The 561,873-nt window shown below is 43.6% G+C and overlaps 27 protein-coding genes, 3 long non-coding RNA genes and 3 pseudogenes across 67 annotated transcripts; 11 read left to right on the plus strand and 22 right to left on the minus strand.

The window, feature by feature from the left end:
- Positions 1 to 13,226: 13,226 nt before the first annotated feature.
- Positions 13,227 to 16,836, minus strand: LOC109872710 (uncharacterized; annotated as a pseudogene).
- A 12,143-nt stretch (positions 16,837 to 28,979) lies between these two features.
- On the minus strand, positions 28,980 to 46,728 carry LOC109872998 (uncharacterized). The gene is made up of 7 exons (XM_020464451.2): positions 46,284 to 46,728; positions 43,573 to 43,884; positions 42,971 to 43,237; positions 31,325 to 31,663; positions 31,063 to 31,194; positions 30,788 to 30,850; positions 28,980 to 29,306 (listed from the first exon to the last, which is right to left on the minus strand). Exons 1-7 carry the CDS (start codon positions 46,360 to 46,362, stop codon positions 29,236 to 29,238), a joined length of 1,263 nt encoding a protein of 420 aa, XP_020320040.1. The 5' UTR covers positions 46,363 to 46,728; the 3' UTR covers positions 28,980 to 29,235.
- Positions 46,729 to 54,920: 8,192 nt separating this feature from the next.
- LOC109873313 (gamma-aminobutyric acid receptor subunit rho-3-like) lies at positions 54,921 to 64,557 on the plus strand. Its single transcript, XM_020464965.2, has 9 exons — positions 54,921 to 55,498; positions 56,537 to 56,649; positions 58,867 to 58,934; positions 59,649 to 59,872; positions 60,125 to 60,207; positions 60,803 to 60,940; positions 61,371 to 61,523; positions 63,790 to 63,983; positions 64,210 to 64,557. The coding sequence occupies exons 1-9, from the start codon at positions 55,356 to 55,358 to the stop codon at positions 64,519 to 64,521; spliced, it is 1,428 nt and encodes a 475-aa protein (XP_020320554.1). The 5' UTR covers positions 54,921 to 55,355; the 3' UTR covers positions 64,522 to 64,557.
- Positions 64,558 to 67,383: 2,826 nt separating this feature from the next.
- On the minus strand, positions 67,384 to 72,668 carry LOC109872709 (adhesion G-protein coupled receptor G2). Its single transcript, XM_031808623.1, has 8 exons — positions 72,492 to 72,668; positions 72,259 to 72,383; positions 71,861 to 72,132; positions 71,633 to 71,735; positions 71,126 to 71,409; positions 70,895 to 70,996; positions 70,653 to 70,808; positions 67,384 to 68,255 (listed from the first exon to the last, which is right to left on the minus strand). Exons 2-8 carry the CDS (start codon positions 72,378 to 72,380, stop codon positions 68,146 to 68,148), a joined length of 1,149 nt encoding a protein of 382 aa, XP_031664483.1. The 5' UTR covers positions 72,381 to 72,383; positions 72,492 to 72,668; the 3' UTR covers positions 67,384 to 68,145.
- A 111-nt stretch (positions 72,669 to 72,779) lies between these two features.
- Positions 72,780 to 79,153, minus strand: LOC116358150 (mucin-2-like). 2 transcript variants are annotated; one of them, XM_031808438.1, is made up of 13 exons: positions 79,034 to 79,153; positions 78,848 to 78,927; positions 78,673 to 78,717; positions 78,496 to 78,563; positions 77,016 to 77,065; positions 76,804 to 76,843; positions 76,619 to 76,653; positions 76,148 to 76,509; positions 75,006 to 75,952; positions 74,679 to 74,904; positions 74,316 to 74,469; positions 73,909 to 74,076; positions 72,780 to 73,775 (listed from the first exon to the last, which is right to left on the minus strand). In XM_031808438.1, exons 9-13 carry the CDS (start codon positions 75,913 to 75,915, stop codon positions 73,620 to 73,622), a joined length of 1,614 nt encoding a protein of 537 aa, XP_031664298.1. In that variant the 5' UTR covers positions 75,916 to 75,952; positions 76,148 to 76,509; positions 76,619 to 76,653; positions 76,804 to 76,843; positions 77,016 to 77,065; positions 78,496 to 78,563; positions 78,673 to 78,717; positions 78,848 to 78,927; positions 79,034 to 79,153; the 3' UTR covers positions 72,780 to 73,619. The 2 variants fall into 2 exon arrangements, with proteins under 2 accessions (XP_031664298.1, XP_031664299.1); XM_031808439.1 differs by lacking the exons at positions 72,780 to 73,775; positions 73,909 to 74,076; positions 74,316 to 74,469; positions 74,679 to 74,904 and having other exon boundaries at positions 75,075 to 75,952.
- A 217-nt stretch (positions 79,154 to 79,370) lies between these two features.
- LOC116358166 (mucin-5AC-like) lies at positions 79,371 to 94,871 on the minus strand. The gene is made up of 9 exons (XM_031808563.1): positions 94,642 to 94,871; positions 86,950 to 87,050; positions 85,089 to 85,688; positions 84,901 to 84,975; positions 81,925 to 81,972; positions 80,419 to 80,492; positions 79,910 to 80,310; positions 79,619 to 79,664; positions 79,371 to 79,379 (listed from the first exon to the last, which is right to left on the minus strand). The coding sequence occupies exons 1-9, from the start codon at positions 94,728 to 94,730 to the stop codon at positions 79,371 to 79,373; spliced, it is 1,443 nt and encodes a 480-aa protein (XP_031664423.1). The 5' UTR covers positions 94,731 to 94,871.
- Positions 94,872 to 106,677: 11,806 nt separating this feature from the next.
- On the minus strand, positions 106,678 to 120,382 carry LOC109872795 (spermine synthase). Its single transcript, XM_020464130.2, has 11 exons — positions 119,916 to 120,382; positions 118,717 to 118,837; positions 112,104 to 112,191; positions 111,783 to 111,847; positions 111,472 to 111,647; positions 109,441 to 109,595; positions 109,174 to 109,263; positions 108,917 to 109,031; positions 108,607 to 108,686; positions 108,102 to 108,217; positions 106,678 to 107,959 (listed from the first exon to the last, which is right to left on the minus strand). Exons 1-11 carry the CDS (start codon positions 119,959 to 119,961, stop codon positions 107,929 to 107,931), a joined length of 1,083 nt encoding a protein of 360 aa, XP_020319719.1. The 5' UTR covers positions 119,962 to 120,382; the 3' UTR covers positions 106,678 to 107,928.
- A 9,036-nt stretch (positions 120,383 to 129,418) lies between these two features.
- On the plus strand, positions 129,419 to 131,585 carry LOC116358113 (uncharacterized). 2 transcript variants are annotated; one of them, XR_004205962.1, is made up of 3 exons: positions 129,419 to 129,956; positions 130,187 to 130,335; positions 130,438 to 131,585. It is a non-coding gene; the product is annotated as an uncharacterized LOC116358113 (long non-coding RNA). The 2 variants fall into 2 exon arrangements; XR_004205963.1 differs by having other exon boundaries at positions 130,286 to 130,335.
- A 264-nt stretch (positions 131,586 to 131,849) lies between these two features.
- LOC109873349 (transforming growth factor beta-1 proprotein-like) lies at positions 131,850 to 141,358 on the minus strand. Its single transcript, XM_020464995.2, has 7 exons — positions 139,677 to 141,358; positions 136,148 to 136,417; positions 135,813 to 135,890; positions 135,553 to 135,700; positions 134,932 to 135,082; positions 134,648 to 134,758; positions 131,850 to 134,506 (listed from the first exon to the last, which is right to left on the minus strand). Exons 1-7 carry the CDS (start codon positions 140,014 to 140,016, stop codon positions 134,459 to 134,461), a joined length of 1,146 nt encoding a protein of 381 aa, XP_020320584.1. The 5' UTR covers positions 140,017 to 141,358; the 3' UTR covers positions 131,850 to 134,458.
- Positions 141,359 to 143,042: 1,684 nt separating this feature from the next.
- Positions 143,043 to 149,264, minus strand: LOC109873463 (B9 domain-containing protein 2). Of its 2 annotated transcripts, XM_020465119.2 has the most exons (5): positions 149,033 to 149,262; positions 146,418 to 147,810; positions 146,032 to 146,145; positions 145,798 to 145,923; positions 143,043 to 145,019 (listed from the first exon to the last, which is right to left on the minus strand). In XM_020465119.2, exons 3-5 carry the CDS (start codon positions 146,117 to 146,119, stop codon positions 144,706 to 144,708), a joined length of 528 nt encoding a protein of 175 aa, XP_020320708.1. In that variant the 5' UTR covers positions 146,120 to 146,145; positions 146,418 to 147,810; positions 149,033 to 149,262; the 3' UTR covers positions 143,043 to 144,705. The 2 variants fall into 2 exon arrangements, with proteins under 2 accessions (XP_020320708.1, XP_020320707.1); XM_020465118.2 differs by having other exon boundaries at positions 146,032 to 147,810; positions 149,033 to 149,264.
- A 1,411-nt stretch (positions 149,265 to 150,675) lies between these two features.
- On the plus strand, positions 150,676 to 159,605 carry LOC109872648 (tyrosine-protein kinase receptor UFO). The gene is made up of 18 exons (XM_020463958.2): positions 150,676 to 151,131; positions 151,486 to 151,693; positions 151,800 to 151,900; positions 151,979 to 152,161; positions 152,303 to 152,383; positions 152,481 to 152,792; positions 154,421 to 154,560; positions 154,678 to 154,822; positions 154,988 to 155,117; positions 155,229 to 155,323; positions 155,958 to 156,053; positions 156,202 to 156,279; positions 156,380 to 156,472; positions 156,608 to 156,729; positions 156,888 to 156,997; positions 157,699 to 157,858; positions 158,009 to 158,145; positions 158,251 to 159,605. The coding sequence occupies exons 1-18, from the start codon at positions 151,053 to 151,055 to the stop codon at positions 158,714 to 158,716; spliced, it is 2,736 nt and encodes a 911-aa protein (XP_020319547.1). The 5' UTR covers positions 150,676 to 151,052; the 3' UTR covers positions 158,717 to 159,605.
- LOC109872649 (ryanodine receptor 1) lies at positions 159,036 to 227,817 on the minus strand. 12 transcript variants are annotated; one of them, XM_031807816.1, is made up of 108 exons: positions 227,619 to 227,817; positions 223,276 to 223,395; positions 223,074 to 223,175; positions 222,091 to 222,111; positions 220,727 to 220,801; positions 219,937 to 220,015; positions 219,741 to 219,853; positions 219,547 to 219,646; positions 219,335 to 219,431; positions 218,903 to 218,977; positions 218,643 to 218,799; positions 218,303 to 218,467; positions 217,972 to 218,093; positions 217,567 to 217,756; positions 217,321 to 217,456; positions 217,092 to 217,187; positions 216,863 to 216,981; positions 216,561 to 216,694; positions 216,221 to 216,462; positions 215,949 to 216,141; positions 215,619 to 215,835; positions 215,440 to 215,544; positions 215,239 to 215,342; positions 215,025 to 215,108; positions 214,638 to 214,797; positions 214,050 to 214,197; positions 213,592 to 213,797; positions 213,321 to 213,495; positions 212,980 to 213,188; positions 212,490 to 212,848; positions 212,031 to 212,157; positions 211,696 to 211,856; positions 211,435 to 211,597; positions 211,220 to 211,306; positions 210,798 to 211,024; positions 204,386 to 204,830; positions 203,730 to 204,296; positions 203,417 to 203,617; positions 203,225 to 203,336; positions 202,951 to 203,094; positions 200,229 to 200,502; positions 200,013 to 200,127; positions 199,764 to 199,896; positions 199,418 to 199,512; positions 199,178 to 199,313; positions 198,883 to 199,072; positions 198,644 to 198,758; positions 198,409 to 198,529; positions 197,998 to 198,167; positions 197,599 to 197,819; positions 197,237 to 197,327; positions 196,938 to 197,078; positions 196,645 to 196,808; positions 196,095 to 196,173; positions 195,914 to 196,003; positions 195,649 to 195,792; positions 195,460 to 195,537; positions 195,285 to 195,360; positions 195,065 to 195,188; positions 194,871 to 194,986; positions 194,677 to 194,744; positions 194,428 to 194,549; positions 194,171 to 194,220; positions 194,019 to 194,079; positions 193,786 to 193,912; positions 193,570 to 193,681; positions 193,366 to 193,447; positions 193,138 to 193,268; positions 192,685 to 193,005; positions 192,356 to 192,596; positions 191,695 to 191,782; positions 190,962 to 191,054; positions 190,241 to 190,255; positions 187,516 to 187,686; positions 187,317 to 187,376; positions 187,077 to 187,211; positions 186,602 to 186,714; positions 182,319 to 182,415; positions 182,112 to 182,218; positions 181,947 to 181,998; positions 181,747 to 181,821; positions 178,265 to 178,364; positions 178,042 to 178,121; positions 177,885 to 177,961; positions 177,675 to 177,748; positions 177,116 to 177,133; positions 174,065 to 174,145; positions 173,852 to 173,940; positions 173,551 to 173,679; positions 173,343 to 173,447; positions 171,422 to 171,439; positions 168,350 to 168,431; positions 166,937 to 168,246; positions 166,727 to 166,827; positions 166,399 to 166,564; positions 166,180 to 166,266; positions 164,432 to 164,719; positions 162,071 to 162,201; positions 161,914 to 161,956; positions 161,684 to 161,817; positions 161,465 to 161,525; positions 161,187 to 161,333; positions 160,965 to 161,099; positions 160,682 to 160,838; positions 160,481 to 160,545; positions 160,245 to 160,345; positions 160,105 to 160,156; positions 159,036 to 159,983 (listed from the first exon to the last, which is right to left on the minus strand). In XM_031807816.1, the coding sequence occupies exons 1-108, from the start codon at positions 227,664 to 227,666 to the stop codon at positions 159,888 to 159,890; spliced, it is 15,306 nt and encodes a 5,101-aa protein (XP_031663676.1). In that variant the 5' UTR covers positions 227,667 to 227,817; the 3' UTR covers positions 159,036 to 159,887. The 12 variants fall into 12 exon arrangements, with proteins under 12 accessions (XP_031663676.1, XP_031663671.1, XP_031663672.1 ...); XM_031807811.1 differs by having other exon boundaries at positions 181,729 to 181,821; XM_031807812.1 differs by lacking the exon at positions 171,422 to 171,439 and adding an exon at positions 172,491 to 172,496 and having other exon boundaries at positions 181,729 to 181,821.
- A 381-nt stretch (positions 227,818 to 228,198) lies between these two features.
- On the minus strand, positions 228,199 to 234,858 carry LOC109872479 (uncharacterized). Of its 2 annotated transcripts, XM_020463729.2 has the most exons (13): positions 234,499 to 234,858; positions 234,156 to 234,244; positions 233,895 to 233,991; positions 233,517 to 233,800; positions 233,237 to 233,400; positions 233,004 to 233,144; positions 232,807 to 232,878; positions 232,539 to 232,650; positions 231,294 to 231,352; positions 231,050 to 231,200; positions 230,872 to 230,947; positions 230,410 to 230,752; positions 228,201 to 230,318 (listed from the first exon to the last, which is right to left on the minus strand). In XM_020463729.2, exons 1-13 carry the CDS (start codon positions 234,625 to 234,627, stop codon positions 228,787 to 228,789), a joined length of 3,249 nt encoding a protein of 1,082 aa, XP_020319318.1. In that variant the 5' UTR covers positions 234,628 to 234,858; the 3' UTR covers positions 228,201 to 228,786. The 2 variants fall into 2 exon arrangements, with proteins under 2 accessions (XP_020319319.1, XP_020319318.1); XM_020463730.2 differs by lacking the exon at positions 234,156 to 234,244 and having other exon boundaries at positions 228,199 to 230,318.
- A 3,017-nt stretch (positions 234,859 to 237,875) lies between these two features.
- On the minus strand, positions 237,876 to 241,200 carry LOC116358114 (uncharacterized). Its single transcript, XR_004205964.1, has 2 exons — positions 238,327 to 241,200; positions 237,876 to 238,189 (listed from the first exon to the last, which is right to left on the minus strand). It is a non-coding gene; the product is annotated as an uncharacterized LOC116358114 (long non-coding RNA).
- An 831-nt stretch (positions 241,201 to 242,031) lies between these two features.
- LOC109872439 (heterogeneous nuclear ribonucleoprotein U-like protein 1) lies at positions 242,032 to 250,698 on the minus strand. 6 transcript variants are annotated; one of them, XM_020463649.2, is made up of 16 exons: positions 250,572 to 250,698; positions 249,755 to 250,017; positions 249,209 to 249,598; positions 248,899 to 249,115; positions 247,907 to 247,980; positions 247,678 to 247,817; positions 247,443 to 247,542; positions 247,203 to 247,315; positions 246,833 to 247,099; positions 246,589 to 246,711; positions 246,364 to 246,492; positions 244,793 to 244,961; positions 243,637 to 243,894; positions 243,370 to 243,536; positions 243,081 to 243,254; positions 242,032 to 242,986 (listed from the first exon to the last, which is right to left on the minus strand). In XM_020463649.2, the coding sequence occupies exons 2-16, from the start codon at positions 249,978 to 249,980 to the stop codon at positions 242,885 to 242,887; spliced, it is 2,649 nt and encodes an 882-aa protein (XP_020319238.1). In that variant the 5' UTR covers positions 249,981 to 250,017; positions 250,572 to 250,698; the 3' UTR covers positions 242,032 to 242,884. The 6 variants fall into 6 exon arrangements, with proteins under 6 accessions (XP_020319238.1, XP_020319236.1, XP_020319239.1 ...); XM_020463647.2 differs by having other exon boundaries at positions 249,731 to 250,017; XM_020463650.2 differs by having other exon boundaries at positions 249,845 to 250,017; positions 250,572 to 250,697.
- A 2,343-nt stretch (positions 250,699 to 253,041) lies between these two features.
- On the plus strand, positions 253,042 to 256,807 carry LOC109872480 (radial spoke head protein 6 homolog A-like). The gene is made up of 7 exons (XM_020463731.2): positions 253,042 to 253,369; positions 253,455 to 253,683; positions 253,804 to 254,106; positions 254,200 to 254,649; positions 254,746 to 254,890; positions 256,023 to 256,140; positions 256,269 to 256,807. Exons 1-7 carry the CDS (start codon positions 253,275 to 253,277, stop codon positions 256,507 to 256,509), a joined length of 1,581 nt encoding a protein of 526 aa, XP_020319320.1. The 5' UTR covers positions 253,042 to 253,274; the 3' UTR covers positions 256,510 to 256,807.
- A 3,594-nt stretch (positions 256,808 to 260,401) lies between these two features.
- On the minus strand, positions 260,402 to 264,995 carry LOC109873128 (alpha-soluble NSF attachment protein-like). Its single transcript, XM_020464677.2, has 11 exons — positions 264,759 to 264,995; positions 264,337 to 264,419; positions 264,126 to 264,242; positions 262,763 to 262,809; positions 262,565 to 262,642; positions 262,381 to 262,436; positions 262,170 to 262,254; positions 261,965 to 262,069; positions 261,806 to 261,874; positions 261,582 to 261,632; positions 260,402 to 261,494 (listed from the first exon to the last, which is right to left on the minus strand). Exons 1-11 carry the CDS (start codon positions 264,851 to 264,853, stop codon positions 261,393 to 261,395), a joined length of 888 nt encoding a protein of 295 aa, XP_020320266.1. The 5' UTR covers positions 264,854 to 264,995; the 3' UTR covers positions 260,402 to 261,392.
- Positions 264,996 to 265,042: 47 nt separating this feature from the next.
- LOC109872864 (zinc finger BED domain-containing protein 4) lies at positions 265,043 to 269,537 on the plus strand. 2 transcript variants are annotated; one of them, XM_020464251.2, is made up of 2 exons: positions 265,043 to 265,601; positions 266,340 to 269,537. In XM_020464251.2, exon 2 carries the CDS (start codon positions 266,360 to 266,362, stop codon positions 269,033 to 269,035), a length of 2,676 nt encoding a protein of 891 aa, XP_020319840.1. In that variant the 5' UTR covers positions 265,043 to 265,601; positions 266,340 to 266,359; the 3' UTR covers positions 269,036 to 269,537. The 2 variants fall into 2 exon arrangements, with proteins under 2 accessions (XP_020319840.1, XP_020319841.1); XM_020464252.2 differs by having other exon boundaries at positions 265,069 to 265,342.
- Positions 267,524 to 280,013, minus strand: LOC109872863 (zinc finger protein 541). 5 transcript variants are annotated; one of them, XM_031808115.1, is made up of 16 exons: positions 279,733 to 280,013; positions 278,699 to 278,925; positions 278,323 to 278,536; positions 276,579 to 277,728; positions 276,439 to 276,485; positions 275,565 to 275,664; positions 275,262 to 275,393; positions 274,817 to 275,069; positions 274,667 to 274,721; positions 272,836 to 272,978; positions 272,221 to 272,324; positions 272,047 to 272,122; positions 271,776 to 271,864; positions 270,993 to 271,109; positions 270,698 to 270,849; positions 267,524 to 270,505 (listed from the first exon to the last, which is right to left on the minus strand). In XM_031808115.1, the coding sequence occupies exons 2-16, from the start codon at positions 278,871 to 278,873 to the stop codon at positions 270,316 to 270,318; spliced, it is 2,997 nt and encodes a 998-aa protein (XP_031663975.1). In that variant the 5' UTR covers positions 278,874 to 278,925; positions 279,733 to 280,013; the 3' UTR covers positions 267,524 to 270,315. The 5 variants fall into 5 exon arrangements, with proteins under 5 accessions (XP_031663975.1, XP_020319834.1, XP_020319836.1 ...); XM_020464245.2 differs by having other exon boundaries at positions 274,817 to 275,165; XM_020464247.2 differs by having other exon boundaries at positions 270,698 to 270,852; positions 279,733 to 280,012.
- A 9,151-nt stretch (positions 280,014 to 289,164) lies between these two features.
- LOC109872448 (guanine nucleotide-binding protein G(I)/G(S)/G(O) subunit gamma-8-like) lies at positions 289,165 to 292,130 on the plus strand. 2 transcript variants are annotated; one of them, XM_031808661.1, is made up of 3 exons: positions 289,165 to 289,242; positions 291,632 to 291,779; positions 291,965 to 292,130. In XM_031808661.1, exons 2-3 carry the CDS (start codon positions 291,696 to 291,698, stop codon positions 292,091 to 292,093), a joined length of 213 nt encoding a protein of 70 aa, XP_031664521.1. In that variant the 5' UTR covers positions 289,165 to 289,242; positions 291,632 to 291,695; the 3' UTR covers positions 292,094 to 292,130. The 2 variants fall into 2 exon arrangements, with proteins under 2 accessions (XP_031664521.1, XP_020319252.1); XM_020463663.2 differs by lacking the exon at positions 289,165 to 289,242 and having other exon boundaries at positions 291,389 to 291,779.
- A 712-nt stretch (positions 292,131 to 292,842) lies between these two features.
- Positions 292,843 to 296,736, plus strand: LOC109872454 (transmembrane protein 45B-like). Its single transcript, XM_020463671.2, has 6 exons — positions 292,843 to 292,974; positions 294,610 to 294,812; positions 294,945 to 295,157; positions 295,344 to 295,528; positions 295,630 to 295,772; positions 295,937 to 296,736. Exons 2-6 carry the CDS (start codon positions 294,623 to 294,625, stop codon positions 296,037 to 296,039), a joined length of 834 nt encoding a protein of 277 aa, XP_020319260.1. The 5' UTR covers positions 292,843 to 292,974; positions 294,610 to 294,622; the 3' UTR covers positions 296,040 to 296,736.
- A 2,211-nt stretch (positions 296,737 to 298,947) lies between these two features.
- On the minus strand, positions 298,948 to 305,291 carry LOC109872708 (nuclear factor related to kappa-B-binding protein-like). Its single transcript, XM_031808564.1, is given in 21 exon segments — positions 298,948 to 299,122; positions 299,234 to 299,340; positions 299,566 to 299,863; positions 299,973 to 300,233; positions 300,350 to 300,522; positions 301,280 to 301,359; positions 301,645 to 301,768; positions 301,893 to 301,999; positions 302,092 to 302,266; positions 302,390 to 302,409; positions 302,412 to 302,443; positions 302,565 to 302,611; positions 302,714 to 302,796; positions 302,837 to 302,926; positions 303,034 to 303,160; positions 303,875 to 303,986; positions 304,234 to 304,414; positions 304,541 to 304,594; positions 304,630 to 304,743; positions 304,882 to 305,053; positions 305,139 to 305,291. Coding segments are annotated over 21 exon segments (2,685 nt in total).
- Positions 305,292 to 308,956: 3,665 nt separating this feature from the next.
- On the minus strand, positions 308,957 to 310,249 carry LOC109872707 (suppressor of tumorigenicity 14 protein-like; annotated as a pseudogene).
- Positions 310,250 to 316,277: 6,028 nt separating this feature from the next.
- wdr73 (WD repeat domain 73) lies at positions 316,278 to 319,090 on the plus strand. Of its 2 annotated transcripts, XM_020464493.2 has the most exons (8): positions 316,278 to 316,402; positions 316,652 to 316,719; positions 316,830 to 316,915; positions 317,013 to 317,101; positions 317,183 to 317,250; positions 317,442 to 317,606; positions 317,734 to 318,102; positions 318,250 to 319,090. In XM_020464493.2, exons 1-8 carry the CDS (start codon positions 316,341 to 316,343, stop codon positions 318,486 to 318,488), a joined length of 1,146 nt encoding a protein of 381 aa, XP_020320082.1. In that variant the 5' UTR covers positions 316,278 to 316,340; the 3' UTR covers positions 318,489 to 319,090. The 2 variants fall into 2 exon arrangements, with proteins under 2 accessions (XP_020320082.1, XP_031664171.1); XM_031808311.1 differs by having other exon boundaries at positions 317,013 to 317,250.
- On the minus strand, positions 318,863 to 324,427 carry LOC109873013 (sialidase-3-like). 3 transcript variants are annotated; one of them, XM_020464489.2, is made up of 4 exons: positions 324,326 to 324,427; positions 324,125 to 324,225; positions 320,874 to 321,122; positions 318,863 to 320,732 (listed from the first exon to the last, which is right to left on the minus strand). In XM_020464489.2, the coding sequence occupies exons 3-4, from the start codon at positions 321,102 to 321,104 to the stop codon at positions 319,737 to 319,739; spliced, it is 1,227 nt and encodes a 408-aa protein (XP_020320078.1). In that variant the 5' UTR covers positions 321,105 to 321,122; positions 324,125 to 324,225; positions 324,326 to 324,427; the 3' UTR covers positions 318,863 to 319,736. The 3 variants fall into 3 exon arrangements, with proteins under 3 accessions (XP_020320078.1, XP_020320077.1, XP_020320079.1); XM_020464488.1 differs by lacking the exon at positions 324,125 to 324,225 and having other exon boundaries at positions 324,326 to 324,412; XM_020464490.2 differs by lacking the exons at positions 324,125 to 324,225; positions 324,326 to 324,427 and adding an exon at positions 321,337 to 321,531.
- Positions 324,428 to 324,730: 303 nt separating this feature from the next.
- LOC109872524 (uncharacterized) lies at positions 324,731 to 326,494 on the plus strand. 4 transcript variants are annotated; one of them, XR_002252474.2, is made up of 5 exons: positions 324,731 to 325,062; positions 325,186 to 325,319; positions 325,403 to 325,483; positions 325,575 to 325,617; positions 325,980 to 326,494. It is a non-coding gene; the product is annotated as an uncharacterized LOC109872524 (long non-coding RNA). The 4 variants fall into 4 exon arrangements; XR_002252473.2 differs by having other exon boundaries at positions 324,738 to 325,062; positions 325,575 to 325,631; XR_004206008.1 differs by lacking the exon at positions 325,403 to 325,483 and having other exon boundaries at positions 325,575 to 325,631.
- A 2,046-nt stretch (positions 326,495 to 328,540) lies between these two features.
- pold3 (polymerase (DNA-directed), delta 3, accessory subunit) lies at positions 328,541 to 341,149 on the plus strand. Of its 2 annotated transcripts, none has more exons than XM_020464737.2 (12): positions 328,541 to 329,131; positions 329,626 to 329,681; positions 329,794 to 329,893; positions 330,083 to 330,122; positions 337,838 to 337,970; positions 338,082 to 338,328; positions 338,424 to 338,496; positions 338,824 to 338,971; positions 339,196 to 339,305; positions 339,423 to 339,523; positions 339,652 to 339,730; positions 340,413 to 341,149. In XM_020464737.2, the coding sequence occupies exons 1-12, from the start codon at positions 329,075 to 329,077 to the stop codon at positions 340,613 to 340,615; spliced, it is 1,347 nt and encodes a 448-aa protein (XP_020320326.1). In that variant the 5' UTR covers positions 328,541 to 329,074; the 3' UTR covers positions 340,616 to 341,149. The 2 variants fall into 2 exon arrangements, with proteins under 2 accessions (XP_020320326.1, XP_020320327.1); XM_020464738.2 differs by having other exon boundaries at positions 339,432 to 339,523.
- Positions 341,150 to 350,265: 9,116 nt separating this feature from the next.
- On the minus strand, positions 350,266 to 359,037 carry LOC109872470 (chordin-like protein 2). Of its 3 annotated transcripts, none has more exons than XM_020463706.2 (11): positions 358,842 to 359,037; positions 358,308 to 358,420; positions 357,951 to 358,044; positions 357,713 to 357,858; positions 357,355 to 357,448; positions 357,188 to 357,249; positions 356,699 to 356,867; positions 352,550 to 352,738; positions 352,285 to 352,473; positions 352,066 to 352,158; positions 350,266 to 351,753 (listed from the first exon to the last, which is right to left on the minus strand). In XM_020463706.2, exons 1-11 carry the CDS (start codon positions 358,987 to 358,989, stop codon positions 351,629 to 351,631), a joined length of 1,422 nt encoding a protein of 473 aa, XP_020319295.1. In that variant the 5' UTR covers positions 358,990 to 359,037; the 3' UTR covers positions 350,266 to 351,628. The 3 variants fall into 3 exon arrangements, with proteins under 3 accessions (XP_020319295.1, XP_020319294.1, XP_020319296.1); XM_020463705.2 differs by having other exon boundaries at positions 352,547 to 352,738; positions 358,842 to 359,021; XM_020463707.2 differs by lacking the exon at positions 358,842 to 359,037 and adding an exon at positions 358,601 to 358,803 and having other exon boundaries at positions 352,547 to 352,738.
- Positions 359,038 to 362,308: 3,271 nt separating this feature from the next.
- LOC109872706 (sperm-associated antigen 7 homolog) lies at positions 362,309 to 370,752 on the minus strand (annotated as a pseudogene).
- A 107-nt stretch (positions 370,753 to 370,859) lies between these two features.
- LOC109873146 (voltage-gated potassium channel subunit beta-3-like) lies at positions 370,860 to 403,074 on the minus strand. Of its 2 annotated transcripts, none has more exons than XM_031808158.1 (14): positions 402,686 to 403,074; positions 380,668 to 380,711; positions 380,513 to 380,550; positions 377,112 to 377,191; positions 376,894 to 376,938; positions 376,551 to 376,595; positions 376,389 to 376,432; positions 376,197 to 376,283; positions 375,921 to 376,006; positions 375,691 to 375,811; positions 375,296 to 375,390; positions 375,008 to 375,128; positions 374,705 to 374,793; positions 370,860 to 374,450 (listed from the first exon to the last, which is right to left on the minus strand). In XM_031808158.1, the coding sequence occupies exons 1-14, from the start codon at positions 402,964 to 402,966 to the stop codon at positions 374,361 to 374,363; spliced, it is 1,266 nt and encodes a 421-aa protein (XP_031664018.1). In that variant the 5' UTR covers positions 402,967 to 403,074; the 3' UTR covers positions 370,860 to 374,360. The 2 variants fall into 2 exon arrangements, with proteins under 2 accessions (XP_031664018.1, XP_020320299.1); XM_020464710.2 differs by lacking the exon at positions 402,686 to 403,074 and adding an exon at positions 396,612 to 398,109.
- A 4,973-nt stretch (positions 403,075 to 408,047) lies between these two features.
- LOC109873227 (proteasome subunit beta type-6) lies at positions 408,048 to 411,975 on the plus strand. Its single transcript, XM_020464843.2, has 6 exons — positions 408,048 to 408,171; positions 408,668 to 408,735; positions 408,918 to 409,049; positions 409,270 to 409,399; positions 409,494 to 409,638; positions 411,735 to 411,975. The coding sequence occupies exons 1-6, from the start codon at positions 408,079 to 408,081 to the stop codon at positions 411,860 to 411,862; spliced, it is 696 nt and encodes a 231-aa protein (XP_020320432.1). The 5' UTR covers positions 408,048 to 408,078; the 3' UTR covers positions 411,863 to 411,975.
- Positions 411,976 to 435,883: 23,908 nt separating this feature from the next.
- On the minus strand, positions 435,884 to 470,388 carry LOC109872767 (ephrin type-B receptor 4a). 2 transcript variants are annotated; one of them, XM_020464087.2, is made up of 16 exons: positions 469,384 to 470,388; positions 454,677 to 454,747; positions 454,238 to 454,519; positions 452,565 to 452,955; positions 446,317 to 446,469; positions 444,070 to 444,405; positions 443,819 to 443,943; positions 443,320 to 443,494; positions 441,601 to 441,700; positions 440,220 to 440,284; positions 439,868 to 439,981; positions 439,504 to 439,751; positions 438,829 to 439,044; positions 438,393 to 438,736; positions 437,745 to 437,903; positions 435,884 to 437,545 (listed from the first exon to the last, which is right to left on the minus strand). In XM_020464087.2, exons 1-16 carry the CDS (start codon positions 469,460 to 469,462, stop codon positions 437,440 to 437,442), a joined length of 2,964 nt encoding a protein of 987 aa, XP_020319676.1. In that variant the 5' UTR covers positions 469,463 to 470,388; the 3' UTR covers positions 435,884 to 437,439. The 2 variants fall into 2 exon arrangements, with proteins under 2 accessions (XP_020319676.1, XP_020319677.1); XM_020464088.2 differs by having other exon boundaries at positions 440,220 to 440,281; positions 469,384 to 470,363.
- Positions 470,389 to 474,625: 4,237 nt separating this feature from the next.
- Positions 474,626 to 537,491, minus strand: LOC109872705 (disks large homolog 4-like). The gene is given in 23 exon segments (XM_031808620.1): positions 474,626 to 477,954; positions 477,957 to 477,983; positions 479,143 to 479,234; positions 479,362 to 479,474; positions 481,021 to 481,193; positions 481,310 to 481,411; positions 481,542 to 481,589; positions 481,744 to 481,774; positions 481,888 to 481,930; positions 482,214 to 482,390; positions 482,699 to 482,813; positions 482,915 to 483,017; positions 483,326 to 483,482; positions 483,839 to 483,977; positions 484,165 to 484,306; positions 484,841 to 484,977; positions 485,215 to 485,384; positions 491,173 to 491,297; positions 491,845 to 491,895; positions 492,059 to 492,112; positions 517,032 to 517,088; positions 527,942 to 528,103; positions 537,036 to 537,491. Coding segments are annotated over 23 exon segments (2,412 nt in total). The 5' UTR covers positions 537,153 to 537,491; the 3' UTR covers positions 474,626 to 477,877.
- Positions 537,492 to 561,873: the final 24,382 nt, after the last annotated feature.

Consider the following 561,873-nt stretch of genomic DNA (forward strand, 5'->3'; position numbering starts at 1 on the left):
CACTCTGTTAAAAACCCACCTAAGCAGAAACAGATTGTGTGTTCACTCAGCTTTGTTATCGCAGGTCGAAACACCCATACTGTGTTTAGGCTCCGGGAATGGACCAGAGTCTTTCTAGTTGGCTAAATGTCTGTTAGTTCATCATGAGCTCAGGAAGGGACCGACAGAACAGTCACTATATCACTATATTTAGCATAATGTCCATTGTTCAAGAGTGAGCTCCTGATCTATAGATTGAGGCAATTGGTAAAGCATTGCACCCTCCACATACGGTATATTAGAAGTTATTTCAGCGCTTACAACAATGAATTTGTCGCTGCAAACTTCCCACAAGTTTGTGTCAAATTAGCTGCAAACTTAATAGTGTGCTACAAAATGTTTCCAGAAGTTTTCAAATGTTTGCCACGAGCGGTGAATTTGCGACAAACCTTTGGTAACAAGAATATTTATTGCCGCTCGTGGCAAACAGTTCACCAGAGTTTTATCTTCTGGCAAACAAGTCTCTCGACATTCTATTGTAATCTGCGGCAAACCTGTGGCAACAATATCTATTTCCACTAGTGGCAAACAGTTTACAAGAACTTGTTTCTGGTGAACACGGTCCCATGACTAGTAACCATTGAGGACCTCTTCAATTGATGTTTTCATAAGAACCAGAAGCCAGGTGAAACAAAAAGGCTGTTAGAGTGTCCAGATGCATCACTGGAACAAAATCACTTAGCCAGCTGCTACCTAGCCAAGCCAAAAAAGAGTTGACCTGAAAGTCTATCTGCAAATCTGTGGGTCAAAACAACCAGAAATATGCCCATTTTAACGTCAATGTTATAAAAAAACTACCGATTTTTTTTAAAAGCACCATAAAGAAACAGAAACAAAAGTATAAATGCAACATGTAAAGTGTTGGTCCCATGTTTCATGTGGTAAAATAAAAAAATTGCAGAAAAAAAGCTTATTTCTCTCTAATTTTGTGCACAAATTTGTTTACATCCCTGACAGGTGTGGCATCTCAAAAGGCTGATTAAACAGCATTGCCGAGGAGTATTTTTTTGTATGTAATAATGCCCTTTTGTGGGAAAAAACTCCCAAGTGGGCGTGCTTGGCTGCCATGTGAGTGGGCCTATGCCCTCCCAGGCCCACCCATGGCTGCCCCCCTGCCCTGTCATGTGAAATCCATAGATTAGGGCCTAAGTAATTTATTTCAATTGACTGATTTAGTTATCTGAACTGTAACTCAGTAAACTCTTAGAAATTGTTGAACGCTGAGTGGATATTTTTGTTCAGTATATTTACAGGAGCTCTCTGTTTAGGCAACTATCAGTTCATAAACTGAAACTTTGCTATATCAGTTTCAACCTTTCAGTGCCACCGACTAGCTAGCAGGTGCTTAACTAGCTACATAGCTAACGTTAGCTATCATGTTTAATGTGATTTAATGTGATAGCTGTCACACTCTGATCTGTTTCACCTGTCCAAGTGCTCATCTCCACCCCCCTCCAGGTGTCGCCTATCTTCTCCCAGTGTATTTATACCTGTGTTCTCTGTTGGTCTGTTGCCAGTTAGTTTTGTTCATCAAGCCTGCCAGCGGTTTCCCCCCTTGCTCCTGTCTTTTTCTAGTTTCTGTTTTTCACCATTCTGCCAGCCCTGACCCTGCCTGACGTTCTGTACCTTGTCACACCATCCTTGATTATTGACCTCTGCCTACCCTGACCCCGAGACTGCCTGCCGTTCTGTACCTTTTGGACTCTGATCTGGATTACTGACCTCTGCCTGTCTGTTGTTTTGCCTCTGTTCTAGTAATAAACTTTTGCTACGTCGACACTGTCTGCATCTGGGTCTTCTCCTGAAACGTGATAATAGCTAATGATTTACTGGATATTTTAATCACATAATTTTGAATGATGATATTGCTGTCTTTTAATTCCATGCATGTCAATATGCTAGCGTCACTGAGTTGCATGTGTAAGTTAGTACGCACAATAGCTAAGGTAGCAACAATATGATTTGATTTGATTTGACATCAAAGCAAAACATCCCTTTTGCAGATGAATACAATTTCCTTACCCGTGGTGTTGGAAGAGGCTTCATTGGCAAGAGGATGCAGCAACATCCTGGAAAGATGTTTGTGGTGCACTCACTCATAACACTTTTTTTCAGTGATACATGAGTGTATCGTCTTTGTTTTCCCCTCTCATCAATCTACACACACTACCCCATAATGACAAAGAAAAAAACGTTTTTTAGAAGTTTTTAAGTATTCAGACCCTTTACTCAGTACTTTCTTGAAGCACCCTTGGCATCAATTACAGCCTTGAGTCTTCTTTGGATATGATGCTACAAGCTTGGCACACCTGTATTTGGGGAGTTTCTCCCATGCTTCTCTGCAGATCCTCTCAAGCTTTGTCAGGTTGGATGGGGAGCGTCGCTGCACAGCTATTGTCAGGTCTCTCCATAGATGTTATATCGGGTTCAAGTCCGGGCCCTGACTGGGCCACTCAAGGACATGCAGAGACTTGTCGCAAAGACAGTCCTGCGTTGTCTTGAATGTGTGCTTAGGGTCGTTGTCCTGTTGGAAGGTGAACCTTCGCCTCAGTCTGAGGTCCTGAGCTCTCTGGAGCAGGTTTTCATCAAGGATCTCTCTATACTTTGCTCCATTCATCTTCCCCTCAAACCTGACTAGTCTCTCAGTCCCTGCCACTGAAAAACATACCCTAAGCATGATGCTGCCACCACCATGCTTCACTGTAGGGATGGTGCCTGGTTTCCTCCAGATGTGACACTTGGCATTTAGGCCAAAGTGTTCAATCTTGGTTTCATCAGACCAGATAATCTTGTTTCTCATGGTCTGAGAGTCCTTTAGGTGCCTTTTGGCAAACTCCAAGCGGGCTGTCATGCGAGTTTTACTGAGGAGTTATTTTTTTTTAATACATTTGCTAAATGTCTAAATGTCTGTTTTCACTTTGTCATTATAAGGTATTGTGTGTAGATTGATGAGGACAAATGTTATTTAATAAATTTTAGAATAAGGCTGTAATGTAACAAAATGTGGAAAAAGGGAAGGGGTCTGAATACTTTCCGAATACACTGTATATGTCATGGGATGTATAGACAAATGAACAGTATATGGATAGAATATGTAGTATGTCTGAAGAATAGTGTATGTACAGCAATAGTTAAATAGGATAGGCCTTAACTATAATACAGTATATACATATGAAGTGGGTAAAACAGTATTTAAACATTATTAAAGTGACCAGTGTTCCATGACTATGTACATATGGCAGCAGCTTCTAAGGTGCATGATAGAGTAACCGGGTGGTAGCCGGCTAGTGACAGTGACTAAAGTTCAAGGCAGGGTACTGGGATGAGGCTGGGTGGTGACTATTTAACAGTCCGATGGCCTTGAGATAGAAGCTGTTTTTCAGTGTCTTGGTCCCAGCTTTGATGCACCTGTACTGACCTCGCCTTCTGGATGATAGTGGAGTGAACAGGCCGTGGCTCGGGTGGCTGAGGTTGTTGATGATCATTTTGGCCATCCTGTGAAACTAGATGCTGTAGGTATTGTCGTGTCTTTGGCTATGCTGGATTAAGTGATATGACATGCTATTCAATGAAATCCTTTCTCTGTAATTAATATTACCTGATTGAGCTAATCATGTAAATGTAATTAACTAGAAATTCGTGGCACCACGAAAGAGTGTTTAAAGAGCTGTTATCTTCCGAATAAACTCTTAAAGACCTAGTCATATTTTACATCAATAGCAGTCAATATTAATCGTCACCTTATTTCAGTCTCATCTGAAAGTTGTAAATTCTTGGTTATCTTCACGAACCCCGGATAGAAGTTGAATCAGCAATACAAAATTTGGGTTTAATTATTTATTTACAAAATACCTAACTAATCACACAGAATTACATATACACAGAATGCAAATTGGGTCATACAGAAAACGTCTCTGGTGGACGGAGCCGACATGACTGCTGGTTACACAAAGGAAAGGGGGTTGGGTTTGAGTGAAAGAGCGGGAAGACTGAGGAACAAAGGGAGAAGCCATGCTATCATAAATACAGTATCTTATGCATTCTAAATTACCGCCCATTTGGAAAAGGAAAATGCAATACATATTTACTCTGAGCTGCGCTTCGGTAGGTTCGTCGTAGATGCTGGCCGTGTTAGCCAACAGAGATCTTCCTGGCCTCGGAAGAATGTCTCTGATGGTAAATTGGATACGTTGTAGTATCGTCTTTGTATGTTAGACTGGATATGTCATCCGTCCTTTCCTAGCCCACGTTTACAAAGGGCCGCTGCTAACTCAACGGCTAGGAGGTATCACTTCTGTAGTGAATAAGAGTTCAAAGTTCATACCATTCGCAACCAAAGCTCACACTGAGGTTGGCTTCGTTCTGTAGTTATTATCTGAATCCTTCTGACATTGGACCTTAACCTGAACAGGAGGTTACATTTCTGTCAAGGGCTTATATAGTGGAGGGAGAGAATGGTGTGTTTCATAGTTTATAACCCATGTCTCTTCACAGGGGCGGGCCACATTTGGAAGCTAAAATTACATTTCATCTTTTCACAAAGAGTTTCATATTTAAACATTTAAATTGCACAACAATTCCATGTGAATGTGTAGACTTTCCCAGATACAGTTTATGTCGTCCTGTCATCAGTCATAATGTCTCAGATGACAACCGAACTGACATCATATTAAGTACCAACGCATATTTTCCACTGGTTGGATTACCGAAATATGGTTCCTTTCCCCCCACCATTTGATGTTCCCAGACTCTCTATGTTTAACAAAGGCTATTCAAGAGTCCTTCAGTAGAGTCAAGAGAGAGAGGGGAGAAAGGTATTGATGGGGGGGGGGTCATAAACCTTACCCACAGGCCAACGTCATGACAGTATCCTGGAGGGCAGGCAGTGTGGCCCTGGTAATGCATTGGGCAGACCGTGCTCTCAATGGTGCATCTATAAAAGTTTGTGATGGTCTTAGGGGTCAAGACAATTTTCTTCAGCCTCCTGAGGTTTAAGAGGCGATGTTGTACCTTCTTCACCACGCTGTCTGTGTGGGTGGATCATTTCAGATGGTCAGCTATGTGTACGCAGAGGAACTTAAAGCTTTTTACCTTCTCCACTGTGGCTTTGTCAATGTGGATGGGGGCATGCTCCCTCTGCTGTCTCCTGAAGTCCATGATCAGCTCCTTCATTTAGTTGACGTTGATAGACAGGTCATTTTCCTGGCACCACTCCACCAGGGCCCTCACCTCCTCCCTGTAGGCTGTCTCGTCATTGTTGGTAATCAGGCCTACCACTGTTGTGTCGTCTGCAAACTTGATGATTGAGTTGAAGACATGCGTGGCCACGCAGTCATGGGTGAGTAGAGGAAGGAGCTGAGCACGCATGTGTGGCCCATGTGTTGAGGATCAGCGTAGTGGAGGTGTTGTTGCCTAACTTCCCCACCTGGGGGGTCAATCCATCAGGAAGTCCAGGACCCAGTTGCACAGGGCGGGGTTCAGACCCAGGGCCCCAAGATTAATGATGAGCTTGGAGGGTACTATGGAGTTGAAGGCTGAGCTGTAGTCAATGAACAGCATTCTTACATAGGTATTCCTCTTGTCCAGATGGGTTAGGGCAGTGTACAGTGCGATGGCAATCGCATCATCCGTGGATCTATTGGGGCAGTATGCAAATTGCAGTCGGTCTAGGGTGTCGGGTAAGGTGAAGGTGCTATGATATTTAACTAGCCTCTTGAAGCACTTCATGGTGAAAGAAGGGCAATAGTCATTTAGCTCAGTTACCTTCACTTTCTTGGGTACAGGAACAATGGTGAACATCGTGAAGCAAGTGGGGACAATAGACTGGGATAGGGAGAGATTGAATATGTCCGTAAACACTCCAGCCAGCTAGTCTGTGCATGCTCTGAGGGGGCGGCAGGTAGCCTAGTGGTTAGAGCGTTGGGCCAGTAACCGAAAGTTTGCTGGATTGAATCCCTGAGCTGAGAAGCTAAAAATCTGTCATTCTGCACCTGAGAAAGGCAGTTAACAAACCAGTCACCATGGATGTCGATTAGGGCAACCCCTCGCACTTCTCTGATTCAGTGGGCTGATTTCAGTTGAATGCATTCAGTCATAAAACTGACTAGGTATCTTTCCCCCCTTAATACACTTAAATGTCTCCTGTAGAACAAGAGCTCATAGTCCACGGGAGCGGTGATGGCCTACATCAGCGGCACTGTGTGTTTTCCTCGAAGCGGGCAAAGAAGCTGTTTAGCTTATACGGGGAGCAAGATGTCGGGTTCTGTCTCGGGAGGAAATGCGGTCTGCATTTGATTGTGATGGTCGGGTGAACAAAAGGATTTGAGTTCCTGTACGTTAATCACGAAAACTTACACCTCTGCATTTCTTATTCTCGGAGAGTACTTTATTCCTATCTGCGCAACGTACTGAGAACCCAGCTGAGAGAGCCATGATGTCCGACACAGTTTTTGTGTAATTCTATGATTTCATGTCTGTTTAATGATGAGCCAAACTGGAAATTTCGTCTCTGCAACGTTTTCAAGTCAGGTTCCTTTCCAAATAGCCTATATTTTTGTATTGCATTACTTGTTATCTTCATACATTTTATTAGTTATAATATACCTCCAGTGTTGTTGAATGGTTGCTTGGACAGTTGCTGAGGCAGTTTTTTTTTGTCTGTTATCGTTGAAAACACTTAGTGGTTAGAGCGTTGGACTAGTAACCGGAAGGTTGCATGTTCAAATCCCCGAGCTGACAAGGTACAAATCTGTCGTTCTGCCCCTGAACAGGCAGTTAACCCACTGTTCCTAGGCCGTCAGTGAAAATAAGAATCCTTAACTGACTTGCCTATTTAAATAAAGGTCAAATAAAATGTCAGATGCAGCAGTCTTAGCTACTTAGCCAGCTAGCATTGCTAGTGTTAGCACCAATGATACAGGCAGAGAGACAGAGGATTCTGTAAAGATTTGCCTGTACATTTCATAATAAATATTTTGCTCTTCTAACAGGCCTACATATTGTTTGGACTGTTGTTTAAGATGATAACATGAAACTTGGCTATTATTGTTGCAAGCACTATTATTTCTGATGTAGCAATCAGGCTAGCTAGCATGCTAACTAGATACAGTAACTCTGTGTTATAGCATTTCTAGTTAGCGTCTAATTATTTGTTTGTGTACTGCAGTTGATTGGTGACAAACATATATGAACATATATTCAGCATGACACTCTTGCAAGCATTATAATATATTTACAACCCAAAATGAATGTGAAATGGATTTATAACTTACGACACAAGCAATATATTTAGGCTAAGATTAATCTGGGCTTGATAGCCAGCTAGCTAAACTAACTGAGAAATGCACCCTGGAAATTGTAATATGCTGTAGACGAGGGCAATACAGAAGCTTTCAAATGACAAAAACGAGGAATCGTGCAGTATGATTAACAAAAACAATAAAACATCAAAATGTTACACTTACAGCAGTGCATATACTCAGCATAATAACTGGTTATGAAGTGGCGGATGTGTTCTTTCATTTAAGAGTGCTCCCTGTGGAACTGTCTGAAGCTGTGCAGTACAGAGGAGAAGCTAGATAATCCCGACAAGGAGTTCTGCAGTCACTGCAAAGCTCGCAGAGACGCCATGAGGAAATTGGAGATCTGAAAAATTCCAACCATAGAGGTGTACTTAATAGAATGATCCTACATTGGCGGACAAGGGTAGAAGCTCCAGACTAATGTTGACTTTCCTCAGGAGAACTCGAACCTGACCCAGTATGTCATTGGCCCAAAACAGAGGCTCAAGATGTACAACCTCTAATCACAATGAGGGTCTGGATGGTGGTCACGACATAGCCTTCTGTAAGAACGCCATCAAACAGGGCTGGTACAAATTTGGCAAAAAGGAGGTGTCAGACATCTCCACCTCCTCAGTCCTCTGCCGCCTGCATCTTATTCTACTCCTCTCTGTGAGGAGTGGCAGGACTCAAGAGGAAATGTGTGTGTGAGCTTCCCAAAAATATATTTGTCTACAGATTTGTATTTTAGATTTGTTTGAAATGTCTACAGCCTATAAATTATCCACGAGGTGCAAGCTCTTATTTAACATACTTTCCCTTTTGTAATTCTGTTTCATTAAGTCAGATATAAATTAAGCTAGTATAAAGAACATGATTTAACCACTTAAATTTGTTGCCATCCTTGATTGTATTAGTGTTACCCTATAAACAGTGACCTCAACTGTTTCCATGTACAGTACCAGTCAACATTTTGGACACATTTACTCATTTCAAGGCTTTTTCTTTATTTTTACTATTTTCTACTTTGTAGAATAATAGTAAAGACATCAAAACTATGAAATAACATGTATGGAATCATGTAAAAAACAAAAAAGTGCAAAAAAATATCAAAATATATCTTATATTTGAGATTCTTCAAAGTAGCCACCCTTTTCCTTGATGACAACTTTGCACACTCTTGGCATTCTCTCAACCAACTTCATGAGGTAGTCACCTGGAATAAATTTCAATTAACAGGTGTGCCTTGTTAAAAGTGAATTTGTGGAATTTCTTTCCTTCTTAATGCGTTTGAGCCAATCATTTGTGTTGTGACAATGTAGGGGTGGTGAACAGAAGATAGACCCAGTCCATATTATGGCAAGAACAGCTCAAATAAGCAAAGAGAAACAATAGTCCATCATTAAATCAAATCAAATCTAATTCTATTTGTAACATGCTCCAAATATAACAGGTTAAATGCTTACTTACAAGCCAACAATGCAGTTTTAAGAAAAATACAAATAAATAAATAAAAGAGCAGCAGTAAAATAACAATAGCGAGGCTATATACAGGGGGTAACGGTACAGAGTCAATGTGCGGGGGGTAATTAGTCAGCGAGTCTTATGGCTTGAGGGTAGAAGCTGTTTAGAAGCCTCTTGGACCTAGACTTGTCGCTCCTGTACTGCTTACCGTGCAGAAGCAGAGAGAACAGTCTATGACTAGGGTGGCTGGAGTCTTTGACAATTTTTAGGGCCTCCCTCTGACACCGCCTGGTATAGAGGTCCTGGATGGCAGGATGCTTGGCCCCAATGATGTACTGGGCTGTACACACTGTCCTTTGTAGGGCGTTGCAGTCAGAGGCCGAGCAGTTGCCGTACCAGGCAGTGATGCAATGATTAAGGATGCTCTCGATGGTGCAGCTGAACCTTTTGAGGATCTGAGGACCCATGACAAATATTTTCAGTCTCCTGAGGGGAAATAGGTTTTGTCGTGCCCTCTTCACGACTGTCTTGGTGTGCTTGGACCTTGTTAGCTTGTTGATGATGTGGACACCAAGGAACTTGAAGCTCTCAACCCCTTCAATGAGAATGGCCCCTTCAATGAGAATGGGGGCCGTGCCTGGTCCTCTTTTTCCTGTAGTCCACAATCATCTCATTTGTCTTGACCACGTTGAGGGAGAGGTTGTTGTCGAGGTTGTTGACGTGTTTAAAGATGTTACTCACATCGGCAAGCATAGAAGTAATTTAGCTCATCTAGTAGGCTTGTGTCACTGAGCAGCTCACGGCTGTGCTTCCCTTTGCAGTCTGTAATAGTTTGCAAGCCCTACCACATCCAACGAGCATTGGAGCCGATGTAGTGCAATTCAATTGTAGTCCTGTATTGACGCTTTGCCTGTTTGATGGCTCGTCGGAGGTCATAGCGGGATTTACTACAAGCTTCCGGGTTAGAGTCCCTCTTCTTGAATACGGCAACTCTACTCATTTCCTGATTTAGTTTTTGCGTGTAAGCAGGAATCAGGAGAATAGAATTATGGTCAGATTTGCTAAATGGAGGACAAGGCAGAGCTTTGTACGTATCTCCGTGTGTGGAGTGAAGGGGGTCTATAGTTTTTTCCCCTCTGGATGAGCATTTCTCTCTTTGCTTATGGCCGTATACAGCTCATTCATTGAGTGCGGTCTTAGTGCCAGCATTGGTTTGTGATGGTAAATAGACAGCTATGAAGAATATAGATGAAAACTCTCTAGGTAGATAGAGTGGTCTACAGCTTATCATGAGATACTCTACCTCAGGCGAGACTTCCTTAGATATCGTGCACCAGCTGTTGTTTACCAATATACATAGACCGCCACCCCTTGTCTTACCAGAGGCTGCTGTTCTATCTTACTGATACAGTGTATAACAGCTGTATGTTATTCATGTCGTCGTTCAGGCACTTCTCGGTGAAACATAAGATATTACAGTTTTTAATGTCCCGTTGGTAGAATATACGTGCTTGTAGTTCAAACACTTTATTATCCAGTGATTGTACGTTGGCCAATAGTACCGATGACAAAGGCAGATTAGCCACTCGTGGCCATATCCTTACAAGGCACACCGATCTCCTTCCATGATACCTCCGTCTCTTTCTCCTGCAAATGGCGGGGATGAGGGCCTAGTCGGGTGTCTGGAGTAAATCCCTCTCGTCCGACTCATAAAAAAAAAAGATTCATCCAGTTCGAGGTGAGTAATCGCTGTTCTGATGTCCAGAAGCTCTTTTTGGTCATAAGAGATGGTAGCAGCAACATTATGTACAAAATAAGTTACAAACAATGCGAAAAAACAAACAAAATGGTGTTATTAATTAAAAACCCATACAATGGCAGGCATCCACTCCGGCACCATCTTCATTACTTTAATTAAGACATGAAGGTCAGTCAATACGGAAAATTTAAAGAAGCCATCAAGCGCTATGATGAAACTGGTGCTAGTGAGGACCGCCACAGGAAAGGAAGACCCAGAGTTACCTCTGCTGCAGAGGATATGGTCATTAGTTACCAGCTTCAGAAATTGCAGCCCAAATAAATGTTTCACAGAGTTCAAGTAACAGACACATCTCAACATCAACTGTTCAGAGGAGACTACGTGAATCACAACTTCATGTGCAAATTGCTGCAAAGAAACCACTATACCAAAGGACACATATTAATAAGAAGAGACTTGCTTGGGCCAAGAAACACAAGCAATGGACATTAGACCGGTAGAAATCTGTCCTTTAGTCTGATGATTCCAAATTTGAGATTTTTGGTTCCAACCTCTGTGTCTTTGTGAGGCAAAGAGTAGGTGAACGGATTAATACAAACTTTGAGAAATAACAACCACAATGTGTTTTGTGCGGGGAAGTACTTAGTAATGAGCCTCTCAAAATGGAACAAATTAAAATGACATGTCCTGACCAAACATCCACAGTATGGTGGTAAACCAAGAGAGTTCTTTCAGAACAGGGCAGAATGCTTCAGGAAACAGTGCTTCGACAGTGGAAGAGTAAGTCAGCTAGCAAGGCATTGTTGTCATTTTATAACATAAGCAGAAATAAGGGAGTACTATTCAATTCAAGGGGATTTATTGGCATGGGAAACATATGTTTACATTGCCAAAACAAGTGAAATAGATAATAAACATAAGTGAAATAAACAAAAAATGAACAGTTAACATTACACACAAAAGTTCCAAAAGAATAAAGACATTTCAAATGTCATGTTATGTCTATATACAGTGTTGTAACGATGTGCAAATAGTAAAACTACAAAAGGAAAAATAAATAAACATAAATATGGGTTGTATTTACAATTGTTTGTTCTTCACTGGTTGCCCTTTTCTTGTGGCAACAGGTCACAAATATTGCTGCTGTGATTGCACAATGTGGTATTTCACCCAAATGATATGGGAGTTGATAAAAAATTCGATTTTTTTTTCAAATTCTTTGTGGATCTGTGTAATCTGAGGGAAATATGTGTCTCTAATATGGTCATACATTTGGCAGGAGGTTAGGAAGTGCAGCTCAGTTTCCACCTCATTTTGTGGGCAGTGTGCACATAGCCTGTCCTCTCTTGAGAGCCAGGTCTGCCTTCGGCGGCCTTTCTCAACAGCAAGGCTATGCTCACTGAGTCTGTACATAGTCGAGGCTTTCCTTATTTTTTTGTCAGTCATAGTGGTCAGGTATTTTGCCACTGTGAACTCTCTGCTTAAGGCCAAATACCATTCTAGTTTGCTCTGTTTAGTGTTAATTCTTACTATCTCTTGTAGTAGTCGATGTGAGTTTCTCTTTCAAACAATCCCCTTGTACACAGCTAATAGCCAGCTAGCTAACGTTAGCCAAAGCAAGCTAGCTAGCTACTGACAGTGCAACCCTAGTAACAATACAGATGAAGATGAAACATGATCAGGTCTACTGTGCATCTTGCTGTAGAAATTATTGTTGAACTGTTGCTGTTAAAATACAAGTAATATGTTTTATTCTGAACTGGAATAAACTGATTGAAGCGAGATGCTTTTTGAGGCAAACACTCACACAGTTCTGGGTTGCTCATCTACAGCAGGAAGCTGTCTCCTGCCTGTCTGAGAAAGCAGTAGATGTTCTGATCCAGTTTGGCACCACATACCTATGTGAGTCAGGGTTCTCAACTCTGGCATACTTTTAAAAAACAATTACAGCCACAAACTCAATGCTGAGCATGACTTCAGGGTTGCACTGTCAAAAACTGAGCCCAGAATAGACCTGCTTGTTGAAAACCTCAACCGGTCACACACCTTTCATTAGGACTGTGTGCATGTGTATGTTTTCTGGTCTACATCTGTGTTAGATGATCAATTTATTCCAGTTCAGAAGGAAAATTGTTTATTGTATTTTAACAGCAACAGTTCCAACCTAGACAGATATGTGTTTTTAATGGGGAAAAATAAATATGAATAGCTATTTATATGGGTATTTCATTTAATTGTTATATGTCTATATTGCATTTGTTTGAGGTATAAGGGCAATGAAATGTACCCAGGAAAACACAGAATTTCTCATTCGGGTCCCAGGATGAAAAGGTTTAAAAACCCCTGGACTATAATATAAAATATATTTGTTTAACACATTTTTGGTTACTACATGATTTCATATGTGTTATTTCATAGTTTTGATGTCTTCACTATTATTCTACAATGTAGAAAATAGTAAAAATGTCACACCCTGACCTTAGAGCCTTTTAATGTCTCTATTTGGTTTGGTCAGGGTATGATTTGGGGTGGGCGTTCTGTTTTGTTTTTCTATGATTTTGTATTTCTATGTTTTGGCCGGGTATGGTTCTCAATCAGGGACAGCTGTCTATCGTTGTCTCTGATTGGGAACCATACTTAGGTAGCCCTTTTCCCTCCTTTTTGTGTGGGAGGTTGTCTTTGTTTGTAGCCCCTTAAGCGTCATGGTCGTTTTGTATGGTTTATTGTTGGTGTCATCCGAAATAGGAATATGTATGCTCGCTGCGCTTTGGTCCTCCTCATTCAACGGCTGTGACAAAAAAATAAAGAAAAACCCTTGAATGAGTAGGTGTGTCGTCACTTTTGACTGGTTCTGTACATTAATCCTAATTCCTGTGTATACACAGGGATAACCCACTGGGCACAGATGCCATTTCGATGTCTAGTTTTAATTTACATTTGGTTTAGTTGTCAACTAACGTGAATTCAATGTGAAATCAACAAAAAATTGCACCATGTTATTAGATTTAGGTCCAAAGTTGGGTGAAAAAAAGACAAATCCCCTCTGTTGATGTTTTGCAAATCCAATCAGTTTTCCACGTTGATTCAACATCATCACATTGAAAAAAAAATAATGACTTGCAAACAACTTTGATTCAACCCCTTTTTCCCCAGTGGGAAGGGTTGTCCTGGCACAATTTAGCCTGACCATCCTTTTGGAATCATGGCCACATTGTCCAGAAAGCCCAGTTTACTCACTTTAATTGCAGAAGTCTTTCTGTGAAAACCCAGTAGGGTCAAAAGGACAACAGAGTCACTTGATTTGAAGCAAAAAAAGTCACAGCTGCATTCAAAACCCCCACAAAGGATCAATTGGGCTGTGCTCTGTTGGAGAGCACATAACTACGTAGTGTTGCAAGGATGAGTTTGTGTCTGTTTTGCTTGAGGGTGCATGTGATTAGGTGCCTTTAAGGAAAAATGGATGTGGCTGTGTGTGTTGTGAAGATATAAGTGAGAAGTGAAACTGATAATTCAACTCATGTGATTTCGATCACAATTTCCTGTATCTTCTGTGCGCTAATGTCCTGATGCTTTCAAGCAATTCTCTCCGACTACTTCATGTGTTGTTTCTGTTCATGTGATGGTCACAGAGTACATGTGATCACTATACCCCTGAGCCACACACACAGTGCTTATTCCTTACTGCCCAGTGCAGTTAGAACAAATGCAGGAGATTGTGTGTTCTGTAGGGAGATCAAATGTCCCCTTTCTGCTGACCCAAGGGTCACACACGCATCTTTCATTAGTTCTTCCTCCAGACGGCTTGTCATCTCCTTACTTTGGGGTTTCAGTTATCAATAGATATGACAGGGTCAATGCAAGATACGTGTTTTGTGGGACAAGTTGCAACCAATGGGATGTGTTACCTCCACAGTGTGAGGCCAGGATAAACATGCACACGTTGACCTCATTTAACACAGGGCAGCCTGCAGTCTCATTTCCTGTGACTCTGCCCAAGCAATGAACAAGGAGTCTGGAAAATACACAACTTGACCCAGATATCTTTAATAAATGTATTAAAATGTTAGTCAGAATATGTCTGTAGGTTACCGTAACTCAAGGCAAATATCAAACGGGGCAAGGAATTTGTGCTACTTTCCAACATTATTCCAACCCATCCAAAAACTTTTCTCAGGCAACTATAGTAGCTTTGTTCATGGGTCTGGACACATTGGTCTGCATTAGACATGGACTCTGTGAGGATATTGATGTAGCCATGTATCCATCAGCTGTGACCACTGTGAGAAGTACGGTATCTCCTCAATCGCTATTCCAATATGATATGCTGTCTAGTTCTGGTAGACCACCCCATGTTATGTAAGGTCCTGGTGCATCACTTCCCACTAAGTCCTGGACATGTGCACCTCTTTCTGAGTCATCTGGTCCAGAGGAATCGACTCCTCTGGTGTTTGGTCGGACGGGACCTCCTTATGTGTGTGGATGATGAAGTCCTACTTCTTCATCCTCTCCTGATGTACATGGTCCCGATATATCCCCTTCTTGGGCGTATGATATTGTTGCATCTGTTTCATCCAGAGCTGCTCCATTTTGTAGGTGTATGTGGTCTATGTTCAGCGGATCCTGTTTCATCCAGACCTGCTCCATTTTGTTGGTGTATGTGGTCTATGTTCAGCGGACCCTGTTTCATCCAGACCTGCTCCATTTTGTTGGTGTTTGTGGTCTATGTTCAGTGGATCCTGTTTCATCCAGATCTGCTCCATTTTGTTAGTGTATGTGGTCTATGTTCAGCAGATCCTGTTTCATCCAGACCTGCTCCATTTTGTTGGTGTAAAGTTGATCCAATCATGATTATTGCTGTATCTACACCACAACAATACAGCGTTTTAGAACAGCAAGTCATCCTCCTCAAGAACGGTTTAAAACGTGTTACTGTTCTGACCCTCTAGTCTTCGGTTACCTGCATGTGAGGGTCTTTATTAAGCAACGGTCGCCCGTCTTTACGATTGTCCATCGTTTGCTATCCTACTGGAAAGATAGCTGAAAGTACAATCAGGTGTCACATTACTTTTAGAGGTCTGTAGTCGCTTACCTCTGTGTCTTAAACTGTGAAGCCAAAAGAAGGCTACAAAGGCTGCTGTTCCCCACAATGACCTCTCACTGTTGTGCTCATCCTCCACTGTGAAACAGATTGTGTTTCTTCATTAACTATCTGCTTGTCTTTGTTTGTTTGTAGCGATGTATATGAATAGTGTAGAAAACCTACACAAAATCTGCTCTGAAAGCCTGAGAATATACAGTTATAGGTTCCTGATTCTCTGGGTTGCGAAAAAGGAGGGATCCGTTGCCCATCAGAACCTGGTCCTGCTCCAGTCTAGCCCGGTCCTCCCAGAGGTTGGAAGTCCATCTGGTTCTGCTGTCGTAGTTTAGGATGACTGTGGGCTCATTAGTCCTGGTGAAGGTCCATGTGAGGGAGAAATTCTGGAGGTTCTGTGGAGCCATGCAAGGAATGGACAGCTCTTGACTGTCCAATCAATTTCTCTGCAAGTTTAAACATCACAAATCCTGTGTCAATGATACCTCTCTCCTTTGTCAACAACCTTCATGACCCCTAAAAAGCACAATATTTAACCATAAGTATCACACTATTATGAGGCACATATTTAAAGTACCTTTAAATGTCACTATATCTCTGGACAGGTTGAAGGTTTTCTCTAAAGACACTAAATAGACTGACCAATAATTCCTAGTTCCTGTTCCAAGGAGCATATCAAATACAAGCTTAGTCAGTTCTTGGTAAAAATGCCTTTTCAGGCTAAATCTAGGAGAGAACAACTTGCTCACTGTGAATTTTCGTGAGACTTGGTTTTATAAACATAACACTGCATTCCAAGGATGTTGATCCATACCTTGCTGCCTCATAGAGAATGTCCACACCTGGGCCTTGTCTGTAGAGATGACAGAGCAGAAGTAGGTGTGGTCAGAGACATGACCCACGATCCTTACTGTGCTCTCCACTGTGTACAGACCTTTTGGAGTCTGGGGTTTTGCTGGTGGAGTTCTGTGTTTCTGGGGCAGACACTGGGTCTGTTGTCCATGCCACCTGAGGGACAGGATAGACGTTCTGAGATGAACAGGAGACGACCTCCCAAGTCATCTCTATTCTCACTGACTGGATGAGAGCTGCAAAATAGAAATAAAGTGTTATTGATAGTGTTAAATAAAGTATGAACCATGAGTGTTTTTTTATTTTTTTACATTGATAACATTAGTTCACTAGCCCTCTAGAGTTTCCATGGCCAATCATGGCATGTTATTGTAAATCAGTAATGTTTTTTGTTTTATCGAGTGGATGCTTGCATTGTTAGTCTGACAACTTCGGCTTTCATGGAAATATGACCATGGTCCCTATGGAAACATTGTGTGCCCTGTAAACTACTGCCAGCAGGGCCCAGTTAAGTGTTACAGTGGAAAAAGAGTGTTTTATTCCACTCTGCAGTCACGACCATGAGGGTAGACTAATTAATTATGGAACACTAACAAACACTGTCCCAATTTTCAATACTAGGCTCAAGCTTTTATTAGACTCTATAGATCATCACACTCCGCTTGGCTCTCCTAAAGAGGTTTGAAGAACAAATATTACAAAACAAATAAACAGACAAATTTAACATAGGTATATTGGAACAGATGTAGACATGGCTTACAAAGCCTGCCCACTGTGAAATAACAGGTTGAATCAACGTTGTTTCCACGTCATTTCAACCCCAAAATTGTCATGTGATATTGAAAAAAAGTAATCAACTTTGAACCTAAATCCAATGACAAGGTGATATTTTTAGTTGATTTCACGTTGAAATTGTGTTAGTTGTCAACTCAACCAAATGTAAATCAAAACGGTGCCCAGTGGGTGCCAGCTTTTCAATGTTTTACACGTCTGGAGAGAATTTGGAATGTGGAATCATACCGAAGGCAGAAAGGTGGTGAACTGTCTATTGAGAAATACTGCATGAAAGAGGAATAAACTAGAAGTAGTTATGGACAGGGATCTGCTGTTTGTACCAGTGGATGACTACAGCACCGGTGGGTTTAAACAGGGCAGCATGCAGTCCTCATGGAATAGACAGGTCACAAAGGCCTCTGAAAAGCAATGTTTGAAAATTCGAGCTCAGGAGACAGGATTGTGTCGGGGCACAGAACTGGTAAAGGGTAACAAAAAATGTCTGTAGCTTTGAAGGTCCCCAAGAACACAGTGGCCTCCAACATTCTTAAATGGAAGAAGTTTGGAACCACCAAGACTCTTCCTAGAGCTGGCCGCCTAACCAAACTCAGCAATCGGGGGAGAAGGGCCTTGGTCAGGGAGGTGACCAAGAACCCGATGGTCACTCTGACAGAGCTCCAGAATTCATCTGTGGAGATTGGAGATCCTTCGAGAAGGACAACCATCTCTGCAGCACTCCACCAATCAGGCCTTTATGGTAGAGTGGCCAGGCGGAAACAACTTCTCAGTAAAAGGCACATGACAGCCTGCTTGGAGTTTGCCAAAAGTCAAGTCTCTGAATGTCATTGAGTGGCCCAGCCAGAACCCAGACTTGAACACAGTCAAAATCTCTGGAGAGACCTGTAAATAGCTGTGCAGTGACGCTCCTAAGCCAACCTGACAGAGCCTGAGAGGATCTGCAGAGAAAATGGAAGAAACTCCCCAAATACAAGTGTGCCAAGCTTGTAGCATCATATCCAAAAAGACTCAAGGCTGTAATCGCTGCCAAAGGTGCTTCAACCAAGTACTGAGTAAAGGGTCTCAATACTTACAGCACCAGTCAAAAGTTCGGACACACCTTCTCATTCAAGGGGTTTTCTTTATTATTTCTACATTGTAGAATAATAGTGAAGACATCAAAACTATGAAATAACACATATGGAATAATGTAGTAGCCGAAAAAGTGTTATACAAATCCAAATATATTTTAGATTTGAGATTCTTCAATGTTGCCACCCTTTGCCTTGATGACAGCTTTGCATACTCTTGGCATTCTTTCAACCAGCTTCATGAGGAATGCTCTTCCAACAGTCTTGAAGGAGTTCCCACATATGCTGAGCAGTTGTTGGCTGCTTTTCCTTCACTCTGCAGTCCAACTCATCCCAAACCATCACAATTGGGTTGAGGTTGGGTGATTGTGGAGGCCAGGTCATCTGATGTAGCACTCCATCACTCTCCTTCTTGGTCAAATAGCCCTTACACAGCCTGGAGGTGTGTTGGGTCATTGTCCTGTTGAAAAACAGGACAATTATAGATGGTCCCACTAAGCACAAACCAGATGGGATGGCGTATCACTGCAGAGTGTGCCTTGATTCTAAATAAATCACCGACAGGGTCACCAGCAAAGCACCCCCACACCATCACACCTCCTCCTCCATGCTTTATGGTGGAAACCATACATGCAGAGATCATCCGTTCACCTACTCTGCGTCTCACAAAGACATGGCGGTTGGAACCAAAAATGTCCCATTTGGACTCATCAGACCAAAAGTCAGATTTCCACCGGTAAGTCTCTTCTTCTTATTGGTGTCCTTTGGTAGTTGTTTATTTTCAGCAATTCCACCATGAAGGCCTAATTCACACAGTCTCCTCTGAGCAGTTGATGTTGAGATGTGTCTGTTACTTTAAATCTGTGAAGCATTTATTTGGGTTGCAATCTGGGGTTAACTCGATTGAAGTTATCCTTTGCAGCAGCAGGTGTAACTCTGGGTCTTCCTTTCCTGTGGCGGTCCTCAATGAGAGCCAGTTTCATCATAGCGCATTGCGACTGCAAAGATCTTGAATTTTCCATATTGACTTATCTTCATGTCTTAAAGTAATGATGGACTGTTGTTTTTCTTTGCTTATGTGAGCTGTTCTTGCCATAGCCTAATTTGGTAAAAGACCAAGTCCAGACTATCTTCTGTATACCAGCCCTACCATGTCACAACACAACTGATTGGCTCAAACGCATTGAGGAACGAAATTCCACAAATTAACTTTTAACAAGGCACACCTATTCATTGGATTGCATTCCAGGTGACTACCTCATGAAGCTGGTTGAGAGAATGTCAAGAGTGTGCTAAGCTGTCAAGGCAAATGGTGGCTGCATTGAAGAATTTCAAATATAAAATATATTTTGATTTATTCACCACTTCTTTGGTTACTACATGATTACACGTGTTATTTCATAGTTGTGATGTCTTCAATATTATTCTACAATGTAGAAAGTAGTAAAAATAAAGAAAAACCCTTATATGAGTAGATGTGTCCAAACTTTTGACTGGTACTGTATGTAAATCTAATATTTGAGTTTTTTATTTGTAATGCATTTGCAAAAAAATGTCTAAAAACATTTTCGGTAGAAGTCGTGACACCTACTTATTTTATTGTATTTAACCTTTATTTAACTAGGTAACTCATTTAAGAACAAATTCTTATTTACAATGACGGCCTACCAAAAGGCAAGGGACAGCTTAGCAATGGCTCTTCCCTGAAATATATCCATAGAGTTTGTTCCGCTTACAAACAGAGAGATAGAGAGAGAGGAGCGGTTTAGTCATACTGTACCTTTTAGAGTCAGTCATAGACAATATCCTCAGAAAGATCAGGAACACAGTGGCAGGTCCATGTGTCAGTGCCATCTTAGAGAGTCTGTTTCCAGATTTTGAATCCATGTCTCATTGGCTCTTGCTTTGATAAAACAAGGTCTTATTAACCAAGCGAGTAAAACTTTAACCCGCCTACCCATGAATGGACATGATGTGTACACCACAGTGGTTGCACACATAATTACATAAAATAAAACTGGTTTTCAAGAGAGATAGCAGAACATGTAACCTCAAATTGTGTAAAATATAAAGGACAATGTGCCTTTGAGAGTGTGTTTGCATGTGTGCGCGCGTGCTTGTGTGTGTGTTATGTTTGAGAGTGCTTCTGAGTATGCACTTTGTGCAACCATTCAAGCTGTTGTTCCATTAACCTGTGCACACTGTAAAAAGTGGGACTGCACTGTTGTTAATCTCAAGTGCTTTTAATGATTGGAATGACCAAAAATGACATTTTGGTTCATCCAGCCTATTCTATTCCATTTGTCTGAAATCAAATAACAAAAAATCGTCATACAGTATCAATGTAATTTTTTCCGTTGAATGAAAGCTTCTCAATTTCTTTCAGCACCTCATGCGCATGCGCATTGTATAGTGGTGAGGACAATGTAGCAGAGGCAGCTTATCAGAAGAGTTGGAGGCGTGGCTTATTGGGGGAGTGGCTTTTTGCCCAGCAGTGAGTGTAAATGTCATTCCAGTTATTGTGGTCTACTCTATTTATTAGCAAAACATAAGCACTGCCAGCAGCGGTAATGACAAGTGGTGAACTGTCATTCAGGGCAGCTGTTATGAGCTCACCTGTTTAGCAAAAAATAGAGTTGTTGTTTCCTGTTTAGCATGTTATTTTGGCATTAATACGTGTCACAAATCAGTTTTCTAACAATGTAAAACAAATAATTGAGTTAATAAAGCCACATACAAACATGGTCTCTGCTTTGCTTTCTTGAGTAAGTCAACTCCAAAATGCAGGTGTTTCAGCCTAGCTCAGTGCTTTCTGTGGTGATGGGGCAGCCATCAGAAAAAACAGAGCGTAGGGGTTGGTAATGTTCTCTTGATGTGCCGTGATTGGCTCAGTGTTCTGTCACTCATGGGGACACTAAAGTCGCCTCAAAATCTACAGGGAGAGCCAGAAAGTTCAAGCCCCTTTGGTGCTGCCATATATTTATATTGGAAATGCCCTTCCAAGAAGGCTCAAGGTCATTGGCCACATGTAAAATGACGTAAAATCACATTATATCACGAAACTTTGATTGGACTGTTCATGTCAACATCATACTTTCAAAATCTTAGTTATGAATAGATTTTTTATTCAATTTTTTATTTAACCTTTATTTAACTAGGCAGGTCAGTTAAGAACAAATCCTTATTTAATCAAGTCAACAATCTATTGGCAAATTATTTTCAAACCTTGTCATATGAAGAGAAATTATAGATAAAATGTATCGGTGCTCATCGGCCTTTGGACATAAACATTACACAACAAGTTGGAAATCACAAATTCAACAACGAGTGGTTTGGAAGGAATCAGTGGCTAACTGCAAGCATTGCAAAGCAATCACTAGCCTGCTACAGTTTTTGTTGGAGAGGGTGTGTGGTCCAAGTCTGGGTTTAAGAGTCTTTTTTACAAGCTTAAAGGATAAACATTCGCATGTAAACACCATGGGCCAGAAAATGTTGAATACATTGGCCATGCTGTCAATCCAGCATGACTTCTGCTAAGTTCCAAAACAACTGGAAACTCCAAACTGGGAAATCTCAGACTTCAGTAAAGTCAAGACAACTGGTCATCTGTCGAGCCTCTTTCTAGAGCTCCGACCTGAAGATCACTGACGTCATGATTCAACTTTGTTTTTTTTTCCGAGTTCCCAGTTGTCTTGAAAGCACCATAAATCCAGAGAATGACAAACTTTGATGACAAAGTTTGATGACAAAATTTGCCCGCAAGAAGGACTGCTGTGCCATCTTCCTGTTCAAGTGAGCACAAAATGTGTTATTGCATGCTGCTGCATAAATGATGTAATATGCCAGGGAGATATGCATACTGTAGCTAAGAAAGTATTACTAAGTGTGTGTTGTGTAGTAAGCTGTTAGTAGCCCATTTGCCTCACTCTAATAATTTGGTCCCTTTCTCCCTCATAACTTAGCCTACTGTTCTGTCTTAGTGGTGCACATGTAGTCTATTCTGTTCTGCACCTGTTCTAGAGAAATGTCATCATTGAATATTGTAAGAGCTTTCAATTTCTGCTTATATTGTCCACTTTATTTATTCTACGGTTCTGACTTGGTGTACAGGGAGAATACTATAAGAACGGCTCATGTTCTGAATTTTGTCACTGTACATTTCAAAAGAGCTGAACAAATAGTTATATTGACTACGTCCATCTTAGCTCGCTGTTTAATGTCTTAATCGAAATTACGGATTGCCTCTTATCCACTCATCTTTCCCTTATGCCATAGTTTGTACATCTCAATTATCAGTAGAAACCACATTTGTTTATGCAAATCAGTCATATCAGCTATGTTTTTAAAAAAGGCAGTAAATGAGGCTGAATTAACTGTTTCACTGCCAGACAAGGCTCTGCTGATAGCCAGGTGTAGAGGTGGTAAGGATTCACTCCATTGTGCTGGAAAGAAAGCTCTGCTGTTGGGACAGTTTATTTAGCGCTAACAGTTTGTGGGCACCGTTTGTGACCGTTATAGTGTAATTCATGTTTTGTATAGGGTTGCTTTATGTTGTGGCTTTGCTGGCATACAAAAAATAAATAAATAATGCATTTGCCCCACCAAGATTTACATGCTAATATCACCACTGGTAACGCATGTGACATGAGAGAGTCAGATAAGGTTTCTGTATTAAGGCAGCAATGCTTAGTTATTATGTTGTGATTACTACATTTGAAAGTCTTCTTTAAAGAATATGTTTGAAAACATTATTTTAAGATATTGAACAAAATGTTATTTCTTAATTTACAAGGAATTGATTCAATTGCTTGTAACCCAGTTGAAGAAATCTGTATCGGTAATTCCTAAGTAAAAAGTGACTTGGAACAAGATTAAAGAACGAGTTGTATTTACATGAAATATTTGTTTGTATTTGTTATTTATTAATGAAATAGGTTACAACTTGAAATATATGTTTATTAATAATCAAATATAACAGTTGACATTGAATCATATATTTGTTTTCAACAAATGTCGTTTTTGTTTTATAGAGAAAACCTAACTCATTTACTTGTAACCAGTTTAAAAAAAAATTTTAGGTTGGCCTAAGGTGTCCTTTTTTACAGTGCACCTCCCAAACCACTGTCTGCTTCGGTACACATTACACACTACTCCATTAAACCAGGCTACAGTAATTGAGTTCACAGACCAATCAACCATGCAGCGTGTGCCATAAAAACTGCCTGAGAGTAAGTGTGTGTCTGGCCTTTGTTTACCTTTTAAAAAAGGTTGCTGGCATTTAACCTCTTTCCCAAATTGTGAATTCCTCCATGTGAAATCACACCACATAAGGAAAAGTACAAAAATATATATTTTATTTACATTAATATATATGGTACCATAAGCACTGCCACAGAAGTGCTGACACTGCAGGAATCATTCACAGTATGTTACACCAGTAATTGGAAATATCATGGTAATTTTACTTTTAATATCCATCCTATAGTAAATCAAATCAAATCAAATCAAATTTATTTGTCACATACACATGGTTAGCAGATGTTAATGCGAGTGTAGCGAAATGCTTGTGCTTCTAGTTCCGACAATGCAGTAATAACGAACAAGTGATCTAACTAACAATTCCAAAAAAAACTACTGTCTTATACACAGTGTAAGGGGATAAAGAATATGTACATAAGGATATATGAATGAGTGATGGTACAGAGCAGCATAGGCAAGATGCGGTAGATGATATCGAGTACAGTATATACATATGAGATGAGTATGTAAACCAAGTGGCATAGTTAAAGTGGCTAGTGATACATGTATTACATAAGGATGCAGTCGATGATATAGAGTACAGTATCTACGTATGCATATGAGATGAATAATGTAGGGTAAGTAACATTATATAAGGTAGCATTGTTTAAAGTGGCTAGTGATATATTTACATCATTTCCCATCAATTCCCATGATTAAAGTGGCTGGAGTAGAGTCAGTGGCATTGACAGTGTGTTGGCAGTAGCCACTCAATGTTAGTGGTGGCTGTTTAACAGTCTGATGGCCTTGAGATAGAAGCTGTTTTTCAGTCTCTCGGTCCCAGCTTTGATGCACCTGTACTGACCTCGCCTTCTGGATGACAGCGGGGTGAACAGGCAGTGGCTCGGGTGGTTGATGTCCTTGATGATCTTTATGGCCTTCCTGTAGCATCGGGTGGTGTAGGTGTCCTGGAGGGCAGGTAGTTTGCCCCCGGTGATGCGTTGTGCAGACCTCACTACCCTCTGGAGAGCCTTACGGTTGAGGGCGGTGCAGTTGCCATACCAGGCGGTGATACAGCCCGCCAGGATGCTCTCGATTGTGCATCTGTAGAAGTTTGTGAGTGCTTTTGGTGACAAGCCGAATTTCTTCAGCCTCCTGAGGTTGAAGAGGCGCTGCTGCGCCTTCCTCACGATGCTGTCTGTGTGAGTGGACCAATTCAGTTTGTCTGTGATGTGTATGCCGAGGAACTTAAAACTTGCTACCCTCTCCACTACTGTTCCATCGATGTGGATGGGGGGGTGTTCCCTCTGCTGTTTCCTGAAGTCCACAATCATCTCCTTAGTTTTGTTGACGTTGAGTGTGAGGTTATTTTCCTGACACCACACTCCGAGGGCCCTCACCTCCTACCTGCAGTGGCTCATCTGGCTGTGATGGTGACCTGGGTTTGAACCATGTGTCTGTTCTGGAAGCCTGAGGATGTACAGGTGTAGGTTCCTGTGTGTTCCTGACTCTCTGGGTTGTTAAGAAGTAGGGCTCCATTTCACATCAGAACCTGGTCCTGCTCCAGTCCAGCCCTCCCAGAAGTTAGAGGTCAGTCTGGTTCTGCTGTGGTAGGTTCATTGGTTCTGGTGAAGGTCCACGTGAGGGAGAAGTTCTGGAGGTTATGTGGAGTAATGCAGGGGATGGACAGCACTTAGCCTACCACTCCAATACATTCCTCTGAAAAAGAGACACATTCACCCAAAGTGTCACAGGCTGGTTTTGTCCAACTTTTGGGGCCTTAATATAGTTATGGTGGAAAAATGGGTGAACCTGTCCAGTGTCTGTTTTCTTTTGCCCATCTTAATCTTTTTCTTTTTATTGGCCAGTCTGAGATATCGTTTTTTCTTTGCAACTCTGCCTAGAAGGCCAGCATCCCGGAGTCGCCTCTTCACTGTTGACGTTGAGACTGGTGTTTTGCGGGTACTACACTCAGCCAAAAAAAGAAATGTCCCTTTTTCAAAGATAATTCTTTAAAAAAAAAATAATAGAAAGATGCCCAGTGTCCCTGCTCATCTGCGTGAACGTGCCTTAGGCATTCTGCAAGGAGGCATGAGGACTGCAAATGTGGCCAGATTACAAATTACAATGCCCGTACTGTGAGACGCCGAAGACAGGGAGACAGGACGGACAGCTTATCGTCCTCGCAGTGGCAGACCACGTGTAACACCTGCACAGGATAGGTACATCCGAACATCACACCTGCAGGACAGGTACAGGATGGCAACAACAACTGCCCGAGTTACACCAGGAATGCACAATCCCTCCATCAGTGCTCAGACTGTCCGTAATAGGCTGAGAGAGGCTGGACTGAGGGCTTGTAGGCCTGTTAGGCAGATCCTCACCAGACATCACCGGCAACAACGTCGCCTATGGGCACAAACCCACCATCGCTGGACCAGACAGGACTGGCATAAAGTGCTCTTCACTGACGAGTCACGGTTTTGTCTCACCAGGGGTGATGGTCAGATTCGCGTTTATCGTCAAAGGAATGAGTGTTCCACCGAGGCCTGTATGTACTCTGGAGCGGGATCGATTTGGAGGTGGAGGGTCCATCATGGCCTGGGGCGGTGTGTCACAGCATCATCAGACTGAGCTTGTTGTCATTGCAGGCAATCTCAACGCTGTGCATTACAAGGAAGACATCCTCCTCCCTCATGCGGTACCCTTCCTGCAAGCTCATCCTGACATGACCCTCCAGCATGACAATGCCACCAGCTATACTGCTCGTTCTGTGCGTGATTTCCTGCAAGACAGGAATGTCAGTGTTCTGCCATGGCCAGCGAAGAGCCCGGACCTCAATCCCATTGAGCACATCTGGGACCTGTTGGATCAGAGGATGAAGGCTAGAGCCATTCCCCCCAGAAACTTGCAGGTGCCATGGTGGAAGAGTGTGGTAACATCTCACAGCAAGAACTGGCAAATCTGGTGCAGTCCATGAGGAGGAGATGCACTGCAGTAATTAATGCAGCTGGTGGCCACACCAGATACTGACTGATACTTTTGATTTTGACATCCCCCTTTGTTCAGGGACACATTATTCCATTTCTGTTAGTCACATGTCTGTGGAACTTGTTCAGTTTAAGATGAAAAGAAACGCAGTTGACAGTGAGAGAACATTTCTTTTTTTGTTTATTTAATGAAGCTGCCAGTTGAGGACTTGTGAGGTGTCTGTTTCTCAAACTAGACACTCTAATGTACTTGTCCTCTTGCTCAGTTGTGCACCGGGGCCTCCCACCCCTCTTTCTATTCTGGTTAGAGCTAGTTTGAGCTGTTCTGTGAAGGTAGTAGTACACAGCTGTCACGCCTTGGTCTTAGTATTTTGTGTTTTCTTTAATTATTTGGTCAGGCCAGGGTGTGACATGGGTTATTGTGGTGTGTTTTTGTCTTAGGGGTTTTGTGGGGTGTCTACGTAGTCTATGGCTGCCTGAGGCGGTTCTCAATCAGAGTCAGGTGATTATCGTTGTCTCTGATTGGGAACCATATTTAGGCAGCCATATTCTGTGAGTGTTTTCGTGGGTGATTGTTCCTGTCTTTGTGTTTGCACCAGATAGGGCTGTTTCGGTTTTCATTATTTCATTTCGTTAGTTTTGTAGTTTCTGTATGTATAGGTTTTCCTTCATTAAAATATATCATGAATCATCATCACGCTGCATTTTGGTCCGATCCTTGTTCTACCTCTTCGTCAGAGGAGGAGATAGAAGAGAGCCATTACAACAGCGTTGTACGAGATCTTCAGTTTCTTGGCAATTTCTCGCATGGAATAGCCTTCATTTCTCAGAACAAGAATAGACTGATGAGCTTCAGAAGAGTTCTTTGTTGTTGGCCATTTTGAGCCTGTAATCGAACCCACAAATGCTGATGCTCCAGATACTCAACTAGTCTAAAGAATGACAGATTTATTGCTTCTTTAATCAGCACAACAGTTTTCAGCTGTGCTAACATAATTGCAAAAGGGTTTTCTAATGATCAATTAGCCTTTTAAAATTATAAACTTGGATTAGCTAACACAACTTTCCATTGGAACACAGGAGTGATGGTTGCTGATAATGGGCCTATGTAGATATTCCATTTAAAAAATCTGCCGTTTCCAGCTACATTAGTCAGTTATAACATTAACCATGTCTACACTGCATTTCTGATCAATTTTATGATATTTTAATGAACAAAAAATGTGCTTTTCTTTCAAAAACAAGGGAATTTCTAAGTGACCCCAAACTTTGGAACAGTAGTGTTAGATATTCCATTAAATATCTGCCGTTTCCAACTACAATAGTCATTTACCACTTTAACAATGTCTACACTGCATTTCTGATCAATTTTATGTTTTTTTAATGGGCAAAATAATTGGCTTTTCTTTCAAAAACAAGGACATTTCTAAGTGACCCCAAACTTTTGAACGGTAGTGTATATACCCTATACCATCTGAAACATCTACACTCCTGAGTAGGACTGATTTATTTACATGAAAAGGCTGGTCTTTAAACAAAGATGTATTTCCACTGAAATGTTCCGTCTGAAATTGTAACTAGTCAATGTCATCGTAGTAGCTATGGACGGGTGTTTGCTGTCTGTACCAAAGAATCACCTTGTCTTCATTTAGTTTGAAGCTACATGGCAGCACACAGTCCTCAGAGTAGAGACAGGTCACCAGAGAGACAAGACATGGCCTTTTTAAAAATAATGGCTACATATTCTTTAATAGAAGTTTAGATTCCAGAGGATAATGTTATATAATTGCAATCAAACATTTCTGATAATCAAAATTTGTAGTATTCTTACCTAGTATACTTCTACTCACACTTCTACTCACACATCTAGGTGTACACTCTTAGGAAAAAAAAGGTGCTATCTAGAACCTAAAGGGGTTCTTCGGCTGTTCCCATAGAATAACCCTTTGAATAACTATGTTTGCTTCCAGGTAGAACCCTTTAGGGTTCCAGGTTAGAACCCTTTTGGTTCCATGTAGAACCCTTTCCACAGAGGGTTCTACATGGAACCCAAAAATAGGGTTCTACCAGGAACCAAAAAGTGTTCTCCTATGGGGACAGCTGAAGAACCCTTTTGGAACCGTTTTTTCTAAGAGGGAATAACTGTACAACATTTTCACAATCTTAAATATCAAAATATGCCTGCAACACGCATTTTGTCCTATATAGAATTCCAAAGTTGTGTGGTCATGTTGTTAAAACGAAAGCTCAAATTCAGGACGAAAATGTTACGCTCCATTACGAACAGCATGGCAATGTCTATTTCTGTCTCGGTAGCCTGCTGTAGCTAGCTAGATACCTTAGAAGGGTAAGGTGTCTCAGAGTTGACAACTGTTCAGACACTCACAGATGACTGCTACAATGAATACTTAATTCAAAACTTTAATGTAAATTATGAAGACGGTACAGTTATTCAATTGTTTAGAACACAGATGTGCTCCACTGTAGAACAGTACTCTCCAATGATATAATTTCCCCCCATGAGAAAAACATGTGGGTTGTTGTCCATGGGCACATTTTCTAACTATCAGTCAAGCTACAAATGCATGGTTGATTGATGATGTCAGGTCTGTGATTAGGAACAGTATGACTGTCATCTAGTACGTCTTGTCAGTCAGAACTATGTATGGCCGTTGTTTTGTCCTGCTGTCAGCTGGCATTTATCCATTGGCAAATCATCAGATGTTTTAACTGTGAGGGAGAAATGGAAAGGCCAATTAGTAAGGCAGGGCAATAGGTATTAGCCAATGAAAAAATAACTAAAGCCAGCAGTATTTCCTTTCAGTGTACTTCAACCAAACATGAATGAATAAGAACTTTAGTATAACAGATAAATTCATTCAAATGATAGAAAAGTTCAAGTTTTATGAATGTTGTTAAGGCTAAAGGTATCTGGGCTGAAGGCTACACAAGTCACTTTTGTTTTGGCCTTGCAGAATGAGATAAAATCAGATACACTACATGGCCATAAGTATGTGGACACCAGCTCTTCGAACATCTCATTCCAAAATTATGGGCATTAATATGGAGCTGGTCGCCCATTTGCTGCCACTGTTCTGGGAAGGCTGTTCTGTTCTGGGAAGGCTCCACTGTTCTGGGAAGGATGTTAGATGTTGGAACATTGCTCCGGGGACTTGCTTCCATTCAGCCACAAGAGCATTAGTGAGGTCAGGCGATTAGGCCTGACTCGGAGTCGGCTTTACAATTCATCCCAAATGTGTTCGATGGAGTTGAAGTCAGTGCTCTGTGCAGGCCAGTCAAGTTCTTCCACATCGATCTCGACAAACAATTTCTGTATGGACCTCGCTTAGTGCACGGGGGCATTGTCATTGGGAAACAGGAAAGGGCCTTCTCCAAACTATTGCCACAAAGTTGGAAACACAAAATTGTCTACCATGTCATTATATGCTGTAGCATTAATATTTCCCTTCACTGGAACTAAGGCCCGAACCATGAAAACAGCCACTGCCCATTATTCCTCCTCCAACAAACTTTACAGTTGCCACTATGCATTGGGGCAGGTAGCATTCTCCTGGCATCTGCCAAACCAGGTTTTGTCCGTCGGACTGCCAGATGGTGAAGCGTGATTAATAACTCCAGAGAACACATTTCCACTGCTCCAGAGTCCAATGGCGGCAAGCTGTACACCACTCCTGACGAACAGTTATTTCCAGAGGCAGTTTGGAACTCCGTAGTGAATGTTGCAACCGAGGAGTGTGCACTACACACTTCCGCACTTGGCGGTCCCGTTCTGTGAGCATGTGTGGCCTACCAATTCGCGGCTGAACCATTGTTGCACCTAGGTGTTTCCACTTCACAATAACAGCACTTACAGTTGACTGGGGCAGATCTAGCAGGGCAGAAATTTGACAAACTGACTTGTTGGAAATGTGGCATCCTATTTAGGTGCCACGTTGAAAGTCACTGAGCTCTTCAGTACGGGCCATTCCACTGCCAATATTTGTCTATGGAGATTGCATGGATTTGTGCTTGATTTTATAAACACCTGTCAGCAACGGTTGTGGCTGAAATAGCCGAATCCACTCATTTGAAGGGGTGTCCACATACTTTTGTATATATAGTGTAAGACTTCTGGATTGGATTATAATAGGACAAAGGCCATACTGTATAATGATGAGTCCTGACAACTACTAAAATAGACCTACACTTACTAGTTTTCATTGGCTGCATCTCTGTGTCCTCCAGAGTGGTCCTATCAGCCTTCCCTTGGTTGGCTAGGGAGTTCATAAATCATATGAGTCATTACTTCCTTCATTGCCATGCGAGTATGAGTACAGAATGCATGGTGTTCAGAAGTGATTAATTTACTCTCAGGTATTCCATCACATTAGTTATAGTAGATTGAACAGTAGGATAGCAGACATCTCTTTGATACGCTGATATACTCCCACTGCAGGCCCGGGTCAAGACCTGTCTTTATACTTACCTCTTTGTTTTCTATACAGTAGTATAGCTGTTGTTACTAGTGCAACCACTGCAACTATTACAGCAATAACCCACATCTTGGAGTGACTTTCCCCTGTACGCCCAACCTGGTCTTCAGCATTTGGCATATTGTCTAGACGTTTGGACAATGTAAATGTGTTAAACATTCAGCATTATGGAAAGATGTGAACACTTAGCATCAATAACCTTGCATGCATAATAAGCACATAGGGTGTAAATCATTTAAAGGTATAATTGTGTACCTGTCAACGATCGCCGTGATGTTGACCTGATGGCGACCTGGGTTTGAACCATGTGTCTGCTCTGGAAGCCTGAGAATGTACAGGTGTAGGTTCCTGTGTGTTCCTGACTCTCTGGGTTGTGAAGAAGGAGGGATCCATCTCCCATCAAAACTCGGTCCTGCTCCAGTTCAACCCGGCCCTCCCAAAGGTTGGAGGTCCGTCTGGTTTGGCTGACATAGCTGAGGATGACCTTGGAGTTATCATTGGTTCTAGTGAAGGTCCAGGTGAGGAAAAAGTTCTGGAAGTTCTGTGGAGCCATGCAAGGGATGGACAGCTCTCGCCCTGCCTCTCCAATCAACTCTGTTGATGAAATAAGTTTATGAATTGTGAGCCAGGGAAAGCATGTTATTTGTGGCTCAGTTGGTAGAGCATGGCACTTTCAACGCCAGGTTTGTGGCTTTCGATTGGGGGACCAGTACAAAAAAATACAAAAATGAATGCACTGACTTATGTAAGCTGCTCTCGATAAGAGTGTCTGCTAAATGTAAAAGTTATATATCACTGTCCCTTAGCAGACTTCCCACTTGTAGTCACTCTCTTAAACACTAGAGGGCGTTGTTACCATAGAGATCCTATTAAATTACTTGAGGGGTTTCATAAACCCTCAAAGTTCCAGAATGGTGGGAAAATGGCAGCCATATTGGTCAGGGCGAAATGCAAACCACTCTAATTGGAACGAATGGCAATAGATGCATATAATCCAGATTTGACTCAAAACACACCTGCAGGAAAATTAAAGTAAGATATATCAGAAATGGTGTAATAGAATTATTGTCAACATAAAATATTGTCAAATAATTGTAAATACAGTTTATACAGGTTTTACACCAATTGTCTGTATAAATAGCCTCTAAAATATACAGTACCAGTCAAAAGTTTGGACACACCTACTCATTCAAGGGTTTTTCTTTATTTTTTAAACTATTTTCTACATACATTGTAGGTCATCAAAACTATTAAACAAATCAAAATATATTTTAGACTCTTCAAAGTAGCCACCCTTTGGCCTCCCGGGTGGCGCAGTGGTCTAAGGCACTGCATTGCAGTGCTAGCTGTGCCACCAGAGATTCTGGGTTTGAGCCCAGGCTCTGTCGCAGTCGGCTGTGACCGTGAGTTCCATGGGGCGATGTACAATTGGCCTAGTGTCGTCCGGGTTTGGGTAGGGATATCATGTCTCATCATGCACTAGCGACTCCTGTGCCGGGCGCAGTGCATGCTAACCAGGTCGCCAGGTGCACGGTGTTTCCTCCGACACATTGGTGCGGCTGGCTTCCGGGTTGGATGTGTGCTGTGTTAAGAAGCAGTGCGGCTTGGTTGGGTTGTGTTTCAGAGGATGCATGGCTTTCGACCTTTGTCTCTCCTGAGCCCGTATGGGAGTTGTAGTGATGAGACAAGATAGTAACTACTAAAACAATTGGATATGAAAAGGGGGAAAAAATTAAATGACAAAATGACTTGTTGACAGCTTTGCACACTCTTGGCATTCTCTCAAACAGCTTCATGAGGAATGCTTTTCCAACAGTCTTGAAAGAGTTCCCACATATGCTGATCACTTTGTTGCCTGCTTTTCCTACACTCTGCGGTCCAACTCATCCCAAACCATCTCAATTGGGTTGAGGTCTGGTGATTGTGGAGGCCAGGTCATCTGATGCAGCCCTTCATCACTCTCCTTGGTCAAATAGCCCTTACACAGCCTGGAGGTGTGTTTTGGGTCATTGTCCTGTTGAAAAACAAATTATAGTCTTATTTAGCGCAAACCAAATGGGATGGCATATCGCTGCAGAATGCTGTGGTAGCCATGCTGGTTAAATAAATCACAGACAGTGTCACCAGCAAAGCAACCCACACCATCACACCTCCTCCTCCATGCTTCACGGTGGGAACCACAAATGCGGAAATCATCCGTTCACCTACTCTGCATCTCACAAAGACACGGCAGTTGGAATTAAAAGGCTCAAATTTGGACTCATCATACCAAAGGAAAATTTCCATCGGTCTAATGTCCACTGCTCGTGTTTCTTGGCCCAAGCAAGTCTCTTCTTATTTTTGGTATCCTTTAGTAGTGGTTTCTTTGCAGGATTTCGACCACGAAGGCCTGATTCACACAGTCTCTTCTGAACAATTGAAGTTGAGATGTTGAGATATTTGAACTCTGTAAAGCTAATGCTGTGGGTTGCAATCTGAGGTGCAGTTAAATCGAATAAATGTATCCTCTGCAACAGCGGTAACTCTGGGTCTTCCTTTCCTGTGGCGGTCCTCATGAGAGCCAGTTTCATCATAGTGCTTGATGGTTTTTGCGACTGCAAGTGGAAGAAACTTTCAAAGTTATTGACATTTTCCGGATTGACTGACCGGATTGACTGACTGATCATTTCCCTTTGCTTATGACTATCTCTTTGCTTATGGCTATCTTCTGTATACCACCCCTACCTTGTCACAACACAACTGATTGGCTCAAAAGCATTAAGAAGGAAATAAATTCCACAAATGAACTTTTAACAAGGCACACCTGTTAATTGAAATGCATTCCAGGTGACTACATCATGAAGCTGGTTGAGAGAATGCCAAGAGTGTGCAAAGCTGTCATTGTCACACCCTGATCTGTTTCACCTGTCTTGTGCTTGCCTCCACCCCCTCCAGGTGTCACCCATTTCCCCCATTATCCCCTGTGCACTTATACCTGTGTTTTCTGTTTGTCTGTTGCTAGTTCGTCTTGTCTCGTCAAGCCTACTGGCATTTTTCCTGTACTCCTGTTTTTCTCTCTTGTCCTTGTTTTCTAGCTTTCCCAGTTTTAACCATTCTGCCTGCCCCGACCCTGAGCCTGCCTGCTATTCCGTACCCTGTGACACTGCCCTGGATTACTGACCTCTGCCTGCTCTGACCCTGAGCCTGCTGTTCTGTACCTTCAGACTCTGCTCTGGATTACTGACCTCTGCCTGCCCTTGACCTGTCGTTTGCCTGCCACCTGTTTTTGTAATAAACTTTGTTGCTTTGAACTGTCTGCATCTGGGTCTTCTCCTGAGGTCCGATTGTACGACCTGGCCATGACTGACGCAGTAGACTTGGACCAACTCCGCAACACCATCTCCCCCCAAGGAGCCACCATTGGGAGACACGAGGAGTTACTCCCAGGTCTTATGGACGGATTCCAGACCTTGGCAGAACGCCATGACTGTGCCTTGAATACATTGCTGGAACAATTCCGCGGATTATCTGTGAGTCCACCGGCCACGACAGTAGCCTCCCAGCCCCCCAGTAACACCGCTGTCAGCAGTGCGTCTCTCCAGGCCTTCCTGGCTTCCCAATAACCCTGCTTACCTCCCCCAGAACACTTCGCTGGACGGTCAGGAACCTGTCTGGTGTTTCTCTCCCAGTGTTCCCTCATCTTTGAGCTGCTGCCCTCGTCCTTCCCCCGCTAATGTCCGGGAGGGCTCTTGCCTGGGCTACTGCGGTGTGGGAGCAACAATCTACCGAGTGTTTCAGCCTGAAGGAGTTCGTGGATGAGGTGACAAAGGTTTCAATTCTCCCTTTTCTGGGAGAGAGGCTGCCCAGAAGTTACTCCAGCTTCGCCAAGATTTCCGCATTGTGGTGGACTATGCGGTTGATTTCTGCACATTGGCTGCTGAGAGTGCCTGGAACTCAGAATCCCCGTTCTACACATTCCTTCATGGATTATCGGAGGACGTTAAGGATGAGCTTGCAGCCCAGGAACTGCCTACGGATCTCGATTCTCTCTTTGCCTTGACCATCCGGATCGATGGGCGGCTACGGGAACATAGGAGGGAGAGGAGATCTGATTCCGGTCCCAATCTCTTGCCCTAAGGAATACAACTTGCCTCCCAGGAACCCAAGATTTCCGCATTGTGGTGGACTATGCGGTTGATTTCTGCACATTGGCTGCTGAGAGTGCCTGGAACTCAGAATCCCCGTTCGACACATTCCTTCATGGATTATCGGAGGACGTTAAGGATGAGCTTGCAGCCCAGGAACTGCCTACGGATCTCGATTCTCTCTTTGCCTTGACCATCCGGATCGATGGGCGGCTACGGGAACATAGGAGGGAGAGGAGATCTGATTCCGGTCCCAATCTCTTGCCCTAAGGAATACAACTTGCCTCCGAGGAACTCCAGAAGATTCCGGCGTCCACGTCCCCGAGAGAATCCGAGCTTACGAGAGTTCCCCCGAAAGTCTCTGAGGTCTGCCGACTCCCCTTTTTTGTAGCCAATGCAACTTGGCAGAGCTAGGCTGAACACTTACGCAGACTTAACACCCAGAGTTGTCTGTATTGCGGAACTGCCGGTCATTATGTGTCAACCTGTCTTTTAAGAAGACCAGGCTCATCAGTAGGTACGAGTACTCTGGTGGGCCATACGGAGAGTTTTTCTTCTCCCCTTACTCACACCCCTCTCCATGCCATCCTGCTGTGGGGTGACCAATCTAAATCTCCCTGGGTTCTCATTGACCCTGGGGCCGATGAGAGTTTCATGGACGCCACCCTGGTGTCTGAGCCGGGCATCCCCACTCAGCCCCTCTCTAGTCACGTGGATGTTAGAGCACTGGATGGCCACTCTATAGGCAGGGTTACCCACAATACTACTCCTATCCACTTGTGTGTGTCCGGGAACCACAGTGATCTATACAGTTTATGCTCAGGTTCCCGTGGTATTGGGGTTTTCTTGGCTCCAGCGCCACAATCCCCTTATCAACTGGACTGCTGGTACTATCATGGGCTGGAGCCCGTTCTGCCACGCCCATTGCCTGAAGTCAGCGCAGCCTGCCCCGGGACGTCTTCCTTTGGGCTCGGAAGAAGCCTCGGACCTCTTTGCCATTCCCGTGGAGTACCAGGATCTATGGGAGGTTTTCAGCATGGCCCGGGCCACTTCGCTTCCTCTGCATTGACCCTATGACTGCGGGAATGACATTCTCTCGGGCACTACCACCCCGGGGATGGCTGTATTCACTGTCGGGTCCCTGGCTGCAGGGGGTATGCGTCCTTCTGACTCCCCCGCCGGCGCAGGGTTCTTCTATGTGGAGAAGAAGGACGAAACTTTGCGCCCGTAAATCGACTACCGGGGCCTCAATGACATCACAGTTAAGAACCGCTACCCACTACCACTCATCGCCTTGGTTTTGGCGCCGCTCCAAGGGGCTACTATGTTCTCTAAGTTAGGGGAACGTTTACCACCTGGTACGGATATGGGAAGGTGACGAGTGGAAGACAGCCTTCAACACTGCTAGTGGACACTATAAATACCTGGTGATGCCATTCGGTTTGACCAATGCTCTTGCTGTGTTCCAGGCCCTGGTTAATGACGTTCTCCGGGATATGTTGAACCAGTTCACTTTCGTCTACCTCGATGACATCTTCGTCTTTTCCCGCTTAGCTCAAGAACACATTCTCCACATCCAAAAAGTCCTCCAGCATCTCCTGGAGAACCAGCTGTTTGTCAAATGCGAGTTCCATCGCTCCATCATCTCCTTCCTTGGATACATCACTTCTGGGAATGTGCAGATGGATCTGGGTAAGGTGAGAGCGGTAGTAGATTGCAACGTTTCTTAGGATTCGCCAATTACTATCACGGTTTAATCCACCCTGGCCTCTCCCTTGTCAGCACTCACATCTCCGAAGGTCCCGTTCATGTGGTCCCCAGCTGTTGACCGGGCATTCCTGGACCTTAAGCACAGCTTCACCACAGCTCCCATATTGATCCATCCGGACCCGTCCCGTCAGTTCATGGTGGAGGTAGACGCTTCGGATGTCAGAGTGGGGGCTGTCCTGTCCCAGCGTTCTGCCCTGGAACTTAAGCTGCATCCCTGCGCCTTCTTCTCCTATCGCCTTAACGCCACAGAGAGGAATTATGATGTGGGGAATCGAGAACTACTCAGGGTGAAGATGGCCTTGGAGGAGTGGAGACAATGGTTAGATGGCGGCGGAACTTCTATTCATAGTGTGGACGGATCACAAGAACCTGGAATATCTCCGCACCGCCAAGTATCTCAACTCCAGGCAAGCTCGATGGGCACTGTTATTCACCCGGTTCAACTTCACCATCTCCTACCACCCGGGGTCTAAGAATGTTAAGCCAGACGCGCTTTCACGCCGTTATTGCCCCCATTGCAGCCAGGGTGGCAGGTGGCCCACCATAGTTCCGGACATCTCCGCGTTCGTCGCCGCCTGCACTGTCTGTGCTCAGAACAAGACTCCTCGGTAAGCTCTGGCTGGCCTCCTTCAACCTCTTCCTGTCCTTCACCGTCCCTGGTCACATATTTCCCTGGACTTCGTCACTGGTCCCACTCCGTCTGATGGCAATACCACTATCCTCAAAGTGGTGGGCAGGTTTTCCAAAGCTGCCCATTTCATTACCCTCCCCAAGCTACCTCGGCCAAGGAGCCGGCCCAGCTCATGGTGCAGCACTTCTTCCGGATCCATGGACTTCCAGTGGACATGGTTTCCGACGGTGGTCCTCAATTCTCGTCCCGGTTCTGGAAGGCGTTCCGCACACTCATTGGGTCGTCGGCCAACCTGTCCTCCGGTTTTCATCCCCAATCCAAAGGGCAGTCGGAGCGTGCCAATCAGGGCCTGGATACAACTTTTCGGTGCCTCGTCTCGGGCAACCCCACCACCTGAGGCCAGAAACTTGGCTGGAGTACGCCCGGAAAACCCTTCCCTGCTCGGCCACTGGGCTCTCGCCCTTCGAATGCTCCATGGGTTATCAGCCCAAGCTCTTCCCTGAGCAAGAGGAAGAGGTCATCATACCCTCTGCCCAGATGTTCGTCTGCACCTGGAAGAGAGCTCGGTCTGCTCTTCTCACGACTACCTCCAGGTACCATCGACAGGCCGACTGCCACCGGACCCTGGTTCCCCGCTATCTTCTTGGGCAGAGGGTATGGCTGTCTACTCGGAATCTGCCCCTCCGGGTAGAGTCCCGCAAACCTCCCCCCCGTTTTATCGGCCCTTTTTCCAAGATCCTTAGCCCCTCTGCTGTTCATGTTCTGTTGCCCCACACTCTCCGTACACATCCCACGTTTCATGTATCAAGGATTAATCCTCTGTCTTACAGCCCTCTGTCTCCTTTTTCCGGTTTTGACCATTCTGCCTGCCCTTTCCCTGAGCCTGTCTGCGGTTCTGTATCCTGAGGTCTGATAGTCAACAGGGCAAAGGGTGGCTACTTTGAAGAATCTAAAATAAAAAATTAATGTATTTATTTGCTTAACACTTTTTTGCTTACTACATGATTCCATATGTGTTATTTCATAGTTTTGATGACTTCTCTATTATTCTACAATGTAGAAAATAGGAAAAATAAGGAAAAACCCTTGAATGAGTAGGTGTGTCCAAACTTTGGACTGGTACTGTATGTAAACAGATCAGAAATGTCTCAAATGTTTTTCTTGGAAAGCTGTGAATACTATTATGATCAATTTACAACTTGTCTAAGTCCGTTTGCCATGTTTCTGTCGATATTATGGAGCTAATTTGGAATATTTTTTGGCGTTTTCGTGACTGCAATTTCCCGGGCGATTTCTCAGCCAAATGTGAAGAACAAACCGGAGCTATTTCGCCTACAAAAATTATATTTTTGGAAAAAATTAACATTGGCTATCTAACTGGGAGTCTCGTGAGTGAAAACATCCGAAGCTCATCAAAGGTAAACAATTTAATTTGATTGCTTTTCTGATTTCCGTGACCAAGTTACCTGCTGCTAGCTGGACAAAATGCTATGCTAGGCTATCGATAAACTTACACAAATGCTTGTCTAGCTTTGGCTGTAAAGCATATTTTGAAAATCTGAGATGACAGGGTGATTAACAAAAGGCTAAGCTGTGTCTCAATACATTTCACTTGTGATTTTCATGAATAGGAATATTTTCTAGGAATATTTATGTCCGTTGCGTTATGCTAATTAGTGTCAGTCGATGTTTACGCTCCCGGACCCGGAATGGGGAGTTACTGTTAACTACCTCTCTCAAAGAGTGCGGTGTATAAAGTCAGAACATCTGCTGTCTTAGCCATTTCCTGTCACCAAGGATGTACCCCAGGGCTTAATCCTAGGCCTCACGCTCTTCTCAATTTACATCAACAACATAGCTCAGGCAGTAGGAAGCTCTCGCATCCATTTATATGCAGATGATACAATCTTATACTCAGCTAGCCCCTCCCCAGATTTTCTGTTAAACGCTCGACAACAAAGTTTTCTTAGTGTCCAACAAGCTTTCTCTACCCTTAACCTTGTTCTGAACACCTCCAAAACAAAGGACATTGTGGTTTGGTAAGAAGAATGTCCCTCTCCCCACTGGTGTGATTACTCCCTCTGAGGGTTTAGAGCTTAAGGTAGTCACCTCATACAAGTACTTGAGAGTATGGCTAGACGGTGCACTGTCCTTCTCTCAGCACATATCAAAGCTACAGGCTAAAGTTAAATGTAGACTTGGTTTCCTCTATCGTAATCGCTCCTCTTTCACCCCAGCTGCCAAACTAACCCTGATTCAAATGACTAGATGTTAGATGTTCTTACCATTCGGCTAGATGTTCTTTACCATTCGGCCATCAGATTTGCCACCAATGCCCTTATAGGACACATCACCTCACTCTATACTCCTCTGTAAACTGGTCATCTCTGTATACCCGTCGCTAGACCCACTGGTTGATGCTTATTTATAAAACCCTCTTAGGCCTCACTCCCCCATTTGAGATATCTACTGCAGCCATCATCCTTCACATAAAACACCCGTTCTGCCAGTCACATTCTGTTAAAGGTCCCCAAAGCACAAACATCCTTGGGTCGCTCGTCTTTTCAGTTCACAGCAGCTCTTAATTCAAAGACTCAATCAGACTCAATCATGGACACTCACACTGACAAATCAAATCAAATTTTATTTGTCACATACACATGGCTAGAAGACGTTAATTCGAGTGTAGCGAAATGCTTGTGCTTCTGGTTCTGACAGTGCAAGTGACTAGTGATCTATTTGTTAAAGAGGCCAGTGTTTGGGTCTCCATGTTGGCAGCAGCCTTTCTGAGTTTGTGATTGCTGTTTACCAGTCTGATGGCCTTGAAATAGAGACTGAAGAACAGCTTCTCAGTCCCCGCTTTGATGCACCTGTACTGACCTCGCCTTCTGGATGGTAGTGGTGTGAACAGGTAGTGGTTGTTGTCTTTGATGATCTTCTTTTGCCTTCCTGTGACACCGGGTGCTATAGGTAATTTCCCCAGGGATACATTGTGCAGACCGCAGCACCCTCTGGAGAGCCTTGCGGTTGAGGGCAGAGCAGTTGCCATACCAGGCTGTGATACAGCCCGACATGATGCTCTCGATTGTGGATCTGTAAAAGTTAGTCAGGGTTTTGGGTGACAAGACAGATTTCTTCAGCCTCCTGAGGTTGTAGAGATGCTGTTGCACCTTCTTCACCACACTGTCTGTGTTGGTGGACTATTTCAGTTTGTCGTTGATGTGTACACCGAGGAACTTACAACTTTCCACTTTCTTCACTGCTGTCCCTTCGAAGTGGATAGGGGGGCTCCCTCTGCTCTTTCCTGAAGTCCACGATCATCTTTGTTTTGTTGACGTTTAGTGAGAGGTTGTTTTCCTGACACCACACTCCGAGTGCCCTCACCTCCTCCCTGTAGGCTGTCTCGTTGTTGTTGGTAATTAAGCCCACTACTGTTGTGTCGTCTGCAAACTTGATGATTGAGTTGGAGGCGTGTATGGCCACACAGTCATGGGTGAACAGGGAGTACAGGAGGGGGCTGAGCACGCACCCTGAGCACGCACCCTCCACCTCGCTGTTGAGGGCCAGCGAGGTGGAGATGTTGTTTCCTACCTTCACTTCCTGGGGGCGGTCCATCAGAAAGTCCAGGACCCAATTGCACAGGGTGGGGTTGAGGCCCAGGGCCTCCAGCTTGATGATGAGCTTGGAGTGTACTATGGTGTTGAATGCTGAGCTGAAGTCAATGAATGGCATTCTTACATAGGTATTCCTCTTCTCCAGATGGGATAGGGCAGTGTGCAGTATGATGGCGATTGCATCGTCTGTGGACCTGTTAGGGCGGTATGCAAACTGAAGAGGGTCCTAGGGTGGCCGGTGTCGTGTCTTTACTATCATTAAATGTGATATCTGCTGGAGAGAGTCAACAGAAAAGTCTCTGGTTGTGTTTCCCGGAAGATCAAAGTCGTAGGTGGTTGTAGGTGGTTAGAATGGAAACTTCATAGTACCATTCAGAAATCTTCTCATAGAATAGATGCTTCAGCAGTTCTCTTTATTCACGTTCAAAGTTTACGTCATTTCTAGCTGCAGACTAGTAATTGGTGTCGTCTAGAATTTGCTTCTTCTGTAGTGAATCGATAGTCCCAGAGTGGAACCATTTTCAGAGTTTAATCATTTCCAGCCGTGTAGCCAATGCTCCACGTTGGTATAGTCTTGTCCTTTGATAGAGTTGTAGTTTAAACCACTTCCAGCGTCACCTGGCATGTTATGATCATGTGTGAATTTCTTCAGGAGCAGGTTTAATCCTTTGTCGATGCCTAATGTGATGTCTGGGCTCACGGGGGTGTGGCCAATGACTAGTTAATCTTCATATGAAAATCCAAACTCTCATTTAGAATGTTCATATCACATTACATCTTTTCACAAATAGGTTAATGTTTAATCACATACCTTTCACAATATTTAGATGTAAACCTGACAGCTGGGAAATGTACACTTTAAGAGATACCGTTTTGTGTGTTTCCTGTCCTTCGTGAGATCACCAAATGAAACACACTTGTCATAACTGGCCCTTAAGTGTCCACGGACCATTTACACATTCTCAAAAGTAGAAATATTGTTTAATTCTCCCATTTTGGGGATTTAGGAGTTTTGCCAAGTGAAGTCCTTTGTTCTCTCCCTATGCTCTCTCCCTCTCTTTCGGCATGACCAGGGGGAGAGAGTCTCTGCCAGGAATTTATGACCTGAGATAACAAAACCTGGGTTTAGGAGAGAGAGGGAGAGCGAGGGGGGGAGCCACGATCTACACCCAGAAAGGGCCACGTCATGACACTGGTAAGGTGGAGGTGATATAATCCTTGACTAGTCTCTCAAAGCGCTTCATGATGACAGAAGTGAGTCATTTAGTTCAGTTATCTTTACCTTCTTGGTTATAGGAACAATGGTGGCCATCTTGACAGGTGTGGCTGCTTTGCAGGATGTATTGTTGTCCCTACTTTCTTACCCTTTGTGCTGTTGTCTGTGCCCAATAATGTTTGTACCCTGTTTTGTGAGGCTACCATGTTTTGCTGCTGCCATGTTGTGTTGCTACCATGTTGTTGTCATGTTGTGTTGCTTCCATGCTGTGTTGTTGTCTTAGGTCTCTCTTTATGTAGTGTTTCATTTTAATCCCAGCCCCCGTCCCCACAGGAGGCCTGTAGCCTTTTGGGAGACCGTCATTGTAAATAAGAATTTGTTCTTAACTGACTTGCCTAGTTAAATAAAGGTTAAATAATCGTTTTATTTTTGTAATAACAGTCACTCCCAGCAGTGTATTACTGTTTAAATGATCATTTATCAACCATAAACTATGCATCTGCAAAATGAGAGAGAAAGAGAAAGACAATGCTGATTATGCCGTACCTCGTTTTTGTAGTGAGCTCTTCCATGACTGTGATCCATATGTGGAATTAACGGTGCAGACGTAAGTGGGGGTATTTCCAAACATTCTCAGTTTGCTCTGAACAGAGTAGAGGCCCTCAGTGTTGGGTGCCATATGTGTGGTGGATCTCAGGTTGGCTTTAGGTGGCAGAGTGGACCATTGCACACGGGGAGCAGGGAAGATATCCTTAGACAGGCACTGAATCTCTGTGTTCTTACTTATCTCCATAGTAACCATCTTGATGGGAGCTAGAATAACAGTGACAGAGAGCCAAGGTTAGAGAGTAATAGCCTTGAGTTGTTTCACTACAAACAGCGAATTTGAGAGCAAAAACCATTCAAAAGGTTTTTGTACAGCAAAGTTACAAAACCAATAACAAAAGCAAATACTCGACTCTTGGCTTGGCATCAGTTTAGCAATTTGGCTCTAGCTCCAATAAAGCGGTAGCTGGTCGACAAACAATGATTCATGTCTCTTAACAGAGGGTATTTTACCACAACCTATGCTGAAAGAATTTGATATGTGAAGTGGATACTCAGCAGCATACTCTAGCCTCGATACTAGCGCCAGCGGTACAACTAACCCTCCACTTTCATGATGATAAAGGACTCCTGTTGTCCCAGAGTGCTGTTGACCAGACACCTGTAGCGACCTCGGTCCTTGATGCCACACTGGCTGAGGTGGAGCGAGGCGTTGCCCCGGGAGAGCTGGTCCTGAAGCAGGTACATCCTGGTACGGTGGCCCTTGGGAGGCTGGTCCGACTGGTCTCCACCCTGATGGGAGTGGCTGAGGAGGAGTAACTCCTGGCGGTACCAGCTGATGATCTCATTTCCACTGGGTTTGAAGCTGCAGGGTAGCACACAGTCTTCTGAGAACAGGCATGTCAAATGGGCATCTAAGGGAGAAGTAGAGAGAGAACAGTTTGGGAAAATGTGACCTTCATTTAATAATTAGTTAACATTCTTTTTTTTTAAACGCAAAAAATCCAGTGTTGCTATGTCAAACGGTTTTGTTATATTTTTTTATTTCAGTCTTCTGTGACGTATATAAAGTGCATTATTTCGATGCAAACACAAAATGTAATACATTTCAACTCCATATCTGATACGGTACAGGTGTATTATTTTTTAAAGCCCATAACTATGTGTTTAAGGTATATAATTTTGTTTCAAAGTAGATTTAAGACCACCAAGAAACACTGTGTGTGACCCCCTATTTAGCCTACTGCAGTAGAAGGCGGAATGAACAAAATGTTCTCTCCATTCCTATCTTTTTCTTTCAGCCCACAACACCTACTCACAGTGTGTCCTTTCCATACCGGTATATCACGTATGACGTGTACTGAATCCTCATGGTAATGAGTGAACTTTTCTCCCCCTCTTACCATCTTGCTATAGGTTGTGTTACTCTCACGGTTCTGAAACATTCTCTATGTTTCGTCTTACCCAACTGTAACATGCAGTCCCAGCATTTTAACCACTACACAACTCACAGTGAGCACCGGCACCTATGGTTATGGTGGCACTTCTAAAGCCAAACATTACATACATACATTACAATGTTTGAGTTAAATGCAGAGTTTGACACTGGATAAGTATTAGATAATACCCTTGAAACTGGTAATCACACAGCCTATTCTCAACATCCGTTCTTTTCAGTCATTTGTTTTGCACTAAATGTGGTTGCGACAAGACATTGCACTGTGAATGAGTAAATGTAAGGGCTTTTTACTGCCAAAATAACAGTGGTAACACCAGTGAAGTCCTTCACAGACAGAGCACCCACTCAGAGTCAAATAGAGTGCATGACTATATAGAATTAGCATGTGTGCAAATGTGTGGAGAGTCAAGGGCGTCCCTGTGAGACTGTGAGCTTCTCCTCAGAGTAGACGTCTTTCATCTCCTCAGCAACATTCCAAACCTAAGAGACAGCTGACCTGGGTCCCAGCATGGTCTGGCCAGTCTAAATACTGAACAGGGCAGTGGGGCCCGGCCTCCCTAGTCTCCCAACCAGAACAAACAGAGGCATGCCGAGGGCCAGAGGGCCAGCTATCCCAGACGCCATGGGCAACTGGATTCCTCAGAGAGAACACATCTCGACTCCTGCCCACTGACTGACCACCTCTCAAGGATTTACAGGGATGTGGACCATGTATTTCCACATGCTCAGCAATAGAGGCTCAGCATTGCCTTGAAGGATGTTTTTACTTCATACATTCTCAGATTTGCTGAGGATGGATAGAGACTTCATCGACAAGTTACATGAACAGTGCAGTGACAACATGTCATTTCTGTTGTATAGAAATGGTTGTTTGTATTCAGAAAACTCCTGGTCAAAACATCATCTTTAAACTAATTCTTTTACACTGGATTTGTCTTATGGAAAATCCCTCTCCTTTTAGGACCACATGTTAAAGTAGTTCTTGTTCTTTTTTTCAGCTGTCTGTCTCGTTTTAGTTTTGCCCAGAAGAACTGTGATTTCTTGTGCAGTGAAAGGGACACAATGCAAAAAGCATCTGTTCCATGAACAAGAGATGTAGAGAGAAAAAAGTGTACCAAAACACTCTTCAGCCCCGCTTGAACAAAAAGGGAAACATTCCTTACCCCAGGACACTTCAAACTGGTGACTATCATTCCTTACCCCAGGACACTTCAAACTGGTGACTATGATTCCTTACCCCAGGACACTTCAAACTGGTGACTATGATTCCTTACCCCAGGACACTTCAAACTGGTGACTATGATTCCTTACCCCAGGAAACTTCAAACTGGTGACCATCATTCCTTACCCCAGGACACTTCAAACTGGTGACCATCATTCCTTACCCCAGGAAACTTCAAACTGGTGACTATCATTCCTTACCCCAGGACACTTCAAACTGGTGACTATCATTCCTTACCCCAGGGCACTTCAAACTGGTGACTATCGAGGAAAATAAAGAAAAAGGAGTACATTGTTTCTGCATAGATCTGATTATTTATTGACTGGACACATCATGCAAGCAGGTTTACATTTTGGCGTAATCACCTCTATCAGAAGCAGGTAAGTAAGTTTGCTTGTCTTTATTTTCCTGGACACTCACCCATTGAAGTGTCCTGGGGTAAGAAATGTTTTTAGATATAGATGTATCTTAAAAGATTAGATCAAATGTTAGTGTTTAAAGGCATACAGCAGTCAGATTATTTGTTTCCTTACACTAAAGACATCCCGTGCCTTAAACCTTGGCCCATGAGCCTATCCTGACAATTCTTGCACTACTACCTTTAAAAGAGGATAGAGAGGTCTTATCCTTACCTGGGATCTTACACTTTGCCAAGGTGAGAATCCACAGCAACCTCAAAAAAGCTTGAGCAAGTGCCTTTACCATTTTCATTCATTCACAAAGTCACAAGTATGGTTGCTGTTGACTCCCGTCCTGATTCCAATCAGTAGCAATCTTAAAGCAATTAGGAGCCCTGAATCACAATTAGTGTCTTGGTCTCTCTTAGATCTCACATTTCAGCCTCTTGGATGGTGTAGATCAAAAGCACTTGCTGTCACTTTAAAGGTTAAAGGATCCAGATGGAAAATATCCTTGTAAACACAAATGAGAGCCAATGAGTCTGAAACTCACTGCCACAGACATGCGAAAGGGCCCACCTGGAACCACTTGTGTCAGAGAAGAAAAGCAGTTTCCCTGTCAGAGAAACTAGCTCCTCTCACAGTGAGAAGAGAGGGACTGTAAGAGGAAGGGAGAGCGAGAAGGAGGGAGCGGCAGGGGACAGGCTGGTTTGAAATACACCCCCTTCTACAGAGGCAGAGGCACGGTGGAATCATTGGTTACAATGTGTTACTTGGAAACGCCTCTTTGCTTCTTACCTGCCTGTCACTTTGCTTTGCTGTCACTTTAAAGGATCCAGATGGAAAATATCCTTGTAAACACAAATGAGAGCCAATGAGTCTGAAACCCACTGCCGCAGACATACGAAAGGGCCCACCTGGAACCACTTGTGTCAGAGCAGAAAAGCAGTTTCCCTGTCAGAGAAACTAGCTCCTCTCACAGTGAGAAAAGAGGGTGTGTAACAGGAAGAGAGAGCGAGAAGGAGGGAGCGGCAGGGCAGACAGGCTTTACTGAAATACAAACCCATCTACAGAGACATCGAGGCACAGTGGAATCAATGGTTACACTGTGTTACTTGGAAATTTCTCTTTCCCTCTTATCTCCCTGTCAAACCTCCCCACCCCTTCCCCACCCCTCACACTCAGTGCCTCATAGAACCTCTTGTCATCTGATTGATTTCTTTCCATGTCACTCTGTATGTCACCATTTTACATCTCACACCTTCTCTGAGTAATAAATGTGCACACAGTAGACTAGGTATACTGTTCTTTTCATATTGTAGTTTCCACTGAAACAGTATATTTTCTTGTATCTTCTAGTTCCATGAAAGGCATGTTCTTTATCTCTCAAGCCTTCAATACCTTCATTAATCATGGAGAACTGGTTTGGACAAGAAAAGTGGGATGTCAAAGTGCCCTGCCACTAGCAGGCAGGCATGAGGTTAACCACAAGGCCAATTATAGTTCAATGTGGAACGTATTCAGTCATTGTTTCTGTCTGCCTCCCACTGGACACTACTGCCACTGTGTTATACACACACGATCACAGACCACACTAAACCTGAATCCTAATCTATTTATTGCTGTGGCTGAAGGCACCTAACGTTCAGGAACCTTTCAGGAAGTTTGCCCTCACGTTGGATGACGCAACGTGTTTTCTCACGTTAGTTCCTTGTGTTCCGTGTCATTGGCCTCCAAGGGGTGAAATAAAACCATAACAATTCCACATTATGATGAGTCACTAATGATAAGTGTCCTATTTATCCCATAGTAGCTGATAAACAGAGATGAGCACAGAAAAAAACCCACAATCCTTTCAAAGCAGAATTGTGTGTCAATAATGAGTGGTTGGGGTTTTAATGCCGCCAGAGTATCTGTCTATCATAGCAAACATGTTTTAGTGTGGAGGCCTCACTCTGTTGCCATGATTAACCAACAGCGAGTGATTGAGAGATGATCATGTATTTACTCCATGATGTGTAGCTACACCTCTCCTTTGCGGTCCTTAGGAGGCGCGTGTGAGGGGAAACCCCAGCTCCACGACAATGCCTCTTAAAGATGGCGGCACTCATCTCTGCCCTCAATCAACGCTAATCCCAGATTAAAGGAGCATGCCACTGGACTGGGATTATGCTGTGGGCGCTTTCATTTGATCATTGATTCTCTACCAGTCTCTTCCTGACTCAATGTTATACTTCCTCTGGTGTATTCTTTTTTAAATGTTCTAATAATGTGTGTTTAGTCATCACTGTAATGTATTTTCTTTTCTCTGTGTAATGTGGTTTAATTCTGGTTATATTCCAGTGACTAAACCTTGTTTCCATCCATTCCCAGGCAATTATACCTATGCATATTACCAGCAGTAATCCAAAACCCCTTGTGGTGACATTAGTAGACTCTCTGGTTGATAAGAGCCAACATTTAACTGGCCTGACATTCATGACTGGCCTACATTAGTCAGTAAAGGAAATCATTGTTGTAAATAACTGGAAAATATGCACTGATAGCCTTGAACTATAGACTTTGCATAGCCAATATCTAATCATATAAAAGCAGCTATGAGACCACTATTTTAGTTCAACTTTATAATCCACACAACCGTAACAGAAACATGGAGAGTACATGCACATTTCTGTTCCCTTCGTGGATATATTCACGGGTGTATTCTATGAATGATCATGATCATGGAAGAGTACTATTACTATACTATTCAGTGGCATGGGCAGAAATCCATTGATGGCAGGGCCAGCAGGGCCATCATTTAATTAGGCTACCCTATACCACAAGCCCCCGTCTGGAAGTTGGAGAATTGTGCATTTTTCAAAAGCCAAGCTTTCCTCTGCAATTTAGTGCCATTATCATTATGCTTAATTAAAAATAAATTAATAATATATACTACCTTTCAAAAGTTTGGGGTTCACTTAGAAATGTCCTTGTAAGGCCTCCCGGGTGGCGCAGTGGTTAAGGGCGCTGCAGTACAGCGCCCAGGCTCTGTCGTAACCGGCTGCGACCGGGAGGTCCGTGGGGCGACGCACAATTGGCCTAGCGTCGTCCAGGTTAGGGAGGGTTTGGCCGGTAGGGAAATCCTTGTCTCATCGCGCACCAGCGACTCCTGTGGCAGGCCGGGCACAGTGCGCACTAACCAAGGTTGCCAGGTGCACGGTGTTTCCTCTGACACATTGGTGCGGCTGGCTTCCGGGTTGGATGGCGTTGTGATAAGAAGCAGTGCGGCTTGGTTGGGTTCTGTATCGGAGGACTCATGACTTTCAACCTTCGTATCTCCCGAGCCCGTATGGGAGTTGTAGCTACTAAATGATAACTTGGATACCACGAAATTGGGGAGAAAAATGGGTCCATTAAAATAACATCAAATTGATCAGAAGTATAGTGTCGACATTGTTAATGTTGTAAATGACTATTGTAGCTAGACTCATCTGAGTCTGATCTTGGGTTCCCCTGTGTCACTTCGCCTAACATGACTTTTTCAAAAATTTCTTACATTACAGCCGTATTATTAACTCAGGTGCATCCTGTTTCCATTAGTCATCCTTGAGATGTTTCTACAACTTGATTGGAGTCCACATGTGGTAAATTCAATTGATTGGACATGACTTGGAAAGCCACACACCTATCTATATAAGGTCCCACAGAGCTCCAGAGTTCCTCTGTGGAGATGGGAGAACCTTCCAGAAGGACAACCATCACTGCAGCACTCCACCAATCAGGCCTTTATGGTAGAGTGGCCAGGCGGAAGCCACTCCACAGTAAATGCACATGACAGCCTGCTGGAGTTTGCCAAAAGGCACCTAAAGGACTCTCAGACCATGAGCAACAAGATTCTCTGGTCTGATAAAACCAATATTGAACTCTTTGACCTAAATGCAAAGCGTCATATCTGGAGGAAACCTGGCACCATCCCTACGGTAAAGCATGGTGGTGGCAGCATCAAACCAAAAAAAGATCTAATCGCATTGTATTTGTCAAATGCGCCGAATATAACAGGTGTAGTAGATCTTACAGTGAAATGCTTACATACAAGCCCTTAACCAACAATGCTTTAAGTTTTAAGTAAAAAATAGATAAGTAAAAAATTGAAAATAAAATTAACAAATAATTAAACAGCAGCAGTAAAATAACAATAACGAGGCTACAGGGGGTACCGGTTTGTCGAGGTAATTGAGGTAATATGTACATGTAGGTAGAGTTAAAGTGACTATGCATAGATAGTGAACAGAGAGTAACAGCAGCGTAAAAGAGGGGTCAGGGTAACCCTATGATTAGCTGTTCAGGAGTCTTATGGCTTGAGGTAGAATCTGTTAAGAAGCCTTTTGGACCAAGACTTGGCGCGCTGGTAGCGCTTGCCGTAAAGTAGTAGAGAGAACAGTCCATGGACTAGGGTGGCTGGAGTCTTTGACAATTTCTAGGGCCTTTCTCTGACACTGCCTGGTATATTTACTTACCTTTATTTATTTAGGCAAGTCAGTTAAGAACAAATTTTTATTTTCAATGATGGCCTAGTAACAGTGGGTTAACTGCCTGTTCAGGGGCAGAACGACAGATTTGTACCTTGTCAGCTCGGGGGTTCGAACTTGCAACCTTCCGGTGACTAGTCCAACACTAGGCTACCCTGCCGCCCCATAAAAGGTCCTGGTTGGCAGGAAGCTGGGCCCCAGTGATGTACTTGGCCGTACACACTACCCTCTGTAGTGACTTGTGGTCAGCGGCCGAGCAGTCAGGATGCTCTCGATGGTGCAGCTGTAAAAACTGAGGACCTATGCCAAATCGTTTCAGTCTCCTGGGGGGGAATTGGCTTTGTCGTGCCCTCTTCATGACTGTCTTAGTTTGCGTCACGAACATCGTCTTGAAAATGACCGGACCAAGGTGCAGCGTTGTGAAGGTACATTTTTCTTTATTTTTAAATGTCTCTAACAAAACAATAAACAACAAAAATGAACGTGAAGCTCCGTAAGGCTATACATGCATTAAATGAAGACAACAACCCACAAATGAGAAAAGGAAAAAGGCTGCCTAAGTATGATTCCCAATCAGAGACAACGATAGACAGCTGTCCCTGATTGAGAATCATACCCGGCCAAAAACAAAGAACCAGAAAGCATAGACTTCCCACCCGAGTCACACCCTGACCAAACAAACATAGAGAATAAAAGGATCTCTACAGTTAGGGCGTGACAGTACCCCCCCCCCCCCCCCCCCCCCCCCGGACCTGACACTATAGGGGAGGTTCCGGGTGGGTATCTATCTTGGTGGCGCCTCTGGTGCGGGGACCCTCGTCGCCGACCCCGGACTGGGGACCCTCTCCGCAGGCCCCAGACTGGGGACCCTCGCCACAGGCCCCGGACTGGGGACCCTCGCCGCAGGCTCCAGACTGGGGACCCTCTCCGCAGGCCCCGGACTGGGGACCCTCGTTGCAGGCCCCGTACTGGGGACCGTCGCTAGAGGCTCCGGACCACGCATCAATGCTGGAGACTCCGTGCCATGGATCCTCACTGCAGGCTCCGTGCCATGGATCATCACCGGAGGCTTCGTGCCATGGATCATCACTAGAGGCTTCATGCCATGGATCATCACTGGAGGTTTCGTGCCATGGATCATCACTGGAGGCTTCGTGCCATGGATCATCACTGGAGGCTTCGAACGTGGAGCTGGAACAGGGCTCACTGGACTGAGGAGACGTCTTGGAAGCCTGGTCTGTGGAGCTGCCACAGGGCTTACCAGGCTGGGGAGACATACTGGAGGCCTGGTACGTGGAACATGAACAGGTCTCACCGGACTGGGGAGATGCACTGGAAGCCTGGTGCGTGGAGCAGGCACCGGATACACTGGGCCGTAGAGACACACTGGAGGTCTCAAGCGTAGAGCTGGCACAACCCGTCCTGGCTGGATGGTAAAAAATTTTGGAGTGGCCTCCCGGTCTTCCTTGCCAGCCGTGACCCTGTGTAACGCTGGGCCCCTTTACTAGCTGCCTCCGCCTTCCTCGCTGCTTCCACCTGCTTCCACGGCAGGCGATCCTTTCCAGCCAGGATCTCCTCCCACGTACAGGATCCCTTTCCTTCCAGAATGTCTTCCCATGTCCACTCTGTCTGCTCCTCCCGACCACGCCGCTTGGTCCGTTTGTGATGTGTTGTTCTGTCACGAATATCGTCTTGAAAATGACCGGACCAAGGTGCAGCGTGGTGATCGTACATTTTTCTTTATTTTTTAAATGTCGCCAACAAAACAATAAACAAGAAAAACGAACGTGAAGCTCCGTATGGCTATACATGCATTAAATGAAGACAACAACCAACAAATGAAAAAAGGGGGAAAAAGGCTGCCTAAGTATGATTCAAAATCAGAGACAACGATAGACAGTTGTCAGTGTGTTTGGACCATGCTAGTTTGTTTGTGATGTGCACACCAAGGAACTTGAAACTCTCAACCTGCTCCATTGCAGCCCCATCGATGAGAATGGGGGCGTGCTCCTTTTCCTGTAGTCCACAATCATCTCCTTTTTCTTGATCACGTTAAGGCAGATGTTTTTGTCCTGGCACCACACGGCCAGGTATCTGACCTCCTCCCTATATAGGCTGTCTCATCGTTGTTGATGATCAGGCCTACCACTGTTGTTTCATCGGCAAACTTGATGATGGTGTTGGAGTCGTGCCTGGCCATGCAATCATGAGTGAACAGGGAGTACAGGAGGGGACTGAGCACTCACCCCTCAGGGGTGAGGGGCCCCCGTGTTGAAGATCAGCGTGGCAGATGTGTTGTTACCTACCCTTATCACCTGGGGGGTGGCCGGTCAGGAAGTCCATGATCCAGTTGCAGAGGGAGGTGTTTAGCCCCAGGGTCCTTAGCTTAGTGATGAGCTTTGAGGGCACTATGGTGTTGAACGCTGAGCTGTAGTCAATGAACAGCATTCTCACGTAGGTGTTCCTTTTGTCCAGGTTTGGAAAGGGCCGTGTGGAGTGAGTTTGACATTGTGTCATCTGTGGATCTGTTTGGGCAGTTTGTGAATTTTAGTCTGTCTAGGGTTTCCAGAATGATGGTGTTGATTTTAGCCATGACCAGCCTTTCAAAGCACTTCATGGCTACAGACGTGAGTGCTCCGGGCGGTAGTCATTTAGGCAGGTTACCTTGGCGTTCTAGGGCACAGGGACTCCTCAATACCTTTGAGCTAGTATTCTATAGGAGGTGCAGGAACTCAAGCAGAAGATGCTTGTAATTTAGGTGCTGGTAATCAGCTCCAGTAAGCTCCTGCCCAAGTAAAGTACTGTGTTTAAGTAAAAATACTAATTATGTCCCATTTGGAACACTGTCAAGTAGAGAGAAAAAAATCTGATTGGGTGGGTCTGGCACCCCAGTGGGCCCAGGCCCACCCGTGCCTATGCCCCTGTAAACACTATTACTTATTACTATTAATATCCCTGTAATAATCCACCAATTTAGAGATCTCTGTTCCTCTTTCATTATCCGTGCTCATTATCTCAAAAATAGCTCCTCTATCTCTCCCTCACCTCACTTTGGCTCACAGATGCTCAACATTCGATGGTTGGCATTTGGCAATCTATCCCCATTCTTCCAGATTAGCTGGATGTTGATGCTTTGCAGATCTAGGAGGATGAAGTGATATGATGTAAATATTTGGAGTTAGCAGATTGCATGACAGTGAGGTTAAAACCACTGGCGTTTGGGAGACACTGGAAAATAGGATAGGTTTCCAGGAGTACAATAAATTGTTTTGTTGTGCAGACAGGAAAGCAACTGAAAATATTGGCATATTTTAACCTCTTTTATGATCAATGGTTTAAATAAATCCATAGAAGCTATCCAAAAAAGCATAGCAGCTTCTATACAAATCAGTTCAGAATAAGCATGTGGAACAGACATACAGTGAACTCCAAAAGTATTGGGACAGTGACACATTTTGTGTTGTTTTGTCGCTTTACTCCAGCACTTTGGACTATGGGGTTAAAGAGCAGACTGTGAGTTTTAATTTGAGGGTATTCGTATCCATATCGGGTGAACTGTTTATAAATTACAGCACTTTTTATTCATCGTCCCCCCATTTTTAGGAGCAAAAGTATTGGGACAAATTCACTTCTAGTTGTATTTAAGTAGTCAAAAGTGTAGTATTTGGTCCCATATTCCTAGCACGCAATGATTACATCAAGATTGTGACTCTACACACTTGTTGGATGCATTTGCTGTTTGTTTTGGTTGTTCTACAGATATTTTTCTATTGTGCCCAATAAAAATGTATGGTAAATAATGTATTGTGTCATTTTGGAATCACCTTTATTGTAAATAACAATAGAATATGTTTCTAAACATGGTATGATATTTGTGCATCTGCAACTTTCTCACTCATCATTATTCATAATTACTTCACGACTATCAGTAATCATTGTAGAGTCAACATTTAACGTAGAAGTGTGAGTCACAAGCTTGATGTAATCATTACATGCTAGGAATATGGGACCAAATGCTAAACTTTTGGATAGTTTAATACACCTATAAGTGAATTTGTCCCAATACTTTTGGTATTAGTTCAAATCCAAACTGCTGGAGTACAGAGCCAAAACAACAACACAAATGTGTCGCTGTCCCAATACTTCTGAAGTGTTGAAATCTATTCCTGTTGCCGTCACAATCTCCGTGCAATTCCATGGAAAACCCTTGATGCATACACTGAATGTGGGCTACAAGCTTTTTATTTTTATCTGGGGGGGGAAATCATGTTTAGAAACTGTTGGTTGTATTATCCACACTCCGCCCTCCCCTGGCTCCAGTTTGTAGGTTACTGAAAGATTTCAGCGACCACAGATAAGAAGATTACAGAGGAATTAACGTCATTCCTTTGTCATTATATGAATATATTGATATTTGATTTTAATCAGAGGGAGTGGAGAGAGGAGGGCAGAAACAACAGGATGTGCCCTGAGTAGCATAGAAACACGAGTCAGGGGAACTGGCACTAGGGCACGGGCAGGCGAAAACACAAGCTGGGGGAACAGTTTGTGGCACTGGAGACGATCATTGGATGCTTGGATCAACGTGCAGCATGTAACAGAGGGTTGGATAACACAGATCTTTCAGAGCTCTGCATGTGTTTTTGGTGAGGTGTATATGGTTGCTGCTGGGATATGGATGGGCCGCCGGATGGGGACAGTAGTGGCGTCCCACTGACCTGGAGGATTTCTGTGAGATAGACTCAAGACGCAGTGGGAGCACCTCCTGGTTGCTTCTGCTCTTCCAGCCTCAGACATGAACCTGGTGCTCCTGGCCTTCAGGCTGATGTGCCTGGCCTGGCTGTGGCCTGTCACTCTGCACAACGGCAGCCACCAACCCAACAAGAGGAGGCACAAGGACGTGTACCTTGGGGAGAACAGCAAGAACCAGCACGGAGGGTGAGCCAGAGTTTAGGGGTGCGGTCCCACTGGAGTTGTGTTATGTTCTTGTCAAGGGTTCAGTTTGCTTGTCTGTTCTGTTTGGTTTGAAACCGGATTGTGTTTAGTTCTGGTAGAAAATTACATTTGGTAATATACACACCACAGGATGTTACTGTTCTGTTGATCTGTTTTCTGATTGATATGGTTAAAAGGTTATTTTGGGGAGATGTATTGTTCATCACATAGTACTATTCGTGGTTTGTTGGTATTAATCTAATCTTTATGAATTCAAGAAAAAAATTGAATATTGATGGTGAATTTACCATGGTGGCATGCGCGATCTCCAATGTGTGCTGGGACGGATGACATTACAGCAGTGCATTCTGGATAAAGGGCAGGTGAGGTGACCACAGGGGCTTAGAGGTAATGTCAGGGAAGCTGTGTTTTGGTGGGGGCACCACGTAAGAGAAAAGCAGTAGTTTGTGGGTAATGATAGGGGGGAGTTGTGTTAATAAGGGGTTGGACTGTACGCTTGAGTATCATTTGCAATAATAGGGGAGATGATTGTGTTTGGGTGGTATGGGAATGATTTGTTGGAGCAGATATGTTTATGTATTATGAAAATGAAAGTATCAGTTTACAGAAGTTTATCGTATGATGCTATTTAGAAACTTTGCGAGTGATGAGTGTGTTGTCAACCAAATTGGAGATATTCATTATGTCCTTTGACCCAGACTAACTGTTATATGAGAGCTTTGGGAAGTCTATATAATCTCCCAGGACCAATTATTGTACCGTCATAGCACTGACTCAGTTTGCTGCTAAATCATTAGTGAAGAGCGTCACGTATACTCTTACTTTTGGTTTTAATCAGATGGTTAAAGTGCAGTTAATTATTCTCAACAGCAAAAACCCCAGAGCAGATGTTGCTTCCTTTAGTGTGTGTGTGTGCTTGTGTGTGTGTGTGTGCACGTGCACTTGCCATTTGGTGTGAGTTTGTATTTCTTAGGAAATAAAACATCTGATATGCTGATCTGTGTCCTCTTTGCTCCGCAGACGAATAGACTTTAAGATGAAAAAGTCTGACAGCACCAAGTCCCTGCTAATTAAATCTGAACAGCTGCTCCGTATCGAGGACCATGACTTTGCAATGCGGCCTGGCTTTGGAGGTAAGACCACCCACCCAATATCCTTTGGCCTGATGGGCAATCAATGTATTTTCATGTGGTTGAACTATGATAATGTGCGGTTTGGTTGTGACTGGGTGTGTGTGTGCTTTTTCCCACCAGGTGTTGGGTTGGACTCATTAATTAGGCCTGAATGGAGAAAATCAAGGGTCATTATCAGAGAGAGGGAATAGGAAAGAGAGGGGTGGGGGGGTGGGGGGGGGTAATAGAGCTCTACCTACCGTCATTTGTTACAGATATAAAATGATAGATAGTCCATAACGTGCCACAGAGTTAAGGTTCTGTAATAGGCAGCATTTGACACTAGCTTGTATTCTCTCTCTTGGAACAGAATGTAGGTTATAGTGTCATCTTCGATAACACCCCATCGCCCCCAAAAAGTCACTGACCCAGATTGTCTGCAGAGCCTAGCAGACAATGACAGCCTGCGGCCGAGTACACAGATGTTTTTAGAACTAGAGTAATCTGGATTATAAGCCACTCTTTCTGAAACAATACCAAATGCTGCATCTTATTGGAAAGTCCAGGACAGCAAAGAGTTCCATGCATACAGTACTACAGCAGTGTGTTCATTGGGTGATGATCAGACAATGTTAGATTTAAGCAATAAGGCCCGATTGGGTGTGATATATGGCCAATATAACACGGCTAAGGGCTGTTCTTATGCTCGATGCAACCTGGAGTGCCTGGATTTTGTATTTGTATTTATTAAGGATCCCCATTAGGTGTTGCCAAGGCATCTACTCTTCGTGGGGTCCAGCAACATTAAGGCAGTTATATACAAATCAAAAGATTACGTGACATTTCCATTTCATAACACTTTTCCCAAAAAAACACTTTCACATTAAGTGTGTCCCCTCAGGCCACTACTCTACTGGATATAGCCCTTAGCCGTGGTATTTTGGCAATATACCACATACCCCGAGGTGCCTTATCGCTATTATAAACTGGTTACCAACGTAATTAGAGCAGTAGAAATGAATGTTTCGTCATACCCGTGGTATACAGTCTGACATACCATGGCTTTCAGCCAATCAGCATTCAGGGCTCAAACCACCCAGTTTATAATGAACTATTGATCACGTTTCTGAATGCTTACATGTGTGTCAGTGTGTGGGGTCCCACTGTAAATCAACTGTCATTGAAACAGGTATTTACATAACATCCTATGTCGTAGGCAGTACTAATGACTGTTTAGGTACATATTTGTAAATCTAGTGTGATGACGTGTTATGAATTTCTGTCCATTTGTTTTTCCATTTGGACATTTTCTATTCCGAACTATCCCTGTGCGTTGTCTGTGTTTGTGTCTGTGTGGTCTAAGCGACGTGGGGTAAATTTGTCTGGAATTGAAATTAAGGACAGCCGAAGAACCCTTTTTTAGCCATTTCTGGACTGGTCACATGATCAGGAAAACCTCCTGAACAAGGCTGTGATTATAGATGACTGTGACTTGATTGTAGATTAATGCAACAGGTATTATACGGTTAGGATTTATGAAGGAAAGGAGATAAGGAGAGAAAAGGCATTCATGAGATTGGTGACACGGCGTCTCTTGCGTCCCTGAGTGAGGAGAAGGCTGTGTCTTTCTGGAGGGGAGGCGTGGGACTACTGGTGTGTCTTTGACGTTGTGTGGGACCCCATTAGCCTGCAGCTGTGTTTAGCGTGAAGAGTGATGTCATGACCCTGCATGTACACGGAAATGGACAGGATAATCACAACATAGGGCTTAGCTGATGTAGTCCTTCAACACCACAGCCTCCAGTGTGACCACAGGGTTTCAGGATGTCCTTTGAGGCCCAGCATAGCGCCAAGATCCTCTGTGAAACCATTATTTGGGGTTTTCTCTTACTGACTATCTGTTTGTCTTAACTTTATAGTGTTTGGGTGGATTTACAAATATTTAGGTCTTAAAGAGGATATTTAAATTAAATAAATATAAAAACTGGTGTAAGTAAGACCACATGCAGACAGATGAGATGATATATGGATGATAGGTCTTGGGCTAATCAAAACCAGTGAGACTGGGTCATAAAAGATCGTTCCCGGCTGAGTCAGACATTCTATGGCCTTTCATCATGACTACCATATGACTATGACACGGCCAAAAGCCTAACATTCAATGTGCTTGCCCTGTCAGGGTAGACGTATGAAATCTCAAGCTGTTTACTGATTCGGGCTGTTTATTCACCCCTGTAGGGGCAGCTATTCCTGTGGGCATAGACGTGCAAGTGGAAAGCATTGACAGTATATCTGAAGTCAACATGGTAAGTGTCTATAACCATCGTAAACGATGTGTGTGTGTGTGTGTGTGTGTGTGTGTGTGTGTGTGTGTGTGTGTGTGTGTGTGTGTGTGTGTGTGTGTGTGTGTGTGTGTGTGTGTGTGTGTGTGTGTGTGTGTGTGTGTGACTAACACACTGCCATTTACTCTCTTTCTCGCTCACAGTGAGACAACTTCTCATGCTCTCTCTCATACTGGAACCCCGCTCCACTCTATTGCCCCCAATTTAATGTCAGGGCATAACAGTCAAAACATGTATTGATTTTGAAGCTAGAATACTTGGTTGCTACATATATTTTTTTATACCTGTTAATTCTTGAAGATTATAACTTATAAATGTCTCATAAGCTTAGTCATACTGTCATACACCGTCAGAACCCAGAATAATGCATGGTTTTACTCCAATGTTTGTAAACAATGTACATGTAAACAAACACTACATAGCCTCCAAACTATTTTTAAAACTATTGTTTCCACTATGTTCTACACTCTAACTTTAATGGATCATTGATGTTCTGGTCCCAATTAACACTAGCACTGTAAACACTATTAACCTGCATGATCCTGTCGCTCGTCGCCCTATATACAAAGAATCTGGGTGAACCGTTATTGAGTCTTACTGCCATCATTGCACAATTGCTCACGTTTTGATTATGTGATAGTTTGTCCATTGGACCTGAGCTTTGGTGTGTTTGTGCAGGACTTCACCATGACTCTGTACCTGAGACACTACTGGCAGGACGACCGGCTGGCCTTTCCTTCCAGCAGCAAAAAGAGCCGGACATTTGACGCTCGGCTGGTGAAGAAGATCTGGGTGCCGGACGTGTTCTTTGTCCACTCCAAACGTTCCTTCATCCATGACACGACCATGGAGAACATCATGCTGAGGGTGTACCCTGACGGCAACATTCTCTACAGTGTCAGGTACATGGAGAATGGCCCTCCTTTAACACATAAGGCCTTTAGCGTGTACTATTCTATAGTATTGGTGCTTTTGTACACATAAGAAACATGGGGGGAGTAGACCATCTTGTGTCTTTCAGCCTACAATATCAACAAGAAAAGAGGAAGTGCATCGCCTATCACAGAGAGTTCTGATCTCTCTGCAGACCACGTTATGTTGCCACGGTATGTTTTCTGCAACTGTTGTATCATTAACTAGGCCCTGTGTTTCAGGATCACTGTGACTGCTCTTTGCGCCATGGACTTCAGTAGTTTTCCTTTGGACACACAGAAATGCTCTCTGGAACTGGAGAGCTGTGAGTATAAAACAATAAGGCTATGTGGTTGCCCTGGGTGTAATGCCATGTACGTCCTCACATATACCTAACATATGTCTACGTGCAACACAATAAGCACGTAATATGGTAGCATTGACCCTCCTCTTTTCATATAGGTGAAATAACGTTCAAAAGTCGGGGTCAGGTCAGATTGTGTCTGTAATGCATGTCTTTTTGATGCAGGATTTACCTGTCCTGATTCATCCGTATCAGGAGCAGCAGCTACAGTTGAATTGAAGTCGGTCATTTCTCATCAGAGACATTCTGTCACACTGATGTTGCAATTGTCATGATTGTGTTAAACCCAGCCTCAAGAGGCAGTGCACCTTACCCAGATTAGAACACAGACACACAGACAAACAGACAGACAGACACGCACGGACACACACAAATGATCGGCAAACGCACGCGCACACGCGCAGAAAGCATGGGTCTGGTCTCAGACGAGAGGTGGTAGTAGTGGTAGTAGTGAATCTCAGTGTCTCCTCTCCTCTGAGGGACATAGCCCATGATTCTTCTAAGAGAGGCCACATGAAGGAGTCACCTTCTCCCCCTGTTCTCTCCTCTCTTGAAGATGCGTACAATGAGAACGACCTCATGCTCTACTGGAAGAACGGGAACGATTCATTAAGGACTGATGAGATCGTTCTCTCGCAGTTTTTTATTGAAGAATTCCACCCTTCCTACGGGCTTGCCTTCTACAGCAGCACGGGTATGTGTGCTTGTTTTGTAGCCTGGTGCATTGGGGCCTACGGTGCTGTTTCTCTGTCCTTCTCCGCTGTCCAACTCCTCCTTATTATTATGTAAAACGGCTCTGTAAGATCCTAAGCCAACACCCCAAACCCTCCTGCTTCTGATTCCAATCTGACAGTCTGAGGACAGGGAGAGGTTAGGAGATTTTCCTCCGCAGAGTGTCAGTGTGGAATCCTGCCCAACTCTCAGTAGTTCCAGTGTCCATTACATCATAGCCATGTGAGGTCCCATGTGACTATAATTTTGACTAGATACCCTCCTGTGTCTCATAATGACCTCTGATTACCCAGAAGGATGGTGAGTAAACTGTTCCTCCAAAAATGAGATATCAGAGCCCTTCTCTCTCTCGCTCTTCTCTCTCTCGCTCTCTCTCTCTCTCTCTCTCTCAGGTTGGTATAACAGGCTCTACATAAACTTCATCCTCAGGAGGCACATCTTCTTCTTCATGCTGCAGACCTATTTCCCCACCATGCTGATGGTGATGCTCTCCTGGGTGTCCTTCTGGATTGACAGGAGGGCTGTGCCTGCCAGAGTGTCACTGGGTACAGTACTGATACTCTCACTTGTATGTGGGGTTTCGAGGGGGGATCTCCGTAAAATAATCCAAGCTTAAAGACTGAGCAGAGACGGATCACAAAGCCATCACTTTCTGCACAACATACTTGATTCATCTCCAGAAAGTAAAGTGGGTGGTGGGGGCTTTACCTTCCTCAGCCATGTCACATCTCTGTGATTACTGTAAGGTGAATAGGGGGAGGGTTGTGCAACAATTTCCTGTTGTGTTCCTTTTATGTGGGCGAGTGAATGTGAGCCTGCTGCTTTGAGCCTGCTGCAGAACTGCTCAGAGACTCATTAACCCAGAGAGAGGACAACTGAAACTGAGCACAGTGACAAAGCATTTCAGTTCTGCGCATGACTCAAGGCACCTGCACCAGGCGAGGTCCCTGTGTGTGCATGTGTGCCAGAGCTCGTTTGTGCAATTGTGTCGGAAAGAAAGAGAAAAAGGGGAGGGCGAGGGAAGAGCAAGAGAGAGCGAGATAAAAGGACAGAGTAAATGCTGCACTTAGATTTGTGAATAGATGTTGACTTTGCTAATGCAGCAGGGTGTGTGTGTGTGTGTGAGGGGGGTGGGGGTGGGGGTGGGGGCAGGGGAGTGTGGTGGAATACGGCAGGTTGCTGGAGGATCAGGATGCCGTAACAAAGGCTGGCCTTATTTCACTCTGCAACACTCAATACTACAGTACTTACTGTAGAATGATGTAGTAAACTGTAGTATACTGTAAAATACTAGTAGTATCCTTCGATCATGTTTAGTACTTACTATATAATGTTGTAGTGGAATACTATTGTAAATACTACAGTATTATCCCCCTAAAAACACTGTACTAAATACTACGGTAATGTCCTCAAAAACACTACACTTCTTTAACTAAAGTAAATACCACAATATTGAATTTGCATATACCCTGCCTATTCCCCTCCGCCATATCACAATTTGTGGCACCCATAAGTACATGCCAAGTATAGACCATAGATTGTGTTCCATACACGTTATAGAAAAGAGCAGAGGCACTGAACTATTCGTTCAGACTCCAATCCTACCTACAGGTTATGGAAAATGTGCTCTTTCACTATTTCTCCAGTAGGTTTCCTCAAGGAGAAAGTCCACACTTCTATGGCAAAGATAATAACACAGAAACATTACAGTTAATACTACAGTATACGACAGTCCACAAAAACATATTTTAAGGTTGAATGTCACATGAGTTTTGTTCTTAATTGACTTGCCTGGTTAAATAAAGGTTAAATAAATAAAAGTAATTGCTTGTAAGATAGCCTTAACTTTAGGATAGTTTTTATTTATTAGAAAAGTAATATTGAATTGTCTTTGGTTGACACCACAACCAAATATCAACATTTAAATGTGTCTACTACTTGGATAGTTCCATCTGAGCCAGCCGTGACCAGGAGACCCATGATTGGCCCTGCGTCGTCTGGGTTAGGGGAGGGTTTGGCCAGCCGGGATGTCCTTGTCCCATTAAGCTCTAGCGACTCCTTGTGGTGGGCCAGCAAGCTGACTTCGGTCGCCAGTTGCACGGTGTTTCCTCCAACACTTTGGTGCGCCTGGCGTCCAGGTTAAGCGAGCAGTGTCAAGAAACAGTGCAGCTTGGCAGGGTCGTGTTTCGGAGGACGCATGGTTCTCGACCTTCGACCTCTCCCAAGTCCGTACGGGAGTTGCCGCGATGGACCAAGACGTTAACTACCAATTGGATATCACAAAATTACGGAGAAAAAGTTTGCTGTAGATATAGATCAATTCTCCCAGTTTATGTTTTTTTTTATAGTGGATTTAACGTTAAAGGTCTGACGTTGTTTCAAAGATACAAATTCAACCTATTTTATACAAGGTTTGTCTATGTTGACATAATCCTGTATTTTTAAATATCAGCCTCAAAACAAAAGTTGATGCCTTTTTTTCCAATCCAATGTATATTTAACGTAGATTCCAAGTCACGATACATTTACAAATGACGTTGGAACAGCGTTTATTCAACCAGTTTGTGCCCAGTGGGATGTAGCTGCTACACGGTTTTCTCTAGCCCTTGTTTGACGTTCCATCCATCTATGCTAAACCCCCACACAGCTAATTATTTTCCATGCATTTGCCCCACCCTCTTTTCATCATCAAAGGCCGAAAGGTTGTGGTGGTAAAATAAGGCTTTAAAAAAAAAGAAACAGATTGATCAAGATGTATACCTTATCAACATAATAATCAACTAATCTCCCTTTTTTTCTCTCCCCCTCCAGGTATCACAACAGTTCTGACCATGTCCACCATCATCACAGGCGTGTCAGCCTCCATGCCTCAGGTGTCTTATGTAAAAGCTGTGGACATCTACCTGTGGGCCAGCTTTCTGTTCGTCTTCCTGTCCGTCATTGAGTACGCCGCTGTCAACTACTTCACCACTGTGGAGGAGATGAAGAAGCTCAAGGGGGGAAAGGTCACTGGAACTTATAGAGTGTGGGGTCAAATAAGTCACAGTTGGGTTCTTGTAAATTGGTGTATTATAAAACATGGAATATACCCATGCTACCACAATGTCAGAGCCACGATAATGGCACCAAATTAGGCTGTGACACTAACTATGTCTGTATCTCCCCCTACTGGTCTTAATGTGTTCCACTGTCAGAAAATCATATACCGTAAACTCCCTCCTCTCTCCACAGATCCCTGCAGATTTCAATGCCACTCAAACTATGGCTTTTGACGGATGTTACCATGACAATGATATTGACCTGACACCCTTCCCAGAGCTCCCCAGCACCCCCAACACAGAGCGGAGTCGGACGGCCACGTCGAGGAACTCTGCTGCAGAGCCCCCTCCCACAGAGGGCACCAGGCTACGACGCAAAAAATCCATCAAACACAACCTCAGCTTCATCATGAGTAACAGCTACATGATTGACTCCTACTCCAGAGTCGTCTTCCCCATGACCTACCTGATGTTCAACATCATCTACTGGAGCTTGTACTCATGAGTGTGTACTCTACTAATAAATATTGATAGAACTACACTGCAGAACTATACTACAGAACTACACTGCATAACTATACTAGAAAACTATACTACATAACTATACTACAGAACTACACTGCATAACTGCACTACATAGCTATACTACAGAACTGTATTGCAGAATTATACTACCATACATGATCTAATAGGTTATTCACACTGACAACAGCATCATCATCAAGCCGTTGTATTCTGCCACCCATTGGATTATGATCTTAACCATTGGTGTCTACCAGAGTGCATTGTGGGAGTTTTGGACTGTCAAGCCGAACTGAAGAAAAGAGACTATTGAGTAAACCTGCTTTTTATTAGAAATCTGCATTCAGATGGGAAGTTGGTGGTAGTGTTCATGGGAGTGTTTCTATTGTAATTAGGGTTGCATACTGGTAATTCACCAAAAATGCCAGATTCATTGACAGGTAATCTATGGCAATGGTAACTTTGGTTATTTATACTTGAATAACTTTTGAAACAATGTATCCATATGTAGTAATCATTTTTTATATATGTGTCCATATTGTCCATGAATTTCCAGTGGATAGACTATGGTTCAAGAGAAAATCGCCCAATTTAATTTTTAAAAACATCTAATCGACCAATGACATTAATTTCAATTAACTCTGAAACTCTGCAACTCTTCCAACTATTGACTTTTTTCATAACTGCAACCAGTTTGGTGCCAAAAAATCTACAAATACATATTGAAATAGTAAAATAAATAAAAGTGTGTAAAGAAAATATAATGGATATTTGATGCTGAAACTCTCATATTAAACACCAATGGTATTCATTAAATTGCTGGTTTATATTTAGGATAATGTTTTACAGATTTGTATAATTTTAGAATCATCTTATTTGAGTATTTTAAATGTTTTACATGTGATAAGGCCACACAGATGGCCAGAGATAATGACAGACACCTGTGGTAATCTGAAATACCCAAAAAGGGCCACTAGATGTCTTGTGATAAAATCCTTTAAAAAGTTACCAAAAAAATGGTGGTAGTTTACTGGTCAACTTTGAAAGTTTCCAGTAATATACTCTCCGTTTGCAACCCAAACTGTAATGGACAGTTGTTTTTTGTTCACTGGTTTATACATTTAGTTAATGTGAGTAGTATGAATTTAAATGTGCATGAAAATGAATGAATACATGCATGTGTCTGTCAAATCAGTGAATATAAGTAAAAATACTATGTCATATTAGCTTAAAATAAAACATATATTTTAATTTATACATTTGTTATTGGTGAAATGACATTTAATTATACATTCATTATTGTGATGACTCTTAAAAAAATGAACATACAGTACCAGTCAAAGGTTTTAGAACACCTACTCATTCAAGGGTTTTTCTTTATTTTTACTATTTTCTACATTGTAGAATAATCTTGAAGACATCAAAACTATGAAATAACACATATGGAATCATGTAGTAACCAAAAAAGTGTTAAACAAATCAAAAAACATTTCACATTTTAGATTCTTCAAAGTTGCCACCCTTTGCCTTGATGACAGATTTGCACACTCTTGGCATTCTCTCAACCAGCTTCACCTGGAATGCTTTCCCAACAGTCTTGAAGGAGTTCCCACATATGCTGAGCAGTTGTTGGCTGCTTTTCCTTCAATCTAAGGTTCAACTCATCCCAAACCATCTCAATTGGGTTGAGGTCGGGTGATTGTGGAGGTCAGGTCATCTGATGCAGCACTCCATCACTCACCTTCTTGGTCAAATAGCCCTTACACAGCCTGGAGGTGTTTTCCTGTTGAAAACAAATGATTGTCCCACTAAGCGCAAGCCAGATGGGATGGAGCATTGCTGCAGAATGATGTGGTAGCCATGCTGGTTAAGTGTGCCTTTAATTGTAAATAAATCACGACACCAGCAAAGCACCCCCACACCATCACACCTCCTCCTCCATGCTTCATGGTGGGAACTACACATGCAGAGCTCATCCGTTCACCTACTCTGTGTCTCACAAGGACACGGCAGTTGGAACCAAAAATCTCAAATTTGGACTCATCAGACCGAAGGACAAATTTCCACCGGTCTAATGCCCATTGCTCATGTTTCTTGGCCCAAGCAAGTCTCTTCTTCATATTGGTGTCCTTTAGTAGTGGTTTCTTTGCATCAATTTGCCCATGAAGGCCTGATTCATGCAGTCTCCTCAAAACAGTTGATGTTGAGACGTGTCAGTTACTTGAACTCTTTGAAGCATTTATTTTTGGCTGCAATTTTTGAGGTGCAGTTAACTCTAATGAACTTATCCTCTGCAGCAGAGGTAACTCTGGGTCTTCCTTTCCTGTGGCGATCCTCATGAGAGCAGGTTTCATCATAGCGCTTGATGGTTTTTGCGACTGCACTTGAAGGAACATTACATTTTACTGACCTGACCATTGACTGACCTTCATGTCTTAAAGTAAGGATGGACTGTCGTTTCTCTTTGCTTCTTTGACTTGTTCTTGCCATAATATGGACTTGGTCTTTTACCAAATAGGGCTATCTTCTGTATACACCCCTACCTTGTCACAACAAAACTGATTGGTTCAAACAAATTAAGAAGGAAAGAAATTCCACAAATTAGCTTTTAACAAGGCACACCTGTTCATTGAAAATCATTCCAGGTGACTACCATATGAAAGCTGGTTGAGAGAATGCCAAGAGTGTGCAAAGCTGTCATCAAGGCAAAGGGTGGCTACTTTGAAGAATCTGAAATATAAAATATATTTTGATTTGTTTAACACTTTTTTGGTTATTACATGATTCCATATGTGTTATTTGATAGTTTTGATGTCTTCACTATTATTCTACAGTGTAGAAAGTAGTAAAAATAAAGAAAAACCCTGGAATGAGTAGGTGTGTCCAAACTTTGACTGGTACTGTACATCTCATGAAAATATCTTGATTCTGAATAGAGTATAAAAGAGCTACATCTTAAAGATGAAAACAGATAGTGACACAGTGTTGGTATTAACTTATTTTTGTAAATTTTTTAAATTTAACCTTCATTTAACCTTCATTTATCTGAAGAATGCAGAGCAAAAAATTAAGTATGTAGAATGCGGTCAAAGGATGCACCTCATGAGGATCTATGAGTGGGGTTTTTCTCTGTGCTAGATACCCTTTCAGTACATGCATTATTCACAATCATAGGTGCCAGCCCAGGCGAGTTCATGATAGTATTGCCAGGTCAACCAGATGGAATCCATGAGCATGCAAGTTCTTTGGTGATGTCCCATCTCTTCAGGGTGATCTGTCACACCTTTCCGTTAAACTACAAAATGTAACACTAACATGCAACTATTTCATATATTCTTCAAAACTATTATGAAACACACCGTGTCACACCGTGTCCCTTCCCCACCAGCCTACCCGGAGGCCTCTATTCAATCCGTATCGCAGAAGTTTAGCGTTACAGCGTGATTGAAATTTAAAGGCAACGTTCCCGCGTTAACCAAGACGGCATTCACGGTAAACGCTGCATATGTCGGCGCAATCGGAAATTACCTTGATATTTCTATTGCGCAATCTGTAAAGTGATCTTCAGTGATACAGATTGAATAGAGCCCCTAGTTTTTCACAGGTGTCAGGGTGCTCTCGAACTCGGACTCCTAAACTGGCTGTTTATCTCGTTGAGGACCACGTCTGAGTTGGGCTCTTCCAGGGCAGTGATGGATCTGTCATTAAATGGACTACCTGCAATAGGACACATCAGAGTTACAGCTTATCCTGCACACAAGTTACTGTATCAAAATCATTAGAGAGGGACACTATGTATATATACAAAAGTATGTAGACACCCCTTCAAATTCATGGAGTCGGCTATTTCAGCCGCACCTCTGTTGCTGACAGGTATATAAAATTGAGCACACAGCCATGCAATCTCCATAGACAAACATTGGCAGTAGAATGAAAGTCACTGAGCTCTTCAGTAAGGCCAATGTGGCACCGTCAAAGGATGCCACCATTACAACAAGTCAGTTCGTAAGAGTTATGCCCTGCTAGAGCTGCCCCGGTCAACTGTAAGTGCTGTTACTGTGAAGCGTAAATGTCTACAAGCAACAACGGTTCGGCCGCAAAGTGGTTCTTGTGCACACACAAGCTCATAGAACGGACCGCCGTGTGCTGAAGCGCATAAAAAGGGTCTGTCCTCGGTTACAACACTCACTATCGAGTTCCAAACTGCCTCTGGAAGCAATGTCAGCACAGTAACTGTTAGTCGGGAGCTTCATGAAATGGGTTTCCATGGCCAAGCACCCGCACACAAGCCTAAGCTCACCATGTGCAATGCCAAGCGTTGATTGGAGTGGTGTAAAGGTCGCCACCATTGGACTTTGGAGCAGTGGAAACGCATTCTCTGGAGTGTTAAATCACGCTTCACCATCTGGCAGTCCGACGGACGAATATGGGTTTGGCGGATGCCAGGGGAACGCTACCTGCCCGAATTCATAGTGCCAACTGTAAAGTTTGGTGGAGGAGGAATAATGGTCTGGGGCTGTTTTTTTATGGTTTGGGCTAGGCCCCCTAGTTCCAATGAAGGGAAATATTAACACTACAGCATACAATGACATTCCAGACAATTCTGTGCTTCCAACTTTTTAGCAATAGTTTAGGGAGGGCCCTTTCCTGTTTCAGCATGACAAAGCGAGGTCCATACAGAAATGGTTTGTCGAGATCGGTGTGGAAGAACTTGACTGGCCTGCACAGAGCCCTGACCTCAACCCCATCAAACACCTTTGGGATGAATTGGAATACCGACTGGGAGCCAGGCCTAATCGCCCAACATCAGTGCCCGACCTAATGCTCTTGTGGCTGAATGGTGGCAAGTCCCCGCAGCAATGTTCGAGCAGAATGCCTTCCCAGAAGAGTGGAGGCTGTTATAGCAGCAAAGGGGGGACCAACTCCATATTAATGCCCATGATTTTGGAATGAGATTTTGACGAGCAGGTGTCCACATAGGTCATGTAGTGTATTTCTGAGATGAACTCCTCTGCGTTGAAGGACCATATATAAAGTCAGCTGGTTATGGTGATTAGACTTCCAGTGTCCTATATTCAAGGGCCAAATTATTCTGGTGATTCACTGTTTATAACTAAATGTATGACATTCTTTCCAATGTCTGGCAGCAGAACCGATGAAAGGCCTGTTTCATGAAGAAAAGAAAACAAGCAACAAGGGAGCAGTGTCACTTATGACTGATGGAATCAGGGAAGCAGCAACTAAACCAGAGGTATTGGTGGGGGTGCAGTTAGATGCAGTAACCATTTGATTGGCTTGGCTAAACTGACTAAATCCTACTGTAGAGCAGAGGTGGGAAAGTACTCAATTGTCATAATTGAGTAAAAGTAAAGATACCTCAAGTAAAATGAAAGTCACCCAGTAAAATACTACATGAGCAAAAGTCTAAAAGTATCTGGTTTTAAACATACTTAAGTACAGTGCTAGAAAAAGTAGTCAATTGTCATAAGTACATTCCTTATATTAAGCAAATGAGACGGCGCTATTTCCTTATACAGCCAGAGCCACACTCCAACACTCAGATATAATTTACAAACTAAGTATTTGTGTTTAGTGAATGTGCCAGATCAGAAGCAATAGGGATGACCATGGACGCTCTCTTGACAAGTGTGTGAATTGGACCATTTTCCTGTACTCCTAAGTATTCAAATTGTAACGAGTACTTTTGGGTGTTAAGGAAAATGTATGGAGTAAAAAGTACATTATTTTCATAGGATTGTAGTGAATTAAAAGTAAAACTTGTCAAAATATAAATAGTAAAGTAAAGTACAAATACTCAAAAAACTACTTAAGTAGTACTTTAAAGTATTTTTACCTAGGTACTTTACACCACTGCTGTAGAGTAAAGGTCATCTCAGAGCCCGTCACAGAGTTCAGAGGTTACATAGGTAATTAGTGAGATGGAGATGAAGGCTTGCTAAGCCATCCCCAGCTCTGCATACAATGGTTTTAATACGATGACATGACACAAGAGTAGACCAGCATGTAAAAAATATATATATTTCTTTACTGTTTTCTGACTCATACTGGTTGTTAACAAACCCTGATTCCCCCTCCCTGGTTCCCAATGCCTACCTATTCCTCCACTGGGTCGCTCTGAGGAGTCATTGGACAAGAAGGAGAAGATGGAGGAATTGTTGAACTGGGAGGAGTTGTCGGAGTGGAGGGACGTGGCTCTGGTCACTGGCAATGACTTCTTCCCTGTCTTCTGTGTTGCGGTGCGGCTCCACTCTGTGATGAGAAAAGAAGAATGAGATGAAACGTTAACCATGTGTAGGTCACTGTTTCATTGCAAGGTGTAGGTCAACAGGTCTTACCTGAGTTCTCCGCCAATCTCAGTCTACCACAGCAGAGATAAGTCCTCCACTGCCTCCTCACGTTCTCCTTCACTGCGCAGTGGAACACAAAGATGAAGAACCCTGCAAAAGAACACAAGCTCCAGATTAAGTACCAACTGGTTACACACTTCCCCGTGAAACCCCACACGCCGTCTGTCCTCTCTGAGAATACAGCATTTAGTGCAGATCTGAAGAAGCTCGAAATCTCACCTTGAAAGGAGTTGAAGATGCAAAAGAGGTACATGAAGGGCAGGTTGACGGGCCCCCAGGCGAAGAAGGCAAAGCCCCAGGTGAGACCCAGGAGTACTGTGACTCCAACCACACTGCGCAGGTCCTGCAGCCCGTTACGGTGCCTCTTGTTGTCGGGGTTCTGCCTCTTTATCCGACACAGCTGAACCATCACTACCGCAAACATGACGAGATTCATCAGGAAGATGACACAGAAATAAGCCACAACGGTTACGTAGAAGGCAATGTCGTTCTTCAGCCAGCAGCTGTGGGAGAAGAACGGAGAGAAGATATATGGCTTACAATACAGTATAACATATATATAACATACATAAATAATATATTTATGGATAATAAGGTGTAGACCTATCAGCTGTCCTATTACGCAAATGTGAGTATGCATTTCATGATGCACATACAGGCGCTTCATACAAAGACTCCAACTGTAAAGTGGCATGTTGAATAGTGAACAAAATGCAAGGGACTCACAAGTCATCTGTGCCGGAGCCATCTACGTACTTCCCGTAGCCAACTAGTCCGTAGTTGTCCACGTCAACAGCAATGACGACAATGACCACAAGGAGTGGAGTTCCTAGGTTGAGAGACAACAGACTGCATTGAAACCGTAAGAAACGGTCACGTTTACTTGCACACGGTGGCTGTTCTTCACTATAATGAGAAGAAGAAGAAAACAGACAGAATCCTTTCTTCACCTACCCCAGCCAAGGAGCGAGAACTTGAGCATGTAACGTGGTATGTATGTGTTGAAGACCTTGACGAGGGCCAGGTACATGTGGACGGCCTCCAGGCCCATCCAGGTGAAAGAAGCCAGCAGGAAGTAGTGCAGGAACCAGGCGGTGGAGATGCAGAGGCCCACAGCGTCAGGGTAGAGGGCCAGCCAACCATCCACCAGGAACACCAGGTTCAAAAACAACAGAGCCACACACAGCTGGATCAGGATCTTAGATGGGATGTCCTTACGCAGTTTCCTACAGGAACACATTGAAACGCATTAAGATTGATATTACATTGATTCGAGCTTGTTTATATGTCTTTGTATTTAGAGCAGCCCTCCAGGTGGGATGTCATCATGGATATCCTGCACTCAGACTCACCCAAATGCCAGGTAGGTGAGCAGAGTGATGGAGAGGAAGATGGCGGAGATACCACAGCCAATGTAGGTGATGTAGGTGAGGATTGTGGCCTGGAGACAACTGGTTATGCCCGTTCTGGACATGTCCTGTGAGAAGAAACACCAAAAACATGTAATACACATTAAATCATTCTGTTGACAAAGACTGAATGGGAGAGATCCCATTTACAACCCTCTATCTCAGAATGGACTCACCAGTAGAACACCAAAGCAGGTGAGATGGTTGCAGACACAGACAGTCTCATTATCTGTGCTGTTCCTGACAGAGCAGCCTTCTCGGTTCCAGCCTCCTGAGCCATCTATCAGATTTTTAAAAAACAATTATATTCATTTTAAGAGGTAGCCTTCGTTTCATGCATCACTGGGATCGAGCTCCCTGCCATCCAGGACCTCTATACCAGGCGGTGTTTGAGGAAGGCCAAACCTTTTTTTCAAAGACTCCAGTCACCCAAGTCATACTGTTCTCTCTGCTACCGCAAGACAAGCGGTACTAGTGCACCGAGTTTGGAACCAACAGGACCCTGAACAGCTTCTACCCCCAAGCCATAAGACTGCTAAACAAGGCCGCTAAATAGCTAATCAAATGGCAACCAGAACAACCTGCATTGACCCTTTTTTTAACTAACTCTTTTGATCTGACCCTATGCACCAACACTGGCCTCTACCCACACGCTCACACATACTTACACTAACATCCCAACACACACATACACACACCAACACACACATACATCCGCACATCCATAACATGCGCGCACATGCATACTGATGCCACACACACACACACACTCACACACATAGACTTTCACACTCATGACATATGCGGCTGCTACAGCTCAGTCTATTATCTAATCCTATTGCCCAGTCACTTTACCCCTACCTATATGTACATAGCTACCTCAATCACCTTGTACCCCTGCACATTGACTTGGTACCAACTGGTACTCCCTGTACATAGCCGTGTCATTTGAAATCTTTATTGTGATTCGTTATTCACTGTGTATTTGTTTCACGTCTCACTATTTCTATTTTCTATTTTGTACCTTTAACTCTGCGTTGGTGGAAAAGGACCCGCAAGTTAGCGTTTCACTGTTAGTCTCCAGCTGCAGTTCACCACAACAGCTGATGTTGATTTGACACAAGCGGAAGGCTTACCATTCATGCCAAAGTCCCAGAAAACACATGCCACCACGAAATGTGCCTGTGTGGACAAATGATCAATAGACGACAGTGTGTCAAGGATTCATTAGGATGACAAGGTGACAGACATGAAATGCTTTCTCAAAGATGTCACATCCAGGATGCAGGGCATGCGGTTTTGACTCAAATGTACAGTGTGGTGTTTGCTTGACTCACTAAGACAGGTTCAGTGTTTCTCAGGGTGATGACCACGTCCTCCTGCAGAGACTTGATTGACAGGTTGGCCACACTGGCCCCCAGGATTCCACTATTCAGCTTGCTGTCTCCCAGGGCTCGGTCCTGAGAAACAGCATGGAAAGAATCTGACAATTACTACACTAGTCCACTAGGGTGTAGGGGTTTTTCAACTCTGTCATGCTTCAATTCTACTCTAGCAGATCGTACAGTGGAATAGGGTACAGTTTTGGGGTACCTGGAACGCAGTGCTCTTCTGGTAGAAGTTGAACTGGAGTCTGGAGGCCTGTAGCTGCTGCTCAGGGGAGAGGTTCGCTGTGAGGGAAGAGGGGAACGTGACGGACCCCTGAGGGAGGGAGGAAGCCTCTGCTCTCACACTCCTCCTGGCTCTGTTGTCTCCACGGATCTACAAGGGGACACATTTCTCTATGGTTAAAACATAGCAATAAACAGGGGTTATGAGTTGACATACCAGCAGGGCCTCACACTGTACAGGGAGTACCATACCAGATCACACTGTGCTGTGCAAAGATAATACATGCAGAGTGAAGGATGCCTTACATTAGATTTGCATGCATTTTGAGGGCAACCAAGGTTACAGTATTTCCTATTCAGTGTTTCCTTACTAGAAGGTTTAGGTCATACCTGCACACTGTTGGGGTCTCGGATGGAGAAAGATGTTCGCTGGAAATCAGTGCCGTCCACCGTTTTGACGGCGAGAGCGACCGAGTCGGTTAAAATCGTAGCCTCTTCCTGAACAATCAGCTTCATGCCCACAGTATCAATAATCCCAATGATCCTGGTAGAAAAATGAACTGTTACTGACGTGCAGCCTAGCAAAGCTTTTCTTTCAGTTTCAAGAAAATGTAGCCACAGTCTCTTTACAGGCTTTGTATAAGTAATCATTTCAGGTACACCTCAACAGGCAGCACAACAGGCAGCTCAACAGGCAGCACAACAGTCAGAACAACTGAACAACTGTACATTGTTTAGCTCCAGTCAGCTCACTTGGTGGAGGAGGAGGCCAGGGTGTCAGAGGAGACACCCAGCAGGTTGCTAACGATCGTGACAGAGGTTTTCCCCAGAGCCAGGCTGACATTGGGCCCAGCAAGCAGGGCCTCTAGCTGGGATACCAGCTGGTCCACCTGTGAGGAGTTGAGCTTGGACACGTCGCTTGTCAGATCCAGCAACTGGTTGGCCTGCTCTTCATTACTGGCTTCTGTGGTGTTTTGTGCTGTGGGAAAAAGGATCCATAAAAAAACAAGTATGTTCAATGGAAATGAATGTAACAGCAGCAGCTATGACAAGTATAGATCAAAGGTCAGAGTGGGTTACCTGAGTGGTTACCTGCGGTGGTTGTTATCACGGCTGTTGTGGTGGTCTTTGGGGAGGCTGTTGCGGTGTTTACTGGTGGAAGGACGGGTGTTGATGAGTTTGCAGTGGTATTACCCAGGGGGGTTGTCGCAATGGTCCTGGTTGTGGAGGTGTTTAGCGATGGATGAATGGGGTGGATGGTTGTCATTGTGTTGGTTTGTGTTGTGACAATGGTGCTAGGAGCTGATGTTGTAGTATTTGGAGCTGATGTTGTAGTATTTGGAGCTGACGTTGTAGTATTTGGAGCTGACGTTGTTGTACTAGGAGCTGATGTTGTTGTATTTGGAGCTGATGTTGTTGTATTAGGAGCTGATGTTGTTGTATTAGGAGCTGATGTTGTATTAGGAGCTGATGTTGTAGTATTTGGAGCTGATGTTGTTGTATTAGGAGCAAATGTTGTTGTATTAGGAGCTGATGTTATTGTATTAGGAGTTGATGTTGTAGTGTTTGGAGCTGCTGATGTAGTATTTGGAGCTGATGTTGTAGTATTTGGAGCTGCTGATGTAGTATTTGCAGCTGATGTTGTAGTATTAGGAGCTGCTGTTGTAGTATTTGGAGCTGATGTTGTAGTATTTGGAGCTGCTGATGTAGTATTTGGAGCTGATGTTGTAGTATTTGGAGCGGAGGTTGTAGTATTTGGCGCTGTAGAGGTGCTGTTGGGTGGAGGTAATGTTGTGTTCAATGGGAGGGAGGTGGTGTTTTGTTGTAGAGTGGTGTTGGGTGGAGGTAATGTTGTGTTCAATGGGAGGGAGGTGGTGTTTTGTTGTAGAGTGGTGTTGGGTGGAGGAGACCGTGTTGTTGTTGCAGGCAAAGTAGTGCTGGCTATTGGGCTGGGTGAAGTGAGAGGAGGTGTGGGGTATCTGTCACACATTTCATTCGGGAGCACGCACACAACTTCTCCTTGTTTGCTAAAAAGAGAAAAGAACCGATAAATGTACATCTTTAGTCCATATCCAGTAATTGATGAAGTGTTACAACTGAAATGTACATATAACAATGTGCAACGTGCTTACTCTCCGTCATTTACAGTGTTTAACATGATTACAAAATGTGTAACAAGGGTTTTGCCGTCTTTGAAGCACACAACGCCAGATTGGACTGACCAGACAAATTTGCCATGGCTCTCCTCTACAGTCGTCCAGAACTCCGAGTGGTTGAGGCAGCTCTCCGCCGAGCTGAAGGTCGAATTCAATAGATCTCCACTGGATCCTGTCCAGCTACAAATTCCTGTGTGAGATATATGGACACAAACAAGCAGCCAGACACATATTGTATAACGTACATGAACAACTACACAGATGCTCTCTGCCTCCACTTTCCATGGTGGGGCTACTCACCTGCTCGTGTCACCTTTCCGTCATAGTCAATACCATGCTCATCACTGATCACAGTCATCAATGCAGTGCTGACTGCACATATAGGCACTGAATGTCCAAGGCCCACGATAACCCTGCAGCTTTGGAGACTGGTAAGGAAACAGTAACCGTATAGTTATTAATACGTATTAAGACCACCATCACTGCACATCGAGGGCAGCTGTCTTGAATGTACTGTAAAGGTTTATGGGAACTCACTTTGTCTCCGTGCTAAAGCATTTCACGTAAGCACACTGTGTGAAAAGAACACAGAACAGGTCTTAACACACGACGTCACACCAGGAGTGTGTGACAATAAGTTAGCATATGGTTTATTTACAGAGCAACATAACACAATGAGAGTTCATTGTGGTGTTGGGTTATTATCCCCAATGCAAATTTACCTGAAAGATAGTCGATATGATGAGCAGAGGACTAGGGGGACTGTAACAGAGAATTATGTCAGGAAAATATCGAACGTGGTGTGGGAGGTATGGTGCTATAGGTACTGTTGGGGTTCATTAAGGCTGTGATGATCGAATTAGAAAGTGTGAGAATATTTGACGTTAAGCAGAGAGAAAACTGTATTAAAACTAATGAAGAAATTAGGACATACCCTGTCGCTGAGGTGTTGTGACAGGGTGGTGGATGTCTTAGCTGTTTAACCTGGGGAAGGTATGAATGAAGAAGTAATTAATACAGGCTGGTAGGTTTTAAACACACACATATACACGGAGTGGACAAAACATTAGGGACAGCTGCTCTTTCCATGACTGACCAGGTGAATCCAGGTTAAAGCTATGAGCCCTTATCGATGTCACTTGTTAAATCCACTATGAACATTTGAACATCTTGGCCATGTTCTGTTATAATCTCCACCCGGCACAGCCAGAAGAGGACTGGCCACCCCTCATAGATTGGTTCCTCTCTAGGTTTCTTCCTAGGTTCTGGCCTTTCTAGGGAGTTTTTCCTAACCACCGTGCTTCTACACCTGCATTGCTTGCTGTTTGGGGTTTTAGGTTGGGTTTCTGTACAGCACTTTGATATTTCAGCTGATGTAGGGCTATATAAACAGATGTGATTTGGCTTGATTTGTAGGTGTGCCATTCAGAGGGTAAATGGATAAGACAAAAGATTTAAGGGCCGTTGAAGGGGGTATGGTAGCAGGTGCCAGGCGCATCAGTTTGAGTGTGGCAAGAACTGCAACGCTGCTGGGTTTTTCACTCAAAAATAGTTTCCCGTGTGTGTTTCGTAAGAATGGTCCACAACCTAAAGAATATCCAGCCAACTTGACACAACTGTGGGAAGCGTTGGAGTCAACATGAGTCAGCTTCCCTCTGGAACGCTTTCAACATCTTGTAGAATCCATGCCCCAACAAATTGAGGCTGTTCTTGAGGGCAAAATCAGGTGCAACTCAATATTAGGAAAGTGTTCCTAATGTTTTGTACACTCAGTGTATATGCATGCACACAGACAGTGCGCAAGCATGCACACACATACACACACACACACATATATATATATATATATATATACATACAGGTAACTGCTAAAATAAAGGAAATAGCATCATAGTGTCTTGATAGGGCGTTGGGCCACCACGAGCCAGCACAGCTTCAATGTACCTTGGTATAGATTCCACAAGTGTCTGGAACTATGTTGGATGGATGTGACCCCATTCTTCCAACAAGAAATTCTATAATTTGGTGTTTTGTTGATGGTGGTGGAAAACACTATCTCAGGCACCGCTCCAGAATCTCCCATGAGTGTTCAATTGGGTTGAGATCTGGTGACAGATGGCTATGGCATATGGTTTACATCGTTTTCATGCTCGACAAAGATTCAGTGACCACTCGTGCCCTGTGAATGGTGACAACGTCATCCTATGGGGGCATAGCCATGGTAGCCAAAATAATGGCCTGCCCAGCATTTTTATACATGACCCTAAGCATGATGGGTTGTTGATTCCTTAATTAACTCAGGAACCACACCTGTGTGGCAGCACCCACTTTCAATATACTTTGTATCCCTCATTTACTCAAGCGTTTCCATTATTTTGGCAGTTACCTGTATATGCATATCTGCACTAGCTCACCAGAGAGAAGATGTTTGAAATGTGCAGTGCAGAATCTGTGATCTGTACGTCCAAGGTGTAGCGTGCAGCTAAAAAGAGAGGGAGGGAGAGAGAGTTATCACATGGTGGGTGATGAAAACGTGGGTCCATCGCAGTAGCAGCGAACTCATCAGTTGATTTTTTAAATATTTCACTTACCTGTACCATCGCAATAAGCGAAGCAGTTGCAAAAAATCTTCGTCTCTGAAAAGCAGGAATACGGTGCTTGTCAAGATACAGACACGTGTGTGTTTTAAAAACCCACTGAAGCTGGAAACGGCAAGGGAATGTGGATAATGAGTATTATCACATGGGTAAATAAAACTGTTTATACCGATGGGGGGTTTAGGGGGCTTGCAGTCATCCATTTGGGTTTGAGTCCCAAGAGGAACATAAACAGTCCCGCAATGTCCACTGTAAGATAAAAACATGTTCGTATGAGTAGATGGATACCCTATTTATTCTATAGAAATTCTGCAAACACAGAAACAACAGCATTGTATGTACTTGTCCAGCTTACCATGAGATATTAACAGGCCCTGGAAATTGACAAGTGTTTGGGAGAGGGAGGGTCCCATTGAGGGAGTCATTGCACTTCACAGAACCGACTGGAGGCAGTTGGCCTGCGCAATGAGACAGACCCTTACCTACAATCAACAAGCAACAGACGAGAGGCTCTGATAAGCACATTTACATTTCTGTGAGAGATTTCAGATTTACATTCAGGTCAATGTCACTCACCCACTCTGTTTCCCACAATATCGGCTCGTATGGGGCTGTTCTCCGCAGCCAACCAAATGGCCCGCTGAACACAGCAGGGAAATGTGGGCTTCCTCAGCTTCAGCAGCACAGTACAGTTAGTCCTCCTGGAGGAATAGGGGGACAGTATTAAGACGTGGAGCGAGACAGAGGATGCTGACCCAAGGTATTGAAATGAGTATTTCAACTAACCTGATCCTCGTTTTATTGACGCACGTCACTTCAATGTCCTGTAAAGATACGAGTTTTGATTCAACTCACATGCTTTCACAGAAAAAGTCAAAGTACCCCCTTAGGTTCACATGCACATTAAGGCAGGTTGGTCTGGCGAGAGATGGAGTCTTACTTGAAACAGGCTGGCGGCAGTCATATTTCCACCTTCGTGCTCTTTACTGCAGAACAGACAATTAATGAACAGAGTTAGCTTAGAACAGAGATGTTAGTTCATATTCTGCACATCTACTGTATATATGTATATATATATATATATCTACTGTATATATCTACTGTGTATATATCTACTGTATATATATATACTTTATATATCTACTGTGTGTATATATATATATATATATATATATATACTACTTTATGTTGATATTAATGAACAATAATGACATGTGACTGAGTACTTCACCTAGTGGTGGCAGACATGGTACAGCTGGGAGAATGAGTTGTGCTGTAGTTGTGTGATGGTGTAGTCAGGTTATGGTTGTAGAGTGTGGTAGTCATGCCATGGTTGTGTGAAGGAGTAGTAATACTGTGATTGTAAAGCATGGTTGTCATGTTTGTTGTCAAGGCCGTCATGCTGAAGTCGTGCGAGGGGGTCGAGCTGTAGTTCAGCGTTTGTGCTGTCGTGAAGTTCTGGGATGGTGTTGCTGCGGTGAAGTTGTATGACCGTGTGGTCATGTTGTAGGGGGTGGGATATGCTGGACTGACTGAGGTGGTTCGCAGTGTGTCTGTCGAGTTTGTGCCATTTGATTGTTCAGGTTTGTAGGGCTCGCAGGTGTCCAAGTGAGTATGAAATAGATCCCACAACTGAAAAAGGAAAACAGTGCTGTCACTTTTGATGTATTACTAAGCAAATGTACAGTTTCAACACAATTCATCACACATCAGTCAGTCAAGAATCATTCACAAGCCTACCCAGTCACTGATGTCCGTTTCACTCTTCAGGTCTCCAGTCACATCCACAGCAAGGACCATCCAGTAGTAAACAGCTGTAAGACATACACATTAAATTAGATTATAGCACATGTCAAATTCATATTATACACTGAATATCAATGCAACATGCAACAATTTCAAAGATTTTGGTGAGTAACAGTTCATATAAGGAAATCAGTCAATTGAAAATAATGAATTAGGCCCTAATCTATGGATTTACAGATATGCATCTGTTAGTCACAAATACCTTAAAAAAGTAGGGGTGAGGATCAGAAAATCAGTATCTGGTGTGACCACCATTTGTCTCATGCAGTGTGACACATCTCCTTCGCATAGAGTTGATCAGGCTGTTGAATGTGGCCTGTGGAATGTTGTCCCACTCCTCTTCAATGGCTGTACGAACTTTCTGGAACTGGAACACGCTGTCGTACACGTTGATCCAGAGCATCCCAAACATGCTCAATGGGTGACATGTCTGGTGAGTATGCAGGCCATGGAAGAACTGGGACATTTTCAGCTTCCAGGAACTGTGTACAGATCCTTGCGACATGGGGCCGTGCATTATCATGCTGAAACATGAGGTGATGGTGGTGGATGAATGGCACGACAATGGGCCTCACGATATTGTCACGGTATCTCTGTGAGTTCAAATTGCCATCGATAAAATGTAATTGTGTTCGTTGTCTGTAGCTTATGCCTGCCCATACCATAACCCCACCACCACCATAGGACATTCTGTTCACAACGTTGACATCAGCAAACCGCTCACCCACACGTCTGCCATCTACCCGGTACAGTTGAAACCTGAAGAGCACATTTCTCCAGCACAAGGTGCACCTGTGTAACGATCATGCTGTTTAATCAGCTTCTTGATATGCCACACCTGTCAGGTGGATGGATTATGTTGGCAAAGGAGAAATGTTCACTAATTGGGATGTAAACAAATTTGTGCAAACAATTGTAGAGAAATAAGCTTTTTGTACGTATGTAACATTTTCGGGATCTTTTATTACAGCTCATGAAATATGGGACCAACACTTTACATGTTGTGTTTATGTCATGTCTCTGTTCCCCGCTGCTGCATTGATTGTTTTTGTCTGTGTTTCTCGTTTGCTGACGCTGTTCCTGTCTCGTTCCATGTCCATTCCTTATGAAATGTTTGACTCCCCGTACCTGCTTTGTTCTTCCAGCGTCATCGTATGTGACAGTTTATATTTTTGTTCAGTGTATAATCAATCAATCAATCAATCAATCAATCAATCAATCAATCAATCAATCAATCAATCTTTATTTATATAGCACATTTCTTACAAAACAAATGCAAAGAATAAAACTCTTTTCTAGACAAATAAAACATTTAGATAGACAATAATAAAATTAAGAGATAAATTAAAACATTTAAAAAGAGTAAAATAACAGTGGACATGAGAGACTATTGCAGCAATATCATATATTCATATTATAAGCATGATTCATTGAACTTACACTGATTGGCACAGAGCTGTGAGAAGTTGCAATGCACCTTTGTTGGCTCTGAAATCGAGGTGGGAGAGGAGATAGGTGAGGATCAGTGCATAACCATGATGCAACATTTACAGTGCCTTCAGAAAGCATTCACAGCCATTGACTTTTTCCCCCAAAAAATTGTTACGGCCTGAATTTTAAATGGATTAAATTGACATTTTTGTCACTGGCCTACACACAATACCCCATAATGTCAAAGTGAAATTATGTTTTTAAATTTTTTTTACAACTTAATTAAAAATGTAAAGCTGAAATGTCTTGAGTCAATAAGTATTCAACCCCTTTGTTATGGCAAGACCAAATAAGTTCAGTAGTAAAAATGTGCTTAACCAGTCACATAATAAGTTGCATGGACTCTCTCTGTGTGTAATAATAGTGTTAACAATAATTTTTTTATGAATACCTTATCTCTGTACCCTACACATACAATTATATGTAAGGTCCCTCAGTGAATTTCAAACACAAATTCAACCACAAAGACCAGGGAGGTTTTCCAATGCAAGTAGCCTACAATCTATGGTGGTGAAACGGACAGCACTCTCCAAGGTGCTGATTCATTCAAAGCAGTATGCCCACATACTTCAGTATATTGCTCCCAGACAGACTAAACAACTTCTTTGCTCACTTTGAGGACAATACAGTGCCACTGACACGGCCTGCTACCAAAACCTGCGGACCTGAGTAAAACATTTAAACGTGTTAACCCTCGCAAGGCTGCACGCCCAGATGGCATCCCCAGCTGTTTTCTCAGAGCATGCGCAGACCAGCTGGCTGACGTGTTTACGGACATATTCAATCAAGCCTTATCCCAGTCTGCTGTTCCCACATTCTTCAAGAGGGCCACCATTGTTCCTGTTCCCAAGAAAGCTAAGGTAACTGAGCAAAACGACTGCCGCCCTGTAGCACTCACTTCCGTCATCATGAAGTGCGTTGAGAGACTAGTCAAGGATCATATCACCTCCACCCTACCTGACACTCTAGACCCACTCCAATTTGCTTACCGCCCCAATAGGTCCACAGACGACGCAATCGTAATCACACTGCACCCTGCCCTAACCCATCTGAACAAGAGGAATACCTATGTGAGAATGCTGTTCATTGACTACAGCTCAGCATTTAACACCATAGTACCCTCCATACTCGTCATTAAGCGTAAGACCCTGGGTCTCGACCCTTCCCTGTGCAACTGGGTACTGGACTTCCTGACGGGCCGCCCCCAGGTGGTGAGGGTAGGTAACAACATCTCCACCCCGCTGATCCTCAACACTGGGGCCCCACAAGGGTGCGTTCTGAGCCCTCTCCTGTACTCCCTGTTCACCAACGACTGCGTGGCCATGCACGCCTCCAACTGTATCATCAAGTTTGCAGACAACACTAGAGTGGTAGGCTTGATTACCAACAACAACGAGATGGCCTACAGGGAGGAGGTGAGGGCCCTTGGAGTGTGGTGTCAGGAAAATAACCTCACACTCAACAAAACAACGGAGATGATCGTGGAGTTCAGGAAACAGCAGAGGGAGCTCCCCCCTATCCACATCAACGGGACAGTAGTGGAGAGGGTAGTAAGTTTTAAGTTCCTCGGCGTACACATCACGGACAAACTGAATTGGTCCACCCACACAGACAGCGTGGTGATGTGTATGTGACAAATAACATTTGATTTGATTTGATTTGATTTGATTTGATAGCTTTGGGGCTTACACAAGTTCGAATTTATTATAGCCTAGTTTTCTAGACAACAACGTGGCAGTAGAACACATATCACAATATCAGAACACGATTCACAATCATTCTCTGGACTTTTAAACTTAAAAAATGTAATCAAACTCAATTGTTTTTTCTTATACATTTTTTATTTGGCTTTCCCCCTTTTCAAATTCAGTAGGGAGAGGACTAAACTAGGCTACATGGCATGATTACGTAGGGACCTCTTCACTCGCTGTCCACCACTAGCAAGACCTGTGTCAAGATCTTACCTCCCCATAACCTATATGTACAAATAAGAGAGCAGGTCTGGAATTGTGGCAGGATAGGATGATTACGCAGAAGGATCGCCACGCTTTTACGTGATGGTCTTTTTGGGGATCAGGAGAAAAAACGAGGAGTCTACTTCATTTAACACTGATCGCTTTTATTAGAATAAACAGCGAAACAATGAATAAATCAAAATAAAGGGCGATAGTTTTTATTTAACTAGGTAAGCCAGTTAAGAACAGATTCTTATTTATAATGACAGCCTACCAGGGAACAGTAGGTTACCTGCCTTGTTCGGGGGGAGAACAGATTTTCACCTTGTTAGCTCAGGTATTCGAGCCAGCAACCTTTCGGTTACTGGCCCAACGCTCTAACCACTAGGCTACCTGCCGCTCCAAGAGGTACTGGGTCCGGGAAAATAGGTGCCCGGAACAAACAAAAGTCAAATCTGAGAGGTGCCGGATTATGTTATGGCAGGATCCGGCTCAAATTAAGCACAGTCAACAACCAATTTGACAGAGCTTGAATAATTCTGAAAAGAATAATGGGCAAGTGTTGCGCAATCCAGGTGTCTAAAGCTCTTATAGACTTACGCAGAAAGGCTCACAGCTGTAATCACTGCCAAAGGTAGTATTGACTCAGGGATTTGAATATTTATGTAAATGTAATATTTATGTATTTCATTTTGAATATATTTTCAAATATGTCTAAAAACATGTTTTCACTGTCATTACAGGTATTGTGTGTAGATATGGGTTAGAAAACCCCCCAAATTTAATCCATTTTGAATTCAGGCTGTAACACAACAACATGTGGAAGAATTCAAAAGGTGTGAATACTTTCTGAAAGCACTGTATAGCTCCACACAAACACCTCTGTTATACTAAGACATCATCTGACATAAATCATATGATTACTCATTGTGATTACACCCCTCCACCATTACTCAGGCTGTTGACTTACCTGTTGTGACGTTAGAGGTGACTGTTGTTGGTAAAGGCGTGGAGTGTCCCGGAAATGTGTCATTTTTCGAGGTCACTGAAATGGAGACCCAGGAGCCGATTAGCTTGCCGAGTCTGTACAATACAACGCGTGGAGCTGAAAGATCCGATTTTAACATAGGCTACTGTAGTAAGAATGATCTAACTTACTGTTAGCGGTGGACAACATGATGGGTGAGGTTGAGTGCAGCGTAGAGGTAGTGGATGGAGATGGCACAGTGGATGCCATTGGTCCACTAGTCATGTTGGATGAGGCAGTGTGCAGTGGTGATGGGTGAGGGGTTGTATGTGATGTGGGGGGTGGGGTGGTGGATGCATTTGGTGCTGCTGCATTCGACATGGGCACCACGACTGTTGATGTGTTTAGAGTGTTAGATGAAGGAATGTAAGTGGTGGTTAATGTAGCTGTGGATGGTATGGTTGATGGAGCTGCAGGTGTCGTGGTTGTAGCTGATGTGGTTGGATAGGGTGCAGTTGCTGTGTTAGTATGTGACATGGTTGATGCTACAGTACTTTGGGTGGTAGATGTTGTAGTAGATGTGGTTGTTGTAGCTGACACGGTTGTGGTTGGTGTGGATGTAGTTGGTGTAGTTGTTGTGGTTGAAGTAATTGTTGTGGTTGTATTTGGTGTAGAAAGTGCGGTAGTTTTAGTTGATATGGTAGTATTTGGTGTAGGTGGTGTGGTTGTTGTTTTAAGCTGTGCATTTGATGGCGGTGAGGACAAAGATGGCGGGGCAGATAGGGAAGAGGCTGCAGAGAGTGAAGGATGTGTTAATGATGGTGGAGAGTGGTGAAGATGGAAAACTTTGTGCAAACGAATGTCCTGATAACAGAAACAGATCATTCAACATCTCTCAGCATGAAACCTAATGACAACATAAGAAAATACGCCGCTAGGAGAGGGACTTCTTGGACCTGGATGCCAAATCATTCAGGAGATAAAGGTGCTGAAAGTTGACCCATTTTGTATACCCCACCATACCATAAGACATCCTTGTCTTCATCACTGGAAAAGATAAACGGTTGAGATTGATACAATTTAAAAACTAACAAACAGGGTTTGTCAAACGATTTTACAATTTCTGAAGAAAAAAAAAGTTTTTTAAATGTATTTTTTTAAAACCTTTAACATAAATTACCTAAAAACTTAAAAAATGGCATAGGTTGTAGCTTAGACCGAACTTGACATGATCTGAGGTTTTTGTGTTGTGCCAACCATCAGTTGAGCCACAGCATGTTCTTGAATACAGGGTGGGTGTCATGTTTTGGCTGATAAATGTACTAAAATGGGAATACAATTGAAATGTAAACTTACAAATGGTACCACAATGATGGTTGGAGGTCCACACATCAGAGAATGTTGACTTGAATGTGAATATCTGTTGTTTTAAATTATACTGTCAATCCTCCATAGGCAACCTATTGAAATCATATAAATATAGATAATAGAATAGACATGACCCTTGAAGTTCAAATTCGACAGTGGGTGGACCGGCGGTCATCTTGGTGTTCGTAATTAGAAGTTAAAATGTCAATTAAATTAAAATGTCAATGGTGTACGAGCTAAATTGCAGTGGTCTGAAGGGATATGAATTCTATTTTTGATTTTTGAAATGACACCCCCGTATTCAAGAGCATATTGTGGCTCAACCAATGGCGGGCACAACGGAAAAACCTCAGATTATGTGAAATAGGGTTTAAGCTACAACATAAGCAAATCTTTTTTTAAATCGGAGTTTGCGTAGTTTTTGATCAAGTAAATTATAAAATAGTTTAACACTGTTTGTAAGCTTTGAAATTATATCAAACTTAACCGTTTATCTTTTCCAGTGATGAATGTCTCATGGTATGATGTGGTATGCAAAATGGGGCAACTTCAGGTCCAAAAAGTCACTTTCTGTCCACTTTTTCAATGGGCAGAGATATATTTGGAAACTTTTGTTTAAATCAAAAGGGATGCTGTCAAAAAGTGATTGAATTCTAACGGATTTACCCTATAATAAGACCTCACCTATGGCTGCATGAAGAAGAAGGACTAGGAAGGATACCCGGAGGAGCCTTGGATGTGTCCTAGTTCCCATGTGCAGGAGATCTGTGGATCTGGTCATCTTTCTGTAAAACGACAGATCACCGGATCAATGTTAACGACTCATAAATCAAGCGTGTAGTACAGAGGCTTCATTGTTAAAGAAACTCTGTGTTGAACTCTGATGAGATGATCCTTTACCACATATGAAAGAAAATACATTGAATTTGATCACACTACTTTGACTGCACTACTGAGGTAGTGGTGGTGTGGTGAAACCAAATTGATTGATATGATGTGCTGACAACGAACTGGGGCTGTGGAGCTGAGTGGTGATCTGAGAGCCGAAGACCGAGAGAGGCATTGCACCTTTGTGCCTTTCACCATATTGCTTGCAGTGCCTTCCCAACCTCTTAAGGATCTGCCCTTTTGTTCAATTTTTGCCTAAAATTACATACCCAAATCTAACTGCCTGTAGCTCAGGACCTGAAGCAAGGATATGCATATTCTTGATACCATTTGAAAGGAAACACTTTGACGTTTGTGAAAATGTTAAATTATTGTAGGAGAATATAACACATTAGATCTGGTAAAAGATAATACAAAGAAAAAAAACTATTTTTTGTACCATCTTTGAAATGCAAGAGAAAGGCCAAACTGTATTATTCCAGCCCAGGCGCAATTTAGATTTTGGCCACTAGATGGCAGCAGTGTATGTGCAAAGTTTTAGACTGATCCAATGAACCATTGCATTTCTGTTCAAAATTGTGTTGACTGCCCAAATGTGCCTAATTTGTTTATTAATACATGTTCAAGTTCATAACTATGCACTCTCCTCAAACAATAGCAATGGTATTCTTTCACTGTAATAGCTACTGTAAATTGGACAGTGCAGGTAGATTGACAAGAATTTAAGCTTTCTGACAATATTAGATATGTCTATGTCCTGGGAAATGTTTTTGTTACTCACCTCATGCTAATCAAATTAGCCTACTTTAGCTCAACCATCCCATGGGGGACCCACCAATCCTATCTTGTTGCAGTGTCGTAGAATAATTCTGTGTGCAGTGGGGTGAGATTTGTAGTGCCTTTTACCATATTGTTGCAGTGCAATATCAGAATATTTCAGTGTGCAGTGTGTTGCAGTGTAACTTCTGCATGACCGCTTATTCAACTGAGGGAGGGTAACCTACCTGAGGGGAGGCTATTGTGTCGACACAGTCTGGGGAAATCGTACAGTCTGCTGTGGGAGGTCAGAAAATGCGATCCAATCCATGTTTAACCCATGAATTTAAAATAAAACTTACCTTGAGCATACTTACTATCTGTCCTGGTCTTCTGTGTTGGGGTTTTGTGTTGGAGAACATTAAATATTGTGTTGGAGTAAAAAGGGGTTCACACTAAACTGTGACACCTCTTTAAGTGCTGTTGTCATCAGAATTTCTCCAAGCGCACTTCTCTTGCACAGGGGGCTATGGATCAGCTAGGAGATGGAGCACAGGGGGCAGAAGGCTCTAGTCCTTCAGGGGCAGGCCCACTACCTCAGTTTTCTCCTGTAGCAATGCCTTGGTTCATGTGTTCACCCTGGGTTCCCAAAAGTTCTAATTGAGTTATATTTTGGAAGTGGGAGGCACAAATCTAAGCCATATTGAGTTCGCAAGGACTGGCAGGATAGCAGCATGTTGATTTCATCATGGGGGCTCTAGATGGCAGTGCAAAGACAAACCATGTTTCGTCAAGCCCAGAGGATCTCACCTTCTTCGTGGGCTGTATTATAGGACCGGTTTGGCAGCCTCACCCCTACAATCACTCTCATGTGCCGCTTCTTTGACTGTAACCAGAGGGGAGATGAGCCTATGGGAGACTACCTCCTGCACACACGGGAGCTGTTTAGCCGATGGCTCCAATCAGAACCGGACGGCTCTGCCAAGGATGAAACAACGCTTCGGAACCAATTCGTTAAAGGTCTAACGGAGGGCCCTCTGAAACAGGAGCTCCAAAGGTATGCGCGGCAACAGTAAGGGATGGCATTCACTCAGGTTAGTCAGGAGTCTGAGTCGCTGGTCAGAGAGATGGCGGAAAAGGACTGCCAGGATTGCCGTAGTGTTCCCCCTACAGGTGGCGCCCCAGCTGCTGTGACCAATGCAGACTAGGAGCAATGGAAGGAGAACATGCGTGCTGACCTACTGCAGAAGATGAAGGAGCAGCTGAGCACCCTGTCAGAGACCCTAGTGAGAGAAATCAGACATCAGAAGACTAATTCAGCTGCACCGCCACGGCCGAGGTAGGAGCCAAGGGGGCATGTACAGACGGGCAACATGTTCCTTTCTCTAATGGTAGGAGAGCCCCATTCCAGTGAGACCGGCAGGGCAGACCCATCTGTTTGGGGTGTGGACAGCCTGGCCACATCCAATGCTTCTGCTCCACCCAGAGAGATGAACAGGTCCTTTAAAACAGGAATCCCCCGTCCGCTGTAAGGCGAGCGGTCAGTGCTGCAGACACCAGGCAAGAGGATAGCCCTGCGAGGTCTGTTGGGAAATAAGTCTGCTGGGAAATAAGTCTGCTGGGAAAGAAGTCTGCTGGGAAACTGCCCTCATGTGGAAGTGGAGGTAAGCAGAATAAAAATACCATATATGTTGGATACAGGGTCCCAAGTAACAATGTTCAGTCTCAGTTTTTTTCAGAAGTGGCTTGGCCATCTCTCCATGCAGGATTTGTCAGACCTCCGCTGGCTCATGTTGAAGGCAGTCAATGGCCTACACATCCCTTATGTCAGCTATGCGGTCAATTATTTTGTTGTGGGAAGAGTGCAAGTTCCAGCCAAGGGGGTTATGATTGTCAAGGATGACTGTCTTGGGGGTAGACTAAGGGATCCTTGGGATGAATGTTATAGCCCAATACTGGAAGGAGTTGTTCCAAGGAGTCTCCCAGGGCGTCACTGGGTTCAACACCACCTTAGGGGCAGTTGCCAGGAAAGAGTGTCAGAATGCTTTTGCTGTCTGCAGATGAGTCATGCATACGAGTCATGCAGACCGTTGAGCCTGAGGGTGGACCATTTACTGAACGCCTGTCCAATGGGGACCCCAATGGGATTCCAGCTATCAGTGAGAAGTTGCTGTGGGCCAGACTTGTTGGAGGGAGTTCCTCCAAAGACTGTCATGCCTTGGTGGAGGAACCTGGTGATGGAGTTGAGAATTGCTCGCACAGTATTGAGTGCAAGGAGGAAGGCTACCCTTGCGACTGCTGAACTTAAAACCTTACCCCCTTGAGATACCAAGGTGACACCCACTGGCCACAGTGACCCTCTTGGAGCCTTCTCAGATCTGTGGAGAGCGAGACCTGGTGCTACACACCCAAACACCAGGTAATATTGAGGTGGATGTGCAGACAGTCCAGCTACAGCCTGATGGCCAACCCCTTGTAAACATTCCACTGGTAGAGGGACTGGAGCCAACACTGCAACAAATGCTCAATGCACTCCTACGCCATTGGTCAAGTGTGTTCTCTGCCCATGAGGAAGATTTCGGTAAGTCTGATTCGGTCCTACATCACATTCCCACAGGTACTGCCATCCATAGCCGAGTGTGACACCGACCAATTCCACCAAGCCTGTACGCGGAGACCCCTAATGGCAAGGATGCTATTCTGGAGTAATCACATAAAGCTCAAGTCTCTGGGCTGCACCAGTGGTACTGGTGAAGAAAAAGGATGGGACCTGAAGGTTCTGTATAGACTACCACCGACTCAACGCCCTGACCCACAAGGATGCATATCCTCGCCCCTGCATCAAGGAGATATGAACCATTATGTACCACCCTCAGGGCACTGGGGCATGTGATGGGTTTAATCAAACATTGTTATCTCTCCTTGGGTCCCTGGGGCAAGATGAGCAGATGCATTGGCCAGAGTAGTTACCCATGCTTCTGCAGGCATACAACAACACTGAACATAGCAGCACCGGACTTACCCATTCTTTATAATGTATAGCAGGCATGCCCATCTTCCTGTTGAGTTGATTTCAGTGGTGGAGGCCCCAATGCTGTGGATTGACCTAGATGGATGGGTGAGGCACCATCATGACCAGCTATGACGGGCCTACAGTCAGGTCGATGCAAGGACCCGCAGGGGCAAGACAAATACTGGTATAACAAGCGGGTGAAGGACCTTCCATTGATGGCTAGTGAACGGGTGTTACTGGGGATCTTCCGACAACGTGATCAGGGTTGCCACCTGATAGCTAGCCACCCGATAGCAACCACAGCCTTTTGTCATTCTAGGACATCTTTGGCCTGGACTGCCTGCCAGTCATTCGTATCCGACCAGAGGAAGGGAGACCAATGCGGACAATTTATCAGAACCATGTGCGGCCTTGCCCCTACCTGATCTTCAGACCGCGCCCAGATGCAACTCCACAGACCTGTGGTGGGGCTGGGGGGATGAGACTCACCTCCTGCAAGTTGGCTAATCAGACAGGTAGCTGGAGATTGGTTGTAATTTCCTTTAAAGCCCTGTGTTTTGTGGCATTTGGGGCTGGGAGTTGAGCAGAGAATTTCTCTCTGTGGGGATCGGTCTCCTACGCAAGTTTCCATGTCTTGTCTGTTTGGTTGTTTGCTGTGATCGCACTGGACCAGTGTCTATGGAACGAAAAGTCTTATTTGCACATTTGAGTGAGGAAGAGGGCAGCTGCGCTGACAATGAACTGGGGCTGTGGAGCTGAGTGGTAATCCAAGAGCAGAGGACCGAGAGAGGCATTGGTACAATGCACATCAAGGAGCTTTAGCTCCGCCAAGTAAGGGACATGATTCTTCCTGTTCCCCTTACACCACTCTTTCTTATTCTGGGCCCTTTTGCCACGCCACTGAAAGCCACTATTGTTGGCAGGTTTCCCTGCCGTCTGTCTTCCCCTCATTTTGCAGTGGAGTCGTTGAAGTCACCAAGCAGTCTCAGACGGGGTGAATTCCAGGACAGGGAGCTGTGCGGATCTGGATAACGCCATACAGAGACGTTTCTTTTATTTTGAGGGGATATGGTTCTCGTCGGGCCCTAGAAATCGAGAACCTATCCCCACCCTTTCTACTGGATATGTTGTTCTGTCTGTCTTTCCCCCTCCCTATTTTGTCCCATGGCAGTAGAATCCATTAGAGGGGTTGGCAGAGTAGAGTAGAGTAGAGCCGGGCCAAGGGTGGGTCTCATGTTGTGTGCAGCACCAGAGCGAGATTGTAGTGCCTTTAACCATATTGTTTGCAGTGCCTTCTCTTAGAATAACTATCTTGTTGCAGTGCCTTCCCTTAGAATAACTACCTTGTTGCAGTGCCTTCCCTTAGAATAACTACCTTGTTGCAGTGCCTTCCCTTAGAATAACTATCTTGTTGCAGTGCCATATCCGAATAATACAGTGCCACTTTTGCCCGCTATTTACCTGAGGTAGTCAGGGAGGGTAACCTACCTGAGGGGAGGTTACTTGAGTATACTTACCTGTCCTGGTCTTCTGTGTTGTGTGCTGGAGAACATTAAACCCTGTGTTGGGTGGAGGTGAAAGGGGTTCACACTAAACTGTGACGTGATCTCTCAGCATGAAACAAATGTTGTTTTTAATACCTGTGATATCTTTGTAGCCATTTCCGTGTCAGTTACAAATGAATATTTAACACAATAGGGGAAGCCTTCATCTGATGTGTTACGCAACACAAGTAAGTCGTAAATAATTCTAAAGCAAACGCATTACTGTATGCCTGTTCTGACACACCTGAATTTACACTATCAAAAGTGTCCCGAAACATTAATATAAATTAATCTGATCACACAATCTCTCACATGCATGCAAGCACACACACACACACACACACACACACATTAAAATCTACAATGCCACAAGCTGTTATTTGTACGATTAGATTAGTTCCTGGTAATTGTCGTTCTCTTTCCCTGGCATTGTATATTTTCGGAAATGTTGTTTCGTCACCTATAGGCGTGTTGACTGACAACGTTACAAATGATGCGTTGGTTATGATTCTGAATGGTCAGATGACTAGCAACAATCTGCCTTGTGGGTAATTGTAGGTGACTTGTTTCAGATAATTGTATCTTGTTATTGATACCATTTCCTGTTGTTAAGTGTTTTGACTGATGTCATGTCTATGCTAAAATGGCAAAACACTAGCTAGCTAACCAACAACTGTAACTATGTGTTTGAGAGACACGTGCTCATTGTGCAAATGTATTTATGTTTTCAATAAACATTAGGAGACTAACAACATTTTACATGTCAAGTCTAAGCCAACTCAGTCTGTATTGCCCCATAGTTGTGCACGCGTCGGTTTTGTTGCTAAATAATAAGCTCACCATTTAGTCATTTTAACTACCATTTAATGCAATAGCATAAAAATACAAGATACACATTTCAACACGGTTCTTTTTGAAGTGCTGAACATCATCTTCCATAAAGTATTTGACTATAACTTGACATGCAACATTTATTTTATTTGAGAAATATGTCAGTCTTACAGTTTCATTATCTTTATACAGTACAGTTTCAAATCAAATCAAATGTATTGATATAGCCCTTCTCACATCAGCTGATGTCACAAAGTGCTGTACAGAAACCCAGCCTAAAACACCTAAAAAAGCAAGCAATGCAGGTGTAGAAGCACAGTGGCAAGGAAAAAACTCCTAGCCTTTCATTATCTTTAATACAGTACATAAGACAAATAATCAGAAATATGGGTATTTTAAAGCAGATGGCTACTGTAAAAGGATCGCACGATGTTGTATGCCCTTTCTGCCCCATGAAACATTGTACAAGGTCACCTTTTCTACGTGACTTGTCAACTGATACAGTATCGCCTGTGTCTGTGCTTGAAATTCTTCAGTTTACAGTGTATCAATGAAATACAAATAATGAGGGGAATATGTTTTTAAATACAACCCAGGTATTTCAGCAGTGCATTGTAGACTATACTATAATTCCAAATGGTGGCATATAGAGTGAATTTTACCACATTCTCACTGGCTGAAGGAGAATGATGTAGTATTTACAGCCACATCCATACATGATTTGGTTTAACCTTCCAACCAATTTGTCAAAAAGATACATTTATGAGGTATAAATATAGAAATGTACATTTTTGAGCAGTTAACTAGGCACTACATCATTTTGGTTCAGTAGTTATCAGTTTTGAGCAGTTTGAATAAGTGATATTTAAAGGAAATCATATCAAAAGTAAAGTGAATATTGCATTTTGAAAAGCATATTGAATATGTATCCAAATTGAAAGAGTGATTTAGTGCAGTAAACAAGTTACTTAGTGATTTGGTTTGTTGCACTCAGTCAATTGAAAATGTGCTTCGAGTTTTTAAACCATTTTGATGATCTGTTTTGATTGTTGTGCTTACAGTTGTGAAAATGTACCATATAGTTGTGGAAATTGCACCAAAGTGATAGAAAAAACGAACAACACTGTAGTCTCATCCTGGCTACCTCAACCTAATATATTTTTGATATCCACGTATAATTATCCTTGTAAAAAAAACTGCCATAAAGGACAACAAGAAATGCTATTCATCCTCAGTGCTAATTGAACAGTCAATATCAAGTCAATGACCCCTGGACTTATAGGTAGCCTACTGTAGATCTATGTTCTGTACAGAGAGAAAGATTCTGTGAGGAATAGATTTTACCTGGTAAAGCACCGCATACGGACACAGCGTACTCCACCACACCGCATAGCTGGAACCTTGTCGGGATTGTCCTCATCTCCATAAAACATTTGTTTCTCATCGGCAATTCAACAATCCAGATTTAAGCTACTTTCAGCACTGACCCCCCCTGAGAGAATAATTCAATAAAGCAAGTTTATGATTGTCCTTCCCCTTTACAGACCAATAGAATATCAACAATGGTCCTTAAATAAGCATATACAGCACAAATGAAATCACAAATGGTTTCCCAACTGTTATTGAGAAAAAATGTACAGGCTGTTGAGCCAACGTGAAGTTTCTGTGACTTTCTCAGCATCATTAGGTGGCAGGTGGGACACGCCCCTAAAACGCCAAAGCCTGTTCTGAAATATGTGCCTGGCTAAGACACAAACAAAACTTTTAAGAAAGAAAAGTTAGCCTACATATTGTCAATCTGCTTACTTTTTCCCAACTTTTTATGATAGTGTTTTAACTTATATGTATAATTCTTTCTGGAATATAACAGGTGTTAAAGTTTGCAGGATGTAACTGCTTAGTGAATCTGTCCCTTAACGTCTCTTCAGTTCTCATATTACTAACTAGCCTGTTAAACTTTAATATTATATGGTATTCAATTTTATTTCTATATTAATGGAGTAGAAAGTAAGTACAGGATCTAAGTAATGTAGAGTTAGAGCCAACTCACTGGGCACACTATGTCATTTCAGCATGGATAATTGGGTAATATTTGGTTGAGACATTGATCAATGAGATTATGACCTATAATCGCCCACTCAAAAAGGCAGCCAAAAGTTTGTTGAATTTTCAACCATTTAAAAGCACAGTAAAGTTCAAAAAGGAATACAAGGTTGGCTGTTTTGTTTGATGTATACAACCGATTAATGACGTGTTATCACTGTGCTTCATCTAATAGCAGAATCAAATGACCTGGATTGTAGTGGAGATTACATTAAAAAGTGCATTGTGCAAGTGATCAATGCCGTTTGAGATTCTGTACAGATTACTACAGCAATTGCGAAAATCTCCACAGACCTGCGACAACCTAGGCATGTCATCATAAACATGCATTCTTTATGTGATTAAATAATAATGATTATATAGTGAGAGTAAAATCAAAATGTGTTCATGGATCTGGTACTCGTTTTAAAGTTTAACGTTATATACATTTGTAAGATAGACTTAACTTTAGGCAATTTACTGTATTTTACAAAAGGAATATTGAATTGTGTTTGGTTGACAACACAACCAAATATCAACATTTAAAAGACGCATCTACTGCTTGGATAGTTCCGTCTGTGCCATTGACTTAGTCTGGCTTTGATTCCAGTTTGTCTACAAATTAATCATTGATATGTTGGATTCACGTCTCCATCTCAACCACAAATATAATTTTAAGAATAGGACTAAATCAAATCAAACTTGAAATGCACTTTAAATAAAGTTGAGGATGATGTTGAACATATGTGTGTCAGAGGAGGCTGGTAGGGGGAGCTATAGGAGGACAGGTTCATTGCAATGGAATGGAAAAATGGACCGGAGTCAAACGTGATTTCCATATGTTTGCATTTTATTTTATTTCACCTTTATTTAACCAGGTAGGCTAGTTGAGAACACCTTTATTTAACCAGGTAGGCTAGTTGAGAACACCTTTATTTAACCAGGTAGGCTAGTTGAGAACAAGTTCTCATTTGCAACTGCGACCTGGCCAAGATAAAGTGTAGCAATTCGACACATACAACAACACAGAGTTACACATGGAATAAACAAAACATACAGTCAATAATACAGTAGAACAAAATAAAACAAAAAGTCTATAGTATTATATGTTTGATATCGTTCCATTTATTCCAGTCATTACACTGAGCCCGTCCCCCTATAGCTCCTCCCACCAGCCTCCTCTGACGTGTGAGCTGTTGCTACGTCAGAGGGGGATACGTTCAGAGTTGGACATGCATCATTCCTGTCACACTATGCATCTGCTTGACAGTGTATTGAGAGGGAACCCACCTCTGACTCACCTAGAGTCTTTCTCTGCTCACATACCACACCTGTGTTCCCTGTCCTGACTTTTGTCTTGTTGTTCTCTGACATAGTCTACCACCTGTTGGTAAACATCTACCCACCTGTTCTCAGCTCACATGTCTTTATTTTCATACCTCAACTGCAGCACCTTTGTCTGGTCACCATTTGCCTGGTTGTATTTTTTTAATTCATTGGCACAATTTTCTGATATTACAGTAATGTGCTTATTATTCTACTGTATACATAATGTTTTAGAGCTGTCCAAAATATGATCCATCTAATACTCAGGTCAACAAAGCTGTAAGTAATAACCCAATGAGGGCCGACCTGGGGCCGACCCCAAGTGGTGAAGGTAGGCAACAACACCTCCTCTACGCTGATCGACACGAGTGCCACACAGGGTTGCGCGCTCAGCACTCTCCTGTACTCCCTGTTCACCCATGACTGCATGGCCATGCACGTCTCACACTCAATCATCGAGTTTCCAACGACAGCTTACAGGGAGGAGGTGAGGGCCCTGGCAGAGTGGTGCCGGGAAAAGAACCTCTCCCTCAATGTCAACAAAACAAAGGAGCTGATCGTGGACCTCAGGAGACAGCAGATAGAACACGCCCCCATCCACATCGACGGTCCTCATTGGCTGTGATAAAGTTTCCAGTGTCCATTGCACAACGTTTACTCACCTGTGAGGTAGGGAGAGGCTGCACTGCTTTCACCTCAATCAAGGGCTCAGCCAGCATGAGAGATTACAGTACTTATGACATGTTAAGAACTTCAGAGCCACAGCTGTGAAAGAAGCAGCAGCATGCAGGGAATAGCATTCTGACATTAATTGTTGGTTTTCCTGAAAATCCTCGAAATTTCCCCCGCTTGTGAATAGCAGGGATACTTCACAACTTGGTCGTTCCATATGAATTCAATCACTTTCTGACTACACCCCTTTACAAATGAACGAAGCCTCCCAAACATGTTTGCTCTTGGCAGAAGTGGTCAGAAAGGGACTTTTTGGACCGGAATGCCAAAACATTCAGGTGATAAGGAGTGCTGAAAGTTGACCTACTTTGCATACCCCACCCTACCATGAGACATCCATGTCATTGAAACATTTGAATGGTTGAGTTTGATATAATTTGAAAGTTTACAAACAGGGTTTTCAAACTATTTTATAATTTCTTGAAAAAATATTGCTTTTATTAAAAAGCACAAAAAATTACCTTTAACATCAAATATAGATAAAAACGCTTAAACTCTGATTTAACTAATTTTCACATAAAATAACAATAACGAGGCTATATATAGGGGGTACCGGAACGAGTCAATGATTGAGGGTACAGGTTAGACAAGGTAATTGAGGTAATATGTACATGTAGGTAGGGGTAAAGTGACTATGCATAGATAATAAATAGCGTGTTACAGCAGTGTGGGGGTGGGGGGGGTCAATGAAAATGTGATTAATTGTTCAGCAGTCTTATGACTTGGGGGTAGAAGTTGTTAAGGAGCCTTTTGGGCCTTCCTCTGACACCGCCTAGTATAGAGGTCCTGGACGGAAGAAAGCTTGGCTCAAGTGATGTACTGGGCCTTACGCACTGCCCTCTGTAGTGCCTTAACCCGCTCAGCTACAGTCCCATTGTTGTGAATGGGGGTGTGTTTGGCCCTCCTTTTCCTGTAATCCACAAACAGCTTCTTTGTCTTGCTCCTATTGAGGGAGAGGTTTGTGTCCTGGCATCACCATGCCGGGTCAGTGACCTCCTCCCTATAAGCTGTCTCATCGTTGTCAGTGATCAGGCCTACCACTGTTGTGTCGTCAGCAAACTTAATGTTGTTGGAGTCATGCTTGGCCACGCAGTCGTGGGTGAACAGGGAGTACAGGAGAGGACTAAGCATGCACCCCTGAGGGATCCCCATGTTGAGGATCAGCGTGACAGATGTGTTGTTGCCTACCCTTACCATCTGGGTGCGGCCCATCAGGAAGTCCAGAATCCAGTTGCAATTACTACCAGAAAGATGGTCACCAGTCCACTCACCGTCAAATACCAACTTGAATGGGAATGTATATTCTAGTATCTGTATTTCTATGATTTCAATGTTTCCTATGGAAGACTGAAAGTTTAATCTCAAGTCAACATTCTCTGATGTGTGGACCGCCAACCATCTTTGTGGTACCATTTGAAAGTTGACATTTAAATTTTACTGACATTTAAAAAATGTATCAGCCAAAACATGACACCCACCCTGTATTCAAGAGCATGTTGTATCTCAACTGATGGTGTCACAACACAAACACCTCTGATGATGTACAATAGAGTCTAAGCTACAACATATGAAAAGACATAACATGAAAAAATATCAGGGTTTACGCATTTATATAATTGATGTAAAAGGTGTAAAAAAAAAGACAATTTGTATGAACTTTTATTTAAATAAATTATGAAATAGTTTGACAACCCTGTTTGTAAGCTTTCAAATGATATCAAACTCAACCTTTTATTATTATTTTTCTAGTGATGACAGATTTTTTTCTTCTGACCACTTCTACCATGGCCAAACATTTCTGGAAGGTTTCGTTCAAATCAAAAAGGGGTGCAGTCAGAATGATGTTGAAATCATATGGAACTGTTCATCAGCTACTGTAATGTAAAACTCATCAGCAACTGTAATGTGTGTTATTATGTGTGATAAATGGGATACAGACCCAACTCTGAACATATCCTCCTCTGATGTAACAAGAGCCATGTTGCGTGTCCATGTGTGCACTTGAATGCACCTTTATACTTTAACGTTATCACACGTCCTGGAATTCAGACTGGAATTTCGTGCCTCTGAAATAGAGTACAGTCTCCACACCTCTTTATGAAGACCAAACAAAGACCAACCACAGAGGTGCTGAGAAAGACAGGATTTAAAAAGGTCCAGCTCAGTCATCCGATTTCCAAAGTGAAAATCCCTTTGAATGACCAAAACATCACCCACAATATTTTACGCTATTTTACGCTATTTACGCTATTTTACGCGCCCCCGAATTTAAGAAATTGTACCTTTTCTCTCATTTATAACTATCAGGAACCTGAAAGAACAGTTTGAGTGGGCGGGGTGATTATATTCACGAGCTCGCCTTGACGTACAGCTCTTTGAAACGCCCTTGTGGTCGCTGCCAGGTAACAAGGTAAACAATGGGCCACGTGTCATTCTGAGCCTAAATAGTATGCCTCAACCCATTTTCTCTGCAAAATGCTCTCATGGTAAACAGAGATGATTATGGATACCAGACAAACAACAGCAATACACAATTGCATTTCTATTGTTTTGTAACTAATTACAGAACACAGGTCACTGATACACTTCCTCACAAGAATTAGTAGCCAAAGTCACTTTAGAAGCTTAGACATAAGGGAATGTACATAAAAACTGTGTACTCGACAACGTATTGGTGCCTCTGCATTAGCACTATAAATGACAATATGTTCAGAATTGTATGTATTGTTCATTTAATATTTATTTGATCATTTACAATAGGCCAGCATAGACTAAATATCGATCAACATGAACACTCATGAGAAATAAAAGGTAGAATATAATTTGACCCCAAAAAATGATTAAAGCCATGTGCCTAATGATGCAGCAGAGGACAGGTCTGACAGGATGGAAGTCCCAGAGTTCCTCTACAACCTGGATCTAGAGGAAGCACACATAACTTCAAGGGAGCATCTCTGAGCAGCGTCAAAATAAAATATACTCCAAGCACCCTGGAAGGGCCCCTACGTTGTCTCTGCATGCCGTGGCCCTGTGCTGTATGAGATACAAGGAAAACTGCACAGAGGGATAATGCACCACGACCGCCTCAAGCCCTACGATAGTGAGGTTATCCCGGCGTGGGTCAGGCGACAAATGAATCAGGTCCTACAGCAGTGTAGAGTCCACTGAGACACCCACACACCTGGAACCTCAGCAACTACCTTAGCCACCACCAGATGGCAGCGACACAGCTCCAGACTCCTCCAGGAGCCAAGCAGTAAAGAAAAGAAAAGAAGCGGTAACCTGCTGCACTCTGTCGTCGACAGTACAAAACACAAAAAGTGGAAACATCCGACACGGACGAAGACAAAGACCCGACGGAAAACAAGACAGTGAAGACGACACTGCGTGGACAAAAGGTTCACAAACCTGTGAAATACAACAGTAGTTAAGTAAGGAAAAGAAAGAACATGGACTGTGTAGTTTCCAGTCAAGTTATAAGTCAGAGAGACTGTGGACTTTGTTTATTAATTTAAGACTAGAAGCTTCAAAAGAAGGGTGGTGCTTGGAATCATTGTTCTTCCTCTGTCAAACATGGTTACCTGCAAGGAAACACGTGCCGTCATCATTGCTCATCAAGGGCTTCACAGGCAAGGATATTGCTGCCAGTAAGATTGCACCTAAATCAACCATTTATCAGTCCATTAAGAACTTCAAGGAGAGCGGTTCAATTGTTGTGAAGAAGGCTTCAGGGCACCCAAGAAAGGCCAGCAAGCGCCAGGACCGTCTCCTAAAGTTGATTCAGCTGCGGGATCGGGGCACCACCAGTACAGAGCTTGCTCAGGAATGGCAGCAGGCAGGTGTGACTGCATCTGCACGCACAGAGGCGAAGACTTTTGGTGTCAAGAAGAGCAGCAAAGAAGCCACTTCTCTCCAGGAAAAACGTCAGGGACAGACTGATATTCTGCAAAAGATACAGGGATTGGACTGCTGAGAACTGGGGTAAAGTCATTTTCTCTGATGAATCCCCTTTCTTATTGCTTGGGGAATCTGGAAAAGAGCTTATTCGGAGAAGACAAGGTGAGCGCTACCATCAGTCCTGTGTCATGCCAACAGTAAAGCATCCCGAGGGCATTCATGTGTGGGGTTGCTTCTCAGCCAAGGGAGTGGGCTCACTCACAATTGTGCCTAAGAACACAGCCATGAATAAAGAATGGTACCAACACATCCTCCGAGAGCAACTTCTCCCAATCATCCAGGAACAGTTTGGTGCAAACAATGCCTTTTCCAGCATGATGGAGCACCTTGCCATAAGGCATAAGTGATAACTAAGTGGCTCGGGGAACAAAACTTAGATATTTTGGGTCCATGGCCAGGAAACTCCTCAGACCTCAATCCCATTGAGAACTTGTGGTCAATCCTCAAGAGGCGGGTGGACAAACAAAAACCCAGAATGGGCTGCCATCATGTGGCCCAGAAGTTAATTGACAGCATGCCAGGGCGGATTGCAGAGGTCTTGAAAAAGAAGGGTCAACACTGCAAATGTTGACTCTTTGCATCAACTTCATGTAATTGTTAATAAAAGCTTTTGACACTTACGAAAAGCTTGTAATTATACTTCAGTTTTCCATAATAACATCTGACAAAAAATATCTAAAGACACTGAAACAGCAAACCTTGTGAAAATTAATATTTGTGTCATTCTCAAAACCTTTGACCACGACTGCAGTGTTCTATGGTGCACGTTCTGTATGCATGACAGCCGCTCATTGGTTTATGGGCGTGCCATGTTTAAGTTAGCCAGTTGTCTTGTTTTTCCCACAGTAGTTGAAGGTTTGCTAGCATGCTCAACACATGGACGTGGACATCGTTCTGTGCCCGAGCAAGAGCACCTAGACATAGCCTGTGTTATTTCCATTTGTATAATAACATCTACTGAATGCCATTATTGTGAATTCCCATCATCATACCTGTGTTATCTGAGAAGTTATTTCAGTACATTTCCATCAAACTTGACTCATTCTTGTCCTGGCAATTCCTCATCCACGCATCAGTAGCTAGGAAGAGCTATATCCAGTAGCATGACAATATAAACATGTAGGTTACAAAGTGTTGCAACACACTGCAGTACAGCTCTGTCACATTCCTCTCTCATGTTTAGCAGTTGACTGATAGTTTGTTTCATGAAAAGTGATTTATTAATATCATTTTCACCAGCAGGGAGCGCCAAAAGGCTAGCTGTCCTGCTCAGATAGCATATGAACACGTCTATGGCAGAATGTAAAGACACTAATAGCAAGAAATTTGTTTGAAAACGACAACATTTTCTCTCAGACCCATGGCAAAATGCGTGTAACTGCTGAAAATCGCTCCACTACCATGAGAGGGGTCTCCAAAATTTTCTTGATCAGGGATTTTTAAACTGTGCGTACGTACAAAATAGACCCCAAAATGTGCGTGTGCTAGTTTTCATGGAAAATGTGGAATTTATGTGAACTTGACTTGAGAATGTGCTTTCCTCCCCGCAAACTTTAAACAATGCTTACGCACAGTTTCCAGTTTCCAGCATTGTAAGGCAAGCGTATCCTAGTAGCCTTGTGCAAATGGGGAATATATGATGACACTGTTATTCATAAGAAGAAAATAGTTGGCTAAATATAATAAGATGCAATCATTTGCCATTAGTGAAGAGCGAAGATAGCTGTATTTAATCTTTGCATTATTTTTTTAAATAGGCATCCATTTCCTATTATTTAATTTCCAAATAGCCTATAGGCCTACAACAAGTTAGGATAGGCTACCCTTCATCCCATCTCTCATTTTAATTTGACCTAGTTCACAGTAGTAAACAGATCAGCTATTTCAAGTATTTTGCTCTATGCGATTCAACATTTATGCACAGACGGTTCACCTTTTACGTTTGTAGGCTGTCTGAATACTGTCAAATTTCTCTGTCAAATACATTATATATACACAACATGACCAAAATTACATGGAACACCTGCTAGTCAAACATTTCATTCCAAAATCATGGGCATCAATTTTGAGTTGGTCCTCCCTTTGCTGCTATAACAGCCTCCACTTTTCTGGGAAGGCTTTCCACTAGATGGAACATTATTGCAGGGACTTGCTTCCATTCAGCCACTGATGTTGGGCGATTAGGCCTGGCTCGCACTCCGGCGTTCCAATTCATCCCAAAGGTGTTTGACGGAGTTGAGGTCAGGGCTCTGTGCAGGCCAGTCAAGTTCTTCCACACCAACAAACCATTTCTGTATGGAACCTCACTTTGTGCACAGAGGCATTGTCATGTTGAAACAGGAAAAGGGCCTTCCCCAAACTGTTTCCAAAAAGTTGGAAGCACAGAATTGTCTAGAATGTCATTGTATGCTGTAGCGTTAAGATTTCCCTTCACTGGAACTAAGAGGCCTAGCCCAAACCATGAAAAAAAGCTCAAGACCATTATTTATCCTCCACCAAACTTTACAGTTGCCATTGTACATTGGGGCAGGTAGCGTTCTCCTGGCATCTGCCAAACCCAGATTAATCTGTCGGACTGCCAGATGGTGAAGCATGATTCATCACTCCAGAGAATGCATTTCCACTGCTCCAGAGTCCAATGGCTGCGTGCTTTACACCACTCCAGACAACGCTTGGTATTGCGCATGGTGATCATAGGCTTGTGTGCTGCTGCTCAGCCAATGAAACCCATTTCATGAAGCTACCCCAACGAACAGTTATTGTGTTGATGTTGCTTCCAGAGGCAGTTTGGACCTTGTAGTGAGTGCTCCAACGATGTTTACGGGCTACGCGCTTCAGCACAAGGCAGTCCCTACCACATTACAGCTGAGACTTTATTGCTCCTAGCCATTTCCACTTCAAAATAACAGCAGTTACAGTTGACCGGGGCAGGTCTAGCAGGGCAGAAATGTTATGAACTGACATGTTGGAAATATGGCATCCTATGACGGTGCCATGTTGAAAGTTACTGAGCTCTCCAGTAAGGCCATTCTACTGCCAATACTTTCCTCTGGAGATGGCATGACCGTGTGCTCGATTTTATACACCTGTCAGCAACGCGTGTAGCTGAAATAGCCGAATCCACTAACTTGAAGTGATGTCCACATACTTGTGTATCATAACCATTGCAGAATAAATTCCTCACCTTTTCTGGCCATGCTGAGTTCATATTTTCGAAATAGCCATACAACAAATTACAGATGTAGTATCGGTGATATATATCTGTTTATTTTAGTTACTATGCTGTTACTAAGCCGTCATATATTAAAGCAGTGTTATGTTACGACACCTGATTGGAAATGCCCATGTGCACGATTGGGCCCAGCTGTAGAGCACGATAGGTTTTTACTAAATGACACTGAACTGTACTCCCGTTTCCTGCCTGGTTATTTTCTCCACCACACAAATATTACGACAGTTGATATTTTGAATTGAAGTGTGTATGCTACCACTGTAAGTAGGGATATGGAAGTTTTAATTTCCGAGTAGACAATGTTTCATAATTCGCGTACAGTGCAACATTATTTTTAAACGTCGGTTTAGGTCCACAACCATTCAGAAACGTCAGATAGAGGTATTGTCTCTGCAAACGAAAACATTCTGCCAACACCTCCAAAGACATTTGACCGACTTCGCCATTGCTATCTTGGCCTAATTCCAATACTTCTAAAGAATACAGCAAGTAGGAGCGTTATTGTCACCATAAAAGGTGAATGATGGGTTGTCCAGGCAGTTATATTGCTCGTTCACGAGCGCAGTTTTACGACCGGTCTGATTCATAACCACAAAGCGTATTTGGCGGACACCAAGTTTATAAATCGCAATATTGTTGTACATGTGCAATGTTTTAGAAACGGCGCACACAGATATTTAGTGGTAAATGTACGCCACGATTATGAATGAGCCCGCAGGCCCCCCAAATGTAGTTACGCCTCGATCACACAGACAGTACCCTTGCGTTTTGGCATACCAGAAGTACATTACTTTCGAATGGAACGCTACTTTTGCCTTGCAGCATTGCAGAGCTGTGCGTTCTGTGTGGTGCATACGTTTGCTTTATCGAACGTGTGCGTCAAACTGGATAGACGGCTTGGCAGAAATGGTAGCATAAATTGAATGTTTAACTTTAGTTGCACACATATGCCGCGTCACATTTTGTGGGGCACTTTCGGTGTGATCGAGGCACTAGTCAGGTCCTGATTATACCAATCTTCAGTAGTCAATTGGCCACACACTACTACATACTCTTCGGGTTGGGTAGGTTACTTTCTAAATGTAATCAGTCACCTGTCTGAATATGTAACTTTTGCATACCCAAACTCTAAAAATCTGATTACTTTGAGGACTTTCCCCTTAAAAAGCATTAGAAGACAAATGATACATTAAACACATGTCAGTGGTCAGACTCGCTCAGGTGGAATAAACTTGAACATTTTTTTCAATTCTGAATTGAATGTCATTGAGAGAACAGAATGTAAACAAGAAGTAATCAAGTTTTCCCAAAAGTATCTAAATCGGACAATATTTCAGCTGGTAACGTATCAGATTACATGTCATTTACTCCCCGACCCTGCATACTCTGTTCATGAGTTCTATAGCCGATCCATGTATACATGCTGGACTGAGAAAATTCACAGGCAGAGATCACAGAGGGGCTAATGATGGCGAAAGACAATGGCCCTGTATGATTTTCTCACGTTCAGACCTATCCAGTGGCGTCCCTCTTAAAATTGTTACCTGAGAATTGGCCATTCTGGTTCTACGCACAAGCAAGACAATACGCAAACAGTACAATATGCTAAGAACGCCAATACAAATTCAACAAATGTCAAATGCTTCCTTCATAGAACCACAAAAGACTAAGGAAAGCCTGCTCAAGGAAATAAATACTGTATTACTGAGTGTTTACTTGACAATATACGAACTCTACGGCAAAACAAATGGGGCAAATACAGTTGAGACAAAAGGAGTTGTGACAACTCACAAGTAGAAATGTGTGGGTGGATTTTAGAACCACACGGAGTATGCAGCAGCAGGGTATGCGAATTACTGAAAGTCTTATTACAAAAGATACCACCTGTCATAACACAATTAAATACTTGTACACCCCAGTTCTCTTTCTGAAGTTTTGCATTGGTTACTTGATTTTTAGTTGTAAACTGAAATTCAGTCAGATTAGCTAGTAATCCAAGATGTTAAAACTATCCGATACACTATGGAAAATCAAAACATTTCCCTGCAAAAGAAAGAAACCAAATATTTTATTCTCCAACTCGTTTTAATAGCAGGTAGTCACTGCTGAACATACATTTTTTTCCAGTGGGATAAAACAACATTTGGTGAAATAATATCCAATAAATAAATGTAACAAAGCACCACAATAATCATCAAAAGGCATGAATGTGCACTGTGTATATGGTAAGCTACATTCAATAACAACTTCCTTTTCCAGCACATATGCACCAAACAGAATTTTAGACCAATTTAAAACGAAGTATGTAAAAAAAAATCATTACAAGCAAGAAACCGCCACAAAGGAGGACCCTTTTCCCTTTTAAAAACACGTTCGGACACTTCAGCCTCAATGGGCAGGGTCACACTGCCTTTTCAACATCTTGACAAGCACCTGTAATCAAAAATCACACTCACGCCACAGTTACAACAGAAGAGGAAAAACAATCACAAACAGACATTCAGTTGAAACTATGGAGAGCACATATTCTATCACACAATCAGAACCCAAAAGCTATTGTATGTTGGTGCTGCTTTTATAACCCAAATGTGAAAAGTAACCCAGAGGGACAGGTGCATAAAGTGTGTCAATATTTGCCTGGTCCCAGACCTGTCGGATTTAGACTTCTCTGACTATAGCCTGGTCCCAGATCTCTATGAGCTTCAGGCAACTTCTCAGGAGTATTGTTGCCCTTTCAAACATGTATAAGACATGTAACATGTATGGCATGACAAAAATAGTCAGAGAAGTCTATAGCCCAGACAGGTCTGGGACCAGGCTATAGTCAGAGAAGTCTAAAGCCCAGACAGGTCTGGGACCAGGCTATAGTCAGAGAAGTCTAAAGCCCAGACAGGTCTGGGACCAGGCTATAGTCAGAGAAGTCTAAAGCCCAGACAGGTCTGGGACCAGCTATAGAAATGCTGAGTCATCCTCTACAGTAGGTTTCAGTGTATCCAGTGGTAGCAGCCCCACAGCTCTCCCTGGAGCACATATGCAAAAACAGCCCAACTCAAAATATCCAATTAACAGAAATACAATCTCTTGCAAGTTTAGACATAAAATTATAAAACCAACATCTAAAAAGAGTTTGAGAGTTGGACTTAGAAGGATAAAAAAAAAAAAAAAGTGTGAGTAGAGATTTAGTTTTTTTTCAGGGGGGTGGGGGGGGGTCATATCGCCCCTCAGTGCGATAGCGGATCATGGGTGGGGGGACAGTTTTCACATTCCGGCAGGCAGGGCTTGAATGGGAGAGAGGGAGCTCTTTACTTCTTCCAAACGGTGTAGAAAACCCACCTGAGTCAGTCCGTTAAGGAGAATTGCATGCAAAACAACAAGCAACCACACGTCTCTGTATGAATGTTCAACTATGTCTGGCTGTAAATGACAGGAGTGTCTGATAATGACAATATATATATATATTTTTTTAGAAGGATACAGTTCCATATAAGAGGGCACACAAACCACCTCCTTGGAAAAGTCCACAGGACATGAGAGCCTTCCCAGCTGCTCCTCATAGAGAGCCAGTGCCTCAGTCAGATTTGCACAGTTTCCCTGAGGACACACAACTCAGGGTTAAAATATGGACCAGATGTGACAAAATATATGTATCATTAAAAACATCACACTAGGATAAACTTCTCTCATGAAAAACAAAGACTAAAGAGGCTCCTGAGTGGCGCAGCGGTCTACGGCACTGCAATGCTAGAGGCGTCATTACAGACCATGGTTCGATTCAGACCCTGGTTCGATTCCAGGCTGTATCACAACCGGCCGTGATTGGGAGTCCCATAGGGCGGCGCACAATTGGCCCAGTGTCGTCCGGTTTAAGGTTTGGTCGGGGTAGGCAGTCATTGTAAATAAGAATTTGTCCTTAACTGACTTGACTAGTTAGTAGAGTGACTGTGTGAAGCATTCAGCTAATATGAGAAAGGCAGTTTTACCTGTGTGAAGTACTTCCCAGTAGGACGCAGTACTTTGATTGAAAGATCCAAGATAAGCTGTAGGAACTCCCATGTAGAGTCTGAGACAGAGTAAACCATCTGTCAATCAATTATGTGAGTGAGCAATATAAGCCTATTTCCTCCTATCCAAGAAACAGTTTAACATTACACTGTCCACATCCTAAATCAGATCAATACTTTGCGATGAGGTACAATGCAGTTCCTCTTTACATGAGCCATACCGGTTTTCATCAATATACAGTTAGAAATTCATGTCCAAGAGAACAGCACGAGAGCATCTGTCACTCACCCTCCTCTGGCGCTGTGGAGATAGGAACTGCTGTGAGGTCATTGATGACGTAATCAAACGTCTTCCCTTCCTCCACATACTTTTTCAGAACCGGAACACAGTCCTCCACCAACACCTGGAAATACAGTCACGGTAACCCCTTGTAGTAACATAAAAGACCATACAGACCGGTTCAACCCTTTCAAGAGTAGTAGGCAAATGACAAATGTTCCATCTCTACTAAGGAAAAGTGCAATGGACAGCACTGTCATCCTCACCTGGTAACAGTCTCCCTTCAGGTTGTCCAGAACACTTCCACAAGCCTTCCTCATGTGCGTCCTGCACCCATCAATCACCATTTGGTCAATGTAGACACTTTGTCAAGGCATTACAAACCAGACATAGATCACAGACCAGATAGTTCTATCGGGTTATGTCTAAAAAAAAAAAATGCTCAAAGTTTAAATAGTTTTCGGTGCAAATCCCTGAAGCAATATGTTAACTGGGCACCGAGGGAAGTGACAGATGGCGTCCTGAAAGGATATCTCCACCATGGTGATCATCTTTGGCTTGAGTTTGACGGCCTCAGCGAGGATTCCTCCATCACCGCCTCCTAAGATCAGCACCTCCTTTCCTGTATAGTTCTCTTTCCCTCTGCCCATGATGGCCTGGGTGTAGGGCAGGTCACTCTCTGCCAGATCTGCCATATAATTACATTACAATATCATTAGATATGCCATTACTGAAACCCAGTCAAAATGTTAATCTTATTAGATTCAGATTTCAAATCATAAAAAAATTACAATAGTGACCTCAATTACAGTAAATAACAATTCTAAAAGTAAATATAAATTAATGAGATACGTGAGCAGTAAGTGATGGAATAATTCTCTAATTATATCTTAAAAAGGGACAGTTCACACAAATATCACATTAGTTTCCTTACCTTGTATGCAGTCAAGGTAAGACATGTTTTAGATTTCCCTGGCAGTTTTCAAATGCTAATGTTTTAGTATTCGTTGGACAAATCCCATTTAAGTCATGCATTTCTCACATGTCCAATTAATCAGAAAGTATGTCAAATGTATTTTGAAGCTCAACAAAAATCATGTATAGATGATTAAGAACATGATGTGTGGAAAAACACTAATGACTTAAATGGGATGTGCCACAAACGCTAAAACGAGAGCATTTGGAAACAGTGCCCGGGAAATTAAACCAAAGCCTGGATTGGCGTCATACCTCATCCATAGACTGCTTACAGAGTAAGGAAACCAATATGTCATTTTAGTGAACTATCCCGTTAAATCACGGCCCGTAGGAATCAAAGTACAGAGTTGGGTGGTTGGAAATCCCGCTCATCGCTTACGGTGTTTGCGCACCGGAGCTCCACATCCTTTCCAACTGCTCCGCTAAAAACCGCTCCAAACTCAAAATGTTTTTTTTAAAACATCTATTTTTGTGTCTACCTGGACCTATAATATGATTTTGAAGTATTGAAACCAAACTTGATGATTTCAATGAAATCATATGGACAGGGATCCTAATAAGGATTCATATATTATAAGCCTATTATTTCAGGGCTATGGCCTACAAATACATACATTGTGAAGCATTTGCGAGTTCAACACACTAGGCTGGCAGGGACATTATAGGGCTCAGCATTTAAACATTAGTCTATAAATTGCACATATGGGCTGCGACTTACTTAGAATTAAATAAAAATTTAAAGAAAAATGCCTTATTAGGCTCAGTCTACAGTGTCTTTGAATTTTGAAACACGAGTTTGGTCAGAGTCTGTCTTCAGGCTCATACGATGGTGCCTGGAGAGCAGGACAGCAGTGGAGAATATCCTCTCCATACTTGCAGAACCACTGGGGATGCTAAACACCCTTCGAAAACACTCCAGCCAGGCTGGACAGGGATGCAGAGTTATATTTTTATTTAGGTAGGCCTAAAAAGGTTTTTAGGCAAAATAAACAGAAGGCTCCTTGAAAGAGGTAATATGCTAGGCCTATTGGGCAAACATCAATGATAGCCTTATCATACAGATAATAGAACGAAAATTAACAAAACTTAAAGAGATCTGATTTTAAAAGTTTAAAAAATAAAAAAAAATAAAAAAAAAATGTCTTTTACACTTTGCTACAATGACACTTAGCTAGCTACCTACCTCCTTCCTTCCTTCCTCATGTGCACGTAGTAAGTACACCCTCATGCTTTCGGGATATGGCTTTTCAGATTCCACAATGATTCTTTAGTTGTGGACACTACATCACCGCACTCCCTCTCTTGCTCTTGGTCCTCCTCATCTTTGTAAGTCACCTTGATTTTTGCACCTGTGTGTTTAATCTGTTTCTGTATGAAAATATTTAGCAAACTCCATGACAGTAGCTAAAGCAAGGGTCTATAGCAGCACACACGTAGCCTACAAATGCTTGCTGGGCCAGGCATGCCCTCCGCGAAATTGGAACGGGTGAGAAGGCTGACGCTCCAGCCTTTGGGAAACTCGCTCCGTGCTCCAATCATATTGGACACGCTCACATACTCTGGTAGGAATGTTATATTTTACTTACTAACATCCCCATTGAGGATCAGGATATTGCCAAACTGCTGTGAGTGCAAGATCTTTATGTTCTGGTATGCAGAGTCCTCATCGTATACAACCCGATCAATGTCATACTCCACCAGTCTGCCGTCAGCTGTAGGCCAGTATCGATCAACAGCTGCACCTCGTGTCAGAGCTGGGAGCCTGGGGAAGGAGGGGGGAAATAGTCGAAATCATGTTCATGGTGACAGGGTAGTCACGTCACACTACAGCTTGTGTAGCTCTCCAGTCATCACACAACAAGGCCACTAGTCAGATCATCCACCACTCGGGGCTTACCTCTTGACTCCCCTAATGTTTCCATGTAGGAGACTTTTTAGCTTCTTTTCCAGTGCATTCAAAAGCTGAGTGAAAAAAAGAAAAATCGTATTTATTATGTTGCATATCCCAATGTTACATTAGGCAAAATATCCTAAATGTCAAAATAGTCCAAAGGCCTATGGTCAAGTGTTGCTGTAACGAACTCATGGAAGGGTGTCTTACTAAGGGCATTCTGAAGGTCTGTTAAATAGTACATATTTTGTTTTTATATTTCCGTTATTGTGATTGGATATTAGCAGGTCCAGTGCAAAGACAATTGTTTTTCCTCTCGTCACCTACATTATCTACTTGTGCAATGTTATCTCCTTCACAACACTGCAGATCAACGGTAACCAGACCTTGGGAGTGCACACGCAGAATAACCAACCTGAAAAGAGAGACGGAGAGAAAGAAGCGCAGAGTTAAAGTGAGGGGGAGAATAGCATTGATTCTAGGCTATAACTTCACTCACTACTCCTTAAACCTAGAGCTCATGATTAGCAGATATCCTATAGGCTATGGCTGTGGCATGATACAGGTTGTGACCTATTATTGACCTAACCTTTCTGAAAGCACAGTGGAGAGCCAGGGGCAGCTGAAGGTTGAGCATTTTTTATCCAACATGGTGTGTTGTGTTGCTGCGGGCAGCCATATTCATGCAGGCTTAGGCCCACACAATGCCTCACCAGCTGTGTTTACCACTCACCACACAAAACAGGAAGCAGCAAAGCCCTTTGATCCGATACACAAAGCCACTAAAGGGCCATGCGCTCAACTGAACGAAAGCCATTGTTGTACCAATGATACACTTAACTGGCCAATCAATGGTCTTCCTAAAGGATGTCTGACCACTGTAACACACCTGGTGTTTTCATTGGACAGCATGGGTATTGGTAAAAAAGAACTGGGATTTTACAAATTCCTCGCACACATTAAATATTTCTCAATTACAACATTTTTGTGCAGCCTGTATAGCCTTCCCTTTCATCCCGACTAACCGTGACAGATAACTGCTGTTAGAGTATTTGCTGAGGTAATATTACACTGTTGAGCTAACTACATTGTTTGGAATTTCAATTTTGTGATGATCTAAGAGGTTATCTACCAATACAGTTCAGATAAGTCATTTCCATGTAAAAAAGGACCCATGAGCACCAACAAGTGAAGTTTATAAGAGCAGATCACATTTGGTGTCAATTGAAAAGAGTCAATATTTTGGGGAAATGAAGGCATTGATACGTTTTTCAACCATTTTGCATCCTAAAATAAGGAATAATAAGCAAGCAAAGGCTTTGATTTCTGGTCACACAGATGGAAAAAAATGTATTTTCTTTTTAATTACTAGAAAAAGTCCTAAGGTATTAGAAATACATTAAAACACAATCATGTTGAAGTCCCCTGCCAACAAATATCAACATTTATATTTAGTTTTACAGAAATTATATGCTTTCTGTAAAAGCTTATGAAATTGCCATTCCGTTATCAACATCTTTATATTTTCGAATTTCTCTACCTCGTGAGGAAGTTCACAGAAGTTAAAAATAAATAAAGACAGTCGCACTATATATAAACTCCCAGTAATTTATTGGGTAATGAATGCACCAACGTTTCAGCATCACTATGCCTTCTTTAAGGTCTGAAAAAGGCATGATGTGGAAACGTTGGTAGTTAACCAAATAAATGACGTAGTTTAATATATATACACACACACACGAGAGAGAATGTGGAACTATTTTTTTATAGCTTACAGTTTATTCGCTGTTAGCACCCCAATATTTTCTATTGGTGTGCATGCTTTTAATTATAGGTTCACAGAAGTAACAAGTAAAAGTAGACCTACCAATTAGGTAGTGTTTTTACGGCTAACAATTTTGTTTACGAATAAGTGATTGAAATGTGCCACCGTTACTAAATCAGGCACAACACGTAATTTCAATATGGAAATTTGGGTAATATTTGGTTGAGAAATGTATCAATGAGATTTCAACCTTCATTCACCCATTCAAAAAGACAGACAGAAGTTTGTTGAATGCCCAATGTGTTATCACTATGGTTTCAACCATCTAAAAACACAGCAAAATTCAAATGGGATTATTATATATTAAAATGGGAATACAAAATGTCAGTTATTGCAGTCAGAACTTTACATACACTTAGTTTGGAGTCATTAAAACTAATTTTTCAACCACTCCACAAATTTATTGTTGACAAACTATAGTTTTGGCAACTCGGTTAGGACATCTACTTTGTGCATGACAAGTAATTTTTCTAACTATTGTTTACAGACAGATTATTTCACTGTATCACAATTCCAGTGGGTCAGAAGTTTACATACACTAAGTTAACTGTGCCTTTCAACAGCTTGGAAAATTCCAGAAAATGTCATGGCTTTAGAAGCTTCTAATTGGCATCATTTGAGTCAATTGGAGGTTTACCTGTGGATGTATTTCAATGCCTACCTTCAAACTCAATGCCTCTTTGCATGACAACATTGGGAAAATCAAAAGAAATCAGCCAAGACCTAAAAAAAATGTTTTTTTTTTTAAATTGTAGACCTCCACAAGTCTGGTTCATCTTTGGGAGCAATTTCCATACAGCGGAAAATACCACGTTCATCTGTACAAACAATAGTACGTAAGTATAAACACCATGGGACCAGGCAGCCATCATAACGGTCAGGAAGGAGACGCGTTCTGTCTCCTAGAGATGAACGTACTTTGGTGCGAAAAGTGCAAATAAATCCCAGAACAACAGCAAAGGACCTTGTGAAGATGCTGGATGAAACGGGTACATAAGTATCTATAGCCACAGTAAAACGAGTCATATATCAACATAACCTGAATGGCCGCTCAGCAAGGAAGCCACAGCTCCAGAATCGCCATAAAAAAAGCCAGACTACAGTTTGCAACTGCACATGGGCACAAAGATCGTACTTTTTGGAGAAATGTCCTCTGGTCTGATGAAGAAAAAAAATAGAAGTGTTTGGACATAATGACCATCTTTATGTTTGGAGGAAAAAGGGGGAGGCTTGCAAGCCAAAGTACACCATCCCAACCGTGAAGCTCAGGGGTGGCAGCATCATGTTGTGGGGGTTCTTTGCTACAGGAGGGCATGGTGCACTTCACAAAACAGATGGCAGCATGAGGAAGGAAAATTATGTGGATATATTGAAGAAACATCAAGACACCAGTTAGGAAGTTGAAGCTTGGTCGCATACTTCCACAGTTGTGGCAAAATGGCTTAAGGACAACAAAGTCAAGGTATTGGAGTGGCCATCACAAAGCCCTGACCTCAATCCTATAGGACATGAAAAGGCATGTGCGAGCAAGGAGGCCTACAAACCTGACTCGGTTACACCAGCTCTGTCAGGAGGAATGGGAAGCTTGTGGAAGGCTACCTGAAACGTTTGACCCAAGTTCAACAATTTAAAAGGCAATGTTACCAAATACTAATTGAGTGTATGTAAACGCCTGACCCACTGGGAATGTGAAGAATTAAATAAAAGCTGAAATAAATCACTCTACTATTATTCTGACATTTCACATTCGTAAAATAAAGTGGTGATCCTAAATGACCTAAGACAGGGAATTTTTACTAGGATTAAATGTCAGGAATTGTGGAAAAACGGAGTTTAAATGTATTTGGCTAAGGTGTAAACTTCTGAATTCAACTGTATACATCAACTTAATGAGTTATCACTGTGCTTCAGCTAATAGCACAACCAAGATTCCTTGCAGAATATGATTGCATAGGAAGACATGTATAGTTAGCTAACCTCAAAATGTGGCCATGGATGCATTACTCATTTTTAAAGGCTGAATAAATACTGTTACATTCAGGGGTGAAAGTAAATTTCATGTCTTACCGGTATGGGACCAACTATATATAGTCATAGATTTACATAAGGAACACATTCATTTATGGCGTTTGTGTCCGATTGTCAAACAATCACTCCAAAGCCGCTCCTGTTGGCTAGCCATGCACGTTTGTCCACTCACAAAATAATTCCAGCATCTCAAAAGTGCACCCGCAATTTGATGAATGGAAAGAGAATTATGTTACAAAAAAATCTAATAGTGTAATGACATTCGGCGATTGTCATTAGGCTCACTATGCTTGTAGTATAAATTGATGCATCCACTGCTGTAAACCACACATGCACGTCTCAATCTCGGCCACTTATCTCCGCCTTACTGTTTAACAAAAGTATTATTGAATTCTGTTTGGTTGACAAACCAAAAATCAACATTTAAAGCATATGTAATGCTTGGATAGTTTCATCTGAGCTACTGGCTTAATCCTAATCAGTATTAAAGTTAAAGGATAGGACTAAATCAAACTTTATTTAAAGCTTACAATATGTCACTTTTGGGTGGACTCAACCAAATTCACATAGAAATGATAGTTATAGATCTGTCACTCATTGAAAGCAAGCCTAAGAAGCAGCAGATCAATTTCTTCAGTTTTGTACACCAGCTTCAAACAGCTGAAAATACTATATTTTTGGTTATGTAAAATATGTTTCAGAGCAGTTTAGATGGTACAAGTTCCTTCTGCATACACATCACTGACAAACTCAAAGGGCAACACATCACCGGGGGCAAACTCCCTTCCCTCCAGGACACCTACAGCACCCAATGTCTCAGGAAGGCCAAAAAGATCATTAAAGACAACAACCACCCGAGCCACTGCCCGTTCACCCCGCTATCATCCAGAAGGCGAGGTCAGTACAGGTGCATCAGACAGATTCCATCTCAAGGCCATCAGACTTAAATAGCCATGACTAGCACAGAGGCTGGTGCCTATATACATAGACTTGAAATCCCTGGCCACTTTAATAAACGTGTCACCTCACCTCATTATTTTACATATCTTGCATTACTCATCTCATATGTATATACTGTATCTTAGTCTATGCCGCTCTGACATTGCTCATCCATATATTTATATATTCTTAATAACATTCCTTTACTTAGATGTGGGTATTGGGGTATGTTGTGAAATTGTTAGATATTACTGCACTGTCAGAGCTAGAAACACAAGCATTTCGCTACACCCACAATAACACCTGCTAAACACTTGTATGTGACAAATAACATTTTATTTGATTTACAATGATTCCCTACACAATGACTGCTTGTTTTGGCACACAAACTGAAATAAAGTGAACTATTCACATTTTTTAAGCCTTGAGACATGGATTGTGCATGTTTTCCATTCTGAGTGTGAATGGGCAAAACAGAAGTGCATTTGAGTGGGTGTGTTAGCAAGAGCCTGGCGCACAGGTTTGTGTAAAAGAACTGCAACGCTGCTGGGTTTGTCATGCGCAACAGTCTCCCGTGTGTATCAACAATGGTCCACCACCTAAAGGACATCCAGCCAACTTCACACAATTGTGGGAAGCATTGGAGTCAACATGAGCCAGCATCCCTGTGGAACACTTTCAACACCTTGTAGAGTCCATGCCCTGAGAAATTGAGGTTGTTATTAGGGCCCACTCTGGTCTTGGCATGTGTACTCCAGTCAACAGCTCGCAGATACAGTGCGTGTAGGCTACCTACATGAGATTACAAAATTGACAATTGAGCTAAATTTTATTTTGTCACACGGCAGTCAAGCATCGATCATCACGTCACCAGAATAAGACCCTCAATATTTATTGGAAAGGAGCATCAAGCTCATCATCATGCACGTTCACCACCCTGTGGAGTTCATTATAACTTATTATTTCATCTGTAGCCTAATAAACTGCATGCTTTCCCGAGTCGTAGTGGTTGGACCACACAACATATTTTCAGGCACAAAAAGAACCTACCGTGTCTAGCGTATTATGTTTTGTCGACAAATGTCCTGTTTCCATCAGGCCTGTCGTGACATTCTTTGATCCAACATGTACTTTACTTGCACAAAAAAGGTTGGATGGAAATGTGATTATAGAAATAGATTTATATTAGGAAGCAGTGGAAAGCAACATCGTTCTAGTTTGGAACAATCTGTTGACTGCATTTGACCTAACAGAACAGCATGCAAACTTATGGTGAATCTAAGCAGCCGCAAGAGGAGACAGGGGACAGATTTGGTGCGGACTGGACCAACCAAATGTGGCTCATTAGAATAATAGCCAGTGTGTCGAATAATATCCAAACATGCAAAGGAGCATAATAAAATGTTCTACCTTTTTGTAACAATTCATGACATTTATAATTAGGCCTTTTTGTATAGTACAGATCAAGGACTCATGATGTCATTCTGTTGCTGGGTGTTGACCTTCTTCTATTCACTTACTGTAGTTCAATAACCTAAATAGATTTTTTTTAAACTCAAGGTGTCACGTCTTTCTTTCTGCCGACATCTTTGAATCTTAATTTTGAGTAGATATTTAACCAAGTTTTTGAAAAACGTAGTCACAAACTGAGGGAGATTTAACTGTCATCCTGTTACCAAACTTTGCATTTTCACCTCAAGAAAATGTGTTTCAGCAACATTTTCAGTGGCAATTGTTACAAGTAGACTTTTGCATATACATAGGTTTATGGTTTGTTAAACTTTGCAATCAATGTTTTTAATTGGCAAACATTTTAAAGTGAAGAGTCTGTGTCACCTGGACATGTCCATACATGAACTAGTGGCACCCTGCCCTACGGAGTGCCTAAAAAAAAAAAGTAACCATGATCACATAATCTTCAATTCAATAACCCCTGTTGAAGCATAGTATGGTAGCTTGTTATCTATCAATAGTTTGAATACATACCCATTGACTGTCTCATGTGCTTTTTTATGTCTTATTATTATTATTATTATTATTATTATTATTATTATTATTATTATTATTATAGCACTGACTTTTAAAAAATCTACAAAATATATTGATTGTGACATAAATAATGACAGTGTTGATTGAACTGGCGCCTACCTGCCATTCTTGCCAATGAAGGTAGCAAGGTATCCATGTCCCTCAGTGTCATGGACAGTCTCTGTCATTTCCTGCTCTTGAAATATAGAATGCAGCCCACGCACAGTCGAAGGACAGTCAGCTAAACAGAATAGGAGAGGGGTATATATGGTGAGAACACAGTTATGACCACAACAACCCCCTCATGAAATTCCTCCTCCAGACAGAATCACAGATAATGGCCCATTCTCCCAGAGGGCAGTGCCAGACTCATTTCTGTCTAGCCTGATTGATGACTGAACTGGACGGGAGAAGTAGGCTATAGCTCAGACATCTCGGTGTTTCACAGCTCCTAATGTGAGTAGGCCTGCTAGGTAAGGGATTAGCCCTGGGAGCCTCTTCCAACCCCAACTAAACAGAATGTATCAGGTGTCTTCGTGAGTGCCAATGACTGCAGTCCCTGTGCAGGTTTAAGTAGGTGTTATCTTCCTAGGTAAATAAGAATGGGTTTCTTACTGCACACACCGGAACTGTATCTTGTAACAACTACCTATAATAGTTGGCGAAAATTACGAATAATTGAAAGTGCTATGCAGCACAATGCAAAGAAAATGATGTCAGTAGCCTAATTTAACTAGAAAATTGATCGTGCAAGCCTTTTAACAGTGAGTGGCTATGGATATCATACCGATTATTGGCCACTGGGACCTTGTACTTTATTGATGGCTAGCCTCATCAATAAGCATGGTCACCATTGTTTAGCTAGTCGCAGTTTGACTGTCCAGTCACGCAGACAGGCGCAGCAGCAGACACATGGCTTTGCTAATATAGTTAGCTTGCTAGCAACTGCACGAAAGGTCATATTACCCGTTTGCCTGTCAATCTGCTGGCAACCAGTGACTTGGAATTATGCTACCTAGCTAGCTATCAAGATAGCGGATGCCATTTAGCTAGAAATATTCTTACGCAGTTTTAACGAGTTATGTCCTCGGAGAACCCCCCACCCCCACTAATCGTGCATAGCTAGCTAGCTATATTATGCAAGTATATTGGACAGACTGCGCGTATTGTCAACGATTAGCTAGCTAACGTACAGTAAGTAGTTAGCTAGCTAGATGCGTAAAGACAACGGCCCATGTCCTGTAGTGCAACCTGGTCTCAGAGCATATTTCGTGCTGAAACCGTTCGTAGTCTAACGAATGCCCGTGTGTGCAATTTACCTGGCGCTGAGAGGTTGAAGTCGAGGGTGTAATGTCGCAGTGCCATGACTGGGTACAGCCGTCAGCCATGCCTGGAGAAGGCAGCCGGTGTGAAAACGGAGTTTGCCTGTGGAGACTGAAGGAAGGGCCTTGATCGTACTGCCAGTACCGCTGCTGCTGTTTGAGTGAGAGGGTTTTCTACAACGCAGACTGGTGGGCTCGCAGGGGGATGGTCCGATGACTCTGTGGCTAGTCTACCTCGTGCTTTGTTCAGACTGGGTCTACAGTAGGCTTCCTGTGAGTTGGGCAGAGAAAGACGTGCTCCCAAACTAACTTTTTTTTAAAAACTATTTATTGAGATTAAAGGCCCAGTGCAGTCAAAAACGTTTTATATATATATTTTCACACTGAGGTTGGAATAATACTATGAAAATGATGATAATTAAGAACACCTGAAATGTCAGCCTGTTTTAGTGGGATGGAGTTTTGGCCTGCCTGGTGATCAGGCATCAGGCGGTAAACTAGTAAATAGACCAATAAGAAAGAGATCTGCCAATAACAGCTACTTTTATTTTTCCCTTCCCCACTCAGACCACTGCCAGACAGTCCTAGAACCATTTTTGCTTCAGAAATTGCTCTTTGCAAAGAAGCTATTTTTTGTTTATTGGGGAGAATTTGTATGGAAAACAATCACTGTAAGGTACTTAACTGTTACCCAGAAATCATTTGATATTGAGATACAAATGTTTATTCAAAATGTTTATTTAATTTAGTTTAATGAAACTAGAAAATTAGCTGAGTAGTCTAAGCAGTTGATTTCTTATGTATTTCATCTCAGTGCTTGGGAAGTGAACTGTTTTGACTAATCAAAAATGTCCTTTTGATACAAAGATCCTGGTTAAATGGGGGAGATTTTGGAGATTTCAGATAATAATAACAGAAGAGAAAGCTTCCATTCCCGCTGAAAGGTGACTTCAAGCTGTGTGGCTCTTAGACGTAAAAAATGAATACAACAAATCTGCAATTTCAGTGTGTTTGATGAAAACACTTGCAGCCCATATCTTGAAATTAGATTAAGTAATCCAACATGTAATTGGCTATTTTTAAGAATGTAATTGTAATCTGATTAGGGCCACACATTTAAGTAATCTGGGTTGATTAGTTACTTAGTTTTCGTAATCTGATTACATTATAATCCTTGTCACATGTAATCTGTTATAGTGTCGCGTGGACGTCCTTCCAAGTCCTGTCTCGTTCACAATTCAAGTTTGGAAAACTTCAGTATTGGATTTGGCGTTTGAATGGGAGTGCTGGCATTCAGCACTAATAGTGGAGGTCCCTCAATAATCATTCTCACTATAGCACATTGGTAATAGTCAGAGACAAATAAACTGAGTGGACAAAACATTAAGAACACCTTCCTAATATTGAGTTGAATCTTCCGGCGCTCGTTTACAGTGAACACTGAGACTGTACCCTTACAGTTTTAGGCATTAGACTATTGTGGCTATTTGAGCATAATGTAGGCCTACCAACAAAACCAATGGAGCAAATCCCATAACACTTTCACATGGAAATAGCTTTTGATTTCTATGATATAGCCTACAGTAGCCTATATGTGGCCTCCATTGCATGAGACTTTTAAAAACGTTTTTACATTATGAAGGGCTTGACATTAATTATTTTTTTACTTGGTTTGTAACACCATGAGCCAAATAAGTGACTGTAAATTGCAAAGTAATGTGTTGTATGATGCAAGAAACCACTTTACAAAACAAAATGAATTATTATTACCATAGAGAGAATTAGACAATGTAGGCTTCCTCCTTCCGTCTTCAATCATGTCTCAAAATACAACACTGCCCCATTAAGACATAAGCTTTTTACCTGACTGGCTTTTCAAAGACAGCTTGAAATGTAGCCTAAGCCTAAACGATTTGTGCTTTGTAGGAAGCAGTAGTAATTCCCCATTGCTGACCTATACTTATCTATAACTGGGCTAATAACTAGCAAAGAATATCAACAAATTTGCACCAGCACAGCTCTGATCTGAACTGATTTGAAAAACACATTCAACCCTGGGTGATTGAAAGACCACTTGTGGGTTACCCCCACTCCCTTTTGTGCTCTGGCTCTGCCTGTAACATAATCACAGACTCAATCTTGCAAAGTTAGATTTGTTTAGTTTTTTGCATTGAAAAGGGGCTGATATAATGTTGATTCGATCACAGAAAAAAACGTTGATCTATATATATATATATAGTGCAAACTAATGAAGCGAACTCAGTGAAGATCAATCTCTTGCGTCTCTGCGTGGCCTGGCATTTCTTCAGCCCAGCAGTCCTGGACACAACCCCTGACCACAGTCACACAACTACTGACCACAACCAACTAACTACTGATCACACAACTCCTGAACACTAGAGACTATACCTACTGACCATAACTACTGAACACAACCAACCAACAACTGACCACACAACTGCTGACCACAACTACAACTGGGCTCCCGAGTAGCGCAGCAGTCTAAGGCACTGCATCTCAGTGCCTGGTTCGATTCCAGGCTGTATCACAACCGGCCGTGATTGGGAATCCCATAAGGCGGCGCATAATTGGCTCAGTGTCGTTAGGGTTTGGCCGGGGTAGGCCGTCATTGTAAATATGAATTTGTTCTGATTTGCCTATTTAAATGAAGATTAAATACAAATAACTACTGACCACAACACAACTAGGGACCATAACTCCTGACCACAACCACACAACTACTGAACACAACTCCAACACTACTGACCAAGACTAATACACCATAACTACTAACCGCAACACTACTGACAACAACTACTGACAACAATTACTGAACACAGCCACAACCACACAGATACTGACCAAAATAACACAACTACATACAATAACTACTGACCACAATCACACATCTACTCACAACTACTGCACATAACCACACAACTACTGACCACAACTACAGACCATAACTACTGACCACAACTACTGATCACAACCAACCAACTACTGACCACAACTACTGAACACAACAACACAACTAGAGACCATAACTACTGACCATAACTACTGAGCACAACTACTGAACTCAACAAGAAAACTAGAGACCATAACTAATGACTACAACTATTGACCCCAGCTACTGATCACAATACTGAACACAACCTTGACCCCAACCACACAACTACTGACCACAACTACTGAACCATACACTTACTTTTAAAAAACTACGGAGCACTACTGATCAGAACTCCTGGCCACAACCACACAACTACCGAACCACACAACTATTGACCATAACCACTCAACTACTGAACACAATACGACTATAGACCATAACTACTGACCACAACTACTGAACACAACTCCTGTCCACAACTACACGACTACTGACCACATGACTACTGAACCACACAACTAATGACCACAACTACTGACTACAATAACTAACCACAACCACACAACTACTGACCACAACCAACCAACAACTGACCACAACAACACAACTAGGGACCATAACTACTGAACACAACACCTGACCTCAACCACACAACTACTGATCACAACTACTAGCCACAACCACATAACTACTGAACCACACAACTACTGACCACACAACTATTGGCCACAACTACTGATCACAACAACACAACTACAGACCATATCTACTGACCACAACAACACAACTACAGACCACAACTACTGAACACAACCACACATCTACTGACCACAACTACTAAGCATATCCACACAACTACTGACCACAACTTCTGAACCACACACCTACTTACCAAAACTAACCACAATTACTGACCACACAGCTAATGACCAGTCACACAACTACTGACCACAATTACTGACCACAGCTACAGACCACAACCAACTAACTACTGACCTCACAACTACTGACCACAACTCCTGACCATAACCACACAACTACTGACCATAACTACTGAACGCTACTGACCACAACCACACAACTACTGACCACAACTATTGACCACAACTACTGACCACAACCACACAACTGCTGACCACAACTACAGAACTACACACCTACTTACTAAAACTAGGGACCGCCTCTGACCACAACTACCGACCACAACCACTCAACTAATGATCACACAACTACTGACCACAACCACCCAACTACTGACCACTACTGACTAGGGATGGGCATTTGAAATTATTTCACTACTCAAATAACATGTTTAAAGTAAAACTTTTTAAACTTATTCCACTACCACAAAAATGTGTCTCTTAATTATATTCTTGTCTATCTTAATCATATATTTGTAAAGAAAACTGTTTTTCTGTCACATTTTTCATTATTTTATTTGTTAAGCACATTGGCTGTGTTTATTTTTTTGTTTTTACCCCGTATTCGTGTTATCCAATTGGTAGTTGCAGTCTTGTCTCATCGCTGCAATTCCCATACGGACTCGGGAGAGGCGAAGGTCGAGAGCCGTGTGTCCTCCGAAACACAACCCAACCAAGTCAAGCCGCACTGCCTCTTCACACAATGCCCACTTAACCCAGAAGCCAGCCACACCAATGTGTTGGGGGAAACACCGTACACCTGGCAACCGTGTCAATGTGCACTGCGCCCGGCCAGCCACAGGAGTTGCTAGTGCTCAATGGGACAAGGACATCCCTGCCGGCATAACCTTCCCCTAACTCGGACAACCCAAGATGGCGTAGCAGTCGGACGTGTGTTTTGTCTTGTCCCATCCTGTCCCGTGTATATATAATTTTCTTTGTATATATTTAGTATATATTTTAACCTCACTTTCCATCTACGGACTGAATATACTCTCCTGCAACCCGCCTCACCCAATGTGGTACGGATCTGCTATTTTTATACTTTAGAACCGGAACCCCCATCAGAAGCTAGCCAGCTAAATAGCTACTCAACGTTAACTCGGACATCAGCCAGCCTTAGCCAACAAAACCTCTCTCATCATCACTCAATATCTAGGTTTACCTACACTGTACTCACATCCTACCATACCCTTGTCTGTACATTATGCCTTGAATCTATTCTTCCGCGCCCAGAAATGTGCTACTTTTACTCTCTGTTCCAAAGCACTAGATTACCAGTTCTTATAGCCTTTAGCTGTACCCTTATCCTACTCCTCCTCTGTTCCTCTGGTGATGTAGAGATTAACCCAGGCCCTGCAGCCGCCAGCACCGCTCCCATTCCCCAGGCGCTCTCATTTGTTGACTTCTGTAACTGTAAAAGCCCTGGTTTCATGCATGTTAACATTAGAAGCCTCCTCCCTAAGTTTGTTTTATTCACTGCTTTAGCACACTCTGCCAACCCTGATGTCCTAGCCGTGTCTGAACCCTGGCTTAAGAAGGACACCAAAATTCCTGACATTTCCATCCCTAACTATAACATTTTCCAACAAGATAGAACTGCCAAAGGGGGCGGAGTTGCAATCTACTGCAGAGATAGCCTGTAGAGTTCTGTCATACTATCCAGGTCTGTGCCCAAACAATTCAAGCTTCTACTTTAAAAAATCCACCCCCTTCAGCCGCCAGCTGTGACCTGGACTCCATATGTGAATTGATTGCCTCCCATCTTTCTTCAGAATTCGTACTGTTAGGTGACCTAAACTGGGACATGCTTAACACCCCGGCCATCCTACAATCTAAGCTAGATGCTCTCAATCTCACACAAGTTATCAAGGAACCTACCAGGTACAACCCTAAATCCATAACGATGGCCACCCTCTTAGATATCATCCTAACCAACTTGCCCTCTAAATACACCTCTGCTGTCTTCAACCAGGATCTCAGCGATCACTGCCTCATTGCCTGCGTGCGTGATGGATCCGCAGTCAAACGACCACCCCTCATCATTGTTTCTAATCGACCTGGCCCGGGTATCCTATTGACCTCCTCCCGTCAGTAGAGGATGCCTGGTTGCTCTTTAAAAGTGCTTTTCTCATCATCATTAATAAGCTTGCCCCATTCAAAAAATGTAGAGCTAAAAACAGATATAGCCCTTGGATCACCCCAGACTTGACTGCCCTTGACCAGCACAAAAACATCCTGTAGCATTCTGCATTAGCATCGAATAGCCCCCACGATATGCAACTTTTCAGGGAAGTCAGGGACCAATATACTCAGTCAGTTAGTAAAGCTAAGGCGAGCTATTTCAAACAGAAATTTGCATCCTGTAGCACTAATTCCAAAAGGTTTTGGGACACTGTAAAGTCCATGGAGAATAAGAGAACCTCCTCCCAGCTGCCCACTGCACTGAGGCTCGGAAGCACTATCACCACCGATAAATCTACGATAATTTCAATAAGCAAAATCTGGAACCCTACAAATCAGCTGGGCTAGACAATCTGGACCCTCTCTTTTGAAAATGATCCGCCGAAATTGTTGAAACCCCTATTACTAGCCTGTTCAACCTCTCTTTCGTATTCTGAGATCTTCAAAAATTGGAAAGCTGCCATGGTCATCCCCCTATTCAAAGGGGAGACACTCTAGACCCAAACTGTTCTCCCACTTAAAAAAGATGAGAGAGGCCTGTAATTTTCATCATAGGTACACTTCAACTATGACAGACAAAATGAGAAAACAAAATCCAGAAAATCACATTGTATGATTTTTTATTAATTTATATGCAAATTATGGTGGAAAATAAGTATTTGGTCAATAACAAACGTTTATCTCAATACTTTGTTATATACCCTTTGTTGGCAATGACAGAGGTCCAAACGTTTTCTGTAAGTCTTCACAAGGTTTCCACACACTGTTGCTGGTATTTTGGCCCATTCCTCCATGCAGATCTCCTCTAGAGCAGCGATGTTTTGTGGCTGTTGCTGGGCAACATGGACTTTCAACTCCCTCCAAAGATTTTCTATGGGGTTGAGATCTGGAGACTGGCTGGGCCACTCCAGGACCTTGAAATGCTTCTTACGAAGCCACTCCTTCGTTGCCCGGGCGGTATGTTTGGGATCATTGTCATGCTGAAAGACCCAGCCACGTTTCATCTTCAATGCCCTTGCTGATGGTAGGCTTTGTTACTTTGGTCCCAGCTCTCTGCAGGTCATTCACTAGGTCCCGCCGTGTGGTTCTGGGATTTTTGCTCACCGTTCTTGTGATCATTTTGACCCCACCGGGTGAGATCTTGCATGGAGCCCCAGATATTGAGGGAGATTATCAGTGGTCTTGTATGTCTTCCATTTCCTAATAATTGCTCCCACAGTTGATTTCTTCAACCCAAGCTGCTTACCTATTGCAGATTCAGTCTTCCCAGCCTGGTGCAGGTCTACAATTTTATTTCTGGTGTCCTTTGACAGCTCTTTGGTCTTGGCCATAGTGGAGTTTGGAGTGTGACTGTTTGAGGTTGTGGACAGGTGTCTTTTATACTGATAACAAGTTCAAACAGGTGCCATTAATACAGGTAACGAGTGGAGGACAGAGGAGCCTCTTAAAGAAGAAGTTACAGGTCTGTGAGAGCCAGAAATCTTGCTTGTTTGTAGGTGACCAAATACTTATTTTCCACCATAATTTGCAAATTCTTTAAAAATCCTACAATGTGATTTTCTGGATTTTTCCCCCTCATTTTATCTGTCATAGTTGAAGTGTACCTATGATGAAAATTACAGGCCCATTTTTAAGTGGGAGAACTTGCACAATTGGTGGCTGACTAAATACTTTTTTGCCCCACTGTATATCCATCCTGCCCTGCCTTTCTAAAATCTTTGAAAGCCAAGTTAACAAACAGATCACCGACCATTTCGAAACCCACTGTACCTTCTCCACTATGCAATCTGGTTTCCGAGCTGGTCATGGGTGCACCTCAGCCATGCTCAAGGTCCTAAATGATGTCATAACCAGCATCGATAAAAGACAGTACTGTGCAGCCATCTTCAACGACCTGACCAAGGCTTTCGACTCTGTCAATCACCGCATTCTTATCGGCAGACTCAAATGACTGCCTCGCCTGGTTCACCAACTACTCCTCAGATCGAGTTCAGTGTGTCAAATCGGAGGGCCACAGGGTTCAATTCTCTGGCCAACTCTTTTATCTGTATATATCAATATGTATACATGCTGCTGGTGATTCTCTGATCCACCTCTACGCAGACGACACCATTCTGTATACATCTGGCCCTTCTTTGGACACTGTGTTAACAAACCTCCAAACGAGCTTCAATGCCATACAACACTCCTTCCGTGGCCTACAACTGCTTTTAAATGCTAGTAAAACTAAATCCATGCTCTTCAACCGATTATTGCCCGCACCCGCCTGCCCGACTATCATCACTATTCTGGACGGTTCTGACTTAGAATATATTGACAACTACAAATACCTAGGTGTCTGGCTAGACTGTAAACTCTCCTTCTAGACTCACATTAAGCATCTCCAATCCAAAATTAAATCTAGAATCGGCTTCCTATTTTGCAACAAAGCCTCCTTTACTCATGCTGCCAAATATAACCTCGTAAAACTGACTATCCTACCGATCCTTGACTTAGGTAATGTCATTTACAAAATAGCCTCCAACACTCTACTCAGCAAACTGGATGTAGTCCATCACAGTGCCATCCGTTTTGTCACCAAAGCCCAATATACTACCCACCACTGCGACCTGCACGCTCTCGTTGGCTGGCCCTCACTACATATTCGTTGCCAAACCCACTGGCTCCAGGTCATCTAAGTCTTTGCTAGGTAAATCCCCGCCTTATCTCAGCTCACTGGTCACCATAGCAACACCCACCAGTAGCACACGCTCCAGCAGGTATATTTCACTGGTCATCCCCAAAGCCAACACTTCATTTGGCCGCCTTTCCTTCCAGTTCTCTGCTGCCAATGACTGGAACAAATTGCAAAAATCACTGAAGCTGGAGTCTTATATCTCCCTCTCGACCTTTAAGCATCAGCTGTCAAAGCAGATTTCCTGATCACTGTGCCTGTACACAGCCAATCTGTAAATAGCACACCCAACTACCTCATCCCCATATTGTTATTTATCCTCTTGCTCTTTTGCACCCCAGTAACTCTACTTGCACATCATCATCTGCACATCTATCACTCCAGTGTTAATGCTAAATTGTAATTATTTCACCTCCATGGCCTATTTATTGCCTTACCTCCCTACTCTTCTACATTTGCACACACTGTACATAGATTTTTTTATTGTGTTATTGACTGTACGTTGGTTTATGTGTAACTCTGTGTTGTTGTTTTTGTCGCACTGCTTTGCTTTATCTTGACCAGGTCACAGTTGTAAACTTATTCTCAACTGGCCTACTGTCACGTTCTGACCATAGTTCATAGTTTTAGTGTTGGTCAGGACGTGAGCTGGGTGGGCATTCTATGTTGTGTGTCTAGTTTGTCTATTTCTATGTTTGGCCTGATATGGTTCTCAATCAGAGGCAGGTGTTAGTCATTGTCTCTGATTGGGAACCTTATTTAGGTAGCCTGTTTTGTGTTGGGTTTTGTGGGTGGTTGTTTCCTGTCTCTCCTGTGTTCTCTGCACCAGATAGGACTGTTTCGGTTTTGCCACGTTTATTGTGTTCATGTTTAGTTTCGCTGATTAAAGAACATGAACTCTAACCACGCTGCATTTTGGTCTTCTCCTTCGACGGAGGAAAGCCGTTACACCTACCTGGTTAAATAAAGGTGAAATAAAAAATTAAAAAATTACATGCAACACTTTGGGGTGGGCACCCACCTGCCGGAGTCATTGAGAGATGATTTGAAATAGTTTCTCAGTGTGGAAGTACTCCCAGTACTTTTATTTGGTAGAAGGACAAAATGACAAGAATATAACTGTAAAAAGTGTAAACTGTGCCTAGGAGAGAAACACCTTTCCACTGCAAGAAACACAACTTCCAACCTCTTGAAGCACCTGCAAAAGCATCACGCCATGACAAAACTCACAGCGAAAGACCCCCAAGCCTGACCACTGCTGCTGAAGATAACTGTAGACATACCTCCTCCAAACAACCCAGGCTTGATTTGAATCATTCAGGAGGACAGGCTGTAACCCAGGGAGAGCTGAACATGCTTGTAGCTGGGTATGTAGTAGAGGAAATGCTGCTATTATCCAGTGGTTTGCAGGCCTAAGTAACATAACATTGACATTGTTTACATTGAGTGAGAATGCAAAAAGTAATATAAAGAGTGTAACTCAAGTAATATAAATAGTAGTATAACTAATTACCTTTCCCAGGGAGTAATAAGTAAAGTAATGTGTTACTGTTGAAAGAGGAAACGCGTAGTAGGTAATATATTACTTTTTTTTTAGTTATGGCTCCAACACTGGTGAAGGTGATGCTAATTGACATTGAGCCCCTACCTTCCCCCTCTATGCTTGCTGATAGAGGTGTTTGTTGTTGCCTCTCAGCAGGGGGAACCATCAGGCCCAGGCCAAATACAGCCTATGGCACAACAAAGGTAGGCTACTGTCTGTCCACACAACTATCAAGGGGAAAGGGGAAATGGTAGATTTAGCCATTTAGAAATATGTATCATATAGTTTTGTTGACCTCTTTATAGATTGGAGTGACTGTGCTGTCCAGGATTTAGGCTGAGACCTGGGCAGCTGATGGAATGCCCGCTGCCCTGGCTGGGTCTGCACTGACATGGCAGGCCCCTAGTCCACCAAGAGCCCTAAGGAGCTCTTAGGCACTTCTTTCTGAGTGGGCCAAGGAGCCACATGGACAGTTGGTGTGGGAAAAGACCATTCAGGAATGGTAGATGGGAGACAGCAGGAAGTTTACCTTATCTCAGAAACTTGAGGTAAATTGCGGGGCCCCCCACCAAAAAAAATACAATAATAAAAAATATATATTTTTAGAGGAACTCAGTCCGGCTTTAAACTTACTCTTGAATGTTTGAATAGTAGAGTGCACAAGGTTCATTTTCGAAACTGTATCATCAGTTCCTCTTGTCATGTCAGTCATTGCATACCTTAAAGAGCTATTTATAACTTGTCAGAAATGTCCAGATCAAGTTTTCACCAGGTTTTTAGCCCATAGATATTGTTGTAATTTTTTGGTCACTCAAATATTACATGAACACACATTAGACATGGCAAAATGTTATTTTCACCCCATGACAAAATGTGTAGAATTGCAATAAATAAGCTTTAAACTTGCAAACACGTTCTCCACCAACAAGAGGGGTGTGAACAGTGTGTCATGAACAGTGCTTGTGCCCGCAGAAATAGACGAGTCACCCACGGGGGGGGGGGGGGGGTCTTCCCCAATGCTGGGAACCCCTGATCTCCATGAAGGCAGCTGCCACTTCATTAAAGCTAATTAGATGCCATTTACCACAGCACACTGCATTTTTTCCCCACAGGTGACAGTTTTTGCACTCTCTATCAGAAACTAGACTGGCCTTCTTTGACGTCGCATATTTAAAAAAAAAAAAAAAATCATTCTGTTTTGCAAAAACTCCCGCATTACCTATTGCCATTACTAACCTTTAGATGTACGAGATAACATACCAGGTCACAAGGGCTGCCGAACTTTGAAATTCCATCTGTCACTACAGATTTAAGTAAAACAGCTTTTAGTTTCTTCGCATCCCACTTATGTAACAATCTACAGAATACCCTACAGTTGGATGCATTGGTGCCTTTCGTACAGTTCAGAGAGTTGGTAGAGGACGTCTTCGCTGAAGAATGTAGATGCTTTTTTTTATGATTGTGTTTTTCGTATTTCTTTTCGTTGTGTGTTTCATATGCTCCTGTGTAATTGCTTGGTCTTGTCATATCGATCTCAATGGGACTCCCCTGCCTAAATTATTAAAAAGATGTATAAATATATATATATATATTTATATATAAAATGTATTTATATATAAAATGTCAGTGATTTACTGGGAAAACCTTGTTCAACACTGTAACTTTGTTTATTGAGTCAAGCCCCTAGAGGGCACTAAAGACCAGACAGGGGCCGAGAAAGCCTGACATAATATTGTCTCAAAAGGCAGCCTTTAATTTGTACAGCCATGCTTCAAAATACAGTTTACTTGTAGATTAACTTTAGAATAATTGAACATGTCGTGGACACCTGGGTATCTCGTTATTAGCCATGTGTTCACCCCTGAAGATGAGAACCCTTTCATTCAAGCTACTTTATCTTCCTCCCCTTATTCACTTGTATTGTGTTAATCACCTACAGACTGCCTCCCACTGAGGGAGTGGTACTGCATTTCCACCAGATGGAATGCACTGCGGAGAGGGAAACGTGAAAAGTGGGCTGCAGGTGTCTGCAAGCACAAAGACTCTCACATGCACTTAACCTTGAGTGAGAGCCAACCAGCACTATCACGTCGACCTGACATACCATCAGAGAGTGTCAGTCAAGCAACCTGTTAATTTATTTATAGTTAAAGGCACACAGTATCTACAAATTATGTCAACTGTTGGTCAAGTACGCTTAATCATAATTTGTTTATTTTGTATTTTATATTCCATTACCTTCTTGAGACTTGATGAAGGGGTGTGATGAAGATGCATTCCTTTAAAAGATGAACGGCAACTAATAAGTGGGAGTTCATGCTATTGTACATTCAGTATTTTGAGTAACAGACCCAAACTAATCCCGTCTCCTTCCTCTATACTTCCTGAGGAAGTGCCCCAGGGAGCATACAGTGCATTTGGAAAGTATTCAGACCGCTAGACTTTTTCCACATTTGGTTACGTTACAACCTTATTCTAAAATGGATTAAATACATTTTTCCTCATCAATCTACACACAATACCCCATAATGACAAAGCAAAAATACATTTAGATTTTTTTTGGCAGCGATTACAGCCTCAAGCCTTCTTGGGTATGACGCTACAAGCCTGGCACACCTGTATTTGGGGAGTTTCTCCCATTCTCTGCAGATCCTCTCAAGCTCTGTTAGGTTGGATGGGGAGCATCGCTGCACAGCTATTTTCAGGTCTCAAGAGATGTCCGATCTGGTTCATGTCCGGGCTCTGGCTGTGCAACTCGAGGACATTCAGAGACTTGTCCCGAAGTCACTCCTGCATTGTCTTGGCTGTGTGCTTTGGGTCGTTGTCCTGTTGGAAGGTGGAACTTCACCCTAGTCTGAGTTCCTGAGTGCTCTGCAGCAGGTTTTTGTCAAGGATCTCGCTGTACTTTGCTCTGTTCATCTTTCCCTCGATACTGACTAGTCTCCCACTCCCTGCCGCTGACAAACATTCTGGAAGGTTCTCCCATCTCCATAGAGAAACTGGAGCTCTGTCAGAGTCACCATCAGGTTATTGGTCACCTCCCTGACCAAGGCCCTTCTCCCCCAATTACACTGTTTGTCCGGGCGGCCAGCTCTAGGAAGAGTCTTGGTGGTTCCAAACTTCTTCCACTTAAGAATAATGATGGAGGCCACTGTGTTCTTGGGGATCTTCAATGCTGCAGAAATGTTTTGGTACCCTTCCCCAGATATGTGCCTCGACACAATCACAGGTTTTCGCTTTGTCATTGTGGTATTGTAAAAACTAATCTGGACAAATGACGGACCATGTAAAAATACAGTTGGTCACTAAATCCATCTAGAAGGACCACATAAAAACGGTTGGCTGGTATGCCCTCACCCGTCTAAGCGGTCGGCTGTGAATGCCCTCAACCGCTATATACTTAGAACTGATTGGTTTGGTTCTGCCCACTATAGTGCTGTCCGGTTAGAACATGATGTTGAGGCCCATCACTGTACTCTTGATAGTCTCACTCACTCACTCACTCACTCACACACTCACACACACACACACACACACACACACACTATGTTTATATGATTTTGGTAATCCGAATGATTTGGATTCTTATTGTTGTGGTTATTTTCGACGCTCACACACAACAGTCAGACTTTCATGTTACTGTCGACAATAAAAAGTCCTCAGACACATGAGTCTTCTCCATCCAATAAAGGTTAAATAAAAATAAAAATAAATAAAATTCAGACAGCAATAATGCTCTGACTTGAGCGGGTGGGTGCAGTGTCCAGATGCCCCTTTCCAAGCACTCTGTTTGTTTGGGAATGGCAGGGCTATGATGGGTGAGGGATAACTTAGGTAGGCTGAGCAGCCAAACTAACGGGACTTAAGGGAAACTGAAGGGACTGTGAAGGGGAAGTTAGGTAGAGAGGAGAGGAGGGGGACAACCTTTTTTACAGGTGTAGATTGATGAGGATTTGTATTTAATTTAATCCATTTCAGAATAAGGCTGTAACGTAACAACATGTGGAAAAAGAGAAGGGGTCTGAATACTTTGTGAATACACTGTAAATACTGAAACACAATGACAATAAGACAAGTCTATTGACACACCCAGGACATTGGCAAATCTAAATAACTATTAAAAAACTCCATAAACCACTATGTAAATAAAAAATTTAAATAAAAAAACATCCACTAATCATTGAATAGGGAAATCCTCGGCTGGAAAATATGGCAAATAATATTATTAACATTGGGAAATGATGTCTGGACTACATCCAGATTTTCGCTAGGACTCCATGAGTACAAGGAAATAGGATGAATAAGAAAATGGATATATATGTAATTCTAGCTACACTTGCAGGACTTAACAATCATATTGGATAACTGCTCCACCTGTGCAAGAAAAGAAGAAAAAAAGGAAGAGTACCTTCAGTGGATAGACATTGTTCCGAAACATTTTAACCCAGCAGCTTCGTTGACTATCATTTCAATTCAGTGAGGATGTTATGAGTTAACAATACAGTATTCACAGACCTTGTGTTGTCTACCCACATAGTAGAGAATGGGTAGGGGCTCCAAGACCTGTGGAACACAGCAAGGTTGGGCAGAGGCTCCAGGATTGTGGTGCTTATACAGAGCCAGTACCTGTGGTTAAGTAAACAAAAGGTTACCAGATATCTCATGGAACAGTTACAGACCATCTTGTTCTGAATATAGTCTCAATCTCACCCCGTGGCTATATGGTGGCATTACTGTACAGATCCTTTAGAGACAGTAAACAATAGGGAGGCTTACAGGTACATGATTGGTAGCATTACCTGGGAGTACTTGTTCTCTGTGTTCCATATATAGGTGCATGGGCCAATGCAGTAGTTAGCAAAGTAGCCAGTGGGTTCATGGATCCATTTCCAGCCCAGGTCCTTACGGAAGTCAATGTAAAGCTTTCGCACACAGCAACTCTCCGATTTGCTGGGGGTACACACACACACACACCTGTGAGTTATACTCCTCATCTCTTAAAAACAGGGCATTAACAAGGCGTCTATGTAGGCCTACAGTATATCCATCAGCTAAAAGAGATTATAAACTGGGTGGTTCGAGCCCTGAATGCTGATTGGCTGACAGCCGTGGTATGTCAGACCATATACCATGGGTATGACAATACATATATTTTTACTGCTCTAATTACTTTGGTAACCAGTTTATAATAGCAATAAGGCACCACGGGGGTTTGTGGTGCATAGCCAATATACCACGACTAAGGCCTGTATCCAGGCACTCCGCGTTGCGTCGTACATAAGAACAACCCTTAGCCGTGGTATATAGGCCATATACTACACCCCCTTGTGCCTTATTGCTTAATTAACACACATTTAAGAGACATTCATTTGTAGTTATAAAATGTTTTCTTGGGCAGGTGGAATAAAGAATAGTCTCACTCTGAGCAGATCTCTTCAGTAGTGCTTTGTCGTTTCTTCCGAGAGCTAAGCTGGCTGTGGCGTTCCACAGGAAGTGACATCAGTAAAATGTGAGGCTTTGGCATGTTCGTGAAGAGAGTTTCTTTATCTCCCCTTGGCTTGTTCATCCCTAAAACATTGACACATTTGTCAGTAAAGAGATTTACAGTGGAGCTTTGTCAGAAAAAGTGTGGCTTGAGTTGATTTCAATATAGTGAATATAGCTAGTAGACTGCAAATACCTGATATTTCAAAGAGGAATTCTTCCATTGCTTTCCCACATTCACAAGGCAACTTCAATTGGAATCCTTGCTCCTCTCCTGGAAAATGTTGTAAAAATCCAAATATAAATTGTGTATCAACTTTTTTTTTTTTTTTTTAAACCTGAAGGAATAGGTCTGCTGTTTTAGGTGTAAAAGTCTATTGGAAAGTTCTTACACATGCTTTGCCATAGGCCTTCTTTGTAGCGCCACTTAAATCAAACACAGATTTGTAACAGGATATGATTGTCAGTGATTCAACAGACTGTTTGTGTTATGCAATTATGACTACAACCCTAAAGGAAATTGTAACTTACCAGCCCCTTTCAGCCACTCCCTCAGAGTCTGTGTAACATCAAAGGAGACCCAGCGATTGGCCCATTCCTTTGAGACAAAATGGGACTTCATGTAACGTGCCTTATCTCCAGTGCCTCTGTAGAGTTCCAGCCTCTGCTCACTGCTGTCGTGCATGCCACGATTTTTGATGAGGAGACGGAGCTCAGCTTGAGAGAGCAGTCGATCTGTCCCCAATACAGACCGCATCTCAGACATGTTGAAGAGCATTTGGTACTTACTGGTGTTCTCACCTGGGGAAGAAAGAGAGTCCATCCGTGATTGTTAATTATTTATACTACAGGACCAGCCGGTGTAAGAGAGGAGGCCATAGAGAACGCATTTGTACCGGTAATAAAACTATTGTGGATAGATTCTGTTATATAAAAAGACACTCTCAGGGAGAGGCGAAAGCAGTTTCAGGTTTGGCTTTGCCTCAAATACTCTCCGCTGGAGCCAAAATTACCCCTGTGAGTCTGTAACAATAATTACACATTGGAAAGGCCGCTGAGGAAGTGAGCCTGCTCTGGGGGCCAGATCACACCACGCTGTAACCTATTGCTAACTCTAGCATCTATTCACAAAGGTATCTTCTGCCGGGGTGGGGGAGGGGGAACCCCAGCCATATTTCCATGTTACAGCGGTTGCTTACAGAAGACCGACAGAAGACAGAGGCGACCACCTGTGCTAATTAGCAATCTAGAGTGCTTCGAACACCTGCGTGTAACAGAATAAGGAAGCCAAAAAAGTGTTTTAATTTGATTTCACCTTTATTTAATAACCAGATAGGCTAGTTGAGAACAAGTTCTCAATTGAAAAATATTGTTGGCTGCAACTGTGTTAAAACAGTATATAATTGTAAGTGTATCATTTGCATTTGTGAAGTAATTTTTTATGTGATGTAAAAAGAGAGGGCTTTATGTTTCCAAAACCTTATTGCAAGTGAGGATTATTAACGTTTATAAACATTAAAGCAGAGTGTGGGGATTGTAGTTCACATGGTCCCAGCCTCTGGGCGATACTTACGCCTGAGAACTCTGAGCAGAATGCCACCTTGGGTTCTCGAGAGCAAACCATGATGCATCACCACATAGCATTACACTAAACGAAAAAGGGAGCTATTCAGAGGTCACGATCATGAGAGCTTCTAGGGCAAACCTAACCGGCTCAGTGACTGCCTGGACAACAAGTTTACACTGCAGAGATTTATACTGTCTGTAGACAGAAAAGGGGAAGGATCCAGCAAAGGGAAGGAAACATCTGGTAGGGAGAGGTAAAAGGTTGAGGCAGACCGTGGTTTTAAACACAGCAGACAGGGCCATTGCAGTCAGTTCAGTAAACCAATGGAAGAAAACACCCATTTCCAGTCAACAACCTTATCTAAAGGACATAATTATACACATTTACATCCTAAAAATGTTCCACCAACTGCAGTTTCTAAATTTGCTCAGTCAGAAACTACAGCACTATTTCAAATGCATCATATTCACAACATATGACATGGTTGAAATAGCCTTGATTAGCTTAATCGTTTGCATGTCTGCTAACCCTCTCTGCATCATCCTACGTCTCACAATCCAGTGTGGTGAAAAGGTTGACAGATGCTTCATGGTTTACAGGGATAGAAGCCATATTATTGGCGAGGGCACGACTTGAGTCATGTAACAGAATGTATCCTGAAGTGTTCCTTCCTGCCAGCTGTTCAGATAAGCACACAGGAATCAGTCCGAGGAAACCTCCATTGCCCCATCCATCGGTCTCACCCTCCACATTCTAAGTGACAATATGGTCTAACATTACTCTGGTCTAGCTGTATAACATTGAGCCACCTTGCGAGATTGCTGACTCTGTTTGGCTACACTTTTCCCACATCGGAGAGTACATCAGTGGTCGGTTGACGGTTCTGATAAGGAAATCGTTCCTAAGCTTTGCCCAGGAAAAAATTACATAGAATTGTTAAAATGTCCCCACCCCCTCTAAATCAAAACCAAACATGGAATCCATGTTGTGTCTAGCTTAGCAAACACACTGGTGTTTCACATGTTTGTCTAGAATAGATAATCAGACCCGCAATTGGTTAACTTGCTGCCACAGACGGGAAGTAGAACTAAACATGTTTGGTTTTTATTTCGAGGGGGGTGGTAGCATCTGACAATTGGACTTAATTCATTCCTGGGCACTGCACAGCGATGCAAACGACAATTTCCTTATCAGAACCGAACACGGATATACTCTCCGACGTGGGAAAAGGGTTGCCAAATAGGCATAGGTCTGCAAATATCTCACACGCCTCTCCAATGGTATGCCCTAAGACGAAACCTTTAAAATAACTGTACACAACGGCCAGCCTTGATTAAAGATTTATACCTTAAAAATCAAGCTTTGAAGAGCCCCCTACACACATCAAGCATTTAACACGCCTATACCTGACTAAAGTAAGGCTAGGGAAACATCCACTTTAACTTGACAAGCTACTCGCAGGCCTGGGCAATGCCAGTCCTCGGGGGCCTGATTGGTGTCACAGTTTTTGCCCCAGTCCCAGCTAACACACCTGACTCCGATAATCAACTAATCATGATCTTCAGTTTAGAATGCAATTAGTTTAAAATCAGGTGTGTTTGCTAGGGATGGAGAAGAAGTGTAACACCAATGAGGCTCCCCGAGGACTGGAATTACCCAGGCCTTATTATCTGTGTAAGCAGCAGCATGCACAGATATACAGGTAGGTTCAGAATTATTGGCCCCCTTGATAAAGATTAGCAAAAAAATACTACAAGTCACACAAATACCAAGCTACATAACATGCTCAAAACATTTGGAAATGATATTATACTAATACAATTGCACAGAGAAATATATTTTGTTACAAGTACCAAAATATATTTTGTTACTTGCAATGGCATGGTGTTATGGGGCCATTTTGTTTCCACTAGTCCTGGGGCCTTTGTTAAGGTCAACAACATCAGGAACTTTACAAAGTACCAGGACATTTTAGCCAAAACCTGGTTGCCTCTGCCAAGAGGATGACACTTGGCCACAATCGGATCTTCCAGCAAGACAATAACCTAAGCACACATAAAAAAATCCACAAATAAATGGTTAATTGACCACAAAACCAACATTTTTGCAATGGCCATCTCAGTCTCCAGACTTGAACCACATTGAAAACCTGTGGTTTGAATTGAAGAGGGCAGTCCATAAGCGCAGACGAGGGTATCAAGGATCTGGAAAGATTCTGTATGGAGGCATTTTTTATTTCACCTTTATTTAACTAGGCAAATCATATAAAGAACAAATTCTTATTTTCAATGACGGCCTAGGAACAATGGGTTAACTGCCTTGGTAAGGGGCAGAACGACAGATTTTTACCTTGTCAGCTCGAGGATTCGATCTTGCAACCCCTTGGTTGAGATCCCAAGATCCCTTCCAATGTGTCCACTAATCTCATAAAACATTTTAGAAAAAGGCTTGGCGTCGTTATCCTTGCAAAGCTAGTGCACTGAGTGTACTCACTTTGTTTCATGTTGAACTTGTGGACCTCCTTTGCAAAGTATGCCTCCTCTTCTGCATCCCGAGTGGGCGGTATGTACGTCTGCACCTGCTCCTCACTCAGCTCCACTGTGATGTTGTAGATGGACATCAGGGAGGTTGGGACCTCCTCAGAGTCTCCCTCCTGGTCAATCTCTGGCTCCTTGGGCAGCCGCAGCTTGCTCAGTATCTGTCCACGAATGGCCTCAATACGTTTCCTCTTCACCAGCTCCAAGTCCAGTGACTTACAGGTGGACATGGCTTCACTCCGACACACATATTCCAGCGCCAATAAGGCAACCAGCGTCAAACATTCTGCCCTCATGGCCCACTTCAAAAGAGGAACGACGTCTAAAGACAGCAGGCTTTGAGAGATGACTATTATGTGGATTTTACCGTCCTGTTTGAGCTCGTCGAGTCCCGTTGCGGGAGCTTATTTTCAATGCACTACTCCTGCTGCTGTCACAATACTCACTGAAACACAGGAGGCTCTTCAGGATCTCAAGTTGAGCTCCTCTGTGACTGGCGCACGCTGTGGAACCGAGGTCAGACCACGGAGAAGCACCACAAGAGCTCAGCCTAGACTGAGTCACTGTCTCACTGGTACGGTGCCTCGCAAACTCTCAGTGCTCCCTAGAGGCAGTCTCAACTCAAGGAATGAATGAACTACAGCACATCACCACATTACTACCTGTCCCTGGGACCCAAATACACACACGCACGTTAATATAACAAACAAGCTCTGGAAACAGGTGGCCCTGTGTAAACTGTGAGATTTGGAAAGTCATGAACTATAAAAGGGAAATCTCAATGAAAATTGTCAAGTTGTCTCAAATTTCTTCCCCACCCTCTATAAACTTTAAATTTGTTAAAATCCATTCCTAAGCACATTTATTTGCAAATGTGACAGTCTTCTTACAACATTACTGAAGAAATTTTTGTCAATTGACCCAATTCCCTTTCCAAGCAAAAGGGCCATTTCATTAGTGTAGAACAATCACAATATTGAGAAGTGGTCTTTAAGTTATTCATAAACACATGCACACAGCATATTGCATTAAGCATAAGAAATAGCTAGCTTCAATTCAAATTCTCCAAGACTGATGCTGTCACTCACTAGACCAGTAGACGCACTTTCCAATCCCAGCCTTGCCAGAGAACACCACAACAAATGAAAGAGCAGAGACATCCTAACAGCAACAACAAACTCGCCCACACGTAGTTACAGCTCCTTCTCTAGTCTTACTATATTCAGATCCAGTTAGTTAAAACGTTTCAGACTAAAATAAAAACTCTGGACACAATATTTCCTGTTAGACCCTACTGTTCATGCATTCATTGTGCGGTTTCTTTTACTAGTCATCCTCAGCCACGGATATTTTTCTCCAGTTCCTCTCTTGCACAAAAAATGTATGACACTAAGTCCAGGAAGTGAGCAGCATTGTGAAAACTTCTGCCATTTCAAAGCACAGAGCTGCTTGTTCTGTTAGCTTTGCTGGAAGACAACACATGGAAGAACTTAAAATAACTGGTTGATTTGCTAAATTCAATCCACCTGCAAGTGCTAAAAACGTAGCATCATCCATAGTATCATCTAAAAAGACTGGCATGGCAACAATATCTTTATAGTTCATATACAGTTGAAGTCGGAAGTTTACATACACTTAGGTTGGAGTCATTCAAAAAATTGTTTTTCAAACACTCCACAAATTTCTTGTTAACAAACTATAGTTTTGGCAAGTCGGTTAGGACATCTACTGTGTGCATGACACAAAGTAGTAATTTTTCTTATAATTCACTGTATCACAATTCCAGTGGGTCAGAAGTTTACATACACTAAGTTGACATCCTTTAAACAGCTTGGAAAATTCCAGAAAATTATGTCATGGCTTTTGAAGCTTCTGACAGGCTAATTGACATAATTTGAGTCAATTGGAGGTATACCTGTGGATGTATTTCAAGGCCTACCGTCAAACTCCGTGTCTCTTTGCTTGACATCATGAGAAAATCAAAAGGAATCAGCCAAGACCTCAGAAAAAATATTTTAGACCTCCACAAGTCTGGTTCATCCTTGGGAGCAATTTCCAAACGCCTGAAGGTACCGCGTTCATCTGTACAAACAATAGTACGCAAGTATAAACACCATGGGACCATGCAGCCCTCATACTGCTCAGGGAGGAGATGTGTTCTGTCTCCTAGAGATGAACGTACTTTGGTGTGAAAAGTGCAAATCAATCCCAGAACAACAGCAAAGGACCTTGTGAAGATGCTGGAGGAAAAGGGTACAAAAGTATCTATATCCACAGTAAAACGAGTTCTATATCGACATAACCTGAAAGGCCGCTCAGCAAGGAAGAAACCATAAAAAAGCCAGACTACGGTTTGCAACTGCACATGGGGACAAAGAACGTACCTTTTGGAGAAATGTCCTCTGGTCTGATGAAACAAAAATTCGAACTGTTTGGCCATAATGACCACCATTATGTTGGAGGAAAAAGGGGGAGGCTTGCAAGCCGAAGAACACCATCCCAACCGTAAAACACGGGGGTGGCAGCATCATGTTGTGGGGGTTCTTTGCTGCAGGAGGGACTGGTGCACTTCACAAAACAGATGTCATCATGAGGAAGCAAAATGATGTGGATATATTGAAGCAACATCTCAAGACATCAGTCAGGAAGTTGGTTGCAAATGGGTCTTCCAAATGGACAATGACCCCAAGCATACCTCCAAAGTTGTGGCAAAATGGCTTAAGGACAACAAAGTCAAGGTATTGGAGTGGCCATCACAAAGCCCTGACCTCAATCCTATAGAACATTTGTGGGCAGAACTGAAAAAGCCTGTGCGAGCAAGGAGGCCTACAAACCTGACTCAGTCACATCAGCTCTGTCAGGAGGAATGGGCCAAAATTCACCCAACTTATTGTGGGAATCTTGTGGAAGGCTACCCGAAACGTTAGACCCAAGTTTAACCATTTAAAGGCAATGCTACCAAATACTAATTGAGTGTATGTAAACTTCTGACCCACTGGGAATGTGATGAAAGAAATAAAAGCTGAAATGGAGTCAACATGGGCCAGCATCCCTGTGGAACGCTTTCGACACCTTGTAGAGTCCATGCCCCGACGAATTGAGGCTTTTTTTGCAACTCAATATTAGGAAGGTGTTCCTAATGCTTTGTATATTCAGTGTATTTTGTCTCCACCCTGTGTTTACTTCAATCTACTATCAAACTTTAACAACTGCATATTATTACGAAAAATAAAATTATTGATGAGTGAATTAATTGTGTCATTAGATATGAAACTTGCAAACTTTGAGGGAATATTTGTAAAGCAAAATGATGCAGGTTAGGTTATAGATCACAGGCATGCAGGTAATGATTTATTTACATAATTTTACTATATAAAAAAAAAGTTCATAGGAAAATAGAAAACTGAAATTAAGTACAGTATAAAATCTGGTTTGCATTTTTAAATACCTGTTATATAAAATGTTTAAAATAATATCAAAAATGTTAAATCAGGAAGGCAGATTGTGTTGAAAGGCTCACACCCCCCCTTTGTGGAGAAATAGGGGAAAGACACACATTTGCATGTTGGGGTCTTCTCATTATACACATACATGACCAAAATTATGTTGACACCTGCTCGAACATCTCATTCCAAAATCATGGCCATTAATATGGAGTTGGTCCCCCCTTTGCTGCCATATCAGCCTCCACTCTTCTGGGAAGGCTTTCCACTACATGTTGGAACATTGCTGCAGGGACTTGCTTCCATTCAGCCACAAGAGCTTTAGTAAGGTCAGGCATTGAACAAAAGTGTTCAATGGGGCTGAGGTCAGGGCTCTGTGCAGGCCAGTCAAGTTCTTCCACACCGATCTCAGCAAACCATTTCTGTCGGTGCTCCAGTTCATTCCAAAAGTGTTCAATGGGGCTGAGGTCAGGGCTCTGTGCAGGCCAGTCAAGTTCTTCCACACCGATCTCAGCAAACCATTTCTGTATGGACCTTGCTTTGTGCATGGGGCATTGTCATGCTGAAACAGGACATGGCCTACCACAAGTAGATTATGTTGGAAGCACAGAATCATCTAGAATGTCATTGTATGCTGTAGCTTTAAGTTTTCCTTTCACTGGAAAAAAGGGGCCTAGCCCATGAAAAACAGCCCCAGACCATTATTCCTCCTCCACCAAACTTTAGATGCATTAGGGCAGGAAGCATTCTTCTAGCATCCGACAAACCCAGATTTGTTCGTTGGACTGCCAGAATGTGAAGCGTGATCCATCACTCCAGAGAACATGTTTCCACTGCTCCAGAGTCCAACTGCGGCGAGCTTTACACCACTCCAGCCAATGCTTGGCATTGCACATGGTGATCTTAGGCTTGTGTGCGGCTGCTTGGCCATGGAAACCCATTTCATGAAGCTCCTGACAAAGAGTTTTTGGAACTTGGTATTGCGTGTTGCAACCGAGGACAGATGATTTTTACACGGTACACGCTTTAGCACTCGGCGGCCCCGTTCTGTGAGCTTGTGTGCCTACCACTTCACGGCTGAGCATTTATTGCTCCTAGACGTTTCCACTTCACAATAACACCACTTACAGTTGACCGGGTCAGCTCTAGCAGGGCCGAAATTTGATAAACTGACCTGTTGGAAATATGGCATCCTAAGACCGTGGCATGTTGAAAGTGACTGAACTCTTCAGTAAGGCCATTCTACTGCCAATATTTTCCTATGGAGATTGCATAGCAGTGTGCTTGATTTTATACACCTGACAGCAATGGGTGTGGCTGAAATAGCCGAATCCACTCATTTGAATTGGTGTCCACATACTTTTGTATCTATAGTGAATGTATGCAACATCAACACATCTCACAAGGCAAAATATCTAATCTGACCTGCTCAGTCTTATGTACCCTTTGCAGATATGGTCAAAATCCACACCCACTAACAATACAGTGCTCCATTCAGGCCTCTCTCCATTCACCCTTTGCTCTGTCCAATCTCTCAACATTTCAGCTCTCTACACCATATCTGTCAAAGTGTCGCATGATGATGTCTAGCTCCAGCTCTACAGTGCCCATAGCCACTGTGTGCAGCCTATATCTGTCCGCCCCACTGTATATGATGTCTGGGGAGCGCAGCAGGGCACCTCCACCCACAAAGGTTTGAGCTATCTGCTCTTGCCAGGATCCCAGTGGTCTCCAGGTCACACAGCGTACATGGTGGTGCCCTGGGCTGGAGGGCACATGGCAATATCCATACCCATACAGCTGACAGCGCCCAAATGCATCCTGGTGCCAAACCTGCAGGTGAAGCTTGGGCCAGCCTAATGGGGAAGAGAAGTCAAATATAGTAACATTTTATTTGTCACGTGCCAAATACAACAGGTGTAGACGTTACTGTAAAATGCTTACATACGAGCCCAACAATGCAGTTATAAAGTAAGAAAATTTGCGAATAAAAATAGAAAATAGTAACACAATCATAATAAATAACAACAGCGAGGCTACATACAAGTACCAGTTCTGAGTCAATGTGCAGGGGTATGAGGTAGTTGAGGTAATATATACATGTAGGTAGGGGTAAAAGTGACAAGGCAATCAGGATAGAAAATAAACAGAGCAGCAGCGTATGTGGAGTGTGAAAGTGTGTGTGTGAGGCATCTATATGCATGTGTAACATGTGTGTGTGTGTAACATGTGTGTGTGTGCATGTGTTGGGGTGTCAGTGTATGAGTGTGGGTAGAGTCCAGTGAGTGTCCACGCATAGAGTCAGTGTAAAAGAGTCAGTGCAAAAAAAGGTCAATGCAAATAGTCTGGGTAGCCATTTGATCAACTGTTCTGCAGTTTTATGAATTGGGGGTAGAAGCTGTTCAGGTGCCTTTTGGTCCCAGACTTGGCGCTCCGGTACTGCTTGGCGTGCAGGAGCAGAGTGAACAGTCTATTGCTTGGGTGGCTGGAGTCTTTGAAAATGTTCCAGTCTTACCCTGTTATTTTGAACCTGAAAGCTAGGCTTGGTAGATGTAGGTATGTAAGTTATGTAGCTTTTAATTGACGTCTGTGATGAACTGCTACTTATAAATTGTCAGGAAGGTAGCTAACTACCTTGCAGTCCTTTAGTGGTGTAGTGCAGATCAATGGGATGACTCCAGTATGCCATGTCCCCTGTCTGAGTCAAATCCACTTGGGTCTGCCCCTCCTTCAAGCCCGAGAGAAGTCGCCATGCACCCCCTTACATAACGAAATAGACGTGAGGTTGGAAACAGAGAATCCACAATCACAACGGATGAGGTGAAGTAAAAATGCTCAATAAAATTATCTGAATACAACAAAAGACACCTGTATGAATTCCCCACTTGCAGAAGAGACTGCTCTGAGGGAAGCCGCTTGCCCCTACGATCTGACCGACAATGTGCAGCTCTGCCATTGCCGGTATATGTGCAGCTCCTCTGCCTGCAGGTAGAGCACGTAATAACGCTGAATTGAACATCTGTTTACAGTGTCAGCGGCTAGCTGGGATTAGCTAGCTAGTTAGCTATCTGGCTAACGTTAGCTAGCTAGCCTCGTAGTCGTAGGTTCAAATGATACATTTGTCAACATAGCTGGCCTGAAATATGGTTGTTAGTTAGTTAGCAAACTAGAACATTTGATTAACGTTTTAATACATCACTTTATACAAAACATAGTCAGTAAAACAAAAACAATAATGTCAAAAACACAGCTACCGCTTGGATTCAATCAGATGAAAATGCTGAAGCCACCATGATCCTCATTTCCTTGGCAACCAAACAAGAAACTACGGAAGCTGAAGTTGAGAGAAATCGGCAAAAGGTTTTGACCGCTCTGTTCCCTTCCTTCCACAAGGGAATCAAATATTTATGTAAAGAGAGGGAATTTGTCTTTATAAACTTTTTTTTTGGTGTTGGTGTTTACCTAATGCTCTTATGGTTGTACTCCTTGTCTGGATGACCTTGTAGAAAACTAGGGAAATTGTGAACTGCCTTATTGCAATGGAAGACTGTTTTCTATAGACAAAGATGCGCAACAGTATAGCCGGCTGTGTACATTTATTTCAATCAATTGTTTGTGATGATGCATTATTGTGTACTAACTAGGGTACACAAGGCTGCATATTGCTCGCTATGGGGGTAAGAGACAATGAAACACTTTCCCATTGGACCCTGGTATTTAATTAAGCAACATATAATTAAACTAAAAACAAACAGTTGAAAAGAGAAGGTATGCTTACATTACATCATTAAAAACAGTATCAAGAAAGCCATGTTCTATCCACAGCCAGATAATGGCATCAGACAGGTTGAAAACAGACAAGGATAAAAAAAATAAGAAAATATAGCTTCAATGTTTTTTTTTAAATCAGCACATATCACTCACAAATGGGTCAACAATAAGAGACAATTGCCCTTGTATTTTCATAGAGTACCACAGTATGAGTCATAATACCCATAAAACCTAGCGGTCAAACAAGGAAATGGTTCCAATCATTTCTCCCATAGGGGATTTTAGAAGTCACCTTGTCTGAGAGAGATTTACATGGTTGTCAAAACGTCATACCATGGTGAGCCTACACAAAACACAGCCCTTATTTTAAGTGTTTCTAAAATTCCCTATGGGAAAAATGGTGTAAAAGCGATTGGAACCATTTCCCTGTTTGACCTCTATGTTTTATGGGTATTGACACCTCCACTGTGGAGCTCTATTAAGGATGGACAGGAGGATTGAAAGTCTTGGCAGTAGATGTCATCATTTCTCCACTAGAATGAATGTCCCCCACAGTCAAAGACATAAAAGTCAGAGTCAGCCCCCTTTAAAGCCAAAGTTGTGGAAGTGAGGAGAGTCAACAGTTTGGTTGCAGGAGTGGTACACCCCTGCTGAGCCCAGGTCAGAGAAGTCTGTGGTTGGGCGGCAGGTCAGGAGGCCTTGCGTCAGAGTTAGCAGAGAATGCACCCAGGTAAGCCATGGCAGAGGAAGCAGCAGCCCTTCTCATCAGTAAATACACAGCCCTCACTGCCCGGACATCATGGCTGGTGCCAAGGCGCAGACAGTCCACTGGACTATTTGTCCCTTTGTTCCTCTTCATGTGGGGAGATTGCATGCCTGTGGTGGATGGTAGAGAGAACATCTGTCATGCACATCCTTAATTGCAATTTACACCACTACACGTTGCATAAACCTCTACTTTTATCAAAAACATCGGCTTTCAGCACCCAAAGAAAAGCTTGCATTTACACAGGACAAACATAGGTACAAAGAAAGCATTAAATAATGAAAATGTGTACTATCGACAGATAGGGACTCGATGTAGTCGGGGGTGCAGTCCGCCCACACTCGTCACCGCTGAACTCCATCGTATGACGTGGAGTTGAGTTTATGGTCCTTTCAAGACAACTGGGAACTTGTCAGGGATCTTCAGGTCCAGTTCCAGACTTGGAATTCTGAGTTGGATGACCGTTTAAAACGATTTCTCCCAGTCGGAGCTCGTGTTTTTTCGTAGTTCCCATGTTGTGTTGAACGCACCGAAGTCGGAAGTCAGAGATTTCCAAGTTCCCATTTGTTTTTAACGCGGCATTGTAGATCAGTCAGCCAGCAGTCGCCTTCACTGTCGGCTGCATTGTCGAACAATCCCCGTTTCCACATGTTAGAAACAAACTGGCTAGTTATGAGGAGGGAAATTCCACTTGAATTCAATCACTTTTTGACAGCATCCCTTTTGATTTAAACAAAACTTTCCATACATGTTTGCACATGGAATAAGTGGTCAGAAAGTTACGTTTTGTACAGGAATACCAAAACATTTAGGAAATAAAAGGGGCTCAAAGTTGACCCATTTTGCACAGGGTGAATTACGAATAAGTGGGACACTTTGCATTTCCGTCTTCTTTCGACATCTATTTAACATATTAACCCAATACATGATACATTTCTGAAATCAAGATGTTTTCTAATTAAAAAAACAAAAACATTTTGATATCATATTTACAGGAGGCATGTCACACCCATTTGTGTATACTGAGGCAAAACCATATTTTCAATTCGCATGTGGTAGACTGGGACAGCAGGTTAGCTAAACGGGGACACCACTACTTTAGTCCTAATGTACCCCAATGACAATTGACAAAGCGTATTATGCTGTCCCACTTTATCTACTCCATACTTTCGCGAGCTATGGTTGGTGAACAAAGAAAATGACTGAATTACAAAATTTAAACATAATATTGGCAACGTTCTATATATTTTGATGCACCAGTACATAGTATGTACAGTGCGATATTTGGACAGTTTTAGAACATTAACATCAAAAGAGAAAAAAAAGCCTTACCTTGAGCTTCCTGTTTGAAGCTTGCTGTGCCCCCTCTGTGATGTCACACCAATGAAGTGATGGAATTTTGATCATGTGGTTTAGTAACAATAGTTTAGATTTTCTCTTGTCAGACCAAGAAATTAACACGGCAGGATTAAACTGTCCCAGTTTATATGATGTCCCACCATTTCCAAATTCACCCTACCCCAACATACGATAAGACATCCATGCCGTCATCACTGGAAAAGATAAACCGTTGTGTTTGATATTATTTAATTAAAAGCTAGCAAACAGTCTTCTCAAACTATTGTATAATTTCTTTAAAGAAAATGTTTTTGAATGAAAATGTATTTTTTAAACCTTTAACGTAAATGATCTAAGAACGCTTAAACTCATATTGTTTTGTGTTGTGCCTGCCATCGGTTGAGACACATCATGCTCTTGAATACAGTATGGGTTTCATTTTAATCATAGAAATATAATTCATAGAATGGACATATCCCTTCAGACCACTGCAATTTATAGCTGGTACACAATTGACATTTAAATTGAATTGAAATTTTAACTTCTAATTACTGCCACAAAGATGGCCACCGGTCCTCCCACAGTCTAATATATACTTTAATGGTCATGTCTATATTTCTATGATTTCAATAGGCAGGATTGACAGTATAATTTAAAACAAATATTCCCATCCAAGTCAACATTCTCTGATGTGTGAACCTCCAACAACCATCTTTGTGGTGCAATTCGAAAGTTGACATTTAATATCTCCCATTTTAGTAAATTTATCAGCCTAAATATGTATTCGAGAATGTTGTCAACCAATGGCAACACAACACAAAAAACCTCAGATGATGTAAAATAGGGTCTAAGCTACAATATATGTGAAAATGAAAACAATTGGAGTTTACAGGTTTTTAGATAATTGACGTTTAATGTTAAAAATGACCCCCAAAAAATCTACAAATTATTAAATAGTTTGACAACCTTGTTTGTTAGCTTTTAAATTATATCAATATCAACCGTTTATCTTTTCCAGTGATGAAGACATGGATGTCTCATGGTATGGTGGGGTACGCAAAATATTTATTTATTGAATGTTTTGTCATTCAGGTCCAAAAAGTCACTTTCTGAGCACTTCTACAAATGGGCAAAATATGTATAGAAGATTTCGTTCAAATCAAAAGGTGTGCTGTCAAAAGTGATTGAATTTAAATGGATTTACCCAGGAGGGACATTTGCATCTGAAATTATATTTATTTTATTGACATAATGCTTGTTTGCCATTAACAAATCAGCGTTTCTAAAAGACTTCAGACCATTTGAATGCATCCAACTGGTATTTACGACTTCACAACTGGTAAATTCCCACATCCCATTTGGTTACGAACGCAGCATACTTTCAAACATCAGATAAATAGAAAAACTATTTCTTCATAGTATGTAATGTATGCTAGGGGCGGAACAAATTCTCTAAAAGTATGTACTATTCTCAATGTACTATTTCTTCAACGGTTGAGTGTCCATGAAAGTCAGAAATGTGAATGAAGAAGAGGGAGTAATGGAGGGGGAAAATGTCAAGAGCTAGCCCAACCGGCCGCAGGAAGGCGCTATTATTTCGCAATGGAATAATAGCGCCATCTTGCGGCCAGTTGAGCTAGTCAAGAGCTAAAGTTTTCCCTATGAGTAATTCAATCGTGAAGAGACATGCCTAATACTCGCGGACTATTTGCTTATTAAACTAAATTCAGTCTCGGGGATAGGCTACATCATATCCAGCAGTAGTAGGTTATATTGTAAATTCGACTCCTGGAAGAAGAAAAACTTTTCCAATAATTGCTATGACTGGCATAGTCTACTCTCAAGGATAACTTTTTGGAAAGCGTCTGAAACCTTAAGGAAATAGTCTAACGTGGATACTGTGCGAGGAAGAATTTCATTTCTTGCCTGGAAGGATGGAAAGATGTCTGTCTGAGGCATAATTTTAGTCGTAGTAGAGACCAATCTTGTTCTTCAAGAGCAAACCTGAACGAGGATGAAGGGCAGCAGAGGGTGTTTGCCGTTATTTGTTCTTCTGTTGATGGGTATAATAGGTACAGTGGTCCCTGTGCCAGGTGAGTCAGCATTGATGATACCAGAGAGTATGTTGTCATTTTAGCAATATAAACTACCTCTCAGAAATGACCATAAACGTATGTTTTATCATTTGAAAAACATAAATTGTATTATTTGAAAAACGTATGTTCTTTTCTTTCACTGCGGTTTATCTTACTTATGAACATTTTAGGCAGGTATATAGGGTTAGTCTAATATTACAGTTGTTTGACAAGACAATTTTACACTATATTTAATGGTAAACTTAACTCATGCTTCCCCGAGTGAACTTGGTATTCATTAATCTAATTTAGGGACCATATTTACTGAATGTCAGTTTAACATTCAGATTAACGGGTGTCCTTTGAATCAAGTGTTTCAGTTTGTGAAGAGCCCAGCCAATGTAACCTCATCCCTGGGTAAGCCGGTGCAGGTGCTCTGTACTCTCCGGGGAGATGGAGGTGGAGAGGAACCTCCGGATGTGGTGTGGTTTAGGGACGGTCAATCCCTGGATTACGCTGACACCAATCAAGTCCAAGTGCCTGTCACTGAAGGAAGTTGGCTGACCCTCAGTGAACTCAGGTCATTCTCAACTATGACTCTCTCTCTCTCTCTCTGTTTATGTCACACATTCTTGGTCTGACTTATCTTTTTTTTCAGTGACAGTAATATGTCTGTCTGTCATCAGAATTGATCATGTGAAACTGTCAGACATTGGGAGATACCGTTGCATGGCAACAGTGGGGCGGAAGGACTTGATGTCTCAGGAAGGGGTCATTCAGCTAGAAGGTAGAGTTTCTCTCTGTCTCTTCAATAATCAGTCTTTTTATTTTCGACAGTATCTTACTCACAGTTCGTCTTTTCCAGGAATCCCTCATTTCTCAGTGGAGCCTCATGACGTGACAGTAGTGGCTAATGTTAGCCTCAGCCTGCAGTGTATGGCCCATGGGCCTCCAGAACCTGTCAGGATCATCTGGCTGCAGAATGGAGGACCACTCAACACGCTCCAGGACCCTGTATCCCACTCGCCCTCCACTCGCAACATCACAGGTAAAGACATTTCTCTTACTTTTGCATTTTGCTTACAAACAGCACATTATACAGGCTTAAAATTGAAACCTGCATTCTGTAACTGTCTATTTGCTTTTCTGTCCGTCTGACTGACCACCTCCTTGCATCCCTGTTGTTAAGGCCTCAACCATACAAGCAGCTTCTCCTGTGAAGCCCACAACAGTAAAGGTGTGGCTACCTCAGCCTCGGGAACAGTGACAGGTCCGTACCAACAGGGAAGTCATTCAACGTAAACAACTTATGATTATGTTGATTTGTTTGGCCTCATTCATGACTACCTCTCTTGTCTTGGGTGTAGTGGTTCCCTCCCAGGCACATGAAGTCCAAGCTGTAGAGGTTACCATCTCTTCCCTGCTGATCTCCTGGGAGCCTGGCTTTGGAGGGGTGTATCCTGTCTCTGTGTGCTCTATACAGGCAGCTCCGTCTGGTCCTGACCGCACTGCATTGCTTAATCACCTGGTCCACAATCAGAATGTAAATGTACCACCTGCCCGACACCTGATCCCAGACCTGGAGCCCTACTCCTCCTATGACGTGAGGGTGGCTTGCCGTAGCAGTCAAGGTGCTTCCCCCTGGACACCATGGGTAACACTGCGCACATCTGAAGGAGGTAAGCTGTTTGCCACAGTCCTCGACCCGCCACCCCATCAGCGTGTGTTTATAGCAATTCTATTACTGATAATGCATTTTGTTATGTATTCACATCTACAACTCTTAGGTATTCTAGCAGATGATTTCGTCCTGAGTGACTTACAGTACAATGAGTTAATGTTAAAGTGCGATACCTATGTAGCAGAGGTCAGTGACCTACAGGGGGAACAACGAGAGTTGAGTGACGACTGTGAAGCTAGGCTGGTTATGGGTCAAAGATTGTTCTGGAAAGAAGAAAACAAGTTTGGGAATTGGTTAAGGATTCTCAAGAGTTTTTGATCAAACAGACAGAAGAGATACAGGTTTATGGTTTTGAAAAGCAGAGGGGTCTAGCGTTTCATTCTAAATATTCATCTGAAAAGGGCCAGATGGATGGAACCTGACGTTAAATCAAGATTTTCAGTGCTATTCCTCTGAGCTGGCAACAGACAGTCACATTTGCCAGTAAGAACACCCTTCTCTCCATCCTCAGTGTTTTAAAATATAAACTTCTATATTGAGAAAGTTGCTTGAGCGAAGGAGGAGGTACTGAGGGCAGGAGGGAAACAGATTAAGCATTCTCTATTCATGGTTTGGCAGAGGTGGCTCAATCCTGCTGTGTCCATATAATGCCGCAGTGTGTTTGAATTATGGCCGGTGGAGAAGCGGTTTTTCCATGCCAACTCATGCTTTCCGCAGTCTGTAATGTAGACATGTTTGTGTAGAAGGGAAATAGAAAGAGAGACTTTCGGAGAGAAGGGGAAAGGGGGAAACAGCCAATTTCACAGTGGTGTAGTGCACATCAACACACCATCAACTGACCGCTAAAGAATTTTCCATTCTATCAAATCGGTTACCAGATGTCAGGCTTAAAAGAAAACACCCTTCTTGTGCTGGGAGAATGCATGTTTGGATTCGTTTGATTCCATTAGCTAAACGATGCTGACCTTCACTGTCAAATTCATTCATTTCAAACACTTTGTTGTTCTTGCATGCGGTAGATAACTCATGACTCCTAGTGCTTAAGTGTAACCAAACCATTTAGAGTCTTTGCTTTTGTCGGTCCTATTTATCTGAAAATAACATGCGCGCATGACGTGGCACAGACCTGTAAGGTGTGTGTGTGTGTGTGCGAGCGAGCTATATTCCCGACCTCCCCACAAAGTAAAAATATCTTATCCCTCCCATCTACATCTCTCTCCACTGCTCCTGGGTCAGAGGTAGAGGGGAGTGAGAGGGGCGCGGGCTGAGGGAGTGAGCGAGAGAGAGAAAGAGCCGGGTAGATGGAGGGAGAGGGGAAGGTGCTTGTGTTTTTGTTGGCCGGGGTAGAGCCACATATGGAAACGATCAGCAGTGGAACACTCACCGATGACATCACCAGGCAGGGTCCAGTACAGGCCCCAGTACAGGCCCCAGTACAGGCCCCAGTACAGGCCCCAGCCGCAGCCCACGCTAAGACTCACAATGTGACAAAAATGCCTTTATTTACATTGTTCTCGCACGGAACTTTGCACACTGGTTTTTAACAGCATGAGTCTGGTAGTGTGTGTTACAGGTCATTTGATATGTTGTAAACATTATTCTTTTTTTTTGGCATGGATCTGACAGTACCAGAGGCAGCACCAGACAATGTGAGTGGACTGTTTAATGGAACAGAGGTTATTGTCAGCTGGACCAAGCCACCAGGCAGACTGAATGGCCAGATACTAGGGTACAGAGTGGAGTACAGAACCCCTAACAAGTCCAAGGTAACCCATGTTACAGTTGTCAAAGTAAACATATGTTGTAGACTCTCTCTCTCTCTCTCTCTCTCTCTCTCTGAGTGTAATGGGTATCTTTGCTGTTGTTTTGTTTTCCTGCTTCAGGCTGTTATGGAGTCAGTTCAGTCCTCTGAGCTAGCTATCCCGCTCTCCAGCCTCCTGGACAGTGTGTCCCTGAGTGTGAGTGCCTGTACTGTGGCAGGGTGTGGCCCCTGGAGCCCTGTCCAAACCCTCAAACAGAAACAGCCTGGTGAGTCTGGACAGAACCGAGGGAGACAGTAAGTAGGATGGTTGGGATGGGCCAAAGGAGAGGAGAAAACGGCAGCAGATTCCAAATGTTCTAGGTTGATTCATCAGGTAGCATATTCTAGTGTCTGTGTAATAGTTGACATACCTCTCTTTCCTTCCTTTTTAGATCTCTCCCCACATCAGGCATTTTCCTGGCATTGGTGGTATGTGATCATGGGGATTGCTGTCGGTCTGGCCTTGATAGGGTTCATCGTGGTGTATGCAATCATATTGCGTCAAAGAGAGACATGCTTTGGGTATGTACCTCTGGGTCTCCCTGTATCCCCTTTGTTCCATTCTTTTGTTGTCGTCATTTACTGTTCGATGATCAATTAAAAACACCTGTGTGTTTGTGTGTTGTGCGACAGGAAAACATTTGACCCTATGAGAAACGGCGGTGGGGACTTCGTAGTAAGATACAGCGCCCGACGCACCTACAATCACCAGTCGAATGAAGCCACACGTGAGTTGTCATGCCAGTGACGTAAGAGGAACAGTCACCGGTAAACGCCTTGGAACCAAGCGGTGTGTCATGAAGTGTGGGAGTTCAGGAACAGATGTTGAAGCTCAGATTTCATCCGTTTGCTCAATGTTGTTCTGTGCCAGATGTGGTGTGTGTGTGTGTGTGTGTGTGGGGGGGGGGGGGGGGGGGGGGGCAGAGTGGTGTCAGGATCTGGCTGTTAGCAACACAATCCGCTGGAGAACACAAGAGAAATTAGTTTGAGAATGGAGTTCAAATCTTTGCAGAGTCACGCTGCTATTATTCTTAGAGGCCAAAGTCTTCCAAATATTGAATTACATTTATTTCAGGACAAATGGGAAATGTTCTAAATCATAGTTTTGGGATGTGTTTTGTTGCCAGAGCATTTTGTTTCGACACACTTCGTGAAAAGACAAAACAGGAAGAGAAAACATAGACTGTAAGCCTAGAACAGTTTCACAATAATGGACTCATATTCTGCATTGTTCTTCAAAACGGAATCTCTCATTTGTTTAAAGGCAGTGGGAGAGGAATAACGCTCAAGTTATTTTTCCAATACTTCATGCTTTAAGAATCCCTGTTTCTGTGTAAGAGAGAGTATTAACCCTGTCCGCAGTGAACAGCCTGGTGATCAGTGACGAGCTGAAGCACAAGTTGCAGGACGTGATGGTGGACCGACACAAGCTGACCCTGGGCAAGACCCTCGGCGAGGGTGAGCCCCGGCTGAAGCCTTCGTCATACGCTATATGTACTGTCACCTAGTCAGTCATGAACTACTACATCCTAGGGCCTTAAGAGGCTTAGATCCCCAGCTACACCAACCCACCGGACTAACAGCGCGTCCATGTCTTGATCTGCAGGGGAGTTTGGCTCCGTCATGGAAGGGCTTCTGGTGCATGAAGAGACTGTCCTCAAAGTGGCTGTGAAGACCATGAAGAGTGAGTGATCGGACAGTGTCGGATGTCCCCATTGTGCGTCTCCCATGGTGCAGTATGTGTCAGTTTGACCTCAGCCACCCTCTCCTTCTCCCTCTCGTAGTTTCCATCTGCACTCGCACCGAGATGGAGGACTTCCTCAGGGAGGCTGCTTGTATGAAGGAGTTTGACCACCCCAACGTCATGAGACTCCTCGGTGAGAGACTGGGCTGATTTTGTTTTGTCACTTATCGAGCGACTATTAACACGCGGTCGTTTTTGTCTCCCAAGTGTCCGTTACCAAGTAGGCCTGACTAGATTCATTCGGTTGTTTCCCCAATCCTCCCTGTAGGAGTGTGTCTGCAGACGGTAGAGAGGGGAGGCTACCCATCCCCTGTCGTCATCCTGCCTTGTATGAAACACGGGGACCTGCACAGTTTCCTGCTCTACTCTCGACTCGGGGACAGTCCTTTGGTCAGTTCCCTTCCCTCCCACGCAGATGGGACAGGTTTTTTGTTACACAAATAAAAATTATAGAGTTGTGCTCTTTTCTCCTTTCAATGCGTGTTCCATTTGTGCTGCTGTATAGCACCCCCTGTCTGTATCTTATCGTCTCTGTCTCCATTCATCAGTCCCTGCCGTCTCAGATGTTGGTGAAGTTCATGACAGACGTCGCACGGGGAATGGAGTACCTGAGCGACAAGAGGTTCATCCATAGAGACCTGGCAGCGCGAAACTGCATGTGGGGATTCTCGCCTCTCTGTTCTGTCCGTGTCCTCCTGTTTCTCACACATACTCCTCAATGTTTTTCTGTGATGGTCTGAGAGAATGATTGTGACGCAAGTTGAGCATGTTGAGTGATACAAGTAACAGTACTGTTTTACGCTGCTATTACGTTGTCTGTGCTCATCTGCACACACACAGAGTGCACAAAACATTAAGAACACCTTCTTAATATTGAGTTCTACCCACCCTCTTTTGCCCTCAGAACAGCCTAAATTCTTCGGGGCATGGACTCTACAAGGTGTCGAAAGCGTTCCACAGGGATGCTGGCTCATGTTGAGTCTAATACTTCCCACAATTGTGTGAAAATGTCTGGATGTCCTTTGGGTGGTGGACCATTCTTGATACACACGGGAAGCTGTTGAGTGTGAAAAACCCAGCAGCGTTGCAGTTCTTGACACAAGCCGGTGCAACTGGCACCTACTACCATACCCCGTTCAAAGGCACTTCAATCTTTCGTTTTGCCCATTCACCCTGAATGGCACACATACACAATCCATTGTCTCATTTGCCTCAAGGCTTAAATCATCTACACTGATTGAAGTAGATTTAACAAGAATAAGGGATCATCGCTTTCACCTGGATTCACCTGGTCAGTCTTTCACAGAAAGAGCAGGTGTCCTTAATGTTTTGTACACTCAGTATATATCTGTCCTGCAGGCTGAACGAGAATATGACTGTGTGTGTGGCTGATTTTGGCCTATCTAAGAAGATCTATAATGGAGACTACTATAGACAAGGACGCATTTCAAAGATGCCGGTAAAATGGATCGCCATCGAGAGCCTGGCAGACCGAGTGTACACCACCAAGAGTGACGTGGTGAGCTATCCAAACTTTGTCCAGCTACATTATGTGACCCATGACTCCTACTGTATTTGGGTTTTAACATCCTGCAGAAGAATTCATAACAAAGGGTTATGAATACAAGTACATTCTTTTTGTGACAGTGCTTATTTCCCTCTCTCGAAGTGGTCGTTTGGAGTGACTATGTGGGAGATAGCCACTCGGGGACAGACGCCCTATCCTGGAGTGGAAAACAGTGAGATCTACGACTACCTTAGACAGGGCAACCGCCTCAAACAGCCCCCTAGCTGCCTGGACACCATGTGAGTGCCTGTTTCTGTATTTAGTGGTGTATAGTAGAGGCAACTAATGTACCTTTCCTGGAGTATCTGGATTTTGGGTAATTTTGTATGTCCTCTATACTGTAGCTACTCCCTGATGTTCTCCTGCTGGCTACTGAGTCCTAAGGACCGCCCGGGGTTCCCCTCCCTGCGATGTGACCTGGAGAAAGCCCTGGAGGAGATGCCCGAGCAGGAGGAGGCTGATGACCTGCTCTACGTCAACATGGAGGAGCCCTCAGGCTCTCTGTCGGGGGCCGTGGGGGGCTGGGAGCCTTTTGGACTGCCTCACCCGTCCTACCAGAAGAACATGGGCCCTCTGGAAACCGTCCAGGTGCATCATCATCATGCTGATCGCTATGTACTCTGCCCTCAGCGCGAGGCCCAGCCCTATCTCAATGACTCTATTGACAGCCTGAGCTGGATGGCCTCCTCGTCAAGCCCCACCCTGCAGCTCCAGGCCTCCTGCTCCTCCTCCCCCACCTCCTCTCTATTGCTGGACGGGCAGGACAAGAGGGAAGGAGAAGGATGGGACCGGAGGGTCTTCAGGAAGTGAGGTTTAAAAGGCTCACAGAGGGACTTCCAGTAGTTGTGAAGAAATACTGAAGAAAGTAGACAAGTTCACCACAATACAGTGGTCAAATTAACAAGGTCAAAACAAATCAAGAATTGGTTGTGTTACGGACGGTTCAACAGTTGTGTACATACTGTATACACTGTAGTCAATTGTCACTAATGTGGAGCCACCAAATCACATGCTAGATAAATATTTATCTTCCCAATATGAATATTAAGAAACCAAATCAACTAATCCGTTGGCACGGACTGTGTAATAAATTGGTATAACCCTTTACTGAAAGGAAACTACATCAAACTGTAAGTGCATCAAAGCCTTTTATTTAATAAACCAATGAACAAACCCATTAATAAACCAGTATTTTTTTGGTTTTAAGAAAACAAAGTATCGAGTTCCCTCAAACAAAACAATGTACTGGATACAATAATGCATTCATGGCATTCAGACTAGCCAGGCTTAAAATACATTCAATAAATTAAAAACAAATAAATACACAAACCCTAGTTCCTACGTCAACGACACAGTAACCATCATCAGTTCTGTTGAGAGAAATAGTCATAATTCAAACAGATACAAAGAACATTTCAGGGAAAAACCTTGTCAGTTGAAAAGCAGCAGTTGAAGAGCATTTAAAGTCAATACTGTACTGTATGTAGTGGTTATAGAGATTTTCCAGTGGGCTGGTAAAATATTATCTCAGAGACTGTTGTGTAAATAGCTTTGAAGGATAAAGTACCATCAACTATACTCCAGTTGTGTTTACAGTATATCTGGTAGGAGATATCAAAGTACTATACCAAACATGACAGTTTTGGTAAAGTATCAAGATGCTGCTGGAGTGTACGACTAATAAAGTTTGTTCCAATAATTTAGGCACTGAAGTTTTACAAAATTGACATGCATAATGCACTTAATTATTGAGAGTATTTGTGGGTGTTGGCAAATGGGAGTATTTTCCCACATTCACGCGCACAATGACATTTCATGAATTACTGTCACTGAATATTTCAACTTGACATTGCTACAAACACTTCTAAATGCAGTTATTTAGTTTTCATGTGTTTGGGTCCAACTCTCTTCCATACAGTATAGTGCAGCTATTTCAGTATGGTTTACTATGTTATTAAACCTACTAATTGTAGTAGTATGGTTATGCAAGCTGATCCTCATATTGCTTCCTGAAACAGTCCCCAGCAGGGAAGAAGTCCCACGCTCGCTCCTGGTACATCTTCCACACATATGACTCCTGGAACAGAAGAGGAACCAGGACAGAGGGAGAAAAGAAGAGACAGCCAATTGAAATGAATGGCAACATAATGGGAGGCATATTTGGTGCCACGAACACAAAGACTGACTGACAGACTCACCTGGCCAGTGTGCTCCGTCTCATCTTTGTTGATGAGGTACATTAAGAAGAACCTGCAGAGGACAGACAGACCGGCAGATCAGCGTGATGGCAGATGGTCATGGACACACACTGTTGACTGATTACAGGGTGAACACGTACATGTAGTTGGCCAAGTTGTGTTCCTCCAGGGTGTGGGTCTCGAAGCCGTGCGGCGTCGTATCAAAGTAGTCGCTTCCAATTCCACAGATGAAGCACTTGGTCTACAAGGATCAAATAAACAGAAACAGTAGGCAAGATGGTGGTATGTGCCCAACTATGTGACTGACTTAAACTCACCTAAAACTGATGAACGCCAAAGATACAATAACATTTTAAATTTAAAAAAAGATCTGTACCTCCATGTCTTCCTTAACCTGCTCTTGTTGGTCTCGGAGCTCTCCGAAGGCGTCAATGATCAGACCTGTAGGAAACACACAAACTCACATCCCTTACAGTCGAATTACATTATGACTAGATATCCGAGATTGCCATTAGCTTGAGGTACTGTACAGTGGTGGAGTAGTGTTTTGGAATGCATAAGAGGGACGGTGCCTTACCCTGAATGATGGCCAACAGGATGACAATGACAAAGAAGAAGAAGGTGATGTCAAAGACCACCCGGTAGAGCTCGTACACGTCTCCCGCCGGGTCCTCGATCTCGTCCCCTATGCCACCGCCAGCACGCACTCCCACGTACATGTGGAAGAGGTAACACTGACACAAGTGGAGGGAAGAGAGCACATTGAATATAGAGAAGTAGTAAGCAAACTCAAACACACTGTACGACTATAGAGTATATGGTACAGCATAGAGCTGGCAGGAAACAAAGCACCGGCTCACAGTCATCATGTCGTCACATTTCATATCCGGCTCATCCTCATCTTCACTCTTGTTGTAAAACTTGCGGAAGAAGATAAAGGCCACTACAGTGTAGAGATACACCACCACTGCCAACAAGCCCAATGTCATCATGAGCTAGGAGGGAGACAGGGAATGAGTCGTATCAGCAGCACATTCACCGACAAACGGAGGCTGGAAGGGTGTTACTGTTCAGCTCCCTACCTGTTTCCCATTGTGGGTGACAGAGGACAGGATAGTACGCAGATCCTTCACACCGATGGCTATGTCCAGCAAGTGACAGGCATAGAAGAAGTTGTTATAATGTCCAAGCAAGGACATGATCGTGTACCAACACAGATAGAGAAAAGTCTGGGGGGAAGAGATTGAAATAGTCATATAAAGCTTGTCTTCAACCTACAGTATGAAAATGAACAATTGTTATAACCAATACATCTACGGCACAAATATAGAAAATACTATTCATCTTTGATCCCTCTTACCCCGTCTGTGAACACAACTCCACATTTCCAGATCTGGTACTTAAAGTCAATAGATGTACACCTGAAAAGTATACGATTGGATTTCAATGACAAAATGTTCTAGTATTTATGTGGCTGGTAGGGTTAACAATATACCGTCCATTTAAGTGGCTCAAAAACCCCATGAAAAGCTCCCCTATCAAGATTGGAGAGGTGTATAATAACAGCATTGGTTAATACCAGGCCAACGTGGAATTGTCTGGTTCCTCCGGCTTCTTATCGGTTTGTTGACTGACGTCCAGCGAGGCTAGATCCATGCCTAAGAGCTCTGCGATCCTCTCTCTGCCGTAAATGTCTCCATACTTATCCAGGACCTGGCCACACAGACATAAAACATGGGCCATTCCATCCAGAGACCAACTTAACCAACTTCATCCCTTCAGAGCCTCCAAGACCAAAAAGCGTCTTACCTTTCGCTTGACAAACTTGTCCCAGTAGTTGTTTGGGAAAGAACTGTGAATAGAAATGTGGAAAGATGTACATCATTTAAGCTGTAATTCCTCACACTTTCTGAAAGGAGATGATATAATATTATTGGTAGAGGTGGACTTCTAGGAGCATGCTTACGGTGTGTTGAGGACCAGTCTGTCCCATTGGCCTTTGATGTCATCATCCTCAGGCTGCTCTGTGATGTAAAGACCATCAAACTCCAGCTTCCTGGCCAGCTCCTTCTCCCTCTTAAAGATCACCAGAGGGATCTGAGAGGAACGCACATTGTCTGTTGTCATTCAGATGTTTATGTCCTGATACAGATCACTCGTGTTCTTGATGAAAACTGTTATGGGGCAAAGATACACTTGATGTCTGTTGTTATTCTAGTTGTAGTAGTATGTATTAGTAGTAGTAGTAGTATGTCGTAGTTGGTGGTAGTAGTAGTGTGACTCGCGCAATACGGAAGCGGTCAGATGACGGGGATGCTACACTACAGGATTAGAATATGTTCTGTGATTCATCCAATGGCATTGAGGAGTATACCACCTCAGTCACCAGCTTCATCAATAAGTGCATCGATGACGTCGTCCCCACAGTGACCGTACGTACATATCCCAACCAGAAGCCATGGATTACAGGCAACATCCGCACCGAGCTTAAGGCTAGAGCTGCCACTTTCAAGGAGCGGGACACTAATTCAGACGCTTATAAGAATTCCCGCTATGCACTCAGATGGACTATCACACAGGCATAGCGTCAATAAAGGACTAAGATTGAATCCTTCTACACCGTCTCTGACGCTTGTCGGATGTGGCAGAGCTAGCAAACTATTACGGACTACAAAGGGAAACAGCCGCAAGCTACCCAGTGACGCGAGCCTACCAGACGAGCTAAATGCCTTTTATGCTCGTTTCGAGGCAAGCAACACTGAAGCATGCGGGAGAGCACCAGCTGTTCCAGACGAATGTGTGATCACACTTTCCTTTGAACAGGTCAGCATTCACAAGGCCGCGGGGCCAGACGGATTATCAGGGTGTGTACTCAGAGCACTCGCGGACCAACTGGCAAGTGTCTACACTAATATTTTCCCTGACCTCTCCCTGACCAAGTCTGTAATGCCTACATGTTTCAAGCAGACCACCATAGTCCCTGTGCCCAAGAACGCAAAGGTACCTGCCTAAATGACTACCACCCTGTAGCACTCACGTCGATAGCCATGTAGTGCTTTGAAAGGCTGGTCATGGCTCACATCAACACCATCATCCCGGAAACCCTAGATCCACTCCAATTCGCATACCGCCCCAACAGATCCACAGATGACGCATTCTCAATCGCACCCCACACTGCCCTTTCCCACCTGGACAAAAGAGACAGCCAATTGCTGTTCATTGACTACAGCTCAGAGTGCAACACCATAGTGCCCACACAGCTCATCAATAAGCTAAGGACCCTAGGACTAAACACCTCCCTCTGCAACTGGATCCTGGACTTCCTGACAGGCTGCCCCCAGGTGGTAAGGGTAGACAACAACAATCTGCCACGCTAGTCATAGACTGTTCTCTCTGCTACCACACGGCAAGCGGTAACGGAGCGCCACGTCTAGGTCCAAGAGGCTTCTAAACAGCTTCTACCTCCAAACCATAAGACTCCTGAACGTCTAATCAAATGGCTACCCAGACTATTTGCATTGCCCTTCCTCTTTTACACCGCTGCTAGTCTCTTGTTATCATCTATGCAGAGTCACTTTAATAACTTTACCTACATGTACATATTACCTCAACTAACTGGTGCCCCCGCACATTAACTCTGTACCGGTACCCCCCTGTATATAGTCTCGCTATTGTTATTTTACTGCTGCTCTTTAATTACTTGTTACTTATATTTCTTATTTTTACCTGTATTTTTTAAACTGCATTGTTGGTTAGGGGCTCGTAAAGTAAGCATTTCACTGTAAGGTGCTGCAATGTTTTATTTTGTATATGCAATGGCTGCGTTTACACAGGAAGACAAATTCAGATATTTTGTCCAATTATTGGCTAAAGACCAATTAGTGGCAAAAAGATCAGAATTGGGCTGCCCGTGTAAACAAAGCCATAGTAAAACCATGGGATGGCTAATGCAAACTTCCATTCACATGTAACATTCTTGGCCAGCAATGTTGTAAATCTGCTCATATGAAGTGAGTATATGAGAAACGTATAGTGAGTATATGAGAAACTCCTTGTTTCAAAATAGTAACTGCCGTTGTATTCGGAGCATGTGACTAATACAGTTTGATTTGATTAGTATGTAGTAGTAGTAGAAGTAGTAATACAGTAGAGGCTGATGAGGGAAGGATGGCTCATAATAATTGCTGGAATGGAGTGAATGGAATGGTATGTTTGATACTCAGCGGCCTCCACTGTAGTAGTAGTAGTATATGTATGCATGCATGCATGTATGTATGTATGGTAGTAGTAGCAGTAGTTGTAGTATCTACTATTGCATGAACCTTACCTTTAGACAGTTATAGCCGATGATGCAGAGGAAGGCGATGACTGTGTGCAAGGCGGCCAGGAATGTGAGGGTGGGCTGCATGTAGCCAGTGCTCTCCTCCAAGAAGAAGTAGACTGGGCCCTCCTCCTCCTCCTCCTCGTCTCCTCCTTCATCCCCACCAGATCCCTCCATATCTTCTGCTGAGCCTTCAAACAGCCCACTGCCCTCAAACAGCGCCCCCACCCCCGAGCCCTCAAACATGCCAGAGCCCTCCACCTCATCACCTTCTCCAGGGGGGCTGTCCGACACCTGAACAATGGACACAGGCAGAGACACAACACAGATGCATTTGAACATTTAACACTTGACGTGTTATGCAGGGATGAGGTCACTTCCAATTGAAGGCAGTCAATTCTGGAAGTTCTTTGAATTAAAAAATCTAAAACCCTGGTTATCTGTAATGTTTAGGTCAGAACACTATACAACCACATGTCACTTCCCACCTGGAGAGGGTATCAGACATAAAACAAATCAAATGATGGTCAGATACACTACATGACCAAAAGTATGTCGACACCTGCTCGTCAAACATCTCATTCCAAAATCATGGCCATTAATATGGGTTTTTCTCCATTTTACAGCTATAACAGCCTCCACTAGATGTTGGAACATTGCTGCGGCCGGGGACTTGCTTGCATTCAGCAATGAGCCTTAGTGAGGTCAGGCACGGATGTTGGGCGATTAGGCCTGGCTCGCAGTCGGCGTTCCAATTCATCCCAAAGGTGTTCGATGGGGTTGAGGTCAGGCACGGATGTTGGGCGATTAGGCCTGGCTCGCAGTCGGCGTTCCAATTCTTCCCAAAGGTGTTCGATGGGGTTGAGGTCAGGCACTGATGTTGGGCGATTAGGCCTGGCTCACAGTCGGCGCTACAATTCATCCCAAAGGTGTTCGATGGGGTTGAGGTCAGGGTTCTGTGCAGGCCAGTCAAGTTCTTCCACACCAATCTCCACAAACCATTTATGTACGGACCTCGCTTTGTGCACGGGGGCATTGTCATGCTGAAACTGGAAAAGGCCTTCCCCAAACTGCTGCCACAAAGTTGGAAGCACAGAATCGTCTAGACTGTCATTGTATGCTGTAGCGTAAAGATTTCCCTTCACTGGAGCTAAGTGACCTGAACCATGAAAAACAGCCCCAGACCATTATTCCTCCTCCATAAAACTTCACAGTTGACACTATGTATTGAGGCAGGTAGCGTTCTCCTGGCATCCGCCAAACCCTGATTTGTCCGTCGGACTTCCAGATGGTGAAGCGTGATACATCACTCCAGGGAACACTGCTCCAGAGTCCAATGGTGGCCAGCTTTACACCACTCCAGCTTGGCATTGCGCATGGTGATCTTAGGCTTGTGTGCGGCTGCTCGGCCATGGAAAACCATTTCATGAAGCTCCCGATGAACAGTTCTTGTGCTGACGTTGCTTCCAGAGGCAGTTTGGAACTCGATAGTGGGTGTTACGACTGAGGAGGACAGATTTTTACACTCTACGTACTTCAGCACTCGGTGGTCCCGCTGTGAGCTTCAAATCAAATGGTAGGCTTGTGTAGCCTACTGTACCATGTTTCCACTTCACAATAACAGCACTTATAGTTGACCGGGGTAGCTATAGCAGGAATGGACATTTCTCAAGGGGTGTCCACATACCTTTGCATATATTGTGTATTTCAAGTGACAGCTATTTTTGATATATAACCTGGAAGAATTTGTTCACCTTGTAGAAGAGTAGAATGAAGTTTAGAGCAAATGCAATGAACAGTGCCAGAAAACGCAGATTGTAAAAGTTCCGAGAGAGGTAGTTCTGGGAAAGAAAGAGACAAAACGTTGTATTAAACCACAGGTGGTACAGAGGAATTGACAGTATCCAAATTGCCACATCAGCAAGTCACAAAAACTATGAGAGGAAAGCAATTGTTGAATTGCCATGTCTAACCAAGAATTTATTTCTTTGGATGTCCAGCTCAGTCCAGAGTTGGAACCCTTGCTCCCTGTGTTGTTTCTTAGTTTTCTTATCCTTGGCCTTCTTTTCCTTCGGTTCCTCCTGTTTCTCCTCCTCTTTGGTCTCAGCTTCTTTCTCAGCCTTCTCTCCATTTTCAGTGCTGAAAATTAAGTAAATGGGGTGTTTGGTTTATAGCATGTTCCTACAAACACCCAAAGATGAACGCATGTACAGTATTGGTTAATAAAGGGGATGGGAGAGTGTAGGGAGGCAGGACAGGTGTATCTACTGTACATGAAGGAAGATGGCCTGAGGTACTCACTCTGCCTTCTCGGGCTCTGGAGGGGGCTCCTCTATGGCAGGAGCAGGAGCAGGTTCAGCAGCTTGGCCATCAGCAGCTGCAGCAGCACCCTCCTCTGGTTGCTGCAAACCACAAGAAAAGCTCATTAGTATAAGTGAATGTAGACATACTTTACTGGAAAGCTCACAATGCACTTTTTAGTCTCTGCATTAAATAGGAAAGGTGCCTCACCTGTTTCCTCCTGGTCAAAGGAGTACCCTCAGGAGTAGGAGGCTCAACAGTGGCCTCAATTCCCATGTCACCAAGTCCTCCTGGAGCATCAATGCGTGGAGGCCCCCCACCTTCCTTGTCTTGTTTGTCCTCCTCCTCCTCCTCTCCACCGCCTGTGTCCATTTGGTCAGTCACCCCTCCTGCCTCCTGCTCCTCCCCAGTCCTAGGCTCCCCTGGCAGGTCCCCGTGCACCTCGTCCTGGGTGGGGTCGGGCATACTGGCCAAGATCTCTGTCATTGTGATGTTCTTGGCTCCCTCCACCAGGCCTCCTCCAAAGAGAGTTTGCCAAATGAGCAGGAAGAAGCCCTTACATACACTGTAGATGAAGTGCAGGATGCCAATGAGGATAGTCCAGAAGAAGGTGGCCAGACCCACCACTATCTGCTTGATGGTCATCTTCCTCATCCTGCGGTACTGCCTGCGCAGGTTACGGAAGGTGAAGATACTCAGGAAGTTCAATAAGCTGTTGATGAAGTCTGCAAAGGCAGAGCTGGACTCTGGCTCTCCTTCCTCTCCATTGCCCTCTTCATCTCCCCCTCCACCTCCTCCTGCCTCAGCTCCTCCTTCAGCCGGCTCATCATCATCCTCCTCCTCCTTCTCCTCCTCCTGCTCTGAGATCTGGGAGGCGATGTTCATCTCAAAGATGGTGTCCTCGCAGAAGTTGACAAACATCTCCATCTTCTCCGACTCACCCCCCTCATTGACAACATCAAAGATGAACTGTCGTTTAGACTCTCTGACCTGAGGCATCTCCCACTGTGTGCGGTTGACCTCGCTGATCTCAAAGTAAATACGCTCTATCTTCCTGCTGGCACCCATGATCTCTATACGGCCCAGGAAGGGGCGGAAGTAGTTGAGTACACTCTCTGCCTGCTCTAAGAAGTTCTTCAGCCTGAGGTCATGAGGGACATGTTCAGACAGGTTGGTCAGCAACACTGCAATGTTAAATCCAATGTCTTTAGCTGGCTCCTGGAAGCGGTCAGCAAACTCCTCAAAGTTGATCATGTCATTCTCATCGGCCTCTGAGCAGGACAACAGGAATTGGATCTCAGAGGGAGAGTACTGTTTCTGGCTGTCCATTGCCTTCTGAAAGTCCTTCTTAGAGATCAACCCTCGGGGGTCGGTCACGTAATCACGGAAGGCGTCTGACGCCACAATGTCCTTCAGTTTGAGAAACATGTCAAAGAATTTGAGGATCATCTCCACGTTGCTGGACGACTCCACCAGCATGTCCACCATCTGACGGGCAATGGTGCCGTTCACCACATTACCTGAAACATGGCATAAAATGGAGGCAAATGATAAAGAAGGTGAGAGAAATAAAAGAGAAAGGGCAGAAACAGCAGAAAGATTGTCATAAAAATTCATTTTTACCCTCAAGTAGAGAGAGCAGCATAACCACCATGTCCTTCTGGAGGTCCAGTAGCTCCTTCAGCAGGCCAATCTGGCTGGAATCCTATGAGACAGTACAAACACATACAGTGCCTTCAGAAAGTATTCACACCCCTTGACTTTTTTTGTTGCGTTACATAGTGGGATTCAAATTGATTTAATTGTATTTTTTGGTCAACGATCTTCACAAAATACTCTGTAATGTCAAAGTGGAAGGACATTTACTTTAAATTGCAAAAAATATATATATATATATAAAAAGTTTAACACTAATATATCTTGATTAAATAAGTATTCAACCCCAAGTCAATACATGTTGGAATCACCTTTGGCAGCGATTAAAGCTGGGAGTCTTGCTGGGAGCTTTCCACACCTGGATTGTGCAACATTTGGCCATTATTCTTTAAGAAATTATTCAAGCTCTGTCAAATTGGTTGTTGATCATTGCTAGACAATCATTTTCAGGTCTTGCCATAATTATTTAAACAGAATCAAGTCAAACTGTAACTCGGCTACTCAGGAAAATTCACTGTCTTCTTGGTAAGCAACTGCAGTGTAGATTTGGCCTTGTGTTTTGGTTATTGTCCTGCTGAAAGGTGAATTCATTTCCCAGTATCTGGTGGAAAGAAGACTGAACCAAGTTTTCCTCTAGGATTTTGCCTGTGCTTAGCCCCATTCTGTTAATTTTTTATCCTGACAAACTCACCAGTCCTTAACAATTGCAAGCATACCCATAACATGCTGCAGCTACCACTATGCTTGAAAATATGGCGAGTGCACTCATTGCCCCAAACATAACACTTCGTTTTCAGGATGAAAAGTTAATTGCTTTGCCACATTTTTTGCAGAATTACTTTAGTGCCTTGTTGTAAACAGGATTTTGGTATATTTTTGTTCTGTAAAGGCTCACCTTCTTTTCACTCTGTCAATTAGGTTAGTATTGTGGAATAACTACAATGTTTATTCATCCTGTTACCTCCTATCACAGCCATTCAATTCTGTAACTATTTTAAAGTCACCATTGGCCTCATGATGAAATCCCTGAGCAGTTTCCTTCCTCTCGGGCAACTGAGTTTGGAAGGAAGTCTGTATCTTTGTGGTGACTGGGTGTATTACACTATCCAAAGTGTAAATAATAACACCATGCTCAAAAGGATATTTAATGTCTGCTTCTTTGTGGGGCATTGGAAAACCTCCCTGGTCTTTGTGGTTGAATCTGTGTTAGAAATTCACTGGTCGACTGAGCGACCTTATAGATAATTGTATGCGTGGGGTACAGAGATGAGGTAGTCATTAAACAAATAATGTTAAACACTATTATTGCACACAGAGTAAGTCCATGCAACTTATGTGGCTTGTTAAAACCTCTTAAGGATTAGCCCCTTTTTTCAATTTCCATCTAAAATGACATACCCAAATCTGCCTGTAGCTCAGGCCCTGAAGCAAGGATATGTATATTCTTGGTACCATTTGAAAGGAAACACTTTGAAGTTTATGGAAATGTGAAAGGAATGTAGGAGAATATAACACATTAGATCTGGTAAAAGATAACACAATTAAAAAAAACGTTATTTTGTGTTTTCTTTGTACCATCTTTGAAATGGTCTATTTCAGCACTGTATGTGCAAAGATTTAGACTGATCCAGTGAACCAATGCATTTCTGTTCAAAATGTTGTATCAAGTGCCCAAATGTGCCTAATTTGTTTATTAATAACTTTTCATGTTCAAAATGGTTCACTCTCCTCAAACAAAATAGCATGGTATTCTTTCACTGTAATAGCTACTGTAAATTGGACAGCGCAGTTAGATTAACAATAATTTAAGCTTTCTGCCAATATCAGATATGTCTATGTCCTGGGAAATGTTCTTGTTACTTTCAACCTCATGCTAATCGAATTAGCCTACGTTAGCTCAACCGTCCCATGGAAGGGACACCGATCCCGAAGTTAAGCACATTTTTACTCCTCAACTTATTTAGGCTTGCCATAACAAAGGGCTTGAATACTTATTGACTGAAGACATTTCAGCTTTTCATTTTTCATTTGTAAACATAAAAAAATACTTTGACATTGTGGGGCATTGTGTGTAGGCCAGTTACAAAACATCTAAATGTAATCCACTTTAAATGGAGGCTTTAACACAACAAAATGTGGAAAAAGTCAAGGGGTGCGAATACTTCTTCAAGACACTGTACAGAACATTTTAGGCCTGTAGACTTATAATGATAATGAAGATAATTCTTATGCCAATGGAATCTAGAAGTATTCATGCTGTATGACAGTAGTGGGATGGCCTGAACCCATATGGTTTGGATTTCAGGCAAACACCTTTCATTAGGGAGTATTCAATGAGTTCACCAGCACAATGAGTCTCCAAATCTAAAATGTCCTTTCCCACCGACTATGTGCTCAACTACTCCTGAGAGTCATGCTATATCTTCTTTGATAAATTCACCCACAGTGGTTAAATAACTACTCCTCTACGTCATCTGGGGTCTGCGCTGTATATACAGGTAACTGCCAAAATAAAGGAAACACTTGACAAAATGAGGGATACAAAGTATATTGAAAGCAGGTGCATCCACACAGGTGTGGTTCCTGAGTTAAAATAAATAAAACATCCCATCATGCTTAGGGTCCTGTATAAAAATGCCCAGTTGCCCATTAATTTGGCTACCATGGCAGAAGAGATCGCAGTGACTTTGAAAGAGGGGTCTCACAGGAGTATAGGGGGTTTAAATCGTGTGTGTCTCAATCCCCAGATCTGGTGGTAGATTTCTACCACCATCAACACCAAATGGTGGAATTTATCATGGGATGAATGGTGTCACGTCGCTCTGATAGAGTTCCAGAAATGTATGCGAAGGCGCATTGAAGCTGTTCTGGCGGCCAACGCCCTTTAAAAGACACTTAATGTTGGTGTTTCCTTTATTTTTGGCGGTTACCTATATGTACTACAAGAAATACATGATGAACTAGTACGAAACTGCCATTAGAGTAAATGTCTCCATGTTAAGACATAAGGAGCTGAAGGTTAATGGGATATCACCTTACCCTGAAGATGATCCTTTGCTTGCATTTTATTGAGACACACATTTAAAATATTTCACCATAAACAATTAACAAATCAGGAGAAAAATAAGAAAAAAAAGTACCACACACACATCAAGTTACATTTGACATGTACGGAACTTACAATTCAAGAGAACCTGTATGTTCACTTGTTTTTTTTTGGCCAACAACATTAGTTGAAAAACTATTAAAAAGTGAAAAAGAATATTAATTGAACACAGAAAGACTAGAGAGTAGAATGCAACTCCGGGGCAAAGTTAGAATTAGTCAGAAAGCATCAGGTCAGAAGTGAACAGTATACAGCCAAACATCCATTACTGTGTATCGAGGTCATCCAAGTCATAAATGAGGTCACACAGAGGGGCAGATTAAAACAGTGTATGCTCCATCAGGGATTGTTAAAGGGCTGTCTCTTTTCTCAGTTAGCTTTACATTCACCTGCTTTAAAGCCTTTCATGTTACTATGCCTAATGCAGACCGTTAAAGGGGCAATCAGCAGTTGCTACATCCATTTTATTTAAATGAATCATGTAAATGTAAACAAAAACATGGTGAAACCTGTCATTTTGATATAATGTATGGTCAAACCTTGCATCCATAGCTCGGTCTATGAATTTGAGAGTGGTTACATTTCTCCAGCCCCTTCCCTCAGCTTTTTACCCGAAACGGTGCAGGGAAAACGCTTCGTTATTGATTCTACTGCTGATTGCCACTGTAATAAAGAAGTTGAGTAAAGTCTGGAATGAGAATCCAATATACAGCAGGTAGGTTAGTAATGTAATTTTATAAAGCACTTTGCATTAACCAAATAAAGCAATGTGGACCTCTGCCTTTTATTGTCGCAGTAGGTTGTTTTCAGTTGTTTTAATTGTTTTGGATGTTGCATTACAAAAACAATGAGTACTTTTCTAGTTCTTATTCCAGCTTTAAAAAGGCAGGTGAGTATAAAACAAACCGGGGGGAAAAAAAGGAAACTAGGGATGAATCAGGAAAAAAAAAACTGGTAAACACTCAATCACGTCAATGATAGATAAATAAAATGAATACATACTTTACCCTGCATAGACCATGTGAAAGACAGTTTACATAATCATTATCTCATACGATTTTGTAAGCAGAGAAAGAACGCAAAGACAGTGCTACATTTCAAAGTACTTTGGTTTTTCCTGTTAAACTTCTATCAAGGTGTTATGTACTAACATGACATCACTAATATACGTAACGCTAAGTACTTTACCAATCTACTAACTACGATACAAATATGGTGTTCATCTCTTCAATTACCACTGCCATAGTCATAAAGGTGGTATGTCTGCAAGCCAGTGCATTTGTGTGAATGTCAGGTAAAAAGAGAGCATGAGGAGATCTCTGTGAGGAGGGGGGGGAGTAAGAGCGGACACTTTGATGTAGCAGAGGTTTTAGCATCACACTAATATTTAGTTCACCATTCCAGATTCAGTTTCTACAAACTACTTCTACCGTAAATATATATATATATATTTTTTAGAAATGACAGACTCAAACAATGCAACAAAATAATTCAAGTTGTGTACTTGAAGTGTTTGTCAAGTGCAAAGTTGGCAGTCAAGTGTAAGTTCATAACAAATGTTCACCCCTGCAGAGGTAACACAGATCACTTTTGATTGTGAAACCACAATCTTGTAGGTGCATTTGCAAGCTGATCGTGTATGTTGTGCACAGCAAGCAGTGTATACTAGCTACACACAGGTTTGCACGAGAATATATCAGATACATGTGTGTGATATTTCAACTGTGTCATTTCCTCATGCACAACAAGTCAATGTTTGCTTAAGGTAGATCATTTGTGGTTTCTAAATGCTGCTGGCGGTGTTTTGTATGGTGAGAGATGGGTACAGTATGTGTTGAAGTAGGCAGCTTGTACCTGTGCCAGCTTCATCATCATGTGGGCAAAGACGTGGAGGAAGCCCACCACTGCATCCCACAGCCTGCTGTGGGTCAAAGACTGCTGGTTGCCTGTACATGGACCCTGAGGGGGAGGGGGGGGGGGCACCAGGTACAGTCACACACATACCATACCCAGTAACATCCAGTAATCTACATGCTGTACAGATGAATGGGTTTATACTCACCTGGATGTATTCAGTCAGACTGTTAAAGATCTGTTTAGCCACTGTCATGGCCTTGGAGAAGTTCTTCTTGCCTGGCTCATCAATGATATCTTTCCCAGAGTAATACCAGTAGAAATCACTGATTGACTCCTTGAGAGAGTAGAGAAAGAGAAGAGAGAGAAAGAGAAGCGAAGAGCGAGAGGAGAAGCAAAGAGCGAGAGGAGAAGCAGAGAGAGAGAGAGAGTGTGAAAAATGTGCAAGGTGAAAGGGATAACAGGACACCTCTTTAACAGGTATGTGTTAATAGTCAGAGTCCCAGTACCTGCAGTCGGAGGAGGTAATCCACAGTGCAGATGATGATGTTTATAGTGGTGGTGCTGCCTGTCTGTGTCCGCAAGTAGTTCTGGAAATCTGAGACAAAACACACAGTAAGAGTCCACTCAAAGACATTTACAGCGAGTCGTGATTCAAGTCCTGATTCAATGATAAATCTGTCGTTCCTTAACTAGAACACCATTGTCATAATTCCTCTCACCGTTATTGTGACCCTCACAGAGGAGCTGCAACATGCGGAACAGATCACATGTAAACTCATCATCCGCCATGACTTTCTCACCTGGGAGGGGGAGAGACGAAGGGACAGAGCATCAGACTAGTTCTAGGAATACTGGAAGTCTTTAAGGGGGGGGGGGGGGGGGGGTTCAGGCTCTATCTGTATGCGGTGTAGGCTGGAGACTAACTAGACAATTTGCGCCATTCATCGGAGTGTTAGCCTGTGCGCGCCATGGTCAGCAGCACACAAGCTTGCAGCAATAAGATGAGTGTGATGATCATTGCACAGCTCTCCATCACATCTGGGTAATCGCATTAGTAAGAGCTGCAGTGACCTCCTTACAGACCGTCCATCTTCCTGATCCCCTTGGCAACATAGATGAACAACCGTTTTAGTTGGATACCGGGGTTGCTCGCTGTGTGACTACAAAATAGGAAACCTCAAACACTTGCTGGAATCCCGGCCAAGAGGTTGGCGTGTAAAAAGCACATTCACAGCAACAAGCAACGATAAGAACTTCTGCACTTTTATACACATAATCAAACACCATTAGCGTCACATACATAAAACACGTACAGAAACAGTTGTCCATAAACACAGAAAAAACACAGTATACTATACAGTGGGGCAAAAAAGTATTTAGTCAGCCACCAATTGTGCAAGTTCTCCCACTTAAAAAGATGAGAGAGGCCTGTAATTTTCATCATAGGTACACTTCAACTATGACAGACAAAATGAGAAAGAAAATCCAGAAATAAGTATTTTGTCACCTACAAACAAGCAAGATTTCTGGCTCTCACAGACCTGTAACTTCTTCTTTAAGAGGCTCCTCTGTCCTCCACTCGTTACCTGTATTAATGGCACCTGTTTGAACTTATTATCAGTATAAAAGACACCTGTCCACAACCTCAAACAGTCACACTCCAAACTCCACTATGGCCAAGACCAAAGAGCTGTCAAAGGACACCAGAAACAAAATTGTAGACCTGCACCAGGCTGGGAAGACTGAATCTGCAATAGGTAAGCAGCTTGGTTTGAAGAAATCAACTGTGGGAGCAATTATTAGGAAATGGAAGACATACAAGACCACTGATAATCTCCCTCGATCTGGGGCTCCACGCAAGATCTCAACCCGTGGGGTCAAAATGATCACAAGAACGGTGAGAAAAAATCCCAGAACCACACGGGGGGACCTAGTGAATGACCTGCAGAGAGCTGGGACCAAAGTAACAAAGCCTACCATCAGTAACACACTACGCCACCAGGGACTCAATCCAGCAGTGCCAGACGTGTCCCCCTGCTTAAGCCAGTACATGTCCAGGCCCGTCTGAAGTTTGCTAGAGAGCATTTGGATGATCCAGAAGAAGATTGGGAGAATGTCATATGGTCAGATGAGCCAAACCAAAATATAACTTTTTGGTAAAAACTCAACTCGTCGTGTTTGGAGGACAAAGAATGCTGAGTTTCATCCAAAGAACACCATACCTACTGTGAAGCATGGGGATGGAAACATCATGCTTTGGGTCTGTATTTCTGCAAAGGGACCAGGACGACTGATCCGTGTAAAGGAAAGAATGAATGGGGCCATGTATCGGGAGATTTTGAGTGAAAACCTCCTTCCATCAGCAAGGGCAGATGGGCAGTTTCATTGAAGATGAAACGTGGCTGGGTCTTTCAGCATGACAATGATCCCAAACACCCCGCCCGGGCAACGAAGGAGTGGCTTCGTAAGAAGCATTTCAAGGTCCTGGAGTGGCCTAGCCAGTCTCCAGATCTCAACCCCATAGAAAATCTTTGGAGGAAGTTGAAAGTCCGTGTTGCCCAGCAACAGCCCCAAAACATCACTGCTCTAGAGGAGATCGCAGAATGGTGAACTTAACTAAACGACGGAGAGGTTTGACTGTGTGATATTAGATTGCTTCTTGTGTAAATATTTTCTGTGTGGATTTGAATGATTTGTGGAGGAATGGGCCAAAATACCAGCAACAGTGTGTGAAAACCTTGTGAAGACTTACAGAAAACGTTTGACCTCTGTCATTGCCAACAAAGGGTATATAACAAAGTATTGAGATAAACTTTTGTTATTGACCAAATACTTATTTTCCACCATAATTTGCAAATAAATTCATTAAAAATCCTACAATGTGATTTTTTGGAAAGAAAATGCTGTACAATGTGTACCTATGATGAAAATTACAGGCCTCTCATCTTTTTAAGTGGGAGAACTTGCACAATTGGTGGCTGACTAAATACTTTTTTGCCCCACTGTATACACAGTATGCACAGATAAAAGTACATGGTCACATCAACATGGATAGGTACAATGGACACCACAGTATACAGACATACAACGCAATGGAGAAGTTCACTCCGCTCAGTTCCTTAGTCAGTGCATGCAGAAACACAGAGTCATGCAGCACAGACCTGCTATACTCCTCTAACTTCCCTGAGTGTAGGTTAGGGCCAGAGTTTGGTGTTCTGTCCGAGCAAGGTAAATACGAGGGTTGATGCCATTGCGGGGGGGGGGGGGGGGGGGGGGGTTACAGCGTAAGTCATGTAAGCAGACACAAAGGGCTTATCGGGGAATCATGGCCAGGGACCAGGGTTAGCGAGTCAACACTAAGGGTGAATTTGAGAGATCAATGGGTTGAGATATTGCGCTGATTCCGTGCTCAGGAATTCTTATAAGTCGCAATAGTGGCGAGCTTCGGAGTTTCAGTAGATCTGCGGTTAGACACTCAAGGGGAAAGAATGCTTTTCAGTCACTGTCTGTTGCTAGTGCAATGACCTCTTTGAGCGTTTAATAAGTTTGCCATGTATACATAGACATGTATTTACCTGAAGAAAACAACGGCATTGGCATTACTTGACTGAGAAGTTATTTCATAAACCCTTTGAGTGTGAAATTGAATAGGGGTGGGCGCCACAACACGAGATCATTCAAAAGAGCTGAAGGAGATGAAGAGACAGGGAAGGTGACAGGGAGAGAAAGAGAAAAAGGTAGAAAAACAGAGGGACAGAGGTATCATTTACCCCGTTCGGACTTCATGTCTGAGGACCAGCAAAGGATGGAATGGGAGAGAGGGGAGGGAGGGACGCAATGATGGCAAGGTAGGGAAAGAGAGGGGTAGTGAGTTGACAGACAACAGTAGAACACTTAGGAGTTGGGAGGGGAGGTTAACAACAGTCTATTGTCAACAATTCTAATTTAGAATTAGTTTACAAGTACATTAGACTTACAAAATATTCTACAAATAAACATTGAGTGTAAAGAACACAAAATATTAGCAGGTCAAAATACACTACTAGACAGACACTCTGTAAATTCAAATCAACATCTGACAAAATTACAGTTAGATCAAAACATCGAATCATTCAATCATTATTGGACAGCAGAGTTGATGGATGTTACTACTCGTTAACACTCGTAAGATGAGGAATGAAGTGGAGGAACTATCACTCAGTGACCATAGGCCCTGATACTGAACAAGTGTGTGTGATTGCCTGGACAGGACATGGATGCAAAGGTGGTGCAAGGTGAGGCAAAGGTGGGGAACCAGTGTCCTGTACGGTCAGACCTTTAAACACTTACTTGTTCCCTCCTCCGACACCATACCCAGCCCCTCTGCCTTGTTCTGTCTCTCAAAGGCATTCAGGTCCAGGACACTGCCATGAAAAACCAACACTTTTCTAAGCATACATAGTCACCTTTAATCAAACTTCGTAAGCTGTTGACTCCGTTTTCCAGTATGTATATAAGTTCTATTCTATACTTGAGTAATTCAGGGGTGAAGACAAAAACCTGCACGTCTGCATTAGAGCCTGGACACTCAAAAAGAAGCCGACGTCCTTCTTATCCTTCAGGTATTCAAGCATTTTCTGCAAACAGATAGTGAGACCAGTCAATAACGATTATAACCTCAGGTCAGATGGACAGAGCCCACTGGGGTGACACTAACCTGTTGAACCTCAACGTTACCACCGTTTAGGATGGAGATGCCCAGTTTAAGAGTGGAGGACACCATGCAGCCAGTCTCACCTAGATGGAGCAAAAAGTACTCTTTACCATTCTAGATGACGGGTATAAATAGTCTTCACAATGTGTCGACCATGACAGGTATCCTTCAAATACGCTAGCCTGTAGGGAGCGTGCATGATGTACTGTACAGGCCGGGGAAGTACCTTTGCAAGCGCTGATCATCTGCAGCACCATCTCAGCCGCCCCACGGTTGTGGAGACGGGACTGCTGGTATAGGAGCCTCTGCTTCTCCATCTCTTTTTCCTGCGATAAGAGACACAGATGCTGTGACTGTGTCCTGGTGGTCACACATCCCACCCCGCAGTCACTCTGCATTCACACAGCTAGTTCCTAGCTGGCTAGACGTTCTCCCTAACCTCCACGGACTTACAGCCGTAAATGTTTTAATAGTGCAAGCCTATAGTTGTACATGCTACATGTCACAGGCGGCTGGTGGCACCTTCATTGGGGAGGACGGGCTCAACGGAATGGCTGGAATGGAATAAATGGAACGGTATCAAACACATAGTTTCCATGTCATTATTATGAGCCGTCCTCCCCTCACCAGCATCCTGTGCTACATACTGTGTCTGTCTACAGTTGATATGGTTTCTCATTCTCAGTCTCTGTCTCAATTTCTTTGTCATTTTCCTCTCATTGTGTGGAAAAAAACGAATTCAAACCTGCATGCTTGGTGTGCTTTTTGACTCGTTTTTCCACTTCTCATTAGCTTTATATCACTTGTCTGTCTCATTCTCTCTCCCCGGTTAATTAGTCATGGAGTCGTTACACTAGTTTTTCACGTTTGCCGACTTGAGCAAACGTTCGACTACAGCAAACAGCCCCGATGGCCTTGCATAATGCAGTGGTAGCAAATGCAAAGGGACCATACAGGATATATTGAATAACCACAGCTTCTCCCCTGGTGTCTTATATCACATTTTAAACTTCACACAGCCCTCCGTTTCTATTTAAAAAAAACCAAAACATCTCTTTGTCACAGAACCACATTTACTGTAATGCAGTTCAGCATATATAAAAAGGTATAAAAACGAACCAGATGTAATACTGTAACCAACATTTTCTTTAAAACAAGATTGAATTCAAACAAAATACAGACATGTTTTATCAGTATCCCCACCCACAGCCTCCCACCCTCCTAACCCACCCACACCCACCCAAAGCGCCACCCACCGCCCGCGTATGCCTGACCATGGTCTACCCAGTAAGTGTGGTGAAGGTGCACTTGGCATTACTTAGAGGTTTTCCAATCCATGGAAACAATAGTTTTTGGGGGGATAAGCCCTGCCTGAGGTATAGTATACAGTCTGTCTACCAGTGAAAGTGCTGTAACTATGTGTACACATACTGTTACTGTATGTGTCTGCCTATGTGTCTAGGAGAGTAGACTGGCTTTCACTGTAGTCTATTGGTCAATACGCTAAGTAAGTATGGAAAGGAACAACATTGATTAGTAACATTCCGTCAATAGAAATGAACGTGTTATGCCAGAGTAAGTGGGGGAGAGCGGAAAGAGAACATGGAACTGCCACGGACAGAAGTCAGTCAAAGGTTCATTAGTTGGTTACGGTGTGAGAAACAGACAGGGTCAGTTCTGTTAGAGACTCCCATCTGAGAAACAGACAGGATCTTTTCTGTTAGAGATTCCCATCTGAATCTACATGAAAGACCATACAGTACACAAGGGGTATGAGCTGTCAGTGATAGGCTAGACTTGGGGCAATGTGTAGTGGTATACATGTAGCTAACAACATGGCTAATGACCTCCTCCACTCTAAAAGGTAACTATTTACAGAATTCCTATTCATCCAAACATACCACTATATATAAATATTAAAATATACCGATATACACTACCGATATACACAATTTATTAGGTACACCCATCTACTACCAAGTCGGACCCCCCTTTGCCTCCAGAACCACCCGAATTCTTCGGGAATTGACACGTTTCTCAATAGGTATCAAGAGACCTAACGTGCGCCAGGAAAACATTCCCCACACAATTACACCACCAGCCTATACCGCTGACACCAGGCAGGATGGGGCCATATAATATACGATATAAAGGTAATGCCGCATACGCCAAACCCTGACTCTGCTTGGTCCGACGAATCCCAGTTCCTGTTGCGTCATGCCGATGGCAATCTTTTTCCACTCCTCAATTGTCCTGTGTTGGTGATCACGTGCCCACTGGAGCCTCTTCTTCTTGTTTTAAGCTGATAGGACTGGAACCAGGTGTGGTCATCTGTTGCAATAGCCCATCCGTGACAAGGATCGACGAGTTGTGCGTTCCGAGATGCCGTTCTACAAACCACTTGTTGCACTGCGCCTATATTTGCCTGTTTGTGGCCTGCATGTAAGTTTACACAATTCTTGTCATTCTCCTTCGACCTCTCATCAACAAGCCGTTTTCCCCACAGGACTGGCGATGACTGGATGTTTTTTGTTTTTCTTACCATTCTCTGGAAAACTCTAGAAAATGCCGTGCGTGAAAAGCCCAGGAGGCCGGTCGTTTCTGAGATACTGGAACCGGCACGCCTGGCACCGACGATCATACCACGCTCAGTCACTTAGGTCACACGTTTTGCCCCTTCTAACGTTCAATCGAACACTAACTGAATGCCTTGATGCCCGTCTTCCTGCTTTATATAGCAAGCCACGTTACTCACTGTCTGTAGGAGCGAATCATTTTCGTGAAACGGGGTGGTGTACCTAACAAACTGGCCACTGAGTGTATATACAAATTATGGCAAAAAAATGGAGGAGCCATTATATCTTGACAACATTCATTTGACCCATGTAAACACATTCTGCCTGCCAAAATGAAGGAATATACATCAGTGGAACTTTGTGCTTAGCAGGTAGGTCGATGCTTTAGGAGGGTCCACATGATTTTTGGATGGTCTACAGTAGGGTTGCTGAACTGGCGGCCGTAGTTGGCCCGCAGGTGGTTTCTGAGCAAACCTTTTTTTTTATATATATATTTTTTTTGATGGACATAAAATACTGTAAAAACACCAGGAAATCAGCTCCAAGTGATTTTCATTTTGGAAATCTGTTCCCAACTATTCCCACGCATAATAGAGACATGTGATCATATACAAATGTAAGCAAAGTTTGAAATGATTGCTATAGTCCAATATTATATCTGTTGGGGCTTCTTTCAATCAATTTGCAGTCTACAAATTATTTGTAATTATGTTCCAACCCCCCCCCCCCCCCCCCCTCCAACCATCCACTCAATCATTTTTTCCCCTGCGGCAGAATCTAGTTGATGATGCCTGGTCTACAGAATGTGTTTTTTTTCCCGGATCACTTTGTCATGCAACATCTCCAGAATGTTAACCACGATGTTAACCACAATGGCAAGGTACAATCCAGAAACACTTGGGTTGACGCAACACACACATAAGGAGAAAGAGGGACAGAACATTTTTGATGAAGCAACACACATAACAGTAGAAAGAGAGATGAAACAGACAGGAGAGACAGAAGAAAGACATATGCATGGGGGCTGATGTGCAGTGAATGATGTGGTCACTCGATGCGTCGAGAGCTACCGCTCCAGTGTCTCCCCGGTCCCCTGTCCCTGGTCGCCCCATACCAGTTCTGTCTGTCGCACCTCAAAGGACATCTCATCCTCAGCCCCTTCCTCCACCTCCTCTCCCCCTTCGTCCTCCTCACCAATGTGGCAGCTCTACAACACAAAGAAAATGAAAAAAAAAAAAACATGACATACTGTAAACAAAACAACAACACAATAACCATAACACGCTAAAATGTAACCTCCTAAAATGTCATTCAAACAGAAAGATAACTCACCTTTGCCATAATATCAGCGTATGCCATATATAGGTAATCTGTATCAAGTTTACTGTAACAAACAGAAGGACCAGAGGTTTAGGCAACATATCAAAGGTGGAGATGTGTTGAATTCAATCCAAAAGCTGCTCGACTAAAATACTTGAGGGAGAAAAGGAGTCCCACCTCTTTTCTGTGAGAGCAGTACGGCTGAAATGCAAAATGAGCTGGTGAAGGGGGTCTGGCTTGGTCTCCGTCTCTTCCTCCTCCTCTCCTTCCTGCTCCATGGCTTTCTGTGTTAGAGAAAGACATGTGGGAGTAAAACTATAGGAGGAAACTCTCAGATCCTGAAATCCTCAAAAGGTGAGTCAGGCATGCGGCGGCAGAGCTTACAGACAAGTCGTCTATCATTCTGTCCTCAAAGGAGTAGCCCTCAGTATGGATCCAGTTGCGTTTGTACCCTTCCAAGAACATATTGGAAGCTCTATGCCTGTGAGTCAGACAGAAAAAAAATGTTAGTATCTGTATTTTACTTGTGGCTGGGTGTTATTAAATATACAGTGGCACCAAAAGTTTAAAAAGTGTTGATAATGGACAGAATGCGGTCGGGCCATCGCATAATTGGCATATATATTACTCCTACAGAATTTCCACGTGGGCGAGGATGTTGGAAATTTGACCAAAGCCCATTGGATGATAACTTGTTTTTAACTAGGAAAGAAAAATGTATAACCAACTTTTTCCAACATAACATAGGTACAGCAGATCCCCTTATTGTATGGGACACGTTTAACATTTACATTTGGAGGCCATGCAATTCAGTGCCCATCTCTAAAGCAAAAGCAATTTAGGTCGAAAGAGTCCATAGGAAAATGGAAGGACTAACAGTACAGATAAACAGCAATAAAAAAACTGTACCATAGAGGCTCAGAATAAGTTAGAGGAAAAACAAAATGAAATGGAGGAATTTATTCAAGAAAGATCAAGTGAATATACACTACCGTTCAAAAGTTTGGGGTCACTTTTGTCTTTTGTCCATTAAAATAACATCAAATTGATCAGAAATACAGTGTAGACATGGTAAATGACTATTGTAGCTAGAAACATCTCATTTGTAATGGAATATCTACATAAGCGTACAGAGGCCCATTATCAGCAACCATCACTCCTGTGTTCCAATGTCACGTTGTGTTAGCTAATCCAAGTTTATCATTTTAAAAAGGCTAATTGATCATTAGAAAAACCTTTTGCAAATATGTTAGCACAGCTGAAAACTGTTGTGCTAATTAAAGAAGCAATAAAACTGGCTTTCTTCAGACTAGTTGAGGATCTGGAGCATCAGCATTTGTGGGTTCGATTACAGGCTCAAAATGGCCAGAAACAAAATACTTTCTTCTGAAACTCGTCAGTCTATTCTTGTTCTGAGAAATGAAGGCTATTCCATGTGAGAAATTACCAAGAAACTGAAGATTTTGTACAATGCTGTGTACTACTCCCTTCACAGAGCAAACTGGATCTAACCAGAATAGAAAGAGGAATGGGAGGCCCCGGTGCACAACTGATCAAGAAGAAATGTACATTTGAGTGTCTAGTTTGAGAAACAGACGCCTCACAAGTCCCCAATTGGCAGCTTCATTAAATAGTATCCACAAAACACTAGTCTCAACGTCAACAGTCAAGAGGCGACTCCAGGATGCTGGCCTTCTAGGCAGAGGTATACCAAACCTTTTTTGATATACTCAGAGGACCGTTAAAGTATCGGACGGTCTGCTTTCATTATTACTGAAACAGGATCCAAGTGGTACATATAAAGATATAGTCCATAAAAAAATTGGAGGCCTCTTACACTACAGTGTTGTGATGCAAAAATGATAGTAAAATGCTTAGCGCATAGAATTAAAAAGGTATTGTTGGATATTATTAATCCAAATCAGACAGGTTTTTTACATGGACGATACATTGGAGATAATATAAGACAAGCACTGGAAACAATAGAACACTATGAAACATCTGGGAAACAAGGCCTGGTATTCATAGCTGACTTTGAAAAGGCTTTTGATAAATGCCTGGAATATTTTCAATTTTGGAGAATCTCTTATAAAATGGGTTAAAGTTATGTATAGTAACCCAGGTGTAAAATAGTAAAATAATGTCTACTTCTCAGAAAGTTTTAAACTGTCAAGAGGAGTAAAACAAGGTTGTCCAGTCCACTAATCGCCATATCTATTTATTATTGCCATTGAAATTTTAGCTGTTAAAATCAGATCCAACAATAATATTAAGGGGTTAGAAATCCAGGGCTTAAAAACAAAAGGTGTTATTGTAAGCTGATGATTCATGTTCTTTTTAAATCCACAATTTGGATACCTCCACAGCCTCATAGAGGATCTAGGTACTTTTTCTAACCTCTCTGGATTAAAACCAAATTATGATAAATATTACGTATTGGATCACTATAAAATACAACTTTTACATTACCGTGTAGTTTACCAATAAAATGGTCTGATGGGGATGTGGACATTCTCGGTATACATATCCCGAAAGAAAGAAATGATCTTACGCCAATAAATGTTAATCAAAAGTTAGCAAAATTAGATAAGATCTTGCTACCATGGAAAGGAAAATACCTGTCTATTTGTAGGGGGAAAAAATCTCCCTAACTCCTTAGTCATATCACAGTTCACCCATTTGCTTATGGTCTTGCCTACACCTAGCGACCTGTTTTTGTACTTACACGAGCAAAAAAATATCAAATTTGATTTGGAATGGCAAGCAAGACAAAATTAAAAGGGCCTATTTTATATAATGAATATGAATTTGGAGGGCAGAAATGATTAAATATTAAAGCATTAAAGGCATCAATCATACAAAAGTTATAATTCAATCCAAACGGGTTCTCTAGCAAATTAGTAAGAACGTCTCCCCCATGTTCAAGAATGGCCTTTTTCCCTTTATTCAGATTACAACCTCTCACTTTCGTTTATTTGAAAACGATAAACAAATATTGCTATTTTTAAAACAGGCCATAGAAAGTTGGTTGCAATTTCAGTTTAATCAACCAGAAAAGACAGAACAAATAATACAACAAATATTGTGGTTACTCAAATATAACAGAACCTTTCTCTAGGAGACAGAATGCGTCTTCTTCCTGAGCGGTATGGCGGCTGCGTGGTCCCATGGTCTTTATACTTGCGTACTATTGTTTGTACAGATGAAGGAGGTACCTTCAGGAGTTTGGAAATTGCTCGCAAGGATGAAACAGACTTTTTTTCTAAGGTTTTGGCTGATTTCTTTTGATTTTCCAATTATGTCTAGCAAAGAGGCACTGAGTTTGAAGATAGGTCTTGAAATACATCCACAGGTACACCTCCAATTGACTCAAATTATGTCAATTTGCCTATCAGAAGCTTCTAAAGCCATGTCATAATTTTCTGGAATTTTCCAAGCTGTTTAAAGGCACAGTCAACTTAGTGGACTTGAAATTGTGATACAGTGAATTCTAAGTGAAATAATCTGTCTGTAAACAATTGTTGGAAAAATGACTTGTGTCATGCACAAAGTAGATGTCCTAACCGACCTGCCAAAAATATAGTTTGTTAACAAGAAATTTGCGGAGTGGTTGAAAAACAAGTTTTAATGACTCCAACCTAAGTGTATGTAAACTTCCGACTTCAACTGTGTATAACGTTTACATACATATAGGTTGGAGTCATTAAAACTGCCAAGTTCTCATTTATAACTGCGACCTGGCCAAGATGAAGTAAAGCAGTGTGGCACAAACAACAACACAGAGTTACACATGGAATAAACAAACATACAGTCAATAACACAATATGAAAAAAAGTATATATATACAGTGTGTGCAAATTAAGTAAGATAAGGGAGGTAAGGCAATAAATAGGCCATAGTGGCAAAATAATTACAATTCAGCAATTAAACACTGGAGTGATAGATGTGCAGAAGATGAATGTGCAAGTAGAGATACTTGGGTGCAAAGGAGAAAAAAAACAGTATGGGGATGAGGTAGTTGGATGGGATATTTATAGATGGGCTGTGTACAGGTGCAGTGATCTGTGAGCTGCTCTGACAGCTGGTGCTTAAAGTTAGTGAGGGAGATATGAGTCTCCAGCTTCAACTGTAAATACGCACGCACACACGCGCGGCACACACGCGCGGCACACACGCGCGGCACACACGCGCGGCACACACGCGCGGCACACACGCGCGGCACACACGCGCGGCACACACGCGCGGCACACACGCGCGGCACACACGCGCGGCACACACGCGCGGCACACACGCGCGGCACACACGCGCGGCACACACGCGCGGCACACACGCGCGGCACACACGCGCGGCACACACGCGCGGCACACACGCCCACAATATATTTTCTACATTGTAGAACAATAGTGAAGACATCAAAACTATGAAATAACACATAGAATCATGTAGTAACCAAAAAAGTGTTAAAACAAATCAAAATATATTTTAGATTTTAGATTCTTCAAAGTAGACACCCTTTGCCTTGATGACAGCATTGCACACACTTGGCATTCTCTCAACATATAGGCTCTTAATGTTCATATGTGTTCTAAATACATTCTTAATGTTTTGTACATTGTGTATATGTGTGTATATGTGTTTGGATACAAGGCTGTAGTAGTCTCTCTGACCTGGGTAGGTTGTAGAGTGGCGTCATCCTAAAGCAGGCTACCACAGCCTTGCGTCTCTGCTTGGACAGCAGTTTGTGCCACACCATCTTCTTGGATTTGAAAGGGTGCTCCGTCTAAGTGAGAGAAGAAAGAACTGAGAGAAACAGCACCACTGACATCATGCCATGTGTGTTAAGTAGGATTATAGGGAGGCTGTAGGATTATATTGATGCTGTAGGATTATATTGACGCTGTAGGATTATATTGATGCTGTAGGATTATATTGACGCTGTGGGATTATATTGACGCTGTGGGATTATATTGACGCTGTGGGATTATATTGACGCTGTGGGATTATATTGACACTGTGGGATTATATTGACGCAGTAGGATTATATTGACGCTGTAGGATTATATTGACGCTGTAGGATTATATTGACGCTGTAGGATTATATTGACGCTGTAGGTTTGAACATGTGTGTATTACTCTACTCACCACCTCAATGTGATAGAGCACAGCTGACACCTCCTGCACCCTCTTCACCACCTTCTCTGGAGCGTCAGCATCCTCAGCCTTCCCTGCCATCTCCTTATACAGGGACATCTGCCAGCGCATGGACGGGTTCTCTACCTGGACACAACACACACACACACACACACTGCAGCTGGGGGAACACACACTGCAGCTGGAGGAACAACATGTATCACTTTCCTGTACCTACCCACTCCATCTTACCTTGCCTTGAAGATGCAGGTTGTTTTGCAAGAACTCCCTTACTTCCTCATCAGTGTCCCTCTGGAAGAAAATGTTTTGCTATTTATTTTGGGAACAATTTCTTTGTCTAGATATACAGCCCTATGGTCCGGCACATAAGACTAGTCTACATGGTTAGTATGGCAGAGTTATTCAAGACAGCCGAGAGAGGGCACACTACCAACGAGTATCGGATCTTGGCCAGGTTGATAAGCTCGTGATCAGCAGGGGAGCACATGTTGAGGCCGATGGGGAGCATCTTTTTCAGGGCAGCCACAATAAGTGACGTCTGCACCGAGTAACGGTCTCCCCGTCTCTTCTTCTTGGTACGCTCCACGTCTGAGCCACCAGCCTGGAGAACATAAGGAGGGACCAAGGCGTTACGCATGTCTTCCTCATACATACGGTTGGCGCCACAACCACTATGCGGTGGCACTGTACCACGTATCAAGTAACACTGCTTAGCATTGAACCCATGACAGCACTGATTCAATGTCACAACACGCATTATTCCCAACTTGCTACTTGTATTCCAGTGGACATGTGACCATTTCTTCTCATTTGAATGACCTGTTGAGTTAGACAGTGTCCCCCTACCTGTTCACCCGGACAGTAGCTATCACAATGCCAATAATTAACACCCTGTAATATCAAGAGCCATGGACTCCTTTCTGAACCCTTCAGTCTAGGTCACTTCCTTTACATTACCATATCCTTCAGTGTTTGCGGCATGTGGACAAGCAATGTACTGAATGAGCAACCTACGGATACCCGGAATGAGGGCTACATCTCAGCACCATAATGATCTGAATCTCTGAACTCCTGGCTGGAAAGGGGAGGGGAATGTGAGAATGTAATACTGTATTGAGAAGGACTGGGGGGGTTGGGGCTGGGGGGGGGGGGGGGGGGGTGATGGGGTTGGTGGACGACAACTGAAAGGAATCATTCTAATCTGTAGGACAGGAAATCAGTCAAACTGCACATTTAAAAACATGCTTACAAAACACACATTAAGTCCACATGAAAAACCATCCAGCATTCGATGGAAACACTGGTGAAAAATAACCTTCTACGGTATGTTTCTCAGGTGAGTTTGGCACCAGTAGAACTAGGTGAAGAATGACGAATGACAATACGTTATATGGTGTCGGAGAGTAACAGATGCTCCTGTTGAAAACACACATAACAATTTGCTGTTAGTAGCATCATGTTGATGGGAACTAGAATCAGACTGAAGGTGTTAGCTACCAACTAGCAAATCACACAAGCAAACCAAAATGTCCGTGGGATACGTTCTGTCGCCCCTGTGCTCTACTCCCGTACTCCTGTGCTGTTTCTGTGAGGGAACATTGTCTGTTGTCTGCCCTCTATGACGTCCCCAGCAAGCTTGTATGCGTGTGTCATACAGCAGGCTGAGGATGGCCAAAGGAGTGAAGATAACAGAGGAGCCCATAGTAATGGCCGCCCCACAGAACAGGAGAGGATGCAAAGCCCATAGAGATCCTATTAAATTAGATAAATGCACTGAAGGACTAAGGGAATCTGCAGTGGTGAAAAGTGAGAACAATGAGTTACAGTGAACTGCTCTACGTAGATGCAGCTCAGAGTACGCCCTTCATGCCGAAAAAAGTGCATCTAGCTTTTCCCCGTTACGTTTCCCTGTGAGTGTGTGTGTGAGTGGTAGGAGTGTTTCAAAGCCACTGATAAGTCCAGGCAGATTCAACCGCTTCTCCAAACCAGTACTTCAATGCAAGGAGTGTGTTACGAATAAGGCTCGTTTAGAGGAAGGTGGGTGTGATGGTTTTAGGGAAGATTTTAGAAGACAGGATTGATTAAAATAGAATGAGGTGAGGTAAAGTCACATCAGGCATATTCTACATAGGGTAGTATAGAGCTTGTCCCAGAGACCTGCTTCAGTCCTGTTAAATATAGTGTCAGGTCAAGGTTAAAGTGGGACAGGTGGGTGGGTGGAGACTGACTGGGGGATATGAAGAAGCTAAGCAATGGTCTGACAGTTAAAGGGAGTGAGTGCTGAGCGCAGAGAGGGGGGCTAACATCCCCTTGCGGAGTGAGCTTGATCACAAACGCTATAGACCAACCAACCTTCAACAGAAAAGTAAAAGACATGACAGGATGACTCCAACCCAACTACAATCAACTAAGTGCAAACTCATTGGCAGGATGATGGCACTCTGCTCCCACTGCTGCTTTGGGCAGGCCTAGTGCGGAGCCTAGTGCCATGAGCCCGACTCTAAGGCAGAGTACTTTCATCAAGCTCCTCCAGACTCCCCCCGTCACACACTGGCAGGACTGAGGGTGGCCCACGATGGCCCGGCCCTTCGTCCAATAGTGTTGTATCAGTATGCTGCTTTTCTCTGGCCTTTTCGACTGTGCCTGTCACACACTCGGTCACACAAGTGTGTTTATGAATGTCATTCTATGTAGATGACCAGTAAACGTTTTATGAGAGATTCAGAGCTGGACGTTTAGCTGAGTATATGTCACCGTCTAGATATGTGAACACAAGCCAGTCCCCAGTGTTGTCGACAGTGTAACTGGATCTAAAGCATATCAGTGACGCATGTAAGTCAATTCAGACCAACTGTTTTCTATTTCTGTGTGTCATCGTGCAGATATAAACATGCGAAATGCTGGACCCAGTTTCGTCCCATTGGTGTTGCGATAGAGTGCGAAACACGTAGCTAGTTACCGAGTGGACATGCACACCTGTCTCTATATACAAAGTATTTGGCCGCTAGCTGTGTGTGGGTGTTGTATTGGAACACGCTAGAAGTGTGGTGGTGGTGTCCCGGTGTGCCAGTGTGTCGGAGGGGTTGATGAAAAGCCCCTCAAAAGTGAGGTGCCATGCGGTCAGCACAGCGGTCGTGCAGAAACAAAATTCTAACCTCTGAGTCGCTGCCCTGGAAACCCAGCATCAACACAGAAAAAGAGGACAGGGGTCAAAGAGAGAACACTTAACACACCTGCTATCGCTACAATACTCGACCTCTCTACTGGCATATACACGGACTAATCTTATAGATTAGGATCGTATGCTTCTCTTAGTCCTCAAAACGGAGAGAGAGAGAGAGAGAGAGAGAGAGAGAGAGAGAGAGGCCAAGGCCGGCATGAAAAACATGGCTGAAAAGTTGCCAAAATGATCTAGCAAAAAAACCCACATTTTTTTTAAGGTTTCTAATATACAATACCTGCTGAAGACGTCGTAGGGAAAAGACTTGAAAGAAGAGGCTTTTCTGTGGGGTTATTGTCAGTGATGATACAGCATTGTGCTATGCAGATATTAAGTACACAGTTTTGAAAAATATACACCCGATTTGTATAGGTAAATTAAACACAATACGGTTTGCTCCAATAGGCTAGGAGAAGATCAAAAGATGAATTGACAATTAAGTACGTCAGACATCTTCTTTTTTTTTGTTGCTGTTGAAACATTTGAAAGCAAATGATGCAGGACGTGAAATGAAACGGCGGCTCCATGACCTCATTTATGATCAACGTTTCAGAAATCCATAGTCTCCCCCAAATCTGCTGGCATCAGTCTAACGTGTCACAACAGTTCAACGCTGAAGGTAACTGAACGGCTCTTTTAACCCCAGATGGTCTCACCTTGCTCATCTTGCTCTTGCTGTCAGCAGTGAGGAAAGACATGTTATTAATCTCATTCATCACCACAAAGTTCTGCTCCTCTCGCTTGAAGTTCTACAGAGACACAAGAAAGAGAAAGAAAAGGAACAACAATAACAATAATAATAGATTGGGTTAATATAGCACCAACTGAGGTACTCAAAGAGCTTTTCACAGTAAGGGGGAAACTCACCTCATCCACCACCAATGTGTGGCACTCACCTGGGTGACGCATGGCAACCATTTTGTGCCAGAAAGCTCACCACACATCAGCTAGCATGGTGGAGCGGTAAGGAGTGATATATGCCAATTAAGAATGATTAGGTGGCCATGATGGCAATGGGGCCAGGTCGGTAATTTAACCAGGACCCCGGGGTAAACGCCCCTACTGATACGAAAAGTGCCATGGGAGTTTTGAATGACCACAGAGAGTCAGGACACCCGTTTAACGTCCCATCCGAAAGATGGCACCCTACACAGGGCAATGTCCCCTTCACTGCCCTGGGGCATTGGGATTCGATCATTTTAAGACCAGAGAGAAGTGTGCCCCATACTGGCCCTCCAACACCACTTCAAGCAGCATCTGGTCCCCCATCGAGGAACCGATCAGGACCAACCCTGCTTAGCTTCAGAGGCAAACTGGCAGTGGGATGCAGGGTGGTCTGCTGCTGGTGATATGACAGAGAAAGTGGTCACCTTTCAACCATTTACTCACATGAGATTTGGACCAGAAGATGAAGACCTCTCCAACCATTCTGAAGAGCTCCTCTGCATCTGGGTCAGGGCATGTCAACCACCTCGCCCTGCAAATGGAGGACATCTCTTTAAGGATTTAGTGACCAAGAGACCGCCAACACCACAACACACATGTAGGCAAAGACAACTGGCAGGGGGAATGGTGTCAAGACTTCTGCCGAAGTCGATTGTTCGGTCGGTGCTCGGCGGTCGACATTACCGGTCTTCTAGCCATCATTGATCCATTTTTCATTCTCCATTGGTTTTGTCTTGTCTTCCTACACACCTGGTTCCAATCCCATTAATTACATGTTGTGTATTTAACCCTCTGTTTCCCCTCATGTCATGAGATTGTTTGTTTTCTATGCTTGTGTATTTTGGATTGGTGCGCGACGGGTTCTTGTGCCCACTTTTATTTATTATTGTACTTTGGCTTTGGAGTTTTGTTAAACGTTATTAAACTACTCCATTTATACCAAGTTCGATTCTCCTGCGCCTGACTTCCCTGACACCTACACACACGGCATTACAAATGTCTTTTGGCATGGAATGTTAGCATACAGTAGAATACTGGATATGAAAGGGTGTACATTTCTAAAGAAAAAAACATGACTGGCCACTGGTTTGCCTGTGTGCTGTACCTGTTATTGTCCACATAGCGGATGAGGAGAGGGTAGAGGGCGTACAGGTCCCTGCAGAGCACAGCAAACTCATCCCTGATGGTGCCCTCCTCCTCATCCCCCTCGGCCTTCCCCTCCATACGCAGGTGGTCCTCCTCGGCCACCACCTTCCCTGTCCTCTTCTTCAGCTTCTCCATGGTGGGGATGAAATGGGACTTGAGCATCTCTGGCCTGGCCCTGCTCACAATAGGCTGGGAGAAGACTAGGGATAGAAGAGGAGTGGCCATGGTGAGATGGCAAGAAAACAAACAGACAGGCATAGTACACACACAGCATTGTGGCAACCTCACCAGCCAGCCTCTTCATCCAGGATGCCTCGTCAATGCCCAGGTTGTTGACCACGATCTTCATGATGCTGCCCAGCAGCTGGTTGAGCTGGTCAGAGGTGACGTCGGTGCAGATCTGGCCCTCCAGCTCAGGGAAGTTCTCTAATCCTCTCTCCCACCAGCGGGGCAGGTAGTTACACAGCATGGGCAGAGTGATCTCGATCACATGGGGCATCTCAGTGTAACGGGCACCTGATTCTGCCAAGTCCCCGATCTCTTTCAGCAGAACGTCTAGCTCTGGTATGTCCTGGCATAACTCCTGGACCTCGTTGGGCAGACCCAAGACTATGGACATGGACAGAGACAGAGACAGAGAGACAGAGAGAGAGAGACGGGAGGTTAGAGGAGAGAGTGTTGAGGAACTCAAAAGTCAGGGGTTGGACAGAGAACACGTCACAGGAGCAGATGGACACTCACTGGCTCTTTCTCTGGGGCTCTTGGTGGTGTAAACCGAGAAGGCATTGTACTCATTGAGATGGGGCTCGAGGTAGGCCACAGGCATAGCAGCCGCCAGATGGGCCAGACACTCCCCCAGGGCTGGCCTCTGTCTGGAGGAGGGATGTCATGGCCAGTCAAACTCACAGATGATCAGGTTTGTATTGCTGTACTGTTAACACAGAGAAACAGAGCCTGATCCAGACTCACCTCTCCACATGAGGGTTCTTGACACTGCCCAGGGAGTAGATGGCGCACATGATGCGGTAACACGACATCTGGAGATCATCCACTGACCACCACGAACACACATAAACACACATTTTATCAACAAGACACCTTTTCAAAGTTTTGAGAGTAAGTAAACTGGAATGCTGTGTCATCACATGAATGCTGTGATGGCATATGACTCACGCATGACATCATCTCCAAACTGGTGCTGAGAGATGTGGTCGAACAGGGAGGTGAGGACTGGGAGCAGAGCAATGGTGGTGTAGTTGATGTTCTGGGACACGCCTTTCACCTGCTGTAGACGGACCATACAGTAGGACAAGACATTTCAGACCAAAAGGCAAAAGTTCTGGAATTGTTCAATTCCTACCTGTTCTCTTGTAGACACTCTGCTCTTACCTGGTTGCCTTTCGACACCTTGCCCAGTTTGAGGTTCTCCACCATCTTCTCGATATCATCAGCTGCACCCTCAAAGAACGACCGGAGCCCTGCCTTCACAATCTCAGGCCCAGACTTCATCACCGTCCTGAGGAATTCAGAGCAGGGAGGGGAAAAGTACGGCTATGAGAAAATCTTGATCCAATACCTTTGTATTCGGATTGTGAAAACATTTCAGACAAGTGCCCGATTACCTTGCATCGAGTGATCGTGCCAGGATGTGAAGACAATTGACAATAGCAGCAGCGTCGTTCCCTTAAATAGTGCAGAGGAAAACATAAGGGAAAAGACAACGGCTGACTGGACCAGACAGAACTAAATCATCAGGACAATGCAGATGTCTTACCGAAGAGAGAAACTCTGTGTCTCACCAGAGCAGCCATTTTACAGAAGATACTACGACAGGAGAGAAATCCAACAGAAAAGAGGCGGAAATGCAGAGAAAGGGAATGAATTATGAAAATAAAGGTAAGAGAAAAGGAGAAATTACAGCACAGGTTCAAAAGAGAGACTTGAGAGGATGAATAGAGATAAAAGTGTCTAAAGTCGACTAACTAAAGTGAGGCGTAACAATATCCTTAAGACGGTGTGACCGAGAGTTACCTGGCAATCATCTCTTTCTCCTTGTTAGAGGAATGTCCTCCACTACCCAGGACTTTGGCCGGTGTGGACAGGAAGTACAGACAGTGGTTTTTAAAGTACTGGTTGATCAGGGGCAACAAGATCTGAGACAAACACAGTTCATCATCACATATATCGTTATACCCCTGCAGGAAACATGTAACAGCTGAATCAAATGTCATCTGTCCTCCCCTCGAAAACGGGCCTGTTTCAAAGTGATTCTGCTCTCACCTTGGCAAAGAATTTGATCTCCTGCTCATGAGGCGACTTCTCCACTCTGCCACTGCTCACCACAGCCTCTGGAAAAAAACACACAGGAAAAAGATTTTGGAGTGTTGTTAACAAGTGAAATGTCAACACTGACATTAACTGAGCATTATTTAATTGGTTATTATCATCCACCCTCCTCCCAGAGTGCACTCTACCAAGATGAGCTATGAACTCTTGGGCGATCTCCATCCACTTCAACAGCTTCTGCAGGAAACCATAGGCAAAGCGCTTCTCGATAGATGAGATGTCTGACTCCATGTCTTTCATTCCTCTAGAGAAAGCATTAAAAAGCATGACTTGTTAATACATAGGCAGTTGCTTCGATGACGTCAATGACTTCTCCTTTTACCTGGTGACTGCATATCCATTGAGTTGAAGAAATTTGAGAAGCTCGTGAGCCTTTTCCCTGTCTCGTGCCTTCTCCTTCGCTGTCAGGGTGTCATAGGGCACAAGCAAAGGGTGGGCGCCTCCTCCTACACACAGTCAAAGCACACAGAGTTGCCATTAACTTTGCCAAAAGTGAAAGATGAAAGGTGACCCCCCCACCGCAAAACAGAATGACCTCTGACCTTTGGACTGCAGCTCCATCTTTTTTTTTCGACCCCAGGTGTTGTGATAGTTCTCTGCAAGTTGTTCTGCCATTGACTGGGCAAATGAGACATTAAAAGAAGGAAAAAAACCATGGTAAAAAAAGAACGTGTGAAGCAAATAAGACGGACGGTCCAGACTTCAGCGTCATCATACCTGCAGCTCTCTTGACAGTGCCGTGTGGGAGATTTCAATTGGTTGGGGACTGTAGCCATGGCTGGGGTCATATGTTGCCTGAAATACACATATTTGTATTCGTAACATTCATTAAGACTTTTCATCATCTCTGTCTGATCTGAAAAACGGTTTTTCCATCCTTTTTTTGATATTCCCACTTCTCTGTACCTGCGCAGTCTGAGAGATCTTCCGGGCTGCCTTCTTCTGCTCAGTCTTGGCTTCATCTCCTTCCCTCGTTTGATCCAGAGTCCACTCCCATGCAATCATGGCCTTCATGGACTCTTTGATGGGCCAACGGTAGATCTCTTTGTCCTATAAAGGGAAGAGATCGTTACAGGCTGAGGGCATCAGTGAGCAGCAACATAAAGACCTTCCGGTGGTTGACAGAAATCACTATGCATTGCGGAAGAAAATGATCAACTGTGCCTCTTACCTTCTCGGAGAATGTTTTGTACGGTCGGAGCATGGGGTGAGTTTTCGAATTTTCATCCAACATCTCTCCATACGTCCAATTATTCTGAATCTGCAGGTGCACAGACATGCAGCAAATTACTTCAGTTGCACAGTACATTGTACTGATACACAGACACTCCAAGTTGATATTTTTTTCTGACCTTTTCAAAAGCCCATTTGTCATGTGTGTACTCAGCATATCTGTTGATGAAGCCATCCAATCTCTCAGGGATGATAGTACTAGAATACAAAACATCGTAAACTTCAGTACTCCATAGTCATAACTTACTATACAGTAGCTAAAAGCAGAGGATATTGCGTAATATTTATGAAAATATCAACACTGTCGGTTGATACGGTGTCTTATCTATTTAAGCTATAAGGCCCGAGGAGGTGTGGTATATGGCCAATATACCACGGCTAAGGGCTGTTCTTACACAAGACGCAACGCGGAGTGCCTGGACACAGCCCTTAGCTGTGGTATATTGGCCATACATCACAACCCCCCGAAGAGCCTTATCGCTATTATAAACTGGTTACCAACGCAATTAGAGCAGTAAAACAAATGCCTCGTCATACCCGTAGTATACGGTCTAATATATACCATGGCCTTCAGCCAATCAGCATTCAGGGCTCAAACCACCCAGTTTATAATTTGTTTTAGAGTATTTTCCTATTGGTTTACTGCCTTCTCCCATTCCAGGGTCTTACTTTGTGGTCTCCACTGGTTTGGGATCAAAGTTTCCCTCTGCATCCACCAAAGCTTTCTTCTCAGTCTTGGAGGAGTAGCTGGCATCTACATAATCTGGAGGGATGGCCCCAGCAATGGCGCATATGCACGGCATGGCAATTTTGAACAGCTCAGCATCAAATTTCTGAAACCAGAACCAGAGGACATAGTGAAATATTTTCTATACAACGATATACCATATCAACGGTTTCTTATTGGAGGCAAACATTTCCTAGGTTTCCATGCAGCTGATAGAGCAGTGTAATAGTGTAACCTTGTGGGCCAGGGACTCAAAGATGCCCCAGAAGAGTTTGCGGGTGAGATGCAGCTCCTCCTCGGATGACACTCCAAAGTTGCCCCAGCCGTTGGGCAGGCAATAGTACTTCCAACAACGCTCATAGTGATTGGTCAAAAGCTGCAGCCAACAAAATAACATTATGAAATCAGCTTAATCTGACATACTAACATCTGGATGATAAATTCATTGACTATCTTGACGTGGCCATCTTCATTTAGTTGTTTTGTTTCTATAACGTTTTGATTGTCCAATGACAGGTTAAGACATGTCCATACCTTGAGTGGCATTTTGGCATATTCATTGAGAATTGGCACATCAAATACCAGCCTTCTCAACAGGTGTTGTAACATGGATGGCCGCAGATTCCTAGGAAATAGAGGCAAATAAATAAGCGCATGTAAATAATCTGAATAAATAATAATAAATAAATAAATGCATCAAGCATGGTTAAACAACTCACTAAAAGTGCACTGTGCAAATAGCTTACGGAAGAGGACATCCCAATGTCCAGGAGACATTAACATTAACTTATAGGGGAAACAAAGACAGAAATTCCACTTACGCAATGCAGAAAGACAGATTGTTAGATAACGACAGTTGGAAGGTGAACCGTGCCAGGGCAATAAGTCCAACTCACTTGCACAAAGCCATGAGACACTCCTCTATGACATCTCTCTGGGCCTTAGTGAAGGCTCGTCCGCGGGACAGCCGGTAGATGGTGTGCAGCATAGAGTCGATCATGATGGCCCGGTGGTCAGTCCCGGCGAACAAAAAGGCACACTTGGTGATGAGGGGCAGCACGGCCAGAGAGAGGTAGCGGTTCAGAGCCAGGGCCATCTCTGTGGTGCAGAATGCCGCCTAGTGGGGAGAGATCCATTTAAACGGTCATATTCTCTGCATTCAAAAGAACACACTACCCTTTCAATACAAAGCAAGTGTTCATATGACGCCTATATCAAAGAGGAGCATAAGAGCAGACAAAGTGAATGCCTTATGTAGTGTATATGAGTAGTGAGAGAGAGAAAGGATGACTCACTGTGTCCAGAGAAGCAGCTGCCCTCATGTCAGGCAGGAAGCCCACCTCCAGCACATGAAGCAGGAAGTCTTGGTTGTCAATACCATACACTCTGTCAAGGAACAGCACCATGGGAGCCTTGTGGTCCGGCACAAAACTGGAAGACATCTTGGGTTCAATGACGCTGTTATCTAGACATCACAAAAAGACAGAGGGTTGAAGAAGACAGAGGATTGAAGTTGAAGAGGAGAATAATGTTAGGATTCACATTATTTAACGATTCTGACTAATTACAGATATAAAATGGAATATATTATGATCAAACTAAACTTAAACCCTCTTTAGTTCCATTTCCTCATCAAGAGGTTAAGATTCTTTCCTTGAGCCAGCACAAGAGTTCATTGAATCCAAACGGTTTTGCCTCTGACTCACCTTTTCCAAAGTCTGGTATCTGGACAGAGAGGCTGATGACTCCCACAAGGTCCTCCATAGGCACCAGGGACCTCAGAATGGCCCTGATCCTCAGAGCCTCGCCCTTCCCAGCCTGGATCAACTGCGGGGCCAAACAAAAAAATAGCAACGTCTTAGAATGAACCGCAGCAGCTTGCCAGCTCCATTCCATAACCCTTGGCTTCTCTCTTAATGTTTTCCAACGCTCAGTACTCACATGCATCTCTGGGGCGCAGCGTCCCAGCAAGTCAATGAGAGCTGAGTAGAAGGACATGATGGCATTCCCCAGGTGAACCTTGTTCTCCTCATGCTGCTCTTCCCCACCAGGGAACCTACCAGTGAAAAGGAAGAATCAACACGCAGGCCCAAAACTTGTCAAAGGAGAACGTGTTCTCATCTACTACACTAGTAAATACTGTAGATATTCAATCAGTCCCTCAGTGGTTTGGCTCTTACATGCCGGGGAAGCGCCTGTCTTTCTTCACAGTTGGGCCGTCCCTGGCAGGGTCTTCAGAGATCTTGATGGCCTCCTCTATAGCAGCCAGCAGGCCGTTCCCACCCTCTCCTCTCAGAGCCGGGCCAAAACACTCTGGCCGACGGATCAGAAGACGCACCACCACATTGGCATTCTCCTCTACGCTCTCTCCTACAGGGGGGCATAGAGCCAAACCACGCTCAGTGATGAAAGGTAAACAGAAAGACATCATCCCAACAGTAGTGTATTCCATTACGAGGTCCGCAAAACACAGACCATTGACGAAGACAGCGAAGCGGAGGAAGTCCAGGTATTTCTCCCCGCCACACGGGTTCCAGCCAATGTCAGGGTAACCCTTAGCCAGGAGCTGGGGACAACTCTGGAGCCCACAGCCTGCGAGGTACTTCACCACCTGGGAGGAAAAACACAGGACAAAAGAGGCAGAAAGAGAGATGACCAATGTGCTATATGCGGCCACATCAGAGAAACTGCACGTGTTTGTTGAGGCTGTCCAACCTTCTCCAGGTCTTGTTCCTGTAGAGCCAGAGCCAGCTCATTGTTGTCAATGCAGGATGCTGCAGCCACGTCTAGAGGGGTGGAGCCACGCATTCCTGAAAGACATACATGACATGTTCAGTCCCAACACACAGCAAAACTATTCTGCCTTTAAAGGGATTATGTCAACCTAACCTTATCAGAATACAAACTTGTATTGGCAGAAGATTTTTGATTTAACCCTTACTTTACCAGGAAAGTTGACTGAGAACACGTTCTCATTTACAGCAACGATCTGGGGAATAGTTACAGGGGAGAGGGGGGGGGGGAATGAATGAGCCAATTGGAAGATATCAATGTCCCTCACCAAGGCCAATGCCACTGTTCTGTAGCAGGTAGCTGAGGTGGTCGAACATGGAACGCTGGTTCTGGCGACTGATACGACAGAAGTAGCACAGGAAACGACAGCAGTTGGTGACCATGCGAGGGAATCTGATCTCCTGTGGAGGAACACATGCAAGGGGGAATCCACTGACTACGGTGTAATAGCATTTAGCGCATTCCCATGTTCAGCCAAGCATTGATCCTGTTGTTATGAGCCAAGTAACCACTTTACCTTGGAGTCGCCACCACCCAGCACGTTGACCATCACCTCCATGACAGTCTCGTGCATGCCCAGCGCTCGCATCAGGTTGGGGTGCTGATAAAACACTTTGTTGCTCATGATGTTTCTGACGGAGAGAGAAGGCTCATGTTGACTCTCAGTTCCTCCTCAATCCATCCAGTTCTCTGTATAGTAAATTATTTTACTTGTCTACTGTGTACTACTGACCCGATGCTCTGGATCATGAGTCTCTCCTCCTCGGGGCCCATCTGGACGATGAGCAGCGAGCGGATCTGTCCCAGGCACTCCAGCAGGTCCATGGTATCCTTTATGGAGATGGCGTTGATGGTGTAGGCCTTGGGCAGGGCCCGGATCAGCTCCCCCAGCCCGTCATACTGACGGTGTAGCAGGCTGAACATCAGACGCACCAGCTCAGGGTTCTGGATGAACGACTCCTGGGCCCAGTGGATCATAGTGTGGGAAATGAGCTCCTGGAGGGTGCCTGGAGGAGAGAAAGGGGAGGTTATAAACAAGAGGCATCACTTGATTGATTGATTGATTGATTGTTGAAACCGAATGAAATTATCCCATGACTAGACTGACATTTCAATTTTGTAATGTTGTCTCCAGCTGGAGCAGCCTACTGCTTTTAAAGGTGCAATATGCAGGAATCGCTATGCCATTTGCTGGTTGCTAAAATTCGAATAGCTCGCCAAATGTCAGTTAATGTGACAAAACAAGCACTCAGAGTCTAGAGAATCATTGTAAAACACTGCGAAATATATTTTCAATAACCAATTTTTTTATTTATTTGCAGCTGTTTGAAGCTAGTGTACAAAATCAAAAGTAATAGACGCAAAAACTAAACTTACAGTTGAAGTCGGAAGTTTACATACACCTTAGCCAAATACATTTAAACTCAGTTTTTCACAATTCCTGACATTTAATCCAAGTAAAAATTCCCTGTCTCAGGTCAGTTAGGATCACCACCTTATTTTAAGAATGTGAAATGTCATAATAATAGCAGAGAGAATGATTGATTTCAGCTTTTATTTCTTTCATCACATTCCCAGTGGGTCAGAAGTCTACATACACTCAATTAGTATTTGGTAGCATTGCCTTTAAATTGTTGAACTTGGGTCTAATGTTTCGGGTAGCCTTCCACAAGATTCCCACAATAAGTTGGGTGAATTTTGGCCCATTCCTCCTGACAGAGCTGGTGTAACTGAGTCAGGTTTGTAGGCCTCCTTGCTCGCACACACTTTTTCAGTTCTGCCCACACATTTTCTATAGGATTGAGGTCAGAGCTTTGTGATGGCCACTCCAATACCTTGACTTTAAGCCATTTTGCCACAACTTTGGAAGTGTGGTTGGGGTCATTGTCCACTTGGAAGACCCATTTGCGACCAAGCTTTGCGACCAAGCTTTAACTTCCTGGCTGATGTCTTGAGATGTTGCTTCAATATATCCACAGAATTTTCCTTCCTCATTGTGCCATCTGTTTTGTGAAGTGCACCAGTCCCTCCTGCAGCTAAGCACCCCCACAACAAGATGCTGCCAACATCGTGCTTCACGGTTGGGATGGTGTTCTTTGGCTTGCAAGCCTCCCCCTTCTTCCTCCAAACAAAATGGTCATTATGGCCAAACAGTTCTATTTTTGTTTCATCAGACGAAAGTACGATCTTTGTCCCCATGTGCAGTTGCAAACCGTATTCTGGCTTTTATATGGCGGTTTTGAAGCAGTGGCTTCTTCCTTGCTGAGCGGCCTTTCAGGTTATGTCGATACAGGACTCGTTTTACTGTGGATATAGATACTTTAGTACCTATTTCCTCCAGCATCTTCACAAGGTCCTTTGCTGTTGTTCTGGGATTGATTTGCACTTTTCGCACCAAAGTATGTTCATCTATAGGAGACAGAACGCGTCTCCATCCTGAGCGTTACGACGGCTGCGTGGTCCCATGGTGTTTATACTTGCGTACTATTGTTTGTACAGATGAACGTAGTACTTTCAGGCGTTTGGAAAATGCTCCCATGGATGAACCAGACTTGTGGAGGTCTACAATTTTTTTTCTGAGGTCTTGGCTGATTTTCCCATGATGTCAAGCAAAGAGGCACTGAGTTTAAAGGTAGGCCTTGAAATACATCCACAGGTACACCTCCAATTGACTCAAATGATGTCAATTAGCCTATCAGATGCTTCTAAAGGCATGCCATCAATTTCTGGAACTTTCAAACCTGTTTAAAGGCACAGTCAACTTGGTATATGTAAACCTCTGACCCACTGAATTTTTGTTACGGCTGTCGTCGGAATGAGACCAAGGCGCAGCGTGGTAGGTGTACATTTTGAATTTATTAAATGAACAACCCAAAAAAACAAGAAAGATAAACGACACGTAAAGTAATGTAGCGCTAAACCAGCAACTAACAAAAACAAGATCCCACAACAGAAAGTGGGAAAAAGGGCTGCCCAAGTATGATCCCCAATCAGAGACAACGATAGACAGCTGCCTCTGATTAGGAACCATACTCAGCCAAAAACAAAGAAATAGACAACATAGAATGCCCACCCCAAATCACACCCGTACCTAACCAAATAGAGAAATAAAACAGCTCTCTAAGGTCAGGGCGTGACAATTTTAAGAGAAATAATCTGTTTGTAAACAATTGTTGAAAAAATTACTTGTGTCATGCACAAAGTAGATGTCCTAACCGACTTGCCAAAACTATAGTTTGTTAACAAGACATTTGTGGAGCAGTTTATGTAAACCTCCGACTTCAACTGTATGTGAATTTGGTCAGGTCGCCCAAAAAGTTATCCAATAAACGTAATTATCCAATAAACGAAATCAAATCAATCAACCATTCAGATTGTCTTCTGGCATTGAAGGTACATCGTTGGCTTGATTTGACTGTTTTTCAGTGGGACGAGTGATAGAGAGTGAGACTCACTGGGTTTGGTCTCTTCTACAGGTTCTGGCTCCTCCTCTACCTTCTTCTTGCGAAGGTGCCTCAACTTGTCCAAAATTCTGAAGAGTCGTCCTTTGAGAGACATATCCAACTCCTCCTCCACCTCTTCCTCTTCAATGTGTACTCCTGAAGGTGACATGAGGGATGAAAGACCATTGACACTAGCTGCTCACCTCAAATTTAGGCTATATACATGTATATAAGTGACGTTCTAAGTTACATTTGGCGATATAAGTACTGAATTAGTTTGACTGACCGCAGTGAGCAAGCAGGTTCTTGTGAAAAGACAGCAGGGCATCGCGGACCTCATCAGGCACAGGACACTCCTCATCCTCCGCAATGCTCTTAAAGTTCATCAGCATGTTGACCTGCAGGTGAAAGACAACACGTTGTTGTCACCGTTCATGTACTGTTAAAAGTGGGACAGTACTCCGGAGGCTGAAGGTACCTGCTCCTGCGGTGGGGAGCGGAACTCGCGGGTCTTGCGGGCCGTCTCGGCAGCGCTCATGGTGAACGCCAGCATGAGCTCGTTGTAGCGGGCTCTCTGGTTGGCCTGCACCTGGCTCACAAACTGGTCTGAGAAAGCTATGATGGCCTCTACCCTGTGGCGCAACTCACAGTCACAGAAATACTGAAGCAGAGTGCACATCTGACATACAGAAAGGAAAAGACATGAGATGTAGCAATACTGATTAGTATAATTGGTCAAACTTGGGAGGATTTTGAAAGTTACAGTGAAGTGATAAGAGACACACACCAACCTGTAGCTTGACAGACTCTGGCAGCTTCATGTGCAGTAATCCCTCTTCCAGACCTACTTGTTCTTCTGCCTCTCCGTCTGCCTCTCCAGGCGTCGCCTCCTTCTCTGTCTCCTCAGCACCTTTCTCTCCATCCACTTTCTCTCCGTCCTCCTCTTCCTCTTTTTCTCCCAGCTCCTCCAGCTCTGCCTCCAGTTCCTCATCTTCCTCACCCATCCCCTCGTCCTCCATTTCTGTTTCATGTCCGCTCTCCACTGCTCCCTCCTCTTCCTCCTTCACCTCCTCCCCCCCTTCTTTGAGCGCCAGCGTTTGGCTCCCCGCGCCCTTGGCTGTGGCTTCTGCTTCTTCTGCAGCAGCCTCTGCCTCTCCACTGAACACCGTGGGCTCGATCATCTTCAGGATGTGCTTGACATCTTCATTCTCGAACACGCCCATGATGAGCAGGGTGCTGATGAGCTTGAGGATGGGGACAAAGTGGAACTCAACACTGCCTCCTACAGGATCCCTCATGGCCTGACCACCGTCTTGTACAGCTTCTGTCAGCATGGTCAGGGCCTTCGCCTTCAGCACCTACAGGAGAAAGAAAGACATGAATCACCATTGGTCAGTTCAAACAGAAAACCCTTCCGCTCTCCTTTCATCGGCCTGAGGCTTTTTACCTGTAGGGGGATGAATGGGCTGAGGGTGTAGATGTCCAGGTCTGTCCCCACAAAGCCAGTGGGGGAGAAGTGGAGTTTGGGGCGCAGGCAGGTAGTGAGGCCTACCCCTGGTAAAGCATGGGAGTTGTCAGTGTCTGAGTAGAGGTTGATGCTGCGCGTCTCGTCTGTCATGGGCACGATGAACTCCTTGTTGGTCATGAGGCGGTTCCTCTTGGCCGACTCCAGGTGCATGCTGATGAGCAGGTCGTAGTAGCCGCTCCTCATTGGTCCAGGCAGGTAGGTGTTCTCTATAGCGTAGAACAGCTGGGACTCATCAACATGACTGCATAGGGCGTGAGCCACGCGGTTGTTCCCCAGAGCACAGACCGAGCCGTACAATTTCAGAGTGTGGTAGTGGAACTTCAACAGGTCCATACGCTCCGACAGCTCCAGGACGTCAATACATCTAGAGGGGACAGAGGGAGAGAACTGTATGGCACAAGGCAGTATAGATTGACAAATCTATTGCATCAGAGCCAGAGTGGGTGGCTATTGGTTATATTTATTTTCCAATACTATAGCAAACACTGAAATCAACAAATCATGTGATCTTTGTTAAAAGCTGCAGTGCCTTCAGAAAGTATTCACACCCCTTGACTTTTTCCACATTTTGTTGTTTTACAGTCTGAATTTAAAATGGATTGAATTGAGATGCTTTGGTCACTGGCCTACACACAATACCCTATAATGTCAAAGTGGAATTAAATTTTTACAAATGAATTAAAAATGAAAATCTGAAAGGTCTTGAGTTTATAAGTATTGGCTCACGAGTTGCGCAGTAGTCTAAGGCATTGCATCTCAGTGTTAGAGGCATCACTACAGACCCTGGTTCGATTCCAGGCTGTATCACAACCGGCCGTGACTGGGAGTCCCATAGGGCAGCGCACAATTGGCCCAATGTCGTCCGGGTTAGGGTTTTGCCGGGGTAGGCCGTCATTGTAAATAAGAACTTGCTCTTAACTGACTTGCCTAGTTAAATAAAGGTTAAATAAAGGTTAAATAAATAACAAATATTTAACCTCTTTGTTATGGCAAGCCTAAATAAGCTCAGGACAAAAAATATGCTTAACAAATCACATAATAAGTTGCATGGACTCACTCTGTGTGTGTTTTTCTCTGTACTACACACATACAATTATCTGCAAGGTACCTCGGTCGAGCAGTGAATTTCAAAGACAGATTCAACCACAAAGGGTCCAATGCCTCGCAAAGAAGGGAACCAAATCAAATCAAATCAAATGTATTTATATAGCCCTTCGTACATCAGCTGATATCTCAAAGTGCTGTACAGAAACCCAGCCTAAAACCCCAAACAGCAAGCAATGTAGGTGTAGAAGCACCCATTTAATTTTTTTATTTCACCTTTATTTAACCAGGTAGGCCGGTTGAGAACAAGTTCTCATTTACAACTGCGACCTGGCCAAGATAAAGCAAAGCAGTGTGACAAAAACAACACCGTTATACATGGAATAAACAAAAGTACAGTCAATAACACAATAGAAAAAATCTATATACAGTGTGTGCGCAAATGGAGTAAGGAGGTAAGGCAATAAATAGGCCATAGTAGCGAAGTAATTAAAATTTAGCAAATTAACACTGGAGTGATAGATATTCAGATGATGATGTACAAGTAGAAATACAGGTGTGCAAAAGATCAAAAAAAGTAAATAAAAAACATTTGGGGATGAGGTAGTTAGTTGGATGGGCTATTTGCAGATGGGCTGTGTACAGCTCCAGCAATCGGTGAGCTGCTCAGATAGCTGATGCTTAAAGTTAGTGAGGGAGATATAAGTCTCAAACTTCAGCGATTTTTGCAATTCGTTCCAGTCATTTGCAGCAGAGAACTGGAAGGAAAGGCTTTGGCTTTGGGGATGACCAGTGAGATATACCTGCTGGAGCACGTGCTATGGGTGGGTGTTGTTATGGTAGATGACCTGGAGTCAGTGGGCCTGGCGATGAATATGTAGCAAGGGCCTACAGGCGACTTGCATACAGGTCGCAGTGGTAGGTGGTATATGGGGCTTTGGTCACAAAATGGATGGCACTGTGATAGACTACATCCAGTTTGCTGAAGAGTGTTGGAGGCGATTTTGTAAATGACATCGCCGAGTCGAGGATCGGTAGGATAGACAGTTTTACGAGAGTATGTTTGGCAGCATGAGTGATGAGGCTTTGTTGCAAAATAGGAAGCCGATTCTAGATTTCACTTTGGATTGGAGATGTTTAATATGAGTCTGTAATGAGAGTTTACAATCTAGCCAGACACCTAGGTATTTGTAGTTGTCCACATATTCTAAGTCAGAACCATCCAGAGTAGTGATGCTAGTCAAGCATCGATGGCGGTTATGATATTGTTTGATACCTTGAGCGTGGCTGAGGTGCACCCGTGACCAGCTCGGAAACCGGATTGCACAGCGGAGAAGTTGCGGTGGGATTCTAAATGGTCAGTTTGTTAACTTGGCTTTCAAAGACTTTGGAAAGGCAGGGCAGGATGGATATAGGTCTGTAACAGTTTGGGTCTAGAGTGTCACCCCCTTTGAAGAGGGGGATGACCGCGGCAGCTTTCCAATCTTTAGGAATCTCGGACGATACGAAAGAGAGTTTGAACAGACTAGTAATAGGGATCGCAACAATGGCGGCAGGGTCCAGATTGTCCAGATTGTCTAGCCCAGCTGATTTGTACGGGTCCACGTTTTGCAGCTCTTTCAGAACATCTGCTATCTGGATTTGGGTGAAGGAGAAGATGGGGGGGATTTGGCAAGTAGCTGCGGGGGGTGCGGAGCTGTTGGCCGGGGTTGGGGTAGCCAGGAGGAAACAGGATGTTTTTATGCTGGTTGAGGGCAGTCAGGTCTGGAGTGAACCAAGAGCTATATCTGTTCTTAGTTCTCCATTTTTTGAAAGGGGCATGCTTATTTAAGATGGTGAGGAAATTACTTTTAAAGAACAACCAGGCATCCTCTACTGACGGGATGAGGTCAATATCCTTCCAGGATACCCGGGCCAGGTCTATTAGAAAGTGTTTTTGGGAGCGTTTGACAGTGATGAGGGGTGGTCGTTTGACCGCAAACCCATAACATATGCAGGCAATGAGGCAGTGATTACTGAGATCCTGATTGAAAACAGCAGAGGTGCATTTGGAGGGCAAGTTGGTCAGGATAATATCTATGAGGGTGCCCATGTTTATGGATTTAGGGTTGTACCTGGTGGGTTCCTTGATAATTTGTGTGAGATTGAGGGCATCTAGCTTAGATTGTAGGACGGCCGGGGTGTTAAGCATATTCCATTTAAAATCAACTAGCAGAACGAACTCTGAAGATAGATGGGGGCCAATCAATTCACATGTGGTGTCCAGGGCACAGCTGGGAGCTGAGGGGGGTCTATTACAGGCGGCAACAGTGAGACTTATTTCTGGAGAGATACATTTTTTAAATTAGAAGCTCTAACTGTTTAGGCATAGACCTGGAAAGTATGACAGAACTCTTCACGCTATCTCGGCAGTAGATTGCAACTCCTCCCCCTTTGGCAGTTCTATCTTGTCGGAAGATGTTATAGTTAGGGATTGAAGTTTCAGGATTTTTGGTGGCCTTCCAAAGCCAGGATTCAGACACGGCAAGGACATCAGGGTTGGCGGTGTGTGCTAAAGCAGTGAGTAAAACAAACTTAGGGAGGAGGCTTCTTATGTTAACATGCATGAAACCAAGGCTTTTACGGTTACAGAAGTCAACAAATGAGAGCGCCTTGGGACACACAGGGCCTGGGTTAACCTCTACATCACCCGAGGAACAGAGGAGGAGTAGGATGAGGGTACGGCTAAAGGCTATCAAAACTGGTAATCTAGTGCATTGGGGACAGAGAATAAAAGGAGTAGATTTCTGGGCATGGTAGAATAGATTCAGGGCATAATGTACAGGCAAGGGTATGGTAGGGTGCGTGTACAGTTGAGGGTAACCTAGGCATTGAGTGATGATGAGAGGTTGCATCTCTGGAGGCACTAGTTATGCTAGGGGAGGTCACAGCATGTGTGGGAGGTGGGGCAAAATAGGTACTGTATCTGAGGAATGTTGAGTGGGGCTAGGGGCTCCGCAGTAAAATAAAACAATGATAACTACCCTAAAAAACAATATACAAGCAATCACAGGTATTGATTGGGAGAGCTAGCTAAGACAAAAATGTACAGACAACAACAGCGTACAGATTTGGGCGCACACATTTGGCTGGACTCAATTCATGGCCAGATAGCATTTCAAGTTCATTTATGGAATAAGAGTTTATATGCAGTTTCATATATGGCGATGAATGGGCAGAGAGGGTCAGTTAACTACACACAGGGCCTGAGTTCGAGGCTGGGGCTGACAGATAAACAAAATAAACAAAATGGAGTACCATGATTAATGAACAGTCCAGCAGGCATCAGCTACAGTATGTAGCCAGGTCCAGTGAACAGTAATAGATGAAACAGGGAAGCGTTAGGTCGTCGTTCTAACACTAGCAAGCAGGAGACAAGGCATTCAAAAAAATAGCAGGTCGGGGCTAGCAGAAGCGTTTTCACCGACGTCCGGCAAAGGCCGGTTGAGGGCACAATGGACGGAATTACGTCGGCAGACCACTCGTGATGGATCGGCGGGGCTCCGTGTCGACAAAGGGTCCAGGCCAATTGGCAAAAGAGGTATTGTAGTTGGAGTAATTTCGTTTGCAAGCCGGGAGATGAGCCTGGCTCGAGGCTAACTGGTGCTAGCTTCGGGACAAGGGCGTTAGCCACTATAGCCACTCGGTAGCAGCTAGCTATCTGTGATGAACCGATGCAAAGGTCCAGAGCTTACGGCAGGAATCCGGTGATATAGTGGCTTCTAGTAGTGTTAGTGACGAGTCCGGGAGGCATCAGCTGTGTAGCCGAGTGATCATAGGGTCCACTGAGCAGGCCAGGAGATGGGCCTGGCTCAAGGCTAGCTTCGGGGCTGGGCCACTCGGTAGCAGCTAGCTAGCTGCGATGATCTGGAGTAATGATCAGGGGGCTTACGGCAGGAATCTGGTGATGTAGTGGAGAAAAGCAGTCCGGTACGCTCAGGGATGATATCGCGCTGTGCAGACTGGTGGGTATTATCCAGGCTAAAAGTGGCTGGTGTCTGAGCTAAAGGTAAAGGCCGCTAGCAGTGGCTAACAATGACTAAATAGCTAGTAGCTAATTAGCTGGTTAGCATATGATGGCTAGCTTCTGATGGATGTTCTAGCTATAAGGTCTAAAAATAGCATCTATCTATTGGTAGATGAAAAAATATGATTTTTTAACATTTTAAATAACAGACAATGAATATACCTTTGAGCATGGTGAAGTTATTAATTACACTTGGATGGTATACCAATACACCTGATCAGTACAAAGGGTCCTTCCTAACTCAGTTGCCAGAGAGGAACGCTCAGGGATTTTTGCCCTGAGGCCAATGGTGACTTTAAAACAGTTACATTAATGGCTGTGATAGATGAGAAAACGGATCAACAACATTGTAGTTATTCCACAATACTAACCTAATTGACAGAGTGAAAAGAAGGAAGCCTGTACATAATACAAATATTCCAAAACATTAATCCTATTTGCAAAAAGGCACTAAAGTAATACTGCAAAAAATGTATAATGTTTGGGGCAAATCCAATAAAGGATTGGGGAGTGTTTCAGGATAAAATTGAAACAGAATGAAGCTAAGCACACGCAAAAACCTAGAGAAAAACCTGCTTCAGTCTGCTTTCAACCAGACACTGGGAGATGAATTTACATTTCAACAGGACAATAACCTAAAGCACAAGGCTAAATCTATTCTGGAGTTGCTTACCGAGAAGGCAGTGAATGTTCCTGAGTGGCCGAGTTAGAGTTTTGACATAAATCTTACGTGAAAATCTATGGCAAGACTTGAAAATGGTTGTCTATCAATGATCAACAACCAATTTGACAGAGGTTGAAGAATTTTGAAAAGAATCATAGGAAAATATTGTACAACCCAGGTGTGGAAAGATCTTAAGAGACTTACCCAGAAAGACTCACAGCTGTAGTCACTGCCAAAGGTGATTCTAACATGTATTGACTCAGGGGTGTGAATACTTATGCAAATGAGATATTTACGTATTACATTTTAATTACAGTTGAAAACATTCCTAAAAACATGTTTTCACTTTGTCATTATGGGGTATTGTAGGTAGATAGATGGGTGAGAATAAAATATTTAATTTACGTGTAATAAGTCAAGGGGTATTAATACTTTCTGAAGTATTTGCAAGTTCTCAACATATGAACAATAGCTACCATTCTTGATTACGTGATAACCAGTTCATCAAATACAATAATCCTCTGCTTAGAGGTCAGTAAATGTGGCCGTGTTCTGACCTGTTCTCTTCAGGGATGTGCAGGGCCATCATGGTGAGAGGCTCTCTACACTCCACCATCCAGCCGTGCCTCTCGTTCACACGGCCCGTCTCTGGGGACAGGAAGTGGTTGGGCATACGGCTCCAGATGACTGGGGTCAGCATCTGGACGTCCAGCCTGGGAGGACACTGGGGGACCGGGTTCTTACGCTCACTGCGGAACATGGCTGCCGAGATGGGCATGATGTTCTACGGCGAGAGGAGAGAACAAACCCTTACTTTGGAGAGTAGAAGGGTGGTCGTTGAAGTGACATGATAGGTTGAGTGAGAGAATTAAAGGGGCAAAAAACACATCCATAACATTTTTAAAGCAGACAGTAATGAGTTAACACTGTAAAAGCAGACAGTGACAAATGTACTTGAGGGATTCTCTGTGAGTCTGACCTTGAGCTTGCCCAGCTCCACTTGCAGCATGTTCTGACTGGAGGGCAGGACAAAGACAGCTGGGAACAGTTTAGTGTTGGGCTCCACCTGGAACAAACAACCAGTATCACAGATGAAGCACATAGCAGTTTGTACTTTTCCCATTAAGTCCATTAACCCGTGACAAGCTTCAGAGTAAATAAATACATGCTTACACTGTGAATACAGCATCTCACCTGGTAGAAGGTGTTGATCTCTTTCCCGTTGGCTGTGAAAGTCATGAGGCCAGTGTCCAGGTCAATAAGGCAGCCAATCACAAAGTCCTCCTGACTGACACGGGTCTGCTGGGAGCTGCTGAACTCCCCTCCCCACACCATGTAGCAGTTACTGCGCTTCATACTGAGGGAGACAGGTGAGAGAAAACAGTACGCTAAGATAATATCTTAATATCTCTGTGTGTTTGTGTATGTGTGTGTGTGTTTGTGTGTGTGTCTCACCTGTCATGGATGTTGCCTTTGTCATCTCCCACGGTGACAGTGACATTTCTGACTTTGCTGAGGTCAAAGTGCAGGTCGTACTGGTGGTAGTCCGGGGTGATCCAGCCCACCCACACACCGCTGGGTTCTTGTCCCGCAATCACTCGCACTGAATAATAGTACTGCACACAGAGGAAGTGGGCAGAAAACATGACTTAAAAATGGATTGAACTAAACCAAACAACAAATAATAATCATCACTCCAAAAATGTCCTGGTGAAGAGAAGTGATTATCCATTCAGAGAGTTAGGTTTAGACACTAGGGTCTGAAGAGGTCACACGTAAAAAGGTCATACTGTGGTGGTGTTGAGGATGATGTCGTCGTCATCTCGATCGTCTGGTACAACTTCCTCCATCAGGCGGGGCATGGTGGGAACAACAGGGGGCGGAGTGAAAGCTGCCTTCTTGGCCTTGAACAGGAACCTGAGGGGCACACAAACAACGTGGCAGTGGAGTAGGACCTCCTATACCAGACGACTGAGAAAACACGACGATGGTTGCAGTTAAATTCAGGAAGTCAACTGAAATTCCAATTTAATAGGGTAAAAAGGGCATCTGTGCTCAACGATTCCTCAATTAACTGATTTTCACATTTTAAATTCAAATCACTTCCTGAATTGGCTTATTTCAATTCAAATTGACCCCAATCCTGGTTTTCAGCTTTCACTTTCTACTTTTTTCCAACAGAGTTGTTGTAGCCTGTCCAAAGACTACGGTCTTTCTCTTTACCCATCTGACCCCTGCTCAATACTGACCCCTTCTTCTTGCTCTTCTCTGTAGAGGCATCTTTCACATTCTCTCCTCCTTCGTTGACAGGGATCTCCTTAGGCACAGAGGGCTCCTTCTTCTCCTCCTCCTTCTCTGTGCGGCTGGCAGACTTCTTCAGCACTTCAAAGTCAGAGTCGGGGTCAACCTCCAGAACCTCGTCCTCAGGGATGGTCAGAGCTCGGGTGAGGGGGGTGGTCCCGGCCATAACCTTAAAGGTCTCGTGGAACTCCACGGGCATGCTGAGCCTCAGGAACAGCAGGTCTGTGTTGGCGTTCTGAGAGCCGAAGGTCTTGTGGGTCAGTTTCAGACACGGAGCGCTGTCCACCGTCCCATCCACACGGGACACCTACAAAGGGTACATGGGAAATCTAAGAGAAACCTAACTTTGACATTTGTCAATTTACGATCATGTAATATGGGAACAGAAGTCATTTCTAAGCATAACGAGCCACTGTTACTGAACAAGATATGCTGTACCTCAATGTGAGGGTGTTCTGTAGGAACAGGGATGAACTGGGGCAGGCTCTTGCTGAACCACATGGTGATATCTCTCTTCATGTTGATGGCGAAAGGCTCAAAGCCCTCCTGCAGGCCACAGATGGTGAAGTAGCGCAGGCTGCTGACGTTCTGGCCCAGGTTGAGCCGGCCAACCTGAGACAGGCCCAGACTACACACAGGGATAAAGCCTGGAGACAGAGAGACACAGTTTAATGAATGGCATAGATTTAAATTACACTGAATCATACTGAATCATACTATCCACCTCTTGGGCAGCAGATCCAACCTATAAGGATTTACCTGCCACAGCAGTCACTCACCATCTCCTGTGTCTATGTCCTTGAAGGCCATCTCAGAGCCAGAGTCGCTGATCAGCATCTCTCCATTCAGGGTGAAGAAGATGTTCTGCTCTACCAGGTCGATCATACAGCCTACCACGTCACCTGGCAACCAGCTACGACCAAACGGCTCATTGCCCACATGCCAGCGCTGAGCCTACAAAAAAGAAAAGTCAAAGTTTAAGAGTAGGACACATTAGTAAATGTTTTCCCTAAAACAGACGCAGAACAGATCCTTCATCACCGACCATACCTTGAAACCATTGAAGACATAGGCGAGCTCATCCGCCCCCAGCTCTGTGTCAGCGCGAACACTGGGTCTGGCCCAACCCACTCTCATATCCCCCACGGTGACAGCCTCAAACTCAAAGTACCACTTCCCCTGGGTCACCGCATATGACTTCTCAGCCCGGAACACACGGATCTTATTTCCACGGGAATGACCTTCTCCATTACCACCTTGCACAAACAGAGATACAGGTGTCATTATTAAGATGATATATATATATATATATATATATATATATTGAGCTACAGTATATATATATATATACATATACATAGCAGTCAGGTACATAATTATTGGCACCCTTGACCAGTAGTATATATATGCATGTGTGTGTACAGTATATCTAGCTGTATTTAACAGGACTAGTAGCTAGTTCAGTACAGTACTGAAATATGAACAACTTGGCAGACAGACAGACTCACTGCTCTCCTGGTCAGGTGGCTCAATGTTGTAACCGTAGCCGATGAGAGTGCGGACAGCTGCACAGACAGTGTCTCTGTTGGTCTTTTTGGTCTTTTCGTCCAGCAGGTTGTACGGCACCAGGCGCGGGTTGCGCTTGCTCATAATGTCCTGAACATGGAAATAAAGACTTGAAATCAACTTAAACGATTGTGGGAGTCATAGATTTATTCTGTAAGTCATGGACTTACATCTTGATACATCTTAGAAAGAGTGATACTGCACTAGCTCTATTTGTCTTGAACAGTTGCATAAATGTTGGCTCCGAAAACATCCCGACTTCAACGACTCATGAGTCAGGTATGAATAATGCTTCACCCAGAGTTCAACTTTTATAAAGTACTATAGCTGCGTCACTTTAGGTGAGCTTGTTGTGTGCCCACCTGCACGCCTACGAGCGCATTAAAACCCACCCCACAAAAACACTACTGATATTCAATAGTCCTTGTTTGAAAAGGACTTGAGCTACAGTATTACCACAGGTTTGGCCTTACTTGCTGTGTGCGAGTCTCCTGCGAGAACCAAGGACAGGCAGAGGGAGGAGAAGCTACCTGTACAATGCTGTAGGTCCATCCCTGGTGGACCCTGTCACGAGCCCACACGTTGTGCCCATTCTCTGCCAGTCTCTCCACTAGGTTGGTCTGGTTGGGTGTCAGCTTGACATGGTTGAGGTCCAGAGGGGCAGGCTTATATCCACTACTCATCATATACCTAATGGAACAAACGGGATGTCATGATTACACTAGTAAGTCAGATATCATTATTGCTATTCACTAAAGTGAACAGGCCTCAACTTAAAATGACAATCCAACATTTCACAATGCCCATCTCAGATAATGTCAAACAGATCATTCACTTTTCAACCACGTAAGTGAATATCAGAGAATAATGACGTCATGCCTAAATAAGTCAGATCACAATCTTGAGGTATCGCTCACGTTTTGGGCATCTTGATGTTCTTCAGGTTCTCCTCTGCTTTCTCATCCCCCATGCCCACATGACAGCCCAGCGCCAGCAGAGTCCTTTGAGGAGCAGAAGGAGAGGTGGTGAACACCCAGCACATGCAGACATACTAGGCTGAGAGGGCGTGTCCAAGACCTTGAGAGTGCGTGTCCATGACCTTGAGAGTGCGTGTCCATGACCTTGACTCACTTGAGTGTTTCTCCAGACATTGCAAGGTTGTAATTCTTCTCTGGCTCTGGCAGGCTCTGGAAATCCACTAGGCAGGGGTGCAGTTTCTTGTTGTCATCTCGGAACTGGAGGAGTGGAAAGAATCAAGATGTTTGCCAGATTGGATTAAATAGATATCCTTAAGTCATGTGATCTGACTGAGGCAGTATGGGAAGCACTCACCGACCCGTAGGTCCATCCTTGTTCAATGCGAGTGGCGGCCCACAGCTCATGGCTGTTTTCCGCCAGCTTCTCCCGAATGCGCTCCAAGTGAGGCGGAAGCACAATCTGAAAGGACAACGCAGTGAATGGAGGCAAGAGCTAGGAGAACGAGATGTGCACAGATCATTCGAGGGTTGTACCTGTACTGTGTCCACAGGGCAGGGGGTGAAGGCGGTGTGCGAGAGGGACTGTGTAGGCCCCAACAGATTGCGGACACCATTGAAATCATGCTTATACTCCTTGATGGGCTCAATACGCAGTCGGTCCTTGGGCAGCACAGCCTCATAGCACGGGGCATAGCCTGGCGGTGGGAGGAATTTGAAGTCCCCATGCCGCCCTCCCAGGAGAAAACGAACCCTTAGCGTTTGAGAGGAGAACATGAACAGTGACCACTCATTTGACATCACTCATTTTCTTAAGACTCATTGTAAAATGACAGCGGCTCTGTAAGCCCTATCGTCGGTTCTCACCTGACGCCTGCAGAGAAGCTGACGACAGGGAAGAAGAGGCCGTCCAGGTTGAAGTTCTCAAACATGCCCTGCACCGGGTGCCCGTTGATACGGAACGAGATACTGGGCACGCTCAGATCCAGGCAGCAGCTGACCACATCGTCTGCCGCTAGGATGTGCATGTTGGGGGAGGCGACATGCCGGAGGACTCGTCCTGTGGAGACACACGGATCTATAAGACGTCAACCAGTAATAGAGTTCTGCATTCTAAAGCGAGGCCCTGCATGCCGTACCTGACCACAGGTGGAGTCCATCAAAGGCGTAGGAGTAGAGGTCGTCGCCAACCCCGTTGCCGCCCCAGCCCTCACCACCCCCAGGGTAGGGGCTGTAGCCCTCGGTCAGAGCCCAGCCCACACGCAGGTGGAAGGCCTGGGCGGTCAGGAAAGGCTCCACATAATCCACCATCACCTCAAAATACCACTTCTTATACTGTGTGGATCCCTCACAGGTTCCGAGGAAGATGTTGGGTCTCACACTGAGATGAAAAAACAGTTAATGGTTTGAAAGAAAAAAGCGAATTGCCGTGGTTGTATTTTCACAAATGATATTTAGTATGGCCAGATGTCTGTATACCTGGTGACATAATTGATGATGTTGGACTGCAGGAGGAGGTCGCGACCTGGAAGCAGATTCTCTGTGATGAGATTCTGATTGGACCTTACAGCCACACCGTTACACACACACAAAGAGCAGAGCACATCCAACACCTAGGGAGAGAGAAAATTCTAAAATCAGCTCTCAAATCATAAGGAGATGGACTGTCAACAACATATGAACACTTCTCTAGATAAGCACAGGCCTAAATAATACAACTTAATATTAGAAATAATAAATATAATAATAAAATTCAATGACCTGTACACGTATTCACTGACCTTGTGATTGCGTCCATGCTTATCCAGTAGAGAAATGATAGATTTAATGTGGTTCTCCTGGATGATGTTCAGGACCTCTGGACTCTCAATCAGAACGCAGTACAGCACCTCCAGGATGCCTGTGGGGAGCATAACACGCAATGAAACACAGAGGGCACTCCCGTAACACATTCAAGTCAATGTGATTCAGTGCTGAAAGGTGATGGAGTGTGTTGTAGTGGGACTTAACCTGAGGAGGCCTCTAAACGGTCCAGTTTGCTGACCAGCCAATCCAGGTTATCACAGAACAAAGCACAGTTGGCCCGGTTACCTCTGATGAGAGAGGCTTCACAGGAAGAGAATGACAGAGATCAGAGCTATGTCATGTTCAGATTGAAAGGGCATGTTGCCATAGTAACCACAGCCATGCAGAAACATGATGGGACCTGAAACAACGGGATGAATAGAAGGTCACATACCCAGCAGCTCGTACAGGAGATTAACGATTTCCTTCCAAGACTCGGCAGCTTCCTCCCCTGCAAACTCGGAGAAGTGGGCCGCCGTGTTGTAGACATTGAGTCGGTCAATACAGTCCAGCACCAGGGTGATCATGCCCTGTGCGGAATGACACAAATAACATAGGAACACCAAAGGGAGGAGCCGTGCGGGAAGAATATTTTCAACATACAGTGCATCATCCTCATCTGTTGTGCGTGAGCACTGACCTCCTCTTGGAAGAGGTTCTGTCTGTTCTTGAGGGAGCGTAGTTTGGTCTGCTTCTCCTCGTGCTCCAGCTCCTCCTCAGGGGGCCGGAAGTAGAAGATGAGGTCCTGCAGGGAGAGGGCCACTGAGTCCATGGGCAGAGACGGGGGGCCTGAAGAAGACTTGTTCTTCCCGCTCAGAGAGTCCAGCGCTCTGGAGACACAGGGAACAGGGGAAAACGTCACTGTACTGAGCATGAGGTCAAACACTGAAACCAAGGCGCTCCACCCCTCCTGAAGGATAACAGTAAGTCAAAGGGGTCTATACATATGTCCATAATGTGTAGAAATACTCAAGAGATTCCTAGATAAGTATTTTCTCAGAGAGCCATAGGGAAGATCTTCCCTATGGCTGGAGAGGGGCCATACTTAATGAACTGAGTGAAGAGGCCTGCTGTGTTGTAGATCATACGAGCAGCCTGGAACTCCTCTGTCTGGGAGCGGGCCACGGTCAGGGCATCGTCCATGTGGCCCTCCTTATGAAGGATGGCCTGAGAGAGACATTGACAACATGGATAAACACCAGTTGCACTCCAGAGGAAAGCGGAGCATTTGAAAAGCCTGAACAAAATGCATTCACAGTAAATCCCTATATTACGGGGTCTTCATTATCTCTTAGCATTTCCTTTGCTGTTGTTCATCCTGTCCTTTAGCTCAGGTGTTTTTCGGCATCTTGCCTAAAAACACGATTTCTCCATACCTTCCTCTTAAGAGGTCCCAGGCGAGCGGACTTGGCATCGACAGAGGCGTATGTAAGCCAGAGGCCAGAGGAGACGTGCTGTACAAAGCACATGGACTCCCCATACTTGATCTCTGGTGTGCCCATGCCCTCCACATCTCGTTTCTGAGCCACCTCGATCTTTTCCTGCAGGTTGGAACACGGAACAACAAGGAGAAAGAATGACTATCAACAGCGCTAGGTACGGAGGGATGATATGAACGCTGCCAGAAGCTTTTGATCCATTCTATGAAAAGGACCACGTGCGTTTTTTTCACACTGCTCTTTATATGAACAGAGCACCGTTCGGGACGACCCTGACCTTGGAGATTCTGAAGCAGAAGGCTGACATCTTGGCGTTGGCTTTTTCAGGGTCCACCACCAGCAGTCCTTTCTCTTCATCCAGGCAGAGGTAGCGGCCTGTGGTTATATGACGCACTCGGAACGACTGGCCCCATTTCATGTGACCTCCACTCCATCTACACAGAGCCATAAGTACAACCCCAAAGAGAGAACTCATGTAAGACAATTGTAATGGTAGTTTGTTACATAAAGCTGATGAACAGAAGGGCATTCACTCACCCAATCCGGAGAGGTTCTAGTCTCCATAGTGACCGGGCATGGCTACAGACAGCACCCCCTTCATAATGAGCAATTCTGAAAACAGAGATGGGCTGTTAGTGACAGGTGGTGTTTATGCAGTGTCAGATTAAATATCTGATTAACATCTGATTAACCTTCCTAGGTTCTCCCATGTCACACCGCTCCTCCGCACACTTCACTGGCTTCCACTACAAGACCAGGGTGCTTACCTACGGAACAGCAAGAGGAACTGCCCCTCCCTACATTCAGGCTATGCACAAACCCTATAACCCAACCTGAGTACTCAGTTCTGCCACCTCAGGTCTCTTGACCCTTCCACCCCTATAATATATATATATATATATATATATATATATATATATATATAAAATGTCAAATGTAAATGTAGAATAGTTCAACAGTGTTCATCACCTGCGCTGGTCGTCTCCTTGTTCGGCAGCAGGGATAGCCAAGCACTCATCCATGTGACCATGGAACAGTCTAAGAACATAGCCTCCAGTCAGAAAGCCTGAGGGGTTGATGTTACACTGGCAATGAGAGAAAGACACGGCAGTCAAGTGTAGTGTTTCTAGATGATCAGCTAACAACTAGGAAATAGAAAAACAATAAAAACATATACACACCTTCAGCAAGTTCACAGCCAGACATCACAGGGCTCATGGTCCACAGCGTCTGCATGAAGGAGGCGTCCACCATGAGGTCACCACTGGCGTAGGAGAGATGCTGAAGTGTGAGAGAGAGAGAGAGAACGTCAGCTCTATCCATAACCTGGTGGGGTTGAAAGTCCACTTGGCAGTGTGTCACCAAAGCGGCTCACCAGGTATCTCTCAGAGGACACGCTGACCAGGATGAGGTCATCTCCCACCCTGACCTTTTCTCCCTCTGACCTCTGCTTGGACGCAGGGTGAATAGTCCACCAGCACGCCTCCCCTGTGGAGGAACACTTGCGTCACACAACTGAACACTGTGCAGAAAATTAATTTGAGCACTGTTCTCTATGGTAAAGGCCATACCGGTGGAATCTTCCTGTAAGCCCACATCAAAGGCCAGTTTGTCTGTGAGTGACCTTGAGGTAGTCAAACAGCTGAGGTACTGCAGTACACAGAGAGTAAAAATTACACATTGAATAATGAAGCGCTAATTGAAAAGCAAACCCATGTAACTGCAAAACTGTCTCCCACACTACCACCCACACTACCACCCACACTACCACCCACACTAAAAACGTAAATGGCTGGTATAGTACACATTCAATGAATGGGACTTATGTGGTTATGACGAGGGAGATAGAGGGAGAAAGTGTGGGTGTGGATGATAGTGTGGGTGGAAGTGTGGGAGATGGTGTGGGCATGGGTGATAGTGTGGGTGGTAGTGTTGGTGTGGGTGATAGTGTGGGAGATAGTGTTGCGTGGGTGGTGGTGGTGGAGATAGTGTGGGTGTGGGTGCTAGTGTTGGTGTGGGTGGTAGTGTGGGAGATAGTGTGGGTGTGGGTGCTAGTGTTGGTGTGGGTGGTAGTGTGGGAGATAGTGTTGGTGTGGGTGGTAGTGCTGGTATGGGTGATAGTGTGGGTGACAGTGTTGGTGTGGGTGATAGTGTTGGTGTGGGTGATAGTGTTGGTGTGGGTGATGGTGTTGGTGTGGGTGGTAGTGTGGGTGGTAATGTGGGAGATAGTCTGGGTGAGTTAGAAGTAGAAAGAAGTGGATGATAGTGGGTTGGTGAAATGAGAAACATGTGAAAATGATAGTGGGTTGGTGAAATGAGAAACATGTGAAACTACGCAGTGAGACAGAGGAGTCTGTTTACCATGCTGGAGTGAGTGTGCTTCAGTAGGATGGCATGGCCATACAGCAGGGTACGGTGGCCCCCTCCTTGAGATGACTGGGCAGAACACAGGAGAGCGAGAAGTTAAAAATCCAACCGAAGAGAGTCGTGTATGATTCAACATTCAGCCTGCTAAGGTCAGGCACACAGGACTGTTAAAGACTGAGGAGGGAGACAGAAGTTGAGCGAGTCATCCTCCTCGTACCAAACTGAGAACAACGTGGCAGGCAACAGAGAACCTGTGTACTGAACGTATCTGGCTGAGAGGAGTCAGAGAGCCCACCACAGAGAACCAACACAACAGCAAACATGTCCACATTGTGTCAATACAAACCAGGGGTGAGTGGAAAGGGAAATTGATTAACAAAAGTCAAATGATTAACAATACTGGAAGCAAGAAGCAATACCACAGAAAGTCACATGTCACATTTAACTGGAAGGCAGAAAAAGTGACATTCAGACAATCAAACAATATTGTTTCTTCAACATTTGTTATAATTAGTGGTTATCATTTCCACCGCCAATGTTGTTATCATCTTGATTATTCCATGAGTAAGTGGAGAGTCAGAACACAGCGCAAGACTGACCTCTAGGTCAGATTTAGTGAACCTGTGTGTGTGTGTGTGTGTGTGTGTGTGTGTGTGTGTGTGTGTGTGTGTGTGTGTGTGTGTGCGCGCGCGCGCATGTGTGTACGTACGTACGTGCGTGCGTGCAGTTTGATATTCAAGGTTACACTTTGCCCTACATTCCAGACTTTCTGAAGATTAAGATAAATTGCCGTGATGGTTTGGTCAAACCACAGTAACTCACGGGATGACGGAATAGCAAGGATTAAGAAAACGTAAAGGGCTGGTCTGGTTCCACATTCAATGAACAGGACTTATGTGGCTGTGAGGAGTGAAGATGGGAGTATGATGAAGGTTGTATAGGAGACATTCAGAGGGACAAGGTCACAGGGCAGTAAAGAGCCTTGTTTCAAATGACACCATCCAACACTCTGGTCTGTGGTCCACGTTTCTGCTGTTGGGACGTAGTGTAGAGATTATACGGCAGCCAGAAACCCTCGACGGCAGAGAGCTTCTCAGTTGCTCCTGTGTTGCTGACAGGAATCGTTCCTAGAGTGTCATCTGAAACGCCGCTCGGTATTTCAGCTATGACAACACTGAGCAAAGTGTGGAGTTAGGTAGTATGAGTGAGGGCAGACGAAAGTGGCGCATCACTGTTTGAGACAGGGACATTGGGTGAGAGATGAGAGCACTCATAGAGCACTCACGGTAGACAAGGGGTGGAGAGGAGGGGAAAACTTTAGGGAAACGTGACAGGAAGGGAAACATGAGCAGACATACCCATTTGTCCAAATCGACTGCCTATGGTTGGCAGGTGGGAGGTGAGGGGTGTGGGGTCAGAAAAGAGACAAAACGAAGTTAAGTTGCTAAAAAATACAAGAGGCCTTGACATAATATTCATATTTCAAATGCATCAGTGATGTGTCATTAGCACATAACTATTCACGACAATGCTACTTTTACAACTATGTGTCGATGACATAAGAGAGGATGTTCTCACTACCATATAAGGCATAACAGTATTTTCTGTAATGTTTAACCAAAAGTACTGATTCCCATATTATGGGAAAAACATGACATTTGTTTTTATTAGTTCGATTCAGAAAGAACTAAGCTCACCAGACACTACACAAAGACCACCTCTATTTTCCAGCCAAAGAAAAACTATTTCCACGTACTGTACACTGAGTGATCAAAACATTAAGAACACCTTCCTAATATTCAGTTGCATCCCCTTTTGCCCTCAGAACTTCCTCAATTTATCGGGGCACGGACTACAAGGTGTCGAAAGTGCTCCACAGGGATGCTGGCCCATGTTGACTCAAATGCGTCCCACAGTTGTGCCAAGTTGCCTGGATGTCCTTTGGGTGTTGGACCATTCTTGATACACACGGGAAACTGTTGAGCGTGAAAAGCCCAGCAGCTCTGCAGTTCTTGACTCAAACCGGTGAAGCCTGGCATCTACTACCATACCCCGTTCAAAGACACTTAAATATTTTGGCTTGCCCGTTCACCTTCTGAATGGCACACAGACACAATCCATGTCTCAATTGTCTCAAGGCTTAAAAATCCTTCTTTAACATCAATAAGGAGTCGTAGCTTTCACCTGGACTCACCTGGTCAGTCTATGCCATGGAAAGAGCAGGTGTCCCTAATGTTTCGTACACTCAGTGTGCACTGTAGAATTGTTTAACATCAGATGTAAAAGAAGCTCCTTTAATCCCAACACAACAGAACCATCAGCCCCTCTACTGGTCTCTTACCTCGTTGAGCTCCATGGTGTTGGACAGCATCTCCTGTAAGGCTCGTACCGACAGGGACTGCTCCAGGATGAAGCAGCAGATCGCCAAATCAGGTGGCACATTCTACAACACAACACATCCGTCAGCAAAACCCAGGGAACCCAGGGAACGGCAACGGCTGGAGTACAGACGCAATCAGAGTGGGGAACGTGGTTCTCTCTACCTGAGCATTGGAGGTGGTCTCCAGGAAGCAGAGGCGGTTCCCAAAGCCCTCACATGAAAGACAGAGTTTGATCTGTTCTTTCAGAATGGAGGCAGTGCATTGTAGCACAACCTGGTCATCCTACATACAGGAGAGAGAAAAAAGGTCAAAGGCCAAAACAGATTACGTTAATCAGCTGAGCTAGTTTATATCATAATTGTTATTTAATTGTTTTACATTAAGATGTTTCATCACTTGGGTAACATTTCAAAAGTAGTACTTTATATTTAACTTGCCATTCATAACCTTGATAGGCCCATATGACATGAATACTGACCAGGGGTAGAGTTACAGCCAAAACCCATTTAGAGGGGCTTAAGTGTGGAAGTGTAATGGTTGTAGTGGAAGAGAATATAGTAAAAGCGTGAATATGATTCCTGTGCACCAAACAGGCATATTTTATGTCGCATAAGAACAAGGCTGCAACCCTGACCAACATATGGTAACAATAACGAGAGTAGATAAGAGCCAGCAGAGTGATAAAGCCACCGTAACGGGGAGCCGAAACATGGTAGGTCAAAAAGCAAACAAAGAGTGGTCAACAGACCCTCTCTGGTCTTGGATCTCACATTCCTAACCTTCACATCCACATTTTCTTTGTCATTCTTCTGTGCCGGGCCCTGCCCCTGTCCTAACACTAATCTCCTTGGTAGTCGGACTGTGGGTAAGCACCCGCTCCTCCCGGCCCTCTATTTCAGAACCCTGCACCTGCTGCTCACACATTCCCCTCGGTTGAGCAGTGGATATTTGAGACCCAGTCAGCCTGGCATAATAATTTGTAATGCACTCACACAGAGAGCAGTGAGACAGACAGACCCGGTGTCAAACTATCATTCTTAGGCTGACAGCTCAAGTCACACTAAACCTGGCCAAAGTCAACCATAGAGACCAGCCAAAAGTGGGCAAAAGCCATACTCCTTAGTTATGACAGAAGAACAGTGGACACCGATAAGTCGATGTAACAAGAAACCTTTTACAAAGCCTACAGTGCTGTAGAACTCAGTGTACTTCAGTTCATTTGTACTAGTACTACCACTGTCAATCATACCAAAACTATCAGAATACACATGACATATATATATATATACGACACCATCACTCTGACCTGGCAAAAGATAATATAATAGAAAGCACTTCATCATACTCAATGTGTAGAGCGAGTGCAGTTCTCATAGGGCCAGAACTAAACAGGTGCTCCCATGGCCCTGGCTATAAACCTGCTAATCCCAAGACTCCGTAAATATAGAACTCAGCAGAGTTCAAGATGAACAGCATCAAAGCAAGTGACGGCCAGCCTCTCTCACACCTCCACATTCAGCTGGCCAACTCAAGAAAATGGTTCCCTTCTTGGCGAGAGCGTCATCTTCCACACACTGCTATAACGATAGCCAAGGTACGCTCACACACAAACGTGTACATGAATACAGTAGATGTCTTTACACTACTTTATGTTCATAGTAAGTACTGTACTATCACAATAAAGTACATGTCTGCGGTTCTCTAATTAAACACCAATAAGAATCTAACCGACTCAAGTAACGATCCTGAGAGAAGCACGAAACAGACTTAAAGGCCCAGTGCAGTCAAAAACGTGATTTGCCTGTGTTTATAGACACGGAGTGTACAAAACATTATGAACACCTGCTCTTTCATGCCAGACTTGGCCAGGTGAATCCAGGTTAAAGCTATGATCCCTTGTTGATGTCACATGTTAAATCCACTTCAATCAGTCTAGATGAAGGGGAGGAGACAGCTTAAAGAAGGATTTTTAAGCCTCGAGACAATTGAGACATGGATTGTGTGTGTGCCATTCAGAGGGTGAACGGGTAAGACAAAAGATTTAAGTGCCTTTGAACAGGGTATGGTGGAAGGTGCCAGGCTTCACCGGTTTGTGTCAAGAACTGCAACTCTGCTGGGTTTTTCATGTTCAACAGTTTACAGTATGTATCAAGAATGATCCAACACCCAAAGGACATCCAGCCAATTTGACACCACTGTGGGAAGCATTGGTGTCACCATCGGCCAGCATCCCTGTAGAACTTGAAATGCCCCCAGTTATTGACACTAACCAGTGCGCCTGGCATCTACTACCATACCCCGTTCAAAAGCACATACATTTTTATTTTCTAGTCCATTCAGCTTCTGAATGGCACACACACACAATCCATGTCTCAATTGCCTCAAGGCTTATAAATCCTTCGTTAACCTGTCTCCTCCACTTCATCTACACTGGCTCAAGTGGATTTAACAAGTGACATCATTAAGGGACCATAGGTCAGTATATCATGGAAAGAGCAGGTGTTCTTAATGTTTTGTATACTCAGTGTATATTTTCACACTATGAGGTTGGAATACTACTGTGAAATTGCTAATAATGCCATTTTAGTATAAGAGCTGTTTGAAAAGACTGCATGACATTTCAGCCTGTTGTAGTGGGATGAAGTTTTGGACTGACTGGTGATTGAATGAATAAACCAATAACATTTACATTTTAGTCATTTAGCAAACGCTCTTATCCAGAGCAACTTGCAGTAGCAATTAAGGTTAAGAACCTTGCTCAAGGGAAGATTTTTCACCTAGTCGGCTCGGGGATTCAAACCAGCAACCTTTCAGCTACTGGCCCAACACTCTTAACCACTAGTCTACCTGCCACCCCAATAAGAACAATAGTTCTAAACTTCTCTACCAATAACAGATAGTTTTCCATTTTCCCTTCCCCACTTAAGACCACTCCCAGACAGCCTTAGCAAAAGTATTGCTTGAGAATTTGCTCTTTAACAAGAAGCTATTTCTGTTTTCAATTCAAATGGGCAAAAAAAGAACAGTAAGGTACTTAATTTTTACCCCATAAAAATATTTGATATTGACATAAAAACAGCTGCTCTGGGCCTTTAACAAAGCAGAGAGGCAATGTAGGACAAAGCTCTTTATATGCAGCAGGCACTGTAAAAAGAAAGTGTTCTGCTCTGGTGGTGAATATTACCTCGACAAGTACACACAACACTCCATCTCTGCCTGGCATCAGTCAGGTTTGACACAGAAATACAAGTTTTATAAAAACCGTGCCTTTGACATGTGATTCAGCCTCAAGTCAGCATGGGAGTCCCTAATGAGGAAAAGGAGCTCTGCCTCAATCGAAACAGGAGAGCCTTTTTCAGAAAAGTCCTGTTGCATGCCATGCTCTTTGTCAATGCCTTGTTGTGATTGTACATCCTATGTAGCTTACAGGTAGTCTTTGAGAGAGAGATATATTCACGTTGAAAATAATGTGTACAGTATCTAATACAGTATGCCAATGACTGTTCCCAAAGATATCAGTGCTTAGCGTTATAATTGTTTCCACTAACTCGCTTCTCGGTGTGTCTTAATATAACAGATATGAAATGCGACATGCTTGATTCATCCGAGGCCTTCGGTCCCTGTGAGAAAACCTTTACCCCATCAGTTTTCTTGTCTCTTCTCCACCATGTCCCCAGAGGTTCAGTGAGACGCAGTGCGAGAGTGTCTCTCCACACTGGCTCAGTGGTATGAATGGTCTAACCCTCCACAAGCAGGCCAGTCTGTAATTACTGTACAGTTGAAGACGGAACTCATTCTACGAACAGGTCACAACACACCATTAGGAAAAGGTGTCTAACACAATAGCTCTTCGCCATTCAGAAGATGAACAGTGTGGAAATCAGCATCTTTCTCATGCTGGTCTCAAAATGTGATGTAGTCTGTCACTAAATTGCTGTGAAGACATGCCTTCTCTTGACTGGACCAAATGCGCCGATGCACCAACGTAACCTACCACTCCTTTCCATCATGCTGCCACCTCATGACCTGATATGTCTGAAAACCCATATTACTGCACCTAAAAGTAGAAACCAATATGATAGTCAATCTGATTCCGCATCCCATTCCATCTTATGTTCGTCATTCTTCGGTTTTTATTTTTGTATTACTACCCCTCGTTTTCATGCGTTTCTATTTGCCAGCGTCAGCTGTTACTTGGCACCCAGCAAACTGCCCAACTCCCAAACAGTAACATTTCAAGCTGCTCTGGTATAAAAATAGATAACAATGCAGACAAGCCCAGCATCTGTCCATGTCAATCTGGTCTTTCCAAAGTCAAAGGGAAGCCACTATCAAAACGTATGGAAGTTAATACATTGGACTGGAAGTTACACCAAAGTCACACATTAGGCCTACGGCAAGATAAGGCAACTTATCGTAGTTATACTGCAGTATGGTGTCTCTCTCACAGCCTTGTTCAGTTACAATCGAAACGAACAGAGTCAAAGGAGTCCAGCATCACTCACCGTACGTAAGAACTGAATCTCCTCCTCTCCATCTCCTCCTTCCGCCATCCTCTAATGTATTACTTATCACTCTATTCTCCCTGGTTGTTCCTCAGCAAGCCTCGCTGTCTCTCTCCCACCTCTTTTCTCTCACTCCCAGCGTCTGTCTGCGTGTGGGCGTACTGAAGGACAATGTGGGTTCAGTGGCAATGGCTGTGTTGAGACAGAGTGACAGTTTACTAACTCCTTGCTCCGTGCAACATGACAAGGGAAAAGTGGGTGGAGCGAACTGTAAAACATGGTGCCACCTTTACGAAGTCCTATAGAATTGTTGTACCATACTAACAAATGTACTGGTAAACGTGTGTCCGATTTTAAATATCTACAATATGTGTCAGTGACCAAGCCATAGCCTAAAACGTTAGTGTCGTTGCATTAGTCCCAAAGGGATTCCCATTGGTTAGGTCTGCAACAGGTTTGTGAATACACAGATTTTTAAACCTTGCTACCTACTAGGTCAGAAATATGAAGTCAACCTCTAAACAAATCAGGAAAACACCTCCAATTAGACTAATCTGATAACAATTAATACATCAAAATATTAAAATAAATTATTTTATTCAAACTGAAATACATACATTTACACAAATTATATATAGTCAGATATGTAAAATGCAACTTGACAATAATAAAATCTGCAATCAGCAGTTGCTACATAATATAATAATGATATTTACCCATTGATTGACAGCTTAGTAACATTTGTACACCATCAGAACCCAAAATAAGCTTATTTCACTCCAATGTTTGAAAAACAAATGTAAACAAACACAATATAGTCTCAATACATGGTTAAAACTATAATTGTTATATTATGGACAGGCAGGCCTTGCATCCATAGCTTTGTCGATACATTTGAGAGTGGTTACATTTCTCCAGCCCCATCCCTCAGATTTTTACCGAAACAGGGAGGCCACTTTGTTATTGTTCTACTGTTGACTGACGCTTTAAAATACTACTTTTCTAGGATAACCTATATTGGCATAACAGAAAATTACATTTAAAAAAAAAAACTTTTAAAAACACATGGCATTCTTTGTACGAGTGATCTTATTTTCCCATTTGTAAACCCTACTACTCAAGACCAATGCGCTAGTTACGGAGTACCATTTAGTCTGTCCTGTACCCCTCAGATCTGCAACGGGTCCCCTGTGGCCATGCTAATCTCATGGACGGGCCAGCAGGGCGAGTCTCTGTAGCGTCTCTTGGTGGCCGGAAGCTTGAACTGCAAGGCTGGTGATGGGGGTTCTCTCCCCGTTGAACTCTCTCCATCACTCTCACTGACCCCCATGTCTATCTCTATAAAGCCAAAGGTCGTGACAGAGAAAGGGGAGCAGTTAGTCACCAAGTGTGCAGTGTAGAGGTCAGTTGATGTTCTGTCTATTGGTGTGGGAGAGGGTCCACTGGGAATGGGAGAGCATGTTTCTGTTTGAGAGAGAGATGAGGGCTTGGAGGGAAAAGGGAGAGGGAATTTGACTTCTGTACTTTTGGACTCCTGCTGTAGGGGGGCCATGGTCTGAGGTGGAACATCTAAGACCGTGTCGGTCAGAAACTGTCTATTCACCTGCATTGGAACTGTGAGGTGTTTGTCTTGCTCCTCCTTTGGATTGCATGTATTCAAGTGCATCTCCAGCAGATCATGTAGCTCTGACTCCTTAGGTTGTTCCTCCACCGGTTCCAATTGTCTTTCTTTGAGATTCAATTGTGATTCTTTAAACGTCACTTGGCAGGATTCCTTGTTCTGCTTTGGATTGGGTGACGGAGGAGCGCACAAATCCTGGATGGTCTGCATGAGGTGTTCCTGTTGTAGTTGAGGAGTATGTTGGATTTCAAACTGTCCCTCTTGGGCAAATTGATAAACACTAGGAGTTGGCTCTGGAGGTGGACATAGGACTGGCTCACTGAGGCTTTGAACAACCACTGGCACCTCTTGATGATTTTTAGAGGCTTGTCCTGGCCAAGGTCCGGGAACACCATCATGGCTGATGGAGCGTCCAAACCGCCGTGCTCCCTGCCGGCGAAGACGTACAACGCTCCGCTGACCCCCCTCCCGCTGACTCTCATGCAGGACATCATTGAGCTGAGGTTCAGGGGGCCTTGGAGGAACCCTGGGGTTACGGAGCAGCGTTGTCAGAGCGTTAAACCGCCTGATGCGCTCTGCTACAGACATGTGTGTCCTCTTAAAACCCAGTCCTGACTCTGTCATCTTCTCTTTCTTCACCGGCAGTTGAAGTGTGTCCCCAGAGACTCCATCTTCTTTCTCGATCATCCAATCTGTTTTCTCTTTCTTGTAAATTTTATCTTGAATCCTCAGTTGGTCCAATGTCACCTCTGGCATACTGATGGAGCGACGAGGGTGACGGGGCTTCTGACTGACAGACATATCCACTTCTGACTGCTTCTTGCTTAGACCCACGTCTTCAGGGTCCTCTTTTATCCCAACCTGCTCTGGATCCCTCAATACATGGTTTGTTTCATACTGTCTAACGGTTTCCTCTATCGTCTCGTGTTCCAAATTGACACCAGAGCATTCACATGATTCCCCAGCTTGTGTCCTGGAAGGGGAGTCCAATGTCACGAGATCCAGGAAGTGATTGGGATTTTCAGCAAAGCTGTAATTTGGCATATCAGGGTCATCCTCCACTTCACTCCCCACTAGAACTGAATACAGATCAAATGTCACAATGAGTATTTAAGTGACAAACATGTAGATACATGGATGTAACTGAAAAATATATAAAAAAATATAAACCTTGTCCTGGGCCATCAGTCATTATGACAGGAATCCTGGATGGTTCAGTCATTATGACAGGAATCCTGGATGGTCCAGTCACACCATCAGTCATTATGACAGGAATCCTGGATGGTCCAGTCATACCATCAGTCATTATGACAGGAATCCTGGATGGTCCAACCATACCATCAGTCATTATGACAGGAATCCTGGATGGTCCAACCATACCATCAGTCATTATGACAGGAATCCTGGATGGTCCAACCTCAGAGCTGGATGCTTCAGTCATACCATCATTGACCATTATACTGCCCATGATCCAATTCTCAGTGTCATTCCCAATGGATGTGGGGGAAGGGTCCTGAGAATAAAGTCAGAGTAAGTAGATAAGTCCAACAATAGAGCTCAGCGTCAAAAGACAAGCATGAGCAACATGAAGACCCAGTGTTAGGACAGAATATTGGACAGCGCCAGACTTACAGGGCTGCTCCAGACTGTCATGTTGAAAAATCTAAGAGATGTCCTTCGATGAGCCTTGGCCTCCTGCACCGGATGCCTTCAGGAAACATAGACACAGTCAGACACAAAAACAAGGCGATAGACAAACAAGGGTTAAATAGAAGAACTAGAATCAATGCTTATGATGCTTTAGATTAACTTGTTTGATGTTTTATAATCTTTCTTGTGATTCCTCCTCTTCTCTGGGGCAGTGAGAGTGACAGAGGGCTTGTGCTCCCTACTGCCCTCCACTCCACTCAGGACAGAAGTGTGACCACGGGTAGGGCTTTGGCCGACTGCCGCCTCGGAATCTGCTGGGACAATCAAAATCATAGAACTTGTCATACCGTATCTTATGCCACTGACTAAAAGCTATACTGCAGTACAGGCTATAAATACGTGACCATTTGAGGGTTGTTTTCTCATGGATTGGTTGTCTTCTCTAAGGTCATGGATAGAGCGTCTGTATACAGAGAAGGATAATATTAGCTCCATAAAGCATTTAAAATAAAAATCTCAGAGACGTGGTTCATCAAAATATACACTACCGTTCAAAAGTTTGGGGTCACCTAGAAATGTCCTTGTTTTTGAAAGAACACATTTTTTGTCCATTAAAATAACATCAAATTGATTAGAAATACAGTGTAGACATACGTAATGTTGTAAACGACTATTGTAGCTGGAAACGGCAGATTTTTTTATGGAATATCTACACAGGCGTACAGAGACCCTTTATCAGCAACCATCATTCCTGTGTTCCAATGGCACGTTGTGTTAGATAATCCAAGTTTATCCTTTTAAATCCTAATTGATCATTAGAAAACCCTTTTGTAATTATGTTAGCACAGCTGAAAACTGTGGTTCTGATTAAAGAAGCAATAAAACTGGCCTTCTTTAGACTAGTTGAGGATCTGGAGTATCAGTATCTGTGAGTTCAATTACAGGCTCAAAATGGCCAGAAACAAAGACCTTTGTTCTGAAATTCATCAGTCTATTCTTCTTCTGAGAAATGAAGGCTATTTCATGCAAGAAATTGCCAAGTAACTGAAGATCTCGTACAATGCTGTGTACTACTCCCTTCACAGAACAGTGCAAACTGTCTTTAACCAGAATAGAAAGAGGAGTGGGAGGCCCCGGTGCACAACTGAGCAAGAGGACAAGTACATTAGTCTCTAGTTTGAGAAACAGACGCCTCACAAGTCCTCAACTGGGAGCTTCATTAAATAGTACCAGCAAAACACCAGTCTCAACGTAAACAGTGAAGAGGTGACTCCGGGATGCTGGACTTCTAGGCAGAGTTCCTCTGTCCAGTGTCTGTTCTTTTGCCCATCTTAATCTTTTATTGGCCAGTCTGAGATATGGCTTTTTCTTTGCAACTGCCGAGAAGGCCAGACTTGCCTCTTCACTGTTGACTTTGAGACTGGTGTTTTGCAGGTACTATTTAAAGAAGCTGCCAGAATGTTTCCAGCTACAATAGTCATTTACAACAATAAATGTTTACACTGTATTTCTGATCAATTTGATGTTATTTTAAAATGGACCAAAAATGTGATTTTCTTTCAAAAACAAGGACATTTCTAAGTGACCCCAAACTTTTGCACAGTAGTGTGTATGTATTTATTTTTTAAAAGACAGTTAAATGCAAGTACCTTTTTTTAGCAGAGCTCTCAACATCAGGGACAGGATCTTCAGTCGACTTTCGTTTAGATGTGATTGGTGTTTCAGGTGTGTTGTGGTGAGCGGTCTTTGTATTTTGCTGACCTGTGAGGTCAAGGTTATAAAGTCAGAGGCAACACACTTATTGGCCATTACCGACGACAATCCTTTCTGCATCACTTTTTACTAACAGCATTTGAACTTTGCAACCAGTTAACAAGCAGCAAAAATCATATCATTACCACAACATTATGCACGTACTGTCTGGGGGATGTAAAAGGTCAGTGTGAGTGCGGCCTGTCTTCAATTTACTGAGAGCATCCACAAATATCTCTGGAGAGATCAAGCAAAAAATTATAATAATCTGAATTGAATTCATACATTTTCCAGCAACGTATTTATTTTGAAATTATTATCACAGTATAAACCTCATTATCCAGTCATTGCAAAACTCTCACCTCCAACACTGCGCCTCCTTTGATGAACTAAAAGTCTATACACACCAAGTCCTGCCCTCTCCTGAAACCTCCCCCCATCAACTGGGGGTGTGGAGGACTCTGCTACTGTTGCCATGTCCATAATAGAAGGGGGGACAACACCTGGGGACATATAGAAGAGTGAAATTAGTATCAACTTTAAACCTAACATCCGTCATCAGCTACTATACAAATGTATATTTCTCTAAACTTACCAATGCGATGAGCATGTATTATGAGTTTCTTGATCACTGCTGCTTGTCTATGCAGTCGTCTCTCTGTACCTGCAGTCAGTTTAGAGCCCCCAGCTGGACAATGTAGCAGATTAGGTGCAATCACAAGAGCCAGATTGCCCACTTCCATACGATTCTCTTTACATCTAGTGAATGTGAGGGATAGGAGATGATGGAGAAACTTAGGCACAGAGAGACACAGACCTCCCGCTCTCTTAGCCCAGATAAAAGAAGAAGTCATCCTGAATTTCTAGAAACAAACCTTTGAGCCGTCTGTCTCAGGAAGGTGCAGAAGTATCGGAGGGCCCGTGAATGCGACGGGGGGAACAGGGCTGTGAGAAGAAGAGCTCCATCCTCACCCTGCTCCTGCCGACCCTCCTCCTCGTCGAAGCCCTGTGCACGACACAGTGGCACCTGTAGATCCATAGGGATGAGGGGCGAGGGCAACTCCCGTAAGAACTGCTTCACAAGAGACGCCACATCACAGGGCTGCAGAGTGGCTGAATGTGGTAGAGAAAAGACTGGCTCCCCCTGCTCCAGGCCAGTCTGTCATGAGGAGGTAGAGCGTCAACATAGAAAAGATAGACCCATGGAGGTAAGAAAATTAACATTACTGCACATCCCTCCTGTGCCGCCTCACCCTCAGAGCTCGCATCCGGCTAAACGACCCGGTCTTTCGAAACAGCCCTTCAGTATGAAGATGCTGGGATAAAAATTCACAGGCATCCACCAAGAACCTATGGAATAGTTAGATCACTCAAATGGAAGTTAAGTCATGACCAACCAAAACGTTGGGCTTTCAGTTGTAATTAGAATAGGCCACATTGGATTTGTGATTTTTTTATCACATCTCCCAGTTATGACTGTATTTAAAGCAACCATACAACTAAAGTTCACATACTTTGGCACTGTCCCACTCATATCAGTTAAATCACACTGTGGCAGCAATATCAGGTCCCGACCAAAAGCAAATTTAGATTTAGAGTTCTCCTGAAAGACATCCATCAACAACAAATCATGGTGATGTGCTAAAAAGGCATTCTACAACAAATCAATACCTCAACACTGGTAGTTTGCAAATTATGATAAGTACATTTGAATATTTAAGAAACGTGACCTTGACAGTAATCAATCAAGTAATCAAAAGTGTGTGACAGCATATCGTGTTGTGGACAATGGAAAACATGCTCTATTGACGCATTGAGATTGACTGTTGAGAAAACATATTGGCCTTGTTTGGTTACCTGTCTGACAGGGTCGCTCGTGTATGGCCCATTCAAGAAGTTCTTCCAGTTTTTCACGCGAACTCCAGATGCTTTCAAAGCGTGTATCACCGCCACCACGCGCAGACGGTCGTCCATGGGGTTTGGCATTGGTAGATCCAGTTAGGATGTCTTCTTTAAAAATTAAATAAGTTGAAAGTAGTGGCTTTTGAAAACTACATCACTATTAAAAACCGACATTTCGTCAGAGCTAGGTAGAAAAATTATGTAGCCTACGTTGTTGCACGTCTTTGAGCCTTTCATCCCGCCGCCATCAAATTAGATACTTCCGGTCACCTGTGCCCAAATAAGGCGTAATGTAGGTGTGATGGGCACGGTTCACAAAGACGCTTGTCTGTTCTGAAGTCACAAATATAGTTTGAAATGGTCAGTACATAATGAAAAAGAGCCCCATACATACACGCTATAACATAATGAAAAAGAGCCCCATACATACACGCCATACAGGAATGGACATATTTCACATTTATTGACATTGATTCATAGGGCCTTTTCTTAAAAGCGTGTTAACCCTTGCAAGGCTGCCGGCCCAGACGGCATCTCTAACCGCGTCCTCAGAGCATGCGCAGACAGGCTGGCTGCTGTGTTTATGGACATATTCAATCTCTCCCTCTCCCAGTCTGCTGTCGCTACATGCTTCAAGTTGGCCACCATTGTTCCTGTACCCAAGAAAGCACAGGTAACTGAACTAAATTACTATCGCCCCTTAGCACCCACGTCTGTCATCATGAAATGCTTTGAGAGACTAGTCAAAGATCATATCACCTCTACCTTACCTGTCACCCACTTCACTTTGCTTACTTCCCCAATAGATCCACAGATGATGCAATCACCATCACACTGCCCTATCCTATCTGGACAAGAGGAATACACATGTAAGAATGCTGTTCATTGACTATAGCTCAGCATTCAACACCATAGTACCCTCCAAGCTCATCGTTAAGCTTGAACCAACTGGGTCCTGGACTTCCTGACAGCCGCCCCCAGGTGCTGAAGATAGGAAACAAAACCTCCACTCTGCTGATCCTCAACACTGGAAAGGGAAATACCTAGTCAATTGTACAACTAAATGCCTTCAACCAAAATGTGTCTTCTGCATTTAACCCAACCCCTCTGAATCAGAGAGGTGCGGGGGGGCTACCTTAATCAACAGCCATGTCTTTGGCCCCTTGGAACAGTGGGTGAACTGCCTTGCTCAGGGGCAGAATGACAGATTTTTACCTTGTCAGCTCAGGGAGGCTACCTGCCGCTACTGGGGCCCCACAAGGGTGCATGCTTAGCCCCCTCCTGTACTCTCAGTTCACCCATGACTGTGTGGCCAAGAACGCTTCCAACTCAATCATCAAGTTTGCAGACGACACAACAGTATTGATTACCAACAATGACGAGACAGTCTACATGGAGGAGGTGAGGGCTCTGGGAGTGTGGGGCCTGGAAAATATCCTCTCACTCAACAAAAAAAAGGAGATGATCGTGGACTTCAGGAAATAGCAGAGGGAGCACCCCCTATCCACATTGACGGGACCGTAGCGGAGAAGGTGGAAAGCTTAAAGTTCCTTGGCGTATACATCACTGACAAACTGAAATGGTCCACCCACACAGACAGTGTGGTGATGAAGGCACAACAGTGCCTCTTCAACCTCAGGAGACTGAAGAAATTTGGCTTGGCACCTAAAACCCTCACAAACTTTTATAGTTGCACAATTGAGAGCATCCTGTCGGGCTGTATCACCGCCTGGTGTGTCAACTGCACCGCCCGCCACCGCAGGGCTCTCCAGTGGGTAGTGCGGTATGCCCAACGCGTCACCGGGGGCAAACTACCTGCCCTCCAGGACACCTACAGCACCCGATGTCAAGGGAAGGCCAAAAAGATAATAAAGGACAACAACCATCCATTCCACTGCCTGTTCACCCCGCTATCAATCAGAAGGCAAGGTCAATACAGGTGCATCAAAGCTGGGACCAAGAGACTGAAAAACAGCTTCTATCTCAAGGCCATCAGACTGTTAAATAGCCATCCCTAGCACATTAGAGGCTGCTGCCTATATACATAGACTTGAAATCCCTGGCCACTTTAATAAATGGAACACTCGTCACTTTAATATTTACATAGCTTGCACTACTCATCTCATATGTATATATTCTATTCTACTGTCTCTTAGTCTATGCCGCTCTGACATTGCTCATCCATATATTTATATATTCTTAATTCATCATTCCTTTACTTAGATTTGTGTGTATATGTTGTGAAATAGTTAGATATTACTGCACTGTCGGAGCTAGAAACACAAGCATTTCGCTACAGCCGCAATGACATCTGCTAAACACGTGTACAGTATGTGACCAATACATTTTGAATTGATAAAAGTTAACAGATCTTACTGTGCAAGTTGTTTTCTCATGATGACAAAACAAGAAAAAAGTACAAGGAAGTAACATTGAGTGGCTGCTGCCAACACACTGTCAATGACACTGACTCAACTCCAGCCACTTTAATAATGGGAATTGATGGGAAATTATGTAAATATATCACTAGCCACTTTAAACAATGCTACCTTATATAATGTTACTTACCCTACATTATTCATCTCATATGCATACGTATATACTGTACTCTATATCATCGACTGCATCCTTATGTAATACATGTATCACTAGCCACTTTAACTATGCCACTTTGTTTACATACTCATCTCATATGTTATACTGTTCTCGATATCATCTACTGTATCTTGCCTATGCTGCTCTGTACCATCACTCATTCATATATCCTTATGTACATATTCTTTATCCCCTTACACTGTGTATAAGACAGTCGTTTTTTGGAATTGTTAGTTAGATTACTTGTTCGTTATTACTGCATTATCGGAACTAGAAGCACAAGCATTTCGCTACACTCGCATTAACATCTGCTAACGATGTGTATGTGACAAATAAATTTGATTTGATTTGATTTGTCTTTATTTAGACAGATACAGCTTGATTACTTTCTATTTTGAGAAATGTCAATCAAACGATGAATAGACACTCCCGGGGGTGGTAGGTAGCCTAGCGGTTAAGAGTATTGGGCCAGTCACCGAAAGGTTGTTGGCTCAAATCCCTGAGCCGACTAAGTGAAAAATCAGTTGATGTGCCATTGAGCAAGGCACTTAACCTTAATTGCTTCTGTAAGTTGCTCTTGATAAGAGGGTCTGCTAAATGATTCAAATGTAAGACATATATATATTATCACTTTTTTTTTTAAATACAATGACTTGTATCCATATACTCAACTTCCTATTTGTCCAACAAAAATAATATTATATAAAACGGTTATAGTCCATTCTTATTTACACATGCATCATCAAACATAGTACAATTTAATTGAAAGTGCACATTCAAATCTACACAATGTTTATGAATTTGACTTTTAGTAAAATGTCAGGATGCCACTTTTGTGGATCTGCATGAATTATGTAATCTCCCCCCTTGTGGGTGTCTTTCTATCTCCCTTTTTGATCAATTCTGTCACGTAATTTCAGTTGTGTGTTTCTTTTTTTCCAGAAAAGTTCTGATGTTGCTGACGTTGCTCTCCACGTCCTCCTCCATGCCGCCTGCCTCCTCCCTCAGTCCGGCCCTCCCACATGGGCGTGGGGGCCTCAATTTCTCTTGGCTGTCCACCCACAGAATGGTACACCGGCCATCAATAATGTCAACAGAGACAGAGGAGAATCAGAGCAGTTTCTCTCTTTATCTTACTTTTTTTTTAAAGTCAAACACAAAACTCAGAGTTACTCAGCTATAGCATACCTTGTAGACTGCAATGCTTTCCCCCTGCCTTTACTAGCAAAATGTAAGACTGGTCCTTTCTTGCTGCAAGCGGAAGAGACGGGGAGACAAGGTGCACTGCAGAATGGTACACCGGCCATCAATAATGTCAACAGAGACAGAGGAGAATCAGAGCAGTTTCTCTCTTTATCTTACTTTTTTTCAGCTGTGGAGAACATGGAAAAAGGTTCATCATTAATATAGCTATTAACAATACAAATAAACATAACTAAACAAGATATGTTTGGGTTATATAAGCGTTACTGTGAAAAGTCTACATCCATATGCACTTCATATAATTATGCTAAATGTTCATGCTGACTGACTTACACAGACGTCCTCATACTCATTTTCTTGCTGACTCTGTGGAGCTGTACTCATCTTCTGGTACTGACTTCCTCACTGCACTTTGCTGTGCCCTCTTAAGTGCTCAAAATGATGTTGCTCTTCGGTTCTCTTCCCTGAGCTCACAATCCGAGGCCAACTCTTTGCTCCTGACTAAAAATATGTATTTTAGCGCTGTAAGGATACAGGTCAGTTGACAGGCCCGAGCCCAATTTCCCGATAGTTTGGAATTTAGGCTTAGGAATGTTTTAACTATGTTAAGCTACACATCATGAGATATATTGAGACAAATTACAGACAGCCTACAAGTAGAAAAATATAACGTAAATTAACATTAAACGTATTTCAATATGATTGAAATAGGCAAATAGACTACTGTTTATTTTATTTCTGTTTTCATTTGAAGCATATTTTATACATCGCTTGTTTGTATCAATTGCAAAGACATTGGCAACTTTTTATTTGTTGTCAACTTTGTTCTGAAGTTATCCGTGGTCCAGAGAGACAAATAAACCATGTGATGTTATGTTTAGCGGAGATCTAAATATGTATATGTGATGCCGGAGGGCAACAAAGCATCCACTGATGCCCTTCTATGGGTAGTCTGAGGCAAGCGTTATACACCGAACCCAAACCGGCTGCGCGCGTGCATGAATTAATTTTGTTCCCCAACACCAAACGCAGGTTAAAATATCAAAACAAACTCTGAACCAATTATATTAATTTGGGGACAGGTCGAAAAGCATTAAACGTTTATGGCAATTTAGCTAGTTAGCTTGCACTTGCAAGCTAGTTAGCTTGCACTTGCTAGCTAATTTAACGATTGTTTTGGGAAACAGCTCGGAGATGTAACGAAGCTCTAACGATTTACTTAGCCTTAAAATGCTTTTGGGAAACCGGGCGCTGATTGAATACGGCCCTTAGAGTTGGACAGGTAATATCTTATCACACTATCATATTTAGCAGATATGATCTGTGCCTTGCCCAGACTGCTCAGGGTGGTGCGCGTGCAGCCCTACAAGTGATAATAGGAACCAAATCCATTTGGCGCACACGCCTCTGGGCTGCACTGGCTCGTTCTGCCCGATTTGAGAATATGTTTGCGCACCATTGACTAGAATTCAATCTTTGCGCTCTAGTGCTTTTAATGTGGACATAGATTTAGCCTGCATATTACGTTACTTTTAGTATACAGGCGATATTGCATATTTTTCTTCTCTCCCTAGGCCAAGGACTGAAGCGTAACCTCAAAACGTTTGATTATCATTTGGCATTGACACTAATAGTCCTCCAATAGATCTTGATGTATTTTATGGATTTGCCTGTAAATGGGTTTAAAAAACATAATGAATCACCTAGAAATGAATCACCTAGTGAAAAGTAAGGCTTATAAAACTCAGACATTCTTCAGCACTGTCATGAGGAAAACCAACCCCCTCCTTTGACAAACTACCAATTGCTCAGGGTTGAGATTGGTGTCCAGCAGAGGCTCTGTCATATCACAGCAATACGTGACTCCACCTGAACCGAAGTCAGTGAGAGAAATGTGCATCCACAGCACAATTCTGCTGACACTTTGAATATCACATTCCCGTCGGAGTCTGTCTCATCCTTACCTGATGGCACACATCTGTAAGCAGAGAAGACTCCTCCATGTTTAGCTGTCAAGCTCCCGCCTGTTCCTCTTTGGATTAGTAGATACATCTCGTTATTTTAACACTTTTTAAAATATTTGATGAGGGGTGTTGACATCAACCGTATTACAGTTTGGACTTAAATCGGCTGGGAAATATATGGCAATACTTAAATGGCTGTCTAGCAATTACCAACTTAAAAGTTTGAAGAATTTAAAAATGTGTAAATATTGTACAATCCATGTCTGCAGAGAAAGATTTACCCAGAAAGACTTACAGCGGTAATCACTGCCAAAGGTGATTCTAACATGTGTTGACTCGGGGTGGGAATACTTATGTAAATTAGATATCTGTATTTAATTGAATACATTTGTTCATTTCTAAAAACATGTTTTCACTTTGTCATTATGGAGTATTCTGTGTTGATGGGTGAGAACAATTGAAATCATTTTGAATTCAGGCTGTAACACAAAATGTGGAATAAGTCAAGGGGTAACGTTAGGAGTACTTTCTGAAGGCACTGTGTGTGTATATATCATTTTACTTTGCTACAGCAAATAGTGTTTTATAAGCTCATGTGGGCTGGGGATCCGTGAGAAGATGCATGACACCATAATAAAATAAATAAAATCAATCATGCAATATGGCTTCTGCTAGCTAGTCTTCAGATAACAAGTCAACATTATCTAATCAGTTTTCAATATACTCGCCCATATAGCATATTGTTCCTATCTCTCCCCATTATATTCACAAAACCCTGAAACATGTAACTAGCTATTGAACTTACTGCGAGTAATGTTCTTATTCAGGCTTTCGCAAATGTTTTGTTGACAAAGATACGGAAACTGTAACTTCCTGTTTCCATATGTCGATAATTGAGTCAAGATGATGCACCGATGCGAATGTTAAATACATTGTATCAAATCACCACACATGACATATAGATGAGATATCCACTTCTGTGTAGTTCTTAATTTACCTAAATTGCAATTAACTCATGTGCGCATTGGGGCATTTGTAATCATATTAGTTGTTGCCTGCAGTGTTGTAGGGTGTTGGGGGGGAAACTACCCCTTAATGTATTTTATGAGAACCAAAAGCAACCTTTGGTAAGATTTAGATATGTACATACAGTACTGGCTATCCGGAAGCAAACACATTTTAAAGAGAAGGGGCAGAATACATTTTTTTTGTTTTAGATCGGGGCAAAACACCCCCCTCAATAGGGCAATCTGACCCCTGAAGGTGTGTTAATCTATTTTATGTTTTACTTTGACATTTGAGTAATTGACACTTAAAATCTAAAGTCTAGGTATTTTAATTAAATAAATCTAATATCAAAAGTAAAAATGACATTACACATCTCACTATTAATATCCTCATTATGATGGGGGTGGGGGGAATTGTAATATCAATGTACATCAAAATTGTTTTGAGATGAGACAAATAACATTTTTTTGTTAAGCAAGAGTAGTGGCAGCCAATGAAAGTGTGGGAAAAGTGGTTTCTGTGAGAATTACAGGAAGTTTAACCCAGTGAGGTGTTTAACCCCAAGCCACCTAATTACTTCTTTACAATGTGCCTTTAAAAACACTAACTTTTAGGTGTCCAATGTTATAGCTGTGTGGTTCTTGTAATGATAATTAAAATCTGGACTTTTGTGAGCCGTACTCAAGGAAACGAGACAGAAAAAAAAGAGACAACCAAATTAAATTAAATTCTTCAGATTATATTCTCAAATACAAAAAGATAACATTTTGTTTGAACACAGAACCATATGCAGATACTGTTTGACATACATTTTATACAGTTTTACAACCACACAAACTAGTTATTGATCACAAGATTCAAAAACGACTTTAGGGACATGTTACAGAATATTTTAAATGGTGTGAAAAATGCTGGTAAATGTGGTTTTACAATCTCTCTTTTTATAAAACAAAAGTCATCAAAATGTCAGACTTCAATTTCAATAAATATGGGCAAAATATTCATGGTTAAATCAAAACGAGAATAATAAGTCCAGACTCCACCAATTTCTTTAAAACATATGGTTCTTTGATCTAAAACTAAAAACTGTCATGTCAATGGCAAAATTTGAAAACAAAAACAATGTTGTCCAAAAATATTCCATCTTAAAAACACATTGAAATGTACACATGCAAATCCCAGCTACCTTTTATGAGCTCTAATAAACATTCACTGCGCAACACTAAACTGTCCTACATCTGCATGTTAAACTACACCTCTGTTGCTCATTTCAAATAGCCAACATCTAGAACAGGCAAGAAAAATAAGCTGCGTGTTACTAAAGTGTTGCAGGACCTACTGCAAACATAATGCTAACGTCGTGGCAAGAATAAAAATCCTGTATCTAAAAAGGCAGGGAAGAAAAACTGGACCCTTAAACATTTTTGAAAATGTAAGCTATAAGAAAGTGCAGGCTAATCATTAAGGATATGTATGACAATGAAAAGGCAGAGGTCTAGCCTGCAGGCAGGATAAGCAATGGAATGCTGCTGAGGGAATGAGATCCGTCTCATCAGCGCACTACTTTATGCCTACTGTGTGCCCTGAGAACCCTGGCTGTAGTTTCCATATTGGCTGTAGTACTGATTCCATTGGCTCTGGTTCTGGTAATACTGCTGCCACTGCTGTGCATACTGGATCAGAGAGAGCAAGACATTATCAACAGAGCTTTAGACAGGTGAACATGATATATGGGACAACCTAAGAAACTAGGTTGGCCCGACTCACCTGTTGATACTGCTGGTTGTAGGTCTGTTGCTGCTGGTTGTAGGTCTGTCCAGTGGCAACAGGAGCAGCGGAGGCGGCAGGAGTTTGGCTGTAACCTGGGTACTGGCTGTAGCTGCCGTAGTTGTAACCCTGGTTGTAGTTGCCCTGATTGTATCCCTGGTTGTATGTCTGTGGCTACAAATTAAAACATACGATGTCAGAAAGTTTCAAGGACTGGTGAAGAGTTGACAGAGGAACAGATTCCAGAGGGAGAACCACATGTAGGGAGATGCCATTTAACACAGTTTACCTGTCCTTGGCTGTAACTCCCAGTGGCTCCCTTGTTATATTGTCCTTGGCGGTGCTGATTGTAGCTCACTCCAGATTGCTGGTTGCGGTTGTAGCCATGTTGTCCTCCCGCAGCACCATCACGGTTGCTCCCCCAGCGGTTCTGCTGGTAGCCTCCATGGTTATACCCTGTAAAGTGTAAAGCAAAAGCAGTTAAGTAGGCTCACTAACACGCAAAAAGAAATTACGTTTAAAACTAAATAAATTCCACAGAAACCTTCCACCTCACCTCCTCTGAAGTTGCCACCTTGACTCTGATAGCCTCCCCTTCCCCCTTGGGGGCCACCACGGTTGTCATAGCGCTGGTAAGGTGCACCACGACCACGAAATCCTCCTTGGCGGTTGTCGAAGCGTTTGTCTGGGGGTGGGCCGGCCTTGCGGCCCTCCTCATTGTATTGCTTTACCAGCGTGTCAGCCTCTTCTCGTTTCAGCTCGATGAAGGTCACGTCGTCAAGAAACTCACCAGCTTCTGGGAGCACAAAGTTGGCTACAGGAAGCAGAGGAGTAGGCGTTGTCAGGACGAGTATAGCAGCACCGTCGAAAGAAAGAAAATCATTATTACTATCTGATAGACAATACTAGGAAGAGGTAGGAAGGGAAAGAGGGAAGTGGGGGAGAGTTATACCAGAATTATAGCAAAACATTACCTCAAGGGACAGGGGAGAATTTGCTCGTTTAGGGAGGAATTGTATTTAACTAGGCAAGTCAGTTAAGAACAAATTCTTTTTTACAATGACGGCCTACAACGGCCAAAACCTAACCTGGACGACACTGGGCCAATTGTGCACCGCCCTATGGGACTCCCAATCATGGCCGGTAATGACACAGCCTGGAATCGAACCAGGGTCTGTAGCGCCTTAGACCGCTGCCCCACTCAGGAGACCATAGAAAAATAACAAAACTAAGGAGATTGATGAATATGTAGAGTTTTCAGTTGTAAACCACAAGCATAGCTTACGGAAGGAAGCATAGCCTGTGGGCGTATGTCCTCAGTTAGTCCTTAAGTAATAAATGTGGATTTTCTTCCACTCCCCTGGTACTGGAAATTGCACTGCCAATGGTTTTGTTAAAATGTTCAATTGATAATCTATTAAAAATCTCATCCTTCAAGGGTCAGAATCCAAACCAACACTTGAATTGGACATCCCCCTGCACCCTGAGTTTGCAGTGCTAAATAGATGAATGAGAAAGACGAAAGAAATGGTTAAAAACAAAACAAGAGAATGATAGATGATAAAGGGGGAAATAGTGGGAATAGCTCTTTGAAGGGGGGCGGGGGACGGGTGAGATCTTCCAAGTTTCGATAAAACAACAACAACAACAAACATAGGAAATGCATTGTCTTTGTGTGGTTTTTAATTTTTTGTTATCCATGGAATTCCTACCTTTCATTTCTAATACAGCATGATCGGGCACATCCTTCCCTTCCTCATCAGTTCGCTTTAACGTTCGCTCTTTTAAATCCTCGTCCGTGGGACATATTACAATAGCCTTGCGTTGAAAACCTTCAAAAGGACGCATTTTTCGTCTCTGGGCTGATCCATATACATTTGTCTAGCAAAGTTGACAAGAAAAAAGTAGAAGCTGTTTGTTATTGTTCACTTGTCTGCTTTTGTTATGGCTTTGCGTTCCATAGGAGGGAAATTGGATTCCTGCAACGATGAAAGTGAGAGTCCCCCCCCCCCCCTCATACTGTTCTGGAACTACATATGGTTCTCTCACAACCCAACAACTTACTTTTGTGTCTGGAATACATTTCCTGGGAGAAAGAACTTTGGGGACCCATGTTAGCCATTTATTGGCAAAATTCTTGCAAGTTCTCAACTGGTCAACGTTTCCAATGAAAAGCTGAGAGCGTTAGCCACTTAAGGCCAGATTCTACATTACAAAATAACAGTTGCGTTTAAAAAAAAATTCTATTACAAAAATATGCTGCATCCTTTAATATATTTTTGCCATGTTTACAACGCACCCTTACAAGGTTGAGCAAATAGATGAATGTGCCCATTAATCCCTTCTGCCACACAGCTCACATTCACTTCCATATAATTAACAGTAGAAAAACTAAATCTGTAAAATCAATTGAATTGTCTCCAGGTAAACCCTTAAGGACAATCAATTAACAGTTTTTCTAACTATTCTCTATGTGGCAGGTATTTGCTACGCCACTGCTCTTATAATGACCCCAAAAAAAAGAAGAAAGATCAACAAATAATTTAGCATTTTTAAAAGTTGGGTAATATTTCACCTACAATAACAGGGTCCCCATTTACTTACCAGAACTTACCTTTTTTTGTCAATAGCCCAACTGTCTCATGACAATAACAACAGACAATACCTACCTGTCAATACTCACTCACACTGAAGCACCCATTAGAACGTCCAGGACCTCACCTACCTTGAGTAACTGGTGCAAACGGCCTGAAAATTCAAACATGTTAGTTCACTTACCTTAATGTTTTATTTATTTAACATACAACATTTAAAAAAGTTCCATATGCTGTCTGTATGTATAAATCAACTATCATACATCACAGGTGATGAGAGTTTAAACTTGAACTAATCTTACAGTTAACGAACAACAGAAGGTGTATTTCTTACTCACCACCCGTCAGTGTTTACTTGTTTTTCAACATCTTATTATAGACATGGACTATTTGTACAGCTTATAGCTCTTTAAGAACAGAACATAGGGAGGATATTCAAAAAATATTGAGTAAAAACATACAATTGCATCACCGGTTTCATTTAAGCAAAACAGAAAGAATGTTTTCAGCAGCATGTTCAGGGTGATAACTTCCAGGAGTTCAGATGTTGATCGAGGCCTCTACACTAGAGAGACCGCATCACAGAGTGCATTAATGGACATGTGCATCAGTGAACAACATTGGGTAGGGTTGGGAAGGAGGGAGGGTGAGCACAAAAACATAGTATGGGATGAGAAATCAGACAGTACCTGATCCAGGATGTAGTTACGCTTCTTGCGGGCAGCGATCTGGATCAGCCTGTTCAGACACTGTGTGGCCTGCTGGATCAGGACATCCCACCGACCTGAATAGTTCTTCTGACGCCGCAGCCCCATCACCTGAGGGTGGAGGTTTTCATTACGTTAGAGGGGAACTTGACACTAAAAAAGACCAAGACTAAAGGATTCTGTGTTCAAACAAAGATAACAACTGACCTTCATCTTCTCCATTATGGCGTTGGTGCCCAGGATGTTGTATTTCTTTGCAGGGTGCTCCTCCGCGTGCTTCAAGGCCCAAGTGGTTTTCCCAGAAGCAGGCAGACCAACCATCATCAATAGCTGAGGTAAAACAAAAGGGTCAAACATGCAATTGGTCATGGCACCTCACAGCTACTGATGACAGAAGCAATCTAGTCTAACGAATAAAAAAAAGTCATGATCCAACATGGCTGGCACTCACCTCACAGTCAGCCTTGGAGGCAGGCCCAACAGTCCCCCGCATCCTGTTCTCCAGAGGGACTTTCTGAATGAAGGTGTATCCCTCAGGCACGGGGAAGAAGGGCTCCTCTTTCTGGCCAAAGTTGAATTCAATGGCACAGTTCTTCACAAGAACGTGGGGAAAGAGTGGCCGCTCAGCCAACTCCTCCCGTGACACACGGAAGGCCACATCTAGCCACTTGCCATTCTTTGAGAAGGCCATCTCCACTTCCTCGCCGCTATCGAAGTCCTGAACCAGACATGGAGAGGAAAACGTTTAGGCTTATTGAGTACTCAGCTTCTATGAGTCAGATGAATCTAAGTGAATCTTATGCACCATCACAAATACTTACAATGTAGCACCCAAGGACATCGTTTTCACCAAACTTTTCCCCGTAATCCTCAAATTTACACTTGGAAGATTTCTTGCCAGTTCCTCCATAGCCATAAGAGAACGGTTCTTCACCTGTAATAAGCAGTAAAAACAGGAGTTTGTGTGTTGTTTCAAATCACATGAAATATTGATAGTAACAATGACATAATCCCAAGTGTTCCAGCTCAAGTACAGAAGCTTAAAAAAAAAAGAAAATGACCGAGCTGTGTGTTGCAGGTGTCCAGAGACCAGCCAATGCGCACTACATGAGGATCAGGCTCACTGCTGGGGAGGTGCTTCACAGAGATCTCCTCGTTGATCTGGGCAAGAAAAACATGCACCAAATTATTATTCCGAAAAATCGGATGAGACTTGACAGCAAAAAATTATTCAAAAGGAATATTCCATCTGCAGTGAAGTGAAATGCAACTTCATTTAAAAAGGAAATACTCTACCTTCATTTCAAAGCAGACACGCCCTTTGTTGACGCCATAGGAAGCTCGTGCACCTGACCACAGGTATGCAAAACCTTCAATGGTCAGCGGGTATCCACTATACCGGTCACGTGATACCTTGAAGTGCAGATCGCAATTGTCTGCAAAAAAACAAAACCTCATCAAAAGTCAATAATAAACCATTTTAAAAAATCCTACTACAATCCCGAAACATAGTACTTTCACTCACAAGTATCAATGGCCACAAGAGTGTCATCAAAATCTTCTTCCTCTTCCTCTGCTGGAGGCTGGGGAGAACGTCCCCTGTGTGACGGGAGTGTGGAGCATAAGCTAGAGGTGTAGTTCTATAGAATGTTTTCAAGACACTTTAGTGAAGTAGTTTTCAAACTAGCGATGTGCACAGTTATTGGAATATCCAAAACGGGCATTAGTATTGGAATATTGTGAGTATAATTTGTTGTGACAAAACATTTTATGGACTTGTTTTAACACTGGAAATGCTTATTCTAAATTAAATTATAATATCCATGTGATACATGTCATACAAGTATCCATACAAGTATTCTACCATGACATTTCAAATGTTTTATTTAATAAAACAAAAAATACTGTAGCCTTCACGTTGGTAGCTTGTTGTTTATGTTGGCCAATCAAAGCAGCTCAATGTGTAGCAAGAGTAGTGAGAGTTCACTATTGAGAGTTCACTATTGAGAGTTCACTATTGAGAGTTCACTATTGCAATGCAAAACGGAATAAAAGGACTGAATTAAAAGTTAGCGAAATTAGAAGGAGTAGGCTACAATGAGCAACCAACAGGTAGGCTGTTTTATCCGAATTGGGTTGGGGAGAAATCACTAAATGTGGCCTCAACTAGCTATACAGTGTAGCTAGCCTCTCTAGGCTACTCCAGTCAAGACAGGCACTGTTATATGGGATGATAAATAACATTGTGGCTGCTACAAGTTAGGTAGTCTTGGCTGTACTCAAGTAGAGGCTCTCTATGCCTCCATCTGCTCGCTCCAATCTCACAGGCACCTCCGCAGATGCAGCAATAGAGCACCAGCCTTTCCACTCGCACAGCAGTTTTTTTTTTAAAACAACACATGCATTTCAAATATCCGGATATCCAACAAAAATTCATGATACTATTCGAATAGCGAAATTATTTTAAACCCCCATCCCTATTTCAAACTTGTTCCACTTAGAAACATTTTAACACACCTTTTTTCCTCCCGATGTTCATAGTATCCATAGCCACGGCCTTCATCGTATGGCCTCTTACGGTTGTGTCGGTTATCCTCCGTTTTGGCCTGGGTCGCCTGCTCAGCCTCCCATTCATTGGCTGGCTCTGGATGATGAGCACTTGGCTGCTGGGGCTCCTTCTCTTCCTTCAACTGCTCCTGCTCCTTTTTCAACTCTGCTTTCATCACAAACTCCTCTGCACCAATGAGGTCAATGTTGTCAATAATTACTGCTTGAGCAACAGTGTGAATTGAGAGAATATACTAAGCATGAACAAGTTATTACTGACCTGGCTTAATTTCAGGCATCTCCACAGGCTCAATTGATTCCGACTCCAGTGGCTCTTTTTGCACAGGCTTTGATTGCACAGGTTCTGATTGCACAGGTTCTGGTTGCACAGGTTCCTCCATCTCCGGTTCCTCCATCTCCGGTTCTAGCACCTGTGGCTCTGGCTCTTGTCTTTTGTCTGACTCATACGCCTGCGGAATCTGTGGCTCCATCACATCTTCTGTGAAATCGACCATCCCAGATCCCATTGCAGGGACTTGACCATACATCTGCGCCCCATCCCGGCTGTCTTCTTCACTCTGTTCGTTATCACCATTCGCCTCATCAGCCTGCGGGACAAACTGCACTTCCTTGTCCTTAATATATTTTTCTTCTTCCCCATCATCTTTAACTAAAAAAGAAAACAGTGTCAGTATCACAAGCTGCTTGTTTTACATATTTGGAGTAGCACAGCAGTTTCATCTGCAAACAATCTGTGAACAACAGTGGCCGTATTGGTGCAATCTTACAACGGTCTACATACACTTTGAACCCCCAATATTTGTACCGTCATCACCATCTCCAGCGTCTCCGCCAATATCGTTTTGCTGATCCCCCTCCTCCCCAACATCGGCAATCGGTGGCCCATCCCCTTCACCTGCAGCCTCGGCCTCAAGTGCTGACTGCAACCTTATGACGAGATCCGCCTTCAGCCCACGAGTATCCAGGCCTCGCAGCTGAAGCTCCTCCTTCAGCTCGTTGACTTTGAGCTTCTTCACATTGATTCCACTCATTTTTCATGCAACTTCTTCAGTGATCAGAAATTCCAATCTATACGAAATTAATGCACAGGCAAGGAATTCAGTTTAGGAATGTACTTAACCGCCTAGTAGTAGTAACGTTAGCTAACTAGCTATTTACTGTAGTTAGTTACACATTATTGTCCCACCTGAGCTAGCTAGCTCGCTATTTCGTTGCATTACAAGACCATGCATGGACATCGCTCGCGTAGCAAAAACATACAATACACTGCGAAACAACGCACGGGTCAAAAGCCAACAGTTTTCTTAAAGTTAGCTAGCTAGGTAGATTTCTACTGGAGAACCAGTTTAGGTCTGACGTCACACCAACATAACTAGCTGTATAGAGTAATGTTTTTTTATTTAACCTTTATTTAAATTATGCAAGTCAGTTAAGAACAAATTCTTATTTACATTGACGGCCTAACCCGTACTACCCTGGGCCAATTCTGCGCCGCCCTATCACGACCGGTTGTGATACAGCCTGCAATCGAACCAGGGTCTGTAGTGCCTTAGACCGCTGCTTCACTCGAGAGCCCATAGATAGTATAGTGTAGCTAGGTCATGTGAATTTACATTACTAACCTCTTTCCTCACCCCTATAATGTCCTTGCTAGAGATTCATGTAGCGACCAACTCAACTAAAACAAAATGGACGACTCTGTCGCTAACGAAGCTGTAAACATCTTTGCGCTGTATGTCTGTTTCTTAAGTTTTTATTGGTGAATCGCTACCAACTGACAGCTGCATACATCGCCACCTACTGTCCTGGAGTGTGAGACCGGTCACGACCTATCTATGCCTCCATATTCTCTTAACTAACCATCATCTGCATATAAGGCCCCCCTGTCCGATATCCAGAAAGAGATCATCAATCATCAACATGACGTTCCAGTTCTCTGCTGCCTGTGACTGGAACGAATTGCAAAAATCGCTGAAGTTGGAGACTTTTATCTCCCTCACCAACTTCAAACATCTGCTATCTGAGCAGCTAACCAATCACTGCAGCTGTACATAGTCTATCGGTAAATAGCCCACCCAATTTTACCTACCTCATCCCCATACTGTTTATATTTATTTACTTTTCTGCTCTTTTGCACACCAATATCTCTACCTGTACATGAAGATAGGACTAATAGCACCAACCTGTGTAGTTCCATTTTCCAACTCATATTCTCTTGATAACTCCGATCCCACCCTGACCTGGAAGGTTCGGTCAAACAAGAAATCCATAATCCAGGTGTACATTCTCCCTATAATACCCATTCCATTCAATTTAATCAGTAGACCTTCCCGTCACATTGTATCATATGCTTTTTCAATGGCAAAATAAAATAAAGTGGATTTAACAAGTGGCATCAATAATAGATCATAGCTTTCACCTGGATTCACCTGGTCAGTTTTTGTCATAGAAAAGAGCAGGTGTCACACTCAGTGAACATGTACAAAACATTAGGTACACCTGCTCTTTCCATGACCCAGACTGACCAGGTAAACCCAGGTGAAAGATATGATTCCTTATCGATGTCACCGGTTGAATCCACTTTAATCAGTGTAGTTGAAGCGGAGGAGACAGGTTAAAGAAGGATTTTTAAGCCAAATTCATAACATATAATATATATAATCCGTAGCATATCATACGAAATGGGTGATGGACATCACAAATGAATACATACCATATGAAACGTTACATATCATACTAAAATGCATCAGATTTACGTACAGAATAATACGAATCCAGGTTGATTGAAATCAACCATCCCATATCCCACTGCAGGGACTTGACCATACATCTGCGACCCATCTGGGCCGCACCCCATCCGGTACAACAAGAACCTTTTCCACCACCGCTGAAAGAGCCAGAGCCACCAGTCCAGCATGTTGTGTCAAATACAAAAGAGGAAGAGGAGCCCATGGAGGAGGAGCCCCCGCTAGACAAAAGGAAACTGCAGACATAATTGTTTACAGGTAATCCTATAGTTGTTTGTCTCTGGTACAGTGGTTGGTTGTATTCATTTGAAAGTTTTGAAAAGGTATAGATTTAATGACACAACTGGTATCTTGCAACCGATAACGAGCAGAATCATCTACAGTCACTCTGGGTATCCCCTCAAAATGACACTCATGACAGCCATGCTGAATTATTATTAGATATACTGTAGATAGATGGTATATAATATAACTCAATTATGTTTCTACCAGGTGGATTGGCCAGTAGTGGAAAAGAACCCCACTCCAGACCCTATAGAGACAGTGGGAGCCAATGAAGGAGACACCTAACGAACCTTCAGATGTCACTGACCAATTAAAAGTGGTCATCGAAAGACAGTACCACAGAACCTGAGACTGGCACAGGAAATGCTGAATTATGCTCCATCCGCGGAAGGGCGTAAAGAAGAATATTATAAACTGAGGATGAACAGTTGCAAAATTGTGACTGCACCTCTATATTTGTACTGGCTCTTAACTCCATGAACCTATTAAAAGTAGACACTGATTCTTGTTCATCCCAAAATATCTACGTTATGTGTCCTTAGTTTTGTATTTGACGAAATTGCCTAATGCACTGGGGCAATCTAGTAGGGAAAATATTTACTAAAATGTAATAGATTTTTGTTTTGAAAGTCCTTAATAGAAAATCTCTGTCATGAGAAAAAAAGAAAACAGCTTTTTGTTTGTTATATTTGTCCCATGTCTTTTCATTGTGGCCAATTTGAAATAAACAACGTACAGCCTATGCATATACTGATCACCTCTCTGTCAAAGGTGGACGGTGAATTCAACCGTTATTTAAGGTTTTTGATTGAGAATGCCTGCAGGTCATTTGACTTTTCAAGACTGTTTTAGGAGGGAAAGGCTATACAGACACACCTGACCTGCAAACTGACATTTAACTTCAGAATTGGTTAGGGTCAGGGTTAAGGGTTTAGTGGGGGTCAGCTAAGGATCCGTTTTGGAGGTTTGCAGGTCAGCAGTACCAGGGGTGATGGATGTGCTGCCGCTTGATGGACGTTCTGTGCATAGCAAAGTCCCACGAGCACAGCAACAGTATTGTTTACCCTAGCAACGGGGTGCTCGCTGTGTTTTTTTTTACTGGTGAAGAACAAGAACTCGGATAGCTAGCATCCCCCCGATCTCTATCTTTTGAGATTTTGGAACTTTTAACGTTTGGGAAAAGTGTTGATAAACAACCTTAACTTAACAACGACAGTCGTGCGTATTGGGTGTTAGCAACCTGTTTTCACCACAGGACCGTTTTTCTGTTGAGTTGTTAGGAACGCAAGAAAAATGGCAGAGGGAGCACTGAACAACCAAAGGGAGCACACAGCGATCTGCTTCAAGGCCTTTATGCTCAAGAATAGTACAAAAAGCAACCTCAACCTGTGAGTATTTATATGATTGCCATAGTGGATAGTGAAGGTGGCGTACTAGTTAAGTGAGTATGACACTGTTCTCCAACCTTTCCAGCTATGACCATCTTTCACGATTACTGACCAAGGTGATGGATGAGCGTCCAGAAAATGTGGTTGACATAATTGAAGACATGAGCCGTGAGGTGAAGCAGGAATTTCTGCAGGACAAGCAGAGCACCTTGAGAGACATGCCACTGGCAACGGCTGCACAGCTCCTGGCTGAGCAGCAGAGGTTACTGTTTTCACGGAGAGGGGGTGATGATGGAGAACAAGAGGAGGAACTGGTAAGAGAAGAAATGACCCAGGTCCTTGCACATTGACTTTACCAAGACTGATTTGGGGAATGAATGAGCAAGTTGTATAGTGTAATCAATAATTATTTCAACGCGTCTGTGTCTCATTAGGTAGAAACACCGCTTCCCAATGTGAGTGAGCTTGGCTTCTTCCTCGAGCAGGCTGGAGTGGGACTGGGTAGAGAGGAGATGCTGATGGTCTTCCTGGCACTCAAGCAGCTGGTGGATTCCCAACCGCTAGTGCGCTGCCGACTTTGGGGCAAAATCCTGGGCACAGGGGGCAACTATCTTGTTGCTGAGTGCGAGTACAGAGAGGGGGAGGAGGAGGAAGAGGGTAATGAGGAAACAGTGGAAGATGAGGAAAGAGATGGAGAACCTCGGGATGATGATGAGGAAGCTGATGTGGTGGAAGTGGTGAGTTACTGAAAAAATGACTGTCTTACAGTATGTTGCTTTCATATTAGGTTTCTTCTTGTATGAAAAGTTTATGATGACTTTGCATTTTAGATTGATACGCTCCCAAGATCCACCTTCAAGCCCCCGCCTGTGGTGCCAAAGGAGGACAATCGCACAGGTGTGAACAAGTTTACTTACTTTGTGTGCAGAGAGCCTGGCCTTCCCTGGGTGAAGCTGCCCACTGTCACTCCCACCCAGATCACAGCTGCACGCCACATCCGCAAATTCTTCACAGGGAGACTGGATGCCCCCATCATCAGCTATCCTCCTTTTCCTGGCAATGAGGCCAACTATTTGCGAGCCCAAATTGCTCGCATCTCTGCCGGCACACAGGTCAGTCCCCTCGGGTTCTATCAGTTTGCAGAGGAGGAAGGTGAGGAGGAAGAGGAGGGAGCCCGAGACAGCTTTGAAGAGAATTCTGACTTTGAGGGAATTCCTGTTCCTGAAATGGCAGAATCTCTATCCACCTGGGTGCATCATGTCCAGCACATCCTTCAACAGGTAACACTCAAACAAATTCCTTTTCTAATGTGATTCTGATAAGCCATTTTTAACCCATTTTTTGTGCCCTGAAAATGATCACATGGCCTCTCCTAGGGTCGCTGTGTGTGGGTGAACCTGGCTGACAAGCCTGAGGATGACTTTGAGGAGGAAGGAGATGAAGAGGAGAAGGAGGAGGAGCCTGATGAGCCTGATCCAGAGGTGGGGCCTCCCCTCCTCACTCCACTCTCTGAGGATGCAGGTCAGTATATTCCAGCGGAGAACAACTGCCCCCTCTCATTGAAGCCATGGAAGTTAAAGTCCGACCGCGGTACTGAAGGCATTGTTTGCACAAAACAGGACCCCCTTTATAGTGAATGGAAATATGTCAATCTTCGTGTAAATAAATACAACATTTGAAGACAATCATGGTACCAATAATTGCTTCTAATACACCAGATGTATGTCCTTGAACCGATTATTTTAAAATCGCACAGAGAAGAAGTTATAACGGTAATTTAGTTGCTAATGGCAGCCTGCAGTACCCCGGTCGGCCTTCAACTCATTTTTGATGAAAATAAAAATGTGTCAGAGTGTCACTTTCACAAGGTTGGAGTAATAACATGTTGAAATGCATATGACATTGGCTGAAATCGAGGTTGTGCCTTTAGATTTATAGAAAATTCACAACTAAGGAAGAATTTCTCACTTCTCTCATTGACCTCTGGAACTCTTAGAAACTCTGCTATAAGGACACAGCTGACGCTTACACCGACTCCATGGTTTGGGGGTGCTGTCGAGAAATATCTGCCAACGGGCGAGGGAGGGGGGATTGAGGAAAAATATTGACCTGCTCATTAGTCACCAGGAATAATAAAGACCTAGTTCACCGATTTAGCTGAAAAAACACGACGGCCAGAGTAACGAAGGCATAGTTTGATTTTTTTTAATGATATATAATTTTGGCATTACAATTTATCAGGGGATGCTGCAGCACCCTCAGGACCCCTACTTCCCGCGGCTATGACCGACTAGACGAAACCTTAACCTTAACCAAACCCTTAACCCAGACCCTAACCTAATTTTGATCAATTCTGTCATTTTATATCAGTTTGGCATCAGGCGTATCCTTATAGCCTTTTTCAGCTCAAACTGCGCATTTTATGTCTCCATGAGATGCCATCTTAACCAACTTCATTTGGCTTCAATGAGCTATTGAGTCTTCACATTGGAATTAATGGTGTCACGTGAGTGATGGCTTTGTCCATTCATATATAATCATTGGTCTATTCTCAGTCTGTTGGTTGGCCTACATTTTCACTCCATGCTGGTGGCATGTCTATTATGATTATGTGTTAAACTCCTTTCAACTGCATGATGTGTATGCATTTCAGAGACTACCAACACCCCTCCCTGGAGCTCCAAGATGTCCTCCACCCTCATCTCTCAGTTTGCTCTTGCAGTGCTGCGCTCAAACCTCTGGCCGGGGGCTTATACTTATGCCAGTGGAAAGTAAGATTGAGTGTAATTTATTTATTTGTAGAACTTTGTAGGGGTAATGTATTATATATTATTATAACTGTGGGATACAGACAATATCTCCAATCGAATAAATATGTTTTTTTTGTTTACTAAATTAGGAAGTTTGAGAACATCTACATTGGTTGGGGCCTGAAATTTGTAGGGGAAGGGTACATCCCAACTGTTCCAACAATGCCCCAGAGAGAATACCCCAGTGGGCCAGAGATCACAGAGTCCCTGGACCCCAGTCTGGAGGAAGAGCAAGCCCTGAAAGCAACCCTGGAGGAGCAGAGGGCTGCCCAAGAAGAGACAGAGGCCTTGGGTGAAGATGAAGAGGAGGAGGAAGAAGAGGATGATTAAAGATGACTTTGTTGTTAACAAACACTACATTACAAAATAGGCAACATTTACTGTTGACTAAAGCCTGAGGGCTCTGTTCAATCTGCGTCGCAGAAGTTCAGCTTTACAGCGTGATTGAAATTTAAAGGCAATGTTCCGGCTTTAGCTGAGACTGCATTCATGGTAAACGTATGTCGGCTCAAAATTACCTTTACATTTCTACTGCGGAATCTGTAACGCTTCAGCGATAGATTAAATAGAGCCCCTAATTTATTAAGAACAAATAAAACAATTCGTACAGCAATGTCCACTGAGAGAACAATGCTTGTACATGTTTTTTTTATTAGTCATTTTTTAAAGATTATACAGACAAACAGGTAGAGAGCAAAACACACACTGATCCCCTACCAAATCCAACCCACCCTCACCCACCACGATCCAACAGTGTCCCACCCTAATACCAGGTTTTAATGAAACAATGTTTGTGCATTTATTTGTCATACTTTTTTAGACATCAGACCATAGTCAGATGTGTTGGCAAGGCAGACTTCACTGTTTATTACTTTCCACATGAAGCAGGCAAGTAACTGAATACCTCAGTAATTGCTACTGTCCTTAATTGGCCATGTCAGAACATGTGGGGTGAGCCTTCAATAAGTATATGCAGTACCAGTCAAAAGTTTGCACACACCTACTCATTCCAGGGTTTTTCTTTATTTTTGCTATTTTCTACATTGTAGAATAATAGTGAAGACATCAAAACTATGAAATAACACATATGGAATCATGTTGAAACCCAAAAAGTGTTAAACAAATCAAAATATGTTTTATATTTGAGATTCTTCAAATAGTCACCCTTTGCCTTGATGATAGCTTTGCACACTCGTGGCATTCTCTCAACCAGCTTCAATGAGGTAGTCATCTGGAATGCATTTCAATTAACAGGTGTGCCTTGTTGAAAGTTAATTTGTGGAATGTCTTTCCTTCTTAATGCATTTGAGTCAATCAGATGTGTTGTGACAAGGTAGGGGTGGTATACAGAAGACAGCCCTATTTGGTAAAATACCAAATCCATATTATGGGAAGAACAAATAAGCAAAGATAATGACAGTCCATCATTCAGGAAATGACAGTCCAGCAATCAGGAAAACTTCAAGAACTTTGAAAGTTTCTTCAAGTGCAGTCGCGAAAACCATCAAGCGCTGTGATGAAACTGGCTCTCATCAGGACCGCCACTGGAAAGGAAGACCCAGAGTTACCTCTGCTGCAGAGGATAAGTTCATTAGAGTTACCAGCCTCAGAAATTGCAGCCCAAATAAATGCTTAAGAGTTCAAGTAACAGACACATTTCAACATCAACTGTTCAGAGGAGACTGCGTGAATCAGGCCTTTATGGTTGAATTTCTGCAAAGAAACCACTACTAAAGGACACCAATAAGAAGAAGAGACTTGCTTGGGCCAAGAAACACGAGCAATGGACATTAGACCGGTGGAAATCTGTCCTTTGGTCTGATGAGTCCAACCAACATGGCTGCCACAGCATTCTGCAGCGATACGCCATCCCATCTTGTTTGTGCTTAGTGGGACTATCATTTGTTTTTAAACAGGACGATGACTATTTGACCAAGGAGAGTGCTGGAGTGCTGCATCAGATGACCTGGCCTCCACAATCACCCGACCTCAACCCAATTGAAATGGTTTGGGATGAGTTGGACCGTAGAGTGAAGGAAAAGCAGCCAACAAGTGCTCAGCATATGTGGGAACTCCTTCAAGACTGTTGGGAAAGCATTCCAGGTGAAGCTGGCTGAGAGAATGCCAAGAGTGCAAAGCTATCATCAGGGCAAAGGGTGGCTACTTTGAACACTTTTTTTGGTTACTACATGATTCCATATGTGTAATTTCATAGTTTTGATGTCTTCATTATTATTCTACTATAGTAAAAATAAAGAAAACCCATTGAATGAGTATGTGTGTCTAAACTTTTGACTGTTACTGTATATCTCTAAAACCATAAAAGAGCATGACAGAAACAAGGTAGAGAATAAGAAGGACAGATTTTGTATTAATTTGGCATAAAAATAAAACCCAGAATGCATGGCAATGTAACGCAATAGGTAAAACTTTTCATTATTTGTTGAATCTCTGCTAACCCTGTGAATTAGGTTAAAAACCATTCTGTAAATGAAAGTAAGCAGGATCATTAACTATCATCATCATTCTGTTTAATCTGTTGCACTGTAATACAGATGTTTGACTAATGTGTAATGGATATACAGTTCAAGTCTTAAGTTTACATACACCTTAGCCACATTTTCACAATTCCTGACATTTAATCATAGTAAAAATTCCCTCTCTTAGGTCATTTCATTTTTTTTAATTTTATTTTAAGAATGTGAAATGTCCGAATAATATAGAGAGAATGATTTATTTCAGCTTTTATTTCTTTCATCACATTCCCAGTGGGTCAGAAGTTTACATACACTCAATTAGTATTTGGTAGCATTGCCTTTAAATTGTTGAACTTGGGTCAAACGTTTCAGGTAGCCTTTCACAAGCTTCCCACAATAAGTTGGGTGAATTTTGGCCCATTCCTCCTGACAGAGCTGGTGTAACTGAGTCAGGTTTGTAGGTCTCCTTGCTCGCACACACTTTTTCAGTTCTGCCCACACATGTTCTGTACGATGAGGTCAGGGCTTTGCGATGGCCACTCCAATACCTTGACTTTGTTGGCCATTTTGCCACAACTTTGGAAGTATGCTTGGGGTCATTGTCCATTTTGAAGACCCATTTGCGAGCAAGCTTTAACGCCTGATGTCTTGAGATTTTGCTTCAACATATCCTTATAATTTTCCTGCCTCATGATGCTATCTATTTTGTGAAGTGCACCCATCCCTCCTGCAGCAAAGCACCCCCACAACATGATGCTGCCACTCCCATGCTTCACGGTTGGGATTGTTTTCTTTGGCTTGCAAGCCTCCCCTTTTTTCCTCCAAACGTAACGATGTCCATTATGGCCAGTTATATTTTTGTTTCATCAGACCAGAGGACATTTCTCCAAAAGTATGATCTTTGTCCCCCATGTGCAGTTGCAAACCGTAGTCTGGCTTTTTTATGGCGGTTTTGGAGCAGTGGCATCTTCCTTGCTGAGCGGCCTTTCAGGTTATGTCGATATAGGACTTGTTTTACTGTGGATAAAGATACTTTTGTACCTGTTTCCTCCAGCATCTTCACAAGGTCCTTTGCTGTTGTTTTGGGATTGATTTGCACCTTTCGCACCAAAGTACGTTCATCTCTAGGAGACAGAACGCGTCTCCTTCCTGAGCAATATGACGGCTGTGTGGTCCCATGGTGTTTATACTTGCATACTATTGTTTGTACAGATGATCGTTGTACACCTTCAGGTGTTTGGAGATTTCTCCTAAGGATGAACCAGACTTGTGGAGGTCTACAATTTTTTTCTGAGGTCTTGGCTGATTTCTTTTGATTTTCCCACAATGTCAAGAAAAGAGGCACTGAGTTTTGAAGGTCGGCCTTAAAATGCATCCACAGGTACACCTCCAATTGACTCAAATTATGTCAATTAGCCCATCAGAAGCTTCTAAAGCTATGACATCACTTTCTGGAATTTTCCAAGCTGTTTTAAGGCAGTCAACTTAGTGTATGTAAACTTATGACCCACTGGAATTGATTGACACAGTGAATAAGTGAAATATCTGTAAACAATTGTTGGAAAAATTACTTGTGTCCTGCACAAAGTAGATGTCCTAACCAACTTACCAAAACTATAGTTTGTTAACAAGAAATTTGTGGAGTGGTTGATAAACGAGTTTTGATGACTCCAACCTAAGCATATGTAAACATCCGACATCAACTGTATACTTTGCGTTACCTCTTATTAAATCAAGCCACAATATCATTTTATCATTTAAAACAAAATGTTTAATCAAAGAATAATCAAGATGGGAAATAAATAAAAATGGTTATGTGCAAGATTGTAATAAGCCACCACCTTTATGCACATGGGCAGGCTGCTAGGAATAATCTTGGTTCTACCCATAGCACTAAGGTAAATCCAACTCCCTGTGTGGGAATTTAAAGCGATTTCCTTTGGAATGACAACATAGAAATAGTATCTATTGAATAATTAATTCAACATGTTAACATTTAAGAGATCAATAAATAATTAAAAAGGGAATGGCTGCTAGCAGACTCCTCTGAAATAATGTATACTCTTCTACAGAGTTGAAAAATGTTTACCATCTCTTCCAAAGTCTAAACCCAATATAAGATGCCCAACAAAAACTTCTTTGGCTGAAGACTTTCCTATCGTCTAAAACAAGAGCAGCATTGAGCAATGCCCAACATACTTCAAATAAGTAAATTAGAAGCCTTGACATTTTACAACTGAAACACTGTTTAACAAACCAGTTCATGACAGTTTGTTCCAGTACTATATAATGTTGCCTCTGGAAATGTCCAGGACGTACATTACCTAAAAGTATGAGCACTTTAAGAGTGACGTGGAGTTACTGTGACAGAAAACAACACATGACAAGAAATAAACCACGACAATGTTTAGTCTCAGGTAATTATCCATCTTATTTGGATGGGATAGCTAATAGCTACACTTCATTATCTACCTGGTGCTATTCTACACAGGATTTTGCCAGTAGTTTATCTTTGGGGTCTGGGCCAGGACCCTAATTGCTTGACAACACATCAGAGATTAATAGATAGACAGGAAACACTCATTTAAAGGGTTCAATGCCTGTGATTAAAGGATGAGACCAGCCAGAGAGAAAAATGTAAAGTTATTCAGGAATGTGACATGAAAAATATATATATATATATATATATAGCGGTAAACTTCCAGGTGTGTTCTGATGGATTGGCAGGGGGAAGGATTAGCGAAGGTCGCTCTCATCATCCTGTATTTGTTTCTTGATCCGAAGTAACATAGTGGTGTTCCACTGATCCAATCTTGAGATGGAGTCAAAGTCTTTCACCTGTTAGAGAAGGAGAACTGGTTTAATAGACAAACATAATTTAAAGATAAAATTCTGTCATCATGGAATGGCATGAGAAAAACCTACCGCATCAGTGAATGCATCCACATCATGTTCCTCATATGCATCCAGAAGTTTCTGTTAAAATTACAGCAGAAGACATTTTATTGTACACCGTCACAATACGTATCCCTCATTAAATGTGTCATGTTTGCTTTTATATCCACTCAGATTTAAAGCCATTCAAAGAGAAAATAAAGCAGAAATACAACACACAAACATAGTGACCCATGATTTGATAATAGACCTACCTTAACCAGTTTGCATTCTCTAGCATCTGAGAAGGCTGGGAACATTTCCTCATATCTCTGTACAGACAGCTGACGGTAGACAACAGATCAGAGCAAAGTCAAAACTACTACATAGAGGCAAAGTGTTGATGTGTAGGTATGAGGAAAATAAAGACTCACCCTTGCATTAAGCATGTCCACACAGAAGTGACAAAGAGCTGCTTTGAAGAAGTGGTCTTTAGCGCCATACTTCAACAGGACGCTGTCCATTGCATATGTTCCGATCTAAGCATCACATGAAACAAACTCATAAAACAGGTAATTGGGAAAGCCCACTATAGCAGTTAATTGGTAATTTAATACACATGCATGGTTAAATACACACCTGTTCATAAATTTCAATGGCTTTTTGGTACTGTTCCAGTTGGGCAGCATAGGTGGCTACTTTCAAAAGGCACTTATTTGCAGCACTACAATTAGATTGGCAGGAAAATAATCAGTTCAAAAGACATTCACACAACACTAAAAGAAATGTGAAAAGTGGCATGGAATAGACCAATAAAACCATAAGAGATTATTCCAGAACATTGAAACACCTGTTTGACTCCTCCCCTTTGTAGTAATCTGCTGCCTGTTCATAGTGAGCAATGGCCTGTGGATTAAAGATGCACATGTACTAGTCATGGCCTCTTATTAATATCAAAGGCTGAAATGTGAAAGATCAACAACAAAAAAAGTACATTACAGGATACAACACTCTATAAGGCTCTGGTAACTGACCCTATCAACGTCTAACAGCTCACTCTCGTAGATCTCAGCAATAGATATGTGGTGTTTGGCTGCAATGGTGAAACGGCCCTGCAGACCAGAAGAGGTGAAATTATAATCAACACCATACAGCTAGTGCTCCTGAACACTAGGCACAATTTTACTGTGTTTTACTGTGTAGTAAATGCAGAAATACTCCTAGCTTCTCACCATGTCTGTGTAAATTTCAATGGCTTGGTTCAGGCAGTTGATGGCCTCTGTGGAGATAAAAAAGTACATTCAAATAGAATCGAAGTCAAACAGGAATCACTGTTTACCTTGGAACTTCAGTGTAGGATTCTAATAGGGCAGTGGTCGCCAACCGGTCGATCGCCAAACAGTGCAGTAAAAAACCCAACGATAAAGCCTTGTGTTCCTATTTTTTTTATTAGTCTTGGGCTGTTGGTGGTAGGTGCAGCCAATTCAGCTGCCCTGCACGCCGGGTAAGCAAACTGTTGCCATTTCATGTGTCTGAAGGTACAAACTCTGCCTTCCCGGTGGGCATGGAGAGGAAATCAAGTGCACTATGCCACCCATGGCCAATCAGATTGCTCAGATGACCGAGTCTGCAGTAACGTAGCAGGCATAAAATAAATCTACCACAAAATTCATACTGAGATTTCAAACCGTTTAAAACCATGACTAGAGAGACTGTCAACAAACACAGCAGAGAGCTGCTGTTTTTATTAGTGAGTTCATGTTTAAGTTCTTACTCAGCACTGTCAACACTTTTATAAAATGCACGTTCTTTCTATTTCCACTCAGCATTACAACAGGCAGTGCAGCAGTAATGAATGAGTAGGAAAGTGTATCTATAGGCTTGTGTAGTTATTATTATTTTTTTTCCAAGGAATATTTCACTTTCTCTGTTCATATGAGTAACATGAATTTGTGCATGGGGCAGAGTTTCGCCATCAGCTGGAAGACGGTGTCCCTTTTTGGTCAGTGGAGGAAAGGGAGAGCGGAGGGATGTTGAGAGACGGACCCTCAGTCTACTGCTCTCTCCCTCCGCTGAGACTGACCATCAGATGCAGGCACCATCAGCCCAGTAAAATTATTTAAATGTATGCTCACTCAGCTGTGCCTCACAAGTAATACAAAAATATATCTATTACCGGTGTGATCATATAGCATACCTCAAATTTTGAAATATAATTGTTTTAAATGTCACGAACAACAATGCATTGGCAGGTAAATTAAAGCAAAGCCAGTATGTGGTGATAATGTATTGAGCCTATAGCTTACTGCAAACCTCATCGCTACAGTACTGTTTTTAATTGGTTATTGTTGCATAGGCTTACATTTTTTAAAGTCATGTTAATTAAAAATCAGAGTGGTAGATTGCAGCATGCATTTTGACTCGGAAAGTGATCTTGACTCAGAAAAGGTTGGTGACCACTAATAGGGCATACACAGTGGCACAAATTGTTCAACAATTGAGGATATAATACAATTTATATGTAATGTCTGTTCCATAAACCCAACTATAATTTTGATAATGCAATTGTAATCTCTTTAGTAAAATGGGATGTACCTTGTGGGTCTGCTTTTTTGAAAGCATTGCCTGCATTAAGTAAGTTGATGGCTCCATCAAGTTTGTTGTCCATCTGCAGATGGAGGTGTGCTGCTTGGGAGAATGCGTTACCAGCAGCTGGAACAAAATGTGAACCAATATTAGGTTGGTTACATCCAACATAATCCCTCTCGTTCTAAATGTCCACTATAAAACTCGAACCAAATCTTACCATTCCAATTTTTGGCCATTTTGAACATGTTTGCTGCCCTCACATACATGTCACACGCTTCCTCATATTTCCGGGATGAACCTCTGGAGAAATACACAGATAATGCCGTTTAGACCTTACGAATACTACATATCAATACTAAACATGTTTGGCATGGCAATGAACGAACAAGGAACACTGATATAGCCAGGCTAGATGAGAAGGGAATATTTGACTGAATACTCCCTGTGGCTCACAATTTGGTGTAGCATAGCTAGCTAGCCAACGTTGTCACCGTATATATAATTATTCTTAGGTGAGTACTTTCGTAGGTCCATACTTTGATGTTAAAATACATATGGGATGGTGATCGGAATTAGTCGTAGCTAGCTAATACAAATCAAATAAGCTAACTAGGATAGCTAAACTTATTTGGCACATACCCGAACAAAGCCCCAAATCCTCGTGAGGATTTCATCTTTTTATCAGCCTCAGCGATGAGAGCCAAAGCCTCCTTCTCTTTCCCAGAATTATCCATATTTTTTAAACAATTTATTCTTCGTTAGCTCTGGAAATTGTACGTGGTATCCAATGCAGACCACAGTAAGCTCTGTATTTACATTTAGCAACGCGTCACATCCGTTGTTATTATACCGTCACGTCACACTGAAGCCGGAAGTACAAATCAGGTGATATGTCATAAAAACACGTGATGGTAGGCAACACTGGGTGTTTCGTCTGTTGCAAATTGCTTCCGTTTACTACAAACGGAAACCACAAACGACAGTTTCTATTGGACAACTCCCATTTCGTACCATTTGTTTCGTAAACCGTTTCCATAATGAATACGCTCCTGCTGTGATACGTTGTTGTATGAAGAATAGTTCTGGATTACATTTGTGTCATTGCGCCTATCACCGAAATATTACTACAAACAATGGATGACTATCAACCACTCAGTTGAAGTTTACATAGACGTTTTGGCTTTAAATTGGATGCTAAAAAAGCACAGTCTACTGTTCTCATTGTGAGCAAAGCTTTTCCTACCATCACAGCAATATACGCTTGCAATACCATTTGCGGGGGAAAAAAACAAAGCTATTTTAGGATATCATATATGCGTTCATTTGGGCAAAATTGTATATGGTTATTTGACGGTTTCTCGTTTTTAAGAGCTTATCTGGAGCGCATGAACGTTTGACTATATCCCAAAGTATTTCATATTTTACGGGTCAAAGGTCTACAGCTGTTGATAGAGAAACAACGGGCGCCGTAATTTTATGAAGGTATTCACGTGGGGTTCTTATATTTGTATGAATGTTTTATTTTTCATATTCAAATTATTCTGTACTCTAGATAATTAGTGGCTGGTTGGACATAATTGTTTATCTCAGGTGATCAACGGTCCCTAGTCTGAATTGAGACAGCCCAGGAGTTTAGGAACCTCAAACTCCTTGGCGGTGAAAATATTTCAGTCAGGAGAACATCTTGAGATCGTTATTCTGTTTTGATATATATAGAAAGGAAAATCTCAATGCATGCCAAAAATGATGGTATATCCCAGCGACTCCTGTGGCGGGCCGGGCGCAGTGGGCGCTAACCAAGGTAGCCAGGTGTACGGTGTTTTCCGGGTTGGAGGCGCGCTGTGTCAACAAGCTGTGCGGCTTGGTTGGGTTGTGTTTCGGAGGACACATGGCTTTCGACCTTTGTCTCTCCCGAGCCCGTACGGGAGTTGTAGCGATGAGACAAGATAGTAATTACTAACAATTGGATACCACGAAATTGGGGAGAGAAGGGGGGTAAAAGTTAAAAATATATATATATTTTTTTTTAATGATGGTGTATCATCATCCTACAATTGGTGCATGTTTGCTGTGCCCGTTTGAATGAGTTGTTGTTGTTACTGTAGGCTACTGATCGCGTTATATGGCAATTATTTGTACATCTTAATATTTGGAAGCTAAGTAACAAAACACAATTTAACCGAACACTGAACAATTTTTTTTATTTATATTCCATTCCAGTGATTTCCGACAACTCTAACATGGATTTCCGAGGGTACCCCCTGTCCAGCAGTCTGGCCCCAAATTTGAGGAGAAGGGGCGAACGGGGAGCAACAGGACTGGTTCTGGATAGGCGCAAGTCAACCGTTTGGAATTACTACATCCAACTTAATGAGATGTATGTTGAGTGTAATATATGCAAGAGGCAGCTGTCTTTTCACAACAGCACTACGACTATGAGGGAGCACCTTGTCCGCAAACATAATATACGCGACAACGCGCCACCTGTACTTGATAACACAGCAGTGGCCGGGGCCCCGATTCCAGCTACATCACTACAGCCAATGGCCCAGCCCGGATTCCCCTGCAACATCTCTACTACATCTGCCACAGCCAACACATGCATGTTCCAGACAGATTTGCACATAGTTGTAAAAGAGGAGCAGCAGGATGCTGACTTATCTCCTGAACAAGGGACGGCCAAACGTGCCCGAATCACATGTGCTCCTCCCCTAGATGTAGGAGGCGGTGCCAATGCAATCCCTGTCACCAGCCAAAATTTGGAACCATCAAACTCAAATGCTGGATTACTATATAGTGAGAACAACAACTTTGGTGATACCAACCGTAGTGGTATCACCACCAAAGAATCCAATGGCAAGCGTACTGGAGTTCTGACTGACCTAATATTGGAAATGGTGTACAGGGACTTGCAGCCACTGTCTGTGGTGGAGGAGAGGGGATTTCGTCTTCTATTGAGCTACTTAGAACCACAGTACCCAGTGCCGTCTCCCTCTCAGCTTGGCAGCCTTCTTTGGCATCACTATGATGTTCTGAAACGGCACCTGCAGCAGTATCTTCAGTCTGGCCTGGCTCCACGTGGCATAACACTTTGCACTGAGTACTGGCAGTCCGTAGCAGGTTGTGCGGTGGGAGCAGGCGGTCGCCTCTTCTTCACTGTAAGTGCACATTTTGTTGACAAAGACTGGCGCTTGGCCCGTTGTGTGCTGCAGACCTGTCCCATGCCCGATATCAGGGAGAAGATTTGTGAAAGAGGGTTCATTCAATTTGGGGACACGCTGAAGGCAGTTCTCTCTGAATTCCATCTTCCCCAGAGCTCTGTTTTCTGTGTTGTACATGACACTCCCAGGATCTCAGAGGCCAGAGGGACTGAGAATATGGGAGTTCCGAAAGAAAAAGTTAATCGTACTGCTGGACCACACCAATCACCTCAGGATCTCCCAGAAGGCTGGGTAGCGTTACACTGTGCAGGGGAAGCCCTCGAACTCTGCATCCAGGACGGACTATGGATGGAACCTGTCAGACAGGCTCTTGTAGAGGCCCGCAGGATTATCTCACATTTCCAGCATGACGCACCTGCTGCCGCCGCTCTGATCCACAAGGCAGAGGCGGCGAATAAGGCAGGAGCTTGTCTAGTGCTGGATGACCCAGGGCGCTGGGCAACTGCTATCGACATGTGTGAGAGTCTGCTCGAGCTGAAGTGGGTGGTGAGCTCCGTTCTCGAGGAGCAGAAAGCTGCTCCAAATTTAGCGGACCACCAGTGGCGCCTCCTCCAGGAACTGGTGCCAGTTCTTAAGACGGTGCGCATCGCTGCCTCCTTCTTGAGCGAGGACATCAATTTGTCCATCTCTGCCCTTATGCCGTGCCTGCATGGTGTATCTCGTGTCCTAGAGCAACATATCGCAGAGACCAGCTGCCCTGTGGCTCGGGGAGTAATGGAGACGGTGCGGTCAGGGATGGAGCGACAGTGGAGACTGGGTGAAGAGGAAGCCTTACTGGACAGCCCTGCTGTCCTCTCCTCATTCCTGGACCCGAGGTTTAAGGAGCTGCGCTTCCTCAGCCCACATGCACGTAGTAGGCTGCACGACAAGGTCAAGGAACTATTATCTGCTCAAGCACAAATAGAGGTGGAGGAAATGAGCAGAGAATGTGACAAAGGAGGCGAGGATGAGGATGGCGAAGAGGGAAGGGAAAAGGAAGTGAGGAATCGGGGATTGGATCACTCACAGTCAACCATTGCTCCTCTGGATTCACCTGTGTCCTGTGAATCAAATGAAGAGGGGGACATTATTGTGCTGCAGCAACAGTTAAAGGGGCTGTCCCAGACTGCCCCGTCACAGGTCAGTGGAGAGGGACTGGGTGAAGGCTCACGCTGCAGTGCTGGAAATGGTCCCAGGAGAGTAGCAGGACTGTCTAGCCTGTTAAAAGGAGACCTGCAGCCCCCTGCTTATAGGCAAGTGAGTCATGTGCCCAAAAGCATGTACGACATACTGCTTGGAGAGGATCCCACTGAGCGAATGCCTGAGATCCACCAACAGCTGGAGAACTACATTGCAGAGCCGCTGTGCAAACGCAGCCTGTCACCTCTCCACTGGTGGCGCTCTAAGGAGCATCGCTTCCCTGCCGTGGCCAGACTTGCCCGCACATTTCTGGCTATCCCTGCTACTGCTGTGCCTGCAGACAGGGCCTTTGCTCCTAGAGAGACTACTGTTGCTCAACGCAGGGCCATTCTGGGGCCCCAGCATTTAGATCATATTCTATTCCTTCACCAGAACAGTGACTATGTGGAGAAACTGATGGGAGGGTCTACAGGGCATGAAGAGAGGGGCAGTGACAGGAATGGAGCCAAGCAGACTCTGTATCAGTCTTTAGTGTCCTATGAGAGCAAGGCTTGGGTGGGTGGGGAGAAGTTGTGATCAGTCTACATACCTTATTTTATAAAGTAAAGAACTATGTTGTGCATAGGACTCTTGAGAAAAGATCTATCCATTCATGGCCAAGATTTATCTGACTTCAATTCATCTTGGATACAGAGTTTGAAAAATCAACGACAAGGCAAAGCAAATAATTCAGCTACTGGACTCAAAGCCACACTTGTGTGGCGTCTGTATTTACATGTAAAATAGTGTCTGGCCAACATATCTACATTTGAGTTGTGATTTACATCATACATCATTGTAAAGTGCTTTCAAAAATATGTAGCCTATGTGTAAATGTGTGAGAAGTTGTAGATGTACGGTCACTCTTGCTGAATGGCAACAGAAATGCATGTTATCCTTGGTTTGCATAAAGTAAAAACACTGGTTCAAATGAAAAGCTTGTACAGTAATTGCAGCATGATGTCGATTTAGAAATGAGAAATGTCTCAAACACTAACTGTGGAAAAACTGTTGTAATTAAAGGAATGGTTGAAAACAACATTGTTCAGACAAACACATTTATTTTAAAACAACACCTGAGTGAGACAACAAGTTTAACTTTCATCAACACTCTCACATAGAGGACATGCCAGTCAGGTAAAGCCCGTACTCTTTCTGAACTAGTGGATTGTTCATCAAGAATTTTTACTTAAAGAACATAACACAAGATCCAATACAGAAGTGTTAAACTCAGGCCAAAACTGTTTGTGAGGAGCGGGCCACAGTTCAGTAAATACATTCTCTGTTCTCAGCTGCCCAGGATCTAACCCTGATTCATATGCATTTTTTTATGACCAATTGTCAATGTCTTGTTGTTGTTTACAAAGAGTAATAACTCATATAATAACTGAATTATTTTACAATGGATTATTCAATTGAGCATACCAGGCAAACTTTGGCTTTCATATTGATACAAATGTAATTAAAACCACAGGATATTTTAGCAAGGATTTCAGGTTGCTTAAAAAGAGCATGCTGTTTAGAAACTTTAGGACAATGTGAACCAACAATAACAGAACGTGTTGTCCAACAACAGAGAATGACAAAGGAACATGAATGCAACATCACATAAAGTTCTAAACCTTATAGTAAAGTAGGGTGTGTTTTTTGGAGAGAAAAAAACGTCAATTGTTGTTGCTTTCTTTAGGTAAACATTATTTTAAAGTGATTTTCAATAAATACCTGCCAATATGAATCCATAGTGAGTGAATTTCGGTCATGTGTAAGATTGACGTATACTTGACTTGCCAGTAACTGAAACAGTCCTGTGCTCACCACTATGTACTATAGAGGATTCCTCTCGTACAGTAGAGTAAAGGCACCTTGGCAGAGTCCTGGCCGGGATCTCCTTGATGAGGGTTGTCTGCAGGGCAGCCCATAGGCCAGACATACCTGGTCAGCCACTCCCTCTCCTGCTGCCGGTGGGTTTTCATATGAGCACTACGACTCTTCACCTTGTCAAATACCCTGGAGGGGGATAGAATTTTACATGTCACTATGATGACGTGAGAATGATCAAAGGTGCTCAGAAATAGAGGGGTAGGGGGGTCAATATGCCATCCTGGATTAATTAACCGAGGGAATGCTCAACAAGACAGCAATGTTTTGCGATATCATTGTGATGTGTCCCTGGCATCGTTTTAGTGAAGTTCAACTGACCGCCCACACTCTCGACAGATGTACTCCAAAGCACCTCCTGTGGTAGTCTGCTCCTCCTGTACCCCTTTAGTCCTGTTCCCTGGTTTAGTAAGTGTCCTCCTGGGCACTCTCCGTCCCACATGGTTGTCCTCACAACAGCCAGGTGACTCCATCTGCTGATATACAGGAAGTGTAAATTATTTCACAGGAAAATATTGGCCGACATGTTTGACATAACTGTTTGTACTGTAAAGGAGGTTTGATACATATTTTACAATACAATACTATACACAATACTATACTACACTAAACTCACAAGCTCTTCACCAACTGCTTCCTTTTTGTCTGATCCTCGACTGCGTTGCTTGAACTTCTTGAGCTTCTTCATTGCATAGTAGTACTCCACACACTGCGTCACGGACTTAGTCTGTAACTTCAGTGTGAGACAACTGTCAGGTCAATGCCATTTCTTCAGTCTTCCTTCTCTGTCTATACCCTGTCCAATGGCAGCACGACATTACAAGTATACACTGAGTGTACAAAACATGAACACCTGCTCTTTCCATGACATAGACTGACCAGGTGAATCCAGGTGAAAGCTACGATCCCTTATTGATGTCTCCTGTTAAATCCACTTCAAATCAATGAAGATGAAGGGGAGGAGACAGGTTAAAGCATTTTTAAGCCTTGAGACAATTGAGACATCAATTGTGTGTCTGTGCCATTCAGAGGGTGAACGGGCAAGACAAAATATTTAAGTGCCTTTTAACGGGGTATGGTAGTAGGTGCCAGGCGCACCGGTTTGTGTCAAGAACTGAAATGCTGCTGGGTTTTTCACGCTCAACAGTTTCCCTATGTGTATCAAGAATGGTCCACCACCCAAAGGACATCCAGTCAACTTGACACAACTGTGGGAAGCATTGGAGTCAACATTGGCCAGCATCCCTGTGGAATGCTTGACACCTTGTAGAGTTCAGGCCCCGACAAATTGAGACTGTTCTGAGGGCAAAAATGGGGTTGCAACTCAATATTAGGAAGGTGTTCTTAATGTTTTGTACAGTCAGTGTATTTGGGCATTTCAATATCATGATTCTCTTACCACACTGTGAATAAGCTGGAAGTCCTTCTCATGGGTGAGCAGCGCTTTACGAAATAGTTTCTTCTCTTGAGGACTCCAATCATCTGAACCTGTCAGCCATAGGTTTTATGACAGTTTTATGACGAGAAGTTAAAGTATTAGTAGCATGTACTGCATGGCTTGAACTAAACATGTAAACATCAAAGAACATAATTGAATAGTCTTGAAATGTGCGTCAATATTCATAACTCGTTTATCTTCATTCCACTTTTCAGAGTATCAAATTGGGTACCTGGGTAGTGATAGTCACACAAAGGGTGTGTTGAGGAACGGAAGTCTCCCCTGACTAACAGTAAATCAAGTGCAGCCTAAGGACACAACACACGACGTATACCATAAGTTATTAAGAATCAACATTGTCTTCAATTTGAGCTGAGCTCAGGTACCATACTGTTGTACTGCTCACCAGAATGTCTCCCTGCACCTCATGCAGACAGTGGAGGGCCAGCTCTGTGTTGGTGCCCCCTCCTGGCAGCACGCTGGAACAGCACAAGTCTATCAGTTTAGTCACTGGAAAAACAGTCAAGACGACAAGTCACCTCTCACATTTCATGTCGACATCAGGTCTAGGTTGAAGATACCCAAGTTAGGACAAGAGAATTCTAATATCCCATAACTCCTTGCATGAATGCGGAAGAATTCTAAACAATGGGACCAGCAATGCGAGCTAAAATTGCTGGAAGTGACTCAGCAAAAGTGACTCAGCAAGTGACTCAGCAAACACATATCATAACTGCTTTACTGTCATTCTATTCATTTCAAAGTTTAAAAAATTATCTACAGCATCTTTATTACTTGATTCCCCGACCGCGGGTCATGTTTTCAATGCTAATCCTGTAGAATCAGCAACGGTGCTGGTCCCATGAATTTGTCTATTTTCAAACTGGAATTATTATGTTATCCTAACCTGCATATATTCAACCTAGTATCAATTGTACTACCAATACAGTAGCTCATACCAATATATAGTACAACCGTGTGTGTGTGTGTGTGTGTGTGATCGTTAAAAAGAGAAACACACCCCCTTTTTGTGTTTCCACGTTGCTGGATATGTCTCCCCATGGAGCCCAGACAAGCTGAGCAGGGTGCTCATCATATAGCATTAGAAGCAGGTTACGAATGGGTGGGATCTCAGCCTGGAAACGTTGGCCCACGTTGATTCTCCTGGAAATCACACAGGCTCCTTATACAGTGCCTTCGGAAAGTATTCAGGCCACTTGGCCTTTTCCGCATTTTGTTACGTTAAAGCCTTATTCTCAAATAGGTACAAATCCTCAGGAATCTACACACATCACCCCCTAATGATGAAGCGAAAACAGAGTTTTAGAAATGTTGGCAAATTTACAAAAACAAAACAACGTATTTACATAAGTAATTCAGACCCTTTGCTCTGAGACTCGAAATTGAGCTCAGGTGCATCCTGTTTCCATTGATCATCTGTGAGATGTTTCTACAACTTGGGAGTCCACCTGTGGTAAATTCAATTGATTGGACATGATTTGGAAAGGCACACACCTGTCTATATAGGTCCCACAGTTGACAGTGCATGTCAGAGCAAAAACCAAGCCATGAGGTCGAAGGAATTGTCCGTAAAGCTCCGAGACAGGATTGTGTCGAGGCACAGATCTGGGGAAGGGCACCAAAACATTTATGCAGCATTGAAGATCCCCAAGAACACAGTGGCTGGCCTCCATCATACTTAAATGGAAGAAGTTTTGAACCACCAAGACCTAGAGCTGGCCGCCTGGCCAAACTGAGCAATCGGAGAAGGGCCTTGGTCAGGGTGGTGACCAAGAACCCAATGGTCACTCTGACAGAGCTCCAGAGTTCCTCTGTGGAGAAGGGAGAACCTTCCAGAAGGACAACCATCTCTGCAGCACTCCACCATCAGGCCTTTATGGTAGAGTGGCCAGACGGAAGCCACTCCTCAGTAAAAGGCACATGACAGCCCGCTTGGAGTTTGCCAAAAGGCACAGAAAGACTCTCAGACCATGAGAAACAAGATTCTTTGGTCTGTTGAAACTGAGATTGAACTCTTTGGCCTGAATGACAAGATTTACATCTGGAGGAAACCTGGCACAATCCCTACTGTGAAGCATGGTGGTGGCAGCATCATGCTGTGGGGATGTTTTTCAGCGGCAGGGACTGGGAGACTAGTCAGGATTGAGGCAATGATGAACGGAGAAAAGTACAGATAGATCCTTGATGAAAACCTGCCCCAGAGTACCCAAGACCTCAGACTGGGGTGAAGGTTCAACTTTCAACAGGACAACGACCCTAAGCACACAGCCAAGACAACGCAGGAGTGGCTTCGGGACAAGTCTCTGAATGTCCTTGAGTGGCCCAGCCAGAGCCCAGACTTGAACCCGATCTAACATTTCTGGAGACCTGAAAATCGTTGTGCAGCAACGCTCCCCATCGAACTTGACAGAGCTTGAGGATCTGCAGAGAGGAATGGGAGAAACTCTCCAAATACAGGTGTACCAAGCTTGTAGCGTCATACCCAAGAAGACTCAAGAATGTAATCGCTCCCAAAGGTGCTTCAACAAAGTACTGAGTAAAGAGTCTGAATACTTACGTAAATGTGATATTTCAAGTTTTTTTTAAATATTTTTTATAAATTAGTTAAAAAAATTAAACCAATTTTTGCTTTGGCATTATTTGGTACTATGTGTAGTTTGATGAGGGAAAAAAATCATATTTAATCAATTTCAGAATAAGGCTGTAATGTAACAATGTGGAAAAAGTCAAGGGGTCTGAATAATTTCCAAATGCACCGTATATAGACAGACTGACTCTCATGAATTGTAACACTAAAGCTTTGGCTGAACACACTTCAGAGAGAAACGTACGGCTCTATGTTGACCACTGTGTCGTCCATCATCAAGGAGATTCCATCAGCTCCATCTGAAAAGCAGAAGCCATAAAATATAAAGTTCTTCATGTATTTCAGTGGCAAAACTCTGAACCTGGGAAGATACTTCCTAACGCGAAAAACAAACCCAAAGAGGCGGTGTAGCTGCTGGGCAGAGGAGGGCCGGGGTGAAGCCAAGGCACTGTGCTGAAGTACAGGCCGGTCCCTGGGCGTAGGGGGCTCAGCATGGGTGGGGGTGTGTAAGGAGGAGGCTGGAAGCTGGGGTTGAGCAGGTGGTCTGCCAGGTACATGGGGGAGCGTAGCTGACTGGGGTAGCCGCCTGCTGCACGACACCAGGGAGCACCCCCACCCTCCTCGCCTAGGAGCCTCCGTGGGGACGGCTGTGGGAGCATGGGGGGAGGAATGATCAGAGTCTTCATGAAGTCAAGATGCCGGCTCCTCTTTGACCTCCCTGAACCATTCTGAGGGTTCTCTGCCTGCCACACAACCAACCACAGGGGGGTTATCAGTGTTCAAGTAATTATTTAAGAAGGCACTGACCGTTGTACTGATCTCTTTTTTCCTATACTTACATTGAGTGATGAAGGAGTGTCAGGATCAGTCTTCGCAGAGACTGGAACTGAAACAGGGATGACCAAAGGAGACAGAGGCATGTCTTCTGTTCTAGATGGAGACCTCGGAGTCTGTGGTGCTCTCTCTCCAGGCTACAGGAAACATCATAGGCACAAATAGACATAGAGTCTGTAATGACAAAAGTTTGTACTTACAAAAAAGACACTTGTGCTTACTTGACATCTGGACATGTAATAAATATAGCGCCCCAAGATGACTAATGTTTAATAATATCATAATGTAAATAATAATATGGCTGTTACCTCTGGAGAGTAAGGTTCCATTTTAATAGAGGGTGCACATGGTCTACTTGAGGACCTGGCCTTGTAGCTCTGTTCTGTCTTGTGAGAGCTAGGGAATATCCTATGGGAAGAAGGCCAGCAGTTAAGAGGCCAATCTCTACTGATCAAAAATATAAACACAACATACAACAATTTCATTGATTTTACTGAGTTACTACAGTTCATATAAGGATATCAATCAATTGAAATAAATGAATTAGGCCCTAATTTATGGATTTCGCATGAATGGCAATACAGATATGCATCTGTCGTTCAGATACAGAAAAATAAAAAATGGGCCTGAGGATCTAGATAAATTGCAATTGTGTTCGTTGTCTGTAGCTTATGCCTGCTCATACCATAACCCCACTGCCACCTTGGGGCACTCTGTTCACAACGTCGACAACAGCAAACCGCTCGCCCACACGAAGCCATACACATGGTCTGCGGTTGTGAGGCTGGTTGGACGTGCTGCCAAATTCTCTAAAACGACGTTGGAGGCGGCTTATGGTAGAGAAATTAAACATTCAATTCTCTGGCAACAGAGACATTCCTGCAGTCAGCATGCCAACTGCACGCTCCCTCAAAACTTAAAGACATCTGTGGCATTGTGTTGTGACAGAACTGCACATTTTAGAGTGGCCTTTAATTGTCCCCCGCACAAGGTGCATCTGTGTAACGATCATACTGTCAGGTGGATGGATTATCTTGACAAAGGAGAGATGCTCACTAACAGGGATTTAAACAAATGTGCACAACATTTGCGAGAAATCAGCTTTTTGTAAGTATGAAAAATTTCTAGGATCTTATATTTCAGCTCATGAAACAGTGTATTTTTATTTCTATTCATCATTACCCGTCACTACACTGTTGTCCCTCTCCTGGCACACTGACATTTCTTCCCTGTACGGGGGAATATAGAAATATTATAAATACAGTATTGATAAACAAACTGGCAAGTGTTCAATTGTTGAGCACTGCTAGTAGTGCACATACCTGGAAGGTCTGCCGAGGGTTGCTGTCTGAGCTAAAAGAGGCCATAGCCACCTGGCTTGGGGAGACGAGGTAGTGTGGCCGAGGGCGGGGACGTCGGGGAGCCAGGAGAGAGGTGGGGCGAGGTGTGGGGAGAGGTGGAGCAGGAAGCTCTACAGTCCTCCCCTTCTTCCTCCTCTCTCTCTTTCTCTTACTGTCGCTCTTTGTATTACAAGTCTCTGACTTCTGCACACTGTAGAGGCAGGGTAGGACGATGGCTGGTGGCGGCGGGATAGGTGGGACTGGGTTGGGCTTGTTTGGAAGACCTGAGCTTGAGTGGATGAAAACAGTGTTGGGAAACGACATAGATGTTACACTGGAATCTGAGCTTGCTGTTGGTTCAAAAGATTGCAGCTGAGTGTTAACTTGGGGTTTCCCATCCGAGTTCATCTGGCCATAAATCGACTGCTCCTGCTTAGATGGAGAGTAGCTCTTCTCCGGGGACGCTGTCTTCACTAAACACTCTCGGTTACCAGCCTCACTACAGGGATGACAGGACAACATTTCTTCAAGAACTTGGAGGTCAGATACAGGGAAGTCAACTACACTCTCCCAGCCATGAGGACTTGGGCCTTCCACTCCAGGAAGTAGTGATGGTAAAGTAGCAGTGATGTTACTAGGCTCGGGGGCCCACTGGGGTGGATTTAATTCGCCTGGGCACTCACTACAAGGACCTTTGTCAGACTGCTGCATCCAGGTGTCCAGGACTAAGATAGGCCTTGACTGAGAGATGTTCTGCTCTGAGTAGTTGTTCAGTTGTAAGCCACTTGGAGGAGCAAACCCCTTGTAACTGTTGAAGCTGAAAAAGCCAGAGTAATCAGCGACCTTCTGTTGAGTGTCTGATGTCGGTTTGGGTTGGGTCAGGAACATGGGACGGTAATTACAGTGAGCTTTCGAGCCTCCCAAATATGCAGCACTATCCACGTGCTCCCACTGGGTAGTAGCAGAGTGGGCTGGGTGGCTTGGGTTCGGGGGGCTTTGGGACATGGGCGGGAGACCATGCTGAGAGATATAGTGGCGCTTCAGGGAGTGAGAATCACAGTAGCTCTTCTGGCACCCAGGTTCAGCACATCGGAACTGCTTGCGTTTCTGATGGGTCAACATATGGCCATTGCTGCAGAGAGATGTTATCATTTTCATCAGGGCATTGAAATGTCAAATGACTGTTATCAAAAAACATACGAGTGTATAAAACATTAGGAACACCTGCTCTTACCATGACATAGACTGACCAGGTGAAAGCTATGATTCCTTATTGATGTCACATGGTACATCCAATTAGTATAGATGAAGGGGAGACAGGTTACAGAATCATTTTTAAGCTTTGAGACAATTGATACATGGATTGTGTATGTGTGCCATTCAGAGGGTGAATGGGCAAGTCTGAATATTTAACTGCCTTTGAACGGGGTTTGGTAGTAGTGTCAAGAACTGCAATGCTGCTGGGTTTTTCACGCTCAAGAGTTTCTCATGTGTATGAAGAAAGGTCAACCACCCAAAGGACATCAAGTAAACTTGACACAACGGTGGGAAGCATTGGAGTCAACATGGGCCAGCATCCCTGTGGAACACTTTCAACACCTTGTAGAGTCCATGCCCTGACGAATTGGGTCTGTTCTGAGAGAAAAATGTGTTCCTAATGTTTTGTACACTCAGTGTAATTGTTAATACATCATTATTGCTTCTAGAGTGAGGGGATATGACTCACAGGTGATCATGACGTTTAAATGCTCGTTGGCAGATGGGGCAAACATGTGGTCTTTCCTGTTGGTGGGTCAGTAAATGTTTGTTGAGTGTGTTGGCTGTTCCAAACATCTTATGACAGAGCGTACACTCATAAGGTGAAGACCTGACAGGTACTGTCAATGAAAATGGCTCCAACAGAGAGCCCTCTCCCACGATGACAGGACCAGAGGTGTTATCTAAAGTGATATTGCAGAAAAAGGCATATAGGTAAGCACACCTAGCTAATACTCAAACATAAAACTAACACAAATAGGGATGGCATTATCGTTCTTCAATTCATTACTGCTCACTCAGACAACACATTTATTCGCCTATATTCTGCTACAACAACTGCTCACCAATCTCCATGTTTCTATTTGGCTCACATCCCATCCAAGGCTCTGGGTGAAATGGGTGCGAGAAGGGAAGTGGTGGGTTGGGGGCGTTGAGAACGTCAACATCATCAATAGTGAAGTGCTCACTGGTAGAATGGGGGGGGAAACACCCCTTGGTGCATTCCTCAGTCTCCAACATTGTCTCTCTTATTAAGAAGCCTTGATACAGTATGTCTGCTGCTTTGCCATATCTGCAACCAAATGTAGTTACTTCCTTCATTGACAGTACCGTTAACGTTACACAGTCATGATGTCTAAAACAAAATACAAGGTACCAGTCATTGAACGGAGTTAATTATTTGACATGTGTTCATTTGTAGGGTAAAGGACAAACAGTAACTTAAGCCCAACAGCATGTGGAGTTGAGAGCAGTCTGAGCCTCAACTCACTGGGCACTCACTGGGTCTAGTTTTGATTTACATTTGGTTGAGATGTCAACTAACGTGAACGTGAAATCTATAACAAATGTCACCATGTCATTGGATTTAGGTTAACAGTTTGGGTGAGAAAAAAAATCGGTTGGTTAATCAATAACTTATTGGTTAATCAATAAGCGAGCTAGCTAGCTAAACGCTAGAAAGAGGTGCTTGCTTGTTACAGTACTAACGTTAACTGTTAGTTCCAATTGGTGAATGATTCGCCTCAAGTAGCTAGCTCGCTAAACAAATTGTGTTGTTTTAGCTAAACGTTATTTATTTTAAATCTGCTTTGACATAACGTTAGCTATCTGGTTGGCTGAAAGATCTTCATCCACATGGTAGTAAGCAAACTTAGCTAGCTAGCTACTAAAACAGAATCACCTCAGAATTTCCTATGCTTCTAGAGAGTAACAGTTAGCTAAGCTAGCTAGCAAGGCGAAGAAGTTGATGTTGTGGTCAAAGGCAGTAACGTTATTTGTGGTGCTGTTTCATGAGAAAGCTAGCTATATATCACCAATTAGAAAGCTCTTTGACTGTTATCAGCTAACGAGCTAGTTAATAGTTTTAACAGGAACTCACCTCTTATCAATTCTACTCAAGTCATCCAGATATTCTCCATGGCAGGTAGAGCTAACTGCTAAAAAAACTGTAGGCCTACATTTCAATATCTGAATTGAGAGGGAAAACCGATGCCGACGGTTAGCTGTCTGTCTGTCTGTCCCCCGATCTGTCTCACCCAGGCCTGACAGGGTGGGTGTGAGGTTCAATGACTGGTGGGGTATCACAGCCAGGTCAAATATACGTTTTTTTTTAACTGACAGAGCACTGCCACTACAGCAAGCCTCCGGCCTTGGAACGTTCACCAGATGGTTCATTTGATTTTTCATTCAATATTACAATGTTACTTACACTGGATGGAATGGATTACTTTTAATATATATATATTAAATCCCAACGTTTTGGGGGGGATTGGAACAATGATGGAAGTTTTGAAACAGGCAGGAACAGTGCATTGCTCTAGTGAATGGTTGAAAATGTCAGTGAAAACAGAGGAGAGCTGGTCAGCGCAGTGCTTAAGTGTGGCTGGAGAGACCTTATCCTGCTGTTCTGTTTCCTATAGAGTCTGTTGACCTCCTGCTCTGTGATGACCAGGGGTGGAGGAGGGGGGTGGGGGCAGCCTGGGGGGACAGAGGGGGAGTGGGGGATTCCTGGGATGGCAGGGGTGGGGTAGATGGGTGAGGGTGAAGTGGCAAGTAGGGGTAGGTGGAGGAGGCATTGTCCTGGTGATTGAAGGGCATTTAGGTTTGTATTTGGTCATTTGTTTCAGTCCTATCCAGACAGACGTACAGTTGTTGCTGGATAACTGTTGCTCTAGCCTGTCTTTGTACTGCTGTTTGGCTACCTTAATTCCTGATGGGAGCTTTTTCTTGGTCTCTATCAAATCAAATTGTATTTGTCACATGCGCCGAATACAACAGGTGTAGACCTTAACGTGAAATGTTTAGTTACAAGCCCTTAACCAACAATGCAGTTTTAAGAAAATACATTTAAGAAAATATTTACTAAATAAACTAAGGTAAAAAAAAAGTAACACAATAAAATAACAACAAGGCTATATACAGCGGGTACCGGTACCAAATCAATGTCCGGGGGTACAGGTTATTAGAGGTCTTTGAGGTCATTTGTACATGTAGGTAGAGGTAAAATGACTATGCATAGACAAACAGCGAGTAGCAGCAGAATAAAAGGGGAGGGGGGGGGGGGGTCAATGCAAATACTGGCAATTTGATTAATTGTTCAGCAGTCTTATAGCTTGGGCGAAGAAGCTGTTAAGGAGCCTTTTGGACATAGATTTAGCGCTCCAGTACCGCCCATTTAATAGTGCTGTAAACAGGGTCCAGAATTGTTTCTTGCCTCGTTGAACATTTCACAAATTCTTTGTATCTGGGACGCTCCTGTGTGGTTAACTACACGCTGGTGTGGTTAAAATCCCCATGATATTCATAGTAGAATCCGGGTACTTCCTTTCCAACTCCGTGATCTGCGTCTGATCAACCAGTAGCTGTTGCACTGTATGTGTACAGGGGCTCAGCGCAATGTAGACTCCGGCCAGAATGACAGAGGCAAATTCACAGGGTGAATATTTTTTTTTTTTGGGACAGAAGTTGTAGCTGGTCGGTTTTGTTGGCGAGTGAAAGCACATTGGGGAGGAAAATGCCCGGCAGAGGGGCACGGAGTCCTCGCCTTCTGAAACGCACTAGAGTCCCGGCTCACCTTCCCCTGTGTCTCCATTGCACAGTCCCATTGCTTCGGTTTCAAATCCGACAGTAGTATATATTCTGATGATGACAGAATTTTAGGACAAAAGCAGGCCGGTAATGTGTCCCTAATATTCAGTAGCTCAGAATGTATTTATTTTTGCGATCCAAAAATGAACAAACAAATAAGTAAACCCAACCACGATCATCGACCGAAACACAGTGGCTGCCTCAACGATGTGCGTGCTCACCTCCGTCATCGTCAAGACCTTATTTTCAAATCAACTGTTTGATATGAAAAAAACGTGTCAATAGTGCATGCCTACTGCACATACCGTATCCATCTATCATTTTGCCATGACGAGCTGGTGTTGATTTGAAGCAGAATGGATGATGACACTAAATCACAGTATGTATGGGATGGGAGGACAGATGGATTCATGTATGTGGAGATATTCATCTATGGGTGGAGCTGCTAACAACACTCAATCCAATGCAATATTTGAGGTCCACTGGGATTATACATGTTGACCTTATTCATATACTTTTCCCCCATTGTTTTAATGCACTCATAAAATTACTGTGCTGTTCTTTCTTATTTTAGGATATGATTTCCCAGCAGTGCTGCGCTGGTTTGCAGAACGTGTCGACCGCATCATCCTTCTGTTTGATGCACCTAAAGTTCTCTGGTGGGCTCGTGCCTTTGAGCCTCTGCATGGCCATGAAGACAAGTTGCATGTGGTACTGAACAAAGCAGACAGGGTCGATTGCCAACAGCTGACGCGAGTGTATGGTACACACTGGTCACTTAAGGAGATACCTGTACCCCTTCTGTCCACACAAGGCAACCATGAATGTGATGATCGTTCTGCTTCGGACCACTTTGTGCTTTGAAGTCCGCAATGCACAATGCTGAGAACCCTATAGTTTGAAAGAAGCAGACGGCGTGAAGTTTTGTGCGTGCATATTGGAGGACAGTCACTATTATTGCGAGAACATTTGCGCGGGAGAGTACCTTGATGCCTACCCGCCCACTGGGCATGCACTGGTTGAATCAATGTGGAATAGGTGTTGAATTGATGTCCATATCATCAACCGCGTCTCTTCCTTGGTTGTGACAAAGGTTTGCAGCCTCACTGTTTGGGACTACACCAAGAAAACAGGAAGCAGATCCAAGTTCATGGCTGGAATCAAATATCGCCTCAAATATGCGATGCAAGGCCTTTTAAGCTCATGGGGAAAAGACATCTCTTGATACTACTGTGTGTGCCAGGGCTGGTGCTAGAGGTAGAGATCATGTCACCTCGCTCACCATACACTTCTACCCATTCCTAGGAATTGCTGTGCGTAATTATCATGAGGTTTGAGATCATGCAAGAAATGCGCGCTAACAGGAGAGTCTGCCAATCAAGACAGTCTATGGCCGCATGATGATGATATCCTGTGTCTTGACAATACATGAATATACACTAACGGTCCAAAGTTTTAGAACACCTACTAATTCAAGGGGTTTTCTTTTATTTGGGCTGCGATTTCTGAGGCTGGTAACTCTAATGAACTTATCCTCTGCAGCAGAGGTTACTCTGGGTCTTCCATTCCTGTGGCGGTCCTCATCAGAGACAGTTTCATCATAGCGCTTGATGGTTTTGGTGACTGCACTTGAAGAAACTTCAAAAAGTTCCTGACATTTTCTGTATTGACTGACCTTCATGTCTTAAAGTAATGATGGACTGTCATTTCTCTTTGCTTATTTGAGGTGTTCTTCCCATAATATGGACTAATATGGTCTTTTACCAAATAGGGCCATCTGCTGTATACCACCCCTACCTTGTCACAACACAACTGATTGGTGTAAATGCATTAAGAAGGAAAGAAATTCCACAAATGAACTTTTAAGGAGGCACACCTGTTAATTGAAATGCATTCCAGGTGACTACCTCATGAAGCTGGTTGAGAGAATGCCAAGTGTGTGCAAAGCTGCCATTAAGGCAAAGGGTGGCTGTTTGAAGAATCTCAAATGTAAAATATATTTTGATTTGATCCACACTTTTATGGTTACTACATAATTCCATATGTGTTATTTCATAGTTTTGATGTCTTCACTATTATTCTACAATGTAGAAAATAGTACAAAATAAAGAAAAACCCATGAATGAGTAGGTGTTCTAAAACTTTTGACCGGTAGTGTTTTTGCCTATGTGAATTTGTTACAGGAAATATGTTTTGTTCCGGTCAGTTCATAATAACAGGCCTTAAAACTAAGTACAGCTTTAAAAAATATATTTGGAATATATAAATTGACTAAACATGAATGGAAATGGATAGGCAGCCTGGTATGGAGTAAGGAACAACTGCAAAAAGGCACCTGGACAGTCTCACGTGTATTCTGAACAAGTTATTGTCTGACAATGGGCTGTCATTATTGTCTACAGAATTCATCCAGTTTAGTGTGGATTATGGATTTCAGCACATGTCCTGACCTTAGTTCCTTTTTTATGTCTCTATTTTAGATTGGTCAGGGCGTGAGTTGGGGTGGGCATTCTATGTGTTCTATGTTTTTGTATTTTTGTGTTTGGCCTGGTATGGTTCCCAATCAGAGGCAGCTGTTTATCGTTGTCTCTGATTGAGAACCATACTTAGGCAGCCTGTTTTCCCACTATGGGTTGTGGGTAGTTGTTTTCTGTCTGTGTTTTACCATACAGAACTGTTTCGTTTTTCATTTATTTCTCCTGTTCTTTTTGTATTCAGTGTTCAGTTATCTTTCATTAAAATATGGACACTTACCACGCTGCACATTGGTCCGATCTTTCCTACTCCCCGTCAGAGGAAGAAGAAAATCGTTACAATGCCCCTAGCAGCAGAGAAGTCGGTTGAAATGTATTGGGATGACTCATGTACTAGAGGCATCCGGTACCCCCTGTATATAGCCCCACTATTGTTATTTACTGCTGCTTTTTAATTATTCGTTATTCTTATCTATTACTTTTTTTTGTAACTGCTTTGTTGGTTAGGGTGTTGTAAGTAAGCATTTCCCTGTAAGGTCTACCTACACCTATTGTATTCGGCACTTGTGACAAATAAAATGTGATTTGATTTGCAGAGTCTGCAGAGTGGTCACTGGCACAGCTACAAAGTCACAAAATCTCATTTGAAACCTAACCTTAACCACACTGAGAACCCTAATGCCTAACCCTAATCTTAAACCTCTAGAGTCAATTTCTGCACCCCCCATGGAAATCTAATTCGCATAATATTTTTATATTTTTGTCAGTTTAAAACCTCTTAAGGATCCACCCTTTTTTTCAATTTTTGCCTCAAATTATATACCCAAATCTAACTGCCTGTAGCTCGCCCTGAAGCAAGGATATGCATATTCTTGGTACCATTTGAAAGGAAACACTTTGAAGTTTGTGGAAATGTGAAAGGAATGTAGGAGAATATAACACATTAGATCTGGTAAAACATAATACAAAGAAAAAACCAACAGTTCTTTTGTACCATCATCTTTGAAATGCAAGAGAAAGGTCATAATGTATTATTCCAGCCCAGGTGCAATTTAGATTTTTTGCCACTAGATGGCATCAGTGTATGTGAAAAGTTTTAGACTGATCCAATGAACCATTGCATTTCTGTTCAAAATTCAAAAGACTGCTAAAATGTGCCTAATTTGTTAATAACTTTTCATATTCAAAATTGTGCACTCTCCTCAAACAATGGTATGGTATTCTTCCACTGTAATAGCTACTGAAAGTTGGACAGAGCAGTTAGATTAACATGAATTGAAGCTTTCTGCTAATATCAGATTTGTCTATGTCCTGGGAAATGTTCTTGTTAACGACAACCTCATGCTAATTATTTTTTTTTTTACCTTTATTTAACTAGGCAAGTCAGTTAAGAACAAATTCTTACTTTCAATGATGGCCTAGGAACAGTGGGTTAACTGCCTGTTCAGGGGCAGAATGACAGATTTGTACCTTGTCAGCTTGGGGATTTGAACTTGCAACCTTCCGGTTACTAGCCCAACGCTCTAACCACTAGGCTACCATGCCGCCCGGTTAACCGATCACGAATACGTTTTTAAGATAGAGATATCTAAACTCAGCAAAAGAGAAACATCCTCTCACTGTCAACTGCGTTTATTTTCAGCAAACTTAACATGTGTAAATGTTTGTATGAACATAAGATTTAACTACTGAGACATAAACTGATCAAGTTCCGCAGACACTAACATAAATTGAATTGAATAATGTGTATTCATAAATTGAATAATGTGTCCCTGAACAAAGGGGGGGTCAAATTCAAAAGTAACAGTCAGTATCTGTTGTGGCCACCAGCTGCATTAAGTACTGCAGTGCATCTCCTCCTCATGCACTGCACCAGATTTGCCAGTTCTTGCTGTGAGATGTTACACCACCCTTCCACCAAGGCACCTGCAAGTTCCCTGACATTTCTGGGGGGAATGGCCCAAGCCCTCACACTCTAATCCAACAGGTTCCAGACGTGCTCAATGGGATTGAGATCCAAGCTCATCGCTGGCCATGGCAGAACATTGACATTCCTATCTTGCAGGAAATCACGCACAGAACGAGCAGTATGGCTGGTGGCATTGTCATGCTGAAGGGTCATGTCAGCATGAGCCTGCAGGAAGGGTACTACATGAGGGAGGAGGATGTCTTCCCTGTAACGCACAGCATTGAGATTGCCTGCAATGACAACAAGCTTAGTCCGATGATGCTGTGACACACCGCCCCAGACCACTTTTTGCCAGTCCTGTCTGGTCCAGCGACGGTGGGTTTGTGCCCATAGGCGACATTGTTGCCGGTGATGTCTGGTGAGGACCTGCCTTACAACAGGTCTTACAAGCTCTCAGTCCAGCCTCTCTCAGCCTATTGCGGACAGTCTGAGCACTGATGCAGGGATTGTGCGTTCCCGGTGTAACTTGGGCAGTTGTTGTTGCCATCCTGTACCTGTCCCGCAGGTGTGATGTTCGGATGTACCAATCCTGTGCAAGTGTTGTTACACGTGGTCTGCCACTGCGAGGACGATCAGCTGTCCATCCTGTCTACCTGTAGCGCTGTCTTACGCATCTCACAGTACGGACATTGAAATGTATTGCCCTGGCCACATCTGCAGTCCTCATGCCTCCTTGCAGCATGCCTAAGGCATGTTCACGCAATTGAGCAGGGACCCTGGGCATCTTTCTTTTGGTGTTTTTCAGAGTCAGTAGAAAGGCCTCTTTAGTGTCCTAAGTTTTCATAACTGTGACCTTAATTGCCTTCCGTCTGTAACCTGTTAGTGTCTTAACGACCATTCCACAGGTGAATGTTCATTGATTGTTCTTGGTTCATTGAACAAGCATGGGAAACAGTGTTTAAACCCTTTACAATGAAAATATGTGAAGTTGTTTGGATTTTTACAAATTATCGTTGAAAGACAGGGTCCTGAAAAAGGGACGTTTCTTTTTTGCTGAGTTTATTTGTGCACTGGATGCGTCTTAATTCACCGCATCTGCCGATGTTGCACTTCCGCATCTGTGGTGACAGAGCTAGAGCGGAGTTTGTCAGACCATGAGACATCCGATTCTTTGTGATCCGAACACCTCAAACTTAGATTTGTCTGTCCATAACACTCTTTTCCAACCTTCCTCTGTCCAGTGTCTGTGTTCATTTGCCCATCTTGATATTTTATTTTTATTGGCCAGTCTGAGATATGGCTTTTTCTTTGCAACTGCCTAGAAGGCCAGCATCCCGGAGTCGCCGCTTCACTGTTGACGTTGAGACTGGTGTTTTGCGGGTACTATTTAATGAAGCTGCCAGTTGAGTTTCTCAAACTAGAGACTAATGTACTTGTCCTCTTGCTCAGTAGTGCATTGGGGCCTCCCACTCCTCTTTCTATTCTGGTTAGAGACAGTTTGCGCTGTTCTGTGAAGGGAGTAGTACACAGCATTGTACGAGATCTTCAGTTTCTTGGCAATTTCTCGCATGAAATAGCCTTAATTTCTCAGAACTAGAATAGATTGATGAGTTTCAGAAGCAAGTACTTTGTTTCTGGCCATTTTGAGCCTGTAATTCGAACCCACAAATGCTGATGCTCCAGATACTCAACTAGTCTAAAGAAGGACAGTTTTATTGCTTCTTTAAGCAGCACATGAGTTTTCAGCTGTGCTAACATAATTGCAAAAGGCTTTTCTAATGATCAATTAGCCTTTTAAAAGGATAAACTTGGATTAGCTAACACAACATGCCATTGGAACACAGGAATGATGGTTGCTGATAATGGGCCTCTGTACGCCTATGTAGATATTCCATTAAAAAAATCTGCCATTTCCAGCTACAATATTTACAACATTAACAATGTTGACACTGTATTTCTGATCAATTTGATGTTATTTTAATGGACAAAAAATGTGCTTTACTTTCAAAAACAAGGACATTTCTAAGTGACTCCAAACTTTTGAACGGTAATGTACATGTATTTTGCTTTGCTCTAAGACTCCCACAGGCCTCACAAGTCTAGTCCGAAGGTCCCCTGGTACCAGTTGAAAAAATGAATGGAAGTACAGTATGTATGGAGATTATATGAACCTTTCTTATATCTCACAGATATATGACAGACACTTCAGAACAAACTTCCTTTAGATTTTCTTGGCGGACTATCTGTTGATCCATGTAGTGAATCTGTTATTCAATGCGTTTGTACGGGCTAATAGCTTAGACTGTTATGGGTTAAAATTTAAGACCAAAAAGCTCATTTTTTGTTTTCAGGAAATGCCCATTTTGACTTTGCAGCTGGCCCATCTAGTGGAAACTGCTCAGTTCTGCCTCCAAGGCAAGATTAATTACAATAAACATCAACCTGCAGCAGAGAAAGCGTAAGTGTCGAAGGACTTTACCTGGCTGTGCTGGTTGGAAGCACTCTACTTGCAGTGAGACGACCAATCAACGCAAGGAAACACCTGCTAATGAGGCACTTGGCATTAAACTATGAGGCAGGCACTGTAGCCCCTGCTGTAGCCTGGCAACCCTGCAAGCCCTGCTAGAGATACTGAAAATCCAGACAGTACTTAGAGTTACTGGAAGCTAAATCTAACTTCCCCTTCAGAGACTCCACATCACACTCCATTTTAGACCATCAGGATCCCTAACCACACAATATATGGTATTAGACACTATAACACTCCATACTACACAAGTATTTAAGTAGCCCACAGTGTAGCACAACAACGGTGGTACGAAGTGTCCCCCTTGTAATCTTTCAGGTAAATATTTGTTGTGGGTAGCATGTGGAAAACAACCACTAGGCTTATCTCTCATGACACCTCTCCTGCCTAAGGCTCTTGGTTACATGCAAATCACTGACTTTTTCCACAGAACTGTAGTACAGTAATACAACAATACAAAATAAATACAGTCTTAAACAGAAAATGTAAGAGCAACACAGATTATTTTTTGTTTATAATAAATAATCAGACCCAATAAGCATAACCCAAATTTGCCTGCAAAAATGATTAGGGGATGAAATGACAATCTTTTACAACAAAATTGTAGGAGTCTCCTCTAAAGTAAACAGCTAAAATGACAAGTCTGATTGATGACAATCAAATGATAGGCACTGTCAAGAGAGGAACGTCACACCCTATGTCATGGGGGAAGAACGAGAGGTAATTACTGTATGAGAGGAGGGAACCTATTCAAGCCCTCCTCCCCATCATACTCACTAATCTCTCTCCATTTGGAACTCTCAATTTGTTTGTAGAGAGATTGCCTTGTTCAACCATCCCATCTCAACTCGGGAGTCCTGGACCTACCAACCTGTCTGTCTTGTTTTTGCGGTAAGTGGCTAATTAGAATCCTTAAATTAGATTGATTGTGTTCTGGTCCATAGTTAAAGTTGATGTTGTTGTAAATAGAATATTGATATACACTGAACAAAAATATAAACTCAACATGTAAAGTATTGGTCCCATGTTTCATGAGCTGAAATAAAAGACCCCAGACATTTTCCATACTCAAAAACGCCTATTTCAAAAACGTTTGGCACACATTTGTTTACATCCCTATTAGTGAGCATTTCTCCTTTGCCAAGATAATCCATCCACCTGACTGGTGTGGCATATCAAGAAGCTGATTAGACAGCATGGTCATTACACAGGTGCACCTTGTGCTGGGGACAATAAAAGGCCATTCTAAAATGTGCCGTTTTGTCACACAACACAGTGCCACAGATGTCTCAAATTTGGAGGGAGCGTGCAATTGGCATGCTGACTGCAGGAATGTCTACCAGAACTGTTGGTAGAGAATTGAATATTAATTTATCTACCATAAGCCACCCCCAACGTTGTTTCAGAGAATTTGGCAGTGCGTCCAACTGGCCTCACAACCGCAGACTACGTGTAACCACGTCAGCCCAGGACCTCCACATTTCTGCACAATCTGCCTCAGGGAAGCTCATCTGGGTGCTCGTCGTCCTCACCAGGGACTTGAACCGACTGCAGTTCGGTGTTGTAACCAACTTCAGTGGGCAAATGCTCACCTTCGATGGCCACTGGCATGCTGGAGAAGTATTCTCTTCACAGATGAATCACGGTTTCAAATGTACTGGGCGGATGGCAAACAGTGTGTATGGCATCGTGTGGGAGAGCGGTTTTCTGATGTCAACGTTGTGAACAGAGTGCCCCATGGTGGCGGTGGGGTTATGGTATGGGCAGGCCTTGGCACCTATGGACATTGAACACAATTGCAATTTATCGATAGCAGTGTGAACGCACAGAGATAACGTGACGAGATCCTGAGGCCCATTGTCGTGCCATTCATCCGACGCCATCACCTCATGTTTCAGCATGATAATGCCCGGCCCCATGTGGTAAGGATCTGTATACAATTCCTGGAAGCTGAAAATGTCCCAGTTCTTCCATATTCTTCCAGTTCCCGCCAATATCCAGCAACTTCACACAGCAATTGAAAAGGAGTGGGACAACATTCCACAGGCCACCACAACCAACAGCCTGATCAACTCTATGTGAAGGAGATGTGTCGAGCTGCATGAGACAAATGGTGGTCACACAATACTGACTAGTTTTCTGATTCACGCTCTTACCTTTTTTTAAGGTATCTGTGACCAACAGTTGCATATCTGTATTCCCAGTCATTGGAAATCCCTAGATTAAAGCCAAATTTATTTTTTTCAATTGATTGATTTTCTTATGTGGACTGTAAACTCAGGAAAATCTTAGACATTTTGTTGCGTGTTGTGTTTACAGCGCATTCGGAAAGCATTCAGACCCCTTGACTTTTTCAAAATGTTGATACATTACAGCCTTATTCTAAAATGGATGAAATCATTGTTTTTCTTATCAGTCTACACAAAATACCCCATTATGACAAAGCAAAAACAGGTTTTAAGACATTTTTGCAAATGTATTACAAATATACCACTGAAATACTGAATACTTTCCGAAGGCACTGTATGTTTTTGTTCAGTGTATATTTGGCTGTGTTCTGATGTAGACAACAAACTATAAAGTTTGAGATATGTGTTGTTGTACAGTGTTGTTGTACAGTTCATTAAAGTGTAGTAGGCCTACATGTTATGTAAATGTTCATGTAAAAAAACAAAGCTAGTGTTCATCATCAATTCATTCAGTTGTCTATGAAATTGGGGACAAATTAACGGCTGAGGAAAGAAACTGCCCTCTGAAGGGGCCAAGTGGGCAATTGTCATTGAGAGCCACACTGTGCCACATGATGACCAGCTACATAATTGGTTATGGAGGGATGAGAGAGGTGATTGCGGAATTTCCTCTGTTATTTGCTTTATTCACATGCAATTTGTAAGAGAACTAATGCTACTAATTTTAATAATCACAAATACAGTAAGACTATCATGACAAGGTAATAACAAGTGTTCAGCACATTTTATTTACAGATACAGCAACAGGGAAACGGGTGATGCGCTAGCAGAAACACCCTGGGTAATTTATTTGATTTCACCTTTATTTTATCAGGGAATCATAATGCCTCTGCCTATGCATGCCTCTCCCTGCACCTCTTCCCTCTGAGGCCCTCACTGTGACACTTCCAGCTTAGACCCAGGCAGCAGCAATAACAAGCAAATTAAACCATTATACATTGGCATGGTTCCATCTCATGCTTTGGCATTTACGTCTGATGCATGGTATATGGCAATACCTGTTTTTTAATTCTGATCATTCTTCTTTAAAGCATTAACATAATACATGAGCTACAAACTGTTGCAGCAGGCTGAGGTACAGTGAGAGGAAGCAGGATGTCCAATAACATGGCTAAGATTACAGATACCCGCAAGACAGTGGAACAGCTGAAACTGGAAGTTAACATCGAAAGAATGATGGTGAGCAAGGAATGGTTATTAGGCACAATGGTTATTAGGCACAAGATCCTTTTCTGTTTTATTTTTGATCTCTTTAGGTACCAAAAAAGCTGTCCATTGTCAATTTACATTGTAAATAGAGCACATTGGCTCCCACTCTCCAATCTGATAGCTTTGTCCTTGTTAATCATGTGTTCTATGTGCAGGTGTCCAAAGCAGCAGCTGATCTGATGGCCTTCTGTGAGGCTCATGCCAAGGAGGACCCTCTGGTGATACCAGTGTCATCCTCTGAGAACCCTTTTCGGGAGAAGAAATTATTCTGTGCCATACTCTAATCCCCACAAATTCACGTTATTAAATACAATAACTCTACGTTTTGTGTCATTATCAGCAATAAGTAGGACAGGACAAATAATGCTAACACAGTTGAAGAACCCTTGAACATTTTGGTTTTGGTAGGCCTAATCAGTGTGATGATTATTTGTATTTTTAAAAAGCTGTATATGTAAGCGCTTGAATTATTTATCTGGATTGATCTGATTGACTGAAATAGAACGTTCTTTACGATGGGAGCAAAGTTCATTCGAGGCCTACAAACCTAGCTTACATACTAGCCTCTCCCTTTCAGCACACTGCCCTGACAATTAGAGATTAGACATTAACTTAAATTGCACCTAAATCTGTCTAAAAACCTCAGCAATACTTGACTGTAAAATGTCTAACATCTAAGAGTGCTGTGAACCATTTCAGGGTTTCAACACCATTAGTGCCAATAATAGCCTAATTTTGGATATTTTGAAATCGACAACTTTAACACAAAATAGCTATATTATATTGAGGATCAAACTGTTTGCATATAAAACTAGTGTTGTGTTATTGAAGTAGGCCTACACTGCAGGTGCCTCACATCATTCCATTGATGCATTACAGGCGATCAAAGAAAAATATATGAATTAAACAAACAGATAGTCAACATAAGCATATCATGTGTTGTCCATTTGTAAATAGTACCCTGGGTGCTGTGCTCCTTGGTCGCAGTCAGGTCATGCAAAGCAAACAAGGGCGGTGTCACGTGATGCTTACACTACAGGTAGATGAGCAGGTGTGTGTGGACACAGGTACTAGGGCCACTGTTAGTTCAATATTCATCTCAACTAACAGGATTCACTGATTTGAGAGGGAGAAGTCGGCCAACTGCGCCGTGACAACGAACAAGGTATGAACATTTCAAATTGTCTCTGTGTGTTTGTGGTTGTTGTGTAACTTATGAATAGCAGAGTAAAACCATTGTTCTCTCATGATTGATGAGTAAAGGGTCCAAAGTATATGGCGTTGTCCCGACAATGGTCCAAATGTCAACAGGTCTGAAGGCTACATTTATAGGACTGGACAGAAGGGGAGAAATTGCTCCATTTAAACTTCAAATCAATGTTTCCTAGTTTTTCACTCTAATGAGAAAATACAAATTGACAGAAAACAAGACTATATTCTACGCAATGTCGAATGCGAGGTCGACCAGTCGAGAAAACCTTGTCTGACAAAAAGTAATCCAAGTAGAAATACCGACCACTCCTCTCCTCTAGTTTTGAAAGTGGTGCTCACGAGCCAAAAGTGGGCCCCCTTTTTGTGTACTACTTCCTCAATTTCTGTATTACATAATCCATTTCGTACAATATGTCACGGCCGGCAAATTATTATTATTATTATAAATATTTTTTGCAATTCATATGATATGTTATGAATCGAATTTGCACTATATGTTACAAATTTGTTTTGCTTAAGATCCTGGAGTGCATATTAAAGTCAACACACACACACACCTTATTCATATGTCCTCTGTCGAAACAACGGTAAGCTTTAACCAACCGAAGGTATACTATACATTACATTACAGCGAAAGTAACAACCAACAAATACAAAGGATGGCACTTTAGCCTCGTGTAAAGTCTAATGAACAAATAAAGTGATATTCACTGCAAGCATGACTTAAAGGACAATGATATCACTTACATCACTCACACGGCCAGTTTTCAAACTCTTGCTTTTCAAGTAAAGACAACATAGCAAAATGTAGCCTGCCTCTCAGCACATAGTCAACACACCATTTTTAGTAAGGTACATTCACAATGATACCAGGTGCCTTTTTACGGACTCGCTGTCAATATCTCACAAACAAAAGATTTGATGACATATTTTTTACGTCAATTATCTGACATGGCTGGAAACGACAAACTGGTGTGCAAACTACAGAATTGTCTTGCCTTGTTATCCTTTACTATCCACCTCAGGTTTCTTTCTACCCTTCTCTCCTTTGGGGCTGCACAAATTAATAGGTATTTTCCATTTGCAAGACAAATGGTTTGAACTTGTATCTATCTTGTGGAGGGTCAGATTACCGAAAGGACATGCAGAGCAAGTGCTCCGGGGCCCATGACCTCCTGGGGGCCCACAACCCCCTCTAAAAAAAAAGGGCATGTGCCCTGCGTGCCCATTTGATAATCCGGCCCTCCAGGAGATAGATCCCATTTCTCAAACTATTCGTCTTGGACACGTCATAAGCAATGGCAAAATGTGTAGGATTGCAGGAAATTTGCCCCAGGGCCCCAAATGCGGTAAAGAAGATATTGTCTGATTGCTGATTTCACCAATAAGCCAATGATTGACAAGGAACCTACCCCGACACATTGTTTAGTTCACACACACCTTTTTGCACATTTTTATTAAAGTTTCATGTAAACAGTAAAGTTACTCAAGCAATTATTTGCCATGGTAATTACTTTTAGCACAAAACAACTTAGAACTTATAATTTATTTCACATTTAATGCATAATTCACATTTCTCATTTGTCAGGGTTGACTGGAGGATGGCCAACTTCAAGGGACATGCCCTTCCTGGCAGCTGCTTTCTGCTGTTAGGCCTGTGTTGGTCAGTGATGTACCCTCTCCAACACTGCTGGAGGAGGCGTCAGCCTAAAGCAAGACAAAAACTGCCCCTGTTCTTTAACAGAATAGACTTAATCGAGGGGGCACTCATGATTTTCTTTGCCTTTGTGGGTGAGTGTCTTCCCTGGTGCACTTATTTGGACTGCTCTCTCTTTAAGATCTTACACTATGGAATCTCTCAACCTCTGAATGATCTGCCAGAGGCTTGCTGTTTGACCCTGATGTTGTCCTGTCACTTTGTAGGCATCATGGCAGAGCAGTTTGTGCCTGATGGGCCCCATGCCCACCTGTACAACAGAGAGACCCAGTCCTGGGTGAAGCTGATGAACTGGCAGCACAGCACTATGTACCTCTTCTTCAGTATCGCTGGAGTTGTTAAAGTCCTCACTATGTCACCGCTTCCAGTCCCACTTGGTCTTGACCGCCTTGCTCTCTCCCTGGCTTTTTTTATTGAAGGTACAGTGTCAAAAGTTTGACTGTTATTTGTTACATATCCCTTACCAGACTAGAGGCAGATTTGAATTAGCAAGTATTCCTACCATCAGTATAATTGTCTGTTTTTATTTGCTCTTTGACCACTAGACAGATTAGATGTTATCTGCATATTGTATCAATATTCCAGGATGTTCCATTCCCCTCCAGGGCTCCTGTTTTACTTCCATGTGCACATGCGCCCTCCTCTGGATACCCACATCCACTCCATGCTGTTTGTGCCGGTGTTTGGTGGGGCGGCCATCACCCTGTTGGAGGTGTTCATGCGAGATAACATCGTACTGGAACTGCTCAGGACCAGCATGACCATCCTGCAAGGCTCCTGGTTCTTTCAGGTAGAACAGTAACCACCACCAAATGAACCACTGTCATTTTCAAACGAGTCAAACGCATCACGCTCACACAGAGGAACTGAGCAAAGTGGGTACTCTTTCAGATTGGATTTGTGCTGTACCCATTAAACGGAGTACAGTGGGATCTGCAGGCACACGATAACACCATGTTCATCACCATGTGCTTCTGCTGGCATCTGGCTGTGGCCCTGCTGATCGTTGGCATCAACTACTGGATGTGCTGGTGGTGAGCATCTTCCTTTTTTATCAATATATCTTTGTCATATCGCCTCTTTAATAGGTCAGTAAAACTTCATCAAATAAAGCCATTCCATTGACATAGCTTGGGTAAATTCACTGCCTGCATGAGCCAACTCTAATCCATGGCTTCTTCTTCTCTGGTCCTAACAGCTGTGTACAAAGATGTTCAGGAAGAGGAAGTGACATAGAGATCATGATGAGAAAGACATCTAGCTCCAAAAAGGCTCTGCTAGAGGAGTCAGACGAAGAGTAAACAGACGCATCAGGAAGTGTGTCCAGTAGTAGATCACTGTTACGGGATTCTCCACAATTGTTTGTCTGAAATTTGATGAACTGGTTTTAACTCGTTTCAAATCAAATCAAAATTGTATTAGTCACATGCGCCAAATACAACAGTAGACCTTACAGTGAAATGCTTACTTACGAATCCCAAGAATGCAGCTTAAAGGGGGAAAAAAAAGAAAATACAAATAAGATGTTAAAAAAGAGAAGCAATAAAACAATAGCGAGACTTTATACAGGGGCGTACCAGTACAGAGTCAGTGGGGGGGGCACCGGTTAGTCGAGGTTTGTAACCCTGCTACTGCTACTGTGTATTTTGAGTGTCATTTTATCAATGAAATAACGACAGGCCTTGTCGAGTTAAGATTCAAGCCAAATTCATTTGAAATAAAATGTTTTACTGAGCCCGGACAAATGTCATGTAATTCAAAGTATAAAAGCAAATAACGGATTTTCAAAACTGAGCAGGTTGCTATGAGACCAAGGAAAATAGGTTGAGATGTAAAAGTATTCCTTGGAGGTGAGAGAATTTCAACATTTCTTGTGACACATTAACACCTGTTGTGTATTCATTAAGTTGTGCAATGGTAAACCAAACAGAATGAAACAGGGATAGGACCTACCTGAACTTGTCCAATAAATAAATATGATTTCTGTTGCAATACGTACTCAGTTTGGAGAAAATGATTTCTGTTACGAAACCAAACATTTTGAAAATGGAATCTGGCTAATGAATACACCCGACATTGTAACACGACATCGACAATGTTACCTGCTGGGGTTTCCTCTCCTCTTAAGCCAGTTGAAACATTTGCATACGCGTCCTGCCTATGGCTATACAGAACGGAGACCTACAGTCCTGTAGGTTTTCGCACCAGTCCAAGTTGTAACTAGCCTAATTCAGTTGGTCAACCAGCTAAATATTAAAATCAGGTGTGCTAGGTTAGGGTTGGAGAATTTAACAGGACAGTAGCTCTCCAGGAACAAGGTTGGAGAGCCCTGCTATAGAGCAACATGCTTCTTTCCCTCCAGAAAACAGAATGCCTAATGATTGTCAGGGAAAATATATTTCCAATGAATATTTTTTTCATTCACTGTGCAGTTTAATTTTTAAAAATAATTAGTATTTTAGGTACAAAATACTTACATGACCACATAATAGTGTGTTTTTTTACGACCAGATTCATCCAAATTTAACACAAACAAATGAAACAAGATTATATAGGAGAGAGATTACATTGTGTGATCATATTTTCATACCATACCCAAAAGATGGAACTACAAACTTTGCACTCGAATTCTCACAAATGCAGTGATAAGATTAGTCTATGGAGGGCTTCATCACTGCATCCATGAGATTAAAGATACCTAGAACAATGTATCTGCTTACTGGATAAGACATCGTACTAGTCAGGCATTAAAGTGGATGGGAATGAATAGCAAATCAACTTTAAATGTTTTATATAGATCAACAGGTCTGGTGGAAAAAAAAAAAATCCGCCCCCAGTCTTTTTACCATGAGTAGAAACTAGGGTAGTTTCAGTCTAGTGTGCATAATGACATTTGCGAGCTGTTGACCGAACCTTGCCTGACACTTACTGTAGTAAAGCTATTCCATCAATTCCATGGTGATGCAAACTCTTAGCCTTTCACAACATATACAGTGCCCTCTGAAAGTATTCACACCCCTTTACTTTTTCCATACAGCCTGAATTTAAAATGGATTAAATGTAGATTTTTGTCATCACTGGCCTACACACCACACACTAGTCAGTTGTACAACGGAATGCAGTCAACCGAAATGTGTCTTCTGCATTTAACACAACCCCTCTGAATCAGAATTTCACCATGAGACCAACAGTGACTTTAAAACAGTAACATAGTTTAATGGCTGTGATAGGAGAAAACTGAGGCTGGATCAACAACATTGTAGTTACTCCACAATACTCACCTAATTGACAGTGAAATAGGAAGCCAGTACAGAATAAAAATATTCCAAAACATGCATGCTGTTTGCAACAAGGAACTAAAGTAATACTGCAAAAAATGCGGCAAAGCAATTCACTTTTTGTTCTTAATGCAAAGTGTTATGTTTGGGGGAAATCCAAAAGAACACATTACCGAGTACCACTCTCCATATTGTCAAGCATAGTCGTGACTGCATCATGTTATGGGTATGCTTGTAATCAGTAGAGGTTGCTGAGGGGAGGACGGCTCATAGTAATGGATGGACTGGAATAAATGGAATTGTGTCAAACGTGTGGCTTCCATGCACTCCATTCCAGCCATTATTATGAGCCGTCCTCCCGTCAGCAGCCTCCACTGCTTGTAATCATACATTTCTTCAGGATATAAAAGGAATGGAGTTAAGCACAGGCAAAATCCTAGACGAAAACCTGCTTTAGTCTGCTTTCCACCAGACACCGGGAGAGGAATTCACCTTTCAGCAGGACAGTAACCGAAAACACAAGGCCAAATCTACACTGGAGTTGCTTACCAAAAAGACAGGGAATGATCGTGAGTGGCCGAACTAAAGTTTTGACTTATATCTGCTTGAAAATCTATGGCAAGACTTAAATAGTTGGCTAGCAATGATCAGCAACCAATTTGACAGAGGTTGCTGATCATTTTGAAGTGAATAATGGGGAATGTTGCACAATCCAGATGTGCAAAGCTCTTAGAGACTTACACAGAAAGACTCACAGCTGTAATCGCTGCCAAAGGTGCTTCTACAAAGTATTGACTCAGGGGTGTGAATACTTATGCAAATGAGATATGCATTTAATCTTCAATAAAATGTGCTAACATTTCTAAAAACATGTTTTCACTTTATCATTATGGGGCATTGTCTGTAGATGGGTGAGAAACCACAACTGAATTCAGTTTGTTTGGGTGCTGGGTGAGTATTGAATAAGCTGCTGACTGACCTGAGTGGTCTGCCCTTGTTGCTGCAGCTGCTGTAACTGGTGTGCTGTGACAAAGCTGACTGGCTTGTTCCCAGCTATCAGCTTGGTGCCTGCAGGCATGGTGGTGAGGATGATGTTCCTGCCCAGACTGCACAGAGCAGAGACACCCCAGTCAGTCTATACCAGGCTGCTTACTGCCATGGGGAAGACTTGACACATATATTGTTCCAGACCATTAAGGCTGAACATGACGACTCACTTCGTACTGATGTTTCCTTTCAGTATGGGTGTGGTCATCCCACTCTTGCTTTTAAGTGGTTGGCTGAGGACAGACAGAGGCACTGGGATCCGAGCTGGTAGCTTCCTCTGGGGAAATAAAGACAAAGACGGGGAGAATCATTGGAAGACCATTTCAAAGGTGGGGTGGTGGGGGCTATAGAGAATGTGGCTAGGAAGAATGTCTTGAAATGAAAATATATCCATTGACGATAAACCTCGCAACAACAGTGCTGTTATTATACAACCATCCTGAATCCCACAGTAAATAGAAGAGGCAGATAATAGTCATGTTGATGAAGCTGTGGGTCTTACTGGTTGTGTGGACACCACTCTGGCTGTGACGGGGACCTGGCGGACAGTAGCTGTGGCTGTTCCCAGAGTCAGGGAGCCTGAGGCAGAAGGGCCAATCGTCACCCCTTCAGCTAAGGCCACGCCGCTGGTGGCTTTGGGGACAGTCGCATCCCCAGTGGAGACTGGTTGCCCCCGTTTCTGTGGGATGACCCCGAGTCCGGGCATTATTCGTATGGTGTTGCCACTCTTGGAGTCAGATGAGGAGACGGTGGAGAAGGTCCTGGAGGAGGAGGCTTGATCTGATTTATCTCTACAGAAACTACACAGAGCCCACAGGAAAAGAACAAACAAAATGATATTCAAATAATTGAACAGACATCGGTCAGTTAGTTGTTTAAAAATAGGATTGTTGGTAACAGGATGGTCACTTATTCACCTGTGTGATGCCCTTAACACCCACAGTGACTGGCACTCTGATCTGTCGAGGGGTCTGGTGCACCAACATGGCCTGCTGTCCTCTTGCTGCCTGGGCAGAGACCACTCTTACCCGAGGCGGAGAGCCTGACTGGTGACCCACTACCCTGGCTGAGTGCTGGGAGGTAGCTGGCTGAGAGACCTGTGGGCCACACTGGCTGCTGGACAACAGGGTCACCAGTTGAGGAATGGGGGGAGGAGACACTAAGAGAACACTAAGAGCGAAGAGAACAGGGCATTAGTACTTCCATAACATCAAGAATATACAAGTACTGAATGTGTTTAATTGAGCCTGATAAGACTTCATCCACAGAAGCGGTTTTATACTGACCCAGGACCGGTCTTGACTAAATCTGGGATCCCAGCTTTGGTGGGGGTTGTGGCTACAGGGGCTAGGGGTGATTTGGGGGTTCCAAGGGTGCTGGGAGTTGGGGACATGGGACCCCCCATATGACTAGCTTCCAGGCCTCCAGAGGTCTTACCACCGCCCTCCTTACTGCCAGACTTATAACACACAGGATGGTTCGTCACCATCAACACACACACCATAATATACACTGAGTGTCCAGAACATTAGAAACACCTTCCTAATATTGAGTTGGGGCATGGACTCTAGAAGGTGTTGAAAGCATTCCACAGGGATGCTGGTCCATGTTGACTCCCAATGATTCCCACAGTTGTGCCAAGTTGGCCGGATGTCCTTTGGGTGGTGGAGCATTCTTGAGATGCACGGGAAACTGTTGTGCGTGAAAAACCCAGCAGTGTTGCAGTTCTTGACACAAACCGGTGAAGCCTGGCACCTTCTAACATACACCGTTCAAAGACACCTAAATTGTTTGTTTTGCCCATTCACCCTCAATGGCACACATACACAATCCATGTCTCAAAGCTTAAACATCCTTATTTTTTTCCCTTATTTTTTTAACCCATCTCCTCCCCTTCATCTACACTGATTAAAGTGGATTTAACAGCCGACATCAAAAAGGAATCATAGCTTTCACCTGGTCAGTCAGTGTCATGGAAAGAGCAGGTGTTCCTAATATTTTGTCCACTCAGTGCATGTCAGACAACAACAGAGCTCATTATATAGAAGCAGTTTGATTAGTCCACCAGGATTCCATTGACAAGTGGTTCAAGCCAAGACTTTCCACATTCAAAGATGCCAAGTCTCCAGAGAGGGTATGTAAGAATAGAGAGATTATGAACCATCTATTTGTCAGCAGTACAGTAGTCACAGCAGAGTAGAGGCGGTGGGACTCACAGGCTTGGATGCAAGTTTAGGTTTCTGCTGCAGTGTCTTTCTGGCCTTGGCAGCGGCAGCTTGAGCCTGGTGAATTTTCTCTCTAACATCTTGTAGTTAAAGTAGATGTAATAGTCAAACACATCCACCCTAGCCCTTAACCCAGTCGCTAGCACACCAAAAGCACAGAGCCACGCCTCGCAGTCGTGCGATTCGCTAGAATTAAAAGAAAACAAATACTTCACTCCGTAGGTCACTCCCACCAAGGCCAACTTTGAGTGGTTGATATCCCAGGTGTATATGCGCTGTGCACAATAGCCTGGGGACGAGGTTACAGCATTTGTGACAATTCCTATCCTATTCCATTGGCAGAATGTCCTGCTCACCAAACTCCTCCTGACCGCGGTCGCGGTGCAGGTAGTACCACAGCTTGCGGACGATGTCATACTTCACACAGGGGTCCTTCTCACAGTGCAGCCTGTCCAGAGCCCCACTCACAACCATGTTCACCTGCAGGAAGCCACGCATCAGGTGCCTTGCTCAGTCACAGACAGACAAACACCGACCGGACAGCTGTGTCAAAACATTGTGTATACGAGTGACAACAATAACCCAGCAACAGTGAATCTCTAACCTGAGCACTGGTGACATCTGGCGCCAGGAACTGAGAGTCCTTGAGCAGCTCACAGATCTCAGCCCTGGTCCCCTCTCCGTTGGGCAGCCGGGCTGCTGCGTCCTGCACTGAGGAGGAGCAGCAGTCCAGTCACATACCGCACATCTAACCTGAAGCTACCGCGACAACATCTCACACTGACGACAGGGGTCAGTCTTACCCAGGGAGAGGATGGTGACATAGGCTGGGCGGTCCGAGCGCAGCAGAGTGTGCTCTCTGGCTTTGTTGAGAGACATCTCCTTGTCAAAGACCCCTTTAACAGGCCCCACCTGAGACTCAAAGCCATGCATTCTGAAGGTGAAGGCTTTGTGTGGCTGGTCATACCGCTGTTGCTCCTGATGATCAAAACAAGAGCACGGACACGTAAACGATTGCAGAGAATGTGTGTGGTTTTTATGAATGATACTCGATACAGAAGAGATCCAAGACAAAAAAAAAGGTAGAGACGTGACACTGACCTGCACTTGAAAAACATGTCTCCAGTGCTGGCCCGCACCACGTAGTCTGTCCAACTGCTTAGTTCCAGAGAGAACAGCAGTCAGTATTACAATAAAATCCCTCTATGTCAATGAACACATACACTAAGTCATTCTGAGGAAGGTCATCCGTAACATGAGAAACACGGAAACTTACGCTCTAGGGGTGGGAGAAGTAATCTCTGCTAGTTCGTCACATTCTGCCTGTGGAGGACATTGTTATTTTATTCAAAGTGTATTACAGGGAACAGAAAACAAACACCCTGACAGAGAGGAGGGAGAGGTGAAAATGTGTCATTGTAATACCTTGACCACAACCAGGCCCTTGGAGTCGACCCACAGCTTGGACCTTGAAGACCGGAGATTGAGACAAATCTCTACGTCTCCTACTTCTGAAATGTTTTAATTTGCACGAATCAACTAACTGACAAAAGATCTTACCAATCCATTTCCATTGCTGTGAGCTTTCCCTGAACACAACACAAGGGGTGAAGCCACTGGGAAGAGCCATCATACCAACTGAACGAGAGATCGGAAGATGGTGAGCGAAGAGCAGAAAGAAAGATAACGATGGGACACATTACTGCTTTAAATGATCCAGAGGAGAGAGAGTCTGCCGTGCTCACCTTTAGTCTCCCCAGCCAGGAAGTGCAGGGCCGGCAGCACCATCTCTGACCAGCAGGAGGCCGAGGAGAACCGGGGGTTCAGGGAACTAGCTGGAGATGTCTGCCACTGTCGGACCTTCTCCTCCAACTAACACGGGGACATGCATGAATCATTAGATCCTTTTCAAGTCTTACAACAGTTCCAATACATAGTTAGAGTTCAGCTCATCACATACACCAGTGGTTCTCAAACTGGGGGTCGCGAGTGTAAAACTGACCCATTTCGATCTGGTTACTAACATAAGCCTACGGTATTGCACCAAATTGTTGTCTCAAAAACATCTCATTTGTGCAGAACCAAAAAGATGCATGTCTTGACTGTTGACGAATGACCAGCCGTCAGAGTCGCTGGGCGCGCATCCCTAGATTAGTGACATTTTCCCGGATTTTACCTGGCAAAAACTATTTCTCAAAACTGCAGTAACATCGCACTTCCTTCAATACTTATGGGATGAAGATGTAACATGTTCTGGCGAATGAATTAGGATATTTGTGAGGAAGAAAAAAGGCCATACTTTTCATCCACTCCTGCATACAAGCAGGCTGTATCCTACTGTAGCTGCTTGCTCTGGACTCCAGAGAAATGGCATGATATCTCTACTTGATATTGGCTCCTAACATTAATGACTTTCAGCTAAAAATGCAAGTATAAAATGTAGTTCATTTCTGTATCTTACGTTTTCAAAATGCAAGATTTGAACCACTTCTTCTTGAGGGTCGAGGGTCAAAAGTTTGAGAACCACGGACAAAAAAAAAACCTTTGTGTGGCTATGCACTTGTGTAGGCAGGCACGAGTGAATACCATGGCTGTGCTGGCGAGCCCCTCTAGTCTCAGGATATTCTCCAGCAGGTTGAAGAAGGTCACAGCAATCTCCTCCGCCATGACAGGGTTGTTCTGCACCTCCCCCAACGGCCTGTAGATGGGGAACAGAAGATGCACATGAGAGCAGGCCTACGCAGAGTGAAAAGCATGGAGTGCAGTGTGCAATTGAATTCATGACCGCATAGAAATGTCCGTAGCACAGGAATATCAGTAAAGCTGGGATTTTGCTTCATTTCATCAAAAGCATGACCACAGATGTTCTAACGTATCAATAGAATGCCAGATTTAATTAGAAACTCTTGTCAGGTAAAAATGCCATCTTTGCTACATTAACTCACTCTTCCTTGACACTGGGCAGTGGAGGGACTGGGGTGTCAGGAAGAGCAGCTGGGATGTCAAGTGATAGAGCTGGAGCTTCTGAAGGCATCAGAGCCTGACAGGGATCCTCGGACTCCACTTTAATTCTCCTCATCTTCTTTCTCCTCATCTTCCTCTTGGGCCGAGCCAGGCCAAACAGTGCTAGATAATAGAAGGTACAAGTTCAGATTGTTTCGACATTGGTTGTGATCACAGGATCTTATAGAGTCCAGCTATGTACGATTCATTTCGCTTGAAGTTTATGGTGTTGGTGTTTGTACTCAACCATCATGGCGCCTTTACGACCCACGTCCACTCTAGACATCAAGTCGACCGTTCTATCTGCACAGCCTATACATAGTCTCTTATACAGCTACTGTAGTGTAACTGACCTGTGGTCTTCATGTCCTGGGTGGAGAGACTGGACAGAACCCTGACAGAGACAGTAGGAGTGGGAGAGGAAGGAGACCGAGGTGTTGGCAGCGAAGAGGCTGTACCCGCAAACACAAAGGACGACATATGATTGGTTCAGATTGGGATTGACCCATAGCGAACAGTGAAAGATGAACTCTGACACTTGCTGCTAAATGCAATTCCGTTTCAATCCAGGCTGATGAAAGCAGGCTCACCATCCTCGTCAGATGACTGGTATCGGTCTCCACACTCCGTTTTAACTTCCCTTAGTATCCAGCAGACTCTTCCTCTGACCCTCTGTTCCTGCATCTCACCAGGCGTCCGGGCGGGGCACTTTCTCTTTACCGCGATGTCAGGGCCACTGCGGACCGCCAACTCCAGTAGTTCCTAAACCTGCCAAAATAAAATTAACATACTGACGGAGGCCATTCGCCTTGTGCTTGAGACCGAAGCTTGAAGATGTCCGCCATACCTTTCTAGAGACCAGGATTTGTTTGAGGAGTTTGTGGTAGTACTGCTGCAAAGAGTAGAGCTGCTGTTTTTTCTGGGACTTGGCACACAGCTCTCTGTACATGACCACTTCTGGATTAAAATGACCATCTGGGGAGAGCACAGAGTCACACATAGTGCAGAGACGTACTCAAAAAACGAGCAGTTTGAGAGAGATGGGGAGTGTTACCTCCGAAACAGTTTCTGTGCAATTAACTTCTGGGCCACATCCTGACTGAAGGCAGCCCATTCTTGCATAATCAATGCTTGGAGTTTGTCAGAATTTGTGGGGTTTTGTTTGTCCACCCGCCTCTTGAGGATTGACCACAAGTTCTCAATGGGTTTAAGGTCTGGGGAGTTTCCTGGCCATGCCCCAAAATATCAATGTTTTGTTCCCCGAGCCACTTAGTTTTCATGGCAAGGTGCTCCATCATGCTGGAAAAGGCATTGTTTGTCACCAAACTGTTCCTGTATGGTTGGGAGAAGTTGCTCTCGGAGGATGTGTTGGTACCATTCTTTATTCATGGCTGTCTTCTTAGGTAAAATTGTGAGTGAGCCCACTCCCTTGGCTGAGAAGCAACCCCACACACGAATGGTCTCAGGATGCTTTATTGTTGGCATGACACAGGACTGATGGTAGCGCTCACCTTGTCTTCTCTAGATACGTTTTTTTCCGGATGCCCCAAACAATCGGAAAGGGGATTCATCCGAGAAAATGACTTTACCCGAGTCCTCAGCAGTCCAATCCCTGTACCTTTTGCAGAATATCAATCTGTCCCTGATGTTTTTCCTGGAGAGAAGTGGCCTCTTTGCTGCCCTTCTTGATACCATGCCGTCCTCCAAATGTCTTCGCCTCACTGTGCGTGCAGATGCACTCACACCTGCCTGCTGCCATTCCTGAGCAAGCTCTGTACTGGCGTTGCCCTGATCCCGCAGTTGAATCAACTTTAGGAGACGGTCCTGGCGCTTGCTGGACTTTCTTGGGCGCACTGAAGCCTTCTTCACAACAATTGAACCGCTCTCCTTGAAGTTCTTGATGATCTGAAAAATGGTTGATTTAGGTGCAATTTTACTGGCAGCAGTATCCTTGCTGGTGAAGCCCTTTTTGTGCAAAGCAATGATGATGGCACGTGTTTCATTGCAGGTAACTATGGTTGACAGAGGAAGAACAATGATTCCAAGCACCACCCTCCTTTTGAAGCTTCCAGTCTGTTATTTGAACTCAATCAGCATGACAGAGTGATCTCCAGCCTCGTCAACACTCACACCTGTAATAACGAAAGAATCACTGACATGATGTCAACTGGTCCTTTTGTGGCAGGGCTGAAATGGAGTGGAAATGTTTTGGGGGGATTCAGTTCATTTGCATGGCAAAGAGGGACTTTGCAATTAATTGCAATTCATCTGATCACTCTTCATAACATTCTGGAGTATATGCAAATTGCCATCATTCAAACTGAGGCATCAGACTTTTTGAAAATTAATATTTGTGTCATTCTCAAAACTTTTGGCCACAACTGTACATTGTGTTTGCGCTGTGTTTGGAATGTGGAATGTGGAAAAACAAATTATTCTTACTAGGGCTGTTGAGAAAAAATAAATGTATTGAGTTAATTGCAGGATTTGCTGTGCATTGTCTGAATTTGCTCAAAGTGAGCTTGAATTTAATATTTTTCATACAAAAACAGAAGAATATTGACTTCTTGATTTAAAGTAACATTTAGCAGAATTTGAAAAGCACACTTTCTTTAAAAAGTGACCTTAGAGATCCTTTATTCTCTATTTTGGGTTAGGTCGGGGTGTGACTAGGGTGGGCATTCTAGTTTGTTATTTTTATGTTGGCCTGGTATGGTTCCCAATCAGAGGCAGCTGTCTATCGTTGTCTCTGATTGGGGATCATATTTAGGCAGCCTTTACCCACTGGGTTTTTGTGGGATCATGTTTTTGGTTAGTTGCCTGTCAGCACGCCATTTGCTGCACGTTTCGTTTGCAGTTTTTGTGAATTTCATCTGAATAAACATGTGGAACTCTACGTACCCTGCACCTTGGTCCGTTAATTCTACAAACGATCGTGACAAAGCGAATCCACCATGGTAGGAGTAAACAGCGCCACTCTTTGCCCCTCTGCCATTGTTATTGTTTTTGTTTTGTTGACAAAGCAGTGGGGAGCATGAAGGTAAAAAATAAATGCAGTATATATTATGCTGTTCTATTGCACATGCAATGATGTCAGTGAAAAAAAAGTGTTGCTTACAGTAACTTCTTTTTGGTTGTAATATCGCAAATGGACTTGGCATTTTCAACATTGAGGTTAAAGGTGAAATCCTTAGTCACAACTCTTTCAGGCTCCCGAGTGGCGCAGTGGTCTAAGGCACTGCATCGCAGTGCTAGCTGTGCCTCTAGAGATTCTGGGTTCGAGTTCAGTCTCTGTCGTGGCCGACTGGGAGACCCGGGGACAATTGCACAATTGGCCCAGCATTGGTTGGGTTAAGGGAGGGTTGGCTGGCAGGGATGTCCTTGTCCCATAGCACACTAGTGACTCCTGTGGCCGGCCGGGCACAGTGCACTTCGACATGGTGCACAGGTACACAGTGTTTCCTCCAACACATTGGTGCGGCTGGCTTCAGGGTTAAGTGAGCATTGTGTCAAGAAGCGGTGCGGTTTGGTTGGGTTGTGTTTCGGAGGACTCGCAGCTCTCGACCTTCGCCTCTCCCGAGTCCGTATGGGAGTTGCAGCAATGAGACAAGACTGTAACTACCAATTCGATACCACGAAATTGGGGAGATAATGGGGGGGAAAAAACGGACTTGTTTTCACATCGCATTGTAGATTTTAGCTGTATAAATGATGTACTCGAGTTAACTGATTAAGGGTGCGTTCATACATTTTCTCTGGCTACTCCGATTTCAGAGCACTCTTGTCTGAGTGTGCATATGAACGCAGAATTACTGATGAATTGAAAACCACTCAGCACCCGTTGAATATGCTTCTGCATTGCTTGCTGTTTAGAGTTTTAGGCTGGGTTTCTGTGTAGAACTTTGACATCTGATGATGTAAAGGACATTATAAATACATTTGATTAAATATGGCTGGTGTCAATAAACGTCAGCAATTTTTTTACAATTAAATTGTTGACGGCAGCATAGTTTCAGTCACCAATGCTATGGGTAACATAAACAGCCTAACCAGCTCTGTTAGGGCGAGTAAAATGGTCAGAGTGAGGTGTTTGGAAGAAGCTAGCCAACGTTAGCCAGTTAGCTTGGGTGCTTGTGAGGTCAGATACTTGGATCAACCCTCCTCCTCGGCCAGAGCGTCCAGTGTGCCCTCTGAACGCTCCGAGAGCAAAACGCTCTGAATTTACGAAAGGACAATCAACTCTCTGACTTGACTTTAGAAACGCCCAGAGCCATCTCTGGCACTCCAGATTGAATTTACAAACAAGGTCTCAAAAGAAATCAATGCTTACTAAACTTACTCAATTATATTTTTCTAAGCAAGATAACAACACAGCCAAAGTGAGTGTACTGTAAGTATGTGAGAATGGCATTTTGTTTAGAAAGTAAGAATTGTGGGTATAACTGTAAAAATATATTTTTTTTTACGAATGTGAAGGGTCTTGTAGAGTCACAGTAAAGTCGGGTGTTATGCACACCAATCAAAAGCCTGTGGACTTTAAGAAGTTAGACAATGATCTCCTGAGGGCTGAGTGTTGCTCAGGCTCGTCTTCTCTGCTGCAGCCAGACAACCTGGTTTCCCACTCAGCTACACCCGCCTTCTCAGCTATACCCCAGTCCTTGTCTGCTACACCCCAGTCTTCTGCTTTATCCAGTCCCTGTATTTGGTGATGTAGATGCCAGGCTTGTTCCTGTGGGCACAGCCATCCCCCCCCAGCTCACCACTCCAGCTAGGAAGATAAGTCTACTGACCCCATGGAGAACAACGGACCTTCAGCAGCACCCTGTCAGAAGGAGCAGGGCAAAGATGGCATGAAGATAACCTAAAGTAAGGGAGGATAAAACATGCGTCAAGTAGGATAGACTAGCTGCTGGCTGGGTTACCAGACAGGCATCTACTCCTCCTTACAGTACACCAGCACATAACATGTTGGAAGTGGTCTGTCCTTCCTTCAGGATGTTGCACACTGATATTAATGATGCGGACCTATGCCTTCTACAACATGGATGTTAAAACCTGGGATAGTGAATGACACTCAAGATTCTGTTATTATGAGCCGTCCTCCCCCCAGCAGCCTGCACTGGTTGCGTGTGACAGGGCTGTCTATTTCCATAAGAGCTATGTCGTTGTCAGAGGTGCGGGCGTGGTAGACCGAATGCTGAATGATCTGCTTCAGGTTCTTCTTCACTGTCCAATCGTCAGTCTGATTTTGAACATTAAAGCCCAAGGTAAGCCTCCCATTGTTGAGGTTGAGAATACCTGTTGGAATACACACTCTTAGTTCACGATCCCACATTTCACAAAGATCACAATGATTTTGAAAGCTGAACTGAAAACAGGAGAGGTTACAGGGAACAGTCCTCAGAGCAGTTGGGAAACGTGGCTCAAACGTACAGTAGTGTGAGTGAAATAGTAGGAACAAGAAGGTGAGTACGTACTTGACTTTGACGTCATCCTGGACACAGTGGGCAGCAGTGACGGGCCAGCGGTCGTTGATAACTGAGGCTTCACACACATGGCTATACCCTCGGAGGCGAAGGCTAACTTGCCAGGGTCACTCTCCCTCACTGGAGGCCTGCCCACCCACAATACGGGAGTGTCTGTAAGACCGTGTACCACACTCTGGACACCAGTGGAGGCTGCTGAGGGGAGGACGGCTCATAATAGTGGCTGGAACGGAGCAAACGGAATGGCATCAAACCATGTGTCTGGTGTATTTGATACCATTCCACTGATTCCGCTCCAGCCATTACCACAAGCCTGTCCTCCCCAATTAAGGTGTCACCAACCTCCTGTGCTGCATAGAGACACACACAAAAACATATTGGCAAATTAATGTTGTGTGAACTCTTTGCTGTTGGGATTGTCATGGGAGTCTATTCATCTTTGATTAATGATACTCGTAGAGCCAAAATACATCTTTGTCAATCTTACTTCTGCTCGCTTCACTTTAAAATAAGAAAGCAACAGGAGTGGGGACCAGAATAAGTGTATATTTATACTAATAGCTGGGTAGGGGTGGGGTGACACTCAGATAAGAGGCAGTGGATAATACTCACAGTGAAAAAGCAGTATTCTGTTGTGAGCGCAATGACTGCTGCCAATCCCACAAAGCCAATCCCACAAAGCCAATCCCACGAGGCCAATCCCACAAAAGCTTGCACCTTCTTCCCCACGCTGTCTGTGTGGGTGGACCATTTCAGTTTGTCTGTGATGTGTACACCGAGGAACATAAAACTTTCCACATTCTCCACTGCTGTCCCGCCAATGTGCGGGGCGGCAGGGTAGCCTAGTGGTTAGAGCGTTGGACTAGTAACCGAAAGGTTTCAAGTTCGAATCCCTGAGCTGACAAGGTACAAATCTGTCGTTCTGCCCCTGAACAGGCAGTTAACCCACTGTTCCTAGGCCGTCATTGAAAATAAGAATTTGTTCTTAACTGACTTGCCTAGTAAAATAAAGGTAAAAAAATGTGGATAGGGGGTGCTTAGGCCTAAGGCTGAGAAAATAAGAAGACACAGTGGCAGAATAAATTCAACCACACATTTGTTTCATCACAAAAACAGAGAGAAAACTCCGCATATTGCATGTAACAAACAGTACATGACCTACAGCATGGGAAAAGCAAGTTAAACTACTAAACAACTACTGATTTAGAACCACAGAGAGTTAGTGCAAGTCGCAAAGAAAACAGGAGCTGCCTCCACTATTCCAGCACCATTTCAACATCATCAAATAACTTATGCTTAGTCGAATACAGTGACAACTAAAAGAACCCCCCAAAAATGTGTCCATCAACATAAGCTAAATATGATGTAGCTGTCCATGGCACAAATTTGTTTGTTTGTGTGTGTGCGTACTTTCTGCACAAAATTTGAGAGGCATTTTTGTGCATATGGAACATTTCTGGGATCTTTTATTTAAGCTGATAAAACATTGGACTATACATTCATATTTTTGTTCAGTGTATCTGACCACAAGTCGGTACGCTCATGAGGCCACATATGGTATATTTGTTTCTCACTGGAGGGCCAGTCGTCTGTCTGACCAAGCAGCACTAGAGGGCGTAGAACAGGCTACATGTGAATGTGAGTGTACGTGCTTATCATTGTTGTGCAGTTAACAATAGCTCCTGCATCATCAGAGTGGTGTGTTTTGTGCAGTTTGATTGCAGTTTTACAGCATCAGCAGTATCACAAAAATGGCTGCCATATTTAGACCTGGGCAGAGCGGTGTGTACTGAAACCCCATGGAAAAGACAGACGGCTGGATGAGGGGTTGGTTTATTTCTAATTAAATAGATGATTGAGTCACCTTAAACTGTGTGATCTGACTTGGAGACCTCATTCTTTTTGAGGGAATCGTTCATGGTGGTAGTTTTGCTCATTCTTCTTCTGACTCACTTTGCTGGACTATGCTGCAGATGTCCAGTCATAGAGGTTTATGTAAGTACAAGTAAATTGCATCAGGTACTAAACAAAAGCCCAAATTTGCCTCTCCTCATGTCTCACAAATTTTGAAAAAAAGTAGTTGTTAAATCAATGAATTCTTACTCTATGCTGGGCTCTATGCTGGACTCTATCATAGGATAGATTCCACAATGTTGTTCTGCCCATGTAGTCAGAAATATTTCCCTAGTAACAAAGTAACAAAAAGTAACAAAAACAGCCCCACATTTCCAGGAACCTACACCTGATGTGTTCTGTAAGGATATAGTACCCATTTTAACCCCAAAAAGTACCTTTCTTTCAATAGTACTCTGCAATTGCGATTTGGGCAGTGCCCATCGACTCCTCCCCCTGGGGTGAAATGCTGTATAAATGCAGCATCAGCCCTGGAAATTGCATTTGCCTGAGAACTTAGCGGTGCCAAAACATGAAGGGATTGGGCCTGGTTGTCCTTGTACTTCTCCTGATGCTCTCAGCTGTTGAGGGTAAGCAGTGGATAAAGTACCTTGGCTTTGTTATGTCATGGTGCAGGTATGGATCATACCTGTAAAATGGGATTATATTAGTGGATTTTCTGATGTGTATTGGGCAGAAATGAAACGGAATTCCTAACAGTTGATATGCTTTCGGAGTTATTTTACCATTAAAGACATTATTGCAAATGTCTTATTATACAGATCATACATGTATGATCTTCAATGTTAGTGTTTTAGCCTGACATCAGTCATACTGTTAACATTGATTGATCAACATCAAAGCTCATATAATAACAGTTCCCGATTTGATCAGATGAACATTTGATGTGAAAGTATTCTAGTCATTAGCAAACGACGAAAATGGTATAGTTGAAAAGTTCTTCTGCTACTTATTCCATGATGGTTTTACTATTCTAACAGCTGATGATGCAGAGATGCAATATTGGACCTGTGGTTATAGAGGACTCTGCAGACGGTTCTGTTATGCCCAAGAATATATTGTTGGACACCATGGTTGTCCTCGCAGATACAGGTACATGAATTATCTATTTGTACATGTCCACATGTATCGTTTTGTATCATGTATATTGTCTGACCTTGGTGGTGTCTGATCAGCTTTGTCAGACACCCACAATAACAGTCGTATGTCGGATTTTTGCTGTTCTGATGTAACACTTTTGTGTGCTATTTCCTGATCCTTCAGATTCTGTTGAGTTCTGTCAGCTAAGACGTATCTGAGAGGACTTTTTGCACAAGCTCTCACTGTGTTTTTGTTCATTATTTGCAGGTGCTGTGCTGTGCGGTTTTAGCAGTGACTGACAATCTCATACCTGCAGCAGGACATCACAGGCTGAGGACTGGTCTGCCTTTTTGACATGGGATTGGATTGAAAGGGGCATAGAAATAGATGATCGTGGTGGCACCTATGGAACTAGCCTGGGAGACTCCTTTGGATAAAGCCTACTGTGAACAAATTGCAAGCCTTATGGTAAACGACAATGACAATGTTTGTGGAAATGTCAGATGATGTCAAGATCAATTGAGCGCATTTTGCTATGGAACCTGAATATGTGTATCTGAAAGCGTGCAGTTGTGACTGCTTTCATTACAGTACGTGGAACATGATACATGGTAATGCAACTAAAATACACTTCATTTGAAAAGCAGCACTCAAAGTACTGAAATCATCTCTAAAATACTGTAGGCTCAATCTTATAGTCCACAGTGAAATGATTTCCATAGCTATTATTAATGCATTTTCAAAAGGTGGATATGCGCTTTGGAAATGAGTGGTTGACTGACAATAAAGGCATAACAATACTTTATTTGTTGTTTTGTTTTTTTATTCAAAATATCAGGTATTTTAATGATATAACGTTAGATGATAGATTCTACTCTGTTGACCAGAACGGATGTTAATTCAATAATAAAGGGTGTACCAGGTGCTTTCATTTGACATCCTTTGACTGATGCAATGCTGTTAGTCAATAACATTGTCATGTTGCTTTGGAATGAAAGACATAAGATATAGAGATAGACTATATACTCTGAACAGTGGTTGAATCAATGAAAACAAAAAAAATGTTTCCTTTATTTTTTGTAACTTTCTACAAATAACTGGTGTGCTTTGTACAACGAGGGGACAATGACAGTCAAGTGACTGACCCCAATAGCAGCCAGCCAGCCAGCCAGCAGCTGTGGTGGAATGATGCTTTTGTGAATGAAGTGTAATAATTCATGCTCATGTTTATGTCATCTCATCAGTCGTTCTACGTATGAATACTGCAGATGTACAGTAGCCTCTAGACTTGTTTACCTGCTGCTATCTTGGACCAGGTCACCGTTCGTTATAGTACAAATATATTGCGACAAATTCACAAATAGTAATCCATCACCAAATGATATAAAACTTGCCACGAAATTCTAATTGATAGCTAATCAGTGCTATAACTAGTAACAACCTCTTATGGACTAGTAGATATCACTGAAGATATCAGTGCTGGAAAAAGTTCTCAATTGCTATACTTGAGTAAAAGTAAAGATACCTTAATAGAAAATGACTCAAGTAAAAGTGAGTCCCCCAGTAAAATTCTACTTGAGTAAAAGTTGGTTTTAAATATACTTAAGTATGAAAAGCAATGGAACTGCTAAAAATATACTTAGGTATTAAAAGTTAAAGTATAAATTGTTTCAAATTCCTTATATTAAGCAAACCAGATGGCACCATTTTTATTTATTTTTTATTGATGGATAGCCAGGGGCACAGTCCAACACTCAGAAATGATTTGCAAACTAAGCATGTCTTAAGTGAGTCTGCCAGATCAGAGGCAGTAGGAATGACCAGGGATGTTCTCTTGATAAGTGTGTGAATTGGACCATTTTCCTGTCCTGCTAAGCATTCAAAATGTAACAAGTACTTTTGGGTGTCAGGGAAAATGTACGGAGTATGAAGCACATTATTTTCTTTAGGAATGTAGTGAAGTAAAAGCAAAAGTTGGCAAAAAATAAATAGTAAATTACAGATACCCCCCAAAACTACTTAAGTAGTACATTAATGTATTTTTACTTAAGTATTTTACACCACTGGAGGACACGGCTTGTGACTGGCCTGGTGCAGTAGAGGTTAAAGGCATGGATGTTATCTGTAAACAAGTGCCACTGCTTTGTGCACTGCTTTGTATTCTTCGTCTATCAGTCTATCTTTGTACCTCTGCTATTCAGTCAGCACAGCGTGACACTACCACAATGGGGTAAACCCCACAAATCTGTTTACATGAGGCTTTCTATCGTCACAGTTATATCACAGTAAACCACACAGACCTTACACCAGCTGGTTTAGCCCAGCAATTTAGGGGGAGTGAACAGGGTGGGTTTCTGATGTTATTCACTAGTACTTTATTTTGATCAACTGAAACCTTTTCTTTTGAAAAGAGACTTTAACAAATACCCTGCTATATTTCAAATTAAGAATAATTGTGCCGAGTTGAACGTTGTTTAACAGAATCATGAATGCTCTTTTCTGGAACAACACGGTGTAACTTTGGATATTTTTCTATTTAGTACTGTACTGTTTGATGTGTATTAAAATAATTAACATTAAAGAGTAAGATTCAATTATGAGCAGATAATTAAATGTATGCTTTGCTTTGAAAGTGAATCAAAATACGTATATTTTTGACTGGCAGAACAAACCTACCTCCATGTCCTGACTGTTCATGGCCTTATCTCTGCAGATAGCTAACCTGTATCTCTGCCGATAGCTAACCTGTATCTCTTCAGATAGCTAACCTGAATCTCTGCAGATAGCTAACCTGTATCTATTCAGATAGCTAACCTGAATCTCTGCAGATAGCTAACAAGTATCTCTTCAGATAGCTAACCTATAGCTAACCTGAATCTCTGCAGATAGCTAACCTGTATCTATTCAGATAACTAACCTGTAGCTAACCTGAATCTCTGCAGATAGCTAAACTGTATCTCTGCAGATAGTTTACCTGCTAACCTGTATCTCTGCAGATAGCTAACCTGCTAACCTTTCTGCTCTAAACCAAGTGTAACGTTGCAACCATGACACATCATACAGTCAACTTCTCGACTTGCAGTCAAGTGGGACAAGCGCCTAATCAACCACTACTTTTGACTATGGTTTACAGCGAAAGTCTGTAAAGATTTCCAGGAATCTTATTTGTCTCATGTGCCGAATACAACAGGTGTTGTAGACCTTACAGTGAAATGTTTACTTACAAGCACTTAACCAACAACGCAGTTATTTATTTCACGAAAAAACAAAACAAACAAGAAATAAAAGTAACAAATAATTCAAGAGCAGCAGTAAAAACATTATTATGTTTTTGTTGTCATATTAAATATTAAATCAAGTGCTATTTGCATGTGAAAATGTAATGGGATGGATGTATTTGCTTCATTGTTTATGTTTTGGTTGGTGGACATGGCCCACTCTTTGACTGGATGCGCATTACAGAGAGTTGCTCTGATCTACTCTCCAATCCGCTAGGTGGCAACACGGCTGCTTATCTGCTACTAATCAAATACAGGCGGAGGTACAGAAGTTGTTTAGCGGTGGACGAGATGGGTGAAACCTCTTCGGTTGAGAATGAATTTGATGACTGGTTTATCGAGTCTTTGAAAATGTAAGTACGAATTATTTTGTGAAATAGTGAAAGTGAGTTGAGACTTCCTTGATATATTGAAATTGCTTAAATCGTGTTTCACGTGTCTCTGTGGGAAAACACTAGGGGTACATTCACAGGCGCAATGTTTTAGGACGTTGCAGATAAGACTAGAATATCTCTTAACAGTATATACTTTCTGCTTTTCTTATTAAATGTGATGCACCTGCTCTAAACCGAGTTCACCTTACACACGTAGTTCTCTTTCAGATATAATAATATTCACGAGTATCAACTTGAACATCCTACAAGAGTAATTGAATGGACATCAGAAAAAAGTAGGCCTTTTCATAATTTTCACATTTTACAAGGCTATATAGTATGTTTTGATTATAACCAACCAACCACATTGATTGTGTTTAAATGACTTTTTGTCTTTACCCCACAGCTATATGTGTTGCAGGTTACAGTTCAGATAAAAATGAGATTTTAGAGCTGCTTTTGCCACTGAAACTTTTCACTGATGATAATCAGGTAAAGGATTGAAATGATTAAAGCATGAAACGTTTCAAGATATCAATTATGTTTTGGAACGTCACTGACTGCCAATGTGTCTATTCAATGTGGGCAGGGTCTTTGTGCAGAACGAGATTTCAAAGTGGTCCATGGAGGTTTCTCAGATGGCTCCATTCATTGCCTCAAACACATTCCAGGAACAAGGTATATCATAGTAGCCATTGATTATGTAACTTCCTTTTGTTGCCATGAGCTTTCATCTTCAAACTGTTGTTTCTTGTTAAGGTGTGTCGTTACCAATGATGGCTTCAACTCCAATCTCCAGGTGTGGGACTTAGGAGGAGAAGATTGTGGTGAGTAGACCTACTGTTTCCTTGTCTCCTTTTCTGTGTATTACAGTATAATAAGACTGCAGTTCCTATCTACTCCACTTTATTACTGCACATTCAAATGATGATTTACAACCTGATTAGGCCCCAGTCAGCATCGGTCTTACCCACATTGAAATCTTATTTCTCTTGCGGGATTTGTCTTCAAATGCTAGATGTCATAAAGAGGACAGGAGTTTTACAACTGAAGAGTGCATCATCAGATAAAGGTGTCAAAATAGCCCCTGGGTTAACTGGAGACCCATGTGTTCTTCATGGCTCTCAGATCAGCGACATTCAACTGACTGAGCTGACGTCAGGGAAGCCACTCTACTCTCTGGGTAATAGCCTGTTTTATACAGTGACACTGAAGCATTCCAGGCAACTCTAATTTCCTATATAGAGTATAATGTTGGTGTACAAACACATGTATAACAGTCACGGATATCTTTTTTCCTTCCATCTCAGGGAAAGACATTCCAGATTTACTAAGCTCCCTGCAATTTGTGAGTGGCAGTGTATTTCTCGCTTGTGCCTGCAATGGTGACCTGTATGTGGGGGACACACGGAATCCTTCTGGTCTTCAGAATAACCCAGCTGGAGGGAGAGAGGGCGTCCACTGGTGTATGGGTGTTAAAACAGACCTGTCCTCATCAGATCCATCCTCCTGTAGTGTAGCAAGGCTCTCCTCTGCCTGCCAAGTGGTTGTGTCTGATCTAAGGGACCTAAGAGCCCCCTTGTTTCAAGCCCAGCTTCATGTCCAGAGGAAAACTACCAGTGATGACTTCATGAAGGTGACATGGGCGCCCGCTTTAGACAACTGTCTTGCTGTGTCAGGTGAGCAAAATGTCACGCCTTCATCCTGCTTTATGTGATTAATTCATGTCTTATGGATTGTACAAATGTCTTGCTTTCTAAATATATGTTCCAATTGAAGGCTCTTGTAATACAGAACTTTTCCATTGAATTTGTCTTCCCGTCTAGGTTTTGATGGAATGGTGCGAATCTACGACACTGCCTCTTGGAGACCAGAGTTGATGGAATTCCAGCCTCTTTTTATCCACCGAGGTCACATGATGTCCGATGATCAGTTTGACACTTCATCAGCTGTGGTCACCACTCATGTTTGGCATCCAAGTCGACCCAGGACTGTCCTCTCTGCTGCTGTAGACGGGTCTGTGCATGTATGGGACTGGGTCGACAAAGCCACTGCCAGCTGTTGACATTCAAACACACTTACAGCTCAATGTTAATCATTATGCAGCGTTGAACCTTGCCTGAAGTCGACATGTCCTTTTCATTATGTAAGGAATATGTAAAGCACTATTTGTGATAAGATGCCACTTGTTTGTTTTCCCATTCTTATGAGTAGTTGTTATTCCCATACTGTACACACATTTGCATGGAAGAGGTATTCTGGGTTTGTACTATTATATATTGTAAGAGATATTTCACTATAACATTTTCATTAAACGGATCTCTTCATGTACCTGCTAAATAAGACAAACCCTGGACCATGAACCTAAAGGTGGACGGCAGTATCACTTGCATCACAGTTTCTTCGCTCACAGTATTATGTCAATCAAAAAGATAAACACAGCTTGTTAGAATTTTATTTTCAAAAGAGAGCTCTGCATGCCATTCACGTGAATGATTAACAATGTTTTTATGCATCTTCTGCATAGCCAAGGATGCAGGCAGGATAGTAATGTGGAGGTAGTTGAGGCAGAACTACTATTGTAGCATCATTTAGAGATAAGGAACATATTCAACTCATTTTGAACATTGGAGTTATCACCTGTGCATTAAAACATTTAGAAATGAAGTAGTCCTACATTTACAGTGCTATGTGGACTGTTTGTGAACTGTACAACATAAGATAGAAAGTGCTTAAAGACCGGAATGGAGTGTGGGTTTAGGAAGCCAATGCAGTTGGAACAGATGAGTCACAGTAGATGAGCAACCACTTGATGATACAGGGATGTCTGTTCATTCAATAGGGCGTATGACTTAAAGTTACGTCTGAGGAGCAGAAGTGTTGCCTGATCGTGGCCTGTAGGTGGTTGTAGTCTTCAAAGGGTGCTTGGCAAACATAGGGAATTGCATGACTCTACATTGAGGTGAAAGGAGTTTCATTGTACAACTGCAAGTAAAAAGTATGCCATTTAAATAGACCACTGCTTAGAGATTAGCATCCAATGACAGCATGCATTGCAGTGCATACAGTCAGACTTCATAAAATGATCACATCTACATATTATATTACATTTGATTTAACTATGATCGCATTTCAAGAAATCGTAGCGTCAGTTGCCTTTTTTACACGAAACGACTTTGATATAAATTATCATGTTTCATTATTTTCACATTGCTTCATTTTATATAAATTGAGGATAAAGATGATTGTGTGCCTCAACTGACCACTGAATCTGATTGGAATTGGAGTGTAGTACTTAAATAAAAACAACAAACTAGAAGGTATTTCCTTTCTCGTCAACGGTCTGCATGACATCACTGAGGGGAAAAGACACAAAGGCAATCTGTTCAAGCTCACTATTCTCACCACATTCCATCAGGCAAGCAAAGTGCTCCGTGTCCTCAATGTAGGCCAGGTCTGAGTAGCCACTGGGTCCACTGTGGATGATCCAGGGCTGGTCCCAACCTGACGTGTGCAGTGGGGAACGGTTCAAATACACTCCCAAGTCTTTCCTCGTCCTCTTATTGGTCGGGTGGGTGAAGAGTAGCCAGGTTTGCGTGTCTGAGGCCAGTGGTGGTGATGTGGTACCACCCATACCCTCTTCACCTTGCTCAGGGGCAGGGAAGCCAATCACACTGCCTTGGCAACCACCGTGGCACGGCTCCACTAACCTTGGAGCCAAGCGGGGCTTGTCAAAGTAAACCCCACTGCTCTCACTCAAAGCTTCCACTCTGTGACCTCTATGGCGGGCGTTGCAGTACAGGTGACTGCTGCCCTCGTGGTCTATGATCTCTGCCATCTCACATTCACAGGACTTTCTTTGAAGCATCCTGCCCCTTTGCCATGTCTGACCGAAGTCGTCACTGTATATTGAGAGAGCATGTGGTTGTACCGTGAAGGGGAAGGGGAAGGAGAAGCATTTGCAGTGGATATAATAGGCATAGGTAGGAATGATCAATCTTCCACTCTCCATTTGAATGCCATGGCCTGGTCCCACAGCAAATGTAGCCCACCTTCTGACCGTTTTGCCTATCACACTCTCTGTCAAGTCCTTTGTCTGGCTCCAGCTCTGGCCCTCATCATTACTGGTGATGTAACACAGGTGTGCCTTATTCTTGCCTGTACAGATCTGATGGTGCTCTGGAGTGTTACCCAAAATGCAGATGAAAAATAGGAATAGAGTCTTGGTATTCTTCTCATACACCGGGCAGGGGTTCATGGTGCGGTGGTCTGGTAAACATGCTGATAATAGCTCCTGGGATTCTGACCACTGGGGAACAATGTGAAAGTATTGAAACAATCATCAATAAGAAATAAAAAATGTATGCATGTAACTCAACTAAATTAAACATGAAAACCTTCAACTGTGTATTATGACTATGATGTGTTTAGATTTGAAGTCGACATTTACCTGAGTGGATCCATTTTGTTGAGTGCCTCTCCTCATAACAATAAGTTTTGCATCAATGTCACTGGGGGAAGAGCGCTTCTCTGCAAAGGCAAGGAACGTCTGACTCTCTTTTAGGTAGATGAGAGCTGGTATTCTGTATGTCGTCCCAGTTTGCTCCCGTTTGAACAGAGTCGTTTTAGCAGGTTGCATTTTGATTCCCGGGAAATAACTCCTTGATGAGGTATTCCCCATAGCTAAATGTCCTGGTTCCTGCAAACAGAGGGATTACTTACACACATGACAAATCACCTTAGACACAAATTTCACAATATTCCCTGCCTGGACATGAAAACACTGATTCTCAGTTTAATCGGCTAACATTATGCTGTTATATCGCGACAGCGGACGTTCAATAAAAATAATAAACAACATGCAAAAAGATAATACTAGCCTAACGTCGAAATTAGTCGAAACACATACTTACGGGAGCTGGCTTTTTAGGCTACAAATCACACCGTTGTGTCGTGAGACCCAGTTAAAACGGTCAAAGTTTAGCTCTCTCTTAAACAATTTGTACGCAAATTTGGAAGCGTGTCGTGAAATAGAAGTAGTTGGCTCATCGCTTGTGCTGTGGAACGTCAGTAGCGCCGCAAAAGAGACCAAAATCATTCTATACCGCCAACCGCTGGCGGGAATGTGGTACGAGACTGCAAATGTTGCCGTGTTGCTAGGATACCTACAAATTCCCACATCCTGAAAAGTGTATTTTTTAAATGTTATTTATATATATATATATATGGCTGGTTACAGTTATGGGGGAGAAAATAACATCGGAAAGTAAGTTGTGTAAATATTTAATCAGCTCACAACAAACATAGGTTGCCTACTCAGTGGCGATTTTAGTATAGGATGGAAGTGGGATGCATGCCAACAAAGCCACTACACAATACTAAACAATACATTAATTGCACTATAACGCTGACAAACGGTGCCCACAAACCGTTAGGGCCTACATAAAGCTGTCCCAACAGCAGTCAATATAACTATTTGTTCAGCACTTTTGAAATGTACAGTTACAGAATTCAGAACATGGGCCATTCTTACAGTGTTCTACCTGTTCACCAAGTCAGAACCCTAGGATAAACAAAGGGGGTATATAAGCAGACAATGAAAGTGTCACACCCTGATCTGTTGTACCTGTCTTCGTGATTGTCTCCACCCCCCCTCCAGGAGTCACCCATCTTCCCCATTATTCCCAGTGTATTTAATCCTGTGTTCTCCGTTTGTCTGTCGCCAGTGTGTCTTGTCTTGCTTAGAGTGTTTTTCCGAACTCCTGTTTTTTCTTAGTCTCTGTTTTATAGTCATCCCGGTTCTGACCTCTTGCCTGCCCTGACACAGCCTGCCTGCCTGACCATTCAGCCGGCCTTGACCTTGAGCCTGCCTGCCACCCTGTACCATTTGGACTCTGACCTGATTTATGAACTTTTGCCTGTCCTCGATCTGCCTCTTGCCTGCCCCTTGTTGTCTAATAAATATCAGAGACTTGACGCATCTGCCTCCTGTGTTTGCATCTGGGTCTCACCCTGTGTCGTTATCGAAAGCTATTACAATTTTCGATGATTACATTTCTCTAAAACAGGTTATAGGCTACATGTGCACCACCAAGTCAGAAAAGCAGGCAAAATTAAGAGGTGTAAATAGACCAAATTATTAGGGTGAGGCACATGGGCTACTAACATCTTACTACACAACATGCACTTAGTATTACTTTCTTAGCTACGGTATACATATCTCCCTGGTATATTACATCATTTATGCAGCACCATAAAAAAAATGATTTCAAAACTACTGGGAACTCATAAAAAAACATTGTTGAATCATGATGACGTCATGATCTTCAGGTCGTAGCGCTAGAAAGAGGTTGGATTTACAATTCTGAGTTGGATGACCGTTCAAAACGTATTTTCCCAGTCGGAGCTCGTTTATTCCCGACTTCCCAGTTGTCTTGAACTCACTGAAGTCAAGTTTTCGCAGTTCCGAGTTAACAGTTGTTTTGAGCGCAGCACAAATCATGCTTCATTGACAGCATTGGCCAATGTTGAATGTTTATCATTTTAAACTTGGAAAAGAGCCCCTTAATCCCAGATATGGGACCACACAGCCACTCCACCGAATAGCAGGCTACTGATTGCTTTGCAATGCTTGCAGTTAGCCACTGTCACGGATTCCTTCCAAACCACTCATTGTTGAATTTGCGATTTTCAACTTGTTGTGTAATGTTTATGTTCAATGGCCGATGAGCAACGATACGTTTTATCTAAATTTCTCTTCATTATTTCACTTCAGATGACAAGGATTTGCCAGTAGATTGTCGATTTGATTAATGATGACTGCTAGCTAAGATTTTGAAAGTATGATGTTGACATGATCAGTCCAATCAAAGTTTCTGTACATATAACGTGATTTGCCGTAATTTTATCTGTGGTCAATGACCTTAACTCTTCTTGGATGGGCACTTCTAATGTAACTCTATGGCAGCACCCACGGGGCTAGATTGTTCTAGCTCTACCCTTAAGACTTGGCGGTGACATAGTGTCCCCATGAGTGACAGAACACTGAGCCAATCATGGCGCAATTCTCCATATTTTCTGCTGGCTTGCCCCACCACCACAGAAAGCACTGAGCTAGGCTGAAACACCTGCATTTTGGAGCTGCCTTACTCATGAAAACAAAAAAAAAGAGACCATGTTTGTATTAACTCAATGATATATATTTTTACATAGTTTGCAAACGTATATGTGACACGTATTAATGCCAAAATAACATGCAAAACAAAATCAGCTTCAGGCCTTCCTCCCAACAGGGCTGCCCCTCGCCATGATCCCTCACAGCTGTGAGTTCATGTTCATATTGGAATCACATTGTTTTTATTGTAGATTTTAAACTGTAGGTAAGTGCAGTTTTCTGGTTTAGTTCCCTCAGCCATAGATGAAACCTTCCTGCTCAACAGAGTTTAACCACTAGAATGAAACAAGTGGCTTCCTGGTGTGCAAGTGCTCAGAAATGTGGCTCTTATGATTTGTTATCTGGTAAAAGTCGGTGTAGTACCTTACATTCCACTGGGTGGCAGTATAGGATGACAAAGAGGAGAAATTTACCAAGTGTTCTCCCTTCATACACTTTTGAACAGAATACCTGCTAATAGTGATAGACAATAGACACTTAAGTAACTTTTAGAATTCTAGAAGTGTGTGGAATATGTTCATATTTACTCCTACTGAATAGGGCAAAGGATAATGGCATGTGATTTCAAACTGATGCTACAGTAGATGACAATAAGCTGTCCCCTGGTGTCTTCAGAAGCCTTGCCAACCTGAAAAGGTCAGACATAGTTTCAAAACATAGTATTATTCCTGTCCACAGTATGGTAAATGGAAGAAAACAGTGTAGTACATTACATAATGCACACCTACCTGCATATCTGTAAACTGCCGTGGTAATACACTGAGTGTACAAAACATTGAGAACACCTGCTCTTCCATGACATATACCAGTGGTTCTCAACGCCGGTCCTCAAGTATCCCCAACAGTACACATTTTTATTGTAGCCCTGGACAGGCACACCTGATTCAATTTGACAACACACCTGACAACTCAGGCCCTCAATGAGTTGAATCAGGTGTGCTTGTCCGGGGCTACAACAAAAATTTGTGATTTTGGGGTAACTGAAGGACTGGAGTTGGGAACCACTGACCTAGACTGACCAGGTGAATGCTATGATCCCTTATTGATTTCAATTGTTAGATCCACTTCAATCAGTGTAGATGAAGGGGAGGAGACAGGTTAAAGAAGGATATTTAAGCTTTGAGACAATTGAAACATGGATTGTCTATGTGTGCCATTCAAAGGGTGAATGGGCAAGACAAAAAATATTGAAGTGCCTTTGAACAGGGTGTGGTAATGGTGGAACTTAACATTAGGAAAGTGCACTTAATGTTTTGTGAACTCAGTGTAGGTCATTGTCTGTTTTAGACTACAGCATTTATACCTGCAGGAGAACCACATCTCAGTAGTACCAAAGGTGTTACTGAGGAACCTGCAACAGAAGGGATATTTGTAACACCAGCAGGTGTGTCTGGAACAAAATTGTGATTGAACAGGACTTCGGGAATCCTGTCTCTTGAGGGGTTGGAGACTGAATACATTAATGGTTGGTATACTATATTGTCAAAATAACATAGCTGGCTTGTATAAAGTTGATTTTGCTCACTTTGCTTTTTATTACTACTTCATGCTCTATAAAACCAACATGTACTAGTTTTTTCTCGTATAGGATGAGTGGTCAATCCAAAAACGATTCCCCCACTCACATATTCCTTGACGCTGGAGCTGAGGACAGAGCAATTGTATGGAGCGTACGGTTTGCTACTACCAGAGCTTTGTTTCCTCAATGTGGCTGATCATAAGGTATGTACATTGTCAAGATATATTTCAGGAAGACTATATATACTGCGAGTCAGTGAAGTCCCTTGTCTCGTTATTGCCTCCAGATTGTTGAGGAAGAAGCACTGTTTTCCTATGCTCAGTGAGCTTGTTATTCACTCCAACCCACTGACCACACGGGGGAAGTGGTATGTTAACTCTACTTATGTGAAGCCATTAAGTATTAACAGATTTTATTAACTTCAATATTTTCTTATCATTCATTGTATTCCCATCCAGGTGACCCCCGTACTGCTGACTGACTTCCTCCAGGAAAGGCTGGGTATTTAGAATTAGGTGCAAGAAGACATCAGGGGCTGGTTTCCAAGACTCAGATTAAGCCTTGACTAAAATACATCCTCAATAGACTCTCCATTGTAAATACTTTTTAGTCCACGACTAGGCTTTCTGTGTTTAGGAAACTGGCACCAGACGTTGTGAAACCTCCTTTTGATATTATGTGTTGATTCCAAATGACAGGTTCAAATGCAAAAACAATTGAATCCACATTTTGGGTTTGCATTCACCTGGAAAGTTAAATATGACTGCAGTCTTTGTTTTCATTTCAATATTTTGTTAACACTGCATTTTGGTCTAATCACTTTTGATATTGAAACTAATTGTTGAACATTCATCTTTCTCTAGGTAAAAATAAATTCCTAAGGTGCCTTTTATTGATGATCTCTGGAGATGAAAGATTTTGAAGATCACAATGGTCATCAGATGACACCTTCCAAAATGAGGAGCCATTTTTTTTGTGGTGGCTGCTGAGGGAAGGACTTTTCATAACAGTGCCGTTTATGATGAGGGAGGAGGATACATTTTTTTTCATGAGCATGTCCTCTTACAGCATGTTGGATGATGTCATTCATATTCTATTCACCCAGTTCAATGTAACATCGATGGGTTTAGGCTACTACAGTATTCTCAAATGTTTCCTATCCCCACCATGACATTGCTACAACTTAGTTTATGTAATTTGATATTGGTGACTCATTTGAAACTGCCTTGCCTGCAGCTACCTTATCTAGGGTGCAATCATTAGTCCAACAGTTTCTATTGGACATTCTTTAAAAAAAAAAAATGTATCCCTGTTTTCTTCAATTTAATGTTTTTCAACAGAATCATCAGCATGAATAAACAAGTGCACTTTCATAGCAGCCTCGTTGTATTCCTTCTCGCCTTGATGCGCTTTCACCTTTCCCCTTCATTGAAATCCACAAAAGAACACATCAGCTGCATGGGGGGGGGGGGGGGGGGGGGGGAATATTCCAAATCATGTCATAACCGCTACACACAGCCTACATCGTTGTCCCCATAATAGCTAAAGTAACGTCCTAGTCAGCATAGCTAATAGAACTAACGTTATTAGTAACCACACAATCATGCAGCAACGTTAGTGTACAGTCAGTAAGCAGTTACGCCAGCGGACCCCGGTGGCAATTTGTAAAACCAAAAGCTTACCTTCGAAGAGTTCTAGTGTTTTGTTGGATAGTCATAGCAAGCTAGTTAACATGGCATCCCTCTGTTAAAGCCAGGTGTTTGAGTAACCAAACTACCCAGCTACATTTGCTAATGAAGAAAAATGGACTCTTGCTGCTTCATTTTAAGAAAAAGTTAAACTGTCTCAGTTTTACTAATAAAAAAAAAAATGAAATTCACTGATGGTCCTCTTCCATTGAGGAGCCTCCACTTGTTCATAATGGTAGGAACAGCGCGAATGGCATCAAACACAACCATTTGATACCATTCCGCTCTAGCCAGTACCATGAGCCTGCCCTCCCCAATTAAGATGCCACCAACCTGTATTTGTGACAGGTGATTGTCATGGTCTCTTTCGTGATATTCAAGACTATAGTTATTTGCTTTGTTTAACATGCCTATGTACAGTATGGTGACATGAGTATAATAGTTCACTTGTTCTCAGGTGATAGATTTACACAATGAATCTGAATACCATCTATCTGACAAGTCAAAGAGTTTGAGAAAAATGAGTCAAATTCAATTCCAGGAAAATTCAGAGGCTATAAATTGCTATAGCCAGTTGCATACCACCCTGCATGCCACTGCTGGCACTTCTGAAGCTAAGCAGGTTTGGTCCTGAAGCTAAGCAGGTTGGTCCTGGTCAGTCCCTGGATGGGAGACCAGATACTGCTGGAAGTGGTGTTGGAGGGCCAGTAGGAGGCACTCTTTCCTTTGGTCTAAAAAAAAATATCCCAATGCCCCAGGGCAGTGATTGGGGAAACTGCTCTGTGCAGGGTGCCGTCTTTCGGATGGGTCGTTAAACGGGTGGCCTGACTCTCTGAGGTCATTAAAGATCCCATGGCACTTATCGTAAGAGTAGGGGTGTTAACCCTGTGGTCCTGGCTAAATTCCCAATATGGCCCTCAAACATCACGGTCACCTAATATATCCCCAGTTTACGATTGGCTCATTCATCCCCCTCCTCTCCCCTGTAACCTTTCCCCAAGTTGTTGCTGTAAATGAGAACATGTTCTCAGTCAACTTACCTGGTAAAATAACGGATAAATAAAATAAAAAATATTGGTTGCCAAACATTGCAGAACCTGCTGGTGAGGGCCCTTTTATGATTACTTGAAGTCGAGTTTTTCTACGAGTCAAAGCAATTTTGTACAATTTCAATGCTACACTGCAATACCTTAAGTAATGTAAATGTGTGTCATACAGGAATAGAACATGTGATGAGAATGTTGGAACAAACACTCAAGAATCTCCAAGTTTAAAGAAATCCCAAACCTAATCTTGATTGCATAGAGAAACCATATAGAAGAGGGGGGGACAAAAGGTGAGCTATGTGAATAACTATTGAAGGATGTGCCTAATGAAGATGTCAACATGTGATTTTATCTGTCACGAGGTATCTGCATTCAAATGTAATGGCAGTCATCCGTATTTAATAATGAAACAACAACCTTTAATTCTCAGATTGGAAATCTATCTTCTGAGACCAATACAGAAGAGAGGGGAAATAGTTGAAGAGATGCTTATACAAATAAAGGAGAGGACAACAATCAGCGAAATCCCTCTAAGTAGGTAGGCCTACTAAACCTATTTTTATCCTCATCGATTACATGAAGTGCATATCTATTGTATGTAATAGTATTAGTTGAATATGTAATCCTGTTTGTTTTGTAACCAGCGTCTTAGAGGGCAGGGGTGTTTTTCAAGGAAGAGGCTTTGACTTTGCTGAGGAGTATGAAGAAAAAGTAGGCTGCAAGATGGTTCACGTGAAAGCAATGGAAAGCAGGGAAAACCTTCTTGATTGAGTTTATTTAGCCTATTACAACTGTAATGTATGACATCATGCATTTGTTTGCCTTGATAGTCTGTCGTGTTATTTCAAATAGGTGTTTAAACTTTATTCAACCTTGACAAGAGGGTGACAGTGGATCTTGCAAATGTCCTGGGCTGTCACCCAGGCTTGTGGAATATTTTTGCAATTCAGCTGGGTAGCAATAACATCTGTGTTAATAAATGAGTTTATAAAACTGTCCATTTTACAAGGGACCAATGTGATATAGCATCAACTTTGTGTGTCATGATGATTCCGTACAAATGCAATGCACAGACCCCGAACCCTTGATGCTCTTGAACACATCCCACGCTAACGGATGAAAGAAAGTAAATAAAGCGCGTCCGTGACGTCAGTGTCTTCCCTTCCCGCCTGAAACAGAAACGGAGGTAGAAGAGCTATCGACTCGTAAGCTTCATACATTGCAATGGATGACCTTTACTTGGATAATATTGATGAATTTGTCAACGACCAGAATAAAATCGTAAGTCACCTAGTTAACTAATATATCTCGATCTATCCACCTACTGTTAGCTTGCTGCTGGGGCCAATAGAAGTTAGCTACAGCAGCTATCTGACTGTGCTCAGGCTGGCTAGCTAACTTTAGCCATCACTCGCCCAGCTTGAATGGTGCAGTGGGTTTGGACAGCATCAGCAGGCCCCACATTTTGAGACTAGCTAACTAGCTACAGTTTGTTGAATTGGGGAAGGTTGGAGCTGCAATCCTAGAAGATCGGAATACACCAGAGCTTGCGAAGTTGTCAGGATTAAATACATTGTTGTGGTGTAAATTACGTCGTTACTTAGGTACTGTAGTTAGTTATGCATCCCTAATCTCTCGTGGACAGACCACGTTAGCTGCGTAAACGTCTGACCAATTACGCAATACTTTTGTTCTCGGTTAACCGAGTTTAGTGCATCCCGGCCATATCTATGTTGACAACAGACTGTTGTGTTCTCTTGTGTGTGTTCAAACAGGTGACCTACAAATGGCTGAGTCTCACCCTTGGGGTCCATGTCAACCTAGCCAAACAGTGAGTAACATTATCCAGAACCACCCACATTACTTGCCTCCCAACGTTTTGTTGTGTTTAAACCACCACCTGTAAATGAGTCTATGGTTCCACCACAATGTGTCTATTTCAGAATGCTCTACCATTACTTGGATCAAAAGAGGAAAGAAGGCTCTGCTCGGCTCCATGCTACCTACCTTGTGTCTGGCAAGTTTGTTGAGAATGGTACTACGGTAAGAGAACAAGCCAAAACGCCAATGTTTATGCACAATGCACACAACTGCTCACCATGCCCCTTCAGAACATGACATACAGCAAGCAGTAAGCCTATTTGGACTTAGGATTCTTACTTTGTTTTAGTTCCAGTGTTATATGCAGTGCTTAGGTCTTTTCAATGTTTTTTTTTTATGCTTTCTTTTCAGAGTCACAAGGTGTCAGTAGTGCGAGAGGATCAGCTGGAGGGTAAGTTGTAAGGATTTAACAATTCACCCATATGCATCGATACCGTTTCAAATGTTTAAGATATGAGCGCATCGGTCCGCTGGAGTCCAAACCGATCCGAATGAAGTATTCATTGGTCAGAAAATGGATTCAAAAGCTATGAATCATACTATTTTCTGTCTTATTCTGAAAATACCTCAAATCTGTTGACTGAATTGATGCGTCCTCTCCTTCTGTAGCCTGTAGCCTATCAAACCTTTTATGCTTGTAACTATGTAGGACATTGATCTACAAGTGCATTTGGTCATTTTTACATAAACAGGGTAAAGTTGTAATTTCATGACGAGGACAGCAATCATTATGCAAGTTCCAAATTATCAGAACTATTAGCTTTTGAGACTGGGTGAAATCTAAAGCTGTGGTAGAATTGATATTTTTTTGTATTTAGCCTTTTATTTTACCAGGGAAGACCTATTGACACCTGGGTATTATTTTTTCAAATATGCTCTGCATGATACAACATGAATATACACACACTAGAGGTCGACCGACTAATCGGAATGGCCAATTTCAAGTTTTCATAACAATTGCCAATTATGGCCGATTTATATTGCACTCCACGAGGAGATTACCTGGTAGGCTGACCACCTGTTACGTGAGTGCAGGCAGCAAGGAGCCATGGTAAGTTGCTAGCTAGCATTAAACTTATCTTATAAAAAAAACTATCAATATTAACATAATCACTAGTTAACTACACATGGTTGATGATATTGCTAGTTTAACTAGCTTGTCCTGCGCTGCATATAATCAATGCGGTGCCTGAAATTGTGTCACTTCTCTTGTGTTCAGTGTAAGCAGAGTCAGGGTATATGCAGCAGTTTGGGCCGCCTGGCTTGTTGCGAACTGGGAATATTGGGAATCTTAACTGGGAATATTGAAGACTCGTTAAAAGGAACCACCAGCTTTCATATGTTCTGAGCATGGCACATATTGCACTTTTACTTCTCCAACACTAGTTTTGCATTATTTAAATCAAATTGAACATGTTTCATTATTTATTTGAGACTAAATTGATTTTATTTATGTATTATATTAAGTTAAAATAAAAGTGTTCATTCATTATTGTTGTAATTGTCATTATTACACACATAGATAAGATAGATATATCTATCTATATAAAAATCGACCGATTAATCGGTATCAGCTTTTTTTGGTCCTCCAATAATTGGTATAGGCGTTGAAAAATCATAATCTGTCGACCTCTAATATACACACTCAGTACCAGTCAAAAGTTTGGACCTACTCATTCAAGGGTTTTTATTTATTTCTACTATTTTCTACATTGTAGAATAATAGTGAAGACATCAACTGCTTCATGAGGTAGTCACCTGGAATGCATTTCAATTAACAGGTGTGCCTTGTTAAAAGTTCATTTGTGGAATTTCTGTCCTTAATGCGTTTGAGCCAATCAGTTGTGTTGTGACAGGTAGGTTTGGTATACAGAAGGTAGCCCTATTTGGTAAAAGACCAAGTCCATATTATTTCAAGAACGGCTCAAATAAGCAAAAATAAACCACAGTCCGTCATTACTTGAAGTCACAAAGGTCAGTCAATCTGGAAAATGTTGAAAGTTTCTCCAAGTGCAGTCTCAAAAACCATCAAGCGCTATTATGGAACTGTCTCTCATGAGGACCGCCACAGGAAAGGAAGACCCAGAGTTACCGCTGCTGCAGAGGATAAGTTCATTAGTTACCAGCCTCAGAAATTGGAAATGAACTGCAGCCCAAATAAATCTGATTTATTTCAAATTCAAGGCACACTTAAACAGCATGGCCACCATAGTATTCTGCAGCGATACGCCATCCCATCTGGTTTGCTCTTAGTGGGACTGTCATTTGTTTTTCCAACAGTACAATGTACCAAAACACACCACCAGGTTGTGTAAGGGCTATTTGACCACAGAAGGTGAGTGATAGTGTGCTCCATCAGATGACCTGGCCACCACAATCACCCAACCACAAACCAATTGACATGGTTTGGGATGAGTAGGACAACAGAGTGAAGGAAAAGCAGCCAACAAGTGCTCAGCATATGTGGGAAGCTTGTTGAGAGAATGCCAAGAGTGTGCAAAGCTTTCATCAAGGCAAAGGGTGGCTACTTTGAAGAATCTACAATATATTTTGATTTAACACTGTTTGGTTACTACATGATTCCATATGTGTTTTCATAGTTTTGATGTCTTCAATTTTATTCTACAATGTAGAAAATAGTAAAAACAAAGAAAAACCCTTGAATGAGTAGGTGTCCAAACTTTTGACTGGTACTGTGTGTGTGTCTGTATAAACAGTCATGGGAAGCACAGATAAAACATTACAAATCAACCAGAAAAATAGTTACATTCCTCCCCAAATAAGTCCCCAATCAAAGCTTTAAATTGCCCCAATGGCACCAGAACATCAACATGAAATGTATTTTGAATTTTGTTCCAGGAATACAGTGCATTAAAACTAAAAGTAGACTTACGTAGTCGGAGACCCTAGGAACCTCGAGTTAAGCAATCATGTGACCGGGTTAAGTAACTCTGATACATATACTTCAGCAGCAAAGTTCGATAAGACGGACGTTTATGAAGTAGGGCCTTCTAAACAATGTAGAGATCGACGGGTCTTTAGCAAAGTTCAGCCAACCTTTTGATACAGGATGCAGTGGTGAGTATCAGAAAAGGGCATCCAAAGGTTTCAGAGTAGCAGCAGCTGCACTTTGATAAATAATATCACCATAATCAAGAACAGATAAAGATTGACTGAATAATCTGCTTCCTACTGCTTAGGGGCATGATCTGTTTAGGTAGAAAAAGACAACGTTAAATCTTGACTTAACCAACTCGTCAAAATGTTTATTTTTATTATTTTTTACGTCAACTCCATATCGATCCAAATCAAAGGAGGTTGGTGGTACTTTAATTGGGGAGAACTGGCTTGTGGTAATGGTTGGAGCGGAATCAGTGGAATGGTATCAAACGCATGGTTTCCAGGTGTTTGATGCCATTGCATTAGGTCCATTACCAGCCATTATTATGAGTCGTCCTCCACTGATCCAAATGCCTAAGTATTTATATGCGGGAACAGGTGTGATTGGTGAGCCATCTAATGAGTGAACATGTAGTTCATCTGAAACATTCTTATGAGAGTTTTAAAAACATATTTTGTTTTGCCCGTATTAAGCACAAGTTTTAAATCGTCAAGGGATTCCTGCACAGCTATAAATTCTGACTAGTTTTGACACAGCCAGATCAACAGTCGGGGAAATGGCATACATACTAGTATCATCCGCATATACAGTGCATTCGGAAAGTATTCAGACCCCTTGATTTTTTCCACATTTTGTTACATTCCAGGATTATAAAAAAATGTATTCCTTATCAATCTACAGACACAACCTGTTTTTGCTTTGTCATTATGGGGTATAGAATTTTTTGATAATTTATTAAATACTGAAATATGACATTTTACATAAGTATTCAGACCCTTTACTCAGTACATTGTTGAAGCACCTTTTGCAGCGATTACATCCTCGAGTCTCCTTGGGTATGATGCCACACGCTTGGCACACCTGTATTTGGGGAGCTTATCCCCTGCTTCTCTGCAGAGCCTCTCGAGCTCTGCCAGGTTGGGTGGGGAGTGTTGCTGCACAGCTATTTTCAGGTCTCTACAGAGATGTTTGATCAGGTTCATGTCTGGGCTCTGGCTGGGCCACTCAAGGACATTCAGAGACTTGTCCCGAAGCCACTCCTGCATTGTTTTGGCTGTGTGCTTAGGGTCATTGTCCTGTTGGAAGGTGAAACTTTACCCCAGTCTGCGATCCTGAGCACTCTGGAGCAGGTATTCATCAAGGGTCTCTGTAATTTTCTCCGTTCATCTTTGCCTGGATCCTGACTAGTCTCCCAGTCCCTGCCGCTGAATAACATCCCCACAGCATGATGCTGCCACCACCATGCTTTACCGTAGGGATGGTGCCAGGTTTCCTCCAGACGTGACACTTGGCATTCAGGCCAAATAGTTCAATCTTGGTTTCATCAGACCAGAGAATCTTGTTTCGCATGGTCAGAGTCCTTTAGGTGCCTTTTGTCAAACTCCAAGCGGGCTGTCATGTGCCTTTTACTGAGGAGTGTCTTCTGTCTGGCCACTCTACCATAAAGGTGTGATTGTTGGAGTGCTGCAGAGATGGTTGTCTTTCCGGAAGATTCTCCCATCCCCACAGAGGAACGCTGGAGCTCTATCAGAGTGACCATTGGGTTCTTGGTCACTTCCCTGACCACCTTCGATTCCTCAGTTTGGCCGGTCGGCCAGCTCTAGGAAGAGTCTTGGTGGTTCCAAACTTCTTCCATTTAAGAATGATGGCCAATGTGTTCTTCGGGACCTTCAATGCTACAGAAATGTTTTTGTGCCCTTCCCCAGATCTGTGCCTCGAACAATCCTGTCTCTGAGCTTTTACGGACAGTTCCTTCAACCTCATGGCTTGGTTTTTGCTTTGACATGCACTGTAAACTGTGGGACCTTTTATATAGACCAGTGTGTGCCTTTCCAAATCATGTGCAATCAATTGAATTTACCACAGGTGGACTCCAAGTTGTAGAAACATCTCAAAGATGAACAATGGAAACAGGATGCACCTGACCTCAATTTTGAGTCTCATAGCAAAGGGTCTGAATACTTAAGTAAAAAAATATATATATTTCAGTTTTTATTTGTAATACATTTTCCAAAATGTCAAACTTGTTTTTGTATTGTGTGTAGTTTGAGGAAAGTTATTTAAATTATTTTTTTTGCCCCCCTTTTCGTGGGATCCAATTGGTAGTTAGTCTTGTCTCATTGCTGCAACTCCCGTACGGACTCGAGAGAGGCGAAACACAACCCAACCAAGCTGCACTGCTTCTTGACACATTGCTCGCTTAACCCGGAAGCCAGCCGCACCAATGTGTCAGAGGAAACACTGTACACCTGACGACTGTGTCAGCGTGCACTGTGCCCGGCGCGCCACAGGAGTCGCTAGAGCGCGATGGGACAAGGACATTCTTGCCGCCAAACCCGGACGATGCTGGGCCAATTGTGCGGTCGTGGGTCTCCCGGTCGTGGCCGGCTGCGACAGAGCCTGGACTCCAACCCAGAATCTCTAGTGGCACAGCTAGCACTGCGACCCAGTGCCTTTGACCACCGCGCCACTCGGGAGGCCTGAGGATTAGTTTTTTTTCATCCATTTTAGAATAATGCTGTAACGTAACAAAATGTGAAAAAAGTGAATCTGTCTAAATACTTTCCCGAATGCACTGTAGAGGAAGTGCAGATTGACCAATGGTGTGTACATATAAATAGTGGGGGGGGGGGAAACTGGCCCAAAAACACCCGCTGTGGTACACCTTTATGTACGTCAGGAAATTCATGCTTAACCCCATCAATCACGATGGCCTGAGTTCTGTCACTTAGATAATCATGAAACCATGAACAGCCGTCAGAGCTCATGCCTATCGAGGACAACTTATTCAATAAAATGGCCTGATCAACAGAATCAAATCTTTTGACAGGTCCACAAACAAAGCAGCATTTCTTTTTAGTGTCTAAAGCATGGATAAGATCATGAACAACTAAAATGGTTGCTGTGATGGTGTTATGCCCAGGCCTAAACCCTGATTGGTTTACATTCTAAATACATTTCTCAGATAAAAAATATTTTAAAAAAGAGCAAAGTTGTACATTTTGACCAAAGATTCAAGAATCTTATCTCGACAAGGAAGCCTTGAAATGGGGGGAACAATGATTTAAGATCACTGCTATCCGTGCCCTTATGGAGTGGCAGCACAAGCTGATTTCTATACTTTTTTTTTGTTGTGCTTTTTCTTTCTTGTGATAACAATGTTTAATGTGGGATATTAAGCCAACAATGATGGGCCCTGCACACTAAAGCAGACCGGGATCCAATTGGTCGGCCCCTGTGGATTTATTGTCTATTGCTAGCAAAGCGTCCAGGACTTCTTTTTCTGTAAATAGCCTAAAAGAAAAGCTTTGACTATAATTTCTCTGATCATTCAGCAGTTTTCCCATATTAGCATCCGGCCCAATATCATTGGGAATTGGCTTAAAGTTTTTTCAAAGCGAGATCGAGCCCGCTGAAATAAAATGGTGATTGAAATACATTAGTGACAAAGCCAATATAAAGATATTGACATATTGCTTGCTCAAACTATTTTTGCTGTTCCTAAAATTACAAGTTAATCAGTGTGGGGGGGGGACAAAAAGCTAAATCAAACCAGATTGTTTGAAACTATCAGTATCTTCAGTGTCTTCAGAAGGTATTCACACTCCTTGTCTTTTTCCACATTTTGTCTTACAGCCTGAGTTTAAAATGTATGAAATTGTGATGTGTTTGTTTGTCTCAGTTCTACACACAATACCCCATAGTGCCAAAGTGGAATTATGTTTTTTGCTATTTTGACAAATTAATAAAAAAATTAAGCTGAACTGTCGGCAGTCAATAGTATGCAACCCCTTTTGTTATAAACAGGAGTGAACATGTGCTTAATAAGTTGCATGGACTCACTCTTTGTGCAATAATAGTCTTTAACATTGAATGACTACCTCATCTCTGTACCCCACATATACAATTAGGTCCCTCAGTCGAGCAGTGAATATCAAACACTGATTCAACCGCAAAGACCAGGGGAGGTTGTCCAATGCCTCGCAAAGAAGGGCACCTATTGGTAGCTGGGTAGAAGTTTTAAAAAAGCAGTGGATGGTGTCTCTACAAAGATACAGGTGAAAGGAAAACGCTTGGGTATTTCACCATGAGGCCAATGGTGACTTTTAAACAGTTGGAGTATAATGGCTGTGATGGGAGAAAACTGAGGCTGGATCAACATTGTAGTTACTCCACAATATTAACCTAATATTCAGACTGAAAATAAGGGAGGCTGTACAGAATAAAAAGTTATACTGCAGAAAATGTGGCAAAGCAATTCACTTTTATATTCCTGAATAGAAAGTGTTATGTTTGGGGCAAATACAACACATTACACAGTACCACTCTCCATATTTTCAAGCATAGTGGTGGCTGCATTATGTTATGGGTATGCTTGTAATCGTTAAGGACTGGGGAGTTTTTCCAGGATAAAAAAAATAACAATGGAGCTAAGCACAGGAAAAATCCTAGAGGAAAACCTGGTTGTCTGCTTTCCACCAGACACTGGGAGATTAATTCAGCTTTCAGCAGGACAATAACCTAAAACACATGGCCAAATGTACACTGCAGTTGCTTACCAAGAAGTGAATGTTTCCGAGGGACTTACCCAGAAAGACTCAAAGGTGCTTCTACAAAGTCTTTACTCAGGGGTGTGAGCACTTGTGTAAATTAGATTTCTGTATTTTATTTTCAATACATTTGCAAAAATGTCTTAATTTTCACATTGTCATTATGGGGTATTTTGTGTAGATATATTTCATCCATTTTGAATTTGGGGTGTAACACAAATGTGGAATAAGTCTAGGTAGGAATACCTTCCGAAGGCATATCTACAATGAATGTGTATCGAATTGCGCTTGAAAGGAAAGATTCACCTAACTTACTAGGGTTCTGTTCACCTGCCTCATTTCCTGACTTGATTTGTTATGGTGTTTCCTTCTCATCAAGATGAATATGAAGTGTTCTGAAATGGTCACCAAAACACAATCTGTCATCCTTTCTAGATGCGAAGTCAAAGATGAGCCTGACGGTCAGCGTACATGTGTACAGTGTTCAGAAGGCTGTGCTGAAAGACAGTGGTCCTCTGTACAGTGCTGATTATGACGCTGTGAAAGAGAATCTAAGAAATTGCAGCAGGTACATCGGTATTTACACTTAAAGTGAAAATAATAGATTGAGAAATTTTGGCGAAATATTCAAAGGTTTAGTGACCTAGGCTATTTATCAGAACATAATATCTATTTGCAGGTACAGTGCAATTCGTTGTGCTGATGCGGTGCCTAGGTCCTCGGCAGAGGTGCAGCAGGCCTGTGAGACGACACAGGCCCCACCACCAGAGACGGAGCAAATCAAAGCAAACCATTCTAATCTGGCCTCTAAACCCACCTCTAAGCAACCCAAAGGCATTATGGGAATGTTTGCAAACAAGAATGTCTCCAAGAATCAAGATTCAAGCAAAGAGATTAAATTGGAGCAGAAAGAGGTTACACCTGTGGTATGTGTTTGTGTTTCTTTGGTTAGTGTGTACATGTGCTCTAAATTGCAAGACGTAATGTTAACTTCCGATGTCACATTTGTTTGATATTGTAGGTTGAGACCTCCAAAACTAAACCTGCTCCGAAAACAAATCCTGTGACTAACTTCTTTGCGAAACAAGCAGCCAGTAAGTATTTCAACAATCCCATATCACATACAGTGGGGAGAACAAGTATTTGATACACTGCCGATTTTGCAGGTTTTCCTACTTACAAAGCATGTAGAGGTCTGTCATTTTTATCATAGGTACACTTCAACTGTGAGAGATGGAATCTAAAACAAAAATCCAGAAAATCGCATTGTATGATTTAAAAGTAATTAATTTGCATTTCGGCAGTGTATCAAATACTTGTTCTCCCCACTGTATATGGTGGATGTCTTTCTATAGTTTCACATGTAAATACTACTATTGTCCTTTAAATCTCTTAAGATAAATCCTGTATATCCAACACAGAAAAACCTGACAAATCCATCAAGGAAGAGGTAGAAATAGCCCAGACATCATCCTCAGTGGATGAGAAGCCCACAAGTCCACCTCCTAAAGCAGAGACTCCTGTCAAGGAGGAATTGGCAAAGGATGCTGTGGTTGAGAAGGATACAAGGTGTGTACTATTAAACCTGGTAGGAGTCCTTGTATGAATATACAACTTTTGTCCTAACAAAAGTAAAATGGGTACTTTAGCGATTTATAAAAGGAAGTATTTTTTGGGACACTATGGTTGTGTAGTATCTCAGAACAAAAACATGTATTTTTTATCTTGTCTTTGCGGTCGACGTTGACATTTTGAACGGAGTATGCTTTAACAGGATATTTTCCTCTCGATAGTAAGACCAAGCGTCTTGAACATTCTGATAGTGAAGAGGAGAAGAACGAGAGTCGGAGGAAGAAGAGACGGAGGATAAAGAAGCCCGAGCCAGACAGTAGTGACGATGAGGGTAAGACCAGCTGTAAAGGGAGGGGAAGCGTATTGCTCGGGCTCCCCTCGACATTCACACTGGACTTCATTATTCAATTGTTTCATGATTGAAAACAGAACTATTCTATTTTAACAGTTATTCCAGACTCTCCTCCACAGTTGCAAGAAAAGAGGGACCCATCACCAAGTCCTGAGATTCAAGTAAAGAAAGAACCAGTTGCTGTTTCACATTCAGATGTAAGCTTTCACATTTGACTGCTATTTAATTTGGGTACTAAACTGTCGACGTTGCAGGATGTATAATTGGCGTGTTTCGTTTAGTTTTAATCACCAATTTGTGATCGACTACCTGTCGATCCATGCAGGAGCTTTCAGATTGTAAACGAAGGAAGAGGAGACGTGTCTTGAAATCGCGCACATTTGTGGATGACGAAGGATGCATTGGTAATATATTGAGTTGTGTTGGGAGTTTTGTTTCTATTTACATTTTACATCAAAACATTTTGCTTAGGTCTAACTCCTCTGATATAAACAGGAAGGTTATTTACAGTACCAGTCAGAAGTTTGGACACACCTACTCATTCCTGGGTTTTTCTTCATTTTTACAATTTTCTACATCTATTTACCAAATAGGGCTATCTTCTGTACACCCCCCCTATCTTGTCACAACACAACTGATTGGCTCAAACGCATTAAGAAGGAAAGAAATTCCACAAATTAACTTTTAGCAAGGCACACCTGTTAATTGAAATGCATTCCAGGTGACTACCTCATGAAGTTGGTTGAGAGAATGCCAAGAGTGTGCAAAGCTGTCATCAAGGCAAAGGGTGGCTACTTTGAAGAATCTCATTAAAATATATTTTGATTTGTTTTAACACTTTTTTGGTTACTACATGATTCAATATGTGTTATATCATAGTTTTGATGTCTTCACTATTATTCTACAGTATAGAAAATAGATTTTTTTTAAAATATAGAAACCCTTGAATGAGTAGGTGTGTCCAAACTTTTGACTGGTACTGTATATTCCCCAAAGTTACTAAATCCATTCTTTCTATACAAAATAAAAAATATATTCTATAGGCTGTCTGATCTGAAAATCATTTAAATATTGTCTACCTTCCAGTGACCGAGAAAGACTATGAGAGTGAATCCTACTCCGAGACTGAGGATGACTTTAAGTTCAGTCAACCAACTCCGAAGAATCCAAACCCACCAAAACCATCAACTGGCAAAAAAGAGGAGGAGAAGAAAAGTAAGAAAGCTGCTGCAGCCTCTAATAAATCTACTAAGCAGGCTTCTATTATGGGATTCTTCCAGAAGAAATGACAGACCTACTCATGTTGTTGCACTGAACACTGATAAGGAGCTTGAGGCCCAAGTGAAGAGAATCTAGACGGACACATTTTCAAACACTCCAGAGGATGGATGGATGGCTGTTCTATCATTTGGCAACATTTGGTAGAATGCTCTACATTTTTTTTAAATCACACTTTTCAATCAATTTCTACATTACTGTATATGATTGAATAAATATATCCAGTTGCATTGTAAAGTACCATCAGAGCTCATTTATCATGGCAGCATTTATATTTGGTTTTTACGTTTAGTTTACAATTCTGTAAGTATTGAAGGGTTCATGGTGTGGTGAACCACTACAAAACAAACATGTCTATGGTGCTATTTTTTTGCTGGTAGAATATGTTCTTCAATGTTTGAACGTGTATGTTCATTAAATCTATTTTCATATATTGTGTTCTGTACAATATGTTAAAGCCAAGTTGAACCGTGTTAAATATTCACAGTATATGAACAATCACGTAACTGGTTTGTGTAGAAAATACAGGTGTGGCATTTCAGCTGTATCCGGTCTTATCTTTGAGTAATAGGTTTGCTTCCTGTGGTTTTGACACGTCACTCAGGCTCTCCGATTGTGATTGCTAGAACATGGACAGCCGTTGGCAAGGCTTGAATCTGGAAGCACACTTTGGAATCAAATGAAGTGTCTGATCCAGTGCCATAGCGGTGTTATTGATTGCTGCATGGCTTACTAGACACGTTGATGCAGGAGAATACCCTTTGACAGGCTGTAGTCTGATAATTTATAAACCAACTGGCTGTAAGCAATTGAAACTGGCTCTCAGAAATTCCCAGGATAAGATTAAACAACGTTCATGTGCTTTGGGAATGTATGTCTGGATTAATTTAATAAATTCAATGGAAACAACGTTTGCGCATTACAGTAGTTCAGCTTTGACTGCCAGGAACAAAATCTGAACTAACCCCAATCTTACTTTTGGTGCTCCGGATGCGTTTACACAGGTAGCACAATTCTGATCTTTTGCCCAATTATTGGCAAAAATATCTGATCTGATTGGTCAAAGGCTAATTATTGGTAAATCAGAATTTGGCTGCTTGTGTAAACAGATTCTGAGTCACGAACATGAAGGTTCATGAATCATTTTAGCAGCCAACATAATGAACGTCACATTTATAAAAGTAAATAATAATTAGTAAATTAGTTATTTTTTCATGAGTAAAAGGCAACTGTTAAGCAAACACATGCAATGGAAAAACAGGCCATGGATGGTCCAACTCCGAGACTTGGCTATGCAATGAGGGAACATGATAAACGGTTTCCAGGTTTCTTCAAAGGTACGTTTGTGTGAGGGAGGACTTGGGTGATACGTTTACTATCAAAAAGCAGGCAGTTGGTTATAAATCTTTTTGAGGGGATGGGGCATGCAGGTATGTATTTTGGACTAATGAATTGTAGTTTGGTACATAAAACAATACTGTCAACATGTCTACATCTAGACTGACAAAATCCTATCCTCAAAGAAACAGAAACCATGAAAACGAAACAATGTCAAAACAAAGGAAACCAGGCAAATAAAAGTTGCAACACTTTGAAGGACTTGTTATTTGCAGATCTGAAGTTTCAGAGCCCAACAACAACACATCAAATATACTCTATAATTACCTGGGTCTAGAACAGGGGTGTCAAGCATACAACCCGCGTGTGGGTCCAATCTGGCCTGCTGGTGGTTTACGTTTTTTTTAAAGAAAGTATTCCTTAAAACTTAATTCAAGGAAAGAAAGAAATTAAGAGACAGTGTCAGCTGTGTGTTAGTGAAAAGGAGGGACATAACTTTTCTCAATAATTGCCTTTACTTCAGAATTGTTCACATTTTGTTGCGTTACAAAGTGGGTTTGAAATAGATTTAACATATATTTTTTTGTCAATGATCGAAACAAAATACTCAATGTCGAAGTGAAAAGAAAATTCAAAATATAGTGGTTTATAAGTATTCAACCCCCTTTGTTTAGGCAAGCATAAATTAGTTCAAGGGTAAAAGTTGGTTTAACAAATCACATAAGTTACCATGTGAAATAATATGGGTTGACATCATTTTTGAATAACTACCCGTTCCTCTGTCACTCATACATACAACATCTGTATGGTCCCTCAGTCAAGTATAGAATTTCAAGCACAGAATAAACTACAAAGATGTGAGCTTTTTGAAGCCTCATAAAGAGGGGTAGTGACTGCTAGATGGGTAACAATAACAAATCAGACATTGAACATCTCTTTAAGCACGGTCAAGTTAATAATTATGCTGTGGATGTATTAAACCACCTAGACCCATCAAATATACAGTAGTCCTTCTGAACTGAGCTGCAGGAGAGGAAGGAAACTACTCAGGGATACCATCACCATTGAGGCCATTGGTGATTTTAAAACAGCTACAGAGTTAAATGGCTGTGATGGGAGAAAATTGAGAATGGATCAACAACATCGTGGTGACTCCACAATAATGACCCAGATGACAGAGTGAAAAGAATAATACAAATATACAGAATACAAATATTCCAAAGCATGCATCTTGTATGCAACAAGGCACTAAAGTAATACTGCAACAACAAAACATTCCAAAACACAAAACAATCCAAAACACAACATGTTGGAGCTAAGCACAAGCACAAGCAAAATCGTAAAATCCTAGTTGTTTACCAGAAAGACAGTGAATGTTCCTGAGTGGCCAAGTTAGTTTTTAAAAAATCTATGGCTACGGCTGTAAAAAGGTGTTTCTAACATATATTGAGGGGGGTGAATACTTATTTTTCAGTAATCTTTACAAAGAAAATGTCATTTTTCTTCCACTTTGACATTACAGAATATTTTGAGTAAATCGTTGACAAAAAATTACAATTCAATTCATTTTAATCCCACGTTGTAACACAATAAAATGTGAAGATATCCAAGGGAGGTGAATACTTATGTTAAAGATCTCTCTACTGTGTAACATACAGTCAATTACAAAGTACACCACCAATTGTGGTCTTGTGTTACCACGCCACTTGAATGTGTTAGGGGAGACCGGGGATGGTTGTAACACGGGACAATTCCTCCAATCAGGAGCGAGGTATAATCATATGATTCACTGTGCACATGCTCAGTTCAGTCCTGAACCCTCGTGAAAAAGCAAGTCCCTCTGATAAACTCTGCAAATTCTATTGACAGACATTTTGAGGTAAGGAAGTCATTATTTTGGCCAAATTTGTTTTTGTGATGGCATAGAGTACTTTGTAGTTCAGCAAACTTATATCAGGTTTATAACCAGTCTGTGTAGAGATATTTGATGAAAGTTAGCAATGCTAAAGTTGAAACAACTTGTGAGAAAATGTTACAACTAACCCCGGCTAAAAGCTGTATGTTTCGGTACATGTTTTCTTTTACTTTCAGCATGCCTAGATCATGGAAAAGAAAGACAGACAGGGGAGTACCTCTCCACACTTTGAAAAGACTGTCAAATGATGCAACAGAGCAGGGGAAATCAATCAGATCGGTTGCAAAATTGTATGGCATATATCATGTGATGCTGTGCAGATTCTGCAAAGAGAGAAAGAAGCTACTGCAGAAGGGGTGCCGAGAGAGCTTGTAGGCTACCGTAGTGGAAACGGTGTCTTCATTGATGAGCAGGAGCAGAAGGGGTGCCGAGAGAGCTTGTAGGCTACCGTAGTGGAAACGGGGTCTTCATTGATGAGCAGGAGCAGAAGTTGTCAGTGTATCTCGAGGGCAGCTGATTTATGCCAACTGTGCCCAATGCTATCCAGGCCACCTCTCCGGATGCCTCCCAGGCCACCTCTCCAAGTGCCTCCCAGGCCACCTCTCCAACTGCTTTCCAGGCCACCTCTCAAGCTGCCTTCCAGGCCACCTCTCCAACTGCCTACCAGGCCAACTCTCCAACTGCCTTCCAGGCCACCTCTCCAACTGCCTTCCAGGCCACCTCTCCAACTGCCTTCCAGGCCACCTCTCCAACTGCCTTCCAGGCCATCTCTCCAACTGCCTTCCAGGCCACCTCTCCAACTGCCTTCCAGGCCACCTCTCCAACTGCCTTCCAGGCCACCTCTCCAACTGCCTTCCAGGCCACCTCTCCAACTGCCTTCCAGGCCACCTCTCCAACTGCCTTCCAGGCCACCTCTCCAACTGCCTTCCAGGCCACCTCTCCAACTGCCTTTCAGGCCATCTGGAAACACCTGATTACTCTTCTGATTTCAACCCAGTTGATGTACACCCATTCAAGCACTCAAAAGGCAAATTGTTCCCTGCCTAGAAAAATAGCTGGAAAGAAGCAAGCCAAAACAAACCACACTGAACAACAAAAACAAAACAAATTGAACCAGAAGATTCAGATTTCTCCAACGAGGAAAACTTCTGCATTGTGTGCATGGAGTACTTTAACAATTCCACGTCTAATGAGGTCTGGTTGCAGTGCTGGGAATGAAAATTATGGTCCCACCAAGCCTGTACCACTGTCACAACTGTTACTCTGATTAAGTGAACATGTCCAACATTCAGTCACAGTCACAGTCACACACACACACACACACACACACACACACACACACACACACACACACACACACACACACACACACACACACACACACACACACACACACACACACACACACACACACACACACACACACATACTGCACTGTCGGAACTAGAAGCACAAGCATTTCGCTACACTTGCATTAGCATCTGCAACCATGTGTATGTGACCAATAAAATGTGATTTGATAGGATTTGATAAAGGACAGGTGTAGGTTGTTTGTATCAAGTTGTGAACACACTACCACAAACAATCTCTGAGAAACTGATGAAAAGGTGAAAAGTGTTACAACCATCCCCAGTCTCCCCTACTGAATGTGCACCCAAATTGATCCATGTCATTTCAAACCCCAAACTATTCAGTTCTTTCCACAATTTGGTTTCTCTGTCCATCCCTTGCTCTTTCCCTCTCCTTGATTTCATGGTCTTGCCCACCGTACGATTTCAATTATACTCCAGCTAGGCAGATGTGGAATGCACTTTTAAGCCCAGGTGGAATAAATCAATAGGCATTTAAAATGTAAAAAAATATATCAAGTGATTCCACATTATTATATTCAAACAGGCTTTGGGCACTTGATTTCGTGCTTGTCTCTGAATAAATTAAATATGATGTTGTCTGTTGTTCTCCAGTCTTCATTACAAGTATCTCTGTCAATGCTCACATACAAAAACCGAACATACCGATTCATACTCTAACAAGCAGAAATGCATGACGAAATCCGAAGAAAAGATGTCATGGTAATTTACCTGCAAATGTTGGAGTAAAAAAAGTGTTAAAAGTGTGGACTTCATTCTTACAGGGGCAAGATGATTAAAAATCACTTGCCTGTAGAAATACATCTATGATAGATGCCATGCATACAAAGAAAAAATACAGGTGATTGCCAAAATAATGAAAACACTTGAGTAAATGAGGGATACAAAGTATATTGAAAGCAGGTGCTTCCACACAGGTGTGGTTCCTGAGTTAATTAAGCAATGAACACCCCATCATGCTTAGGGTCCTGTATAAAAATGCTGGGCGGGCCATTATTTTGGCTATCATGGCTATACCTCATAGAATGACAATGGCCCCATCCACAGGGCACAAGTGGTCACTGAATGGTTTGATGAGCATGAAAACAATGTAAACCATATGCCATGGCCGTCTCAGTCACCAGATCTCAAGTCAATTGAACATTTATGGGAGATTCTGGAGCAGCACCTGAGACAGCGTTTTCCACCTCTATCAACAAAAAACACCAGATTATGGCATTTCTAGTGGAAGAGTGGCATCCAATAGAGTTTCAGACACTTGTAGAATCTATACCAAGGTGCATTGAAGCTGTTCTGGCTCGTGGTCGCCCAACGCCCTATTTAGACACTGTATGTTGGTGTTTCCTTTATTTTGGCAGCTACCTGTATGTTGCGGTCCTGTGTGTTTAAATACATGAAATCCTATGATTTACAGAGGACATCTGGAGGTTATTAGACGGATAATTTCCCTCCTGTTTGTTTTTGTGTATAAAAGACTGTTCCATATTATATTTATGTTTATTTTAAGGCCTGGCAGAAAACCATAAGTATGAAGTTATCCCAAGGTAAAGCATGCTGTAATATACAAGCATGTCTACATTATGAGGACATACTACACTATACAAATACAGCACACATTTGACTACTAGCATAGTCACTGCTCAACTTCTTGATACTAGTGATTCAATTGCAAAGGCACGTATTGCCAGGAACAAATTATTTACTTAACAGATTTCTCTCTCTGATTCCAGATCTTAGAGAAACATGAAGCTGTGAATTGCTTACAACCAAGCACTTGAGAAAACATCTTTTGTTGTTTTTATTTCTATTTTAAGTTCTTGTTCAAGTCAAAGTCAACTAACAACGTTTAATGCAAATAAACATTCACCGGTCATTTACTTTCATGATCCCATTCTTTCTCTTTAGAAAAACTCTTCAACAGTAAATAATTAATTGAAACCAGGTTTTTTTTCAATGCGTGCTCTTAGGACTTGGCGATTTAATAGAATCTGGCAAGAGAGAACCTCTCTACTCTCTATCCAAAAGACACATTGTCGATGAAGGCATTGAGGATTCGGAGGATCTTCCGGAATTTATATCCTCAGGTCCATTTCAGTGTATCTGTGTGCACCAGTATCTCCACATCTGGCATAATCGTTGCAATCAAGCCTGAGAGATGATTGGATACAACTGTTTGGGGGGGGGGGGGGGGGGGCTCTTACATTGAGACCTAAGAGTTGTTGGAGAATACTACTGTGTGGGGAGGCTGAAACAATACATTTTGCTCTGAGGCCAGGCAGCTAATTGCCTCACTAACACTCATTAATCAATGTGCCAAATGAGTTAATTCAAGATTGCCCCCATTCATCATAGTCTTTTTGATGCACAAGTATACAGTACTTGGAAACTGTAGTACACTTAAGTATGTAATCATGGGGAGAGTGATTGAGTGGTCTGACCATGTTTTAAATAGATGCCTCCATAACTGTAAACTTGTGCTCCATTGTTCCTAAACCCTTGAACAACAGTCGTTCTTCTGAAGTGTGGCCTTGGTCTGTCAGTCATGCGTCCATTACAAGCATGTGTTTGAAAAACGTGAACCTCTAACAGTGGGGTTCAGGAAAGAGGCTGTAATGACGGAAGTGTTTATGACATGAATCCCAGTGTTGTCCATATTTTCTTGGCACGGCCCTGATCATCAGCTGAAGTGATCGGGGCCAACTTAATTAAGGAGAGGGGAAGGGTGTAAAAAACAGTGCCCTCAATAGATTTCGGAAGTATTTTGATAAAGAATAAACTCAAGGGTTCTCTTGAACACCTTAACCAGCTATGAAAGCAAACACACCTATCAGAATGAATTAACTGAGCACAAGTTGGCTCGCTTTGAATCAAAAGACTGCCTGCTTCAGTTCCTCACAAACACGGTATCTTTGAGGCACCATCTGATGGAGCAGCCTAGGGGCAGATATTACTGATATTTATTTTTGTTTGCTCACCTCACCCGCCTCCATCGATTGCAACTAACAGCTTGCTGTAGCACCGTTATCCACAGGAAATGGCTACATTTAGGATAGTAAGACGTGGGCACGTACAGTAGGCCCATATACTGTAGCTACCTAGAGTACAATAATGTATTGTTGCCACACCACATGTTGAGACACTTTTCAATAAAACACCAGAGAGGGAATATTTCAAAATGCAGATGTAATAGCGGTATTGTGGTGAGCACAGTAACTATTCTGACTTCCGATTCTAACCTTTCATTTACTTGACATCTAGTGAGGTTTTCTTCGGGTCTGGGAGAATTTTCTGGTCTGACATATTCTTTAACGATGGGCAGCAGCAGGGTTGACTAGACATGCTCCTACAGAGAGCTGACCCCACTAGCTGATTTATACCCACTAACTGCCCCCAGCTGTTACTATTGCCTGAGCCAAAACTAATCATGCATAGCTGAATTGGCCAAATGCTACTTAGAGGGAATTTGAAACGTCCACTCAAAAAATGAACAGACCACATAAATGCTAAAAGTTTCAAGATTTTCCACCAGCAATATAATATATAATCTTTAGGTGAAAACGTGCTAAAACTGTCAGCTCCACCACCCTGTCCACTAACTGCCACAATGAGAGATGCTGGACTTTGCGTTATTTTCCAGGATTAAGTTACTTTCTCAAAATATAACATTACAATCTGGCATATAGCAAATGCTAATAACATATCAAGTTGGAAGAGAAATAAGCTGTGTTTACAATGGAGAAGGGTTTATAATGGAGAAGGGTGTATAATGGAGAAGGGTGTATAATGGAGAAGGTTTTATAATGGAGAAGGGTGTATAATGGAGAAGGGTGTATAATGGAGAAGGGTGTATAATGGAGAAGGGTGTATAATGGAGAAGGGTGTATAATGGAGAAGGGTGTATAATGGAGAAGGGTGTATAATGGAGAAAGTTTTATAATGGAGAAGGTTTTATAATGGAGAAGGGTGTATAATGGAGAAGGGTGTATAATGGAGAAGGGTGTATAATGGAGAAGGTTTTATAATGGAGAAGGGTGTATAATGGAGAAGGTTTTATAATGGAGAAGGGTGTATAATGGAGAAGGGTGTATAATGGAGAAGGTTTTATAATGGAGAAGGGTGTATAATGGAGAAAGTTTTATAATGGAGAAGGTTTATAAGGGAGAAGGTTTTATAATGGAGAAGGTTTATAATGGAGAAGGGTGTATAATGGAGAAGGTTCATAAGGGAGAAGGTTTTATAATGGAGAAGGTGTATAATGGAGAAGGGTTTATAATGGAGAAGGTTTATAAGGGAGAAGGTTTATAATGGAGAAGGGTTTATAATGGAGAAGGTTTATAAGGGAGAAGGTTTTATAATGGAGAAGATTTATAACAGAGAAGGATTTATAATGGAGAAGGGTTTATAATGGAGAAGGTTTATAACGGAGAAGGGTTTATAATGGAGAAGGTGAAAAGGACACATCTACCTTCTTCATTGAGGAGGACCACCTTGAACCTCACCAAAAAAAGATATTGCCAGGAACTGTCAAGTCCAACAGCCATCAGAAATAAATCACAGCTTCATTGTGAAACTATTAAGGTCTACAACTGAGGGTCTTCTGTTTCAAAATATTTTGTCAGGCCTTTAGTGAGAGATGTGCAGCACTGTCTGGCGCAATGTGTGAGGCCAACACAATGAGTCATTGTGGCTGTGGCGGGAGAGAGTGGACTGTTGAAATTCACAGAGGAGGGATATTAGTCACAAGTCGGTGCACTGCTCCCATATCGACAGGACTCTGTGTACGGCTAGTCTACTGTAAAGAATATGGCACAGGGACAATGGGGCCTTTTAATTATTATTATTATTATTTTTACGCCTGTTGACCTAAACAAGCCTGTTGACAAGCTGTTGACAGGGCAACTCAACTCAAAGGCAAACATGGACTTCAGATAATGTGGTCATAAGCCAGCTATCTCAATGTGTGTAGAACAGTAATGACATACTCAGTAACTTGTCATAATAGGTATTTGATGTGCTAGGAAAAACAGCACTAATATCCTCCATTTTTAAAGACCAAGGGTTTATTTTTCTTGGTTTTGGTAGATTATACATCCTGCAAATAATCGAATTATGTTGAACTATTTGACAATCCTGTTACAGTTGTGCTCTACACCTTTTTTTCCCAAAAGACTGGGGCCTCCAGCAATATTATTCTTATTTTTCAATATAATTCCTCTCGGAGACATCTCTTCTTCAGTTCTCTTTATTGAAAAAATGTTGGTTTCCTTCCAACTCCTGACTTATATATATATATCAAATCAAATGAACAGTGCTCTATTGTTGTGCTCATCTCCGTTAGGGCATTATAACCCTTGAGAAAACAAACTATAACACTGGAGAACAAAGCCAAATTACAGGCACAATTTATAAAGCCGAAATCTTCCTGGTCGACTGTGTTCACTGGAGGATAGTCAAAGGAGAAACAACAGTCTGTCTTGCGCTGGAATTCTAACCTCAGGTAGAGCTCAACAATATCATAACTTTTAGCCTCGTCGTTACGTGCGAGATCGCCTCGCAACTGTGCAAAAGGGAAAGACGTACATCAAGCACTGAAATCGCACAGAATCATATGGAAAATTCGCCTGTAGAAAACTGACCTAGCATAATGACAAATATATCAGAGAACATAATGGAAAGTGGTTTCCCCAAACCAAAGTAACCACTCTCATGAAAGAGCACATTTTTTCAGGGCAATACCAATGCATAGATAACAAACCCACATTTTCTGCAGAATTCACTAGTGTATAGCCCAATGAGCTAAAGCAAGACAAGGACCTTCCAGTACACACTCAAATGTATACATAATGTACAAACAAACACATCAAACAAACCAATATTATACGCTCTGCCAAAATTACATATGTTAACATTTGTATTTACAATAAATATGTTGATTAATATTTCTTGGTACATTCAGAAAAGGCATATGGTTTCAAACAGCAGTATTTAGCAGAAGAGTAAAGTGATTGTGAAAATAGTCTACTCTATATAAACATGCTATGGCCAGTTGGCAGTATTTTTCTAATATATACATGTACACCTGTATTTTTAGATAATACCAGATTTACTGTATTCCAGCATGCAATAAAACAAAAATGAGATAACTGATGAATTTAAAGCATTTTCGCCCCTATTTTTGTGTCTTCTACTACCAAAATGCTACCAACAATGTTGTTACTGAGAATATGGGACATCACATTGTTATGAGTTATGATGACATTTAAAAAGAAACAAAAGCTTGTTATTCTCTAACCAATAAGCAATGCTTTGCTTCATGTTTAATGAAATAGATATGAATGCTGTGCATTTTCCACCGATGTCCTCTGTAGTAAATATGTAACTTCAAAGTCAGAGAATGAAAGTTAAGATGAGCACAGCTGGTCTGGATACAAGAACTTCACTACCTCCCTGATCCCATTCTCACAGGTCCTGGGATTGGGAAATCTCTTCTGATTGTCTTCTTCCTCATTGAATCTTTTCCAAGTCTCTGTGTAAAAAGAACAAAGACATGTGGTTATCCAACAGCAGACAAAAAGCAACCCCCCAGCAGGAAACAAGATGGTCACTGACAAAGAGAAAAACAAGTTGTTTTTTAATCTGGTGAAATGAAATGAAATTTCCTTTGGTCTACAATATGTCTAGTCTATGACCTTATGTCTAGAAATGGTTTGAACTGTATTGTCCAACTATTCACATTGGCAAGGAAAAGCTCTACTTAAAAGAAACTAAAAGGATTACAAGATTTGTAACTAGAGGACTATTCTACTTTTAATTACTGGAAAACATCACATAAACTCACCTTCATCTAATGTTGCCAGTAAGGTGTAGTTATCTGGATTATCTAGAAGATCTTTCTTCATAACTTCTCCCGTTTCCATTAATTGTAAAACTCCTGGGAAAAGTGAAAATACAAAACGGGTGATATTCCGAATAGTAAGGTAATCCACTGCTGTAGCTTTGTTATTAACACTGCCATGCTAGTGCCCTCTAATACTCCCCCCCCCTCCCCTCCTATTACCTCCTACAGTCTTCCATACTTGCACTTCAACTTCAGCAGTGCCTTGACTTTCAATAGCAATTATCCTAACGGTGTCCTCGGTCTGATCCTTTGACGGCGGCTTAACTTTGTACACCGAGAGTTTGTTATGGTCGTGTCCAAGATTCGTGTTCATGTAACAGTCAGTCCCGTTGCTCTCAGCTTTAAGTTCTAGGGGCAAGAAACAGGAGAGATGACTTGTCTTGTCAAAAACTTATGGTGAAAAAAAAGGATTGTTCACTACTACCTGGACAAATCTTGCAGCACTTCCCCTCGGTTTTCATGGGATGTTGGCATGGATACTGGCTGGGACATGTGAGGCGTTTGCAGTCCTGCATGCCATCCTTACAGGTACACAGGATGCACTCCAGGACCTTCCCCAGGACTGGGTGCCACACATCACCATGAGAGTAGGTCTTGCCGCTGTATTGGCATGCTGAGAGAAGAATGAAAAAAAAACATATTCTTGTATTAAATATTATTACAAATCACAGAAACCTGAAACTCATGTACCAAATCCCTTAATAACCAAGTCTGCAAAATTGCAAGCACAATTCCTGCTGTACACTCAGTTTTCAATTCTATACTACACTTTTTGCAAAACACTACACAGTTCTCAACATTAGGCACAACATTCAAAATGAAAATCTCTTTAGTCCCTTTGGAAAGCAACACCAATCACAATGCCAGGCTCTATACACCAATTGGCAACACCCACTCCTCACAGGTGTAAACACTAGTTGCTGAATTGCTCACTTAGAAATCAGAGCTATAGCACTATAAAAAGGCCACAGATGAGCTCTCCTGTTTTGGAGGACAATGGAAGTCAATGGTGAAGCAAGAGCTAGAGGTGAAGGAGTGAGAGTAAGAGGAGGACGAGGATGAGGAAGGACAGTTGTCTCAGATGAGATCAGGGTGACATTGGTTGACCATGTCCTCAACCATGGATTGAGTATGAGGGAGGCTGGGCAGAGAGTTCAGCCCAATCTGAGCCGCTACACGGTTGCATACATCATCCGTACACTCAGAAATGAGAACCAGTAAGTTACCTACCATCTACACTATGCTCTTTATGTATGTATACTGAAGTATACTGCAGTCCGACATATCAGTAAGGCCTTTGTTACTCAGTGATTGTTGGCCAATGTTACAGTAATGTCATTTCATATTGAAAGAAAATAGATTATTTTAGCTTACAGTAACCAATCATATCATATTTGTGAACTGAGAGACGTCCAGGCCATGGTGGAAGACACCGGCTGTTCACACCAGAACTGGAGACCGGCTATTGTGAACATGGTGGTGGCAAACACCATTAGACTAGGAGAAATCCAGAACCACATAATTGCAGACAACACAATATACAATAACATTCACCAGGTGGGCTTGTCAAAATTGGACCGTGTATTACAACGCAACCGAATCTGGATGAAACGGGTCTACAGGGTGCCATTTGAGCAAAACTCAGAGGTTTAAAGAACAGCTCTATGAATATGTGCAAGTACTATATACTGTGATTTTACTATCATATCAGCACTGTATAGACACATTACAGTACTGTAATCCAGTGTATTGTGCCTCACATATTGTCTCGTTGTCTGTTTCAGAGGGTCTTGGAGCTGGATGCCGCTTCAATTCTGCATGTTTATATTTACATTGATGAGGCTGGCTTCAGCCTAGCCAAAAGAAGGGGACGGAACATTGCGCAGCCGTGCGATGCCAGCAAGGCATCCTCCATCACCATGCCAACCTTGGTCCCTACAACACCGCCCTTCTCATCACATTCCTGGACACACTACATGGCATCCTCATTCCAGCCGAGCAGAGGGGTGGACCAGAGCAGTCCAGTTATGTTGTCTCTTGGGACAACATGAGTTTCCACCGGGCTGCTCTGGTCCGCAACTGGTTCATCGACCACCCACAATTTGTTCTATACCTCCCACCATATTCCCCATTCCTAAATCCAATTGAAGAGTTTTTTTGGCGATGGAAGGCGTATGAACGCCATCCCCTCACACGCATGCCTCTTCTCCAGGCAATGGAGGATGCATGTGGTGAAGTTGATGCGGGGCCTTTCGGCGGCTGGATCCGTCACTCCAGAAAATTCTTTCACTGCTGTTTATCCAGGGAGAACATGGCTTGTGATGTACAGTCGTGGCCAAAAGTTAAGAATTACACAAATATTAACTTCCACAAAGTTTGCTGCTTCAGTGTCTTTAGATATTTTTGTCAGATGTTACTATGGAATACTGAAGTATAATTACAAGCATTTCATAAGTGTCAATGGCAGTTAATGCAAAGAGTTAATGCAAAGAGTCAATATGTGCAGTGTTGACCCTTGTTTTTCAAGACCTCTGCAATCTGCCCTGGCATGCTGCCAATTAACTTCTGGGCCACATCTTGACTGATGGCAGCCCATTCTTGCATAATCAATGCTTGGAGTTTGTGGGTTTTTGTTTGTCCACCTGCCTCTTGAGGATTGACCACAAATTCTCAATGGGATTGAGGTCTGAGGAGTTTCCTGGCCATGGACCCAAAATATCAATGTTTTGTTCCCCGAGCCACTTAGTTATCACTTTTGCCTTATGACAAGGTGCTCCATCATGCTGGAAAAGGCCTTGTTTGTCACCAAACTGTTCCTGTATGTTTGGGAGATGTTGCTCTCAGAGGATGCGTTGGTACCATTCTTTATTAATTTCTGTGTTCTTAGGCAAAATTGTGAGTGAGCCCACTCCCTTTGCTGAGAAGCAACCCCACACATGAATGGTCTCAGGATGCTTTACTGTTGGCATGACACAGGACTGATGGTAGCGCTCACCTTGTCATCTGTGGACAAGCTTTTTTCAGGATGCCCCAAACAATCGGAAAGGGGATTCATCAGAGAAAATGACTTTACCCCAGTCCTCAGCAGTCCAATCCCTGTACCTTTTGCAGAATACCAGTCTGTCCCTGATGTTTTTCCTGGAGAAAAGTGGCTTCTTTGATGCCCTTCTTGACAACAGGCCATCCTCCAAAAGTCTTTGCCTCACTGTGCGTGCAGATGCACTCACACCTGCCTGCTGCCATTCCTGAGAAAGCTCTGTACTGGTGGTGCCCCGATCCCGCAGCTGAATCAACTTTAGGAGATGGTCCTGGCACTTGCTGGACTTTCTTGGGTGCCCTGAAGCCTTCTTCACAACAATTGAACTGCTCTCCTTGAAGTTCTTGGTGAGCCGATAAATGGTGATTTAGGTGCAATCTTACTGGCAGCAATATCCTTGCCTGTGAAGCCCTTTTTGTGCAAAGCAATGATGACGGCACGTGTTTTCTTACAGGTAACCATGGTTGACAGAGGAAGAACAATGATTCCAAGCACCACCCTCCTTTTGAATCTTTCAGTCTGTTATTCGAACTCAATCAGCATGACAGAGTGATCTCCAGCCTCGTCCTCTTTAAACAATCACACCTGTGTTAACAAGAGAATCACCGACATGATGTCAGCTGGTCCTGTTGTGGCAGGGCTGAAATGCAGTGGAAATGTTTTTGGGGGATTCATTTCATTTGCATGGCAAAGAGAGACTTTGCAATCAATTGCAATTCATCTGATAACTCTTCAAAACATTATGGAGTATATGCAAATTGCCATCATACAAACTGAGGCAGCAGACTGTGAATATTAATATTTGTGTCATTCTCAAAACTTTTGGCCACAACTGTAGATGAGGTGCTGTGGCCAGACCCAAATAGGAGGCAGGATGCAGGCTAATGTCTTATTCCTTACATTTTGTATGTGTTTTTGTCTTTTGAAAGAATGAGCCACTTTCCTTTATTTATTTTTGTACTTACTGAATTTTTTTCCTGGTTTTCTCCTTTTGGGTATGGAAAGGGTTATATACAAAACACAATTGTTGGAAATAAATGACAATGTTTTTGTTACGGTATTGCATGTGTGTGTGTTTAATATTGTATATTTGAGTAGGTATACATTACTGTAACAACCTTTTACAACCAGCTACAGTGTAACACTGAAAATGCAAAAGGCATAAACCTACTGATGGGATATTCATAGTAGTGTTTTGTGTTGAGCACATCCGTGTGTTGTTGGTTGGTAGACAGATCTATTCATGACATGTGTGTGTATGATTTTGATGCAAAAAAAACTATTTTGGAAAGAGATAAAACAGTTTTGAATGCAGTGTTTGCTTTTGCTAGAGATTTGTAGAGTTTAGCATTTTGTGTTTGTGGTTTTGTGTCGAGAGTTTTGGGAACATGGCCCAAAGATTCGGCAAGTGTGTGGAAACACTGTATTACATGGACTGCTCAATGACCAGAGAACCGGTCGCCTATTGTAGGCATTGAAAATAGGAGAATTATCAATAAGTCTATTATCAATGTAGGGCTATCATTAAATTCTCACCCTTCTGGTGGTTTTTCTGCAGCAGGAAATTCACGGTGGTCTCTGCAGCACCTTTGAAGTGGAGTTTGGGCAGGCTCAGGCCTCTGGGAGTACCCCTGACTGTGGATGGAGTAGAACGGACAGAGCGCCCTTGGAGCTGCTCTCCAGCACACTGGTCCAATGAATGCCTCTTGTATATTCACGGACACAAATAGACAGTTATTACGGGGTTATTTCCGATTCACGTGCAGTTCCAATGACAATTAGTTGAACCCCCCCCCCACCTTCTAAAATACAGTAACACAGGTAGATATGAACATGGACATATGGACAGTACAGATACCTCCCCTCAAATCAAAATCCCCTGCGCACACGGTTTCATCAAAGTTGATTTGCATGTCTCACAAATGAAGATGAAACATTAGTTGTCGTTTTTTTTGTTTGTTGATATGACGGTTTTACAAATCTAGAAGACTAGAGTCATTAATGAATTAACAGAAAAAGACATACAACGCCACGGTTCAGCTGTTGGCCTCTATGCTCCACTGATGTGTACCCATTAATGTCGCCATCTAAACACAGAGAAATTAACAGGAGACATACTTGTTTACGTTGATATTTACTTTAACAGAAAGTATGATGCAAATCTGATGTTGCAAGAAATAAAATGTTAACACCTTTGCACACTAGACAGCAAGTATCTGGCACTGAGAATGGCGAGGAGCAGGTCAGTGGCTGGCAAGTTTTCAGAGCACAGAAGATATTTCCATTCTAAAAACAACAGTGGACAAAAAAGGTGAAGGAGAGACAGAAGGGATTTCAGACGTTGCAGAATAGGGTGGCATTGGTTACCACCGGGCATTGTAGCTACATTAACAGCTCCAGTATTATGGCTAGGTCATATCTAAGTCGTCAGATAAGACACACGAGGAAAAACTCCCAGTTACATTCTCAGAATAACGAGCTGTAACGTCAAAGCATCCATTGTAAAAGATCAACACCGTAAACTACAGGAAGAGAGAGAGTGTGACTTACAGAACATGTACACATGACACACTGGCTGGTTTGGCGAGATGGGAAGAGGTCGTGGTTGGCAAAGGTGTCCCCCGGTTGGTAGATAGTTCCATTATACTTGCAGGACTTCACCGGGGCTCTCAGGCCAGCTGGAATCCTAGGCTCATCTGAGGAGATAATGGCAAGCACAAAAAAATGTACACGAGTGCCAAAGCAGGATGTTGTTCTTGCTGTATTGTATGGCAATGTCTGATCCTACCTGTACAGCGAGGGCAGCACTGCTCAGAGTCAGTCACTGGGTTCTCACACTGCAGAGTAGGACACTTAATTGTGTTACATTTCACATGGCCTGTCTAAGAGAGGGAAACGGTACATGTTTTACAGGCATACCTTGAAATCCCACCCACCAAAATCCTTTCAAGCAACTGCCAGTATTATAGATGGCGTGTAGCCTAAATCCTCGGCATGTAGTAGCCTACGATCCAATATCACTCAGATTCAGACAGTTTGATACAGTAGTCTATATGACAGTGTTGTGGTTTCATACTGTATTAAGCTAACCTACAGATGAGCCTAAACGGACTAATGGCGTATTCTAACTATATGGGTAAAGTACCTTAGTGCAGGAACAGCGCATACAAAACATGAATCCAAAGGGTTCCAGATAAGGATGCCAGCTGTCTCCTGGACTGTACGTTTTCTCTTTGAAAGTACAGAAAACTGAAGACACTGGGTGCCAAAAAAAAGGGAAGGATGGAAGGTAAGAAGTCATTTGAGCAGCTGAAGCGTTTACCATATGAAGCAAAGCAGGAGTTTTCTCATGTTTTCTCATCAAAATAGAACGCCTTCGGGAATAAAGATAGTTAAACAACGTTCTGAAACAAGTTACTGTATGAGTACTACACGAACCTTATAGATAGGACAGAAATACACGCACTGTGTACACTTGCCAAATATAGAAAAAAAAGTTGCAATGATGAAAGTCAGAAGATTAAAAACGAGACAAGCGTAGATCATCGCAAGTAGCGGTTGTTGTGTATTCATATAGTAAAACTCAGAATGTTAAATGTTGTTTTTAACTACATCATATACGCATTTCATCAGTTGCAGGTAACGATTTAACTTTAGATTTGCAGGCCGTCCGTCCTACCTTTCCTTGTTCTTATAACATCACCGCCACAACCAACGAACATACGTATGCAAATTAATAAGAAAATATGCTTCATGTTGATTGTCAATATGAAATGAAATAGCAGCAACTGCGACAGCAAACCCCAGGACCGTGTGAAACTCCCCATAAAATCATGAATTTATCATTGGTTTTCACGAAGGCGCCTCCTACAGGAAGAATACGCCAATTTATAAACTGGAGTGAAATGAATGACGTGATGCTGTCAAAATTCAGGTCGTCAGGACGTTGAAATCATATGCTTTCACAGATAGAGGATGAGAATTAATACAAGTATATTAAATTATCTTATGGGTGTTGGTTGTCAAGTAGGCCTACAGTAGGAATAAACCCTATGTTGTCAAATAATGAATTGGAGAAATAAAGCAGACTTACTTTGTCTCTATAATGCACAGTAGCCCTAACTAGACATTTCGATGACGTCCTAATGAAAACGGGATGGGTGCCTGTGATGTCATAATAAAAAATGGGATGGGAGCCTATGATGTCATAATGGAAATGATATGACCTTGAGGTCAAAAGCCCGCTGCTTATTTGTTAAAGATTCAAAGGCAGATGAGATCTTTCAATAGGGAGAACGAAGCTCCTACTGGATCACAATGGAACCTGTGCGCTAGTGGCGTTGTTTGCTCAACGGAACGACCAGCGTTCGGGCGGCGGTGGAGGGACACAAAGTCTGAGGCTCAGCGAGAGAGGCCACGGCAACTGTCAACTGGGTCCAATGGTTGAGGAATTGAAATGGCAGTGAAAAAGATTAAGCTCACTTCCGCTGCCAAGATAATTTGCAGATGTGAGATGAAGACTGAAGGGCCGATTCACAGTAAATCGTGTTGGAGAATTGCCCAATTAGAAATGACAGTGTGTAATATTTTAGGTCACAAAGCAGTAAAACATATGTAAAGATAGTTTTAGGCCTTAAAATGTATTTTTGTCTCAAGACCTCCCTCCTAAAAGGTGAACGCACCTAGTAGGGCTACCAACACACTGCAATGTTATGGGACACGAGAGGAAAGACTATGATTCAACATTACTCCAGCATTTATTTAAACATTCAGGGATTCAAACGATTACTTTCAAACTGCTAGATGCCTTCATGCTGAAATCTTTACAGACTGGGCATGGGGGAAAACACAGAATAAAACAACGACAGCACAGCAATGTCCACATAGCATTGGAAACTCATTCTAATCCTCATTTAAGTGTGACTCACTGATTCAGTTTGACCAGACGAGATTACACAACAGTGGTTTATAGGCAGTCCGATGCCAAACAGTGTTTTGCGTCTTTAAATGAGACACTTCGGCATGAATATGACACCAACAATGAAATTATAACAAAGACATGATGTAGCTGGATCGAATCCCTGAGCTGACAAGGTAACAAATCTGTCGTTCTGCCCCTGAACAAAGCAGTTAACCCACTGTTCCCCGGTAGGCCGTCATTGTAAATAAGGATTTGTTCTTAACTGACTTGCCTAGTTAAATAAAGGTTAAACATTTAAAAAACTACACAAAAACGTTCCAATAACAAAATATGCAGTAATTCCTTACTGCTACTAGATGTCGCAAAACAAATTATTTTCCTTGTAAAAGAGCAAAAACAGACAAAGGCTAAACTCTCAGCAACCAACTGTTTGCCCTCATGGCTGTGCTCCGATCCTCTATACTTTCACTGGGAAAGGGACTCATTTGCGTGGGAGAAATGACAGGACACTGGTGTAGACAGAAAGAATGCCAATAGAGAAAATTCTCTAAATTCTCAGACTTACAAGTTACCAATTTGGTTGGAACATGGAATATGAAAATGTCAACCAGTCTAGGACAGAGGACATACATAATTCAAGAACCTTCCATCCATACCCACGAGTTTCACCTATTATATATGTCCTGGAAAACACATAGGGTCTTTCAATATACAGCAGTAGGCCAACTGTAGGTTAATACTGTATAAGAACAGATTTGAGGTATTCCCTCTGTGCTCCTCACACATTTTCTCTAAATTCTCTTTTGCACTCAGTCACTTACTCATGCACACACACACGCACGCACGCACGCAGGCACGCACGCACGCACGCACACACACACACACACACACACACACACACACACACACACACACACACACACACACACACACACACACACACACACACACACACACACACACACACACACACACACACAGACACACACACACATCCTCTCAGGAGGTGGTACTGCTGACTGCCCCTGTGTCTTCCGCGCCTGTCTTCTGACGTTTCTTGGCTCGGATCTCATTCATGGCCAATCCTTTTGTTGGCCACTGGTACTGAGGGAAGAGAGACAAATACATGTTGTTATGCAAAGAACAGAGCACAGATCATGAGGAGATGTGATACACTAAGGAATACAAATCAATACTGAGCCTCTTCACACTCAACCATGCCTGGTCGGCCTCTGGCGTATGTTTATCTATTTTTGTATTTTTTGTTGAACCTTTATTTAACTAGGCCAGTAAGTTAAGACTAAATTCTTATTTACAATGACGTCCTACTAAAAGGCAAAAGGCCTGCTGCGGGGACGGACGGGGGCTGGGATTTTAAATAAATAAATAAATACATAATATAGAACAAAACACACATCACGACAAGAGAGACAACACTACATAAAGAGAGACCTAAGACAACAACATGGTAGCAACACATGACAACACAGCATGGTAGCAACACAACATGACAACAACAAGGTAGCAACACAACATGGTAGGAGCACAAATCATGGCACAAACATTATTGGACACAGACAACAGCACAAAAGGCAAGAAGGTAGAGACAATATTACATCACACAAAGCAGCTACAACTGTCAGTAAGAGTGTCCATGATTGAGTCTTTTAATGAAGAGATTGAGATAAAACTGTCCAGTTTGAGTGTTTGTTGCAGCTCGTTCCAGTTGCTAGCTGCAGCGAACTGAAAACAGGAGCGACCCAGGGATGTGTGTGCTTTGGGGACCTTTAACAGAATGTGACTGGCAGAACGGGTGTTGTATGTGGAGGATGAGGGCTGCACTATATATCTCAGATAGGGGTAGTGAGGCCTAAGAGGGTTTTATAAATAAGCATCAACCAGTGGGTCTTGCGACAGGTTTACAGAGATGACTAGTTTACAGAAGAGTATAGAGTGTCCTATAAGGAGCATTGGTGGCAAATCTGATTGCCGAATGGTAAAGATCATTTATCCGTTCGAGAGAACCCTTACCTGCCAATCTATAAATGATGTCTCCGTAATCTAGCATGGGTAGGATGGTCATCTGAATCAGGGTTAGTTTGGCAGCTGCGGTGAAAGAGGAGTGATTACGATAGAGGAAACCAAGTCTAGATTTAACTTTAGCCTGCAGCTTTGATGTTCTGAGAGAAAGACAGTGCACCGTCTAGCCATACTCCCAAGTACTTGTACCAAACCACATGACCTTTGTTTTGGAGGTGTTCAGAACAAGGTTAAGGGTAGAGAAAGCTTTGTTGTAGAGTATTTAACACAACATCTGGGGAGGGTCCAGCTGAGTATAAGACTGTATGTGCTGTATCCTTAGCAGCAGAGGTGCCGATCAGATGACTGTACTTGTCACGGTAATTGGAGCTGGGAGAAACTGCCCTCTTCTGTGTATGTTTGGCTGTCTCCTCTTCCAACGCAGCTTGTTCCTGAAGTGCAGTGGACAGGTTCCACAATCAAAAACTTTCTTAAAGCAACAGCTCTGAACCCAACCTCAAATGAGTACTGTTAGAGTGAGTATATCTAAGGTGGAGCAAGACTCAATTGTGGGAAGCAGAGTGTCCTGTGCTGCTCTTCAGTTTTGTTCCTCAGTGAATGTGAGCGACTGTGTTTGTCTCCAGTCTTACTTTAAGTCTGCGCCTGTAAACAGCTTTCTGGGGGTCCCACTCCATTCCATTCTGGTAAGCCTCCAGCTCATCGTCGGATGGAGCAAACTCCTGCCAGATACATAGGATAAATTCAGTTTATTTTCATTTTGAATACATCTACTCAGTTATGCTTCTGGTAGAACGATAAAATGCACAGCACAACTGAAGGGAAGGGCATGTACAGAGCATTGGGGAATGATTTAGACCCCTTGACTTTTTCCACATTTTTGTTAAGTTACAGCTTAACAGCATTTTCGTCATACATCTACACACAATAATCCATCATGATGAAGTGAAAACAGGTTTTTTAGAAATTTTGCAAATGTACTAAAAGTAAAAAACAGAAATATCTTATTTACATAAGTATTCAGACCCTCTGCTATGAGACTCTAAATAGAGCTCAGGTGCACCCTGTTTCCATCGATCATTCTAGAGATTTTTCTACAACTTGATTGGAGTTCAGCTGTGGTAAATTCAATTGTGATTGGACATGATGTGGAAAGACACGCAAATCAAATCAAATTTTATTTGTCACATACACATGGTTAGCAGATGTTAATGTGAGTGTAGCGAAATGCTTGTGCTTCTAGTTCCGACCATATAGTAATATCTAACAAGCAATCTAACCTAACAATTTCACAACAACTACCTTATGCACACAAGTGTAAAGGAATTAATAAGAATATGTACATAAAATATATGAATGAGCGATGGCCGAACGGCATAGGCAAGCTGCAGTAGATGGTATAGAGTACAGTATATACATATGAGATGAGTAATGTAGGGTATGTAAACATTATATAAAGTGGCATTGTTTAAAGTGGCTAGTGATACATTTATTACATACATTTTTCATTATTAAAGTGGCGAGAGATGAGTCAGTATGTTGGCAGCAGCCACTCAATGTTAGTGAGAGCTGTTTAACAGTCTGATGGCCATGAGATAGAAGCTGTTTTTCAGTCTCTCGGTCCCCGCTTTGATGCTCCTGTACTGACCTCGCCTTCTGGATGATAGCGGGGTGAACAGGCAGTGGCTCGGGTGGTTGTTGTCCTTGATGATCTTTTTGGCCTTCCTGTGACATCGGGTGGTGTAGGCGTCCTGGAGGGCAGGTAGTTTGCCCCCGGTGATGCGTTGTGCAGACCTCACTATCCTCTAGAGAGCCTTACGGTTGTGGGCGGAGCAGTTGCCCTCGATTGTGCATCTATAAAAGTTTGTGAGTGTTTTTGTTGACAAGACACATTTCTTCAGCCTCCTGAGGTTGAAGAGGCGCCACGCTTCACCACGCTGTCTGTGTGGGTGGACCATTTCAGTTTGTCCGTGCGAGGGTTGACACGTTTAAATGTTTTACTCACGTTGGCTGCAGTGAAGGAGAGCCCGCAGGTTTTGGTAGCGGGCCGTGTCAGCGGCACTGTGAAGTCCTCAAAGAGAGCAAAGAAGTTGTTTAGTTTGTCTGGGAGCAAGACATCGTGGTCCGCGACGGGGCTGGTTTTCCTTTTGTAGTCCGTGATTGACTGTAGATCCTGCCACACACCTCTCGAGTCTGAGCCGTTGAATTGCGACTCTACTTTGTCTCTATACTGACGCTTAGCTTGTTTGATTGCCTTGCGGAGGGAATAGTTACACTGTTTGTATTTAGTCATGTTTCCGGTCACCTTGCCCTGATTAAAAGCAATGGTTTGCGCTTTCAGTTTTGCGCGAATGCTGCCATCAATCCACGGTTTCTGGTTGAGGAATGTTTTAATAGATGCTGTGGGTACATCACCAATGCACACCTACAGTGGGGAGAACAAGTATTTGATACACTGCCGATTTTGCAGGTTTTACTACTTACAAAGCATGTAGAGGTCTGTAATTTTTATCATAGGTACACTTCAACTGTGAGAGACAGAATCTAAAACAAAAATCCAGAAAATCACATTGTATGATTTTTAAGTAATTAATTTGCATTTTATTGCATGACATAAGTATTTGATCACCTACCAACCAGTAAGAATTCCGGCTCTCACAGACCTGTTAGTTTGTCTTTAAGAAGCCCTCCTGTTCTCCACTCATTACCTGTATTAACTGCATCTGCTTGAACTCGTTACCTGTATAAAAGACACCTGTCCACACACTCAATCCAACAGACTCCAACCTCTCCACAATGGCCAAGACCAGAGAGCTGTGTAAGGACATCAGGGATAAAATTGTAGACCTGCAAAAGGCTGGGATGGGCTACAGGACAATAGGCATGCAGCTTGGTGAGAAGGTAACAACTGTTGGCGCAATTATTAGAAAATGGAAGAAGTTCAAGATGACGGTCAATCACCCTCGGTCTGGGGCTCCATGCAAGATCTCACCTCGTGGGGCATCAATGATCATGAGGAAGGTGAGGGATCAGCCCAGAACTACACGGCAGGACCTTGTCAATGACCTGAAGAGACCTGGATCCACAGTCTCAAAGAAAACCATTAGTAACACATTACGCCGTCATGGATTAAAATCCTGCAGCACACACAAGGTCCCCCTGCTCAAGCCAGCGCATGCCAGGCCCGTGTGAAGTTTGCCAATGACCATCTGGATGATCCAGAGGAGGAATGGGAGTCTGATGTGGTCTGATGAGACAAAAATTGAGCTTTTGAGTCTAAACTCCACTCGCTGGGTTTGGAGAAAGAAGAAGGATGAGTACAACCTCAAGAACACCATCCCAACCATGAAGCATGGAGGTGGAAACATCATTCTTTGGGGATGCTTTTCTGCAAAGGGGACAGGACGACTGCACCGTATTGAGGGGAGGATGGATGGGGCCATGTATCGCGAGATCTTGGCCAACAACCTCCTTCCCTCAGTAAGAGCATTGAAGATGGGTCGTGGCTGGGTCTTCCAGCATGACAACGACCCGAAACACACAGCCAGGGCAACTAAGGAGTGGCTCCGTAAGAAGCATCTCAAGGTCCTGGAGTGGCCTAGCCAGTGTCCAGACCTGAACCCAATAGAAAATCTTTGGAGGAAGCTGAAAGTCCGTATTGCCCAGCAACAGCACCGAAACCTGAAGGATCTGGAGGAGGTCTGTATGGAGGAGTGGGCCAAAATCCCTGCTGCAGTGTGTGCAAACCTGGTCAAGAACTACAGGAAACGTATGATCTCTGTAATTTCAAACAAAGGTTTCTGTACCAAACATTAAGTTCTGCTTTTCTGATGTATCAAATACTTATGTCATGCAATAAAATGCTAATTAATTACTTAAAAATCATACAATGTGATTTTCTGGATTTTTGTTTTAGATTTTGTCTCTCACAGTTGAAGTGTACCTATGATAAAAATTACATACCTCTACATGCTTTGTAAGTAGAAAAACCTGCAAAATCAGCAATGTATCAAATACCCCCCACTGTATCTATATAAGGTCCCACAGTTGACAGTGCATGTCAGAGCAAAAACCAAGCCATGAGGTCAAAGGAATTGTCCGTAGAGCTCCGAAACAGGATTGTATCGAGGCACAGATCTGGGGAAGGGTACCAAGACATTTCTGCAGCATTGAAGGTCCCCAAGAACAGTGTCCTCCATCATTCTTAAATGGAAGAAGTTTGGAATCACCAAGACTCTTCCTAGAACTGGCCACCCGGTCAATCGGGGGAGAAGGGCCTTGGTTAGGGAGGTGACCAAGAACCTGATGGTCACTGTGACAGAGTTCCAGAGTTCCTCTGTGGAGAAGGGAGAACCTTCCAGAAGGACAACCATCTCTGCAGCACTCCACCAATCAGGCTTTTATGTTAGAGTGGCCAGACAGAAGCCACTCCTCAGTAAAAGGCACATGACAGCCCGCTTGGAGTTTGCCAAAAGGCACCTAAAGGACTCTCAGACCATGAGAAACAAGATTCTCTGGTCTGATGAAACCAAGATAGAGCTCTTTGGCCTGAATGCCAAGCGTCATGTCTGGAGGAAACCTGGCACCATACCTACTGTGAAACATGGTGGTGGCTGCATCATGCTGTGGGGATGTTTTTCAGTGGCAGGGTCTGGGAGACTAGTCAGAATTGAGAGAAAGAAGAACAGAGAAAAGTACAGAGAGACCCTGATGAAAACCTGCTCCAGAACGCTTAGGACCTCAGACTGGGGCGAAGATTCAACTTCTAACGAGACAACGATCCTAAGCACACAGCCAAGACAATGCAGGAGTGGCTTCGGGACAAGTCTGAATGTCCTTGAATGGCGCAGCCAGAGCCCAGACTTGAACCCGATCGAACATCACTGGAGAGACCTGAAAATAGCTGTGCAGCGACGCTCCCCATCCAACCTGACAATGCTTGAGAGGATCTGCGGAGAGGAATGGGAGAAACTCCCCAAATACAAGTGTGCCCAGCTTGTAGCGTCATACCAAAGAAGAGTCAACACTGTAATTTCTGCCAAAGGTGCTTCAACAAAGTAATGAGTAAAGGCTCTGAATACTTACTGTATGTAAACGTCATATTTCATTTTTTGGGGGGAATAATGCTGGAAAAAAAAAAAATGTAAATTTGCCAGAATACTTTCCGAATGCACTGTAAATCTAGTGACACTTGAAACTAGAACATAAAGAATACCCAAAAGAGGACTGACGTTCTAAAAAATCCTGATGTATCTGCTCTCCTAATCCTCTCAGAGAGAAAACGATGTTAGACCAGCGTCCTCTGCAACATCATGCCTCTAACAAGATAGGACGTCAGAAAAAGTTTACATGTAAAGAAAGATGTGCAACTGTTCCATATGATGTTTTATTGCATCGATCATGCTCTGTCGTCACTTACAATATGCTCCTTTCAATCTTTCCCATGGAATTGAACTTCCTCTTCGGTTGCCTACTGGCTTGAATGAATTCGGGAACCTCTTTCTCCATCTGAAAAAAGAGCTGGCGGTAAAACTAGGTTGATCTTTACCCACAAAAGACCACAACCATTGAAGAATTGGAAACAAAGTAGGGGTTTGGAGCTGGGTTGTCCAAGTTACTGACTGGACATTGATCTGAGTGAGCAGAAAATAACCCCGCAGACAGAACATAATCCTCCTCCTGCAGGCAGAGCCTCTCACCCTTCTCCTGAACTCGGCGTTCTTTTTCCTTCTCATCCTGCTGCATCTTCTTCATTCTTGCTGCCTGGTCTGTTGAGGGATAGAAAACAAGGTTATATGATTCAATTGTTTTCATACTGAAAATGTAGGCCTATTAACGTTCATACGAGTGGATATATGTCCTATACCACTGACTTTTATTGACTAGATATAATTTTGATTAGGTTGATATGACATGGCTTTGGATTTAGTATGGTTGAGTAAATAAAAGGATCGTATGCTATAGTTGCTTAGGTGTAATTCACATATCATTTCCCGATTAGGGACTACTAGTATAGCCTGCATGTGATTTACATATGAACTGTATCATATAATATTCATTATTATCAACTAACACAGACTGTAAAAGAGGCGGAGCTGCTTTGCATGAACAAACAGCTTCCCACGCAGCACTTGAATGAAGGATAATTTTATCCAATGAGTGCAATACAATAACAGATTTTTTATTTTTTTTACCAATCAGAGACATTTTATTGAACAAGGATGCAATTCACCTCAAGTGCAAATACTCGTATGTGACTGAATACCTTTCTGTACAGATTATAAAGAGGTTGGGAATACCACGTAAGGGATCCTGTAACTTTTCATTACAATCAACTAGTAAAATGACTATAGATTGATATTGCTGATACCTCGGTCCCTTCGTCAGGTCTCTTTGTCGCCCACTGTTGGAGGGTTTTCCATTGATTTTAAGATTAAGCCTAAGAGGTCCGCCATCTTGGACTGGATTGATCACTACCAGAAGCACGTTGTTTGAAAACATTCGTGGGGGATAATACGCATGCGCATATCAACAGAAATAATATTGAAATAAAATCTATTTTTATTGGTCATGTATACAGATTTGAAGATGCTTTCGCAGGTGCAGCGAAGTGCTTGTGTTTCTAGCCCCAACAGTGCAGTAGCTAATACATAGCAAAAATTAAATAAAGTATACACACATAATCCAGAAAATAAATAGAAATGAAGAAATATTAGAACCAGCAATGTCAGAGACCTGAATGTAAATACAGTAATATACATATAATGATGTGTCCGGCTGTAGGTAATAATACAAGAAACGTTCTAAGCAAAAAATGAAAGAAATAACACAACAAGAAAACAAAAAAGATACTAAAAAATGAGCTAAGAGCTAACCAATTCTTTCTTAGAATAATCAACATAACAGGCTATTTACTACAGCCTTCTAAGTCTGGACAAATTGTTGGTAGTGAATGTACTGAAATAATATATGTTGAATCATCTTTTTTGTTTTGTTTCTTGAGTTTATATACTGTGCCTTTTTGCTGTTGTATGATGGTCAATCTACACAAAAAAAACAGACAATAAATTGCAATATTCATGTTAAATAGCTTGTATCAATGAGAACATGTTTTTTTTCCCATTAAATAAATAAATATTCAAACATGAATTAAATTTGAAAGCATTACTATCCCTTTACTTTTCATGAATAAATAAACTAAGCGATTGATCAGTTGAAAGTAGGATGATGTCCTACAGTACAGGTTAAACTACGTATGAAAAGAGGAAATCTGTAAACAGTTGTGGAGGCCAGAAGTCTAGTATACCATGCAGTGTGTATACGGGTGCTTTATTGAACTTTGTATCAGTCAATGTGATTTCTCTGTCAAACAAATGGAAGGAGCAGCAGGTGAAGAGCTGGACAAGCCCCCTTGTCTGGGAGTCAGACACAGATCTGATCTGTCAGTTTAGATCAGTCTGTTCTGTCTAAAAAAAAGACCTGGTTGAACTTGAAGGTGCTTGGACAATGGAATCAGACAGAAATTCTGGTTTTCCAGTCTGTGCAGTGCATGTTTTTCAGAGTCCTAACACAAAAAGCTGTCATCATCTGAAACACAACAGAGCCTACTGGTCTGTTACCTTGATGTCTCTCCCTCCCCACTTCTCACTTTTACTCTGTAAAGGTCAGACATCCAGCTGTCTCAGAGTGTTTACTTCAACACAGAGGAACTGAGCAGAAGGAGAGACAGCAGAGAGGAGTAGGGTTGACAGACTGGTGACAGAGAACAGACTGAAAGGGGAAGATGGGGAAATAGACAGAGCGCATAGAGGTGATGTGACGTGCAGTGAGAGAGCAGGCAGATTCACCAGGCCACATCTGTACTAGTGCTGGCCGTTAGTCACTCACATTGTGTCTTGCGTCCTGTGGAAAACAATCAATTCCATAAGGTCGAGAAGAGCCTGTAAATGCATTGGGAAAGGGTGTGGCTCCATGAAGGTGTGGCTTTTTACATTTGAACAAAAAAAACTACTACTATTTAAATATGTGGATTGGGAGGCTAACCCTAACATTGAAATAAGACCATAAAGCACATTTTTTGTTTTCATGATCTTTTTCAACTATGTAGATGATTTTGACTTTGTGGGTGGCTCATCTAGTGGAAACCGCTCAGCTTTTGCCTCCAGGACAAGATTCATCCCAATACATTTCAAACTGCAGTGGGCAGAAAATCATTAAGAAAATAGGTGCTATGGTTTCAACAGAAACCACAGGCTGAATTAACTGAGACTTGCAAAGAGGGAAGAGAGATAGAAAAAGAAGGAAGGCATAGAACAAGGGGGTGACAGGCGCCTGGATAATGTACTGTGGTCTTGACAATGTCCAGGGGCATGGAGGTGGTGATGAGTGTTAGTGGTGAGCAGGTGGTGACCAGTCCATTTAAATCACACTGGCACAAGGTGGCAATGATGAATGTCTGGTCATCTCCAAAATATCCCTGTCCGTTGCTGCCATGGTAATGATTCTCTTGAGGTTCCCTTCACCCAAGGTTGTCAGCAAAATGCAAACCATCTTGTATTTTTTTCTCTGCCTACACAAAAAAGGATGAGCAGAACCCTTAATGAGTGACTGTGTGAGATGAGCCAAGTAATTAACATCAAATAATGCATATAAGAGATGCATTCAATAGAAAACCACTGGAAGATTTTCTCTAACCTGCTCGTAGCATGCCAATGAAATACTGCGCAATATTACCAAACACTTTTTTAGCCATTTAATGGTTCTTGGGGGAACATGGATATACAGAAGCTTGATATGATTTTAAATCAATGCAAAATCTTTACTTGATTTTTTCAGCTTTTTCAGCTCCAAAAGGCAGGCAGACCATGATAACTACAGTGTGTGTGTGTGTGTGTGTGTGTGTGTGTGTGTGTGGCCCTGCCAAGCTGCCGGTAGATCTGGTTGCATGACCACCAAATGACATATGAGGTATAATTTTCTTCTGATATTTTAAGGGCAAGCATACAGTAATACATTCAAGGCTTCTTTCTCTTTTTTCAGGTTTTTGTTTCTAGACACTAAAATATAAGTTATGCAGGCAATGCTAGTCTTAAGGAGCGATCTAGGCATTTATGTACATTAGGTGGATGCTTTTCAGTTCAACTTAGAGCCTGCTAATAAAATAGATAAACACAGAACAAAACAACATGTCAATCTGGTTAGATTTGTCGTTTGCTCACTTCAGAATCCAACATTTTGTCATATTCCAATATTCCATATTGTAGTATTTACATACACCAGTGATTAGAAGACAAACAAACCAGTATCAAAAAGCACAGAGAACACTCATCAGTAATGACAGGGGGATAACAAGTGTGGGACAAATTTCTCTCATTCCAAATTCACTAGTGCCCTGGAGCGTTTCCTGAGCCTGACCACAAACCAAGGTTCACAAACATGAGAGGTTCACATAGCAGGAGTACGTCCTGCTACTAGGAGTAATATCTACATGTAATTAACAGAAGTTAAATAGAGACAAAAATTGACTGAAAGTTATAATACAATTGGGAAAGAATAATAACATTTGGTAAGGAAAAACTACAATGAACTACAGAAATAGGCCAAGCAGCTGGGTTCAGGCTGCCCAATGAAACACCCAATATAATCTGCTTCCAACACTGTCTAAACACTGTCTAAATCTCATCCCCAGAGAAGTGCAAAAAAGCACATTGCATTTAATCAAATTCCAAATGATTATTTACAGTCATCCCCAGAATTATTGGCATCCTTGGTTAAGATGAGCAAAAAAGACTATAAAACTACTGAACTACATGTATATTGTATACTCAAAAAGCGTTATTTTATACTAATACAATTGGCCAGAGAAGGAGATTGTCTATCAAGTAAAATAACAAACGTGAAAAAGATAGGGGCATCCCTGTTTTCAATACTCTCGTGGCCAAATACCTCTAATTTCACGTCATCCAACAAATGTAAACACCTGGAGTTTGCTTAACAACATTGGCAATTGGATTGGAACCGGTGCTATGGTCAGATTACATGAAAATTGAGCTCTTCGGCCACACACACCAGTGGTGGGTTTCGTGTTGAAAGAAAGATGCATATGTGAAAAGTACCTCATACCTACTGTAAAATATGGTGGTGGATCTTTGATGTTATGGGGCTATTTTGCTTCCACTGGTCCTGGGGCCCTTGTCAAGGTCAACGGCATCATGAACTTTAATTAGTACCAGGATATTTTAGCCAAAACCTGGTTGCCTTTGCCAGGAGGTTGAAACTTGACCACAAGGGGATCTTCCAGCAAGACAATAACCCCAAGCACACATAAAAATAAACAAAGAAATTGTTAATTGACCACAAAATCAACATTTTCCAATGCAATGAGGTTCAAGTCCAGACAGTTTCTAGCCATCTCTGTCTCTGGAGTCAAACCCCATTGAAAACGTGTGGTTTGAATTGAAGAGGGCAGTCCATAAACACAGACAAAGGATATCAGGATCCGGAAAGATTCTGTACGGAGGAATGGTCTAAGATCCCTCCCAATGTTTTCTCCAATCTCATAAAACATTTTAGAAAAAGGCTCAATGCTGTTATCCTTGGAATGGGAGGTTGCAGGAGTATTGAAAACAGATTACAATAATTTTGACCCCCATATTTTTTACAAAATTATTACTTGTTAAACAAAATCTATTTGATGAGAAATTGTATTTGTATGAAATGATATAATTTCCCCATTTATTTTGCGTACAATACAGCTCAGTATTTGTCTTACTATTTTATACAGTCTTCTATGCTCATCTTTATCAAGGGTGCCAATCATTTCTCAATTCAGACACACTTGAGTTCACTCGGCTACCTCTCTCGGTCTGACTCATTCCCAGTGAGATAGAACACACAGAACATTACGGGGCGAACATTGCACTTTGAAGAATTCTTCATGTAAAGGTCATGATTTGCATGTTATGTGGGCTCATTTAAAATGTTAAAAGAAAGCAACAAAAACACATTGAACGACTGCTAGTTTACCACAGTGGGTTGTACCTGTTGTCTAAGGCTGAGGAAGAATGACCTACAGTACCTTTCATTAGAGGGTCCACTCTCCACAGTCTTTAGTGGATGAGTAAATAGGCTCTTCCAAAACAAGTAGGAAAAGCCTTAGTTGTCATTGTTATTGACGCAGAAATAGTTTTGACGTGGAGGACAATACACACATCACACAGACACAGACCCTGTCAGCGGGCTTGCAGAGAGTAATTAAAGTAAAGCTCCACAATGTGCCCGCCAGTGCAGAGCCTAGATCAGCCCGTCCCGCCTGCTAGTGCAAAAAGACTGCTTAGAGGGGCACTGCAAATCTACACAAACCACAAAAGCCATGCCACATTTACACCCTGCTTGGGCTGGTCTCTCTTAAAGGGACATGCACACAGTTTATACACAGAGAAGACACCTAGGAAGACACTGCTGTTAAAGGACACAGAGTGACGGGCCAGTCACATAAGGAGATGACAAGCCAGACACCTATGTGCTGCTAACCTTTGGCTCTCTGCTGGGTACTAAACGTCATAGCGACTCACTAACTGTGAAGAAAGAGTGTCTTATGACAGCACTGGTCACAAAGTCAGTGGGAGAGTGCAGAGCTGTGTCTCAAGTTGCTTCATGGCATCAAAAAGTTATCATCTCATTGTTGATAAAGTAGAGTGCAGTTTGCTTGACGATACTGAGGGCCCCCATTTAACTACCTCCTATCTCCAACTTTACCCTCATTGGTCTTTCTGGAAGAAACCAAACGCTCCATGATTTGGCCTCACATTTACGTCATTTAGCAGAGACTTTTATGCAGAGTGACTTACGGGGTTAAGTGCCTTGCTCAAGGGCATATCGAACGGATTTTCACCTAGTCGGTTCAGGGATTCAAACCAGCGACCTTTCGGTTACTGGCCCAACACTCTTAACCGCTAGGCTACCTGCCTCACCTTCTGTTTGTGGACATTATCAGTCAGTGAGGGATCTGTAATATATCTGATCTAATCATTGTTTTTGCACATTAAAATATAGATTTTTTTTCTCATACATGATACAATGCAATGCGCTGAATGGATATGCGCAAATACTGGAAGCACAATGTTGTTGAGGACATGCAGGTTGTTGATTATACTGGAGGGTGAAAGAGCGATGTTCCTCGACGCCATCACCTTTTCGTCATCTTTCTCTGACTCTGTCCTTTACTCCATCGGTTCCTCTTCATGCTCGTGACTCTTTCTTGGAGTGGGGCTTGTTTCCCAAGAGTGAGTCAATCTCAGCCACGGTCTGAGGAGTCATCTGTGAAATAAGCTGCAGGCATAACATGGAACGTCAGTTTAGGACTAGCCCAAAATCATTTGGTGATTGCTTGCTTGTTTGCTTAATCTAAAATGGAATCTTAAGTGACATTAAGGATGCCTAAAAATACAGATCTTTTTTGTATTATATAATTATTTGTTACATTTCATGCTTATGACAATGACATTAGTTTGACGAGCTCTGATTGAGTGTTCAGTGAAACGTGTAAAATCAGAGTGGTATGACGTTGAGGGGAGGGTGGTTACCCTAAGGGCACCCAGGTTTTCCATCAGCTGGTCAGTATTGGAGACACCGAGCAGCACTGAGCTCACTCCCTCACTGCGCAGACACCAGGCTACAGGAGGACAGAGAACAAGGAGAGAACACCGAGAGGGATCAGAGATGGAGGCTGAGTTGATGTGGCAGATTGACGCTTTCTATTTAAGTCTGCGTTTCAATTCGAAACAGTATGTTAGAGTGTCAGACAGAGACATTAGATAACAGAGATGGACAAAAAAACAGAGACGCATGTACAGACACACACACACACACACACACGTCGTCCATACCGATGGCCAGCTGTGCGGAGGTGCAGCCTAGTCTGTCAGCCATTAGGCGGAGCTCTTTGATCTTGGCCAGCTGCTTGCGTCCCTCCTCGCTGTTGACCCGCTCCTTCAGCCAATGGTAACCCTGCACCAATATTAGACAGAACAAACAAATAAATATTTAATTGTGTCATCCACAGTTGTAGGCCTAACGGGCAAAAAGTGGTATAGGAACTAAATAAATCCAATCAAGTAGAAAACACAGGAGAATATCCACTATTGAATTAATTGTATTTTGTCTGGAGAACTCACTTTTATGTTAGCCCTGGAGATGTCAGGTACACCCTCATTGTACTTCCCTGTGATCAGCCCACATGCAAGGGGAGACCAGGTCATTGCCCCTACACCTAGACAAGAGAGGGAGAGAGAGAGAAAGAGGGAGAAAGAGAAAGAAATAGAGAGAAAGAGAGCGAGAGAGAGAGCGAGAGAGAGAGAGAGAGAGAGAGAGAGAGAGAGAGAGAGAGAGAGAAAGAGAGAGAGAGAGAGAGAGAAAGAGAGAGAGAGAGAGAGAGAGAAAGCGAGAGAGAGAGAAAGAGAGAGAGCGAGAAAGAGAGAGAGCGAGGGAGAAATGACAATGTTTTAAGAGTTCTCTGCAAGCAGCATTGTGAGGACATCTGGTGCTGTTCGCTGGACTGTGGACGACTGACCTATCTTGTGGTAGAGCTCAGGGAGCTGCACCTCCACCTTGTCCCTCTTGAAGTAGTGATACTCAGCCTGCTCACATACTGGTGGGATCAGGTTAAACTGACGCGCCACTGAGTACGCCTCCTGGTGGCAGGGAAACAGAGTAACACCATCACCACAGAGCCATTGACGAACAGGAGCAGGTGTTGACTGAAATGTATTAGATAACAGGGAGAGATAACAGGGGACTCACCATGATCTCCATGGGACTCCAGCGAGAGGTGCCCCAGTACATTGCCATGCCCTGATTTATTACAAAGGTCATGGCCCGGACTATCTCTGCAAATGACATGAACCAACTTGTTACACGCTGGTAATAAACATACTGTAACAACACAGATATTACATGCTTAGAATGCAAACCTCAAGACACTTTTCCGAGTGCATATTAGACACCATAAAGGGTTGGGGGGGCAGAGCAATGAACACATGACATTGGAGTAGAGGGACTGGTGTGACTGTGACTGACCTTCCATAGGGCTGTTGACATCATTACGGTTGGCAAAGACCATGTCCACATAATCCAACTGGAGTCTGGACAAGGATCCTCTCAAACCTGCAACGTAATGGGCATCATCGTCATCATCGCCCTTATTGTCATTCTCACCACCGTCGTCATCGTCATCATCATCGCCACTGTGTATCCTTCATTTGACTGTACCTTCAATGATGTGCTTTCTGGAGAGTCCCCTTTCTGTCTCCGCCCTGTAGAGTGATGGAGTTCCAGTATAGTCAGGGGATGAATAGCAACAATACAGAGTCACTTTGCCAGAGGAATGGAGAAATAATGCCCCCCCCCCCCCCCCCCCCCGAGGATACTTACTGCCCTCCCCAGTAGATCTTGGTTGTCACGACATAACTAGAACGCCTGCCGGTGAAATGGGAGGAGAGGTTAGAGAGCACAAGAATGAAATAGAATGTATCCTTTCCCAACACAGTGACACGATGTCAACCACGGAGAAGCCAACAGCATTTGAAAAAAGATCCGGCGGTGATAAAGCTTCTATTTTTTTAAAACGATCTATGTAAAAAAAAAAAAAAATGTCTGTCTGTTCTTATGAAATTTGAAAAGCAAAGTTCACAGAAAAATATTTACGATGTAATATAATTAGACAGGCAGCTACTCATATGCAGATGAGTCACATTAGAAATACGGTTAATATCACCTCCATCCTTTCTTCTTGATGATGTTCCCTAGGGTGATTTCAGCCCTGTGGAGAGGAGAAGACGTGATGGAGTGACAATATGAACAAACGGCAATAAACAGTGGGGAGACTGAACGATGGACAGAAATAGAGGGAGTGATAGATAGAGGCAGGCAGAGTGTATAGAGACAAAGAGAAAGAACAGAAGAGAGCAGTGGAGGATGGTGTACAAAGCTGACCTGCCGGAGGCATACACCTCTGCTGTGTCAAAGAGGTTCACCCCGGCCTCATAGGCAATGGTCATCAGGTTCTCAGCCATCTGAGGGGACAAAGAGAGAGAGAGAGAGAGACTGAGACAGAGAACATTAGGGACAGACAGAGAGATAGAGACTGGGAGATAGAGACTGGGACTGAGAGAGGGAGAGACACTTTACCAGACTTCACCAAAGAAATTGTGAAAAACAGACATTGTCATCATACAAGAAACATGGTGTAGGGGACTCCTACAGTAAGTACACCTACAGCTCATCTCTTGGTCACAGTACTGTAGACTACTACCGACCTCAACCCAGAGTCTCTCAGATCACAGCAAAGTCACAGTCTACTTTAACAGAGCAATACTCAATCATGAGACATGAAAGCCAAACAAACTGAATAGTATTAAGACACGCTAAAGATGGAAGGAAAGTAGTGTGGAAACCTACCAGAGAACAATTAGCCAACAACAAATTCAATCTCTTTTAGACAACTTCCTGGACAAAACGTTTCACTGATATAGTGAAGGTGTAAACTTGCCAGTACAAAGCCTAAACAATACATTTGACCTCTCAGCTTCCCTATCAAATCTAAACATTTCAACCAGACAATCTAAGGAAATGTACAACAATGACAAATGGTTTGATGAAGGACGCAAAAACCTAAGAAAGGAATTGAGGAACCTATCCAACCAAAAACACAGAGACCCTGAAACCCTGAGCCTACGGTTTCACCATGGTGAAGCAGTAATTAAAAACAAGAACAGCACGTCAGAAATCAGCTCAATTTAATTGAAGAATCCATAGAATCTAACCACTTCTGGGAAAATTGGAACACACTAAACAAACAACAACATGAAGAGCTGTCTACCCAAAATGGAGATGTGTGGATAAACCTCTTCTCCAATCTTTTTGGCTCTATAACAAATAACAAACAGCAAAAACATATACATGGTATCCTAAATGAAATGATCAAATATACAGAACATACATTTAAATTGGCTATACTTAAACTCTCTAACATCCTCCTCAGCTCTGGCATCTTACCCAATACTTGGAATCAAGGACTGATCACCCCAATCCACAAAAGTGGAGACAGATTCAACCCCAATAACTACCGTGGTATATTCATCGACAGCAACCTTTGGAAAATATTCTGCATTATCATTAACAGCAGACTCCTACATTTCCTCAATGAAAACAATGTCCTGACCAAGTGTCAAATTGGCTTTTTACCAAATTACCATATGACAGACCACGTATTCACCCTGTACACCCTAATTGACAAACAAACCAAACCAAAAGTAAAGTCTTCTCATGCTTTGTTGATTTGTTGTATAAATGAAGAAAAGCGGTGTTGGGGGGAAAACATACGACATTATGAAATCCATGTACACAAACAACAGTGTGCGGTTAAAATTGGCAAAAAACACACATTGATTTCTTTTCTCAAGGTGAGACAGGGATGCAGCTTGAGCCCCACCCTCTTCAACATATATATCAATGAATTGGTGAGCACACTAGAACAGTCGACAGTACCCGGCCTCACCCTACTAGACTCTGAAGTCAATGTTTACTGTTTGCAGAAGATCTGGTGCTTCTGTCCCCAACCAAGGAGGGCCTACAGCAGCACCTATATCTTCTGCACAGATTCTGTCAAACTTGGGCCCTGACAGTTAATTTCAGTAAGATCATAAATACAAATTCCACCTAGACACTGTTGCCCTAGAGCACACAAAAAACTATACCTACCTCTGCCTAAACATCAGCACCACAGGTAACTTCCACAAAGCTGTGAATGATCTGAGAGACAAGGCAAGAAGGGCCTTCTACACCATCAAAAATAACATAAAATTTGACATCCCAATTAGGATCTGACTTAAAATATTTGAATCAGATATAGAACCCATTGCCCTTTATGGCTGTGAGGTCTGGGGTCCCATTCACTAACCAACAATTGACAAAATGGGACAAACACCAAATTCAGACTCTACATGCAGAATTCTGCAAAAATATCCTCAGTGTACAACGAAAAACACCAAACAATGCATACAGAGCAGAATTAGGACGATTCCCGCTAATGATCAAAATCCAGAAAAAATGTATTCAATTCTACAACCACCTAAAAATAAGTGATTCTCAAAGCTTCCTAAGCCCTCACCTACAGAGAGGTGAACCTGGAGAAGAGTCCCCTCTGCCAGCTAGTACGAGGACTCTGCTCACAAACATAAACAGAGCCCCAGGACAGCAACACAATTAGACCCAACCAAATCATGACAAAACAAAAAGATAAATCCTTGACACGTTGGAAAGAACCAACCAAAAAAACTGAGCAAACAGGAATGTTATTTGGCCCTAAACAGAGAGTACACAGTAGCAGAGGGACCACTGTGACTGACCCAAAATTAAGAAAATCCTTGACTATGTACAGACTCAGTGAGCATCGCCTTGCTATTGAGAGAGGCCGCCTTTGGCAGACATGGCTCTCAAGAGAACACAGGTGGAAACCAAGCTGCACTTCCTAACCCCCTGCCAACTGTATGACCATATCAGAGACACATATTTCCCTCAGATTACAAAGAAGTTGATAAACTCCCATATCTATTAGGTGAAATGCCATAGTGTGCCACCACAGCAGCAAGATCTGCGATCTGTCGTGGAGCACAAACACCATTGTAAATACAACCTATATGTCACGACTTCTACCGAAGGTAACTCCTCTCCCTGTTCGGGCGGCGCTCGGCGTCGCCGGTTTACTAGCCGCTACCGATCCCTTTTTCCTTTTCTGTTTGTTTTGTCTGTGATTCCTTTGTATATAGGGGACCTGTTGCCTGCCTTGGTTCCTGCGGGATTAGATTTGTGTGTATTGTGCTCGATTATATTTGATGTTGGTTGTTTTCACGATTACGCACGTGTATGTAAAGTGTCACGAGTTTCTGAGTATCGAGAGCGTAGTTTTGGGATTTTCGTCTGTGCCATTTTTGTATTGGTAGACTATATGATTAAACACTCTTCTCAGACATCCCTGCTCTCCTGCGCCTGACTCCTACACCTCTCCCCGAAACGCACGTTATCACACTATATCTATCCGTTTATGTATTTTCACTTTCGTACATAGCCAATAATATAACATTTGAAATGTCTATATTCTTTTTTTTTTAAATGGTGAGTGTAATATTTACCCTTCGTTTTTGATTGTTTATTTACCTTGTTTATTTCCTGTCTATTTCACTTGCTTTGGCAATGTAAACATATGTTTTCCATGTCAATAAAGCCCTGAATTAAATTGATAGAGAGAGAGAGAGGGAGAGTCTCAGCACCCTCAGCATCCTCAGACTGGGTTAAACATGGTGTCCCAAATAATTGTTACATACTACCAAACTCACCTCGTCAGAGATCTGCGATCCAAATGTCACCCAGGTGCCTACCGTCAGACAGACAGAGACAGACATACGGAGAGAGACAGAGAGAATCAGTTCTGTTACATTCCTCAGGGAGTCTATAATGCATATTGTTCTGGTCCATTTTGTTTTGTACTAACCCAGCCCCAAGCAGGACACACGCAGACCAGACTTCCCCAGGTTCCTGAGACAAAGAAAGACATGGGTTGGGAAGAGAAAATAAGAGGTATGAACATTTGTTATGGAAAGATGTACTGTATACTGTCACCTCAAAAGCTACCTACATTAGCACTTCTAGTGCTTCCAGCACAGTAGGTACATTCACAGAATGTAGTTCAGTTTCCTCAATTCCAAGGGTCAATGCCTACACCTCTCCACTAGATTTTTCAACACAATCTGCAGATACAAATTCTAAATAACTTTGGGTAAGGCCAATACATTTATTTTGTATCTGCTTGGAAATCTGGATAAGTGAGTGTATTTCTGGCTGTGATAAAATGATCGCCATTGCCTGAGTGCCCAGACGGCCAATATTGAACAGTTGACCTTTACCCTTCTCACATCAACAGTTCAGTGTAATATAGTGCATAGGCTTTAGCAATGGGAGGGCACTGGGTGGGTTCAACCCTACTCCAGATGAAGCTGTATATACTCAGCATATAAGTAATAACATGGGGCTGATTGAAATGGTTTATATGGTTCTAGAGCCCAGTGCTGGGCCTGCCACATCTGATTATCCAGACAGCTGAGTGTTTGAAGGGCAGGATGGAAGTGGGATCAGAGAGCTGCAGTGAGTTCTGGTCATGCAAGTGTGTGCCACTGGAAATTCTGTGGGTTTCGTCCTCGCCCTCCTCCTCTCCTCCACGCATGCTCTCCTCCACTCTAATAAGCCGGCTGGAAAGGCAGCAGAACTGCAGCGGAACTCATTGCTACTCGCCATCTTTTTATCTCCAGCGCCTCGCCCCTCTGCCTGTCTGCCTGCCTGCGTTCGCCACAAATAGCCTGATGGAAAGAGACAGACTGTCAGAGCGTTTAGATCCTGGCAGACGGGCAATGCTTTATTTTCCCTGCTCTTTTACTTGCCCTGGCAGCTATTTTTAGACGTATGCATATGTGTGCGTTTGTGTGCCATTGTGTGCGTGAATACAACAAATACATACGTGTTTTGTGTGTTTCTGTGTCAGTCACATGTACTCAAAGAATTGTGCATGATCCTGTATGTGAAGGGAGAGGGAGGATGGAGCACTTTATAATACATTGCATGAGTCATTCTTTATCCCCCACAAACTAGCCTCTGGGCAAAACACACTAACTCTCACTTTCAATACTGACAGGGATTCAAATCACAGCATACTGACCATATCAACACAGATATGACACTTTAGCTGATAACTACAAAAAAAAATGGCAAGCCTTTCCTTAACGCCCATGTTTTCGCCACTCCCACCCACATTTAAAAAAAAATACTATAGTTTACTATAGAATACTGTAGTATTACTATAGTGTTTTTGTAGTGTAGTGTTTTAGCGGACATTGCTGTAGTATTTACTATAGTTGTTTTTCTTTTTGCGGATATTACTGTAGTATACTGTAGCATTTACTATAGTGTTTTTTGCAGATATTATTTTAAAAACTATACTGTAGTATGTACTGTGGTGTTTTTGCGGCCTGTAGTATACTGTAGTATTTACTGTACTACTGTATCTTTGACATAGAAGTGTGGACTTTCTCCTTGATGAAACCTACTGGAAAAGTGATAAAGGAGCACATTTTCAATAACCTGTATTCTACAGTATACTGCTGTTTACTTCAGTTTACTACACAATTCTATAGTAAGTACTACACATGATCAAGGGATACTACAGTGTGTAGTATAGTATTCTACAGCAGGGGTCTTCAACCTTTTGTTGCCCAGGGACTCCTTACCAGGAAAACTGCCGACCCAGGGACACCCATTATACTCTAACGAAACGTAGTTTCCCCCACGTCTTGTCTTATCACCAGGTGAATGATAATGACGAAGAGAAGTAATCAACATTTTAAAGTGAATAGATTTGGTAGATAGTGTTTTTCATTATTTTGGCCTCCTGATATTATAATTGGAAGAGGAAGTATGAACTCTTAACAGGTAACTCCAAACACATTTTCTCAGTGAGCAGCTGTTTTGCTGGTAAACAAAGGTCAGCCATGTGTTGGCAAAAAATTAAGTCCATGTCAAGAAAGCTTACTAGCAGTCAGACGCAATTGCCCCACTGGTAGCCTATTAATGGATGCTTTAATAGGCATCTGCCTACGTCAGATACTCCAGTGAGTGTAATTGGCTACAATGAGTGTAATTTGCTCAATATTCAGAGTTTAAAAAATAAATCAATTCAACTTTCAATATATACAGTAAGAGTCAAAAGTTTGGACACACCTACGCATTCACAACAGCATTTCTTTATTTGTACTATTTTCTACATTGTAGAATAATAGTGAAGACATCAAAACTATGAAATAACACATATGAGATCATGTAATAACCAAAAATGTGTTAAACAAATCAAAATATATTTTATATTTGAGACTCTTCAAAGTAGCCACCCATTGCCTTGACATCTTTGCACACTCTTGGCATTCTCTCAACCAGCTTCATGAGGTAGTCACCTGGAATGCATTTCAATTAACAGGTGTGCCTTGTTAAAAGCTGGAATTTATTTCCTTCTTAATGCGTTTGAGCCAATCAGTTGTGTTTTGACAAGGTAGGGGTGGTATACAGAACATAGCCCTATTTGGTAAAAGACTGAGTCCGTATTATGGCAAGAACAGCTCAAATAAGCAAAGAAAAATGACAGTCAATCATTACTTTAAGACATGAAGGTCAGTCAATCCAGAATATTTCAAAAATTTTGAAAGTTTCTTCAAGTGCAGTCGCAAAATCCATCAAGCACTATGATGAAACTGGCTCTCATGAGGACACCACAGGAAAGGAAGACCCAGAGTTACCTCTGCTGCAGAGAATAAGTTAGTTAACTGAACCTCAGATTGCAGCCCAAAGAAATGCTTCCCAATTCAAGTAACACACACCTCAAAATCTGTTCAGAGAAGACTACGTGAATCAGGCGTTCATGGTCGAATTGCTGCAAAGAAACACACTTGACTTTGTTCTCCTTTGTTGTCCTAAAGGACGCCAATAATAAGAAGAGACCTGCTTAGGCCAAGAAACACAAGCAATGTACTTTAAACCGGTGGGAATCTGTCCTTTGGTCTGATGAGTCCAAATTTGCGACTTTTGGTTCCAATCGCTATGTCGTTGCATTAGATGAGCTGGCCTCCACAATCACCTGACCTCAACCCAATTGAGATGGTTTGTGATGACTTTGACCACAGAGTGAAGGAAAAGCAGCCATAAATTGCTCAGCATATGTGGGAACTCCTTCAAGACTGTTGGAAAAGCATCCCTCATGAAGCTGGTTGAGAGAATGCCAAGAGTGTGCAAAAGCTGTCACCAAGGCAAAGGGTGTCTACTTTGAAGAATTTCAAATATAACATATATTTGGATTTTTTTAACACTTTTTTGGTTACTACATGATGCCATATGTGCTATTTTGTCGTTTTGACGTTTTCAATTGTATTCTACAATGTCGAAAATAGTAACAAATAAATAAAAACCATTGAAAGAGTAGGTGTGTCCAAACTTTTGAATGGTACCATATATATATAAACTAAGTTTTCACAATACCTGACATTTAATCAGAAGAAAAATCCCTGTCTTAGGTCAGTTAGGATCACCACTTTATTCTAACAATGTGAAATGTCAGAATAATATTAGAGAGAATGATTTATTTCAGCTTTTATTTCTTTCATCAGATTCCCAGTGGGTCAGAAGTTTACATGCACTCAATTAGTGTCACGATCGTCGTAAAGGGGAGACCAAAGCGCAGCGTGGTGTGAATGCATGATTTAATGATAGACGGGCAGCTCCGGACTGATTGGCGGCTCTGGCAGCTCCTGGCTGGCAGACGGCTCTGGCCGCTCCTGGCTGGCTGACAGCTGTGGCGGCTCCTGGCTGGCTGACGGCTCTGGCGGCTCCTGGCTGGCTGACGGCTCTGGCGGCTCCTGGCTGACTGGCGGCTCCTGGCTGACTGGCGGCTCCTGGCTGACTGGCAGCTGACTGGCTGACGGCTACTGGCAGGTCCTGGCTAACTGACGGCTCTGGCAGGTCCTGGCTGACTGACGGCTCTGGCAGGTCCTGGCTGACTGACGGCTCTGGCAGCTCCTGGCTGACTGACGGCTCAGGACAGATTGGCGGCTCTGACAGCTCAGGACAGACTGGCGGCTCTGACAGCTCAGGACAGATGGGAGACTCTAGCAGCTCAGGACAGACGGGAGACTCTAGCAGCTCAGGACAGACGGGAGACTCTAGCAGCTCAGGACAGACGGGAGACTCTAGCAGCTCAGGACAGACAGGAGACTCTGGCAGCGCTGGGCAGGAGGAAGGCTCTGGCAGCGCTGGACAGGCGGGAGCACCTGTAGGGATGAGACGGAGAGACAGCCTGGTGCGGGGGGCTGGTGCATGGAGGTGGAATCGGATAGACCGGACTGTGAAGGCGCACTGGAGATCTTGAGCACCGAGCCTGCCCAACCTTACCTGGTTGAATGCTCCCCGTAGCCAGACCAGTGCGGCGAGGTGGAATAGCCCGCACTGAGCTGTGCTGGCGAACCGGGGACTCCATGCGTAAGGCTGGTGCCATGTATGCTGGCCCGAGGAGACACACTGGAGACCAGATGCGCAGAGCCGGCTTCATGGCACCTGGCTCGATGCCCACTCTAGCCCGGCCGATACGAGGAGCTGGAATGTACCGAACCGGGCCAGGCTATGCACACGCAGCGGGAACACGGTGCCTGCCCGGTTCCTCTCTCTCTCCGGTAAGCACAGGAAGTTGGTGCAGGTCTCCTCCCTGGCTTAGCCACACTCCCTGTGTGCCCTCCCAATACATTTTTGGGGCTGCCTCTCGGGCTTCCAGCCACGCTGCCGTGCTGCCTCCTCATACCGGCGCCTCGCTGCTTTCGCTGCCTCCAGCTCTGCTTTGGGGCGGCGATATTCCCCAGGCTGTGCCCAGGGTCCTTCGCCGTCCAGAATCTCTTCCAAGTCCATGAGTCCTGCGTTCTTTGCCGCTGCTGCTGCTGGCCGTTGCCACGCTGCTTGGTCCATTGTTGGTGGGTTATTCTGTCACGATCGTCGTAAAGGGGAGACCAAAGCGCAGCGTGGTGTGAATGCATGATTTAATGATAGACGAAAAACACGAAGTACACTGAACAAACTATAAAAAATAATAAGACAAACGTGACTGCTAATGAAACACTGTGCTAACATGCAACATCACATAGACAATAACCCACGAATCACAATACAATACAGGCTACTTAAATATATTTCCCAATCAGAGACAACGACAAACACCTGCCACTGATTGAGAACCATATCAGGCCAAAACACATAGAAACAGACTAACTAGACATGCAACATAGAATGCCCACTCATATCACACCCTTACCAAACAAAACATAGAAGCAAACAACGCAAATAATGGTCAGAGTGTGACAATTAGTATTTGGTAGCATGGCCTTTAAATTGTTTAACTTGGGTCAAACGTTTCGGGTAGCCTTCCACAAGCTTCCCACAATAAGTTGGGTGAATTTTGGCCCATTTCTCCTGACAGAGCTGGTGTAACTGAGTCAGGTTTGTAGGCCTCCTTGCTCGCACACACTTTTTCAGCTCTGCCCACAAATTTTCTATGGGATTGAAGTCAGGGCTTTGTGATGGCCACTCCAATACATTGACTTTGTTGTCCTTAAGCCATTTTGCCACAACTTTGGAAGACCCATTTGCGACCAAGCTTTAATTGCCTGACTAATGTCTTGAGATGTTGCGTCAACATATCCACAAAATTTTCCAACCTCATGATGCCATCTATTTTGTGAAGTGGACCAGTCAGCAAAGCACCCCCACAACATGATGCTGCCACCCCTGTGCTTCACGGTTGGGATGGTGTTCTTCGGCTTGCAAGCCTCCCCCTTTTTTCTCCAAACATAACTATGGTCATTATGGCCAAACGGTTATATTTTTGTTTTATCAGACCAGAGGACATTTCTCCAAAAAGTATGATCTTTGTCCCCATGTGCAGTTGCAAACCGTAGTCTGGCTTTTTTTATGGCGGTTTTGGAGCAGTGGCTTCATCCTTGCTGAGCGGCCTTTCAGGTTATGTCGATATAAGACTCCTTTTACTGTGGAAATAGATACTTTTGTACCTGTTTCCTCCAGCATCTTCACAAGGTCCTTTGCTGTTGTTCTGGGATTGATTTGCACTTTTCGCACCAAAGTACGTTCATCTCTAGGAGACAGAACGTGTCTCCTTCCTGAGCAGTATGACTGCGTTGTCCCATGGTGTTTATACTTGCGTACTATTGTTTGTACAGATGAATGTGGTACCTTCAGGCATTTGGAAATATCTCCCAGGGATGAACCAGAACCTTGTGGAGGTCTACAATTTTTTTCTCGGGTCTTGGAAGATTTCTTTTGATTTTCCCATGATGTCAAGCAAAGAGGAAAATAGTTCGAAGGTAGGCCTTGAAATACATCCACAGGTACACCTCCAATTGACTCAAATTATGTCAATTAGCCTATCAGAAGCTTCTAAAGCCATGACATAATTTTCTGGAATTTTCCAAGCTGTTTCAAGGCACAGTCAACTTAGTGTATGTAAACTTCTGACCCACTGGAATTGTGATACAGTGAATTATAAGTGAAATAATCTGTCTGTAAACAATTGTTGGAAAAATGACCTGTGTCATGCACAAAGTAGATGTCCTAACTGACTTGCCAAAAATATAGTTTGTTAACAAGACATTTGTGGAGTGGTTGAAAAACGAGTTTTAAGCACTCAAACCTAAGTGTATGTAAACCTCCGACCTCAACTGTGTATATATATATTCGCGGACCTCCTGCAGTACCTCCGTGGACCTCTCCAGTTTACTACAAAAGTAGTAAGTAGTACACAGCATATGGTATAGTATTCTATAGTTTACTACAAAATGCTATAGGAAGTACTACACGTGATTGAGGGATACTGGTGTGTAGTACTATACTACAGTTTACTACAGAGTTCTATAGTAAATACTGAAGTATGCTATAGTATTTATTCATGTGGGCGTAGTAGCTTATGGCTTATAGCTCAATATACTTGCCTAATTATATCCTCTAATATATTTGGAGAACACAAACGGAGGCTAAGCCTTTAGCATAAATCATGCATCGATGTCACTTCAATAGTTGAAATCAAGTTAGGATCTGGCCCTGTGACAATCAGAGAGACAAACACACAAACAGAGGGGATTGTATGAATTACAGCTGCTGCTGGTAGATATGCAACATACACTTCTTTTGGGTTCTGGGTGATTATGATAGAGTGTCACTGTCACTGTCCGTATGTTTGACAACTGCCCCCCCCCCCCCCCCCCTCCGCAGTGCTGCAATCTGCAGAGCTGCTGTCTGTCAGTCTGTGGGGGACTATATGAAGACATATAGAAGAAACACAGTGCACAAACATAAACTCACATAGCCTACTTACATATGAGCTGGCTGGTTGCTGGTCTGTGTGCTCATATGAATATTCACACTTGATGAGCAGATGCACACAAATCTACATACTGAACAGTCATGTACGCCTGCACTCATACAGAGTGAACACACACAGAGGCACAGATGCTTTCTGTTCCTACACTAAGTTCTCATCTATTTTCTCTCCTGCCTCAACTCACAGAGCCATGCTAGGTGATTTTAGGGGTCTGGACATTCTTTACATCATTACACAAGCACACCGGAAGCACACAGGTTGATCTGTTACAGTAAAGTCAGCATTATAGTCTTTGCTGACGCCTACAGTTAGGTTTCACCTGAGACGAGCAGAAGAGAGAGATATACAGTACAGATGGTTCCCACATGAAAAAATACTATGGTACTATGGTATAAATACTATAGTACCATGGTCTAAATGATATCACTGAAGCCCTTGCCAAAAAACAGCATTGTGTCTCACTTTTTATTGATCTCTCTAAGGCTTTTGATACAGTTGATCATGCTATACTAAGGCAGAGATTGTCGAGTGTAGGTCTTTCAGAGCATGCAATTGCATGGTTTGCTAACTATCTGTCTGATAGATCTCAGTGCACTCAATTTGATGGGCTCATGTCTGTTAAATTGTCTGTCTGTAATGGTGTGCTCCAAGGCTCTGTACTTGGTCCTCTCTTATTCACTATTTATATAAATAATTTAGACAAAAATGTCCAAAATGCGCAAAATCATTTTTATGCTGATGATACTGTTATTTACTGTTGTGCCTTGTCTCTTACAAAACGAATCCAGAACTTGCTAAATGTTTTTTATACTGTTCAACATACCTTGTGTCAATTGAAGCTTATCCTCAATACTGTCAAAACTAAACTAATGGTGTTTTCTAAAGCAAGAAATAGACCTCTGAACTTTTCACCTATTATTACTTGTCAGGGCATTGAGATTGAGACTGTAACCTCATATAAATATCTTGACATTTTAATTGATGATGGCCTCACCTTTAAATTTCATATTCAACAACTTACAAAAAATTGAAGCTGAAATTGGGATTTTATTTTAGGAATAATGCCTGTTTTTCTTGTGAAGCCAGAAGGAGGCTAGTATCAGCTATATTTATGCCTTTAGACTATGGGGATATTTTATATATGAATGCTACCTCTCAGTGTTTGAGATCAATTGACACCCTTTACCATGGCACTTTGAGATTTATTTTAAACTGCAAAACCCTTACGCACCACTGCACTTTGTATACCAGGGTTGGCTGGCCTTCTCTAGTAACCTCTTATGGCTGCATCCCTTGCTCTCAATTTCCACCTGAAGACATACCCTAATCTAACTGCCTGTAGCTCAGCCCCAGAGGCAAGGACATGCATATTCGTGGTATCATTTGAATGGAAACATTCTGAAGTTTGTGGTAATGTTAATTGAATGTAGGAGAATATAACACAGTAGATCTGGTGGAAGAAAAGAGAAGGAAAGAGCATACGTTTTCAGTTTTTTATTGTTGTAGCATCATCTTTCACATGTACTAGAATAGCCACACAGTCAGATAGGATGCTGGAGATAATTTTGATGAATAACACAAGAGGGCAACTGTAGGTGTGCAAAGTTTCAGACTGATAACTTGAGCTACATGACATTTAGCATGAAGTCACCCAGGTGTCCTTCACAAGTTGCCCAAATGTACCCAAGTGGCCGAATTAGTGAAATGACCTATAACTATATACAACAGTACAAATAACTATATACAACATATCAAAAAGCAATTCTAACACACAAAAACATTTATATATTTTTTTTTTAAATGTTATAAAAAAAAATAAAAAAATAAACTGTAGACCCTTTGGAAGTCCTCTACACAATATTTTGCTGCCTGTGCCATGTCCCATAGCAGTCTCTTTCTGATGTAAAACAGAGGCAAACTGAACAAGTGGTGCAGGTCATGCGACACAGAACACAACGACGCATCCATGCTGTGCCCTTTTGGCCCTGAGGCACAGTCATGCCTGCAGTAGTGAACTGTGGCATATGAACACCACTGGAGGCAGGAGTAGAGGGGGCAGAGGTAGAGCGGGCAGCTTGGCACCGGGGGCTCCCAGTCGGAGTCGCTATCACTGTGAAAGAAAACATTTAAAAAATATTTGTATTGTATGAGACTTTTATCATCACATAAAATAAACAGATATGTATTGTATAGAGCAGAGGGAACAGTCACTAAGGTGAATTGCTGTTCCATTCAACTCCGGCCATTGTTGTGGGCCTGCCCTCCCCCGAACAGCACCCAATGGCTATTTCATATGGAAATGGAGAGGATTAGCAGGCGCAGTGGCCATGTGTGTGTTTGCTGTTCTACTCCATTCCATTTGAATATATATATACATACGCACACACACACACGCACGCACACACACACACACACACACACACACACACACACACACACACACACACACACACACACACACACACACACACACACACACACACACTCACACATGTTATGGGTCATACACATACATACACACACACTATAGCCAATGTGTACTTTACACATTGCATCACACATTTCATTGCAAATTGCAAAAAAAAAATATATATATTTATATTTCATAAAACGGCATTAGCACTTACCCGTCCAGAAGTACGTCCTGTCCTTGCAAAACAGCTCCACAGCTCCTGTTTGAATCATAACACTCAAAGAGTCTCACTTTCCCAATCAATCTGGTGCAAATCTATATACTTAGACTTGGACTTCGCTTTTCCTGATTTATTCGCGATGATGTCTTCAATGAAATCGTTGCAAAAACACTTTCCAAAATACTACTTTCCAAAACATTTCTGTGCGTAACAAGCGTGACTGCAACTACTCTGATGGTCAAGGCGAGAATGGAGTTTGTTACGCGTGCGTATACAAACAAGGAACGGTGGTCCAACCCACAACCATTACATACTGGCGTTTACCTCAACTCATTGGCTATCTACCCAGCTAGATTTCAAGAAGATCAGTGGTCATTGGGCAGAAATACAGTCAATCAACAAAGCTTCGCTAAAATTATCGGTGCGCAATGAAGTCATTGCTCGTTGTCTTCAAATCAGTTCAATACTCCCCGCAAAAAAAACAATCAAGTTTGGCTGTGTTACAAACATCCAAAGGATTGCACTGAAACCAACCATGACTAGATAAATGATAGATTTTTTTTACTGTGTGTAATTACGTCGAATGCTCCGTAAAAAGTTGATAGAAATGGAATTCACGGCACAAACGGTTTACAAAATGTTTCGATTTAGGCTATAAAAATGGATTTTATCAAAGAAAACAGCACTTAATTTGATCACTGGGACCCTCAGGAAGAGAAATAATGTAAGTCATAAAAAAAAAAAATTGTACCCCTTTTTCTCCCCAATTTCATGGTATCCAATTGTTGTAGTAGCTACTATCTTGTCTCGCTACAACTCCCGTACGGGGCTTGGGAGAGACAAAGGTTGAAAGTCATGCTTCCTCCGATACACAACCCAACCCAAGCCGCACTGCTTCTTTAACACACCGCGCATCCAACCCGGAAGCCAGCCACACCAATGTGTCGGAGGAAACACCGTGCACCTGGCAACCTTGGTTAGCGCACACTGCGCCCAGCCCGCCACTGGAGTCACTGGAGTCACTGGTGCACGATGAGACAAAGACATCCCTACAGACCAATCCCTCCCTAACCCGGAGGACGCTAGGCCAATTATGTGTCGCCCCACGGACCTCCCGGTCACAGCCGGTTACGACAGAGCCTGGGCACAAACCCAGGGACTCTGATGGCACAGCTGGCGCTGCAGTACAGCGCCCTTAACCACTGCGCCACCCGGGAGGCCGTAAGTCATAATTTTACCTTCAGATGTGAATGTGTGAAAACTGTCATGGAGGAAAATGTTTTTGTTGTTGTTGATCGCTCTTCTCAAACAAAAGCATGGTATTTGTTCCCAATCAGAGACAACGACTAACACCTGCCTCTGATTGAGAACCATATCAGGCCAAACACATCGAAACAGACAAACTAGACATACAACATAGAATGCCCACTCATGTCACACCCTGACCAACCAAAACATAGAAACAAACAACGCAAACTATGGTCAGAGTGTGACAACTACCTTTTAATTTGGGCATTTTTATTGTTCAGAAATGTGGTGGGTACTCTCTTCGTTCGCTGGACTTTATCCTGCTACCTGTTCCAAATATCCGAACTGAATTTGGTAAAAGGGCTTTTATGTACTCGTCGCACCATCGTCTTGGAACGCCTTACAAAATACTTTTAAACTGGAAGAACTTGTCCCGATTGGTATTTTTAAATCACTGATGAATGATCTTGAGACTGATTCCCTGACCTGTCAATGTTTTTAATTTGCTGTTTTATACTCTTGTGAATTCTATGGTTTTTATTAGATTACTTGTAGTTTTTCATGTTGTTTGGCTGTCATTTTTGTAATGACTTGGTGCTGCCTATCTTGGCCAGGATGCTCTTGAAAAAGAGACTAAATCTCAATGAGCCCTTCCTGGTTAAAAAAAGGTTTAATAATAAATAAATACTATTGTATTCACTGTGCTTTTGCTGTCTTTATTGTTGTATTCTCTGTAGTGTTTTTGCATACACTCATTTAGTATTTGGTAGCATTGCCTTTAAATTTATATGGGATTGAGGTCAGGGCTTTGTGATGGCCACTCCAATACATTGACTTTGTTGTCCTTAAGCCATTTTGCTACAACTTTGGAAGTATGCTTGTGGTCATTGTCCATTTGGAAGACCCATTTGCGACCAAGCTTTAACATAAGCTTTAACTGATGTCTTGAGATGTTGCTTCAATATATCCTCATAATTTTCCTTCCTCATGATGCCATCAATTGTGTGAAGTGCACCAGTCCCTCCTGCAGCAAAGCACATACATTTTGTGAAGTGCACCAGTCCCTCCTGCAGCAAAGCACCTCCACAACATGATGCTGCCACCCCCGTGCTTCACGGTTGGAATGGTGTTCTTTGGCTTACAAGCCTCCCCCTTTTTCCTCCAAACATATCGATGGTTAATATGGCCTAACAGTTCTATTTTTGTTTCATCAGACCAGAGGACATTTCTCCAAAAAGTTCAATCTTTGTCCCCACATGCAGTTGCAAACCGTAGTCTGGCTTTTTTATGGCATTGGAGCAGTGGCTTCTTCCTTGCTGAGCGGCCTTTCAGGTTATGTCAATATAGGACTTGTTTTACTGTGGATATAGATACTTTTGTACCTGTTTCCTCCAGCATCTTCACAAGGTCCTTTGCTGTTGTTCTGGGATCAACTTGCACCTTTCACACCAAAGTACGTTCATTTCTAGGAGACAGAACGCGCCTCCTTCCTGAGCGGTATGATGTCTGCGTGGTCCCATGGTGTTCATACTTGCGTTCTATTTTTTGTCCCAACCGACTTGCCAAAACTATAGTTTGTTAACAAGAAATGTGTGAAGTGGTCAAAGAATAAGTTTTAATGACTCCAACCTAAGTGTATGTAAACTGTACTAGTGCCTTTTTTTATGATAATACTGTGGTATTTACTATAGTATTCTACAGTATACTACAACATTCTATAGTAAGTCCTACACATGATTGAGGGATACTACAGTATATAGTATTGTACAGTATACTACAGTTTGCAGAATTTATAGTAAGGGCTGTAGTATTCTATAGTAAACTGTAGTATATATTTTTTATGTGGATTCGGTGCAAGTGCACAGCTCCTCGGGCGATGGCTTCTTCCAAATACAGCTGTGACAAACTGTCACAATACAGACACACACTGAGCGTGCAGTTCACTGGGGCACATCACCCACACACATACGCACACGCACACGCACATACACACCAACGATGACAATAACACACACACACAGGCACTAGCATGCATGCTCACAGGCACACGCCCTCTGCCCTACTACCACAAATACACCCTCTACTCTACTCCCACCAACTTCTACTAACAACCTTAACGTCATCAATAACCCTGTTCCCCTGTCACTCTTCCATCAGTGGCTCTTCTAATCCTGGAATCTCTTATATATGAGATGGCTGTTTTGATGAACAATCAGTGATGGATCTGCTCCAACTCAGATCAGCACACTCACACAACTGGAACATACAACTAGACAGAGGAGTTTCATCTCAAACTGGAACAACATACATGTAATATTTGTACATACCGTATCACTTAAGCAGCACCCAAATGAATGCTTTAACACCAAAGAAACATGCCCATACATACTAAGGCATGCATAGTCTTTTACAACTGACATTATATTTGAAAGCCAACATTAAACATTCATTTGAGTCATTTAGCAGATGCTCCTATCCAAAGCAACTTACAGGAGCAACTAGGGTTAAGGGCCTTGCTCGGGGGAACATTGACTGATTTTTCACCTAGTCGGCTTGGGATTTGAACCAGGGACCTTTTGGTTACTGGCCCAATGCTCTTAACCGCTAGGCTACACATAACAGCTTCTCCCAGCTCCTGTGCAGAGAATGCTGCAATGCACCGCAAGTGTTGACTAAGAAGAGGAGCTGAAGGGAGTGTACGAGAGGAAAAAGAGAGAGGGGAGACAGATCACGGGAGGGGTAGAATGGTGGAGAGAGAGGACGAGAGAATTAGAGAAGAGACAGGAAGACAGGAGTGAGAGTAAGAGTGAGAGAGAGAGTGAGAGACAACATTATAGAGAGAAAGAATAAGACAGACAGACCGACAGAGTTAATGGGAGTGGTGGTCAGTGTTATTTTGCGACCTGCCAAAGAGGAGTCCCTCTCAGCTCCGATGAATGATCTGACTAATGAGTTAGTATATGCAATTAGGGAACATGCAGAGAAAAGGGAGACGGCGGGAGGAGGGAGGAAGTGAGTTCTCCAACCTCCACCTCCACTCCCCTTTCTCAGCTGTTTCCCTCAGAGTGGATGACGACATGCGGAACGAGAAAGGCTCACACAGTCAACACAGGGGAGCTCACTCCAATCACTATCATCACTGTCTGCTGTTTTCCCTACGAGAACTGAAATGAGCCTAGCAGATATTTGTGTGCGGTAACGCCATGTTATGATGGTGGGACAGTGGCACTGATGCTGATTAAGCTTGTTTTGGGCCAGACTGGCATAGTCTTCGCTGTCCATTGTAGTTAGCGAGGGAAAGGGACTTCCTATTCTAAGTTCATTTTCAAACTGATTCTCGTGCATAACATTTTAGCGTGTTGTGTGTCAAATTAATGTTTCAGACGAGTAATAAAGAAAATGTTAAAAAAACTAAAGAACAAGTTCTCTCTGATAAGTAACCGTTGCACGTGGGGCTTAGTGACACTGTTCCCTGGAGGCGATGGTGGTGGCAGCAGGGTGAATTTGGGGATGAGTTCTCCGGCAGAGGGAGTCTGGTAAGGACCAGGGATGTCTGCAGCTTTGAAAATAACACAGACGCACACTGTGGGCACTAGGCACTAGTCACAATGCCATGGCCTTATGGGCTGCGTGCTCATTTCAAAACCAACCCAATGACAGAAACCCACTAATCAGGTTGTTATTCCCTATCCAATTATATCAATATGCAGTATGCACAAATGACATAAAACACCACGTCCTGGCATCCCATTTCCTCTTCTGCCTCATTCCCAATTTAAATGGCCTCTTAAATGAAAACCTAATTGAGTGAAGAGAATGGTGTCACGATTGAGCTAAGGGGCATTTTCATTGCCTATCCAGAATAACGCGGTGGGGCCGTGGATCGGGAATGATTCTTTCCTCTGACGTAGGCAGCTGTCAATCTGTTTAACGACTACTCACTTCTATCACACTCCATCTTATTCTGGAACAGGCTAAAAAGGAATACAGATCTGTCTGTTGTATTTCAATATCACAATATGTGACATTGAAACAGTCCCATTGTTGTTCTTATCTGGTGACGCTAATCCTATCAAATGAATACATATTACTGAATTTCCACTACAACGCTCACAGCTGGATGAATTCTATGCTTATATATGGTGAGGCTGTTGTGATTTCACACAGTAGCTTACACACACATGTAAAAATAGACATGAGAAACACTAAGAACAAAAACTCCCAGCCACGTAAATGATGTAATCCTAACATAGTTGTTCCCCGTCCACTACAACTCAGGTGTTAATTGAAATGCAATAGCCGGCTGTCTGAGAGGCCCTTCATGGTAAGTGAAAGTGGGGTAACCTGAGTTGCCGTCATGTTCCAGAGAGAGGGGCTGTGTCTGAGTCCTTCATCATAATGATCCATCATTTAAGTGGAGGTCAATGAGACTTCATCGCTCTTCAGACACAACATGAAAACTCTCATTCACTCATTGAATCAGATACCCTCCCAGTCTGTCTGTGCCACCTCTGTTGGCATGCCCTTTCACTCTCCACCCCAAATATTCAGCAACCCTCCCCGTACCCCTCCCTCCCCCATGCTCACCTGTATTTCATACTGCTGTGGCGCCCTATGGCTTCCTTCATGTGGGCATGGCCCTGGGGAACCGGGCGGGACCCCAACTGCTCCCTGGGCTTGGCTGAGCCATGGGTGTTGTAGTTGCCATTACCCCCTTGGTTGCTCCCTCCACCACCTCCCCCAGGGGGTGGCGCGGTGCGAAGGCCACATAGTCGGTCCTCACTGCGGCTCTTCAGGTTGTGCTCAGTGCAGGCGAAAGAAACCTGCATAGTGACCACTGCCTAGTCTCTGGTTCACTAAATTGGCCCCTGGAGAGGCTCTTTGGGATGCTGCTTAGGGTCTGTCTGCAAAATTTCTGCTACAAAGTCAAGCTGCTTGTACAGTGAGGATGTCCCTGTCCAGACAAATGCCCAAACAGGGAAGTTTTGTATTTTTGAGCCAGATCCACAGGCGCCGGCAAGAATCCAGGCCCTAACCTGGCACGCAGAGTCAGCGTCTGGTCTGTCTCCGTCTCTCCTCTCCTGTCTGGTGTTGCTCAGTCTCAAGAGGTTTCTAGTCAGAACATTCCTCCCATCATCAGCGGGGAGCTGGTATACAGTGTGGTCCTCGGCTCGTAGTCGGAGGCTGATCAAGCAGTTCCACGGGCTGGGGTAGGCTACCTCTCCAACCGCGCTCTCCACCGCACAGGAGCGCAACAGATTCCTCACTTAAAACAAACCGGCTGATTTGCCTAGTCTTGCAGAGACATCCGGAAAGATCCTGGAGGCGAGGAAGATGCTTGCTATATGTTTTTGCTACAAATTAAAAAGGTAGGGTGGTAAAGCATTCATCAACTTGCTTGTCTCCTCTTCAGCCACAAACTGAGGTTAGTCTATCGTTGTCGAGCCCAGCTAGAGACCCGGGGTGCGGCGCAACAACGACATGAGCTACAGGCATTTTTCTCACACCTCGGGTCGCATTGCATGTTTCGAAGCAAACACAACGAATAAAAACCGGGGATGTACTACATCCCACAGAATTCAACACGCGCTAAAACACCATGGTCTTCGCATGCACACATCCAATGTCTTTCCTATATCTAACATAGTGCCCAGCCTCACGCAACGACATCGAACTGGTGCAGAAAAGGCAACATCAGCACCGCCAAATGGCGTGCTAATTTCATCCACTTTGAATATTGTCAATTTCATAACTGCTATAATCTCTGTCGGATATCCGTCAGGCTATTCATTTTCCTCATCAAAACAGGATCCCCATGGCATTAGGTTACCATTTCACAGCATAATTGGTGGGCAGCATTGAGACTATCTAATCAAATGCATAAAGCGACGCTACTATGTTATTGTGTCCAGCTGTCTCATTTGAGCTGTTGATGATGATGATGGCTAATTATCTTCAGGATTATAATTCCAATCCCTGGTTCTCATTGCAGAGGCTCCCAAAGTGTTAATCACGACACGTAAAATCGATTATTGGGAGAGGCGCCTCTCTCTCTCTCTCTCTCTCTCTCTCTCTCTGTGTGTGTGTATAGTTTACACATTAAACAGAATGGGTGCTTTCTAACACATGCATATAACATACATTATTCTTCATGAATCAATAGCACAATTCAGGGAGGGGGGTCGCATGAAAAACATCTAAAATCCCTTTCACTGGTGCATACGCATACACATCGATAAACCTGAACTGCATGGTAGCCTTAAATTCGATACTCAAGAAACACGCACATGCAGGTCTGTTAAGCCACCCCGTTTATTATATAAACCCTACTCACACTCAAGCATATTGACTGAGGATCCCCCCTCCCCCCATTCGTCATGGTATCTCTGTCTGTCACCCTATCTCCTGCTTGTCCCTTCTCCATACTGAAACACAGGCATGCAGTCGAAGGATCTCTTAATTACTTCCACAGTTTATGAGGAAGTGGTACTGTATATTATGCAGCCTAATACTTTTGGCAGATATGAGTGAATGTGGGGATGAGGATATACAGTGCAATAAGTGAATGGTGGTGACAGCTCTCATTCTGCCTAATTGGCTTTTGAAGGAGTCATGACATAAGTCACCGGGTATTTGGGCGAGATGGCTGGCTGGCGTGCTCTGGGAGATCAAAACAAATCAGTGATTCTAAAAGCAATATCACATTTCAGGTAAGACTCAAATGCAGACGGTGTTGAAGTAACAATGTTTATTACAGAAACAGGGGCAGGCAAACGACAGGTCAAGACAGGCAGAGGTCGATAATCCAGAGTAGTGGGACAAGGGTACAGGATGGCAGGCAGGTGGGCTCAGAGTCAGGACAGGCAAGAGTCAAAACCAGGAGGGTGAGAAAAAGAGAGACTGAGGAAAAGCAGGAGCTGAGACAAAATGCTGGTTGACTTGACAAACAAGACAAATTGGCAACAGAAAAACAGAGAACACAGGTATAAATACACAGGGGATAATGGGGAAGATGAGCGACACCTGGAGGGGGGTGGAGACAAGCATAAGGACAGGTATAACAGATCAGGGCGTGACAAGAAAACCTAAAGCATTGGATCTCTCTTGTATTTACCTGTGAGATTTACTCACATTTAGTTCATGAAATAAAATGTGCCATCACAATATCCCATAAGAAACAACATTTAATATACAGTTGTGTGAAATACATGCTTCTTCTTCACTGCTCAATTGTGTTTGCAGAATCGTGTATAATAACATAATTGTAAAGCTGTTGTGCATGGGAGTGCATGACGGTGGCCTTCTGGCATTGCTTGCAAATGAGCAAGTGTCCCCAAACTACAGGGATGAACCCGTGTTCAATTGATAACACCAGACGACTGTCTACGGGTGCCCACTGACCAGCGCCTACCAATCACACAGGGATAGCTCGGTTCAGCGAGCCAATCAATGAGCAGTGCATATGTGCAGTGAGAGGAGATAATCTGTTCATTGCTCAGAGATGAGGTAGAAGTCCAAAGTAACCAGATGCATGAATGTAACCTGCTAATATACTAGAGAGCTATCTCAGCGCCAAGAAACTGAATCGCACAGCCTTTCATAGCTGCACAATGACATTTTACATCATATTGTGGAATCTTTAAGCAGGAGAGGAGTTGGGATGATGATGTGTAACTATAGAATGAAACAGATTTTAATTTTAATTTAATTTTTTTTATTTCACCTTTATTTAACCAGGTAGGCTAGTTGAGAACAAGTTCTCATTTACAACTGCGACCTGGCCAAGATAAAGCATAGCAGTGTGAACAGACAACAACACAGAGTTACACATGGAGTAAACAATAAACAAGTCAATAACACAGTAGAGAAAAAAAAGAAAGAGTCTATATATATTGTGTGCAAAAGGCACGAGGAGGTAGGCGAATAATTACAAATAATAACAATAACAATAACAAAATATAGAAGAAATATGCATTGGAGAGTTCGTAAAGGTAAAGGAATAAGTAAATGTCTGCTTTTTTCCAATATCTGTTTTTGGTGTGCTGCAGAGTGTTTGATGTAGCCTATTGGTTTTTCAGGACCAGTGATTTTGGTAGGGTTTACACTGGGAGAGCATAACTGTACTCATTTCAGCACCATGGCCAGATCCCTTTCGTATTAGGGATGTAACAAATGTTTGTTTGTTTTATATTTAAAAAAACGTTAAATCTTTTTTTTAAATAAAAACATAAAAAACATTAAATGAAGTGAATTCACAATTCAGATATGGTTCTGCGACCGCTAGGGGGAAATTCAGTTCAATCTAAATCAGGACTGCCCTGGCTACCTACCGGTCGTCACTAGTTACCACAGCCATAAAGCCCGCATGACCAAATTTCTACAATTTCTCTTCAAATGATTTTAAACCTAAACTTAACCACACTGCTAACCTCATGCCTAACCGTAAAATTAAATTAAGACCAACAAGATAATTTTCGTATTTATTCATTTTTACGATAGGCTTATAGCCAATTTTCACAACTAGTGAAAACCAGAGCGCACAGAAAAGTAGCCTAAATTGATACTGTTATTTCAAAACGTCTAAAACTACGAATAGAGAGAGACTGTCAACGAAAACAACAAAAAGCTGCTGTTTTTATGAGTGAGTTCTTGCCAGCACTGTCAACACTTTTTATTCAACACTTTTTTTGAATGAGTAGCAAAGTGTATTCAGTTGTGTAAAGTACTTAAGTAAAAAATACTTGAAAATTCTACTTTAATAGTTTTTGGGGGTATCTGTACTTTACTTGACTATTTATATTTTTTACATGTATGTACTTTATACTCCTTACATTTTCCCTGACACCCAGAAGTACTCGTTACATTTTGAATGCTTAGCAGGACATGAAAAGAGTCTAATTCACACACTTATCAAGAGAGCATCCCTGGTCATCCCTACTGCCTCTGATCTGTCGGACTCACTAAACACATGCTTCGTTTCTAAATTATGTGTGAGAGTTGGAGTGTGCCCCTGACTATCCAATTTAAAAAAAAAACAAGAAAATGGTGCCATCTGGTTTGCTTAATATAAGGAATGTAAAATGGTTTAGAATTTTACTTCTAACACTTAAGTATATTTAAGTAATTACATTTACTTTTGATACTTACGAATATTTAAAATATATACTTTTAGACTTTTACTAAAGTAGTTATTTACTGGGTGACTTTCACTATTATTTGAGTCATTTTCTCATAAGGTATTTGTACTTTTACTCAAGTATGACAATTGGGTATTTTTTCCACCCCTAATCAGTGGTTCCCAATCTTTTCCGGTTACTGTAGGCCTACTACCAAAACTGACATTTGTGTATCGATAGCGCGCCGGACCTCGGGCTAGAACGTCGAGGGTTCGAGACCTGCTCCCTGCCTGTTTCATTACATCGGTGTCAGAAGTGATCGGACCTTGCATCCACGACAGTGCGTGTGCTTGTCCGGTGAGCGCGTTCCTGTAAAACGTAGAGTCGCAAGATAGCGCGAGGACGCGCTCTTTGAAAGGAGGGAGTAATGTAAGGGTTCGAGACCTGCTCCCTGCCTGTTTCATTACCATACATTTGAATGGCTGTAAAATCACGACTAACCAGTAAGGCTCACTTGCCCGCAGTTTTCAATGGACCCTGTCAAGCTGAGGGTATAATAGGCTAGAAATTGGTAGTTGTTGGCTAAAAAGAGGTTGACAGAAAATGTGACAGGCAGCTCTCATCCTACTAACATGATTAGACTGTCGTGCACAAACATACAATTTTACAGCCAGAAATATTCTGCATACAACCATATTTTACACCATCTGTGTGTAAAATCCTGTTGTGCAGGACACGCCGGCATTCTGTTGGTCTCTAGTGGGGGAAATGTGTAACTGCAAGGTGACCATTTCTCAAAAGCAGCTCATCTGTCACCATCTTTTAGGTCATACAAATAATCTCCCAGTGATGATAAACACCTGGGTTCTGGAATAGAAAAACAACACACACACCAACAATATGCCATTCAAAGTGACAACTCCATGCCCAAAATGTCATTTTAAAACAGCCAGTGGATTATTCACAGATGGCAGGAGTAATGAGGTCAGACTGTGCCCCTCTCTGTCTCTCTCCCAAAGCCTGATGTTTTGATTTGTCTCAACCTACACCCTATGCCCTCCTCTCTCTTATAAGAACATAATCCCATCCCATCTTTCTCAGAATTCATTTGATTATGTGTGTGTGAAATCAGAAAGCTTCCACTACACTAGGAAATCAGATTTAAAACACATTTCTAAAGAAATCTATTCTCATAGTTAACGGAGTGATTGAATCTGAGAAAGTGCACTCCTAAACCAGGACAGGGCATACAAGGTGTTAAAAGGATATGACTATGTTTTGTACCATTAAACATTTGACTATGTATCACTCAATGCAGTGAGAGTTCTTTCTTTCTTTCTTTCTTTCTTTCTTTCTTTCTTTCTTTCTTTCTTTCTTTCTTTCTTTCTTTCTTTCTTTCTTTCTTTCTTTCTTTCTTTCTTTCTTTCTTTCTTTCTTTCTTTCTTTCTTTCTTTCTTTCTTTCTTTCTTTCTTTCTTTCTTTCTTTCTTTAACTCTCTCTCTCTCTCTCTCTCTCTCTCTCTCTGTCTCCCTCCCTCTCACTCACCTGTATATCATGGCACTGCGTTCAGCCTCACAGTCAGTCAGGGAGATTGCACATTCTCTGAGGTACAGTTCCAGTCTGCGTTTCTCCACCAGCCTGTGGGCGGCCTCCAGGATCTGGGTGGCCATCTCTGACTCACTCCTCTGCTGGGCTCTCCTGGACCCTCTCTTGACTGTTGTGCCCCCAGCGGATGACGAAGATTTGGGCTTCTTGCTGATGCCATACAGGTCCTCCACCGAAAACTTCCCACCCTTGCCACCGCCACCTCTGCCTCCAGCAAGCATGACTGATAAAAGTATTTTGACTGAGGTGAAATTGACTTTCTTACTTGTTGCCTTGCAAGTCCTCTTTCTTTTGCATTCATGTGACCAAAAAGTAGACTGGAGACTGAATCCTTGATGATACAGATGTGTTATTAATGCAAAGAATAACAACCAAAAGTTTGTACGTAAACCAGTGTCACTGTTACAGATCTGATCCTTCACATGCAAGGTTTATACAAGTAGGATATGATTGAAGACAGAATCAATCAATAAAAAAGTATTCACTGGTCCCACTTATGCAAAACACCTGTGAAACGTCAACAAGTCTTGACTTCTCTTTTCTGATGTCTTTCGCTCCACGGGGAGTTGAGATGTAGCAGGGTGTTGCATTCCCTCCTCCAAGAGGCGTACGTAATAATCCACAATCCAGCTAAATGAATCCTAAAGAGACAACAACATCCAAACACTGGGAAAACAGATCCAAGAGAGATGGACTGATGAGCATTGCTTATTTTGCTGAAGATGGACAGAAACAGCCATCTGAATCTTTATCTCCCTCTCAGATGAGGGACAGAGGGGGATTTATGTTGAAGACCCACCAGTTTACAGTTGCCCAGATTAGCAGGAGACCCAGATGAAGCAAAATAAGAGAGGAGCAGGAGACAGGGAGACCAAACCCCTCTACTTACACATCAATCAGCTGTAGTCCCATTTTGAGGTCAAATCTTTATCTCCAGCTCTGGAGATTACAGCCATGTCAATAGCAGCTCAGCCAAGGAGTCTAGAGATCTGTTCTCTGACCTTTTCCTGGGGCATTGACAACCTCAGACTCTTTCACTAGTGTAATAAAAACAGTCAATTGATTCCAAAATCATTTCAGATATTATCCACCTCGTGAATAGCAGATGTGTTATAACAACCGAGGTTCATGCTCTCCGGCTTCCATTGGCTTCTAGAGCGAAAGGGTGGCTTCCAGCCAGCAGCTGGCACAGGCGTCTGACCAGCGGTGAGTGTTATTGGCAGCTGCTGGGCTAGTGTTCTGGCTGAGCCCCAGCCTGCTCTGGTTTTTCACACGATCCCTTTAGGAGAGCTCTATGAGAGAACATCTCCTCTCCTCATTGGAGAAAAGCCTCTTATGGGCTGCCACTCCATCTCTCACTGCTTAAGTAAGACAGTACAGGACAGGAACATCTGGGCGCATCTGCTATGTAATGAAGTGGGCTCCTCTGTCTGTCCATCTCACAGAGACTATTTGGGAAGGAGTGAGAGAAAAGAGGAAGAGGATAAAAGTAAGAGACATATGTAAAGAAGTAGAAAGAGAAAAAGGTGTGCAACTCATGAACATTCAGAGCAACACACTGTAGGACCGCTAGGTCTCGAAGAATGGGGCCTGAACCAAATTCGTTTCTGAGAAACCAGACTGTAAGTAATGACAGAAAGTGATGACTCATCTCAATCAGCCTGTCAAAGCTACAACCCCCCGCCCACTGTCCTAGGAGACATTTGTGGACCCCTAGTCCGGAGCCCTCGTAGAACGCTCAAGTTTTACAGAACAAATTTCCACAGCAAAACAGCCTGACTTTTACTTGATATATTTTGCTATTCTAAAGTAAAGAAAACATGTTTACTCCTAATGTGCATGCGGTTTGAAAAATCCATTCTCCACCTATATGGTGACACAGCAATTGACTGTCAAAGTTGAATCTTGAAGTAGTCATGGTCATAAGGAATCTGGAACTCTGATTGAATACAACGGGAGGTCTGACTGATGACAGCTTTTGGATGCATGAATGAATGAGCGGACATCGGTGCAGATAAACTCATGGATTCCCTGAAAGCTCATTGACTCTCCAAGAACCCATTCAGTTGTTGTAGTGGATTTATCAGTAGGTCTACTTTCATCAGTTTGTCTTGTGGAGGCGGCAGTAGGGACTATTTCTATGCTTTCTACTCCTGGTCTATGCTGTGTTACTCCTGGTTTATGCTGTGTTACTCCTGGTCTATGCTGTGTTACTCCTGGTCTATGCTGTGTTACTCCTGGTTTATGCTGTGTTACTCCTGGTCTATGCTGTGTTACTCCTGGTTTATGCTGTGTTACTCCTGGTCTATGCTGTGTTACTCCTGGTTTATGCTGTGTTACTCCTGGTCTATGCTGTGTTACTCCTGGTTTATGCTGTGTTACTCCTTGTCTATGCTGTGTTACTCCTGGTCTATGCTGTGTTACTCCTGGTTTATGCTGTGTTACCCCTGGTTTATGCTGCAGTGTCTTCTAGGAGTGACGATTATCTGAGATTATTCTTCTCTAAGCACTCCTTTGATTGACTAAAATCCCACTTGCAGCTGGCTAAAGCCAATCTCTCTCTTTGAAAGAGATTGAAAATGACAGACCCCAAGATTCTCCAATACCTAGGCACCTTATAGTTTGGGCAACCATGGTTACCAAGAGTGCGGGAGAGTCAGGGTGTACACATTACTAGGGTGGCCTTTATTCTCCTCCAGTACCTCCAGGAGTGCAGTTCAGTACATTTCAGGTGATGTTTCATATGAGTTTGACCTAAAACATAATTTTATTCAGGGCCTGTCTTCCTGTCTTGACCTATGCCTCAAGGCAATTACACAGAGGAAGAGGTCAGTCGGTTTGGACAACTGACACATTTTCTTTTGCAAACACAACTATTATTTTTCTAAAGTAATGTATTAAAAATAAAAATAAAATAAAAATGAATGGTCAGAATAAATGGTCAGGACACTATTGGTCACTTTATCTTCTGCAGTCAGATTTTCTATTATAGTATTCCCCATCTACACACTATCCCTACTGAAGCTCACTCAACAAAACGTAGGAGCTGATCGTGGACTACAGGAGACAGTGGGGAAAGCAGTCCCCATCCACATCGACGGGGTCACAGTAGAGAGGGTGAAAAGCTTCAAGTTCCTCCGTGTGCACATCACTGACAACCTGAAATGGTCCCTTCACACAGACACAACCTCAGGATGATGAAGAAATTCAGCTTGGCCCCTAAGACCCTCACAAACTTCTACAGGTGCACCCTTGAGAGCATCCTGACGGGCTGCATCACCACCTGGTATGGCAATTGCACCGCCCACAACCGCAGGGCTCTACAGAGGGTGGTGTGGTCAGCCCAACGCATCATCGGGGGCACACTACCTGCCCTCCAGGACATCAACAGAACTCTGTGTCACAGGAAGACCAAGAAGATCATCAAGGACCTCAGCCACCCGAGCCAAGGCCTGTTCACCCCGCTACCATCTAGGAGGAGACAGTAGAGGTGCATTACACCTTCACACGTACCGAGAGACTTAGCTTCTATCTCCAGGCTATCAGACTGTAAAACAGTTACCACTAGCCGACCTCCGCCCAGTACCCTGCCCTGAACCTTAGTCACTGTTACTAGCTGGCTACCACCCGGTACTCTACCCTGCACCTTACCGAGACTGCTTTTCCCTATCTACAGTCATTGAACACTGGTCACTTTAAAAATGTTTACATACTGTTTTACCCTCTTTTATATGCATATACTGTTTTCTATTATTGGCTCATCGATTATAACTACTGCTGTACACACCTTTTCTATTAATATACTGTCTATACTCACCATTATATATATATATATATAGTACCAGTCAAAAGTTTGGACACATCTACTCATTCAATGGTTTTTCTTAATTTTTGACTATTTTCTACAATGTAGAATAATAGTGAAGACATCAAAACTATGAAATAACACATATGGAATGATGTTGTCGACAAAAAAGTGTTAAACAAATCAAAATATATTTTAGATTTTAGATTCTTCAAATAGCCACCCTTTGCCTTATTTTTTCTCATCGGCCGTGTCTTTGTGAGACGGTGAATGGAGTAGGTGAACGGATGATCTCCGAATGTGTGGTTACCACCATGAAGCATGGATGAGGAGATGTGATGGTGTGGGGGTGCTTTGCTGGTGACACTGTCAGTGATTAATTTAGAATTCAAGGCCCACTTAACCAGCATTCTGCAGTGATATGCCATCCCATCTGGTTGTGCTTAGTGGGACTATCATTTGTTTTTCAAAAGGACAATGACCCAACACATCTCCAGGCTGTGTAAGGGCTATTTGATCAAGAAGGAGAGTAATGGAGTCCTGCCATCAGATGACCTGGCCTCCACAATCAACCGACCTCAACCCAATTGAGATGGTTTGGGATGACCGCAGAGAGAAGGAAAGGCAGCCAACAAGTGCTCAGAATATGTGGGAACTCCTTCAAGATGGTTGGAAAATCATTCCAGGTGAAGCTGGTTGAGAGAATGCCAAGAGTGTGCAAAGCTGTCATCAAGGCAAAGGGTGGCTACTTTGAAGAATTTCAAATCTAAAATATATTTAGATTTGTTTAACACTTTTTTGTCTACAACATTATTCCATATGTGTTATTTCATAGTTTTGATGTCTTCACTATTATTCTGCAATGTATAAATAGTAAAAATAAAGAAAAGGTGTGTCCAAACTTTTGACTGGTACTGTATATACAGCGAAATGCTTGTGTTTCTAGTGCCAACAGTGCAGTAATACCTAGCAATACAAAACAATACGCAGATAACTGGAAAAGTAAAAAGAAAGAAATATCAGAATGAGCAATGTCTGAGTCTGGAATACATATATGCGATAACATCTGCAAATCTGTGGACGTGGACAATAAAATTAGATTTGATTTGTTGCACAGCTTTTCCCCGGTCCCACATGAATCCCACGACATGTTTTTAACCACCAACCCAATCAATAGCAAAAGTACTGGAGCAAAATTCAACCTCCCCCATAAGGAATAACTTAAAGCAGATCCAATACCAAAGAGTGCTTCAGTGTTTGAAATATTCTTACTGAGAATATTGTTTTGACAATTCCCTTCTTATCACGTTATTAAAGCCTAAAATAATACTTCTAGTAAGTCTGGCATTTGACCTTGTCATAGATAGACACGGATAGATAATGATTGAACTATCACCTAGAACCCCCACCCCTGGAGTTTTATGTAACGTTACTCATGCAATTCAGAAGGTGGCGATATTCAGCACAACAGAATATGTTAAACTAAACCTGTCCATCAGCAAAGAAGAGCATTATTTAGCTGTTCAAGATGGCTGCGTACATGTCAGCGGGCCGTTCAGAAAATGCTTTTAGTACACATGATTTTGTACCAGAATGGGCACAAGAAGAAGTTAGCACTGGGGTGAGGAAATTGAATATAGCACCGTTCATGTTACATATGTTTAAGTGAGTTGCCCAAGCTGAACGCCAGGCCGTTTACGTGGCTAGCTAGCTTAGCTAACAATGAGACCGCAGAAGCGCTCGTCTATGTAAAGTTAGTTAGCTAGTCACAGCATTTTACAGATATTGCCTGGAAACCCGACGTTGAATTGCATTGTCGGGAAGAAATTAGCGTTTGAATCCGGGAAGTTTGCGCTCACGACCTCAACAAGCCAGAAGGTTGAATACAATGGCATGTTAACGTACTTTGCCGGTTGTCGGTGTAGTTGGAATGTGAGACAATACATCCACAGGAAAGTAGAATTACATGTCAATTCAACGTCTGGTTTCCAGGCAATGCTAGATCATGAAGTTGCTAGCCAGTTAGCCATTGTTCTCTTCTACATAGCTAATGTCACTGAGATTATTTCCCCCCCAAATAAAGCGATAGAATGCTGATTCTTCATGTCTATTTGCAGACAACCATAATGGCAGTGGAGTTTGATGGAGGGGTTGTGATTGGTGCTGACTCCCGAACAACAACAGGGTAAGTTACTTTGGATCAAGCAGCTAAATGTTGGTCTCTTGCTGGCTTCCTGATCTAGGTAATAGCAATGCTAGCTGGCTGATTAATAAGTCGGCCTCTCTTCCACAAAAAAAATCGTAATGTGCCTTTACAGCCAGTACAGCCTAAAAGTCACAATCCTTCTCTTTTGCATCTGTTTGTAGCGCTTACATTGCCAATCGAGTTACTGACAAGTTGACTCCCATTCATGACCACATCTTCTGCTGCCGCTCTGGGTCTGCAGCTGACACACAGGCTGTTGCTGATGCAGTCACCTACCAGCTGGGCTTTCACAGGTAACACCGTAGGGCCTGGGTTGTATGACTTAAAAATGTAAAGAAATTGTTGGTTACTTCAACATTGACAAATACCTCTACGCTAAAATAACTCACCGCAATAGTGTCTCTCTCGATACCACGATATCGATATCTCTCGATACCACTCAAAAATATTCTCAAGCGTGTCTGATTCTATATTTATTCACCATTAAATATAACTTCTCTGGATCTGCTGCAGTATTGAGCTGGATGAGCCTCCACTTGTGCAAACGGCAGCCAACCTCTTCCAGCAGATGTGCTACAGATACAGAGAGGAGCTGATGGCTGGCATCATTGTGGCTGGCTGGGACAAAAGAAGGGGTGGACAGGTGAATTCCCAGCATCTGTATTTGGATCATATACTCTAACCACTTTCCCCTACTGTCTCAAAGAATTGTTGTGTGACCCTTCCCTCTTCCCCAGGTGTACACAGTCCCAATGGGAGGGATGATAGTGAGGCAACCAATGTCAGTAGGGGGTTCTGGTAGCTCCTACATCTATGGCTTCATGGATTCTAACTACAAGCCTGGAATGACCAAGGAAGAGTGCCTTCACTTCTGTACCCAGGGTGAGTAAGGCCAGTGTTTGACAGTCCCGTGTAGTTCAGTTGGTAGAGCATGCAGCGCCAGGGTTGTGGGTTCGATTCCCGCGAGGAACCAGTACAAAAAAAATATTAAAGTATGCACTCACTACTGCAAGTCGCTCTGGATAAGTGGCGCTGGTAAATGACTCACTTACTGCAAGTCGCTCTGGATAAGTGGCGCTGGTAAATGACTCACTTACTGCAAGTCGCTCTGGATAAGTGGCGCTGGTAAATGACTCACTTACTGCAAGTCGCTCTGGATAAGTGGCGCTGGTAAATGACTCACTTACTGCAAGTCGCTCTGGATAAGTGGCGCTGGTAAATGACTCACTTACTGCAAGTCGCTCTGGATAAGTGGCGCTGGTAAATGACTCACTTACTGCAAGTCGCTCTGGATAAGTGGCGCTGGTAAATGACTCACTTACTGCAAGTCGCTCTGGATAAGTGGCGCTGGTAAATGACTCACTTACTGCAAGTCACTCTGGATAAGTGGCGCTGGTAAATGACTCACTTACTGCAAGTCACTCTGGATAAGTGGCGCTGGTAAATGACTCACTTACTGCAAGTCGCTCTGGATAAGTGGCGCTGGTAAATGACTCACTTACTGCAAGTCACTCTGGATAAGTGGCGCTGGTAAATGACTCACTTACTGCAAGTCGCTCTGGATAAGTGGCGCTGGTAAATGACTCACTTACTGCAAGTCGCTCTGGATAAGTGGCGCTGGTAAATGACTCACTTACTGCAAGTCACTCTGGATAAGTGGCGCTGGTAAATGACTCACTTACTGCAAGTCGCTCTGGATAAGTGGCGCTGGTAAATGACTCACTTACTGCAAGTCGCTCTGGATAAGTGGCGCTGGTAAATGACTCACTTACTGCAAGTCGCTCTGGATAAGTGGCGCTGGTAAATGACTCACTTACTGCAAGTCGCTCTGGATAAGTGGCGCTGGTAAATGACTCACTTACTGCAAGTCGCTCTGGATAAGTGGCGCTGGTAAATGACTCACTTACTGCAAGTCGCTCTGGATAAGTGGCGCTGGTAAATGACTCACTTACTGCAAGTCGCTCTGGATAAGTGGCGCTGGTAAATGACTCACTTACTGCAAGTCGCTCTGGATAAGTGGCGCTGGTAAATGACTCACTTACTGCAAGTCGCTCTGGATAAGTGGCGCTGGTAAATGACTCACTTACTGCAAGTCACTCTGGATAAGTGGCGCTGGTAAATGACTCACTTACTGCAAGTCACTCTGGATAAGTGGCGCTGGTAAATGACTCACTTACTGCAAGTCGCTCTGGATAAGTGGCGCTGGTAAATGACTCACTTACTGCAAGTCACTCTGGATAAGTGGCGCTGGTAAATGACTCACTTACTGCAAGTCACTCTGGATAAGTGGCGCTGGTAAATGACTCACTTACTGCAAGTCACTCTGGATAAGTGGCGCTGGTAAATGACTCACTTACTGCAAGTCGCTCTGGATAAGTGGCGCTGGTAAATGACTCACTTACTGCAAGTCACTCTGGATAAGTGGCGCTGGTAAATGACTCACTTACTGCAAGTCGCTCTGGATAAGTGGCACTGGTAAATGACTCACTTACTGCAAGTCGCTCTGGATAAGTGGCGCTGGTAAATGACTCACTTACTGCAAGTCACTCTGGATAAGTGGCGCTGGTAAATGACTCACTTACTGCAAGTCACTCTGGATAAGAGGAGCTGCTAAAAAGGATCAATAGTGGGGGGTAATTCTGTTCCTGGAGAGCCGCAGTGTGTGCAGACTTTTGTTCAAGCCCTGCAGTAACAAAGCTGATTGAAATATGCCTACTAGTGGTGTTTTAAATCGAACACCCTGATTACACGACGAGTTGATTCATTTGAGTCAGTTGTGCTTGAACAAATGCCTGCACACACAGCAGCCCCTGTACCCACCTCTGCTCTTCACAATGTCATTCGCTTGTTTCAAATCTCTTCAGATACTGCTTTTCTAATCTCTTTTCACTCATGAATCATGACCACTGAATTGGAAAAAACACTTCATAGTTGATTATGTGACACAGGCTGTGTTGTTAACATCCCTCTCCGTACAGCCCTGGCGCTTGCCATGGAGCGGGATGGTTCTAGTGGAGGAGTGGCCCGTCTGGCAGCCATCACAGAGGAGGGCCTGGAGAGACGGGTTGTTTTGGGACACCAGCTGCCCAAATTCTCCAACACCTAGGCAAGGAGCCCCCTCCCTTTCAAGTCCATTCACATAAGCTTTAAACCTAGTCCGGTGTCGTGTTTGTATAAAGTTAAATCTGGTTGTAATAAAAAATAATACTGAAACGTGAATACATTTGTGTTCTCATGTCTGTTCCCTATTTGATATTATTTCCTGGAAATGAAGTGGAACTTCACACGATATGCTATGAAGGATAACAGGAAAACCGTTTCTTATATGGGATAAAACTCGGACTGTACAGATTAACACAGTACAGTTGGGCAGAGAACTCTCTTGGTGATAGTGGATCAGTAGACTGAGAATTGACCTTGGAGCATGTTTGAGAAAGAATGAGTCAGTAAATGAGTAAGGACTGTAATATACTGGAGGCAAGTGTGTGTGTGTGTACATGTTAGAGTAAAAAAAGAGACTTGAGAGAGAGCGCCCCAGCACACTGCAAGGGCATTCATCTGGAATGGAACTAGTTTATTCAGTCCAAATATGGGATGCTTTGCCATTTAACCTAAAATTTGTCAGAAGAACATTGCAGATTAGACAAACATAAAAGGAAAGGTAGCTATGTCTGAAAGGTTACATTGTGTTCACATTAGGCATACACTTGCACACAAACAAATAGCACATTTCCATGTGTGACCATTGAAGACATCTTTCATAGTCCATAGCTAGGTTTTCATCCAATTGGTGACAGATTTTCATGCAAATATTAACATTTTTAAAAAGGGGAAAGAAAATATGCTAATTTGCCCGTCAGTTGTGTTTCCTCAACGTACTTTTGCGGATAAAAGTCAGTGCGTGACGTAGCCTACGTAGTGCAAAAAATGTATTTTTCTGCTTAAATTTTCATGTGCTGAATAAAAATCGCGTTTTCAACTCTACGGATAGTTTTGCCACAAATTGATGCATTAAATAGCAAATGTGCTTACTCTTGTCTTTGCTCTTGCGCTCTAACCAATAGCTCGCAGATAGTGAGGTAGTCTAGTCTACATAATTATATTATTATGGATAATGGCGAGAATAATTTTATTTGTCAAGCATCGATCATGTCATCAGAATAAGATTATCTTTATTTATTGGAAAGGAGCATCAAGATCACCTTTCACTACCACGTGGATCATAATTTATAGTGGGAGAAACACACCATATCATAGCGTGAGTCCCAAGTTTACTTCGATATGATGGTTATTATATCAATATTTGAGAATAAAGGCATTTCCACCACCATTTATAGCATAAATGTTACCGACACAAAAAGATCCCACCATGTCGAACAAACTAATTATCGGCATTTTATTAAATTGTACCGAAACTACCTGTTTCCATCATGGCTATTTTTATATATACGGTATGACTTTACAAGCATAAAAACTGTGAATGGAAACGTGGTTATTGATTTAAAAATACATATATTGATCAGATATAATTACAACATAGGAGTAAGGTAATCAAATTAAACAAATTAAATGAATGAAGCAAACTACGTTTAGCAGGCACTAGTTTGCATCAAGTCTGCCTTGAGCTTTTGGCCATAGGTTCTCGTTGACAAATGTCTTTGTTCATGCGCCTGGGGAAAAATCTTTTGGCATTTTGAATCCAAGCCTGACATAAGGTGGGGCAAAAAAGTATTTAGTCAGCCACCAATTGTGCAAGTTCTCCCACTTAAAAAGATGAGGCCTGTAATTTTCAACATAGGTACACTTCAACTATGACAGGACCTTGAAATGCTTCTTACGAAGCCACTCCTTCGTTGCCCGGGCGGTGTGTTTGGGATTATTTTCATGCTGAAAGACCCAGCCATGTTTCATCTTCAATCCCCTTGCTGATGGAAGGATATTTTCACTCAAAATCTCACGATACATGGCCCCATTCATTCTTTCCTTTACACGGATCAGTCGTCCTGGTCCCTTTGCAGAAATACAGCCCCAAAGCATGATGTTTCCACCCCCATGCTTCACAGTAGGTATGGTGTTCTTTGGATGCAACTCAGCATTCTTTTTCCTCCAAACACAACAAGTTGAGTTTTTACCAAAAAGTTATATTTTGGTTTCATCTGAACATATGACATTCTCCCAATCTTCTTCTGGATCATCCACATGCTCTCTAGCAAACTTCAGACGGGCCTGGACATGTACTGGCTTAAGCAGGGGGACACATCTGGCACTGCAGGATTTGAGTCCCTGGCGGCGTAGTGTGTTACTGATGGTAGGCTTTGTTACTTTGGTCCCAGCTCTCTGCAGGTCATTCACTAGGTTCCTAATAATTGCTCCCACAGTTGATTTCTTCAAACCAAGCTGCTTACCTATTGCAGATTCAGTCTTCCCAGCCTGGTGCAGGTCTACAATTTTGTTTCTGGTGTCCTTTGACAGCTCTTTGGTCTTGGCCATAGTGGAGTTTGGAGTGTGACTGTTTGAGGTTGTGGACAGGTGTCTTTTATACTGATAATAAGTTCAAACAGGTGCCATTAATACAGGTAACGAGTGGAGGACAGAGGAGCCTCTTAAAGAAGAAGTTACAAGTCATTGAGAGCCAGAAATCTTGCTTGTTTGTAGGTGACCATAATTTGCAAATAAATTCATAAAAAATCCTACAATGTGATTTTCTGGATTTCTTTTCTCATTTTGTCTGTCATAGTTGAAGTGTACCTATGATGAAAATTACAGACCTCTCTCATATTTTTAAGTGGGAGAATTTGCACAATTGGTGGCTGACTAAATACTTTTTTGCCCCACTGTAAGTCTGGACTGATGTCATGTCATTGCATACCTTATCCATGGCCTGGAGGAGGATGGCATATTTCTGGGCATGGCAATCATACACCTTCTACCTGTATTGTAATCTTGTATTTTATTTTACAGTATTGCATTGTACTTATTTTTGTAGTGGTCTTGTGTGGCTCAGTTAGTAAGAGCATGGCCCAAGCAACACCAGAGTTCTGGGTTCGATTCCCACTGGGGTCACATAGGAAAATGCATGAACTCTGTTGGCACTTTGGATCAAAGCGCCTGCTACTTAAATGGCATGTACAGGGGTATTGTGACAGTGACACATTTTGTTGTTGTTTTGGCTCTTTACTCCAGCACTTTGGATTTGAAATGATACAATGACTAAGAGTGCAGATTGTCAGCTTTAATTTGAGGGAATTTTCATCCATATCAGATGAACTGTTTAAAAATTACTGCACTTTTTGTAAATAAGAATAGAATATGTTTCTAAACACTTCTACCATGATTACGGACAGTCTTGAATGAATCGTGAATAATGATGAGGAGAGGTTAGCATTTTGGGGGGGTACGATATTTGTGTGGTCTGTAACTTTCATCTTTGAAGAGGGCACTTTGATTCCTCTCCTTTGCCAAGTGAGTTGCTTAAGTTGCAAGAACTCAGGATGTATAATTTCAAAAGATAAGCCATTATTTCAGATAATAAGAAGCTTACATTGTGTTGTTGCTCGACAATGTTCAAGTGTTTTCCACACCCTACGGAGGTCCAAGGTTGTTCCGCTTCAGAGTTCCGAGATTGAGACTGAGCCCAGACCTCCTCCCCCGCAGTCTAGCTCCCTGTCACAGAGCAGAGAAGATTTCTGCCACAGGATTCTATGTCAGCCAAGATGACTCACCACCAACAACCTCACTCTATTATAAACACATACAGTGTGCAATCAATGTTTGTAAATGCTCCAATCAAATGCACTCTTACTGATAGAGGTCTGTATCTGTTGTTTTATTAATGAAGAAGTGTCTCCTGAGCCCGCCACATCCGACAGCCCTTTTCAGATGCCGAGGTACTAAAACAAACCTGAAGGCCTAGTGAGTAAACCACAGACGATTAGCCTATGACTTAGTAGCCTAGACATGCGTTTCACTGGGGCTGCCTTATGTTTAATTGGTACAACCTCCTATGATTGAGGTAAAGCGTTTGTTTGTTGTTCATTACGTGCACAGAAGGTTGGCGTGGTCAGGGCAGAAGCACCTCCAGCAGGATAGGGAGGTAACAAAAGGAGGAAGGCTGGGTCTTGGGAAACTACCCTCCAGCTGAACTGATGGGATGGAAGAAGAAGGGGAGGACAGGGGAGCAACAAAAGGGCAGCCAGGTGGTGCAAGCCAAGAGTGGCAGCAGCGATACAGCACATCGGGGACCTCTGCAGGAGACAGAGCTCTATTGATCAGCAAGTGTGAATATCCCTTATTCTACTGTGATGTCTTTGCAGAGTCTCTTTGGAGGACTTGAACAAGCATCCCATCTTGCTCCTGGCGGGAGTAGGATGATGTCATTTGTCCTGGCAACTGCTGATCGACAAGCCAAGGGGGGGATGGCATGGCCATCTGCAGAGTAGTACTTGTATTTTTAATATATGTATCCAAAGCAGTTCACATTGTATAAAGGGGAAATAGTTTGTATAGATCAGATTAAGAGTTTGAGGGAAATGTTTTGTATTGTTACATTACATTTGTTCAGATTTTACAGCTTAAAAACGATGTAAAACACTTGGACAGTTAATTTTATACCGGGTAGCCAGGCAATGAGGAAATAAATACAGAAAACTTAACATTTTCATTTGCATTCCAAGTGTGACTAGTATGGTCTTGAACTGGGGAGCTTTATATGAGGAAATATATTAGAGAAAACGAACGCTAAGTGATTTGTCTTGGCTGCTCACTTCACTGGTGTTTTGACAGCGAGACCATTCCTCTTGTTTGAGAAGGCTTTCAGTTCTCGAAGGGCTGGCGAGGCAGTTTTTGAGGTAGTGAAGTGGGAGACTAGCGGCCTCAGCCTTCGACTGAGTCCATCTCTTAAAGGACTTTGACCTTGTTCTGTCAAACCCAGACAACCTGACTAGACATTTCTTTCTTTATTTATGTTTGGCTTTCAAGGGGAATATGCTGTGCGGTAAGCCATTTCCCTCGAAAGCCAAGCATATAAATCCATTTATTATCATGTATAGAGCTGCAAACCCACTGAACTGTGTTTCAGTTATTAAAATCTGTTGTTTTTATCAGCAACTTGCCTGTCTTGGTCACTGTCTTTCTCAAAACAAATTGTATTATGCACATTTCATTTAAAAATGAGCATGAAACTTTGCTTTAGACTTCAATGTAGGATTGTCCTAAGGGCATTTTATAGGCCCACTGTAGTCTATCACTTTTTTTTCACACGTCCTCCAAGTCTTGATATAAGTTATTTTGTAATTATAGAATCCATGAGTCATTGTTTCCCAAATGATGGGATCAATATTTCCTCGAGCCCATTCTGTCATGATGACATTCAGAAAATGAAGGTAGCCTAACATATAACAGGATCATTACAGCCCTTACAAAGCCTTCATTGACAAGGGACGGCCAACCCCTCATCCCTGCAGCAGTTGCGATCGCCTGTGTGACGTAAAGACAAACAGTTGTACAGTAAATGTTCATGGCACATATCTACTGTACGCGGTGTCTGTGTTCTTGGCTGCATGATGGTCCTGCAGTCCAACCGCATCAGGGAGATGCAGATCGAACTGCGGGAGCTGCGTCAGTGGACCAGTTTGGTGTGCGGGGGCCTAGAGAAATGATCTGCGGATGATATCTCGCACTGCGGGGTAGGTGAGCGCACACATTTAGGCCTACTCCATAGGTTATCGGCTATGGGAAAAAGAAAACACAACTGTAAAACTCTGCTTGATTTGTAAAGTGGGTTTTTGAGAAGTCAATAAATATTCTTAGGCTATACTCACTAGGCTATTTCTGATTTTGAACTAAGAAATCATTCAACATGCTTATTATTAGCCTAATGCTTAAAAAAAGGCCTATTATCCACCACTCTTTTCAATGGAGTTGAAGTCTGGGGGAAAAAAGGATGACAATTAGGCTAGTTGATTGTTCACCACATATCTGAACCATCTGATTCCTCTGAGGTTCACATCTGATATCACATCTGGCATTTGGTACAGATATCTGACTCTCACAGACCTACCAAATGGGATGGAATTAGAGGAAGGAGGGAGTGGTGCACTGGTCAGTCTCTTGTAACACACACACACAAGCACACACACACACACACGCACACACACAGTATGTTGGCACTGACTACAATACTTTCCGACATTCTTTTGTCTCTAACACACACGTACACTTCATGTTTGTGTTTGTTATCTCAGATGAAGATGATTACACTGGTGAAATTGTCTTTAGGACAGAGTCTAGGGGAGGGGCTGCAGGTCTCTGGTGAAATGGGATTTAGGACCGAGTCTAGGGGAGGGGCTGCATGTCTCTGGTGAAATGGGCTTTAGGACAGAGTCTAGGGGAGGGGCTGCAGGTCTCTGGTAAATGGGCTTTAGGACAGAGTCTAGGGGAGGGGCTGCAGGTCTCTGGTGAAATGGGCTTTAGGACAGAGTCTAGGGGAGGGGCTGCATGTCTCTGGTGAAATGGGTTTTAGGACAGTCTAGGAGAGGGGCTGCAGATCTTTGGAGAAATGGTCACCGTGGTAACTGAAGGGACTTAGTTCATCTACAGTCAGGTAGCCTATTGAAACATAGACATATTGTCATCTCCTGAGAGAATATCAAGATCCCCTCTATACCATCGCTTTGTTTGTGTTCAGGTGCTGTATAGACACCACATGAACTATGGGCCATGTGATCAAGAAGCGTCTACATGGTATCGAGACCAGCTTGATGACGTGCATACAGAGTATGCCCAGCAACATCGCTGTGGCCCAAAACACCTGCTACACAGCCGGTGAGTCTTCCCCATCCCAGCCAGTGTGTGTTGCAAACGACATTCAAATGAATGACTTATAATACGGAACACAATTACTGCACTACTATAACCAGTGCCGATGTTCCTGGTGTTTCTCCCACAGGTGTCCATTACCTGGAGCCAGGATCCACTCTGGAACTCTGCATTCCTAGGAAATCTGCTGGACTCGTCCTCAAGCCTCGCACCACTTTCCTTGGCACTGAGTGATGATCTAACACAAAACCATTTCCCTCCAGAACCCTACAATCCATACCCTCAGTATCTATTACCCAGCATGCTGTGTTGTGTTACCTCGTATTTTATGAACTCTTATCAATGTAAAATGTCTGCAAGTATTAAGCAGACAGTATTTTCCTCTCAGCGTTCATGTGGTAGTATCCCAGGTACAGAAATGTTACCAAATATCACAAAATTGACCAGAAGCCTACTTCAATATTGAAAGGTGCACTGATGTGATGTTAGAATTCCATGATTGAAAATATATAGATATTAAATAATCAAACTGAATGTTATACAGTATTACAGTGTACAGAATCATTGTATATTTCCCTCTGTTAAATTCGACTTTCTCAGTTTGTAATCCTTGGAAGACTGGTATATGAGCCAACAGGGACCTCTTGTGGTTAATTCATTAGTGACTCTGGTACATTGTGGTCAATGGTTCTGGAACATTTGAGGTGCCGGTACCCAAGTCAAGCACGGATGATTTCGCCAAGTAAATTATTCATGACGTCACTCGCGCGAAACTATAAAAACTGCGCCAGCCACGCAATCACAAGCCTGGAGTTAACCACGCCCTCCTCCTTCCCCCTATCTTCATTGCCTCCTCCTCTCATCCCATGAGATGACATGCATGGATAGAAAAGAGCAGAAGCTCTGAGATATCCAATCAGGCTCCAGTCCTACCTACCTACCTAACCTATCACCTACCTACCACCTAATCGACATAGCGTGAAATACCGATCATCAAAATGCCCAGAAAACGCAGCTCCTCAGCCCGACCCGCCTAGGACCAGGCGTAGAAGGCGTGGGGGCAGGAGCAGTGGTGTAAATTACTTAAGTAAAAATACTTTAAAGTACTACTTAAGTCGTTTTTTTTGTGGTATCTGAACTTTATTTTCCTATTTATATTTTTTGACTACTTTTACTTCACTACATCCCTAAAGAAAATAATGTACTTTTTATTCCATACATTTTCCCTGGCACCCAAAAGTGCTCATTATATTTTGAATGCTTAGCAGGATAGGAAAATGGTCCAATCCACTGCACTTATCAAGAAAACAAACCTGGTCAACCCTACTGCCTACTGACCTGGCGGACTCACGAAACACAAATGCTTGGTTTGTGAATGATTTTGGAGTGTCCCCCAGGCTATCAAAAAAATAAAGCATTGTGCCATCTCGCCTGGTTTGCTTAATATAAGTAATTAGAAATTATTTATACTTTTACTTTTGATACTTAAGTATATTTTAGCAATTACATTTACTTTTGATACTTAAGTATATTTTAAACCAAATACTTTCACTTTTACTTGAGTCATTTTCTATTAAGGTTTCTTTACTTTTACTCAAGCATGACAATTGGGTACTTTTTCCACCACTGGGCAGGAGACATTAGTTGAGTAGGTTAAACATGTCACATTAGTCTGTAAATTGCTTTTTGGACTGCAAAACTCATTGGCAAAAGTCTTCTAAATAAACATGAGGGCTTTTCATTTTGACGACTTTCTCATGTTATTGTTCAATAGTTATACTATAGTTTTGTTTTAAGGCTATCCAGTAGGAATCAATGAGCTAGGCTATTATACACACATAATTTAGGGTTAAGTTTAGGATTAGGGTTAAGAATCAATGAGCTAGGCTATTATACACACACACATAATTCATTTGGTGCAGGCAACTGTGTTGTAGCAGGCTATTAACACAGCTCATACTGTCATGTATGATGGAATATTCAGAAAAGGGGATATCTCATTTTTGAAATGAGAAGTACATGTAGTCAGTCCATCAAGGTCTGTTAATACATAGCGTACAACACATTTGATGGTTCGTAAAACCAAAGTTCCAGAAGGACAGAAACCTGGCCCATGTAATCTGTATTTCAGTGGTATACCACAGACCACACTGTTTATAGCCCCTAGCACAGGGCATGGTATCGACTGTCGGAGTAGCATAGCGTCATTACTGTTGGGCATCCTGTTGTTGTTTACGGTCACCATGCCTGTAATAATGTCTGTAATGTGTCTGACTAATACACTGTTAAGTCACTTCATGTAGGTGAGGAAGTGTGGCCAAAAGGGTCAGCCAGTGAAAATGGAAAGTCTCCTCTTCCTCTTCCCTGGCCGTATCAGAGCGCTGTGACCTTTATTGTGTGGTAGGGTCAGCTTGGACACTTAATAACAATCCACTCCAGGATGAAGCAGCACCACGCCCTCTCTCGTCAAGTTTCCATAAACAGACCTGATTAACATAATACAAAAATCCCCGTCATAATCATTCAGTTTAAGCTAGAGATATTGAGCGAAAAACGGTCTTCTCACGAAAAACATCTGTCGTGTCTGAACCGTACGGTCGATGTGCCAGCTTCCGTTTGTAGCGTCCGGGCTACAAACTAAGCTGACCCCACTGTAGAAAGGGGAGATTCTCAAGAACAAGATGGTGTTCTCGGTTGTGCTCTACAACCCCCACAAGACCTGTCTGAGGGTAACCGGGACCCGTCTGAGGGTAACCGGGACCCATCTGAGGGTAACGGGTACCCAGTAAAAACGTGAATGGAAGTATGGAGGTAGTTTTGTGCCTACCCAAATAAAGGAGTTAAATATGTGTACAACATTTATATTTCTTGTGCTTTCTTACGTGACCTAGATATATGACAGACACTTCAAAGCATTATTCCTTATGATTTTCTCACTGTCTTTTTGCCATATATGAATATGTTATTCAATGCATTTCTATGGGCTATAGTAGTAAATGTGAAATTTGATCAAATGTTTTTTAAAATATATAATCTTAAAACAATTCCATATGTCAGCTTAGACCCACCCCCACTCCCCAATGGCTTAGAATCTTAAGAATTAAGGCAACACTAATGACTTAAGGCAACACTAATGACTTTCCAAATGTATCCAATAGGATGATCTGCCAAGAGAGGGTTTACAAGAGGCAACCAGTTGCTTACAGGAAAAGTACAGTAGGGGGAGGAAATGGGTAGCAGAGGTGGTAGAGATATAGATTAGAAAGGTGAGCATTGAATGGAGTGAATGAGAAATGGTCCCACTGACAAAAATGCGTTGGTCTTGTATTTCCATGGTTTCCAGGCGGAGTGATCACCCTGACCTAGATAGTGTTCAAAGGTAGATACAGTTGAAGTTGGAAGTTTACCGTAGCCAAATACATTTAAACTCAGTTTTTCACAATTCCTGACATTTAATCTTAGTAAAAATGCCCTGTCTAAGGTCAGTTAGGATCACCACTTTATTTTAAGAATGTGAAATGTCAGATAGTAGAGAGAATAAATTATTTCAGCTTTTATTTCTATCACATTCCCAGTGGGTCAGAAGTTCACATACACTCAATTAGTATTTGATTGGCACTGCTTTTAAATTGTTTAACTTGGGTCAAACGTGTCGGGTAGCCTTCCACAAGCTTCCCACAACAAGTTGGGTGAATTTTGGCCCATTCACCCTGACAGAGCTGGTGTAACTGAGTCAGGTTTGTAGGCCTCCTTGCTCGCACACGCCTTTTCAGTTCTGCCCACCAATCTTTGGAAGTATGCTTGGGGTCATTGTTCATTTGGAAGACCCATTTGCGACCAAGCTTTAACTTCCTGACTGATTTCTTGAGATGTTGCTTCAATTATATCCACATCATTTCCTACCTCATGATGCCATCTCTTTTGTGAAGTGGACCAGTCCCTCCTGCAGCAAAGCACCCCCACAACATGATGCTGCCACCCCCGTGCTTCACGGTTGGGATGGTGTTCTTCAGCTTGCAACCCTCCCCCTTTTTCCTCCAAACATAAAGATGGTCATTATGGCCAAACAGTTCTATTTTTGTTTCATCAGACCAGAGGACATTTCTCCAAAAAGTATGATCTTTGTCCACATGTGCAGTTGCAAACCGTAGTCTGGATTTTTTATGGCGGTTTTGGAGCAGTGGCTTCTTCCTTGCTGAGCGGCCTTTCAGGTTATGTCAATATAGGACTTGTTTTACTGTGGATATAGATACTTTTGTTCCTGTTTCCTCCAGCATCTTCACAAGGTCCTTTGCTGTTGTTCTGGGATTGTTTTGCACTTTTCTCATCAAAATCAAATCAAATTAAATGTATTTAAGTTTATTTAGTGCTTTATCCGGGTAGCCAGAAGGTAGAGCATTGCAGTAGTCTAACCTAGAAGTAACAAAAGCATGGATAAATCTTTCTGCATCAATTTTGGACAGAACATTTCTGATCTTTGCAATGTTACACAGATAGAAAAAAGCTGCCCATGAAACAATCTTGATATGTTCGTCAAAAGAGAGATCAGGGTCCAGAGTAACAGTTTCCAGAAGATCAGGTCCTTCACAGTTTTATTTGAGACGACTGTACAACCATCAAGATCAATTGTCAGATTCAACAGAAGATCTCTTTGTTTCTTGGGACCTAGAACAAACATCTCTATTTTGTCTGAGTTTAAAAGTAGAAAGATTGCAGCCATCCACTTCCTTATGTCTGAAACACAGGCTTCCAGCAAGGGCAATTTTGGGGCTTCACCATGTTTCATTGAAATGTACAGCTGTGTGTCATCCGCATAGCAGTGAAAGTTAACATTATATTTTCGAATGACATCCCCAAGAGGTCAAATATATAGTGAAAACAACAGTGGTCCTAAAACGGAACCTTGAGGAACACCGAAATTTACAGTTGATTTGTCAGAGGACAAACCATTCACAGCGATAAACTGATATCTTTCCGACAGATAAGATCTAGACCAGGCCAGAACTTGTCCGTGTAAACCAATTTGGGTTTCCAATCTCTCCAAAAGATTGTGGTGATCGATGGTATCAAAAGCAGCACTAAGGTGTAGGAGCACGAGGACAGATGCAGAGCCTCGGTCTGATGCCATTAAAAGGTAATTTACCACCTTCACAAGTGCAGTCTCAGTGCTATGATGGGGTCTAAAACCAGACTGAAGCATTTCGTATACATTGTTTGTCTTCAGGAAGGCAGTGAGTTGCTGCGCAACAGCACCAATGTACAGTGCCTTGCGAAAGTATTCGGCCCCCTTGAACATTGCGACCTTTTGCCACATTTCAGGCTTCAAACATAAAGATATAAAACTGTATTTTTTTGTGAAGAATAAACAACAAGTGGGACACAATCATGAAGTGGAACGACATTTATTGGATATTTCAAACTTTTTTTAACAAATCAAAAACTGAAAAATTGGTCGTGCAAAATTATTCAGCCCCTTTACTTTCAGTGCAGCAAACTCTCCCCAGAAGTTCAGTGAGGATCTCTGAATGATGCAATGTTGACCTAAATGACTAATGATGATAAATACAATCCACCTGTGTGTAATCAAGTCTCCGTATAAATACACCTGCACTGTGATAGTCTCAGAGGTCCGTTAAAAGTGCAGAGAGCATCATGAAGAACAAGGAACACACCAGGCAGGTCCGAGATACTGTTGTGAAGAAGTTTAAAGCCGGATTTGGATACAAAAAGATTTCCCAAGCTTTAAACATCCCAAGGAGCACTGTGCAAGCGATAATATTGAAATGGAAGGAGTATCAGACCACTGCAAATCTACCAAGACCTGGCCGTCCCTCTAAACTTTCAGTTCATACAAGGAGAAGACTGATCAGAGATGCAGCCAAGAGGCCCATGATCACTCTGGATGAACTGCAGAGATCTACAGCTGAGGTGGGAGACTCTGTCCATAGGACAACAAATCTGGCCTTTATGGAAGAGTGGCAAGAAGAAAGCCATTTCTTAAAGATATCCATAAAAAGTGTCGTTTAAAGTTTGCCACAAGCCACCTGGGAGACACACCAAACATGTGGAAGAAGGTGCTCTGGTCAGATGAAACCAAAATTGAACTTTTTGGCAACAATGCAAAACGTTATGTTTGGCGTAAAAGCAACACAGCTCATCACCCAGAACACACCATCCCCACTGTCAAACATGTTGGTGGCAGCATCATGGTTTGGGCCTGCTTTTCTTCAGCAGGGACAGGGAAGTTCAAATTGATGGGAAGATGGATGGAGCCAAATACAGGACCATTCTGGAAGAAAACCTGATGGAGTCTGCAATAGACCTGAGACTGGGACGGAGATTTGTCTTCCAACAAGACAATGATCCAAAACATAAAGCAAAATCTACAATGGAATGGTTCAAAAATAAACATATCCAGGTGTTAGAATGGCCAAGTCAAAGTCCAGACCTGAATCCAATCGAGAATCTGTGGAAAGAACTGAAAACTGCTGTTCACAAATGCTCTCCATCCAACCTCACTGAGCTCGAGCTGTTTTGCAAGGAGGAATGGGAAAAAGTTTCAGTCTCTCGATGTGCAAAACTGATAGAGACATACCCCAAGCGACTTACAGCTGTAATCGCAGCAAAAGGTGGCGCTACAAAGTATTAACTTAAGGGGGCTGAATAATTTTGCACGCCCAATTTTTCCGTTTTTGATTTGTTAAAAAAGTTTGAAATATCCAATAAATGTCGTTCCACTTCATGATTGTGTCCCACTTGTTGTTGATTCTTCACAAAAAAATACAGTTTTATATCTTTATGTTTGAAGCCTGAAATGTGGCAAAAGGTCGCAAAGTTCAAGGGGGCCGAATACTTTCGCAAGGCACTGTACATTCATCTTTCGGAGACAGAACATGTCTCCTTCCTGAGCGGTATGACGGCTGTGTCATCCCATGGTGTTTATGCTTGCGTACTATTGTTTGTACAGATGAACGTGGTACCCTCAAGAGTTTGGAAATTGCTCCCAAGGATGAACCAGACTTGTGGAGGTCTACAATTATTTTTTTTAGGTCTTGGCTGATTTCTTTTGATTTTCCCATCATGTCAAGAAAAGAGGCACTGAGTTTGAAGGTAGGCCTTGAAATACATCCACAGATAGACCTCCAATTGACTCAAATGATGTCAATTAGCCTATCAGAAGCTTCTAAAGCCATGACATCATTTTCTGGAATTTTCCAAGCTGTTTAAAGGCACAGTCACCTTAGTGTAGGTTAACTTCTCACACACTGTAATTGTGATACAGTGAATTATAAGTGAAATAATCTGTCTGTAAACAATTGACTTTGTGTCATGCACAAAACTAAAGTTTGTTAACAAGAAATTTGTGGAGTGGTTGAAAAACTAGTTTTAATGACTCCAACCTAAGTGTATGTAAACTTCCGACTTCAACTGTATCTGTAGATGGATTCCTCTGACCCCGCTCCTTCAGTAACCGAAATGTTGCTGGATCGAATCCCTGAGCTGACAAGGTAAAAATCTTTCGTTCTGCCCCTGAGAAAGGCAGTTAACCCACTGTTCCCCGGGCACCTAAGACGAGGATGGTTTTTTAATGGAAGCCCCCTGCACCGCTCTGATTCAGAGGGGTTGGGTGAAATGCAGAACATTTCAGTTGAAGGCATTCAGTTGTACAACTGACTAGTTATCACCCTTTCCTACCATTTACACTGCCAGGATGAACACACAGGTATTATTCATACCCTGCAACATAGCAGAAATTAATACAATGAAACAGGGTGAAGAGTCCCTAACCACAAGACACACGCAAGCACACACACATGCACGCAAACACACACACATGCACGCAAACACACACACATGCACGCAAACACACACACATGCACGCAAACACACACACACACACACACACACACACACACACACACACACACACACACACACACACACACACACACACACTGTAGCACTGAAAAACCTCTCTGAGACTGCAACCAATAGCTATAGCATAATATGGGTTCATGTTCGGCTATCTGTAGGTCTGAAGAAAACTCCAGAGGGCACTGTAACTTGGGTCAGGAAGGTCATACCATATCTTGCCTACCAGGTTCTTTGCTAGTCTCTACAGCTGTAAGTCAGATTTCCGCTGAGTAATGTTTCTACTATGTTCATGAAGCAAAGTGAAGTCCACAGAGATGATGGGGAAAGGAAACCAATGAGATCTGTTGTGCTCTTTATATTGGATTTGTATCTAATTGTGTATTTGCAAAGCATGAATGCATGAATGCATGAAAGCATGGCTTCTACAACTGTATTTTTGTGACCGAGCCACGTCAAACCCATAATGCTCTCTTCCTCTGCTTCTGCTTGTTTTTTTATTGAACCAATTCTCAGGCACCCCGCTGCCTTGGGCTTATTGTTGCTTTAAGGCAGGAGGGCAGGAATACAGAGTAATCCTGAGAGAACAGGGAGGAGGCTGTGAAATGAAATCTTCTGTCAGAGAGAGCGAGAGAGCGAGAGAGAGAGAGAGAGCGAGAGAGCGAGAGAGAGGTAGAGAGAGAAAGAAAGAAAGAAATTAGGCTGAAATTAGGAAATGTTTAGCTGTAAGAGAAGGTGTTGTTATGGTCAGTGCAGATTTGTTGATTCATCACCGTAACCACAGGCGCAGCAGTTGTGTTGTTGTTTGTCCCCCTCCCTTTCGCTCTACTCAGGATGCGGTTCAAGGAGAGGAACACAAAGACTCTCTGACCACAGACCACAACCCTGTTTACACTCAAAGAGACTTAGCGTCTATCTATAAGTCTCCGTCTCATTCCCTACTCTTCATCTGAGTTGCGGTGCTTCTATTTCGTCACATTAAATGCGCCGCCATTACAAACTATTGCCTGATTGTTTAGTTTCAGTATTCCCACCCAGGACTCAATCTTTTCTATATTCCCCTCCACACTCGTATCCTTTCTGATATCGCAAAATCTGAGTCTCTCCCTAAATCCTAATAACTCAGAAGAAGCAATAATTGATGGATTTCAACATGCTGGGAGTCTAAGCTCCAGTACTTCAGGGAGTGTGTTTATTTCTGTAAACTGCATGCTGGTAAGATCCCCAATAAAGATTCACATCACATCCTGGGAGAAAAACTGTAGACACAGAATCCCAGATAGCCAGTGGGGGATTGGTTGTGATGGAGATTTCATTCATAATTGATCAGCGCTAATTAGGGAGCTGGTCCTTTGTTGCGAAGATGCTAATTATACATGCAAATGAGCAAATCAGCAATTACCCGAGTCTACATTTGAAACAGGGACAAAAGCTAAACTTAGAAATGGGACTGGCTAAATCTAAGGATGAAAGCACTACCACAAATAGACACTCGTATACAGACCCAGAGACCAAACATTGAACAAAATTCAAGCTCAGAATTGCTCATGTACATTGCAATGGCTTCGTAATCCAAACAATCGGTTTCCCCAATGGTTAAGAGTTGGGACATTAGAATGAGTTTGTGATTACATACTGCTTTGCCAAAACCAGTCATGGGCAATGGGTCTGGAAACTGTGATCGACACAATCACTCACTACATTTTCCAACCTGACATCAAAACTCAGAGAGCAGGAAACACATTGAAACATTTAATACTCAAACAAGGTTGACAAACTGGTGGTCAGATGTCCGTTAAACGAGAGGTTGTGGTGCGGTCTAAAATTGAGATCAAACAATTCAGGACAATGAGCTCAACTCTACCCTTGTCTACTGGAATACAGCACGGCCCCGTCACATAGCTCACATTAGTTGAAGCAAAGCATTTGAGTCCGTATTTAAAAAAAAAAGGTTCTCTATGTCGTGTGATGTACCCGTCCACCTCAGCCTGCATGTGAGAGGCCCCACAGATGAGCAACACTCCCGTCAGTGGGTGTATTTGGTCCCTCGGGCCATTTAGGAAGACAGGTTGTGTGAAGAGGACTCTTATGTTATGTCAGGGGGAGATGAGTACGGTGGTTCCACCACTCTGGTTCCACACAATTAGTCCCCTGTATTACCACCACCCCCAGATACTAATTCCTGGCTCCGTCATGCTTCTTGGCTCTTGCTGCTCATCATCCACCACAGCGGTATAGATTGTTATAGATTGGTTTCAACGTGGAGACAGACAGTCTTTATCAGTCTTCATTTATCTGAGAAGGCTCTTCCGGACCAGTGGTCAGATGGTCAAGAAGCAAGGCCATGCATCATTATGGAACCTTGGGCCTCTCAAACCACCCGGCCGCTTAAAACGTTTCCCTGTACTTTTCCTTGTCATCTTCCAAGTGACCAGGTTCAGAAACGCACATCTATTTTTAACCGCGGGGCAGATGCTGCAGTGTGTCCAGTTGTGCATGTGACCTTTGTTTGCTAAAGACCTGGAGAAAAGGGCTCTCTGCAGCTCTAGCTAATTCACTGGGTTCAATCCGGCGGAGAATCGACAGGCAGAAAAGACAAGTCTTAGTTCTTTTCTACACCTTCAACAAACAAAGACTTATGAAAGTCCATATTTTTCAGAAGCTCTGTTTTTTTTGGTCAGTTGTGTGTACAATCAATCTCATGCTTATAGACAACAATTACTCCAAAGGACTACTTTGAATGTCTTATCTGTCTACAGACAACACAGACAGAGGTGAATAAATACCTGTGTAGAATTATACAGAGAAACCCCCCGTCATTATAAAGCAGTTCCTCACCCTGCAGGGGTGAGGCGAGTGTGTGACTGGCAGGGGGTCTATAATCCATCTTAATACCTGCTACAGTTAGCTGGGGGAGGTGGAAACAAAAGCTTGAACTCTAAAGGGGAATTCAGTTAGTGAATGACAGGGGGAAATATTGTTGCAAGACTGAAACATAAAGACTTGCATGACACAATTAGAGTAATATTTGCTTTCAATATAAGAATAATTATAGTCTGTGTTGTCTGTGGAGTAGACAGCTTAGAAAATGTCAGTTGTGAGTGAGTGAGAGGGGGATTTGCGGGGGTGTAGAGGTGTGAGGTGGCGTGTGTGTGGTACATGAATGAGGTGGTAGGGATGAAGCTGAACATCCTCCATGCCACTGAATGGCCAACAGTGTAAAGGCCGCTACACGCTTTTACCCAAACGGAGCGTAGTTTTCTACGTAGTTCGACGTGCTTTTGTGCGGCTCAAGTTTTGGAAATGGGCCGTATATGGCGGTCCGTCGCTCGGTTCGGGTAGGCTGTGTAGGGCCTGTACGTGGTTGTATCCAAACCAGTGAGAAACATAACATGACAGAGAACAGACGTGGGCCTGTGTCATTTGTGAATGTTGGGTGAGGTTTGCAGTGTGAAACAGAGGCAAAAAGAGGAAAAGAGAAACACGCACGCGCACACACACACACACACACACACACACACACACACACACACACACACACACACACACACACACACACACACACACACACACAGCATCCTTGGGGAGTTGAGGTCCTTAATGGAATAAGAGGCTCAATTAGAGAAATGAACACACAGTTATTACTGTCAGTTATGGTAGTCATTCAAATGGTGTTTTGGGGTAATGTTGGGAGAAGGCAGAGGTCTGGGAATGTAGAAGAAGCGAGGAAAAAGCCAAGGATAATTGGTAGAATAATATTGTGACAGCGTGTTTGATGAATGAGCCTCTAATTTCCCAAAGCTCAAGGGAAATGAGTGATGGAGAACGGGAGAAACTCTTGTCAGCAGAGACCACAGTGCTCCAGGTACCTCAGTCAGAGCAGGGACTTAATGTCACTTCATAAAAAAACAACTAAGCTAACTTTAATTCTTGCCTACATGTCAGTGCAACCAGGCCCCTAGAACCTAGCCCCTAGCACCTAGCCCCTAGCACAGATAGGGGTTCCTCAAAATGAGCCCAAATGGACCGAAACAGTCCCCCTGTATCACCCTCTCAGGCACACGTGACCTGCTAACTACCCTCATCATACCCTCTGCATGTTTACCACTAGTAGAGAAGGGCCTTGGGGGAGGGGTCGGGTGCTAGTTACAGAGGTGAGCGGAGAAACCTGCCTTTCATTACCAGCAGAGAGCAGGACCAGGGGTTCAAGGAGAGGGTAGGCTCTGTTCTCTGTTACATACACATTTCTGTCTGATCACACGCACACACACACACACAGCGGTCTTGTGAGGTTCTCATTATACACTGCAATGTGAATGCATGCATATTCCGTCTGTAATGGGGAAATAAACAGAGAAAGGAGGAGGTAGTTGCCCTCCATTTTACCGAGGCATCCACAGGATGATTTGCTGCAGCCATTTTGTGTAACAGCACCCTCCATTATCCTCAAAAGTTCCCCAAACATAACAAATCAACTTTTCAGAATGTCATAACGAATCTTATGAACCGGTAGTTACTGAAATGTATTGAAATGACTACGTTGTAATTTGAGAGGACACACTACTTATATTGAGTGTGTTTGGCTGCGTTTCGTTACAGACCGAACTACTCCAGTAGCCTACCCCAGACAGGCTTCTTTTACTTTGTCCACTGATCTCCAGGAGGAATTCATGGGTAACCTAACCAACAACACACACACACGTACACAAGCACACACAAGCACAGACATACACACACACACACAACAAAACATGCATATTGCCACCAGATGCCGGATAAATCAAAACCATATGCTCTGTCCTCAAGGTTCTAAGTATGTACATTGTAAACAATGATACAGGGACTCAAAGAAAGAAAACACACATGCACACGCACACACACACACACACACACACAAACTCTTGAGTGCCCTGCAGACCGTCACAATGGGAGTTTCCTTAAAGCATGCTGGCGGTTTGTAGAACAGGTCAGTATTGAGCATGAGTGAGCATGTGTTTTCCATCTAATGAGTGATTATGAGGGGCTGTAAATCATCCACACGGGCCTGAAGGGAAAAGGAGGTGAGGGGGGCTCAGGCGAGAGTTATTGGAGGGGGGAGGGGAGTTGGGGCGGGAATCTAAGCCCAGGTGGGGAGATCCCATTCAGCTACAAACTCACTGTAAATGGGTCTTATCAGCTGCATAAATCACTCACAATAGCTCTTTTCAGTTGGCTTATTTGGACTAATTTCGGTGTTATTTGGACTAATTCCAGGTCAGTCAACTGTCTGAAACAGGGGTAGGACCTAGAAATGATGACTTGGACAGAACACGATCACGTCGCATGACAGAACTAGACTGAATGCTGATGGGTCTCGTCGTTCTACTAATTCTGACACAATCGGTCGAATCGGTCATCGATTGGGCAATTCTCCGAAGAGCCAGACACCCAGACCTGCTTGAGGACAAATAAGTTATTTATGGATGAAATGGTCTAGAGACCAGACCACAGTAATAAAGATCCCAAACCCAGATAGGATAGAGTTAACCAGGATAGGACAAGGACCAGATCAAGATCCTGTTGGGGTGAAGGACATTCAGACCACGTAAATAACCGAGATTACTGGAGGAGAGAACACCAGAAGAAAAAGCAGAGAAACCAAGGGGGATTGCCGAAAAGGATTTACGCTTGTGGGGGGGTCAGAGGTGAGGCGGGGTTGGGTTTAAAATGGGAGATTAAGCTGGGGCCTCAGCAAGAGGTTAAGTGCAAGGCTGACTGGGACACCGCTCTGGGTGGAGCATTCAAACCCAAGCTTAGGTAAACATTTTGAAAACGTAACGTACATTTAACTCCCCTGCAAAGTATGCAATCTCCCAATCTCGCATGCGTCCTGGTCAGAAACGTAAGGACAATAGTGCCTTACTGCAACGCCCTCAGAATCTCCTCATGTTGGTAGTGGTATAGTGCAAGGATATGACCAACTTCTGTCCCTCCCAACATCTGCCTTTGAAGAAGGTCAAATATAGGAGCTAAGATCATTTGGAGGTCAGACGTTCCCTCCGAAGGAGGTGTGAAATGATGTCCTGGGATCAGACAGTTCAGCTGGAGTTGTATAAGATGGCTGTGCAGAACCGTGTGAAATGATGTCCTGGGATCAGACAGTTCAGCTGGAGTTGTATAAGATGGCTGTGCAGAACCGTGTGAAATGCTGTCCTGGGATCAGGCAGTTCAGTTGGAGTTGTCAGTCATACAGAATTAAACGGCGGAGAAGGGGTTTTAAATTAGAGTGAAGAAATCCCCTTGCCTGACAATTTGGTGAGAATTAAGAGCAGTAGTGGGGCCCTGGCCAAGCTAATCCTTCAAACAGAACTCACCTTGATAAGAAAGCTATGAGAGGTCAGCACTCAGCTAAAGATAATGAGCACATTTCAACATCCCCCCCCCACTACAGACACACAGACATAAAATACAACGCATCACTCCTCTCACCTTAAAGCCATTCTTTCTCTTTTTAGTGGCTTCTTGGAATAACTCTAGTGTTCTTCCACTCACTCCTCAAGTTTCAAGTTTTATAAGTCATATATACAGGATACACATAGTACACATCAGTGGCGGTGGTGTAAAGTACTTAAAAAAATACTTTAGGGTACTACTCAAGTAGGTTTTTGGCGTATCTGTCCTTTGCTTTACTATTTATATTTTGGACAACTTTTACTTTTACTTCACTACATTCCTTAAGCAAATAATGTACTTTTTACTCCATTCATTTCCCCTGACTCCTAAAACGACTCGTTACATTTTGAATGCTTAGCAGGACAGGGAAAGGGTCTAATTCACACACTTATCAAGAGAACATCCCTGCTCATCCCTACTGCCTCTGATCTGGTGGACTCACTAAACACAAATGCTTTGTTGGGTACATGATGTCTGAGTGTTAGAGTGTGCCCCTGGCTATCCGTAAATGAATAATTTGAAATGATTTACACTTCTACTTTTGATACTTAAGTATATTTGCGCAATTACATTTACTTTTGATACTTAACTATATGTAAAACCAGATACTTTTTGACTTTTTTACTGGGTGACTTTCACTTTTACTTGAGTCATTTTCTATTAAAGTAGCTTTACTTGTACTCATGTATGACAATTGTGTACTTTTTCCACCCCTGCTCTGCTCTCTGCCTAGAATACCCCTGATTTACTACCCCTGCATGTGCATTTTAGCAGTAGGACTATGGTCTCATGAGTCTTCTCATATACCCCCTGAGGATAGGTCCTAGTACCCCTGGTTGGGAACCACTGGTATACATCGTCCAACCAAAGGTTTACCCTGCAGGTTCCTTCTCGACAACGCAACAACAATAAGAAATAATACAAGATAAGAATACGAACGTAAAGTAAATGGCTCGGTAGAATAGAATAAACATTTTAGCATAAGTATAATACAGGAGGGCACAATTTATAGTCCAATATATATACATGTTTTGGGGAAGAGGGGATTGTGGTGCTAAATAATAACAGGAGTTGTGATGTGTGTGTAGCATCAGTGTATATGCGTGTGTTAGTGTTGGTGTGTGTGTGTGTGTGAGTACATGAATGCTATGGTGCAAAGATTCAGTGCAGGTGGTCAGTCCAGTTCAAGTGTTCAGCAGTCTGATGGCTTGTAGATAGAAACTGCCTCTGAGCCTGTTGGTATCCTTACCCAGAGGTGGCCTGAGAGACCTAGAAGCCTGGGGCTTGAGTTTCAGCACGGGGGGGGGGGGGGGGTACACCCCCAGCCTCCTCAATTCCTCATTACATGGTTAGGGGAGATCATCCAATAAGGGAGAGAGAAAGGGACAGGGGATGAGATGGATGGTGTGGATGTGTGGACAGATGGAACGATAGATAGAGGAAGTTCAGACAGATTGACAGATAAGGGGATGAGAGGTATGTGAGTGATGACTATACAAACACACATTGAAGCTTGAGTAAAGACAGACAGACAGATGGAGAGGCTGGCCAGTGGCGTTGTGGACACAAAAAAGCAGACAGACTGGTTGACAGAGAGATGGATGGACACACTGATAATTAAATGGATAAATAAGCAAAATATTGTAACTTTAGTCCTCAATCCCAAGAAACACTCTCCATGACCTGCACCTGGCAGTAAGAAGAAGTCCATATGGAACGAAAGTAACCAGACACAGTTCTCAACAACCCCACCACATACACAGATTCTCTTTCTCACACTCAAACTTACACACCTGTCTTTCTGCTCGGGCTCCACACTTGAGTGCACACAGGAATGCAAGGGGAACGACACAATTACTTTAGTGCTGAAACCTGATTGGCCCAGTCTCTTATCTCCTCAACAAAGGCCCTAATGGATGGGCATTCAGATAGGGGTTAAAGGTCACAAAGACACTGTCAACACTAGATCAGAGCTAGCTCAATACCCATCTCTCACACCCACCCACTCACACAGACACACACAGCCCAGGACTGCCTGTGTTGAAAACATCAAATTATTAAACCATTACAAACTGGGACACTGCACTTATTGTATTATTGTGGAGAATTAAGAGCAGGACTTAATGGCAGATTTCAGCAGAAAGACCCTATATTAAGTGTGCTGGTGTGGTTGGAGAGGGCATTTATTGTTTTACATTGAAGGAAGGGTCAGAGTTCGGAGGGGTCATCCTCTCATTGTTTATCTCTGTGACACACTTCCTCTGGAACAGCCGAGCGTAGGGCACATTAGGGTCATGGGACCTGGCAATGACTCATCAATAACACAGATAATCAAAACACATACATTAGCTTGAAAGCATTGAAAAAACAGACACCCACTCTGGGCTGTTCTGACTGCTTTGAGGCTGTGGCTCTGAGGCTGTGGCTCTGGGGCTGTAGTAGCAGGGGCAGGGAGAGAGCACTACTCCAGTAGACTGAAAGCTGAGGAACAGTGGAGAGAACACCCAGCTAAGTGTCAGAGAACAGAGTCAAGGACAGGCTGAGAGCTCTCAGTGGTTTGGGCTGTCCCCTTTAAAAAAAAAAAAGAAGGAGAGAGGAATGTCCACGAGGGAGCTAAGCTGAAAGTGGTGAGGGTGAGGAGGGGTGTAAGCTCAATTCCCGAACCACAACCCCCCCCCCCCCCCCCCCACACACACACTCCTTCACCGTGGAGAAGGTCACAGTATCTGCGGGGAGGAATGTTTGAAACAAGAGCTGCCAAGGAAACGGATCACCTTAAAACGATTACAGGAGTATGGATATTATACTGTAAGTGGTGGATGCACTCTGTTTTTTGGGGATGCTTCACTTAGAATGCACGAGTGTGCACGCACTTACATGTGTTTCTCCTCCTGTACTCGTGCGTGTGTTTGCGTTCATGTGTGTGCGTTTTTAGAGGGAGGGAGAGGGAGTGCGAGTAATGTGTTGTTATTACAAGCTCAGTTCGCCGCTAAATGAGGAGTCTCGATGATAAACACCGGTGTGTGTCTTTATTGTGACTGAGTACAGGTTACACACAGAAAGGTTGGGGCGAATCAAATCACACATATCTATACATGATTTTGAATGGAAACTTTATAAAAGAGGGGTTCCCGTTTCCATAACAGATCCTCAATGTGAAGACCACATTTCCACAATCCTTTAGTTAACAAGGAACCACACAATCTCCCCAAACATGTGAAAACGGTGGCGTCTGAAGAGACTTCTGTTTGGCAGATCTAACTACATAACCCAGGGAGGGCTTTCTGCTTTATAGAACAGGCATTTTGACATCAGTCCACATAGAAGATCCAATGGCACTCAAGCAAGACGAAAAACTGACCACCTATAATATCAACCAAATAATGAGAGGCCAGACTGGTATTTTTCCTGGTCAAAGTCCCAAGTAAAAATGGTCAGAGACCTCCTTCAGTCTGAGTGTGTGGAAGTGATCTGCCCAGTCCAGCAGCAACAGGAAGTGGAAATGCCAGCCAGCCATACTCCAAGAGAAACACAGGAAGTAATGTAGCTGCTGACAGGAGGGTTGGAGAGACAGAGAACTGACTAAAAACCCAACTTCTGTCTGTTCAATATATAAAAGTGCTGATATGTCTCAGTCCTCCTCCCACACGACTGACCCAGGAGGGTCACACATTGTCACTGAAGAAGATAAGGAAACGAAGGCTTGTATGACTACAGTCTGTTCTGGTCCAAACGCCTACATTACCCATAACACCCGAGGAAAGCCAAGGCCATTTTGAAACCAGGGGAAAAAGTGAGGCCGATTCGAAAAAGAGTCCAAACACACGTTTTCCGGGTCCGCTGAAACAGGTGGCATCCCTCCACACCGTCGTATAATTCCCATGGATTAATATCATATTAATCCATGTTGCAGTAACCTCGTCTGCCACTGGCGAAACACACCAATACATCAACTTTAGTCCTTGGGTTTGGCGTCGGCACTGACCCGTTCCTCCAATGGTATCACCAGTTTGTTTAGGACCACAGGTAAACATTCAAGCAGTGAAGCAGTGGAGGCGGAGTGAGGGTGAACTGGCCAGAGAGGCAGTCTGAGAGGCTCCAGCAAGCCTATCAAAAGGGGACGATCACGCTCTCCCAGACGTTTGGTTGGGCACGTAAAACCCGTAACTTCAGATAAGCAAAGAAGTGTAATGGGTCCTCACAAAGATGTTTTGCCTAAAGCTTTTACCTCTTCTATTATTTTCACTGCATCGAGGATAGAGAGCACAGCAGCCTCCTTACCAGTCCTCAGCACCAGGCCTGACTGATCACTTGACTGATCAGCAAGGACAGGTTGGTCAGGTTGTAGGGAAGGTCATCTAGAATTAGTTCAACTTTAGGTGCTGTCACTACGCCCAGTCACTGATGGACTTCACGTCTAAGAATGGGCCCGGTTGGTGCCAGGGTCAGGGACTGTGTGGTTGTAGCAGGGTGCTGGCTGGATCCATGGGTTTGCGATGTGCTGTGTGCGTGCTGGTGTCTGTGTTGGGTCAGAGGTCGGGGTCAAGGTAAATTGTGCCGGGGTTAGAAGCGTATGGTGCCAGGGCTCTTGGTCATGGTTAGAGTCTGGATGCTGGACAGGATCTTCCTCTGGTGTCCAGCCAGGGTCACTCCCAGACGCAGCAGGTCCCTGAGGAGAAGGACATACTGTTAGATAAACAGACAGACAGAAGGCCTGACAGACAGGCAGCCCGACAGACAGACATACTGAGTGACTGACAGGTAGGCGGACCGAGACATAGAGCTACGGTCGTAGAGTGTGCCTCAACTTCAAGAGGTTTGAAAGTCAAAGAGAGACACATTGTTGCAGGTGTGAACTGTGAACTTACTCAGCAGTGATCTGGGCCAGTAGCTCTACAGAGGTGAATCCTGCCTGGAGGAAGCTGTCCTCATAGCGCTCCATCTTGATGGCCCTCAGCCACTCCCCTACGGAGCCACACGCTGAGGGGGCCGGGGGGGCCCGCTGGTCCAGCAGGGGGTGGGACGGCCTGGGGACAGGGGACACACACTCTCTCTGTCACTAGCATACCAGGGGCCTCACAGGCATGTAGCCTTGAGGGACAGGCATTTCCACAGAATGGGGGCGGGATCTAAGGCTGCATGAGTGGCAGGGAACAACAATGGCTGTTGGAGGGGAAGGGGGTGTGGCCCAAGCTGTGAGTGACAGGTTAGTATTCGGTGTTGGATAGGCGGAGAGAATGGGCACAGTTAGAGTGTGACAGGTCACAGCAGGACAGAGGAGGAGGGACAGTAGGAGGTTAATGTAGACTGACTCTGACAGACAGGACTGTATTCTAGGAATGAAGCAATGGAATAAAGTCTGGGCTCTTTTAAGAGACAATATATACTCTCCATCTGGTGAGACAGTCACCTCCTTGTATTTACCACAGGCTGTGTTCAAACCCACACTGGCCTTCTCTGACTCTCCACACACCCTCCACACCCAGCCCTTTGCCTAGATATCTGTGCCCACTCACCCTGCACCCTCCTGGGCCACAATCTTCAGCGAGGCGGGGTTGCGAATCAGCTTGTCCAGGGCGCTGACGATGGCGGCGAAGCGGGGACGGGCCGAGCGCTCCTTCTGCCAGCAGTCCAGCATCAGCTGGTGGAGGTGGGCGGGGCAGTCAGGGGGCGGGGGAAGGCGGTAGTCCTGCTCTATGGCGTTGATCACGTCCTGGTTGCTCATGTCCCAGTAGGGCCGCTCTCCGAACGACATGACCTCCCACATGACGATGCCGTAGCTCCAGGCGTCGGAGGCTGACGTGAACTTCCTGAAGGCGATGGCTTCTGGGGCGGTCCAGCGGATGGGGATCTTACCACCCTGATTGAAGAGAGGACAGGGGGGGTCAACAACCACACACCACAACCAGATGCACTATGGGATTGGTGTGGAGGAAGAACAGTAAGTCTCACCAGAGAGCTGGTGTAGGTGGGGTCTGAGGAGTTCTCCTGGAGGAAACGGGACAGGCCGAAGTCAGACACCTTACACACCAGGTTGCTGTTGACCAGGATGTTGCGTGCGGCCAGGTCTCTGTGGACGTAGCTCATCTCAGACAGGTACTTCATGCCCGACGCGATGCCACGCAGCATGCCCACCAGCTGGATGGGAGTGAACTGACCATCGTTCAACTACAGAGAGAGAGAGAGAGAGAGAGAGAGAGAGAGAGAGAGAGATGGGAATGTTTGAATTGTAGGAGAACAGGTTTGTGCATTTGCATTTGTGTGTGTTTGTGTGTAATAATAATAATAATTTGGTGGGGGATTATACTTGTCCTGTGCGAAGTAACACTCCCACTGGAGTTTTCCCCCCTTACTAGCTCTGAGTTTGCTGACATCTACTTGAGGACAAATGAAATGACCACGACTGTGATATGTGGTTGTCCCAAAAAGCTATCTTCAGATGAATGCACTAACTGTAAGTGGCTCTAGATAAGAGCGTCTGCTAAATGACTAAAATGTACATTCATTTCCCAACTCCCCCTGAGACACCCCCGGAGAGTGGGGTCACGGTCAAGTTGTGTGTGTGTGTGTGTGTGTGTGTGAAGGACTCTCGGAGAGACAAAGTGACAGGACAATAGATAGACTGACCCTAAGGAAGGAGTCGAGCGCTCCGTTCTCCATGAACTCAGTGAGGATCATGACGGGACAGGAAGCCGTGATGATGCCCTCCAGGTGGATGATGTTGGGGTGCTGGAACTGGCCCATGATGCTAGCCTCCGACAGGAAGTCCCGCCTCTGCTTGTCTGTGTAGCCGCCCTTCAGTGTCTTGATGGCCACATAGTTCTCCTTCTTCCCTGGAACCTTCAGTCTTCCCCGACATACCTCCCCAAACTCCCCTATAGACGAGCCAGGGAAATACCCGTTAGTACAAACATGATACTGTTGCACCATACCAACCAGTCTGTTTACAGGCAGCGATACATCATGAAAAACAAAGAGATAAGAGTCCAACCGGCACCAATGACCTCCTCGATCTTGACAAAGGAAACATCGATCTCCTTGGCAAACTCCCGTATGGCCTCGTTAGGGTCCTCGTAAGTGAAGGGGTCAATATAGACCTTGACTCCTGAGGTGAGGAGAGGAGTAGAGGAAGGGTAGGGGAAAGTAAACGACGGAACAGCCAAAGTAGCAGACAGACTAAAACATGAAAAACATGACTTTGAAAATAGCTGTATGCGGTATTTTTATGTATGTGTGTGTATGTGTGTGTGTGTATATGTATGTGTGTGTGTATGTGTGTGTATGTATGTGTGTGTATGTGTGTATGTGTGTATGTGTGTGTATGTGTGTGTATGTGTACTCACCTTGGCCCAGGAGGTACTGGCTGTTTTTGTCACTCAGCTCTGGGTCCTTCATTCTGCTGTGTCTACTACCGAGAAGAACAGTGTGTGGGAGAGGAAGGAGGGAGAGGGGGGGACGAGGGAAAAGGGGCAAGGGGTCAGAGAGAGAGAGAGAGAAAGAGAGCTAGTCCAGTGACGTAACACCTCTGGCCTCTCTGTGAGGGTTTCTTAGTGTCACAAACAAGCTCATTGAGTCTCTCTCTCGGTCTCAGAAACAATACATGACTGGTAGATGAAGTAATGCCTTGACCCTGGGCCCTCTACTGTTCTGCGCATTCAGGAGCCACTCTGCTCTGTGTCTGGGACTGCTGTGATGGAGGGCTCCATTAGTGAGACTTCCTTTGGCCCAGGCCCATCCCAGTAGGACTGTACAGCCCTGTAGCTACTGGACCCATGCCCCTCTCTCTCTCCCTCCCTCTCTCTCTCTCTCTCTCTCTCTCTCTCTCCCTCTCTCTCTCTCTCTCTCTCTCCCTCTCTCTCTCTCTCTCTCTCTCTCCCTCCGCCTCTCTCGCTCTCTCTCTCCCTCTCTCTCTCTCTCTCAGGCCCAAAATAGCAATACTGTTCCACCCTCATCTGGCGGTGGAACCAGGCCGACAACTGTGAGTGTGTGTGTGTGCGAGAGGGTGTGCACACTGTGTACTTCTTCGTGTATGTGCAAATGAACAATGTGTGTGGATGTGTGTGCACAACTCTGCATGTGTGTGTAGTGTGTGCCCCAAGGTCAGAGCTATTGTTCTCCTGTCCTGTGGAGACAGGGTTGGGACTGCTGCATCCTGTCTACCCCCAACTCTCCACCCTCTCTCTACCTCTCTCTACCCCTCTCTCTCTTTACCTTTCCTGCTCTCTCACCCCTTCCTTCCACCCCCTCTCTTTCTTTCTCCCCCTCTCTACCCTTCTCTCTTCACCTTTCCCGATCTCTCTCACCCCTTCTCTCCACCTCCCACCCTCTCTCTACCTTTCCCACTCTCAATTTCTCTTTCTCACTCTCTAGTTCCCTATGTTCCCAGAACCTTTTTTCAGAGGGCATGTGGAGCTATTTGCTGAAACAATGAAGCCAAGGGAAAGTGTTATAATGAGCGGAATAACTTCTAGCCCCGTAAGCACAAAGTCACAAAGAGAAATGATTTGGCTCTTTGAGAGTTTCGCTCAAATGTGACATAGTGTATGAAGGTAACAGTCATAATCTAAGCGTGATAAGATTGGTACCGGTTGCAAAAAGACAAAAGCATGGCAAATGTTAAGACCCATATTTCTATTTGAGCTTTTCCCTTTATGTACAATTCACATGACAGTATCCGCTCTCTCTCCCCGTCCCCCCAATCCTCCCTCTCTCCCTGGTTCTCACCGTATGCAGAAGACAGCCACAGTGATGACAGTGACAAGCAGCAGCATCCCCATGGCGATAAGGACACCGGTCACCAGAAGCTGGGAAGGAGAGTCATGCCCTGAGACACAAAGAAAAAAAGGTTGTAACTAAAACTAATGTCTTACCTAATGAACTAATGTCGTAACTAATGAACGAATGTCGTAACTAATCAACTAATGTTGTAACTAATGAACGAATGTCGTAACTAATGAACGAATGTTGTAACTAATGAACGAATGTCGTAACTAATTAACTAATGCTGTAACTAATGAACGAATGTCGTAACTAATGAACGAATGTTGTAACTAATGAACGAATGTCGTAACTAATGAACTAATGTTGTAATTAATGAACAAATGTCGTAACTAATGAACGAATGTCGCAACTAATGAACTAATGTTGTAAAGAATCAACAAATGTCGTGACTAATGAACTAATGTCTTAACTAATGAATCAATGTCGTAACTAATGAACTAATGTTGTAACTAATTAACTAATGTCATAACTAATGAACTAATGTCGTAACTAATGAACTAATGTTGTAACTAATTAACTAATGTCGTAACTAATGAACTAATGTTGTAACTAATGAACTAATGTTGTAACTAATGAACTAATGTCATAACTAATGAACTAATGTTGTCACTAAAACAAATGTCTTAACTAATGAACTAATGCCGTAACTAATGTTGTAACTAAATGAACTAATGTCTTAACTAATGAACTAATGTCGTAACTAATGAACTAATGTTGTAACTAATGAACTAAAGCCGTGACTAATGAACAAATGTCATAACTAATGAACTAATGTTGTAACTAATGAACTAATGTCATAACTAATGTTGTAACTAATGAACTAATGTCATAACTAATGAACTAATGTTGTAACTAAAATGAATGTCTTAACTAATGAACTAATGTTGTAACTAATGAACGTCTTAACTAATGAACTAATGTTGTAACTAATGAACTAATGTTGTAACTAATGAACTAATGTCGTAACAAACAAACTAATGTCCTAACCAATGAACTAATGTTGTAACTAATGAACTAATGTCGTAACTAATGAACGAATGTCTTAACTAATGAACCGAATGTCTTAACTAATGTTGTAACTAATGAACTAATGTCGTAACTAATGAAGTAATGTTGTAACTAATGAACTAATGTCTTAACTAATGAACGAATGTCGTAACTAATGAACGAATGTCATAACTAATGAACTAATGTCTGAGACGCAAAGAAAAAAAGGTTGTAACTAAAACTAATGTCTTTCCTAATGAACTAATGTCGTAACTAATGAACTAATGTATTAACCAATGAACTAATGTCGCAACTAATTAACTAATGTCGTAACTAATGTCTTAACCAATGAACTAACGTCGTAACTAATGAACTAATGTCGTAACTAATGTACTAATGTCGTAACTAATGTCGTAACCAATGAATTAATTTCGTAACTAATGAACTAATGTCTTAACTAATGAACTAATGTTGTAACTAATGAACTAATGTTGTAACTAATGAACTAATATTGTAACTAATGAACAAATGTTGTAACTAATGAACTAATGTGATCTGGCAAATTAACAAGAAGGCGGAAAGAACACAAAAAAAAAGTGAAAACCCCCAGAATACTTTGTTAGCCTGGATATGGATAGGCCTCCCTGAAAGAGTGAAGCCTGGGCCTTTCCTTACCGTCAGGCATGGTGCGGAAGGAGGCTGCTGGGCTGAAGCTGCCGTAGCCGGCCATGGTGCGAGCCCGGACCTGCACCTCATACTGAGTGGCCCTGCGGAGATCACTCAGCACCACCTGGTTACTGTCACTCTCCCTGTAGCTACACAACTGCTCCTGCTCCTCACCTCGACGCTCCTGCAGAACGGAAAGAGAGAGAGGGACGGAGAGAGAGAGAGGGACGGAGAGAGAGAGAGGGACGGAGAGAGAGCGAGGGACGGAGAGAGAGCGAGGGACGGAGAGAGAGCGAGGGACGGAGAGAGAGAGAGGGACGGAGAGAGAGAGGGATGGAGGAAGAGAGGGATGGTGGGAGAACAAAAGCAGATAAGAGCGCCAGGTTGGGCCAGTGGGAGGGAGGTCAGCGTGATGTACACAGATGTAACGGTCAACTCCCTAAGACCTAAGGTGAGTCAGAGCTAGAGTATTTAACAGTGGGAGGACAGAGCGTCTGGTCATCCTCACCGTCTCACAGTAACGTAGCTGGTACTGCAGGATGGTGTAGTGCAGCTGGGCTGGAACTGACCAGTGGAGAGTCAGACTGCTCTCTGTAGAGATACTCTTCCTGATCACAGACACCAGAACTGGAACTGCACTCAGACCAACACAAAGAAACGGCATTAAAAGATAAAACAACATTCAATCTTCCTCTTCTAACTATACGACCCCAACCACAAACCCTTCTCTCGTCCTCTCTGTGTCTCTATCTCTCTCACCGTCGTGACTGGTTGTGATGTTGACACTGTCGCTGGGTGCCCCCTTGCCGTTGGTCGGGGTTACCCCGTTGAGGGCCTGGATAGAGAAGGTGTATGTAGTGTGAGGCATGAGGCCCCAGACCACCACCCTGCGGCCCAGCAGGCCACGCTGAGAGGGCCGGTAGCTGACACTGTCCCCGCAGGGAGAGCAGGGGCCCCAGGGGGCCCCACACAGAGAACACTCCACAGAGTAGCTCAGGTCAGTCCGGCCACCACTGTCCTGGGGCTCGCTCCACTCTAGGGTCACCGTGGTGTCGTTAATCTGGGTGACGATGCTTCGTGGGGCAGAGGGGGGTCCTGGAGGACAGGGGGGAGAGGAGAGGGTCACACACCACCACATCAGGAAACCACAAATATTTCATCAGACAAAAGTACGAATACATTTTCCATTAGAAGGCACTTTACTGGCCCAATGTGCCATATTAGAGTTCCTCTGTTTCAGATTTGCATTATCAATTAAATCGCTTGCATGCTACTCGTCATGTCCCAGATACATTTCCAGCTAGCGTTTGGAGGAGCCACCAGGGACAAGAGGCTGAGGGGCACAGCAGGAAACAACATTGTGATGCAGAATTGAATTGGTGCTCCAATTACACACGTCCACATTTTAAATGATAATGATCAGCAGCTGAAGATTGTAGTAGGGGGATTGTGATTGCTGCCAACCAAGCGAAACACAATTGCAATGCCACTCAGCCAGTGTGAATTAGTTCCTGCTCCTGCTAAGGAGACTGTGCCTTGTCATTGAGCCAGTGGCTAGGCCATTTACAGCTTCTGGGATAGTAGTGCTTAGTAAAATCCGCCATAATGCTCTCTGGGAGGTTTGGGTGGCCTCAAGTAGCAGGCATTTGTGTACCATCACAACGGCCTACTGTAATTTAGGTTTCATTTACGTCAACATCTAGGATGAGGGGAAAAAACAGCTTGTGATTAGTCAAAACATCTGGAGTGGTCAAATAAATCAACTGTCTGACTTAATTAGGGAGTGCTGTCATTTAACCTGTGATTTAATAGGCTAGCAGAGTCTACGGGGAATTCTGTTTGTCCTCGGCGGGTTTCAGTCTTCAGACGAGTTTCAGACTGCTGTTCCTTGGGAACTCCTTTCGCGGCCATTCTGAGTGAGCGTGCCCAATTCAAAAGGCCTCCAATTCACACATCACACGTGGCTGAATTGAAATTCCTCAATCCACACTGAGGTGTCCCTCACGACCCATCAACGCTTCCCTTCCTGGGAGTGACATCCAGGCTCCGCCCCCGCTCTACACCCGTTACAAAGGGACCGCATCTCAATACTCTCAGCCCTGGGACAAAAGGCCACAGAGCAGGTGAGAGGGGCTGAGCACAACACCAGAGAAGAGAAATAGGAGAGGGGCGAGGGACAACAAAGGAGGGAGGGCAACAAGAGAAACACAAGTTGAAAGGGAAAGAAAATAGCGCAGAGACCGAGTATCCGGGGAGAGTAAGAGGGTGGAGTATGTATGGAGCGGCAGGGTAGCCTAGTGGTTAGAGTATGTATGGGGCGGCAGGGTAGCCTAGTGGTTAGAGTATGTATGGGGCGGCAGGGTAGCCTAGTGGTTAGAGTATGTATGGAGCGGCAGGGTAGCCTAGTGGTTAGAGTATGTATGGGGCGGCAGGGTAGCCTAGTGGTTAGAGTATGTATGGGGCGGCAGGGTAGCCTAGTGGTTAGAGTATGTATGGGGCGGCAGGGTAGCCTAGTGGTTAGAGTATGTATGGGGCGGCAGGGTAGCCTAGTGGTTAGAGTATGTATGGGGCGGCAGGGTAGCCTAGTGGTTAGAGTATGTATGGGGCGGCAGGGTAGCCTAGTGGTTAGAGTATGTATGGGGCGGCAGGGTAGCCTAGTGGTTAGAGTATGTATGGGGCGGCAGGGTAGCCTAGTGGTTAGAGTATGTATGGGGCGGCAGGGTAGCCTAGTGGTTAGAGCGTTGGGCCAGTAACCAAAAGGTTGATAGATCGATTCCCCTGAGCTGACAAGGTAAAACATCTGTCGTTCTGCTCCTGAACAAGGCAGCTACCCACTGTTCCTAGGCTGCCATTGTAAATAATAATTTGTTCTTAACTGACTTGCCTAGTTAAATAAAGGTAAAACAATACATCAAACATGTGGTTTCCATGTGTTTGAATCCATTCGCTCCGTTCCAGCCATTATTATTATTACACCTCCACTGGTGTATTAATGTGTTTACTTACTGGTGCAGGGGGTGTCTGGGGTGTCCGAGTCAGCGCGGAGGTATCCTGGACGACACTGACACACAGGTGAGCCCGTCACCATAGCATGGCTAAACCCTGGACAGGCCTGGCACTGGCCCCCCGAGGTGGACCTAAACTGACCCACAGGACAGGCTGAGAGGACGAGGGTGAGCGAGAGGGGAGAAGGAAAGTTAGTACGGCCCTGAACGTCGCCACAATCCGTGACACCAGAAACCAACACCGCATGCAGCATAGCGTCCCATCATAGCAGGTCGGGTTGGGAGCCAAAACGCATGTTAAAAAAAGACAAACAGTACAGGAACGCTCATTAATCACCGCCAAGATACATAAACACAATGAAATGGATGTGAATGCGCTCGCCTCTCGTCTGATCCTTCGACTAAGGCGGGACACCCGGCTTCAGTGTAAACAGCCCATAAATCAGGCTCGCTCCCTGACACACCGGGCTCATTCAGCGAGGGGGATCCGGCACAGCAAGTGTGTGTGTGTGTGTGTGTGTGTGTGTTATTGTAATATCTGCTCTGTTCACTTTCTGTTTAAATAAACGGCTACAGAAATGAATCAAATACATAGCTGGGGATCATATGTATTCATTTGCGGATATTGAAGGTCTAATTTGAGCTATGTGAGCCCCTGTGAAGTACTGGGTAATAATAACAGACTCCTAAAACATTAGTCATAACACCCACTCAGTATGACAACGAATCACATCACATCACATACACACATCATCCATGGATAAAGACTTCTAACAAACTGCCGTTGCTCTACTTAGGAAAATGACTGAAGTTTAAGTTGTTATCGACTAATTGCATTTCCCCATGAGGAACAATAAAGTTGGGTTTTATCGTACTGTATTTTATTGTATCGCATAACACGGTTATGCAAGTCATCAGCAGTTAGGTAGAGCTAGTTTTGGGTTGTTGTTCCACTTGTACAGTGTCTATGTTTAATGGGTAGTTCAGAGTTTCTGAGAGAAAATCTGCAGTTTTAAAAGCAAATTTTGTGTATTTCTAAACATTTTGCCGTATCTTATGCTATCTGGGTGACTCAAACGTTATAACAAAATCAATGGGGGGCCCCATGCCATGACATTTTTTAAATGTCAGATTCTCTCTGACTGTTGAGTATCCATAGGTGATTATTCGTTCTATTAAAAAATATATACCTCCTTTATATTTCCTACATAATTATACCTGTTTTTAGTCATTTAAGATTACACTGACAACATTTTACCCTCCACAAAAATATTAATATTTTTAAACAACCATATTCCATCATATATATCATATTTCATCATATATATATCATATTTCATCATATATATATATATATATATATATATATCATATTTCATCATATATATATATATATATCATATTTCATCATATATATATCATATTTCATCATATATATATATCATATTTCTTGGAGTGGCGGCAAAGTTTGAGCAGCCGCGGCCCGCCGCTGCCAAATGAATATAGGGGAAACACTGTTCACCGGATTAATACAAAGCCGGGTTGTCTAACAGTCTCCGACTCCCTGGAGCCGAGTTATCATTAACCAAATAGAGAGGCTAAACAGTTAAGGTGCTAACTCAGCCAGGCAGGAAGCTACATAAAAGCCCCGTGTCAAACCTAATCGCTGAGTAAGATGACATCATTACAATCCAAGTGGCCCTGGCCTTCCTTTCCCAGACAGTATAAATAGACTCTCTTTGTTATCCGTGTGTAACTTTCACCCTCTCTCTCTCTCTTTATTGTGTGTGAAGAGGGCCTTTGAATAGTAGCACATGTACTATAGAAACGCACGCCTTAAAAACATGCGCAAACAGGTACCGGACACAACACATAAGTATCTCCAAAGAATCACAAAAGAATCCTTACACTGATACTGAGCAGACTCTACAATGCATCTTAGTAAAAGGCATTTTTGACAGAAGGTGAAGCTGCTCTGAGGATCAGAGTTCCCCTAACAGACTCGACCTCGGTGACCAGACGCCAGGGAGCATCGAAGCCGCACAGAGGCAGAGACCGAGAGAAACAGAGACCGACAGAGACAGAGAGAGGCAGAGAAAGAGGGAGACAGAGAGAGGCAGAGAAAGAGATAGACAGAGAAAGAGGGAGACAGAGAGAGGCAGAGAAAGAGAGAGATGGAGAGAGGCAGAGAAAGAGGGAGGCAGAGAGGCAGAGAAAGAGAGAGACAGAGAAAGAAGGAGACAGAGAGAGGCAGAGAAAGAGACAGAGAAAGAAGGGGACAGAGGAAGAGACAGAGAAAGAAGGGGACAGAGAAAGAAGGAGACAGAGAGAGGCAGAGAAAGAGAGAGACAGAAAGAGAGAGACAGAGAATGAGACAGAGAAAGAAGGACAGAGGAAGAGACAGAGAAAGAGACAGAGAAAGAAGGGGACAGAGGAAGAGACAGAGAAAGAAGGGGACAGAGGAAGAGACAGAGAAAGAAGGAGACAGAGAGAGGCAGAGAAAGAGAGAGACAGAGAAAGAAGGAGACAGAAAGAGGGAGAGAGACAGTAAGACAGAGACAGAGGAAGAGACAGAGAAAGAAGGAGACAGAGAAAGAAGGAGACAGAGAAAGAGAGAGAGACAGGAGTCAGAGATAAGGCATCAGAGTGCTGTTGGTAAATACCCTCTAACTGGCTGGCTGCTGGTGGGATGAGAGAGTTTTATAGCTAACAGATAGGCTCCAACCGGGCGACTTAGAGCTTTATGCCCCCCCACCACCGACGGCACACTCTCCATACATCAACCCACACACACTGCCTTTAATGACACACTTTCCTCTTTGGTGGGGAGGGATGCGAAATAAGAGTACAACCTTCTACATTAAAACGAGAAGACAGCAGCAGAAGTTAGTTAAACACTGTCTGCTAAATTACAGTGGGGCAAAAAAGTATTTAGTCAGCCACCAATTGTGCAAGTTCTCCCACTTAAAAAGATGAGAGAGGCCTGTAATTTTCATCATAGGTACACTTCAACTAAAAAATCCAGAAAATCACATTGTAGGATTTTTTATGAATTTATTAGCAAATTGTGGTGGAAAATAAGTATTTGGTCACCTACAAACAAGCAAGATTTCTGGCTCTCACAGACCTGTAACTTCTTCTTTAAGAGGCTCCTCTGTCCTCCACTCGTTACCTGTATTTATGGCACCTGTTTGAACTTGTTATCAGTATAAAAGACCTGTCCACAGCCTCAAACAGTCACACTCCAAACTCCACTATGGCCAAGACCAAAGAGCTGTCAAAGGACACCAGAAACAAAATTGTAGACCTGCACCAGGCTGGGAAGACTGAATCTGCAATAGATAAGCAGCTTGGTTTGAAGAAATTAACTGTGGGAGCAATTATTAGGAAATGGAAGACATACAAGACCACTGATAATCTCCCTCGATCTGGGGCTCCTTGCAAGATCTCACCCTGTGGGGTCAAAATGATCACAAGAACGGTGAGCAAAAATCCCAGAACCACACGGGGGGATCTAGTGAATGACCTGCAGAGAGCTGGGACCAAAGTAACAAAGCCTACCATCAGTAACACACTACGCCGCCAGGGACTCAAATCCTGCAGTGCCAGACGTGTCCCCCCTGCTTAAGCCAGTACATGTCCAGGCCCGTCTGAAGTTTTCTAGAGAGCATTTGGAGGATCCAGAAGAAGATTGGGGGAATGTCATATGGTCAGATGAAACCAAAATATAACTTTTTGGTAAAAACTCAACTCGTCGTGTTTGGATTAAAAAGAATGCTGAGTTGCATCCAAAGAACACCATACCTACTGTGAAGCATGGGGGTGGAAACATCATGCTTTGGGGCTGTTTTTCTGCAAAGGGACCAGGACGACTGATCAGTGTAAAGGAAAGAATGAATGGGGCCATGTATCGTGAGATTTTGAGTGAAAACCTCCTTCCATCAGCAAGGGCATTGAAGATGAAACGTGGCTGGGTCTTTCAGCATGACAATGATCCCAAACATACCGCCCGAGCAACGAAGGAGTGGCTTCGTAAGAAGAATTTCAAGGTCCTGGAGTGGCCTAGCCAGTCTCCAGATCTCAACCCCATAGAAAATCTTTGGAGGGAGTTGAAAGTCCGTGTTGCCCAGCAACAGCCCCAAAACATCACTGCTCTAGAGGAGATCTGCATGGAGGAATGGGCCAAAGTACCATCAACAGTGTGTGAAAACCTTGTGAAGACTTACAGAAAACGTTTGACTTCTGTCATTGCCAACAAAGGGTATATAACAAAGTATTGAGATAAACTTTTGTTATTGACCAAATACTTATTTTCCACCATCATTTGCAAATAAATTCATAAAAAATCCTACAATGTGATTTTCTGGATTTTTCATAGTTGAAATGATGAAAATATGATGAAAATTACAGGCCTCTCTCATCTTTTTAAGTGGGAGAACTTGCACAATTGGTGGCTGACTAAATACTTTTTTGCCCCACTGTATATACTTGGCTGTGTGTGTATGCTAATGTCATTGTGCAGACAAGTGCTACTGAGGCAGTAGCATGTGGGAGAGACAAAGTGTGTGTGTGAGAGAGAGAGATGAAGAGAGAGTGTTCCCATTCTTCTTAAAGCACAGAGTGTGGAATGTGACCCTATTGTGACCTTCCCTTTACATTTCTCCAGGGGGGAGTGGGAGATAGGGGTGGAGGTCCATTTCACACACAGACACACAGGCACACAGACACACACTCACACACACACTGAAAGAACGAAATAAGAGCACAGCAATTAGCTAGACAGAGGCAACCCACCGCCTGCCTGTGGCATTGTATCTGTGTGATGGTGTGGACATGAGGAAGAGAAGTGTCCTGCACTGTGTGTGTGCGTACCAGTGTGCGTGCTGGCGTTAGCTTGGCAGAGCTCTATTACTGCCTGTACGAGCTCTTCTCCAACATTTTCAGTCATCTGCAATGATGCGGAGTGCCTGTAATGACCTGCTGAGTGTGGCTGTTTTGGCTCATGAGCAACTCCCTGTCAGAGCAGCAAAAGACTGTATATAACCACTGAAACGTATGATAGAACATCAGAACATTCCAGTCATTCAGCACACACTCTTATCCAGAGTAGTGAGTGTAGTGAGTGCACACATTTTCATACTTTTTGTCTTCTCTTCAAACAAGAGGCTTGAGTAAAACATTTGGCATTTCATTATACACCATCCGCATTTCTGTCCATCTGTCTCTCTCCACCTGTGTGTGTGTGTGTGTACATGGATAATTTGACTCATTAGGAGAGTTGTCCCTCCCCAGTGAGAATACTCCCTGCTTCTCTCTGTTGTCAGGTTGGCTTCCATGTACCGGTAATGGAAGATTCTTTACCTGCAACCTCCCTCCTCTTCCCTCCCTCCTCTCTTCCCCTCCTTTCTCTCTTCCCCTCCTTTCTCTCTTCCCCTCCCTCCTCTCTTTCCCTCCCTACTCTTCCCTCACTCCTCTCTTCCCTCCCTCCTCTCTTTCCCTCCCTCCTCTCTTCCCCTCCTTTCTCTTTCCCTCCTCTCTTTCCCTCCCTACTCTTCCCTCCCTCCTCTATTCCCCTCCTTTCTCTCCCTCCTCTCTTCCCCTCCTTTCTCTTTCCCTCCTCTCTTTCCCTCCCTACTCTTCCCTCCCTCCTCTCTTCCCCTTCCTCCTCTCTTTCCCTCCCTGCTCTCTTTCCCTCCCTCCTCCCTTCCCCTTCTTCCTCTCCATTCTCTCTTCCCCCCTCTCTTTCCCTCCTTCATCTCTTTCCCTCCTTTCTCTCTTTCCCTCCCTCCTCTCTTTCCCTCCCTCCTCTTTCCCTCTCTCCTCTCTTTCCCTCTCTCCTCTCTTTCCCTCCCTCCTCTCTTTCCCTCCCTCCTCTCTTTCCCTCCATTCATGGCTGATTCACTGGGTCTGTCTGACAGCCAGTCCTGACATGTCCTAAGTGCCACCCTCAGCCGCCCAGCCCTGTGACACCGCCCTCACCTCTAACCTTTTCCCTGCTCCCCCTGACCCCCCTCAGTCCCCCAGGCTTTAACCTGCCCCACCACAACACTCCCGGTTAATACTGCTTCTGTAAGCCTCTTCTCTCTTGTCCCCCGCCCTCCAACCCCCACCCGGCCACTTCTCCATTGTTTCATTGTTTAGGCATCAACTCTGTGTGAGTGTGAAAGGACAGACAGAATAGATTGCCACCTAAACTGATGAGACGGCATACTCCCCTTGTCTCCCCCCTCACCTCCCTTTTCCTCTCACCTGAGCAGCGGCTGTGTCCATCAGTGGGCTCATATCCGGACAGACAGCCACAGGAGGTAGTGGGCTGGCCCACCCACTGGCCGTCCTCTCCACAGAAGAGTTTGGGAGGGCGTGGCCGGGGCCCCTGCTGGGCGGCGTTGTCCACACACACCCCCTGGGCCTCCTGTACGAGGGTACGGGGCACGGTCTCAGGGAAGGAGGACAGGGAGCTGACCAGGGCGGGACACTTCTTGAAGAACACCCTGACAGACAGCAGGGCCATGCAGGCTCCCTGTGCCTGGAAGGCCAGGTAGAAGCCCCTCTTAGACAGAGGCCCCAGCCGCAGGGTCTTCACATTGAACTTACGCTCCCCGCCCTTCCTCAGCAGGAAGTCTGCTGCCACTGTGTCCACCTACAGGATGACAGGAGGGAGAGGCAGGCGGTCAACACAAACACAGGAAGTAATATCTCTACATGGTATCCAACATCCCAACAGCCTACGCACATTCCAGTGGATTCCATCCATAACGGGCGTGTATATCTGTGTATGTCGGTGTGTGTAGAGCACCTGTGTGTGGAACCGAAATTGTTTTCCAAAACGTTTCATTCTGAACAGAACCGTCATTTTTTTTTGCACTGTTCCGACCAGAAAAATAAAGTTCTGAACCGGTTCGAGACCCAAAAGTACAGTTTAATATTCCTTTCCTTTTTAAACCTTTGAAATCGTTTTTCATTTTATTTAGCTCGACATTAAATGACTTCCCCAATAAGCGCAGACAGAGTAACTGGCTATTGAGCGGGTAAGCGATTTCATCTGTATAGGAAAGTCGTTAAGAGATAATTGTATTTCGCCGTAACAACATGGTTTTAATCATAACGAAAGGCAAACACACAAACTGTGCTGCCAGTCACAATGTAGGGCGTGAGATGCAACTGACATATTTTGCGGGTGAGGAGAGAGGATGGGGGAAGCTTGCCTTGCAGCGGCGGACATCTTGTCATGACATGCCTGATCTGAATTAGGCACACAGAATTATATCTACGGAAGAGCGGCTTCTATGCAAGGAACTTTGAGTGTCTTTGAACTTCCGAGTTGGTTTAACGGTGGACCAGAGCTAACAAGCTTGTGTTTTTTTTAGAGCAGCGCTAGAATTAAACACAATTCATAAATCCAATGTGAAACATGATAACTATAATATCCTTAACTGGCATTGAAAAAGTGAATCCCTTGCTTGTAATGTTGTCAGTAGGCTACAGTAACCTATGCTTCAGATGGGAGGGGCAGGTAACCTACGGTACACACACACACACACACACAAAAATACACACACACACACACACACACACAAAGATTTCCAGCTGGCAGGCAGACACTGGAATACATTTCTGAATGACAGAGTGAGGGCTTTGCATAGGTGCTTATTTTTGCGATTTTCGTGGAACTGGGGAAAAAAAAACATTATTAACCAGTTCCCATGCTTTAAAAAATTAAGTTTCTGTTCCGGAACAGTATAGATCACTTTCGTTTCTGATTCTGTTCCTCAAATAATTTAGTTATTTCCGGTTTTCGGTTCTGTTCCCTGACCCGGTTCCAACCCTTGGTGTGTATACCTTAGTGTAGAGGTTCTTCATCCATGAGGAATGTGTTGCTGAGGGTTGATGTGTGCGTGTGTGTGTACACAATAGCTGTGTACCTTAGTATAGGGGTTCTCCATCCATGATGGGTGAGTGGGTGTAGCCTCGTCAGAGTCGGCCTGGTAGTAGTAAAGGTTGAAGGTCTCCTTGCAGCTGCGGTGGTGTGTGACACTGGACGAACACTCGATCATGGTGAAGCGCAGCTCCACGTACACCTGGGACGCTCCCCGCCGCTGGATCAGCCCGCTGCGCAGCCAATGGCTGGACAAGCCGTCCGTCTGGCAGATCTGATTGGTCCTCACACTGTTGTTCTCCTCGTCCAGACCACTCACCTCCTCCCACTGGGGGGGGGGGGTAGAAAATATGTTTAGATAGCACATTGTTATACAGTTGGCTTACAGATTCTAAACTTATGAGGAATAAAGTGAGTTCAAAGGTAGGATCCAGAGAGAGAGAGAGAGAGAGAGAGAGGATACGTTTGGGGGTCCGTATACGCACCAGAGGGTTGTCACGGGAGTAGATGGTCCATCTGAGATCTGAAGTCTCGGTCCTGGTGTTCATCAGGACCTCTGTGAAGACGGACACGAGAAGTGTGAGGACACACACCGCAGGGGAGGACACTTCACACACTTCAACAGCCGTCACAGAGATACACGGACAGACACACTTTCCCTGTGCTCACCGTGATCAACTGACTGAGGCAGTAGAACTGTGGCATTCAACTGGCTCTCCCTAAACGCTCCGCTTCAATGTAAAGAGGGAGGGAGAGGCGGTTGATAATATATTCACTACAGAGAGAGGGAGCAACTGAGTCCTGAGCCAAATAGACCCTGCTCTCTTCCTCGCCTTTTAGCTCTGTTTAGCCCTCCCTCCCTCCCTGTCCTCCATGTTTGCGGTCAGTGTGCCATACAGGTCTGTCCTAAGGCACCCCCCCCCTCCCTTGTTTATAGCTAAAAAAAGAACCTGCTGAGAAACCTCTCTATTCTCAGGGGCAGAGGGTGGGGACATATGGACTAGCTGTGGGAACAAGGAGATATTCGAAATGCACATGTGCAACTCAATAGACACATGGATGCACGCGCACACAACAAACACACACACACTGGTCTTGCGCGTACACCTACGGCACAACAACACCCCTCCAGCCGTGGTTACAAATGAATTGATTCTGCGTAATCTCCTGGAGTGTAGGCAGACTGCCAGGTCCCTAACAGCCAAGAACTGTTCTGCTATGATTGAGTAATTCAATACGGACTGGGGCCCGGAACTGGAACAATGCAGAAATGTCACAGGCAAGCGGAGCTGAAATGATTTCTTTTCCTGCGAAAATGCCTCCCCCCCCCCCCAGACGTCCCTCGGTAGATTGGCTCTTTGCTGCATTGTGGTCCGCCCATGACTTATTGATGGAACGAGGTTTCCTTCCATCAGAATCTCAGTGGTGTGTTTCTAGAGTCTGTCCGTCCCTAAGGGGTTTCCTTGCAGGGGTCCTTCTAAGGGGTCAGGCTGTCTGCAGGTAAGATGGTCACATGACCATCCCCAGCCGTGCCTACATCATCTCCCCACTACCAGGCTTCCTTTGATCTATTAATACACGTCCTCAGTGTGCACAGATACTAACTTCTCTCTCTTCTGTCTTCCGTTCCTTCTTTCTCTCACCCCACCCTCCCTCTGCCTCGTGAGGGAATTATTTCTATCTATCTTAGTGCACCCTACTCTCTGGCACAGTCTGCTTTTGGAAAGACAGAATGAAAGTTTTCTATCACTTGTGTGTTTTCTGGGTCAGCTGTGTTTAGAACAGAACAGCGCCATGCCATCAATAATTCTGATAGGCTGATATGAAACCTGCAGGTTTGACAGACTGTCATTTACACTGAGGCACATTTGATACAATGCACCCTTTAACAGCCCCCCCCCTGTCTCTGACAAGCCAAACACTTCTCCCTCTCCCTGTCTCTCTCTATCCATATCGCTCACTCTCTCCATCTCCATTGACAGTCCCTGAGAGCCCTGACATCTCCCTCTCTCTCTCCCTCCTGTTTCCCCTCCGTATCTTTACCACTCTCTCTCTCCCATCCTTCCCTGGTAGTAGCAGGCTGCAGAGGGCTGATAAGCACAGTCCAACAGCCAGAATTAAGAAATCGACACCCAGGGGGCAAGGAGAGAGGGAGATGAGGGGTTAAGGGGGAGCAGGGTCGCTCTCAGCTTCAGACAGGAGTGGAACAAGTGTAAATCCAATGGAGGAATGGGAAGGCATGGTGGTGAGGTGGAGATGGAGGAATGGGAAGGCATGGTGGTGAGGTGGAGATGGAGGAATGGGAAGGCATGGTGGTGAGGTGGAGATGGAGGAATGGGAAGGCATTGTAGTGAGGTGGAGATGGAGGAATGGGAAGGCATGGTGGTGAGGTGGAGATGGTGGAATGGGAAGGCATGGTGGTGAGGTGGAGATGGAGGAATGGGAAGGCATGGTGGTGAGGTGGAGATGGAGGAATGGGAAGGCATGGTGGTGAGGTGGAGATGGAGGAATGGGAAGGCATGGTGGTGAGGTGGAGATGGAGGAATGGGAAGGCATGGTGGTGAGGTGGAGATGGAGGAATGGGAAGGCATGGTGGTGAGGTGGAGATGGAGGAATGGGAAGGCATGGTGGTGAGGTGGAGAAGGAGGAATGGGAAGGCATGGTGGTGAGGTGGAGATGGTGGAATGGGAAGGCATGGTGGTGAGGTGGAGATGGAGGAATGGGAAGGCATGGTGGTGAGGTGGAGATGGAGGAATGGGAAGGCATGGTGGTGAGGTGGAGATGGAGGAATGGGAAGGCATGGTGGTGAGGTGGAGATGGAGGAATGGGAAGGCATGGCGGTGAGGTGGAGATGGAGGGTTGAAGAAAACACAATCTCACCCGGTGTTTCCCCATTGTGTTCTGCCTCAAGTTCACAGGAAACCAAATTACACAACGTCTTCATGGTGGTAACTGGTGTGCCACTATAAAATGGGAGTCACGCGCACACACACACACTGTGCCATTCCTAACCTGCTCCTACTGATGTCCTATGAGGATCAATCATAAGGAGCAGCGGAAACACAACTGTCAGCCCCCTCCAGGCACAGCCGGTTACGCCAGCCGTGTGAGTATGAGGCGGGTGTGTGGTGAGTATGAGGTGTGTAATCACTGTTTACCACTGAACTATCATTATGTTTTATGAGACAGCATGCATGTGTCTGTCTGAGTGTTTTTCGACTCTGCGTGGACAAAACATTAGGAACACCTGCTCTTTCCATGACAGACTGACCAGGTGAATCCAGGTGAAAGCTATGATCCAGTATTGATGTAATTTGTTAAATCCACTTCAAATCAGTGTAGATGAAGGGGAGGAGACAGGTTAAATAAGGATTTTTAAGCCTTGAGACAATTGGACATGGATTGTGTATGTGTACCATTCAGAGGAATGGGTAAGTGAATGGGTAAGACAAAATATTTAAGTGCCTTTGAACAGGGTATGGTAGTGGTGCCAGGTGCACCGGTTTGAGTGTATCAAGAACTGCAACGTTGCTGGTTTTTTCACACTCAACAGTTTCCCGTATGTATCAAGAATGGTCCACCACTCAAAGGATATCCAGCCAACTTGACACAAATGTGTGAAGCATTGGAGTCAACATGGGCCAGCATCCCTGTGGAACGCTTTCGACACCGAGAAATTGAGGCTGTTCTAAAGGCAAAATGAGGGTGCAACTCAATATTAGGAAGGTGTCCTAATGTTATGTTTACTCATTGTGTATGCATGCACAGACATGTAGTACCGCGCTATATGACAGAGTACACTCTTAGAAAAAAAGGTGCTATCTAGAACCTCAAATGGTTCTTTGGCTGTCCCCATAGGAGAACCCCTTGAAGTAGGGCTGTCCCCGACAAAAAAAGGTTAATGTACTGTAGACACACCCTATGTTTGAATATAATCAACTACATGTAGGCTACTGAGCTTGTCTGATACTTTAAGCACTGCGATTACAAATGAAGACTCACAAATTACTAAAGAGGGAGCCAGAGATCCATATAGCCCAATCAGAAGGAGTAAACCTGTTCCGACCTTCCTCCTCCCGCTGCCTGCTACTGCTGACCTTTGCAGATTCTGCCATTACACTCCTAAAGTTGACGGGAACAGGCTACACCAGCAGTCTGCAACCTTTTCCATTTGGAGTGCCAAGTTATCGTACCATTTCTTACTGATCGGCGTGACAGTTTAGATTTTCATATGCACATTTTTGTGGAACAGTTTCATTTAATTTCTAATAACTACATCAAAATTGTATCGAAATGAAAATGATACAAATCTAAAAACGACTTCTATTGCCATTGCCAACATAAACCAACAAATAAAAACATTGCAGCCTGCAGGAAGAAAATATCTTGATAAAACAACAAATAAATCCCATTGGATATGCATGGCCTGTCTGCAAGAAACTTAAAACATTGTATCAACTTCTAACTTGGTCTGACCCAATCATGCTAGCAAACTTGCAACATTGTATAAATATTCTGGGCCCTCAGTTTCCTGCACCAGCGAGCCTCAGACAAACAGACACAGCTGTAGACTATTTGCGCAAGGGATAAGAAGGAATCAGGTAGGCCTATTTTATGACGTTTCCCCCGGATCAGAGCATGACATATTTTCCCCCTTTCATGCTCACTGGTCATGGAAAGGGAGAGAGCTGGAAAAAAAAACTGTCAAGTAGGCTATGTTGAGGAACTATTGTCATTCTCAATGGATGTAAAAACAGACTTTGTTTACTTGCTGTTTGAGGCGAGAGAAAAAAATGACTGTGAGAAGCTCCATAGTGACGGTGAGTTAAGACAATCAGAAATACTATCAGATCCCCAAATGGGCAAATAAGCCTACATTTGCACGGAGGCCAGGTAGCCTGGGCCTACCTCTAAACCACAACTTTTTTCTCTTTTCTCACAAGTGTAGCATAGGTTGTGCGCTCTGCAAACAATGTGTCCACTCCGACAATGACAACAGTAAGACTGAAATAATAATATATTGAATGTATTAACAGAAATGACCGTAATCAAACAAACATTGTAGTTTAGAAGTGATCGGAATTAATGATAAATGTACTACTGGTGATACTGGTGTGCCACCCCCGTGGCCTCTGCAATGGATTAGTCCACTGAGACAGGGGTGAATCAGACAGGTGTCTCACGTGCCATACATTTTTTTTAATATACTTGCCACTGCTTGCCGTAAAAAAATCTTGGTCGACCAACAGCCTATCGACCAGTCAACTAAATGGGGTCAGCCCTACTTTGAAGAACACTTTTTGGTTGCAGATAGGACCCTTTTGGGTTCCATGTAGAACCCTTTCTATAGAGGATTCTAAATGGAACCCAAAAGGGTTCCCCTATGGGGACAGTTGAAGAGCCCTTTTGTACTTATTTTATTTGAACCCATTTTCTCTGCAATTTCCAATTGGTAGTCACAGTCTTGTCCCATCACTGCAACTCCCGTATGGACTCAGGAGAGGCAAAGGTTGAGAGCCATGCATTCTCCGTACGTCCTCTGAATCTCCGAACCTCCGAATCAATCGCTTAACCCAGAAGCCAGTGCACCAATGTGTCGGGGGAAACACCGTACAACCGGCGACTGCAGTCAGCTTGCAAGTGCCCGGCCAACCACAGGGAGTCGCTAGAGCGCAATGGGACAAGGGCATCCCGGTTGGCCAAACCCTCCCCTAACCCAGACGAAACTGGGCCAATTGTACACCGTATCATAGGTCTCCCGACTACAGCAGGCTGTGACACAGCCTGGGATCAAACGCGGGTCTGTAATGACGCCTCAAGCACTACGATGCAGTGCCTTAGACAGCTGTGCCACTCGGGAGGCCTCGAAGAACCCTTTTAGAAAAACCATGTCCGAGAGAGTACAGGCCACCCAACAGTAAATGGAGGTTATCATTGAGATGGGGCTGACTGAACACACACACACACACACACACACACACAGCCAGGCAGCCTGCTGCTTTTTGCAGACCAGCAGGTCTTAGACCCCTGCCTAAGAGTGTTCCATATAAGCTGGTGCCATCCTTCATCCTGACCTTACACCACCCCAGAGAGCAGGGCCTGGCGGTACAGTAGTCTAGGATTCCTACTACCAGCTCTGTCCCCATCCACTCCACATAGCAGGTGAATAAACCCAAATGCCTCTGCTCTTTACATAAGTGACCTTGAATATGATAGCATGACTCCATCGAGTTGGAACACAAACCCTCTCTTTAATCACAGACCGACTTCTTCACTTTCTTCTCTACCTCTCCACTACTCGCCCTTCCGCTCTCTTGCTTTTCCCTCCCTCTCTTTCCCCTCCAGTGGCTCTGGAGTGTGATAGGGAAATTATAGGCCTGTGAGCCTTCGCCCTGCATCGACTACAATTAGACCCCCGCTTTAATTAAGGAAACTCAGAGTGCCAATTACCCCCTACACGCCTAGAGAGAGGGAGAGATAGAGTAGGAAAGAGAGAAGGGAAGAGGAACAGCAAAGGGGGGGGGGGTAGCTGAGAAGGAGAGGGAGAGAACAGAGACTCAAGAAAAACAAGAAACAAGAAAAACAGAGGGCGAGCGGAGAGAAGAGTGGGGAGAAGGGCGGGGAGAAGAGTGGGGAGAAGGGCGGGGAGAAGAGTGGGGAGAAGAGTGGGGAGAAGAGTGGGGAGAAGGGCGGGGAGAAGAGCGGGGAGAAGAGTGGGGAGAAGGGTGGGGAGAAGAGTGGGGAGAAGAGTGGGGAGAAGGGTGGGGAGAAGAGTGGGGAGAAGGGCGGGGAGAAGAGTGGGGAGAAGGGCGGGGAGAAGAGTGGGGAGAAGGGTGGGGAGAAGAGTGGAGAGAAGAGTGGGGAGAAGGGCGGGGAGAAGAGTGGGGAGAAGAGTGGGGAGAAGGGCGGGGAGAAGAGTGGGGAGAAGAGTGGGGAGAAGAGCGGGGAGAAGAGTGGGGAGAAGGGCGGGGAGAAGGGCGGGGAGAAGGGCGGGGAGAAGAGTGGGGAGAAGAGCGGGGAGAAGAGCGGGGAGAAGGGCGGGGAGAAGAGTGGGGAGAAGGGTGGGGAGAAGAGTGGGGAGAAGGGTGGGGAGAAGGGTGGGGAGAAGAGTGGGGAGAAGAGTGGGGAGAAGGGCGGGGAGAAGAGTGGGGAGAAGGGTGGGGAGAAGGGCGGGGAGAAGGGCGGGGAGAAGGGCGGGGAGAAGAGTGGGGAGAAGGGTGGGGAGAAGAGTGGGGAGAAGAGTGGGGAGAAGAGTGGGGAGAAGGGCGGGGAGAAGAGTGGGGAGAAGGGCGGGGAGAAGGGTGGGGAGAAGAGTGGGGAGAAGGGCGGGGAGAAGAGTGGGGAGAAGAGTGGGGAGAAGGGCGGGGAGAAGAGTGGGGAGAAGGGCGGGGAGAAGAGTGGGGAGAAGAGTGGGGAGAAGGGTGGGGAGAAGAGTGGGGAGAAGGGCGGGGAGAAGGGTGGGGAGAAGGGTGGGGAGAAGGGCGGGGAGAAGAGCGGGAGAAGGGTGGGGAGAAGAGTGGGGAGAAGGGTGGGGAGAAGAGTGGGGAGAAGAGTGGGGAGAAGGGTGGGGAGAAGAGTGGGGAGAAGAGTGGGGAGAAGGGCGGGGAGAAGAGTGGGGAGACGGGTGGGGAGAAGGGTGGGGAGAAGAGTGGGGAGAAGGGCGGGGAGAAGAGCGGGGAGAAGGGTGGGGAGAAGGGCGGGGAGAAGGGCGGGGAGAAGAGTGGGCGGGAGAGTGTTGGACAGGGCTGACCTGGGGTAAGCAGTTATGGGACAGCTGGGAGGGAGAGAGAGATAGAAACAGATGAAGGGAGAAAGGGAGAGAAGAAAAGAGACTAGTGGAAGCTTATCAGGGCATTTTGCCACTAAGACACCGCCTTCCACTATTCATGTGCATGTGAGCATGAGTGTGTGTGTGTTTGTGCAGACCGGCAGTTCTTAGAGTGTGTGTGTTTGTGTGTTTGACATGGAGTTGAGCCTGTGAGATTAAATCTCCCCCTCTCTTCTAATCCCACTCCCCTCCTCCCTGTTTCCTGCTTCTCTACTGGTCTGGAGGGAGCTGAGGAGTGATGGACTGGCCACTGATATCCTCACACTGCATTCAGCAGACCTACTGGAGTGAGAGGCCCTCTGAGGAAACATTACACTTCACTCTCCGCTCTTTATAATAAGGGCCCCGTTATGATAGCGCATGGACCTGTGTGTGTTTGAGAGAGAGGTGCATCTATGTCACTGAGTGAACAAAACATTAGGAACACCTTTTCCATGACAAACTCACCAGATGAATCCAGATGAAAGCTATGATCCCTTATTGATGTCATCTGTTAAACCTCTTCGATGAGGGTAGATGAAGGGGAGGAAACCAGTTAAAGAAGGATTTTTAAGCCATGAGACAATTGAGACATTGATTGTGTATGTGTGCCATTCAGAGGGTGAGTGGGCAAGACAAAATATTTAAGTCCCTTTAACCGGGTACGGTAGTAGGTGCCAGGTTTGACTGTGTCAAGAACTGCAACGCTGCTGTGTTTTTCACACTCAACAGTTTCCTGTGTCTATCAAGAATGGTCCACCACCCAAAGGACACAACTGTGGGAAGCATTGGAGTCAACATGGGCCAGCATCCCTGTTGAACGCTTTGACACATTGTAAAGTACCCTGACAAATTGAGGCTATTCTGAGGGGAAAGGGGAGTTCAGCTCAATGTTAGGACGATGTACCTAATGTTTTGTACACTCAGTGTATATACTGTAAATATATATATATATATATATATATATATATATATATATATATACACCCTCATTCTCACTTTCTTTCCTCACTCTGTTCTTTCGCTCTCTCTCTCTATATCTATATATATATATATAGAGAGAGAGAGAGAGAGAGAGAGAGAGAGAGAGAGCGAGAGAGAGAGAGAGAGAGCGAGAGAGAGCGAAAGAACAGAGTGAGGAAAGAAAGTGAGAATGAGGGTGTTAATGTCAGACTCCTAGTTGGATGTAATCCTCTTCAGGGATGCATGCCAAACAGGCTGGTCCAGGCAGGAAGATACTAGTGTCCCTGTGCTCTCCTTCCCTTCCAGGCCACAACCCGATCCAGTGACTGTCGGGAGCAGGCTGCTGGCTATTAGAACTGGACAGGGTCACTTTTCTGTGTGGGTATGATTGGGTATGCAGCCAGAGTTAAATAACACAGTTGGGAACCAAAATGGCTGACCATTGCAGTGGGGATTAAGTGTCTTAAACCTACCCTCCGAGTCTGGTATTCATTTTGGCTCCGAAATGTGCAGGCTCCAATTGACTCAATCCTCTGAATTGTTGGTGTAAAATACGGTGGCTGAAATTCCTGTGCCACAGCAGTAGATATAGAAGTAGAGACAGCAACATTTCCACGCAACAGACTGCGGTAGTTGTCTCCAGAACGTAGGGAAACATTACCACAACATTTCTGTCACGTTTCTTCAGCCAGCTAATTGCGGAGATTGTTTGGCAGTAGTAATGTTCTGGGTTTGTCTCTCCCTGGTTTGATTTGGAGTTCTTCAGCTAATCTCTTAACCAAAGGGGGGGGGGGGGATCTGAAAGAGTCCGGTTGACTTCCCACATCTCCCTCCCTGACTAACAAAAGACACTGAGCTATGGGTGAGATTAAACTCCATAAAAGCCTAAGTAAGTAGAGCTGGAGAGGAACAAAAAAAAAACGTTGAGTCTTCACCTCCATCCCTTAGAGAGAAAAAGAGAACCACTGTGGAACAGCTCGCTACAAGATCAAGTAACAATGGTGCAGTTAAGTTGGCATGGGTTTTATCGGCATCTCAACTCAACCCGTGTCTGTGTCACTGTGTGTTTAGAACAAAGGGTTTAGGATCGAGTCAACCTCCAATTAAAAGGAGTTGTGTTCATTTGTAATTGTTCCTGTTTAAATGACTGATAGGGACTCAACGGTAACAAGTGTGACGGCGATAACTCTATACGTTCACAAGAATTTACAAAGAGTTTATAAAGATAGTTCGCCAAACTATCACCATGTGTTGAAGGAAGCACACACTTTGGCTCTGGTACAGATCCGTTTTCAAATCCTGTATAACCTCCGTGCACTTTTAGCATGTTTACTGTCTGTTGTGTTTTCGTGGTTCTTTCTGTCTTTGTAATTCTGCCGTTCCGCCCACTACTCCCCCCCCCCCCATCCCACGACTCAAGTCGCATCCATATAATTATCTCTGGACAGAAAATGTGTTTGCATGCATCTCCATGTCAGTCACACTGAGAGAGTCTCCCTCCCACTGAACACTGGGAAAAATACCAAAACAAAAGGTCAACTCTCACACACACACTTCCACAGACGCACTCAAATGTGCTCCGACGCAAAAAAAGCACACGCATTCGACTGCGGAAAATAATACGACCGAACGTTTAGTGTCGGGGGGGGGGGGGGGGTCTGCATTCTTTAACATATCGAGCTTTTGAAACATGAAACATGCAAGACACATCACACACGTGCAAACACACACAGGCTCTTAGTGACTAATCCGCGGTGGGAGGTGAACAGCTTGAAGCTGGAGGACAGTCACTCTGAATGGCAGCACAGACTTAGGCTACATCAGCCATCCAAAGATCGGCACGTCCAAGCCCAGATACAAGAGAATACTCGCCCTGCATGGGTCTCCTCTTTCATTCTGACTCATCCCCCTCTTTCTCCATTTCAGCAGCCAAGGAAAGCCAGACACATTGAGGGGGTACAGCTCAAAATCTTCCTTCCACTGTACTTTGCTCTTAAAGGCTTAAGACATGGTGGAATTGAAGGGGAGGGGTTTTGGAACAGATTTTGTAGGTTCCAAAGAGGGAAATAAGACAAGAGATATCTCGTATGACGATGGATGAAATGGTGAAACCAGTGTGAACACGTTGTGTACTCTCTCTCTCTCTGTCTGAGGAGCTGTGTGGTGGGACTGGAAGCCTGCTGCCTGCTGAGCCTCAGTGTTGTTACTGTATATAGGACAGATATTCTGGGGCTCGGGGGAATCACAGCGAGCACACAGGCACGGGAAGTCCCTCTGTCTCCCAGCCAGGCGCTTCTGATTATCACCTACGACACACGCTCAACACAGACACACACACCCTCTCGCTTTCTCGTCAGCCTTTCTCATTTCTACTCGAATTGATAGCAGTCTCTCCCTCTCACCCACTGGCAGAAATTACTCTCTCCATAAGTGTCATTCTCTGTCCCTGTCTTATTTGAAAGGCTGTGGCCTCCTACCCTGTCCTCTGCTGTCGGTCCCCTCTCTAGTCGTCCCCATTGTGTCCCCTCTCACAGTGAGTGGTGTGTGGGTGGAGGTGCAGACGTGGGTCACCTGCCCCGCGTCTTGCCTGCCTGTCAGCGTGCCACTGACGTTGATGCATGGATTGGGGGCTGGTGGTGGTGAACTGGGGGGGCTTTTTCTATCCCCTCATCAACCCGGAGTACCGTCCACCTGTCATATTTCCATATGCATCGCATCTCATTTGTGACTTAAGTAGTCTTGATAAGCCAACCCAGACCCACTCAGGAACCCATCTGTCTAGGCCGAGCCCAGCCAGCGGAGGCAACTTCATCAGGCCACGAGAGAGAGAGAGCGAGAGAGGGAGGGAGAGGGGGAGGGAGGGGGGAGGGAGGAGGGAGGGAGGGAGGGAGGGAGGGAGGGAGGGAGGGAGGGAGGGAGGGAGGGAGGGAGGGAGGGAGGGAGGGAGGGAGGGAGGGAGGGAGGGAGGGAGGGAGGGAGGGAGGGAGGGAGGGAGGAGAGGGAGGAGAGAGAGAGAGAGAGAGAGGGGGAGAGAGAGAGAGAGCTGCTGAAGAGTAGAGGGAAACTGGCCTGTACATTACAGCTGCACGACTCGGATGCCTGTTTAACTCTTCAAGGGGCTAATCGTGGGATTAAGCCACAGAGGATGATGGGCTGAGGGTGTCAGTGAGGGGGCAGGATTGCTTTAAATGCAAATCCCTTTCTTATAAAAATCAGTTCCATTTAATAGGATTTCGGGGGAAGAAATCCGCATTTCCGCGGCGGGGCAGACAGTGGTAAGTCCAGACTGCACTGCCTCGCTCACATAGCAGAGAGAGAGAGTCAACGGAAAGAGTAACAAAATAACAGAGTGCAGGGGGGGGGGGGGGCCCTAACTCTTTCACCTAGGGCCTCTTGCATTCGGAATAAAAACATTATTTTAGCGTTTTCTGGTTTTAGACATTGGGTTTATGGGTTGTGAAGCAGAATGTCACTCAACACGGCACTCTATTCAAAGTATGAGAAAGAGTGAGGGAGAGAGAGAGAAAGAGCGAGGGATGGAGAGAGAGAAAGAAGCGTAGGTGGAGGAAATGAGAATGCAACAGAGAGAGGATGGGCCTTCAGAGTGGTGTGTTTTGGGGGGTTATTTCATCTTGGAGGCTGATTGGGAAGGCTCACCGGCTCACTGGGGTGGAAGTGTATTTTTTCTTCAAACTCTTCCCGACAAAGACCACTAAATATCTAATATACAATATGCACAGGGATCAGCCTTTGTTTAATCATTCACACACACCCACGCATACACACACACATGCACACACATGCACACACACACACACACACACACACACACACACACACACACACACTGTCTAATCTCAGAGGGTTTGGGGCCCTTTTGAGGATCTTACCCTGTGGACAGAATCCAATCTACCCCCCACGGACGCCAAGCTTAACTTGGCCAAATTAATCATCACCAGCATTGCCCTTTTTAATACCTTCACAGTCCTGCAGCCACCACATGGAGGTAACACTTCAAAGACCGTCCAATGCCGTGCGAATATGATTTGAAAAAGTAAATAAGGTGTTTAAGTGGAGTTTTTAAATGATAAGGGAGAGGTCACATTCAACCTAACTCCCAGCGCTGCTTCTCTTTCTGCTCCATCTGTTGGGAGTTGAAAAGGGGAATTAGTCAACAGATGTTGGAGGTGGGTTCATGACATGAAAACGATACATTCTAGGCCTAGATCCTCAAAAACCCTTCTCAATGGAAGTGTAGCAGGCCTACAGAGTAGCATACAGGCCAGGACGTAGAGTGAATCGTAATAGTTCAGACACCGACTGAGGGCAAAACCTTGAAGAATGGTGCTTAAACTTCAATGAATCAACTAAAACACAGTCGTGAATTGATTTTGCCGTTGCTGCGGCTAATTACAATGAAGTTGTAGTATAGGCATACCCAACTAATCCCTTCAAGTCACTTGTAAACGCCATAGCCGTGCTCGGATGTTATCCATGCCTGTCAAACAGCGCCAGGTTAATTGTTTGTAGATAGCGGGGACCAGGTGTCTCCATTTCAGCATGTAATGTGGAACTAATCCGAGCCATGCCGTTCAGGGTTGATTGGTAATGAGACACCATAGCAATGGTCTGGGTGGATGCGGTCCAGAGGCTGGTACATCGTGTGGCCAAAAGTATGTGGACGCCACTTCAAATGAGTGGATTCGGGTAATTCAGGTGAATAAAATCGAGCACACAGCCATGCAATCTCCATAGGACACAATTGGCAGTAGAATGGCCTTACTGAAGAGCTTCGTGACTTTCAATGTGGCACTGTCATAGGGTGGCACCTTTCCAACAAAGTCAGTTCGTAAAATTTCGGCCTTGCTAGAGCTGCCTTGGTCAGCTGTGAGCGCTGTTATTATGAAGTGGAAACACCTAGGAGCAACTACGGCACAGCCGCGAAGTGGTAGGCCACACAAGCTCACAGAACGGGGAAGCTGAGTGCCGAAGCGTATAAAAACCGTCTGTCCTCGATTGCAACACTCACAACAGAGTTCCAAACTGCCTCTGGAAGCAATGTCAGCACAATAACTGTTCGTTGGGAGCTTTAACTGGGTTTCCATGGCTGAGCAGCCCCACACAAGCCTAAGATCACCATGCTTAATGCCAAGCATCGACTAGAGTGGCTTAAAGCTTGTCGCCATTGGACTCCGGTGCAGTGAAAACACCTTCTCTGGAGTGATGAATCATGCTTCACTATCTGGCAGTACGACTGACAAATCTGGGTTTGGTGGATGCCAGGAGAACTCTACCTGCCCGAATGCATAGTGCCAACTGTAAAGTTTGGTGGAGGAAGAATAATGGACTGAGGCTGTTTTTCATGGTTCAGGCTAGGCCCCTTAGCTCCAGTGAAGGGAAATCTTAACGCTACAGCATACAATGACATTCTAGACGATTCTGTGCTTCCAACTTTGTGGCAACAGTTTGGAGAAGGCCCTTTCCTGTGTCATCATGACAACTCCCCTGTGCACAAAGCGAGGTCCATACAGAAATGGTGTGTTGAGATCGGTGTGGAAGAACTTGACTGGCCTGTACAGAGCCCTGACCTCAACCCCACCTTTGGGATGAATTGGAACGCCGGCTTCGAGCCAGGCCTAATCGCTTAACATGAGTGCCCGACCTCACTAATGCTCATGGCTGAATCGCAGCAAGTCACCGCAGCAATGGTCCAACATCTAGTAGAGTGTGGAGGTTGTTATAGCAGCAAAGGGGGGACCAACTCCATATTAATACCCATGATTTTGGAAGGAGACGTTCGACAAGCAGGTGTCCACATACTTTTAGCCATGTAGTGTATGTTTCCACAAAGACCATTTCTGTGCTGTTCCACACCCTTCCAGAACACATACATAAAGACACACTAAATCCACACACACACACACACACACACACACACACACACACACACACACACACACACAGCTAATTCATTATCACCTTCGTATCTTAAATGAATCCAGGTATTTATGTTGTCTTGGGCTGTTTTTAAAGTGCCTATGTACAGACACTTGCATAGGCTCTTGTGCAGGCCAGTCAAGTTAATCTTCATTATCGGGAAAAGTCTCATTGCAATAGTTAGATAGTGGAGGGTGATGATTCTCTATACAAAGACAACATAATGTACAGTAAACATAGTTCACGATAATTGTCAACTAGCATGTTACATTGCCATGTGCGTCTGTTACAATGTAAAGGTGCTGTTGTTACAATGTAACCACAATCTGAAGGCAAAATGGGCCTTAATCTTATTTTCAATAACCTATTATTAGGTAGCCTAATAACCCCACTGTACACTGTTTTGTCGATAATAAGCATGATGACAGAACATGAAACAGCCTTGTTATATTTGAGAACATTGTACAGGAGGTAATCCAACCTACCTTCCTCTGCTGTCGACAGAAGCACACATTCCAGCAGGACCAGCCAAAGTGGGGCAATGCGCCTGGATATGAAATTCATAATGGCATACAGATTATCCGTAATATAAACGAACTCCTTCGGTTGTGTTGGTCAAAAAACCCAACAACGTGTAACTGGGAATTCAGTGGCACCGTCAGCTGGACCGTGTACCCATTGGCCGCAACACCGACCACATCTGACACGGACCACAGTTCAAACACCAGTTTCACTGGAAATGAGTAATACAAAAAATGTGGTCACAGCATTTCAAGGAAAACCTTGCTTTTTGACGGACGGTTGCCAAGTCAATATCTCATGGAATAAGTCGATAAAAAAAAAAAGGATAACCAACCACCAGTTTCTTTAAAAATCGAGCATAGTCAATCAAATATCAACTTTCATATGAGGGAAAACTTTGCTTTATAGTGCTATAGAATATTGTATAGCTTGGCTATACAATTATATAGCACCGTTGTCCTTTGTCTTCTCTGTCATGTTCAAAAAGGGGACGCATGTATGTGAAACTTCTCGTATCCTTGGGATGTATTCGGTCCACTCTTTGTCCGCTAGCCCTCTACTTCTCCCAAATGTCCTCTCAATTCGATGTCTAGACTCCGCAATTAAAGCACTTGAAAACCCCCTCAATTCTCAACATGAACGAAAATAATGTTACTGCTGCGTTTTGTACGTTTCGGTAGCCTATTTTCTTTCCAAACGACCGGAACAATAATTGTATGAATTTTTTTTTCCCTAAAAAAAATGTAGTCGATTGGTCGGGAACAACTGCGTGTCTCGTTGCCACTGCCTGTACGTTTCCAGTGATGTGGAATGATTGACAAATTAGAGAGTTTAAATATTAATATATTCTTTTAACTATAAATCACTTTCAGGTAATAATAAACAGAAAACAAAAAGTTAGGGACTTATCCGCCGTCCACTCGCAGTCGTCTCACTGGGAATGTTTCACCACACACAATCAGAGTCGAAAAGCACTAACCTCCACTGACTGCATACGCCCCGCCTTCACGCACACATTTTCGGCCAATCATAGGTCAATTTGAGCTGTCAGTCAAATAGGAATATGCAAATCAATGTATGTATTCACTCGACCCCTACTTTTGTGATATTTTTTTGCGATCTTGTATCTTGTGTCTTGTTGAGAGTTTCTGTAGCCTAAATAACGGGAGTGATATTGCTCATACCAAAGTGTTATCGTGTTTCATTCATGATACACACATTGAAATAGCCTACAGGTTTTTGAGATGTGGAGATCATATTACAATGTTCTATTTTATGGTCTTATGTTTCATCCCAGTCTGCTCTGCAAGCATACAATATATGTAGACTACTTACTACAATCTATTTGGAGAAGAAACCAGCAGACTTGTGTCTGGTTTCATGTCATTCCCATGCAAATAAATGCACTCTCAATTCAGGGTCGCAGGGGCCCACTTTGTGTATTGGCCTGTTATTTCCTCGGCAGTGACTTCATGAAAGTGAAGGAGCGGTTTGTCCTTTTCTTACGTAAATTATCTGGAAAACCGCTGGAAAACAATTAGTAGCAGTGAAAGACTCACTCTCAGCTGAGAACAAGAACGCGTTGAGAATGGAAAAGTAATGCTTATTACGATATACAGTACATTTTATAATGATATTCTATGATATACTTATATTATGGTATAGTCCGCAAGTCAGAAAACCGACATTTCTGGTGTTAGACCTAAGTGATGTTTTATCCATTTCTTTAGGGTGTGTGTGACTTAATGGCCTACAAATCTTTTTCACACCCCACATTTAGCGCATACTATGCTCACATCACCATGCTGTGTCGTCATGTGTTGCTGCCAGGCTATGTTGTTTTAGGTCTCTCTTTATGTTGTGTTGTGGTGTCTCTCTTGTCATGATGTGCGTCTTGTCCAATATTTGTATTTTATTTTTAATCCCAGCCCCCGTCCCCGCTGGAGGCCTTTTGCCTTTTAGTAGGCCGTCATTGTAAATAATAATTTGTTCCCAACTGACTTGCCTAGTTAAATAAAGGTTAAATAAAAAAAATAAAAACATCAGGTAAGCATTTCTACTCAAGATGTTAGGCGACATAAATCTCCTTCTCCTACACAGAAACTGCTGTAACACAAATTAATGTATCCTACATTGCTGAATGTGATAATCAGTTTAAAATAACAAGATAATTATAATCAAGGGTGTTGAATTGAGCTATTTGCACGAAAAGATCCCTTTGACCGACACAGATTCAGAATATGAGCAGTATGCACAGAAGACACACAACCAATACCAAAACCATACCCATACACCCATTGTGCAGGTGGCGTAGGCAGCTGTGTGTTGCAGTGAGAGGTTTTTGAGTCCAAGGTGGCCCCCAAAAAAAGTCTGGTCCACGGGTAACTGGGTCAGATGAAGGTTAAATGGGGTCAGGTCTAACTGGGCTTAATCCAAGGCTCTATCCTGTGGCACACACACTCCTGGACACGATCCATTCATACACTACACAATACTACAGCAGCAGTTCACAACACTGTCTTTCACTCTGTCGATGTGAATTAAAGGCAGACGTGGGTGGGAACAAGGCTGGATCAGCAAGTTTCTCAGAGACGGTACAGCGGGCCATAGCGGGCCATAAACCCCATGTTCCCTTACTCATATGCTAACAGCTCTGAGGGTGTTGGGCGAGACTTCCGGGGCTTCCCTCTCTGGGCTGAGACAGAGACATGGCGGAGGTGAGAACAGTGGGAACCAGAAAGAGAAGGAAAAAAACGAATGAAAGAAACACACCGCGTGAAGAGCTGAGACTCACACAGTGCCACAGAGGTGTGAAGTCGGCGGTGGTTCGGCGTCAGTGTGTGTGAAAGGGGGGGAGGGGGGCTATGAGCAGCCTACTGTTCTGCCATGGCCTCAGGACATCTGATGCTACTGTTACATCCCGGACCAAAACCCTTCCATCCTCTATCCCCCCCAGACAGTGGAGCAGGTGTGAGGTAGCAATGACCCACGGCTTTTCTCTGCTTCTGATACGCAAACACAACATTTAGCCTTCCCATCCATAATACCGATGACTGATTTACAACTGCACAGTCACCGCAATTACCCCCAAAGCAGCTCAGCTGCAGTCTTCCTCAGCCCCTCTCCTCCCGCCGTGATCACTTCACGTCACCCATCTTTAATTGGGATATCGAAATGAAAACAACATGAAAGTAGGGGGGTTGTCATGGTAACCACGGAGGGTAGAAAGGCGAGGGGAGGGTGCTAAGTTGTGCTGTGGAATGCAGGATTTAAATAATAACGCAGACACAAAATAATTCATTATGCAAAAGAGAGGGGCAGGGAGGGGGGGGGGGGGTTGGGGATGAGAGAGGAGGAGGAGAGGATAAGGACACAGGAGACACAGGAAGTGAGAGTGAGGGAGAGGATGGGAGATGGCATGAGGGAAAGATAGAGAGAGAGAGAGTGTGTGTGTGTGAGAGAGAGCGGGAGGGGAGAGAGAGCTGTGAAAGAACTGCTTTCATGGCTCATGGGCATGGTCTCATGTTTAGCCCCCCCCCCTCTTCAACCCCTCCCTTACCTTTAGCCCCTCACATCGTAAAAACCGCCCACCCCAAACCAAACCCATATATCCAAACACCAGCACTCTTTCAAATCGGCTCCATAATCCCATACCTCATGCCTGTATCCCTAGTTCAGTGACAGCCTAGCCATACACCTGGTTACTTACAGGGAGACAACCCAGGTATGACTGTTAAAGGATAATGATAATGGTGTTGTTCTACAACCTTATGTAATCCATTCAACAGAGACATATGTCTGTAGTGATAACAGTTAACCCTAGAGCTGACCCAGTTCTGACCAGAGATAATGTGCTCATGAATGAAACGGTAATGGAATGCTTGTGACCCGAAGTGTTGAGCCACAGTGAGAAACGTGTGGATGACACAAAGACTGTACACACGAGTGTAAGGTGGAACATCAGCACAGAGCGCAAATGAAGGATCCTGCCAGGCAGCACACACACACACACACAAAGGAAGAAGCTGTATAGCTAGAATTCACCACAGAGAGTGAAACTAAAAGACTGTAGGAACAGGTACTTATTACTGGTTTTGTGAAGTGTCCCCTGCATATCAAATGGGCAGATCTGTAGAGGGTTAGATATGCCTATGGTAACTGGCCTCTCAGACTGATCCTAATCACACTTGGGGAGACAATATGGTGTGATTCTCTCTTCTCATGCCCTATTAGTCACACCCGCAGCTACACAGGCAACACACACACACCTAATGGACTGGTTATATAGTGATTTTCCAATGCTCAAAGTGCTTGACATTGTAAGTGGGTGGAGGGGGGGGGGCTCACCTCATCCTCTCACACAATTTAGTGCCATGCCTTCTGTCTTCACTGAACACACACACACACACACACACACACACACACACACACACACACACACACACACACACACACACACACACACACACCTCTAAATCTCAGGCTCACAGAGGAAGCATCTTTGTTGTGTGATTTCCTAAAGGGAAAAGGGTGGTCCCCTAGGTGTCAGCAGACTGAGGAGGGAGTGAGAGAGAGAGAGAAGGGGGGGGGGGGGAACATGGAGAGACAGAGAAAAAAATGAAAGAGAAAAACAAAAAACAATACATTTGGGAAAACAAGAAACACACAAAAACACACCACAACAAAAGAAAGGAGAGCCAAAAATAAAAGATTGCAGTAGGTGAAACTGGAGACTGCAGAGAAGTACTCTACAATAATGGTATACGAGTGCCCCCTAAAGGACAAAATGTTCTGGTCATTTTCCTCCTCCCAGGCTGAGGACCAACCTTACCTGTGCATGGTTAGTTCCTGGCTTGTTCCCAAAACACAACATGAAACAGTCTCTGCAAAAACAAAATGGTGCCATGACACAATTTTTTCTTCCAGAAAGCTTATTTTAATTAATTGTCTTGTCTTTATAGCTAATTTACAACAAGCGATTCACTTAAATGAAACATATTAGTTTGCTTGATATTGTCATTGTTAAATATCTTTTGCAAGATAAATAATTTTAAACACATGTTCTGCATCAGTTGACCTCGATGTAATCTTATCATCAGTCTATTCAGTAAAAATGTATATATATATTTTGTTTAGGAGTATCACACTATGATATGGATGTCTGAGATTTTTCAAATAAAGAAATGAATAACATACTATTATTCCATTCATGTAGAATGTGTGTGTGTGTGTGTGTGTGTGTGTGTGTGTGTGTGTGTGTGTGTGTGTGTGTGTGTGTGTGTGTGCGCATGTGTGTGAGAGACCCACTCAAAGTGATGTGTTCCTGTGTATTAGAGGGGGTAGCAGGGCTGTGGGCTCAGGTACCAGTGCTGAGACTGATGGTTTCTCTAATGTCCAATTAGCAGTATGCATTGCAACAGCGTCCCACACACCTCTGTATTTACAACAGTTCTGGCCACTCCCCAAAAACGGACATTTCTTTAAGTGAAGTGAAAAAAATGATACAAATTAGAATGTACAGACTTCCAAGTGAATACAACTGAAACAGTGAAAGCACTTCATAATAAATAATCAATCCAAAACATTACCACTTTCCATCTCTCACTGGGGGAAAAGCAAGTGAACAACAAAACGAGTGTCTGTAAACCCCTGGAATCCATATTTTATTTTGTCTTATTCTCACTCCCCCTATTTAAACCTGTGTTAATGCTGTCAGTGCAAACATATTATTATACTTATATATCATACCTATAACATATTATTCTATATCTTCGAAGACACCCAAACCCGGTCTCATTGCATATCATCATTACACTATTGCACCAAATCTCATGAGCCTGGAACGCACACACGCAAGCACACACATTTGCATACCCACCCATTCACATGCACAACCACCCACATACACATGCACACGCATACACACACCACCTTACCCCATCCATAAGATTGGACTAGTGTATTATATAGCTACTGTACCTCAACTCAAAACACTCTAGCCACCGGAAGTGAGATGTGTAACTGGAGAAGATAATACACATGCTGCACTGAGGCTCAGTTATTTCTCAGTTATATCTCAGTTATTTCTCAGTTATATCTCAGTTATAGCTCAGTTATATCTGTTATAGCTCAGTTATAGCTTAGTTATATCTCAGTCATATCTCAGTTATATCTCAGTCATCTCAGTTATAGCTCAGTTATATCTCAGTTATAGCTCAGTTATATCTCAGTTATATCTTAGATATTTCTCAGTCATATCTCAGTTATTTCTCAGTTATAGCTCAGTTATATTTCAGTTATATCTCAGTTATAGTTCAGATATATCTCAGTTATAGCTCAGTTATATCTCAGTTATATCTTAGATATTTCTCAGTCATATCTCAGTTATTTCTCAGTTATAGCTCAGTTATATTTCAGTTATATCTCAGTTATAGTTCAGATATATCTCAGTTATAGCTCAGTTATATCTCAGTTATATCTTAGATATTTCTCAGTCATATCTCAGTTATTTCTCAGTTATAGCTCAGTTATATTTCAGTTATATCTCAGTTATAGTTCAGATATATCTCAGTTATAGCTCAGTTATATCTCAGTTATAGTTCAGTTATATCTCAGATATATGTGTTATAGCTCAGTCATATCTGTTATATCTCAGTTATATCTCAGTTATAGCTCAGATATATTTCAGTTATAGCTCAGATATTTCTCAGTTATAGCTAATTTATATCTCAGTCATATCTCAGTTATATCTCAGTTATATCTCAGATATTTCTAAGTTATATCTCAGATATTTCTCAGTTATAGCTCAGCTATATCTCAGTTATTATGTGTTTCTTTGTGTGTTTGTATGTCAGGACTGTGTGTTGTGGAAGGGCAAATCGATGGTCAAGGACCAAAACAAATCCCTGAACACAAGAGAAAGTTTACCCAAACAAAGCAATGGAATATTGTTGAAGAGATATTACATTTTACAGGCTCTAACTCCTGTTATAAATCGTCATTAAAAATATATATTTGTATAGGCCATTTTGTCTGTTAAACATGTTATATATACGTAGCCTTAATTTGTGAGGAAAGAAAGAGAGAAAGAGAGAAAGAAAGAGGCAGAGAAAGAGTGGTAGAGAGGAAGAGAGATTTAATCCTCACACAGTCCACACACACACTCTCTCTCACACACACACACTCTCTCTCTCACACACACACACACACAGGCCAGTGAGAACACTGTGTGTGGGTTGTTGAGGGTCTTATTTGGAAGAGTGATCAGAGAATTGGCTGTGGTGCTCTTAACACTAAAGCGCTGAAGCTAAGGACTCTGCTGTTGTGCCTTAAGAGAACATTCAGCATGGAATCTGCCTGGCCGTTTACAAACAGGGCAGACCGCCCAGTGCTTTTGGAGAAGAGCCGGGTGGATTTAGAACTGCCCTACTGTACGGGCTGACTGTGTGTGCCGTACAGAAGAGACCCAGAGGTTATACACGAGGTCTTCCATTGTCTATGCACACAGTGAGTTAGCCCCTCCTCTTTCTCCATCTGTACTGCTCCTCTCTCTGTTGAGACATGCTAGAAACTCCCCGTCCATCAAAATGGAGGGGGGAAACGGGTGGTGCGCACCGCCCAGTCATTTCTCCTCTTCTTCATCCTTTCTTCTTATTTTCCATCATTTTCCTCGACTCCCATATCTGTTGCCTTTGAGGACGCATGCACAAATTCAGAATTTGAGTTTATATTTGAGCTGCTTTTGAAAAATGCCCTCACAAAATGCTATTCATGGGTGATTGAGCGAATGCCAGTCTTGGTTAGTGGGATGATGTTCCTAGTTGTTCACACACGGAGCAAAGCCTTTTCACTAGAATAGAGCCTCCTCCGGGTCAGAGGGACTCAATATGATCTGTGTGTCCCTCCATAGTCTATGCACTCCTTCTCTCTCTCTCTCTCTCTCTCCGTTTCATGTCCTGAATGGAGAGAGAGAGTTGACAGGAGGAGGAGAGGAGGCTCAGGGATATAAAAAAGGAGGGATCGGAAGGGCTGCTGATGGTTTTGCCCGCCTGTTTGTCAGTGGGGATGTCAAATGAGACTGAGGGAGACGGAGAGGGGGAGATGGCGGATCCGTTACCCTGTGCTTATTCTGGGGACGCCCACCGCCCTGCCTTGCCACGCCCAACTTGGTCACCTCTCTCTCCAGTCTCGCTCAGTACTCACCACACATGGATTATATATGAATACTGATTAAATACTGTCCTTACCTGTTTCTCTGGGTTTCTATACCTGTGTCTGTCTTTTAGTATTACTCTGTGTCTCTCTCTCCGTGTGATTATGTGTCTCTATCTTCACGTGTCCCCCTGTGTGTGTTTGTGTGTCTCTCTATGTCTCTCTCTGTCTCTCTGAGCGCTGGTTGGGCTGGAGGGCAGACTGGCTGAGGGTGGTTGGGGGGTGGAGGTGGGTTATGGGGCAGCCTCACAGCCTCTCCCGGGTGGGGATCCAGATGTAAGGCCCCGACTGCTCCTCGATCACCGTCTTCACCTTGTGGTAACCTCCTCGAAGCTGTCACCTTCCACTACAGCTGGAGAGGGGGAAGAGGTAAGGTGAAGCAGAGGGAGACATAGACGGGAAGAGAGGAAGAGAGAGAGACAGACAGAGAGAGAGAAAGAGAGAGAGAGAGAGACAGAGAGGAAGATTGAAAGACGGGAAGAGATGAAGAGAGAGACAGACAGAGAGGAAGAGAGAGAGAGAAAGAGAAAGAGAGAGAAAGAGAGAAAGAGAGAGAGAAAGAGAGAAAGAGAGAAAGAGAGAGAGAAAGCGAGAGAGAGAGAAAGAGAGAGAGAAAGAGAGAGAGAAAGAGAGAGAGAGAAAGAGAGAGAGAAAGAGAGAGAGAAAGAGAGAGAGAACAGAGAGAGAGACAGAGAGGAGAAGAGAGAGAGAGAAAGAGAGAGAGACAGAGAGAGAGAGAGAAAAGAGAGAGAGACAGAGAGAGAGAGAGAGAGAGAGAGAGAGAGAGAGAGAGAGAGAGAGAGAGAGAAGAGAGAAAGAGAGAGAGAGAGAGAGAGAGAGAGAGAGAGAGAGAGAGAGAGAGAAAAAGAGAGAAAGAGAGAGAGAGAGAGAGAGAGAGAGAGAGAGAGAGAGAGAGAGAGAGAGAGAGAGAGAGAGAGAGAGAGAGAGAGAAGAGAGAGAGAGAGAGAGAAAGAAAGAGAGAGAGAGAAGAGAGAGAAAGAGAGAAGAGAGAGAGAAAGAGAGAGAGAAAGAGAGAGAGAGAGAGAGAGAGAGAGGGGAGAGAGAGTCAGATATGTATCTGTTCATGTCTGGAAGGAACTATGAGGCAACATCAAGATCAAGTCAGAGGAGAATTAGGTCTACACATTCCTGTGTGTAGCCCTTTCCTGCAGTCAATGACCAAAAGCGCCCTCTTTGGCCTCATGGGAGGAATGCTATTAATATTTTTCATCATTTTATAATTAATAACAATTATTTAAAAAAAAAGAAAGATGAACATGTGTTGTTTCTATGTCAAACAGTTGTGTTATATTTCAAAACTACAACTCTATATCTGACATGGTACAGGTGCCTTCTTTATAAGTCCATAACCACGTGTGTGAGGTGTATACTTCTGTCTCAAAGTAGATTTATTTAAGACTACCAAAGAAACCCTCTGTGTGACCCTGATGTAGCCCACTGCAGTAAAAGGTTCATTATTGGAATTACAGCCCAAAGTGTTCCAGTGTTACCTGAGAAGCACTCGATGAAGTCCTGTTCCAGCTTGAGAGCACGGTCCATGCCCTTTCTGGCCTGCTCTTCTGTCAGACGAGTGTTGATCTCTCTGCACAACAAACAACGCACGCAATCGTCAGTCAACAGCTAGTGTGTGAGTGTGTGCATATCTTGTGTGTGTGTGTGTGTGTGTGCGAGTGTGTGTATACTTTGTGTGTGTGTAATTGTGTACATACAGGACATTCTCCAGTGACTTGGGCCGGACAAAGATGGCGATGGGGTGTAGCTGAGCGGCCTGTAGTCTGCGGACAGCATTGGCCGACACGTCCAGTATACAGTGTTTCCCCTGCTACTCACACAGCACAGCAGGGAAATGGAATGATGAGGGGAGGGAGTCAACAGAGGGAGGTAGGGAGGGTGGGTGGAGGGGAGGAAGAGATGGAGGGAGGAGCGAGAGATGCAGGGAGAGAACAGAGAGAGGTAGTGAGGGTGGAGGGGAGGGAGAGAAGGAGGGAGGAGGGAGGAGACGCAGGGAGAGAACAGAGGGAGGTAGTGAGGGTGGAGGGGAGGGAGAGATGGAGGGAGGAGACGCAGGGTGAGAACAGAGAGAAGTAGGGAGGGTGGAGGGGAGGGAGAGAAGGAGGGAGGAGGGAGGAGACGCAGGGAGAGAACAGAGGGAGGTAGTGAGGGTGGAGGGAGGAGACGCAGGGAGAGAACAGAGGGAGGTAGGGAGGGTGGAGGGGAGGGAGAGACGGAGGGAGGAGACGCAGGGTGAGAACAGAGGGAGGTAGGGAGGATGGAGGAGAGGGAGAGAAGGAGGGAGGAGGGAGGAGACGCAGGGAGAGAACAGAGGGAGGGTAGTGAGGGTGGAGGGAGGAGACGCAGGGAGAGAACAGAGGGAGGTAGGGAGGGTGGAGGGGAGGGGAGGGAGAGACGAAGGGAGGAGACGCAGGGTGAGAACAGAGGGAGGTAGGGAGGGTGGAGGGGAGGGAGAGACGGAGAGAGGAGACGCAGGGTGAGAACAGACGGAGGGAGGGAGGGTGGAGGGGAGGGTGGAGGGAGGAGACGCAGGGTGAGAACAGACGGAGGTAGGGAGGATGGAGGGGAGGGAGAGAAGGAGGGAGGAGACGCAGGGAGAGAACAGAGAGAGGTAGGGAGGGTGGAGGGGAGGGAGAGAAGGAGGGAGGAGGGAGGAGACGCAGGGAGAGAGAACAGAGAGAGGTAGGGAGGGTGGAGGGGAGGGAGAGAAGGAGGGAGGAGGGAGGAGATGCAGGGTGAGAACAGAGGGAGGTAGGGAGGGTGGAGGGGAGGGAGAAAAGGAGGGAGGAGACGCAGGGAGAGAATAGAGAGAGGTAGGGAGGGTGGAGGGGAGGGAGAGAAGGAGGGAGGAGACGCAGGGTGAGAACAGAGGGAGGTAGGGAGGGTGGAGGGGAGGGAGAGAAGGAGGGAGGAGGGAGGAGACGTAGGGTGAGAACAGAGGAAGGTAGTGAGGGTGGAGGGGAGGGAGAGAAGGAGGGAGGAGACGCAGGGTGAGAACAGAGGGAGGTAGTGAGGGTGGAGGGGAGGGGAGGGAGAGAAGGAGGGAGGAGACGCAGGGTGAGAACAGAGGGAGGTAGTGAGGGTGGAGGGGAGGGGAGGGAGAGAAGGAGGGAGGAGACGCAGGGTGAGAACAGAGGGAGGTAGGGAGGGTGGAGGGGATTCAATCAGCTAGATCCTTTTACACTTCTTAAGCCAACCAATACAGTACAGCAGCTGTTGGGACCATGTTAAATAATGTGGCGCGGCCTAATGTATCGCCCCTCTCATGTAAACCCATTCTAAATAATATAGAATCACATTAATAACATCATGATAATATACTGTATCTCTAGGAGGGGATGTTATCTATGCTGCACCTGCTCTGCCACCTCTCGCACGCTCTGGACGCTGGTGCCGTATAGATGGCTGTTGTACTGGCCCGCCTCGATGAACCGGTGGCTCTGGATATCCTTCTCCATCTGTTCCCGTGACGACACAAAGTGGTAGTCCCGCCCGTCCACCTCGTACTCCCGCTTGGGCCGCGTGGTGTCTGTGGGGGGAGGGGACAGGCGGTCAGTCAGGCGGTCAACCAATCACCCGGTCAATAGACGTAAACCAATGGGGCGAGCAGGGAAATGGTTCATCTACGACGGGGTCAATACTTACGAGGGACACAAGATCCAAACTTGTCAGGGAACTCTGACAGCAGGTCATCATTTACCCTGTCCTTTATGGGACCCAATATTATGATGGGCCTGGCATAATGCACTTTATGGATAGAGAGAGAGAGAGAGAGAGAGAGAGAGAGAGAGAGAGAGAGAGAGAGGTAAGACGGAATAAATAAGGAGTAAATAGAAGTATAACTTGAATAAAATATTACTTGAAAGTCTACTCTCACCCTCCACTTGTGTCATTGCTTCATAGCTGTGTTGAGAATCGTCCCTCCCTGAAACCAGAACACAACAACACCAGCCAGTCAGTCAGTCAGTCAGTAGCTACTGTTCATCTGATCGCTGTGGCGTTCTAGCTAAATAAAATAATCATCATTTCTAGCACCACCCGAGGGCAGAGCAGGTCTCCTCCGGTACAGCTGCTTATACCTTGAGATCCGAGGCTGTCCCGACTGCGATCCTGCACAACACAGAGAAAACAGATGTTTAGAGAGCGAGAGAGAGAGAGAGAGAGACAGACGAAGACATTGGTGTAAGATCTTTCACAAGACGCTCACTAACTTATGTGCTTACCCTCTCTTTGGTGCCCATGCGAGACCACTCTTTCCTTTCTACCCTGAAGGGGTTAGGAACGAAATGAGGCAGTAAAGGGTAGAAGGAGAGAAAGAGAGCGCGATAAAAGAGAGCGGGAGAGGGAAAGAAAGGAGCGTGAGAGGCTGAAAGTGAAAGATCCGCTACATAACCATAGAATTCCACATGCAAATGGAGAAAACAAATAGCATATAGTACACACACGCACACACACACACACACACACACACACACACACACACACACACACACACACACACACACACACACACACACACACACACACACAGTGCTGTGAGGTGTCTGACCTGCGTTTGCTGGGAATAAAGCCGACCTCCTCAACGTCTGTCTGAGGACTGACCCGTCTGGCCTGCCACCACTCCTCATCACCACAGTCCAGGACATGGAGCACGTCACCAAACCTGAAGCCCACCGCCTGGCTCAGGAAACCACAGTCTGCTGTCTTATCATAGTCAAACAGGGCCCTGGGACAGACGGAGGAGAGGAGACCATGGGAGAGGAAAGGAAGAAGACACAGTTACAAAAGTAGATACAGACATTCTTTGAAGTCTAAGTGGGTTCTTGTGCTCTGAGGTGTTCACAGTGCTGTACTAGCCTGGTAGTATCTGTGTTGTGTCCTTGTGGGGTTGTATATAGTATATAGTGTAGTATTAATGAGAACCTGATGTTGAAGCCTCTTTTGGGGTTGTATATAGTATATAGTGCAGCATTAATGAGAACCTGATGTTGAAGCCTCTTTTGGGGTAGTATAAAGTGCAGTATTAATAAGTACCTGATATAGAAGCCTCTCTTGGGGTTGCTCCTCAGTGTCGTCTGACCAGAACCCATACTGCTGTTCATCAGCTGTTCCCTCAGGTCGTGGATCTTCGCTTCGAAACGGCTGTACTCTGAACACACACACACACATACATTAGCACATGTATGGTCCCTTGGCATACAGTGACGCAGTGTTGTGTGCAATGGTAGGTTACTGTAGTGCTGGCCTCACCCTCTGGTCTGTACTGGGCGATGATGGTGACAGTCTGGCCAGCGTTCTTCAGGGCTGCCGCAGCCTGCTCATGGGTGGCGATACGCAGGTCCACTCCATTCACCTGACACACACACACACACGCACACACACACACACACACACACACACACACACACACACACACACACACACACACACACACACACACACACACACACACACACACACACACACACACCACACACACACACACACCCTAAACTCTCAGAGAAGTGTGTGCATGTGAAGCTGTGTGTGTGTGTGCCTAAGAAAGAGAGCGATCGAGAGTTTGTGTATATACGTAAGTGTGTGCCTGTGCGGTTGCGTGACTATACACATGTGAGTATGTGTGTGTGTACCACTCGTGTGTGTGAGCATGTGTGTCCTTACGCTGAGGATCTGGTCGCCCTTGCGCAGCTCACCGCTGAGGTCGGCAGGCCCCCCTGCCAGGATGAAGGAGATAAAGATCCCCTCTCCATCCTCTCCTCCCACGATGTTAAAACCCAGGCCTGTAGAACCCCGGTGGATCAGCACTCTCCTAGGCTCCCTGACAGAGAGAGCAGGGGAGAAGGGGAGGGACGGAGGGTCAGGGAGAGACGAGGAGAAATGGAGGGGAAGAAGGAGACTAACAAGAGGGAGAGGTAACATGGGGAGGGAGAGATGTAAATGAGTAGTGAAATGGGGACACCACATTTTGGGGCACAAGGAGGAGGGAGGCAGAGAGAAAAATAAAATAATCGTTGGTTAGCTCTGGGTCAGGCCTGTGCTAACCAAATCCTACCTCCATCAGGAGCTTTTCAGTTTCACACCAAGCCCATCATTTTACGATCCATATATAGGAGGCCTTTGGGAAAAGCCATAGGTGGATTTGGAATATGAGTCAGCCCAGAAAGCTTTGCTCACCTGGGAAGGTCTTCATCCCCCATCATGCTGTGCAACACTGGAGAGAAGCGACTGGGTGAGGTGGGAGTGAGGGCTTGTGGGTAATCTGATCCAAGGTAGGTGGGGTGGCCAAGATCTGTGTCCATGTGAGCGGAGTAAGCTGGAGAAAGAAGACATGGACCATTAGAGGACCACACACACACACACACACGCACGCACGCAAACACACACACACACACACACACACACACACACACACACACACACACACACACACACACACACACACACACACACACACACACACACACACACACACACACACACACACACACACACACACTTACTGCTGGTAAGGTCTGGCGGGTTGTAGGAGTTCAGGTAGAGGTTGTTAGGCTTGGCCACCCTGAGGTAAACCACCTCGGCTGTGTTCTTCAGGGCTCCCACTGCATCCTCATGCATCACGTCCTCCAGACACACACTGTTCACCTGAACCCACAGACAGCATGGGATCAGACCTACTGCTACACATGCTGCTGACCTGTACATCACGGACGTAGTAAAATAGCCCCTGCAGTGCTGACAGGCATATTACACAGCTTCTCAGTCAATGGAATGTCAACGTGATCCTTCTCTCTGAGGACATTCTGAAGCTATTTCTAAATCACAGGGCATGGTATCATAGCTCATTGGGAAATAAAACAGTGATTTGGGCACCATTTTGTAGTTGTAGTAGGAGCCCATATTGAGTCAAATCCACCACTCATCTGCAATGTCTCTATGGCCCAGGAGATGGCAGTAGAGCTACACAGTGCAGGCAGCAGCAGAAGCAGTGCTGGTGATGTTGAATAACTCTCCTATCCCACACATCTATTACCATATTAATGAAAGTCATCTCAGGCTGTGAAAATTACAACTGTTATTTATCGAGATTCTTAAAGCACCTACGCTGCTGAAGTGGACAAGATATGCTGGCTTGTCTAAAGTGGGCCTCTACTAGCCAGTGTGTGTGTGACGACTGACCGCCAGTATCTTATCCCCTATCTGCAGCCGCTGGTCCTTGTGAGCAGCCCCACCCTCGATGATCTTAGTGACATAGATGCTGTTGTCTCCTGGTATGTGCTGGTTCCCCACCCCTCCAGCGATGCTGAAACCTAGACCTATGGGAGGGACAGGATGGAGCAGAGAGAGAAAGAGAGAGAGGGAATAAGAGAGAATATGAGAGAGAGAGAGAGAGAGACAGAGAGAGCAATGGAGAGAAACAAAGAGTGAGATGGAGAGAGAGAGAGAGAGCGAGAGAGAGATGGAAGAGGTGGAAAGAAAGATGTAAATAATAACTGACAGGTACATAAATATGTAAGCATTAACCACACAAACAGACACAAACAGAGCTGTACCTTTCGGCCCTTTGATGAGTTTGATCTCGGTGACTTTCTCTGCGGCTGGTTTCCTGCGGAGCACGTAGAGGCGGACGATGGCCCCCGCCTCCTTCAGAGCCTCCACTGCCAGACTGTGGGTCACCTCCCTCACATCCACATCATTCACAAACAGGATACTGTCATTCACACTGAGAGAGGGAGAGAGAGAGAGAGAGAGAGAGAGAGAGAGAGATGGAGAAATAGAGAGAGAAGAGAGAGGTTTATTGTTAGTGACGAGTCTGCCACCCAGAAGGTGAGATGTCGAGGTGAGGAAGAGGATTATTTAAGAGTGTTGGAAGAGGTAGGGTTTCAGATGTTTCGAGAAGATGGGCAGGGACTCTGCTGTCCTAGCTTCAGGGGGAAGCTGGTTCCACCATTGGGGTACAAGGACAGAGATGAGTTTTGCCTGGGCTGAGCGGGAGCTGCCCTCCCGTAGGGGTGGAAGGGTCAAGAGACCTGAGGTGGCAGAACGGAGTACTCAGGTTAGGTTGTAGGGTTTGAGCATAGCCTGAATGTAGGGAGGGGCAGTTTCTCTTGCTGCTCCATAGGCAAGTACTAAGGTATTGTAGTGGATGTGAGCTTCGACTGGAATCCAGTAGAGTGTGCGGAGGAGTGGGGTGACATGGGAGAACTTCGGAAGGTTTGACAACCAGAGGGGCTGCAGCGTTCTGGATAAGTTGCAGGAGTTTGATGGCACAAGCGGGGAGCCCAGTCAACAGCGAGTTGCAGTAGTCCAGACGAGAGAGCACTAGTGCCTGGATTAGGACCTGTGTCGCTTTCACTGCTTCACTGCTTTGATGTTTGCAGAGAACGACAGGGTGTTGTCCAGGGTCAGGCCAAGGTTCTTCACACTCTGGGAGGGCGACACTGTGGAGTTGTCAACCGTGATGGAGAGGTTTATGAGTGGGCAGACCTTCCCCGGGAGGCAGAGCAGCTCCGCCTTGTCAAGGTTGAGCTTGAGGAGGTGGGCCAACATCCAAGTTGAGATATCTGCCAGGCATGCAGAGATACTTGCCGCCATCTTGGTGTCAGAAGGGGGGGAAGGAGAAAAGTAGTTGAGTGTCATCCACATAGCAATGATTGAAGAGACCATGTGAGGACATGACGGAGCCGAGTGGCTTGGTGTATAGAGAGAACTGAGCCCTGGTGCAGACCTCTCCACGTCACCTGGTAGGAACGGCCTACCAGGAAGGATGCAATCCAAGAGTATGCAGAGCCTGAGACGCCCAGCCCTGAGAGGGTGGAGAGGAGGATCTGATTGTTCACGGTGTCGAAGGAAGTGGATAGATCTAGGAGGATGAGAACAGAGGAGAGAGAGTCAGCTTTGGCAGGGCGGAGAGCCTCTGTGACACAGAGAAGAGCAGTCTCGGGTTGAGTGACCCGTCTTGAAGCCTGACTGGTCAGGGTCAAGAAGATCGTTCTGAGTGAGATAACGAGGAAGTTGATCAGAGACAGCACACTCAAGTGTTCTCAAGTGTTCAGCACACTCAAGAAATGGACGAAGGGAGACAGGTCTATAGTTTTTGACGTCAGATGAGTCGAGTGTTGGTTTCTTGAGGAGGGGAGCGACTCGGTGGCCATTTTGATGTCGGAGGGGACGCAACCAGTGGTCAGGGATGACTTGATGAGGGGCGTGAAGAACGGGAGAAGGTCTCCAGAGATGGTCTGGAGAAGGGCGGAGGGGATGGGGTCGGCAGGCCTATTGAGACAGCCCTGCACACCGTCCTCTCTACAGCGTACTCTCTTGGCCCCATCCTCCTGTCCTGTGTCACGTGACCAGCTGGCCTGGCCTTCACTCTGTCACTCGAACTACCCAGAGAGAAGAGCAGTCAGCCCATCCGTCAGTCAGTCAGCCAGTCCGTCCGTCAATCAGTCCACCCACCAGTAACCCTTTAGTTCAGCGTCAGCTCCAAGTCCACAGAGTATGCACTGTGTAGATACAGAGCAGACAAGGCTTTTAAAGTCCACAGAGTATGCACTATTTAGATACAGAGCAGACAAGGCTTTTAAAGTCCACAGAGTATGCACTATTTAGATACAGAGCAGACAAGGCTTTTAAAGTCCACAGAGTATGCACTATTTAGATACAGAGCAGTCAAGGCTTTTAAAGTCCACAGAGTATGCACTATGTAGATACAGAGCAGACAAGGCTTTTAAAGTCCACAGAGTATGCACTGTGTAGATACAGAGCAGACAAGGCTTTTAAAGTCCACAGAGTATGCACTGTGTAGATACAGAGCAGTCAAGGCTTTTAAAGTCCACAGAGTATGCACTGTGTAGATACAGAGCAGACAAGGCTTTTAAAGTCCACAGAGTATGCACTATTTAGATACAAAGCAGACAAGGCTTTTAAAGTCCACAGAGTATGCACTGTGTAGATACAGAGCAGACACGGCTTTTAAAGTCCAAAGAGTATGCACTGTGTAGATACAGAGCAGACAAGGCTTTTAAAGTCCACAGAGTATGCACTATTTAGATACAGAGAAGACAAGGCTTTTAAAGTCCACAGAGTATGCACTGTGTAGATACAGAGCAGACAAAGCTTTTAAAGTCCACAGAGTATGCACTATTTAGATACAAAGCAGACAAGGCTTTTAAAGTCCACAGAGTATGCACTATTTAGATACAAAGCAGACAAGGCTTTTAAAGTCCACAGAGTATGCACTATTTAGATACAGAGCAGACAAGGCTTTTAAAGTCCACAGAGTATGCACTGTGTAGATACAGAGCAGACAAGGCTTTTAAAGTCCACAGAGTATGCACTGTGTAGATACAGAGCAGACACGGCTTTTAAAGCACCATATAATGGGAGTCACATTTGTCAAAGCCTCGGTGCTCATGAATATTCAGGACCTGACATTTGCATGACCTTGTCCATTACTTCCTCTGCTCTTAAGGTAACATTAAGAAACTAGCCTTTGCATACGCTTCATTCGTGGACCCCGCGTAACATGTCCATTTACACGGGTAAATGTAGATTTTAGAGACACGTTTCCGCACATTCTAGCGACTGTCAAACGTTCTTTCGATGCATTTAAAGCTATTGAATTCTCTATGACAGTGAGAGACATGTCAAATGGATAACGGGAAGTGTGACTTTGATGGAGGCAGCCCAGCCAGCCTTGTACGGCGGGGAAGACGTGTCATATTCTTCTCCTCTGATGGTACCTTCTAGAATCCCAGATGTGCCCTTTAAATGCCATGTTAAATTCCTTCAGTAATGGACAGGCCTGTGAGGGACAGCGTGTGTAAGTGCTAGCCATTCCCTAGGCCAAGGCTGACAGAGAGAAAGATGTTGGAGTGGGGTCCCAGTACAGAGGGCCTAGGTAGGGTGAGGAGGGGGAGGGGGAGGACTATATTTAGGCAGCTCCACTGCGATGAGTGGACTCAGTGGTGAAACGCATCTGTCTGGCTGACTGAGTGAATGCAGTCTGAGGCGGGGAGGGGAGGAGGAGAATGAGGGGAAGAGGAGGGGAGGAGGGGGGGAGGGAGTGGGGGAGGGGTTAGGCATCAGAGTGTGACTTCTCTCTCTGAGACTCAGCTGGCATAGACATGAGTAGCCTACATCACTGTTGTAGCCCTGGGTTGTGTTTTTGTTTGTGTGTTTGTGTGTTTATGTCTGTGTGTGTGTGTGTGTGTGTGTGTGTGTGTGTGTGTATGTGTGTATTTGCATATGCATGCATGAGCCTATGTTCATGTGTCTACATACACTTGCATACAGTAGAAGTCAGAAGTCATTAGTCATTAAAACTTGTTTTTCAACCACTCCACAAATGTCTTGTTAACAAACTATAGTTTTGGCAAGTCGGTTAGGACAACTACTTTGGGCATGACAAGTAATTTTTCCAACAATTGTTTACAGACAGATTATTTCACTTATAATTCACTGTATCACAATTCCAGTGGGTCAGAGGTTACATACAGTAAGTTGACTGTGCCTTTAAACACCTTGGAAAATTCAAGAAAATGATGTCATGGCTTTAGAAGCTTCTGATAGGCTAATTGACATAATTGTAAAAAAAAAAAAAAGTGATTTTTTTTGTTTAATTTTACCCCTTTTTCTCCCCAATTTCGTGGTATCCAATTGTTGTAGTAGCTACTATCTTGTCTCCTCGCTACAACTCCCGTACGGGCTCGGGAGAGACGAAGGTTGAAAGTCATGCGTCCTCCGATACACAACCCAACCAAGCCGCACTGCTTCTTAACACAGCGCGCATCCAACCCGGAAGCCAGCCGCACCAATGCGCCGGAGAAAACACAGTGCACCTGGCACACTGCGCCCAGCCCGCCACAGGAGTCGCTGGTGCGCGATGAGACAAGGACACCCCTACCGACCAAGCCCTCCCTAACCCGGGCGACGCTAGGCCAATTGTGCGTCGCCCCACAGACCTCCCGGTCGCGGCCGGTTACGACAGAGCCTGGGCGCGAACCCAGGGACTCTGATGGCACAGCTGGCGCTGCAGTACAGCGCCCTTAACCACTGCGCCACCCGGGAGGCCCTAATTGACATAATTTGAATCAATTGGAGGTGTACCTATGGAAGTATTTCAAGGTCTACCTTGAAACTCAGTTCCTCTTTACTTGACATCATGGGGAAATCAAAAGAAATCTGCCAAGACCTCAGGAAAAAATTTGTAGACCTCCCCAAGTCTGGTTCATCCTTGGGAGCGCAATTTCCAAATGCATGAAGATACCATGTTAATCTGTACAAACAATAATACCAAAGTTTAAACACCATGGGACCACACAGCCGTCATACCGCTCAGGAAGGGGACGCGTTCTGTCTCCTAGAGATTAACGTACTTTGGTGCAAAAAGTGCAAATCCAATCCCAGAACAACAGCAAAGGACCTTGTGAAGATGCTGGAGGAAACAGGTACAAAAGTATCTATGTCCACAGTAAAACGAGTCCTATATCGCCATAACCTGAATGGCCACTCAGCAAGGAAGAAGCCACTGCTCTAAAACCGCCATAAAAAAGACAGACTCAGGTTTGCAACTGCACATGGGGAAAAAGATCGTACTATTTGGAGAAATGTCCTCTGGTCTGATGAAACAAAAATAGAACTGTTTGGCCATAATGACCATCGTTATGTTTGGAGGAAAAAAGGGGAGGCTTGCAAGCCGAAGAACACCATCCCAATCATGAAGCACGGGGGTGGCAATATCATGGTGTGGGGGTGCTTTGCTGCAGGAGGGACTGGTGCACTTCACAAAATAGATGGCATCATGAGGTAGGAAAATTATGTGGATATATTGAAGCAACATCTTAAGACATCAATCAGGAAGTTAAAGCTTGGTCGCAAATGGGTCTTCCAAATGGACAATGACACTAAGCATACTTCCAAAGTTGTGGCAAAATGGCTTAAGGACCACAAAGTCAAGGTATTGGAGTGGCCATCACAAAGCCCTGACCTCAATCCTTTAGAATATCTGTGGGCAGAACTGAAAAAGTGTGTGTGAGCAAGGAGGCCTACAAACCTGACTCAGTTTCACCAGCTCTGTCAAAATTTATCCAACTTATTGTGGGAAGCTTGTGGAAGGCTACCCAAAACATTTGACCCAAATGAAACTATTTAAAGGCAATGCTACCAAATACTAATTGAGTGTATGTAAACTTCTGACCCACTGGGAATGTGATGAAAGAAATAAAGCTGAAATAAATCCCTCTCTACTATTATTCTGACATTTCACGTTCTTAAAATAATGTGGTGATCCTAACAGACCCAAGACAGGGAATTCTTACTCGGATCAAATGTCAGGAATGGTGAAAAACTGAGTTTAAATGTATTTGGCTAAGGTGTATGTAAACTTCTGACTTCAACTGTATATGTGCGTGTGTATACAGAGTCCAGGGTTGGGATTGACAACTTGAGGCTGGTGAAAAGGAGATGATGTTAGCTGTGCTAGGTAGGTAGGTAGTTAGTTAGGGGCGTACCTCAGCCGTCCGTCCTGGGCCGCAGCTCCTCCAGGGATGATCTTGGTGATGAAGATGCTGGGGTCATCACCAACATGAGGGTTATCTGTCCCCCCAGCTATACTGAAGCCCAGGCCTGAGTTACCCTAAACACACACAGCATCACACACAGCATCACACACAACATTACACACAGCATTACATACAATATTCCACACAGCATTACATACAACATCACACACAGCACCACACACAACATCACACACAGCATCACACACAGCATCACACACAACATTACACACAACATTACACAACATTACACACAGCATTTCCCACAATATTCCACACAGCATTACATACAATATTCCACACAGCATTACATACAATATTCCACACAGCATCACACACGGCATCACACACAACATCACGCACAGCATCACGCACAGCATTACACACAGAATCACACACAGAATCACACACAGAATCACACACAGCATCACACACAGCATTACACACAACATCACACACAGCATCACACACACAGCATTAAGCAGTGTCAAACATGACGACTATCACAAACCAAACTGTTGTAGATTACATACATTTGACTGTTCTTTGGCTATCCCTGATCAGTTGTAGGATAACAATAAGGCTTTGACCCTATGTTATAATTATTTGCTGTAAAACACTCACTCGTTCCAGTGTAATCTCTTCATACTCAATTTCCCCCTCTGTCCCGTTGACCTGAGAGAGGAAGACAGGGTTTCATCACACTTCCAATGAACGATGAGTAAAAACTAGGACGAAAACCACGCAGCAATATGGGATGAGTATTGTGTAGGATGATCATCAACAATGGAGTATTCCTGCAGTGAATAATGCAGTATGGTTGGTGTACTACTCTTACGTAGGGAGAGCCATCGAGCGTGTCAGTATTCACCACCACTGGAGGAGAATTCCCCTGGATGAGGAAAGAGACGGGAGGAAAGGGAGAGAGAGAAGGAGAGAAAATGTATTAGCACGCACGTGCACCCTGTGCTCACACACACACACACACTCAAATCTTCAGGGTTCGGGCCTTATGGCAGAAACAACATATCCTGTCCTAGTCTTTACTTCTGTACAGCGAGATAATGTTTGAGTGAATCTCAGGATAAGAGTCAGTCTGCCCTGTTCAGGCTGTGGAGCCTCTCCCTCTGCAGGCAGGCAGACCCTGCAGTCACAGCACGGCCATTTTAGAGCCCAATGACGATGACAACACCACACATAGTCACTGTGACATGTCCTGCCTGCCTGCCTGGCACACTGACTGACTGCTCCACACCCCAGCCACAAGGCACCAGCCACAAGGTACCAGGCCTTGACTTTGCAGCTCTTTCCTGTGAGTCAACGTTATCTAACAAAGCCCTAGGTTGGTGTCACAATGACAACGCTCTGTGAAATGATTCTGTAAATACATTCAGGTTTAGGGAGAAGGAAGAAGTCGTTTCATAACACCACCACGAAAGGCAACATCGTGGCAACACCTATCAGAGCTGTTAGCGTTCAAGGCTATCAGCGTGGTTCCTCTCACTCAGTGTCTACAAAGCCTCCGGGCACATTTTGCATCACTGATGAGTAGCGAGCAAAGCAGAGCCCAACCTGTGAAAGCTGAGACCGTGAACAGGACATCTATCTCTAAGCAGACTAGATGTCATGAATCAGGGAGCTGCTTCTAATATATGCCAGGCCTATTGGCATTAGGGTGGTGAAGGCTTACCTGCCCCCGACATCCTGTACAAAGAATACACTCTGTACACCGTATTTGACTTCCATCTCTCTATCTACCCCTGTCTCTTTCTCTCTGTTGAACTCCTTTCATCCCTTTCAGCTCCTCTCCTCCCGTTGCTTCTCTCTCCAAAATGTTTTTCGTTGCATCTCGTCTACAAATCTTGGAGAAAAAAAAGGTGCTATCTAAACTCAGCAAAAAAAGAAAGGTCCTCTCACTGTCAACTGCGTTTATTTTTCAGCAAACCTAACATGTGTAAATATTTGTATGAACATAACAAGATTCAACAACTGAGACATAAACTGAATAAGTTCCACAGACACGTGACAAACTGAAATTGAATAATGTGTCCCTGATCAAAGGGGGGTCAAAATCAAAAGTAACAGTAACAGTCAGTATTTGGTGTGGCCACCAGCTGCATTAAGTACTGCAGTGCATCTCCTCTTCGTGGACTGCACCAGATTTGCCAGTTCTTGCTGTGAAATGTTACCCCACTCTTCCACCAAGGCACCTGCAAGTTCCCAGACATTTCTGGGGGGAATGGCCCTAGCCCTCACCCTCTGATCCAACAGGTCCCAGACGTGCTCAATGGGATTGAGATCCGGGTTCTTCGCTGGCCATGGCAGAACACTGACATTCCTGTCTTGCAGGAAATCACGCACAGAACGAGCAGTATGGCTCATGGCATTGTCATGCTGGAGGGTCATGTCAGGATGAGCCTGCAGGAAGGTTACCACATGAGGGAGGAGGATGTCTTCCCTGTAACGCAGAGCGTTGAGATTTCCTGCAATGACAACAAGCTCAGTCCGATGATGCTTTGACACCGCCCAAACCATGACGGACCCTCCACCTCCAAATCGATCCCACTCCATAGTACAGGCCTCGGTGTAACACTCATTCCTTCGACGATAAACGTGAATCCAACCATCACCCCTGGTGAGACAAAACCTTCCACTTTTTGCCAGTCCTGTCTGGTCCAGCGACGGTGGGTTTGTGCCCATAGGCAACGTTGTTGACGGTGATGTCTGGTGAGGACCTGACTTACAACAGGCCTACAAGCCCTCAGTCCAGCCTCTCTCAGCCTATTGCGGATAGTCTGAGCAATGATGGAGGGATTGTGCGCTCCTGGTGTAACTCGGGCAGTTGTTGCTGCCATCCTGCACCTGTCCTGCAGGAGTGATGTTCGGATGTACCAATCCTGTGCAGGTGTTGTTACACATGGTCTGCCACTCTGAGGACGATCAGCTGTCCGTCCTGTCTCCCTGTAGCGCCGTCTCAGGCGTCTCACAGTACGGACATTGCAATTTATTGCCCTGGCCACATACAGTCCTCATGCCTCCTTGCAGCATGCCTAAGGCACATTCACGCAGGGACCCTAGGCATCTTTCTTTTGGTGTTTTTCAGAGTCAGTAGAAAGACCTCTTTAGTGTCCTAAGTTTTCATAACTGTGACCTTAATTGCCTACCGCGCATCTTCATTAATTGTTTATGGTTCATTGAACAAGCATGGTTAACAGTCTTTAAACCCTTTACAATGAAGATCTGTGAAGTTATTTGGATTTTTAAGATTTATCTTTGAAAGACAGGGTCCTGAAAAAGGGACGTTTCTTTTTTTGATGAGTTTAGAATCTAAAAGGGTTCTTTGGCTGTCCCCATAGGAGAACCCTTTGAAGATCCCTTTTTGGTTCCAGCTAGAACCGTTTCGGGTTCCAAGTAGAACTCTTTCTACAGAGGGTTCTACATACATGGAACCAAAAAGGGTTTTTACCTGGAACCAAAAAGGGTTCTCCTATGGGGACAGACGAAGAACCCTTTTGGAACCCTTTTATCTAAGAGTGTACTGTAAAAAGGGTGGATGGACTAGTCTACATTGTGTACTCCTTCTTAGAGAATGCACAGCAGTCTCACTCTCTTTCTCTCTCTCTCTCTCTCTCTCTCTCTAAACTTCTATCCTTTTCCGCTCTTAATTTTGTCCCTCCCTGATTAAAATGAGGAAGACACTGTGCATCCAAAGTGCTTACAGAGCAGCAAACAACAGCAGCAGCATGAAATCAGCCTGCCGACCTTCACACAGCTGACAGCCCGCAGAGACACACACACTCTCACACTCACACACACACACACACACACACACACACACACACACACACACACACACACACACACACACACACACACACACACACACACACACACACACACACACACACACACACACACACACACACACAGTTCCAATGAGTCCCAGATATATTCCCTCTCCATCCCTTAAGTTGTGAATCTATCCAACCATTCCTCTTTCTCCATTCTCCTTATGCATGAACATACCGCATCTATTGAAACGTCACATGTTCTCTCTGAACAGACAGTTTGTATTCATTATTGGCCAAATTGTCCCAAACTATCCTCTGGAGATTTGGCCCCTCTAATCCATTCCTTTACACTGAAAGAGCTTACGCAATACTAAGGTTAACATATGGACAAAGGTCATTCTCTCACTCTCTCCTTCTCTCCATTTCTCACCGTGGCATCCCACAGCTCTGAGCCAGCCAGGATGCCAACCATCTCTCCCACTCCATCCCTCACTCCTGTCCTGACCATTGCTACCATGGTTACAATATAGCATCAGCCACTGGGCTCTCTGAAGCTCCATGGTAGAAAGCTTGTCTCCATGGTAACCTGGATTTCCATTCCGATGGTCTAAAAGCCCTAGCTATATGGCACAGAAAATCGTAGCGAAAAACAACAGGGGAATACAAATAATTTCCACTACGTCTATTACGTAATCTGAAGCATCACTGCATGAATTGGCTCTTAAATTAACTCTTGACAGCTACATGTCGGTTGAACATTGAACTGTTAGGCATTTCATGGACATTGTTCTGTACTTTCCAGAAAGATTCCTATGGGAGCACTTGCTTTAATTTGATTTATTTAACCAGGCAAGTCAGTTAAGCACAAATTCTTATTTACAATGACAGCCTTTCCCGATCAAACCCTAACCCGTATGATGCTGGGCCAATTGTGTGTCGCCCTATCACGACCGGTTGTGATACAGCTTGGAATCGCACCAGCGTCTGTAGAGACTCGCCTCTGTCACTGAGAAGAAGTGCCTTAGACAACTGCGCCACTCGGGAGCCCATTCTATGGGAAAATGATTATTAGCATAAACTGTCTATAGGACCTATATAATAGGTGGTGTCAGAGGAAAGCCCATAACATTGTCAGAGACTCCAGTCACCCAAGTCATAGACTGTTTTCTCTGCTACCACACGCCAAGCAGTAACGGAGCGTCAAATCTAGGCCCAAAAGGCTCCTTAACAGTTTCTACCCCCAAGCCATAAGACTACTGAACAATTAATCAAATGGCCACCGGACTATTTACATTTTTGGTTAAGGGCTTGTAAGTAAGCATTTCATGGTAAGGTCCACATCTGTTGTATTCGTCGCATGTGACAAATCAACTTTGATATGATTTTGCTTACCTGTGCTGTAAGTATGGGGTTAGACAAACAAAAATACGTTATGACGTAGAGAATATACAATCACGAACAGAGGTACTTGAGAGCAGATCAAAAGATATAGTCATTAGCTGTGTCATTTCCTGTGTCATTTCCCATCTGGAGTAGAAGTCTCCCTTCCATCTCGCTTTTGTGCATGGTAATCTATCTGTATGGTGATGAGTCATTCAGCTGAGACGCACTCTTACTGACAGTGCAGAGGACGCCTGAGGCATGATGTCATCTTCACCTGGACCACTTGGACCTCAGCCAGAAACCCAGGTTTGTGTTCCTACTGGGCTACAGTCCTACACTCACTCGGCTCTCTCCTCTCCTTCGTCTTTCTCTCTTCATTTTTACCTGAAGACAGCACATCTGACCTGACAGAAAACTTCTCTCTGCAGAGCCCACCCCTCCCCCCGAACAGACTCATTAATGCAGCTCGTTAGGCTCTTAATTCATTGCTGTCAGAGAGAGAGAGAGAGAGGAGCAAGAGAAGATAGAGAGAGGAGGGCAGGAATAAAAATAACCAGGAAGGCTCATATCTCATGGCAGACAGATGCTTTGAGCGTCTATTGGAGTGTAGGTGTTATAAAACCTCTCCCTTACCTCAGTTCCAGGTTCACAACCTCAAAACCAAGCTGCTAAACCACTCAAAACCCACATCTCTTATCCACTAATTAATATCCAAGCAGTTTGGATACAGACCACACAAACTATACAATCTAGACCAGGGTTTCACAAACTCAGTCCTGGTTGATTCAAATAAACAAAGCTTGATGATGAGTTGGTTTATTTGAATCAGCAGTGTAGTGCTCGGAGAAAAACCAAAATGTGCACCCTAAATTAAAAAAAAAAAGTTCTAGGAAACCCCGCCTCAGTCTTCTGTAAACCTAACCCTGGGAAAGAGTTTCAGCGAGACAATTAAACACATTTTATTGACAAAGACACACCAGAATGGCTTTCCAAGAGGTGTTGAGTGTTCCTGAGGGGTTTAGTCTCAGTCCTGACTTAAATTTGCTTGTTATTTGGTATTTTATTAGGATCCCCATTAGCTGTTGCGAAAGCAGCATCTACTCTTCCTGGGGTCCACACAAAACATGAAACATGACATAATACTGAACATTAATAACCAAGAACAGAACTACATGAATTTAAAAACGGCACACACAGCCTAAATATGAGTAGACACTAAAAAATATCTAGGTCAAATAGGGGAGAGGCGTTGTGCAGTGAGGTGTTGCTTTATCTGCAATTTTAAAATCAGGTTTGCTGTTCATTTGAGCAATATGAGACGGAAGGGAGTTCCACGCAATAACGACTCTATATAACACTGTACGCTTTCTTGAATTTGTTCTGGATTTGGGGACAGTGAAAAGACCCCTGGTGGCAAGTCTGGTTCGGTAAGTGTGTATCAGAGCTGTGTGTAAGTTGATTATGCAAACAACTTGGAACTTTCAACACATTAATGTTTCTTATTAAAAAAAAGAAGTGATGCAGTCAGTCTCCCCTGAACTCTTAGCCAAGAGAGACTGACATGCATGGTATTTATATCAGCCCTCTGATTACAATGAAGAGAAAGACGTACCGCTCTGTTCTGGGCCAGTCGCAGCTTAACTACATCTTTCTTCACAGCACTTGACCACATGGCTGGACAAACGAGAGCCTGCAGGACTTGCTTTTTGAAGTGTGGTGTCAAACAAGCAGAGCATCTCTTTATTATGGACATGCCTCTTCCCATCTTCACAACCATTGAATATACATATATATGTATGTTTTGATCATGACAGTTTACAATCTAAGGTAATACCAAGTCATTTAGTCTCCTCAACTTGTTCAACAGCCACATCCTTCATTACCAGATTCAGCTGAGGTCTAGAGCTTAGGGAAAGATTTGTACCAAATACAATGCTCTTAGTTTTAGACATGTTCAGGACCAGTTTATTACTAGCCACCCATTCCAAAACTGACTGCAACTCCTTGTTAAGGGTTTCACTGACTTCATTGTTTGAATCATCGGCATATACTTACTGGTAAAACGTATTAGAACACCTACTCATTCAAGGGTTTTTCTTAATTTTGACTATTTTCTACATTGTAGATTAATAGTGAAGACATCAAAACTATGAAATAACACATATAGAATCATGTAGTAACCAAAAAAGTGTTAAACAAATCAAAATATATTTTATATTTGAGATTCTTCAAATAGCCACCTTTCGCCCTGATGACAGCATTGCACACTCTTGGCATTCTCTCAACCAGCTTCACCTGGAATGCTTTCCAACAGTCTTGAAGGAGTTCCCACATATGCTGAGCACTTGTTGGCTGCTTTTCCTTCACTCTGCGGTCTGACTCATCCCAAACCATCTCAATTGGGTTGAGGTTGGGTGATTGTAGAGGCCAGGTCATCTGATGCAGCACTCCATCACTCTCCTTCTTGGTAAAATAGCCCCTACACTGCCTGGAGGTGTGTGGGATACGCCATCCAGATCCAGATGGGATGGTGTATCGCTGCAGAATACTGTGGTAGCCATGCTGGTTAAGTGTGTCTTGAATTTACCAGCAAAGTACCCCCACACCATAACACCTCCTCCTCCATGCTTTACGGTAGGAAATACACATGCAGGGATCATCCGTTCACCCACACAGAGTCTCACGAAGACACGGCGGTTGGAACCAAAAATCTCAAATTTGGACTCCAGACCAAAGGACACATTTCTACCGGTCCAATGTCCATTGCTTGTGTTTCTTGGCCTCAGCAAGTCTCTTATTATTGATGTCCTTTAATAGTGGTTTCTTTGCAGCAATTCAACCACGAAGGCCTGATTCACAGTCTCCTCTGAACTGTTGATGTTGAGATGTGTATGTTACCTGAACACTGTAAAGCATTTATTTGGGTCAAGGATTGGTAGGATAGTCAGTTTTACGAGGGTATGTTTGGTAGCATGAGTTAAGGAGGCTTTGTTGCGAAATAGGAAGCCAATTCTAGATAATATTAGATAATAGATTAAGATTAATATTGGATTGGAGATGCTTAATATGAGTCTGGAAGGAGAGTTTACAGTCTAACCAGACACCTAGGTATTTGTAGTTGTCCACATATTCTAAGACAGAACCGTCCAGAATAGTGATGCTAGTCGGGCGGGAGGGTGCGGGCAGCGATCGGTTGAAGAGCATGCATTTCATTTTACTAGCATTTAAGAGCAGTTGGAGACCACAGAAGGAGTGTTGTATGGCATTGAAGCTCGTTTGGAGGTTTGTTAACACAGTGTCCAAAGAAGGGCCAGATGTCTACAGAATGGTGTCGTCTGCGTAGAGGTGGATCAAAGAATCACCCGAAGCAAGAGCAACATCATTGATGTATACAAAGAAAAGAGTCAGCCCAAGAATTGAACCCTGTGAGACTGCCAGGGGTCCGGACAACAGGCCCTCTGATTTGACACTGAACTCTATCTGAGAAGTCCACCTGTGGTGGATGGTGCCAGGTTTCCTTCAGATGTGACGCTTGACATTCAGACCAAAGAGTTCAATCTTAGTTTCATCAAATCATAGAATCTTGTTTCTCATGGTCTGGTCCTTTAGGTGCCTTTTGGCAAACTCCAAGCAGGATGTCATGTGCCTTTTACCAAGGAGTGGTTTGGAAGAGTATTCGTGGTTCCAAACTTCTTCCATTTTTGCTCTGACATGCACTGTCAACTGTGGGACCTTATATAGTTGTGTGCCTTTCCAAATCATGTCCAATCAATTGAATTTACCACAGGTGGACTCCAATCTAGTAGAAACATCTCAAGGATGATCAATGGAAACAGGATAAGCCTGAGCTCAATTTCAAGTCTCATAGAAAAGGGTCTGAATACTTATGTAAATAAGGTATTCAATTTTTTAAATGTTTAATACATTCGCACACATTTCTAGAAACATGTTTTCACTTTGTCATTATGGGTTATTGTGTGTATAAGGCTGTAACGTAACAAAATGTGGAAAAATAGAAGGGGTCTGAATACTTTGAAAATCAGAGACAACATTTAAATATCGCTATCCATCAATGAATCCCAGCAATTTTGACAAAAACAATGGATATATGTTGCCTTAAGAGTTGTGCAAAATTGGTAGACTCTTATTCCAAATGATTCACAGCTGACTGGCTGCCAAAGGTGCTTCCACCAAGTGGGGTGGAGGGGTGGAGACATCCAACTATGATATTTACGTTTTTTTATTTTCTTACATTTTGACATTTGAATTCATTCTCACTTTGAAAATGTGGAGTAGGTTGTGTATACAGTGGGGCAAAAAAGTATTTAGTCAGCCACCAATTGTGCAAGTTCTCCCACTTAAAATGATGAGAGAGGCCTGTAATTTTCATTATAGGTACACTTCAACTATGACAGACAAAATGAGAAAAAAAATCCAGAAAATCACATTGTAGGATTTTTAATGAATTTATTTGCAAATTATGGTGGAAAATAAGTATTTGGTCAATAACAAAAGTTTATCTCATAACTTTGTTATATACCCTTTCTTGGCAATGACAGAGGTCAAACGTTTTCTGTAAGTCTTCACAAGGTTTTCACACACTGTTGCTGATATTTTGTCCCATTCCTCCATGCAGATCTCCTCTAGAGCAGTGATGTTTTGGGGCTGTTGCTGGGCAACACGGACTTTCAACTCCCTCCTAAGATTTTCTATGGGGTTGAGATCTGGAGACTGGCTGGGCCACTCCAGGACCTTGAAATGCTTCTTACGAAGCCACGCCTTCGTTGCCCGGGTGGTGTGTTTGGGATCATTGTCATGCTGAAAGACCCAGCCACGTTTCATCTTCAATATCCTTGCTGATGGAAGGAGGTTTTCACTCAAAATCTCACGATACATGGCCCCATTCATTCTTTCCTTTACACGGATCAGTCGTCCTGGTCCCTTTGCAGAAAAACAGCCCCAAAGCATGATGTTTCCACCCACATGCTTCACAGTAGGTATGGTGTTCTTTGGATGCAACTCAGCATTCTTTGTCCTCCAAACACGACGAGTTGAGTTTTTACCAAAAAGTTATATTTTGGTTTCATATGACCATATGACATTCTCCCAATCTACTTCTGGATCATCCAAATGCAAACTTCAGACGGGCCTGGACATGTACTGGCTTAAGCAGGGGGGACACGTCTGGCACTGCAGGATTTGAGTCCCTGGCGGTGTAGTGTGTCACTGATGGTAGGCTTTGTTACTTTGGTCCCAGCTCTCTGCAGGTCATTCACTAGGTCCCCCCGTGTGGTTCTGGGATTTTTGCTCACCGTTCTTGTGATCATTTTGACCCCACGGGGTGAGATCTTGCGTGGAGCCCCAGATCGAGGGAGATTATCAGTGGTCTTGTAAGTCTTCCATTTCCTAATAATTGCTCCCACAGTTGATTTCTTCAAACCAAGCTGCTTACCTATTGCAGATTCAGTCTTCCCAGCCTGGTGCAGGTCTACAATTTTGTTTCTGGTGTCCTTTGACAGCTCTTTGGTCTTGGCCATAGTGGAGTTTGGAGTGTGACTGTTTGAGGTTGTGGACAGGTGTCTTTTATACTGATAACAAGTTCAAACATGTGCCATTAATACAGGTAACGAGTGGAGGACAGAGGAGCCTCTTAAAGAAGAAGTTACAGGTCTGTAAGAGCAAGAAATCTTGCTTGTTTGTAGGTGACCAAATACTTATTTTCCACCATAATTTGCAAATAAATTCATTAAAAATCCTACAATGTGATTTTCTGGATTTTTTTCTCATTTTGTCTGTCATAGTTGAAGTGTACCTATGATGAAAATTACAGGCCTCTCTTGTCTTTTTAAGTGGGAGAACTTGCCCAATTGGTGTCTGACTAAATACGTTTTTGCCCCACTTTATATGTAAGGGACAAAAAGGATTTGAATCCCTTTTTAGATACAATTTTTAAGGCTGCAAAATGTGAAAAACGTTCAAGGGGGTGTAGATCTTCTATAGGCACTCTATCTAGGCTAAGAAACCTACACTTTGCAGTCAGTGCACAACCCCCAGTGCACACATTTCTCCTGCAGGGGGTTTTGACAGGCGACTCCCTCCTTGTGCTTTGTCAGGGAGTGGGAGGCTGGAGTTGCCAGGATTCAGTGGATTTAGCAGTCTCCCACTTCAATTTTTATGCCACCTACTCAGCTCTCCCATCTCCGTGCCTTAGAGGCGGTTACCCTATCCTTAGAGGCGGTTACCCTATCCTCCTCTCTAATTCCCGGGCCACCCCTAAACCTTCACTGATAAACTGAACCCCCTGGCATAGCCTGTCTCCCCTTCTCCGATATCAAACCACGAACCTTGACCCTAGCCACTAACTTGAACCTCTGGATAAAAATCACAGCCAACCAGAATATTGATCCTGATATTACACTATCCTCCCCATAGGAATGCATGATAAGATCCAACCCAGTGTAGGCTCGGCCCTAATGTATGTGCTCTCTGACACCTGGAGTTGGGAAGGCAGAGGACAACGACAAAGGACTAGTCAGCCCTTCCCCACTCTGAGGGGCCGAAATGTTTCTCTCTGTTACAGTATTCAGAGGACTGACTCTTGAATGTGATAGAATAATACTACATTATCCATGTCTGGTATCTCTCTGAAACTTGACCACTGAGGATAACTCTGATGCTATCTACAGTTGAAGTCGGAAGTTCACATACACCTTAGCCAAATACATTTAAACTCCGTTTTTCACAATTCCTGACAGTCTTAGGTCAAGTTAGGATCACCACTTTATTTTAAGAATGTGAAATGTTAGAATAATAGTAGAGAGAATGATTTATTTCAGCTTTTATTTCTTTCATCACATTCCCAGTAGGTCAGAAGTTTACATACACTCAATTAGTATTTGGTAGCATTGCCTTTCAATTGTTTAACTTGGGTCAAATGTTTCGGGTAGCCTTCCACAAACTTCCCACAATAGGTTGGGTGAATTTTGACCCATTCGTCCTGACAGAGCTGGTGTAACTGAGTCAGGTTTGTAGGCCTCCTTGCTCACACACGCTTTTCCAGTTCTGCCCACAAATGTTATAAAAGACTGAGATCAGGGCTTTGTGATGGCCACTTCAATACCTTGACTTTGTTGTCCTTAAGCCATATTGCCACAACTTTGGAAGTATGTTTGGGGTCATTGTCCATTTGGAAGACCCATTTGCAACCAAGCTTCATCTTCCTGACTGATGTCTTGAGATGTTTCAATACATCCACGTAATTTTCCAACCTCATTTTCCTACCTCAGCTTCTTTCCTAACTTACTTCTTTTCTTTACTATGTCGATATAGGGCTCGTTTTACCGTGGATATAGATACTTTTGTACCTGTTTCCTCCAGCATCTTCACAAGCTCCTTTGCTGCTGTTCTGGGATTTTTGCACTTTTCACACTCAAGTAAGTTCGTCTCTAGGAGAGAGAGCGCGTCTCCTTCCTGAGCGGTATGACAGCTGCGTTGTCCCATGGTGTTTATACTTGCGTACTATTGTTTGTGCAGATCAACGTGGTACCTTCAGGCATTTGGAAATTGATCCCAAGGATGAACCAGACTTGTGGAGGTCTAAAACATGTTTTCTGAGATCTTGGCTGATTTCTTTTGATTTTCCCATGATGTCAAGCAAAGAGGCACTGCGTTTGAAGGTAGGCCTTGGAATACATCCACAGGTACACCTCCAATTGACTGAAATGATGTCAATTAGCCTTTTCAGAAGCTTCTAAAGCCATGCCATCGTTTTCTGGTCTTTTCCAACCTGTTAAAAGGCACAGTCAACTCAGTGTATGTAAACGTCTGACTCACTGGAATTGTGATACACCTTCAGATGTTATACATGTAATCAAATGCCTTCGTTCTCTCTCTTACCCTCTTTCCAGCCATGGAGGAAAGTTGATGATCAATTCTCATTTGCTAGGCTCCTAGGCCTCTGGCCTAGTAAGCATCTCTTTGTCAATGCTCTGCCTTTTAAGTTAACCTTAGAATCGATATGCCTCGAATAAGGCTTTGTTAATGTCAGTGTTGCCTACATTAACATGTATGCCTTGTATGTGAAACCATTCATTTTACAAAGTTATTAAATAATACTTGCTCTGATATTCGCTCCTCATGACCATTCGTTGATCTTAGTCAGCTTGATTGCACATGTTCCAACTGAAGCCTCCTGCATATGGCTAATTATCTTTATAGAGTTAGAGAAACATTTGAATAGGCTAATTGCTTAGCCTTATTACGAGTTGCACGTGAGGTATGTAGAAAATCATCGACACAGTATATACACATGAATTACTGCCCACTACACCAGCACACTCCGCTGACAGGGTCTGAACAAGCAGCAGTAATCACCAGAGGACAAGGGGTGAGGGCAAATGACAAAAAACGCTGAGAGCCATGAGAAAGGATGGAGAGCCATGGAGGGGAGTGTGACTGCGAGGACAGATAAGGGGCTGAAGGAGCGTGATGTAATTGCTTGATTTCGAGACTCACGATACCCTGGAGCCATTGAGAAGAGAGAGAGAGAGAGAGAGAGACAGAAAAAGAGAGAGCTAGAGCCCTATATACATAAACTTGCAAATATATTTGTTTCCTAAAGTAAGGTGGTTCATTTATTGATGCTCTATGTCTGTCTGTCTGTCTGTCTGTCTGTCTGTCTGTCTGTCTGTCTGTCTGTCTGTCTGTCTGTCTGTCTGTCTGTCTGTTCTGTCTGTCTGTGAGATACAGAGAGAGAGAATGTGTGTTTTGTTAGTTATCTGATTGAGATAGTTAGTGGATGTGTTTTGTTGCTTGCAAGGGTGCATTTGGCTGAGTGTACTGTTGACGTATACACATGCTCCTATGGAAGAGGAGGAGGGATGGCTCCAGTGTGCAGGTTTAGGGATGAGGAGTGTCAGCCAGTGTTATGTCAATCAGTCTGCTGGAGAGGTTAAAGGTGAACTACCTTTAACCGGCAGACAACTGAAAATAGCCCCACAAGATCACTACCTCCCTAGAGTTGAAATGTTTTAACATCAAATCGGAGTCGGGCCTCAGAGAGTGCTGAAATATGAATGCACAGCTAGCCTAAATATGCTGACCAGCAGGCTTTCACCAGGCCTCAACAGGGGAGCACAGAGAAAGACAGTGGTGGGAGAGAGAGAATGAGAGCAAGAGAGAATGATCGAGAGAGAGCTGGGAGGGAAGGTAGAATAAACGGAGCGGTGGAGTGGTACTTTTTGTGTGTTCATTAAGAAAGCGATCGATGGCTGCTACACCTTAAACAAAGCCTTCATTTTGTTTCTGCTCCAGCCACAAATCTATCATCCCTCTCCTCCGGATCAATTGGCACTAGAGAGCATGTCTGTACTGACAGCAGGATGCAGAAAGATCCCTTTTAAAACACAATACACTACGGGATCAGGTCAGAGTTTTGTGCAGGCCAGTCAGGTTCTTCCACACCGATCTCGAGAAACCATTTCTGTATGGACCTCGCTTTGTGCACGGGGGCATTATTATGCTGAAACAGGGAAGTGCCTTCCCCAAACTGTTGCCACAAAGTTGGAAGCAAAGAATCGTCTAGAATGTTATTGCATGCTCTAGCGTTAAGATTTCCCTTCACTGGAACTAAGGGGCCTAGCCCGAACCATGAAAAACAGACCATTATTCCTCCTCCACCAAACTTTACAGTCGGCACTATGCATTGGGATAGGTAGCGTTCTCCTGGCATCAGCCAAACCCAGATTAGTCTGCCGGACTGCCAGATGGTGAAGCATGATTCTGCATTTCCACTTCTCCAGAGTCCAATGGCGGCGAGATTTACACCCCTCCAGCCGACGCTTGGCTCTTGTGCTGACGTTGTTTCCAGAGGGAGTTTGGAACTCGGTGGTGAGTGTCGCAACCGAGGACAGAGGATTTGTATGCGCTTACGCGCTTCAGCACTCGGCGGTCCCGTTCTGTGAGCTTGTGTGGCCTACCACTTCGAGCCGTTGTTGCTCGATTTCATACACCGGTCAGCAACGGGTGTGGCTGAAATAGTCTAATCCACTAATTTGAAGGCGTTCCCACATACTTTTTGTATGCCAAAGTAGCAGTTGGAAACAGTCAAGAAAAATGACAGAACAATGCTGTCAGCAGATAGTGTCTTCAAGACTACAGAGCTTTGAGAGAAAATGAATGTGTGTTGTTTCAAATGAAGACACATAAGACATACCTATAATAGGGATCTTACAGGCTAATTCAGGTAACAGGCCTAGTCACTGACTTCATTTTCAGGAAATAAAAAGCCTAACATATGTCGAGTAGGATAGCTATATGTTGCATGCTGTGGTATAAGCAATGTGTGTCCACGCAAGTTAACACAAGAAGTGTCATAACAGCGTGCCCCCGATATACACTCAACAATTCATCTGGCAGAACACAAAGCAGCTTATCAAATGGCTTCAGTCAGTCAGGACAACATTAACCACAATTAACCTAAAAGCTATGCCAACAAGATCTACTAACACACACATACCCACTACCCACACCTACACTATCCCCCATAACATCAATCACAATCCTCTGGTCGTTTGACTGCTTCATCTTTCACTGCTTCACCCTTCATATTGCAATCTAGAGACATAAAGGGACTCGCGTGAGTAGCAACAATCAGACATTTTTATTGGAGTGTTTTAATCTTCCAAAACAGCACTGATTGCGCAGTCAGTCAGGCAACTAGAGATTGGTTTCTATTTCTGTAGCTGCTGTGTCTAAATGTGTACTCTGTTTAAGGGAGAAAGCGGGGTAAACAGATGCTGAGTGAGATAGGGAGCGATACCAGGAGCAGAGACAGGAACAGAAAAGGCCAGCACACTCCAGACTGGCCCTGACCTGCAGGCAGCACAGCTCCAATGAAGGAAGGACAGGAGGAGAGGAGAGGAGGGGGGACGAAGGAGGGAGAGATACTGTATATGTGGGGGAAGGGAGGCAATGGCAGCAGATCCATTTGTGTGTGTGTGTGTGTGTGTGTGTGTGTGTGTGTGTGTGTGTGTGTGTGTGTGTGTGTGTGTGTGTGTGTGTGTGTGTGTGTGTGTGTGTGTGTGTGTGTGTGTGTGTGTGTGTGTGCGTGCGTGAACAGTGTGTGCGCATGTGTCACTGTGCATGCAATGGGGATGTTACAGGGGTTTATCTGGATGGGACATCATTCACACACCAGCATATCAGCATACATCTGTAGGATGTGGCAGGGCTTGCAGACAACGAATTACAAAGGATAACGAATTACAAAGGGAAACCCAGCCATGAGATTCCCAGTGATGCAGAACTCCCAAACGATCTAAATGCCATTTATGCTCACTTTGAGGAAAACAACAAAGTCCTGCATGAAAGCCCCTGTTGTTCCGGATGACTGTGCGATCTCGCTCTGCGTGGCCGATGTGAGTTAAACTTTTAAACAGGTTAACACTCGCCAGACAGAACACCAGGGTGCGTTCTCAGAGCATGCGCAGACCAGCTGGCAAGTGTCTTCATGAGCAATTTCAATCCCCCATTGTTCAAGTCGGTAATCCCAACATGTTTCAAACTGACCACAATTGTCCCTGTTCCCAAGAACTCCAAGGTTACCTGCATAAAGAACTATCGCCGTGTAGCACTCACATCTTTAATTATGAAGTGCTTTGAAAGGCTGGCCATCAACAACATCATCCCAGACACCCTGGACCCAGTCCAATTCACATACCGCCCCAACAGATCCACAGATGACGCAATCTCAATTGCACTTTACACTGCTCTCTCCCACCTGGACAAGAGGGGAAATAACTATGTGAGCATGCTGTTCATAGACAACAGCTCAGCACCATAGTCCCCTCAAAGCTCATCACAAAGCTCAGGATCCTGAGACTGAACAACTCCCTCTGCAACTGGATCCTGGAGGTCCTGATGGGCAGCCCCAGGTGGGGAGGGTAGGCAACAACACCTCCGCCACACTGACCTTCAACAGGGGCGCCCCTCAGGGGTGTGTGCTTAGTCCCCTCCTGAACTCCCTGTTCACCCACGATTGCATGACCCAATAGATCAAGTTTGCTGACTACACAATGTTGATAGATCACTGACAGTGATGAGACAGCATACAGGAAGGAGGTCAGAGACTTGGCAGTGTGGTGCCAGGACAACAACCTCTCCCTCAATGTCAGTAAAACCAAGGAGCTGATCAAGGACTACAGGAGAAAGAGAGGAGAGTATGCCCCCATCCACATCTACGGGGCTGTAGTGGAGCAGGCCAAGAGCCTCAAGTTTCTTGGCATCCACATCACTAAGGACAACATAGTCCACCCACACAGTCTCCTCATACCCCTCAGGAGGCTGAAAAGGTTTGTCATATACAGCTGCACCATCGAGAGCATCTTGACTGGCTGCAAGCCTGCATCACTGCTTGGTATGGCAAGTGCATCGCCCTCGACTGCAAAACGCTACAGAGGGTGGGGCGGACCTCCCTGTCTCCCAGGACCTCTATATCAGGCGGTGTCAGAGGAAGGCCTGAAACATTGTCAAAGACTTCAGCCACCCGAGCCACTGTTCACTCTGCTACCTTCCAGCAAACGATACCGGAGCACCGGCTCCCGGACAAACACTCTCTGAGTAAGCTTCTATCCCCAAGCCATAAGACTTCTAAATAGCCATAAGACCATTCAATTGTTCATTAAATGGTTACCCGGAGTATCTGCATTAACCCTATCTTGCACTGACTCTATGCACACTCACAATAATATACAGTATATACGCACTATACACACTCTCACGCAAAACCCACACACATTCACATACACACACACACACACGCACACGCACACTGCTGCTACTCTGGTCTTTATTTGTATTTATATTCTTATCTAGTCACATTACCCTTCCTTTATGTACATATCTACCTCAAATACCTTGTACCCTGCACATTGATCTGGTACTGGTACTCCCTGTATATAGCTTCATTCTTGTTGCTATATTTGATTTTTTTGATATACGCATCGTTGGGAAGGGCTAATAAGCAAGAATTTCACGGTAAAGTCTACATCTGTTCTATTAGGCACATGTGACAAATACCATTTTATTTTACATCTCACACACCATTCTTTATTAAAACCTCAAATGCACTCCCACAGAAAAGCCATAGGGTGTGCACATGTGTGTAATGCTGCATGTGTTTGTGTTTAAGAGAGAGGGAGAGCGAGATATAAGGGCCTCCTACACTTTCCCTGCACACTGAAGCTGAACATGACAAAAGCGTAGCATCACTTTGTTACAACAGAAGGGACTCAAAGGATTTGGTCAGAGAGTTTTGAGCACAATATACTCCCACACAGACACAGACACGGGCTACGCTACAGCGTACAAAGAGGAGTCACAAAGGAAGATTTGACCACATTATCGTGACATAGGGTCTGTGATTCACGCATTTCTCAGAGGCCAAATGTGTGGCTGCTATATCCTCAATCCAAGCGAAATCCAAGCGTTATGTTTGTAAGTGCCAATATTAGCAAATGTTTACCGAATCCATGAAAGAAACCATCCACTGAATTGAGAAAAGTCTCACTCAAGAAATAGAGTTTATAATTTCTCCCTATCTGGCCAGCATAAGCATTTCCATTTGACATTCTGGACAGAGAGTTGACCATCCTGATAAACTGGTAACCAAACAAAGCTTTTGATGAGAGTCAGACTACAAGTGCTGGAACAGACATGGACCATATGACCATACCAATTCAGTTTTTTGACTCCATAAAGCAGTTTATCTAGAGATGCTTCAGAATAAGACTTCACTCAAGGTGCAGCACAAATTTCAATGGATGTCAATGTTCAATATTACACAAACCGATCTATCATATCTATTTCCATAGAAACAACACAAATCTCCATTTTTCATTTAGATAACATCAGATACATTCCCATTTTCAAAATCCATAGGGAACCACCGAAACCATACCAAATATCAACATGACATAGCTGTATCTGACAAATCTATCATCAGACCAGTCAGTCAACAACCACTTCTAATTGGTGCCTACCATTATATGATGCGGATGCTTCTTGGCTTTCCGGACGTTGTTGATGAACCGCCGGCCCATTTTTTTGGCATACCACACGGAGACGAACATCCTGCCTGAGTGCTGAACACTGAGCCGCCGTGGGGATCCTAACAAACACCGTTCACCTCCCAAAATGATGGACGAGCCGGATAAGTGGGTGGCAGAGAGAGAAGAGAGGAGGTGCTCTCAAGGGGCGTTTCCTCTCAAAAAAACATGACAAATTCATAAACCCATATTATATCAAGGCAGTTTGTCTGCCACATGACAACATTACTAGGAATATCGGTATAGCCTGGGAATATCTCGATGTAAGTGAAAAATACTTAAAATAACCTCATACTAAACATGCACTTTCAACTAATGCAGAATTAGGCCAGCCTACTTCAACAATAGAAAGACAAAAATGGCAACAATACCCCTGATATCAAGCATTGGGCTGGGAAGGCAGATAGCTTTACATTCAAAGCCAGACAAACACTTTTAAATCCGGGGGTACCACAGTCCCGGTCTGGGTACCAAAAATAACTCTGGAGAGGCGGAATAGAGTTTGGACTCCGGCGACAATGTTCCTTCCACCCCCTGCTCTGCTGTGTAATCCAAGTGTGGAGTCGGTCATTAGAGGAATCCTCAACACGGCGGTTTGGGTGGGATTGTATAGCCTACCTGTCGGTCTGATAATTAACCTACTGTTCAAATATGAGCAATAGCGCTATTTTGAACAGCTGTCAAAATAGGCAAGCCTACGACCGGGCTACGTATTTGCATCTGCATCTAATTTGGGCAAACAAGCTAAAAACACATTCGTCTTCTGGATATCTCGTTCTGATCTAAAACGGGTTATTCTTTATTCTGAGGTGCGCGACCGGTGTCTCCCTTCGAGCTCCATCCTCCGCTTTACAACAGCCCGCTGTAGTCTCTCTCTCCTGAGCGAATATCCCCTGTCTCTTTACCCTTGTCCTGTGCTCACTGAGATACAGTTTATGCTGCTGCAGCGGCTGCTGCTCCCCCCCCCCCCCCCGGGGAAGGGGAAGTGGGAAAGTTTTATGGCAATTATGATGGCGGGGGATGGGTGTTGATTGTGTTAGTGGTGTCGATGTTTGAAGAGGGTAGAGCTGGGGTTGGGGTGGGGACTATGGCACAAGGGGTGATAAACCTAAATTGACATTTTAATCTAAAGTGAAACACTCTGCAATATGATTGGTCGTACATGTTTAATATCCCCGTGGTCTGCTCAAAGCGCAATCTGCACCACTCATCAACTAAACATGGCATAGTAGCAACCCACTCGACCATCCTAGCGATTTACACAGTGTTATCACAATGCAGTGCAGTATGTACGGCAGACATGCAGCCTTCCAATGAGCTAGTCCTCTAGCAGGCAGCGCCAGTCTGTCTGTCTGTCAGCCAGTCAGTCTGTCTGTCTGAGCTGAGTTTGACAGTGCTCCACTTCCAAGCTTGTCCGACTCTACAGGGCTGTCACTTTACTACAGTATCACTGGGACCAGAGAGCACATATTTAACGTTGAATTCAATATTCTGTTTCTCTCTCTCTCTCTCTCTCTCTCTCTCTCTCTCTCTCTCTCTCTCTCTCTCTCTCTCTCTCTCCCTCTCTCTCTCTCTCTCTCTCTCTCTCTCTCTCTCTCTTTCTCTGTTATGTCTGTGTCCTCCCCTTCCCTCCTCACTTCCTCCCCACTCTGCTGCAGTCAATAAAGTAAGCACCATGGACAGCAACACAGGACAGAGATGGAGCGCTAAGTAAATGCATAAGTGCACGCACACACACACACACACACACAAGCGCACACACTCACACATGCACACACACATACACATGGGAGTTATGTAAGGACATGCAAAGCTGACATAGTCATTGTGTGTGTGTGCCATTCAGAGGGTGAGTGGGCAAGACAAAAGATTTAAGGGCCTTTGATCGGGGTACGGTAGTAGGTGCCAGGCTTCACCGGAATGAGTCAAGAACTGCAACGCTGCTGGGTTTTTCACACTCAACAGTTTCCCATGTGTATCCAGAATGGTCCACCACCCAAAGGACATCCAGACAACTTGACACAACTGTGGGAAGCATTGGAGTCAACATGGGCCAACATCCCTGTCGAAACGCTTTCGACACCTTGTAGAGTGGAAGGTTAAGAAGGTGTTCCTAATGTCTTGTACACTCAGTATATATGCACAAGTGCACGCGTTCACACACACAAGCACACACACACACAAGAGTTATGTAAGAACATGCAGCGCTGACAGCCTCACTTTGGTAAATACAATACCTTTCTCCCCCTCTTACCTCATTTTCTCTCACTTCCAATTACAGGGCCCACTCTACTCTCTACTCTCCCTCCCACTACGATCCCCCCTCGCCTCTATCTAATGCTGACGATTCTCTCCTCTTCTAGCGCGCATCGTCTTTGCCTTCCTCTGCTCTCTCCTCTCCCCTCCCCCAGTAGACCCGGGCTGCTCCTGCACAGTAATTACATTGGAGCTGCAGGGACGCCTTTAAACATTTATTAAAGAAAAGTAAGGAAGATGGAGAAAATGAATATACAAGTCAGATACAGAGAGGAGTGCAGAGAGAAAGAGGGAGGGGAGGAGAGAGGCAGGGAATAGGGAGAATGCAGGGCCCCGGTGGAATACACTAGAGAACATTTTTAATTGAATTCTTGCAGAAATAAATGACTGGGTTACTTTACTGTAACCCAAACATGGCAGTTAATCTGAGGGTCAAACGAACTGAACTCTAATAGCATACATTACATGGGAGGCGAGGGAGAGAGGGAGGATGCTGAGCAGAGTGCGGGGGGGGGGGGGGGGCAGTTGAGTGATAGAACAGTATAGTGTAGTGAGTAAAGTAGGCTAATGTTGAGTGTAGTGCAGTGGATGGGGGGAGTAGTATTGGGTAATAAGGATCAATATAATCATGTATAAAGAAGGGTTAATACAACAAAAACACCCCATTGGATTGGCGCTAAAAGCCAATCCGTCAAATATCCTGTCAGAAGGCCCTATCATAAACAGGTCTAATTTAGACCTAATTTAGATCTCAGACTGAAAACAGTCTTAAGGGCTCCAAGCCAAAGCACCGTGACGCTGGTGCAGTCATCTCCATAACTGAGGAGGAGGGTTAAGCCAGCATCCTTACAAAAACACGTAAAATTTGCAGTTTGACGTGTTGATCTTAATTTTGACGTGTAACTATATTTTCACACGTATTACACGTATTTAGAGTTCACGTGTTAACACCACCTTTCACTAGTGATATGTTCACGTGTTAACACCACCTTTCACTAGTGATATGTTCACGTGTTAACACCACCTTTCACTAGTGATATGTTCACGTGTCCGAAAACCACGTGTTTTTGTTTTCACGTTATTTTTTTTTTGTAAGGGCAGGGCCATCTCCTGTTGCCATGCCAACCCACTGCAGTGCTTCCTGAGGCGATCCTACCCATAAAGCATAAGAACAGTGCAGAATAGGGCAGGAGTCCTCAGTGTTGTTTGCAAACTGAGCACATTTAAGCACCTAGCAGCCAACGACACCACAACTGCTGCCATCTGCCTATAAAACTTACATCAATGTCTTCCTGTCAATGCAGAGGCAAGAGTGTGTGGGTGCGGGTGTACGTTTGTTGGGGGAGATAGAATTTATTGGATCACTGCTGACTGTCTGGGGAGGTGAATCCCTAAGGCGCACTCTACACAATGCAGCATCACACCACAGCCCATATTGACACACACACACACACACGCACACACGCCATATGGGGATAAATGTGTTAAAACCTTTTTTTTCTCACTCCCTCCTCACCCTTCCTGCCTTCTTCATTTCTAATGAGCTGCATATACACTCAGCGGCGAGTTTATTAGGTACACCATCTAGTACCAGGTCGGACCCCTCTTTGTCCCAGAACAGCCTGAATTATTCGGGCATGGAAACATTGCTCAATTGTTATTAAGGGACTTAACGTTCCCCACACCATTACACCACCACTACCAGCCTGTACCGTTGACACCTGGCAGGATGGGGCCATGGACGCCAAATCCTGACTCTGCCGTCAGCATGACGCAACAGGAACTGGGACTCGTCAGAGCAGGCAATATTTTTCCACTCCTCAATTGTCCTGTGTTGGTGATCGCGAACCCGGTGTGGTTGTCTGCTGCAATAGCCCATCCATGACAAGGACCGATGAGTTGTGTGTTCCGAGATGCCGTTCTGCACGCCACTGTTGTACTGCGCCGTTATTTGCCTGATTGTGGCCTGCCTGTTCGCTTGCACAATTCCTGCCATTCTCCTTCGACCTCTCTACAACGAGCTGTAGGACTGCTCGATGTTTTTGGTTTGTTGTACCATTCTCTGGAAAACTCTAGACACTATCCTGCGTGAAAAGCACAGGCCGCCGGTCATTTCTGAGCTACTGGAACCAGCGTGCCCAAGCTGGTCTCCAAGCATTTCATATTATTTTGTATGTAAATCCGAGACACTCCATTTAGTATGATGTGTTACATTTTGTATGGTATGTATTAATTTATGGATGGCCATCACACTTTTTGTATGATATGTTACGAATTCTAGCTAGGTGGCTAATGTTAGCTAGGCTAGAGGTTAGGGTTAGGGGTTAGGTTTAAGGGTTAGAGGGAAGGGTTAGCTAACATGCTAGGTAGTTGCAAAGTATCTCAAAAGTAGTAAGTAGTTGAAAAGTTGGCAATTAGCTAAAATGTAAAAGTTGTCTGTGATTAGATTCCAACTTGCAACCTTACGTTTACCATATAATGTCTAGTCTATGAGACCAAGCTGGCGCGCCTGGCATCATCAAAGTCGCTTAGGTAACTCTTAGGTAACTTGTTTTGCCAATTCTAACGTTCAATCAAACAGTAACTGAACGCCTCAATGCCAGAATAATGGTCCAACAGCAACTTCAATTTGTTCACAACAACTCATCACAACTCAACTCATCATTAAACATATGCATCACTGTTTATGCAGCATGGTCACCTTTTCAAGGTTATAAAAAAAGAGATGATAATTCCACAGTTAAACACTGCCCCCTCCTGGCCACAGTCAATCCTTGCTGCCCTGGCCGAAAGCTCCATTGAAATATACAGTACTTCACAGAAGGATTATCCAAATGTCCATATCATGTAGATAGATCATTGACACAATATCACAACTGACCTTGGCAATCAGCCAGTCAAATAGACTAGGCAGCCAATGCTTCTCAGGTTGGGACTAGAGGGAGTGCAGCTACGACTGGAAGTTACTTCTCGTAGCAGGTTAGGAGAGAGTTTTAACTAACCCTAAACATTTTCTCAACCTTATCCTAAGTCTCCTAACCTGCCACGTGAATTATACTAACCTGCTGAGTAAATGACCCTAACCTGCTACGAAAATGTCACTTCCGGTCGTAGCCATACTCCCTCTAGTCAGAACCTGCTTTTCACCACAAAATAACAATATTAGGAGCTTATCACATGTTTTTCACCTGGATTCAGAACAGAGTGAAATTTCACACATAAAAAAGTACACAGACATTAGCTAAGTGGATACTGCAGAAGATGTAACATCGCTCTGTAGCAAAAAACATCATCTGCAATGTGAGAACGACCAGTCCAAATGATGGTTCTGTATGAGCATGACCACATTATGACCACATCACATACAATAGAGATCCTATTACATTACTAGAGGGGATATGTCATATGCCCTCAAAGTTCCATAATGGAGTAAAAATGGCAGACATCTTGGTCAGGGAGAAATCCAAAACCAGTCTAATTGAATGAATGACAGTAGAGGCATAGGGGAGGCATTTCCTGCTTTTACTTATGCAGCAAATTAAAAGTAAGGCATATGATTTATCAGAAATTGTGTATTGGAATTATAGTCAACCTAAAATATAGTAATATAATTATAAATACAGTTTATACAGGTTTTATAAAAATATTCTGTATGAATAGCCTCTAAAATATATGTAAAGAGATGTCGTTTTCTTGGAAAGCTGTCAGTGCTATTATCTGATACAATAGCAGTATTTGTTGCATTCACAACTTGTCTAAATCCTATCATCAACTGATTCCAGCCAGTGTTTGGTTGCGGATTGACTTCATTGTTGAAATGGAATGTTTGCATACTGGCAGTTAGTGTGAAAAATGAATGGAATCATTCCCTCAAAACTGGCTGGCTAGCTAATTAACATACATACAGTGCAGATACATTCTTCACAGTCATCGTTTTACACAATATCTTAACACAGCACTGGCAAACCATGGTTGAATAACTCCCTGCCCAACATGGCTGACCTTTGGACCATCATCTCAAGGTTAATGTACATTCTAGTATTCTAACTCCTGCTCACATGTCACAGATGAGCACTATGACCACAGCGAAGATGACCTCATTATTACAACAGACTGTGATAAACTGTGATAATTACAACCAAGCTCGACTTGCAGGACTGATGTCACAATACATGACAAGTAAAGATGTAAGAAAGCCACTGCGATGATGATGATGATGATGATGGTGAGGACAGAACAGAAGCGCTGTGAGCATCAGGAGGTGCTGTGCTCTTACCAGTGTGGAAACAGCAGAGGTGTACATAGGATTGTGGCCTGACGACATCAACACCGGCTGCAAAACAACAGAGGAGGGTAAAGGGTAAAGAGGAGGGGTAACTACTGGTGAGGAAGTAAGAAACAAGGAAGGGGGTGAACTGAGAGGAATCGGTATTAGCACAGCAAAGAAAGCGAGTCGGGATAAAATAGTATAAATGGGAGGTGAGTAATATTAAGGCAATACACTGAGAGGTTATATTGCAGAGTGGTAGGCAGGTGAACATACAGAGAGAAGTGCCCAACCCCAAACCAGGAGGAGGAGGAGTGACGTAAGTAAACAAAGGAAGGATTATACAATTATTCAACTGGAATAGAAGGGGGTTAGTATTGTTTGTTCAAACAAGGCAGAGTGGTAGGAAAGAGAGGGAAAGCCAGGCGATAAGAAGGCGAGAAACAAGAATGGAATCGGGACATGGACGTGGAAATGCAATCAGGTTTTGTGCAAAAACAAAATTAAATAAAAACACAAAAAACCTGCAGTCACCATCATTATTCCTGCCATGGGGTGTAGCATTCCAGATTCTAAACTGTATAACGGCTTGATCTCTCCTCGTCCAATCAGCAACTAGGACCGGAGTTATCCATTTTAAAATAAGGACCAGTGATGATTATTGTACCATTAAAGCCGGACTTGTAATTGTTTTTGATGTCAACAAACGGAACATTTCGCCTGAAGTCAATTCAGTTTCTCCAGTGCAGAAATTTAGTTGCTGTTCCTCTTTCTTAACACATGAGGGGGCAAATGAGACCGTGATAACGGATCTAACAGTCTCAAAGTGGAGGCAACAAAGTAGGGCAGTATTCCAAAGTGTTGCAGGTGCAGTAACCTCGCACCTGCACAACTTTGTGCCCCCGGTGTCACAGGAAGGCCAAGAAGATCATCAAGTACCCCAGCCACCCGAGCCACGGCCTGTCCACCCCGCTACCATCTTGAAGGCAGCGACAGAACACGTGCATCAAAGCTGGGACCGAGAGACTGAAAAACAGATTCTATCTCCAGGCCAAAAGACTGTTAAATAATCATTACTAGCAGGCCTCCGCCCAGTACACTGCCCTGAACTTCAGTTACTGTTACTAGCCAGCTATCACCCGGTGCTCAACCCTGCACCATAGAGACTGGTGCCCTCAGAAAGTATTCACACACCTTGATTTTCTTCATATATATATATAATAAAGTAAAGCTGAAATGTCTTGAGTCAATAAGTATTCAACCCCTTCGTTATGGCAAGCCTAAACAAGTTCAAGAGTAAAAATGTGCTTAACAACTCACATACCCACATACAGTGCCTTGCGAAAGTATTCGGCCCCCTTGAACTTTGCGACCTTTTGCCACATTTCAGGCTTCAAACATAAAGATATAAAACTGTATTTTTTTGTGAAGAATCAACAACAAGTGGGACACAATCATGAAGTGGAACGACATTTATTGGATATTTCAAACTTTTTTAACAAATCAAAAACTGAAAGATTGGGCGTGCAAAATGATTCAGCTCCCTTAAGTTAACACTTTGTAGCGGCACCTTTTGCTGCGATTACAGCTGTAAGTCGCTTGGGGTATGTCTCTATCAGTTTTGCACATCGAGAGACTGACATTTTTTCCCATTCCTCCTTGCAAAACAGCTCGAGCTCAGTGAGGTTGGATGGAGAGCATTTGTGAACAGCAGTTTTCAGTTCTTTCCACAGATTCTCGATTGGATTCAGGTCTGGACTTTGACATGGCCATTCTAACACCTGGATATGTTTATTTTTGAACCATTCCATTGTAGATTTTGCTTTATGTTTTGGATCATTGTCTTGTTGGAAGACAAATCTCCGTCCCAGTCTCAGGTCTTTTGCAGACTCCATCAGGTTTTCTTCCAGAATGGTCCTGTATTTGGCTCCATCCATCTTCCCATCAATTTTAACCATCTTCCCTGTCCCTGCTGAAGAAAAGCAGGCCCAAACCATGATGCTGCCACCACCATGTTTGACAGTGGGGATGGTGTATTCAGGGTGATGGTGATGAGCTGTGTTGCTTTTACGCCAAACATAACGTTTTGCATTGTTGCATTGTTCAATTTTGGTTTCATCTGACCAGAGCACCTTCTTCCACATGTTTGGTGTGTCTCCCAGGTGGCTTGTGGCAAACTTTAAACAACACTTTTTATGGATATCTTTAAGAAATGGCTTTCTTCTTGCCACTCTTCCATAAAGGCCAGATTTGTGCAATATACGACTGATTGTTGTCCTATGGACAGAGTCTCCCACCTCAGCTGTAGATCTCTGCAGTTCATCCAGAGTGATCATGGGCCTCTTGGCTGCATCTCTGATCAGTCTTCTCCTTGTATGAGCTGAAAGTTTAGAGGGACGGCCAGGTCTTGGTAGATTTGCAGTGGTCTGATACTCCTTCCATTTCAATATTATCGCTTGCACAGTGCTCCTTGGGATGTTTAAAGCTTGGGAAATCTTTTTGTATCCAAATCCGGCTTTAAACTTCTTCACAACAGTATCTCGGACCTGCCTGGTGTGTTCCTTGTTCTTCATGATGCTCTCTGCGCTTTTAACGGACCTCTGAGACTATCACAGTGCAGGTGCATTTATACGGAGACTTGATTACACACAGGTGGATTGTATTTATCATCATTAGTCATTTAGGTCAACATTGGATCATTCAGAGATCCTCACTGAACTTCTGGAGAGAGTTTGCTGCACTGAAAGTAAAGGGGCTGAATAATTTTGCACGCCCAATTTTTCAGTTTTTGATTTGTTAAAAATCACAACCACTTCATGATTGTGTCCCACTTGTTGTTGATTCTTCACAAAAAAATACAGTTTTATATCTTTATGTTTGAAGCCTGAAATGTGGCAAAAGGTCGCAAAGTTCAAGGGGGCCGAAAACATTTGCAAGGCACTGTAAGTTGCATGTTTAATGTATTTTTTTTTTATAACTAAATCATCTCTGTACCCCACACATGCAATTATCTATAAGGTCCCTCAGTCGAGCAGTGAATTTCAAACACAGATTCAATGACAAAGATCAAGGAGGTTTTCCAATGCTTCGTAAAGAAGGGCACCTATTGGTAGATGAAAAGCAGACATTGAATATCCCTTTGAGCATGATGAAGTTATTAAATACACTTTGGATGGTGTATCAATACACCCAGTCACTACAAAATCACACGCGTCCTTCCTAATTCAGTTTCCGGAGAGGATAGAAACCAGTCAGGGATTTCACGAGGCCAATGGTCACTTTAAAACAGTTAGAGAGTCGAATGATAAGAGAAAATGGATGTAGTTACTGGATGGATGTAGTTACTGATTTTAGTTACTCCACAATGGTAACCTAATTGACAGAGTGAAAAGAAGGAAGCCTGTACAGAATAAAAATATTCCAAAACATGCATCTTGTTTGCAGTAAAACTGCAAAAAATGTGGCAAAGCAATTAACTTTTTGTCCCGAACACAAAGTGTTATGTTTGGGGCAAATCCAATACAACACATTACTAAGTACCACTCTCCATATTTTCAAGCATAGTGGTGTCTGCATCATGTTATGGATATGCTTGTAATCGTTTAGGGCCTGGGGAGTTTTTCAGGATAAAAATGAAATGGAATGGAGTTAAGCACTGGCAAAATCCAAGAGGAAAACCTGACTTAAATCTACTTGAAAATCAATGGCATGACCTGAAAATGGATGTCTAGCAATGATCAACAACAAATGTGACAGAGCTTGAAGAATATTGAAAAGAATAATGGGCAAATGTTGTACAATCCAGGTTTAGAAAGCTCTTAGAGACCAGATCCAGACAGACTCTGTAATTGCTGCCAAAGATGTTTATACAAAGAATTGATTAGGTGTGAATACTTATGTAAATGATATATTTCTGTATTTCATTTTCAAGAAATGTGGCTGTCATGTTTTCAATTTGCCGTTATGTCGTTATTGTGTGAAGATGGGTGAGAATTGCTTTTATTTAGTCCATTTTGAACTGAGGCTGTAAGTCAAAGGGTGTGAATATTTTCAGAAGTCACTGTAAATCGTCATTGAACACTGGTCAATTTAAGAACGTTTACATGTTGTTTATCCACTTCATTTGTATATGCTGTATTCTAGTCAAGGTTCATCCTATATACAGTGCATTCGGAAAGTATTCAGACCCCTTTTCCACATTTTGTTACGTTACAGCCTGATTCTAAAATGTATTTGAAAAAAATGTGTTCCTCATCAATCTACACACAACACCCCATAATGACAAAGCAAATAACGTTGTTTTTTAAAAATATACTTTTGCAAATGTATCAAAAAAATTTAAAACTGAAATATTACATTTACATACGTATTCAGACCCTTTACTCAGTACTTTGTTGAAGCACCTTTGGCAGTGATTACAGCCTTGAGTCTTGGAAATGATGCTACAAGCTTGGCACACCTGTATTTGGGGAGATTCACCCATTCTGCAGATCCTCTCAAGTTCTGTCAGGTTGTATGGAGAGCATTGTTGCAAAGCTATTTTCAGGTCTCTCCAAAGATACTCGATCGGGTTCAAGTCCGGGCTCTGACTAGGCCACTCAAGGACATTCAGAGACTTGTCCCGAAGCCAATCCTGCATTGTCTTGGCTGTTTTCTTAGGGTCGTTGTCCTGTTGGAAGGTGAACCTTCACCCAAGTCTGAGGTTCTGAGTGCTCTGGAGCAGGTTTTCATCAATAATCTCACTGTACTTTTCTCCATTCATCTTTCCCTCAATCCCGACTAGTCTCCCAGTCCCTGCCACTGAAAAACATTCCTACAGCATGATTCTGCCACCACCATGCTTCACCGTAGGGATGGTGCCAGGTTTCCTCCAGACATGACGCTTGGCATTCAGGCCAAAGAGTTCAATCTTGGTTTCATCAGACCAGAGAACCTTGTTGCTCATGGTCTGAGAGTCCTTTAAGTGCCTTTTGGCAAACTCCAAGTGGGCTGTCATGTGCCTTTTACTGAGGAGTGGCTTCCGTCTGGCCACTCTACCATAAAGACCTGATTGGTGGAGTGCTGCTGAGATGGTTGTCCTTCTGGAAGGTTCTCCCATCGTGGACTCCAAGTTGTAGAAACATCTCACGGGTGAGCAATGGAAACAGGATGTACCTGAGCTCAATACTGAGTCTCATAGCAAAGGGTCTGAATACTTTTTATTTGTGTAATACTTTTGCAAAGAATTCTAAAAACCTACTTTTCGCTTTGTCATTTTCGGGGTGTCGTGTGTAGATTGATGAGGGGAAAAATGTACTCAATCCATTTTAGAATAAGGCTGTAAAGTAACAAAATGTGGAAAAGGGGAAGGGGTCTGAATAATTCCCGAATGCACTTTAACTACTGCTGTACACACCTTTTCTATTCATATACTGTCCATAATGTCTACATACTGTACACCATCATATAGGTATTTATATTCCTCACTCTGACATTTCTCGTTCTAATATTTATATATTTCTTCATACCTTTCTTTTATTTTTCTTGTGCGATTTGCGTGTATCGTTTTCTATTGTTAGGTAGACCCTGCACTGTTGGAGCTAGAAACATAAGCGTTTCCCTTTAACCCCGCAATAACACCTACAAAATATGTGTACGGGACCAATCAAAGGTTATTGGATTTGATTTGTCCCAACAACACAAATGCAGGTGGCGTATTATCGGCAACACAATAACCTGAATCAGTGATAATCTAATCCAGCCTAAATCTATACTAACCAGACAGTCCCACGGAGGGGCGTTTGATACGAGCAGCATATACAGAGATATACAGAAGAAAGAAGAGACATCAAATCCCCTTAGGTCCTTTGGACAGGGAGTGTAGGACAATTCAACTGGGCTGATGATGTTTCACTGACGTCATATCGCAAAGGTCCAAATGTGACATCGTAGACATTCTCAGTGAAGTCCTAATGATCTTTCTCTCAAGCAACTTTGATACGGTTTGCGATCGTTTTTTTCACGGTACTTGACTCTCCCCTCCTGCCTACTGGATCAAAAATAAGTCCAGGAAAAGGCGGATTATATTATATCACATATCATATCACGTCACGTCAGAGTACACAAAAAGAAATCCAGCACACAGATTGACTGAGGCACACTGGCACACTGTGAACGTCGGTCACAGAAGCATAGACGGATGGGAATGCATGTGTCCCGAGAGAGAACGCACCGAGGGAGAGAAGGACAGGAAAAGGATGTCGAGTGATAGAAATAGACGATTCTGTATAGATCAGAGAGGAAGGTGCCTGGTATCCCTTCAACAACGAAAATATCATCTGGGTGTGTATACATGTGTGTGCTCGTGTCTGTGCATATGGGTCATTGAACAGAAGTGGTGCACATTGGGCGTTCGAAGTTATTTATGACCTATTATTCCCAAACGTCCAGCACAAGTCTTCCAACATACAGTATGTCATATAATACACACACACATATTTTGTGTTGCATATTTGACATTTTACCTGAATTGCTTACCACCCCACTAAATGTGTGAAACTGAAACTGTGAAACTACTGAAACTGTGACAAAGTTGCAATAAAGAGAGAATAATGCACAGTAGTGATCATTTTGATGAACCTATTACAGATTCATTTAATAAATTGTATTTGCATACCAAATGAACAAAATAGTAAAAACATGACTTTTAACCTGATTTTCTAAACCTTACAATTGAATTAAGATAAACATCATCTCTATTGTTCTCTGTAAAATGTTCAGTGTTGACTGTATGAATCTGAAACCTGTTGATTGATTGAATGACTTATGCATCTAATCAATTTGCAATCGCACAAAAAAAATAAAAAATAACAGGCGTTTCGGTGTCAAGTCAATCATAAATAGAGGACTCTGTATGGGTACAACTCCTTTAAGTATAGCTATGGCCATTGAGGGCTTCCACCATTTGAAAGTAGTCAACTGGGTGGGGATTCCTATGGGTTGGGAGTGATCAGCCAATGATCAGAGAGCTTTGTCTTCTTCAAATTGGCTTGCCTATGGTTTGGAGCCAAGACCAAGATTAATACCAGGACATTGGTCCCAAGATCCAGATCCAGACGCAGTGAGTTGAAACCATGACAAGGTCAAGGCAATAGTCCAGGGGTCCTTTCTTCAATTGTAAGAAACTCAAGTAGAGTAAACTCGAGTACAGTACAGCACATTTAAATTTGAGTCATTTAGCAGAAGCTCTTATCCAGAGCGACATACAGGAGCGATTCGTGTTAAGTGCCTTGCTCAAGGGCACATCGGCATATTTTTAACCTAGTCGGCTCGGGGATTTCCTTTACTGGCCCAATGCTCTTAACTGCTAGGCTACCTGCCTCACTCTATACAGTATAGTACAGTAGAGTAGAGCACAGTACAGTACAGAAGAACACAGTATAGCACGTTATAGACATCTATGGTTTGGTCAAATAGATGTCAATGTTTGGGCTGGTTGGAGCCCCCTCTGCTGGCTATGCATCTCAATTCTCTACACGTTTTCCTGAAGTGTGTACTTGTCCACTACCCACATGGTGGTCCTCTGTAGCTCAGTTGGTAGAGCAGTTGGAAATAGCCTCAATGGCGCTGCCTGCTCGTGCTGTCACAGACACCAATAATAGCACAGATACAAAGATGAGTCCTCTATATATCTCTATGATGTCAATTGTTTCCATTGTGACTGCTTCATTTTGGACAACTTTGACTTATTTTCGACTCTAAAGAATTCTTATAGCTATAACATAGGCTGAGTATCTTTCATTTGGACTGATGTACATCCCAGCAAACACATATTTTTTTTGTCCTAAAACTGTACTTAAAAGATGTATTGATATTGTAGATGTTAGGTAGTGAACTTCTTACTGTGAAAGTCTCTCTCTCTCTCTGCTGCAGCAGCGACCACCACAGAACATCAACAGTATTTATCACGCTGTCCATGTCGTGGTTGCTCAGGTGCTGTTAGATGACAATAATAATCTCTCTGACCATTTTGAACAATGTAAACAACACAGTGTAGCAGAGAGTCTGTTGTAACTTTTGAATGTTTTTTGTTGTTATAAAGCCTTCATTAAAGCAACGACTGAAAACAGTCGCAATCACTCGCGAATGCAATTCCCGAAATGGAACTGTTTAGGCCTATTTATTGTTTATGCTAATTGTTCAATGGTCACTTTGTCATTTTATTTTACAACTAAAATGCTTGGTTACCTTTCACATCATGAATGACTCGTATGCTGTGTGATGGCATGAACGAATGAATGATCAATTGATACAGTAGCCTATATAATGAAATATAGGCCTAAGTAAGGTATGGTATTAAGACTAAACAGGACGCGCTCTTAGGCCTACAGCTCGATGGTAGTTATACCAAGGATACTATACAAAGCCTACTAATAATAACGACATCACTTATTATTATAATGATGATCATAATAATGATTTTAATCATAACAATTAAGATCAAGTAAAAAGGAGGGTTGTTATTATTATAAATATACCTTTTCAGACAATTTTCATAAGTTCCAATTCATCCCAAAGGTGCTCGATGGGGTTGAGGTCAGGGCTCTGTGCAGGCTAGTCAAGTTCTTCCACACCAATCTCGACAAACAAATCAGTTTGTAGGGACCTCGCTTTGTGCACGGGGGCATTGTGATGCTGAAACAGGAAAGGACATTCCCCAAACTGTTGCCACAAAGTTGAAAGCACAGACTAATCTAGAATGTCATTGTGTGCTGTAGCATTAAGATTTCACCTCACTGGAACTAAGTGGCCTAGCCCAAACCATGAAAAACTGCCCAAGACCATTATTCCTCCTCCACCAAACTTTACAGTGTGCACTATGCATTGGTGCAGGTAGCATTCTCCTGGCATTAGCCAAACCCAGATTAATCCATTGGACTGCCAGATGGTGAAGCGTGATTCATCACTCCAGAGTTCGTGTTTCCACTGCTCCAGAGTCCAATGGCGGCAAGCTTTACACCATTCCAGCTGACACTTGGCATTGCGCATGGTGATCTTAGGCTTGTGTGCCGCTGCTCGGCCGTGGAAACCCAAGCTCCCGTCTAACTGTTCTTGTGCTGATGTTGTTTCCAGAGGCAGTTTGGAACTCGATCGTGAGTGTTACAACCGAGGACAGACCATCTTTACGCGCTACGTACTTCAGCACTTGGCGGTCACATTCTGTGAGCTTACGTGGCCTACCACCTCGCGGCTGAGCCATTGTTTCTACTAGACGTTTCCCCTTCACAATAACAGCACTTACAGTTGACCAGGCCAACTTTAGCAGGGAAAAAAATTGACAAACTGACCTGTTGGAAAGGTGGCATCCTATGACGTGCCACGTTGAAAGCCTTATTGTGGTGCTCTAAACATGCGCATATTCCCATAGGAACATTGCTTGTGCAACGTGTCTTACAGGAATGACATACATATGAGGTCGAAAGCATCAGTCTACCTATCCATTGATGTAAATATATCCCCTGTCTGATTCCCAGTTCGTCCACTAGGTAGCAGTAGGAGATCACATGACGTCTCTTGGCCAACTGGGTAGTGAGTCAAACGGGTCACATTTCAAGCCTGACATCTTAAAAGGACCTTAGCAATCAGGGCTGTCAAGTTATGGAGTTATTTTTGCTGTTGAAATAAGACAAGCTTCAAACTTCTTTTCCCATTCACTTGAACTATTGCAAACGATTAGATAGATCGACAGTGCATGTGGCAGATGCATGCAAGGTAATGTGGACGGAGAAGGAAATGCATTGCTTTACAATAACCGTCAGGGTGTACCCTTTCCATGCATACTAAATGTTTGCACTTTTGGGGACTTGAACTACATTGCATACTCTATGAACATGACCATAGCGCATGATTTCTGAGCTTTATGGGGAGGGGTGTTGGGGGAGGGGAATTTTATGACAATGCCAGCAGTAAGATTTGAGTTTGATTTCCAAAAAGACAAGTACTCTAGCTTTCGAATGATATGTCACTTTCAAATTTTTTTTAACCAAAAAACGGCTGAAGGGGAGGGGAGTACCACCCAAAAAATCCCCGGACCCTGTCCAAAACAATCGCTCAGAGGTTAACAGGTACAATGATTTTGTACAATATTAATTAAACAATATGTTTGTTATTGCCTTGGATTGAATTAGAACATATCATGATGAAATAAATGTCTTAAGTTTGGAGACCTAACTGTTTATTTAAATCGTTTTTTTGGGGGGTGTGGGACTGCAATTTGCACCACTTCTGTAGAATCACCCATATTACACCCATTAATGTGCTGTTAGTATTAATGTGCTGTAAGGTGACTGCGTTCACGCTTGTACTCATGTCAGTAGTGTCCTTTGGCTGCATGCCCACGAGCTTTACTGTAGCCTCTATATTCTCCTTGTCTCGGAGCTTAGCGCTCACAATCTCTCTCTAGCCACATATCCGACCAGCTTGCTTACAGTTGCACTAGGGTCGGACGGACTTCCGGTGTAGATTAAGACAGGTATGTTCTCCTGAGCCATCTCTCGCGCCCCCCCCCCCCCCCCCCCCGCGATGTCTTAATCTACACAGGAAGCCTGTGCAGCCCTAAAGGAGCTGTAAGCAAGTGGGGTGGTTCGACGGGCTACATCTCTCCCAGAGCAGAGAGACGGAAGAGAGCAGAGAGTCAAACTGTCCGATATGGATGTGTTGTTGTATGACACACAGTTAGTTGATCCTGCTGGGTGAGATGTGGGCTATTTTTGTAAGTAACACCTTGTATGTGCGCCCAGTGTGACAGTCGTGTCTGTGTGTGGGTGGTACCATGCATTGGGGGATGTGTTCGACTTGTGATTGTCTGTGTGTCCTTCTTTAAAGGGGAGAAGGTGTGTGTGTGTGTGGTGTGTAGTTATAAAAATGTGTGTGCGTCCTACCTTGATAGGGGAGATGTGTGTGTGCGGCGTGTAGCCATGCATTGCCTCCATGGCGGCGAGGTTCTTGTCACTCATGTGAAGCATTTCAGCACTTTTCCCTTGACCCAGATGGGCTGGACTGTGCTCCAAGGGGGGCGTCTCCTCATCCTGGTACCGGTACTTCTACAGAGAGATAGAAAGAGGACGAGAGAGAAGGAGAGAGAGACGTGGGGTAGGAAGAGAGAGATGTGGGGGGTGAAGAGAGAGAAGGAGAGAGAGACGTGGGGTAGGAAGAGAGAGATGTGGGGGAGGAAGAGAGAGAAGGAGAGAGAGACGTGGGGGAGGAAGAGAGAGAAGGAGAGAGAGGGGGGTTAATGCTATTAGGCATCACATATCAGGGGTAGATCGTGTTAACAACAGTTATCATTTCAATGCAGACACTGTGCCTGTGGGACAAAACAGAGCCTACATCTCAGCAAAATGCGACTCATATCCATGTCAACTTTCCGTGCTTCTGTGGTTGTTACACTTTGAATACACCAACCAAGAAAGGGCCTTAGCGATGTGATTTTTAACTCCGTCCCCTAAAGGAGGCCAGGCGACTCCAACGTGGTTCCATTTATGCACAAAAATAACAAAAACTGTTGTAGCAAATCCACAAGTTCATCTGAAGGCTGTTTTTGGACAGAAAATGGGGCCCTATATGGGGCCCTAAATGGGGCCACTATGAAGTAAGTCTAAGACCATTCTCTTCCACCACCAAATGGAGCAACACCACAGCAGCACATGACTCCTACCTACCCAGCAAGATAACACTCTGTTACTAACCAATAACCATATCTCCTACCCTACTGATCTCCAACACCTGGGCAACCTTCCAACAACTAGCCCACTGCGCTAGCCACACACTGTGGCCTACACTCAGGCAGTGACACAGAGAGCTGCAAAAGTGCATGCAATGTTTTAACACAAACACAGCCCAAGAAGGCATCATAAAGCAAATTTGCTGGAGCAACCTAAGTGTTATTGTTTATGTTTGTGCACCGGTCCACAGCTAACCCGACTAGCCCAACTCCCTGGCTGTGTACACTTACACTACAGTTTGCCGTACTGTCGTCAGATGAGCCTCTACCTGTCCTCTCAAAACCTAGAAGATTCGAGGGGTTTACTGAGTGTCTCCTGCCTGCCTGGTGGCCTGAGATTGAGTGTGGCATTAGGATTGGTGTCACGGTGCTACCATCCCCTCTGCTCTTTTTGGAAGCAGCCAGACGGGCCGGCGAGGGAGGTGCACTGAGGAGAGGACTGGTCTCAGATCAGCTGCCTAGCAACCAGAGCAGAGCAGAGAGTGTGTTGCCGTGCCAGAGCAGGGGGCAGTCAGCACTGCTGCTGGATCACATTACACTGAGACAGCAAGACCACAAAACACACAGGGAGAGAGAGTGGGAGAGAGATGAGAGGAAGAGAGATGGGCAGAGATGGGTAGGGGCATAAGGGGGAGAGAGTTTCATAGAGGGAAGAGGAGATATGAGAAAGAGAGGGGGAGGGGATTTGAGAGAGGGAAGAGGAGAAATGAGAATGAGAGGGGGAGGGGATTTGAGAGAAGGAAGAGGGAAGAGGAGAAATGAGAAAGAGAGGGGGAGGGGGTTTGAGAGATGGAAGAGGAGAAATGAGAAAGAGAGGGGGAGGGGGTTTGAGAGAAGAAAGAGGGAAGAGGAGAAATTAGAAATGAGAAAGAGAGGGGGAGGGGTTTGAGAGAGGGAAGAGGAGAAATGAGAAAGAGAGGGGGAGGGGGTTTGAGAGAGGGAAGAGGAGAAATTAAAAAGAGTGGGGGTTTGAGAGAGGGAAAAGGATAAATTAAAAAGAGTGGGGGTTTGAGAGAGGGAAAAGGAGAAATTAAAAAGAGTGGGGGTTTGAGAGAGGGAAGAGGAGAAATGAGAAATGAGAAAGAGAGGGGGTAGGGGGTTTGAGAGAGGGAAGAGGAGAAATTAAAAAGAGTGGGGGTTTGAGAGAGGGAAAAGGAGAAATTAAAAAGAGTGGGGGTTTGAGAGAGGGAAGAGGAGAAATTAGAAATTAGAAAGAGAGGGGGAGGGGGTTTGAGAGAGGGACGAGGAGAAACGAGAAAGAGAGGGGGAGGGAGTTTGAGAGGGAAGGGGAGAAATGAGAAAGAGAGGGGGAGGGAGTTTGAGAGGGAAGGGGAGAAATGAGAAAGAGAGGGGGTTTGAGAGAGGGAATAGGAGAAATGAGAAAGAGGGGGAAGAGGAGGGGGTTTGAGAGAGGGAAGAGGAGAAATGAGAAAGAGAGGGACGGGTTTTTGAGAGAGGGATGATGAGAAATGGGAGAGGGTCAAGATAGAGGGGGAAAGAAAGAACAAGGACAAAGGTGGGAGGGGTGGAGGAGAGAGCGGGGAGGAGTGAGGTGATGACAATGTGTTTCAAGACTCATCCAAACCACATACTAACAGAGACAAAGAGAAATGCAGAGAGAAAAAATGTTGGAAAACATTCCTTCTTTTTGTTATCAGAGGAGTGGAGGTAGACAAGAAAATATATCTACTTTGGACGTGACAACGTATGTAACTGTCAGACACTGATCTGTTTCACCTGTCCTTGTGATTTCCTCCACTCCCTCCAGGTGTCGCTGATTTCCCCCCAGTGTATTTATCCCTGTGTTTCCTGTCTCTCTGGCCCAGTGTATTTATCCCTGTGTTTCCTGTCTCTCTGGGCCAGTGTATTTATCCCTGTGTTTCCTGTCTCTCTGGCCCAGTGTATTTATCCCTGTGTTTCCTGTCTCTCTGGGCCAGTGTATTTATCCCTGTGTTTCCTGTCTCTCTGGGCCAGTGTATTTATCCCTGTGTTTCCTGTCTCTCTGGGCCTGTGTATTTATCCCTGTGTTTCCTGTCTCTCTGGCCCAGTGTATTTATCCCTGTGTTTCCTGTCTCTCTGGGCCAGTGTATTTATCCCTGTGTTTCCTGTCTCTCTGGCCCAGTGTATTTATCCCTGTGTTTCCTGTCTCTCTGGCCCAGTGTATTTATCCCTGTGTTTCCTGTCTCTCTGGCCCAGTGTATTTATCCCTGTGTTTCCTGTCTCTCTGGCCCAGTGTATTTATCCCTGTGTTTCCTGTCTCTCTGGGCCAGTGTATTTATCCCTGTGTTTCCTGTCTCTCTGTGCCAGTTCGTCTTGTATGTTTTTCCCAGTCAACCAGCGTCTTTCCCCGTTCTCCTGCTTTTTGCTATTCTCCTTTTTCTGGTCCTCCGGGTTTTGACCCTTGCCTGTTTCTGGACTCTGTGCCTGCCTTGACCACAAGCCTGTCTGCCACTCTGTACCTCCTGGACTCTGATCTGGTTTTGACCTTTTTGTCTGTCCACGACCATTCTCTCGCCTAACCCCTTTTGGATTAATAAACATGGTAAGATCCAACCGTCTGCCTCCTGTGTCCGCATCTGGGTCTCGTCTTGTGTCATGACAGTTACAGTCACATGCACTGCTAGTTAGATTTAAAGTCATTGTTTACCAATTAATGCTTACTCTTAACTTAAGACAATGGAAGATAATTCAATCAATTAAATCTCTCATGTGTGGTCTTAAGGGACAGCGTATCCAGGACAGCTGCTGGGCAGGCTGAGACAGCCTGCACACGACACAGCAGCTCTCAGTTCAATCACTACCGGTCATCTCCATAAAGAGATTCCACGGACAAAACATCAAGACAAAAAAGACATTTGGAATCCTTTGGGGTTATTAAGAGAATGTGAACCATATGTTCTAGTGTGTGTTGGCTTCACATTAAGTTCAGGGCTTCACTCCATTTGTTCCACTGACATTTTGGCATCTCTAGTTTCAGTTGTCCACTCATTGGCTGGGATTCAACCCAGCAAGTCTACACAGTAATGGGCTTGTGCAAGAGTAACGCCAAGCCAGCCAGCGGGAATGATAGAAAAGACCAGGGAGAGAGGGATGGAGAGAAGAGTGGGGGGGTGTGAAGGAGAGAAGAGTGGGTTAAGAGAAGGAAGGAGAGAACAGATGAGAGGAGAGTGGGGAAAGAGAGGGAAGGAGAGAACAGACGAGAGGAGAGTGGGGAAAGAGAGGGAAGGAGAGAACAGACGAGAGGAGAGTGGGGAAAGAAAGGGAAGGAGAGAACAGACGAGAGGAGAGTGGGGAAAGAAAGGGAAGGAGAGAACAGAAGAGAGAGGAGAGTGGGGAAAGAAAGGGAAGGAGAGAACAGACGAGAGGAGAGTGGGGAAAGAAAGGGAAGGAGAGAACAGACGAGAGGAGAGTGGGGAAAGAAAGGGAAGGAGAGAACAGATGAGAGGAGAGTGGGGAAAGAAAGGGAAGGAGAGAACAGATGAGAGGAGAGTGGGGAAAGAAAGGGAAGGAGAGAACAGAAGAGAGAGGAGAGTGGGGAAAGAAAGGGAAGGAGAGAACAGACGAGAGGAGAGTGGGGAAAGAAAGGGAAGGAGAGAACAGACGAGAGGAGAGTGGGGAAAGAAAGGGAAGGAGAGAACAGATGAGAGGAGAGTGGGGAAAGAAAGGGAAGGAGAGAACAGATGAGAGGAGAGTGGGGAAAGAAAGGGAAGGAGAGAACAGATGAGAGGAGAGTGGGGAAAGAAAGGGAAGGAGAGAACAGAATAGAGGAGAGTGGGGAAAGAAATGGAAGGAGAGAACAGAAGAGAGGAGAGTGGGGAAAGAAAGGGAAGGAGAGAACAGATGAGAGGAGAGTGGGGAAAGAAAGGGAAGGAGAGAACAGAAGAGAGAGGAGAGTGGGGAAAGAAAGGGAAGGAGAGAACAGAAGAGAGGAGAGTGGGGAAAGAAAGGGAAGGAGAGAACAGATGAGAGGAGAGTGGGGAAAGAAAGGGAAGGAGAGAACAGAAGAGAGAGGAGAGTGGGGAAAGAAAGGGAAGGAGAGAACAGAAGAGAGGAGAGTGGGGAAAGAAAGGGAAGGAGAGAACAGACGAGAGGAGAGTGGGGAAAGAAAGGGAACGAGAGAACAGAAGAGAGGAGAGTGGGGAAAGAAAGGGAAGGAGAGAACAGATGAGAGGAGAGTGGGGAAAGAAAGGGAAGGAGAGAACAGAAGAGAGGAGAGTGGGGAAAGAAAGGGAAGGAGAGAACAGACGAGAGGAGAGTGGGGAAAGAAAGGGAAGGAGAGAACAGACGAGAGGAGAGTGGGGAAAGAAAGGGAAGGAGAGAACAGACGAGAGGAGAGTGGGGAAAGAAAGGGAAGGAGAGAACAGACGAGAGGAGAGAGGAGGAAGAGGGAAGATAGTCAGTTCAATATCCTCTCTTTACTATCATACAGTTACTCTGCTGAATACGCCAGCCCATTCCCAGCATGATGGTAGATACAGTAGATCATTCAGAGTGGAAGAGGTCCAGTACTGAATCCAACAGAAGACAACACAAGCGGCAGAATAAATGGGTCAGCTTGATCTAGGGGAAAGTGTGTTAGTGAAACTACTAAGCCAGCTAGCCGTCTGAAGTGCATACCCCCAGAATAGAACGCTCTGAATAAGCTGAACACTTACAAGACAACACCGATTTACATTCCTACAGAGAACTGCAGGATCTGACTCATATGACTCATGGCCATCTGAGTCTTTGTGGGGGCAGGCAGGTGAGGAGTATTACAGGCTTATTGATTGTGTTATTGGCTTGTTGGCAGTGAGTGACAGCGGGTCCTTGGGTTCCTGTGAGTAGCCCAATGTTCCGGTAGAGAATACAGCCCAGTGTTCCCGGTAGAGAGTACAGCCCAGTGTTCCGGTAGAGAGTACAGCCCAGTGTTCCGGTAGAGAGTACAGTCCAGTGTTCCGGTAGAGAGTACAGCCCAGTGTTCCGGTAGAGAGTACAGCCCAGTGTTCCGGTAGAGAGTACAGCCCAGTGTTCCGGTAGAGAGTACAGCCCAGTGTTCCGGTAGAGAGTACAGCCCAGTGTTCCGGTAGAGAGTACAGCCCAGTGTTCCGGTAGAGAGTACAGCCCATTGACCGGTAGAGAGTACAGCCCAGTGTTTTCCGGTAGAGAGTACAGCCCAGTGTTCCGGTAGAGAGTACAGCCCATTGACCGGTAGAGAGTACAGCCCAGTGTTCCGGTAGAGAGTACAGCCCAGTGTTCCGGTAGAGAGTACAGCCCAGTGTTCCGGTAGAGAGTACAGCCCATTGACCGGTAGAGAGTACAGCCCAGTGTTCCGGTAGAGAGTACAGCCCAGTGTTCCGGTAGAGAGTACAGCCCATTGACCGGTAGAGAGTACAGCCCAGTGTTCCGGTAGAGAGTACAGCCCAGTGTTCCGGTAGAGAGTACAGCCCAGTGTTCCGGTAGAGAGTACAGCCCAGTGTTTTCCGGTAGAGAGCTCATAAGTAAATTCCCTGAGTGTGCTGAGCATTGATCCCCATGTTGGGTCGGAACAGTCTTTAACCATTCACGACTGGGAGAGTTAGCCTCAACTTGAACTGCTATCCTCAAAGACCTCCCCCATCCCCCTCAACCAGAACAGCAACTCAAACCAGGTCACACTAAACACAGCTTTCAAGTTTTGATGATGGGTCTCTAGGAAAAACAAACATCTCTTACAAGCTCCGCTGACTTCATTTCAGGAAGTCGAATATTTACACATACTGCCGATAGGAGTACTAAACCGCAGCAAAGTACACAGCAGAACTTCCTCAATCGCTCTCTTCCACATGAAAACCAGGCGTTTCAATGACAGTGGAGTGACTAGCACTATCATGACTGCTAGGTGGAGAGGTGAACGTGCGTAACGGAGGTTCATTCAGGACATCGCCACCGTGGAGATCACCTTAGGAGTTGAGCAGTGTAGAGAAAGTATTGGAACATAACACACACAGTGGAACAATAGCCTGTTCCAGTAGTACCCAGGAAGTAGGCAGGAAATTGACCTATTTCCAGCATGTGAAACAGGAAGAACAATAAATCATGCTAAGACTGAAACCAAGTGCTGGCCAACTGTCTCCCCTTTTGTATAAGTGCATGTCAGTACTTCCATTTTGATTTTCAATACACTTCAAATGATTGGTACGCTCCAACAATTCTCACCAGTGCCTCGTGTTCACATGGTGATCTGAGTAGAAGGGGAGGAGGGGACATATTGCTATTTGTAGTGGCTTTGGAGTGGAGTCTGTTTGAGTGTGGGTGTGGACCAGGATGGTGTTGAGGGTGGGAGGGAAGGTGGGCAGTAGTGTCTGGTGCTGAAGGGAGGTGAGAGGAGGCGAAGTGGAGGTGCTTCCTGGGTCTCATGGGGGAACCCAAGGATCTGTACACGTCAGAGACAGCCCCGTCAATCAGTGGGCCAGAGAGAAACCCACTTTCACACAGCACTGTGGCCAGATCAAGGAGGGAGTCCTAGGCACCTTGCTAGTGGACACAGCATGGCCATTTGGCAGAGTCACAGAAGAAATGGTTGGCTAGATACAGCTAACAGACTGGGAGGAAAACAGGCAGAAGACCCATTCCATGCCATGTGGAAGGAGGCAGAGCAAGCTGTCAGGCCGGAAACACCTGAAAATGGGAGGGTGGGGGGGGGATGAGGCACTCAAACCTACAGATAAGGCCATATGACATGAGGCACTCAAACCTACAGATAAGGCCATATGACAACCCCTATCTTATTAGTAAGTGTCTTTGAAAGCGTTACAGAGAGCATTAAAGAACCAGTGAAGTCAAAAACTTGATTTTTTTCCTATGTTTGACATATATATTTCCACACTACAAGGTTGGAATAACTCCGTGAAATTAGGAAAACGATGACGCCATTTTAGTGTAAGTGCTGTTTGAAAATACTTTTGGTGGGATGGAGTTTTGGCCTGCCTGGCGACATCACCGTGCTAGTTTTCAGGTTGCATATTCCTCCCATTAGGCTCATTCAACTAGGCCCCTCACTCAGACAGTTCTAGCACAATTCTTGCTTGAGAAACTGCTCTTTGTTTTGACCATTTGAATTGAAGAGAAAAAAAACAACAGGAAGGTACTTGTCACCCAGAAATGATTTGATATTGAGATCAAATCAGCTGCATTGGGCCTTTAACTTATATACACAGGCTGTGGTTGCCCAACTGGAAACACACAAGCCTAGCTCACCACTGGGTGACAAATCTACTGGTTCTACAGACGTTCTAAAGACCTTTTCAATGAACTCACTCCAAAACACCTTTTGCCTACCAAGGCTGGTGGCATTAAATACAGTCAATATAGACACAGTCTGGTCTCCATGAGAGTGATTTAATTAGCAGTGGCACCATTCCTTACACTAGTGATTCACAATAGACATCGCCCCTACCAATTAACATCCTATATGGAATGATGGGTGTCATCAAAGTGAACGCATTTAGCGATTTATCCCAAGGTCACAAACAACTCGCTCAGATTACAAGAACAACAAGCTATATCTGTATCTCTTTTGTCGGGAAGCAAAACACAAAACTCATGACCACACAGCTGTATGGTAAAGCAGAACAATGCTCCCGCTGGTTTACACCCTGCCCATTGTCCCGAACAGCACAACTGTGAAGTATAATGTGAGTTGTTCGTGTCTTTATAAGATAATCAAACGGTACCATCTACGTAACATGCATGGCTGGCTCAGATAGGCTATGCCGGTCGATATGCCATGTAAATGGCCTATGGAAATGAAACATCTAAATATCGGCGTGCAACCACGCTTAACCACGGTGTTGTGATCTGAACATACCGTACGGTATTATGAGGCGTGAATAATCCACACGCGCAGGCCTGGAACACCAGGGAACACATGTAACACATATTGCAGATGGTCACATTTCAAAACCCCAGATAATCGGCGATGGAAATCATAATGGGGGAAGTGAAAACACAAACAGTCACCTAAATGTAAGGCAGTGGGCTATCTGTGGGGAAATGATCACAATGCCCAGTCAGCAATTTAATTGTGTCAACAGAATGGTTTAGGCTTGTGTAGCACTTTGAACACAAACTAGGAACATGCTTACGCACAAATACACACACCGACACACGCGCGCGCACTGTGGTATCTCATTCATCTTTTTAAGTCGTCTCATCATCTCCTCGCGTTCTCTCTCCGTCGACGTAATAGCGTCGCTACAACAACTGTTACACCGAACCTGTTCTAAGCTTACCTTGCAACCGAACATGAGGGAGAGAGTCCGGTTGCTGCAGATGACCTTACACTGACACATCACCGGCGAGGGGCACTTTAGATTCCTAACAGGCGGAGACATCAGTTCAACACCCATATACCAGACTACACCCGTCCACCACCAGAGCCGCGATGCTGGAGAAGAGGGAGGGTTGAAGAGCGGTAGTCGAGGCAGGTGACTAGGCTGTGCACGGTTGGTAGGCTACCCGAAGACGTGCTAGGCTACCCAACGTTGAAATCCGATGTTCAACTCAGAAATAACTTTACGTTCACGAACATGAATTATGGATTGCAGCTTGGCCACCGGACAGATGTTACGGTTGAAATGCTGTTGTTCCCTCATGTTCCGCCTATTCAAGTGTTACAAGAACACCATCATTCATGATTTGCACAAGTCTTCATCCACATCGGCCTCGCTCGCTCTCGCTCTCTCTCTCTCTCTCTCTCTCTCTCTCTCTCCCCTCGCTCTCTCTCTCCCTCTCCACCGTAAGGTTTGGATTTCATGCGCAATTCTAATTGGAACATATAGGGTCTGCATCTGTGAAGCAAGACAAAAGCAGTTATGCTATAGGCTCCCACGCGGACATAGGCTATCGATTATAACACATCATGCACGACTGATATTAGACGGTATAGGTTACTTGTATCAAAACATGCACACAAGCGAATACAGTAAATTATTTACTATCATGAGCTGACGTTTCCACATCATAGTCTCCTCACACTGTCTGCTGCTCACGCTCACACCAACTCTGCAGCGATCATACAATGTCTATTGTGCCTATGGTGTGCTACTGGCGCCCCCCCGTGGACCAATGGAAAAGTGTCTGCAAGGAACTGTCCATGGTCCTGAAATGCGAATAAAGCTTCAACACAGCAGTGGCCAGCAACACGCTCTTTTCAGCGTGCAAACGCGGTCACACCTGTAGGCCTATGTCAGCATGCGGCGGAATGTTAGCACTGAAAGACCCGTCTTAAAACAATCTAAAGTAGACGCTTAGGATCAAACCCGCAGAGACACACACTCACAAGGTCATCCAAGGTCTTAGTAGCATTGTATGACAGAGCCTCCATACTCTATGCTCATCAGAAAGCACTTAGCAGAGGCCTAGCTAAAACACATAGGAAAGACTATACTCTCTCTCTCTCTCTCTCTCTCTCTCTCTCTCTCTCTCTCTCTCTCTCTCTCTCTCTCTCTCTCTCTCTCTCTCTCTCTCTCTCTCTCTCTCTCTCTCTCTCTCTCTCTCTCTCTCTCTCTCTCTCTCTCTCTCTCTCTCTCTCTCTCACTCACTCACTCACTCACTCACTCACTCACTCACTCACTCACTCACTCACTCACTCACTCACTCACACACACGTAACACTAAACGGATCGGAATCCAACGGTTCAAGTGGTAGGTGCTGGCTGACTGCGTCCACAAGGTGGAGCGAGAGAAGCAGGTGGACTAAATATTGTGCATTCATCTCAGGACCGACTGCGGCGCGGGGCTCCACGCTCTCGAATGACGTCAATGTTAAATGGAACAGATGCAACCGTTCGAGACGCACAGGGTGTGCAAAGATAAACTACCCTTTTCATGTCATTCCAAAAACCCTGTCTCCCCCCTGTAATAAGATTTGGCCAGGTAAAGTGTGGCGAACGATAACATTTGTATGTGTGGGCTGTTATTATTCCAAAAGAAGTTCAACATTTCCAGTTTCCGTGAAACATCCTGGATTCAGTTTTACCTGCTGCCAATCCAGACAGACCACAGTGGTTCATAAACTAACAAATCAATTGTGTACACAACAAAGCTACTCCATGGGGCTCTTTATCCGATCAATGCCAAAACACAAAATAAATAATAAATAAAAATTAAAAATAATAATAAATATATGTATGTGTGTGTGAGAGAGAGAGAGAGAGAGAGAGAGAGAGACACAGAGAGCGAGAGAGAACACGTTGGTGGTTTCTAGCTGTTTCTGCATTCTCCGTTATTGTGTGTAGATGACGAAGCATGCTGTGCTTTGTAGCCTCACAACGCGGTTTCCATGGATATTTTGCTCGGAAATAGAGCTTCGACCTTGGTTGCGGTGTACCAAACATTGTGGAGGCAGTACTTTGATAAAATACTCAGATATATCCAAACAAACACATGGATACAAACAAGGTAAAGATTGCATTGATAGATGCATACTGCCACAAGCTGTTAGTCACAACAACCCAAAGGAAATCATCGCTAATTGTATAATAAACAGTCAAGAGAACATATGCATTATCCATATTAGAAGACACTGGAGTCCTTCCAAACACTGTTACGCAAAACACTTATAGCCTGTTTAAAGAGGCTCTGGATAATGTTGTTGGTTATGGACATATACCATGATGTAGTCAATGTCTGGTGTCTTATATGGCTAGCCACAGACAGTGTGGCCCCTAGCTGCCACGGTCACAGCAGCCTATACGTGGGGCTGGCCTGCCCCTCAGTGGGATCTGGCAGTACTGCTTTCTAGCTCTCGCATCACATGGGACTCTGCTTGGATATATGATCAATAATGCACGTTTTTCTGGATCTTTAAAAGGTTTCTGTTTAGTCATCAACACCCCCCCCCCCCTTTTCTAAAATAGAACACGCAAAACAACTCAACTACTATCCACAGCTGCTACATTGAGAGTTGGCATTGTGTAATAGTGTTTTCCATCTCACTGCTGCGTTGTGTATCAGTGATTTTTGTATCCCAGCAGTGCATTGTGTAGTGGTAAACTTCACATCCCAGCTCTGCACTGCATTGGGTGAACAAGCACACAGAAGAGAGAGGAAACCCCACAAGAGCCAGATCGTTTCCATGACAACATCTGCAGGGGGCGGGATTCCCCATCGAATAGTCCATTGGCTAGCTGCCTGATGGTCAGGTCGCCATGTTCCTCTAAAGGATGGCTGCACACATCCTCATGAACTCTCCTATACAGCCTCCTACAGTGTACAGTCATGAACTCTCCTATACAGCCTCCTACAGTGTACAGTCAGTCCTCATGAACTCTCCTATACAGTCTCCTACAGTGTACAGTCAGTCCACATGAACTCTCCTATACAGTCTCCTACAGTGTACAGTCAGTCAGTCGTCATGAACTCTCCTATACAGCCTCCTACAGTGTACAGTCAGTCAGTCCTCAAGAACTCTCCTATACATCCTCCTACAGTGTACAGTCAGTCCTCATGAACTCTCCTATACAGCCTCCTACAGTGTACAGTCAGTCCTCATGAACTCTCCTATACATCCTCCTACAGTGTACAGTCATGAACTCTCCTGTACAGCCTCCTGCATAGTATAGTCAGGCCATAGGTCTCCTTTCTCCTGCCACACTGGCCTTGACCTTTACAGTCTCCTTTCTTCCATGACTTGATGTGACTTAGGTTTGATTATAATACCGGGAATACGTTGTTATTGTATTTAAGTGACAAAAGCCTATTTGTAGGTTACAGTCACTCCTGACCCATAGACTACAAAACAAAAAACAGATGAATTCATGAACCAATGAATGAATTTGGGTGAATTATACCTTTATTGGTAGGGCTGGTTAAAGGTAATCTAAACTGTTGTAACATTGTTCCAAGCAGGGAAGTGTTGAGACACATTACTGGGTGCCTCCCTATAGGGCTTGGACCAACATACAGACTCCTCAGTCCCACCAGGGTTACTGGATACAATGGCCTTGACTAACTTCAAGCTAACTAACTCTGGATGAATTCCAAGCTAACTAACCCTGGATAAATTCTAAACTAACTAACCCTGGATAAATTCTAAACTAACTAACCCTGGAGATATTCAAGCTAACTAACCCTGGATAAATTCTAAACTAACTAACCCTGGAGATATTCAAGCTAACTAACCCTGGATAAATTCTAAACTAACTAACCCTGGATAAATTCAAGCTAACTAACCCTGGATAAATTCAAGCTAACTAACCCTGGATAAATTCTAAACTAACTAACCTTGGATAAATTCAAGCTAACTAACCCTGGATACATTCAAGCTAACTAACCCTGGATAAATTCAAGCTAAATAACCCTGGATAAATTCAAGCTAACTAACCCTGGATAAATTCAAGCTAACTAACCCTGGATAAATTCAAGCTAACTAACCCTGGATAAATTCAAGCTAACTAACCCTGGATAAATTCAAGCTAACTAACCCTGGAGATATTCAAGCTAACTAACCCTGGATAAATTCAAGCTAACTAACCCTGGATAAATTCAAGCTAACTAACCCTGGATAAATTCAAGCTAACTAACCCTGGATAAATTCAAGCTAACTAACCCTGGAGATATTCAAGCTAACTAACCCTGGATAAATTCAAGCTAACTAACCCTGGATAAATTCAAGCTAACTAACCCTGGAGATATTCAAGCTAACTAACCCTGGATAAATTCAAGCTTGATTGTAATAGGGTTCTCTTTCTTCTCTCATCACAGAATGTTTTGTGGACCATTCAGATCAAAATGGGAATGGGATTTTGGCCAGTATAAGACTCTCTGCACACAGTTTCTATGTAAATGTGATTACTACTGTATACTACTACTGTCATTGTCTCAGTGGAAGGTCAGATGAAAGCACTATGAATGGTATCATCAACTCAAAAACAGTTATAAGGTAACATAAATAGAATCCCGGCATAACAGCTCTTGCATATTGTCAGATATTCACGATATGAAGCCCAAGGAGAGGCGCTATCTGAAAGGACCTGTTGAGAGAATGCTACCTGTTGCTATCTGTTTAAGACCTACAGCAAACAGTGTTGGACAACCTGAAAAGGAGAAGCCTCATCAGGGACCCACAGGACTACACGTTTATCTTCCAGCTCAACGCCAGCGACGACTAACACGCCTGGTTCAATACTGACCAAAGGCTTGGTCATTTGACTCGTTGGATCTGGCGTGCTCTAGCGCTGGGCTGGAGGAGTAACGTCCAATCCTGGGGGTCTCTGTGAACAGATTGGTAAACACTAACATTGCAGGAAGACATCCTTTCGTCCTCTCCAGTGGGAAGGCCAGAGACCTGTTGCCTCTTTAAAGGCGCAGTCAACAGATGTTTGGTCACTTTAACACAGGGGTCATCTATGCCCAATCCTTTTTTAAAACCTCATGTCCTGTGTTTCTATAGAACATGTACTAATGCAGGTTCTCCACAAGAACTACATCCACCAGTGCATAATTTACCATAACAATGTGTTATGCCTATGCTGTCAATGCATGCAGATGACAGCTATATATAGCATAATGTGTTGGTGCAAACAAATTACTTCTGCTTTCAGACCACAGATTACAGCCAATGTGACCAAGGCCCCTGTGACCCATGTGACAAAACAATATGTCCCTTTCACCCTGACACATGCACACACACACATGCACGCACGCACACACACATACATACATGCGCGCGCACGCGCACACACACACACACACACACACACACACACACACACACACACACACACACACGAGCAAAGACATTCAGACCACAGATTACAGCCAATGTGACCAAGGCCCCTGTGACCCATGTGACAAAACAATATGTTCCTTTCACCCCGACACATGCACACACACATATGCACGCACGCACGCACACACACATACATACATGCGCACGCGCACACACACACACACACACACACACACACACACACACACACACACACACACACACACACACACACACACACACACACACACACGAGCAAAGACATTCATAGAATCCTGTCTGTTGGCTTCTGCTCTTTTCTAGACATGCTATATGCACCTACCTGCATTAGGGATATAGGGTTTCATCAGGGACCAATTGTAGTGGAGTGAATAGTTACAGGGTCTGATGTTCCCCTCTTAGCCCCGGTCTGTCTCCCCCTACCTCTCTATGACCACTGAGACCTGCATCATCTCTGGACATACAATGACCTGACACACGTCACCTTGTCACACCACTCCAGACGAGACACCTGCCACCCTGAGACACAACAAACACAGTGAGACTGACACGCACGCAGCAATACACACACACAAACAAACACACACCACACAGCTCTGTGCGCCAGGCTACATTAAGTCATCTCTCAGTTCAGTAATGGCCAGACAGCTCAGGCACTGTTTATGTCCACTCAGCTTATTAAGCCTGGAGGAGACCTTGGCTCCCAGTAACTAATCAATGCTCTCATGTTCCCATTAATGCATTTACACACACACACACACACACACACACACACACACACACACACACACACACACACACACACACACACACACACACACACACACACACACACACACACACACACACACACACACAGACACACACACACACGCACACATGCACACACGCACACACGCACACATGCACACACACACACACTGTAAATAGAAATAATAGACACACACACACACACTCTACAGACTAACACACACAAACAAATATTATCTAACAGAGGGAGTATATCAAAGGCACATACATCCATGTACTCCTGTGTTCAACAAGTCTACTAAAACCACTCTCAATATGCACTTACTCTGACACAGACCCACATGTGCCAGGGCACGTTCATACGCTCTCACACAAGTCCCCACCCTGCCTTACACACACATACGTATGCCTGCATAACTATAAATCTAAGGAACACACCCAAACACAGCATGCACGACATACGACAAAAGCAGAGATTTTACCTCCAGCTCCTATCAGTGCTAAGCTATAGATGACCAGACAGACCGACAGATTGACCCCCGTCTCCCACAGCAACTACTCACTCATCAACAACACTTCGACCTGACATGCCAGACACAGACGGAGAGAGCGAATGAGAGGAAAGAACAACAGACACAGAGAGAGGTAAATGTACCTACCACACACGAGCAGAGGGAAGGGAGCTTAGTGCGGCCCTTCATGAGCGAGAGACACAGAAAAACAGCCTCTCAGACACCCGCAGTAAAGGAGGGATGGAGGGACGGGGGGGGGGGAGAGAGATGGGAGACTGTGGATGGGTAGGGGTGAAATAAAAAAGAGAAGTGGGGAGGGGAAAAGACGGAGGGGGAGGGGGGTTGTCGTAGCAGATAAGGAGAGAGAGTTTTTCCTGGAAGACAGAGTTGGTGTAGGGTATGTCTCAGTGTTAAAGCTAGGGTCTGAACAGAGAGAGCTGGCGGACTGATCCAGCCGTGACTCACAAAATATCTTTGTCACAGCCAGTGAGGGGGGAGAGAGAGAGAGAATTGAGAGAGAGGGAGAGAAGGAGAAAGAGAGTGTAGACCTCACCTACGCTTTTCGCATGTATTTTCTGCTCTTCCAGTCAAACATGCAGTACTGTTCTTACTCTCTCTCTCTCTCTCTCTCTCTCTCTCTCTCTCTCTTTCTCTCTCTCACTCTCTCTCTCTCTGTCTCTCTCTCTCTCTCTGTCTCTCTCTCTCTCTCTCTCTCTCTCACTCTCTCACTCTCACTCTCTGTCTCTCTCGCTCTCTCTCTTTCTGTCTCTATCTCTTTCTTTCTGTCTCTCTCTCTCTCTCTCTCTCTCTCTGACACACACACACACCTCCCCCTTTCCTTCCTCATTTAGATTCCTTCTATATGACTCAGGTCTGAGACAGCGGTGGGAATTGAGAGTGGAGGAAACACTGTATTGGACTGTGATATTGTTGCAGCTTTTTCAAATGAGGACACATGGAATCCAACCAAAATATTTGTCATTTGAGAAAGCACTGTGCAGGGTCAATTATAGCTAACTGTGTTCTGGCAGCACACATTCTGGAGTACACATTATAATCAACATGATGTGGAGCGACCTAAGCAACAGTAGAAGTATTAGTAGGCCAAATCATCTGCAACTCAAATGAGCTATTGGCTGGTCCAATTCCAAAACAACCTATAGCCACAGAACAAAAATGTTTTTCTTGGCCTTTGGAATAATCTGTAGCTTTAGTACCATAACCTAGAACGTGAAATTGCTATTTGCGAAATGTATTCACAATCCTCAAACCAGATGTGCAAACAGTCAACTTACACAAAGCACTGAGACACACACTTACCCCACCAGACATGCCACCAGGGGTCTTTTCACAGTCCCCAGGTCCAGAACAATTTCAAGGAAACAGAGCCATGAGTGCATGGAACTCCCTGCCATCTTATATAGCGCAAGCGAACAGCAAACCTGGTTTCAAAAAAACAAATAAAGAAACTGCTCACAGCACAACGTCTCTCCACCATGTGACCTACTGGTTGTGTGTGTGTGTACTGACATGTAAGTGCAACTGATAGGCGCACACACACACTACATGTTAATGGTTTTAAATGTATGCACATTGCGTAGTCTTTTGTCTGTAATGTCTTTTTCGTTATGTATCGGACCCCAGTAAAGACTAGCTGTCGCAATTGGCTTCGGTCAATGGGGGGGTCCTAATAAATCAAAATCAAATCAACTGAAAGAGAGTTTAAATGCAGTGAGTTATGAATGTCACAATGTGAGCTATCTGCTGATGACATCCAAACAGATTATTTGTTTACGAGTATAAAAATAGAAATATGACTATCTTCCACCACTTACATTAGCCCCCATTTACACCTGGTGACCACAACCACACCTGGCCTTCAAAAGGGTCCAAAATTCTACAATGTATCGGCGTTGAGATTTCATGAACCTTATTCGACAGGTTCCCCGTCTCGTGCCCAATAGAAACGCGATGGGACGCAGTGATGCGGGCCGTTTGGAGCACATTCTACCTGATGTGTCGACACTTGGCCTCATTTGCCTCAGGAGGACATTTTGAGAGTGTAGCACCAATACCATGTGTAAACAGGGTCAAGGTCTGTCTGCTGGCCCAGATCCAACTACATTCATACCAAAGCTACGTAACATGATGTAATTTTACCAGCAGGTAAACAGAGTGAAAATAGCGCTGACCCCACTGGACTAGGCTCCATTGGACTGGGTTGCTGGATGTGTTTTGACAATAGCTGTGGCTGGGCTGAGAGCCCCCTAGTCATTTTCATGGACACGGAACTCAGCAAATCGTACAGAACATCTGCATCGCATTCAACGCGTGAACACTACCGTGTACAAAAGGGACCATTTCCTATTCTCTGCATTCACAGGCATTCTCTGCTGCCGCCTACGCAGAGGTCACCCTCCTACCTGCACACTCCGGGTTTCATACCATCAACACTCACCAATGTCTCACACACTATCTGTCTATCACACTTTCTCTTCCTCTCTCCCTCTCCCTCTCACGCCCCATCCCCTTTCAATCTCTTGGTCTCTCAGCCCCTCTCTCATTTCCCCTTCCCTCTCCTTTCATCTCTACTCTCTTCATGATACCCTGCCATGTTGTCATGGCAACAATCAAGCCCGGATAGCTTGGTTGCTAGGCAACTGACATCACCCATAAGAGGAACATGAAGATACAGAGTCAGAAACAAACAAACCAGTCAAATGTGTGTGTGTACTGTGCGTGTGCTGTGTGTGTGCTGTGTGTGTGTACTGTGTGTGTGTACTGTGTGTGTGTACTGCGTGTGTGTACTGCGTGTGTGTGTGTACTGCGTGTGTGTACTGTGTGTGTGCTGCGTGTGTGCTGCGCGTGTGTGCTGCGCGTGTGTGTACTGCGTGTGTGTGTGTGTGTACTGTGTGTTTGTACTGCGTGTGTGTGTACTGTGTGTGTGTGTACTGTGTGTGTGTACTGCATGTGTGTGTACTGCATGTGTGTTCTGCATGTGTGTGTACTGCGGGTGTGTACTACGTGTGTGTGTACTGTGTGTGTGTGTGTGTACTGTGTGTGTGTGTGTACTGCATGTGTGTGTACTGTGTGTGTGTGTGTGTGTGTGTGTGTACTGTTTGTGTGTGTGTGTGCACGTGAGCACATGTATGTTTGTTTATGCCTTCATATAATCAGTTCATTAATCTTCATTCATCTGTAATATGTGTATCTCTATTCAGTGTTGCCTGAGACAGATGCAGAGGTTGCAGTTTATCCCACACAAAAGACTTCAGAGGAGCCTGTTCTTTGCAACGCAGCATGTTTAAGTCCCCCTGTTCTTCCTGACTAGAATTTCACATTTGACCATTTCAAATGAACAGATCAGGGAAAACTGCCATTGTTCCCAAACCACTAGGCTCGTTCTGGAGACATTCATACTCATTCTCTCAACTGATTCTTTGTTTTAAAGTGGTCTCATATAACAATAATTTCATATAGTACATGTATTTTGTTTTGCATATCCCTTCTCCCCCTGAGAGTGGGGTCACAGCCAGGGTCACCATTGGCTCGGGGATTTGAACTAGCAACCACTCTAAAAGCTAGGCTAAACGACAGACGCTATGTGAATTAGGATCTAGGGTAATGTACAGGAATATAAGGAATTGAATGACGTGAAATGTATGTACATTTATATGCACTCATACACTGCAGTTTAACAATACGCCACAAGGTGTCAGCCTGTTGAAGAGTATGTTGACCACTAAAAGTATCTGATACACTTGAAAGGCCAATACCTCTGACATCATCACCATTATCATCATCTTTATACAGTGTGGGATCAAAGGGATGTCTTGTATGGATCTCCTCCTCCCTTGACACCAAAGGACATCTCTCTCTCTCGCTCTCTTTCTCTCTCTCTCTCTCTCTCTCTCTCTCTCTCTCTCTCTCACACTGACACACACACACCTCCCCCTTTCCTTCCTCATTTAGATTCCTCCTATATGACTCAGGTCTGAGACAGCAGTGGGAATTTTATAGTGGAGGAACACCACTCTCAGCAAGCCAGCATCCATCGATCCATCCATCCATCCATTCATACACCTAGCCAGCCAGCATCCATTCACCCATTCATCCATCCATTTATCCAGCCAGCCAGCTATTCAGTCAGCCAGCCAGCCAGCCAGCATCCATTCATCCATTCATTCATTCATCCATCCATTCATCCAAGCCAGTCAGCCAGAATCCATTCACCCATTCATCCATTCATCAATCCATTTATCCAGCCTGCCAGCTATTCAGTCAGACAAACAGCCAGCCAGTTAGCCACAGTCAGGCATTCAGCAGTGTAAACCAGCCCGTCATACTCAGAAGTCCATACACTAGGGACGGGTCACGTTGCAGCATTACTCTTCAAACCCAATGTGAAGGGACGAAGCCCAAACACCCCATAACAGATCCAACCTGTCGTCTGTCGTCAGGGATGATTCCCAGACAGACAGTGACACAGACACCAACAAGCACCGAGATAAAGAGTCAGGAACCAGGGTCTGTGTGTGGATTCTGTGTGTAACGCAACATCTCAAATTCCATTAGGATTTGGGACAAATGTTGAGACTGTTTCTTCCTCGTTCCTATTTCGAGTCTCGTGCACTTGGTTGTTGAAGTGGTTTGCGTGTGGGTTGGTATATTTTTCTGACTGTACAATGCGTGTAGTGGGCGCAACTTTAGGTGTGTGGCTTTGTGTGTGGATAGGTTGGAGTGTGTGGATCGAGGGCACAGTGTGTGGGTTGTCGGAGTGTGTAGATCTGGGGCTTTGTACAGATGTAGATTTGAGTGTGGTGATGTGGGTTGTTGTGACGTGTGGGTTGTTGTGACGTGTGGGTTGTTGTGACGTGTGGGTTGTTGTGACGTGTGGGTTGTTGTGACGTGTGGGTTGCAGTCTGTGAAAGATCATGTTCAGGTGTGTTAATTCTACTAAGTCATACTGTAAAGCAAATCTATGGTATAATTTAATGTTATTAATTATTCTGAGCATTCATGGGGTTGAACACAGACACATTCAACATATCTTTGAAAGACAGAGGTCAGGGTGAGAAGAGGAGATGAAGAGACATGAGGAGAGAGCAGGAAGAGGGAGGAAAATCTGGCAAATGAAACACATTAGTAAACAGTAAACTGTGCTAATGCTAAAACGCACTGGCAGGAGATTGAGCACGAACACACACACACACACACACACACACACACACACACACACACACACACACACACACACACACACACACACACACACACACACACACACACACACACACACACACACACACACACACACACACACACACACACACACACACACACACACACACACACACACAGACAGACACACACAAACGCGCACACACACGCACAGAGAGAAAACGCTGACTGTGAATTATCAAGTGTATCTGACAGTATGTGACACGTTTCATTCCAAAACACTAAATATCTATTTTCAGAAATGTTGGTAAATCTGCTGTTTTTCGTTTACAGAACATTAATCGTGGCTATGTGGTTGTTCAATGACAGACATGTATTTGTTTGAAATCTATCACTTGATGGTTTCATTTCAGAGGCAAACAATCATGTTTTGTTGCAAAATCCTATATATCTGTCTCCCTCTCAGAGAAATAAATAGTGCTGCTAGGTTTTAAACAGTCAAATGTGGAAAATAACCTTTTTTATATAAAAAATATTTTTTAAAGAACTGTACAAATGATACATCTGTGACGTCAATATAATATATATATTTAAATGAATCAATCAATACAAGTAATATGACATCTGTATGAGAAATATTTACCTTTGGACATGCGTTATTTAACAGGTCTTATCCAGAGAGCGCCTTAGCTGGTCCATTCATCTTAAGATTGCTAGGGGAGACAACCACCTATCACAGTCAAATATACAGGATACCAACATTCCATTCCAGCTAAACAATGGATATATACCGAGTGGACAAAACATTAGGAACACCTGCTCTTTTCCATGACATTGACTGACCGGACTGGAGGGGACGGGTTAAAGAAGGATTTTTAAGCCTTGAGACAATTGAGACATGGATTGTGTGTGTGCCATTCAGAGGGTGAACGGGTAAGACAAAAGATTGAAGTACCTTTGATCGGGGTATGTTCCAGGCGCATCGGCTTGAGTGTGTCAAGAACTGCAACACTGCTGGGTTTTTCACACTCAACAGTTTCCTGTGTGATCTGAAGAATGGTCCACCACCCAAAAGACGTCCAGCCAACTTGACACAACTGTGGGAAGCATTAGACTCAACATGGGCCAGCATCCCTGTGGAATGCTTTGGACACCTTGTAGAGTCCATGCCCCGACGAATTTAGACTGTCCTCAGGCCAAAAGGGGGTGTAAATCAATATTAGGAAGTTCTTCATGTGTAATACACTTAGTGTATAGCATTTGGCACCAATTTCAGCATTTTACAACCCATTGTAATACAGATAAAATAATAATGTGTATAATAATAAAAATAATCTAAGAACAGTTAGTTATATTTTACACACACATGAAGGTACCCATAAGCAATCATTTCTGATGAAAAGACACAAGTGGGAAAAATTGGTGTATATATCATTTTGAAACTAAACTCTTCATGAGTCTCCACTGTAATCCTCGGCCCCGTCTCAGACGGAACAGCTCAATATGGCAGTGTGGTGGCAGCAGGCTGGCACCGGGGCAAGCCCTCCCCGCTCCACTAACAGCGCCCTGGGAGCACTTTGGCAGGATCAGTTGCTCTGCTCCTCTGGCCCTTTGGCTGAACACACACACACACACAGACACACACACACGCCTGGTGGAAGCATAGATGAGACAGAGGCTGTGTCCTTGAGTGGAGATCAAATATGAGCCATCCGCTCTATCAGTTCAACACAGACCCCACGACAAATCACACACCCTACACCATACACACCCTACTACACACACTACACCATACACACCCTACACACACTACACCATACACACCCTACACCATACACACCCTACACACACTACACCATACACACCCTACACCATACACACCCTACACCATGCACACCCTACACACACGACACCATACACACTCTACACCATGCACACCTTACACACCCTACACCATACACACCCTACACACACTACACCATACACACCCTACACACACTACACCATGAACAACCTACACACACTACACCATGTACAACCTACACACACTACACCATACACACCCTACACACACTACACCATACACACCCTACACACACTACACCATACACACCCTACACACTCTACACCCTACACACACTACACACACTACACCATACACAACCTACACCATGCACACCCTACACACACTACACCATACACACACTACACACACTACACCATACACACCCTACACACCCTACACCATACACACCCTACACACCCTACACCATACACACCCTACACCATGCACACCCCTACACCATACACACCCTACACACACTACACCATGCACACCCTACACCATACACACCCTACACACACTACACCATACACACACTACACCATACACACCCTACACACACTACACCATACAGACCCTACACACACTACACCATGTACACCCTACACCATGCAAACCCTACACACACTACATCATACACAACCTACACACACTACACCATACACACCCTACACACACTATACCATACACACCCTACACACACTACACCATACACACCCTACACACACTACACCATACACACACTACACCATACACACACTACACTATACACACCCTACACACACTACACCATACACACCCTACACACCCTACACCCTACACACACTACACCATACACACCCTACACACTACACCATACACACACTACACCATACACACCCTACACCATACACACACTACACCATACACACCCTACACCATGCACACGCTACACACACTACACCATACACACCCTACACACACTACACCATACACAACCTACACCATGCACACCCTACACACACTACACCATACACACACTACACACACTACACCATACACACCATACACACCCTACACCATACACACCCTACACCATGCACACCCTACACACACTACACCATACACACCCTACACACACTACACCATGCACACCCTACACCATACACACCCTACACACACTACACCATACACACCCTACACACACTACACCATGCACACCCTACACACACTACACCATACACACCCTACACCATGCACACCCTAAGCACACTACACCATACACACCCTACACCATACACACCCTACACCATACACACCCTACACACACTACACCATACACACCCTACACCATGAACAACCTACACACACTACACCATACACACCCTACACACACTACACCATGCACAACCTACACACACTACACCATACACACCCTACACACACTACACCATACACACCCTACACACACTACACCATACACACCCTACACACACTACACCATACACACCCTACACACACTACACCATACACACCCTACACACACTACACCATGCACACCCTACACATAACACACCCTACACACACTACAGTATGCACACCATACACACACTACACCATGCACACCCTACACACACTACACCATGCACAACCTACACACTACACCATACACACCCTACACACACTACACCATACACACCATACACACTACACCATACACACCCTACACACACTACACCATACACACACTACACTATACACACCCTACACACACTACACCATACACACCCTACACACCCTACACCCTACACACACTACACCATACACACCCTACACACTACACCATACACACACTACACCATACACACCCTACACCATACACACACTACACCATACACACCCTACACACCCTACACCATGCACGCGCTACACACACTACACCATACACACCCTACACACACTACACCATACACACACTACACCATACACAACCTACACACCCTACACCATGCACACCCTACACACACTACACCATACACACCCTACACACACTACACCATGCACACCCTACACCATACACACCCTACACACACTACACCATACACACACTACACCATACACACCCTAGACACACTACACTATGCACACCCTACACACACTATACCATGCACACCCTACACACTACACCATACACACCCTACACACACTACACCATACACACCCTGCACACACTACACCATACACACCCTACACACACTACACCATGCACACCCTACACACACTACACCCTACACACCCTACACACACTACACCATACACACACTACACTATACACACCCTACACACACTACACCATACACACCCTACACACACTACACCATACACACCCTACACACACTACACCATACACACCCTACACACACTACACCATGTACACCCTACACACACTACACCATGCAAACCCTACACACACTACATCATAGACACCCTACACACACTACACCATACACACCCTACACACACTACACTATGCACACCCTACACACACTACACCATGCACACCCTACACACACTACACCATACACACCCTACACACACTACACCATACACACCCTACACACACTACACCATGCACACCCTACACACACTACACCATACACACCCTACACACCCTACACCCTACACACACTACACCATACACACACCACACCCTAAACACACTACATCATACACACCCTACATACACTTCTACCCTACACACCTTACACCACACCATACACATACTACACCACACACACTACACACACTACACCATACACACCCTACACACACAACACAACACACACACACACTACACACCCTACACCACACACACACACTACACCGCACACACACTACAAACACTACACCCTACACACACTACACACACTACACACACACACTTCTACCCTACACACACCACACCCTACACACACTTCACCCTACACACCCTACACCTTACACACCCTACACACACTACACCATACACACCTTACACACAATACACCATACACACACTACACCCTACACACACTTCACCCTACACACCCTACACACACTTCACCCTACACACCCTACACCTTACACTCCCTACACACACTACACCATACACACCTTACACACAATACACCATACACACCCTACACACACTACACCCTACACACACTACACCATACACACCCTACACACACTACACCCTACACACACTACACCATACACACCCTACACACACTACATCATACACACCTTACACCCCTACACACCCTACACACGAAAGTTGAAGTTGAATTTTACTGTCACTGAAAATGCACCTTTCAAATGCACGCTTGATACTCATACCTGTATCATGAGTTCACATTATGAATTCACATACCATACTCTGAAAACTCACGAGCTACAAAGTTCCACCACACAATACGTATTACAAATAGAGACTCACTCCACCAGAAACACACCTACTCTGGAATATAAACACACATGACTCAAACACACTCCGGGACACACTGTGAACACACACTGTAAACACACACATGACTCAAACACACTCTGGGACACACTGTGAACACACACTGTAAACACACACATGACTCAAACACACTCCGGGACACACTGTGAACACACACTGTAAACACACACATGACTCAAACACACTCCAGGACACACTGTGAACACACACATGACTCAAACACACTCCGGGACACACTGTGAACACACACTGTAAACACACACATGACTCAAACACACTCCGGGACACACTGTGAACACACACATGACTCAAACACACTCCGGGACACACTGTGAACACACACTGTAAACACACACATGACTCAAACACACTCCGGGACACACTTTTTACACACACTGTGAACACACTCATGACTTAAACAGACAACGGGACACACAGTGAACACACACTGTGAACACACACATGACTCAAACACACACCGGGACACACTGTGAACACAGACCTGATTCAAACACACACCTGGACACACTGTGAACACAGACATGACTCAAACACACACCGGGACACACTGTGAACACAGACCTGATTCAAACACACACCTGGACACACTGTGAACACAGACCTGATTCAAACACAGACCGGGACACACTGTGAACACAGACCTGATTCAAACACACACCTGGACATACTGTGAACACAGACCTGATTCAAACACACACCTGGACACACTGTGAACACAGACCTGATTCAAACACAGACCGGGACACACTGTGAACACAGACCTGATTCAAACACACACTGGGACACACTGTGAACACAGGGACTCAGGAGACACTCAGGAGTCTTGTCCGGGAAGTTAAGGTGAGCAGAGTTTTGCGCAGCAGCACCAGCTGAATGAATAATGAAGTGGCTGGGTCTGTTTGATTGTGGGTGAGGGGTGACAGGGCTCAGATATGACTGCTAAACTCCATCTTACAGACTCTCAGGAATAGGCCGACATGCAGGCAGCAGCAGTCACACACACACACACACACACACACACACACACACACACACACACACACACATAGCACAGCTTCAGACTGTCAGTAAGAATATTCATGTTCTTTAAAATACCAAGAAGAGCTGGCAACACAGCGTCAAGTGTTACAGTAATACAAACATGGAGGCTAAAGCTGGCTGCAGCTGGTGGAGAGATGTTCACACTGGAGCTAAAGCATAGCAGCCAGCCGCAGACACATATATAGTACATACAAGAACACCAGCAATGCCCGCATAGACCATATCTGCTGACTTTGAGTACATCTAGTCAAATGTATAATTCAGAAACACTAATGAGGAAAGCCTAGAGAGGGGAGATGAGAAAGGGGAAAGAGGGGAGGTGGAGTGGAGGGAGGGGAGGTGGGCTAGGAGAGGGGAGGTGAGCTAGGAGAGGGGAGAAGGGAGATAAGAAGAGGGGAGAGTGGGAAAAGAGGAAAGAGGCAAATCCAGGAGATTATACGGGTGGAAGAGGCAAGAAGAATGAACACGGAGGAGAGAGGAAAGGCTGAATAGGAAAAGAGGGGGTGTGAGAGGAGATGTGGAGGTTAGGGAATGTGACGAAGGAGGAGAGAGACAAAGGGAGTGTGACAAGAGAGGAGAGGAGGAAGAGAGAGCGACAGGAAAGGAGAATGGGAAAAGAACTCTGTGTCCTCTCAAAGAGGGTTGAGATTTTAAGACCTGACCAGCTGGTTCATATAAACTCATATCACAGTGACCATGAGGGTGAACTTTTCAATCTCTGGCCAGCATTCTTCACATCTCAGAACCCTGCACAACAGCCCCCAGTTACAGTCATCATGTTATTTATCTTAGTTAATAGGATGTCTCACCTTGACATGAAAGTCCTGCATGTCCCCAAAAACATTGTATTTACATGGTAATTAAATTACTATGTACAGTATGGATAGATACGGTCAGAGGAGATTTTAGCATGCAAATCTTGGTGGGCCCAAAAAATTATAATTGGATGCATGCCAGCAAAGCCACTACACAACACAACACTAAACAATACATGAACTGCACTATACCACTGCTACACCTGGCTGTCAGCGGAGTCTGGCAGCAAAACAGTTCATTCAGCCTCATTTACTGCCTAAAAAAAACATTGCTGATGGCTGACTTGCTTAAACAAATGTGATTTCTACTGACAATTGAGATGTACAAACTATGGCATAAGGGGTGAGGACAAGCAGATAAGAGGCAATCCGTCATTTCAATCAAGACATTAATGAGCGAGCGACGACGGACAAAGTCAATATAACTATTTATTCTGCACTTTTGAAATGTACAGCGACAGAATTCCGAACATGGGCCATTCTTACAGTGTTCTCCCTGTACACCACGTCAGAACGGTATGATAAATAAAGGGGGCATATAAGCAGACAATGAAAGCTCTTACAATATTCCATGATTACATTTCTCAAAAACAGGTTATAGGCTACATGTGCACCACCAAGTCAGAACAGTAGGAGAAATTAAGAGGTGAAAATCAACCAAATTATTAGGGAGAGGCACATGGGCGACTAACAGCTCATTACACAACATACACTTAGTATTACTTTCTTAGCTACAGTATACTCCCTTATGGTGCTTTCAAGACAACTGGGAACTAAAAAAAAACTTGAATCATGATGACGTCAGCAATCTTCAGGTTGTAGCTCTAGAAAGAGGCGAGTTCCCGATTTATAATTCCGAGTTGGATGAATGTTCAAAACTTTTTTTCCCATGCATAGCTAATTTTTCCCGAGTTTCCAGATGTCTTGAACTCACTAAAGTCAGATTTTGCAGTTCCGAGTTAACAGTTGTGTTGAGCGTAGTACAAATCATGCTTCATTGACAATATGGCCAATGTTGAATGTTTATAATTTTAAACTAGGAAAAGAGGCCCTTAATCTTAGACTTGGGACCACACAGCCACAGCCACTGAACAGCAGGCTAATGATTGCTTTGCAATGCTTGCAGTTAGCCACTGATTCCTTACAAACCACTCATTGTTGAATGTGTGATTTCCAACTTGTTGTGTAATGTTTATGTCCAATGGCCGATGAGCACCGATACGTTTTCTCCGTAATTTCTCTTCATATGACAAGGATTAAGAAGGATTTGCCAGTAGATTCTACCCTTAGACGTAGTGTCCCCATGAGTGACAGAACACTGAGCCAATCACGGCGCAATGCTCCGTATTTTCTGCTGGCTTGCCCCACCACCACAGAAAGCACTGAGCTAGGCTGAAACACCTGCATTTTGGAGCTGTCTTAATCAAGAAAACAAAAAAGAGACCATGTTTGTATTAACATTAACATTTATTAACTCAATGATATATGTATATTTATTTTTTTACATTGTTTGCAAAAAATTAACACCAAAATAACCAGCATCACCTGCCCTGAATGACAGGCAGCCACTGTATATGGTCATAGAATAGTCTGTTATGTATTGACCTGTTTGTGGCTTGTGGCTTGTTCGCTTGTGGCTTGTGGCTTGTGGCTTGTGGCTTGTGGCTTGTGGCTTGTGGCTTGTGGCTTGTGGCTTGTGGTTTGTGGCTTGTGGCTTGTGGCTTGCATAATTTCTAACCTTGTCCACGTGCTCAATTGGCTGCTGGTGGATGAAATGACACAATCTCAGATATTTGCAAAGCTGTAAACTGTGATAATAAAAAGTCATCGTTTTAGAGTGAGGGGGGGTTTTCATCACAATCAATTTGTGTTTGTTTGCAAACTTAATGCATGTCTAAAAATATAAACTTCACGATGCAATCACAAAAACCTGAATATGCAATCACAGCTGCTTTGTAGAAGCTGTACCTTCATAGCAATTATACTCTACCTGCCTACCATAATTAATACCTATTACTGTAAATACATGTTTTGTCATCGGTGTAAAGTGGGATTGAAAAAGGCTTACAGAATTGATTTTGACCTCCCCCTCCACCTTGCTCACTTCCCCTGTGTCTTTCACCCACTGTACACAGTGAACACAGAGAGCCATCCACAGGGTTAAGGGTCAGTCACTCTGTGAGAATGTAGGAAGTGACCTACTGTAACTCAGACCTGGCAGCTGACTGACACGTCCTTTACTTCTAGCTGACTTGTGTTCTTTAGAGTTAAGGGTTAAAGGTTAATAACAGTCTCATTCAAAACCCTTGATACAGTGAGGTTGTGGCCTGTGACGCTCAATGCCAATCATCTGTTATTATCCATTTAACTAAGAGGGTCCTTACATCATGCTCATAGACAATCTGCTGTTGCAGTAAATGCTAGCTCACATCGCTAGGTCCAAAGTCTCCCACACATGTAAAGCCCCTGAGTGCTGCAGGAAACCAATTACCCCTCACATGACCTCCTGAGCGTGGGCGTCACAGGTCAAATCACACAGCTGACCTGCTACCTGACGGCTACACGAGCTGTCACACTCCTCACCTGCACTACCGCCAGCCACCATTAATGCTTTATCACACACCATTAAAGAGACTTGCTTCTCCATCCACTAATTTCGCTTCCCTTTTCAAATTGACCACCATCTTCCTCAGAATGTTTGGCAAAAGTGGGCCTTCCTCCCTCTGCAAGCTCCGAGCTTTTTCTCGCTCTGCGAGAGAAGAGATGTGTGATCCTGGAACAAGGTTGTCAGATATCCATGGATACCGACCGTGCTCTTTCATAGTCGATTCTTCGATCAGTGTTCATGGCCCGTCTAAAGAAACTCCAGAGGTCCGTTAGCCGGCATAATTCTATTCAAACAGGGATTGATGTATCAGCCTTCATTTTATTCTGCCAATGAAATCTGTAATAGTATGGGGGAGTAAATGGAACGAGTGATAGTGAGCAAAGAGGACCGGGGAAACATCATGGGTGAAACAGCAGAAAGAGGAGAGGATGAAAGAGTATGACTATGCCTATGGAAGCAGGCATGGACCTCCTCTCTCTCTACTGGTCCAGAGAGATAGCGAGAGAGATACTGGTCCATTGCACCAAACACTGAGCTAGAACACAGCTTGATGGGCAGAAGACACAGCCATTTTGGATTCGAGTTGAATCAACACTTTTCCTTGAAGTCAGGTACAAAACACGAAAGGCTATCAAAGGACAAAACTATTACATAACAATATAGCTACGGTATGTTGTTATCCTACACAGGGATAGATAGAGGGAGAGTGAGGAGTTAGATTTTACCTTAGGTGTTCCTGTATTATTAATTCAATTAAGGCCTGATGGAGTCTCTCTCTCTCTCTTTTTCTCTCTCTTTTTCTCTCTCTCTCTCTCTCTCTCTCTCTCTCTCTCTCTCTCTCTCCCTCTCCCTCTCCCTCTCCCTCTCCATCCCTCCTTCCCTCCCGCCCTCCCTCTCTCTGCTCTTTAATTGAGCTAGTTAAGCTTGTCGTTGCCCTGCAGTTTAAATACATCTCAGCCTGCATTAATACACATTAAAGCTCACCAGGGAGCCAAGAGAAGCCTGTTAGCCATATAGTCATATTTACAGCACACCATTAATTGTCTCTGCTCAGTGGTACAGAATCAAATGTGCAATACACTGAGATGCTTTGCCAACCATTAAAACCACACACACCTTTGTTTTAGTGTCCACGTGGGGACCCAAAAAATGGATTCCCATTCAAAATCCTATTTTCCCTAACCCCCACATTCATCTTCCCTATCACTGCTATCTCTGTCAGCTGGCCATAAGGAGCTCTGTTGTCAAGGGAACTAACTTACATCAAATACACTTGAACTGATTGATAAGCAAATGAATCTGAATCTCCATGGCTATGTAAGCAATGATTTACCTAATTTGAAAAAAAAACCGAATCTTTCTTCCCCCCTCTATAAAAAAAAACTCTGGGCTTGTGGTGAAAGTTCCCACACACTGAGCAAATACTGGACCACATTTCCCATCAAAAACGACAAGAGTCTGCCCAAGATGCCTCGTTTTCATCTGTCCCACGCTCCCACCCCACAGCCAGCATCCCATAGCCATTATGCAGGAGCAGCCGCCATGTTGTTTGTGTGTTTGTGAATGTGTGTGTGTGTGTGTGTGTGTGTGTGTGTGTGTGTGTGTGTGTGTGTGTGTGTGTGTGTGTGTGTGTGTGTGTGTGTGTGTGTGTGTGTGTGTGTGTGTGACTGTGTTCAGGGGAGTAGGAGCAACATTAGAGGGGGGCACTTTTTTGTCATGGAAAAACAGATTGTAAATGCTCACTTCTAGTGACTTTTGAGAAAAGGAAACAGACAAATCTTAACTTATAAATGGGAGAATTGACAATGCTAAGGGGGGCCTTATAGAGAGGCACTTCCTCTGGTACAGTCCAATCAGTCTTAAGGCAATGGCCATTGATACTGTACTGAATACCAGTGTGACTGTTAATGTGGATATATATTCAATGAAACAACCATTGTACTCATTCTCTGCTACCAATATTATCCTAAATAAAATATCATCATGGCCGCCTCTCGTCTGCATGAAGTTAACACATGAAATCCACACTCTAGATCAGGGATGGGCAACTTTGACCTGGGGTGGGGGGCACCAAAAACACTGAACTCATCATGAGGGGCGGAGTTGCTCGCAGGTCTGCGTACCTACATCCACAGTCGGGGGACACTAAGTTTCATGCAATTCTACTCAATTTGCCAGGGGGCAGAGAGGAAAATGTACTGTTTCATCGCTAAGTTCCTTCAATTCTACACATCTAGCCAGGTGGAGAGAAATGTTTTACAGTTTTTAAGATGATATCTGAGTGAGACTGACTAACAAAATCAATGGGGCCATGATAACAAGTTTAGATAGCTGGTCGCTAAACTAATTTAGACATCTAAAAAATGTTAGCTGGCATGGACTAATTGACTAACTGTAAGTGACTGACACAGAATGGTAGAGTACACAAGGTGCAATTTCGAAATCTGATTGTGCATCAGCAGTATTTCTCAACAGTAAGTTGAACTCATTTTTAACTGAGTTCCAATTTTGGAAATTGATCCAAGGGACTTCAAAATAGCGTGAGCCGCCAGTTGCCCATCCCCGCTCTCGTTTAAAGGTCCAATGGAGCTGTTTTTGTTTCGATATCAAAAATAACTAAGTACCTTACTGTGATTGTTTTCAATTAAAATGGTCAAAAATAAACGTAGCAAATTTCTCAACCAAGAATTTTGCTCGGACTGCCTGGGAATGGTCTGAGTGGTGAGGAGAAAACTGAAAACGGGCAGTTATTGGCAAAGAGATTAGGAACTCTCTTTCTTAATGGTCTATTAACTCATTTATCGCCTGATGATGTCACCAGGCAGGCCGAAATTCAACCCACCAAACAGGCAGACTTTTCAAACAGCTGTTGCACTAAAAGGGCATTATCATACTTTCAAAGTATTATTCCAACCTCATAAATATATACAGTTGAAGTCGGAAGAATACAACTTAGCCAAATACATTTAAACTCAGTTTTTCACAATTCCTGACATTTAGCCCTAGTAAGAATTCCCTGTTTTAGGTCAGTTAGGATCACCACTTAATTTTAAGAATGTGAAATGTCAGAATAATAGTAGAGAGAATAATTTATTTGAGCTTT

This window comes from Oncorhynchus kisutch, linkage group LG28 (assembly GCF_002021735.2).
Source record: "Oncorhynchus kisutch isolate 150728-3 linkage group LG28, Okis_V2, whole genome shotgun sequence".
Classification (NCBI taxonomy): domain Eukaryota; kingdom Metazoa; phylum Chordata; class Actinopteri; order Salmoniformes; family Salmonidae; genus Oncorhynchus; species Oncorhynchus kisutch.

Coding starts and splice junctions, on each gene's coding strand:
- LOC109872998 (XM_020464451.2), bottom strand. CDS start 46,362: ATGAAAATGGTAAAGGCACTTGCTCAAGCTTTTTTGAGGTTGCTGTGG. Junction 43,238..43,572: donor TATCATCATGAAAGTGGAGG/GTTAGTTGTACC, acceptor CTGTTATTCTAG/CTCCCATCAAGATGGTTACT. Junction 31,195..31,324: donor ATCACGGCGATCGTTGACAG/GTACACAATTAT, acceptor CCAAACGTCTAG/ACAATATGCCAAATGCTGAA.
- LOC109873313 (XM_020464965.2), top strand. CDS start 55,356: ATGAACCTGGTGCTCCTGGCCTTCAGGCTGATGTGCCTGGCCTGGCTG. Junction 60,941..61,370: donor TGCCTTCTACAGCAGCACGG/GTATGTGTGCTT, acceptor TCTCTCTCTCAG/GTTGGTATAACAGGCTCTAC. Junction 61,524..63,789: donor GCCTGCCAGAGTGTCACTGG/GTACAGTACTGA, acceptor CTCCCCCTCCAG/GTATCACAACAGTTCTGACC.
- LOC109872709 (XM_031808623.1), bottom strand. CDS start 72,380: ATGTCCAGAACGGGCATAACCAGTTGTCTCCAGGCCACAATCCTCACC. Junction 70,997..71,125: donor CATCTTCAACTCCTTTCAAG/GTGAGATTTCGA, acceptor GTTCTTTTGCAG/GGTTCTTCATCTTTGTGTTC. Junction 70,809..70,894: donor GAGATTGGCGGAGAACTCAG/GTAAGACCTGTT, acceptor TTCTCATCACAG/AGTGGAGCCGCACCGCAACA.
- LOC116358150 (XM_031808438.1), bottom strand. CDS start 75,915: ATGTGTGACAGATACCCCACACCTCCTCTCACTTCACCCAGCCCAATA. Junction 74,905..75,005: donor CACCGCAGGTAACCACTCAG/GTAACCCACTCT, acceptor TTTTTCCCACAG/CACAAAACACCACAGAAGCC. Junction 73,776..73,908: donor AGAAGAGCACTGCGTTCCAG/GTACCCCAAAAC, acceptor GCTGTTTCTCAG/GACCGAGCCCTGGGAGACAG.
- LOC116358166 (XM_031808563.1), bottom strand. CDS start 94,730: ATGTTTTATGGAGATGAGGACAATCCCGACAAGGTTCCAGCTATGCGG. Junction 85,689..86,949: donor TCTTCTTCATGCAGCCATAG/GTGAGGTCTTAT, acceptor CACTCTCTGCAG/CCTCTTCCCTATCTGCCCCG. Junction 80,493..81,924: donor ACAGCTCTGTGCCAATCAGT/GTAAGTTCAATG, acceptor TATGTCTTACAG/CTGTTTACTACTGGATGGTC.
- LOC109872795 (XM_020464130.2), bottom strand. CDS start 119,961: ATGGCACTGCGACATTACACCCTCGACTTCAACCTCTCAGCGCCAG. Junction 118,838..119,915: donor CTTCAACCTCTCAGCGCCAG/GTAAATTGCACA, acceptor TATTCTGTTTAG/CTGACTGTCCTTCGACTGTG. Junction 108,687..108,916: donor CTCCACAGCGCCAGAGGAGG/GTGAGTGACAGA, acceptor ACTCTGTCTCAG/ACTCTACATGGGAGTTCCTA.
- LOC109873349 (XM_020464995.2), bottom strand. CDS start 140,016: ATGAGGGCAGAATGTTTGACGCTGGTTGCCTTATTGGCGCTGGAATAT. Junction 135,891..136,147: donor GGAGTGGCTGAAAGGGGCTG/GTAAGTTACAAT, acceptor AACATTTTCCAG/GAGAGGAGCAAGGATTCCAA. Junction 135,083..135,552: donor ACTGAAGAGATCTGCTCAGA/GTGAGACTATTC, acceptor GTGTACCCCCAG/CAAATCGGAGAGTTGCTGTG.
- LOC109873463 (XM_020465118.2), bottom strand. CDS start 146,182: ATGTTCAATTCAGCGTTATTACGTGCTCTACCTGCAGGCAGAGGAGCT. Junction 145,924..146,031: donor CAAGTGGGGAATTCATACAG/GTGTCTTTTGTT, acceptor TCGTTATGTAAG/GGGGTGCATGGCGACTTCTC. Junction 145,020..145,797: donor CACCACTAAAGGACTGCAAG/GTAGTTAGCTAC, acceptor CTTCCCCATTAG/GCTGGCCCAAGCTTCACCTG.
- LOC109872648 (XM_020463958.2), top strand. CDS start 151,053: ATGAAGGGCAGCAGAGGGTGTTTGCCGTTATTTGTTCTTCTGTTGATG. Junction 154,561..154,677: donor GAACCCCTAACAAGTCCAAG/GTAACCCATGTT, acceptor TTCCTGCTTCAG/GCTGTTATGGAGTCAGTTCA. Junction 155,118..155,228: donor CAAAGAGAGACATGCTTTGG/GTATGTACCTCT, acceptor GTTGTGCGACAG/GAAAACATTTGACCCTATGA.
- LOC109872649 (XM_031807811.1), bottom strand. CDS start 227,666: ATGGCGGAAGGAGGAGATGGAGAGGAGGAGATTCAGTTCTTACGTACG. Junction 195,361..195,459: donor CACTGTCAAGAGAGCTGCAG/GTATGATGACGC, acceptor TCATTTGCCCAG/TCAATGGCAGAACAACTTGC. Junction 168,247..168,349: donor GCTGCTCTCTCTACTTGAGG/GTAAAAATGAAT, acceptor GCCATGTTTCAG/GTAATGTGGTGAACGGCACC.
- LOC109872479 (XM_020463729.2), bottom strand. CDS start 234,627: ATGCCAAACCCCATGGACGACCGTCTGCGCGTGGTGGCGGTGATACAC. Junction 231,201..231,293: donor GAGAAAACAACCCTCAAATG/GTCACGTATTTA, acceptor TTGTCCCAGCAG/ATTCCGAGGCGGCAGTCGGC. Junction 230,753..230,871: donor TGACAGTCTGGAGCAGCCCT/GTAAGTCTGGCG, acceptor CTTTATTCTCAG/GACCCTTCCCCCACATCCAT.
- LOC109872439 (XM_020463647.2), bottom strand. CDS start 249,980: ATGAGTGGAATCAATGTGAAGAAGCTCAAAGTCAACGAGCTGAAGGAG. Junction 247,100..247,202: donor ATGTCCTTGGGTGCTACATT/GTAAGTATTTGT, acceptor TGTCTGGTTCAG/GACTTCGATAGCGGCGAGGA. Junction 243,895..244,792: donor TGCTGTATTAGAAATGAAAG/GTAGGAATTCCA, acceptor TGCTTCCTGTAG/CCAACTTTGTGCTCCCAGAA.
- LOC109872480 (XM_020463731.2), top strand. CDS start 253,275: ATGGCAGAGGGAGCACTGAACAACCAAAGGGAGCACACAGCGATCTGC. Junction 253,370..253,454: donor ACAAAAAGCAACCTCAACCT/GTGAGTATTTAT, acceptor CAACCTTTCCAG/CTATGACCATCTTTCACGAT. Junction 254,107..254,199: donor AAGCTGATGTGGTGGAAGTG/GTGAGTTACTGA, acceptor TTTGCATTTTAG/ATTGATACGCTCCCAAGATC.
- LOC109873128 (XM_020464677.2), bottom strand. CDS start 264,853: ATGGATAATTCTGGGAAAGAGAAGGAGGCTTTGGCTCTCATCGCTGAG. Junction 262,070..262,169: donor CCATTGAAATTTATGAACAG/GTGTGTATTTAA, acceptor TGTGATGCTTAG/ATCGGAACATATGCAATGGA. Junction 261,495..261,581: donor TGGATGCATTCACTGATGCG/GTAGGTTTTTCT, acceptor CTTCTCTAACAG/GTGAAAGACTTTGACTCCAT.
- LOC109872864 (XM_020464251.2), top strand. CDS start 266,360: ATGGATTTCCGAGGGTACCCCCTGTCCAGCAGTCTGGCCCCAAATTTG.
- LOC109872863 (XM_020464244.2), bottom strand. CDS start 278,873: ATGTTGGAGACTGAGGAATGCACCAAGGGGTGTTTCCCCCCCCATTCT. Junction 272,123..272,220: donor AGGTGCAGGGAGACATTCTG/GTGAGCAGTACA, acceptor TTGTGTCCTTAG/GCTGCACTTGATTTACTGTT. Junction 270,853..270,992: donor AAGCAGTTGGTGAAGAGCTT/GTGAGTTTAGTG, acceptor CCTGTATATCAG/CAGATGGAGTCACCTGGCTG.
- LOC109872448 (XM_031808661.1), top strand. CDS start 291,696: ATGTCCAATAACATGGCTAAGATTACAGATACCCGCAAGACAGTGGAA. Junction 291,780..291,964: donor TTAACATCGAAAGAATGATG/GTGAGCAAGGAA, acceptor TTCTATGTGCAG/GTGTCCAAAGCAGCAGCTGA.
- LOC109872454 (XM_020463671.2), top strand. CDS start 294,623: ATGGCCAACTTCAAGGGACATGCCCTTCCTGGCAGCTGCTTTCTGCTG. Junction 295,158..295,343: donor CCTGGCTTTTTTTATTGAAG/GTACAGTGTCAA, acceptor ATTCCCCTCCAG/GGCTCCTGTTTTACTTCCAT. Junction 295,773..295,936: donor AACTACTGGATGTGCTGGTG/GTGAGCATCTTC, acceptor TGGTCCTAACAG/CTGTGTACAAAGATGTTCAG.
- wdr73 (XM_031808311.1), top strand. CDS start 316,341: ATGGGTGAAACCTCTTCGGTTGAGAATGAATTTGATGACTGGTTTATC. Junction 316,403..316,651: donor TTTATCGAGTCTTTGAAAAT/GTAAGTACGAAT, acceptor GTTCTCTTTCAG/ATATAATAATATTCACGAGT. Junction 317,607..317,733: donor GAAGCCACTCTACTCTCTGG/GTAATAGCCTGT, acceptor CTTCCATCTCAG/GGAAAGACATTCCAGATTTA.
- LOC109873013 (XM_020464488.1), bottom strand. CDS start 324,394: ATGGAAGAGCAGGTGTTCTCAATGTTTTGTACACTCAGTGTATTACCA. Junction 321,123..324,325: donor GGCAGTTTACAGATATGCAG/GTAGGTGTGCAT, acceptor CTCTGTTTGCAG/GAACCAGGACATTTAGCTAT. Junction 320,733..320,873: donor AACAAAATGGATCCACTCAG/GTAAATGTCGAC, acceptor ATTGTTCCCCAG/TGGTCAGAATCCCAGGAGCT.
- pold3 (XM_020464737.2), top strand. CDS start 329,075: ATGGATGACCTTTACTTGGATAATATTGATGAATTTGTCAACGACCAG. Junction 329,682..329,793: donor CATGTCAACCTAGCCAAACA/GTGAGTAACATT, acceptor TGTCTATTTCAG/AATGCTCTACCATTACTTGG. Junction 330,123..337,837: donor GCGAGAGGATCAGCTGGAGG/GTAAGTTGTAAG, acceptor CATCCTTTCTAG/ATGCGAAGTCAAAGATGAGC.
- LOC109872470 (XM_020463705.2), bottom strand. CDS start 358,989: ATGGGGAGTTTCACACGGTCCTGGGGTTTGCTGTCGCAGTTGCTGCTA. Junction 358,045..358,307: donor TGCGCTGTTCCTGCACTAAG/GTACTTTACCCA, acceptor TCCCTCTCTTAG/ACAGGCCATGTGAAATGTAA. Junction 357,859..357,950: donor GTGCTGCCCTCGCTGTACAG/GTAGGATCAGAC, acceptor TTATCTCCTCAG/ATGAGCCTAGGATTCCAGCT.
- LOC109873146 (XM_031808158.1), bottom strand. CDS start 402,966: ATGCTTGCTGGAGGCAGAGGTGGCGGTGGCAAGGGTGGGAAGTTTTCG. Junction 380,712..402,685: donor CGCAGTGCCATGATATACAG/GTGAGTGAGAGG, acceptor TCTTTGTCTCAG/GAACCTGGGGAAGTCTGGTC. Junction 377,192..380,512: donor GATCGCAGATCTCTGACGAG/GTGAGTTTGGTA, acceptor TTGTCCCCTCAG/ATGGCTGAGAACCTGATGAC.
- LOC109873227 (XM_020464843.2), top strand. CDS start 408,079: ATGGCTGCGTACATGTCAGCGGGCCGTTCAGAAAATGCTTTTAGTACA. Junction 408,736..408,917: donor GACTCCCGAACAACAACAGG/GTAAGTTACTTT, acceptor ATCTGTTTGTAG/CGCTTACATTGCCAATCGAG. Junction 409,400..409,493: donor ACAAAAGAAGGGGTGGACAG/GTGAATTCCCAG, acceptor CCTCTTCCCCAG/GTGTACACAGTCCCAATGGG.
- LOC109872767 (XM_020464087.2), bottom strand. CDS start 469,462: ATGAATTTCATATCCAGGCGCATTGCCCCACTTTGGCTGGTCCTGCTG. Junction 452,956..454,237: donor TGGAGAACCCCTATACTAAG/GTACACAGCTAT, acceptor GTCATCCTGTAG/GTGGACACAGTGGCAGCAGA. Junction 439,045..439,503: donor CGCTCGACTCCTTCCTTAGG/GTCAGTCTATCT, acceptor CTCTCTCTGTAG/TTGAACGATGGTCAGTTCAC.